The sequence below is a fragment of the Haliotis rubra genome, unplaced genomic scaffold, assembly GCF_003918875.1.
Source record: "Haliotis rubra isolate DU_JTF1 unplaced genomic scaffold, ASM391887v1 Scf495, whole genome shotgun sequence".
NCBI lineage: Eukaryota > Metazoa > Mollusca > Gastropoda > Lepetellida > Haliotidae > Haliotis > Haliotis rubra.
Genome location: NW_025767185.1, coordinates 65,001 through 641,716, shown reverse-complemented (window position 1 = coordinate 641,716; position 576,716 = coordinate 65,001). Strand labels below are relative to the sequence as shown.

Below are 576,716 nucleotides of genomic sequence, written 5' to 3'. Positions count from 1 at the left end.
TGGAATTGGGTACTTCTTTGTACTTCTATGTCAGGTACACACCAATATTAAAGTCAAAAGAAACAATACAAATTTGAGAAATCCTAAAAGCAAAAGTGAGCAGTTGACAACCTGGTTTAGTTTGTGCACAGTTTCATCAAATAATGCCTTGTACTCTTCGATATATGGTCCTGACAAACACTATGAGCAGAGTCAAAATCAAAACTAGCAGCCATGTAAACAGACAAAACATAAATTCTTAACAACCCATGTAGCACAAGGCACCATTTGACAACCTGGTCTTTACATATGCACAGTTTCAAGAAAGAATATCTATTAGTTTCCGAGATATGGCCCAGACAAACACACCACTATGAACGAAGTCAAAGTCAAACCTGTTGCCATGGAAACAAAACAAATTCATTTTGTTTAAATTCTTATATAGCAAAAGGCACCACTTCAGCCCTTGGTTAATACATGTACCCAGTTTGGATAAAACGTGTCTTGTGGTTTTTGAGCAGTGCTCTGGAAATGAAATCCACCCCCCTCCCTTTTGAGACTAAGTCCAAATCGTTTCCATGGAAATCAATAAAAATAAAAATGCCAAGAATCTGTGAGTAGTTAAAGGCCCTACTTTAGGTTCTGTTTGATACATGTACCAATTCTTGTTGAAAAATATCAATCAGTTTTTGAGTGATGCTCTGGAAACGAAATGATTACAGACGGATAGAGAGACGAGGCATTGACTATATCGGGGGATAAATATGAAACACCCTTATCAGTAAATTAAGCAATTGGTCCAGATCGGTCGGTATCACCTTATTAGTCTTCCTATAATTGCAAACATTTGACTACATCAGAACTATTTTTAAATATGTACTGGTATAATACATGTATCTGGATGTGATTTTTTTTTATGCTAAGTAAATACTTGTATATAAGGTGGGGAAATTTCTAAGTGAACATTTTGTGGACATTCTGTGCCTAATTTTAAACTTTCATATTTTAAGTGTTGGTGGCAGGAGCCAAAACTGCAGAATCAGTTTCTCAACAAAGGAACATTTCGAAAAATTCTAAAGGTTTAAAAAGATATAATGATACATGTGTACACCTATTATCTCACAAATTAGGAATTACAAAAAAAGAAGAAGAAGAATACTTTAATGCCTTTTCAGGAATTTGTGTTACATCAGCAGAGCTACTGACACATTAGAGAGATACCAAACATATTTACATAAATTCTTTGATTTAGGTATCTTCACATTTGTTTAAGAGAGATATATGGTACTTGGAATAAAGGATGTATGGGCTCTCTTAGTTTTCACAATTGGAACTTTGTAGCGGCGGCCTGAAGGGAGGAGGTTGTATTCCGAATTTAAGTAATGAGTACGGTCAGATATGATTTTGACAGCTTGATTCACGATTTGCCGCTCATATACTGATGATAAACATTCAAATCTGACTCCAGCGATTTTACTTTACTTGCCATGTTAACAATTTTGTCTATTTTAGATTTGAGATGAACTGAGAGAGACCCGTACCAACAATGGAAGGAAAATGTTAAAATACACTGAATATATGCTACATAAAAAGATGACATCACAGATGGGTTAACATTAAAAGATCTCAGTTTACGCATGAGATGAGATGAGATGAAAATACCTTCAACAATGTTCAAATGTTAAGACTAAAGTACTGTCTGAAATAGAAAAAAACTGTTTTTTCACATTTATATCTACAAGTTAGGTAGTTAATATGTGAAAGTGTGAAATATCTGTTGAACTAAGTTTGGCCTAACTACAGTCTCAGTGGTAGGGAGATAGGAAGCGTTAAAAAAGGATTTTACTGAGGAGATATTAGTGCAGAAATGAGCAATGCGGTTATTTTCAAAGTCCGAAGAGACTTATTTGGAGCAGACCATGGCTTTATGCAAATTAGTGTGCGATGATATTGTATAACAAATGACACTTTTTGAATGTCCATTTTGAAATTAGACTTAGCTTCATAATAAACGATAGCAGACGTAAAAAATAACAACTTTAATACAGAAACTATTAAGGATATAGATACCATTGAGTCTCACTATCACTATAAAAAGAAACAGGTAGGAGGGGTCGTCTCAAAAGCAAAACCAAGACGGGTGTTGTCGATGGCAGTTGGGTTCGGGCTTGGGGATAGAGATATTAGCTAAGATTAGAAAATCAGTCGAGACATGTTCAATACACATGAAAAAGCATAAAAGATATTTGAGATGACCCCTTGTGTCTGTGGGCAGCACGTGCATTTCATGCCCAGTGAGTTGACGGTCCGTCGTCATACCTGGCTGAGCGACCTAATTGCCATCTATAGTCTGATCTATTGTTTTCAGCAGCTGTTCGTATTTTTTCTAAGTTTTGCCCGATTTTACGAGTAAACATGCTTTTCTGGATATCCTATTACACATCCCACTGAACGCCCAGTTAGGCCGATGTGGGTTATTTCGACATATATGCTATTTGCAATTGTGTAAATTTTAAGGATACAGAGTAACAGCCTAAAAACAGTTTTTTTTCTATTTCCGACAGTACTTTAATTATGAATCAGTAACAAGTATCTTGCTGCTGGATGCCAGAAGTTAATTGTCAGTGTGATATCCCACTTGGCCGCAGAAACACATAATAACTAACTAACTAATTATTATAACCATGTCTCATCAAAACGTAAACTGACAACACTTGTAGTTCTGTTAATACAAATTATGTATGTTAAATTATGTATCAGTTTGCTTATTGGATCTTTATTCTTTCCGTAAATTTCATTATCTGATGTAAGACATTCCATTGCAGTTAAAAGGCAACAAAGCCGTGGAAATTATATGGATGGATCACTGAAAATTAGGGATGATACCACATGATTATAAACAGGGTAAGTGTGCAATGTTAGCATGCACCGTTGACACAAATTGTATTAAGGAGCAAATATCCATTGCCTGGTTGTGTCACATCAATTTTACACTCATCAGAACAAATATGCAGGGTAAAAATCCTGAAGATAGGATCAAGAACAGTTTTCAAAAATATAATATGGTGTCTGGATGTACTAATTGACATTGTAACACCACCCAACCTCCAAAACCAATCATAACCTTTTGGTGTGAGACTACTTCTGAGTACAAAGAACAAATGAATCTTGTTGACCAACAGTGTACACTTCATCTCACACTTTAGTGGAAGTGGTGAACTGAGCTTACTAAGATGATAAAGAAACAATACCAGTGTATTAAACTTAGGTCTTTTAGGCTTACCACAATGGTGTTTCAATGGCTACTTCTTTTACAACAACAGAATAATGGCAAAGACCCCATTTTATGCATAATTACAACAGTGAACGTAAGTGTAAGTAATTGTTCTTTGTAGCTGAAACCCATACACAGAAAAACATTGTTTTGCAGATAGTGAAGTTGAAGCTATGATGTAAGTAACAATCTTGGAGTTGCCATTGCCTCATCATTGAATGAGAGTTCTTGTGTCCACTCATACAGCTTGCTTGCCTCGTGTTCCCAGTCTTCCTGGGGCTGTGTGGGCAGGTCACCATCTTGGTTGTAGCAGTCCAGGTAGTGGTCAGCAGCTCTCTCTCCACCCACCCGGTCCTGCAGGTACACAATGTAGGAACATAAACACAGGACACAAAGGAGGCCCATTCAAGGACACCATTAGCATAGTCCAAGTTACCTGAGATCATGTGTGGTCAGCTTATTTTAAAGTAAAAGATATAGAGTCAGAGTGCTGTTGTCCACCATGCATATTCAGAACACTAGTGATTTCTACCACAAATAGAATGCCACAAGGTTAAGTAGCTCATCTGGACTGTCCTTTTAGACCAAAAAGGTCACACCAGCTCAAATATCACACTACACCTAAAAATGATTTGTTATTGTTAGTTTTACTAACAGATAGTCACAGGTACAAGTTGGTAAAAAATCACTATTACAAACAAAAATAATATACATTCATACTGTGGTAGGGACTAGTAATTTTGTTTGTGATAAATATAGTTCATTATACTAAAATATCTAGTAGAGTGCAAGTGACACCCAAACAGTTTGTTATAAACATAGAAACCTTTACTGTAATAGAGTCTAATACTAAACATTAAGGATGAAGTTTTGATGACATAAAAAAATCATCCACTCAAAAGGAATGAATTGTAATATCCTGGTACACAATGATTAGGTAACCCTCAACAGGACAGTGGCATGCAGCCCCATATGCACCAGTTGTTTGAAAAGCTGTGATTGCACATACCAAGAAAGAAGTACAGAAATGCCATCCTGTGCTATAGGTGTTGTGTTATCTGATGGAAAGGCATACTAGAAATTCTTAAAATAATGTCCATTGCAGATGTCTGGTGTCAGAACCAAAGTGATCAGCAAGACATGGATTCAATGCTATACATTTGGAAGCACGCCGTGCACACATTCCTCCACACATACAGCTGAGATAGCTCCTTTCTATTTCCACTACACTCAGAAATGACCTGCAGAAAGCCAGTATTGTTCTACTCGGTGCATAATGATTTCCATGAAGCTGTTCCCTGGTCAAAAGGTATGTATTTGCATCCCACTGGCCCAACATCACAGGCAGACATGTCTGAACTAGGCTGAATATCATGTCAGTTGGACAGATCTGGACAAGGGTCCACTAATTTTCATTGATGACTCCAGATACTGTCTAGACCTCAAAGAGAATGGGATTCAAGCATAGTCCAGCATCACTGCTATGTAAAGAGGCTCAACCTCTAACAACCATTCCCTACCAACTTGCCACCACACAGAACATTACATGGAACATGATTACTCACTGGATGCTGCAATCTTGAATGGAGTCTAGTTTTTGTCAAATTTTTGTTATTAAAAGAATTACATATTTACAAACTAATTAGAACATGGCACACACTCCTGTCACCACAGGGCAAATTCTGTGAGAACCTATTAAAGACACCATAGATGTCATCAGTTATATGAGAGTCAGTTCCACAGGCCTGCCATGTTTAGAAAGTATATCAAAAGTACACAAAATTGGTAACGGTTGAAAAACACATCATGACATAAGATGACTTGAGTAGTAATAGAGGGGGGGTACTACCGCAGATGCGGCTTAGAGGCTTATTTGTGGGAATTAAACCTCCCAGTCCCCCTTAAAAAAATATCGAGAACCATCCTTCGATGTGCCAAGATAGAAAGGTTAAAAAGGTATCAAAACGTCCCCGGCAGCCGCAATTCCCCAAGGAATGAAATCGAAAGGTTGATGGTTGCACATTTTGTCCCAAGGAGAATTGTGTAGGCTGTCTTTCTCTCGCCATGAGAGTGCCCCGCTCAGCTGTGCCCTTTTCAGAGACCCAACTGATGTGACCCTGATTCCTTACCCAAAACACCACCACAACCACCGAAAGTTGCAAGGAATCCACTGAGGCAATGGCGGGATACGAACTGATAATGTATAGACGCGCAAACTATACATTATAAGCCCGCACCACTCAACCGATCGCGCTACCGGGGACTTGACAGCTTAATTTCGGTTTAACGGGTCTATCCTGAGATTGCATCATCCTCTTAAACCCGGGTCCGTCTATAGTAGCGCAAAGGATGTCTGGAACCCGTCATTCCACTTCTGCTTCAATATTTCGTGCACGTTTGATGGCTTTTTCACCTCGAATCCATGTCTCATAAATTACAAACACAATGCCCGTAGGTAGTTTGAAGAACGCTGAATACGATACATTAGTCGACGAACGCTGAAAAAAATTGTAGAGGCCACAATCCATTATTTATCTTGAGCTGGGCTCCGTCTATACTAGCTACAGTAGCGCAGAACCAGTCTCGTTCGCCTCGTGCACGTTTGGTGGCTTTTCACCTCGAATCAAGGTGTAATAAAATACAATCACGATGCTCTTAGGTAGTCTAGACCCTGCTGATCACGATGCATGTGTCGATGGATGCTGAAAACATGTTTAGAAGCCACAATCGGCTAATTTAGAATCGGGTTACATAACCTCGCAAAGCGTATGAGCTATATATAGCTTGAATGCACTGTCCCTGACAGAGTGAGACTGCCGGTCTGAAGGGAACGTGCTGGACTTCGGACCTAGAGTTTGAGCGTTCAAATCCCAGACAGAACATTTTTTTTATATATTTTTTATTTTGGGGGTAATACCGTGTCGTGAGGGACAATTTGTAATTCCTCTCGGACGAATGCCCTACCCGGTCCGTCTTGCAAGTAATACAGAGTTGGTTTGTTGTCTTTGATGTCGACTCGGTCGATTCGGTACGTTTTCATGGACCATACGGGGTCTGTGGCGCAACGTTTATCCCCTCCTTTGAGTTCACCGGGCTGGTACAGATACCTCACGATGGCCCGGTCCGGTAGTTTTTTCTCTAGGCCGTGACGCGATGGCGCAGCCGATTTGATCATCAAGGATTTCATTCGAATGGCTTCGACGGGTCTTTTATCGAGGAGTCGAGTGACTTCGTTGTTGACCGTCAACACCACTCGCGTTAGCGTACGACCCATTCCGTTTTTCGGGGTTGGCCATCTCTTGGGCATACTGATGTCCAAACAAACGCTCGTCTAAAGTCCTGTTGAATCTTTCGATGATGGCTTGGCCTCGGTGAGCTCCGGCCACGTCTCGTATCACTTGGACTTTATGCTCCAATAACAGCTGCGACACGGTTCCCATGAACTCGTGTCCGGGGTCGACTTGTAATTCGGTCAGCCAGGTCAAGCGACTGCGTTTGTAGATACGTTCTAAGGCCTTAGCGACTTGACTCGAATCTTTGGTCGTTAACGGCTCCGCTTCCTCGTAGTGACTGGCAACGTCCACGACGGTCAGGGCGTACTTGTACGTTTTGTTTCTCACCCTGTCGTGCGGGAGAAACAGGAGGTCGGCTTGATGGGTATGATTGGGTATGGAAATGTCAAACTTTCTTCTCGGGATGTATTGGGGAGCCGACAGGTACACTTGCCAGATGGCTTGTTTTTTAAGCTAAGCTTTGGCGGTATCCTCTGAGACGCGAGCGGCTTTGGCTAGCTTCGGGATGGAGCTCACACCTTTCCAGTAACCCCGAGGGCTGTAGTAAACCTTCTCCATGATGTATACACGCTATCGTTCATTCAATTGTCTCGACGCATCGAGTGGGAAACGTCCTCAGTGCGTATATTCAACAACAAGGAATCGGTGTCGGTGTACAGCAGCTCGCACCGATCGCCATACTGTGGCTTGAGTTGGTTGTAATAAAAGTCGTACATCAAATGTTTGGACAGGTCGCGAATGCTCATCCCCACGTAAACAGGTCGGTTAAGCTTAATATGGCTTTTGTTCATGTGTAGCGCTGCCAAGTCGTTATCGAATAGCTTGCTCCGGTTGAACGCCGGGCAGGCTATGATCTTCCTGAGTTTTTCTTCCTCGTGAGATCGCACAAGTTTGACCATCACATAGTACCAGGCAGGGTCGAGTTGATACTGTTTCAAACACGTTCTGAATGTTTCGAACACGTCGGCCAGCAGCAGGACGTCCGTTTTCAAGTAGAGGTCGTGATATTCGCCCAAATGTCTACAGCCCAGTTTCTCCCACACGTTCTGGGCATGTTCGTTATCGTCCTAGGAGATGGTGGAGTCAGTTAAGCCGCGGTAAAATCGGTCGATGGGGGGTAATCGTGGCTCATCGAACTTAGACCAATCATTGATTCTAAGCTGGAGGTTGCACACGTTATGGGCGGCACCTCTGTATCGACCGGTGATGTGGCAATGATCCCCGTTCAGGGTTTGGTCGCACACGTAGCAATGCTTAGCCTTTTCGTGAGCAAGTTTATCCTCTGGCGTCATATCCATGGGGGCAGGGTCCAACAAAGCTTCCCTGATGTTTCTCTCTTCGCGTTATAAGAACGTGAGAAACGTTTCGGCCGTGCCGGGACCTCGGTAGATCACGGGAGCGTTCGTTTGTCCATCGCATCGGTCGACCACGCACCCGAACCCGCAGGCTTTAGAATCGGCGGGGAATAAGGCAGATCTCAGTGCCCATCTTAAGCAGTGATCGTCGTTGTTCGCTATATCTAGGTAGATGGTATCGATTTTGTCCACCACCCATCCGGAGCATCTATGGTTAAATTTTTCCAACGATTCTTGTACGTGTTGCAATGACGTATCGAGGGTCGAAGGGATCGAGTCAGGTTTTTGAAGCGACATTTTAAGGGTCAACTGGTATTTGATGTTTTTCAAATCGTTTAATTCTTCGTGAAGTTTACTGTCGATTAAGGGTTTGATTTTAAATATAAATATCGATATTAGAATCGATCACCATTTTCCAGCCTCTCAGATACTTACCCATCGCGTGGTCCATCGGCATGAATCTCAACTCGACCGGCTCGGTGTCTTCTAGCAAGGTGGCCAGTTGGGCTTTCCTCATGCAAGAATAATCCTTTAACCCCGTTCTTTAGCTCGGAGTTTGAGGTCTCGCACAGTAGGGGGCTTGACATACTAATTGAGGTGCTGGGGTGTTGCTGCCAGTGCTGCTGCTGCCGGTTCGAATTTGTACAGCCATGCAGTCATGACGGTGATGCATGCCGCCGCTACAGCATACTGGACCCATTCATGGTTTTTTTCTGCGACCGGCGGCTACTTTTGGGGGATTCTTTTATCTTAATCGGTTCCTCCTCTGTCATTGGTGGTTGTTCCAGGACAGGTTCCATCAGTGGTGGTTGTTGTTCCTCCATCTTGTATAGTATGGTTTATATTTTTTTCTTTAAATCGGCAATGCTTCGCCGTGATGATGCCCGCGGTCAGAGGAGCCAGCAGCATCCCGTATCGATGAAACATTTCGCAGCTGACGGTGCTCAAAGCGTGGTTGATGAACGGATCTTTCTCGAGGTCACAAACGCTGTGTTTCCTGTGCCGGCCCGAGAAGGCCAGGTACGACAGTATGTCTCGTTTTTTTACCATGTCTTTGTTGGCGCAGCAGACGTCCAGGAGGAACAGCGTCGACTCCCCTTTCAATTTACTGTGATAAGCGGTCAACCAGTCCTGCAGACGCGTTCCAGGATCCACCCTGTGCACGTCCGGGTCCGCCATCATCCACGCTCTCTCCGTGTACGTCTTGTTCATCCGCAACGTCGGGCAGAGAATGACGATGTGATTGAACGCGTCCTGATAATATCCTTCCAGCAGGTCCAGCACGAAAGCCGTTTTACCGCACCCCGTCTAACCACACAAGATGGCGCAATGCGGATCCAGGGGCAGTTCGATATCAATAGATGGCTTGCACGAATCTTCCATTGTCCGTGCAACCGATCGTCTTCCGTGGATCGCATGTCCAGCCACAGCACGTACTTCGTCGTGAGGTTCTCTCCTACCGACACAGAGGCGAGACCAAGGTCCTTGACGATCGCATTGATTTCAGGCGGGCGCTTCATTGCCGGTAACTTTTGGATCTCGTCCCACTGATGGTAAGCATGCATGCCTTGGCTGAACAGCTGGTTGGGCACGCCCTCAACGGTCACCTCGACTTTCGTGATCTCGGGGTTCCAATACTTTTTGTTGACCCTTCGAAACGGCGAAAATTCTTCCACCGGCAGGATCAAAATGCCCTTCATTGATCGCGCAGGTACGTTCAGGTTGATGTTTCACAGCGTGTCGCTCTTGTTCGCGACGATCTTCCGGTGATGCAGCACGCGATCGTACAGGATGGCTAACGTGCCCGAATACTGGTTGCGAATCTGTTGAGCCAATTCTGGATTCTTCACCTTGTCAAACTCCAGCGAAATATTGTCGATGGTGTAGCGGCCCTCCTCACCGCTCTCCGTCACGATCATGTGAGTGTAATCGTTAAAAGCAAGTTCGTACTCCAGCGCGGCTTGGTAAAACAGCATGTGACCCTCCAGCATCGGCGGTCGCGATGACCATTTCATTGTTGTTGCCCACTACTTTGTGGATCCTCAGTCGTATGTCGCTCGGAGCCATGTACAGTCCCACGCCGAACACGTAGTTGACTTTCGACCGGGCATATTCCAACGTGTCCTGGTAACGCTGGATGGCACTCGGTAAATCCACAGGTCTGGCGATGGCGTCCTCGACGTTCGACACGAACTTGTTCTACAAGTCGTAGGCATCCCTAGACCCACGATGTCGGAACGCGTTTGCGACTGCGCGCCCAGCAGCGCCCACACGTACGTTCGAATCGAATCGTTCAACCGTACGGTGCCCGCGCGAGTGAACCCTTTCGACGTGTCCAGGATAAATCGTTTCCAATCGTCTGCGGGTCCCTGCTCAAACCTCCAAACGCGATAATCCTTGCTGTCGTCAAAATCCATGAGATCATCTCTCCACTTGTTACTCAAGATGTAAGCATTCGCATACTTTTTACCACCCCATTTTTTCTTGCTGGCTTCTACGAGGGGCATGTTGTGAACGATAGGAATACCCAAACCGTGATTCACGCCTGGCAAACGCCAATCCATGTTCGGATCGATTTCGAAATCATCGCAAATCCGTTCGTAAGCCCGCCAATCGTACGGATTGTTCTTTGCGTTCCAAGCCTTGTCCTGCGGAATCGGGGTGTTTATTTCTTTCAGGATGCGTCTGATTTGGTAGTACACTTGGAAATAGAACACGGACCGACTCACCGCATCACGACGAGTGTCGTTGAAGGTCAGGCCACACCTGGTCGTCGCACACCACACGGCGAAATTGAATTGATTCTGGCATAACTGCATCAGGATGTGAAACCATGCATGGACTGCCTTGACGTTCATGACTGAAAGCCTATACTTTTCAAATACATCGCTAAATTGAGCTCGAAAAGTGGGAACCCTCCTTAGCATCCACCACGATTTTCATGTGCGTGAGATCGGTAGCACTTAAATTATCGCTTTTAGGATAAATCACTCCAGGCTGGTACTTGGGTGTAAACATATTTCATCATGCTCCCGGGAATCACGAACGGCGAACCCATTCCTCTGCTGCAAGCGATCGATAACACGTCGGGGGAACTCAAAGTCGCGCTCTGCGATCTCACCTACTACCCGCGATGGTCGAATATCAGCGCTAAGAGAAACAACAACAAGCTGTTTATTGATAATAGCCGCCACCTGTTGACCGACGTTTAATATAACGTGTGTATGCTGGACGACGAAATTTTCAAACCCATCGGAGCCAGTCTTAAACTCAACGAGTCAGATTGCACTCTCAAGTTGACGAATGGAGACCAACCCATCAAACTGGGCTGACCCTTGGCGAGAACACTCGGGTTAGCGCCTTACGAGATAGCACCTCGAGACACTGTCACGGGCTCGAAATTGCCGAGCCTCGTCCCCTACCGCTGAACTGTGCATTCACCTCGATCAGCTGAGCACGACAGACAACATTCAAGGCAAACGACCTTCCATGCTGCTGAGAGCCGTGCCGGTGAAAACGGAAAAGTACAACAATGGCAGAACCGAATCATTTTCGACCTTGCAGTACAAGAAATTAACGCAAGTCAACATCACGGAATTGAAACTATCAGTTTTAGATATAAAATATAAACCCGTTCATATAGGATACCCGAGCATGACGCTGCACATCAAACAACGATGACTGAAGCTTCGGGTCCGGGAATGCAACCGAGAAAATGTGCCAACCTAACGATCTCCAACCTCGGGGACATGCGCGCTTTCGACGAGCCCGGCATCGACGGCAGACTGTATGCCTTGCAACTCAAAAACAACATTTATAAACGCGTCGAAATGAGCAGCGGATCTGGTGGTAACCTAGGAGATTTAGACGATGTCGAGACCGGAGGTCTCTTAAAAAACACGCAGTACAATCTCGTTCGCAACACCAATAATAACACACGGTGATGGTTCCAGCCTTCGGCGGCAAACTGTTCGACCTGGACGACGTTGAGAAGACGGTCGTCGCTCGAAACACGCCGTACACGCCCGCATTTACCAACAACAACCAATGGGTGTTCGTGCCCTCTCGAATTGACTTGAATCTCAACATCGCGCTGGACTCTCCCCACCTGTTCACGGAAAACAAAGACCACCACCTCACGAAAGTCATGAACAACGGAACGCTGATCTTGGCTTATGTCCCGACGCAAAGATGCAGCGTCATCATCAGCACGCTGTCGCAACCCATAGCTCACATCCTATCGAGTAAACCCAGGACGTCAAACGCGACGTTGCAGTTTGTGTCAGAATTTGACAGCATGGTCGACATCCTGCAAAATCTGCCGGCCCAATCCACGCTGATCATCCAAGTCTACCTCGGCAAACCACGGGTTGGTAACGTCAAAATCGTCAAAGGCATCAAACTCCAGTGGACCCAACAACACCAATACCACGTTTGCTCCGTTTACGTACGGTTGGGCGTGGGTGCCTTCACCAGTCAGCAGCAAGTCAACATCACTGTGGAAAACACGATAGCGCTCACGAAAATTTTCCTACAAAATAACATTCATCTGATGGGTTTGAAATGCACGGCCGAAAAATTATCTGAAAACCAATTAAAATTTCTTCTCTAATATAAACCATGACAAACTTGACTCCGCAAGCCACCATCAATGCCATCGATGGGCGTGGACACGGCCCTCGTGGTCGCCGGCATGGGACTCGGGGGTGCTGGCATCGTCTTGTTGTCGACCATCGTGGCCGCACCCGTCGTCCTCGGGTTGGAAGTAGCCGTCCGGGTATCGGGGCTGGCGGGAGTAGCCCTTAAATTCATTTCACGTCGTCAGCAACGTAAGGCCTTGAAACACGACGAGATCAGGGTGCTGGCCCGAAGCCAAGCTGAACACGATCGACGATCGCGTCTCGTCGGCGCTCACGGACAGTAAAAGCTCCGAAGAAGAGTTCCGCCTGATTTTAGCCGAACTCGCCAAGTACCACCGCATGGAAGGAAGAGATTCGAACCAAGACTTCAGCGAAGACGAGAAAAAAATGCTCATAGAACAAGGCCGACAACAGGTCATTCAATCCTTCCTGACCAAGAACGTAAAAAGATTCACGTTCAACTGCTTCGTAGATGTCATCATGACATAGTCACATGACAGGCCAGTCCTCCTAGGAGGAGGAAATCCCCGACCTCGCTTGCCCACGTGACCTGACTCGGCTCAGACTCACAAAAGTGTTTTCGCTACCCCGACTCGAACTGCAAACGTTGGATTACAAGTCCAACGCTCTAACCATCACACTGGCGAGCCGGCTGATAGTCCAGTGCTCGGAACTTTGGGAGATGCTTTAGAGCGAGTCTTGTCTGTATGATTCACTAAAGTTTTTATAAGCCTGTTTAAATAGTCAGTGATATATCCACTGTCTATTCAGGGCAGCACACAGCTATACATAACTCTATTGCTATACGCTCCAGCAGATCGGCTGTATTGGTGACTGTGCATTCAAGCTATATATAGCTGAGCAGGTCACTCTGACTGTGAGAGAAAGAGTAGTAATAAGATTGGGGTACGGGTCACTGGCACATCGAAGGATGTCTCTCGATAGATTCTCACCGTTTTTAAATCTGCAGCAAAACCCCCCTCTATTACTACTACTTGACCTCCAGTCAAGTGTGCTAAAAATTACAGAGATATTTTCATATTAAAGAAAGTTAACCATGCTTAGATTTATGACTTACCCCACCTAATCCCATCATCATCCTCATTTTGACAGCCCGTAATTTTGCTTGTTTTGATCTGCGTCCGGATATGTGTGGGTTCAAGACAGACACTTTCCCTGACTTGGGTGTTGGCATAGGTACAAGTGGGGTCCTGCAACAGCACAAGCAATAATTCTTCTGATAGCTTCCAAGTCAACAACAAAAGTCTGTATCCAACAACAATAACTACATACCTATATGCATGGGATAAGCTTTCAGGACTGATAATATGTATCAGTGAATACCCTAAACATACTCCCTGTTGAGTGATTCCAAAGTCTTCTTCTAGGCAGATAGGCTTGGGACTAATTTCATCATCACTTCTGGATCCTTGTCCTACTGCTTATCACTAATCATGCCTTGATTCAATCCTGGGTTCCATTTGTTTATTGTCATTTCCCTTGTTATATGTTACCATTGTTATTTCATCATTCATGTCTGTATTAATAATCACTGGCTTTCATTTGTCCATCGACCTTACCAATTTAGAGATGCTTAACTACTGTCTTCCCTTGTTATCTTATCTCTGTTGTTGTTTCACATGTACATATATTGAGAATACTAAACAATGTCCCGTGTAATACCATCTTTATGAAACAAATGAATGGTTTGCTATCTCATGAGCAAAACCGAGTTAGATACCAATACCATTCATGAGTTCCATAAATATGGTATTACACGGGACATGGTTTAGTATTTTATTTATTACTCACCCAACATTAACAATATAATATCAAGCAAAGAACTTCTTTCCTAAGAATTCAACGAGTGTGATGACTCTCAGCTTTCCGTGAGTCTAGCAAGGTCTAATACTATTGTGATAGATGTATTAGCATTGTGACGTCATAACTGTAAACCACTTTGACGTCATACGTACGGCATCACGCGATGTTATTACACAATGTGTAAGAACATTGTAAAATTATTAAACAGTGATATCTTCAATGGGTGAGTAATAATTGCTATCTGTTTCCTAGTCTTTCATCAACACATCATGGTGCTCCAGAATTCACTGGACACACACCTAACACTACCAACACTCCTAAGCCCACTAAATAACACCCTAACCTTCCAAGCCTTAGGCATATTTCTTATCAAAAATGGCCTTTCAGGTCACTTATAATCCCACATAACGAACTATTGCTAACTAAACACTTTCCTACAATCTCCCATTCTACCATTTCATATATACCATCTGAACAAACAAAATCAATGTTCACAGTATTTCAATAGAATACTGATTAAAAAATATATACGCGAGAGAAATAATCACTTTGCCAAATGGGAGTACGTCCTTGGACATGATATTAACGAACAAGAGTATCAATTCTATTCCAGTTATTTGCACCAATGTGACTGAACTACAGTGGTTCCAATATCAAAGCTTACTTCAAAATCTTACATCATATCTTGCCAATGAACTGTCTTCTCACGAAGTTGTGTTACGTGGTGAGTACAAAATGCAGTTACTGTTTTAAACAAATGGAAGATGTCATACATATATTCTGTGAATGCAACAAAGTGAGGTCCATCTGGCGAGACCTGGAAAGTTGGATATCGCACAAAATGCAAATCCCAGTAACAATATCCAAAGAAAATGTTCTTTTTGGCTATTTATTGAAAAATAACAAGTATACCTCTGTCATTAATTGTAACAGAGACTACTTCAATAAGGTTTGGTCAAACTGCCATGCTCTATTCTCCTAAATATACTGTCATGCAGAAGCATGTAAATGCTTATAATAAATAAACAAATCATAAAAAAATACACCAACCAAACCATCCCATAGTTCATCTCCCCTACAACTTCTTGCAAATTTCAAAATTCATACAAATATAATTATGCAACACTGAAGCCCCTTCCAAGTTGCCATATCTTTTGGTTAATTCACCCCTCTTTCGATCAAACACTAAATGGCCTGCCAGGTCCGTGTGCGAAATACACATTATGTTGGAAAGCGCATGCTAAATCTCTAAATCATCATCATCTAGTCTTTCATAGGAGTAAGAATACACTCTGAAATGTTGTGTTCCTCAAATAGGAGTTGACATCCATAATTGCTAGCCTTTATGTGTATCACTTCTAAACGCATTCAAAGACCCCATAGACTTCCTATTCAACACATGCAGCTCAATCTTTTGAATCTTTTGAGTCGATAATTTTAGTCTATATGACTTGTGGGTAATGGAATGAGATATACATATGTTTTAAGTCTTTGGTTTATTGTGAAATCAAACAATAGTTTCCAGTGTGTTTGATTCTAAGAATACTACGTCCTACTACTAAGAATTTTACTTTATCGCCATGAATTAGGGCGTCCGTATTTAATTCTGTGTTTCTCATCTCCCGCCGCCCGTAAAAATCCCACCCGCCCATACAATAAAAAATATATTTTTATTTCTAAACTTTGCGCTGACCGTTCTCAATTGTACACCGTCCATTGAAAAAAAAATGTTTCACCACAAGAAAAAATAAAAATTGTGTTTAAAATGTTTTAAATTTCATTGAAAAACGAATCTTCAGCAGGTATTTAAATGGAAGCAACTCTTGCATCTTTACTCCCTGTCCACTAATATTTACGATCCGACAATGTTAGGAGTTCGAGATTTTCAAGCACAAATATAGCAGTCAACTCCACAATATCGTGTATCACTGGTAGGGAACTTGGTTACAGTGAGAGTGGAGTCTTTGTGAGTTTTGGGACAGAAACTTTATGATTTGTGACAGAGTCTTTGTGATTATAGCATCTGCAAGGCGAGGGTAAGGTACAAAAAATGTCCTGTAGACGTCCAAAATCAACTTTATAAGGGAAATAATTCAACGTTTACCTCAATGCTATGTTCCTTCAGGAACGAATGTAGCTATATTACTCTGAAAACCCTTGATAATCATGTAAAGTAAAAAATTAAGATTTTCATAATTTCTATATAATGAATTGATATATTTGAAAAAAATGATTGAATGAATTATTGCAACATGCAAAGACACAATTATGATTGGGTTTATTGCCCACTGGACAGGAGAGCTGTGTGCCAAAACGCAGCAAAGAGAACAGTACACCAAAATGCACCCGAACACATATAGCTATGGACATGAAAACTTTGATTTTCACGTGCACAATGGACAGTACATGTGATTTCGTGTATGTTTGGAGTCAGTTGTGTGTTGTACCTCAATGTAGCAGCATGTAATAATGTTTCATTTCCAATACGGGAATTTAGAATAGAAACCTTGCAAAAAGCAACTTAGTTGTTCACCTATAAAAGTGGACTTAAAACACAAAGGTGTGTAAAAGCATTAAGATAGTAAATTGTGTAGTTTAATAGCTTTTATAAAAGTTGAATTTGTTTTAGTTAGAATTGTGTTTTGATATTTGGAGTATCTTCACTCCATTTAATGGTAGCAGAGCGTGGTTGGGCCTGTAACCCAGCTTAGTTGTTGAATGCAAAATAGTTTTAGTGTTAGCATCTGTAATTAGAATAGGATACAGGTAAGTTTGAATATTATTGTAAACTTTACTTGAATTTAGTCTGTGAGCAAGTTGTTAATTATAAGTAATGACTGAATCAGTGTCAAACATGCCACAAAAAGGAAGTGATAAAATTGAACCTTCAAATGAAGGTACAGTATTAGACCAACATATCCGTAACCTTAAACAGGAAAAAGCCAAAGCTAAATGTGCCTTCATCAGGGGAAAAAATAGGTTGAGCACTTTAGTTGAACAAGATATGTCAAAACGATGTGCAATTAGGGAAGGCATTGGTCAAGTTAGTTCACTACAGGTGAAAGTCATGGATATTATGGTAAAGCTTACACAAGCTTACACAGGTGCTCATGATACAGGTAATGTGAACAAGGTGGATGCTGAAATATCAAAACTTGAAGCTGAAACTTCTAAAGTGATAGACGTTGCACAGAAGTATCTAGATAGTGGTTCAAGAACTTGTTCACTCTCTAGCCATAGATTGTCCGGGTTGTTTAAAAATGAAAACAAACCTAAACCCAGTTCAGATCAAACTGTAGTTGTAGAAAAAAGACATGACTTCAATAGAAATATGAAGGCAACAAGTGGTATGAGCAGAGATAACCAAGATGAACAGAAATATAATCATAAGGAAGGTTATTCGGTGAAACAGTCTCAAGTATGTGGAAATATAGGAAGCATCACAGGTTTGCATGACACTGAAGATCAGTATGAATTTCCTTATCACCATGAAGGTAGGTTTGAAAACAGAGGAAAGCAAAACATTGCTGTTGGTAATGACATGTGGAAACAACTAAAACGTGTTTCGATACCAGTGTTTTATGGGGATGTCAAGACATATGAAAGTTGGAAGGCCGCTTTCATGACATGTATAGATCAGTCTCCTGCAACTTCAGTATATAAGCTTCTCCAGTTGCGACAGTATCTATCAGGTGAAGCACTGAAGGTAGTAGAAAGTTTAGGCCATAGTGCTGTTGCCTATGATGTTGCACTAGACAGGTTAGAGAGAAAATATGGTGGTAAACGGCGTCAGATAGCGATTCATATAGAAGAGTTGAGCAACTTCAAACCTATTCGTGAAGGTGTTGCCAGAGATGTTGAATGGTTCGCGGACATCTTAGATGTTGCTGTTGTTAATCTGAAAGAAAATGATAGAATTGAAGATTTAGGAAATGGTTTGTTCTACTCTAGTCTGCTTAAAAAAGATGACGGAATCAATGGTTGCACATTATCAGAGTCTGTGAATGCTTTGAGAACGTGGGTTATCCAGGAAGCAGAATTCCTCACCATTGTTTCAGAATCAATTCATGGTGTTGTTAAGAAAGGTAAGTCAGAACCAAAGGTGTACCAATCAGATCAAAAGAAAAGGTTGTCATGTACCTTTGTTAGCTCAAAAATAGAATCAGGTAACACATTCCAGAGTAAAGACAGAAGCTGCTGTCTTTGTAAAGAACATCATGAAATATGAAGATGTAATGTCTTTAGAGCCATGGAGATTTCTGATAGATGGGATGCTGCAAAGAAAGCAAATCTTTGCTTCCGCTGTCTTGGTAGAGGTGAATTTGGGTTTAACGTTGTGCTTGAGAATATTTCGCTCATATGACGATGTCTTGGTAGAAACCATAGTAGTAAAACATGTAAACGGATGTCACAATGTGGAATTGGTGGATGTACGATCAACCACAATAGATTGCTTCACAGCAGAGACCATATAATAGATTATATGGTCTCTGTTCACAGTGACAAAGGTGGCAAATGTGATAGGAATGACAAAATGAAATTGCCTTTGGCCTAGATACAGACTCGTTCTTAAATGCTTTCTATCGCATGGTAAGCAGAAGAGGTCTTCCTCAAGTCATGGTTTCTGACAATGGTACGAACTTTGTTGGAGCAGTAAAAGAACTAAAAGAGCTTGTTCAACAAATGGATCAAGACGTCGTTGTGAGATCTCTTGCAAATAGAGGAGTAAACTGGTTCTTTAATCCTCCACACACTCCTCATTTAGGAGGAATATTTGAAACAATGATTAAAGCAGCAAGGGGTTCTATCTACGCCATCCTCAGCAAGAGTGACGTAACAGATGAGGATCTGATAACAGCATTGGCAGGAGCAGAAGCACTCATAAATTCCAGACCTCTCACATACCAGTCAGCTCACCCTCAAGATGAAACACCACTGACACCAAACCACTTCTTTCATGGACACGCTGGAGGTATATTTGCCCCTGAATGTGTTGATACAACCGACTTCAACCCGAGAAGACGCTGGCGGAGGATTCAAGAACTTGCGCGGCATTTCTGGAAAATATGGATGCGGGAATGGTTGCCGAGCCTTAACACGCGCAGAAAGTGGAATAAACAAGGTGGAAACTTGCAAGAAACAGATGTCGTGCTGGTCATCTCACAAAACACTTCGAGAGGACAGTGGAAGCTCGGGACAATAGTGAAGACCTACCCGGGAGCTGATGGACATGTCAGAGTAGTTGATGTCAGGGTTGGCAAAAATGTACTAACAAGGTCAATAAAGAACATCAGTCCACTGGAATGGAATGACGGAGATGGAGACACGAAGGACTAAACATCGGAATTGAAGAATACCAGGATGCGGATTTTAAGGGACAGGGACTGTGCAAAGAACTGTGCCAGGAGGATCAAGCATTCAGGGATCAAGTATTCGGGATCTGTGTCAAGAATTATCAAGAACTGTGACAAGAAATGTGTTCATGGATTTATATGAAAAGTAAGTAAAATTGATATTTTATACTTATCCTGACTCATGATCTTTTGCTTATCTCCCTTTCCTCTTCGAATGGTAGTGGAACACTTGAATCCCTTGAAGTTCCCGAAGCGGACGTATAAATACTCACCCACGAGTTACCTCCCTTGCCCTTTCCCGCGCAAACGTACCATGTGACGAATCCATACTTGTCACTCTCTCCTTATTTTCCGCCCATGCACTTGGATCTGCTGTGAAATCACAAGTGTCTTCAACGGGGAGGTTGGGAGGGCTTGTTCGTCATGAGTCAGGATAAGTATAAAATATCAATTTTACTTAAAAAATAACTTATTTTTCCTTATCCTGACTCATGATCTTTTGCTTACAGAATCCGTCGGAATAGGTGGTGGGTCAAGCCACTGGATTCAACAGCTGTCCTTAGATACGTCCTGTATCCCCCCCATGGGAACTGCGAACAGCTTTTCCGTGGTCCTATTCTTCCAACTTCCGTTGTAACTCGGATGGACCACTTCTTGTCTTACTTCAATCTCAGACAAGTTGAATCATGTTGATTCATTGTGGCTATAGATAAACTAGTATTCTCCTATTACTAGATATCTTATAACAACCCATAGATTATGATAAGATCTTTATCATAAATGAGTTGCGATCCCTTCATGTGCAGGTAAGATCTTTACCCGTACAGGATCTTTAATCACTCATGCTAGCCTATCCTAGACTGTGCGCATGGACTTTCAAACTAATACTTTTCCTTAGTAAAAGTCATCTACAAGTCAGCGTGATAAAGGGTGAGATTTTCCAACTCAGTGCCTTTGAGGAACCGTTAGTTGCTGTGCTACAACGAGAGGTCCAAATTGGTGAATGCCTGAGACGTCTTCAGTGGCTATGTCTCGGAGGTAGTGGTTGGCAAACACCGTATCCGACTTCCAAAAGCAGCCCTCCATGATTGTCGGTATAGAGCAATTTCCGTGCAGAGCTAGTGTTGACGCCAGTGCTCTGACTTCGTGTGTGGTTGGAAGCTCAAGGAGGTTCTAGTTCTGCTGCTTTATAGGCTCTCAATATAACGGCTCTCATCCAGAACGATATGGTCGTTCTTGAGACTTCTGCTGAAGTCTCCGTTGATAATGGGATGAACAGGCGCTTGAATTTCCTTCTCCTTGTCTCAGTCTTTTGAAGATATATCTTCAGGGCTCTGACTGGGTCCTCTATATCTTTATGGTCCGAGGACTGTACACAGCGCTGGTACGTGGAACTGTCTATCTGGTTGACAAGGTAGTTGGTTCTTGGCAATAAAGTCCCATCTAAGTCCTAGATGAACTGCATTATGTTGCCCTCTATCGAATGTGGTTTGACCATAGTCCAGCGCATGTATCTCCGATATGCGAGCTGCAGTGGCTAACGCTAGCAGGAACAGCGTCTTCTGTGTTAGCAGCTTGATCGTGATCTGGTCTAGTGGTACGTAGACATCACTGGTAAGATGACGCAGAATTACATTTAGATCCCAGGCTGGAGCTCTGAATTTCTTTTGCTGGTCCTCCAGCTTAAAAGATCTCAGCAGAGCGAGTAATTCTGGTACTTTCGTCAACTTGATGCCTGTTTTCATGGTAATTACTGTACTGATTGCAGCGAGGTATGTAGATAGAGTCGAACCCTTCAGATGTCTGGTTTGTCTCAGATGACATAGATATTCCGCCACTTGAGGATGAGTGGCTATCATCGCTGTGAAACCTTTCCGCCTTGCATAAGTCTCAAACTTCAGCCATTTGTCGTCGTATAAGTTGCAAGTCAATCTGCGTAACGCTAGCGTTACTGCTTTGGCTGCCCTGGCGGAGTATCCTCTTTTCTTCAAGCATGTTTTGATACGGTCCACACGTGTAACTGGAACACTGTTGGGTTTCCGTGGGCTTGCTTGGTGTGCGGATGTATCAGAAGGTTTGGCCAATCTGGTAACGGGTTTCCTAGATTTCCAATTAGGTCTGGAAACCATGCTCTCGCTGGTCAATAGGGCACGACCAAAGTCAGTTGTAGCTTCTGAGTCTGTTTGATCTTGACCAATACTTTTGGCAGTAGCATCGGGGGTGGAAAAGCGTAGCCGTTTAGTCCTTCCCACGACATGCTCAGTGCATCTGTTGCCCAGGTTTGAGGATCTGGAACTGGTGAGACGAACGTCTGTAGTTGTTTGTTGAACCTCGTGGCAAACAGGTCCATGGAAGGGAATCCTATCTCCCTTATGTTCCGAAACGCTTCTGGATGGAGCATCCATTCCGTAGGTGACGGGTGTAGTGGTCTTGAGAGAGCGACTGCCAGTACGTTCTTGGCTCCGGGTATGTGACACGCCTTTATCCAGACGTTTGCTTCCTGCGTAATCTGGAACAACTGGAATGTGAGCTGCAACAGGCTTGGAGATCGTGTGGATCCTTGCCGATTTATGGAGAACGCCACTGTGGAGTTGTCCGTGTGGATCATCAACATCTTGTTGTTCAGCAAGCTCGACCATAGTTGTAAGGCGTTGATCACTGCTTTCATCTCTAGCAGAATGATGTGAAGGTTGTCAGGTACGCTTGATATAGGTTCGATCGGGGGAATTGTGACGGAGTCGAAGTCATCATCCTGCATCATGTAAGTATAGACTTCATTCCTATCCTTAGGAGGAGACTCCAAGTTCAACCCGTTAGCAATCCATGCTGTAACTTCTGAGTCTGGGAAGACGAGGTCTCCTGAGTAAATGAGCTATGTCTTGTGATATATATCTGTCCTGGGTTCGCGAGCCTTCATCCTGGGTTCGCGAACTTGCAGCTGAAGATTCCTCCCTGTGCGAATGTCTATCCTGAGAGTGTTCTCTTCGCGAACGTCTTTCTCTGGATTCCTCCCTTAGCGAACCTCTGTGAGGTGAGCTGTGCCTTCGCGACGTCTGCGTTGAGGTGAATAGCTTCGCGAACGTCTGTCTTGACCTAGAATGGCTAGGTGTAGAGGCAGGATCCTTGGAGGTTCGCGAACGCTGAGGGTTCGCGAACCTGGGCAGTGCATCATCTTGACTATCTTCCAGTATGACGGAGTCGTCCGGTTGTGGAGCCCTTCGCGAAGGTGTACGTTCGCCAACGTCATCTGCAGGTGTAGCTCTGATGGGTGTAGATTCGCGCAGGCCTGGGGGTTTGTGCACGGTGTCGGAAGATGGGAGGCTCTTCCTAGCCTTCGATTCCTCCTGGAATCTCCGCTCCATCATGGTCATCATCTGGTTGGTGAACTGCGTCATGAATTCCCCAGGGTCGAAGTTCTGCATCGGTTGACGCTGCTGCGATGTTGTAGAAGCGTTCGCGAACGCTGATGGGTTCTGTGCCTCAACTTCAATCCGCGAAGTAAGAGGTCTTATGTCGAACAGCTGTCCTGCTGTGACATTAGTGGGGGACGATCTCGTAGTAGTAGAGGTCGACTGCGTCGCTGATCTCATCGATACTTCAGGTAGAAGTATAGGGGGGTCATCAAAAACGTCTTTTTCGTGAGGCGGTACAATCTCTTCAATGAAGGATTTCTGGTGCGTAGATGCGTTCGCACGTGTAGCCTTGCCCTCAGATCTGGTACCGTAGACTACTTCTGCGTAGTAGAAGAGGACGACGTCTTTTTCGTAGACTGGGACGGCGTAGACTGAGAGGTAGACGACCTTTTCTTAGCTCCCTTTGCAGCAGACTGGCCCTGTAACGTACTAAGCATAACACCAGTATTATGAACATCGGCAGCAAGTAACATACGGTTTGTAGGCTGATCTGCAGACTTTTTCACCCGATCCATGGCACGTCTATAAACATAAGACAAATATTGATTAAATTGTAGATTAGATAAATCAATACAATGAGTACAGCGCAAGCTGGATGAACATGGATTTATGCACGAAGGACATTGGGGGTGAGGATCAGCCACGGATAACCTGTGCCTGCAAACACTGCAGATTTCATGAAATGTAAACAAAGTTACATAACAATGAAAACACAACTCAAATTTCAACTCAACTTCAAGGGATTCAAGTGTTCCACTACCATTCGAAGAGGAAAGGGAGATAAGCAAAAGATCATGAGTCAGGATAAGGAAAAATATGATATTAGGCCTAAAAAAATAGTGTCTTGTTTCTGGTTTCCGACCGCGTCAGTTTCAACCCAGCGCGTCAAGCGTATTTTTACCGGATTTTAAATGGGCCAAAGGGAGGTAACTCTATGCTGTATCGTCGTAACTGGGGAAAACATGTACAGCCGGGAAACTCAAAATGCTACTCGTTTCTGTCCAAATAGAGTGTGGGGGTAAGATTATAAGGTCGTTTGGCCTTGTGGAATGTAGTCTGGATATATCGCTACTCGATTTATACGAGTCACTGAGGAAAGGGCATTTTTCAACGGGTGACAAGTTTGTTTTACCAGCTGAATATGAAGACTGCGTGGTGGCGGTTTCAGTTGGAGATAAACAATCTGGTCCATTCCAGTCAGTTCCATGGACCGTAAGCTTGAATTTGGTAAATACATGGTTTACCACTTGCAATTCGGCGATGGCAAGGCGCAAGGAACTCATTTGCCGAAGAAAAATGCCTTTCAATCTCTTATGATGTAGCAAGTTTCCAAAGTTTGGCCAGCATTCATGCCCATACAAAGACCAAATAGACGTTTTTAACTGCACAACAGTATCATAAGATGGCTGCAAGAAAACAACTTGGGGTGGACAGTGGCATATAAATCACTTGGTGAAAACTTAATCAGCGTTTTAGGTATGTATAAACACAAACACACACATGCACACACTTTAAAAATATAATTTCATAAATATAAATAGTCCTAAGTATTAACGAATTATACACATGTATAAATATGTATTTCTACATGTTAACTGAAATTTCATTTCAAATTTTAACAAATACATAAATATTTCATGGTGATATTCTAAATTACTTTCAAACAAATTATAATAATTTCATGGATATAAAAATATTCAAATCTAATTCATTGTGTTTATTTTTCCTTAGATATTTTAGATAATAAATTGTCAAAATATAAAATGTGCCACTGCAATAGTATGAAAGTATACACATCTTTCAATTCATTATTTCATGTGAACTTGTCTGCTACCAGGCGATGGCCTTTGGATGGTTGATCCCCATACAACAAACCTGAAGCTGCAGCAGTGTATGCTGCCTCCAGAGTTTGATATTTTTCAAGGTTACAACATCCCCAAAAGTCACCAACATGTCCCAAAAAACCTGTCAGCAGATGAACTAACAGTCTCATCGCAACGCCTCTTCAACATTCTTGAACAGGTATTGATAAATTTGAATCTAAATATTTTTCATGAATGTAATATGAGAGCTTTGAAAACATCTTAAAATTTCATTGTAGTATTTACACATTTCAAACTCTCAATTAAAAAGTATCAAATAATACTAATCCTCAAAGTCACTCTGAAATATTTCTCTCTTTCAGTCTTGGATTCAGTCCAGTGCATGGAAATCTGTCTATGAAGCAGTCAAGATGTTTGCCTCATCCCTCACTAAGTATTCAGCATACTTGAGCAGTCAAAGTGTTGGAGAATCACAAGCAGACAGTAGTGGTACATTTCTAAATCCTTTTTGAATATGTGGTTGTTTAATATAAAATGAAAGGAATTGTAGAACTGTCAAGATATTCATAATTATTATTTTTTAACTTTAACTTTGTACATTTATTGAAATGCTTTATGTATTTGTAAATTTTAACTATAAATTGTATATTTATATACTTATCCTATCTCACGACTTGCACCTCTCTCTCTTCATTCGACCATGAGTGGAAACGAATTAAACTTTGCTCCAGGCTTTCCTTGTCCCTGTCCCTGTGCTGTGCATGCTTTCCTGCCTTAGCCATGCTCACTAGGCCGTGACAGCACGTGGCATGCGCAGTCCTCACCCACGTGATCACCTTCCATACTCATTCTCGATCTTGGAGCCATAAAAGGACAAAACCGGAACGGTGGTAATCTAAGTAGTGGGGAGGTAGGGTGGGACTTTATCGCGTGAGATAGGATAAGTATATAAATATACAATTTATAGTTAAAATTTCCAAATTTTTAAACTTATCCTATCTCACGACTTGCACTTATCCCACGGTAGGAAGGTGGGTCATAGATTACCCCGAAGTTCAAGCGATAACAGCTAAGCGTTATGCCAAAACAACCGTAGGAAGCAGCTACAAGGCAGGCCAATAACTACCAAAGTTACTATGTGTGGGGGTTAGTGCGAACCCATTGACTTACTAAGCACAAGTGCTCCAGGGACCGGGATTCCCGAGCAATGTTGTGTTCAGTCACTACCTTCACGACAGTGAAAGGACGCAGCTTAGCGAGTGTAATCAGTCGCATTACCACGATTTCCAAGGTCTGACGACCAGTATCGGGCCAGCCCCTGCTTCGAAACAACCTCCACAGACACCGTCCCGTGGAGGGTGAAAGGGTAATTGAATCGGAAAACTCACAAGTCCCAGAAGAATCGTAGACACAAATCAGAAATAAAATTCAGAATTTTATTCAGATTGTACACAAAGCAGAAACGATCGCAACTGGTGATGATCTGCGCTGAAGCTGATGGTTGTCCCGAGTGCCCGAACAGGTCTACATCTGGTCGTGATAACAGGTAGATCTTTGATTGGAAGGTCAGAGGCAGTTGTTTCCGCTCCGTGAGTGACAGGGCATCGGCAATGACATTCCTCATCCTGGGAATGTGTCGGGCTCTGGCCACTGTGTGGAGTGAATCGATCAGATGATAAATTCGAAACATCAACTGAAGCAGAGCTGCTGATCCTGTCGACCCCTGATGGTTTATGTACAAAATTACCATCGAAATGTCTGATTGAATCAGTATATGAGTGAACCGTAGTTCAACTGCCCAATGCCAAACGGCGAGAATGACCGTGCTGAATTCCAATTCGTTGTGATGAAGGGCCCTTTCTCCTGATGACCACTGCTAGGCCACTTGATGGAGAAAGTGAGCGCCCCAGCTTGAAAGATGTGTCAACGAACAGGTGTTGAGTTGGTATGAAGGGCACCATAGAGACTCCAACACAAACATTCCACTTGTTGAGCCATCAACGAAAAACTGAATGTAGTTGTGCGGGAAGACGAATCAACTCCCTGGGGTTGTCGTCCCCGATGTATGGGCACAGAAACATCTGAAGCGGTCGAAGCTGCAGCTGGCCCCTGTAAGTCAGCGCTTGTGCCGACGTCAACCACCCTAGTAACTTCTGCCACTGGCGAAAAGTTGTGGGTTGGACCAGCACTAGTGGTGCGTTGCACTGAATCTTGTCCCACCTCTCCTGGGGCACAAACATCATGACCTGTCGTGTTGAATATTGTCCCAATAAAAAGAAATCATCGGGTCGGTGTTACCTCCGATTTCTCCGAATTTAGCAGCCATCCTAATTGCGTGAGCAGCTTGATGATGAACTGCCTGTGGAGAGGAAGGACGACTGGATCCTGCTGGGCTTGAACACAGTCGTCGATATAGTTCTCAAATGTCACGCCTCGACAATGCAGGTAGCTTGTTATCGGATTGGGTATCTGAGTAAAAAGCAACGGGGCCGCACATATGCCCATACAGCAGGACCCTCCATTGGTATCAATGACGCCCCTTGAAAGTATATCGAAGATACTTCCGATTGTCTGGATGTATCCGGATGTGAAGGTAGGCATCTTGCAGGTCGAGGGACTGACTGACTGACTGACTGAGTTTAGTTTTACGCCACTTTTAGCAATAACCCAGCAACATCACAGCGGGGAACACCAGAAATGGGCTTAACACATTGTGCCCTTGTGGGGAATCGAACCCGGGTCTTCGGGGTGACGAGCCAACCCTTTAACCACTAGGCTACCCGATGGCCCTCGCAGGTCGAGGGAAATGAGAGGTCTAACCACTCTTGCCTCTGACAAAAAGATATCTCCTGATATAAGAACGTTCAATAAGTCGAGCAACTATGTCAGTTCAATGTTCGGCGCATGGAGATTGTCAGTCAATCTACAGGAACGTTCACATTGTAAACGAATTGAAGAAATTCGTACGATTGGTGATCTCAGGAACGTTTCGGTTGGCCAAACAAAATGATGGTTCGCCAGGTGGAGTGATAAAGGTAGTAGATCGCTGCCTGGTGACAGTCCTTGCATAACTGCAGTGACCTCTGAACTCAGTGCTTGAGCTAGTCAAACCGTTCACGGGTGTTTCTGTCTGTCACCCTCGATAAGCAGTCTCTCTCGACTGGCTATCGAAATCCCGACACGATCACTCTTACCGGGAATAGCAGCGTTCATTGTTACTAGCATTTAAAGGCTGGACTTGGTATCCGATTCGTGGGACCAAGACAAGTCTGCAAGGGCACTTCAAAGTCACTCTAATCATCAAAATTCCGGTAAACAAACAGAAGTCCGCCATTTGCAAACGTTACACACGAGTGACAAAAAAACGGACAACACAGTCTTCGGTTAAACGGGCGAGTCGCAACCCATAAATTCCGGGCTGAGTTATGCTGGCTATTTGACAAAACATCACTGCTGGTACCATGCGCAAAAACTTCACCCATCCAGAAACTTGCTTATCATGTAAAACAAGGGAGCTGAAGATGACGAACCATCTGCAACAATTGTACCCAGCGATACACAAACACGCTGTTACCAGTAGTCTGTAGTAACAAGACTCAGTGGAACGTCGTAAAGTATTCCTGGCTAGCAAACGTAACTAGTAATGCCATATCGGGTAGTTGTAGAACTGATATTTACACCGAAGGGTAGAATTGTTGAACCGAATCATTCATCAAAGGTGAAGATCGGATGGTAGATTAAATCTGGAATGAGATGAGCCCCGGTCACGGAGGACTCTTGAGAACTGGGATCGTCAGACCGTCAAGTGCCGAGCGTGATATCTCTAGATGACTGCGCTACTGACATCACATGTAAATCAATTCGGCATGGTGAAGCACATAGCTACTACCTCTGTACAACCATCCGAAAAAGGGGTACAAGGTGGGATAAGTTATGTGACTACAACATTAAGCACCTCACAAGCCGTAAGGTAAACCGGATAAACAAATCAATTTGTCGAGCTTAGAGCTTGCCACTTCGTAATGAGGAATCCAGCGCCTCACAGATGCCCTGAAAACTATGATCGTGTCCGACAAATTTGGCCCTATCTAGATGCAAGTTCACAAACCTCGTTGAGGATGTGGAAAACCAGTGTTGACAAGTCCCAATCCTTCATGTTGAATGTAATCAATAGAACATCTGGTATCTTTCTCTAGGTAGCTGTAGGTGGTCGGCGAACCATGCGATCATGTGTGTCGAATCAACCAAAACCATTCCTGCATCTTATAGGCGACTGGCGTAGCCCGAGCCATGAAAACAAAAACAAGGTTCGATGTGGGTTAAGTGTCTTGGGAGGCATCCCAGACACATTTGGCATAGGCTCTGATAGGCTGGTAAGATGCGCCGTGTTGGAAATAACACGAGTGGTGAATCGCCCAATTCATGAATAAGCTCAATTGCGGGCAAGGTCCGAGGAACGGATTACTGACGAAAGTTGACAGTTCGATGAATGCTGACAATTCAGTGATCTTGAACGGCCAGGTGAACTGGTTCGACGATAGGGAGCTTTTCGGCCTGGTGAAACGGTACAAGTCGGGCTGGTAAATCGGTTCAGGGTGATGAGCCGGAATGTAACTTTATTACGCTGAGCGCAAAACTTCGTTTCTGGCCTGAACAGGCTTAACCATGTTGAGCAATTATCAGACGAAAAAAATTCACGTCCACTCTGTCCAGCGACAAGAAAGAAAATGAGTATGGAAGGTGATCACGTGGGTGAGGACTGCGCATGCCACGTGCTGTCACGGCCTAGTGAGCATGGCTAAGGCAGGAAGGCATGCACAGCACGGGGACAGGGACAAGGAAGGCCTGGAGCAAAGTTTAATTCGTTTCCACTCATGGTCGAATGAAGAGAGAGAGGTGCAAGTCGTGAGATAAGATAAGTTTAAAATTTATATATTATATATTGTTATGAAAATATGGATTGAAAAATAACAAACTTGAAACTGATGTTTGAAATGTTTGCATACTCTCTCAAGTCATATTTTTGTTTTCAGGTGAGGAAATTGAGTGATGCAGTGGCAGTGTTCAGACTTCCACATAGACTTCAACAGCGTTTTGATGTGGCCAAACAACTTTCAGCTATCACAAGCCTACTGTCTCCATTGGAGAACTTTCAGTTTGTTTCTATCAGTGATGTGCTACCGATTGACAGACAAGAGCGGTTCAAAATCACAGACCTGCTGAAAGCAAATGGTCTCACATTCAAGTCTGTACTCTACTCACACTCACCTGGTTGCAGTATTCCAAATTTGCACTTTATGTGGAAGGAGCCAGTAGACATTTCTGAGAATGAATCTGAAACAAAGACTGCCCAGTTGTCTGCTGAAATACAACAACTTGTGCCAAATTACCATACAAGAGCCATACGTTGCGTTTTGCAGAAAAGATCAGTTTGGTTGCCACCATGAAACCAGTGTATGTGAGGGAAATCTATGCTTAGTTGACTGGTGATGCAACAACCTCATCGTCCTCTTCTGACATTGACAGTCGTGCTAAACTTATGATGGAGCTGAAAGATCCAAAAGTGGTAGTTGACTTGCGAGATCATAATCCAGGGCGTCCTCCCGTTTATGGCAGGTTCTTTGATGAAGTCGGGAAATATGTGAACAATGTTGTAGAGACAGCTGTACATGAACGAAGACATGAATCGGTCACCTACCTAGCAAAGGCCATGTCCATTTCACATTTGCTGAATGAAGTGAAGAAAAGACTTCCTCCTGATACATCAGTCCAATCTAAACAGTGGCTTCGTCTGCAGTTTTGGCCCAAAAACCCAACAAGCAAAGCTTCTTTGCAGTATACCAGGGACTTGGAGGTTAAGTATATGGTTCAACAGAGACAACTCCGTAAACCACATGTTGATGTTCATTATGCAGCAGCATACTTCAAATACCTGAAAGAATATCCTGTGGACTTCAGGGATCATTTCACAATGTTCTGTGTAGACGACAAGCACAAAGTGAAAGTTGGAGAGCCAGGATGTCCTGTTGCTGCTGTAGATAGAGGACGGCAGGTGTTGGTTGGATTGAATGAAATATTTCAAGTGGCAGATCATGACTTTACCAAGTTGTCGCTCACACCTAGTGTGTGTCTTGAAGTGGATGTACCCAAAGATTTGTGTGGATCATTCTACAGGGGCACTGTACATGTGGGCCTAAAGGACAGTGTGTTTCAGCCATCCTCTCCACCACGCCATGCAGTGGAACAGAAGTCTATCATTGGTCAAGAACCAAAAGAGATCTTGCTTTTGTACTCAGATGGTGGGCCTGACCACCGAGTTAACTACCTGTCTGTTCAGCTATCTATCATTGCCCTTTTCCTTGACAAAAACTATGATGCTGTTATTGCAGTTCGCACACCACCTGGACATTCATGGATGAATCCATGTGAAAGAATAATGTCTATGCTTAATCTCTCTCTGCAGTCAGTTGGTGTAATGAGAAAGGCTTTGGACTCAAACCTTGAAACCCACCTGATGAAATGTAACAGTATGCAAAACATCAGGGATGATGCAAAAAAGGTCCCAACACTCAAAGATGCTGTTATTGACAGTGTTCAGCAGCCAATTCTTTTGTTGACAGAATTATTTACGAATTTGTCTCTGAAAGAAGTCCCTTTGAAATCTACCCAAGTGCATCAGATGAAGACCTCAAAGAATTTGCTGGTAATCTGAATGTGATAGATGCTACATTATCACCTGACATGACAAAGAAAATGGCTCAGAAGTTACCCAAATTCCTTCAATTTATGGAAAAACATTGCCAGGAAAGACACTATTCCTTCTGTGTCAAAAAATGCAGTGACAAGGATTGCAAATTCCACTCTGTACCACGTCTTGAACCAGACGTATTCAGCAAGATTCATTTCTTGCCTGACCCAGTTCTGGACACAGTGAATACAAGAGAAGGCACTCATTATCTACCATTTCAGGAGGTGTATGGGACAATCACCACAGACAAAGACCAACCATCGTTAAAACCTGTGAAGACTGATGGTGGGCATGATATGCCTTTCAATCCTTCTGCTCAAACAACAGCCAGAGTGTGTAGAACTGTTGTGTGTCAAGAATGCAACAAGCCGAGGTTGCTGCATGCCGCCAAAAAACTAAAAGAGAAGGAACTCTTTGAACTTGACAAGTGCATTGAAGACATTGATTTCTCTTGTGGATCATGTTTGAAAGATTTCAAAGAAACACAAGATGGTGTTCTTTCACGAGTGTTTGTGAGGAAAGATCTTCAGTGCTCACTTCCAGTTGAGATTCCCTACTACAGTTCTGTACTGTATCCCCAAATATGCTGCCACTGTGCCTGCAGTGATATTATTGTGGGGGAGGCAGCAGTGGATGTGTATCCCATTTGTGTTGAATGTATCAAGATTCATCCCAAGATAATGAAACGGAAAAGGAAGATGTTTGAGCCAAAAGTCAAATCAAAGTAAAGTTGGTATTTATGGTTGTGAACTCAATGAAAGTTTGAACTTACCTTTGAGGATAGTGAATTTCATTACAAAGTATTTGATATTGTTTAACATTCATTTTGCCGCTGTTCATTTATGTTATGACCAAAGAATTTGGTTTAAAACGTTTGGTTATTGCTCTTGTCACATTGGATACAAATGAATGTGATGTTGGGTTTTTAAAATTATTGTTCTAGTCACAGGATATTGTTAACGTTTGATCATAATAACTGTTCTAGTCATACTCTGAAAAGGTTTATGAAGGAGGCAAGTTATATAAATACTCATGTAAACCCTTTTTTCAGTAAACTTTATTTTGAATGAATTTCTGTTGTTTTTTATTACTTTCTGTGAAGAACTAGTAGCATGATTATTAAAAAAAAACCACTGTAAATAAAAAAAAAGTCACGTCATCGCATCATTTTAGTCTGTATGCAGATACCAGAAACATTTTTATATATTTTTTTGGCCTTATGTGTTGATTAGGAAAATTATAGTCTTTAATACCACAAACTAAAGCTATAATTATCATTTAATCTTATTATAACACATATCATTGCAACGACTCAAAGACAAATCACAAAGACTCTGTCAGAAATCATAAAGTTTCTGTCGCAAAAATGACAAAGACTCCACCCTCACTGTAACCAAGTTCTCTACCAGTGAACATACACACTGGTAGGGAATTTAGGGGAAAACCTTTATTGTCTTTGCCGCGATTCCCAATGCATTTGTTGAGTATACATTCATATTTGAATATTGAATAGTATTTGTTTTTTATGCCTTTTATTATTTTTTCGCACGCCCGCCCGCCCCATTGTTGGAACAGTCAGGCGATGAGAAACACAGAATTAAATACAGACGCCCTCATCTGTTTTGGTTGTCCAAACACCACAAATTCCATTACATTTCTCAACAGACATCTACCTCACTCTCAGCTACCTGAATCAATCTTATCTCTATAACCCTGCCTCAAGCACAGTGCTTCTGTGCATGGGTGTTGCAAAAGACATTACTCCTGTATGATAACCAACATCCTCGATGCAAATAAGTGGATGGTGGATGGGACAGATCCTGATGTAGTAGAGATAACATTCTTAGAATTATCCCCATTACTAAATATTGTCTGATAATTCCTTTGAACACCCTACCTGAATTACATCACAGCCAGAACACACCACAGTGACTGACAGCATCTAGTAATCTGAGACAGCTGTCAGCAGTCAACAGGAAATATAGAAACAGGAAACTGGTAAGTGAGATGCACAGTGCATGCTAATTCCTCTGAGAATCATATTTATTGTTAGCATTTCATTGCAACACAATCTTTTCAGATCTAGGTCATATGACATCACTTATGGCTTTGCTGTCATCACTTTCGTTTCCTCTGGTGCTGTTTTCTGGTTCTAAATGATGTCATTCAGCACCTTCTATGGATAGATTAATGAGGTGATGTTGTGTTGCCAGAATCAGCCAGCAGTAGGTTTTGGGAACCATCATGCCAGTACCCTGATTTCATGCATGTTGGAATCTGAAGGAGGTCATTCTGGCTGGCCTAGATCAAGAGACATTGTTGCTGAAAAAGACTTTAGCTATGGGTGTAGTAATGTTACAGTGAGTGTGAAGCTACTTACCTCATGAGTCCAATGCTGCGTAGCTGCTCCAGCTGAATCTCCTGAGTGACAGGGCGGGATACAAGGAGGGGCAGCTCTTCTTCAAGTCTTGGGGTCATCTTATTGTTGTATGCATATTCTATGACATCATAGAAGATGGTGTGGCGAGGTAACACTGTTAAAACAATCACAACTGAAAAAAAAAAAAGTTGTGGCCAGGACAATACCCGGTATACTTATTTTTGTATTACATTGCTTGTATTTCACCTAATTACAATTCAGGAGCTGTGACATTAACAGGTTTTTAGTAATTCATTCAAATGCAATAGATTCATATGCCTGTGTTCAAATGGCACAGGATTCTGCCTGCCTTGATCTGCCTAAACCCTAGGGCTTCGCAATATAACCGGTTTACCGGTATTTACCGGTTCAGACATGAAAATGATACGTACTGCGATGCGCTGATCGAAAACCGGTATTTTGACATGCATTCGGAAAACTTCGTAACACTCGGAAATCTTCGGATATTTCCGTTTTTCACACCGGAAGTCATGTGTTTGTTGTAAACTGGTGACCCCAAACAACGGACAATTTATTGTGATGCCAAATACTAGGGCAAAGGCTTCTGTATGGCAGCATTTTTGGTTGAACCACTGTGTTGATGTTAAATTAACTCGATTGTAAGTAGATTTTTGTTAAAAAAAAAGCTCTTGCAATATATTGCAACACATATCACAATATATAATTCGCATTGCAATATATCACAATATGAAAATTCTCTGCAATACTCACCCTTACTAAACCCTGTACCCACCTTTCAAAATGCTGTGTAGATTTACATAGACAATCATAGGGCCTTTGCATTTTGTATTTACAATAAATTGTATATAATACTAATCCTATCTCACATAATGCACATAATGCTCAAGCACACCCTTTACCCAGCTTTTGTTATGGGCAGTCACTAGAAGTCCATACAAAGCATGTATCTTGCTCTTAACTGACCACATCACTCCCTACTGAAGTCAGTTTGGAGATGGAATCAACCTTGTCAGGTGAGATAGGATAAATATTGTAAAATTTACAAATATTTAAACTTCTCCTATCTTATTGTAAGCCAAATAAGGTGTAATATGATCCAAGCCAAGGTTAATGCAATTTATTTAAGGCAAGTCTCTGCGACTAACTCTTTTTTCTCCACTGATGGGCAGTAGACAGTCCTTCAGCCAGGACTAAGGGCCCAAATTTGTGCAGGCCCTGGACATTAATAAGTCCAGCAGCTTGTGTGATGTGAAAGTCCATGTCAGACTTCAAGAAGCAGCCCTCATATTAGACACCAATGAACAGTTGCTGTGAAGAGTCATGGTGGATGCCCTTGTCACATGGACAGTGGAATGAATAGTCAATTCTGAAGTCTTCAATGATCTTGTCAGGCTTTGAAGTAGATATTGAGGGCCCTGACTGGGCAGAGCGGTAGATTTTGAACAGCATCTCTGTCAATGAAGTCCCAACAGAAACTCATGAAAAACACCATGTTAAAATCCAGAGCATGGCTCTCGGATATGTGTGCTGCCACATCAAGCACTAGAAGAAAGACTGTCTTGTTTCTCATTCATAATCAGCCAACTCAATCCAGGCACTGTAGAAATCTTGAAAAGTTGTGGTTGTAGCCACAATGAAGTTGATGGAGAGTGCCAAGGCATAATGATCCCTTGATAATGAGTGTGGGATTGGAGAGGCAAACATCGGTTGATGGGTGTTAAACCGATTACCAAAGAGATCCACCTCAGGTTCAGTGGTCCTCATGTGGATCAGATGTTAGTGAGCCTTTGGAAGGCCAGAACTCTCCACTAACCTGGGACTTGTCAAAAGTGACTGTCCTGGTGATGCTGTCTGCTGGAAGGTCCCTTTTTGGCGTTTGTCCCTGCCTCTACTGGATCCATGGCGACAAAAGGCACCCTTCAAATCGGTGTTAAATGGAATGTATTGCACCAACCTCCTTTGCCACAAGGAGTCATGTACTTGGATCTATTGCATGTGCAGTAATTCTATAGATACTTGGAATTAGGGGTGACTATTGAAGGGGAAACAACTATTGCGACATACTATTGCGATAACAATAGTCTATTGTGATCAACTATTGCAATACTACTGCAATAGGGTTTTATCTCCTTGAATTGTCTTATTTGAAGTCATTTCCCAAATGAATGTATAGTTTATATGAAAGAAAAACAAGCTGAAGTAGTTTCAGTCTCTTTTAATAACTGACAAGAAACTTGAAACCCAGATCAAATAAACAGTACAATAAAAAAATACGAAACAACAATAAAAATATTTAATATAAATAAATAACCATCCAAATACCCATTTGGAATGAGCATGAAAACTGAAAAGTATCTAAGAATTGCACTGGTACTTTCTGTATTTTGCGCTGCACATTTATCAATGGAAGTCAGTTTCTAAACTATTGCTAGTCACACATACTATCGAGGCATCAATAGTTTTTCGCTTCTACCATCAATTAATTGCTGTCGGAGACTCAACAATTGCAATCCATCGATAGTTTGATGCATTGTTACAGCTCTACTTGGAATAGGTTATCACCTTGAAAGATATCTTTCTATAGGGACTTGACAGACCACATTTGACTAAAGAGTTCAAACAACATGGGTAACAAAGTCTGAAAGATCTGGTCCATCACCACTTGGAACTGTTCATGAATGAGAATAATAGCTCCCATAGTTATTTGTTATAATTCTTATGGTAGTAGCGATGGCTTTGGACTGACAGTCCACAGGAAGGGTGATCAACTCGAAGTCTTTGCCCTTCATGACAGGCGAGGTGGATTAATCAGCCAAAGAAGTACTCCTCTGCTTTCCATTCCTGTGACGAGAAGGTGTGGGAGCTGAGGATTGATCATCTCAGTATCCTCTGAAAGTTGTAAGGCCTCTTGAGGATCCTGGATGGAACCAGGAGGGTCCAAATATCCTCTCACAACAACCATTCTAGATGATAACGTTACTGCTGATCTATTCATGAGGAGGCAAGGAAGTCAGACTGATCTTCAAGAAACAGAGCATCATCTGGCAATGTTGGGTTTGGCAAGTGTGCCGAGGAACGACAAGCCTTCTTGATAGATAATAAGATTGCCAAGACTTCTTTGAAGATGATGGGCTGAACACTTCAGATTGACTCTTATATGCCCGATCTTTCCCTCCATGTGATCAGGCATGCCTATAGACCACAAAGTGGTCGTCATTCAAAGAACTACAGTGGATACAGTGAGTGAGTTTAGTTTAACGCTGAACTCAGCATTATTCCAGCTATATGATGGTGGTCTGTAAATAATCGAGTCTGGACCAGACCATCAATCTGCGCAATTGGGAACCGATGACACGTGTCAACCAAGCCAGCGAGCCTGACCACCCGATCCCTGTAGTCGCCTCTTACGACAAGCATGGGTTATACAGTGGATACAGCGACCCACCCAATTACACAGGCCCAGACAGTCACTACAGGCTGCATGCAGATCATGTGCAGAAAACATGTATTTACAATTTGAGCACAACAAGGGGAAATGCACTATGTGAGTTGTTTAAGTATTATAAATATACAGTATAAAATATATTATATATCATGTTAGGCACTTTCCCTTCTTCTTCTGACATGTGGGAACAACTCGTAGGTTTTCAGCCTCTTGTAATGCCTCACCTGAACACACCCCTGCTCCATGTATTGCTGTAGGCAGTCACTGGAAGCTCATGCAACATGCCAAGGTGTTATCATGTTAACACCAGCTGGGGTCATTTTCTTGTCTTGGAGCCAGAACTACCTGTAACCTGTGTAGCAAGATTGGTCAGGTAGGAATCCATCATGTGAGATAGGGCAAGTACTGTATTATAAAAGATTATCTCATGTAGTTCACTTATCCCATGGTTGGATGGTGGGCCATAGATTACCCCCGTCTTTAGAAAGATAACAACCATAACATGATAAGTATATCAAGGAGGCTGACTTTCTCATCCTCTGAGCATCAGTTGTAGGGCATTTGTAATTTGTTGTTTCATAAAGCCCCTGAGCAATACTCAACACAAACTCCCAGGGACTGGGGCAAATGACGAAGCTAAGAGTCAGGAGAACTTCATCTTAGCCCCAATTTCCAACACGATGGCAAGTTCTTTGAAAATGTCCCCTACATCCATGTCATTAAGGTGCAAACGCAGAAGAGCTCAGTAAACTCTCCATTTAACATTTTGTTCCAAGCCAAAGCAGATAGTGATTGGTGTCACGGAGAAGCTTGTCTGAAGAGCAATGGTCAAGGCTACTGCATAGGTTTCATGCAGGTAGAGGAGGCAACCAGAGGACGTAGACCAGCAAAGGCATACACTTGAAGGATGGTCGATCTCATCCAAATAGCTATGGTGGTTCGTGATATTTCCAATGTGGAGGCTGTATAAAGTGGGATGATAAGGCACTTAAGCACTCTGCAATGGTCTTGCAAGGCAGCAATGTAGATCTAGTAGGGCAAGCAACAGATCTTATGTATCATCAGGCCCCATAATTGTTGACAATGGTAAAGAGTCTATCCGGCTGTCCCAACTGGTTCTTTACCATAAAATGCCATCAGAGATCACGGAAGGCCTTGCTATGCTTCTTCCGCTTAAAATGTACTCAGTTCACATCCAGCATGTGGAGCATGTGAAGCATGTGAAGAATGACTCAGTGAGTGAGTGAATTTAATTTACGTCACGTCGGCAGTATTTCAGTATTTATACCTGATCAAGATGAAATGCCTGGGTGGCCAGTGAAGTCAATCAGAGTGAGGGTGGATCAACACGATCAATAAACCAACTTCGGCTGGGCAGAAGGATGTGACGAAAAAGCAGAAGAATTTTCTTGGTGGAGCAGAGTTTGTGTAAAACCTGCAGAAGGAACCTGTAAGCATTCGTGCCAGATCCAGGAGGAGATGCGATCATGTTGAACCTGTAGAGGTATGTTAATTGAAGATAATCAGAGCCTAGCCCTCCAAATTGTTGATGTGCAGGGATCAATCAGCGAACAACCACAGCCCTGCTTATCAGTGATTGTGATCCTTTTGAACCCATATGGTTGAGTACCCTACCACTGTTGAATTGTCTGATTAAATCACGACCACAGCCCTACCATTTGTTGATTGAGAGGATGCGTTGGTATGGACGATGTCAAAAAGACTCAATCACAGACATTTGACTCCATCAGCCACCAGTGAAGGTACTGATGGAGGGACTATTGATAAGGATTAGAGACTAGGAAAACTTCAATCAGACATAGCAAAATCTTCGCCCATCTGTTGGGTGGGTCAAACATCTTCCCCAGACATGACAATAATGTAATTTTTTTATTAAAATTGATATTTTATACTTATCCTGACTCATGCTTAATTGCTTGTCTCTTTCTTCTTGTGAATGATAGTGGAACACTTGAATCCCCTTTTGAAGCTCCCTTCAAAAAAGCGGACGTAAAATCACTCACCCAGTGTTATCTCCCTTTAGATCTTTTGCCGGGAAAATGTGTCACATGACTGAACATGACCCTCACTCTCTTCTGAATATGCGCTCAACACCTGGATTACAGGGAATCCAGAGTGCCATGAGGGGAGGTTGGGAGGTCTTACCTCATGAGTCAGGATAAGTATAAAATATCAATTTTAATAACAAAATTACATATTTTTCCTTATCCTGACTCATGCTTAATTGCTTGTAGAATCCAACGGAAACGGTGGTGGGTCAAGCCACTCTGGATTCCATGCTGATTTACGTCCTGCATACCTCCCTGAGGGAACCTCTTACAGTACTATGCTGATCTTTCCTTCCAGCTTCCTCTGATGAGTTTGGGGGTCCACAACTTATCAGATTTTCCAGAACCGCTTCTCCTGACATTGAGTGTGGATTTATACGACTCCATGTCTTGATTTCCGCATCAAATGGAGAAGTGACCCTTCATCATATACGAGTAAGTCCTTACAAGTATAGGGTCTGTCATTCATGCTAGCCTATCTTAGACGTGCGCATGGACTCTAAGCTTCAACTCTTCCGAGTGTCGGCTTTTACAAGTCATGTGATAAAGGGTGAGATTCATCTCAGCATCATTGAGGAACCGTCAATTGTTGTGCTACAACAAGAGGTCCAAACTGGTGGATACCGGAGACATCCTCGGTAGCAATGTCTCTGAGGTAGTGGTTGGCAAACACCGTCTCCGACTTCCAATAGCAGCCCTCCATTATTGTCGAGCAGTTTCCATGTAGAGTAAGTGTCGACGCCAGTGCTCTGACTTCATGAGGATTGGAGGCTCGTGGTGGCTCAAGTCCTGCTGCTTTATAGGCTCTCAATGTGACAGCTCTCATCCATATTGATATTGTTGTACATGAGATTTCTGTAGGTGTCTCCGAAGATAAAGGGATGAAAAGGCGCTTGAATTTTTGTCTCCTCATCTTAGACCTTTGTAGGTAAATTTGTAATGCTCTGACTGGACATAAGGATAGATCCTGGGTATCCTGTGGTCCAAGGACTGAAGTAAGTGCTGGGATGTGGAATTGCCTGTCTGGCTGACCGGGCAATTGGTTCTTTGTTTATGAAATCCCATCTCAATCCCAGATGTATGATATTGCGATGTGCATCAAATCGTATTCGTTCAAAGTCCAGAGCATGTATTTCTGACATCCGAGCTGCTGTTGCCAAGGCGACCAGGAACAGAGTTTCATGTGTTAGAAACTCATAGGATGTCCTTTCTAGTGGTTCGTAAGCGTAACTCGTGAGATGCTGTAAGACTACGTTGAGATCCCAAGCAGGCGCTTTGAATTTCTTTTGTTGGTCTTCCAACTTAAAGGAGCGTAGTAGAGCTAGTATCTCTGGTACTTTAGTCAGTTTCACACCCGTCTTCATGGTGATAACTGTGCTGAGGGCCGTTAGGTATGTAGAGAGTGTTGAACCTTTTAACCGCCTTGTTTGTCTTAGATGACAAAGGTATTCCACCACTTAAGGATGTGTTGCTTCCATTGCCGTAAAGCCCTACCTTAAAGCGTATTTCTCAAAACTCTACCACTTGTCGTCATACAAGCTGCGGGTTGATCTACGTAGAGCTAATGTGACTGCTTTAGCTGCTCTGGCGGAGTATCCTCTTTTCTTCAAGCAAGGTTTGATACATTCCATGCGTGTAGTTGTAATACTGTTGGATTTCCGTGTACTTGCTTGGTGTGCGGATGAATTAGTATGTTCGGCCACTCTGGAAGTTGGAGGGTTGGACTTCCAAGTTCTTGTTCGAGGATGGGAAAGCACACCCTCGCTGGCCAGTAGGGCGTGACCAAAATCAGTTGCAGGTTCTTCGTCTGCTTGATTTTCTGTAATACCTGCGGTATTAGAGCTGGAGGTGGAAACGTGTAAGTGTTTACTCCTTCCCAGGAGATGCTTAGAGCATCTGTTGCCCATGCTTGTGGATCCGGAATCGGAGAGACAAATGTTGGTATTTGTTTGTTGAACCTTGTAGCAATCAGGTCTATCAGGAGATCCTATCCTCTGTATGATGCATCTGAATGCTTCTGGGTATAACATCCATTCCGTCAGGGATGGTTGTGTTGGACGAGATAGGGCGTCTGCTATCACATTCTTGGCTCCGGGAATGTGACATGCTTTCACATCGATGTTCAAATTGTCTATTATACTGAATAGATGGAAGCTGAGATCTAGAAGATTCCTTGACCTTGTTGATCCTTGTTTGTTGACGTAGAATGCCACTGTGGAGTTGTCCGTATGGATCATCAGTTGTGCGTTCCTTAGTATGCTGGACCAGTGTAGTAAGGCGTTTATTACTGCTTTCATCTCGAGCATGTTGATGTGCAGACTTTGCTCCTGATTCGACCATTTCCCTGCTGCCACTTCGTTGTCGAGGTGGGCTCCCCATCCTTGAAGTGATGCATCTACGTAGAAATGAGTGTTGTAGTCCGGCTCTGATAAGTAGGTTCCTCCGCAAACATTCGACTTCCGAGTCCACTATAAGAGATATGGTTTTAGTCCATCTGGTAGTCCGAAGGAGTCCGGACTGTCTAGGTGAGCGTTCACAAACACTTGTAGTGGGCGCAGTTGTAGCCTTCCTCTGCGTGTCATGTCTTATGCTGACATGAGGAGACCAAGTAGGCTCTGCCAACTTCGTACGGGACGACTATGCCTTTTTGCGATGTGATGAACCGTATTCCTAGGAATTGCAGATCCTGTGTGGGTTCTAGTTCTGACTTGAGGAGATTTACTTAGCCATCCTAGTTGTGTGAGTAGCCTGATTGTGAAGTCTAGTTGCAGTCTGAGTTGACTGGGATCTTGATGAGCTTGAATCCTGTTGTCCAGGTAAAACGCACTGTGTAGACCCCGATGATGTAGATATGTGATGATTGGCTTTGTCACTCGAGTAAACAACCAGGGGGCCGACGATATTCCAAATGGTAGAACCTTCCATTGGAAGCGACGTCCGTTAAAGAGGAATCGTAGGTATTTCCTTGAGTCCGGATGTATCGGGATGTGAAGATACGCATCCTGTAGATCTATGCTGGCGAGGTAGTCTAACGGACGTACGAGTTGTCGCAGTTGAAGCAGATGTATCATTCTGAACTTTGCGGGGCTGCGTAGATAATCTTGGTTGAATTTCCTCATGTTGTATATAAGTCGGAACTTTTCCCTGGAATCTTTCTTTGGTACTAAGAAGTTGGGGAGTAAAAACTGGGCGTGACGAGCTCCTGTTTTATTTCTTCGATCGCCTCCTTCTCGAGTAGAGTTGTGATAGCGTCGAGTAGGTTCTCCCTCTGGTTGGCAGCATAGTTGTGGGCCAGAGAGTTGCTTGTCAACGGTGGTACTGCATGTAGTTGTATCTTGTATCCTCTGTGTAGGATCTGGGATACGTAGTCGTCCTGAAGAATTCCCCAATTCTTCCAGTAGCGTTGTAGATGTCCACCCACTGTTGAAGGTTGTATGGGAACAGCTGGGGGTGGAAGACTCCAGTCGTTCCGAACACGTCCTTCAGCGTCTAGAGTTCCTGGCACCTCTGGATGCCCTGCCTCTTCCGGGGTTACCTCTGGGAGCTCAGGTTGGGCGACGAAAATAATCCTTGCCTCCTCTGGGGCTGCCGTATTTCTTTTCGCTGGCTCGTTGCATTCCTGTAAACTTCGACTTGCCGGAGTAGCGTTGCGATGTCTGACGGATAACACTGGCTAGTGTATCGATGGACTTGATCATCATTTCCTCCTTTGACTCTTTCGTTACTTCCTTGGCTACGTCCTCAATTTCCCATGCGAAGATAGATGATGCTTACCACGGAGCTCTGTATAGTGACTTGGTGAAGCGTTCACTCCATTTACAGGAAGATAGCAATCCTTGTTTTCTCAATAGTGTCAGGCCCGCTGATGTAGATGCCAGATGTTCGGACATGAACTGATGATCATTCTTCTGGGTTAGTAGTGCCGAGTAGATCATTCTATCTTCTTCCGAGGTCGAGTTCCTAAACTTCGCGATGAGAGTTTCGTTGATGGCTCTTGACCTGGCTAGGCCAAAGAAGGTACGTCTGGTAGTTGTATCTAGTTGTGCCAACTTCTTATCTTCCACTTGTAAGTCCTGGCTCGGGAGTCGCTGATGATCTTGTAGTTCTCATCTATCTCTGGGGCCTTCGTGAAGGGTTCCATGTGGTGAAGAGAGAACTTCTTGGCGTTGAATGGTGGGATGCTCTGACTCTGGAACTTCGTTGCCTTCCTGAAGGCTGTGCTGAGGTTCCCTGGTACATCTGAGACAGGATCGATGGGTGGAAGAGTAAGTGTATCGAAGTCCTCGTTAGACATCCTGTACGTAAATGCTTCATTATCCTCTTTAGAAGGTGATGCAAGTCCAATCCATTTGTCATCCAAGATTTGATCTCTGTATCGGAAAATATGATTCCCCCATCATCTTCGGATTTAGAGGCTTCTTGTTCTGGAGATGGTTGCCAGTCTGTCTCTTTCCTGCGTGGAGACCTTCGTGGAGACCCCCGTGGAGACCTGCGCGGAGACCTTCGCTAAGGCGATAAATTCGGAAAAAGATCCTCCCTGGAGTCTTGAGATGTATCTCTGTGCCTTCGTGAAGGTGTAGATTCTCTTCTATGGTGCCTTCGTGAAGGCTCCTGATGGCTGTCCATATCGGAGGAGGATGATCTGCGATGCTCCAGTGAATGTCTGGTTCTGCTCCTTCGTGAAGGCTCCTCTGGTGAAGATGTCGTGGTACATCGTAGAGTGTGTGATCCTTCACGTAGGTTCCCTCCTTCAGGCAGGCTGCTATCTTTGGTGGGATGTGATCTGCAGGCTGCTTGTCCTTCACGCAGGTTCAATGTAGATGGGGCCTCCGTCGCTGCTTTCTCCTGCGCGAACCTCCGTTCCATCAGGTCCAACGTCTGCTGTGTAAACTGCTGCATTAAGACCCCGGGGTTGAAGCTCTGCGACAACGACTGCTGCTGCTGCACTGTGGACGACGCATCTGAGAGTACCGAGGCTTCTCCCAAGGACTGCTGCACTTGTGATGATCTGCCATCTCTATCTGATGTCTGCATTGATAAACATCTGACTGCGTTGAGATGACTGCTGATGTTACTGTAGATAAAGACCTCGCCTTCTTCCTCACTGGCACTTCAGGGATGAGGATGGGTGGCTCATCATATACATCTACTTCATCTACCGGGATGATCTCTGTAGCGAAAGACCTCGTCTTAAGCGCTGCCCCATGTGAAGACTTCGCCGGAGTCTTGTTAGTAGACGACTTCTTCTTCTGAGAAGACGATGCCCTAGTCTTCTTCGACTGCGATGAGGTTATAGTTGATGTAGACGACCTCTTCTTGGAGCCGGAGCTGACATCAGTTACAGCGACATGCTCCGCAGACGCAGCCGGTAAACCACTGGAATGGTGAATGTCAGCAGACAACAACAAACGGTTATCAACGCAATCATTTGGTTTAGACATGACTTGTGAAAGTCGTCTAGACCTGTCCTTGGCATGCCTAAGAATGGAATATAAATAATTATTAAATTCAAATTCAGATAAATGCTGACAAAGTTGACAGTGAAAGCTGGAACAACATGGAGAAGTACAATTAGGACATATTATATGCGCGGGTCAGCAACCGACAACAGGTATCTGCAACGACTGCAAGTTTTCATCAAACGTAAACACGATGAAAAAACATGTCAACAATGTGAATAAATACAGATAATTTGGACAAAATTTCAAACCATATTGTTGGTATATCAATCCTAAAAGCCGTATACAGCTAATTTAGTAGCAAGGCCTCAAAATTACAGGATATAAGGCCATATAGGGGACCCAGGTGCTCACAACCGTCCTCACAATTGACACATTTTCCGCGCAAAAGATCTAAAGGGAGATAACACTGGGTGAGTGATTTTACGTCCGCTTTTTTGAAGGGAGCTTCAAAAGGGGATTCAAGTGTTCCACTATCATTCGCAAGAAGAAAGAGACAAGCAATTAAGCATGAGTCAGGATAAGGAAAAATAATTGAAGTTGTTGGGTCCGAACCAACTCTGACATCTTGATGTTGATATATGCATGCATCCATCCATCCATCCATCCATCCATCCATCCATCTATACATACATACATACTTACATACATACATACCATCCAATGTGAGCTTCCGCCAGTAATTTTCTTTTCCTCCCATGTAAGCAGGTGTCTCGTCCACGTTGGCCAAGTACTGTAACACCAACATAAACAACAGTGGTATCCTACAGGCACCACAACATGGCTCTAGGTGTCTATGTTTCTATGGTTATAACTACTATGTGTAGTTTCATTCAAATTAGAAAAAAAACTGACAGCTAAATCAACTGGTGACAGAGAATTGACATTTACCAACCTGCATATAATCCTTGAGTGTTGTAACATCCACCTCATCTGAAATATTATACTGTTGTTGGAAAATTGAATCTTGTAGCATCTGTTCATAAAACAGTCGGTTACCCATCAGTCGAAGTGAATCCTCTGCTGCCTGCAAATATACAGTCAACAGTAAACGTTACTTGTCCATACACAACCAACTGTTAAACTGTCATCTACAACCTAACATATGAGAATCACTTGAGAGTGACAAATTTCATGTTTTGATCACATCAGTGCTTATCAACATGGTCTTGTATTTGTTTCAGAATCTATCAGATTTTTGGCACAAGTAACTTCATCTAAATCAAGTTTGACAGATGTTCAACAGCAGTTCTGAATTTAGTCCATAATTTAGGTCCACATACCACGTTTAATGCTTTTTTAAAGTCCACAAAAATTGTGTATATAGCACCACCTCCTTTTTTCATAGTTGACAATGGACTAATCATTGGCCATGGGAAAAGTTGCTTGTGATAAGGTGCTGTTTAAGCTAACCTGTTGTGTAACTGTGTAAAACTTCCAGAATGATCTGCCTTTGACTTTCCAACAACCCCTATCTCTGTATGTATAAACTGACTGAAATCACATATTGCATCAGCAGCATGCTGCTGCTGGGGGGTTGGATAGCCTGGTAGTTAAAGCGTTGGCTCGTCATGTCACACGGGTTCGATTCCCCACATGGTACAATATGTGAAGCCCATTTCTGGTGTCCCCGCCGTGATGTTGCTGGAATATTGCTAAAAGTGGCGTAAAAACATACTCACTCACTATTGCATGCTGCTAGCAGCATCTTGGGCATAGCATTTCATTGGAAACATCCTTGCTATCAGAAATTGCAGTCTCAGTAAAAAACTAGTCTTTCTTAAAACTGCATTTTACTTGATCTCTTAGCCTCGGATAGGACCTTTAGCTTCATATTTAGTCACACTTGTAATGTTTTATCCGATCTGAAAATTCTTGATGTCAATTTCAAGATTTATGAAATGGGAACATGTCAAATTAATCATAATATCAGATTTTGGATGTTTTCACTGAAGTTTAGTTTTATGGCAAAACATAATACAACTTGCGACATAACACGGGATTTCAGCGGAATCGGTCAAGCCCTACTTTTTTGAGAATATTCGAAAATATAAAGTTAAGGGATGATGATGACAGTGGAGTGCCTACTGCCATTTATGTCTTTGCTTTGCCTTTATTATGACAAACCTGCCTATGCAAGATATACATGAGAACATTATTTCCATTTGAGTATGCAAGGTTAATATAGCCAGGTAAACCTTCAACACTTCAGCAAAAGCACTGAATTTCTGACTTGAAAGACAATAGGTGCTGACTCTTCTACATTGGTATACATATCTGGTACTGTGCACCTACCTCTGATGCTGGTTTAATCATCTTCTTGCCACTAATGTACTTAATGCCCTTCCCATCTGTGTTGTAGAAAATCTTGAAGAAAATCATTGGAGGAAATTCACTTCCTCCAAACCTGAAAAAGTATGCATACATATTGTTTGTTTGGTTTGTTTGTTGTTTAACGCTGCACCTAGCAATATTTCAGGTATATGGCAGTGACAATCCAGTGATCAACAGCATGTGCATCGATCCATGCAATTGGGTTAGGATGAGTGAGTGAGTGAGTGAGTGGGTTGGGTTTTACGCCACTTTTAGCAATATTCCAGCAATATCACGGCGGAGGACACCAGAAATGGGCTTCACACATTGTACCCATGTGGGGAATCGAACCCGGGTCTTCAGCGTGACGAGCGAACGCTTTAGCCACTAGGCTACCCCACCGGCCCTGAGTTAGGATGAGATGTGTCAACCAAGTCAGTGAGCTGACCACACGATCTTACGACAAGCATGAGTTGCTGAAGACCAATTCTAACCCGGATCTTCACTGGTTATGCATATTGATAGTACACATGGTGTCAACGTGTGAAGCCCATTTCTGGTGTCCCCCAATGTGATGTTGCTGGAATATTGCTAAAAGCAGCGTAAAACCAAAACTCAGTCAATCAGTCAGTACACATGGTGTCTGTAATTTTGCTGAGTATTTTGAAAAGTTCTTGAATCCTGATATTGTTCCAAAGTTAACTGAGGTGGTTGAGGTGATTAGGCAATCTGACAATGGTATGGTCCAGCACTGGGTTGACGAGTTAGACCGTGACATTACTGCGGTTGAAGTACATGTGGCATTGAGTAAATTGAAGTGTAATAAAGCAGCAGGTTATGATGGCATTATTAATGAGTTCCTTAAGGCCGGAGAAGATACTTTATCTCCAGTAATTACCTGTTATTTAATGCTATTTTGAAATCTGGAAAATACCCCTCTGAATGGAGAAAGGGCGTTATTGTCCCCATTCATAAAAAAGGAAGTAAATTAGTTGCAGATAATTATCGAGGGATTACACTTCTTTCTTGTGTCAGCAAGTTGTTTACGAGTGTTTTAAATAACAGAGTTAAACAGTCGTGTGATAACTACTCCCACTTGGTAGAAGAACAGTTTGGTTTTAGAAAGAGTTATAGCACGGCTGATTGTATGTTTATTCTTCACAGATTGATTTAGCCTTGAATAAAGGGGTGAAATTATATTGTGCTTTCGTAGATTTTCGAAAGGCATTTGACTATGTTGATAGGCAAGCTCTTTGGTTTAAACTCTATTCTTTGGCCCACATGGGTACAATGTGTGAAGCCCATTTCTGGTGTCCCCCGCCGTGATGTTGCTGGAATATTGCTGAAAGCGGCGTAAAACCAAACTCAGTCAGTCAGTCAGTCTATTCTTTTGGGTATTAGTTCTAAATTTCTATCATTAATCAAAAATATATACATGGATGTGTCCTCTTGTGTTAAACTTCCTGGAAATAGGTATTCACAGTTCTTTTCATCAAGTATAGGTGTCAGGCAAGGGGAGAATTTATCGCCTATATTATTTTCATTGTTTATAAATGATATTGTGTCTGATCTCTCTGGTTGTGAAGTTTGGGGATTTATGGAAGCGCCAGCTATCGAAAGGGTCCATTTAAAGTTTATTAAGCAGGTTCTGCGTGTTAAAAGTTCAACACCATCAGCTTTTGTCTATGGTGAAATGGGCGTACTGCCATTGATTACTATTAGATTGTTACGCATTGTGAAATATTGGATTAAGATTATCACCTATGACGAAAGACGATATATAAGCATTATATATAGGGCTCTAGTCGACAACGCTTGGCAGAATCCAGCATATACGACATGGGTTACTCTCATTAGAGACTTGTTGTTTCAGTATGGATATGGTTTTATTTGGTTACAACAGAAATTGACTGAAATTGTAGAGGATTTATAAGTGCTTTTAGACAAAGGGTTATTGATATACATTCACAAATGTGGAAAAATAATCTAAGTTCACTTAGTGAAACAAGAATATATTTGCTTATCAAATCATCACTTACTATGGAAAAGTATTTATCTCAAATTGATATTATAAACTATAGGGTAGCCTTGACAAGACTACGATTATCTTCTCATTCACTTATGATTGAGAAAGGAAGATGGGCTCGACCAAAATTAGCTTAAGAAAACCGATTATGTCCTTTTTGCAAAATTGACATAGAGGATGAATATCATGTTATCATGGTTTGTCCTAAGTATTTGACATTTAGACGTCGCTACCTACCTCTGGAGGTATACAAGTCTCCAAACATGATGAAGTTTATAAATCTTTTACAAACCAAAGTTGAAGTATTAACCTTCAACTTAGCTAAAATTGTTTATCATATATTTCAGGTAAAGCAAAACGATAATTTCAATTATCCATGAATGTTTATCTTCCTTCTAGTGCTGTCTTTTGTCACAAAAGGTCTTTGTAAGGGGGTTTGGTGGGGGGAGGCGGATGTTGGCAATGCGCTTTTGAAAGTTTGTTAAATGTAGTTTTCATGTTGTCCGTTGGCCTATTAACTCATTAAGGCCGAGAGACGCATATATGGGGCAAATTAATCAGCTCCTCACAGCGAGTGACGTGTTTATGGGGCAGGTAATTAGCAGTTTCTCACAGCGAGAGCCCCATACAGTCGTCAACAGAAAGCACCTCTTATTCAGCGAGAGACGCACATGTGTGTTGTACTTTTAAAAATCGCACTGTACATATTATTCAACCAATTTAGCAGTACTGAGCAAATGTTAGCTTTTCTTACGAGAGATCCCACCTTTAGTATCAATCAGAAGAAGTATTTAAAGTGTTTTGATAACAATTACTAATCATTATCATAGGCTTGTACAGCGTTTAGCAAATGAACGCATGTCGGCGAGAAAGGGGATTATGATGTTTTTACAGAGGTAGGTGCCTGGTACTCTTCCTTGGGAATGGATACTAAAATACTTCGTATGCACCTTGATTGAATTAGATGTAATGGTTTAGAGGTTACTAAAAATTATATTTCCTTCAACTACCTAATAAATAGGAAACAATATATGAAATTTCAAGGACATACAAAGAATTCAGACACAATAGAATAGTTTGAATTTACTTTTTAGGCATCATTACGTTGTCATGTTTCATATACTGAAACATAATGTATAAACACAAGTAATTATACATCCAAGCTCGAATAGATTAAACATAATTGAACTTACTAATTTGAAGTTTACTGAATTGTAACTAGTTGTTTTCCATAATCTAAAGTTCGTAATGTTACCTAAGATATGATTAATATAAAGTGATAAGTCAGCCTTTGCATCGAATACATATATACATGTCAGTGTTATTACAACAATGAAATCTTTTACTACGTTTGTTACAAAAAGACAGTAAGTTGGTAATTCAAAACATTGTCACACATGGACAGAAGTAATATCATAAGTTATTACATGTAAGCCATACAAAGGTATTTCAAGCATTTTTGTTCAAGCTGTTGAAAGTTTCATGTTGATTTGAATTGTCAGTTTTCTATGCAATTTACATGGGCATTCTGTAAAACGTTTTTATTTGATCTGTGTAATTATCCAATCTGGTGCAATTATCACGTGTATCAATCAACTCAGTCTCTATTGATCCATCGTCAATAAAAGCTGGATAGTATATCAGTTACGGTATCGATACATGCTTATAATCATTCAAGCAGATTACAGTAATGAGATAATTGAACGCCTCTTTCGACCTTGAAATAACAGCCTCCGGTAGAATGCATATGTAGTTACATCTTTGTTGAAAGGTTTGTCCCGTGACAAGTGTAAAATAAACAGATGCGCTGTTATATCATGGGACATCTTGCTTTATGGAGTCACGCCCCTCTCTGTGATGTGTATACATGCATGCACATCTGTAATCTTATGAACCTCGTTTGCATTCAGTAAAGATATAGGCACGCCCACCTTCATAAATATTGGGGGTGGGGGTGTCAACTGCAAGTTTTTACACTATAATAATTCAGTATAGTGTCACCTCGTGAATTCTGTAATGCGTGTACTCTAGTTTGGATAGTCATTCGTATCAAGGTGAAGATTATATTTACATGTACAGCAAACCATTATGTTTTATGTACTAGTTGTGTGCATAAAATGTATATGAAAATAAATACTACCTCTACTCAGTGGTTGGATTTCAATCGCTTTGTTTTACTAAAATGAGGACAAATAAACTCGCCAAAGTGACTATCTACTCCTATTTGTCTTATGTGTATATTTCATACATCTTTACCAGTGTGTATGTTTACAATACACAAACTGTTACATGATAGCTTGAGTTGATAAAGCCGAAACCCAGCATATCGACTGGTCAAGGATATAGCCAATAACCAATCTCTATCCAAGCTGCTGAGTGACTAAACGTGCTCTTCAGAAATTTCGCCCACGCCCCGTCACCTGTCCTTTCCTCTGTGACAGGTATCTCATGATATGATTGGTCGCTGAAAACATATGACCAGCCACTACATTGAACAGTTGAGATACCGAACGTTCTATTCGGGAAATTTGATCACGCCCTATCACGTGACTCTTTGTTTTATGCTATGAATGTGCTTTGTGCTATTCACAGACTAGCGTTATAGTACTTTCATTAAAATAATTCGTAAACACTAGAAATGTATCTGCAAAACCGCTATTTTCGTCGAAGATTATAAAGTATGAAAGTAAATTCTTCTTTACAGTATGTCATTGTCATAGATGTTTTGTAAATTTAAAACTCACACAATGATATAAGAGAGAGAATTTGTTAACGTGCGTCTCATCTGTTACATACAAAGAATACATGTGTATGCATATTGTGATAAAATATAAATGTACAAGCCGACAAAAGGTCTACAAGAGAAACTTGCAATAAAATTACATAAAGCTTGCAATACACGACATGTATTCACACCTGATTTCTTTCAACATATATCTTTACGACACAATTAAACAATCAGGACTTGTTTGTACGACTAGACAGTTTCCTGTGATCCCCGAAACCTGCCAGGGAAATCAGATGTGACTAGCACTAATTAGTCTCGGCACAGAGAGTGGGCGATCAGCGAGGGCTTCCAGGTGTTGAGTAGTGATGGGGCTCTCGGGCTTAATGAGTTAAAGAAATAAACACTATCATCAACAATGACAATAATTCTTAGAACTCTTTTCCTAACACTTGATTGTCTTATTCCTGAAACTTGTTTCAGCCTACAATCTTAAACTTTAAAATAAAAATTGAAGTCCAAGTAAATGTGTTGTTTATCAGCCGTGTGAGCCCCAAAATGCTATCCTCAGGAGTAACTCAACTTGTGGAAGCACAGGGAAACGTCATAACTTTTCCTAAAAGTACCTTAAAAGAGAGAAGGCATTCTGGGATTCCAGGTGGATGGATGGGAAGTATTTGAATAATTATTATCAGTGTTGATAATGTACAAAATTCTAATGAATACTTCCCTCCAACACTTGATTGCCAGTTGGTGGCCGACAACCATAAACAAAAGAGACTACTTGCTAACTGTTGAGATGAAAGACCTGCATTTGGTTGTGACAGCTTGAAACCCTTGCTTATAACATACTCCACCACATCCCAAACCTCATGTCATCCTGTCCGAGTTCTCCATACACCGGAGGCTGATGTTCTACCATAGTGGAAGTGAGATTAATGGTCTTTTTCACCCAGGCGATGTCTGTGACCTTGGTGATTATCTGATTTGTCTAAAGATGATATCCTTCATCTAAATGGGTCATAAAGCTTATCCGGTAATGATCGTTGAAAATGTGCCAGAGCTGGTATAGTCACCATCACTGTACCGTCCAGCAGTAAATCGACATCAACAAAATCAACCTCAACTTTGAGACTCTGTCCCACAACGTTGACACGCTTAAAATAGCTGTTGAATTCCTAGCTTTCATCATGAGTCTTTTCATGCATAACCAGAGAATCATCCGATAATGAAATATGTGGATAAGTACACAATAACATTCTATCATGAAGAGCTTCCACCTTAATGAATCCCTAATTTCGCCAACTGTTTGGTATATATATGTGATTAAGAGAGGAGGGAGAGTAGTGGGCTCTGTTTTCAGAAAAGATCCTTCTGGTCAGACTTTGTTCAATCAACTACTTCAATGCAAATGGAAAGGACTGGCACTGCAAAAGTATTTGTCTCTTTCACCTTGTTCCAAGCATATACTATAGCTTTTCTTTAAGCGACATTTTTACTCAGGCTGTATAACTGCAAATGTAGTTGAAAGTCATATTTTGCTGATTGGTCTTGGACCTTCTTTGAGAGTCATTTTAGAAGTTGGGAAGTACAAAAAATACAGATTCTTATACCAATGTCTAGAAGGAATTTGTGCTTGACAACAGTAGAAAAATCTGTATCAAAACATCGCATTTACAAAAAAAACAGAATTTGTTATCCATAGATTTGTCATCATCGGTCTTGGACCTGAATCATATGATTTAAAGACAAGGGACAAGGATCCTCGACAACTAAACCAAGACAAAATATATATGATGTTGAGTTAAATTATGTTCACTATAACAATATTCATTTTAAATTATTAGGAACAATTTTATAAAAGTAACAAAGGAACAAAAGAAACATATACATATAGGTTCATGATTCTAATTATTCTTATAACCCATGTCAGAGCTTGTAGCATGTTCTTCAGCAATGAGTAGAACCTGCTCCACACCCTGGCCACTCAGATAGTGCAAACACTCACTACACATGCTCGATATCAAAAGTTGAAAGTTGGGATGTGCAGTCCTGCCTCCATTAGATTTAAGAAATTGGGAGTTACTTGGACATTCCCCTCAACATGCTTCCATACTTACCGAAATCGAACTTTTATCTGTAAACTTTTGTCTTTCAGAAACACTGCCTCTTTTGGGCACACCTTGCGAAGAATTTCATGTGACAGTGAATTTTCCTGTTAGAAATTGATTCACACAATAAGTTTACATGCATATGTCAATGAATTAAGGGTTACAAGGCACTTGTGACAATCATCAAAATGTGGTAAGGATTTTCCAGCATCAACTCAAGTCATTCTCAAAATCATGCATATTTCATGTAGGCAAAAATTATAAATTTTGTTTTCTTGTTTTACCTTGAAATGTTGTTGATTACATTCATAGTATTCTGAATATACAAAACATAAATTATGCAAGCTTAACAACATTTCATTTTTCCTATGTTACCCTTTTTATTAGATCTTACAATATAAAGTAATATGTAGCAAAAGCTTCACAATGAGAATATGAATTATATTAAGCTTACTTGAAGCTCTATTACCAAACATACTTGCACTACATATTCCAGATATAAACAGTTAAATCAATTTTAATTAGATAAGGAAAATGATAATGTTATGGCATACTGTTAATGTTAATGATAGCGTTATGTTATGTTATGGTACTGTGAGTAAAATTGGGTGGTTTGGTGGGATTTAAATAGATATAAAAATATTTTTGTTCCAATTTTGTTACCGTAAAGTGTAGAATAAACTGAGATAAATTGGTTACCATAAAAAATATTGATTTTGACTTAAGTTTTTCGGGTACAAACACATATAATATAAATATGCAAAAAATTTTGAGAATGACTCAACTACATCTTCTTAATAAACTAAATAATATTTGTAATGAATGCCTGTGTTGGGATCTAAAGATGCATATATTTCCTATCCTGGGTAAATGTTACTATCGTCTGTCCCTAAATATTGCTAATTGTTGAAGTATGACTCGTGGTAATAAAACACTCGCTTGAGTGAACACCACCACTACCATGCCAGTCAGCACATGGTTCCTTACTGACACCCTTGCGCATGCACATGCGTCTCATGCAAAGCTACTCATACTTCCTCTCCAGTACTCCATCCACCCATACGTACACATACAGTAACACAAATGGTCTCTAAGGGATGACAGCAAGCACATAGATGCTTGTCACTAGACTCCTAAACAGCTAGCAATCCAGTGTCTGAAGATGCTGGTCACTAGACTCCTAAACAGCTAGCAATCCAGTGTCTGAAGATGCTAGTCACTAGAGCCCCAACACAGCTGGCCAACTAGTGTCTGAAGATGCTAGTCACTGGACCCCCAACACAGCTGGCCAACTAGTGTCTGAAGATGCTAGTCTCTGGACCCCCAACACAGCTGGCCAACTAGTGTCTGAAGATGCTAGTCACTAGAACCCCAACACAGCTGGCCAACTAGTGTCTGAAGATGCTAGTCACTAGAACCCCAACACAGCTGGCCAACTAGTGTCTGAAGATGCTAGTCACTGGACCCCCAACACAGCTGGCCAACTAATGTCTGAAGATGCTAGTCACTGGACCCCCAACACAGCTGGCCAACTAGTGTCTGAAGATGCTAGTCACTAGAACCCAAACACAGCTGGCCAACTAGTGTCTCAAGATGCTAGTCACTGGACCCCCAACACAGCTGGCCAACTAGTGTCTCAAGATGCTAGTCACTGGACCCCAAACACAGCTGGCCAACTAGTGTCTGAAGATGCTAGTCACTGGACCCCCAACACAGCTGGCCAACTAGTGTCTGAAGATGCTAGTCACTGGACCCCAACACAGCTGGCCAACTAGTGTCTGAAGATGCTAGTCACTAGAACCCCAACACAGCTGGCCAACTAGTGTCTGAAGATGCTAGTCACTAGAACCCCAACACACCTTGTCCACTAGTCTGTAAACACTATCATGTTTTGAAGAAAATGTTTAATACTAACTGCTGCACAGATTGAGTGCTTGAGAAGACAAAACATCTGCCTGTCTCGAAAGGCTATCCATGCTCGCTCTATAATAGATGCTGCTGCCTGTCGAATTAACCTGAAAGCAAACAATAGAATGTAATATCCATAATACATTTCTAACATTTGGATTAGAATTTACATTTAACTCAAAATATCACACCAAAATGTAATTTTCTGAATAAAATTGATATTTTATACTTATCCTGACTCATGCTATTTTGCTTGTCTTCTTCTTCTTGCGAACACAGTGGAACACTTGTATCTCCCAATTGAAGCTCCCTTCAATGTAAAATCACTAATTAGTACTCACCAAGAGTTGCCTCCCTCCTAGCCATTTGCGCGCAGGAACGGGGGCGCCACCTCTTCCCACATGTATCACTCTCTCCTTATATAGCGAGCCCAACACTTGAATTTTCAGGGAAATCCAAAGTGTTATGTGGGGAGGATGGGAGGGCTTACCTCATGAGTCAGGATAAGTATAAAATATCAATTTTATTCAGAAAATTACATATTTTTCCTTATCCTGACTCATGCTATTTTGCTTGTAGAATCCTACGGATACGGAGGTGGGTAAACAGAAAACTTTGGATTTAGATAATTAGTGATTTAATAACTGTAATAACTGTAATAACCCCTATGGGAACTTCATAATGGCACTGAATTGATAAATTCCTGCTGCTAAGTTTACCAGCTGCCATATATGGGTTACTACAATATATATACAATGATAAATATAAATAAACTACTCCTAATGGAGAAGTTAACCAAATATGTACAACGTCAATACTAGGCTTAAGACTAAGATAGACTTACCGGTAAGCTTGATAATTATAATAGCATAAACTTCATAGAGTTGTTAGCTAAAACATACTGTTATGAAATAACAGACATAGTACTGAGCTTAGGACTACAACTGGTCTTAAGCTAAAATATATGATAGCATAACTTCGTGGAGTTATTAGCTATATAGTACTGTTGTGAAATAAGCAGTAAAATTCTCGTAAGATTGACTTATCTTCTCCGAGGGACTGTCAACTGCTGTCTGCGAGGACCATGGGACCGAAATGGTGAATACCTGAGACGTCCTCGGTGGTGATATCTCTCAGATAGTGGTTGGCAAACACCATATCGGATCTCCAGAAGCAGCCCTCCATGATGGTATTCCAAGAGCAATTGCTGTGTAGAGCGAGTGTTGAAGCCAGTGCTCTAATTTCATGTGGATTAGATGCTCTTGGAGGGTCGAGTCCTGCAGCCTTGTAGGCGCGAAGTATGACAGTTCTAATCCATATCGAGATAGTTGTACGTGAGACTTCAGTCTGTGTAGCTGTCGATAGAGGGATGAATAATCGTTTGAGTTTTTGTCGCCTCGGTTTGGATCGTCGTAGTTATATTTTCAGTGCTCTGACTGGGCATAATGATAGGTCCAACGTATCATGAGGTCTGAGAATTGATGAGAGAGCTGGGACGTGGAATAATCTGTCTGGTTGACCTGGCAACTGGTTCTTGGTGATGAAATCCCAGCGTAGTCCCATATGCACGATGTTATGATTGTCATCAAACCGTGTTCTCTCGTAATCTAGTGCGCGTGAATTTCTGACATCCTGGCTGCTGTTAACAGGAACAATGTTTTCTGTGTCAGCAATTCGAATGATGTTGATTCCAGTAGTTCATATGCCTCACTTGTGAGGTGTTGGAGCACTACATTAAGATCCCATGCTGGAGCGCGAAATCTCTGTTTCTGATCCTCCTTTCGGAATGCACGTAGCAAGGCCAGTAACTCGAGGGTCTTTGTCAGCTTGACACCCGTTCTCATAGTTATCACGGAGCTTAAAGCTGCGAGATATGTTGATAATGTTGAGCCTTTTAGACGTTTAGTCTGTCGCAGGTAACATAAGTAATCAGCCACTTGTGGATGTGTAGCATTTCTCGCTGTAAATCCCTTCTTTGCAGCATAATTTTCGAAGCTGTGCCACTTGTCGTCGTACAAGTTGCGTGTGGAGTTGCGTAAAGCAAGCGTGACTGCTTTTGCCGCTCTGGCTGAATAACCAGGCCTTAATACAGTCCATACCTGAAGTTGGAATGCTTCTGGCTTTCCGTGCGCTTGTTTGGTGTGAGGATGTATTAGTAGATTCGAGCGCTTTGGAAGTTGTAGTATTGGCTGTCCGATTTCTTGAATAAGAGTTGGAAACCTCGTTCTCGCTGGCCAGTAGGGCGCGACCAAAATCATTTGGAGGCTCCGAGTTTGCTTGATTTTCTGTAACACTTGTGGGATTAACGCTGGCGGCGGAAACGCGTACGCGTTGAGTCCTTCCCACGATATGCTTAGTGCGTCCGTTGCCCATGCTAGTGGGTCTGGGACTGGTGATACGAATGTTGTCAGCTGATTGTTGAAGTGAGTGGCAAATAGGTCTATTAGTGGAGCTCCTATTTTCTTGATAATTTGTGCAAATATCTCTGTATGGAGCATCCATTCTGTTGGCGATGGTAGGTGTGGCCGAGAGAGAGCGTCTGCTATTACATTCTTTGCTCCTGGAATGTGACATGCTCTGACATGTATGTTGAGATTGTCGATTAGATCGAACAATTGAAAACATAGAGTCAATAGGTTCGGGGACTTGGTTGAGCCTTGTTTGTTCACATAAAACGCCACTGTTGAGTTGTCTGTGTGAATCATCAGATGGGCATTCTTTAGTAAGTTGCTCCAATGTAGTATGGCGTTTACTACTGCTTGCATTTCTAGCAAGTTTATGTGTAGTTTTCTCTCTTGTTGGCTCCATAACCCTGATGCCGTCCTGTTGGCGAGGTGTGCTCCCCAACCTTGGAGCGACGCGTCTACATAGAGATGTGTTTTGAATTCCCGGCTCTATTAAATAGATGCCTTCGCAAACATTCGATCTCTTGGTCCACCATAGTAGGTGAGGTTTGACGTGTTTCAGTAGACTGAATGGTTGAGGGTCGTCGAGATGAGTGTTGATGAGGACCTGTAACGGACGTAACTGTAGTCTGCCTCTGACTGTCATGTCTTGAGCTGACGTGAGTAGACCCAACAGGCTCTGCCATTGTCGTAGTGGTAGCGGAGAGAGTAAGGCTTGAGGGATTGTCTGTTGGATCTTGATCCATCGGTCCTCCGGTACGACGATACGATTCTGTGCCGTGAGAAATCGAATGCCTAGAAATTGCAGATCTTGCGTAGGTTCTAGGTCCGACTTGAGTAGATTTACTAACCATCCTAGCTGTGTTAGTAGCTTGATGATGAAGTTTAACTGTAGTCTGAGACGCTGTGGATCTGGATCCACTTGTATCCCGTCCTCGAGGTAGAACGCACTGCGTAGTCCTAGACGATGTAGGTAAGAGACGATAGGTTTCATCACTCTTGTGAACAACCACGGGGCCGATGAGATTCCAAAAGGTAGTACTTTCCATTGGTAACGCAGCCCGTCTAGTGTAAACCGTAGGTATTTCCTGGAGTCGGGATGTATCGGGATGTGTAGATATGCGTCTTGCAGATCTATGTTGGCCATGTAGTCTCTGGGACGAATTAAGTGCCGTAGTTGTGGTAGATGTATCATGCGAAACGTTGGCGGTTTGCGTAGATAGTCTCTGTTGAACGTGCTCATATTGTAGATGAGACGAAACTTCTCCTTGGAATTTTTCTTGGGCACTAGGAAAACTGGGGAGTAGAAGCCTGGTTCGATGTTTACTTGGTCCAGTACTTCTATTGCCTGCTTGGTTAGGAGCGTTGATACAGCTTCTCTTAACGCGGAGGCGTGGCCTGTAGTTGGATTCGATATCCGTGTTGTAGGATGTTGGAGACATATGGATCCTCTAGGAATCCTCAGTTTTCCCAGTGCAGTTGAAGGCGTCCACCCACTTGTGATGGTTGTACTGGAACGGCTGGGGGTGGAAGACTCCAGTCGTTCCAAACCTGTCCTTCATCGTTTATAGTTGCGGGAGCTTCTGGGTGCCCTGCCTCTTCCAGATCCTCCCCTGTAATTGCCGTACGGGCGACGAAAAGACTCTTTTGCTCCTCTTACATTTGCCATCTTCCTGTCCCGTGCTTTCTGTAGACCGGAGAACTTCGATTTGCCTGAGTACCTCTGCGAAGTTTGCCTGATGACCCTGGCTAGTGTATCCATCGACTTTATCATGAGTACCTCTCTTGAGTCTTTAGAGACTTCCTTAGAGACTTTGTCTATGCTTCCATCGAAGATTGACGGTGATGACCACGGGGCTGTGTAGAGTGATGCGGTGAACTGATCACCTCAATTACAGGAGGCGAGGAGACCTTGACGACGAGCCATAGTTATAGCTGCGGATACTGCTGTCAAGTGATCCGTTAGGAACTGCTGGTCCTTCTTCTGCATGAGGAGGGCCGAGTAAATCATCCTGTCGTCCTCACATGAAGAATCTCTGAACTTCGTGAGGAGAGTTTCGTTGACCGTTCTTGATCTGTTCAGACCAAAGAACATCCTCCTTGACATGGTTTCCATCTGGACTAGCTTGCGGTCGTCTATTCTGTAAGTCTTGGACTTGGCATCGCTGATCATCTTATAGTTATCATCGATATCTTGTGCCTTGTGAAAAGGGTCCATGTTGTGACCTGCAAACTTCTTAGCGTTGAAATGAGGCACATGCGGTGTCTGTGATTTCGTGGCTTTACTAAAGGCTGTATCCAGATTAGATGGTACCGCTGCTATCGGGTCAATCGGAGGTAAGGTGATTGTATCAGCATCATCTTCCTTCATAAGATATGTGTGGGCTGAGTTCTCGTTCTTAGATGGGGAGGATAGTTCCAGGTTATTCACCATCCAGTATCTAATTTCTGCGTCGGAAAATACGATACCATCATCTTCTGACGTCCGGTCGCAGATAAGATGTTGATGTTCCTCCGATGGTGACTGAGGTGGAGTCCTGTATCCATGTACATCTCTGCCGGGTGGCGTCAAAGGAGACCTGTCTGGGGTTTTCCGTGAGGACTTGTAAGATGACCGATGTGGTGATCTGTAAGTGGATCGACGAGGTGATCGATGAGGCGATCGATATGGAGACCGCGAGGAGAACGACGTGGTGAACGGACAGACGAGTGGCGTCTATACGGTGACCTTCGCGGAGACTTCCTTGGTGAACGCTGGTAGCTTCGCGAAGCTCTCAGTGAATCCCTTGATGATCTTGTAGGTGAAGATGACTTGGAGCCTGTAGTAGGATCCCTTCGCGAAGACCTTCGCGAAGCTTCATCTGAGTCCGGTCCTGGAGAGTGATGACTTAACCTTCGTGAAGGCCTTCGTGAAGGTTGAGAGTCTGAGTCGGAGTCATGGGATGAAAGGTTCTTGCTTCGCGAACCTCCTCTCTGGTCATCAAGGTCCAAGGTAGGTGATGTAGTCGTCCTTCGTGAAGCCTTCCGTGAATGCTGAGCATCAGGGTCCTTCGTGGAGGCGGGCTGGGTCGCCCTTCGCGGAGGTGGCTTTTTCGACGCTGATTTCGTAGTAGCTTCGCTGACTGGGGGTCCCTCTGAAGTGATGTCTATGTTGGGATCTTCGCGAAGGCTCAGGGATGGATGCTTCTGTAGACCGTAGCGATCCTCCATCAACTTCATTATGTGGTTCATCAGGTCATCTGGGACAGTCTGCGCTGAAGTAGTTGCTGCCTTCTCTACGATGGTAGCGACGGGACCCTCAGGAAGATTCTCTGACATCAGTGTAGGTGCCTCAGACTGCGTGCTGATCTGCGCTGATGTTATAGCTGCCGACACTGGCCGCTTCTTCCGACGTAAATCAGGTATGATGATCGGTTGATCATCATACAGGCCCAACTCTGCAACGGGAACAATCTCGGCTGAGAAAGTTCTGCTGGACTTCGTTAAATTCCCCTTGGACGTGGATGTAGCCCTGGGGGTGCGGAGTCTGCGTTGTGACGACGTGGAAGCCCTCTAGTCTTTGGCTGCGACGACGGGATGTCCGGGGATGCAGGTCGCTTCTTGGAGATAGCGGACTGTGTCCCACGCCTCTCCTCCGAGGGTAACTCTAGCGGAACACCAGACGGGAGGGGGTCGTCCGACAGCAGCTGACAGGCTAGGGGCTCCGGTGTATTAGCCATGGCTAAAGTCCGTTTACGTGACCTATCTGCTGCGCGTCTCAAGACTCAAAATAAATATTTATCAAAGGCAGAATTGGATAAATTAGTATAATAATTGCAGCGTGAAATAGTAGAGCATGGCGTAGTACAACTAGGGCATATTAAATGCGGGTCAGCAGCAGAAAAACGTAATTTACAAATAGTGCAGATTTTCATCAACGCAATCTACTGAACAAACACGGCGTCCGGTGAATAAAACAGTAGAAACACGAATAAATATCAATGCATTATGTTGAAAGGATACTAGCTACACCTCTATAGAAGCCTATAAGAGGTAAATAACTAAGAATAAACAAAGGATATAATGTGTAGGGAGACACAGGCGCTCTCACATCCTGCTCACTGGGCGAAGAAGGAGAGAGTGATACATGTGGAAGAGGTGGCACCCCCGTTCCCGCGCAAATGGCTAGGAGGGAGGCAACTCTTGGTGAGTACTAATTAGTGATTTTACATTGAAGGGAGCTTCAATTGGGAGATACAAGTGTTCCACTGTGTTCGCAAGAAGAAGAAGACAAGCAAAATAGCATGAGTCAGGATAAGGAAAAATGTACAGATTCACTGACTTACACCCTGTCGCACTTGATACTTTTATTGCTCTAAGTACACTACTTACAGTTGTAGAGAACTGCCATGAGATGCACTGCTTTAGTTACATGGGAACCTTTAGCTTTAGTGGAAGTCAGACTAGTGGATTAGTTATCAGTTCCAACCATGTCGTCCATTCTTATCGGATTGTCTGTTGGAGTTCCATTAATACCTGACTGTCAATCAGCTAACCAGCATACAGCAATACTTGCTCTAATTACCTGAGTCTAACCTCAGATCTGGTGATTAAATAACACATATTCAGGAATATACATTCAAATTTGTTTTATAAAGTCTAATTATATGCTGTGTATTTCTCAATCATAACAAAATTCTTTGGCATTAGTAAACAACAGTTCAGCTCTTAGTAACTTAAATTATTGTCATGAAAGAGGATAACTTAGTTACATCATATTAGTTTTCAAAAAGAGTAATATAGACTAATAGTTAATTGGTTGCCTCAGACACTCCCTCATTTGTTCCAGCATTAAATGGAAAATCTGGCTGTTGAGCTCATAAGTAAAATTTATACCCTCGGGTTTCCGTGGTATTAAGAAATTTACGACTATGAATATGAGCGCTCATATTGCCAAGTCATATAAACATAATATAGTGTTAGACGACATACCTTTGTATCATTTAATGTCAATAAAACACTTTTGTCATTCTGAAGTTCATTGTTGTCCGTATCGGACAACAGGCGGCCATTGTGCACAAACTCTGGTGAAGTCATATGTTTCCGTGGTATTTCCTTCAGATCAAATTACAGGCGCACAGCACATGTCACAATCTCACATGTTGTCAACAGCCAATCCGGGAGTGTCAATGTAGGTTTACAGTAACAACGAAGTTGATAAATTGTAATACAGTAAACGTTTTTGTAGAATTAACACAATAGTCACATTTCTTCAGCATAAATTTCCAGTTCATAAAATATGTAAAGTTGATACGGGATACGTGAAATGAAAAGTGAAAAAACAACTTTAGAGATGACCCTACGTGATATACATAAAATTGCATTAGTTTTTAATAGTAGATGACTGCTATACATAAAATTGCGACGCATAAAATTGTAATGCATGCGTGCCGATCAACTGATGAACGTAAACAATCGATAGGTGGCGCGATTTGGCGAGTGGCTCGTGAGGAATTATGTCATTAGAAAATACCACGGAAACGTAAGTACCACGGAATCATATGACCGCATGGTACTATCAGTTGGGGTCCAATCTTTCATTGTAAGAAATGTTATATTTGGAATTACAATTTCTGAGTAAAGTACAGATTCTAATATTTTATTTTCTTTCCCCCTCAGAGTGAGGCACCTAATTACCAGCACACAAAGTCAGTGATCTTACCCACTCAGCCAGTGTGGTTTCCAAAATATGAAAGATCAACAGTAGGTAGTTGAGATCACATACTTTGTGTAAATCTCTAATCAGCAAATTGGCAGATGCCTTACACTGTGAGTACACGTTCAAATCCTATATGTGTTTCAAACCCAAGATGAACTTGAATCTTTTCTTTTTGAACTAAGTGTAACCTGAAATACATCATTTGTTACTATCATACAGGCACTATGCATTCCTAACGGTTTTATTGTACAAGCAAACTAGGGACTGAGAACCATGATTTTAGGTGGAGGTATTTTCATTACATGTCTACTCATCAGCATAAATATTCCTGAGACCCAGAAGACAGAAAATACTTGTACACTCAAAGGAAACTAGCAATACCAAATATGAAAGGTAACTTGTGAGTAAATATTCAGTGGATAAACAAAACCATTTGGAGCCTTGTTGTGTGAATCTTACATAACTTTACATGTGAATCTTACAAAGCCACTTTAGAATCTTACAAAGGTACTTCAGATAAATCCTTTTGGAATGTGAGTTTCTTCTATTCTTATATATCTTGATATAGTGGGTACCACCTACTTTGGGGGAGAAAAGAAGTAACGTTTGTACATTATCAACGATAATAATCATTTTTACAATGCTACCTTTGTGTCTGCCTATGAACTACTGATAGATCCCAAGCTGGCAGCTGAAAATTCTTTGACTGATCAACCATTAGAAGTTTTGGAACTGTAGAGATCTTGTTCTGAATAGCTGGGGGGAAGACAGAGTTGATGGCTGTGAAACAAGTAGATACAGTGGAACCTTTCAGTTTCCCTTAAATGGGAAGATGATGTAGTAGCTCAGCAGTTGTCTGTGCCAATGCAGTAGTCAGGGAAGAAACACAATGCACCTTGCAATCAAACATTTTCAACTTGCTATCATAGTGGGAAGAAGTGGATATATGGTGAACTGATGTCATTGCTTTGGCAACTCTCTTAGGGTAACCTTCGACTACAAGAGATCTCTGAAGATGCACCAAACATGAAGATGAACGTCTGTGGAGTTGGTCAGAAAGTGGATGGATCAGAAAGTCATCTCTTGGTGGTAGAGACAGAGGGGGTTTTGTTTGTAAGTCTTGTGAAATTTACAAACTTCTCGCTGGCCAAGAGAGTGTGACCAAATTCAGACAAATATTTTTGGTTGACAAGCTTCGTGTGTAGCACTTGCAGGAGGTCTGTTGGAGTGAACACAAAAGCATTTCGAGCCTCACAGGATATCACCAGAGAATCATGATCCCTTGTTAGTGGGTCTGGTATCAGAGATACAAACATCGACAGATAAGTGTTGAATCAAGTCGCAAACAGATCCACTTGGGAGTGCCAATCCTCAGGCAAATGAAGTCTCCATTCAGTTGGTAATGGACAATCTCTATGAGATTGCAATGACAAACTCAACTCCAGGAATGTGTCCGTCTCAGACATTGAGCTGGAGATTGTCGATCAGTTGAAAGAATTGGATAGCAAGACTTGGACACTTTGTTGAACCCGTTCTGTTGATGTCCATGCCTACTGTTGCGTTGTCTGATTGAATCAATCAAAGATTGTCGGAACAGTGGGATACTGCAGGGATTGATCCATGATTGGCCACTCATTGATTGAGAAGTTGAGAGTCCCAACATTTAAAAACGCTTCAAGAAGACTCCATTGCAGATGTTCAACTCTATCAGCCACCACTGAAGATACTCATTGAGAGATGATGGCAGGCAAATCTAGAAACAGACATAGGAACCCTTGAAGCAGTTGTAGCTGCAGTTGTCTCCTGAGAGTATGAATCTGGTCTGACCAAAAAAGACCAACAAGCTCCTGCCACTGTCACATGGACATCGATTATGTGAGTGCCCATGGGACTTGTCTCTGTAGCTTCACCCATCTGTCTGGAGGGCCGAAGATCTTACTCAGTCAAGTGTCAATGAATTGAAGCAGTTGAGCTAGTTGAAGCTCCAAATACTATCGGTAGGGAGGGTCGGACGTCAGGGCAGGCTCTCTTGCAGACTTGCAGACCCTTCCCACTCCTGGAACTTGTCAAAAGAGATGGACCAAGTGATTGAAGCTGAAGGGGAGATATTATTAGTTACGTGGTGTTTTGAAAGGGTGTACGGGACTGTAAGACCCTTGTAAATCAGATGCCCGCCTCAGGAAATACGGATTTTACAAGGGTCTTACAGTCCCGCACACCCTTTCAGAACACCGTGTGATGAATGTATTACCCTTAAGGTCTTTTTCTTTAGCTTATCTCTAACAACAACATACACTTATCAGCAGAATGAGACGGAAAACGTTTCGCCATGATTTTTCCTGAACTGTCATAAAGGGAGATAACTCAGGATTGCTTAGTTTATGATAAAAAATATTGAATTGAGGTTTTGTTAAACGACAAGTGAAATACAGAAACATTTTATTTTTTGGATATATTTATTGACACAAACAAATAAGAAATTATGACAACAATTATATTGCTCTGTTTATACTCATTATTGTGTACGCCAACTCTAAAATTTCGAAGCAATCAGCCGTTTGGCAGCCACATTCCATCTAAGATCAAGGTCATTCGTACCACCCCGTGTAGTGTGTCACATGACAGATTTGCCGTGGTGTACAGTTCATACACCCTGGCAAATCCACCTACATGGTTTGGTATGCTTTGGCTATCAACCAATCAGAATTTGACAAATTTATCTTAAAGGAGAATACGAAACGAAAACAAAACTTTTGATATATTGTATGTAAAGGATATTCTAAAAGTCACCTTCCATGATTAAAATTGAACAAAAAGTTTGTAAAATAGCAATAAAAACTTAACCTACTCGTATTTCAGCCTATTACGGAAACACCCGACAGTTAATGAGCTGAGGGGGTATCACGTGATATAACGTCATATGTGCCTGTTGCTGATGGCTTCCTCTTTGATTTTAGCTCACAACTTAGCCCACCTCTATAAATATATGACCAGTCCTTAAGAATTACTATTTTTAAAATGTGATTTCAGTTCATTTTGTGTCAAATGGGTGACTGCAGAGTGTCTGGGATTTTAAAAAATAATAATTCTGGGGGAAAATAGAAATTATCTGCTACAAAAATTGCACTGCAATTATTTTGTTGAAAAAAATTAGTATCCTAGTTCTCATTAATAATGTATGAAGTCTCCATGGAAGATCCCAGCCTGGTCGAGCAGAGATAATATACGCGACGCAGATAAGTTATTCCCCGAAAACTGGTGAATTATAACATACTAGTCAGGACAATGTATGTTTCCCTCATTTTTGGTTATGGAAATAATTATGGTACTCGATCATAGCCTTAGAATGACATTTTGTGAGCCAATGTGAATACAGAACAACTTTCACGGCACACAGTCCTGACAAATAGTGAGTCTGATGCCGACGTGCATTATTGGACAAAATGGAAAACAATGAAAGCAACAAGTACTTCATGATTTGCCATTGTATTCGGCAATGTTTCGGGTAGACTGCAGCATTTAGGGCTCCAAACCAAAAATGTAATTTTTTAATTAAAATTGATATTTTATACTTATCCTGACTCATGCTTAATTGCTTCTCTCCTTCTTCTTGTGAATGATAGTGGAACACTTGAATCCCCTTTTGAAGCTCAAAAAAGCGGACGTAAAATCACTCACCCAGTGTTATCTCCCTTTAGCTGTTTTGGCGGGAAACTGCGTCACATGACCCCACGTTTTCACTCTCTCCGAATTATGCGCCCAACACCTGGATTTCAGGGAATCCAGAGTGCCATGAGGGGAGGTTGGGAGGGCTTACCTCATGAGTCAGGATAAGTATAAAATATCAATTTTAATAACAAAATTACATATTTTTCCTTATCCTAACTCATGTTTAATTGCTTGTAGAATCCAACGGAACCGGTGGTGGGTCAAGCCACTCTGGATTCCATGCTGATTTACGTCCTGCATACCTCCCTGAGGGAACCTCTTACAGTACTATGCTGATCTTTCCTTCCAGCTTCCTCTGATGAGTTTGGGGGGACCACAACTTGTCAGATTTCTCTGGAACCGCTTCTCCTGACATTGAGTGTGGATTTATACGACTCCATGTCTTGATGCTCGCATCAAATGGAGAAGCGACCCTTCATCATATATGAGTAAGTCCTTACAAGTATAGGGTCTGTCACGAATGCTAGCCTATCCTAGACGTGCGCATGGACTCTAAGCTCTAACTCTTCCGAGCGTTGGCTTTTACAAGTCATGTGATAAAAGGGTGAGATTCATCTCAGAGCCTTTGAGGAACCGTCAATTGTTGTGCTACAACAAGAGGCCCAAACTGGTGAATGCCGAGACATCTTCAGTAGCAATGTCTCTGAGGTAGTAGTTGGCAAACACCGTCTCTGACTTCCAATAGCAGCCCTCCAGTATTGTCGAGATGGAGCAGTTTCCATGTAGAGCGAGTGTCGATGCCAGTGCTCTGACTTCATGAGGATTGGAGGCTCGTGGAGGCTCAAGTCCTGCTGCTTTGTAGGCCCTTAAAGGTCACATGCAACAAAAAAATCAAACATAATTAAAACACTTATTATCACTTATTCATGACATATAATATACATTGCTGGTTATGAAAAAACATATAAACAAAATTATAAGCGTACAATCGCAAATCAAAAGTGCAATATTGTGTATTTGGGTTTACTTCCCAAGAAACGATGCAGCCGGGATACCGAACCCAGGTAGAGCGGGTGGGTGTGCACTCAAGTGTAATTGCTTGTTCATTTGCATTTGCATGGCTCATTGTGTGTGTATATATAGAGATGTTGGGTTTTGTAAATACATGCTCATTTTTTGTGTATAACATTTTGCAATCAACAGACATCATAACATCTCATGTGTACAAGTATCACACCTGCCTGTCTGTGTAATTACATAATGTGACAGAGACCGAACTAGGGCCATAAATCAATGCATTTTGTTTATGGTGTATAGCCTGATTGGTGTTAAGTTCAAATTGCATGTGGTCAGTGATCGCAGCTGTGTATTGAATATGGTCATTAGCAGACAGGCAGGCAGACACATAGGTGTCAATAAAACAGACATTGAGTTTTGTCTGTAACAACGACATATCTATATCACAGTTAGAAATTCTGTCAACGCTAAATAATGACATTGCTTTTCAGTATCGAACTGAGAAAGTGACTCGGTAAGAAGAATGTGTCGTGAAATAGACAAATGAAATTATATAAACAGTTAATCTACTGTCATAACATATAAAAAGCTCGCGCCTGTGAAATATCAACAAAACATTACAAAACATTCACTGAGTATTCACCGGACAACCCGCTTCAAAGCTGAGGGAACCTATTTCACTGTGCACATGCTATGAGCGCAGCCCAGCTGTTGAAACCACTTGAATTGAATTCCCCCAAGCGCTTGGGGAAAATTAGTGAATCGTTTGAACTACGATTTCGCACGGGTTTTTTCATCGCGTTATTTTTCAACTTTAAAAGTTGAATTTGCATTTTTGATGATTTGTTTCGGTAAGTCCATACCGAAAGGTATCAGAATCTGCAAAGTTGTGTTTTACGTTGCATGTGACCTTTAAGATGACGGCTCTCATCCATATTGATATTGTTGTACGTGAGATCTCTGTAGGTGTCTCCGAAGATAGAGGGATGAAAAGGCGTTTGAATTTTCGTCTCCTCGTCTTAGACCTTTGTAGGTAGACTTTCAATGCTCTGACTGGACATAAGGATAGATCCTGAGTATCCTGTGGCCCAAGGACTGATGAGAGTGCTGGGATGTGGAATTGTCTGTCTGGCTGACCGTGCAGTTGGTTCCTTTGCTATGAAATCCCATCTCAATCCCAGATGTATGATGTTGCGATGTGCATCAAATCATATTCGTTCAAAGTCCAGAGCATGTATTTCTGACATCCGAGCTGCTGTTACCAAGGCAACCAGGAACAGAGTTTTATGTGTTAGAAACTCATAGGATGTCCTTTCTAGTGGTTCGTAAGCGTCACTCGTGAGATGCTGTAAGACTACGCTGAGATCCCAAGCAGGCGCTTTAAATTTCTTTTGTTGGTCTTCCAACTCAAAAGATCGTAGTAGTGCCAGTATCTCTGGTACTTTGGTCAGTTTCACACCCGTCTTCATGGTGATAACTGTGCTGAGGGCCGGTAGGTATGTAGAAAGTGTTGAACCTTTTAACCGCCTTGTTTGTCTTAGATGACAAAGGTATTCCACCACTTGAGGATGTGTTGCTTTCATCGCCGTGAAGCCCCTCCTCAATGCATATTTCTCAAAACTCTACCACTTGTCGTCATACAAGCTGCAGGTTGATCTACGTAGAGCTAGTGTGACTGCGTTCGCTGCTCTGGCGGAATATCCTCTTTTCTTCAAGCAAGTTTTGATACATTCCATGCGTGTAGTTGGAATACTGTTGGATTTCCATGTACTTGCTTGGTGTGCGGATGAATTAGTAGGTTCGGCCACTCTGGAAGTTGTAGGGTAGGACTTCCAAGTTCTTGTTCGAGGATGGGAAAGCACACCCTCGCTGGCCAGTAGGGCGCGACCAAAATCAGTTGCAGGTTCTTCGTCTGCTTGATTTTCTGTAACACCTGCGGTATTAGAGATGGAGGTGGAAACGCGTAAGTGTTTAGTCCTACCCAGGAGATGCTTAGAGCATCTGTTGCCCATGCTTGTGGATCCGGAACCCGGAGAGACGAATGTTGGTATTTGTTTGTTGAACCTTGTAGCAAACAGGTCTATCAGCAGAGATCCTATCCTCTGTATGATGCATCTGAATGCTTCTGGATGTAACATCCATTCCGTCGGGGATGGTTGTGTTGGACGAGATAGGGCGTCTGCTATCACATTCTTGGCTCCGGGAATGTGACATGCTTCTCAGTCGACTTTCAGGTTGTCTATTATACTGAACAGATGAAAGCTGAGGTCTAGAAGATTCCTTGACCTTGTTGATCCTTGTTTGTTGATGTAGAACGCCACTGTGGAGTGTCCGTATGGATCATCAGTTGTGCGTTCCTTAGTATGCTGGACCAGTGTAGTAAGGCGTTTATTACTGCTTTCATCTCGAGCATGTTGATGTGCAGACTTTGCAACTGATTCGACCATTTCCCTGCTGCCACCTGTTGTCGAGGTGGGCTCCCCATCCTTGAAGTGATCCATCTACGTAGAGATGAGTGTTGTAGTCCGGCTCTGATAAGTAGGTTCCTCCGCAAACATTCGACTTCCGAGTCCACCATAAGAGATATGGTTTCAGTCCGTCCGGTAGTCCGAATGAGTCCAGACTGTCTAGATGAGCGTTCACAAACACTTGTAGTGGGCGCAGTTGTAGCCTTCCTCTGCGTGTCATGTCTTATGCTGACATGAGAAGACCAAGTAGGCTCTGCCAACTTCGTAGTGGTAATGGAGAGAGTAGTGCTTTAGATATCATTTGTTGTATCTTGAACCAACGCTCCTCTGGGACGACTATGCGATTCTGCGATGTGATTAGCCGTATTCCTAGGAATTGCAGATCCAGTGTGGGTTCTAGTTCCGACTTGAGGAGATTTACTAGCCATCCTAGTTGAGTGAATAGCCTGATTGTGAAGTCTAGCTGCAGTCTGAGTTGACTGGGATCTTGATGAGCTTGAATCCTGTCGTCCAGGTAAAATGCACTGCGTAGACCCCGATGATGTAGATATGTGATGATTGGCTTTGTCACTCGAGTAAACAACCAGGGGGCCGACGATATTCCAAATGGTAGAACCTTCCATTGGAAGTGACGTCCATTGAAGAGGAATCGTAGGTATTTCCTTGAGTCCGGATGTATCAGGATGTGAAGATACGCATCCTGTAGATCTATGCTGGCGAGGTAGTCTAACGGACGTACGAGTTGTCGCAGTTGAGGCAGATGTATCATTCTGAACTTTGCGGGGCTGCGTAGATAATCTTGGTTGAATTTCCTCATGTTGTATATAAGTCGGAACTTTTCCCCGGAATTTTTCTTTGGTACTAAGAAGTTGGGGAGTAAAAACCGGGCGTGACGAGTTCCTGTTTTATTTCTTCGATCGCCTCCTTCTCGAGTAGATTTGTGATGGTGTCGAGTAGGTTTTCCCTCTAGGCCGCTGATGTGGATGCCAGATGTTCCGACATGAACTGATGATCTTTCTTTTGGGTCAGCAATGCCGAGTAGATCATTCTATCTTCTTCAGAGGTCGAGTTTCTAAACTTCACGATGAGGGTTTCATTGATGGCTCTTGACCTGGCTAGACCAAAGAAGGTCTAGTACGTCTAGTTGTGCCAACTTTTTATCCTCCACTTTATAAGTCCTAGCTCGGGAGTTGTAGTAGTTCTCATCTATCTCTGGGGCCTTCATGAAGGGTTCCATGTGGTGAAGAGAGAACTTCTTGATGTTGAATGGTGGGACGCTTTGAGTCTAGAACTTTGCTGCCTTCCTGAAGGCTGTGCTGAGGTTCTCCGGTACATCCGAGGCAGGATCGATGGGTGGAAGAGTAAGTGTATCAAAGTCTTCGCTAGACATCATATACGTGAATGCTTCATTATCCTCTTTAGAAGGTGATGCAAGTTGTAATCCATTTGCCCTCCAAGATTTGATCTCTGTATCGGAAAATATGATTCCCCCATCATCTTCGGATTTAGAGGCTTCTTGTTCTTGAGATGGTTGCCATTGTGTCTCCTTCCTGCTGGGAGATCTGGGTGGAGACCTGCGTGGAGATCTTCATGGAGATCTGTGTGGAGACCTTCGTGGAGACCTGCATGGAGACCTGCACGGAGACCTGCGTGCAGGCAACTGATTCAGATAAGGATCCTCCCTGGAGTCTTGAGACGTATCTCTGTGCCTTCGTGAAGGTGTAGATTCTCTTCTACGGTATGTAGGGTGCCTGAGCGCAGGCTCCTGATGGCTGTCCGTATCTGAGGATGATGATCTGCAATGCTCCGGTGAACGTCTGGTTCTGGTTCTGCTCCTGCGCGAAGGCTCCTGTGGAATATCTATTGCAGATTCATCGTTGTCCATACTGGCAGGCTCTCTCGTGAAGATGTCGTGGAACATCGTTGAGTGTGTGATCCTTCACGTAGGTTTCCTCCTTCACGCAGGCTACTATCTTCAGCGGGATGCGATCTGCAGGCTGCTTGTCCTTCATGCAGGTTCATTATAGATGGGGCCTTCGTCGCAGCTTTGTCCTGCGCAAACCTCCGTTCCATCAGGTCCAACATCTGCTGCGTAAACTGCTGCATGAAGACACCCGGGTTGAAACTCTGCGATGACGGCTGCTGCTGCTGCACTGCGGACAACGCATCTGAGAGTACTGAGGCTTCTCCCAAGGACTGCTGCACTTGTGAAGACCTGCCATCTCTATCTGATGTCTGCGTTGACAGAACGTCTGACTGCGCTGAGATGACTGCTGATGTTACTGTAGATGAAGACCTCACCTTCTTCGTCACTGCTACTTCAGGAATGAGGATGGGTGGCTCGCCATATACGTCTACTTCGTCTGCCGGGATGATCTCTGCAGCAAAGGACCTCGTATTATGCGCTGCCCCATGTGAAGACTTCGCCGGAGTCTTGTCTGCAGACGACTTCTTCTTCTGAGAGGACGATGCCCTAGGTTATAGTTGATGTAGACGACCTCTTCTTGGAGACGGAGCTGCCATCAGTCACAGCGACATGCTCCGTAGAAGCACTCAGTAAACCACTGGAATGGTGAATGTCAGCAGACAGCAACAAACGGTTATCAACGCAATCACTCGGTTTAGACATGACTTGTAATAGCCGTCTAGACCTGTCCTTGGCACGTCTAAGAATGGAATATAAATAATTATTCAATTCAAATTCAGATAAATGCTGACAAAGTTTACAGCGAAAGCTGGAAGAACATGTACAGGTACAATTAGGACATAATAAATGCGGATCAGCAACCTACAACCGGTATCTGCAACGAATGCAAGTTTTCATCAATTGTAAACAAGATGAAAATCATGTCAACAATGTGAATAAACAGATAATTCAGACAAAAATTCAAACCATATGTTGGTATATCAATCCTAAATGCCATATACAGCTAATTTAGTAGTAAAGGCCTAAATATATAAGGATATAACGCCGTATAGGGGACCCAGGCGCTCTCACAACCGTCCTCTAGGGCGAAGAAGGGGAGAGTGAAAACATGTGGGGTCATGTGACGCAGTTTCCTGCCAAAACAGCTAACGGGAGAAAACACTGGGTGAGTGATTTTACGTCCGCTTTTTTGAAGGGAGCTTCAAAAGGGGATTCAAGTGTTCCACTATCATTCACAAAAAGAAGGAGACAAGCAATTAAGCATGAGTCAGGATAAGGAAAAATAGAACGTTATAGCGAAATATCTTCAAGCTTATATGAAATCTCTCACTGATTTTGATAACATATATCTCATGGGTACCAGTCGAACTGCCCCAGCAAATTTGGTCATTCATTCTAATTTGGTCACATTTATCTAAAATGATTAAATATATGCCGTAAATGCATAGTTTTTGTCAACTTTGATATTAGGTTCTTCATATAAAAGTTATTAGGAAGTAATATTTCTGATAAATGTTCCATTAGTAAACTCATAACTATGTATATACTTTTATATGAAGAACATAATATCAAAGTTGACAAAACTATGCATTTATGGCCTATATTTAATCATTTTAAATAAATTGGGGCATTTTGACTACCCCCCTGGGGCAATTTGAACAAAACTCCGGGGCAATTTGACCAATTTGCTGGGGCAATTTGTAGCGGGGGCAATTTGACTGGCAATCTGACTTTGATCTAATTTATGTTAAAATTACCACTGACAGTAAGTTGTAACAGGGAATGATGGAGTATATATGAATCTCGTGGGTACTTCTTCCTTCTTCAGCCCAGCTTTTGGATTTCATACCCCACGTGTGCATGTCTCTTTCATATGCGTCCGACTTGGAATGATCAGAGCATTTCTCATGCCTAAATCTGTCTCTTTACTTGGAAAATGGAAGAAATGGTGGCTCTTTCCATTGTTTGATGATTCCGTGCACCCGCAGGCAACGGAATACACCATCGTACCATTTACAAAAACGACAGAAACAACACGATTTGTATTGCTGTAGCGCTTGTTCTTTGGCAATATGGCGGACACATATGACGTCACGAGCAGAAAGGTCACGTGAGTTCCAGCGGAATATGCATAATGGCCGAAACTCAGATGTTTTCGCGATAAAAACATAATAAACATAGAGATTTTTTCTGGGTTACATCTTCTTTTTATTCTTGAGTACGTTTCAGGGCTTGTTCTGGCCCCATCATCAGGTAAAACTGAACAGTAACTGTTAACTCTGGCCGTGACGTCACAATGCTATGACGACGCAATACATGTGGTGGTCAATAGATAGATGAAGGGGTACACTAATTAATCCCCCACCACCTTGGCTTCTGCCTAATTAACTTACAGTCACTAATTGTCATGGTAATCCCACTCATCTCATTTATGTTATCTTAGCTCATCATCATGCTACTGTAGCTCATCATGTAACTTTCTTTGATGCTTTGTTTTCCCTCCTTTGTTATTGGTATCTCTTTATCTTATTTTGTATATAAACTGGTGTACCCCTTCATTCCCCCATATGCTTGAAAACGGTATAAGAATCTATACCAAAACGTCGCCATTGTCAAAATAAAGAAGTTGATCATCCATAAAATCTTGTCATCCCTATTCCACCACCTTCTAGAATGCCACTCAAACAAATCAATGTAATGATGGCTGACAGACCTTGTACATGAAAACCCCAAGTACAAAAATGATTGATCCGATGCTGAAGAACTCTTCTGAAGTTGAATCTTGTCAACAATCCACATTTGCATGGTGGAAGGATCCACAATCTCAATGCTACCCTCTCTTGTAACCCACGCAGGCATTACAGAGGAATAGGGAGTGGAAAACGTCCCCAAGAAAATGATGTATCAACATGCAAGATTGTGTAACTTTGGAGGCATCTACAAACCTGGAGGGATCGACAAATCTCGAGGATGGACGAAGCTGACGGAGACAGGAGTGACCAACCGTGGTAAGAGATCAACTGAATCCCTCACAACCACTGCTCTAGATGGAATCGACAGGACAGGACAGGCGTCTGAGGATTGGACAATGTGATGGCTGCCACTATGAAGTGATGAACATCCTCACTGAGGAATGTGTTTGAAGGATCATCTTGGAATGTCGTCAATGAAACAACAAGCCTTCTTTGAGGTGCACTTGGATTTCTTGCCTGTTAACAGGACTTGTATTCTCTGTCTCTGGTCCGATGAGAGCATGAATTCCAATGGAATGCAAATTTGCTATCATCCTGTAGATTGCAGGAATGGCAGTGCATAGCTCAGCTACACATCTGTGAGCAATGGTTGCTAGATGAGTGGGGCTCATGAAACAATAAAGTCTGTTTGAACATTGAGCAGACCTTCCTCTTCCTCAATAAGTCATCCTTCCCAATGAGTTCTAAGGTGAATAAAGGTGAAAATAACAATCTAGAAACCTCTGTAGAGATTTACATGATGGTAGGAACATTCTCAATCTGTAACAAGTCATCTGCACCTATAAACATCAGTTGGGTATCACATGGTTGGCCAGTGACTGCCTACAACAACAGATGGAGCAAGTGTGTTTTGTTACAAAAGGCTGGAAACTTTGTTTAGGTTGTTTTCACTCTACAGTTGAAAGAACAAGGCAAAGTACACAACATGAGATCAGATCAGTTTAAAAATGTAAAATATCTACTGCCATATCATTAAATTTTGACCCCATCCTCAAATGCTACTGGCTTGCTGTGACAGATGGTGTTGAAAACATACAGGCCAACCATGCACACTAATAATATATACAAAGTGTGAAGATGAGAATTTTTTGTTGTTGACAAAATGGCCTCCACTTTTTAAGCTATCCTTGGAGTAAAAGGTCCTGTCAAAGTGGATCCAGAGGAGGTGCAGGGGTGCACACACCCCACCCACTTCATTTTGTCCTGAAAGTTAATAAATGACCATTTTAACTCTTTGTGAAAACAGGTGAAAATGAACTGTGCACCCCCACTTTCTCAAAAAGCTGTATCCACCCCTGCCAGTAATTATTTGTAAAACTGTCATAGTCCCTATATTTCATTGCTTTGTTTATATTTTTAAAGCTGGGTTTGAACTGTCACAAAAGTACTGATAACTTCATCTGCAGTCTGTTTGCAGTGAAAACGTACCGATGAATTTCACTTTAAACAAAAAAGTAAATCAAATAAAGTGAATTAGATTGCGAATCCTTATAACTTTACCTTGCCAATTGAACATTAAAATCTCAGAATTTTAATCAATTTAGGATAAAAGTTGTTTAACAAAAAATCATAGGTTCAAATCGCTATTACTGGTTTGTATTACAAGGGGGTATGCACATTAAATGAAACCCTGAGAACAAGAAGGGTTGGTTTCCATGGAGGCCTAAGTTATCGCTCATCACGCACCGCACGTGCATTTGTTTCACTGTTCCAACTACTGAGCGTACCCCCTTGTAATACAAACCAATAACAGCGATTTGAAACTTTGATCGTTTGTTAAACAACTTTTATCCTAAGTTGAATAAAATTCTGAGATTTAAACGTTCAGTTGGCAAGGTAAAATTATGAGGATTCACAATCGCAATTTCACTTTATTTGATTTACTTTTTTGTTTAAAGTGAAATTCATCGGTACGTTTTCACTGCAAACAGACTATAACGCCAGTCTGCCTCCTCAAGCACTTCCCACTTTGTGATAGGGATGACAGTCCATCCAAGGTCCTTATGACAGCTAGTCCATGTGTAGAAAATGTAATATGAAGGAACATGTACGAACAATATGTGTTTCCCATGGATACACTCAAGTTTATTTGATAAATGCAATATTTATGAAATCCATTGCAACTTTTGAATATAGAAAATTGTATGAAGTTACAGAACATTAAGACATATGGTAAGATAAATAGTTTGTCAGATTATGACAAATCAAAGAACTTACTCTCTCTGATTGTGGGCTCCATGTCTGAGGCTCTGGATAGGGGAAGGGGACAGTGTTTTTGCACTTGTTGGTGTAGGGGCTGGCCGAGTGTGTACATACTCTCTGCCCTCAAGAGAAACTGAAAACTTGCTTTCATGGGATTTTGGAGTCAGTGGTGTCAGTTTCCCATCACCAGTTGAGGCTCGATCTGGACTTCTACTTTTCTTGTATCCATCTCCAGAACTTGCAGAAGGCAACTTGACACTGATGGATGTGCGACTAGTCACACTCTTTTGTTCGCTTCGTCTTGATTCAGGACTTTCAGACATCCTTCTAGCACAAGAAGATAAAAACATGTCAAACAAGACAAAACATCCATTATCATAATAATGAACACACTTGTAATCAACAAAAGAAAACACATGGAATCAAACATAGGTCTATCAGAAAAGAATTAAAATTAATGAAGTTTTAACTTTTGTCGGGGTGGGGTGGGGGGGGAAAGATACTAGAGAGATACAAATATGTAACATATTTACATAAATGCATGAAACAACTATTGCGATAGCGATAGTCTATTGCAACATACTATTCAAAATTGAATAACAATCTAACATTGTGTCTCATTCTAACAGTATCTTTTTTCAGGAATATCCAATATGATTATGCACTAGATCTACCTAGCCATCGGAGAATGTGCCAGCATTCTAAGTTTGATCATTTCCTATATAAATCGTAAAATATATGTCCCTAATCTTCAACCTTCACTTTAAGTTGAAATATCCAAATACATCACGGACATAAACAAACTTCCCAGTTTTGAATTCTTTGGGAAATTCACTCATCTTTGGTATCATCCACTCACTGCAGGGAGGGCAACATTACTGCAAACTACACCCATCGTAAATCCTGCCATTTTTGACACATTACTAAATCATCATTCACAGCATTATCAAGTATATGTTTTGAAACCTAATCACTTTGAGAATACCAAATTTTGACTATATCTCACATTATAACTTTTCATGTTCTTACGTCCCTGGGGTTGAAATGACGTTTAACAAAGTTTTCAGCCTCTTCTAACACCTTGGCCAAACACAGCCCAGTCACTGTTAGCTCATGCAAAGTCACTGGCTTGCTCTGGTTGACCATGTGACCCCAAACTGACATCATTCTCTTGACTTGGGTTGCTTCAGAAAAACCCTTAGCGATACTTTACACAAACTCCTGGGGATTGGGCAGTCCCAAATTGTGTGATCTCTCAACTTATCATTAGTGAAAAGACAAATGACCCCAGACCCCAGACCCCAGAACCTTTCAGTCCTCGGTCTCAGCAGAGACCATATAATAGATCTATTATATGGTCTCTGGTCTCAGCTAGCGATGTAAGGTGGGACAGCTCGGTCAGGTCTCTGTTTTATGTTCCGTCTTTATCCCATCAGTGACCTTGCTTATTGCCCCCCAAAGCTAGTGGCCATTAATGGTCAAGGAATGCGGAATGCTTAGAATCCTTCTCCTGTACAGGAGGATTCCGAATTCATATTCCACTAATGTGATTGCTCATGAGAGTAGAGGTAGCAAGAGGTAAAAGGAATAATAACAACAAGATAATTCCAAATTACATTGTTTATTCTGTATATTACAAGAGAGTAACGAATCCTACAACTGTTTGGGGAGGCAGTCTATCTGCATTGTCCAGCCATTGACAGTTGCTGCACCAGAAACAGTCCAAACAGATGCAGCCACTGTGCATCAGAGACTGGCAAGTCTTGGAGATAATGGAATGCCAAAACCATCTCAGAATTCCAAAAATACCCTTCCATGTTGAATGTTAAGGATCAGTTGCTGTGGAGCGCCATGGTGGAGAAAACATTCTTTGCCAATCATGACAATACATGCAAATTTCTTGGAAGTTAATTATTGTATCAAAACAAAAATCTTAAGAGAAAAACAATTCTCTTCGATAGAACGTCTGCACCCAAAGAATAAGATGACATGAAAGAGAATGACTTCAGTTGGGTGTTATGTGGTTGAACAAGATGCAGGCTTTGCACCACATGCACAATAGATTGAGACAGGGTGTGTTCAGGTAGAGTGTTGTTTTTGCACTCCAGTGTCAAAAGAACAAGAGAAAGTGCATAATGTGAGATAGGATAAGTTTTAAAATTTGGATTTCAAAAAGGCCTATTAGTGATTTCGGGTATATGTTTTAGATAATCACCAATGATCATTCTGAAATGCCATTGATGACCCTAATTCAACTGAATTGCTAATGATGATTTGGAAAATATGCTGAAGTAAACATTATCCCCATATTGCAGAGTGTTTGTAAGATCACATTACACATACATGATTCCTTGAAATCCTTGAACAGTTTACAACAAAATGACACATGGTCTTTGTCACCAGTACCAAGTGAAATACATCAGGTGTGAAAACAAATGTTGTGCTCTGAAAAAAGCACTTGTTTGAAATATAAACAAAGCAAGATTCAGATTTTACACTGGGCATCATTTATCATAGATATATTCGCCAACTCATTGCATGCTCATTAGTTATCAGTAAATCAAAATAACAAACATGTCATGCAATAGCTTAGGCTGATACAGTTCAATAATATTTTATATAAAGCAAAAACCAATACATTGCATGACGCTTACTAAGCCTAATGCCAATGACGTACAGGTATTTTCATTGAAGTGAAGTTTTTTAATGAAAATACACACAATTAATCTATCCTACTGCTTGTAGTTCAATTATAATGAATCTTGAGTATTTTGTACATACTTGTGATTAAAATCACTATACATATCTTTTGCTTAGGGACTAGACAGGAAACCAGTCTGAATCAAATGGAATCAATTACGGCATAATGTAAGGGTGGTAACTCTGTCCTGTTTAGATCGTTAACCAAAGGTCTCATAATGGAGTAATATTTCAACTGCTATTTTGAGCCAGAGACCATATATCGGTATATGGTCTCTGATTGAGCATACAACTTTCAATGTCAGAAAAATAAGTGTATATTTTCAAACATTGATATTAACTAATTCTGTTTTATTTTACATGAAAGAACTGTAAATTTTATTATAAATTGTATATTTATATACTTATCCTATCTCACTGTATGCACCTTCTCTTCTTCTACGACCATGTGTGGAAACGTGCTGTAGGCTAAGTTGAATCAAATCTTGCTGGCCTCTGACCCGCCCTGACCTCTGCCCTCACTCCGACATCAACACCTGTCAATCATCTCTGTAAGCATGCCGCTCGCTCAGATGATCATGTGACCACCTGTGCCTGTCATTCTCGTCTTGGAGCTTCTAGTAATCTGTGATGTGGGGCAGGTCGGGTGGGTCCTATCGCGTGAGATAGGATAAGTATATAAATACAGTAGAACACGGATACCAAGAAATTAAAATTTCGCTATATCCGTTGTTCGTTATTCACATTTGACCGCCATCTTGGATTGTAGAGATGTAGACATTCACAGACATTACCTATATCATGTTGATAAATATGAAGTTTATTTTTATAATAAAATTGAAATAATACAACTACAACTTAAATAAATTTATTTTATTTTTTTAATGAAAATGCAAGCTTACATTTATAGTGTCCAGATAAACCACGAAAGAAGCAAAAACTGTAGCGATTTTTTTTTCCATTTGTTACATGTCCTAACATGCCCGTGCCTTTTTCTTTTATATTTTCATTTTTATGTAATCAGGCTTTCCGTTCGTTAACATGACACAACACCGGGAAATACCTCCGTTTTCGAAGCTTCGTATGAATAACATGCGAGGCGAATCGTGTGGTGTCTGGTATCGTTCGACAGCTCTGGAACATCAACAATATCACTGTACCCTTGCCGAGAGTATTTTCACAGTTGTAAAAAGCGATTTTATTGGATAAAGATTGGTTTTTAATGACGCTTTTTCGCCACAGTCTGCTATAAGGATCGTGATTGGTGAAAATCAGACATGTGACCTAAGGCAGCCAATCATACTACGGCAATGGATACCACCCTCGTCAACGAAAACGGTTGTTGAATGGGTTAAACACGATATGTTTGTTTTGTTAATTAATTAATGACCATCAATCAATGTTGATTCACCGCCAACAAGATTGATGTATACTGTACCGCTAAGTGGTTGAGCTGACACTGAGTGAGTTCGCTAATCACGTCGTTAATTGGGTCTTGGGGGTAGTAAATCAGTTCGCTATAGCCGTTAATTCGCTACTCACGAGTTCGTTATTCGCGTATAATTTTAATGATATTATAAAGGACTGTTGACGGGACTTTTAAATTTGTTCGCTATATCCGTTTGTACGCTATATCCGTGTTCGCTATATCCATGTTCTACTGTATACAATTTATAATAAAATTTACAAATTTTTAAACTTATCCTATCTCACGGTATGCACAATCCCACGGTTGGTAGGCGGGTCGCAGATTACCCCGTTACTACCACCAGGAAGAACGCATAACCCAAGGAGGCCAGGAGAAAGCACCAACTACCGATATGCAAACTCCAACTTGAGATGGGTTTCTTCATGTAACCCCTTGGCTTACACAGCACAAAAACTCTAGGGAGTGGGTGCTCCCGAATTATTGTGGTTTTCGGCCGCAACTTTTGACAAGCAAAAGGACGCAGTTTGGCAAGTAGGCCCCGCCGCCCCACGATTTATCAGGTGACCCCAGTGAATTAAAGTCGAGGACCTTAATCTGGCCAGTCCCTGCTTCGAAACTACCCCCCACAGATACACGCTGGAAGGCGGTGAAAGAGGGAATAGTTCGGATGCTCAACTAGTTTAACGTTCAGTACCAATCTCCCCTAACGTACCAAAGGTGAGAAAGGACTCAGGAGCAGAACGCTTCGAAAACCATGTAGGTAATCGGAAATCAACACTTCACTGACGTAATTGCTCAGAGAGTAGAGGTCAGTAAGCGGAGTGTCGATGATCTCTGCATGTAGCACAAGACTGGCCTCACAGTCTATCAAGTCATAACTAATGACAGTGCAGACACGCCCTATTCCCATAGGTGAGAATGATCTAAGCCCAAGAGGAAAAAGTACCAAGATATGGATTACATTGATAATGTACAGGTACAGAGCAAAACCGACCAAGGAAGGATTGCTTTATCTGCGTACACGGGCCGATGACAATTGCTGTGCCAGGACCAAGGGGGCAGAATTGATGTAGAACTTCCACGTCTGTAACTGAGAGGTCCCTCAGGTGAAGCAAACACTGGATCTGATCACCAAAAACAGCCCTCCATGATTGACTGCAGGGAACAATTTCTGTGAAGAGCCATGGTGGAGGCAAGAGCACGCGTCTCATGGGGCTTCGCCGTTGACGGTGGAGGTAGTTCAGCAAAGGCATAGGCATGCAGGATCGTAGTTCTCATCCAAAACGCCAAGGTAGTACGGGAGACTTCCGGGTGGAGGCAGTAGACAATGGAATGAACAATCTCTTACGCAGTCTGCGGCGATCCTGCGAGGCAGCTAGGTAAATCCTTAATGCACGCACCGGGCATAAGGACAGATCCTCAGTGTCGTCTGGGCCCAAAATGGTGGACAACAGCGGAATCGTGAAAGTGCGATCCGGCTGACCTGGTAACTGATTCTTGGCAAGGAAATCCCACCACAAACCAAGGAAAACTTTCGCATGTCTAGACCTTCAAACCGTACCCGAGAGACATCCAGAGCATGCAACTCAGAAATACGAGCCGCCGTAGCCAAGGCCAATAAAAAGAAGGTCTTAAAGGAGACATGTTCGAAATCTTTCTCCTCCAAAGGTTCATAATCAGCTGACGTAAGATGAGCAAGGACAACGGAAAGATCCCAGGCTGGAGGCCTGAACTTCCGAGATTGGTCAGCCAGTTTGTAAGACCGGAGGAGAGACTGGAGTTTAGGGACAGTGGACACCTTCACACCCGAGGCCGCTGCAATAACTGTGTTAAGAGCCGCCAAATAGGTAGATAGCGTAGAACCTTTGAGTTTTCTGGAGGTTTGGAGATGCTGAATGTACTCTGCCACCACCTGCGGGGACGCCGTAGTGGGGGATAAGATGCCCTTCTTCCTGCAATACGCTTCGAAATTCTTCCATTTGTCATCGTAGAGTGACCTCATAGAAGTACGATGCGCTGTGGTAATGGCAGTAGCTACACGCTTAGAATAGCCCTTAGCCGTTAATGACCGATGAAGATGCGCCAAACGTGCAGATGGAGCGTCAACGGAGACCAATGGAGCTGGTCGGAGTAAGGATGAACAAGTAGATCGGGTCAAACGGGAAGAGGCACAGGATCTGGTTCGGCTAGGTCTTGGAGGTTTATGAACCAACTTCTGTCCGGCCAATAGGGCGCGACCAAAAGCAGAGTTATCCTCTGAGTTGCAAGTAGCTTCACTAATACGCGAGGAAGAAGGGCCACTGGTGGGGACGCGTTGGCACTCAGGTTGTCCCATGGAATGGCTAGAGCATCCAGGTCCCAAGCCAGAAGATCCGGAATCGGTGACACAAACCGAGACAGCTGATGGTTGAAGCGGGTGGCGAAGAGATCTACTGTCGGCATCATCAGCGAAAGGCAAAACGTCTGGAACACCTGAGGATGCAATTTCCATTCCGTTGGAGAGGGACGACTCGGTCGAGAAAGAGAATCGGCGATGACATTCTCCACCCCCGGATGTGACTGGCTCGTACCATGATGTGGAGACTGTCCACCAGATCGAAGAACCGTTGGGTCCACCGTAGCAGTTGAGTAGACCCCGTGGACCCCATCCTGTTGATATGCCAAACCAACGCTGCGTTGTCCGATCAGATCATGAGGGATGTTGCTCTGAGGACATCCTGCCAGTGACTGATTGCAAGCATAACTGCCCTGAACTCCAGAACGTTGATGTGACAGGTGCGATCGCCGGGAGACCACTGCCCTGCCACTTGTTGATTGAGAAGATGAGCTCCCCACCCGTGTAGAGATGCGTCCACATACAGGTGGTGAGACGGAACAAATGGCCCTAAACAAACTCCGTCGCAAACATTCAAATCTGCCATCCACCACCGGAGATGGGGATGGAGCTGCAGAGGTAGAGTGATCAAGGCAACGGGATCTTCCACTCTGATGTAAGGCGCTAGAGAGAACCGCAAGGGACGAAGTTGTAGTTGACCCCTGAGGGTGAACGCCTGAGCCGACGTCAAGAGGCCCAGGAGCTCCTGCCACTGACGAAGCGTCCTGGGTTGCGCCAGTGCCAGAGAAACCAATCGCTGAATCTTGCAGAAACAATCTCTCGGGACAAAGAGTTTGTTGGCCTCTGTGTCGAACACTGCTCCAAAGAATTGAAGACGGCGCGTAGGGGCTAGTTCCGATTTCTGCAGATTGATTAACTAGCCTAATTGGCGAAGAAGCTGTATCGCAAACTGCATGTGACGAAGCAGAAGGGCATGATCAGTCTGCGCCTGAATGCAGTCGTCGATGTAAGCTTCGAACACTATCCCCTTGTGGTGAAGGAAACAGGTGATAGGCTTCGATACCCGTGTGAACCGCCACAGGGCCGAAGTAGTAAGCACCGATCCGGGAGGAAGCGCCGATCTGGGAACACCGGTAAAAAGCGCCGAACTGGGAACACCAGTAGTAAGCACCAACCGGGAACACCGAGAGGAAGCGCCGATCAGGGAACACCAAAAGGAAGCGTCGAACCAGGCATGCCGGCAGTAAGCCTCGATCCGTGATCACCAGTAGGAAGCGTCGATCCGGGAAAACCGGAGGTAAGCGCCGATCTGTGAGAACCGGTAATAAGCGCCGAACTGGGAACACCAGTAGTAAGCGCCGATCCGGGAACACCGGGAGGAAGCGCCGATCTGGGAACACTGGGAGGAAGCGCCGATCCGGGAGCACCTTTAATAAGCGCCGAACTGGGAATACTAGTAGTAAGCGCCGATCCGGGACCATCAGTAGTAAGCGCCAATCCGGGAACACCGGGAGGAAGCGCCAATCCGGGAACACCGCTTTTTCTTTTTCTTCCTTTTCTCTTCTTAGAGAAAGCGCCGATCCGGGAGCACCGGTAGTAAGCGCCGAACCAGGACCACCAGTAGTAAGCGCCGATCTGGAACCACCAGTAGTAAGCGCCGATCCGTGAATACCGGGAGGAAGCGCCCATCCGGGAGCACCGGGAGGAAGCGCCGATCCGGTAGCAAGCTGGGACCACCAGTAGTAAGCGCCGCACTGAGACCACCAGTAGTAAGCGCTGAACCGAAACCACTAGTTGTAAGCGCCGATCCGGGAACACCGGTAGGAAGCGCCGAACCGTACACACCAGTAGTAAGCGGCGACCTGGGAGTACTAGTAAGAAACGCCAAATTGGACACAAGCAGCGCTCTAACTGATATCTGGCCTAAAGGAAACGACGCTTGTGAGGCAAGAGGCGCACTCGAAAAATGTGGTGGTCTAGAATCAAGGAACACATTCGACTGAACCACCGAATGAGAACCAGACGAAGGAACAACCACCGTAGACAGATGAGGTTGTGGAGAGGACGTAGTTAACATTCTAAGATGCCTAGCGGTTAGAACAATTGGAAAAAAAATACATTATCAGACAATAAAGGTATAGTTTTTTGATGACGTAACAATTGAATGACGATATCCCGTCACTACGCCATTCTAGTGTGTCCCCTCGTAATCGAACCATTTTACATTACGTCAGAATGTAAGCGACGTCACAATGTAAGCGACGTCAGGATGCATGTCAGTTGTCATCGCCTCGTACGGCCTCCTACAGTAAACTACTCCGTTGCATCCCGTTTCTTGGTTTGCAGTTGCTTCACGCAGCTAACATCACTGGTGGAAACATTACGTTTATGTTTTACGACTGTTAAAATGTCTCAATTCAACTCACAAGTTTTCAGCGACACGGTAACGTTTGCAATGTTTACATTCCCACAATGCAATCGTGGAATGTCGCTTGACTACTCAGCTTCATCTGGATGTACTGATCTAAACTTACGTTGGTAGTAGAAATGCGACGTTCATATTGCCCCATATGGTTTACGTTAATGGCAGATGTAATTAAGATAATTCAGAGAAGATATTTAATCCGAACGTAAACCGTCATCAAACTGTTATCATTTGTTTTTTTCTGGTAACGTTCGTCTTAACGTAGGGGGGCAGACACATCAGTAGAACAGCGCGCCAGTTAGCCCTGTGCGAGGATTCTTAATTTAGGTCATCGACACCGTCGTTTGTTTTCTGCCTTAAATTAATCGTAATTATCCTTAGAAAGTATTAAATTTAGCATCTTAGAAAAGATGTAAAGTTCGCTCTACCCCGATGTGTTTTGTAATAAAGTATAGTTTTGCCCTGAACTATTATAACATCAAAAAAAATTATTTAATTATAATAGTTCAGGGCAAAACTATACTTTATTACAAAACATTTTGGGGTAGAGCAAACTTTATTTCCTAACCACAACCCTAGGTGGAGACGAGTCTTCCAACGTGATGGGGTTACGGCCACGCGGACGGAACAGTTGTCTTAAGTTCTCACTAAGGTAGGAATCAGACGCCTCTTCTAGAAAATCCTCAATAGGAGACGGGGACCTCGAACGACGGACTGCCGTAGATTTACGACGCTCGGCCTCGGTACGTTTCAATGCCGACGGACCCCCAGATAGTTGACGGCGATCTCGATCGGATAAACGTCTACCAGCCACCTGGTGATATGCCGAGAAATCATCATCGTTAAGATCCTTACAGAACGTACAGCGACGGGACCATTCACATTTGCCTAAACAGTCTACATACAAGACATGTGGGTCCCCCGCTGAAAAATTACTGTAGCATTGGTCACAATGCTTTCGTTTCTTAGAACTACTGCGATTAGACTTTCCCATAGTTGTAGAGAATTGCAAACAAATTTTCTATAGCCAAGCACACGTCCACCTGACGCCGCGACAAGAAAGAGAATGACAGGCACAGGTGGTCACATGATCATCTGAGCGAGCCGCACGCTTACAGAGATGATTGACAGGTGTTGATGTCGGAGTGAGGGCAGAGGTCAGGGCGGGTCAGAGGCCAGCAAGATTTGATTCAACTTAGCCTACAGCACGTTTCCACACATGGTCGTAGAAGAGAGAGCTGCATACAGTGAGATAGGATAAGTTTAAAAATTAGCATGTCTTCCTCGTGTACGCTTCCCTTTTAAGAAGGTTATTAACAGCCTTCTGTTTGCTTTCACGAAGACTTTGAACTGATTGTGTTACTGCAATTAAACACAAAACTGGTGGGGAATATGGGAATGAACTGATTAGGAGATAACATTATTTGTTTTCATGTTTGTGGCTGTTATTGATGTGGATGTTACCATTAAGGGAATGAAAGATTCAATAATAACCAGTAATTTGAAATCAAACACATGGTGTTTTTCAAGATACATGAAGTAAGATAGAAGGATAATCAGAAAGCCCTTTCTCCACAGCATAGTCACTCTTGGACCCTATGACTAAACTTTGGAATGCAATGATATCATGAAACAATGGATGACATCAGATACTTATGTCAAAACAGACTTGAAGGTGATTCTCTGACATCTGATTGGTAAACCAAACAATTCTTTTGTATTCATGTTTTCATAAACCAAAACAAAATCAGGCCATACCCACTAATAGAATAGTGTTTCCTGATGGGCAGGTGTTGCACTGATTATTTCACTAATTGTGCTTTGCTGTCTACAGTTCTATTTGTGTTTGTGTAAGTCAGTACATTGTACCTTTTATGCCGAGTATCCCGGCCTGAACATAATAAAAGTTCTGTTCTGTTTTGTGAAGTTACATTTCCTTATATGCTTTTTCATAAGAATTCACTTCAGCATGGTTTGGGGTTTATATGAGGTAAACATTTTGTGTGCACACTAAATGGATTTACACAGTGTACATACACTATGATACAGTTTTTAAGGTTTATGCCTACATATGCATAGAAACAAAATAAAGTCAATTCCTAACTAAATTGGTCTAAATTGAAGCTGATTTGAAGAAATACTGATCAAACCTATATTACTTAACTAAAGTAGAATTCATTTTACCAATGTTAAAATGTAATATATCCTCGGGTCACATAACTTTGATCGTAACATAACTTTGATCGGCCATTTTGAAAGTTAAATCTCGTGATAACAAACAAGATTTGAAGTCACCTGCAGCTTTGATCTTTCATTGAGACCGCTATCAGTCACCTGAAGCACAAAATGCTTCGCATCAAGTTATCAAACGTAAGTAGCAGCTATTATTTGGCAAACAACTCATTTTTAATGTGTGTTCACTAAAGCAACTTTTTCACTTGTAATAAAACATCAATAAAATTTTAATACGTCATAGAAAACTGACAGGAATTTTCTTGTACAGAGATCACGTGATTACATTTAGTGACGTCATGCTAAAAACAAAATCTATGGAAGCTTCTAAGGGCCACCCCTTCAAATTCGTACTTTGTTTCACTCTTTAATACTTGACCCACTGTTTCAGTTTCTTTTGTTGTGGTGAATTATGCTGAAGGGGTCGTTGTCGGCACAGGTACTACAGAAAGGTACCCTAGCCAAAGTAAATGTACAGAATCGTACCCTAGGACGATCCCATTCTGCATCGCGATGAGTGCTAAACCGGTTTCTCGAACGCGTACTAAAAAATATTCCTGCCTGTCAAACCGCGGAAATATTCAACATGGCAGTGCGTGTTTGTCAGGAAGAACTATATACCTTCCTTCCGCTGTCAGTTATAAAATATCAGACAATCGATTTTTCTTGAGCATGACGTCCCCTGTAGTCCGTTTTACAGAAAATTGAAAGCGGTCTACAATGGGGGTGACATACTTCGTACATATCCAGCGCTGTTCTCTCAGGAGCAAAACTTTTTAAGTTTTGGGTGTCCTGAAAGGGTCATTTCCAAATCGTTCCCACCAACAGCTGTCGTAAATGAACATGGGAAATCGCCATCATCTTCTTGATCGGAACTCTCATACTGTCGTATGAGCTCCATATTCGATTGCGTTAGAATACAAAGTGAATACTCGGCGATGCAATGAAAGCGCTCGAAATCAGGCGATCTGGAACAACACCACAAACCGGTTTCGGTTTGAGAAAAGTGGACTCGTCTGCCGTTTAGGGTACCGGGTACATTTCTGTACATTTACTTTGGCTAGGGTACATTTCTGTATACAGAAAGGTACCTGGGGTACATTTCTGTAGTACCTGTGCTGACAACGACCCCTTCAGCGTGAATTATAGCTTGTCATTTTGATTTTTTAAAGGTTTTGACTGACGGGGAGGCCCCCAAAACAGGGAAATACAGGAAATATTCCTTAGAAGCCCTGGATAAAGCATATGATGCGATAACTTCTGGCATGTCTATAAGAAAAGCTTCAGCCAAATTTTCAATTCTTTTCGCCACATTACATGACAGAATGAGTGGGAAAGTTTCTGTTGAATGCATTACAATTGGGCGGGATCCAGTGTTATCCATGGAAGAAGAAAAGCAACTCATAAACTATATTCAAGCTATGTCAAATTTTGGTTACGGCTATACCAGGGCTGAGGTGACTGCTATTGCCACTGATTTAGCCGTTTGTCAAGGAAAGAAGACAAAAGATGAGCCCTGTTTTTCCTTGCAGTGGTTTTACGGCTTTCTGAACGTTGGCCCGATTTATCAGTGAGACAACCTCGATCTTTAGAGATCCAGAGTGCGTGTGCTATGTCGGAGGAGACTGTTTCCAAGTACTTTCTGAGCTTGATAACATCCTTACCAAGTACAACTTTAAGTCTATTGTGATATATTCTTCATTGTGGCAAGGACACCAAAACTCGGAATGTTGGCGTACAGCACGAACTGGGGTACAAAAACGTAGATGTGTCCAATGCTGACATGTCGGATGAGTGCATTGTGCCGAAGTTGTGATTATTAAAGACACAGTTCTTTGAACCTCATCTGTGCATTTGCAGCACAGGTCTTCATCACATCATCACTGTCATACGAATCAAACCTGTCGTTGTCATTGTCGTGAACCGGTCGGCAAAAACAATAACATTAGATACGTGCCGCGATGTAACAATCACCACAGATAAAATGCATGGAACCATGTACAAATAATATCTGTGTTTATCCATACTTATAAGAATATGTCAAACATAAACATGTTTTCAATTATTTGCCAACATGATAACTAACCTGGAATATTTTGATATTCAGCAGCTTTTCCTTTCCATCCGTATCCACTGTAAACAAAGTTGATCACTTCCGTTGCAGTACACACACTTCCGTTAAAGAAAATACTACCATAACTAAAACTAATTTTTAAGCTTGTAATTTTCAAATAGCATGGTCATTTTCTTTGCATTATCATTGTTGTCATCTCATATAGTATTATTTTAATATCATTATTTACTAATGAATATGGAAAACACGAGTCTTTTAAAGCCAATACCTTGTGTACTTCATCAAACTATCCTTCCAGTAACTGTAGTTTGCGACAAAGGGTATTTTGTACGCATGCGCTCTTGCACATACCTGGATTCTGCTTAAATGCGGCGAACGGGGATTTCTCTTATATACAGACAGATTTCTAAGAAAGTGAACCGGTAAGTTATTGTAAATTGAAAGAGAAGAGGATGCGTTTGAAAACTACGTTGCCGAAGGAAGCAAAACATATCCTTTTTATAGACTTTATTCACGTTTTACATCTAACTGCGAAACTTGTCATGTTTTGGATAATGTTTCAGCGACTGCATGTACACTGTAAGTGTTACTGTTAGAACAGAATACTAAGCGATCTCATCTGGTCTGACAGTGAAGACATGACCCTACACCACAGCCAAGGACACCACCTTTGTAAATCAGACCGGTGCCGATTAGACCTGGTATCTTCCTGAGAATTTTCTATTTCTGTTGAAAAAGTGAATATTGTTAAACGGGAACAGGCTAGTTCGCACCAACAGAGATTCGTACAGAAACTTTTCTGGCGGACTGCTACCCAAAACCACTCTTTACTGAATATATTGATGACTCTGCCCTAAAAGTCAAATCTGTACCCAATTATATATCGTATATTTGATTATTTTAACTTCCATACTGCATCAATAAACAAACGAAATAAGAAAACTAAGTGTCCTCACGCTTTAATTATACCATTGTGTAACCTTGATTCACTGATATAAGGGAAGTGCAGCGAAAATCGTATTTCAAAAGAACAAATTGTTTGTTTTTACTCACTGATCATTTTATTATTAAGACAGCAAATTGAAAATGCCTGATATTCCACTCGTGACTGAAACATTTGTTTACCTAAGCCATTTGTAATCATCACCCATTCTTGTTGCACACAAAATGTGGCATCACCTTGTATTATGGATTACGCAGTCAGTTAATATATCCCTATGTACGACAGCCCAGTACAGTAGATGGGGAATATTTTTTTGTGAATCAGAATTTATACATACCGACCATCATTTCTGTGTCTGAAGATAGCAGTTGAAATGAATTTTCATTCAACACGTCTCTGTAACTTGTCAATTAGGTCTGTACACTATTTACTGATTTCATTCTTCAGACTGTTTGCATGGCAGTCCACGGCAGTCCACGGCAGGGGCGATAGAACATATCGTGAGTCCAAAGCACACGCATTCAACAGCAATACTGTAAATGTACCCAGTGTTTGCAGTTACGATTCATGCTCTGTCCCCACTGCACGAAAAACAGAGATGTGCATTGGGCCAGTTCAGTGGACTGGAAGTGGTCAAACATGCAACACTTTTACGATGTTGATAATTTCTAAGTTGGTACTGACTTTTTAGAAGTTGAACTGTCAGTGTATTTTTTAACGTGACTTTCAATCTCTGGTTCAGTTATGGTTTTGCCACTTATGATCTTGTGGATGGATTTACGAGGTTTTCTGTTTTTCTTTTGAATAATGGGGAGTTGTTCAGCAAAATATTGAGCTTGATCAAAGTTTGAAAAGGGGTTTTCTTTCTCTGCGTTTGCATTGGTAACTGGACTTTGCATATCATCAGTAGCTTTTTCCTTCAAATGGTCTTCCTCGTGTGATCTGTGCATAAAAGTGGCAGGTTGTAATGGGGATTTATCAATGATATCTGGGATAGATTCCACTTTTCCTGAAGCCAACTGTAGGTGACCAGGCGTAAAAGCAGCAGGATATGCCCTACAGGCTACAGAGACAATGTTGTGTCTGTTGACAGTGGTGCCATCAGATTTTAAGAGCTTGTGACATTCAGCATTGTATATCTTTATAAATGGACCAAAACATACCACGTCCAGTGTCTGCAAAATGTGATTTGTGTGAGCTGGGAGGACAAACAAAACAATATTGTGATCCTTTGCCCAGTTGAAATGTGTGATTTGTGGTCGTTCATACAGAAGAAGCAATGGTCTCTCTGATGTTGTCGGAGTTGCATATAAGAAAGTGCTTGTCCAGGTAATCGCGGAATATGATGCCATTTGACCAAAATTACGCCACTTCTCACTGTACAACTCTCAAGAAATTCACTGCACACTCTAGCGCCTGCAATTACAAAATAAGGTGTAATAAATGTGCCCAGAGCATTTCCACATCCCAATAGTGTGACGACTGATGATTGTTCTGAAGAAATCTCATAGGCCACAGAGTTTCTTGAGCCAGCATAGTCACGATATGGCTGAAATATTGCCGATGTGACTATAAATTTGAACTCACTCACTCTTGAGCCAACAATGTTTGTTTCAACAATGGACTGGCTGATTCCTTTCTCATCCATGTTGTGCTTCAGGTCTTGATTTGATATCGTGTTTGTCCTTAATCATGGCAAGTTCATCAAACTACTTTGTGACACATTCATCTGAAATAGCTTTGGCACGAAGTTCAATGAGAGAATTGGCACTCCTAACTTTCAGCCCTTGCTGTTGCTCCAACATTCTGTCGGGTAGCCTAGTGGTTAAAGCGTTGGCTCGTCACGCCGAAGACCCGGGTTCGAATCCCCACATGGGTACAAAGTGTGAAGCCCATTTCTGGTGTCCCCCGTCGTGATGTTTCTGGAATATTGCTTAAAGCGACGTAAAACCAAACTCAGTCAGTCAGTCAGTCCAACATTCTGTATAACCATTTTACAGATAAAGGATGGGCTAGGTCATGTTTTCTGAACTGACAAGCCAATTCAGATGCTAAATAATGGACCTCTTTCCTGGTATATCCGTATCTGATGGATGCCATATATCAGTTATCAGAAATAATGATGACCATTGTATTCTATGACCTGGAAATGATGTTTGAGACATGTGAAATAGTGAGCTAGAATCAACAGCTTAAAATCCAGAAAATCTGTGTAGTAACTAGATTTTGAAACATTTCTGCTCAACCATAGTATGTTGAATAAACAGATGAGACATGTTTTCAAAGTAAAACTTTGTTTGATTTGTTTTTCTTGTAACACATGTGTAGTGCTTTGAGCATGCACATGGGATGGACTATAGCGCTATATAAATATCTCCAATATCAGTGTATGAAATAAGCCAAAAGCCCAGCCAGACATCAGGGCTGGTAACTTCAAAATGTTACCAGCCCGAAATGGATTTAACCAGACCAAACACCAAGATACTGTGAATTTACTCAGATGTAGGGAACATCTAAATATTTTACCAGACCATCGGACTAGCTAGCTGCAAATTTAGACCGTCCATCAGAAATCTAGCCCGTATCGGGCAGTTGGACCGGCTTTATTTCATACACTGCCAATATGTATAGTCTAATCACTGTATAAACTCCTCAACCAACTTACAAGCTGCTAGCTGTAAATACTATTTTAAAAAAATAACAATATCCCACCTCTGCTATTTGATTTAACTCAGTTCATTTAATTCTAACGCAATAAGAATATCAAAGAGGGAATGACTGTTCAGTTGGTGTATCCTCAAAGCATGTACCTTATGTATAATTATGACTCTTTTGATGACTCGTTTTTTATTTTCTGTGTGTTTTGATATAACATTTCTTCTTTCTATTTGTCCACTAATAATATTGCCTTCTGGGTAATTGAGATAGAAAGTTCCTGAATTCCTGTGTTTTTCAATAATTGAGTGATATGTCTGATTAGGTCTGGTAGTTCTCAGTATTTGGTTTGTTGTTCAGTTTTTGTTTGAAACTCTGAAATGCATGACATTTGTAAGAAAGTCTATTGCATTAATGAGATTGAAAGTTTTTCCCAGAAGGCTGTAGGTGCTTTTCCATCTTTTTAAAGAATTGCTTATGACATGTTTTATGTTGCCTGCTAGGTGTCTTGGTGAGTTGGTAGTTTCAGTCTAATCAGATCCAGAAATGCATGGTATTTGTTGGAAAGTATGCCTCAGCTTGAGAGGGAGACAGTACCTTGGTGCCAGTTCACTGCAACTGAAAAAGATACATAAAGAAGATGTCAACCTGCATTAGTCACTTAATAAGTGTTATATTCTTACTTTCTCTGTGTTGTTGGAAGTGTTTTGATTATATCAATGTTTTATTGTTTTGTTTCAACATCAATGAACAAATTTTTGTTTGTCCTTAACCTTCCTTACATTCTGACCTGGTGAGCTGTGTGGGATGGACATCACCTGATGAACTGTTCTCAGGTGCAGATGACCACATCATCTTGAAATGGAACTTGCTAACAGGCCTGGAGACAAGCAAATTGCTCACCCTCCCCAATGAGTGCTATCCAACTGGAATGCACTTCTTCCCAAAGGCTGGCAGTAGTGGTGGACCAAAGAAATCAGGCGGGGATGTATTTGCCCTCACATCTACAGATGGTCAGTGATACACAAAGCTTAAAGATTGTTTGTACTCTACATTATGAGAGACATAAGAAATCATACAACTTTATGGATAACAGCTTGTGGTTTATTGCATTTAGCAAGGTTCTCATGCTGAATACCTTCAAGAAAGCTGTGTCTCTTTTGAATTGTGTCTTTCTGGAATGTATACCAAAAGTCAGAGGCTTGATCATATTGATGCAACACTCTTCTAAATTGCTAGCTTTTGGTAATTTCGCCCTTTCTTATGTGTATGTTAAAGAATATGGCTAATTACATTAATGATCATTGGGTTGAGATAACTCCCTGTTTGTAACTGCCTTTTACTGGATGTGAAACCATGATTAAATGTGTGAAAGACAGTTACGAAAAAATTCCTATACATTAAAAAGGGTTCTGTTGACTGTGTTTTTGTCAACAGGTATTTAGTGGTATGTCAATAAGTTTACTTTGCATTAATGATTTAATGCTTTGCAGGCAAATTCCACTTGATCAGTCGCACTGGGCGTGTTGAGAAGAGTGTGGAAGCCCACAAAGGTGCTGTGTTGTCTGGGAAATGGAGTTACGACGGAACAGCCCTTGTCACTGGTAATACCACATTATCCACATGTTTACAGTCTGTTCCAAAGCCTTGTTATCCCCGGCAGCGCGTTTTGCGGGGGATAACAAAATGGACTGCGTCCGTCCGTCCGTGCACATTTGTCTTTTCCGGAGCAGAACTCTAAAACCGTTCAATATGTCGTCACCAAACTTGGCACATAGATAGATCTGGTGGTGTACTGGTGCATTTTGGTAGTTTTGGAATTCTGAATAAAATATTTTTGGCATTTCCATGGCAACAAGTTTGACTTAGACTGAAATTGGTGATAGTGCTCCTCTGTGGAGCAGAACTTTAAAACCCTTTCAATACTCTCCTTCCACTTTACTATGTACACACCTAAATATTTGACATAATCATAACTCGTAGACATAATCATGAAGAGTATTTTGCCACTGCGGGGATATTGATGACTTTGTCTTCTTGTTAGCGTTAATATATTTGATGGACTACATCGATGGAGTTGTTTCCAATTTTTTCACACATAATCCACTGAAGGTCCATATTTTTGGCCAACAATCCTGGCATGCTCAGATCCTCCTGTTGATGAAAAAGGTTGCCCACAGCAAAAATGTCGTCATCATCACGTGCAATCGTGTACAGTACTTGCCAGGTATTCCTTTTGTAAGTTTTAGGAAGATATGACGTTGGCAATTTCAAATTGTATTGGTAAAGCTCTACATTTTGTATGTGGAATATGAAAAATAGAATATTCTGTCCTCTTATCATTTTTACCGCTAATATTAACAATAACATGTTTAAGAGAATGTTGGAAATGAATATATACAACTGTGTTGTTTGAGTGGAGATATCATCACTAGGTGTGACCATGTTGCATATATTTATGATTTTGATTCCTTTCTTCTGTGGGTAATCCTTTTACACTGAGAGAAGGAAGCCCCTTAAGCAGTCACTCAGCTTCAGTGTTTGTTTGTTGTTTAACACCGCACATAGCAATATTCCAGCTATATGTAGATAATCGAGTCTTGACTAGACAATCCAGTGATCAACAGCATGAATATCGATTTAAGCAGTTGGGATAAGATGACGTGTGTCAACCAAGTCAGCGAGCCCGACCCCTATATTTGCCTCTTAAGACCTCAGCTTCTGTAAGTTCAAACCGAAATTTGGGATATGTGTAGTTAATAGTGGGTACTGAACATCTATGCTTTGTTGCCACAAATTGATTGATTTGTTTTTGCAAAATTTTGCTTGTTTTCTTTTGGTGTCACGAAGTTTAATTTCCAGCTGGAGAAGATGGTCAAGTAAAAATCTGGTCACGTAGTGGAATGCTTCGCTCAACTCTTACACAGAACAGTGAGTACTGCAATGTAAAATGGAATTCTCCAGTCAACGCTTACACGATGGAATTTTCCAGTCAACACTTACTCAAAACAGTTTAGTAATGTAAAATGGAATTCTCCAGTCAATGTTTACACACAATAGTTAGTACAGTCATTTAAAATGAATTTCTCCAGTCAACATTTACACAAAACAGAAGGCCAATGCAGTGTGGAATGCTCCGCTCAAATCTAACAAAGTATAATGAGGTTTGGGTTAGCTTTGCAAGTCATTGCTTATTTACTAGTATATATATGTGTGTACTGTTTGCAGGCCTGACTGTGTATGCAGTGTCTTGGGGGCCAGATTCAGACCAGGTCTTGTTCACCAATGGCAAGCAGTTAGTCATCAAATCTCTTCAGGCCAATGCCAAACCCTTAATGGTAAGATCACTAAAAATGTCAGCAGATCTTGTGTAGTGTGATGTGTGGAGATTTTCTACTATTCAGTAAAAAGATACATGACGCTGGGACTGTGTGACATCACTAGTTACTGTATATGGTCCTGCAATTCTCAGTTAATGGAACACATCTCTCAGATAATGTCAATGGGAGTCACCGAACAGTCATGCTGATGGAACGTCCTTGCACACACTGGCACCTTTCGGATTATAACATATACAGAAAATACAAAAAAACTAACCTCTTCTCAGGTACGCACCATACTCCACTGTAAAACACCAGTAATGAATGTGACTCCAATTCCTACCAGTAAAGTGGCACAAATATGACTGTAATACTAGTATTACTGTTCACAATAGATATCAATCCATCATGACATTAATGATTGCGTACACAATGCATATTCTACATTACAGATGGAAATTACAGATCTATACATATATATATAACCTCCTTATGATAAATATAGAAAGACATAATTAACTTGACTAATACACCACATCCTAAACTCCTTATGATAACTATAGAAAGGCATAGTTAACTTGACTATTACACCACATTCTTATCTCCTTATGGTAAATATACAAAGACATCTAAATTAACTTACAGTGCTATAACAGTCATGCAGAGTTGAGATGGCAGCAGTGACCAGAGCAGAGAAATGTTGAAGTATATACAACCTCAGCTCTGGTCATATGCTGCAGAAACAATAGAAATTCAATCACTGGCCAAGCTATGACTGGACCAGGAGGCTGAAGACAAAGAGACACCCTGCTGTGACTTATATAACTACTTTACCTTGGGATTAGTACAGAGTGCTTGGGTTACTAGTATAAGATATAATTATCTACCTAACTTTAAAATACACAATATTTACATTCTGCTGTATGACATCACATCACTATTTACTGTAGGTGGTACTGAAGCTGTATGACATCACATCCCTAGATTCTGTAGGTGATCCTGGACCTATATGACATCACATCCCAAGATACTGTAGGTAATACTGGACCTATATGACATCACATCCGTTGATACTGTAGTTGATACTGGATCTATATGACATCACATCCCTAGATACTGTAGTTGATACTGGATCTATATGACATCACATCCCTAGATACTGTAGGTGATACTGGATCTATATGACATCACGTCCCTAGAGACTCTAGTTGATACTGGATCTATATGACATCACATCCCTAGATACTGTAGGTAATACTGGATCTATATGACATCACATCCCTAGATACTGTAGGTAATACTGGATCTATATGACATCACATCCCTAGATACTGTAGGTGATACTGGATCTATATGACATCACATCCCTAGATACTGTAGGTGATACTGGATCTATATGACATCACATCCCTAGAGACTGTAGTTGATACTGTCTCTGTATGACATCACATCCCTAGATAATGTAGGTAATACTGGATCTGTATGACATCACGTCCCTAGATACTGTAGTTGATACTGTCTCTGTATGACATCACATCTCTAGATACTGTAGTTGATACTGTCTCTGTATGACATCACATCCCTAGATACTGTAGGTAATACTGGATCTATATGACATCACATCCCTAGATAATGTAGGTAATACTGGATCTATATGACATCACATCTCTAGATACTGTAGTTGATACTGTCTCTGTATGACATCACATCCCTAGAGACTCTAGTTGATACTGGATCTATATGACATCACATCCCTAGATAATGTAGGTAATACTGGATCTATATGACATCACATCTCTAGATACTGTAGTTGATACTGTCTCTGTATGACATCACATCCCTAGATAATGTAGTTGATACTGGATCTGTATGACATCTCTTCCCAAGATACTGTAGGTGATACTGGATCTATATGACATCACATCCCTAGATACTGTAGGTAATACTGGATCTGTATGACATCACATCCCAAGATACTGTAGGTGATACTGGATCTATATGACATCACATCCCTAGATACTGTAGGTAATACTGGATCTGTATGACATCACATCCCTAGATAATGTAGTTGATACTGGATCTATATGACATCTCTTCCCAAGATACTGTAGGTGATACTGGATCTATATGACATCCCATCCCTAGGTACTGTAGTTGATACTGGATCTATATGACATCACATCTCTAGATACTGTAGTTGATACTGGATCTATATGACATTGGAATTTCTTCGGCGCCGTGGCTATTCACACGGGTAACAAAGCCTATCACCAGCTTCCTTCACCGCAAGGGGATCGTGTTCAAAGCCTACATCGACGACTGCATTCAGGCACAGAACAATCATGCCCTTCTGCTTCGTCGCATGCAGTTTGCGATACGGCTTCTTCCCCAATTAGGCTGGTTAATCAATCTGCAGAAATCGGAACTAGTCCCCACGCGCCGTCTCAAATTCATTGGAGCAGTGTTCGACACAGAAGCCAACAAAGTCTTTGTCCCGAGGGATCGTTTCGTCAAGATTCAGCGATTGGTTTCATTGGCATTGGCGCAACGGGTTATAGCTAAAACGGCACCACGCCAAAACGGTACTATCCAAAACGGAACCAAATTGGCGAAGACGGAACTTTGACTTGGCGACAACGGAACCTTGACTTAGCGAAAACGGAACCTTGACTTGGCGAAAACGGAACCATAAAATTTTAGCTCTAAATTAAATGTATAAATAAAACTTTACGTTAACTAAGTGCTCAACGATAATGATTTAAAATGGATACTTGCTGTTGACATGGTTGACTCTTCCATTCACATCTATCGGCTGACCAAATAAACTTGTCTCTTCTCAAAACTTGTTGTTTTTAATGCAGTATAAACATGTTGATTATCAAAACATGTTATAAACACTAGTTAATGAACACGCCTCATGCATATTGTTCCAAAGAAACAGCGGCGTGTTTGATGGGTTGACAAGCTTCATTAAAACAGCAACTCATGACTGCTCTGTTACAACTCAATGTCATGATACATGCTATATAAGACGTGGTTATTCATCAAAATGTACTAGCGACAATGGCTTGCGAGAAGACTGTTCGACGAATTCAACATGCTATCACTTGGAGGGGAGACTCAGGTCTTACCTAAGGAAAGCTGCAACAGCACGTCAGGAAGAGATCTTTGCCGTCTGGAGAATGTACAAACGAACAGACACTCAGCCAGCTGCTCTCCAGGTGTGCCATGATCCACGGACCAGTCATCCAATGAAAACGTGATGCAGAACGTGATGAACTGTTATTGATGCGATAAACTGATCGTGTTAAATAAAAACAAAAAACTAGTAGTATTTTGATGTTTTTTTAATAATGTGGTTCCGTTTTCGCCAGAGAAAATTGGTTCCGTTTTCGCCAATTGGTTTTTGGTACCGTTTTGACGCGGTTCCGTTTTAGCCTGCACCCGGCGCAACCCAGGACACTTCGTCAGTGGCAGGAGCTCCTGGGCCTCTTGACGTCGGCTCAGGCGTTCACCCTCAGGGGTCAACTACAACTTCGTCCCTTGCGGTTCTCTCTAGCGCCTTACATCAGAGTGGAAGATCCCGTTGCCTTGATCACTCTACCTCTGCAGCTCCATCCCCATCTCCGGTGGTGGATGGCAGAATTGAATGTTTGCTACAGAGTTTGTTTAGGGCCGTTTGTTCCGTCTCACCACCTATACGTGGACGCGTCTCTACACGGGTGGGGAGCTCATCTTCTCAATCAACAAGTGGCAGGGCAGTGGTCTCCCCGGCGATCGCACCTGTCACATCAACGTTCTGGAGTTCAGGGCAGTTATGCTTGCAATCAGTCACTGGCAGGATGTCCTCAGAGCAACGTCCCTCATGATCTGATCGGACAACGCAGCGTTGGTTTGGCATATCAACAGGATGGGGTACACGGGGTCTACTCAACTGCTACGGTGGACCCAACGGTTCTTCGATCTGGTGGACAGTCTCCACATCATGGTACGAGCCAGTCACATCCGGGGGTGAAGAATGTCATCGCCGATTCTCTGTCTCGACCAAGTCGTCCCTCTCCAACGGAATGGAAATTGCATCCTCAGGTGTTCCAGACGTTTTGCCTTCCGCTGATGATGCCGACAGTAGATCTCTTCGCCACCCGCTTCAACCATCAGCTGTCTCGGTTTGTGTCACCGATTCCGGATCTTCTGGCTTGGGACCTGGATGCTCTAGCCATTCCATGGGACAACCTGAGTGCCAACGCGTCCCCACCAGTGGCCCTTCTTCCTCGCGTATTAGTGAAGCTACTCGCAACTCAGAGGATAACTCTGCTTTTGGTCGCGCCCTATTGGCCGGACAGAAGTTGGTTCATAAACCTCCAAGACCGAACCAGATCCTGTGCCTCTTCCCGTTTGACCCGATCTACTGGTTCATCCTTACTCCGACCAGCTCCATTGGTCTCCATTGACGCTCCATCTGCACGTTTGGCGCATCTTCAACGGTCATTAACGGCTAAGGGCTATTCTAAGCTTGTAGCTACTGCCATTACCACAGCGCATCGTACTTCTACGAGGTCACTCTACGATGACAAATGGAAGAATTTCGAAGCGTATTGCGGGAAGAAGGGCATCTTATCCCCCACTACGGCGTCCCCGCAGATGGTGGCAGAGTACATTCAGCATCTCCAAACCTCCAGAAAACTCAAAGTTTCTACGCTATCTACCTATTTGGCGGCTCTTAACACAGTTATTGCAGCGGCCTCGGGTGTGAAGGTGTCCACTGTCCCTGAACTCCAGTCTCTCCTCCGGTCTTACAAACTGGCTGACCAATCTCGGAAGTTCCAGCCTCCAGCTTGGGATCTTTCTGTTGTATTTGCTCATCTCTCGTCAGCTGATTATGAACCTTTGGAGGAGAAAGATTTCGAACATGTCTCAATTAAGACCTTCTTTCTCTTGGCCTTGGCTACAGCTGGACGTTTTTCTGAGTTGCATGCTCTTGATGTTTCTCGGGTGCGGTTTGAAAGGTCTAGACATGCGAAAGTTTTCCTTGGTTTGCGGTGGGATTTTCTCGCCAAGAATCAGTTACCAAGACAGCTGCATCGCACATTCACGATTCCGCCGTTGTCCACTATCCTGGGCCCAAATGACACTGAGGATCTGTCCTTATGCCCGGTGCGTGTATTAAGGATTTACCTAGCTGCCTCACAGGATCGCCGCAGACTGCCTAAGAGATTGTTCATTCCATTGTCCACTGCCTCCACCTCGGAAGTCTCCCGTACTACCCTGGCGTTTTGGATGCGAACTACGATCCTGTGTGCTTATGCCTTTGCTGACCTACCTCCACCGTCGACGGCGAAGCCTCATGAGACTCGAGCTCTTGCCTCCACCATGGCTCTTCACAGAAATTGTTCCCTGCAGTCAATCATGGAGGGCTGTTTTTGGTGATCAGATCCAGTGTTTGCTTCACCTGAGGGACCTCTCAGTTACAGACGTGGAAGTTCTACATCAATTCTGCCCCCTTGGTCCTGGCACAGCAATTGTCATCGGCCCGTGTACGCAGATAAAGCAATCCTTCCTTGGTCGGTTTTGCTCTGTACCTGTACATTATCAATGTAATCCATATCTTGGTACTTTTTCCTCTTGGGCTTAGATCATTCTCACCTATGGGAATAGGGCGTGTCTGCACTGTCATTAGTTATGACTTGATAGACTGTGAGGCCAGTCTTGTGCTACATGCAGAGATGATCGACACCCCGCTTACTGACCTCTACTCTCTGAGCAATTACGTCAGTGAAGCGTTGATTTCCGATAACCTACATGGTCCTTTCTCACCTTTGGTAAGTTAGAGAGATTGGTACTGAACGTTAAACTAGTTGAGCATCCAAACTATTCCCTCTTTCACCGCCTTCCAGCGTGTATCTGTGGGGGGTACTTTCAAAGCAGGGACTGGCCAGATTAAGGTCCTCGACTTCACCTGATAAATCATGGGGCCGCGGGGCCTACTTGCCAAACTGCGTCCTTTTGCTTGTCAAAAGTTGCGGCCGAAAACCACATTAATTCGGGAGCACCCACTCCCTAGAGTTTTTGTGCTGTGTAAGCCAAGGGGTTACATGAAGAAACCCATCTCAAGTTGGAGTTTGCATATCGGGAGTTGGTGCTTTCTCTTGGCCTCCTTGGGTTATGCGTTTTTCCTGGTGGTAGTAACGGGGTAATCTGCGACCCGCCTACCAACCGTGGGATTGTGCATACCGTGAGATAGGATAAGTTTAAAAATTTGTAAATTTTATTATAAATTGTATATTTATATACTTATCCTATCTCACGCGATAGGACCCACCCGACCTGCCCCACATCACAGATTACTGGAAGCTCTCAGACGAGAATGACAGGCACAGGTAGTCACATGATCATCTGAGCAAGTGGCACGCTTACAGAGATGATTGACAGGTGTCGATGTCGGAGTGAGGGCAGAGGTCAGGGCGGGTCAGAGGCCAGCAAGATTTGATTCAACTTAGCCTACAGCACGTTTCCACACATGGTAGTAGAAGAAGAGAAGAGGTGCATACCGTGAGATAGGATAAGTATATAAATATACAATTTTTCCTTATCCTGACTCATGCTCTTTTGCTTGTCTTCTTCTTCTTGCGAACATAGTAGAACACTTGTATCTCCCTATTGAAGCTCCCTTCAATTGAAACATACGTAAAATCACTAATCACTACTCACCAAGAGTTGCCCCTCTTTGCTTCCACTGGCGGGAAAGATGGCGCCACCGTGGCCCACATGCTTCACTCTCTCCTTCTTTGCCCAGTGAGCAGGATGTGAGAGCCTGTGTCTCCCTACGGCACTATATCCTTTGATTATTCTTACTTTATTACCTTATAGAGCTTTAGCTAGTATCCTTCAACAATATGTTTTGATAATTATCCGTTTTTACTGCTGTTTATTCGCGGTGTATTCCGTGTTTGTTCAGTAGGTTACGTTCATGAAAAGTTCTGTACTGTTTGCAAATTACATTTTTCTGCTGCTGATCCGCATTTAATATGCCCTAGCTGTACTGTACCATGTTCTTTCAGTTCAGGTTGCAGTTTTTGCAATAATTTATATAATTCTGCATTTAACAAATATTTACTTTGCGTCTTGTGACGCACAGCAGATAGGTCACGTAAGCTATATCCAGGCATGGATATGCGGCTGAATCCCTCTCAAGTCAACTGCTGTCGGATGATCCCCTCCCGTCTGGTGTTCCGCTGGAGTTCTCTTGGGGGAGAGGCGTGGGATGCAGTCCGCCGTCTCCAAGAAGCGACCTGCATCACCAGACATCCAGTCTAGACTAAGAGGGCATCTACATCTCAGCGCAGACTCCGCACCCCCAGGGCAGCGTCTACCACCAAGGGGAAGCCAGCGCAGACCGCACGAACTTTCTCGGCCGAGATTGTTCCCGTCGCAGAACAGGGCCTGTATGACGAGCAGCCGCTCATCATTCCCGAGGTTCATCACAAGAAACGACCGGTATCAGCTACAGTGATGTCAGCGCAGATCCACAATCAGCTCGATGTATCAACGCTGATGACTGATGATCTTCCCATGGGTCCCGTCTCCACCAACGCAGATAGGGCAGCGTCTACAACTTCACAGACGATGTATAGACACCATCCTCTACCCAGAGAAGGCTACACACCCCTTAGATGACGACAACTCTACGGGGACGTCTGCGCAGACTACAAGAACTTTCTCTGCCGAGATTGTTCCGTTGACGGTACAGGGACTCTCCGATGATCAACTGATCATCTTCCCAGAGGTTCATCACAAGTAACGACCAGTCACCTTTGGTGACTTCAGCGCAGATCTCCACGGTACCCGAGGTATCTACGATGACAACAGATGAGCGTCCTGTGGACCGGAGGCTATCAACGCAGAAAGGGCAGCGCTACTTCCACCGCAGACCTTCAAACCGGGGGACTTTATGCAGGAGATGATCAGCGTTACGGCCTGGAGAAGAAGTCACAGCCCACAACGAGGTGCCGAGCCTTCATGAAGGTTCCAACGCAGACGTCGTCTCTGAGAGACCCTTCATCAACGTGACATCTGGCAGCAGATCTACACTACAGGCCAGCCTTCGCGAAGGTCGACTCAACCATCCCCTGCGGCGGACACGGACGATCAGCATTCGCAAAGGAGGAATCGCCATCCCCGGATACAGAATCGGACCACCAGCGTTCGCGAAGGACCAGTCGCCATCCCCCAGATGCGGAATCAGCGTTCGCAAAGGCATTTGCGACGGGGGGAATTCTTTCATCCCCTGATACAGAATTGGACGACCAACGTTCGCGAAGGCGTTCGCGAAGGACCAGTCACCACTCCCCAAGTGCGGACGCAGATGAGCCTTCGCGAAGGACCAGTCACCACTCCCCATGTGCGGACGCAGATGAGCCTTCGCGAAGGCCTTCGCTAAGGACGTCAGCTACAGTATACAAGACATCCTCGTCCTATAGATCGTCGAGGGATTCACCAGGAGCTTCGCGAAACCACAGGTCACGCTACAGGCACAGTTCGTCGGACTATTCACCACGTCGATCTCCTCGCCGATCTTCACGCAGGTTGTCACACAGGTCTCCAGCGAAGCAGAGACATCGCAGTACTTCGTCTCTCAACTGTATGCCGCATGCCATCTACAACACAGAAACGCCGCAGTACTTACATTCTCAACAGAACGCTATATGTGATCACCGAGCCTGCGTGAAGGCATTCGCACAGGCCATCCACAAGGCAGAGACGTCGCAGTACTTAACTTCTTAACAAAACGCTACTTATAGTCTACAAGCTGCGCGAAGGACGGCGCTATCTTCAGAGACTGTCAACAGATGAAGAGCCTAATAAAGGATCTTCAGACCAACTACCTACATCAAGGGCATCAACGACGCTTCGCAGATCATCACGGGAATCACCATTTCCGTATATATTGCCAGGTAGGCAATTCCGGACTCTGAGGCGATTATCTACATGCAAAGCCATACAGTCACACCAAGCCGACCACCCGCGAGATCACTACGCAGATCGTCAAGGTTATTCAACTAGGACGCAGTAAGCGTCATCCTAGAAGGGAAAAATCTTCATCGGTACAAAGACCGAAGATAGGTAATGCAGTACAAGAGAGGTACTCTTGTCAGAATTCATCACTAGCTCGGATCTTCAGACGGAATCCAGGACAAGATTCACATAGATTGATATATCTACATTAGAAGATTCATGGCCTTATAGAGATCTTCACCTTCGTACAGATCTGCAGACATTCTCAATGACGGGATTCAACAGCAGCCTTGCTACAGCGAGATAAATACATAATCGTCAGCGATTCCCTGAGAAAAAATTTACAAGTTCAGCATTAATTCTACAATTCTGACGCTTCATTGATGTATGCAGTCTACAAGCTGACAAGCGTGAAAGTTCAATTGAGCCTATGTATAGGGCGGCGGTATTATCTTCAAGACTGAAGTAGACAGCCTACCCAGCATCGATATTACACGCCAAAATATTCGGGCGTTTACCATTTAACCCTCGACACACGTGGTCACTCATGACACTTCGGAAAGCTACGGACAAGACCGACGATTGATCAGATATCAATGACGGCACTAGATTCTACAAGGATCTTTTTCCTGCTACACGGTGACATCACAGCGCGGCTAGCCTACAGAATCAAAATGCTTTGTTTTGATTGGACCACGAGGGACAACGCCCTGCGCAGAAATCGAACGTAGTTCACAGATCAGGACATGGGTTACAAGTGACAACAACATGTCAGCAAGCGAGCAACGCCTCCATTACAGTCCAGTTAGACTGGACCTTCGTGATTTGGCTGCCTTCATGGGGTTAGAGACCTCCTCTGTCATCATTGAAGGCAGTAGCGGCAGCCAGGCGATTTTACATAGAGTTTCAACGATGGCAGTCACAGAGTCGGCCATCACTTCATTTCCTTACAGACACGGTCAGGGTGTCAAGATCGTAGGATATAGATACAAGTTCTTGTATCTCAAGCACTACTCTCTCCGTTTTACTACGAAGTGGCGAAATCTGTTGGTTTTTCACACGTCAGCACAAGACATGACATGCAAAGAGAATTACAACTACGCCCACTACTGGTCTTCATGAATGTACAACCGGACGATCCGGACAGATTATAACCCATATCTATATATGGTGAACTCCGTGCGAGGAGGGTTGCAGACGCACCTAATTAGCGGAGTCGCAGTACAAGATGCATCTCTATGGGGACGCATCTCTCCTAGAGTGGGAGCACACCTTGACAACAATGTGTCAGCTGTGATATGGACCATAGCAGAGACAATCTGCACTTCCACAGGCTGGAAATGAAAGCAGCAATAAACGCCATACTCCACCGGATCAGCTTTTTTATAAAATGCTCATCTAACGGTATACACAGTCACCTCCACAGTGACGGTCTACATTCACAGAAAGATCAACAAGTTGGCGAACCTTCTGGACCTCTGCTTTCAGTTGATCAGCATAACAGTCGACCTGACTGTCCACAGCAGAATATGCCACATTCCAAGAACCAAGAATGTGTTCGCAAATACACTATCCTGTCCAACGCAGCCATTCTCAACAGACTGGATGCTACATTCAGAGATCTTCAAACAGATCATATAAGAGATGGTTGAACCTTTAAGAGACCTCTTCCCCACAAGGGTCAACTGATAACATTAGTCTCACCAATACCAGATCCACGGACAGGGGCAGCGGACATCGCGAAGCATCTCCTGCCTAGGACTAAAACACTTACGTGTTTCTCCACCAGCTCTAATACCTAGGGTATTGCAGAAATCAGTCAGGCGAGAGACCCACAACTATTTGGGGTGCGCTTTTGACCAGCGAGAATATGAATTCCTATTCTCATACAAGACCTAGGACTGCCTCTACTGCAACTACCAGAGTGTACCAATTTACTAGTACATCCTCACACAAAGCAGAGCATACGGCAACCCGGAGGTGTTCGGCTACACGCGTGTGGACTGTATCAAGCATGCTTGAACAAAGAAAGGATATTTAAGCCAGAGCAGCGAAAGCAGTCACACTAGCTTACGCATGAAGTCTTCACACAACTTGTCTGACGACAAGTAGTGATGCTTCGTGACAAAAGATACATTTCGAGGATCGGTTTCTCAGCCATGAAAGTGACACATCCTCAAGTGGCGGACTACCTTTGTCACCTAGACAAAGGAAGCGGAAAAAAGGGTCAACACTCTCAACATACCTAGCGGCATTGAGATCAGTTGTCGTCATGAGGACGAGTGCAACTGACAAAAGTACCAGAGTTACTGGCCTTACTACACCCTTTTAATTGGAGGACCAACATCAGAGATTTTAAGCTCCGATGTGGGACCTCAACGTTGTTCTACGACATCTCACTAGTGACATCTACAAACCATTACAGAGAACATCATTCGAGTTCTTGATGCAGAAGGCGCTGTTCCTGATAACCTTAGCAACAGCAGCAAGGATGTCGGAACTACATGCTCTGGATTTGAGAGAACACGATTTGATGCAAATCAAAATATCGTGCATATGGGACTGAGATGGGACTTCATCGCCAAGAATCAACTGACAGGTCAACCAGACAGACAATTCCATGTCCCAGCACTTTCCTCCATACTCGGACTTCATGATACGCTTGACTTATCATTATGCCCAGTGAGAGTACTCAAAGTTTATTTACAACGATCCAAAACGAGGCGACGAAAACTCAAGCGACTATTCGTCCCTATCTCTACGGCGACACAGATCGAAGTCTCTCGCACTACGATTTTTATATGGATCAGAACTGTCATACTACGAGGCTGCAGGACTCGACCCTCCAAGAGCATCTAATCCTCACGAAATTAGAGCACTGGCTTCTACCCTCACTCTACATGGAAATTGCTAGCTGAATACCATCATGGAGGGCTGTTTCTGGAGATTGGACATGGTGTTTGCTATCCACTACCTGAGAGATATCGCCACCGAGGACGTCTCAGGCATTCACCATTTCGGTCCTTTGGTCCTCGCACAGCAGTTGACAGTTCCTCGTAGACGGTGAGACGTAGTCTCACTAATTTATATCAGTAATTATCAAGCTTACAACTCTACGGAGTTTTTGCTTTAGTCTACATGTATATCTCAAGCCTAGTTTAGTCTTAAGCCCAGTACTTGTTGTTACTTGTACAGTTGGGTCGCTTCTCCACTTTGGAGTCGCTTTATTTCTATGTTTAACCTACTATTGTAGTCCCCCCATCTATGGCTGCTGGTAGAACTTATGTATGATAGCAGCAGAAATTAATTTATTTTCAGTGCCATTATGAAGTTCCCATAGGGGGTTATTTTACGTAAAGTCACTAATTAAATCCAAAGTATCTTTTCCCACCTCCGAGTCCGTAGGATTCTACAAGCAAAAGAGCATGAGTCAGGATAAGGAAAAATATGTAATTTTCTGAATAAAATTGATATTTTATACTTATCCTGACTCATGAGGTAAGCCCTCCCATCCTCCCCACATGACACTTTGGATTTCCCTGCAAATTCAAGTGTCGGGCTCGTTATCAGGAGAGAGTGAAGCATGTGGGCCACGGTGGCGCCGTCTTTCCCGCCAGTGGAAGCAAAGAGGGGCAACTCTTGGTGAGTAGTGATTAGTGATTCACATTATGTTTCAATTGAAGTGAGCTTCAATAGGGAGATACAAGTGTTCTACTATGTTCAAGCAAGAAGAAGAAGACAAGCAAAAGAGCATGAGTCAGGATAAGTATAAAATATCAATTTTATTCAGAAAATTACATATTTATAATAAAATTTACAATACAGAGTACTATTATTTAACCCAAAGAAATATAACCTAGCATTGTGTAATTTTAATTACAGTTTTATGTAAAATATATATAATCAACACTAAGGTTATCACGGACCCTCATGAGCGTGGTAAGCAGAAGTTATGCGCACATGGAATGGGTTAAAATCTCGGAAGCCATTTACATTCACACATTTTACCGATGTTACTGTAGTCAATGGAAAAGCAGTAGGTAATCAGTTCATGATTGTTGAATGGGGTAAAATAAAGCGAGCCAGTTTGTTGCTACAATAAATATGATATTTAGAGAAACAAAATGTATTATCCATTTTCTGTCAACTACACTTCGTTTCGATCCATTGAGTAGGCGCTTAATATATATGATTGTGAATTCTTTGAATAATGTGGACCAAAGTTATAATTATTGGTAACTGCCAGTTGTCTGTGGTCTGTGTTTGCCGCGATTAGGACCCCATCGCGGGGGATCGACTTATGCACGAAACATACCATTTTGACACTGATTTTAATGGTCAAGTTTGGGGGTCATCTTATCCATGGGGTCGTCTTATAGACGTTAATATACGGTAATTGTTTCGTCACACTATTTTCCTCTTTCTGTCTTTCTCTTTTCTTATATGATAAGTATTTAATTGTTTCTCCTAGTATCAATAGCATAAAGAACAACTGATCGTCAATAGTAAATTCATTTTCATTTATATCTGTGTTTTCATATTGTGAACACGTTTCTGAGATTATACGTTTAACCATTTTGACATATTTTTGATCTCTCAAAAGGGAGTTATTAAATTTCCAAAATCCTTTTCTACGGTCTATTTCATTTAGGGTAAAGATAATTGATATAGGAGAGTGATCGGATTTAAAACTAGCCTCTATTGGCGTATCTGTGATGGAGGGAATCATGTTGTGAGAAACCAAGAAATAGTCAAGCTTAGCCTGTTTCAGTGGAGTTGGTTGCCGCCATGTATATCTTCTTTCATGAGGAAATCTTTCTCTCCATGGATCTACAAGATCAATTTCGTCTTTTAATTTTAGTATTCTCTCTCTCAACTTTGGATTATTATTATGTTTGTAGTTATATGTATCAATATCATAATCTTGAACTACATTCCAGTCTCCACATACAATTACATGATCACTTTTCAGTGAATGTTTCATTGTGTCAAGTTTATCAAAGTTTGTTTTATTTAGCGTCGCACGCACAACTAAGGTATTTCAGCGATGGGGTAGTACACGTTTTAAGAAATGAGGGGGGAACAAAAAATAGAAATTTTGAAAGAGTGGTGTTACTACCAAAAAAACACCCAAAACAACTGAGTATATATATTAACCCTTTCAACCCTTTCAACCCTTTTCACAACGTTATGAGTCCCCAGACACCGGAGGCCGATTAAGCGGCCAGGCAGTAGTCACGTCAAAATGAGACATAATTTTAGGAACCTACCTGACTTATGATTCATATATTAAATCTATCACATTTCACAATGTCTGAAAACACTTATTAAATTTCAATTTATCATATATTATCAGCAGAATTAAAATTATAAACTATTTTTCACAATGTTATTGAAAACAACGATTCTCGGACACATGCTTCGGCAGCGGGTCTACAATAACATTGTGAAAGAGCAAAGTAACGATGTTTCGAGGAATTCATTAAATAAATTGAATAAACTAATGAATAAAATCAACAACAACATTCATAAAAGTTGTCAAGCGTACATATAAAATTACTATTTCCATCTTTTGTGCGATCATGTAATGCAAGTCAAGTCACTGACGAGTGACATCTCGGCTTCGCCGCCTCAATCTTCACTTTCGGACCGCGATGTTTAATGCGAAAATATATACATGAAGCATTTTTGTCACAGGTCATAACCTAGCACGATCGTCCAATAAGTTCCATAATTTACGTACAGGTAGCGATTTCTTGCTTAATATGTTCAGAATAGCATTATTTTACCCAAAACTTTTGTCTAAATCTGAAGGTTTTCGTTTCACGAGGGCGGTATCCATTGCCGTAATATGATTGGCTGCCTTAGGTCACGTGTCTGATTTTGACCAATCACGACCCTTATAGCAGACTGTGGCGAAAAGCGTCATTAGAAACCAATCTTTATCCAATAAAATAAAGCTTCTTACAACTGTGAAAATACTCTTGGCAAGGGTACAGTGATATTGTTGATGTTCAGAGCTTTCGAAGCGATGCCCGACATCAAGCGATTAAGCCTCGCATGTTATGCATCTGAAAGCGAAAGCGGAGGTATTTTCCGTTGTTATGTCATGTTACGGCGGAAAGCCACAGATATCGGAAATAGGCTGACCATACATATTATTTAAGAAATCTTTTTATAATAATTTTCTGATGGCGTAAAATGAAAATGTAAAAGAAAAGGCCGCGGGCATGTTATCACATGTCACAAATGGAAAATAATCGCCATAGTTTTTGCTTCTTTCGTGGTTTATCTGGACGTTATAAATGTAAGCTTGCATTTTCATTCAAAAATACATTTATTTAAGTTGTAGTTGTATTATTTGAATAATATTATAAAAATAAAATTCATATTTATCAACAGTAGGATTAGATCTTTTAAATGGTGTATGGGATGTAGTAGCAATAACGTTTTACAAGCTTATAATTTCCTTCATAAACATAGGCTTCATCTATGACCTCAGGGTCTCTGGGAACTCGGTGTCATGGCAGTAAATGCCTCTGGTTGACTGGTGTTGAAAGAGTTAAGGGAACTTAAAATGGGAGGCCGAATTAGAAAGGTAAAAAATATGAGATAGGTTAAGAGTAATGGAGATTTCGAATTTAAAAATAGATGTAGTATAATAAATGGTTATTTTTATTGTTTAAAAACATATTTATTAAGTGAATAATGATGAACATATAAAAGGTTAAAAAATGAAGTTGATAAAAAGAGAGAGCCATAGGTAAACATAACCCATGTACTAATATGTACATAACCCATTTCCACATATCCTGCTCAAAATTCATCTCAAAGTCACAAGCTGTGTTGATCTTGTTAGAATTACTGGAGAACAGGGAGAAGGACGGCTCCCACTTGAAAACTTAGCCTGCTCTAGTGAGACGACACGGTTCAGTGGTTACAGATATTAGGCGTTCTGGGATCTCTGCTAAATAGGTAATGTGGGAGAAGGTTAGGCAGGAAAATTAGATGATTTGACTATACTCCATTTTAACACTAATTATGATTTTGTTACTCAGGTTGTTAAGAATTTTATGTTTTGTCTGTTTCCATGGCAACAGGTTTGACTTTGACTCCGTTCATAGTGGTGTGTTTGTTTGGACCATATCACTGAAACTAATAGGTATTCTTTCATGAGGAAAGATGGGTTGTTAAGAATTTATGTTTTGTCTGTTGCCATGGCAGTAAGTTTTAGATTATTTCCATAATGTTGTGTTTGTCATGGCCATATCTGGAGAGAGTGCTAGGTATTCTTTCATGAATCTGCACAAACAAAAACTAGGTTGTCAACTAAGGCCTATTGCTACCGGTATAAGGGATTTTTAATATTTTTATTTTTTCGTTTGACTTTAATATTGGTGTGCACCTGACATAGATGTACAAACGCATGAATCCCAATTCCATGTTTTTGTTTTGATAGCTCAATAACTTCTCTTGTGTACAGACGGACAGATTAGACAGAAATTCTCTGATCAAGTTGGACTTTACGTAACTGTCAGATGATTATTTCTTTGAAATTTGTGGGTCGAGGGATTTGTCATCATCGGATGACTCTTGTTTTTCTTCTTGTTGTGGTAAGCAAAAGGTTTGTATTGGCCTGCACAATAACCGAAATATGACATTCACTTTGACATACATTTTGCCATGTATTATCTCTATGCTTTAAATTAACATCTACACAGATTTTCATTCACAACACGTCTTCCTTCGTAAATCATTGAGAAAACAGCTTACTTTATATACTGTGATTTTATGAAAAAGAACTATCCAACCTCATTTAGAGATTGCTATTATCAGAACCATAACATGAAGTGAATAGTATATTTGAAATGTATATTTCAGTGGAAGGCTCATGAGGGAGTTGTGTTGGTGGCTGACTGGAATCCTGTCAATAACCTCATCCTGTCTGGTGCTGAAGACTGCAAATATAAGGTTGTTATCTTAATGTTATCAGTTTTGTACAAAAGCATCCCTTGTTCTGAAACATGCTAAATATTTACAGGTTCGAGGTATAATAGCTGTTCTGGTATACTGAATGTAAACATATTACCATGCTATATTTTTTCAGTTGCTGATATATCTTCAACAACTCTGCATCACTCCGCAAACATTCCAATACTTACTCCCAAACTGTGAAGTCTGACAGACTGCACAAATAACAAGTGAATGGCACAGTGTTTGCAGTATCTTTATGACAGTTGAAGTGCTGGTTAAATCATGTAAACAACATGACTGCTGACTATGTAATTCAGTGACAGTTAATTCTGTGTGATTACCAAGGCCGGAGACAAATGATTATTGATGTTTCACTTCTGTACGTACAAAGGACAACTTTGTATAAATAAGGCCAGAGACAACAGATTATTGATGTTTCACTTCTGTACGTACATAGGACAACTTTGTATAAATAAGGCCAGAGACAACAGATTATTGATGTTTCACTTCTGTAGGTACATAGGACAACTTTGTATAAATAAGGCCAGAGACAACAGATTATTGATGTTTCACTTCTGTACGTACATAGGACAACTTTGTATAAATAAGGCCAGAGACAACAGATTATTGATGTTTCACTTCTGTACGTACATATGTCAACTTTGTATAAATAAGGCCAGAGACAACAGATTATTGATGTTTCACTTCTGTATGTACAAAGGACAACTTTGTATAAATAAGGCCAGAAACAACAGATTATTGATGTTTCACTTCTGTACCTACTATGCGTACAAAGGACAACTTTGTATAAACAAGGCCAGAAACAACAGATTATTGATGTTTCACTTAGGACAACTTTGTATAAATAAACAATGGAAACTGTTCAGAAGCATTCACTGGAATTCAGAAACAAATTATAAAATTCAGACAAATATTCTATAAAACCCTTAGGTTAACTAAACCAAGCAAAGAGGTGAAAGCTGACCTAAATCATGGACCATGCATCAACCTCCAGTTCAGCTTGGACAGCACTGCTGCTGTGAGCGAACTGTATTTCTGAAGCATATTAGCTATGATGTCATCTTTCAGCAGCCATTGACAACAGGACACAATTTATGTGCTGCATTATGTGCACTAAAGGATCAGTAGAACCTCAGGTGACAAATGTAGTTGGTGTAAATGTGCAGCTGTTGTTGCAGGTGTGGGACACTTATGGCCGACTGATGTACAGCAGCTCACCTCATGAGTATCCCATAACCTCAGCTTCCTGGACACCAGACGGGGAGATGTTTGCTGTTGGATCCTTCAATACCCTCAGACTCTGTGACAGGAGCGGGGTTGGTATTTGCTGTGTATTTTGATTATGGATATTGAGTGGCTAATTCTCAGCCCTCACTTGGCTCATCATGAGTCAATTATAGGGCTGGAATTAATTTTCACATGTTGATATTGGAATAATAACCTGCTTTTAGTTTACCTTGGTCTACATTGTGCTTACCACTTGTGTTAGCTTCAATCACAAACATGTATCAATGGTTTCCTGTTGAAAGGATTGACATTCATTCCAGTTGGCCTCACTCGCACATGTACATTGGCCCACCTAAATCTAGTCCATTTGTATGTCTCCTTCCAGGCACTCATGAGGCACAGTTTCTTACTTGTACAATGAGAAAACCTCAACAATATTGTTATGTTCAATCTGTTTTATTCATGTAAGCATTAGTTTTCATAAATTCAGATATCTGCTGGTACTTATTTGTTATCCTCTGGCTAGACGTATTTTGACTATGCTGTTTTAGCCATATTTCACGTTTCTTTTCTTCATAAGATTGGCACTGCATGTCACAAACCTAAATCTGTGAGAGCCCGTTACATTCTATGCCCCTATTGTGTAAATCCTAGTAATCTTTTAAAGACAGTGTGAACAACTTTCCATTCAGTATTATCATCCCTCTGGAACTTCCTTGTCTACTCAAGCATGAACAGAGCAGATCTATTTTCTACGCCAGTTTCTATGCCACCAAGAGCATCTGCACCCCCTACGATGTCAGACGCTCCCAATGTTTGAACTGTGCCTTTGTCTAATCATCTTCAGCCCCCACATCTACTGACTTTCTGAAGGAGGCCTCCATATCAAGATTCCAACAATCAACCCATGAACAGGACCCTCAAGTTTTGGATTTTGGATACCATTAGGAAGGCAACATTTGCTCAGACCCAGGCACAGCCTTGTCAATGCCTCAGGCTTCGGCACGTCTTTGGTTTCTTAGCTTTACCATCATTCGTCTCCTTCATGTTGCCAGTCGCCTTCACCTACGAGATGCTCCAGATCATTAGGGTGCTGATCCATTATGCCCTCACAGTCCTCACAGACAGACACTCATATCTATTCATAGTCACAGCGCACAGGGCAACGTCATCCCCTTGGCACCATTCAACACAGAAGCCGTCCCATAAAAGACAAACAAGAAGCTCTAGCTCATCTTGTGGCCTCTCCTCATCGGCACTTCAATGATCCAGGTCACCTTAGTGTCACTTTTCTCCTCCTGTCCATGGCACTGTTATTTACCACTGACCAGACACCAGTGTTATCTTCCACATCTTTTTAGAAAACTTTGTTCCTGACTATGAGGAGGTGTCAGGTGACCTCCGCCGTATTCTTTCTGATGTCCCTATAAAGATGACAAGATCTCAGATCAAGGTGAGTATGTCTCAGACTCCTGACACCAGTGTGCGACCACAGTCACTGGCCCAAATGGCTAGTGAATTTTCATGAGGTCATTTTGTAAATATGTCACTCTCTCCAACTTGTTAAGTTATAATACACTTTTAAATCATGCAAGATTATGGCCCGATAAATATGTTCATCATATTAGCAGCTTAATAATGAAACCCGTGTCTACGTTCAAACTATTTCGCACACTGCCTGACACTGTTGTTGGTGACCAAATTTTCTAGTTTGGATTTAACCTTCAATAAGTTGTCTACCCTACAGATACCAAGGTTTAAGAAGAGAGATTTTACTACATAGGGCCTGAACAACCTTCTTTGACTGATGACACAAGATTCCTTAAGGATACGCATACTAACAACCCCAACAGCGCCAGGAGCCTAGACATTGTTACACTGGATGCTGTTTACATTATCGGTTATGTCAACTTCTGCCATACTGTCATTTACACTGTCAAAGACTCCCCAGACCAGTGCAACCAGGAAATAAATTCTGGAATGAAGTGGCAACTACACCAACTGTCTGCCATCATCGTATACCATCATGATTGCATTGCATAAAGCTATTCTATAGAAAGTCAACTGTGATGTTCTTTCCTGAACACTCCTGAGGCAACTTTGGACCTCAAGGTCACTCTTCAATGGCCGAGTGAAGGCAGTGGCGAAGGAACTTAAGGACTTTGAGTAGAACTATCATTGCAGCCAGTCCAGGATCTAGCCAGGTCTACTGTGAAATCTTCTCTGAAGGAAGGAATTTGAACCTTTTAGGTGTTGTATGAGAGCCTCATCTTCAGGTTTGCAGCCCACAGGATTCCAGTGCTCTAACACAACCAAGACAAATGCCAGACAAGATAGCTGGTTGTCAGATGGCTGTGCTCGTCGTTGACTTCTCAACAAGAACAGGCAACTAGTCCCCTGTTCCTACACAAGTCGTCCCAGTTTCCCTGTAAACTGTAGTTGTATGACTTCACCTGTTCTGGAAGAACTTAAGTAACCTCGGTGACCCATGTATCACCAACACCAAGAGTTTCAGACATCGCCTCCAGTTACATACAAGTGCACCATTAACATTAACTAATCGCATCGTCTAGCTGCCAGGTGGTGGTAGTGCTCTTTTCCTGTGCAAAACTTTAAAACCATTCAATGTTTCTTCACAAAACTTGGCACATACAGTCAGTGGCCAAAAGTCTGTTCACACCGGTGATGTCACGGCTATTTCTAGTGGAGTCGGGTCCCCTTTTAAAATTCGCATATCTATGTAAATAATAAAGGTACTCACCTCAAATTTTCAGAATTTAGAGATATGTGCTCTTAGGACATCCCTGAGTCATCTTGGCAAACTGTCATATAGACGACAAATGTAAACGGGACTAAGCCCAGTCCAAATGTCATTCACCATACAGATGAGATCTTGTCTCGAGTTAATGTCACCTAATATTTAACAGTTTTCCATACATTTTCAATGATATTGAGATCTGGGCTTTATGGGGGCCACAGCAAAGTCGGAATATGATTTTCCTGTTTCCAACGGTTAGCCCGAACGGACACATGACAGGGGGCATTGTCTTCTTGGAAAATCCAATTGCGGTTGACAAAATGCCTGGCAACTTCAGGCCACAAGTGGCTATCAAGAATGGCGATGTACTTATCAGTGTTCATGTTGCCATCAACGACAGTTAAATTTCCCACTCTATATGCCGACACACACACCCAAAACATCACTGAAAACTTCCGAATTTCGTTCATGATCGGTACGAATCCCCAAACAATCGGGTCGCACCCGCTCATCCGACTTTCTCCACACATAAACTTTTCTGTCTTTCCCGATCTGGTCTTGTGTCTCATCACTAAAAATGACATTATCCCACTCATTTCTTCCCCAATGCAATTTTGTCCGACAAAATCGGCTTCTCTTCTCTCTGTTAACACGAGAAATGGTGATTTTCTTGCTTACCACATGTCTACGGTACCCCTCAGTGAACAATCTTCTTCTGACAGTGCGAGAAACAGAGTAGTCTGTCCCTGATTGTTATATTTTGCTGTCAAATCCCCAAGTGTTTGCCGGCGATTCCTTTTCACAAAATGAAAAAGCCATCAACATTCTTGTTGACGATTTTCAGGGCCGCCTACTTCTTGGCAACGATTTAACTGAACCTCCGTCTCGAAAACGTTTTAAAATTTTCTGAATTTATCTAGGGTTTATACCTGTCAAATCAGCAATTTTGTAGCTGGATTGGCATGGATGATTCAACTTAACAATTAAATTTCTTTGGTCAGGTGTCAATTCTCGGTTGACAGGCGGCATGATAGCAGACGACAAAAACATAAACAAAGCAAGGGAGATAATCGCATATTATAGGTGCTACGAATATTTTGTGACCTGTGAAATTTGTACCCCAAATCACATTACGATTGGTGGCTTATCAGCATGGCAAAACGCTTTCAAAGTCAACCCACCGCTCAAAACATGGGCAACGTAACATGTTTGGCGAACAGACTTTTGGCCACTGACTGTAGATAGGTCAGGTGGTTAACTGGTGCCTTTTGGTAGTTTGGGATTTCTGACTAAAATAATTTTTATCCCCCGCAACTCGTTTTGCGGGGGGTATTAAAATGGACTCCGTCCGTGCGTCCATCCATCCGTACGTCCGTGCACATTTGTCTTTTCTGGAGCAGAACTTTAAAATCGTTCAATATTTCTTCGCCAAACTTGGCACATAGATAGATCTGGTGGTGTACTGGTGCCTTTTGGTAGTTTTAGAATTCTGAATAAAACATTTTTGGCATTTCCATGGCAACAAGTTCGACTTAGAATGAAATTGTTGGTAGTGCTCTTTTCCGGAGCAGAACTCTAAAACCGTTCAATATTTCTTCACCAAACTTGGCACATAGATTGGTTTGGTGGTGTACTGGTGCCTTTTGGTAGTTTTGGAATTGTGAAAAAAAAATTTTGGCGTTTCCATGGCAACAAGTTTGACTTAGCCTGAAATTGTTGGTAGTGCTCTTTTCCGGAGCAGAACTCTAAAACCGTTCAATATTTCTTCACCAAACTTGGCACATAGATAGATCTGGTGGTGTACTGGTGACTTTTGGTAGTTTTGGAATTCTGAATAAAATATTTTTGGCATTTCCATGGCAACAAGTTTGACATAGACTGAAATTGGTGATAGTGCTCCTTTCTGGAGCAGAACTTTAAAAACCTTTCAATACTCTCCTTCCACTTTTCTATATACACACCTAAATATTTGACATAATCATAACTCGTAGACATAATCCTGAAGAGTATTTTGCCATTGAGGGGATATTGATGACTTTGTCTTCTTGTTGCATTTCCATGGCAGCAAGTTTTACTTTAACTGAAACTGGTGGTAGTGCTCCATTCCAGAACAGAACTTTAAAACCTTTAAATACTCTAATTCCACTTTGTGGGTATTCAGGAACCTATTGACATACATCAACAGTACCACTCTATTTGTGCATCAGCATTCCTAAGGTACATTAAACCATGGAAGCACTCAGGCAGTCTGTTATTGATAACTGCTGGTTGTGGTGCACCAGCTCTCTTATCACCATTAGTGTCCAGGAACAGGACATGTGACAAGAATTTTTTGTTGTTGAACATTTCTGTTAGTATGAGTTTTCCTGGCTTCTGCCTTGCACTGTGCACCACAGATTTTGTGGGACTCATCAGTTCTGTTTCCGTTCTTCATGACTCTCTTTTTCTACAATTGTAAGTGAGCGCAGTTTTCTGGTGTACTTTGCATGACTTCCAGTTCTCCCACCTCCAGCTGTCGAATAAAGCACAATGTAGACCAAAGTAACCTAAAACATCAGTTATGCTTACCTTAGTGTACATGATTCACTGCCCACTCAGATTTTGTCATCTTCCTCACTGTGCTGTTTAACACCTACTTTGTGACCATTGGAAAACACTAATGGCATAACGTTGGGTGGGCCAATATAACAGGAAGTAATATAAGGAAAGTCCTCCTTGGGGTACATATAAGCATTAAAATGTCCATTTTAAGTCCTATGACAGTTGTAACTATATTTTTCAATAAAATATTTACAAAACAAAAAACTTGTGTTGTCTTGTGAGACCAGCCCTACAGGGCCCCACCGGGCCCCCTACAGCCAAGAGCAGGTAACTCTCGCCGTCTACCTCGTACCTCACTTTTCATGCTGTCGTTCTGTTGAATAGACGTGCGTGGTGTTCGTTTCGAGTTTGCTGTCCTACCGATACGATGAGTGTAAAAGAGTCTCAATCTGAGTGTATGGTTCCTTTCTTTATGCACAGGCGTTAGATGGACTTCATATATTGATATTCTCATTCATCTTTTGTTATCCCCCCGGCATGTAATGTGGGGGGATATAGTCGTTGCCTCGTCTGTCTGTCCATCCGTCCGTCCGTCAGTAATCATTTTGTTTCCGGAGCATAACTCAAAGACCGTTCGATATTTTTCAACAAAAATAGGTACATGTGTCAAACATAACCTAAGGTGGTGCCTTTTGCTATTTACAGATTATTGTCATTTATATTTTTCTCGGTTTCCATGGAAACATTTTGGACTTAGTCTTAAAGAGGGGTGGGCTTCGTTTCCGGAGTATAACTCAAAAAACGTTCAATATTTTTCAACAAAACTTGGTAGATATATCAAACAGAACCTTAAGTGGTGCCTTGTGCTATTTGCAGATTTTGGGCATTTTTATTTTTCCCTGTTTCCATGGAAACAATTCGGACTTAATCCCAAAAGGAGGGGTGGGTTTCGTTTCTGGAGCACAACTCGAAAACTTCTTAATATTTTTCAGCAAAACTTGGCAGATATGTGAGGCAGATCCCAAAGTGATGCCTTTTGCTATTTGCAGATTTTTGTCATTTTTATTTTTCATGATTTCCATGGAACGATTTGCACTTAGTCTAAAATCAAGCTGGACTTTAAGTAACTGTCAGATGATTTGTTCTTTCAAAGATGTGGGGGGCGGGGGGATATGTCATCTTCTGATGACTCTTGTTGTAACTTTGCCGTGGGTTCTCTGTTTTTCAGCCTTGTGGCAGGCAAAATGGAGGACCACGCGATCGTGGTTTCCTTGCTAACTGTTCTTGGTAGCTTGTAGTAGGGAGTTCATATATTATGTTTGCATATTATATGGTGGGCTTGCCTAAATTCTCTCTCTTTTCAGCGAATTTGTGGTAAGTCATTGTTGAGTAATTTTGATAGCATTCACTCAACTTTACTCACTAGTATGTACACACAGGTGCGGCTAGCCTTTTTTCTGCTTTGCATTTTATGTTTAGTATTTAAATGGCTGTAGCTTGTAGCATTTAAATATCACCCGTGTGTTTTATTTATTGCTATTTACTTGTGTTTATATGTTTGCTGCTCCCCAGTTCCTGCTAGTAACACTTGCGTGGTTCTGTTTGTTGCAGTTTAAGCCCTGTACGTTGTGCAGTGCCACACTACCGCCACAGGATGGTCATAAGGTATGCCTCCGGCGTTTAGCCGAGGACGCTCATGACGATCAAGGATGTTCATAATAAGAGCCCTTGCGTCAATATTCCTCTTATGTTGTGTTATGTTATACATATACGCATTTCATACGTTTACACACGTGGCTCGTAGTGACCGAGGTTGTGTTTTTTGCCTGGGTTTCTGCGCCTCATGCGCCTTCTTTCAGGCACACAGATTTTATGTTTTTCACTAATCTGCTTCAGCCTGGGGATAATATTTGATGAAAGGTTTCTAAGGAAATCCCTTTATCATCCCCCAGCCTACTCCTCCCCCACAAACAATGTTGCTACACTAACGATTGATTTCTTACTTATAGCAGCAGCGGAGATCGTCGATGCACACTCTTACCTCAGACTCCGAGAGGAGATTGGTACCCTGTCTATGGGTAGAGATTGCACGGTAGCTCAGGTCTCGGCCTGATGTCTATTGACGCCCTGGCCAGGAGGCCCGGACTTCAGCCCCAGTATGGCACAGATCCCGGCCCGGTAGCTCCGTCACATCTGCTGATCACCTCGAGTCTACACCAGGGGAACCCTGCGTTGCCAGGCTACTCCCATGTGTCTCATGACCAGGGGTCGGACTAGCACCGACCTGGGCTTCGGCCCCGGTATGGAGCAGATCTCCTGCACTGTTGGCTCAGGTCTCGGCCTGATGTCTATCAACGCCCTGGCCAAGAGGTTGTTGAGTGTGACGGAGTTACCGATCATCTCGATGCACCGAGGTCTACCCGTGTACACCAGGGGAACCCTGCATTGTCAGGCTACTCCCAGGTGTTATACATATATGTATGGGTGTTTATGTAGCGCTATAGGCTATGTTTGACTATATGCTGTGTGTGCTTTTGGAGACAGTACTAGGGGAATCCTGAATTATCAGGCTACTTCTGCGTGTCTCGCGATCGGGGTTTGGTCTCGAACCGCCGAGCATCAGCTCCGCGGATGCTCTGAACCCCGTGAGAAGCACCGACCCGGGCTTCGGCACTGGTAGGGTGCAGATTCCCGGCACCGGTAGTTCAGGTCTCAGCCTGATGCCTATCGAGGCCTTGACCAAGAAGCTATTGAGTGTGCCGGGTGTGGATCACCTCGACGCTCCGAGGTTTGTCTGAATGGTTGGGGTACCTTGATTTATCAGGCTCCTCCCATGTGCCTCATAACCAGGGTTCAGGCTCGTACAGTGGACAAGTCGATTTGAGCTTCGGCTCTTTTCGCTTTAATCAGCAGGACATCTAGGATACTACTGGGAGAATTAGAAGGGTACAAGATCCAGCCCAAAGCGACCCCTTGGTGCACAAGAGATTTGGAATTTCCTTGGCCCTGTGGCTATTTTCATGTGGAACCAAGCCCATCGTTGCTACTACTGGGAGAATTGGAAGGGTACGAGATCCAGCCCAAGGCAATGCCTTGGTGCACAGATACCCCGAGTTACAACACATCAAGTTGACTGAGGCCATCGACTCCGTAGAGATCCTGGATCAACGTAGTCTCACCCCAGGCTCTCCAATTTTCCTGGTACCGAAGAAGATCTCCAAAGAGAAGTTCTGCCTCATCTACAGCATGAAGCGTTTCAGCCTAGACTATTTGCTGAAAAAAGACAAGACCAAGATGCTGCTTTTACCACAACTGTGACATCTCATCTGACCCAAGGACTACTTAGCCAGGATCAATCTGCAAGACGCCTACCTGCACATCCCCATACATCTGGCCTCAAAGAAGTATCTACAATTCCTGTATCAAGGGCAACACTACCAGTGGAGGGTCCTCCCCTTTGGAATTTCCTTGGCCCTGTGGCTATTTTCATGTGGAACCAAGCCCATCGTTGCGTATCTACATCAGCGGTGATTACGCAGTGCCTTCTACCTAGACGATGGCATCCAGGTGCATCAACTAGCAGATAAACTCAGACGTGAACTGCAGTTCACGATCCATCTCCTGACACAGCTGGACTGGCTAGCCAACCACATGAAGTCGGAACTAGAGCCATCACAGGATCTGCAGTTCCTTGGCATCAGGTTCCAGACCACGGAGAATCGTATCACTGTTCCAGAAGATCGGTGGTCAAGCATCCACGCGTATCTTCCAGCAGCTCTCAACTCACCACTACCGATAAGAGCGTGGCAGTGTCTTCTAGGCCTCCTTACGTGAGCACAGGCTCTTATGCGCAGAGGAAGATTGCAGTTATGACTTCTACAACGCTTCCTCAAACATCATCTCCACAGTCTGCAGAAGGTTTCCATCCCACAGCACCTGAAGTCATACCTACTCTGGATGGACAAGTCGAATGTCTGCGAGGGAACCTATTTGAAAGAGCCAGCCTACAACCTTCATCTCTTCGTGGATGCATCTCTACAAGGATGGGGAGCGCATTACTATGAAGTGGTTGCATCAGGAAGCTGGTTACCGGAAAAAAATCTACATAAATCTACAAGGCTCAACGAGATCAGCACCTCTTCTACAACTGATGTTCCAGATCTTCAGCCTTGTAGACGACCTCAACCTATGAATGAAGGCCTGCCACATTTCCACATTCCACTTTGAACTTAACACTGAGTAGGTTTGTCCCTGAGGCAAGTGCGAGATAGAATCGCGGCTGTGTTGCCTCAGGTGTTGTCCAAGTTGAATACCCGAATTGTGGAGTTCGCCTCCTGGAGGGAAGCCTAATTCCAGGAGGGCATCCGGGACAAGGCCTCACATTCTACCGTCAATCTGCCGTTCATTCCCCTTAACAGCTCAACACTGTATGTTCCACTCGGCGCATCTCTATGCTCTGCTGAGGGAGCTGGTCAAAAGGGGAATGAGCGCTGGTGATTTTTTCATCAGGGACTCTGGGCAGCATCTACCGGAGGTCAATTCTCATCTGGCTAGGGACTGCATTGTAGCTGTGCCAGCCAAATGATGAGTGCGGTTATGGGCCTATGGCGCCCGGGACTGTTTCGAGGAATACGGAAGTCTGTCGAGCTTCTCATTAATCCCTCAGGTGCCCAGGCACCAGCAAACGTTATGTTGCCGACTGCAGGGGTTTTTCTTCCGCAAACCCCAGTCAGAGTGTGTTGCACACCAGTGTCGGCTTCCCGGGTGACGGCGAAAATACTCTGTGTCGAGATCCAGTCTCTGCTGGGCAAGGCAACCGTCGAAGTGGTTTCCAATGGTCAGTAAAATGTGGGGTTTGACTTCATTTATTTCCTCGTTGCCATTAAGGAATGTTCAGACCCATTCTCATCTGAGAGCTGAACAAGTTAATAAAGGTACTGTCCTTCAAGATAGAGACACTGCGCGCGGTGATCACATCTGTCGAGATAGGGGATTGGCGCACGTCAATCAACCTCGATGTCCCGTACCTCCGTGTTCCATTGCACCCTGAATTCAAGATTTACCTTCGGTTCTTCTTCGACGGGGTGTGCTACCAGTTTAGTGTGCTCCCCTTAGGCTACATTACGGCGCCAAGGGTGTTCACCAAATTGAGGTTTATTACAGCCCAGATAGCCAGATCGCAGTGCCGGTGTTCTCACCCGGACCTAGGCGACTGGCTCATCGGGGCTTTAGAATAACAGTTGAGTCTGGGAACCTCACGATCAGTGTTGGTCACTCTTACGAAACTGGCTCGAATTGTCAACCTCGCGAAGTCAGACCTCGTCTCGAAGCAGGATCCGGTCTTTCTTGGGGGTGATGCGAGTTTGAGGATGAGACCCATGCAGCAAGCTTTAGCAGCTGGGGTTTCACTCATAGAGCTACGAGAACTTTCTCGTGATGCCAGAGTGGTTGATTCCTCATTTGCAGTGGTGGACAGACGTCAGGTGTCTCTCCGAGGGGCTCCCCCTGGAGACGCCATCGCTCTCAGTCCAGCCAGATACATCCCTCCCGGGTTGGGGCGATGTTCTGGGTGACCTGCAGTTGCAACCTGCACATCAATGTGCTGCAACTGACAGCAGTCAGGTTGGTGTTCGATCCCGCACGCCGGGATTCGAATTACCTTTTCGGCCAGACATTCTCACTCTAAATGGGGGGGGCCACACCCGAATCCTCGGATTCACTGGGTGGCTTAGCCTCTGTCAGGTCTAACCTCCAGACACGCGGAATTCCTGCAGCAGTTGCGGACACAATTCTGGCTTCGAGCCGGGATTCGACACCCGTTCAGTATGTTGATAGGTGGGGCGTGCTGGTGTGCAGATAGGGGGATCTCAGAACCCTTATTCCGCGGATTAGTTCGGATATTGGAGTTACTATAACCTCATTTTGGTTGAGAGACCTTATGACCTCCACCATTCCCGGGTACTCCATGGCTATTTCCATATTTCAAACCTCATTCGATACTGCTCTGCCTAGGCAGCACCCTCTCGTACAGCACTTTGTAGCTGGCATGAACAGGGTTCGACCGCCTTGGCAGCGATCCAGCCCACCTATAAATTGCCAATTATTCTCAATTGGCTGTCTGGCCCTGACTTTTCAAGTATATTGTCTCTCTCACTTCACTTGTTGACGTGGAAGACGGCTTTGCTTGTGGTGGTGAGCTTTGGTAGAATGGTCGGGTACATCCATGCGATACCAACTGACCCGACACTGACAGTATTTTATACTGATCATGTCCGTATTCTCCCCCTGGATAGCTACCACTCTCAGAACGATATTGCTTTTCACGTGAATGCTCACGTAACATCCCCTTACCCAGCCTTCCACACCTGGGACCGAAAGAGATCCGTACGGGTACCCATGTGTTCTGTTTGGTGGCGGGAAGACTGGGGAGTCTGCTAGCAAGCGGATTTTATCTCGTTAGCTTGTTTCCGTAATTGTTCGGTTACAATGCTAAGGTTCACCTTCCCCCGAGGGGTTGAAGGCAGCCTTGGTAGGGCAGATGCTGCTTTGTTGGCAATACACAGCGGCACTGCTCAATGAAGAGATCGGTTCTGTCGCTCTTTGGAGCTGGCCTTCATTCGCCATTACCGACTTGACACGCATTTTAAAGATCGTGCTCGGTCGGTCTTTCGGTTCTCTCCAGTGGAGTATGTCCTGCCACCCTGACCAAGGTAGTAACTGGTCATTGATATCGGTTCTGTGTTCAATGTCGATATGGTTCATATCACTACATCGTATAAGCCTTTACCACCCTTTCAGGTTGGGTTGGGTTTGGGTGTACATACATCCCATACGTCCTCTTCACCTAAAGGCAAGCGAGGGCAGGGCCAGTTTTGAACGCTATAACCAGTCATATGCTATTAACCCGTCTTACGATGGAATAGGGTACGAATCCCCCACGGGTCACTGTTTGGTATGCCTCTCTTCGAGCCGCATGTCACGTGACCAGGTTAGCGTAATAGTGAGCCAATTCATGTTTGGCTATGCTTTCGCTATTTCAGGGGAATTTTTGTAAGCTCACAGTTCTTTCCCTCTTGCCGAGACTTCGGTATTTGGGAGTGTTAATTAGCACTTTGGCTGATGGTGGTTTACACTTACCCTACTCGCGCCAAGAACGTTTGGTGGGGGTGTTTTATCCTGCTTTTCACTCGTACAATGGCTCTTGTACTCGTTTGATTTCCTCAGAAAGTTTTTAGCGAGGCTAATAATTTCTCTGGGTTTTATCGAGGTCCCGGCAAAGCCCTCTTCTAAACAGGAGGGGTGCATTCGAGCATTACAGTCTGTTTGAGACAAAATGATACCGATGAATTGCAATCTAACACAAAAACAAATAGACATAAAAGCATCAAACCAATGCGGACTGCAATAAAAACAACAGACCAACTCTAGAAAACAATTGCATAATTTTTGTCACAAAAATAAAAATGTTGTTTAAGAAACTGTCATCATTTATTTGTGCGTTTTCCAAGTTTGTTACAGTTGGCAACTAAAGGAACAGCCCGAAAAGCAAGATGCACGTGCATTCATGACGTTAGAGACATGTGATTACTGCTGATTGACAAAGTGAGAGAAAATGAAAGTCTGTAATTTACAAAGTCTATGATTTCTTCACGGATGAATATGACAGGAGGTGACCCAAGTATGCAATTACGAAGTACATACAGCGCACTGCCTGTGCAGCTGGGGTACATGTCATCTTGCCAGCTCAAAAAATTGTTGAGAACCCGTTAACACACATGCATCTCGCTTTACGCGCTGTTCCTTCAGCGCCCCTGTAACAAACTTGGAAAACGCACAAATAAATGATGACAGTTTCTTAAACAACTTTTTTATTTTGTGACACAAATTATGCAATTGTTTTTTAGAGTTGGTCTGTTGTTTTTATTGCAGTCCGCATTGGTTTCATTCTTTTATGTCTATTTGTTTTTGTGTTAGATTGCAATTCATCAGTATCATTTCATCTCAAACGGACTGTAGTTTGTAGTACTTATTAGCTCGACTCCTGGGTTATTAGCTTTTAAGCATTTTTTACGCTTTCCCTACTCTTATACGTCTCTCCAAGCTTCGCTGGTTTGGGCTATATTAGGGTTGGGAGTTGTTTCGGCATGTCCCCATACATTCCTTTCCATTGTCATGGTTGGGGGTAGGGTTTTATGTCATAATTGTTTTGAGCCAATTGACGTATAAGCTTGGGCTCCCTATTTCACGCCCCCGCCTGATTGACATCTGTGGTCAGGTGGTTCGGTAAGTGTGTTTTTTCTTTTTCCGTATCGGTTGTAGATTTCACTCCACCACGGTTTTAGTTGTTGCCAGACAGAATGCCGCTCCCGGCTCAAATATCTTTGGGAGTCTTATGCTTATATGTACCCCAAGGAGGATTTCTTCTGAAATAGAATTATACAAACCTGTAGAGGTTATTAATTCTTTGCAGAAAGTCCTCCTTGGGGTACAGCCACCCGCCTCCCCTCATTCTGTCTGATCCGTTCAGCATGAAAATTGAAGTACGAAGTAGACGGCGGGAGTTACCTGCTATTGGCTGTAGGGGGGCCTGGTGGGGTCCTATAGGGGTGGTCTCACAAGACAAAACGAGTGTTTTGTTTTGTAAATATTTTATTGAAAAATATAGTTACAACTGTCGTAGGATTGACATTTTAATGCTTATATGTACCCCCCAAGGAGGACTTTCTTCAAAGAATTCATAACCTCGACAGGTTTGTATAATTTTTAATAAATATTTGCAAGCCCTTTTTGAGAAAATATTCTCTGCTCTGCATCTAAAGGTATTCATGGTATTAATATCTTTCTACAGTGGTCCTATGCCCTTGAGAAGCCAAATACAGGCAGTATTTTCAACTTGGCATGGTCGAGTGATGGCACCCAAGTGGCAGGTGCATGTGGGAATGGCCAGGTCATCATTGCAAATGTTATAGAGAGGTAAGGCAATATAGAGCATGAACTCTAAATTCTCGACTTTCTAGTAGTACTCTGTGTATGTTACTGTCCTGCAGGTATGGTTCCAGTTCATTAGTCTACATTATAGTCTGTCAGTCACAGGTCTTGCATATGTAGCAACATTGGCGCCAACGTGGTGCTGAGCACGTTCATATTAAATTTGAGCCAAATAAGTCTCAGTACCCTGCTATGCAGCTCGGGACTTGCCTTCTGTTGATGGGGGAGTATGTAGCAGGGTGTGGAGTCATCCTACAGATGATATCCTTACCATGTCAGTTTGCTGACGGGGTTAAGCTCTTTGGTCATGTGGACAAAGCATCTGACTTCAGATCAGAAGGTCCGTGGTTCGACGGTCCAGCAGACTCAGAAGGTTTATGGCTACATTGGTGCCATCGTGGGGCTGAGCAGGTTCATATTAAATTTGAGCCAAATAAGTCTCAGTACCCTGCTATGTGAGTTTGTTCAAAATTGCCTCTGTTCACCCAGCAGTAAATGGGTACCCGGTGGAATTAGATGTTCATATGCCTGTTAACCTTCTAGTGCTAATTCAGAGTAATATAATAATATCTACACTTTGTGCACAATTAGCACCACTGATCATCTTCGAGGTGATTATCATGTGCTCTAGAAATGCATTATATATGCACATTGAAAACATATGAAGCTTCACAGTCGTTATCAGCCTCTTCTCCAATGCAAAGTCTCCATATCATGTAAACTACACATTAACAATTATTTGTTTTAAGTGCCAGTTTAGAGTTTTTTTCAAAGACCTTTCACAAAAATTCATATTTTTCCTTATCCTGACTCATGCTATATTGCTTATCTCCCTTTCCCTTTCGACAGTTTTGTGGAAACTTGAATCCTTTTGTTCCCAAGAACAGTCAAAATTCACTCACCCATCAGGAGCCCCACTTTCCCACCAAAACCATCTCATGTGACCTGAGCAAAGCTCTCCTCACTCTCTCCTTCATCGCCCAAGCGGATGGCTGGGCAGTTTCCCTTTTACGGCTTATATCCTTTAAACGTTCAGCCAGATTTTCAAATTAAGGCTGTGAATTGTATTTTAGGACATTATATTATCATAGTGATGTATTTATTTACGTAAATTACGGCTATTTTCTGAGATTTTCTCACTCCATTTGAGGTGACTGTTTCTACATGGTGGCTTGTAAACAATGCAGGTTACGCAGTCGGGCATAGCGTAATGTTGCGGCTGATCCGCACCCTGTGTGTTCTTGCATTAACACATCGTGTTCTCTTGCCTCCCATTGTAAATATTGTGCACATTTATCAGAATTTGCATTTAATATATTTCTGTTATCCCGTTTACGCAAGACTATGGACAAGCTTAGGTGTGGCAGCAGGGTCGCCGCTGACAAGGGTGTTTCCCAGTCACCTGATCATGAGTTGTCTCCACTACCATCATCCGGGAATGCTTCCATTTTGATGATTGCTGATTTTTTTAGTCTCCCTCCAGGGTTATTCCCGTCTCTGACGCTCTTACAGAGACAGCAACTCAGCCCCTCTCTAAGAGGAAGTCTGCTCTTAGGGAGGGGTCTGACTCCCAGAAGCAGAAGAAGAAAAAGCCGTCATCCTCTTCGAAGTCATCCTCATCAAAGACATTGTCATCGAGGTCATCATCGTCACGGTCATCCCAGTCCGAGAATGGGTTCGCAAACCCTTCTACGCAGTGGATCACTCGTCGCAACTGTCCACAGTCTAGCAACCCTTTAGTGTTCATGAACGCTACTATGTTGCCAGCCAAGAAATCATCTACTATGGTTTCTCGTCGGCCTCCAGATGCTTTCCCGCAGCCCTTTAATCAGCAGGACGTCTAGGCTACTACTGGGAGAATTGGAAGGGTACGAGATCCAGCCCAAGGCAATGCCTTGGTGCACAGATACCCCGAGTTACAACACATCAAGTTGACTGAGGCCATCGACTCCGTAGAGATCCTGGATCAACGTAGTCTCACCCCAGGCTCTCCAATTTTCCTGGTACCGAAGAAGATCTCCAAAGAGAAGTTCTGCCTCATCTACAGCATGAAGCGTTTCAGCCTAGACTATTTGCTGAAAAAAGACAAGACCAAGATGCTGCTTTTACCACAACTGTGACATCTCATCTGACCCAAGGACTACTTAGCCAGGATCAATCTGCAAGACGCTTACCTGCACATCCCCATACATCTGGCCTCAAAGAAGTATCTACAATTCCTGTATCAAGGGCAACACTACCAGTGGAGGGTCCTCCCCTTTGGAATTTCCTTGGCCCTGTGGCTATTTTCATGTGGAACCAAGCCCATCGTTGCGTATCTACATCAGCGGTGATTACGCAGTGCCTTCTACCTAGACGATGGCATCCAGGTGCATCAACTAGCAGATAAACTCAGACGTGAACTGCAGTTCACGATCCATCTCCTGACAGCTGGACTGGCTAGCCAACCACATGAAGTCGGAACTAGAGCCATCACAGGATCTGCAGTTCCTCGGTTTCAGGTTCCAGACCACAGAGAATCGCATCACTGTTCCAGAAGATCGGTGGTCAAGCATCCACGCGTATCTTCCAGCAGCTCTCAACTCACCACTACCGATAAGAGCGTGGCAGTGTCTTCTAGGCCTCCTTACGTGAGCACAGGCTCTTATGCGCAGAGGAAGATTGCAGTTATGACTTCTACAACGCTTCCTCAAACATCATCTCCACAGTCTGCAGAAGGTTTCCATCCCACAGCACCTGAAGTCATACCTACTCTGGATGGACAAGTCGAATGTCTGCGAGGGAACCTATTTGAAAGAGCCAGCCTACAACCTTCATCTCTTCGTGGATGCATCTCTACAAGGATGGGAGCGCATTACTATGAAGTGGTTGCATCAGAAAGCTGGTTACCGGAAAAAAATCTACATAAATCTACAAGGCTCAACGAGATCAGCACCTCTTCTACAACTGATGTTCCAGATCTTCAGCCTTGTAGACGACCTCAACCTATGAATGAAGGCCTGCCACATTTCCACATTCCACATAGCCGACCAGATACCAGTACCAGATCCTCAAGCCTGGGTTATCGACGCTCTAGCCACACCATGGGAGGACTGAACGCGTACAGGATCTCGCCGCTGATGCTGTTACCACAAGTTCCCCACAAGATCGCCCAGACCAAAGTCCTTCGACTGATTTTGGTCGCGCCGTACTGGCCACCGAGAACCTGGTTTCCAGACCTAATACACTACATCTACCAGATTGGACGAATCTATTGATCCACCCACAAGGCAACCTCACGGCAATTCAGGAGAGCTCCAGCAACACGCATGGGACGATACACTATGTCACGATATGATACGCATCACGATATTTTACCTGCGATACAATATGTATCACAATACATACATCTTGAAAGAATGACACAGTATTAAGATTTAAAATGATTTATTTCAAGGCACTTTTGTATAACAATATCACTATTGTAATAAACAAACAAGTAACTCAATTATACTTGCGTCTTTTTCTCTAAATAAGTACTTTAACATGTTTAAGGTAATACTGTTTGAAAATAGTCGTGTATCAATTGCACTGATACACCAGTCGACGATACGACAGCTGTATCAAACTTAAACTGTCTGTAAAGAAGAGCTGTACTCCACCAGAGCAGCTATGGCAGTTACACTGGCCTTAAGACGATCAACTCGCAACCCCTACGATGATAAGTCGAAGAGTTTTGACCAGTTTGTTGAACGCAAGGGTATTTTCGGCCGTGAAAGCTTCACATCTGCAAGTAGCAGAGTACCTGTGTCATCTGAGAGCTACTAGACACCTGAAGGGATCTACACTTTCGACATATTTGGCGGCGATCAGCTCAGTACTCACTGTGAATATGTGAGTCAAGCTCATCAAAGCACGTGAACTCGTGGCCCTACTGAGGTCATTCAAGAACAAGAATGGAAACTTATAACTCTTTCTGTTGTGACTTTAATTGAGTTAAATTGGGAAAACCTGTCAGGAATCATTCACACAGAACCTGCAGACAAGATGTACTGACCACGCAAGGAGACCAATTATAAAACACAACGCAAAGCATTATACTTCAGTAGCCAACCAGCACTTGTCACACATCTGCAAGGTTCTGCTGTCACTGGGCATCTATTCACTCACACGCTATGCGCCTATTACAGATAACACCTCGACTATGGACGTACCAGATTCGACTCCGGAGAGCATGCTGCAGTCCACCTGGGACTTAGATGGGACTTCATAGCGAAGAATCAGCTACCAGGTCAACAAGATAGACACTTCCACATTCCAGCATTATCTATGATCCTCGGACCAGATGACGCACAAGACCTGTCCCTGTGCCCAGCCTTGAAGATCTACTTAGAATGGACTGCTACAAGGAGGAGCAAATTCAAGAGTCTCCCAAACAACAATCTCGTTTTGGATCAGAGCAGCAGGGTTGGATCTGCCCAGAGCCTGCAATGCACACAAAGTTAGCCCCGACACTCACCAAGCATGGGAATTGCTCTTTATCATCCATCATGGAAGGCTGCTTCTGGAAGTTGGACAGTGTTCGCCAACCATTATCTTTGGGATATCGCTACAGAAGATGTATCCGGTATCCACCAGTTGGGGCCCCTTGTAATAGCGCAACAATTTATGAATCCAGCCAGACGATGAGAAACTCACCCGTATCATGTTGACTTGTTAATGGCAAGCCAGCAGAGACTCCATGTTCCACTGTCTTTTGAGATAGTCAGCGCATGAGTGATTTAGACTTATTTTCGGTAATAGCCGTTACCTTAACATATGGGTCGCAATTCAGTTTCGGTAATAGCCCTTATCTTAACATATCGATCTTTCCAGATAACTGGACATCGAGGCGAACTAGTTTATGTCTGGTGTCCTCCGCCGTGATGTTGCTGGAATATTGCTAAAAGCGGCATAAAACCATTCATGATCTGAAGGGCCCTCCCAGCCTTCCCCTCTCAGCACTACGGGCTTCACTTCAGGTCCTAGTGTGGGCATATTCAAGAGAGAGTGAGGAGAGCTTGGCTCAGGTCACGTGAGAAGGCTTTATTCGGGAAAGTAGGGCTCCCGATGGGTGAGTGATTTTGACTGTTCTTGGGAACAAAGGGATTCAAGTTTCCATGTAACTGTCGAAAGGAAAAGGGAGATAAGCAATATAGCATGAGTCAGGATAAGCATAAAATATCAATTTTATCATAAGAATTACATTTAGTAGATTTTGTTGTGGAATATTGAGGACAACTATGAATGAGGAGCATTCTTCCTCCCCTCAACCTATATGAGGGTGTTATATTTCTGTCTCATGTATCTTGCATGTGTTTGGAGTCAGTGGAGGTTTGCTTTTCCAGGAGACTAGAATGGAAGAACTTTGAAGCCACACTAGTAGCAAGTAAACAGATCCGTATACGTAATGTGATGAATGATGCTGGGGAGAAGCTGGACTTCAGAGACAGAGTCATCAAACTTTCTATGTCATTTGCTCATCTGGTGGTTGCCACATCATCTCAGTGTTACATTTACAGGTGGGTAACTCATGTCTAGACTGCTGCATTGAATGACAAGTCAGGGGAAAACATTTCTCACAACATAATTCATTTTCTATGAAATGCTGGTCGATGGGAGTGAGACACTGATTTTATAAACAAGAACTGAATCTTTTGTGTTTTACATGAGCTCTGACTACAGTGAGTTTTGTGTGATCAGTGCGAGGCGCTCATGCTCCTTGTTGCTGGCTTGAAAAGTCTACAATGAGACTGTTTATCATATGTGTTTTGTTAGGTTGTTACTTTTCTCCTATATGTACTCCTTCTAAAAATTGAAAGTCTGATGTATGTGTATACATTACTGTCATTTTAGACCATTAATAAAAACACATATTGATTTATATTTTGTGATCCGTCTATATATAGACAATGTCAAAGTTTGAACACGTTTGATAATGGGGTTCAGCCATGGTACTGATTATTTGCACTGAAGCTATAACTTGTGTGACCCGTGAAGATTCGGGTTAGAATTGGTCTTCAGCGACCCATGCTCATCGTAAGAGGCGACTACGGGATTGGGTGGTCAGGCTCGCTGACTTGGTTGACACATATCATTGTATCCCAATTGAGTAGATCGATGCTCATGCTGTTGATCACTGGATTGTCTGGTCCAGACTCCATTATTTACAGACCGCCGCCATATAGCTGGAATATTGCTGAGTGCGGTGTAAAACAATAAACCAAGCAAACCAAACCATAACTTGTGTAAGAATTTGTTATATACTGTTTTTCTTGATGCTAGTGTTATCATCAGCAGCTTTTTACGGGTGCTGGATGAGTGGTCTTGCACAACATAAGGGACCTTACTTTGACCCATGCCACCTGTTTCAATCACATTACCATTGTTACAACAGCAGTCTGCAGCCCAGTTGACATGTGATTCCTATTTCTTTGGAGGGAATGCCTGGAAATCTGATACCAAGTATGGTATACGCTACACTTTAAAGAGCACTTGTGCAAAATGGTGTCTGAAAATAGGTCAGGTAGTCCCCCACACTAATTGTATGCAAGACTTAGTGAGTCATACATGTTCTGGTACATCCTTGTCATCTAAACACTGTTTATCATTTTATGTCCATGAATTTGGTCTTTGAATGTTATTAGAAAGAGTAAGTTTGTTTGAGTTTGACTAATTTCCAGTTGAGACACTGGGTTCTCATGGTGTAGTCTGAACTCAAACATGTGTCAAGTTTGAACATAACAATGAAAGCTTGTCTGTGTAGTAGCAAGTAGATTTGAATGAAACTTTACAGAAATTCCTGCTCTTTCAGCACAAGGAACTGGAACACTCCAATGATATTTGATCTGAAGGAAGCTAGTGTTACTCTCATCAAGCAAGCAGAGAAGTGAGTCAACCATGCAGAGCAATCAACTTCAGCCCCAGTTATCCACTGTAGTATATCTTCAAATCTTCAAAACGCTGTACTCTGAGCAAGACTGAAAGCACCGACCCCTGTCGCTACAGAGTCACATCATTTATGAGAGAAATGTGCTAATGAGAGACTAAGTGTTATCAAAGACTAACCCTAGTCAGCCAAATCCCACTCTGGCTATGTGAGAGACCTGTTTGGACAGAATCTGGTTAAGTGAGAGGAAGCCGTCCAGGCTATCATAAATGAATGGAGATATAATTCGCTGATAATTAGGAGATCTACAAACATACTGTATTTTCTACGTATGGTTAGGTAACCTGTAGATTTTACCTTCCTGAACTGAATTTGGAACAGAGACGCATGGCATGAGGTTTCAAACATTAAGAGGGCTCAAATTAGCAATATTAACACTGATGCAGGACACTGTATCTCTTTATCACATTTAGATATCAAACTTAGGAATAATCATTGTGCATTATAGGATTATTGCCACTGATGACATAAGCTCAGTAACAGCAAGGGCTAACTGTACAAAAATCATAGGAGTCATCAGAGATCTGAGATGGTATTTATTTATCTTTTTTATCGGATATTCAACTTTGACAGATTTTTATGGTTATGAGTGCTTTGGTTTTGTCTGGTGCAACTAGGTTTTCATGTCTCCATGTCTTCTGGTGCAACTAGGTTTTCATGTCTCCTGGTGCAACTAGGTTTTCATGTCTCCGTGTCTCCTGGTGCAACTAGGTTTTCATGTCTCCGTGTCTCCTGGTGCAACTAGGTTTTCATGTCTCCGTGTCTCCTGGTGCAACTAGGTTTTCATGTCTCCATGTCTCCTGGTGCAACTAGGTTTTCATGTCTCCTGGTGCAACTAGGTTTTCATGTCTCCATGTGTCCTGGTGCAACTAGGTTTTCATGTCTCCTGGTGCAACTAGGTTTTCATGTCTCCATGTCTTCTGGTGCAACTAGGTTTTCATGTCTCCTGGTGCAACTAGGTTTTCATGTCTCCGTGTCTCCTGGTGCAACTAGGTTTTCATGTCTCCGTGTCTCCTGGTGCAACTAGGTTTTCATGTCTCCGTGTGTCCTGGTGCAACTAGGTTTTCATGTCTCCTGGTGCAACTAGGTTTTCATGTCTCCTGGTGCTACTAGGTTTTCATGTCTCCATGTCTCCTGGTGCTACTAGGTTTTCATGTGTCCGTGTCTCCTGGTGCAAGTTAAGTCAGGTTCTTTAGATTGAACCCAGGTTACATTTAGCACAATAAAATCTTCAGGTGAGTTTTTTCTAAACACCCTAAGTTTCTCTTAATTCCACCCTGACAAAATAAACGAGAACTGTTTGGTGTTAGTGAAGGTATTGAGTGAAGAGTTTTTCTGTTGAGTTAAAATTATTTGAAAGCATTTTTTCATCAGAAGTAAGGAAACACTGATAATAACCTGTTACCAGAAGTACATCACCTTCCAGGCTCATACATTTCTGTTGAGCATAATTTTGTAGTCACTGGAACGTAAATCACATAGCTAAATTAACTTTGCCCCCTTTGATAAAATGAAGTAAATATTACTATGATTCATCACACTCATCATGAAACAAAGGATATGACAAACAATAAGTACATTGTTGCCCCACTCTTTAAATACGCTCTCGGTCATTTTCTATGGCCTTTAATTGCCGATATTTGTTGCCACAAATACTTTTCATATTGTATGTATAAATGTACATATTTTAAAATGCCTATTGACAGTGGTTGAGAAAGAAGTTCTTTAAGTATTATCATCCACCATGATGTGGTTGTAAAATCAGCTGTTTCAAGCAGAGGTGATCTCTTTTCCAAGTTGGTTGAAATGAGGCTGAACAAACCATTTATCGTTTGGTATTTCCTGTTGTGCAATTTACATAACTGGAGTTGACAAGGTCGTTTTTTTGTTACTGCTGGAGAGTGAACTTTTTCCTTTAATAAGTGAATGAGTTAATAAGTGTTATTTTCATAGGTTTGAAATCCATTTCCTATTATGGACAAAGTATAAGGTTTGTTCATGATTTGTTCATTAGTCTTGAGACTGTTTACATTTTGAGCTTTAGTGTTGTAGTTGCTTCAATAACAAACACATTTTTTGCAGGCATTTCCTGTTGGTGGACGGAGGTGGTGTTTATGTATATTCTTATGATGGCCGCCTTGTGTGTAGTCCTCGTCACCAGGGCATGAAGGCAGATATCCTCAACACACAGACCATCTCGCTCAGTAATGACACAGTTGCTATTCGCGACAAAGCAGACGAAAAAGGTATAAAATGTGGCTAAAAGTTCCAATATGTATGTGTTTAAATATATAATAACTGACTCTATAAGTTGTATTTGTATTTCAGCTCGTTTTGCTGAGAGTAAGTGATCTGATAGTCAGTTGCCTGTTGGCAGTGGCTGGGGCTGTATCTGTAAACCTCTACTTACAAAACCACGGTACAAATGAAGCCCACCCATGAAGGTCCGGGTTACAACTGGTCTTCAGCAACCCATGCTTGTTGTAAAAGGCGATAGGCTGACTTGGTTGACGCATATCATCGCATCACATTTGCGTAGATCAATGTTCATGCTGTTGATCACTGGATTTTCCTGTCCCGGCTCTATTATTTACAGACCTCCACCTCATAGGTGGAATATTTCTGAGTGTGGCATTGAACAACAAACAAAAGAAGTCAAATACATCTTCCCACCAGTGTTTGAATGATTGTTGTTTAATCATGTTACGAGCACAATCAGAAATATTTCAACTGTTGTGTTACATCTGAGCTGGACAAACATCCCTCTAATGATGACACTGGAGTCATTTTTCATCAGGTTTAAACTTGCTATTGAGTGTGTTTACCATGTCAAAAACCCTTTCCTGGTACACCCTTTGATTAAAATATACTGAACATCATTGAAAACGCACCAGTCTAAAATTGCCCATATTTTCATCAAGATGGGATTTCAGCATGACAATGATCAATGAATATAACTAACATGAAGTCGAAGGGCATGTCCAGTTGAAAAAATGCTTTAGAAACAAATTCCTGTCAACAGTATGACCCTTAATTCCAAAATGCATCAACATGCAGCCACGCCATGAAAAAAGAGTGAATTTCATTCTGAAATCATACTGACTTTGACATTAAAAGTGGGTGTATGAGAACCGATTCTTATTCCTTCACTAATGATTGTGAAACGAGGACAGAGATGCCGAGGTTAACACCTCACGTAAGGCTTCATAGACGACATCAGTAGACAGGCAGCACCCGTGACCTTCAATGACCTTGGCAACAACGTGTTACGACGCTCCATCTGGATGGCCATATTGACCTTGTCCATATCAGTGATTGAACACTGCCGACTGCCAGGACTGCTGCACTAGTTCAAGGTTGACGTGGGGGTCATCAGCACTGACTCCATGCGACGCCGTCTACACGCTACAGGGCTCCATGCTCGACGTTCTTACGTTGGACCAATTCCGACTGGCAGACACCGTAATGAGCGTATACAATGGGCTAACAGGCATGTTCAGTAAAGTTTACAACAATGGCATGGTGTGGTAGTCACTGACGAGTCTTCATCTACGTAATGCTGACGGCAGATTACGTGTTTGGCGTAGACGTGGTGAGCGTTATGCTGATGAGTGTGTAGTTCAGACAGACCTTTGGGTGGTGGGAGTGTCATGGTCTGGGGTGGAATAAATTACAATTACAGGACTGCCTTCATGTTTGTCAAGGGAGAGTTAATGCCCTTTATTACCGTGAGCAGATTCTTCAGAATCACATCGTATCTGTCTTCAATCACCACCAAGATGTCCATACTTTTCAACAGGACAACGCACGGGCACACACAACAAGACTTTCCATGCAGTATCTGGCCCAGCAACACATCCAGGTTATTATTGGCCAGCACAGTCGCCAGATGTATCCCCCTAGGAGCACTTGTGGGACGAAATTGGTCAAAGTCTTTCGTGGCGACAACAGATGCGAAACATCCGGGAACTTGAGGCTGCACTACTGCAGAAGTGGAATGCCATCCTCAAGAACCCTATTCGGACGCTTATTGACTCAATGAGGAGACGTTGAACTGCATGTGTCAATGCAAAAGGCGGTCACACGCGATACTGACTTTTCGATTTGACGTGTTTGATCCTTTCTGACTGGAACATTTCAATGAATGAGCGTCTTTTCAGTGTTGTTGTTATTGTCAGTCGTCCATCTGTTATTATCCACTCAAAAAATATCAATTCCTTACACGTGCTTTTAATAATCTGAATTTTTATAAGTGGTGCGTTTTCAATGATGTTCAGTATATAATGAAATGTAAAGTTAGTAGTTGCATGCAACATTTTCATTTCAAAGGTGCATTGTGTGGACTGTAAGTATTATTTGGTATTGGTGAAGCTGAAGCATGTGTCTTCAGTGATGTGATTATATACTCAGCATCATAACTGAGTGGTCATGTAGGTAATAATCACTATAATGTGTCATTTCCATCTTCCTTGAGTGCAGTCCAGTTGCATGTGTAATGAACCATTTTACACACACATTGGCTGTCACTAGTCATGCATTTCATGTACTTGGGTAGACCACTGTTGGCATTCAGGTGGGTATATCATGTATCATTGAGTGTAAAGCAACTCCACATACATGACGACCCCCTTGTACAAACCTTCAATACTAATTCATATTCCCCATCCCTAAAGTGACCCTGAAGGAAGCACATCATCAGCGTATATACACTATCCCCAAATTTATAATAGAATTGTGCTTGTGTCAGAATATTTTGTGGGTTAAGTCAGATGAAGATATTCTATTTCCATTAATTGAATTTTCTATGTTTCAATTCACTAGGCTTAGTTTTTTCTAACAATGAGGTGTTTATTCAACAGTCCTTGATACAGGTCTTTTCAAACACTTGCTGATATTTGTGTTTCAGGTGTACCGGTTAGATATCACGAGTTAGGTCACATGGGCAACTGATTGTGGATGTCTCAAGTTCCAAAAATATAATTTGATTAGTTACTGTTTTTGTTTACTGTGTAGTTTATTCTAATACAACAATATTAATATTTAGGTGTTTATACAAATGCACTGATTATTTAAATAATACACACATGTAGAATTAACTGTCATGCCAAAATTGTATCGGAAAATTTGAGATGATTCAGTTCCGGCTGTTTGTTTTTTCAGAGACTGTTTTCTCAGCTGGCTGGACAATCCTAACATTTTATTTACAGAATATGTATGGTATGAGCAAGGAATTCAGGTACAATGGAAGCTTGCATACTATAATAGTTCTTGGAGCAATCATTTCAACTGAAATGTGAAGTTTTACTGTCAAATAGCATCAGTGGGCATTGGACACCATTTGACATCGCCAGTCAGAAAAAATGTGATATCTTCTATACTGCAAACTGCTCTTAATAGAGTTATTTTAGGTACGAAGAACTTCCACAATACAGTAGCTCTGTCTCTCATCTCCAGTCTGTCACTTTCAGTAATGGTGCTGAGGATAGTTGCGTACATCTCTAAAGTCCAAGACTGGCACAGGTCTCTGGCACTTCAGTCTTTGTTGTTTGAGGAAAGTGAACTGGTTCAGTCAGGCAAACCTTGTATCTCAATATAGAGATGAGGAAAGGGAATACTAGTGAGGTGCTTTTATTCTTTGTGTTGTGTTTCAGTGGTGTATGTGTTTGATGCTCAGACTGGCAAGAGTATGGGAGATGGCAAGCCAGTTACTCACAAGGTAAAAACAGTTCTGCTATTATTCTTTGAAACAGAAATCAATATCTAAAACTAACTAGATAATCCTGTAAATATAGTCTGCAGAATTTTGAGTGTTGGTTACTATACATTACTTAGGAGATAAACGTACTGAAATTAGATGAATGTTAGTCTCTAAATTTCATTTGAAGCTGAACGCATAGCGTGAGGTTTCAAATGATTAATTTAGAGACTATCAATTCGGTCTAACATTCATCTAATTTCCAAACACAGCATGTTTATCTCCATTCTACCATAACCGATTTAACATCGAACTTCCTCATCCTGCGGAAGACGCTGCGTAATCCGGCATGGACGAGAGGCGAATTGATGTGGTGGTGGTGGGTGCCGTTCGTATTTTTTGTAACAGTGCAACATAAAAAATATTCTGTCCAAAGAAAACAAACTACTGTTTATTCAATGCAGTAATGTAACACCTAAGAGCTTGGTTTTTATAATCATAACTCCACACAACCGAAACGAGCCTATTGTTTTGTGTGCCGTGTTACTGTACTCCCCTGGCCACACTAAAATGGAATCGTCTGACCTTATTTTCATTGAAGTAGACAGTTACGCAAAAGTTTGAAATGGCGGACGAGCCAGTGTTTACATTTTGCGAAAGATTGAAATTCGATGTGAGAGTGGAAAATACTTGACTGACTGTCGAACCTGAACCCTGCTGAATCGAAGAATACATCCTTTTCTGATCGACCTATGACCTGTAACTCATCAAAAACTGTTGCGTTTTATGACCGGCGAGTGTCGATCATGATTTCACGTACGTGCCTCTACCCCAGCATGCGACGAAAGAGTGACAGTGCTGCTTTGTGTACATGCGACTAACTTGGGATTCCTTGGAACATTGTTCTCATCATTTTGGACTGGATTGTGGCCAAGATTTTCAAAGTGTAGGAACATAGAAGTGACAGCCTTGCGGGGAAGGTGGCTGAGAGCGGAATTCTGGTGGTTCAATTTTTTGACATTTTGAACGATGCAACGGGACATGATGGAGTATGAGTCGCATAAATGTTTTGTTTCGCCTGACCGTTATCTTGCAAATTTCCAAATTTATAAACGGAAACCAATATACCATTTACCAGGTAGGTAAATGTTTACGAACGTTTTGCCGCACAAATAGGGATAGATAGGGATGGATTTTTACAATTTTTTCTGATTTATATGTTAGATATTGTTTGTTTATGCTTGGAGCTGTGTATTGTAATTAAGTTTGAATATTTTTTTAATAGAAGATAATAATTATGATAGTGAGGTTCCCTAATAATTGTGGAGGAGAAATCGTATAATTGTATTTTTCGAGTTTTAATAAACGTTTCATCAGCATTTCCATCGAGTCTGTTGTGTTGATATTAGTCATGTTGGTGGCCAAGCTGAAGTAGTGCGGCAGTGTTGTATACGTCGCGCCGTGAAATCAGACGCATTTTCAATCCAAATTGATACCGTCTGATTTTATTGATTGACCAATCAAATTCGAGCACTTCACGTAGCCATGGTAGAATTCAAGTTTGCCTCAAACCCCGATTGTCCGACACAACTGTCGTTTACTCTTGTATTGAGTAACAACTGTGGCAGCAAGAAGTAATGAGGCTCAGCTGTCTGATATGACAAATATTTACCTGGTGAACGTTGGGTCAGTGTAACATCATAATGGGCTAATGGCTAATTGATCATTGTCTGTCATTCCATTGTCTGTGAACTTTCAACTTCTTTTCCAGTATAGCTGAAGAGAAGACTGTAAACCTTCACAACTCTGTATGGCAACCACAGTTGGTGCTAGTATGAGCAAAGAGGTCATAGAAGGTTAAAGGTCACATAAACCCTAGGGGGTACAAGTACATAAATCACTAACTGGCATCGTTGTAAATGAAACCCCGTCCTTAAAACTACTCATTTCGACCTTTAATTGACTTAAATCGACCTTTTTGACAACAGTGCACAATTCTCACCCGCGAATGAAATTTCAACCAATCAGAGCGGCGCGCCTCTGTGACGTCATATGAGGAATAGCTTTGAGAGCCGATGCAGAATTCATCTACATTTTAGGGGGTAAATTATCGTGTTTACAGGCTTGTATAAACCTGAAATCGTGACAACTGTTGTGGAAAATGAAAGCTATATGTTCTCACAATCTACTGTCATTTAATTTTGTGTCCTGCTTTGCCTAGTTTCGAGTTACAACTTGTTTTCATAGGCGATTCTGTCAAAATCGATTGGTGTCGTTAGGCCCTATTTGTATAATGACTGATCCAAATTGATCCCATTTCTGTGTTGTTTTACCTCGATATTTAATCATGTCATGTAAAAATCTGTTTGTATTCTCAAAACAGTGTCGGCCCATAAGTTTTCACATGCAATACAGCAATTAATACTCCCTCGTTGTAACCTGTGTTAGGTGGTATAAACCTACACATGTTATTTGTCATCATTCACTTGATGGTCAGTTAATGAATTTAGAACAGGTATAATTAGTGGTAACACACTTAGATTACCCGACAAAGGTTCCCATTTGGCATTTCTTGTGTCTGGAGTAAATATTCAACATTATAAACATCGATCAAAGGATTAACCGATAACACGCTGATTGTTTAATTACTTTTATCTTACACAGCGGAATTGTCAAAAGGTAGTGTTTATGTATGTAGATTTACTAATCTATACTGAATACACTCTGTCGTGTCGGTGTCTCGTGTAAAAACAACGTCCTTCTTTCAAAGGATTAACCGGCAATACATTGATTGATTGCCCATTATTGGCTAACTAAATTACTGTTTTTAAAGAAAGGCGGACATTATGCAATTAGTTGCCAGGTGTGCTATCTTGGGTGACCAATGAGACTATACACCAATACCTGAAAAGATTTATCACTTTTTAGTATATTAAACTGTTAAAAGACACATCATTTGGAACAGTTTTGTGGATATTGATGGATACATTCCTCGAACAAGGTAATAGCCTGATATTGTTCCTATAACTTTAATCTGTTTTAATTTTAATATTTGCATTTTGTTTTATTCATTTGTCGTAGCATTCAACAGAATCATTGTTTTTAGCCGTGAAGTGTAATGAGACAGACAACATGCACTAGGATGTGTAATGCGAATTATGATTCACATTGGCAAACTATAAAATGTCTAGATATTACAGTTCTGTTATAAATTCACTATAAGTATCAGCAGATCGTCTGCTTTTATTTAGTTTCAAAATGCATACAAGTGTGATAATAAACTAATTAGGATTATAAGACCAAATATAAAGGCGCACATTGACTAGTATCTACATACTGGTGAGTGGACATTAACCATGGGAATGTAGCAAGAAATTTATCGGCGCAGTATTGTGACTTGACCCCACCTGCGCTTCCGTGGAAGAAATCGTTATGTTATAAGTTGTGTCATGCAAAATCCGTTTGGTTATGATTTCAATACATATTTAACAACGAGTAGAAAGTAGTCTTGATTTTCTAGCTTGATGAAAACAAACTATAATCTCATTAATTCTAACAGATTTTTATTTTTAAAAATGGCGGCGCCCTGTCGGGAACATCCGCCAGTCTGAGGATAAATGGTATTTAGGTTTGTTTTCACCGAGTTACAAAATCAAAACTACTTTCTACTGGTAGTAAAATATGTATTTTATTGATGGCCAATAGGATTTTGCATGACATAGCGTATATCATAACAATTTCTCTCGTGGCAGCGAGGTGGGTCAATCAATATAATACTACTTACAATATTATTGTTACTTCGACCACAACCTCACTTCGAGGAAGAAATCGTTATGTTACAAGTTGTGTCATAGAAAATCTTTATGGTCATCAATCATATGCATATTTTACTACAACTAGTAAGTAGTTTTGATTCTTTAACTTCCGTGAAGCGATCTGAACACAAGTAAGATATCGTTTCAGGCTTCCTAGCGCTAAACAGCACTCACAAACATAACCCATTGCTTACGAACTGCGGGGTCCTGTGGAAATCTGTGCATGGGGACACCATCGCCCGACCCTAGGAGCAATTGGCGACAAAGCAGCGATTCGGCATGTAAGTCGTTGATGTCGAGAAATCATCAAAATGATGAAGCGTGCTACACATTTTCTATACAACTAACTGAAAATCGTTCCTCATATGGCGTCACTGCAGTGCTCTGGCGACAGAGTTACGTAACCTGTCTGTGGTTTCGTTGGCGGGCGAGAGGGAAGCAGGCGACTTTTTGGCCACTTTTAATCGCTCGGTATTAATTAACCACAAGTTTTTAAAGAATAAATTTGGTGTTCCGCATAAGACTAACCACAAATCTTTCATATGTAATGGTTAAAAGAGTAACAAAAAACAAAGTTTAGTGGTTCTTTAAGAGATTTGTTCTTAGGTCGCGCGATCCCATGCATTTATCATTGAACAGGTATTTGTGTACATCATTAATTTGATACGAGAGTGAAGTTAAATTAATGAAATTAAATGAAATTAATTAAAAACCCTTGATCACATTAAAGTTAACTTGTTATCTGAGCATTTGTTGTCTGAGGTAAATGGGCCAGAGTTACATCTCTTTGATTATGACTTAATTGGTGCCAAATGTGGTCCCAATGTAAAAGATTTCCATAGGCTAATCAGTTGTGTTACAAAATATGCAAGAGATAGGCAGAACTTGAAATATGATTGAAACTGTAAGCAGGTGGATAGGTTGACTGTACATTCATAAACCTTCACTTCAAGGAAAATACCAGATATGTACAACAATGTTGAGACTGAGCGACTGACTTTCAGAAAATGAACTGGACCCGATTGTATCAAACTTTAATGAAGCATTAACGTGCCATTAAACGTTCATTAAGTAATGTATCATTACATTCTGTTGTACTAACGTTTTAATGATGCTCTGTTGTCATTAGTGCGTCATTAACTTAATGAAGGTCCTGGGGTATCATAAGAGCATCATTAAACTTCCTGGAAAAGTGAACATTGCGCCAGAATTTCGTTTGCGCCGCACTGGATCTACCTACAGCTATAAAATTACACAGAAATGTAGAGTATTAAATGGCCTATCTCATGGTATAAACTCAGTTTGAAAAGTAGACACTGCTGAATGTTACTCCTAATTTTGTTATGCGTTAAAAACAGTAAATGTCTCTGCTTTTTATCGTGCACTGATAAAAGTACTGTGCTACTATATTTTCAATTTGGCATCTTTACGGAAAGTGTGAGCAAACAAAATTCTGCCTGATACCTGAATGGCATAGGTATGTATTAAATTAGTTTGTATGCTTATGTATAACGTTATACACTCAATCTTAAAAGTGACTCGCAATATGTGTTGAAAATGGATTTTCACCAATGACATCAAATGGCTACATAAAGGTCACACGCTTATAAAGATAAGGGGGCCTCACTCCGGTATGCTTCATACTAAGTCATTGAAACTCAGATCACTTGGAGAGAGTTTGCTGTGAATAAGGACACAATATTTTCGTGATGTGTTGTTCACGGAATTATCGAAAACTATGATACTCAAAACATTTGTGACAAACGCGCACCTGGCCAATGATTATACACCATTGTTTTGTCTATAACACAACATAAACAAATTCAATGAACAAGACATATCTTTTAAAAACGTGTGCATATATACATTTCATGAAATAAATAAATCAGTTTTATTTATTATGTCAGTTTTACTTAGGTTTAAAATACTAAATGTTGATAATGAAATTAGTTTCATGAAACCATATGTAAACCATACGCAAAGTATACATTAATAATACAAGTGTAATCCGCAGGACAGTGTGATTGTGTTTACTCTTATTCAACCGACTTTCACCTCAAAGAAATTGCCACATATGTCCAACAATGTTGATTTCTCATGAAATGGCGGCTTCGTGGATATGGGTGCCCACGATTTTGCGAGGGAACCTTTGTCCATAAATGTATGATGTAAGTAATCGGAAACATTCTGACTATCTGCGTATGGTTGTTTGTTAGCGTATCATTTGTTAAATAATGATACACTAATAAGTGTTTAATACAACCGTTTTTAACGTTGCCATTAACTTATGATGTGCATTAAGGATTTATTGTATCATTAGGGTTTAATGTTGACATTAGTTAATGAAGCAATGATACAACCGGATCCTGATTAAAAAAAATCACTATATTAATATGAACATGGGACATTTTTGTCATTAATTGCTTGCTAACTTTAACTTGATAATTTAGTAATACATAGGGGACTGGATTGCTTCATTTCATTTGTGGAAGTGTTATGACTTCCTGTACATCTGTTTGCCCTTGTATGATGTCACCTGGCTGTTTCAGGTTGAGGTGATGGAGGTAGCTCTGGACCAGTTCGGCCCTGCTACAGAGCGGAGGCTGGCCATAATAGACAAGAATAGAGACCTGTACCTGACGTCAGTCAGAGTGTTTGGCACAGACAGAAAATCTGTTAAACTCGGTAGGTACACATCACTGTAAATCAACTTACAAAGACTATGAAGGTTCAATACTAAGATGTTTCTGATTTTGACTAAATTAACACAATGAAATTAGACTTGTTTGTTTCAGTCCGTTATTCAATTTATAGATATAAACTAGGTCAGCTGAATTGTTATTTGCATAGATATTAAAGGACTGTGTGTCTTGGAAATACAAACCAAACTGTTCCAAACAGTTGCTTAGTTTAGATAGTTGTAACGGCGCAAAGGTTATGCATGAAAGGACGCTCCAGAACTTTTTCCACGTCTTATGAACATGACAAATCTGTGACATATACAGTTTGTCTAACGAGACATGAACACCACACACTGGGGTATAATCGAAACTCCCTATTCATTGTCTAAATTAGGAAATATTTACTAGTACTGGTATTTGCATACAACCTGCGATACAATATATCACGATACTAAAATTTTAGTCACGACGATATATTGCCAAAGTATCGTGCACTGAAGCTGCGATACGATACGAATCCCGATGTAAGGGTGGCGATACGATAGGTATCACGATACTAAATTCTAACACCAACTATAAAACACCTTGAGATCAAAACAAAACCAATTTTAAAGTATTTCGTCAAATTCCGCCAGCGTTGTTCAATGTTCATTCGGAAACGAGATAATGAGTTTATACACAGATTTTGTGAATGTTGATAACATGCAAGAGCTATGCCTGACACAGTTCTTGACGCAAGAATTCCTGAAAAAACGTTTACTTATGAAGGGAAAATAAGTAAGCATATATTTTAATCCTCAAACAAGCGTAAGTATTTGTTCTTGACAGATATCGCGATTCGGCAATATTCAAAGTTAAACATCGATGTATCGTGGCTCATTTGAAGTATCGTATTGGGATATACAACCATGTAAAACTTTGTATTGATTCACTGTATCGGCTGCCCATGCATCAATGCGTATCGATGAATCGTCACACCACTAATATTTACATGTTGCATATAAAAAATATGCATCATTTTTAAATGTAGAGTTGATCCCCAGGTTAGTATGATGTTGATTATATCACAAATATGTGATCAGGTACAATGATCCAGTCCCTGGCATGGAATGATGATACCAACATGCTGGCAGCAATGACCGATGGCTGTGTCCTGGTCTGGTACTATCCAAATGCTGTATTTGTTGACCGAGACCTCCTGCCCAAAACCCTGTACAGGAAAGATGCCAGGTGAGCACAGACAGTCGGTAGAAAGCACATGATCATGTACACACAATATGGGTTGCATTGCTTATCCCCACACTGTCTACACCGAACACCCCATTGCTGCAGGAGATGATGTATTGCTTGTCCCCTCACAGACTTGGTTGAACACCCCATTGTTGCAGGGGATGATGTATTGCTTGTCCCCTCACAGACTTGGTTGAACACCCCATTGTTGCAGTAGATGATGTATTGCTTATCCCCACACTGTCTACACTGAACACCCCATTGTTGCAGGAGATGATGTATTGCTTATCCCAACACTGTCTACACTGAACACCCCATTGTTGCAGGAGATGATGTATTGCTTGTCCCCTCACAGACTTGGTTGAACACCCCATTGTTGCAGTAGATGATGTATTGCTTGTCCCCTCACAGATGATGTATTGCTTATCCCCACACTGTCTACACTGAACACCCCATTGCTGCAGGAGATGATGTATTGCTTGTCCCCTCACAGACTTGGTTGAACACCCCATTGCTGCAGGAGATGATGTATTGCTTGTCCCCTCACAGACTTGGTTAAACACCCCATTGCTGCAGGAGATGATGTATTGCTTGTCCCCTCACAGACTTGGTTGAACACCCCATTGTTGCAGTAGATGATGTATTGCTTATCCCCACACTGTCTACACTGAACACCCCATTGTTGCAGGAGATGATGTATTGCTTATCCCCTCACTGTCTACACTGAACACCCCATTGTTGCAGGAGATGATGTATTGCTTATCCCCACACTGTCTACACTGAACACCCCATTGTTGCAGTAGATGATGTATTGCTTATCTCCTCACTGTCTACACTGAACACCCCACTGTTGCAGTAGATGATGTATTGCTTATCCCCACACTGTCTACACTGAACACCCCATTGTTGCAGGAGATGATGTATTGCTTATCCCCACACTGTCTACACTGAACACCCCATTGTTGCAGGAGATGATGTATTGCTTGTCCCCTCACAGACTTGGTTGAACACCCCATTGTTGCAGTAGATGATGTATTGCTTGTCCCCTCACAGACTTGGTTGAACACCCCATTGTTGCAGTAGATGATGTATTGCTTGTCCCCTCACAGACTTGGTTAAACACCCCATTGTTGCAGTAGATGATGTATTGCTTGTCCCCTCACAGACTTGGTTAAACACCCCATTGCTGCAGGAGATGATGTATTGCTTATCCCCTCACTGTCTACACTGAACACCCCATTGTTGCAGTAGATGATGTATTGCTTATCCCCACACTGTCTACACTGAACACCCCATTGTTGCAGGAGATGATGTATTGCTTATCCCCACACTGTCTACACTGAACACCCCACTGTTGCAGTAGATGATGTATTGCTTATCCCCACACTGTCTACACTGAACACCCCATTGTTGCAGGAGATGATGTATTGCTTGTCCCCTCACAGTCTTGGTTGAACACCCCATTGTTGCAGTAGATGATGTATTGCTTGTCCCCTCACAGACTTGGTTAAACACCCCATTGCTGCAGGAGATGATGTATTGCTTGTCCCCTCACAGACTTGGTTAAACATCCCATTGTTGCTGGAGATGATGTATTGCTTGTCCCCTCACTGACTTGGTTAAACACCCCATTGCTGCAGGAGATGATGTATTGCTTGTCCCCTCACAGACTTGGTTGAACATCCGTTGTTGCAGGTAGATGATGTATTGCTTGTCCCCTCACAGACTTGGTTAAACATCCCATTGCTGCAGTAGATGATGTATTGCTTATCCCCTCACTGTCTACACTGAACACCCCATTGCTGCAGGAGATGATGTATTGCTTATCCCCTCACTGTCTACACTGAACACCCCATTGCTGCAGGAGATGATGTATTGCTTATCCCCACACTGTCTACACTGAACACCCCATTGTTGCAGTAGATGATGTATTGCTTATCCCCACACTGTCTACACTGAACACCCCATTGTTGCAGTAGATGATGTATTGCTTATCCCCACACTGTCTACACTGAACACCCCATTGTTGCAGTAGATGATGTATTGCTTATCCCCACACTGTCTACACTGAACACCCCATTGTTGCAGTAGATGATGTGTGCTTATCCCCACACTGTCTACACTGAACACCCCATTGTTGCAGTAGATGATGTATTGCTTGTCCCCTCACAGTCTTGGTTAAACACCCCATTGTTGCAGTAGATGATGTATTGCTTGTCCCCTCACAGACTTGGTTAAACACCCCATTGTTGCAGTAGATGATGTATTGCTTGTCCCTCACAGACTTGGTTAAACACCCCATTGTTGCAGGAGATGATGTATTGCTTGTCCCCTCACAGACTTGGTTAAACACCCCATTGTTGCTGGAGATGATGTATTGCTTGTCCCCTCACTGACTTGGTTAAACACCCCATTGCTGCAGGAGATGATGTATTGCTTGTCCCCTCACAGACTTGGTTGAACATCCCGTTGTTGCAGTAGATGATGTATTGCTTATCCCCTCACTGTCTACACTGAACACCCCATTGCTGCAGGAGATGATGTATTGCTTATCCCCACACTGTCTACACTGAACACCCCACTGTTGCAGTAGATGATGTATTGCTTATCCCCACACTGTCTATACTGAACACCCCATTGTTGCAAGAGATGATGTATTGCTTATCCCCACACTGTCTATACTGAACACCCCATTGTTGCAAGAGATGATGTATTGCTTGTCCCCACACTGTCTATACTGAACACCCCATTGTTGCAAGAGATGATGTATTGCTTATCCCCACACTGTCTACACTGAACACCCCATTGTTGCAGGAGATGATGTATTGCTTGTCCCCTCACAGTCTTGGTTAAACACCCCATTGTTGCAGTAGATGATGTATTGCTTGTCCCCTCACAGACTTGGTTAAACACCCCATTGTTGCAGTAGATGATGTATTGCTTGTCCCCTCACTGACTTGGTTAAACACCCCATTGCTGCAGGAGATGATGTATTGCTTGTCCCTCACAGACTTGGTTAAACATCCCATTGTTGCTGGAAATGATGTATTGCTTGTCCCTCACTGACTTGGTTAAACACCCCATTGCTGCAGGAGATGATGTATTGCTTGTCCCTCACAGACTTGGTTGAACACCCCATTGTTGCAGTAGATGATGTATTGCTTATCCCCTCACTGTCTACACTGGAACACCCCATTGCTGCAGGAGATGATGTATTGCTTATCCCCACACTGTCTACACTGAACACCCCACTGTTGCAGTAGATGATGTATTGCTTATCCCCACACTGTCTCCACTGATCACCCCATTGTTGCAGGAGATGATGTATTGCTTATCCCCACACTGTCTACACTGAACACCCCATTTGTTGCAGGAGATGATGTATTGCTTGTCCCCTCACAGACTTGGTTGAACACCCCATTTTTGCAGTAGATGATGTATTGCTTGTGCCCCTCACAGACTTGTTCAACTTGGTTAAACACCCCATTGCTGCAGGAGATGATGTATTGCTTGTCCCTCACAGACTTGGTTGAACACCCCATTGTTGCAGTAGATGATGTATTGCTTATCCCCACACTGTCTACACTGAACACCCCATTGTTGCAGGAGATGATGTATTGCTTATCCCCTCACTGTCTACACTGAACACCCCATTGTTGCAGGAGATGATGTATTGCTTATCCCAACACTGTCTACACTGAACACCCCATTGTTGCAGGAGATGATGTATTGCTTGTCCCCTCACAGACTTGGTTGAACACCCCATTGTTGCAGTAGATGATGTATTGCTTGTCCCCTCACAGATGATGTATTGCTTATCCCCACACTGTCTACACTGAACACCCCATTGCTGCAGGAGATGATGTATTGCTTGTCCCCTCACAGACTTGGTTGAACACCCCATTGCTGCAGGAGATGATGTATTGCTTGTCCCCTCACAGACTTGGTTAAACACCCCATTGCTGCAGGAGATGATGTATTGCTTGTCCCCTCACAGACTTGGTTGAACACCCCATTGTTGCAGTAGATGATGTATTGCTTATCCCCACACTGTCTACACTGAACACCCCATTGTTGGAGGAGATGATGTATTGCTTATCCCCACACTGTCTACACTGAACACCCCACTGTTGCAGTAGATGATGTATTGCTTATCCCCACACTGTCTACACTGAACACCCCATTGTTGGAGGAGATGATGTATTGCTTATCCCCACACTGTCTACACTGAACACCCCATTGTTGCAGTAGATGATGTATTGCTTGTCCCCTCACAGACTTGGTTGAACACCCCATTGTTGCAGTAGATGATGTATTGCTTGTCCCCTCACAGACTTGGTTAAACACCCCATTGCTGCAGGAGATGATGTATTGCTTATCCCCTCACTGTCTACACTGAACACCCCATTGTTGCAGTAGATGATGTATTGCTTATCCCCACACTGTCTACACTGAACACCCCATTGTTGCAGGAGATGATGTATTGCTTATCCCCACACTGTCTACACTGAACACCCCACTGTTGCAGTAGATGATGTATTGCTTATCCCCACACTGTCTACACTGAACACCCCATTGTTGCAGGAGATGATGTATTGCTTGTCCCTCACAGTCTTGGTTGAACACCCCATTGTTGCAGTAGATGATGTATTGCTTGTCCCCTCACAGACTTGGTTAAACACCCCATTGCTGCAGGAGATGATGTATTGCTTGTCCCTCACAGACTTGGTTAAACATCCCATTGTTGCTGGAGATGATGTATTGCTTGTCCCTCACTGACTTGGTTAAACACCCCATTGCTGCAGGAGATGATGTATTGCTTGTCCCCTCACAGACTTGGTTGAACATCCCGTTGTTGCAGTAGATGATGTATTGCTTGTCCCCTCACAGACTTGGTTGAACATCCCATTGCTGCAGGAGATGATGTATTGCTTATCCCCTCACTGTCTACACTGAACACCCCATTGCTGCAGGAGATGATGTATTGCTTATCCCCTCACTGTCTACACTGAACACCCCATTGTTGCAGTAGATGATGTATTGCTTATCCCCACACTGTCTACACTGAACACCCCATTGTTGGAGGAGATGATGTATTGCTTATCCCCACACTGTCTACACTGAACACCCCATTGTTGCAGTAGATGATGTATTGCTTATCCCCACACTGTCTATACTGAACACCCCATTGTTGCAAGAGATGATGTATTGCTTATCCCCACACTGTCTACACTGAACACCCCATTGTTGCAGGAGATGATGTATTGCTTGTCCCCTCACAGTCTTGGTTAAACACCCCATTGTTGCAGTAGATGATGTATTGCTTGTCCCCTCACAGACTTGGTTAAACACCCCATTGTTGCAGTAGATGATGTATTGCTTGTCCCCTCACAGACTTGGTTAAACACCCCATTGCTGCAGGAGATGATGTATTGCTTGTCCCCTCACAGACTTGGTTAAACATCCCATTGTTGCTGGAGATGATGTATTGCTTGTCCCCTCACTGACTTGGTTAAACACCCCATTGCTGCAGGAGATGATGTATTGCTTGTCCCCTCACAGACTTGGTTGAACATCCCGTTGTTGCAGTAGATGATGTATTGCTTATCCCCTCACTGTCTACACTGAACACCCCATTGCTGCAGGAGATGATGTATTGCTTATCCCCACACTGTCTACACTGAACACCCCACTGTTGCAGTAGATGATGTATTGCTTATCCCCACACTGTCTACACTGATCACCCCATTGTTGCAGGAGATGATGTATTGCTTATCCCCACACTGTCTACACTGAACACCCCATTGTTGCAGGAGATGATGTATTGCTTGTCCCCTCACAGACTTGGTTGAACACCCCATTTTGCAGTAGATGATGTATTGCTTGTCCCCTCACAGACTTGGCTTAACACCCCACTGTTGCAGTAGATGATGTATTGCTTATCCCCACACTGTCTACACTGATCACCCCATTGTTGCAGGAGATGATGTATTGCTTATCCCCACACTGTCTACACTGAACACCCCATTGTTGCAGGAGATGATGTATTGCTTATCCCAACACTGTCTACACTGAACACCCCATTGTTGCAGGAGATGATGTATTGCTTGTCCCCTCACAGACTTGGTTGAACACCCCATTGTTGCAGTAGATGATGTATTGCTTGTCCCTCACAGATGATGTATTGCTTATCCCACACTGTCTACACTGAACACCCCATTGCTGCAGGAGATGATGTATTGCTTGTCCCTCACAGACTTGGTTGAACACCCCATTGCTGCAGGAGATGATGTATTGCTTGTCCCCTCACAGACTTGGTTAAACACCCCATTGCTGCAGGAGATGATGTATTGCTTGTCCCTCACAGACTTGGTTGAACACCCCATTGTTGCAGTAGATGATGTATTGCTTATCCCCACACTGTCTACACTGAACACCCCATTGTTGCAGGAGATGATGTATTGCTTATCCCTCACTGTCTACATTAATTGAACACCCCATTGTTGCAGGAGATGATGTATTGCTTATCCCAACACTGTCTACACTGAACACCCCATTGTTGCAGGAGATGATGTATTGCTTGTCCCCTCACAGACTTGGTTGAACACCCCATTGTTGCAGTAGATGATGTATTGCTTGTCCCTCACAGATGATGTATTGCTTATCCCCACACTGTCTACACTGAACACCCCATTGCTGCAGGAGATGATGTATTGCTTGTCCCCTCACAGACTTGGTTGAACACCCCATTGCTGCAGGAGATGATGTATTGCTTGTCCCCTCACAGACTTGGTTAAACACCCCATTGCTGCAGGAGATGATGTATTGCTTGTCCCTCACAGACTTGGTTGAACACCCCATTGTTGCAGTAGATGATGTATTGCTTATCCCCACACTGTCTACACTGAACACCCCATTGTTGGAGGAGATGATGTATTGCTTATCCCCACACTGTCTACACTGAACACCCACTGTTGCAGTAGATGATGTATTGCTTATCCCCACACTGTCTACACTGAACACCCCATTGTTGGAGGAGATGATGTATTGCTTATCCCCACACTGTCTACACTGAACACCCCATTGTTGCAGTAGATGATGTATTGCTTGTCCCCTCACAGACTTGGTTGAACACCCCATTGTTGCAGTAGATGATGTATTGCTTGTCCCCTCACAGACTTGGTTAAACACCCCATTGCTGCAGGGAGATGATGTATTGCTTATCCCCTCACTGTCTACACTGAACACCCCATTGTTGCAGTAGATGATGTATTGCTTATCCCCACACTGTCTACACTGAACACCCCATTGTTGCAGGAGATGATGTATTGCTTATCCCCACACTGTCTACACTGAACACCCCACTGTTGCAGTAGATGATGTATTGCTTATCCCCACACTGTCTACACTGAACACCCCATTGTTGCAGGAGATGATGTATTGCTTGTCCCCTCACAGTCTTGGTTGAACACCCCATTGTTGCAGTAGATGATGTATTGCTTGTCCCCTCACAGACTTGGTTAAACACCCCATTGCTGCAGGAGATGATGTATTGCTTGTCCCCTCACAGACTTGGTTAAACATCCCATTGTTGCTGGAGATGATGTATTGCTTGTCCCCTCACTGACTTGGTTAAACACCCCATTGCTGCAGGAGATGATGTATTGCTTGTCCCCTCACAGACTTGGTTGAACATCCCGTTGTTGCAGTAGATGATGTATTGCTTGTCCCCTCACAGACTTGGTTGAACATCCCATTGCTGCAGGAGATGATGTATTGCTTATCCCCTCACTGTCTACACTGAACACCCCATTGCTGCAGGAGATGATGTATTGCTTATCCCCTCACTGTCTACACTGAACACCCCATTGTTGCAGTAGATGATGTATTGCTTATCCCCACACTGTCTACACTGAACACCCCATTGTTGGAGGAGATGATGTATTGCTTATCCCCACACTGTCTACACTGAACACCCCATTGTTGCAGTAGATGATGTATTGCTTATCCCACACTGTCTATACTGAACACCCCATTGTTGCAAGAGATGATGTATTGCTTATCCCCACACTGTCTACACTGAACACCCCATTGTTGCAGGAGATGATGTATTGCTTGTCCCTCACAGTCTTGGTTAAACACCCCATTGTTGCAGTAGATGATGTATTGCTTGTCCCCTCACAGACTTGGTTAAACACCCCATTGTTGCAGTAGATGATGTATTGCTTGTCCCCTCACAGACTTGGTTAAACACCCCATTGCTGCAGGAGATGATGTATTGCTTGTCCCCTCACAGACTTGGTTAAACATCCCATTGTTGCTGGAGATGATGTATTGCTTGTCCCCTCACTGACTTGGTTAAACACCCCATTGCTGCAGGAGATGATGTATTGCTTGTCCCTCACAGACTTGGTTGAACATCCCGTTGTTGCAGTAGATGATGTATTGCTTATCCCCTCACTGTCTACACTGAACACCCCATTGCTGCAGGAGATGATGTATTGCTTATCCCCACACTGTCTACACTGAACACCCCACTGTTGCAGTAGATGATGTATTGCTTATCCCCACACTGTCTACACTGATCACCCCATTGTTGCAGGAGATGATGTATTGCTTATCCCCACACTGTCTACACTGAACACCCCATTGTTGCAGGAGATGATGTATTGCTTGTCCCCTCACAGACTTGGTTGAACACCCCATTTTTGCAGTAGATGATGTATTGCTTGTCCCCTCACAGACTTGGTTTAACACCCCACTGTTGCAGTAGATGATGTATTGCTTATCCCCACACTGTCTACACTGATCACCCCATTGTTGCAGGAGATGATGTATTGCTTATCCCCACACTGTCTACACTGAACACCCCATTGTTGCAGGAGATGATGTATTGCTTGTCCCCTCACAGACTTGGTTGAACACCCCATTGTTGCAGTAGATGATGTATTGCTTGTCCCCTCACAGACTTGGTTAAACACCCCATTGTTGCAGTAGATGATGTATTGCTTGTCCCCTCACAGACTTGGTTAAACACCCCATTGCTGCAGGAGATGATGTATTGCTTGTCCCCTCACAGACTTGGTTGAACACCCCATTGCTGCAGGAGATGATGTATTGCTTGTCCCCTCACAGACTTGGTTAAACACCCCATTGCTGCAGGAGATGATGTATTGCTTGTCCCCTCACAGACTTGGTTGAACACCCCATTGCTGAAGGAGATGATGTATTGCTTGTCCCCTCACAGACTTGGTTGAACATCCCGTTGTTGCAGGAGATGATGTATTGCTTATCCCAACACTGTCTACACTGAACACCCCATTGCTGCAGGAGATGATGTATTGCTTGTCCCCTCACAGACTTGGTTAAACACCCCATTGCTGCAGGAGATGATGTATTGCTTGTCCCCTCACAGACTTGGTTGAACACCCCATTGCTGCAGGAGATGATGTATTGCTTGTCCCCTCACAGACTTGGTTGAACATCCCATTGTTGCAGGAGATGATGTATTGCTTGTCCCCTCACAGTCTTGGTTAAACACCCCACTGTTGCAGTAGATGATGTATTGCTTGTCCCCTCACAGACTTGGTTAAACACCCCATTGCTGCAGTAGATGATGTATTGCTTATCCCCTCACAGTCTACACTGAACACCCCATTGTTGCAGGAGATGATGTATTGCTTATCCCCACACTGTCTACACTGAACACCCCATTGTTGCAGGAGATAATGTATTGCTTGTCCCCTCACAGACTTGGTTGAACACCCCATTGTTGCAGTAGATGATGTATTGCTTGTCCCCTCACAGATGATGTATTGCTTATCCCCACACTGTCTACACTGAACACCCCATTGCTGCAGGAGATGATGTATTGCTTGTCCCCTCACAGACTTGGTTGTACCCCATTGCTGCAGGAGATGATGTATTGCTTGTCCCCTCACAGACTTGGTTAAACATCCCATTGCTGCAGGAGATGATGTATTGCTTGTCCCCACACTGTCTACACTGAACACCCCATTGTTGCAGGAGATGATGTATTGCTTGTCCCCTCACAGACTTGGTTAAACACCCCATTGTTGCAGTAGATGATGTATTGCTTGTCCCCTCACAGTCTTGGTTAAACACCCCATTGTTGCAGTAGATGATGTATTGCTTGTCCCCTCACAGACTTGGTTAAACAACCCATTGTTGCAGTAGATGATGTATTGCTTATCCCCTCACAGTCTACACTGAACACCCCATTGTTGCAGGAGATGATGTATTGCTTATCCCCACACTGTCTACACTGAACACCCCATTGTTGCAGGAGATAATGTATTGCTTGTCCCCTCACAGACTTGGTTGAACACCCCATTGTTGCAGTAGATGATGTATTGCTTGTCCCCTCACAGATGATGTATTGCTTATCCCCACACTGTCTACACTGAACACCCCATTGCTGCAGGAGATGATGTATTGCTTGTCCCCTCACAGACTTGGTTGTACCCCATTGCTGCAGGAGATGATGTATTGCTTGTCCCCTCACAGACTTGGTTAAACATCCCATTGCTGCAGGAGATGATGTATTGCTTGTCCCCTCACAGACTTGGTTGAACATCCCATTGCTGCAGATGTGTGTGGTCAGCTGGACAACATATATGCCCATATAACTCCAGTTTGGTCAAGCAGGCCAAGGTTTTCACTTCTCGTGAACAACCCACTCACACTACCAGTGTAGATATATTTTCCGCAGCCTCCAAAGCCTTCATCTTCATGTTAATTTTCATAGCTGAAGTAAAGGTTTCCAATTCTCGCAGATGATGTATTGCTTATCCCCACACTGTCTACACTGAACACCCCATTGCTGCAGGAGATGATGTATTGCTTGTCCCCTCACAGACTTGGTTGAACATCCCATTGCTGCAGATGTGTGTGGTCAGCTGGACAACATATTTGCCCATATAACTCCAGTTTGGTCAAGCAGGCCAAGGTTTTCACTTCTCGTGAACAACCCACTCACACTACCAGAGTAGATATATTTTCCGCAGCCTCCAAAGCCTTCATCTTCATTTTTCATAGCTGAAGTAAAGGATGTGTGTGGTCAGCTGGACAAGATATTTGCCCATATAACTCCAGTTTGGTCAAGCAGGCCAAGGTTTTCACTTCTCGTGAACAACCCACTCACACTACCAGAGTAGATATATTTTCCGCAGCCTCCAAAGCCTTCATCTTCATGTTAATTTTCATAGCTGAAGTAAAGGTTTCCAATTCTACAGTGGAAGCGCTTGGAGACCTTCTGCTGCCACCATGCATGTGACAATAAATGGAAGTTCAGCCAGATGAAGAGGTCTGGAAAATGGCTATGGTAACATCTATGGTGGCAGGATGATAAGTTTGATCATGTTACAATAGTCAAAGGATATAGATCAGCTTTCACCTCTGGTCTTTAGCATGATGGTCTATCCAATGGAAATCATCCAATTCTTTACAGACTGACGGGATCTTTTTCACTAGATTGATGTCCAAACTCTATGTGGATTTGTGTTTTATGCATTGAATGAGGAACCATATGATCTTTTAGCATGGCAGCACTTCTTCAGATAACAGCATTCCTGCTTGATGTGGCTGCAACTGCTACAGTTTTGGAGATACATACACCTGCTTCTACTGGACTAACTCGTGCAGAGGATTGGAGCTGTATGTCTTTCAGAACTCTCCCGGTCAGCGACTCTAGGACTGCTTCCACATTGACAAAACTCCATATCTGCCTTAGCAAGACTGAATCTTCCTGATCCACACCTATGTCCACTTAGATCACTATCTGGTTGCATTAGAACAGCATAGGCTCTTTAGATATATTCTTTTAATATCATGTAAGATGGCTTTGGACAAGGACTCATGAAAGTCTCATGGAGTTCAGTTTCAGTAGAACTAGTAGATTCCAGATGCCAGTGAAAGTCCCACCACATGTATAGTAGTTTCACCTGTGTGATGTTCAAACAGTTTTAGATGAGCTAATCGTCCTAGGGTGGTGGTGGTTTATTTTGGAAAAAGTGGGGTTTGAGGAAGAATTCCAGCAGACACAGCTTTAGAGGGTAGGTTAACCTTTGATGATTATTATCCCCTGCAACACGTTTTGCGGGGGGTATTAAAATGGACTCCGTCCATCCGTCGGTCCATGCACTTTTGTCATTTCTGGAGCAGAACTCTAAAACCGTTCACTATTTCTTCACCAAACTTGGCACATAGATAGATCTGGTGGTGTACTAGTGCCTTTTGGTAGTTTTGGAATTCTGAATAAAATAGTTTTGGCGTTTCCATGGCAACAAGTTTGACTTAGACTGAAATTGGTGATAGTGCTCATTTCCGGAGCAGAACTCTAAAACCGTTCAATGTTTCTTCACCACACTTGGCACATACATATATCTGGTGGTGTTCTGGTGCCTTTTGATAGTTTTGGAATTCTGAATAAAATATTTTGGCATTTCCAAGGCAACAAGTTTCACTTTGACTGAAATTGGTGATAGTGCTATTTTCTGGAGCAGAACTTTAAAAACCTTTCAATACTCTCCTTCCACTTTTCTATATACACACCTAAATATTTGACATAATCATAACTCGTAGACATAATCATGAAGAGTATTTTGCCATTGAGGGGGATATTGATGACTTTGTCTTCTTGTTGTCCATTTGAAGTTCAGCAGATCATAGGTAAGCACCTGGAATCTTACTACAGTTCCAGATCTGGAACTGGCATATGGTTAACCAGAAGTGAAAAGACATCATTTGAACTGGAAAAGACATCACATCAAAATGAACATACCATTATAACAGCAGATCCCTGGAAGTTCCTTCTGATCCACACATATTAAGATGATTCAGGACTACATTACTGTCCATTATCCAAGGATAGTGATATGGTCAGAACCATCTGGTATAGCAATGGTGTGATTGAAGTAAGGAATTAGTAAGGTATAACAATGGATCTCATTGTTAATGATTGTAACCATACTGTCACATACTAGAGTAAACACCAAATAAAAACATAATATAATTCATTCACTCTATCTGCCTTGGTTACGCTAATTCATATATGCTATCACTCACAACTTCATTCTCTAAATCATCAAACACATTCACTCCCTTTCCCCAACCACAGGCGAACTGTAGTGCAAATAGGGTTGCGCAACAAAGAGAAAATGACCAGTCTTCCTATATGCAAGCAAAGCGAGCAAAGGTTGGCAACGTAATTCCCTTGCTTCGGTTCGAAAAATATTTTTAATATTTTTAAGACACCCATTTCCTCACAGGGTTGTTCTGTCAGATTTCCAACCTCATATTTAATAATTACTCACGTAAAACATATTAAAGTCAACATTTTAAGCGCTACTCATGCCATATCAAACCGTTCTTTGCCTCCATTACCCTTGCCAGCTTCCGGTTCAACAGTCGATCCCTATCGATCGGCGGGACAGCCTTACAGGGTTTATCACCTACCCCGGACTACCAGTCAAATATACAGGAAAAAACAGTCAGCCTGACACACACATACACTTTCAAACTGGTTGCCACTCACAACTTTCAAATCAGTCCTTATATACCCCCAAGCTATTATACCCGACTTGATTGACCCAAGCTTACTTCCCAGATGCATACAATGGTCTGATACTGCACACCTCCAACACAAACAATCGCTCACTGCTTACATCACTGCTCTAGCTTGCCAAGTCCTCACTCCAAATCTATCACACCACAAATATAAAATGCAACATAGATTATACTATGTGATCTTGACAAATACTACCTCCTTTGTAATTATTGTGTGTGGACAGCCAAAATGCAGGATTTTGTGAAATCATGTATTGTGCATTTGCTGCAAAATCATATGGTACTGATGAAATGGCAAATAAATATACATTTGAAAGCAACAAATCATCTTAAATGGCATGAAAGTTAATCATTTGTACATACCAAATCCTCTCTATAATTTCAGACATTGGCATGAAGAAGAGGAAAAGTAGTTTTTTACAAATGAACATGTAAATGTTGGTGTTTTAATGTTCGTTTTACCAAGGGGGTAAGCTTAATAAATAGAACAGCTAAAGGTCACTGTTACTGTCAACTAAAATAACAATTTGACTGACCGTTGCATGATATAAACCCGTCTTTTTCCCAATATGATGTTTCGATCTCGGTCTCAACTTTGTCAATGCATTTTTCCCTTTTGTTTTTACCAATATTGTCTAAACCATTTTTGACCAGATTCTTCACATGACATAATTTGAATGTTGTATTGCTTCTGCCAACATTGCCCTTCACAATGCCCCAAACATGTTCTTATGGGTTTAGGTTGCAATGATAGGGAGGTAGTCTCAGGATATTGTGTCCATGTGAAGGTAGGGCAATGTTGTTTTGTTGGCCTTCACAATGTCATACTACACAAGTTTGGTACTCATAGTGGGAAATGGAATATCACTCTAGCCAAGATATCACGTCGTCCTTAGTGCTGGTATTGGCATACAACCTGCGATACGATACATCACGATGCTAAAATTTTAGTCACGAAGATATATTGCCAAAGTATCGTGCACTGAAGCTACGATACGATACGAATCCCGATATAAGGGTGACGATACGATACGCATCACAATACTAAAATATTTCATTCTAACACCAACTATAAAACACCTGAGTATCAAAACAAAACCATTTTAAAGTATTTCGTGAAATTCCGGCAACGTTTTTCAATGTTCATTTGGAAACGAGATAATAAGTTTATACACAGACTTTGTGAATGATAATAACATGTGAGCCCTCTCTGACACAGTTCTTGATGCAAGAATTTCCGAGAAAACGTTTACTTATGAAGGGAAAATAAGTAAGCAAATATTTTAATCATCAAACAAAAGTGAATCTTTTTTCTTAACAGATATCACGATTCAGCAATATTCAAAGTTAAACATCGATGTATCGTTGCCCATTTGAAGTATCGTATCAGGTTATACGACAATGTAAAACTTTGTATGGATTCAGTGTATCAGAGGCCCATGGATCGATGTATCGATGCGTATCGATCAATCGTCACACCACTAGTCGTCCTCTCTGGTATTTGTGTTGCTCTCTGGTATTTGTTGTTGAGACCCTTCTGTTTTGGTCTTGTACACTGTGAAAGGGGTGACTTCAGAGGTAGGCCTGCAAGTAGCTGTTTCTCCACCCATTCCAGAAAGGCTTCACTGTTCAGTTCGTAATGATAATCTCAGTTATCTTTAGATTTGACACAAAATGCCAAAGCACATCCTGGAAGAAATCCTACGCTTTTACATCCTGCATGCAGAAGGATGAGTCTCTCACCTCTACCTAAAGGTAGTTTACCAGAGGTTGTCACATTTAACAATACCTAGGTCAGGGTAATTTTGTACGTGCATTTTATTATTCAAGAGTGTACACAGACTTTTAGTTCATGCATAGGTAAGAAACCCACTACTGCCTACAGTCCATTTTGGGTATAATTGTAACTGTAGGCAGATTGGGAGTTGAAAAACACCCCTTAGGATCTAATGAACTGACCCAATGAGTTCAGAGTCTGTTGTCTGCTTCCACTCTTGGTTAAAACCATTTTAGAAAAGTCATTTAGTAATATAAGATAAGGAAAGAAATGAATCATGTTTGGACTGGTAATCCTTCTCAGACTGAAATCACATGTTCTTGCTCCACATTTTTACTTTTAATTTCTCAGAAGTTAGTTAGATAATCTCTTGTCTAACCCAGACTAGTATCTCAAGATAATCTCTTGTCTAACCCAGACTAGTATCTCAAGATAATCTCTTGTCTAACCCAGACTAGTATCTCAAGATAATCTCTTGTCTAACCCAGACTAGTGTCTCAAGATAATCTCTTTTAGTTAATGGTCTGTATAATTCCTTAGCAGAAACAAAGATGTATAGTGTTTTCTTCAGTTATAAACAAGCTATATGAAGATCAACAGTTTCACTGAACTGCTGCCACTATGGCCAACCTTCAGAGAGTTACGTTCGTTATGTCACAGATGGGAGGTGAACAGGTACTCCATGATGGATATCGGTACCGCCTGAATGTCTTGAAGTGTGTGGTTCGTGGATTGAAGGGTCGATGCAAGACATGGAGACCACTTCGCCTATGTGTCTGTACACATTCACCCACCCATTGAGAAGCAAGTGGTCCTTGCATGACACCAACGTGACACAGTAGGTCCAAGGACAGCCAACCAACAGCCACTTAGACTAAGTTTGAGGGATTCCATAGCAGAATGAAATTGAATCCAGAAAGCTCATCCAAACATCTATGAGTTTGTGACCCAGATCAAGAAGGTTGATCGGGTGAAGCGCATTCAGTCCGACCATGGATTTGCAGTCCGTCGCTGTAGACGAATCTACCGTGAACTGGACAGCCATCTCCACAGACTGAAGCTGTGAAATGTGTTAAATTCTCAAAAATTTCTTAAGTTATTGTCAATGTGATTGCAAATGTGTAAATCATTAATATCTATTTAATTTAAATTGTTAATGTTACACGCATCCCTGAAAGAATAATGATAACGCCAATCATGTTGGTTATTCTAATGTATCAGATTAATTAAAGCATAGCCACTCAATCATAGTGGGCTAGTTCATTAGGTGTCGTGCAAGGAAGGCTAAAATATATTTTTCAGATGTCCCGGGAAGGCTAATTTCCAAGGGAGAAGGGGAGTACCGCCAAAGCTAAAGATACGGTGCCGGGAAGCATAATCCATGTCGGGACTAGATAGATTTCGGCCTACCTTTAGAATACAGCACCACAAACTTTAAAAATACGCCATAATACCCTTTTACGTAATGTAATGTAATTTTGTTCGAAAGCACGTTCTCGAAACAATGCCCTATGACGCCTGCATGGCAACATGGTTGTCTGGCTCAGCGAGTGCGTATAAGCTCCGCTCACTGGTGTTTCATCTCTACGAGCTATGTCATTGCATAAGCCCAACGATGTTGAGAGCTTCCAGTAGTTGTATATATTTTGCAAGCACCAGTTTGAAATATTTTTCTTTTTTCACTAATACGCTTATATTTATTTGTATTGCGGGGTGCTGAGGTGTTATGTTTTGTGTATTTTGTATTTTGTAATATTTAAATTTACATATATTTTTGTCATTCAGTAATTTGCACCATTACACAGAAAAGTGTTTTATTAGTATTTTATTTTTCGAAGCGGTAATAATGCATTACACTAGACACGTCAGTCATGTTTGTGCCGGTTCGGTCAATGCATTCTATTTATTAGGATTAATTCAAGGGGTTAGGGCTAAGTTTAGGTTTTAGGGTTAGGGTTGGGGTTGGGGACCTAATCCAATATAGTAGGTACATGTCCGGTGGTTCGGTAAATGCATTCTATTTATTAGGATTATTTCAAGGGATTAGGGTTAGGGCTGAGGGGTTAGGGTTAGGGACCTAATCCATTGTAGTAGGTACATGTCCGGTGTAATACGTGAGTACCATTTGTTGTTTTTCCTTTTGCATTTTAATACTTTTTTTCACACAAAAACGGGAAACCCAAAACGTCGAAAGTACACTATGAAATGGTTTAATGTAGAAATTTTGGGCTAATGGAAATTGGCCTGGAATTTGCACTGAAGCCTCTTTCAACGCAACATTTCTTCAGTAATGATTTGAAGGCTAACTCACCCTCGTGCCGTCACTACACATGCTCATGTCCCCCTCGTTCCTTAGTGCGATCCACATTATCCTTACAGTGCTCCCTACATCACAGGGCGGTGGGGTAGCCTAGTGGTTAAAGCGTTGGCTCGTCACGCCGAAGACCCGGGTTCGATTCCCCACATGGGCACAATGTGTTAAGCCCATTTCTGGTGTCCCCCGCCGTGATATTGCTGGAATATTGCTAAAAGCGGCGTAAAACTAAACTCAGTCAGTCAGTCCCTACATCACATTTCTGTCACAAAATCACCGATTTATATAAAAGCGCGTCATTCATGCACGCACCGTGAAATCTACGTCTGACGCCTGACGTCAACAACCCTTTTCAGTTTGAGGCATATCAGCTCATTCCACGCAACACGTTATCATGTAGATTACGGAATGGGACGAGTGTGCCAAATGGCATTGGGTCCATTTGGCAATTGTCCGTAGATTAAGATCACGAGACACCAAGTCTACCCGTAACCTTCGTAATTGTCCGTGACCTATTCGACTCTTTCCGTTCATTTCCGTGACGTCACAGGAATGACTCGATAAATTTGCACGTGCTACAGTGTGGACGTAGCTCAGTCGGTTAGCTGTCGAGCTAACAATCCGAAGGTCGCGGGTTCACGTCCAACGGGTTCCCACAAACTGGTTGCTTGTCTTAATGACAAGTGACCTACAGCAGAGAATGTCCTCACGAGAAGTTGTGGTGCTGTATTCTAAAGGTGCTCCTAGATTTCTTTTCAAAACATTGTTATAGTAGAGTGTTTAGAGTGTTTTTATACTACAAAACCTGATTTCTATGTTCTGGTGGGCATCAGAGGTAGACTATGGAAAATTATTGTGTCTATGTATGACACTGTGCAATCATGTGTTAACCACAATGGTGAGTTATCTGGCTTCTTTCTATGCTCCCTGGGTATTAAACAAGGGGGAGTAATGTCACCGATTCTTTTCTCCCTATATCTTGAAGATATTGAAGTAACACTACAGGAAAATATCGACGCGGGATTGCTGCTTGACTATGTTAACCTTTTTATACTACTATTTGCCGACGATATGGTTATCATATCCCAATCACTTAATACGCTTTCCAATTATTGCACAGACTGGAGCCTTAATGTTAAGGTAGACAAAAGTAAAATTATGGTTTTTCGTTTCGAGGGAAGATTCGATCGGAAGAAATTTGGTTTTACAAGGAATCCCAGCTTGAAGTTTGACCAGTTAAATTATCTAGTTATAGTGCTTTCTTGCACAGGCTCCTTTACACAAGCTTATAGAACTCTAGCAGGCAAAGGTCTGAAAGCTATGAATGCTTTACTAAAAATGTCAGTTACGACTTTTCATTGAAAACCTTGTGTGAACTATTCGACACTTTTGTTACATCTACTATGATGTATGGCTGTGAAGTGTGGGGTATTGTGAAATGTTCTGAATTTGAAAGAATTCACTTAAAATTTTGCAGGCATATTTTGCAGATCAGTACCAAATCATCTACAGTTGCTGTATACGGCGAACTTGGGAGATACCTTTGTATATAAATAGGTATATCCGTGTGTTGTGTGAAAATGTATAATGCAGAATAGACGTGAAAATGTGTAAATAACTTTATTCATATTTTTATATGTGCCCAAATTAAAGAGCGTGCATGTTAATTCTGTTTTCTTTGTAATAAGTCAGAGCCTCTGAGTGAGGTGTGCCATGTTCATTCAGCCATAACAATGCGTTGCAAGTGCTGCAAAGACTACGCTCATTGAACCAAGAAGCATCGCGATTTTAGCCTTCCCCTGCCATGAACCGTTCATTACTGTTGATGGATGAACCAGGATAAACTTCAAACTACTCAACCATAAAGTTGTTTTGAAAAGACTGTGGGCAGAATAAATTGTAGGCACATTGGGAACATCCCTCTTCTCCCCCACCACCAATGATGTTGCACAGTATGACATCATTTGACATGCATTGATCCATGTTTCATCTGAGTAAATCACCTCATATCCCTGTTTCCACTTTACGCATATGGTTTCTCAGCAACGCTATATCCTTCTGTTCACATAACACATGCCTGCTGTCGCCTGAAATGTTCTTGTATTGGTACCCAAAGTGGTGCAAAAGTTTCCCGATTCAGTGCTTGGACACAATTAAAGAATGCTCAGTTACTATGAAATTCTTCAATTGCCGCAAAGATATTCACTTGTTTTCATGTTCTGATTTCCATTTCTTACAAGTTTTTGTTGAAAACTGTCCATCTGTTTCACATTAGTAAGCTGTGAGATGTCCGAACACGATTTGTAGAAATGCTGGACTGTTTCTTGTAATAAGTGCTTCCTTTTATAATAAGAAAGGCCTAGAAGCACTGCTGCTTGTTTCTGGTATTTTGTGCCAAAAAGTGTCTTCCCCCTCCTGGCTTGCAATAATCATAAAAGTGACAGAGGATGGGATTTCAAATCATCTGTGAATTTCATCATGTACCGTAGTGTAATGACGGATTGAGCTCATTCTGTATATTTTTGTCTCCCTCTTTCTCTCTTTTCCCCCCGTATTCAACAGCAGTCCATACGTCCCGATTCATGTTTTGATATCTTATCAACTGTTGTACCCAATGTCTTCAAATTTGGTGACAGCCTACATTGGGGGATTATGCGAACACCAGTCGATTTGGGTGGCCTTGACCTTATCCTCGAGGTCACCACAACACTTTGACCACTTTTCAAACTTATGTAAACACGATATCTCATAAAACATTGCACCCAGTATCTTCAAGTATGTCGACAGCCTACATTGGGTGATTATGCAGACACCAGTCATTTCAGGCATCTTGTATCTGGCCAAAAAATAAAAAGTAGTAAATATGTTAGAAATATTTCATTCTTCTTTAGTGGTGGGGGACATTGCCATATTAGTGGCAAGTACTTGTATTATCTGCATTTATAATTATCTGAATAGTACACCCAAGAACATTCCTAACATTGCTTTGAGAATATTTTAGACGCCCTTTGTATATTCCATTAAATAACTACTATAGAAAGATACACTCCTAATGTCAACATTTCTTTTGACGGACTCTTAGTGCAGAAAAGAAGATAGTGGGTTGGCAAAACATGGGCGATTTGCGAATGGTGGGCTGTTCTACATACACTGCACAGGGTTTTACACAGACTTTGAAAAATGGGAGTCATGATGACTCACAATATTTATTTTGGGGAGTCATTTTCAAGATTTGGGAGTCATGAAAATTTTAGTGTAATATTTCTTTGTGTAAATCAAAATCATAAAGTCCAGTATACCGTATCCAGCTGGTTCACACATAGTTCACTATCAATATACCTAACATAAATTGCAAGGTTTTTTTCTCTGTGGTGATGTCACACGTCTCATCAAACATAAGGCTAATGTATGGACTGCTCTTTATGGCTTCAATTTGCTGTAGATAAGTGGTAGATTCATCAAATCTTTACAAGTATCAGCAGTAATATGTTTTGAGCCATGACAAACAGTAAGCATTTGTTTAATGTGACCATCACTACGGTGAACCTTGTCTGCCTTTCCTGCATTTTTGACAGATGTGCTGAAATGCTGTTGAGTTTCGTGACTTTTAACTGCGTCAAGGTGATCTTTAGAGTGAGAGAGTTTGGTTTTATGCCGCTTTTAGCAATTTTCCAGCAAATTCATGGCGGGGGACATCAGAAATGTGCTTCACACTGATCTTTACTACTGAAAATTTTGACTAGCAAATGTAAAGGAGTTGGATTTTTTTTTTGCCCGAATGCACATATCACAGGTTATGATTTAGCAGTTGGTTTTAGTGCTCATCATTAGAAACGTCAGGAGATCTGTTTTTCTTGCTTTCATTACTGAAAAACAAGTCACGAGACCGCTGCTTCTTAGCAGGATGGACAATGCTTAAATGACCAAAGCATAGTCTAAATATAGCAAATGACGTACTGAACTGCTATTTGCTGTCTAAATATAGTGAATGACATACTCAAATGTTATTGGCTGGTACCTTTACCGCATTCTAGCGTGGCTCTATTTTTAGCCACTCTGTGTTCCCGTACTTTCTGTTAATATCACGAGTGTTTCCAATACAGTTTGCAATAAAACGAAAGCTATCATTGTTTGCTTATCAAATTTCGATTTTATTGAACTGAATTCTGAGGGTCACTCATAAGACTTGCGTCAATCTTGACTCATACAATAACATTTTGAGAGTCTTTTAGAAAATTGTTGCATCAAATACGCAGGAATCAGCGCCATGTAAAACCCTGACTGCATACCCCCTTGTTACAACTGTCATTAAAACACCACCAGTTATATGATTGTTAGTCAAACTACTTTTCCTCTTCTTCATGCCAGTGTTTGAAATTATGGTGATGATTTGGTGTGGACAAATGATTAACTTTCATGTTATTTAAGACAATTTGTTGCTTTTGAATGTATATTTATTTGCCATTTTCATAGTTACGATTTTGCAAACGGACTATAATAAGGTAATATTTTTAGAATAATATATGATGCTACTATTGTTGGTGTTTGGAATCATTTAGCGAAAGTTGGGCTGTTACAATGTGTGCATGTAGTGCAAACATCCACCTTGTTTTACAACATGCAGGAACACTTCACTGTCAGTAAGACTTCCAATTTTTACCCGTTATTGTTTGCTTACTAAGTAGTTATGTACTGCCCTAGCACCCATGCTGGTTGAAAGAATGAAGTCAGGTTTGGGTGGCCACAGTTGGATGTGTCTTATTATAGGATAATTTTGGATTTTTTGCTTATTGGATTGTGACAAAAGTGAGTCACTCCCTAACTGACCTTTCATGGTTGTGCCCTCCCTGGTGTGCACAAACATCAGGAGAGCATTGTCTCAGTTTCATTGTGTAACCTTAGTGAGCATGGTTAGCATTCCATTTGTTCATATGTACATTTTCTGTTTCAGTGAATTTGGCAAGGCACCGCAACTTATTGATTTTGTCGGCAATCATTTAATCCTGCGTCGAAGTGAAGGCTCTCTGATCAGCACCACAGTGTCCCCATACCCTGGAGTCCTCCACAGCTATGCCAACTCTAGTCGCTGGGGAGACTCCCTCCGTCTCTGTCGCTTTGTTAAGGTATCTATTTCTTTTCTCTGGTCAGACATTTTCCAACCATAGGGATGACCAAACTCTTTTCAGTTTCAAATATATCAACAAAGTGATCAGTTAAGTAATGTTTTTTTAAATGTTTGCTATTTGTGTGACAAATGATGTGGCTGTTCCCAGGAGGACACACTGTGGGCATGTCTGGCAGCAATGGCATCCTATGCCAAGGAACTCAACACAGCAGAGGTAGCATATGCTGCCATCAAAGAGGTCAGTAACACACACAACATTAATGAGCATTACAGGCTTTTTACAGAATTTCTGTCCTAAAACTCTGCCTTTTGCAAGCTCTTACTTTTAAGATGAATGGAAGCAAACAATTTTTGTAACCGACTATCATATGCAAAATGTTTTTATGTTTTCGATGAATTCCAAAGTTGGATTTTTTTACCTCTGAAAAGAGGAATTGTCAACTTAATTGGTTTGGAAGAATCATTGCATAATATCCATTTTTCAAGACTTACCTCAAAATTTCAAGGCTGTGCTAATTCTGGCGAACTCATACAGGATGAAACTGTTGTGTTTGTCAGACACATCAAGGCTCAAGTCATATCTGACTAGTTCAGGGACATACATAATAGCCGAGATATTAGCTGGATGTCAAGTGAGCTCATGTCTTGGTCTGTTTCTGCAGAATATGACATGAATCAGAAGCCATTCATTATAAATGTCTTCTCAGAAACCCCCTTTATTGACATGTTAAAGTCCATATTAAGTTTATTATAACAATGTTTGACCACGATACATGTATCACAAGAAGTGTATTTTTGGTCAACTTAAAGTAATGAGCTCATCATTTTAATGAAATTTCTGATGAACGTCTTTGACAAAACACCAAAATATATGCGGTGAGAAATTATGCCATGATGAAGAAATCTGATAAATGGCTCCATTAACTGGGGTCTTTGTGTTATATTTAATGAGTGAGTGAGCATTAGCAACATTGCAGCAATATCAAGGTTGTGGACAGTGGAAATAATATGTGCTAAAAAAAAGGAAAACTGTATATGCCAGGGCCCCATTCCTCAAAGCAATCGTAGTGCTACGACTGTAGTAAGTCTATGTTAAATTATGGGAGTTAAAATCATCTTAGGATTTTGAAGAACGGGGCCCAGAACAATAGGATATGTTTCAAGGTTTCTCTTTGTTAAATCACAAGAATATTAATATATACATATATTTACTTTTTAGGATAATTGACATTGAAAATTTATGACCATCAACGTAACTAAATGTTTACAATTATGTAAGGGGTTAAAACAACTGATAAAGTCAATTCTTGGTATCGATGCCCTACCATGTAAATCTCGCTAATTAGCTGTGATGCCTGTCACCAGGGATACTCTACAACAGGGATAGGTCACTCGCTTGCTTTCTTTACCATTTGTACTAATTAGCGCATGCCTCGTCATGCTCCAACGCACACAGCGACTTGGTTCGTTCCCAGCGCAACTTCGGCTGCATTTAAGAGTACTTCAGCCAGTGTATTGTATCAGTCGGAATTTTACAATGAATGAATGAATGAATGAATGAATGAATGAATGAAGAGCAAGAATTATATGTGAATGAATGAAAAAAAAAGAACAAAATAAAGAAATACATATGTGAATGAATGAAAGAATAAATGATACACCACGGCCATCCCTCCCCAAACATGTTAAAGAACGCAAAACTATCGGTAGAACACATGTGTTAACATCAGCTGTCCTTTTTTTTAAAAATCTACATTGAGACATTTTTTTACATTAGTAACTAATTCAGATATCTTATTGCATGTGTGGAATGGCATGGGCATTGACAGAATGTTAACTGACACTGTCACAGACCCCTCAAAAACAGAAAGTTTAGAACTATCACAAAGCGTTGTAAACACATTTCCAGTTTTGTCAAATACTAAGATCAACAAGAAAGAAAGAACTTTTAGAACTATAACACTCAAGCATCACAAGCATCAATGGCGTTTCAGAACAGATCGGCGATATGTCATATTTTTCACATACCTCAAATACACCCTAACAATTTTTTTTAAATTATAAAACTATCACTATTACTTGCAAACACCTTTCACCTGATGGTATATTCCCCTCATAAAAATTAAAGGTGTATGTGAAAGATGTTTTAGAACAATAACTAGAAACACTCAAACAACGCCCTGTAGTATTTCAATGGCAGATCGGCGATATGTCATATTTTTCACACACCTCAAATACACCCTAACAAATTTTTTTTAGTTATAAAACTATCACTATTACTTGCAAACACCTTTCAACTAAAGGTATATTTCCCTTCTAAAAATTAAACGAATATGTGTAAGAACTTTTTAGCGATAGAATTTAGTCTTTCTTCGCTGTGTACCGAGAATTGAAGCCAGTGAGCTACAACATGCCGACTTGAAACTTTACTACAAATCTACTGTACTAATACTGACACTAATAACAATTATTTGACTTAAAATGAAGTGACAGAATAGATAACTTATCTTCTACATGTAGGGTTTCAGTTGTCACAACACTCAGCGTATGTAATCAGCTGTTGAAAATAAACCGGGCTCAATCTTAAAAACTACGCTTCCGCCATATTGGCTACACTGGTCACGTGACGAGCCGAGGCATACGCTAAGGGGCTTTCCGAGGAGTGACCCCTGCCCCTTATATAGTCTCCCTGCTGTCACTCAGTATGTTGTGAAGTTGGCCTGTGAAGTAAGTAATAATCACTTTTTTGTAATACCTTTTTTACAGACTGACAAAGTGCAGTTCATTATGAATATCAAAGATATTCCTGTGAAAGAGGCCCGCAATGCTGAAATGGCTCTGTTGTGTGGAAGTCCACAAGATGCTGAAGCCATCCTGCTGCAGGCTGGACTCACATTCAGGGCCATCATGCTCAACATCCAGCTGTATAACTGGGACAGGTACACTCCTCTTCTTGGATCAATAATCAACATGGTTTGAAGAAATTCTTACATTTTCTGTAAAAACTGATTACTTCAGTGCCAGAAATCCTAAAATCATACTCTAAAAGCATAATGTTTTCAGCAGAAGTCATCTTAGCTGTCATAGGTCTATATACCAGTTGAGTTATTACAAGTATTCAATTCTTAAACCACTGCAAATACACTGCCAGGTGTACTACGTCCATTCACCATGTGTTCTGCGGTATTTCAGACCTAAATTTGCATTGAATTAATCTTCAGCCATGTCCATGCACCCAGAGCCTGCTTCTGTTACAAGTACACAAACTGCTTCTGTTACATGCACTCAGAGCCTGCTTCTGTTACATGCACTCAGAGCCTGCTTCTGTTACATGCGCTCAGAGCCTGCTTCTGTTACATGCACCCAGAACCTGCTTCTGTTACATGCGCCCAGAGCATGCTTTTGTTACATGCACTCAGAGCATGCTTTTGTTACATGCACTGAGCCTGCTTTTGTTACATGCACTCAGAGCCTGCTTCTGTTACATGCACCCAGAGCCTGCTTCTGTTACATGCGCCCAGAGCCTGTTTCTGTTGCATGCACCCAGAGCCTGCTTCTGTTACATGCACCTAGAGCATGCTTTTGTTACATGCACTCAGAGCATGCTTTTGTTACATGCACTCAGAGCCTGCTTTCGTTACATGCACTCAGAGCCTGCTTTTGTTACATGCACTCAGAGCCTGCTTCTGTAACATGCACCCAGGGCCTGTTTCTGTTACATGCATCTAGAGCCTGTTTTTGTTACATGCACTCAGAGCCTGCTTTTGTTACATGCACTCAGAGCCTGTTTCTGTTACATGCAGCCAGAGCCTGCTTCTGTTACATGCACCCAGACACTGCTTCTGTTACAAGTACACAACTGCTTCTGTTACATGCACCCAGAGCCTGCTTCTGTTAAATGCACCCAGACCCTGCTTCTGTAACAACGCCCAGAGCCTGCTTCTGTTGCATGCACCCAGAGCCTGCTTCTGTTACAAGTACACAAACTGCTTCTGTTACATACACCCAGAGCCTGCTTCTGTTACATGCACCCAGAGCCTGCTTCTGTTACATGCACCCAGAGCCTGCTTCTGTTACAGTGCACTCAGAGCCTGCTTCTGTTACATGCACCCAGAGCCTGCTTCTGTTACATGCACTCAGAGCCTGCTTCTGTTACATGTACCCAAACTGTTTCTGTTACATGCATCTAGAAATGCACCCAGAGCCTGCTTTTGTTACATGCACTCAGAGCCTGCTTTTGTTACATGCACTCAGAGCCTGTTTCTGTTACATGCAGCCAGAGCCTGCTTCTGTTACATGCACCCAGACACTGCTTCTGTTACAAGTACACAACTGCTTCTGTTACATGCACCCAGAGCCTGCTTCTGTTAAATGCACCCAGACCCTGCTTCTGTAACAACGCCCAGAGCCTGCTTCTGTTGCATGCACCCAGAGCCTGCTTCTGTTACATGCACCCAGAGCCTGCTTCTTTTACATGCACCCAGAGCCTGCTTCTGTAACATGCACCCAGAGCCTGCTTCTGTTACAAGTACCCAAACTGCTTCTGTTACATGCACCCAGAGCCTGCTTCTGTTACAAGTACCCAAACTGCTTCTGTTACAAGTACACAAACTGCTTCTGTTACATGCACCCAGAGCCTACTTCTATTACATGCACCCAGAGCCTGCTTCTGTTAAATGCACCCAGACCCTGTTTCTGTTACATGCGTCCAGAGCCTGCTTCTGTTGCATGTACCCAGAGCCTGCTTCTGTTACAAGTACACAAACTGCTTCTGTTACATGCACCCAGAGCCTACTTCTATTACATGCACCCAGAGCCTGCTTCTGTTAAATGCACCCATACCCTGTTTCTGTTACATGCGTCCAGAGCCTGCTTCTGTTGCATGCACCCAGAGCCTGCTTCTGTTAAATGCACCCAGACCCTGCTTCTGTTACATGCGCCCAGAGCCTGCTTCTTTTACATGCACCCAGAGCCTGCTTTTGTTACATGCACCCAGAGCCTGCTTCTGTTACAAGTACACAAACTGCTTCTGTTACATGCACCCAGAGCCTGCTTCTGTGGCATGCACCCAGAGCCTGCTTCTGTTACAAGTACACAAACTGCTTCTATTACATGCACCCAGAGCCTGCTTCTGTTACATGCACCCAGAACCTACTTCTGTTACATACACCCAGAGCCTGCTTCTGTTACAAGTGCATAAACTGCTTCTGTTACATGCATCCAGAGCCTGCTTTTGTTACATTCACCCAGAGCCTGCTTCTGTTACATGCACCCAGAACCTGTTTCTGTTACAAGTACACAAACTGCTTCTATTACATGCACCCAGAGCCTGCTTCTGTTACATGCACCCAGAGCCTGCTTCTGTTACAAGTACACAAACTGCTTCTGTTACATGCATCCAGAGCCTGCTTTTGGTACATTCACCCAGAGCCTGCTTCTCTTACATGCACCCAGAATCTGCTTCTGTTACAAGTACACCAACTGCTTCTGTTACATGCATCCACAGCCTGCTTTTGTTACATGCACTCAGAGCCTGCTTTTGTTACATGCACCCAGAGCCTGCTTCTGTTACATGTACCCAGAGCCTGCTTCTGTTACAAGTACACAAACTGCTTCTGTTACATGCACCCAGAGCCTGCTTCTGTTCCATGCAACCAGAGCCTGCTCATGTTATAAGTACACAAACTGCTTCTGTTACATGCATCCAGAGCCTGCTTTTGTTACATGCACCCAGAGCCTGCTTCTGTTACATGCACCCAGAGCCTGCTTCTGTTACAAGTAAACAAACTGCTTCTATTACATGCACCCAGAGCCTGCTTCTGTTAAATGCACCCAGACCGTGTTTGTGTTTCTGTTACATGCGTCCAGAGCCTGCTTCTGTTGCATGCACCCAGCGCCTGCTTCTGTTAAATGCACCCAGACCCTGCTTCCGTTACATGCGCCCAGAGCCTGCTTCTGTTACATGCACCCAGAGCCTGCTTTTGTTACATGCACCCAGAGCCTGCTTCTGTTACAAGTACACAAACTGCTTCTTTTACATGCACCCAGAGCCTGCTTCTGTTACATACACCCAGAGCCTGCTTCTGTTACATGCGCCCAGAGCCTGCTTCTGTTACATGCACTCAGAGCCTGATTGAGTCTGTGTCTCAGGGCTCTAGAGCTTGATCCTGTATTTCACATCTCTGGAGCTTGATGCTGTATGTCAGCTAACTGAAGTACAAACCTGTGTTTCACTGCACTAGAGTTGGATCCTCAGTTTTAGGTCACAAGAACTTGATCCTCTATGTCCGCTGACTGGAGTACAAATCTGTGTTTCACTGTACAAGAGTTTGATCCTCTGTTTCAGGTCACTAGAGTTTAATCCCGTATTTCAAACCACTAGAGCTTGATTGTGAATGTCATCTAACATGAGATAATTACTGTGCTTCAGGTCACTAGAGCTTGCTGTGAAGCACAAGACTCATGTTGATACTGTGCTTGGTCATCGTCTCAAGTACCTTGATAGATTTGGTAAAAAAGAGACCAATAAGAGATTCTTGCAGTACAAGGAAGGGGTGAGTATTCCTGGCACAGTGCAGAACAGGGAACATCTTGTCATATCATTATTATATGCTGTTTTCTGAATATCTCTGATTTGATAATTATGTGGAGGTTTTCAGTTTCAAAACTAAGTCTTTCTTTCTTTGAAATTGTGTCCATTTAAAACTGGATAGATAATAATTAGGTAACTCCTCTTTAGGCAAACAGACACTTTAATCTAACCGCATGCACATGATACTTGGGTAACCATAAAAAAGAGTGTTCATAGCACCTATCAACCATTTTGCAAATCATGGACCGAGTCATTGGCAAGTGCACAACACCTGTCACTAGCAGGTATGGTTTCCACAAGATGAAATGACATACTGAAAACTGGGATCCATGCTTACAATAAGCTTAAATATTTTAACCAAATCTGACCCCACATCATAGTTTTCTGTTGAATCTATGATTTAATCCTCAGCAAAGTGTGAATAGTATTCTTTGCAGTATTCGTCTATTCAGCATACTTGGTATCTTCTGTAAAACTCTAAATTAAAAAGAAAAAAATAATAATAGTACTGTATTTATATAGCGCCAAGTATCCATCAATAGGTGCTCACTGGCGCTTTGACAAAATCAGAAAAAGTCAAGGAACATATGTGCGGACAAAATTCATAGAGTCTAGTGAAAGACCAAAAGAGGTGGGTTTTGAGGAGACACTTGAAATCCTCATTGGATATAGTGGTCCTTAATTCTGAAGGTAGAGAGTTCCAGAACATGGGACTGCAAACTGAAAACGCGTGATCAGACATCACAGAGGTGGATAGAAGCTGATTGAGTTGGTGATGATTGGACGATCGGAGTGAGAGTTCTGGAGAGTAAAGGGGATATCAGGTCCTTTTGATATGATGGATAACTTTCATTGAAGATACAGTCATGAGTCATAAGTCTTGTAGACAATCCAAGAGGAGACAGGGATCAAGGCTTTGAGAACTGGTGTTATATGTTCTGATTTAGGGATCTTAGAAATACACCCAGACATTATTTTGGTCATGGGTGTTTTGTGTGGCACTTTAATGAGGAATGTGTTCATTTCTCTCCTACCATGACATCTTTGAGTTCAGTACATAAGGTCCAAACTCACTAGTATATCTTGACAACAAATCACTCCAAGTGGTCTTAGTGATAAACATGTTTTCTTTTCTTTCTTTTTTTTTTCATGTTACAATCCATGTGTGAGTCAAAAGTCAGGTGATGACAAACAATTACAGAGGTACAGGTCAGCTACATATCTGTGTAAATTTCTCAAATATTTATATGAAAACTCAATTCCTATTAAGTTTATTGCGTACAAGTACGCTTGAAGTTTTGTAAATACTCAATAATTTTGATATTACATACATACAAACAAAAGTAGATAAAATAACTGAGGTATATTGAGAGGTTCTATTTCTGCATCTGAACTTGGCAACTTGCAGTCTTTTTTAACGTTTCTCGTATTACAGATCAAATATAAATAACAAACACATAAAGCAACCGTTAAACTTTATTTTATTTTTACAATTAATGGAAAATGGCAAAATACCCAATTTGAGTTTGAGTTAGGTGAGTACAATTTATTTGGTTACTTAAAGGAAAATTAGGATACCCAATTGAGTACATAACTCAATGACCAAAAAAGTTATCTGTAGCTCTGCAGTTATACTAAGCAGTGAACTTGGTAAATAGTGCTTTAAATACTATGTTTGCAGATATTTTTCTTTCAGTTTGTGCTGGTCATGTATTGATCCAGCACACGTGCAAAATATAGTCGCTCACACAGACTGCCTGTCCTCAGTTGGATATTCTTTGAAAGTTACTTTCTTTGCTTGTTAGAATTTGGTGTCCCCAGTTTGGGTGATCTTTCAGGATCACTTATGGAGCAGATAGAAAATTTCATTTAATTGTTTATATTATTATTTTGGTAGTTTCAGTAATATAATTACATGTTTCAGATCGAAGTTGATTGGGAGAAGATCGAGGCCAAGATAGAAATGGAATATCAGAAGGAGCGTGAGCGTCCATCAGCAGGGAGTACATCTGCATCCAGCACATCTCAACGATCTCGCCCAGGGCCTACACCCTCCACTACATGATTTACTGGCCCCACATCCACTACAGAACCTGATGACCGGAACGGCCAATACTTTTCATAAGAACATCAGTGTCAGTGTGAATGTTTGTGCACTGATCTGTACATACTGGTAGGTCAATGACACTAGTTAGACATGTGTACTTTATACTGCCTGTGTCAATGTTATTTACAAATTCAGCCTGTAGAATCCAACACAATATATAGCCTGCCATAGTCTGGGTAGCGAAAACACCATAAGTCCGGCCTATTACTGTTCTTGGTCAGAGAAAGAAAACATGAAATTAATGCTAAATCCTGGCCCGAAAGGTGTCATGAAATGAATACGAGAAACCAGATTGAATCACAACCTCATTAATTGGCAAATAGAACACTAAGAATACCATGATATCATATGGAATATCATAATATGGTATTGAATGATTATTCAAATTTGGCAGCTGTCATGACTGGTTCATCCTCTCAATGTAAAGTAGATTGGACACTGTGCCCAGTGAGAGACTCTCAACAACATAAGTATATTGTTAGTATGCAGGTGGATGCGTAATGGATATCAGCAGTACCTCAAGTGCTTGCATGGATTTCTAATGACTAATACCTGTTCCACATTCAGGGTCATCTGTTAGATTCAGCTATTCATTATTTATGTGTGTGCACGTCAGGTTCCAACATAGCAGCAGTTGTATATATATTATACTGTCAAATCATACAGAGTGTTTGTTCTGTCATTGTCGTTGTACCAACAAACTCTGTCCATCCGTCCATCTGAAGACATTTTTGTTCAAACAATAACTTGAAAACTATTGGTTGGATTTTTTTCAAATTTAGGGACCACCTCGTTAGTCTAAAGGATGGGTGCAGTGCAAATTAGGATTACGATATTTTAGGGTGTTTCTTTTTAGAATTGCAGACAATTACAAATTTGAAATTAGAAAAGTTTCTTCAGCCAACAACTTGAAAACTCTTGGATAGTTTTCAAATTTGGGGACCACATTCCTTGTGTGAAGAAGAGGTGCGTTGCAAAGTTATATTGTGATATTTCTAATTTATCAAGAATTATCAAAACTTACACATCTTGAACTTGAGGGGGTTGGGGAAGTCCCACATCGAATTTGTGCAACCAGTAACTTTACAGTCATTTTATGGAAGTTGTCAGATTTGGATAATGGTATCTTTGTTTATAGGAAATGTGCTGTGCAAATTGTGATAACGCTTTTTTCAAGAATGAACATTATAAAATGTTGTTCATCTGAAGTTAGGAGTCACGGTCGGGGATATCAGTAAGCCTTCCACATATTTTCGGCTTGCTATGTATGACCCGCTAGGCCCCATACCTAGGGGTCAGATCTCTGTTAGGTGTACATTGAAAACCATCAGTGAAAGGAAAGTTACTTTTTGGTGAATGACTGTTACAAGTTGTTCTGTTAATGTTAACGTCAGTCCTTCTGGCTTGCTTGCATGTTCAGAAATCAATCTTCACCAGGCTACCTATATCGTTTGTTCCTATTTTGCATCTTGAGATGTTTTTCTTGTACATATGGATTTATCTGTGATACCATTTGTGGTACATTCCATGTTCATGAACAAAGTGTACAAACAAGCCGTCCATGTCGCCTATTCTTTTTAATAAACCAATCTGAAAACAAACTGGACATCTTTTTACTTTTTTTGCTTCTCCAACTAGGTCATTCTTGATGGCATGTTGTAACTGATAGTTGACTTGTGTAACTGATAGTTGACAGGCATGCTGACTTGTGTAACTGATGGTTGACAGGTATGTTGACTTGTGTAACTGATGGCTGACAGGCATGTTGACCTGTGTAACTGATTGTTGACCTTGTGTAACTGATGGTTGACAGGCATGTTGACTTGTGTAACTGATGGTTGACAGGCATTGACTTGTAACCTGTAACTGATGGTTGACAGGCATGCTAACTTGTGTAACTGATAGTTGACAGGCTGATGGCTGACAGGCATGTTGACTTGTGTAACTGATGTGTAACTGATGGTTGACCAGGCATGCTGACAGGCACTGACTTGTAACTGATGGTTGACAGGCATACCTGTGTAACTGATTAACTCGACCTGTGTTGTGACAGGCAACTGATGGTTGACAGGCATGTTGACTTGTGTAACTGATAGTTGACAGGCATGTTGTAACTGATGGTTGACAGGCATAACTTGTGTAACTGAGGCATGTTGACTTGTGTAACTGATAGTTGACAGGCATGTCGACCTGTGTAACTGATGGCTGACAGGCATGTTGACTGTGTAACTGATGGTTGACAGGCATGTTGACTTGTGTAACTGATAGTTGACAGGCATGTTGACTTGTGTAACTGATAGTTCACAGGCATGTCGACCTGTGTTACTGATGGTTGACAGGCATGTTGCTTGTGTAACTGATGTTGACTTGTGTAACTGATAGTTCACAAGGTGTCATGACATAAAGGTGGTAACTGATAGTTATAAGGTGGTTATATACCGTCTCCATCAGCAACAGGCCAGTATCAACTGTAGGAAAGTGTCATGTAAACATTAAATTTTTGTCATGCTTTCTGACATTCCATTAAGTAGGGCTGGGGTGGGTACACGGGTTACTCCCTTAACCACCAACCACTCAACAATAGAATATTCAGAGAATCTCATGCCGGAGTTGTCATAAGTGATAGAGTCACTTCTTTCGAAGGATGCAGTTGAAATCATTCAACCAGAAGATTTGACTCCAGGATTTTACTCACAGATTTTACCAGAGGAGGGTACTCAGCTAGAGCAACCAGGGCTCTCTCCCTAGCTTTGAGACGATCTACCAGGAATCTATACTGAACTGCAAAAGAAACGCAAGATTTGTGAGAACGTGAACTGTGTTTTAGTTTCATTGCCACATAGATGAAAAATGAAAATGATATCAGTTCCTTTGCCTGGATACACTTTGACAATAGTCTATGGCACATTCTCATGTATTGTTTGTAGTGGGTGGATCCGGCACATGGGGGACGTGACATGTTCAGTACCGGGTATGCCCTCCTTGGTTGTTCAAAACAGCCACACACTGCCGGTATATGGAGTGAAGGAGGTGGTTCACGAAAGCCATTGGTACTTTTGCCCACACTCTGAGGAAAGCTGCCTCAAGTTCAGCATGAGTTGTCGGTCTTGGAACCACCTGCCTCAGCCGTCTCTGGATTTCATCCCACAGGTGTTCAATAGGGTTCATAATCAGGGCTGAGAGCCGGGCATGGCATGGTTCTGATGTTATGCTGACGTAAGAAGTCCATAGTGACTCTGGCTGTATGGGGGCAGGCATTGTCCTGCTTGAACACGTGGTTCTGGTGACTCACGAAGAAGGGCATGATGTGAGGTCTTAGGAGCTGGTCAATATAGCGCAGCGCTGTAATGTCATTCCCTCGTCCTGCACAAACATTTTGGAACACATGGGGTCCAGTTCTCTGATTCAGACCTATAGCACCCAAACCATAATGCTTTGACCACCCCAAGTGTCTCTCCATGACACATTTATCTCTGTAGCGTTCACTGCTCCGACGCCACACTCTCACTCTGCCATCCCAGGTGGAAATGCAGTATCAGCTTTCGTCAGAGAAGACTATCAACCTCCATTGTTGATGCCGCCAATGTTGGTGCTGTGTAGCCCACTGCAATCGTGCTTGACGGTGGTGGGTGGTGATGGATGTAGTGGTCCTGCCTGGGAGTTGTCACTCAGGGGCATCCACTGCGGGCACTGTCTGCAGTATTGTTGGTAGTGTTGTAGCACTGCTGCAGACGATGGATGGTACTGACGTGCACATTGTAAGTGTTCGCAACAACCAGGGCACGCTGTACGGCTTGCAATCAGCCTATAGCCTGTTCTCTCTCCGCTCCTGACAATCGGGGCATGCCTGGTGCTTCCAAATTACGACTGCCAGAAACGCGATCTCAACTGATTTTTATACCCATAGCCTCCATGTGATACACGTACATTTTGGTTTCCTCAAGAAATGTCTTCGACATCCATCCATGGCCCTCAAAACTGCTGCTTTTTCACGTTTGGTTTCAGGAGAAATTGAAAGGTTACCTGCAATAAGGGTCGCAGACACACACCAGCATGTCTTTAGATATTTACAGTTTCAAAAGATTGTTATGATTTACCATTTTGAAATAACATTTGGAAATCTCGCGTTTAGAAGATAAGAAGATCAGCAGAGGAAATTTAAAGCACCAGCATGGGACTTAAACATAGTCCTTCAACACTTTTCTAGTGATGTGTATGAACCTCTTCAGCAAGCAGAATTTGAGTTGCTCACTCAGAAAAACTTGTTTCTCCTAGCACTAGCCACTGCAGCTAGAATTTCAGAGATTCATGCGATTGACTTCTGTCTGACACAGGCGAACACGCTGTAGTTCATCTTGGTCTCAGATGTGACTTTATTGCTAAAACCCAACTTCCAGGACAGCCTGACAGACAGCTTCATGTCCCTGCTCTTTCGTCGAGACTTGGATCAGAAGATACACAAGTTTTATCCTTGTGTCCGGTTAGAGCTCTCAAGGTTTATCTGAAGAGGACGTCGTTAAGAACAAATAAGTTCAAGAGACTGTTTATCCCTATATAGTCTAATACACCTACAGAAGTTTCAAAAACAACGATCTTGTTCTGGTTGAGAGCAGTGATTTTGAGAGCCTACAGGGCAGCGGGACTAGATCCAGCAACATTCGTCAATTACTTACAACTGAAGCCACCCATGCCTTAGTCCGGGCGCTTGTGATTTCCAGGCTCGACTACTGCAACAGCTTGCTGTTTGGGATCAGTCACAAGCTATTAGAAAAGCTACAGAAGGTGCAGCATACGACCGCTGGTATTATCAGTCGGATTCCCAAACATGGCTACATCACACCTGTTCTTAAACAGCTACACTGGCTCTCCATCAAGGCAAGAGGTGACTACAAAATCATCTGCTTGACATACATGGCCCGTCACGGTCTTGCTCCCCCATATCTATCTGACCTGCTTACTCCTTACTCAAATAAACGCTGCCTTCGATCATCTAATCAAGAGCTTCTGATTGTGCCAATCTTCAGGCTTAAAACTTTGGAAACCAGACTTTTTCATATGCACCCCCAACCTCGTGGAATTCACTCCCATACAATCTGAAAGTTTCTGAGAGTATTGCCACATTCAAGTCAGGACTCAAAACATACATGTTTTCAATGTATTTTTTAACTCTATTTGGACGTGTACATCTTGCTGTATAAATGTCGCTGACGCTTTTAATCTGTCTTAGCCGTGTCTTGAGCATATCTGGTGACGTGGAAAAGGCGCATAAGGAAATCTGCAGCATATATATCCACCAAGCGCGTCTAACCCGCACGAAGTCAGAACCACAGCGTCCACTTTAGCACTACATGGAAACTGCTCGATCTCATCACATATAGAGGGATGTTTCTGGAAATTGGATATGGTCTTCGCCAACCATTATCTCAGGGACTTCACCACAGAAGATGTTGCCTGTATATATACCAATTTGGTCCCTTGGTTAGAACGCATCCATATTCACGTAGATTCGTTGAAGTCAGGTTACTGTTCCATAACCAACGACTAAGAATCCATGCCCCCATGGCATAAGTTCTTTAAGACGTCACATATGTATGAATATTCGAGCAGTGTGTCAATATCTGGAGTAACCTCCGCCAACAGCATTAACATTTCTGACCCTCATCCTCACTGCCCGAATCATATGTTACATTTGACCTTGAGGTATTGCGTTCCATTCTTGATAGAGGGCTTGTGCCAATACATCAAGATTTTGTAATGTCCCAGATATGCTCTGTTGGTTTGAGATCTGGAGTCATGCGAGGCAAGGTAGAATTGTTAACGCCTCTTTACTTGAGAAATCACCAACGATACGTGCATGATGTGGCCTAGCACAGTCGCCAGTGGAAGCCACTGTTTTAACAGGCCACATGAACGGATAAAGTATTGCGATTCTGAGCAGGGGCTGTATCCTCACAAGGAGGAACGCTGACAGTGCTTAACATCATTAGCTTACTGGTGTTTTCTTAATAATCGACTGATAGTCGATGGATGACAAACATCTCATGTAATAACCCTCAGTGACATGCCAGTAATCCGCATACCAATGACTTGCCATCTTTGAGCAGTTGTCGTAGAGGAGGCCCCATATTTTCTTATCAACAACGAAATCAACTTTCCAAGTGATGCATGATGCCCGCCTTTGGTCTAGGCACGTGCATAAATAAACTCAATGCGTCCATTATTCATACAAACAGACATAAGTACGATTGAAATATAAATTACTATGTTGGGGTTAGAAATCATAGGTGTTGCAATGCCTTTCTCCGTGTGTACAGTTGCATATAGTGTCCCATGCAGCTGCATGTATGTCGCCAAAATATTAAGGGGGGCCCCAATAGTTTTCCTGACTATTGATCCTAAAGTGTGACAAAAGCATGCTGGGTCAGTTTATTTTACAGTATTTGGGTAATACTGTCTAGCAAAACACAACACAGCATATCCTTTACTTTATTCCCACATCACTGCTACCCAGCTCACACGTCTTACATTTGAAAAGTAATCTTGTGTTCCATTCGGATCAGGGCTGTGACCACACGTGAAACGTGAGGGCTTGCATTGTTCTGCTTTAAGTAGAGTGTTGTGACATCCAGAGGTCTGAAGGACACAAGGTCGGATCACTTCGTCACGGTATCGTACTTTAATGAAACTGCCACTGATGACCACTAGAGAGGTGATGCCTCCCACCACTAAACTCGTTGACAGCCACTGCTGCTTTTAACATGAAACTAGGACTCATTTGTGAAGAGGAATAACCTCCAGTCCTGTAACCAGTTGTCCTGACCATGTCAGTCGTGCAAATGGATGATGTGGCAGCATTACTGGTCCTACAGCTGTACTCGCGGGAGTCCTGAACATGGTCGGTCTCTGGTGTTGCCAGTCTATTGGCACGACCCGAAAGTTATTGCATGTAGTAACGATGAACGCCAAACCCCCATTCCAGTGGCATCAGTGACCATATTATATGGTCTCTGGTGGCATATACAGTCGCTCATTATCAGACAGGCATACATAACGTTTACGAGGTTCGGCCATCACCAAAGTTGTAGTTCAAAGTTCCCATCAACGAATTAATCTCTTTCAATTGATTCGAACCAACCTGTGATGTCAATGTGTGATGAAATTCGTGTTCGTGACTGTACACGCAGGATTCAGAATGAAATTTTACACGTCCACAAACTACTGAAAGTTCGTTTTAAGTACTATATACTCTCTAAAATCCTCCCATATTTGCGCACGATATTTATTCTGTCCATAACATTTCCCACGATGTTCTGCTGCAGGGGTAGTTGGCCTCGATATATGCATGGTAGACTCGATTGTTGAGAGACAAAACATGGACCAGCATGGCAAGAACACACGTTACCACTTATTTTCTCGGTAGTGACCCTTCCGTGGATAATATTCAATGTCGTTTTGAGGTAACGATGGCGGTCCCGTCACATATCATCATCTCAGACCAACTCCCAAATTCTTTATGTAGGACGCGATACTGAAAGTCAACAAAGAGAAAACCTTTACACGAGACCACGGACATATTTATACACTCTATAGAGTTTGTCGCATTATGGCTATATAAACACGTGGTGTCTGACCATGCAGACCAGATGGCCAGATTGCATTCGCTGTTTGGGGGCCATTTGCTTGTAGCCAGATTGCTGATTATCTGATCCTGGACACGTGTCGTTGGCCATGGGCGTCATTAGCATCATTAACATTTTGTATCTGCAGAAACCTTCAGGTCAGAGGCCGAAAAATATTGAACATATTGGCTACCTCTCGCAGAGTGCCATCTGTTTGAAACATACACTAATGTTTCTCACATTAAAAGTAGAATGTTCACGTAAGTGTTGAAACGTTATGCCATTGTGAGCCTTTGTTTCTAGAGCTAAACAGGCCACATTTTATCGCCCTTTGATTCTGTCAAAATTGGTGCCAACTGATTTTGATGGGTCTCATTTCTAGTCCCATAGAAAAAGATAAGTTCATATTGTAAGCAACAGTATTCTATTTATAAAACTCACCTCAATGAATATATCAAATATGAATAACAATGTTGTCGTTCGTATGACATCACTAATGGCATGTTCACGACACAAAGGGAGCGTTTCGTTGTCACAACTTTAGTATTACGTCATTTTATAACGTTAGAGAGAGAGAGAGAGAGAGAGAGAGAGATTCTTTATTTCCTCCTGGAATCAATCCGAAGACTATTGATACATGTATTCAAAGACGTATATACGTCCTTGATGTATTCAATCAAACATAAAACACATACAGGGCAATCTCATTCATAGCTGACAATTGATTTGTACAGAAATATAATGACACTAAATGCGGTTATCAAAACCATTCTCTTGCTTCCTTCGCATTTACTTCCACCTTCTTGCGTTTACTTCCGCATTCTGTTCTCTGCCGCCATAATTACGTCACTTAGTTTCCAATGACGTCATGTATATACTTTATATATATATACTTTATTTCCTCCATTGCCATGAAGAGCAGTACACAAAATGAACAACAAAATACAAAACAGTCAGTCAGTCATAAGACTGGGATATACAAGGATATTGCAGACATACATGTCAGTATATTCTTGATACTGATATAATGACTAGCTGGAGTCTGGACATATATATGGTCTACATTTGTGAACAAATACAGAAAGTTCAAGGATTACTTGAATCCAAATCTGAAAATCCAAATGATTAAGTTCATTATGTTCACCACTTAGTATAAAGTTCATGATCGTTTCATCACTCTGGTCACAGAATGTAACAAAGTCATGCACTGATAACATTGATGCAAGTGCCTCAAAGACGCTATTTCTGTCTTCATTGAAAGTTGCACAGTTTAGGAGTACATGTTTTGCGCAGTTTTGTACATACTTGTCACATAGGGCACACTGTCTCGCAAAGGTTTTCATGCTAGCTATTTTCACAACAGATGCTAGTTTTACTTGGAACTGGTGATGGACATACGCTATTTTCCATAGTATGTGTGTAGTTAATTCTGGATGGATAAGAGTGCAGTCAAACAGTTCAGGTATTGTAGCCAGAGTAGATCGATACTTATAGTTTTCGTAGGATGAAAGTGTTTGTGTTACTGTCAATCTCCGACGGGTTTTGTCTATGAAGTCTCCACACGTCACACAGGTTTTCATCACTTCGTTTAGGTTGTACTTGTGAATAATGTCAAACAGTTCTGAGACAAAGTCATTTGGATAGCTTCTTAATCCTGCAAGATATTGACCAAGTTTCCATAGGAATATTTTTTTGGATATGAATTATACTTTTTGTCTACACAATCGTCCAGCAAACAACAGTTTACATTTATCGATGTAAGTCCTCATTGATCATAGTCCAAGAGTGCCTATGGTAGTAGCACTCGGTGACCTCTTGGGGAAACCCTGTACTCGTCTAGCAAAAGCTCTTTAAACTCGTTCAAGATTGGTGTAGTCTGATTTCGAGAGGTTGAGAAATAGTTCACATCCATATGGCACTTGGGAGTATGACACGTTTCCATATTTTGGTGCTTACAATGGGATTAAATCCATTTAAGTGAAGACCAGACGTGTTTAGAGAGTTCATGACTGTGGAAGTTCTTTCACAGGCTGATTTAGCTCGACAGGAGGAACTTCCATTTGATGTGAACAATACTCCTGCATATTTTGTTTCTTGTACTTGTTTTATAATGCTTTGTCCATGTTTGAATGTTGGGTTTAAGTGTCTGCTTTGCTTCCTGCTGAATATTATGGAACAGCTTTTGCTGGGATTATAAACGAGGCGCCATTTGGGGGCATGTTCGTAGAGTGATTCAATTAGAGATTGCATACCGTGAATGGTAGAGCTTACGAAGATCGTGTCATCAGCTAGTAAAAGTCCAGGTATATTCATATTGGCCATGTTTATACCATACGTAGTAGTCCGCAATTCTTTCATCAGATCATCAATATAAACCAGAAAAAGCCATGCAGACAAAACTCTTCTTTGTCCTACACCACGTGAGATATGGAATAGATCTGACGAACAGCCTTGAAGCACAACATATGCTTGTGCTGTACTGTACGAGTGACGGATAAGTCGCCAGCACTTTGAGTTTATGCCCAGGTCAAATAGTTTGCGAAACAAGCCATCTTGCCATATTCGGTCGAAAGCCTTTTCGTTATCCAAGAACGTTGCATAAAGAGGGGATTTAGAGTTCATGTATTGAGTGATGCATTCCTGGAGTGTCCATGTAGCCATCTGAGCTCCGTTCTTCTTTTGGAAGCCAAACTGTAGACAGTCGGGAAAGTTAAGATCTTTTTGCTCAATCCACTGTTCTATTCTGTTAAGTATGATCTTTTCAAAAAGCTTTCCTATGACAGATGTAAGAGTGATGCCTCTATAGTTCCTGGGATCTGTTTTGTCTTTGCCATTTTGTTTATAGATAGGCTATAGTTTGGCATGAAATGCATGTGGACCCGGTTTTTGTAAATATCTCTTCATCCAATGATCCAATCGATCTCAAACTGTGCAAGTGGATGTTTTGTCAGACAACCTAATCACATTGTAAATCACCGATTTTATGCATTTGTATTAAAGAATCTGTCTATGTAACTGTCAACAAAATAAACAGCAGAACGCAGACTGCTTGCAGAGGGAGGGAGCCAATGACCTGTAACAGCGGCAGTGTTGGGTCATAAAGGTCAACGTTCGTCAATGTAGGTCAGCTATGCACGTGACAGGTATGAAGAGGTGTCACAGGTCGTGAATAGGGTAAGGTGGGTGCCAACTGTTAACCATCATACGGAGTTTGTTTCTCTGAGTTGTTCAACATTAACCACAAAACCCATTAGTGAGAATTATTCTGTAGGTTAAAATCTTTAAATTTGTAATGTTAATGTCATATTTTGTTTATGCAGTACCTAAGTGGAAATGCATTTAAAGAACACAGAAAGTATATTTACACTAAATCATTAATCGGACCACCTATGGTTAGAACTCAACAACTGTTAAAGCCCCGTTCCTCGGACACAAGCACACACAATCATGCACACTCATTGAAGAAAAGATAGAATGAAGACAAAAGTGTTATGTTTTGATGTCGTTCACATTCCAAATTAAGCAATGCATTTCTAATAGCTTTAAGCATATAGATAGTTAATATTTATATTTTCATGATAATTTTATGTGAAATGAGTGTTTCATGTTACACTATAAGTCGTTGGAATTAGTCAGTGCTGTCATTGTTAAAAGAAGTTATATTTCTTTGAGCATATCTGGCTGGATACTATTATTATCTGTAAATATAATAACAGAATTAAACTTCATCAAGTTCACTCCATTCTTCCACAGAGGAGTCATCAGTGTCCAGACGAATGACAACTGGATTAACTGTTTGCTCCTTCAAGCCATCTTTGAGCCAGTACTCTTTCTCCACCTTCTTGACATGTTCAACACATGCATGCCAGCGTGCAATGTCAATGTCACATATAGCAGTGTTGACAATGTGCTTGACATCATTCAACTTGAATGATTGATTTTTCCGGGCCACTGTACTTTTAAGGTCTCCCCAGATAAGTTCGATTGGGTTGAGATCACAGTGGTACGGTGGTAATCTCAAGACCTTATGGCCGTGTTGGCGTAGCATGTTGTCAATGTTATATGTGGGTGGAGGTTTGTTAGGTTTAATCAAAGAGTACAACTGTGGTTTAGTGGCCTTAATTGAAAATTGTATATTGTTATTTGTTAGCCATTGCTGCATATCTGACTTCTTTGTATTGGAAGTTGGGCACCTATTGTTTGGATCTCGAACACTGTGATAGGGAGCATTGTCCATGACAACAAGACTTTTGTAAGGCAGAGCTGGCAACAATTGTTCCTCAACATACTGTGTGAAAACCGTTGAGTTCATTTCTGTATGATAGTCCCTACCATCTGTGCTCTTTGACCGAAATACCAGATCACACCCAGGTAGGAATCCACGGTGGGAACCAGCATGAAGAACGATTAAACGTTCACCTTTGCCTGTTGGTATTTTCCTACCATCACTGGGATCAGTGGGTAGCCACTGTCTGGCAGCAGTATGGTTTGCATTGACCCAGGTCTCATTCAGTTATATAGGTTCGAACCCATCCTCTCTTGCCTGCTTAATTTCTCTCAGATAGTTACACCTTATTTTCACAATATCAGATCTCTCCACATTACAAGTTTCTGGTTTGCTACCTTCTTGTACTTGTATCCAAATTTGAGCAGTAGTTTGCTTAGCATAAACCTGGAAACATTAATGTCGTGAACCTCTGCAAGGATGTGTTTTAACTTTCTTGTGGACAGGTGTTCATTTCTAGCAAATAGCCGGCGAATGACATCTCTGATGACCCTGATGTCAAAAGAATCTAACTTTGGATGCCTACCCTTTTGTACAAGGTTTTGTTTATTGGTTGTTGGTTTATTTTTCACAATTTTTAGCACGATGTTCTTTTTCATGCCAAGAGCAAAAGTTGTACGTTTCATGTAATCCGACACCTTATAAATCGGTTTGCTACGTTTGCTCTCTTTTAAAAAAAAAATTCAACACATTTCTAATTAAACGTTTAGCATCATCTGAATAAGCTTTCATGATGACAGCTAGAAGTAGTCAATGTGAATGATCCAAACGGTCTATCACTGTGCAGTGCACAGGTAACTATCATGAACTGCACGTGCATTTACCTTTATGACCCAACACTGCCGCTGTTACAGGTCATTGGCTCCCTCCCTCTGCAAGCAGTCTGCGTTCTGCTGTTTATTTTGTTGACAGTTACATAGACAGATTCTTTAATACAAATGCATAAAATCGGTGATTTACAATGTGATTAGGTTGTCTGACAAAACATCCACTTGCACAGTTTGAGATCGATTGGATCATTGGATGAAGAGATATTTACAACAAAAACGGGTCCACATGCATTTCATGCCAAACTATACTTGGAGTTTTGGCAACATTTCCTCGTCTTCCAACATTTCAAAATTTCAATTTCAAAAGTTTTCAAAAACACCAAGTAGATCAATCACAGATGAGAAAAGGCTATTTCGGAGAGGTAATAATTTTTCACAGTGTAGTATCATATGGTTGTCATAATCATAAGCGTGCTTGTTACAAAACAAACATTATTTTGAGACTTTATTTCGGGATGAAATTTTCAAGGCTGATCTGTGTTCAGGATATATAAATGCTAAGTTCAAAAGTATATGATATGTCAGTGATGTATGAGGTCGCATATAACGAGACAGTCCTGCATTAAGTGATACTTTGTTCTTGTACTTGTTTGTCTCCACTGGCGTTTTGGGGGAAATGAACCAGTGTATAAGTAGGTCCATATAAGTACTTTCTAAGATTGTATTTGCACAAGACAGACTGAAGAACTCCATAAATAGTTGATTTTCGGGGCGTTTTAGCCATGGAACATATAATGTTGCATAAAGGGCCAAAGAACTGCAGTCTAAGTAAACTTAGGCTCAGTATTATTCATTACACTGCTATACCGAGTCTAACAAAACCTTGTGGAAGGTCGCGTCAGGTAACCTTTGAGCGACCTATGACCGTCCAATCAAACGCGAGACGGCCGAACGGATTTAACGAATCAGACAACGGCTACTATTTAGGGTTTGGCGGGACTTACAAAATGAATTTTCTCTTTCCCGGTCGCCAACACTGATCTCATAACAAATGAAAACCCACTTAAAACACAGATATATGACCTGCAGAATATACGCTTTTGGGTTTCTGTTGACATGGCTATCATTTGCTAATATTTCCGCAAGCTGACATCCTTGAATACTGATAAAACGCTATTCTCAGCGACTGTTTACTCACTGTTGTGGCGTGCTCCATGTGCATCACACGGAAGCGATCGTACGGAAAATAGCATTCGGAATCGTTCGGGTACAAAAAATTTCGAGGTAAAAGTTCAAAAGGTATGTGCGAATGTCAACTTTCGCGATTTGGTAAGCTGTGTTCTGATTGGTCTATTGAAAAGGTCAGCTGACGCGACCTTCCGCAAGGTTTTGTTAGACTCAGTATAGCAGTGTAACGATTAATACTGAACCTAAGTTTACTTAGACTGAAAGAACTGGAGTTTACTTTTATCAATGTAACCAATCATGGTCCACATTCAGACCTTATGACCTTCACCTTCATCGGAAGCAGCGGGATAACTAGTTCCAGTTATTATTCGCATAGCAAGCTATTTTGAATGCTTTCACACTTTTAGGTAGACAGGAGCCCAGGCTTATCGCTAGAAGCCCATATGTCTCTGCCTCAGCTACATACAGTCCTGGAACACATTGCGTGTTTTATGTTGTTGCATGTAGTCCCTGTTTGTTACTTTACAATATTTTGAATACTCGTATTCTTTTTAACAACTGTTTAATGCGTTTCCTCTCTCGTTTCAGATTAAGGCGTCACATCAACAATGTACGTGTATGGGCAGTAATGGTTAAAAGAAATTAAGAATGGTATCAATATGAACTGTATGCAGTAGACTGATATTGTTTTCTGCGACCCATCACAACGGCTTGTGTATTAGCTATGTCATTACTCATAAATAATATTATTTCGTGTTCACTTAACTGGCACACGTGACAATACGTCAAGCACTATGCGGCGCCCCAAAAACATGTCGGCTGCTAAACGTTTACTAGCATTTAAACATGAATGTATAAAACTCCTTAGTTCAGGCGTAATTTCAGTTTTTATGAGTGAAGGGGTCGGTTGCAAACATGTGCTGTGTATCTTTGTGATATCAGGCAAACGTTCTTTCTATCATGAATACTTACCAACGTCATAATTTACCATATCCTCAGGGATAATCCATCATTTTGTTTTGATTCCTTGGATCCTTGTATAATTTTCAGAATGGGTCGCTGCCTTTCTGAGGCTACCATTCTAATATCACAGATATCCTCAACATGTTCATCACACTGTTTTCAAAGAAACTGACACTGAAACAAAAATAACTCCAAACTCACATTTAGATGTATGATCTAATTAATTCACAATGACCATGGATTTCTATTTCATTGTAATTTCATAAATTGAAAATGAAAATGCTATGTTAGGCTGATATCATAATCTTGGTTCTCAGACAACACTGCAGCATAATATATTCTGCGGGCGATTTGTTTTTAGTTCCATTAAATATATTGCTAACAGTTGCTAACCCTGTCTTGAACTCACAGCTTTGGCAGTGAAAATATTGCAACATTCGAATGAAGCCAATCCAGCAAAAGCGCACGATTACTTCCATTTGTATCGTGTTACATGCACACTGATGTATTGTACGTCTCATGCTTTGATCATGGTGGCAGTAAGAGTTTGTATCGTGTTACATGCACACTGATGTATTGTACGTCTCATGCTTTGATCATGGTGGCAGTAAGAGTTTGTATCGTGTTACATGCACACTGATGTATTGTACGTCTCATGCTTTGATCATGGTGGCAGTAAGAGTTTGTATCGTGTTACATGCACACTGATGTATTGTACGTCTCATGCTTTGATCATGGTGGCAGTAAGAGTTTGTATCGTGTTACATGCACACTGATGTATTGTACGTCTCATGCTTTGATCATGGTGGCAGTAAGAGTTTGTATCGTGTTACATGCACACTGATGTATTGTACGTCTCATGCTTTGATCATGGTGGCAGTAAGAGTTTGTATCGTGTTACATGCACACTGATGTATTGTACGTCTCATGCTTTGATCATGGTGGCAGTAAGAGTTTGTATCGTGTTACATGCACACTGATGTATTGTACGTCTCATGCTTGGATCATGGTGGCAGTATGAGTTTGTATCGTGTTACATGCACACTGATGTATTGTACGTCTCATGCTTTGATCATGGTGGCAGTAGAGTTTGTATCGTGTTACATGCACACTGATGTATTGTACGTCTCATGCTTGGATCATGGTGGCAGTAAGAGTTTGTATCGTGTTACATGCACACTGATGTATTGTACGTCTCATGCTTGGATCATGGTGGCAGTAAGAGTTTGTATCGTGTTACATGCACACTGATGTATTGTACGTCTCATGCTTGGATCATGGTGGCAGTAAGAGTTTGTATCGTGTTACATGCACACTGATGTATTGTACGTCTCATGCTTTGATCATGGTGGCAGTAAGAGTTTGTATCGTGTTACATGCACACTGATGTATTGTACGTCTCATGCTTTGATCATGGTGGCAGTAAGAGTTTGTGTTCTTGTTTTGCCTTTTGCAAACTTCGCAAATGAAAATGTGTTTTTGCGATAAAACATATCTAGACATGATATTTAGAATTGCACTTGTATTATTTACTGTATGCTAGGCATTGTTTTATATGCAGAAACTAATATTACCCTGTCTCACTGTCTTGTAAATTACTGAAATAATATCAATCACCAGATGACCCGGTCCAGATTCGATTCTCTTCAGGCTGTTGTCAATAGCCTAATTGTATATGGTTGAGTGCTGCAGTACGACATGATCCAGTGGTATATTGTATAAGGTGTGTTCTTCTCCGTGGCTTTTACAAAGGGAGATCCGACATTTTGAAAGTGGCTGCTTTTCTGGAATCATGCCATCCAATGTTCTTGAATTCGACTGTCACTCAGTTCTACCCAAATACTGACTGACTGAGTTTTGCTTTACGCCGCTTTTAGTAATATTCCAGCAACATCACGGCGGGGGACACCAGAAATGGTCTTCACACATTGTACCCCTGTGGGGATTCGAACCCGGGTCTTCGGCGTGACGAGCCAACGCTTTAACCACTGGGCTACCCCACCGCCCCTCTACCCAAATAGGTGAAGTTGTTAGGTAATAGTAATGTCCTTTTCACCCCTTATGTAACAACCTTTATGGAAAATATCACAAATAAAAACATTGTTTGTATGTCATTGAACACAGTTGTCCTAGTAAGTAATCCTACTGATTTCATTAAGTAAGAAAGTTATTGCCATGATTATTGTCTATACGTATAATAACTTTAGCCTCTAGTCTGTGCAAGTCTAATAAAATTCTATTTGTGCTAGTAAACTCAGCCATTAATAGTCCACGTATTTTTAAAGTGCAAAGGATGTGGGATAACCTGCCCTGACCCTAACACAACTCAACCTAAGGATCAAGGAGTCCCAGTTTTTTCTGTTTCTTCTAACACTATTTTTGGATGGCGAAGAGATTTTTCATTCACCGTTTTTTTCAGTTACGTGTACTTCAGAACGTGCGGTCGAAAGTCGATAAGAGTAGATCCGAATAATATATAAGTCACCAATACAAAGCGTCATCGGCAACTGGCATTAAAATATCATGTATATGTTAACATGTGTGCAAACGATTTTTAAGAGATCATATGAGTATAGTTAACGGTATGCTGACGGTTATATGTGGGCAACAAAATCTGTCGACATAGTAAGATGACATTTACACTCAGACCGGGTATACTATTCTGCCACATAGGATATTAACTTTGAACAGTTACCATAACATTTAAAGTATCGTGAACAGAGAAACAGTATCAACGCCCTACACATTGACTAACGGAGTTCAGCCGCTGATTTCTGGTCGAAGTATGGAGAGGTAAAGGTCATGAACGTGTTTCAAAAGTTTTTCAAATCACAACGCTTCATAGAAAACATAACATTACATTCGTACATTAGAAACTTAAATTGTATATGAATATAAGTTGGTGTTTATTAAGTATTAGTTGCGAAACGAAGCAAGTGAATTTCACGTTGATCTTAATATGGTTACAGACTATATTTTCTCTAAGGTTATCTGTAGAGCTTAGAAGACGGAACACAGCCAAAAACTGAAAAAAACACAAAGTATGTAAAGTATACCGTGATTGGTGCTCACGTTAAGTGCCATGTTCATCCTCCAAAACACTATTTGGTATTTCATGTTAAGATACTCTTCCCATGCATATTCTCAAACTAATGAGCAAGTGTACATAGAACGACGGATCTCTCATGATATGAATAAACGATGCAGTGAAAAATCGTAACTTCGCTGTTTACACTTCAAACAAGTATATACTGTTCTCCGATTTTACTTTTTTCGATTCGTCTTTTTCAACCGAGACACTTGGTGTTGGTGACATAGACCATTTGTCATTTTATTGTAGAATGTTTGAGGAATTCAGTGATTCATGTAAGGAAGCCGAGTTTGACTTGTACGGGATCTGATTAGGTGAGTGACTATGGTATTACGCCACTTTTAGCAATATTCCAACAATATCACGGCGAGGGACACCAGAAATGGGCTTCATACCTTGCACCCATGTGGGGAATCGAACCTGGGTCTTCGGCGTGACGAGCCAACGCTTTAACCACTAGTCTACCCCACCGCCCCAATCTAATTAGGTGAAACATGACTTACATGGTATAACGTGGCGTTCGTGCTCGTATTTTCCAAAGCATTCTTAGCGATTTTAGGGTATCGACGGCGTTTCAAAATGACTATTGGGGATTTGATGTAAAAAAACCAACAGGATAAAAGAAACCCGAGGTGCATAAGACAGATACCAACTACTTAGTAGATGCGTTTCTGAAAGCGATTTTCTCAAAATATACATAAAATTCAACGTCCCCTTGGGCCGCAGTTGGGGAAATGTCTTTCACGTTATGTGCGATTGGAAATTGTAAATATTAGAGACTAAGCGACCATGTTCCAATTATTACCCACGAGGGCTAAAGTATCGGGGTTCATATTTTTCATACGATGCCCTAGGGCAAAATATCACTTGCCATGGTGACGTGACGTCATGAACAATGCTATGAGGTCATGTTTCGTCTGTGACGTTGCGTTCTACAAGCGGCGACGGCGGGTAGCCAGCCTACGTTTGAAAGTATATTTGAGTTTATTTTCCTCAATATTTGACGACTTCGGTAATTAACAGAATATTATATTCATGCCCATATCATATCACTCGTGACTAAATATCGGTATATCCCTCGCTCTCGCTCGGGAAATACCAACATTTAGGCACTCGTTTCGTAAACATTGTATGACATGTGCGCTCATATAATATCATCTATATCTTAAACCTGCCAATAGGGTCACAACTGATAATCAGCATTGGACATAATCCAAGATCAGTATCTACCACGTATTCTTTAGTGGCATACACGCAACAGGTCAACAATTATACACATTTATCATCAATGTTTCGAACAAAGTTAATGATAATGTCCCGATAGCGCTACTGAAGTTCATGAAAACCACTTTACCGTCAGTTTTATCAGTACATGTGAATATCTGTGATATCTGGAATAGATATAAAATACGGACGATAGACAGTCACAAATCATTCAGTGGCTGTCTGACTGACTTATAGTTTATTTACTCAGGTAGAAAACTCTACGATATTCTACTTTGTTAAAATCTTCTACCACATGCTATCATCTCTAAAGTTTAATCTATGGTTTCTTAACTATGTGTTACGACCCTTGGCACTATCTAAGCTGTTTCAAAGTCTGGGAACTCTTCGGCCAAGAACATCAAAGATGTTCAGTTGGTGACTTTGACAGCATGCTGCCTCTGACTTCAACACAAGCTCGTGAAGACGTACCGTGTCATCCTGGAACTCACAGTTTTTACATGTTATTATTACATGCTGGGCAAATTAGATGAGAATAATATTTGACATATTGCATGTGTGTGTGTGTGTGTGTGTGTGTGCGTGCGTGCGCGCGCGCGCGTGTGCGTGCGTGTGTGTGTGTGTGCATGCGTGCTTGCGTGTGTGTTATATTATTATTGTTTACAGATTAAAAATAGTATTCATCAGAGAGGGTTCGGGTGGTCCTGGCACAGTCAGGCTGGTAAGGCTCCTCATCAGCCCAGGGCCCTCGCCCCCTCTACACACAGCCCAGACAGCAAATGGGACTGCCTACTCGTACTCACCAAGAGCTTTCCGGAGAATATGAAGGCTTCCAAACACTACAGCTTTCTGCATTTACCAGAGTGTCAGAAGGGAAGTGCTCCAGGATGAGAACCCGGACACTCTCCTGGTCTGCGCCAAAAAATCAGAAGGTATCAAACCAAGGGCACCATGAACAATGGGGAGCCTGACGACAGTGTACTTGGGATGCAAGCGAGACATTTCAAAGGCGAGGTCCGCATATTTAGCATGCTTTTCCTGAATCTTGCCAATCACGTTGCTGTCAAAGGGACAGGAAATTCAATGATATAAATTAATTCATTGGCTTTATCAAAAAGGATAAGATCAGGTTTGTTGGGAGGAATTCTTCTGAGGCTGTATATGGGCCTATTCCAAAGAAGTTTAAAGCTGCCATTTTCCATGACGCCCTGGATATGTAAGATATGCTGTTTGTGCCAAGGACTGGCATCCACCGACAAAGTGTGAGACAGTCTCTGTAAATTCAGTGCACAATCGACATTTCGTACAAATATTTTCTTTAAGAATCACATTTTGGCGATGGCGAGTGGGAAGTGACTGGTCTTGGGCAGCAAAAAGAAAGCCCTCTGTTTCACATTTGACACCAGCTGACTTCATCCAGGTGAAGGAGTCGGTTGGGTTGCTATTCTGTTCCACACACTGCATATATACACGATGCAGTGGTTTCTCAGATGGCTTCTCCACAAATGACCGACTCTGGGCAGACTTGGTGAAGGACTTCACCTAGTTTACTCCCATCGCTGTACCATCCAGCAATACATCGCCATCAACAAAATTAACCTCAAATTTCAGATTCTATCCAACAAAAATATTGATCAGTGCAATTCCTTGCTTTCGTCATGAGTCTTTGACATGCATAACCAGAGGATCATCCGATAAATAAATATGTGCAAAACTGCACAATAATATTCCATCATGAAGAGCCTCCACATTAATCAAACGCCGGCCTCCAGAATTGATTGACATATATAAACGATTAAGAGAGGGACGAAAGTGGTGTGCTCTGTTATCAGACATGACCCTTCTGGTCAGGCAATCAAGACTCTGGATATCTTGTTTTGTCGAATCAAAAACTCCAAAGGAATAGGAAAGGACTGGCACAGCAAAAGTTTTGGTGGCTTTGACCTTGTTTCGAGCATTTAGCTTCTGAGATCCAGTTTTTCTTTAAGCGAGGTTTATCCTCGACCCGAAGTTTGTCTTGAATTCGGTCATTCTGGAGCTTGTCTCGAACCTGCATTCCAAAATAGGTGTTGGCCTGATCTGCCACAAGATGCTCAATAACTTCAATAAATGAAGAGTATTACATTTGTCGAGTTCAAATGTCATGCCAATATCATTAGAAAAGGACTCGACAAGAAGAACCTGCTTTTTCAAATTGGTATCTCCTTTGGCAAGGAGTTCGATGTCATCCATGTAAAGGAGATGAGTAAGTGGTGTTGGAGATCAGAAAGCTCAAAGGATTTAAAGATAAACAAAAATGCAAAGGATTAAAGGAGTCCCCCCTGAAATAGTCCCCTTCTGATTGGAATAGATTCTGAAGTCTGCACCTGCCCTTGCGAGTACATCTCAAGTTGAGTCGACCAGCAACTCATTAAAGACTTGAGTAAATCAAGTAGTCGCTCAGGCAGGTCAATAAAAGAAGAGACTTTGGAATCCATTCATGAGGGACAGAGTCATATGCAGTCATATGTCAATCCAGCACATGGGTGGGTTGCTGTGATATGTTGCAGCCTCTCCCAAAATCATTTTCTGTACAAGAAGTTGCACCCCTATCCCCCCGTCATTGCTCCCTTCTGCTTTCTATCTATTATACTATATCATTGGTATAACAGTACAATGACACGAGGTTTGTCAAACACCCTGTGAAGATGTTATGGTTTTTTTGTGTGGATTTAAACAGGTTATAGGGCGAAAGTTTTTGGGATCAGTAAAGTCTCCTTTCTTGGTAAGAACCATTGAGGAACATGACTTGTGTCAGCGAGAGAATTATAGTAAACAGTAAAGTAACGGTGTTTGGACACAGGGGAACAGTTCGATTGCCATCAGGGCCTGGGGCTGTATTAGATTTGGACTTTTTAATAACACTTTTCGGGCAATCCGGTGAGATGTAACAGACCCAGTTAGTTTTTCATGCATTGCATAATTGTAAATTTAAACGAGACTTACCTGTAAGGTGAAGTTTGAAAGCAATTCTCCGAGGTACCAGGGCACAAGGGCACAAGTGAGATCACATGAGATTGCGCATGCGCAAACGGGTCAGTCTTTAAAGATTTACTATGGACTAAAGAACACCGAAAAAGAACCCTGGGCGGGAGGGCGTGGCATGTGATCTCACTTGTGCTCTTGTACCTCGGAGAATTGCTTTCAAACTTCACCTTACAGGTAAGTCTAGTTTAAATTTACAATTCTCCTTCAGTACCAGGTCACATGAGAGACCACATGAGATTTTGTAGTTAATCCACAGTAAATTGGACAAAATATGTAACAAGGTGTTAAAGCTAACTATATCTATTCATAATAGAATATTTCAAAAACTATAACAAATGATAAATGAATACTACTTCAAACATCATCATTAAGAGACATTGGAATATTACGATGAGGTAATACTGATGAGGTACCATTTCAGATCTCTCACTGGAGCGCAATACAAGCATAACACTTTTACTAGAATACTTAACATGCAGAACCAGAGGATAAAACAGCATTGCTATAAGAACATGATACAGGTAAAACTGGTTTGGCATAGAATTTGGCAAACACACATGTAGAAGACCATCTAGACTAACAACTAGTCTCTGAAATGAACATATTTTACTGAAAAAAGTTCATAGTAAAAAAAAATATATAATGAAAAGGAGCCCTGAGACTTTCTTCATTTTCAGAGACTAAACAAATCTGCAGAGGGATAATTTCTTGGAATTTCACAACACATGCAAAGATTCTTATCACCCATTACTGCTTTAATTGTGTGTGACAGGAATATTTACTGCCCCCACCGCCTCCCGGTCCTACTGCCAGTGGTGTTGGCCGATTTGGGGTAATGAGTATCAAGTGTCGCCAAATCTATTTTGATCCCCATGACAATGTCTTTTTAAAGTTTATGGATAAAGTCACAAATGCCTACATCGTTGAGGTACACTGTAATGATTTATATTTCTCTGTTTGTCTCTTCATCATGTAAATCAAGGATGACACAACAACAGTAGCATGGCTTGTATTTTCTACTGACTTGTCTGAATAGGGAGAATTTCGAATGTCCTGGATGGAGAACAAAACAACACATCTTCACCACTTAAGTACTTTTCAATCATTGTATTCTGATTTGGACGAATGCTGTGTATATTTGCTTTCATCCTCATCAAAGTTCCAATTCATTTTTACCCTGAGATGGAAAACTTTTCGAAATGATCCCCTCTCCTCGCCAGTGTAAAGTGAAACAGTTAAAGAAAATACATGTACTCAGATTTTATAAGTCATCAGGTCTCTAGTGTAATCACACACGTTGTTTGTCTGGAGTGAGAGGACAGGCAGAAGCAGGAGGTCTTGGCTCAGTGTGGGGTCTTGGGGAGAGGTGGGGGAGGCTCCCTATGAGTTAATATTAAACACTAGTGACAGCTAGAGATCAACTGATAATTACAAGCCATATTCTGGCTTGTGAATTCAGCAGATTGGTACAGACCCTGAAGCTGAGGAAATCTAGACTTGCCACATTTTCTAGACTTGTGTGGGCTTTCTTGGATATATTTGCTTCAGGGTCTGTACGAGAGACAAAAGACCATCCAGCTGTGTCCATAATCTGCTATATAGGCACCCCCACCATGGATGCTGCACTGGTGGAAGCAGACCTAGTGCTATGTCCTGTAAACACTGATACATCCACACCAGCATCTCTCATTAGAGTTTTTAGCCACCGTGATATAGTGTCTGTAGTCACAGGTTTGTGTGGCTCAGTCTTTTGTAAGTATTTTTCCAGACATTTAACAACACATAAATTTTCTACCTCAAAACTACGCAAAACAATAGGTTGTAAATGGAAACCTGGCCGTGATTGTTTCAATAGTTCCGTCAGTCTGAAAATCACTTTCTTCTCACACTTAATCATGTTATCTAAACTCAGATATCTGAGAGTCTGTGACCTTTGACCTGTTACAAGAGCCAATAACATAGTCATTTTTAAAGATAACTCTTTCAAAGTTAACTCCGTGTTAGAACCCTTCTCTTCAATTTAATCTAAAACTACCTTAACATCCCAAGTTTGTTTGTACCGGGGCAATGCTGAGCTGCAGTTAAACACACCTCTCAGGAATCTTTTGACTAGCACATGCAGACCTATATGTACACCATTTGGTAAACACAATACACTTGAGAGGGCACTTCTTGCTGTATTAATCACACTATATCCACATCCCTTCTCATACAGCGATGTCACTAGCACAGGATCTGGCTCAAGAGGATTTTTATCTAAATCACTGCAGTATTTTTCCCATTGAGAAAGGTAAGTCCTGTACTGGGTGCGAGTGCCTGTCCGCCAAGACATTAAAGTTTCTACTTTCCTTATCGGATGCACCCAGGCAAATGAGCAGCTGAGGGTTATTGCATTGCAAATAACCAAATAATCTTGGGTGCTGTGACAAGCTTGGGATTTTGTGCCTCCTAGATGATTTATTTGTCCTGAAAGTTATTAAATGACCATTGAAACTCTCGTGAAAACGGGGGTGCACCCCCCGCCCTTTCCAAAGTTTGTGGTGGACCTATGATCGATATCTCACACTAAGATGATTATGAAAAGAAAGTCTTAAAAACCGCCAATCCATCTCAACAGTTAACTGTAATTTCTGAATACAACAGTCTATAACATTGATTTCAATGGGACAGCAGTGCCATATCTCTTCACGACAATAATCATTCCCAATATTTGGCGCATACCCTAGAGTTTTCAGCTAGTCAGGTGGCTGGTTTGCCCTTACACCAAATCGCTTGGTCTGACTTGGTCCATGTCCAGGTGTTGTGCATGCACCAAAAGGTTCACAGTCCAAAGCAGGCATTGTCACTTCTCGCTCGCCTTTCGTTCTGACCAGACGCACCAACACATCGCTGCTGCGAATAGTAATAACTGGCTGCATTCTTTATAACTGGTCTTTCATCTCGGTTCTCGAGCAGTATAGACCTTTGACAATTGTTTCTAGGATTTCTCATCCCAGTGTTGCTAGTTCATAATTTCATGTTAAATCAATCATTTTTGGATTAGATTTCATTTTCCATTTTCTAGTTACGTTGCCAAAATAGGGCTTCATAGTTCGTTTTCATAGTTGTCATTTTGTTTCATATAAATTTAGTTTCAGCTTACAGATGGTCAATGTGCTATTGTGTTCAGTCCATAGGTTTTTTTCCGATTTGCAATAATTTTTGTGTACCTGTTGGTTTTAAATTTATCTTGTTGACTAAGTAAGATTGTTACATGTAGAAAACATTTTATTATGGACGACCAGAATCGTGTGGTACATTACCAGCGGCTGCATTCAGCATTAGTTAGTGCAGCCAAACAAGGCTGGGAATGTTTGAGGTTTCAGTTTTCTCTGAGGTCGCAGAGTATCAAACAGTTCTATTTACCTGATCAAGTACCAAAGTGTATAAAGTTTGCTCGCGATTCCGTGGCTGTCGGTCTTTATCCAGCTGATGTTCCGACATCTCGACATCCAGTTGCATGCATTGGTGATGGAAATTGTCTCCTTCGAGCCTTCTCCCAACAACTTTTGGGTGATGAAACTCACCATCTCGAATGCCGGGTGCGTATCATAAATGAACTTGTCGTGAACGAGAAGCTATACATCAACCAGTCATCACTTGCTTCTATGTCAGGTGGGAAAGCCAAGGAAAAGCAGAACTTGTTACAGTATGTCGTTGTTACCTCAGCAGCTGATGAATCACTTGTGACTTCATCTATGCAACAAACCTTTCGGAAAGAGGTACTTAACACTGTAAACAATGGACGGTATTCCTCTCTTATACACATATACGCGGAAAGCAATGCTTTTCAGCGCAAGGTCATATCGGTTTATCCCAATATTCGGAGTGTAGCAATTGATCGACAGGTCATGCACCAAACCATCACACCACTCGTTGGGGAAATAAAGACCCCACCTATCTGTATCATTTGGACCCACATGACCAGCACAGACACAGCGGGATGGAAACCTAACCATTTTGTGGCCTGTATTGAAACTGGAGAGATGGAAAGTAAGTGTGCTTTGCCAGATACAGAGTTTTCCGAAGTGAAAAGTGTGAATCTGGGTAACACATACTCAGCTGATAGTGTATGGAAAAGGCACCCGAAAAGGCTTCACAATGTCTGGTTCCTCACAATCCGATACCAGGGATATGAAGGACAGCAGCAGTGAACCAGCTAACAAGAAGCCGAAAATGTCGGTGCCTGGCATTGATCCAGTTGAGACGAAGAGCACGTCTGTAAGGTATGACGGCATTGACGTTGGGGATATTGTTTCAGGGAAACTTAACCTCAGTACTTTGAGAACAGATCAAAAGTACAAATACCTGAAACATCACTTTCATCCCACTTCAGAATATAATGGGTTTGTTTCGCAAACAAGAGCTCGACCACAACAGAAACGAGTAACACGTCTTGTATTCCAGCACAGCTGGTTGAATAAAGTACAGTTGGCTAGTGTACAGTCCAGCAGCAGGTGGAGGCTTATGTAAAATGTGTGTTCTGTTTCCAAACCTGGGTGATGAGCGAAAGTGCGTAGGGTCTTTAGTAAAGTATCCTTTCACAAATTTGTCTAAAGCAACTGGGAAAAATGGTGCATTTGAGACTCACCAGAATACCTTTTTTCACAAACAAGCTGTTCTTGCGGCGTTGGACTTCCTACACATTTACAAAGAACCTGAAAGGTCGTTACCTTATCGGATATCTCAACAGAATAAGGAGATGTACGACTTGAACTGCCACATTCTGAAACAAATAGTTGACACAGTGATACTCTGTGGCAGACAAGGTTTGTCTCTGAGGGGGCACAGAGATGACAGGACAACAGAACAGCCAAACAAGGGAAACTTTCTGGCCATATTAAATCTACTGGCAGATAGAGATGACAAACTACGTCATCATTTAGAGTTTGGCAGAAGAAACACCCAATATACGAGCAAAACAGTTCAAAATGAACTCATTGAAGTAGTTGGTGACCACATTCGCTCAGAGGTGGTCACTCAGCTTCAAAAAGAAGGGGCTGTGTTTTCTGTGATTGCAGATGAAGTCACAGATACGTTTTCCAATGTTGAGGTTCTTGGTCTTTGCCTGAGATATGTTGATCAAAATACAATGACTATCAAAGAGACATTCTGTGATTATGTACATTTAGAAAGAACAACAGGTCAGCATATTGCAGAGGCTATTTTAAAGTCACTGAAAGACCAAGGCATTGATATCACCAAGTGTCGAGGACAAAGCTATGATGGTGCATCCTGCATGTCTTCATCTCGAGTTGGCGTTCAGGCTCATGTCAAAACATTGGCACCTACGGCTTTGTACACGCATTGCAACAGCCATGTTCTGAATCTGAGTATTGCGGCTTCATGCAAACTCCATCAACCAAGTTTTTCTTTTCTTTGACAATTCACCAAAACGCCAGAGGTTTTTAGAGAGAGTTCTGAAAGCGTTTTGCACTGATACGAAAAGAACTCGTCTTTTGGGATTTTGCAAGACTAGATGGGTTGAGAGGCATGTGTGCTTTGACGTCTTTCAAACGTTGTATAGCCACATTTGCACATGTTTTGAGGCCATCCTATATCCTCGAAACCATGCAGACATTTATCGTGATGAGAACTGGGCATGGGACAAAGAGACAACCATAAAAGCACAAGGGCTTTTGACCATTCTGAGAGATTCGCAACACATTATGGCGTTTGTTGTTTGCCCATAATGCACTTGAAGGTGTTAAACCACTGGCAGTCAAACTTCAAAAAAGGGACAATGACATCTGCATGGCTTACAAACTTATTGACGAAAGGGTATCAATGATTAAAACCATGAGGGCTGATGTGGATCAAAGGAGTCATGATTGGTATGTGGAAGCTTGTGCTATTGCAGAACAGCTAGATGCTGAAATACGTCTTCCTCGGATTGTGAAGAGGATGACACAGAAAGCGAATGCACCATCCCAATCTCCCGAAGAACACTTCAAGCTCAATTTGATCATTCCTTTCCTTGACCACCTGCAAGAAGAGATGAACACAAGGTTCAGTCCAGAGAACCGTCCTGGAATTGAACTGTTTGGTCTTCTGCCATGTGCTGTTGTTCAGATCTACTACAGTTGGAAGCAAACCTAATGTTCTTGGAGAATGACTTGCCAATGGTGTCTTCTCTTCTGGCAGAACTCCGAAGTTGGCGCCTTCATTGGTTGTCACAGGAATACCACCCTGAAGGTGCAATCGAAAGCTTGAAATCTGCTGATGAGGATGTTTTCCCTAACATCTGTCAGCTGCTCACAATTGCCGTTACACTTCCAGTTACAAGCACTGAAGCAGAAAGGACATTTTCTAGCCTTAAAAGGCTGAAGATGCATCTGAGGAGTACCATGGGTCAGGAGCGCTTGACTGGACTGACACTGATCCACCTGAACCAGGACAAGAAAATAGTTTCTGATGAGATAGTTCACAAATATGTGAAAAAGCATCGCAGACGTATGTTTGAGAAATGCATCCTCTATCAGTAGCTTCCTGTGACACAAGTCTTTGTGTAGAGGTAACATACAAGTAACTAGTTAATGCACCTGACTGTAACAAACTGTAGCACAATCTTATGCAGATTAATGTCTGCAACTAACCATTGGGTCACAAAGCCACAAGAGGCGTCGTGGAAGGCTGTGTATATTTGCCACCTTATCCAAAACACACATTCTAAGCTTGCCATTTGGTCTCGGGCAAAAATGAACTATGCACCCCCCCTTTTTCAAAAAGCTGTATCCGCCCCTTTTTATATATGTCACAGCAGTTGAGTTATCAATTCTAACACGCACATGGTGGTTCCTCAAAACCGATGCAAAACACTTCAGCCGAAAAAACACTGCTCTTAGTTCTAGGTAATTAATGTGATTTGACAAAATGAAGTCATCTGCTGACCATGCTCCGCCAGTTTTAACATTTCCTTCATACAACACTGCACCCCATCCCTTTGAAGAAGCATCAGTAGTTAACACTTGTGTCGGCAACCCTCTAGAAATAGGAGCTGAGTTGTCAACTATATTGTCAAACCACCATTGAAGGTCCTGTTTACATGTGTCAGTGATTTGTATGACTGCATCAAAATCACCTCTAGCTGACTTTAGGGCAAGACTCTTCTCAATTTCAAGTTGCTTTGTAAACAGTAATCCATATGGAATTGCGATGGCATAGGAGATCATAATGCCAATGAGTTCAGCCACTTCACGTATGGAAACAGTCTGATTTGACATAAGCTTTGGGTATTTCTGTTTAAAGTTCTCTAACTTCTTATCCGTGAGAGAGACTGCCATTGTAGAAGAATTAAGCACAAACCCCCAAAACACAATTGTTTGACAGGGCACGAGAACAGATTTTTCACTGTTTATGACAAAACCTAATTTCTCCAACATTTCCTTAGTCACATAGATATTTGTCTGGCAATCTGATTTTGACTGGCCTTGAAGATAGGAGTCATCAATGTAAGCAACTGATACAAATCCCATTTTCCTAAGCAAACTGTACACAGGTTTCAACAATTTAGTAAAAACTTGAGGTGCAGAGGTCAAACCAAACGGCATACAGGTTTATTGATAAAGTGCCCCTTTCCACATGAATCTCAAAAAACACCTATCTTGTACAGCAATGTTAACAGAATAATAGGCTTCTCGTAAATCAATGGACGCCATATAGCAATTTGGGGTCATAAGTCTGAGGGCTGATAGTAACCGTTCCATCTTGAAATGGCATTTTTCAACAGATTGATTCAGTAATTTCAAGTTTAGAATAACTCGAAAGGAAGCATCCGGCTTTGGAACGAGAAACACAGTGCTTATGTACTGATGATCTGAGGGGGTGGTCTATCCAATTACACCCTTATACAACATTTTAGTCACTTCCTCATCAAGAAAATCTGCTTGTTTGCCCCCAAGCTTAGTCTCCCTGAAAGAGGACTGAATGGGTATGTCTGTGAATTGTATACGATATCCTCTGACAATGTCTAAAATGTAGGGATCAGAGGTTATGTTTTCCCATTTATTAACATGCAATGCTAATCTACCTGCAATACAAGTAGCTTTAGCTGCTAGGGACTCACTCACTTCCACTAATGTTGATTTGTCCGCTTCGTTCTGGGAAACCTGCTTGACCCTGAGTGTCGCCTGAAGTGAGGTCCCTCGTTTTCTAAAAAAAACTTGACCGCGGCCTCGTCCTCGACCTCTAAAACGTGGGGAGCCCCTACTTCCTCTGGATCTCAAGGGGGGTCTGCCCTCAAATCTGTTGTAAGGATGGAAATGAAACTGATTGCTTGAATGTTTCATCTTAGACACCATCTTGTTGGTGTCAGTCAGCTCCTTAATCTGTTCGGACACATTGTCCCCGAACAACAGCTCTGTGATGGGATTTTTGTGAGCGCACTATTCCTTGTACTCACTCGCAAGATCACCTCTTATATCATCACGCTTCTTTAAACTGAGGTCAAAGTTGGCTGATGCAATGAGGGCTATGCCATCAACCATTTCAGTGATGAGAGAGGACGTGTCAAAAGTATCCACATTGCATAACTTATTCACAGCTTTGACGATTGGTATCAATCCTATACAGATTGAATCCTGCGTTTTCTTAGATCTCAGGTCTCGGCAAATCCATGACCCTCCAACCTTCGGTATTTACGGTGAAAGGGTCGTTGTCGGCACGGGTACTACAGACATGTACTCTGGCCATAATCAGAATCCAGAAACGTACCCTAGGATGATTCCATTCTGCATTGTGGCGTTTTCTTGATCGGAACTGTCATACTGTTGTATTATATGCATTTGATTGCGTTATATAAGAGCATACACAGTATAACGAATATTTCACGGTGCACAACGTACACCACTCGCAATCAGCTGAACAGGAATAACTGCATACGGTTTCGGTATTGGGTCGCGGAATATGGACTCGTCCGTCGTTTAGGGTACAGGGTACGTTTCTGTAGTTTGACTTTGTTTAGGGTACATGTCTGTATACAGAAACGTACCTGGGGTACATATCTGTAGTACCTGTGCCGACAACGACCCCTTCAGCGGTATTTACACGAGGCAGTTTTAATTTTGGGCAGTTTTCTGGAGGAAAATGCTTACTTAACAAGTCAGCTTTCTGTTTTTCCTCAAGCTTGGTGGCAAGTAACCCGTCAATCAGTTCGGCAAGTTCTGAAATATGAGGCCCCACTTTGTCCTTCACTTTGAAGGAACTTGCCAGCTTAGAAATGTCAAATTTTATTTCACTGGCCGCCACTATGTTTGAACCAAGGGGGGTAACTCTGTCAGTCTCTGCCTGCTGCTCGCAAGCAGCCTGTTGAGCGTGGCTCGGCCCCGCGACGGGCTCCCCCGCCTCCCCCTCTAATGAGCTAACAGTGGCACTGTTAGTGTCTATACACTGATTAGAATCTTGATCGTAGAAGACATAACTTTCTAGTTCTGTCTCTCTATCCAAAACTTTGTTTATCACAGCCATTTGGTTTTCTTCCATTTTCTTCAGCGCTTTAGTTAAAAAGTCTTCACTTTTGTCATGGGCTCCACTCGTGGAACCAGAATGATCAGTGCCCCCTGCGGGGGTCACATTGTCACTAGCGCTTTCATTGTCTGATATTGGGGTAGTTTCCTCTAAAACTAGTATTTCCCCCTGATTGGAATTTGTATTGTCTGGGCTCATACACACAGTTTCTTGTCCCGTCTCCCGCTGCCGGGCAGACGAGGACTGTCCCAGTAATTCAGATTGTCCAGTAATTCCAGTAATTCCAAGATGGCCGTACTCCGCGCAGGCGAAGCCATCAGGACCAAAAGGGAAAATCCAAAAAGGTTGGGTATCAAAAACTTACATGGAACGTCAGTCACTTTGCAAATGTCAGAAACCCTTGGCACATACTTAGTATAGTCCAGGAACACGAAATCCGAGGAAAAACACAAACAGATCCAAAAGTCCATTGGTCCGAAAAAAGTCTGCGACTGCCACCCGTTCACACAATTGCACTGACCCGTTTGCGCATGTGGTCTCTCATGTGCCCCATTACTGAAGGAGAATCGTAATCACGGACCCATGGTACCTCAAGGTTACAGTCGCCGGGTACAGACCACAACTGTTTCCAGAACCTTTCATTGGCATCCATGAGAGGCCGTTTAACATGTTCACATCCACCCTTTGTTTGAGTTGCCTGTAAAAGTGCTTTTATTTTTAAAGAGATTATTTTGTTTGAATTTTTTTTTCTTCTTTTCCCATGTTGTTTTTCTTTCAGTCCAAACCTTTAATTTTGCCTTAAGGGAATCGACAATTTGAAGAAGTACCATTTCTTTCGTTGTGTGTTATATTGTAATTTTAAGTTTCTCCAAACTGACTTTTGCTTTTTAGACATTGGGTTTGCTGACGATCTTATTTTAAGGCACAGCTCAGTCCAGGAAATGTTTCTTCTGGTATCATTATGTCCTAGTAGAGACCGGTTTTTCTTTGGTCTTTTGTTATTATCATTAGATGTTTTTTCTTTGGCAACTGTGTGAAGTTCCTCCAAAGTTCGAGCGGCAGCAGAGACTTCACTTCATGTAACGAACCGTCTGCAGAAAGCTTCATTTAATAAATCAGTTTCGTTTTGGGGAAATCACAAATTTCTTCATAAATAGAGTTAAATAAAATGTAAACAGGACCAATTGGCTCTATGCCGGAAGAGTTTCCATCTTCTGAAAGAGGAAAGAAGTTGACGCAGACGTCCATCAGAAGTTTTGGGTCTGCTGTCACTTGAGCATTCTACCGACGGGCACCAGTTGTGGGTTCAACTTGCTCACGGCGCATGCGAATTTTAAGGCACCTGAGTTGGTCTCGGATATTTTGCTCCGTCAGGTAAGCATACATTGGAATGGCGTTTTCCCAATGCAGCCTAGTGGGGGGATAGCCTAGTGGTTAAAGCGTTCGCTCGTCACGCCGAAGACCCAGGTTCGATTCCCCACATGGGCAAAATGTGTGAAGCTCATTTCTGGTGTCCCCCGCCGTGATATTGCTGGAATATTGCTAAAAGCGGCGTAAAATCAAACTCACTCACTGAATGGGCTGCGGAAGTGAATGAAAGAACATTATTGATATCAAGTGTGATATAAAATGGGACAAGCACACACACACATTTGACAAAATACGGGGTACGTTACCACTGACCACATATGACTACTTCTACTTACCGGCCATGTCTTTCATAACTGTTCAACATACGTGGTCATTGGTAAAATATCCATTTCATTGCGATCCTGGAAGTGGGTAAACCATTCCTATTACGATAAGTAGAAGTTATACTAGGTTAGTCATGTTTTCCAAAGATCCGAAGTAAAGTCATCAATGCTTTCTCGTTACTTGGATGCTGGATGCAGTAAATAGCCATGCTGTCCCTCTTAAACGGGAAGTATTCTTTTCGGATTGGAAGCGATAATGGCACTCTCATATCATAATTTCTTCGTTGGTTTTGGTCATATATGGCGTTGAAGGTACGGCTTTTGTTCTTGCAGTCTGTTTTCTAAATTGGTAGTTGTCACTCACGCACCACATGGTATCTGACCCATTGCAGCTTTTATAAACAGCCTTATCATAACCACTGAAGAAAAACATGCAATATATTGTGGCGCCGCCATGTGGGCAATGTGCAATGAGGGAATCCCACGATATGCGAGAACTGCTATTGATTTGACCTTTACAGAATTGATTGAGCCCCGGTCAGTGAAGTTTCCGTTATTGACCCGACATCGGTGGCTTAGAACCGAATTACGTAAAGAACAGAAAAAAAGTTATCATTGATTTGTTGGCCGGGCGACCACTGCCGCCATTGTTGTGCCGAAGTTGAACTGGTGGAAGCAATTATGGATGCTTTATTACGATACGTCTAGACTCACGACTGTCATTGATCCACCAGCCCAGGGGAGGTAACTGAGACCGGACGGATGATATAGGTTGAAGTTTGTTATTATCACTGTCTTTTAAATTATGGTCCTCGCTCTTGTGATAGTTTGCTTGGCTGACAGGCAACCACATGTGTCATCGAGACACATGAGTATGCTCGAGCGTTTAATAGACGTTTATGAAAGGAAAAGACTTGTGTTAGGGTGTTCGCTTAACACAGTAATTGTCGCACTCTTGTCTTAGGGTGTTTGCTTGACACAATAGTAGTCAGACTTGTGTTGGGGTGTTTGCTTGACACAATAGTGGTCAGACTTGTGTTAGGGTGTTTGCTTGACACAATAGAGGCAAAACTTCTGTTAAGGTGTTTTTACTTGACACAGTAGTGGCCAGACTTGTGTTAGGGTGTTTGCTTGACACAGTAGTGGCCTGACTTGTGTTAGGGTGTTTGCTTGACACAATAGTGGCCAGGCTTGTGTTAGGGTGTTTGCTTGACACAATAGTGGCCAGATTTGTGTTAGGGTGTTTGCTTGACACAATAGTGGCCTGACTTGTGTTAGGGTGTTTGCTTGACACAATAGAAGCCACACTTGTGTTAGGGTGTTTGTTTGACACACTATTGGTCATACTTATGTTAGGGAGTTTGCTAGACACAATAGTGACTTGACTTGTTATTTCGACACAATAGTGGTCAGACTTGTGTTAGGGTGTTTGCTTGACACTGTAGTGGCCTGACTTGTGTTACGGTGTTTGCTTGACCCAATAGTGGCCAGGCTTGTGTTACGGTGTTTGCTTGACACAATAGTGGCCAGATTTGTGTTAGGGTGTTTGCTTGACACAATAGTGGCCTGACTTGTGTTAGGGTGTTTGCTTGACACAATAGAAGCCACACTTGTGTTAGGGTGTTTGTTTGACACACTATTGGTCATACTTATGTTAGGGAGTTTGCTAGACACAATAGTGACTTGACTTGTTATTTCGACACAATAGTGGTCAGACTTGTGTTAGGGTGTTTGCTTGACACGATAGTGGTCAGACTTGTGTTAGGGTGTTTGTTTGACACAGTAGTGGCAAGACTTGTGTTAGGGTGTTTCCTTGACACAGTAGTGGCCAGTCTTGTGTTAGGGTGTTTGCTTGACACAATAGTGACTTGACTTGTTTGCTTGACACAATAGTGGTCAGACTTGTGTTTGGGTGTTTGCTTGACGCAATAGTGACCAGACCTGTTAGGGTGTTTGTTTTACACACTATTGGTCAGACTTGTGTTAGGGTGTTTGTTTGACACACTATTGGTCAGACTTGTGTTAGGGTGTTTACTTGAAGCAATAGTGACTTGACTTGTTATTTTGACACACTGTAGGTCAGACTTGTGTTAGGGTGTTTGCTTGACACAATAGTGGTCAGACTTGTGTTAGGGTGTTTGTTTGACACAGTAGTGGCAAGACTTGTGTTAGGGTGTTTCCTTGACACAGTAGTGGCCAGTCTTGTGTTAGGGTGTTTGCTTGAACACAATAGTGACTTGAAATTGTTATTTTACACAATAGTGGCCAGACTTGTGTTAGGGTGTTTGCTTGACACAAAAGAAGCCACACTTGTGTTAGGGTGTTTGTTTGACACACTATTGGTCATACTTATGTTAGGGAGTTTGCTAGACACAATAGTGACTTGACTTGTTATTTCGACACAATAGTGGTCAGACTTGTGTTAGGGTGTTTGATTGACACAATAATGGTCAGACTTGTGTTAGGGTGTTTGCTTGACACAATAGTGGTCAGTCTTGAGTTAGGGTGTTTGTTTGACACACTATTGGTGAGACTTGTGTTAGGGTGTTTTCTTGACACAATAGTGATTTGACTTGTTTGCTTGAGACAATAGTAGTCAGACTTGTGTTAGGGTGTTTGCTTGACGCAATAGTGACCAGACCTGTTAGGGTGTTTGTTTTACACACTATTGGTCAGACTTGTGTTAGGGTGTTTACTTGACACAATATTGGTCAGACTTGTGTTAGGGTGTTTACTTGAAGCAATAGTGACTTGACTTGTTATTTTGACACACTATAGGTCAGACTTGTGTTAGGGAGTTTGCTTGACACAATAGTGGTCAGACTTGAGTAAGGGTGTTTGCTTAACACAGTAGTGGTGAGACTTGTGTATTGGTCAGACTTGAGTTAGGGTGTTTGTTTGACACAATATTGGTGAGACTTGTGTTAGGGTGTTTTCTTCACACAATAGTGACTTGAGGTGTTTGCTTGACACAATAGTGGTCAGACTTGTGTTAGGGTGTTTGCTTGACACAATAGTGGCCAGACACGTGTTAGGGTGTTTGCTTGACACACTTTTCGTGAGTCTTGTGTTAGGGTGTTTGCTTGAAGCAATAGTGACTTGACTTGTTATTTTGACACAATGTAGGTCAGACTTGTGTTAGGGTGTTTGCTTGACACAATAGTGGCCAAACTAGTGTTAGGGTGTTTGCTGCACACAATAGTGGCCAGACTAGTGTTAGGGTGTTTGTTTGACACACTATTGGTCAGACTTGTGTTAGGGTGTTTGCTTGAAGCAATAGTGACTTGATTTGTTATTTTGACACAATAGTAGGTCAGACTTGTGTTAGGGAGTTTGTTTGACACAATAGTGGTGAGACTTGTGTTAGGGTGTTTGTTTGACACAGTAGTGGTGAGACTTGTGTTGGGGTGTTTGCTTGACGCAATAGTGACTTGACTTGTTTGCTTGAGACAATAGTGGTAAGACTTGTGTTAGGGTGTTTGCTTAACACAATAGTGGTTAAACTTGTGTCAGGGTGTTTGTTTGACAAACTATTGGTCAGACTTGAGTTAGGGTGTTTTCTTGACACTATAGTGGCCAGACTTGTGTTATGGTGTTTGCTTGAAGCAATAGTGACTTGACTTGTTATTTTGACACAATAGTGGTCAGACTTGTGTTAGGGTGTTTGCTTGACACAATAGTGGCCAGACTTGTGTTAGGGTGTTTGCTTGACACAATAGTGGCCAGACTAGTGTTAGGGTGTTTGTTTGACACACTATTGGTCAGACTTGTGTTAGGGTGTTTGCTTGAAGCAATAGTGACTTCATTTGTTATTTTGACACAATGTAGGTCAGACTTGTGTTAGGGAGTTTGCTTGACACAATAGTGGTGAGACTTGTGTTAGGGTGTTTGTTTGACACAGTAGTGGTGAGACTTGTGTTGGGGTGTTTGCTTGACGCAATAGTGACTTGACTTGTTTGCTTGACACAATAGTGGTAAGACTTGTGTTAGGGTGTTTGCTTGACACAATAGTGGTTAGACTTGTGTCAGGGTGTTTGTTTGACACAATAGTGGTCAGACTTGTGTTAGGGTGTTTGTTTGACACAATAGTGGTGAGACTTGTGTTAGGGTGTTTGCTTGACACAATAGTGGCCAGACTTGTGTTAGGGTGTTTGCTTGACACAATAGTGGCCAGACTTGTGTTAGGGTGTTTGTTTGACACACTATTGGTCAGACTTGTGTTAGGGTGTTTACTTGAAGCAATAGTGACTTGACTTGTTATTTTGACACAATGTAGGTCAGACTTGTGTTAGGGTGTTTGCTTAACACAATAGTGGTTAGACTTGTGTCAGGGTGTTTGTTTGACAAACTATTGGTCAGACTTGAGTTAGGATGTTTGTTTGACACAATATTGGTGAGACTTGTGTTAGGGTGTTTTTTCTTGACACTATAGTGGCCAGACTTGTGTTAGGGTGTTTTTGCTTGACACAATAGTGGCCAGACTAGTGTTAGGATGTTTGTTTGACACATTATTGGTCAGACTTGTGTTAGGGTGTTTGCTTGAAGCATTAGTGACTTGACTTGTTATTTTGACACAATGTAGGTCAGACTTGTGTTAGGGAGTTTGCTTGACACAATAGTGGTGAGACTTGTGTTAGGGTGTTTGTTTGACACAGCTGTGGTGAGACTTGTGTTGGGGTGTTTGTTTGACACAATAGTGGTAAGACTTGTGTTAGGGTGTTTGCTAAACACAATAATGGTTAGACTTGTGTCAGGGTGTTTGTTTGACAAACTATTGGTCAGACTTGAGTTAGGGTGTTTGTTTGACACAATATTGGTGAGACTTGTGTTAGGGTGTTTTCTTCACACAATAGTGACTTGACTTGTTTGCTTGACACAATATTGGTCAGACTTGTGTTAGGGTGTTTGCTTGACACAATAGTGGCCAGACACGTGTTAGGGTGTTTGCTTGACACACTTTTGGTCAGACTTGTGTTAGGGTGTTTGCTTGAAGCAATAGTGACTTGACTTGTTATTTTGACACAATAGTGGTCAGACTTGTGTTAGGGTGTTTGCTTGACACAATAGTGGCCAGACTAGTGTTAGGGTGTTTGCTGCACACAATAGTGGCCAGACTAGTGTTAGGGTGTTTGTTTGACACACTATTGGTCAGACTTGTGTTAGGATGTTTGCTTGACACTATAGTGGCCAGACTTGTGTTAGGATGTTTGTTTTACACACTATTGGTCAGACTTGTGTTAGGGTGTTTGCTTGACACAATAGTTACTTGAATTGTTATTTTGAGACACTATTGGTCAGACTTGAGTTAGGGTGTTTGTTTGACACAATATTGGTGAGACTTGTGTTAGGGTGTTTGCTTGACACTATAGTAGACAGACTTTTGTTAGGGTGTTTGCTTGACACTATAGTGGCCAGACTTGTGTTAGGGTGTTTGCTTTAAGCAATAGTGACTTGACTTGTTATTTTGACACAATGTAGGTCAGACTTGTGTTAGGGAGTTTGATTGACACAATAGTGGTGAGACTTGTGTTAGGGTGTTTGTTTGACACAGTAGTGGTGAGACTTGTGTTGGGGTGTTTGCTTGACGCAATAGTGACTTGACTTGTTTGCTTGAGACAATAGTGGTAAGACTTGTGTTAGGGTGTTTGCTTAACACAATAGTGGTTAGACTTGTGTCAGGGTGTTTGTTTGACAAACTATTGGTCAGACTTGAGTTAGGGTGTTTGTTTGACTCAGTATTGGTGAGACTTGTGTTAGGGTGTTTGCTTGACACTATAGTGGCCAGACTTGTGTTAGGGTGTTTGCTTGACACTATAGTGGCCAGACTTGTGTTAGGATGTTTGTTTTACACACTATTGGTCAGACTTGTGTTAGGGTGTTTGCTTGACACAATAGTGACTTGAATTGTTATTTAGACACAGTATTGGTCAGACTTGAGTTAGGGTGTTTGTTTGACACAATATTGGTGAAACTTGTGTTAGGGTGTTTGCTTGACACAATAGTGACTTGAATTGTTATTTAGACAAACTATTGGTCAGACTTGAGTTAGGGTGTTTGTTTGACTCAGTATTGGTGAGACTTGTGTTAGGGTGTTTGCTTGACACTATAGTGGCCAGACTTGTGTTAGGGTGTTTGCTTGACACAATAGTGGCAAGACTTGTGTTAGGGTGTTTGTTTGACACACTATTGGTCAGACTTGTGTTATGGTGTTTGCTTGACACAATAGTGATTTCACTTGTTATTTTGACACAATAGTGGTCAGACTTGTGTTAGGGTGTTTGCTTGACACAATAGTGGTCAGACTTGTGTTAGGGTGTTTGTTTGACACAGTAGTGGCCAGACTTCTGTTAGGGTGTTTGCTTGACACAATAGTGGTCAGACTTGTGTTAGGGTGTTTGCTTGACACTATAGTGGCCAGACTTGTGTTAGGATGTTTGTTTTACACACTATTGGTCAGACTTGTGTTAGGGTGTTTGCATGACACAATAGTGGTCAGACTTTGTTAGGGTGTTTGCTTGACACAGTATTTTTTGAGGCTTGTGTTAGGGTGTTTTCTTGACACAATAGTTACTTGACTTATTTGCTTGACACAATAGTGGTCAGACTTGTGTTAGGGTGTTTGCTTGACACAAGTGTGGTCAGACTTGTGTTAGGATGTTTGCTTGACACAATAGTTTTCAGACTTGTGTTAGGGTGTTTGCTTGAGACAATGGAGGCCAGACTTGTGTTCGGGTGTTTGCTTGACACAATAGTGACTTGACCCTAATATGTAATATGTATGCTTGTATTTTAACCCATGAATGAAATTGAACTGATGATAATACTATTGTTACAGAGTGTCTGCTGATATGAACTGATATCACCCGATCACCTGATTCCACAGAAATAAACGAGTTCACCTCACACCCGCAGCCTTTATTCTCTTCTCACTGACACAGAGGGTAAATCCAAGGCCGCAACATTAGGGTGTTTGCTTGACACAATAGTGGTCAGACTTGTGTTAGGGTGTTTGCTTGACACAATAGTTCCCAGACTTGTGTTAGGGTGTTTGCTTGACACAGTAGTGGTCAGACTTGTGTTAGGGTGTTTGTTTGACACAGTATTGGTGAGACTTGTGTTAGGGTGTTTTCTTGAAACAATAGTGACTTGACTTGTTTGCTTGACCCAATAGTGGTCAGACTTGTGTTAGGGTGTTTGCTTGACACAAGTGTGGTCAGACTTGTGTTAGGATGTTTGCTTGACACAATAGTGGTCAGACTTGTGTTAGGGTGTTTGCTTGAGACAATAGTGGCCAGACCTTTTATGGTGTTTGCTTGACATAATAGTGGCCAGACTTGTGTTAGGGTGTTTGCTTGACACAATAGTGGCCAGACTTGTGTTAGGGTGTTTGTTTGACACAGTAGTGGTCAGACTTGTGTTAGGGTGTTTGCTTGACACAATAGTGGCCAGACCTGTGTTAGGGTATTTGCATGACACAATAGTGAGTTCACTTGTTATTTGATACAATAGTGGTTAGACTTGTGTTAGGGTGTTTGCTTGACACAATAGTGGCCAGACTTGTGTTAGGGTGTTTGCTTGACACAATAGTGGCCAGACTTGTGTTAGGGTGTTTGCTTGACACAATAGTGGTCAGACTTGTGTTAGGGTGTTTGCTTGACGCAATAGTGACTTGACTTGTTTGCTTGACACAATAGTGGTCAGACTTGTGTTAGGGTGTTTGCTTGACACAATAGTGACTTGACTTGTTTTTTTGACACAATAGTGGTCAGACTTGTGTTAGGGTGTTTGCTTGACACAATAGTGGCCAGACTTGTGTTAGGGTGTTTGCTTGACACAATAGTGGCCAGACTTGTGTTAGGGTGTTTGCTTGACACAATAGTGGCCAGACTTGTGTTAGGGTGTTTGTTTGACACAATAGTGGTGAGACTTGTTAGGGTGTTTGCTTGACACAATAGTGGTCAGACTTGTGTTAGGGTGTTTGCTTGACACAATAGTGGTCAGAGTTGTGTTAGGGTGTTTGCTTGACACAATAGTGGTCAGACTTGTGTTAGGGTGTTTGCTTGACACAATAGTGGCCAGACTTGTGTTAGGGTGTTTGCTTGACACAGCTGTGGTGAGACTTGTGTTGGGGTGTTTGTTTGACACAATAGTGGTAAGACTTGTGTTAGGGTGTTTGCTAAACACAATAATGGTTAGACTTGTGTCAGGGTGTTTGTTTGACAAACTATTGGTCAGACTTGAGTTAGGGTGTTTGTTTGACACAATATTGGTGAGACTTGTGTTAGGGTGTTTTCTTCACGTTTACAATGAGTGAGTTGACTTGTGTTTGTTTGACACAATATTGGTCAGACTTGTGTTAGGTGTTTGCTTGACACAATTTGCTTGTTAGGGTGTTTGTTTGACTACAATAGTGGCCAGACTTGTGTTAGGGTGTTTGACTTGACACACTATCAGACTTGTGTTAGGGTGGTCAGACTTGAGGGTGTTGTTTTTGACACAATAGTGGTCAGACTTGTGTTAGGGTGTTTGCTTGACACAATAGTGGTCAGACTTGTGTTAGGGTGTTTGCTTGACACAATAGTGGCCAGACTTGTGTTAGGGTGTTTGCTTGACACAATAGTGGCCAGACTAGTGTTAGGGTGTTTGTTTGACACAATATTGGTCAGACTTGTGTTAGGGTGTTTGCTTGACACAGTGGTCAGTGTTAGGGAGACTTGTAGTTGTGTTAGGTGTTTGTTTGACACAATAGTGGTCAGACTTGTGTTAGGGTGTTTGCTTGACACACAATAGTGGTCAGACTTGTGTTAGGGTGTTTGCTTGACACAATACTACTTGTGGCCAGACTTGACAGTTAGTGGTCAGTGTTTTGTTTGTTTGACACAATATTGGTGAGACTTGTGTTAGGGTGTTTGCTTGACACAATAGTGGACAGACTTGTGTTAGGGTGTTTGCTTGACACAATAGTGGTCAGAGACTTGTGTTAGGGCATTTGTGACTTTGACACAATAGTGGTCAGACTTGTGTTAGGGTGTTTGTTTTGACACAATGAGTTAGGGTCAGACTTGTGTTAGGGTGTGCTTGACTTGACACAATAGTGGCCAGACTTGTGTTAGGGTGGTGTTTGCTTGACACAGCTGTGGTGAGACTTGTGTGTTGGGGGTGTTTGTTTTTGACACAATAGTGGTAAGACTTGTGTTAGGGTGTTTGCTTGCTTAACACAATAATGGTTAGACTTGTGTCAGGGTGTTTGTTTGACAAACTATTGGTCAGACTTGAGTTAGGGTGTTTGTTTGACACAATATTGGTGAGACTTGTGTTAGGGTGTTTTTCTTCACACAATAGTGACTTGACTTGTTTGCTTGACACAATATTGGTCAGACTTGTGTTAGGGTATTTGCTTGACACAATAGTGGCCAGACACGTGTTAGGGTGTTTGCTTGACACACTTTTGGTCAGACTTGTGTTAGGGTGTTTGCTTGAAGCAATAGTGACTTGACTTGTTATTTTGACACAATAGTGGTCAGACTTGTGTTAGGGTGTTTGCTTGACACAATAGTGGCCAGACTAGTGTTAGGGTGTTTGCTGCACACAATAGTGGCCAGACTAGTGTTAGGGTGTTTGTTTGACACACTATTGGTCAGACTTGTGTTAGGATGTTTGCTTGACACTATAGTGGCCAGACTTGTGTTAGGATGTTTGTTTTACACACTATTGGTCAGACTTGTGTTAGGGTGTTTGCTTGACACAATAGTTACTTGAATTGTTATTTTGAGACACTATTGGTCAGACTTGAGTTAGGGTGTTTGTTTGACACAATATTGGTGAGACTTGTGTTAGGGTGTTTGCTTGACACTATAGTAGACAGACTTTTGTTAGGGTGTTTGCTTGACACTATAGTGGCCAGACTTGTGTTAGGGTGTTTGCTTTAAGCAATAGTGACTTGACTTGTTATTTTGACACAATGTAGGTCAGACTTGTGTTAGGGAGTTTGATTGACACAATAAGTGGTGAGACTTGTGTTAGGGTGTTTGTTTGACACAGTAGTGGTGAGACTTGTGTTAGGGGTGTTTGACAAACTTGACAATAATAGTGACTTGACTTGTTTGCTTGAGACAATAGTGGTAAGACTTGTGTTAGGGTGTTTTTTTGCTTGACACAATAGTGGATTTAGACTTGTGTCAGGGTGTTTGCTTGACAAACTATTGGTCAGACTTGTGTTAGGTTTGTGTTTGACTTGACACTATAGTGGCCAGACTTGTGTTAGGGTGTTTGCTTGACACAATAGTGACTTGACTTGTTATTTTGACACAATAGTGGTCAGACTTGTGTTAGGGTGTTTGCTTGACACAATAGTGGCCAGACTAGTGTTAGGGTGTTTGCTGCACACAATAGTGGCCAGACTAGTGTTAGGGTGTTTGTTTGACACACTATTGGTCAGACTTGTGTTAGGGTGTTTGCTTGAAGCAATAGTGACTTCATTTGTTATTTTGACACAATGTAGGTCAGACTTGTGTTAGGGAGTTTGCTTGACACAATAGTGGTGAGACTTGTGTTAGGGTGTTTGTTTGACACAGTAGTGGTGAGACTTGTGTTGGGGTGTTTGCTTGACGCAATAGTGACTTGACTTGTTTGCTTGAGACAATAGTGGTAAGACTTGTGTTAGGGTGTTTGCTTAACACAATAGTGGTTAAACTTGTGTCAGGGTGTTTGTTTGACAAACTATTGGTCAGACTTGAGTTAGGATGTTTGTTTGACACAATATTGGTGAGACTTGTGTTAGGGTGTTTTCTTGACACTATAGTGGCCAGACTTGTGTTAGGGTGTTTGCTTGACACTATAGTGGCCAGACTTGTGTTAGGATGTTTGTTTTACACATTATTGGTCAGACTTGTGTTAGGGTGTTTACTTGAAGCATTAGTGACTTGACTTGTTATTTTGACACAATGTAGGTCAGACTTGTGTTAGGGTGTTTGCTTAACACAATAGTGGTTAAACTTGTGTCAGGGTGTTTGTTTGACAAACTATTGGTCAGACTTGAGTTAGGATGTTTGTTTGACACAATATTGGTGAGACTTGTGTTAGGGTGTTTTCTTGACACTATAGTGGCCAGACTTGTGTTAGGGTGTTTGCTTGACACTATAGTGGCCAGACTTGTGTTAGGATGTTTGTTTTACACATTATTGGTCAGACTTGTGTTAGGGTGTTTGCTTGAAGCATTAGTGACTTGACTTGTTATTTTGACACAATGTAGGTCAGACTTGTGTTAGGGAGTTTGCTTGACACAATAGTGGTGAGACTTGTGTTAGGGTGTTTGTTTGACACAGCTGTGGTGAGACTTGTGTTGGGGTGTTTGTTTGACACAATAGTGGTAAGACTTGTGTTAGGGTGTTTGCTTAACACAATAATGGTTAGACTTGTGTCAGGGTGTTTGTTTGACAAACTATTGGTCAGACTTGAGTTAGGGTGTTTGTTTGACACAATATTGGTGAGACTTGTGTTAGGGTGTTTTCTTCACACAATAGTGACTTGACTTGTTTGCTTGACACAATATTGGTCAGACTTGTGTTAGGGTATTTGCTTGACACAATAGTGGCCAGACACGTGTTAGGGTGTTTGCTTGACACACTTTTGGTCAGACTTGTGTTAGGGTGTTTGCTTGAAGCAATAGTGACTTGACTTGTTATTTTGACACAATAGTGGTCAGACTTGTGTTAGGGTGTTTGCTTGACACAATAGTGGCCAGACTAGTGTTAGGGTGTTTGCTGCACACAATAGTGGCCAGACTAGTGTTAGGGTGTTTGTTTGACACACTATTGGTCAGAGTTGTGTTAGGATGTTTGCTTGACACTATAGTGGCCAGACTTGTGTTAGGATGTTTGTTTTACACACTATTGGTCAGACTTGTGTTAGGGTGTTTGCTTGACACAATAGTTACTTGAATTGTTATTTTGAGACACTATTGGTCAGACTTGAGTTAGGGTGTTTGTTTGACACAATATTGGTGAGACTTGTGTTAGGGTGTTTGCTTGACACTATAGTAGACAGACTTTTGTTAGGGTGTTTGCTTGACACTATAGTGGCCAGACTTGTGTTAGGGTGTTTGCTTTAAGCAATAGTGACTTGACTTGTTATTTTGACACAATGTAGGTCAGACTTGTGTTAGGGAGTTTGATTGACACAATAGTGGTGAGACTTGTGTTAGGGTGTTTGTTTGACACAGTAGTGGTGAGACTTGTGTTGCGGTGTTTGCTTGACGCAATAGTGACTTGACTTGTTTGCTTGAGACAATAGTGGTAAGACTTGTGTTAGGGTGTTTGCTTAACACAATAGTGGTTAGACTTGTGTCAGGGTGTTTGTTTGACAAACTATTGGTCAGACTTGAGTTAGGGTGTTTGTTTGACTCAGTATTGGTGAGACTTGTGTTAGGGTGTTTGCTTGACACTATAGTGGCCAGACTTGTGTTAGGGTGTTTGCTTGACACTATAGTGGCCAGACTTGTGTTAGGATGTTTGTTTTACACACTATTGGTCAGACTTGTGTTAGGGTGTTTGCTTGACACAATAGTGACTTGAATTGTTATTTAGACACACTATTGGTCAGACTTGAGTTAGGGTGTTTGTTTGACACAATATTGGTGAAACTTGTGTTAGGGTGTTTGCTTGACACTATAGTGGCCAGACTTGTGTTAGGGTGTTTGCTTGACACAATAGTGGCAAGACTTGTGTTAGGGTGTTTGTTTGACACACTATTGGTCAGACTTGTGTTATGGTGTTTGCTTGACACAATAGTGATTTCACTTGTTATTTTGACACAATAGTGGTCAGACTTGTGTTAGGGTGTTTGCTTGACACAATAGTGGTCAGACTTGTGTTAGTGTGTTTGCTTGACACAGTAGTGGCCAGACTTCTGTTAGGGTGTTTGCTTGACACAATAGTGGTCAGACTTGTGTTAGGGTGTTTGCTTGACACTATAGTGGCCAGACTTGTGTTAGGATGTTTGTTTTACACACTATTGGTCAGACTTGTGTTAGGGTGTTTGCATGACACAATAGTGGTCAGACTTTTGTTAGGGTGTTTGATTGACACAGTATTTTTGAGGCTTGTGTTAGGGTGTTTTCTTGACACAATAGTTACTTGACTTATTTGCTTGACACAATAGTGGTCAGACTTGTGTTAGGGTGTTTGCTTGACACAAGTGTGGTCAGACTTGTGTTAGGATGTTTGCTTGACACAATAGTTTTCAGACTTGTGTTAGGGTGTTTGCTTGAGACAATGGAGGCCAGACTTGTGTTCGGGTGTTTGCTTGAGACAATAGTGACTTGACCCTAATATGTAATATGTATGCTTGTATTTTAACCCATGAATGAAATTGAACTGATGATAATACTATTGTTACAGAGTGTCTGCTGATATGAAGTGATATCACCCGATCACCTGATTCCACAGAAATAAACGAGTTCACCTCACACCCGCAGCCTTTATTCTCTTCTCACTGATACAGAGGGTAAATCCAAGGCCGCAACATTAGGGTGTTTGCTTGACACAATAGTGGTCAGACTTGTGTTAGGGTGTTTGCTTGACACAATAGTTCCCAGACTTGTGTTAGGGTGTTTGCTTGACACAGTAGTGGTCAGACTTGTGTTAGGGTGTTTGTTTGACACAGTATTGGTGAGACTTGTGTTAGGGTGTTTTCTTGAAACAATAGTGACTTGACTTGTTTGCTTGACCCAATAGTGGTCAGACTTGTGTTAGGGTGTTTGCTTGACACAAGTGTGGTCAGACTTGTGTTAGGATGTTTGCTTGACACAATAGTGGTCAGACTTGTGTTAGGGTGTTTGCTTGAGACAATAGTGGCGAGATTTGTTTGTTTGGGTGTTTGCTTGACACAATAGTGGCCAGACCTTTTATGGTGTTTGCTTGACATATTAGTGGCCAGACTTGTGTTAGGGTGTTTGCTTGACACAATAGTGGCCAGACTTGTGTTAGGGTGTTTGTTTGACACAGTAGTGGTCAGACTTGTGTTAGGGTGTTTGCTTGACACAATAGTGGCCAGACCTGTGTTAGGGTATTTGCATGACACAATAGTGAGTTCACTTGTTATTTGATACAATAGTGGTTAGACTTGTGTTAGGGTGTTTGCTTGACACAATAGTGGCCAGACTTGTAGTAGGGTGTTTGCTTGACACAATAGTGGCCAGACTTGTGTTAGGGTGTTTGCTTGACACAATAGTGGTCAGACTTGTGTTAGGGTGTTTGCTTGACGCAATAGTGACTTGACTTGTTTGCTTGACACAATAGTGTTCAGACTTGTGTGAGGGTGTTTGCTTGACTCAATAGTGACTTGACTTGTTATTTTGACACAATAGTGGTCAGACTTGTGTTAGGGTGTTTGCTTGACACAATAGTGGCCAGACCTGTTAGGGTGTTTGCTTGACACAATAGTGGCCAGGCTTGTGTTAGGGTGTTTGCTTGACACAATAGTGGCCAGACTTGTGTTAAGGTGTTTGTTTGACACAGTAGGGGTGAGACTTGTTAGGGTATTTGCTTGACACAATAGTGGTCAGAGTTGTGTTAGGGTATTTGCTTGACACAATAGTGGTCAGAGTTGTGTTAGGGTGTTTGCTTGACACAATGGTTGTCAGATTTGTGTTAGGGTCTTTGCTTGACACAATAGTGGCCAGACTTGTGTTAGGGTGTTTGCTTGACACATTAGTGTCCAAAAGCACTTATGCACACACAATAAAGATATGTGTTTCAATTGGTCTTCAGCAACCCAATTGATGGTCATTCTTGCTGAATTGATAATGATGCCTGCTCCAGACTTGATTACTTCCAGACTGCTGTCATGTAGCAGGAAATTGGGGGCAACCATATATTGTTTATAGGGCTGTGTATTGACAAATAAATTGCATTGCAATATATTGCGATTGAGGTACCTGTAATGTGCTATATTGGAAACTTCAGTGCTTGACAGTGACACTAATTGTGCATGTCAGTAGTTTTTTCTACATTATATAAGTCCCTAAACATATTTGTTACGGTTCTGATAACAGCAGTCTCAAAATTAGGTTGCATAGTCATTGATTTTTTTCCCTTTTTATACAATTCATATTACAGTAAGCTGTTTTGTCATTGAATAACGAAGGAAAGCATTTGTTGTGGATGAAAGTCTGTGTAGATTTTAATTAAAACCATAAAGATAATCATAAAAAGTTCATTTATGTTCTTTACCCAATATACCAGTTCTCAGAAAAAACTATTGCAATACATATCTTTTGAAAAGTGTATTGCGATATACTGGTAATACCGTGCAGTCCAAATTGTTTATGAAATGACTTTGCCTTTTCATTGACCATTACATTATTAGGATAAGTGGTTGCAGAATATGAGTGTTAACTTGCCCCTGAACTCCCGTGTGACATTACTCATTTTGTGTGTGACAGGAATACTATTCACATGGACTACAACCTTTGAATATATCTATTTCAACTTTACAATTATGTTTCTAATTTGGTATATATACCAACTTTACAGTTTCCTATGAATCATGTGTTTACCCTGAATCTTGGTTGAATTAGCTCAATCAAATAGATGCAGTTATCCTCAGCAAGTAGAAACTCTTGCTTCTCCTTCGAACAATTGGTTAAAAAAGCACTGATGCTTATCATCAGGCTCGTGTAGACTCACAAGCATCATTACTGGGAGACAGTATGTTTCGTAGTGAGGATATTGGGTATTGTTGAGTAGGATATGTAGTGATCCCCAAGAAGTCAGGGATATAAAAATATCAGGTGATTACAAAAATATAAGAAGTATCTATTGATGGTAATAAGAAGTATGTATTGATGGTAATGTGTGGATACGAAAAGAAAGGGACAAATTGGATCATAAGAATCAACAGAACATCTTGTCAGTGAGTTGGGTGCAAACAGCACATTATTAACCTTTAATGACAATGACAAAACCAGTCTTGATTATCTGTCAAAATGGGACCCCCCGGCTGCCTACTGCATTTTGTCGATGTTTTGCTAATGGAGGAAGCCAATTACGATAGGTGCACACAGTGACAAAATGTGAACCAGCATGGCGTGCTAACAGCACAACTAGGACACCATAATATTGGCTCCTTCGTGGATATTGTACATTTGCGTTCTGGCAGTCTCAGTGATCCCACCCCATATCATTATTGAGCCATCAAAAATATGTAATGTTGCCTTACGGTGATGTTTGCTTGATCTCCTGTGACCCCTACACCTATGCAGAAAGTTTTCATATTGCCTCATCTGAAAATATCACACGAGACTATCAATGATATCACAATGCTGTTCCCTGTTCGCTGGAATGCATCGCTTTGTTGAAGGTTGTACAAACATTTCTGCCGATCTAAGCGGTAACTTGAACGTCAGAGAACTGCTATTTGTTTAGGCTTGATTTCTTAAAGTCTGGTTTTTCATTAATTGATCCTGATCTTCTATTGCATACTTTGGGCACCCTGTGTGGAGCAGATCATTAAAATGTTGGGTGTGCAGAAACCTGTTCCAAAATTTGCAAATCAGATGCTGAGACACATAGATCAAAACACCCCTATGTACAGTATGTTCCATTTACATCAATCAGCTTGATGTGCTCGGCAAATCCAAAGTGATGACATTTACCATTTTGTGAAACCCACAAGCATGGTATGGGACTCATTGCTCAGTCAAGACTTCCACTGAACAGTAAACATGAAGAATAACTCCCTATTCATGTGCATGAAGGAGCTGCATGGTTCACATGAAACAGTTTGGGTTTTTGGGTGTTAGGCTTTGGTTCTGAAAACACTTTCATGATGATGTTTTTTTTATTATCAATCAGAGCATTTATGGTTCATGGTGCTCTATTTTTGGAAGAGTATATAAAAGTGTAATGGTTAAAGAATGTTTCAAGGGTCAGGTGTGCGAGAGGAAGCATGTGTCCTCCCCAGGGAGTTGTCCACAGATCTGGTATTTGTTCAGAAGTAAATGCACACATGTGACACAAGAATACATCTGAAAATACTTTTATTTGCTACAGTGTGTGAACTTTATTTTCCAATTAAAGAAAAGAAAATGTCTGAAAACCAAAATATAACTATTTACAAAAAGTAACAAAGTCAACCACCTTAAGTGATGATAAACGATCTTGTTTCCGCAGTCTCTTGTTCATAGTACAACTACACATCTCTGTCCGCACCAGGTAATAGTCAGGCAGAAAACTACAAACTGTGGAATAACATGTTGGGTCTGAATCTGGTGTTGTGTTTAGTGTATTGGACACCTCACTGCCACAGCACTCAACTAAACAACAGCAACACTAAAGAAGTATTGACAGTATTTTGTGTTGTCTGTTTACTGCTTAACTGTGGCCTGGTCAGGACATGAACACCACTAGGAAGACGTCTTTGGTTCGCCTGCTCACATGTGTGAGATAGAGCAATGAGTTGTGAATTGACATGTGTAATGATTTCATGAAATAATTCACTGGAGGGTAGGATTGGAGATCACGATACAGCCTGGCTGTTAGAGCACCAAGAGAGGGCTGCGGTGGCCGGCCACTAGCCTAACGCAAGCCTGCGACAGAAGCCCACCTGTAGGAGAGGGGCTCTTAATCCACACCCGGTGGTCACTGAGGAATAACATGTCTTAAGGCATGTCTCAACCAAAAGGTTAATTAAAAAGACAATGTGGTTATTGAACATGAGGACCACTAGGACATTGGTGAAGCCATGATATTGCACATGTGCCCTCTGTTAGAGATGGCCTCAGAAGAGTGGCAGATTCTACATTAGTAATGAGCAATACACAAATTGCACTAACATACAAACATTGCAAAAAAAAAGCCAAAGACTGTTTGAATGTTTACTGGGGTTAGTTGTGACCACTGGCTTCATATTACTTTGGAGACAGAGCCCCTCTCTACTGACTGCTCTTATGTCCTCCCCCATATTCCCTATGTTAAGTCATGCACAAACCTATGTAGGAATCTTTGTACCAACAGGCGTACACCACCCAGTGACAGACCATCTACTCATTTCACCATGGTGGTGATTATATTCTGAGATCAAGAAAGGAATACTGCGCTAGAACCCAGGCCAACTCGGGGGGCCTATTGTCTATCTTTGGACATTTTACACCAAAAATGTGAAAACTGAAACATTTTACCATACATATTAGGTTCAGAAGTAGTAAAAATACATAAAAAGGACAAAAATGTAAAGGTTTGTGATAGGATCGCATGTCAGTTAATAAAAGGTTAAGACATTACACAGGCAAAATGAGAACCGTAGCTCAATAGAGACCCCAAGTTATCAGGAGCACCTCATCCTGGATTTCTAACACGAACATTGCAAATGCCCTTTCAAAAGTTTAGAGACCAACTCCTAGTCTTGATAATATGCTGTAATTGTGTGAATACATTAGAGACAATGCACGGAAGCTTAAAAGATGACATTTCTTCAATCTAAATTCTGGCACAAATTATAAGCAGGCCAATGCAGCAAGCATCTGTCCTTAGAGGGCATGATACTGACTGAAAATACCACTGAAGTACTGGAGATAATGACAGTGGAAACAAACAGGCTATGTCTATTTTGACAAAAGGTCATCTTTGTTCCAGCTGTTAGCAGATAATCGGAAAATCCTATGGTTTGAAGAAAGGTTGTCGGACAAAGGATGTTAGGCTGGCTCTAGCAGATATTCTAACAGGGCAAGATGGCAGCAAGCAAGCTTACACAGGAATTTTGCCAGCAGCTGATACTCTACTCAGATGCTCAATGCTCTGGAATGTAAGTGATTGCGCAAATTTGGATCCAGTTGTAGCGTAATCCTGAATTATAATGCCATCCCTGTGACCAAGAGCTGTGCAGGTATGTTATGTTGACAATGTGCAGTGATGACAGCCATCTAAATGTTAATGTGTACAACAATCCATCCCAATCCCTGGCTGGTTCTTTGCTATATCGGGGTTTTGAATTGTAGTACATTTTACTTGGGATTCAGATTAATAGTTTTTGGCAATTCAAATAAGTTCATTTAATTACATATTCAGGTGAATTAGTTTTAGGCATAAGTACTTCAGTTGTGAAATGAGTGTTGGGGACACTCCCATTCAGTGCAATTCTAGGTGGGCTCCAAAGACAGTTGGCCAATGTTAGGGCCTACCATGGTCAGTGAGCAAGGCTGGCAGGACACAGAGGAGGGAACTTCATCATCTGACTGACTCCACTTTTTGGGGATATTATACAGAACAGAACTATCAGGCACAATGCCTGTGATGTTGAGCGAGGGAGTCCATCCTTTGCACCCGGCCAGCCAGACTACACAAGAATCTGTGTTAAGCATGCATTAAGCAATAATCACACACACTAGGTTGGTTTCAGAATATATTTGTAATTTTAGTATTTATTTCAATCTGGCGAGAGTGTTTGACACGTACATAGAGCTATGCAGACAGATACTAGAGAAGCCAAGTTTTGGTACAATGTAGCGAGCAGGGTGCTACTGAAGAGTAGCAAGAAGCAAGGTAGCAGAACTAGTGGAAGGTAGGTAGTATCGATGAGCGAACAAACATACTCCTGCTTGTGACCCTGGTACAATCTGTGCAGAGATGTACCTCCATACCTGTACGGAGAGAGAGTTATGTCAGTAAGTCCATCCCCTTCAGAACCTAGGTAGCAAGCACACATACCAAGCAGTGTCAAACTACTATCTTTCAAGATGATATTTCTGTTTTAGTTGCTCTGCAAAGGCGCTTCATTCAAATTAGCTGATCCGGGCGAACTGTTTGACAGTTCTTGGCAAACTAGCTCACACAAAGCTTACAAGCATTGGTGAAGGAACATTTCCGCTGGAGGCCAAACAGATCCAAAATACCTTGAAAGTCGAACATTTTATGTCCTTGCGTCACTGGCATCCAAAAAAATAAACAAGTTCATTGTTAATAACAATTATTTAACAGAGTGGCCCTGTGTGTTTTACACCCAGAGCCCTTGTATTCAATAGGAATTCAAACAACAGAGAAATAACAAAAAGAAAGTCTACAATGTACATATGATATCATGTGTCTCCACGGTGATGATGAGACAATCAGACAACAGTACATGGGTACAAACAGTGGAACAAGCTCCCCGCCACTCACAGACTCCAGAACATGAAGAACTGTACACCATCTTGTCAAATGTGGTATTCACTCCAGTTTCATCACATAACCTTTGCTTTAACCACTTTGACAAGAAAAAGAGCACCACGATTTATTGGAATCCATACATGTACATCTAAATCATTTGAATAATGTCAAAATGGGACCACATTAAATATTTCGCTGGATCGTGGATCGGTGGAGTGCCCTCAGAGGGCCGTGGAGATGAATGACAGAACACTCGGCACACGATGTTGTTATATCACCATGGCAACACTGTATTTCATGACTTTTCTTATCTCAAAACTTAGTGTTGCCACAGCAACATATGGTTAGCTACTACAATGATGAACCGTACCCATGGAATTACATACATAGTAAAACTACAATGAACTGTATCCATGGTGATACGTACAGTACAACTACAATGATGATTGTATCCATGGTGATACATACAGAAAAACTACAATGAATTGTATCCATGTGATACATACAGATTACAACTACAATGATTTGTATCCATAGTGATACGATTGGGTACAACTACAAAATACATATGGTATCACAAATACTAGTATAACTGTTGGTACATTAGGATATTTTACCTATATGACACTGGATATCTAAAACTCAACACTGAAATACACTGCTCATAAAATGTCAGATGAAAATCAAAAAATATCAATTTCTGTACCCCTGGAAAGACATACCGTATATTACCGTCTATAAGCCGAATTTTGAGGACCATCAAAATATGTCTGTATAAGGAGGTCGTCTTATCTATGAGATACAATTTCACGGAAATACTTTTTAGCTCGCTAGTGCCCTGCCAGGACGATGTTACAGGTTACCGGTACATCTGCCAGGATGTTTGCCACGATTACAGCGTTTATGTTGTGAACGATGAATAAAATACATATTAACCTGTACGTTTTCATTATTTCAACATATTATTACATATTAGTCATTGTTGACATGTTATCGTCTAACTACAATATGTATGATATTTATCCCTTTTCTGTCAACTACACTTCATATCGATGCATGAGTAGACGCAATATGATTGTGAATATTTTTAATAATGTGGACGAAAGTTATAATTATTGGTAACAGCCAGTTGTCTGTGTTTGACGTGATTAGGACCCCATCGCAGAGGGGGGGGAGCGGCTTATGCACGAAACATACCATTTTGACACTGATTTTAAGGGTCAAGTTTGGGGGTCGGCTTATCTATGGGGTTGCCTTATAGACGGTAATATACGGTACTCTCCAAAATTAAAACATTTTAACTGTGTGTCCCTTTAAAAACTAATAACATAAAATTCACAAAACTACACACTCAGGTTTTAAAAATCTGGCTTTTGGATAGAAACAGAAAAAGACAAAAAAGTTTAATTGGAACTGCTGGAATCCGTTCCAAGCTGTAACACAGTGAGCCATGCCAGTCTCTTGGAGACTTGTGGCACATCACGTGGTCAGGGCACAGCAGCAGCAGCAGCAGCAGCCAACATTTCATGTTTAGTATTTCTCACAGAAACAAAGAGAATAATTTTTTTCTATAAAAAAACAACAACTTTTGAAGTTGATATGTATGTAATGTCCCTCCAAAAAGATCACCGTGTGAACACTGTTGCTAGAAATATGTACAAACTTTATCACCTCAGGTATATAAGGACACATGGAAGAGGTCATGACCTTCACTCATGTAAAAGTCATGGCCTTCACCTTCCAGACATCTTTGGAAAGTTCAATGGCATTGTACGTATACAGTTTACTGTAAACCATTTCATTTTCATACAGTTATAACTTAACAAAACCTAAATGTATTGTCTTGACATGAATCTATGCCACTATGTGCATATGGATCTGTACTTACTCAGGTTATAGGAAATATCCAAATGTTGGGCAGTTTTGTCTTGCAATAAATGTATGAAAATCAATCATGTACGCAAATCACATGGCTTACAGTAGTAAATTTGGTTTTGTTTTTGAAATATGTATTACAAAAAACAAACGACACTCAATAACAATTCTAAAAAATGTGATTATATTAGATACTTTAAGAGCACCCAGCACTAGTTCATTAATAAGGTGTGCTCTAACAGCATCTAACACTATACATGCACCTTTCTTAAGTTGACAGGGTTCTGGAAATGTAAATAACATACTACTATACCATCGTCATTGTGACGACAAACCAATAAACTACCACCAAGATATAGAACCAGTAACAGTAGGAGGAACGAAGTCCTTCCAATCACCTGGCTTGAACACAACAGTCCAAACCAGTGGATGCCAACCCTTAAGAGGGGCAGTCCAGTCTTATGGCACATGGAGACATTCAAATGACACAATTCTAAAATCTTGTCAATATGTAGGTAGGTGTACACCACCAGTTTACTAGAACCCAGCACAACACAAGTAAAACATTTTACATCACAATTTGCACTTAAAATCTAGTATCAAATTTTGTGTGAGCAGTACATTGAAGCAAGGTTTTCTTTTGATTGGTTTGCAACCTGTACCTGAAGGTGGGCATTGAGACTCAAGGAGAGAAACGAGACATCTAAAACAAAAAACTCTTAGAACTGAAAACCAGGTCTGAGAGATGCACCAGAGGTGTCTCCTTGGATCCCAGTGCTGGCCGACAGGCTGGACGCATCACCACCCTCCATCTACACAGCCTACACATCACTGCAGATTTGCCATTCATTTTGATTGAAATTCAACTTTGAATTATATGAACTTTTGGAAGGGTAAATCTTGATGATAACCTACAAGTGCTGTCCCTGTGATGCATCTAGCAAGTGCTGACCTACAGACACAGGTGCCAGCCTTAAGGTGTGGCCTGGATCAGGGTGTAATATTACCAGCAGGCAAGGGATGGTAAAGCTTGCCAGAAAGTCATCTACTTTAGCCTTCATAAGCAAAATATTTAAAAGACAGTATAAAGCAAGCTTTGATCATATAATTTCTCAGAAAGCTTTGTGCATCTGCGAACAAAGTTTTGATAAATATTTTCAAAAGCCATCTTCACACAACAATTGTGACAATGAAAAATTAATAAAATATCCTTGAACTAAAATTCAATAGTTAAACAAAAAATATTTCTAAAGTTTAGTGCTCATAAAATAAGTAGAGCATAACAACAATGGTTTTGAATGAAGAAAATCTGTGCTTTTCCATGTCTGACCACAACTGGACATAAGCTGGCTATCCTGTTTGGCCCGATCCAGGAGGATACAACACAGCATGGACATTGATCAGACCAACTGACTGGGCTGAAACACTAAGTAGAGACCATCATGCTTGAGACATTTTGCCCTTCTCATTTAAGTCCGAGCTAGCCCCTGGGTCAGACAGGCAGACCTATGAGGCTGGCAGAATTACGGGAATATGGTAATACTTGCACAGAGGGCGCTGGCACTTGCCGCGCACAGAATCGCGACAAACTGTCACATGGCCATCCATCACTTCAACGTATTCTGAAAAAAAAGTGAGAGCAGTGTTGTAAGAGTGCTACGTAGCTTTCAAACATACTTCCATAAATGCATTTTGCTTATAGTCTACATAAATTAAACATATACAAGACATGCTAGAATTTTGTCCCTTTGACTTACCCTCTAGAAGATGCACATACTTGCATTGCGGCCGGTCACACTGGCCGGACTTAAAATCTCGGCACACTGGGAGGGTGTCCCGCAACTGAAAGTGAAGAATAGGTGACATTGAGGACATATGCACCCATCTAGAGGGCCAGCACTCATATATCCTACACAGGAGGAATACATCTACTACCATCTCAATCAGCATAATTAGATTTAACAATAATTTACTGAACAGTATAAATTATACATCTGTTTAGATTTCATATCATTTACACATTTAAATAACGGCTAGGGGAAAAGCTAATGACAGAATCAAAGAGAACCAGTCTTCATGCATTAACAACATTTATCAGTGTTTGTATTTGCACAATGCAGAGGCTAAAGTGCCATGTGTGAGAATGGTGCCATGCTTTGTGGTGTGTATGGCCTGTATTGTACATTATGGAAGGATTCAGGCTGTTATAGTCATGTTACACCTTGTGACTTATCTAGTGTCAAGTAATGACAGAAAAGAATTCACCTTGACCCAAATACCATTATTAGTCAAGACTACATGTTATATATATATATATGAGAACAATATAATCATATTCTTTGTGTCTTTGTCAAATGTTCTGTACACAAGCATTTTGTTGAGATAAGCAAATTGGTGCTGCATGTCTGCTGGTAGATGGAAGCAGTGAGCTAGCTCTGCGAGGAACAGGATGCAAGAGCGGACTCACGTGTTACATCTGCTACTTGTTGTGATGTCAAATGCCCTGAATTTGGAACAAAGATTAAATGAATGTTCTCTTGTCAACTGAGAAAAGTCCTCCTACTATGAGCGATATGAAGCAACATAATGCAGCCGGGCACACTGACAAGCTCGGAGAGTTCGGGGCAAGCAGAGTGTCAGATTCCCTATGATACACAGGGGGAGACAGATGGACGGACACATCTTCAGTAAGGATGTAGATGGCTTGTTATTTTCCAACATAGTTGTCTAAATCTTGCATCAATGTACTTCTGCTTTGACAAAGGAACTGTTACTGTTCACAATAGCTAAATGATAGCTAAATAGCATGTGTGCATTAGTAGGATGGTGCATCACAACGATTGAGTATGTGTTAGTTTGTTAGTTTTGTACAGCTACCAAGGGGTTAGTCTAGCTGAGATAGCAGGATGTCTGCTGGATTGACAGTCGACAGCTACAGTTGGTGTTGGCAGAGTCCTTCTGTGCAGCTGTGCTGCAGCTGTGTGCATGTTGGTCCTGCTAAGATAGGCACTGTTGTGAGACAGCTGTGTGATGGTCCTACTGAGACAGCTGTGTGTGTGTTGGTCCTGCTGAGACAGCTGTGTGTGTGTGTTGGTCCTACTGAGACAGCAGTGTGTGTGTGTTGGTCCTACTAGCAGTGTGTGTGTTGGTCTACTGCTGTGTGTGTGTTGGTCCACTGTGACAGCTGTGTGTGTGTTGGTCCTACTGAGACAGCAGTGTGTGTGTTGGTCCTACTGAGACAGCTGCATGTGCATGTTGGTCCTGCTAAGATGAGACAGCTGTGTGTATGTGTGTGTGTGTCTTGGTCCTTCTGAGACAGCTGTGTGTGTGTTGGTCCTACTGAGACAGCAGTGTGTGTGTTGGTCCTACTGAGACAGCTGCATGTGCATGTTGGTCCTGCTAAGATAGCTGTGTGTGTGTGTTGGTCCTATTGAGACAGCTGTGTGTGTGTTGGTCCTACTGAGACAGCTGTGTGTTGGTCCTACTGAGACATCTGTGTGTGTCTGTGTTGGTCCTTCTGAGACAGCTGTGTGTGTATGTTGGTCCTGCTGAGACAGCATTGTGTCTTGGTCCTACTGAGACAGCTGTGTGTGTGTTGGTCCTACTGAGACAGCTGTGTGTTGGTCCTACTGAAACATCTGTGTGTGTCTGTGTTGGTCCTTCTGAGAAAGCTGTGTGTGTATGTTGGTCCTACTGAGACAGCTGTGTGTGTATGTTGGTCCCAAAGAGACAGCTGTGAGTGTGTGTTGGTCCTACTGAGACAGCTGTGTGTGTATGTTGGTCCTACTGAGACAGCTGTGAGTGTGTGTTGGTCCTACTGAAACAGCTGTGTGTGTATGTTGGTCCTACTGAGACAGCTGTGTGTCTGTTGGTCCTACTGAGACAGCTGTGTGTGTATGTTGGTCCTACTGAGACAGCTGTGTGTCTTGGTCCTACTGAGACATCTGTGTGTGTGTTAATCCTGCTGAACCATGTGTGTGTTTGTCCTGCTGAGACAGCCGTGTGTCTTGGTCCTACTGAGACATCTGTGTGTGTGTTAATCCTGCTGAACCATGTGTGTGTTTGTCCTACTGAAACAGCCGTGTGTCTTGGTCCTACTGAGACATCTGTGTGTGTGTTGGTCCTGCTGAGACATCTGTGACAGCTGTGTGTGTTGGTCCTAATGAGACAGCTGTGTGTGTATGTTGGTCCTGCTACGACATCTGTGTGTTGGTTCTACTGAGACATCTGTGTGTGTGTTGGTCCTGCTGAGACATCTGTGACAGCTGTGTGTATTGGTCCTACTGAGACAGCTGTGTGTGTATGTCGGTCCTGTTCAGACATCTGTGTGTGTTGGTCCTACTGAGACATCTGTGTGTGTGTGTTGGTCCTTCTCAGACATCTGTGTGTGTTGGTCCTACTGAGACAGCAGTGTGTCTTGGTCCTACTGAGACAGCTGTGTGTGTATTATGGTCCTACTGAGACAGCTGTGTATGTTGGTCCTACTGAGACAGCTGTGTGTGCATGTTGGTCCTAAAGAGACAGCTGTGTCTGTGTGTTGGTCCTACTGAGACAGCTGTGAGTGTGTGTTGGTCCTACTGAGACAGCTGTGTGTGTATGTTGGTCCTACTGAGACAGCTGTGTGTGTATGTTGGTCCTACTGAGACAGCTGTGTGTCTTGGTCCTACTGAGACATCTGTGTGTGTTGGTCCTACAGAGAAAGCTGTGTGTGTATGTTGGTCCTGCTAAGACATCTGTGTATGTTGGTCCTACAGAGAAAGCTGTGTGTGTATGTTGGTCCTGCTAAGACATCTGTGTGTGTTGGTCCTACTGAGACATCTGTGTGTCTTGGTCCTACTGAGACAGCTGTGTGTGTTGGTCCTACTGAGACATCTGTGTGTGTATGTTGGTCCTTCTAAGACATCTGTGTGTGTTGGTCCTACTGAGACAGCTGTGTGTGTTGGTCCTACTGAGACAGCTGCATGTGTATATTGGTCCTGCTAAGATAGCTGTGTTTGTATTTTGGTCCTGCTGAGACATCTGTGTGTGTGTGTGTTGGTCCTACTGAGACAGCTGTGTGTGTGTTGATCCTACTGAGACAACTGTGTGTTGGTCTTACTGAGACATCTGTGTGTGTGTGTTGGTCCTACTGAGACAGCTGTGTGTAGATCCTACTGATACAGCTGTGTGTTGGTCCTACTGAGACATCTGTTTGTGTGTGTTGGTCATACTGAGACAGCTGTGTGTTGATCCTACTGAGACAGCTGTGTGTTGGTCATACTGAGACAGCTGTGTGTTGGTCCTACTGAGACAGCTGTGTGTGTTGATCCTACTGAGACAGCTGTGTGTTGGTCCTACTGAGACATCTGTGTGTGTCTGTGTTGGTCCTTCTGAGACAGCTGTGAGTGTGTGTTGGTCCTACTGAGACAGCTGTGTGTGTATGTTGGTCCTACTGAGACAGCTGTGTGTCTTGGTCCTACTGAGACATCTGTGTGTCTTGGTCCTACTGAGACAGCTGTGTGTGTATGTTGGTCCTACTGAGACAGCTGTGTATGTTGGTCCTACTGAGACAGCTGTGTGTGTATGTTGGTCCTGCTGAGACATCTGTGTGTGTGTTGGTCAACTGAGACAGCTGTGTATGTTGATCCTACTGAGACAGCTGTGTGTTGGTCCTACTAAGACAGCTGTGTGTGTGTTGGTCCTACTGAGACAGCTGTGAGTGTGTGTTGGTCCTACTGAGACAGCTGTGTGTGTATGTTGGTCTTACTGAGACAGCTGTGTGTGTTGGTCCTACTGAGACATCTGTGTGTGTCTTGGTCTTACTGAGACATCTGTGTGTGTCTTGGTCCTGCTGAACCATCTTTGTGTTGGTCCTACTGAGACAGCTGTGTGTGTATGTTGGTCCTGCTAAGACATCTATGTGTGTTGGTCCTACTGAGACATCTCCGTGTGTGTTGGTCATTCCCAGACATCTGTGTGTCTTGGTCCTACTGAGACAGCTGCATGTGTATGTTGGTCCTTCTAAGACAGCTGTGTGTGTAATTTGGTCCTACTGAGACAGCTGTGTGTGTATGTTGGTCCTACTGAGACAGCTGTGTATGTTGGTTCTACTGAGACATATGTGTGTGTTGGTCCTGCTGAGACATATGTGTGTGTGTGTTGGTCCTGCTGAGACAGCTGTGTGTGTTGGTCCTACTGAGACAGCTGTGTGTGTGTTGGTCCTACTGAGACAGCTGTGTGTGTATGTTGGTCCTACTGAGACAGCTGTGTGTGTGTGTTGGTCTTACTGAGACAGCTGTGTGTGTGTTGGTCCTACTGAGTTGAGTTGAGTTGGGTTTTGCGTCACATCGGCATTATTCCAGCCATATAGTGACGAGAACAAGTTTGCATTAATAAACATTTTAAGTACATACTCGGAATGAGTTTTATTTCAAAAACATATACAGCTGTGTATGTGCATTGGTCCTACTGAGACAGCTGTGTGTGTGTAGTCTAGTTTAACACAGCTGTGAGTGTTAATCCTGCTGAACCATGTGTGTGTTTGTCCTACTGAGACAGCCGTGTGTCTTGGTCTTACTGAGACATCTGTGTGTGTGTTGGTCCTGCTGAGACATCTTTGTGTTGGTCCTACTGAGACAGCTGTGTGTGTATGTTGGTCCTGCTAAGACATCTATGTGTGTTGGTCCTACTGAGACATCTGCGTGTGTGTTGGTCATTCCCAGACATCTGTGTGTCTTGGTCCTACTGAGACAGCTGCATGTGTATGTTGGTCCTTCTAAGATAGCTGTGTGTGTATTTTGGTCCTACTGAGACAGCTGTGTGTGTATGTTGGTCCTACTGAGACAGCTGTGTATGTTGGTTCTACTGAGACAGCTGTGTATGTTGGTTCTACTGAGACAGCTGTGAGACATATGTGTGTGTTGGTCCTGCTGAGACATATGTGTGTGTGTGTGTGGTCCTGCTGAGACAGCTGTGTGAGTGTGTTGGTCCTACTGAGACAGCTGTGTGTGTGTTGGTCCTACTGAGTTGAGTTGAGTTGGGTTTTGCGTCACATCGGCATTATTCCAGCCATATAGTGACGAGAACAAGTTTGCATTAATAAACATTTTAAGTACATACTCGGAATGAGTTTTATTTCAAAAACATATACAGCTGTGTGTGCATTTACTGAGACAGCTGTGTGTGTGTTGGTCCTACTGAGACAGCTGTGTGTGTGTTGGTCCTACTGAGACAGCTGTGTGCGTATGTTGGTCCTACTGAGACAGCTGTGTGTGTATGTTGGTCCTACTGAGACAGCTGTGTGTGTATGTTGGTGAGACAGCTGTGTGTTGGTCCTACTGAGACAGCTGTGTGTGTATGTTGGTCCCTACTGAGACAGCTGTGTGTGTGTATGTTGGTCCTACTGAGAGACATGTGTGTGTGTTGGTCCTACTGAGACAGCTGTGTGTGTGTGTTGGTCCTACTGAGACAGCTGTGTGTGTGTTGGTCCCTACTGAGACAGCTGTGTGTGTGTTGGTCCTACTGAGACAGCTGTGTGTGTTGGTCCCTACTGAGACAGCTGTGTGTGTATGTTGGTCCTACTGAGACAGCTGTGAGTGTGTGTTGGTGTATGTTGGTCCCTACTGAGACAGTGTGTTGGTGTGTTGTTGGTCCCTACTGAGACAGCTGTGTGTGTGTTGGTCCTACTGAGAGTTGAGTTGAGTTGAGTGTTAATCCTTTGTGTCTTGGTCTTACACATCTGAGCATTATTCCTGAGACCTGTGTGCGATATGTTATAGTGACGAGAACAAGTTTGCATTAATAAACATTTTTAAGTGGCGAGAACAAGTTTGCATTAATAAACATTTTAAGTACATACTCGGAATGAGTTTTATTTCAAAAACATATACAGCTGTGTATGTGCATTGGTCCTACTGAGACAGCTGTGTGTGTGTAGTCTAGTTTAACACAGCTGTGAGTGTGTTTGTGTATCTTACACTTGAAAGCTTAATGCTATTCATGACAGGGTGAATGTCACAGATCTGGCACATTCCAGATAAGATTCTTCATGTTAGAACTGCTTGAAGTTTTAAGAACACTTTGATAGGTAATTATCTTAGACTAGTGCTAAATACAGATTTTCTGTGTACCTATGTTGTCAGTGCTGACAGCTGATGTCCCTGACACCTCTCTTCACTGTGACAAGACCTAACCCATGTCACAAGAAAAATACTCCTGTTTGTTTGTGTTGGAAACTGGTTGCAAATCTAAAGAGTTCAAACCATTACACAATTTCAGTTTTCACAATCAGCATAATGTTTCCTCTTTACATTATATAAGAGCATAATGTGCCAGTACTTTGCGACTCAGTAGTATTTCCAAGGAAAAAGATCTTTGTGCTTAACAACAAAGTAACCAAAACACAACTTTTTGTGTTTCTAGGAGAGTACAGGCACCCAGTAACTCTTTGAGGGAAGAAATCATAATGAGTTGACAGATTGTGTCGTCATACAAACTGTCCACTGCTATTGTTGGGTCAACTGGGGTCGAGGCCATCATGACAAATAATACCACTGTGGAGTGTAGTTACTCAGCTGCATTCAACAAGGTAGGATATGGACCAAGTTGACTAGATCTGCATACTTCAAGAACAGACAGATGTGTTCATATGACTGTATGAACAAAAGATATTTTTCAACATGTATGTTTCGGACAAAAAAGTATATGCCTCAAATGTCACTTTATAGGCATGAAAGATTGGAACCTCAATGCATTCAGTTATCACACACATGATGATCTGGGTACAAATCAGTGAAACATCATCAACTTCTGACTGTTACTATGTCCTAATGCCTTGTCAAACACCCTGAATATGTGAAGCTCTTTGACCAAAAGAATGATGAAATACTACATATATATTGAAGCAACACAGTATTGACATCCTGAAACAATTACTGCCATCACTTGATGTAAATTGTAAAACATTAACATCACAAATGTTCTTGATACCTGCTGCCCCCTGGTGTGTGTGTGTGTGCATGCGTGCGTGCTTTATTCCTACTGGTTAAAGTGTTGATTAGTGTTTGTAGCAGGTGATTAGATAGCTACCTGTTTATTGTCATCAAAGTACATGACACTAGCTGCATTAGAGGGGATTGGACAAGCAGGGGCCGCCACCACAGCCTCGGCTGGGGCAACAACCAGCGGATCTGTCAATCAAAGGTTGCCATGGCAACATAATGCAAATTGTGCAGGTGAAGCAGACACATGCAGAATGGCAAGAAGCACACAGGTTTGTGTAGTCAGCATGAAACAGAACAAAAATGATAAAATAACAAAATGGTGTTATGGTCTACGCATGCATCCTGATCACACCTGTCTCCAGAACATCAGTGTCTCTGTCCAAGAAGGGATTATAAACACTTGTAAGTTGTTCACAAGGGAGACTGCCATGGCTCAGACAGGTGTAATGAAGATGAAGACAGTGATTACAACTCAGTCAGGTCAACATGCCACATCAGTCTTGGACTAAGACTCTCACCAATATTCTAAATCTGTAGTAAGGAGGAATGGGTTTTTTAGAAGATCAAACTACAAATAATGTTTATTTATTAGCAATTACCGACAGCTTCAGTGATTAACAAACATGCACATACACCCAAAAATAATGTGACTTATGTCACATTTGTAGAAAATGTAGCCTAACAATGTTCGAAATGGTCACATGTATTGTCTATTTAGCATTTAAATGCAACACATGAACCGTCAGTTTAGAATAAGTTCTGTGGATGTGAGTGAGTGAGTGAGTGAGTTGGGTTTAACACCACTTGGAACGGTATTCCTGTCAGCCTGAGGAAAGCCTGAAGTGATTCCTGCCTTTGATATTTACCATTCATGAATGGTGCTGACAAACCTAGTGATAATCCTGCTGCAAACTGGGGGTTTGACCTCATAATGTTGGGGTTTTGGTGTGCATAACAGACGCAACTCCCCGTAGCCCCCCTCCCGTTGATATGACAACAAAACAGGTGGCAGAGTACTCCCTTGAAATAATAGTTCTAACCTCAGTCGGGGCAGTGGGGTAGCCTAGTGGATAAAGCGTTCGTTCGTCACGCCGAAGACCCGGTTTGATTCCCCACATGGGTACAATATGTGAAGCCTATTTCTGATGTCCTCCGCCGTGATATAGCTGGAATATTGCTAAAAGCGGCGTAAAACTAAACTCACTCACTCTAACCTCAGTCCATAGTAATAAATAAACAGTGTCAAATCAGACCACACGAAAAAGTAGTTCTCTTTTAAGAATACAGAAACGCAAGCATAATGAACTTAAAACCCTCTTGGCACTTTAAAATGCTACCACTGTCATAAAAAAAGCTGTCTGAAAGCCAATTAGGCGTAGAGTATCTATAACCCATTGAGTTGATCATGACCCAGAATCTCCTATACAGGAGACTTGAGTTCTCACTACTTGGCAGTAATGGACATTTGGGAAGAAATACTTCCATAAAATGTGTTCATAATTATGTGCACATGATGAGATTTCAGCCTGTGACTTTCCTTAAGTATGTTGTATGTCAGTTCTGGATGTCAGGTACACAACTCACTGGCAGCTGCCTCCAAGACTGATGTGGGCTCTTTTAGTCAATAAAATAAGCTACATTACATAAATACCAGTGAGCAAAATACAGGTAAAGTGGTTAAATAAAAATTATTCCATATCCCAAAAGCACTATAGTTCAACTATATTAGAAACAAATAATTGTTAGTGATAATTTGGTTTCTGTACACTGTCTCCACCGTCTGGTGCTTGCATGTTGAGAAAGGGGCCATCACTCAAGTAGCATTGAAATATGTATGTCCACCTTTCAGCCACAATATTCATAATTTTGAAAACTTTTATAACCATCGTCCAATGTATTGTGATCAAGTGTGTACTACATAGTGGACTATATGACATGAGTGAGACTTCCACTGTTTAGTTAGTTACATGGTAAATACCCAGTGAAGCAGGCTGGTGAAGCCTACAAACAGATCTGTGCAGGAGGGTAAGCACACGGTCTGAGGAGTCTTCTCATGCAAATCCTAACATGCAAGCATTCAGAAGTGTCAACAAAACCAGCAAGAATGAAACAAAATAGAATTTTTAGTGACTGATGCACATTGAAAAGGTCATGCTCCTGTAGCCACTACAACCAGGGTTATGGTGGTGGTTCCATTCAGAGAGGATATTGCTTCAGAATGAAAGGGGAGTGTGACAACATTGAATGCACCAACCCCTCTGCTCATATCATATATACACAGTAGTTCACCACTCAGAGCTTTTGCAGTTTCAATTGATTTAATACTGCAATATTCTGAACCATCGCTTGCATGTCTGGTACAGATCTGGGCCACATGTGCAGAGAAGCTGGCAGACTGATGCTGCCATGACTACTGTGTCTTGTCAAGCAGAGGCGGTGCATGCATTGGTAGCTATACCACACAGATATAAACAAAATACACCATACATTCCTACAGTACTAGCATGTAATTTGTGAGTTAGCCAAGATGGCGGTGGTGGCCAAGTGGTGAGAAAAAGTGGACTTACACTTGACTGGTATATATGGTTGTTGTCCTAGCTGCATAAGGGCGGCATGTTGATATGCTCCTATAGCACTAGGCTGGTACGTCATGGGAAATCCACTCTTAGCATCCGTCATCGCCATCCGTTTGTAAGGGGGCACAACTCCAGGGATGGCACCCTATGGGTGGCAGAGAGGACAAAAATGATTGGCCCAAAGCAAAGCAGGTGTGGGGAAATTATCATACACAAACATAAACAACAGACAGACAGCACATTATTTCTCTTGGAATGATTTGAAAGAATAGAAGAAGAAAGATCAAGTAACTCAACCGACAGATCAGACATAGTGTTAAAATTAGCATCTTCAATTGCTTTACAGAAAAAACTCTTGAGCATTTCTAAGATTAATATTAAAGAGCTTGAAGCATCTACAAGACCAGTAGACTGGGCTAAGTATCATCATTGAAGAACAGTCTAGACTAGGGGACTACTTGGGGGAAAACTAAGACAGCTGTATAAATCACATTCGCTTCAATACCAATACTCTACTTATAGACAGATAGAGAAATATCTTTACATTGATTGGCTATCAAATTGATGTTGCAGAATCACATGACCACGGATAGATTACAACCCCTGTCCCAATTTGATAGACAAGAGTTTCAAACTGGGTGTCCTCCAGTCAGAAGCTGCCATGCAGTAGCCTGCGTGTACTGTGATGCTTGTGAGAATACTGCCAGACAATTTGGATCACGAATGAAAGGAAAATGAAATTAATTCTACAGAAAGCAAGATATGTCACTTTGTGTGTCATGTGACTGTGCAAACAATCTCTTAAAGCTTTCTACAGCTACATGCAAAGCATGATGGGAAATAGTACCAGAACAAGATCGTCTGTAGGGTCACGAGGTCGCTTCTTGCCCGCGGTCAAGACCTCAACCACTTGCGGCTAATTAGTATGCAGAGCACATGATGGCAATTGGCCAATGAAATGGCGGCATGGCAGGGATGGCGGCACATGACAACAGCAAGCAGCAAGGCATGTTGGGTGATGAAAATAAAAAAGGCACCGTCGGTCAAGATTGATACCATGCATATAAATACTCAATGTTATCTTTACAAAAAGCTTTAGAGAGAGACATACATCATGCCTTTAATCCAGTAAAGGAAAAATCCTTCCCCATAATTTGAAATTAAAATATAGGTAAGTGTTTGGATAGATGCCAAGTGCTTGAGTTGTTATTATCAACAACGTGAGTAGAACCCTTAGAAGAAGACAGAGTGCCAAAATTAATAATTCATGCATATAACAAAAATTAGAAATAAAACACTTTCAGTAAAGAGTCAACCCAAAGCAAAGAGTAAGGTTTGTCTATGTGATGCTCATCAGAACATACAGAAAGCTCTCATTTATTTTGTGGATGTGTAAGTTCAATTTGCTAAACCCTGCTGCATTTCTAGTCAAATAAGAAAAATCTGCAACAGAAGAGAATTAAACCATCAAAGCTGAAAAACAAAACGATAATGTATTTTTACAAGAGCTATCATATTAAACTATGTATTCTTGTTGCAATGGCAACCATTGTTGATCATGTCATGATTTTCAGTGCAGCAGACAAAGTGCTGTAACTATGGGGGGGTTACAACAGTTTGTCTGTTCAACTTGGAAACATACCTTTACTCCCAAAATTTAAGGTTGATCATCCATGTGGAAGGAGAATTTTTTTCCATCTGATTAGTTCAAATCTATTGAAGAATTTTGATTGAGCTTGTCCTTGGGTTTTCAAAAAAATATAGGACAAAGCTTGAAGCTGATTGCAGTGTTCAGATAGCAAGTCGCATGTGTCATGTATGTGCGTGGATTGGTATATATTAGCACGTACGTACAACCAAGCGATACACCAAACGTTCACATGCAGTTTGGGTCACTGACTTGATTTGCTGAAATTGACTAATATAACCCCCTTTTGAAACTCTTAACGCTGTAACAGTCGAACATTTCGCTTGGAATTGTCTAGAGAAATTAGCCATCCATTATATATGTACACGTGTTTCGTGTAAATGTTAGGAAGATGGTTTGTGGCAGACTACGGTGTTGCTGTGAGGGCATCGTCTGGGGCTCCCAGCGCAGGTATTTACAGCTTTACATTGGAAATTGCGGATAGACGGACAAACTGATGGATGTGGTCTGTATACGGATTGGAGTGGCAGATTTGTGGATTGAAGTAGCAGGAGACAGAGCAAGATCTACAGTGCTTGGCAATACCAGCAGACATGGGCAGCAGGTAGCTAACGACATCAATGTTGGCTGGTCCACTTTGCATGATACCCGAGCTAACCAACAAGCCCCTAGCAGGATGGTGGCCATCTCAGACAGTGGTGGCATTTCATAGAGGTGAGTGACTAAAGGCAGAGAGTGGTTGCAACTACAACAGGCGGGCGGGCGGGCATGTGGGCTGGCGGTCAAGCTTGCACAATGCAGTGTTAAGAGTCTAAAGAGGTAGAGAGAGAGGGTGTGTTGGCTGACTCCCGGCCCACATCAAATAGAGCGTGGAGGTAGTGTAGTAGTGCCACGCTCAAACTAAACAAAAAACTATCAGCGTTTTTCAGCAAGGGGACGATGGATGGACTGACGGATGTCATATCAGGGAATGCAGCTTTCAAGTGGAGTGACCCAGCATTAGAATCTTAGGTATCTTGATGCAACCATTACAAAAAACATCTCATACATCAGTAACTCTGAAAGCTTTCTTCTGAGTGATGATGGGTATGAATGAAAGTCCACAAGATAAATGACACCCACCCTTCCCTTTCACATCGTTTGTAATAAATTGCATCAGATTCCCATGTTTCAGGTCTAGCAATAAATAATAAGGTAAAGTAAGACTCAACAAGCATAGTATGCAAGGTACTGATAGAGTGTAACTACAGACACAAGACAGCAGAGGACGGACAGATGGACGGACAGAGGGAGGAATAAGCTGACAGACAGGTAACAGACTGACAGACAGACAGACTGTATAAGTGTGAAGTAAGCAGACGGTAGCCCTACCAGCTGAGTCTGGGTCGGGGCGTTCTGCGCAGCGACAGCGTTTGCCCGTTGTTGAGCGGCCTTAATCTGGGCCTGAAGGTGGGCCGGAGGGTGAAAATATCTACACGAATCCCGCGTACACTTCCCCTTTATGAAATCCATACACACCGTTACATGGTTGTCGGATTGGTCGACTGTTACATTGTCAGGAGGGTGAGCAAAGCGACATTCGCTAGGTTGTCGCGTGCATGTACCTCTTTGAAATTCACGACATACCTGAAATGAATGTAGAAAAGCAGAAAAAGGCATATGTTAGTACTTGCAGACGGAGCTTGGGGTGCCCCTTGAGCAACTAAAATAGCTAGCTTTGACATATGTCAGAGAGAGAAAGCAAACCAATTTACAGGAGAGAGGTGAACTAGTTTAGAATGTGCTAAAGTCTAGAAATAGTGGCTAGGGAAGCACTACATAGTTACTGTTGTTGTGATAACACACATGGAACTAGCAGCAGTGACCATGTTAAATCCAGCTTGTGGAAAATAGGGTTACCTGCCCCTGATAAAAGCTTGTTGTAGCAATGTAAATTTAGTGCAGATGTGTGCAGTGACTTGTGAATAGAACTGTACACAAGCTGTCCAAAGCTTTAATTCAGATAGCATATTTAAGTAGCCAAAGTAAAATACCCCAAACCCTTTTCAATAAATATTTTGTCAGTCTTTTAAATGACATTAATGATGTCTCTCTTTCAAGATAGTCTACCTACCATTAGGTTATTACAATAAGTTATCATTACTCGAAGCTATTTAATCTTTTCTTTGTATATGGAACAGTTTAAGATATAAAATGTGTATGATACTGTCTGAGTTAGAGAGCAGGTAGGAATACTCCACATAAGTTAGTGGTATTTATGGCTGGAGCAGACAGTTCTTCCAAGTAGTGGTAAACCTGCTACCTTTGTCTGAAGGTGAGCACACAGAGCTTCACCCAGCCCACTGTACTTCTGTGGAGAAACAGTGTCTGAGGCAAACACATCTGCTGCACTTCCCAGACACAGACAAGAATGTAGTCATGTCAACACTACAGGCAAGAACACTTTCATAAACTTACACAACAGAACATTTTGATTATGTTTTGTTGTAAACTTATTACTTCCCTCCCTATTATGACATTTGGGGAATGCATTAGGTAAACCAAAGTTTACTACTTCATGGTTGGGTCCAGTAGCAAGATGGTGTTGACAGAGCATATACCAGGGTCCTTGCATACCAAGCATCCAGGAGAAGGAAATGAACAAATGTACAGAGAGCTGACCTACATCTAAAAAGAAGCATTTGAGAGATGGAAGCATTTTGCAGCAGAGTGCCTTCCCTTTCCAGAACACTTGAATCTAAGGCATATAAATATAAGGACAAGCTTATACTTTCAAACATGAATGGTGCCATCCCAGCAAGTATCTACAAAGTGAGTTCCCATGTACCTAGGTACATCATCCAAGCACACGGGAGGGAGGGCAGGAGGAGCTAGGGGGGACCTACCTCAAGCCTATCGGGGCGGGCTACCTTCTGCTGGCTGCTAGCTTGTATAGGTGTGGGGATGACACCTGGGATCTGCTGTGTGACAACCGTGGCTTCACTACCAGTCCCTGGTACAGCCATTGTTCCAGGCATGGACGCATTTAGGTAGGGATTGAAGGCTGCCACAGCTGATGTTGGTGCAGAACTCATGTATGGTGGGGCCTGAAACATCAACATACACAGGTGCAAACAGTACTGCTCAGAAAAAATGGAATAAATAACAACAGTTTCTATACTTGAATAGATTTAGAGAGTCTTCAGTGTACAAACTGCTAATTCCGTGCTACTGGAAGCTTGAATGCTGCCGCATTGTTGGCCCAGTGGACATATATCAAACAATGCATCATGATCATTGTTGGCCCAGTGGACATATATCAAACAATGCATCATGATCATTGTTGGCCCAGTGGACATATATCAAACAATGCATCATGATCATTGTTGGCCCAGTGGACATATATCAAACAATGCATCATGATCATTGTTGGCCCAGTGGACATATATCAAACAATGCATCATGATCATTGTTGGCCCAGTGGACATATATCAACCAATGCATCATGATCCTCTGTCTTTCATGGACTCAAAAATAGGGTAGCAGAAATAACATGATTAACCGAAAAGGAATATATAACTGGAAAGTTTCCGACATGTCCTTTCAAAACATTTTTGCAACTTCCCATTTCCATGGTAGCTATGAAATACCATTACATATAAACATTAGCTCTCTCTATATAGTGTAACTACCGCAGCAGCAGAGCCCAGCAACATACTAGAAGCAACTCTGGAAGAGAGACAAGTTTCATCATGTGGCATGTGGGCCCTGTTCAACAATTAGCACATCATAGCTTCATTCATCTAGTCATTATTGCAACAAAAGCAATCAAATTCATTATCTAAAGAAACCAAGCATCTATCTGGTCAAAGCAAATGCTAAGCAAGCTTTAAGATTATGAAAAGCATAGGGAGAGATGGAAGATCTTGTGTGTAGCATGTAATCTTAGTACAGTTTGATTGGTAGACATCACTGGCAAAGATCTAGTAATGGGTGTGGGGAAAGTTGGAACATGTACAGATGGGCAGACACACACAAGATCTTCCCCCTTCAGTGACTGCATGCAGATGGCAGTACTATGAAGGGTGCGTGAATAATGTAAGAATATTACCACTGACCATAAGGGGGTAATGTCCGGTGGGCAGAACTGTGGAATACGCCACGGCTTTGTTCCCGGCCTCAAACATTGAAATAAAAAGAAAAATATTCATGCAGACTAATTAGTATTGGTGTGCAAAATGTTAGAGTCCAATGCAGCTGTAACTGTGGGTCAAGACACTTGCCATCTCCAGGACAATCAGCGAGACTAGCTAAACACTGACTATCTCACAGACAAACAGCATGATGAGCTTGACATTTGCAAGCTTCCATAGCCAGCAAAACAAGCCTGACACTGATTATCTCTAGTATAGCCTTCACGTCTAGCCTAACACTGATTATCTCTGGTATAACCTTCACGTCTAGCCTAACACTGATTATCTCTGGTATAACCTTCACATCTAGCCTAACACTGATTATCTCTGGTATAGCCTAACACTGACTATCTCTGGTATAACCTTCACGTCTAGCCTAACACTGATAATCTCTGGTATAGGATTCACGTCTAGCCTAACACTGATTATCTGTGGTATAGCCCAACACTGACTATCTCTGGTATAGGCTTCATGTCTAGCCTAACACTGACTATCTCTGGTATAGCCTAACACTGATTATCTCTGGTATAACCTTCACGTCTAGCCTAACACTGACTATCTCTGGTCTAGCCTAACACTGACTATCTCTGGTATAACCTTCACGTCTAGCCTAACACTGATAATCTCTGGTATAACCTTCACGTCTAGCCTAACACTGATTATCTCTGGTATAGCCTAACACTGATTATCTCTGGTCTAGCCTAACACTGACTATCTCTGGTATAGCCTAACACTGATTATCTCTGGTCTAGCCTAACACTGATTATCTGGTCTAGCCTAACACTGACTATCTATGTGATAAGTTTAGCCTAACACTGACTATCTCTGGTCTAGCCTAACACTGATTATCCCTGGTATAGCCTAACACTGACTATCTCTGGTATAGCCTAACACTGATTATCTCTGGTCTAGCCTAACACTGATTATCTCTGGTATAACCTTCACGTCTAGCCTAACACTGACTATCTCTGGTCTAGCCTAACACTGATGATCTCTGGTATAGGCTTCATGTCTAGCCTAACACTGATTATCTCTGGTATAGGCTTCCGTCTAGCCTAACACTGACTATCTCTGGTATAGGCTTCATGTCTAGCCTAACACTGACTATCTCTGGTCTAGCCTAACACTGACTATCTCTGGTATAGGCTTCACGTCTAGCCTAACACTGACTATCTCTGGTATAGGCTTCACATCTAGCCTAACACTGACTATCTCTGGTATAGGATTCACGTCTAGCCTAACACTGATTATCTCTGGTCTAGCCTAACACTGACTATCTCTGGTATAGGATTCACGTCTAGCCTAACACTGACTATCTATGGTATAGGCTTCATGTCTAGCCTAAAACTGACTACCTCTGGTATAGGCTTCACGTCTAGCCTAACACTGACTATCTATGGTATAGCCTTCACGTCTAGCCTAACACTGATTATTTCTTGTATAGATCTTCATGTCTTGCCTAACACTGACTATCTCTGTGTCTGGTACAGCCTTTTGGATAGCCTGGCACTGAACATGTTGAGGATGGGCAGTTCTATCCTAACACTGACTACCTCTTGTACAGCTTGTAAAACTAGGCTGACACTGACTATTTCTAGGATGGGCTGTTAATCCACCCTGGCACTGACTATTTCTAGGATGGGCTGTTAATCCACCCTGGCACTGCCTAATTTTTAGGATGGGCTGTTAATCCACCCTGGCACTGCCTATTTCTAGGATGGGCTGTTAATCTACACTGGCACTGACTATTTCTAGGATGGGATGTTAATCCAGCCTAGGAGACTGAATTTTTAGGATGGGCTGTTTCCACCCTGGCACTGCCTATTTCTAGGATGGGCTGTTAATCTACACTGGCATGACTACTCCAGACTGAGACTGATTTATTATGTTATAAATCAGGGATATGTAATTTCGAGTAATAAACTCAAACAATGAAAAATGGGATATTTTTTCATACACCGATAGAACAGGAAAGGCCAGATCAAAATTAAGAAAAAATTCTTTCATTACCTTTGAGCATAAACCTTTTTTTCAGTATCTAAGAGTTAATATCGAATACCCAGCCTCCCTTCCCAGATGTATAGTACAGCCTATATTCACATTGCAAGAGACAAAGCAAAGTGTCAAGTCCCATCAAGTGGAAGGTGTTGGAAGGAAGGATCATTCTGTGTTTACATTTTGCATTAGTAAGGGCAAGGCCAGAAGATTGTGGGTGAAAGTCTGGAGTGAATCTTGTTATATATGCTGACATCGGACATGAAAAAAACCAAACAGTCATAACACAACAACAACAAACAAACAAACAGTGGCAACAATGAAGTGCATCATGCTATTTTCTCTACTTTCTAGTATTAATACATCATAGTTTCTAGCACCACATTGTATAAAAATATGACTTGCTGGCAAACAATTTACTGTTTTTGATATTTTGTAAGTGGTCAGTTTCAAGTATGTCTACAGTGTTATCACTATTTCAGATGATTGCTTTATGCACAACTGTGCTTGGTCTCACTCTGTAATACTATGTGGACAAAAGAAGAATTCTGTTGCTGTTTCATAAGCATTCCAAATATTCATGAGTAAATCACAAAATGCACAATTTTATAGATAACAACTTCAGGTTTATTGCATTTAGTGATGTTTCAATGTACATTCTTGCTCCAGCTTCATAACAATATTAGAATCTCCACTGAAATATCCCTAAATGCAAAAACCCAGATTACAATATACATAATGTTGACTGTTTTCTAAGTGTGAAATTATCCATTCCTTGATTTTACTCACATATCAATATCTAAATTGATGTATTCCCTAATCTTCCTTAACCTGTTATATATGTACAGGACTAGCCATGCATGATTTCTTCCATTAACCGTGTCAGTAATGTGTTTACAGTACTGCATCAGTATAATAGAAATGTGTTGTACTTGACGAGGAGAGATCAGCACGATCAGCTGTTATCACCAAGTGTTACTACAGTGTTAAATGACACACAAAGACAATAACAGAGCTATAACGCACACTCATAAATCTAAAATCGTTATGTCCAAGATAGATCTACTATGTAGTCATATAGTGACATTTGCATTAAAAGGCTTTGCAACAATGCAAGCACTCAAAAGGGCTTGTGGTGTCATTGCTGGTTGAAACATAAAAAGCCAAATACCATGCAGAAATATCAATAATAAAGCAAATTCAGTCAAAAGCTAAGGACTCTGGAAGATCTATGTATAACAGTGTCAGCATGCAAGGTTCTAAAAACAAAGAACACACCCAAACCCTTAAACTTGACAGATGTTTTGTCTGTGTAAATGTCTTAGACTTTCGGCTGGCCATGGCAACTTGTGCTGCACTTAAGCTAGAGTCTAATTTTCCAAATTCATGGATAAAAAAAATATTATTTGGAGACTTGTCATTAGAGTCAGTCCGGAACTCATAAACACAACTGATCATGTTTTTCATATACAAAATGTTAACAGAAGATTATTCAGAATTCAGTAGTTTTTCACTTGGTCTCCAAGTTGCAGAATTTGATCAAGTCTCAAGTCTCAGTCACTCCTAAGGTTCACCAGTTCAACCCATCAACCAACAGTTGTCTTGACCAAACCTACAGTCCAGTATTGCAATGATCCAGACCAACCCATCAGACCCATCCTACACTGATCCATACTATCAGTTCCATCCTACACTGATCCATACTATCAGTTCCATCCTACACTGATCCATACTATCAGTTCCATCCTTCACTGATCCATACTATCAGTTCCATCCTACACTGATCCATACTATCAGTTCCATCCTACACTGATCCATACTATCAGTTCCATCCTACACTGATCCATACTATCAGTTCCATCCTACACTGATCCATACTATCAGTTCCATCCTACACTGATCCATACTATCAGTTCCATCCTACACTGATCCATACTATCAGTTCCATCCTACACTGATCCATACTATCTCCATCAGTACTATCAGTTCCATCCTACACTGATCCATACTATCAGTTCCACACTGATCCATACTATCAGTTCCATCCTACACTGACATACTGATCCAGTTCCATCCTACACTGATCCATACTATCATCAGTTCCATCCTACACTGATCCACTGATACAGTTCCATACACTGATCCATACTATCAGTTCCATCCCTACACTGATCCATACTATCAGTTCCATCCTACACTGATTCCATACTATCAGTTCCATCCTTCACTGATCCATACTATCAGTTCCATCCTCAGTCCATACTATCATCCATCCTACACTGATCCACTCAGTTCCATCCTACACTGATCCATACTATCAGTTCCATCCTCAGTTCCATCCTACACTGATCCACTATCAGTTCCATCCTACACATACTATCAGTTCCATCACTGATCCATACTATCAGATCCCACTGATCCATACTATCAGTTCCATCACTGACACTGATCCATACTATCAGTTCCATCCTACACTGATCCATACTATCAGTTCCATCCTACACTGATCCATACTATCAGTTCCATCCTACACTGATCCATACTATCAGTTCCATCCTACACTGATCCATACTATCAGTTCCATCCTACACTGATCCATACTCAACCCATCAATCCCATCCTACACTGATCCATACTACCCCATCGGTCCCATCCTACACTGATCCATACTGACCCATCAATCCCATCCTACAGTCCAAGCTTTGAATTTAATCCTAAAGTAGTCAAGGTCAATCCTCAAGTCCCATCCTGCAGTAATCCATGTCAAGCCCAGAGTCTCAGAGTCCTGTCTAATGAAATCCAGGTCAAGCTTCTTGTCCTGTCTTGTAGTCAGTAATCCAGGTCAAGCTTCTAGTCCTGTCCTATAGTCAGTAATCCAGGTCAAGCTTCTAGTCCTGTCCTATAGTCAGTAATCCAGGTCAAGCATCTAGTCCTATCCTATAGTCAGTAATCCAGGTCAAGCTTCTAGTCCTATCCTATAGTTCAGTAATCCAGGTCAAGCTTCTAGTCCTATCCTATAGTCAGTAATCCAGGTCAAGCTTCTAGTCCTATCCTATAGTCAGTAATCCAGGTCAAGCTTCTAGTCCTATCCTATAGTCAGTAATCCAGGTCAAGCTTCTAGTCCTATCCTATAGTCAATAATCCAGGTCAAGCTTCTAGTCCTGTCCTATAGTCCAGCAATCCAGGTCAAGCCTGGAGGCCAATCCTGCAGTTATCCAGCTGAACCCCAGATTTCACTCCTACATTACTCTCTGTTCAGACAATGTCAAGTGAAAGGTACAAGCAAAGTCTGTCAAAAAGCAGATGTGACAAGTAAACAAGAGCCCCACTCACCATTGGAATCACATTGGGCACATATGGCTGGATGGCAGCTTGAGCAGCCTGGAGTTGCAGGTTTCTCAATATCAAGTTGTTCCGACCATTTTGGAGGAGCTGCTCTCTCAAATGCTGGGGTGGGTGCAGGTACTTGCAGGGAGGATCCTTCCTCTGACATTTACCCTGGAAGGAAAGCATGGGAAATTATCACTCTACAGATCAAGAACTTCACTTGTTCATTCAGTTATTCCCTGCACATATTTCAGGAGGACATCATTACCATGATGATTTTCTGCAAAACATTTGCATTAGTAGAGAGTGAAAAATGTTTTGAAATGTGTGACTTGTGCCAATCTTCTTCCCAAATCTGACAAATGTACTATCTTTATTCTGTGTGATTAGTCCAGACTTGCATATAAAACATATGCACGGGGTCCAAGACAATCATCAGCCGACAGAGTAATAAGTAACTATATTATGATATGTGCAAATGTATATGAATTTCATTTGTTCATATGATGCCAATAAAAACATTCCTTACAACAAAGCTAGCATGTCTAGTGTCTAGACTAAAAGCAAACAGTATACAGTTGCCATGTGCCAATTCTTCACAGCCATGCTGGATGCAAGGCTGCCTTTAGTAATGATGTAATCAGCTGCCACTGGCTCATGCTCAAACTCTCACAATCATAAACCTTTCCAATCTGATTGATAAAGCAGAATAACCCCCACAGAGCAATGAGACTCAAGACGTAAATTCTAAAATGCAATTCTGTCCAGTTTTCTTCTTCACCCTGAAAAGAGGTGAATGTCAAAATAACCTGGTCGGTGGTGTCCTACACATTATGACTGCCAATCTATCAATTTTACACAAGAAGTCACATTAGGTCTGATTCTTCATGAATATTTAACATGCCCCCATCCGTTCAATCAATTCCATGTTCTTTTAGCAGGGCAGCTCAAGTCTTGGGAGTGAGGGGAGAGGAGGAGAGTGATTTCATCTGTAGTGGGGTGGGGTATATGGAGGGTAGGGGGTTGGGGGTAGGGCTGAGGTGGGGGAGTGTGTGTGTACCTGCACGTTCCCCTTAATCAGTGCTCAAAATGATGCGATGCTTGCAAAAATCATGAAGCCAGATTAAAATAAAATACCCTAACAAAAGCAAGGAATTAGAAAAAAACGGTCTGACTAAATTTGGCAAATAAGATTTCCTGATTGTTCACACGATTATCATCTGGCCTGTCGCCTTCTAGTGCTGGGTACATAAGCTCAACTGCTGAAGCTCAATCTAAACAGTCGCTGGAGTCCAAATCAATTTGTCATTGCTATTTCTGCCTACAACTTGGATATCATCAACATCACTGGTTCTACTGAGGATAATTTTTGTGTGTTTATTTCATTCAGCATTAAAATCAAATAGAGTCTATTCACTGCAATTCCAGGCTGCACAATAACACAATCTCACTGAAACTGTATTAGAATTGAAATAAATCATATCTGTCAATAAGTATTATTGACCTAGGACTTTGAGGAACTCATCAACATATATGTGTGTATTCTTATGTTTTATTTACTCCTTTCTAGCCATCGAAGTGCAGGCACTGCTTTTCAGTTTATTGTCAAAATAAAACTTGGAAGATAGCCTTATCAGCTGAGATATTCCATGAAGTCATATAATATACAGTTAATAGCTGACATTCCATAACAGGAGCACTGTCAGTATTGAGAGAAAGTGTTAGAAGATCAACTGACATCATATTTATCTTATCTGCTGAACTTAATTTGTACATGATATTTCTTTCAATTGCTTATTGAACATGTGATCCTGTATTTGTAACATGGAAATGGGAAATAAAAGACTTACCGGTAAATGAATTTTTTTTTATCTTAGCTCTTCAGTTTGTAGTTTTTACTTGAACTTCCATTACCACTTCTGTGACAAGTAGCTGACTAGAATGGCTATACTGAACAGGACTCGTGTGAAGTCAGTACACATATATTTCCACCAACCATGACTTTTACTTGAGAAACTAATATAATTTATGTAAAAGTTTCATTTATAAAAATAATGTCTTTTAAGTTATAAAATTTCTTACTTCATATTCTGCCATATGTTCAGAAACTTATTGATTTTATCAGAGGCTTCAAATCACAACAGTCTGGTCTGACATCACCATGGAAACAGTGTTTTCATCTCCATTGTCTATGACATTCTACCATCTCCATTGTGCTATGACATTCTACCATCTCCATTGTCTATGACATTCTACCATCTCCATTGTGCTATGACATTCTACCATCTCCATTGTGCTATGACATTCTACCATCTCCAAGGCAAACAATGTTAGGTTCTACACATTGATATGGTGACACAACCAATATTCTTCAGTTTTAGGAAGCAAATTATTTGACATCAGAAAGCCCCAAATTTCAGACTCTCCTTTCCTCCTTTGTAGTGAAGAAAAGGGGGCCAGCGTTTATTGGTGACAATGTACTGCTACACATGCCGACATGACATTTCACAACCAAAATATCTTAACTGTTTGGAACTGCCAACCAACCATGATTGTAAAAGCAAAAGCTGAAACTTTCCAGTGAATAGCTAGGATACTTGTTGACTTAAAAATGCTGAATGGAATTTGTACTGAATGTGCAAAATAAGGTTTTAAATGTTAACCTTTTAACATGGTAACATCAACAAATTGCCTAGTTCTACATTGGAAACATAATGTCTTTCCATCCGACTATGACAAACCTAACTAGAAGCTCTTGGATTTGATGCCAGCCAAGGCTTATGGTTTAAGTTGAATATAAGAAAAGCTGATAACAACCATTGAAACAAAACGCTCATGGTCTGCTTTCATTGTAGTTGCTAGCAACAAAGATTTCACTATCATATTAACTTGGCCTTTGCAGTGGCAAACTGTATTTCAGTTTAGGGTTATGATCCTCTAGATTTGACGCCTCTAATTGTAACATTTGAAAACCTCACATCATGCATTAGTTCTAAATTCAAACTGAGCAATATGAAATCTATACATAACTATTAATTGAAAAAGGTATGCATATCAAAGTTCACTGTACCATTTTCCTATCAGCTGTCATGACACATTAAGGAAGATGGATGAAAACGGATTGTGACCTGACAGACTATTATCTGTTTCTGAACTCAGATGAGCCACAGCAAACAAACCCAGCCTCTGGCCATATCATCAGCATACAGCTACTGGACACAGTCATGTAATCTGCTTGTCAACAAATGACATGTCACTGGCAACCACTCATCAAAGTACACACACGCCATTAGGTCCGGGGACATTTAGTGGATGGAATATTAGCTACAGGTTTGTTGCTTTACAATTCATGGCAGCTGCAACCTTTCAAAGATAACACAGCAAACTTCCACATAGTGACATAACTGTGTAAGTGGAGGGCCGAACTACCTGAACAGGAGTCAACACCAACACCAATATTAGAAGCTGTCTCAAACACAGAAGGATGTAACCTGGGCATATCACATACTTACTGCATATCAAAGTTCATAATGATAATGATTAGTAATGAGTATTGGGAAAAAAATGTAATTTGCATATGCTAAGTTCATATGGCATGAGCCATGTTTAGTAATGAATTCATTTTGAGTCACCATAGAGTTTAAAAATGTAAGTTTAGAGAACCATAGAGTCTAGAGCACCTGCTAGATTACCATTTTAGAGTCACACCATATGTTTAGCTATAGAGAGCCATGTTTAAGAGCTTAGAGTCTAGAGTTTAGAGACACCATAGAGTTTAGAGTCACCATAGAGTTTAGAGACACCATAGAGTTTAGAGACACCATAGAGTTTAGAGTCACCATAGAGTTTAGAGTCACCATAGAGTTTAGAGTCACCATAGAGTTTAGAGTCACCATAGAGAGTTAGAGTCACCATAGAGTTTAGAGACACCATAGAGTTTAGAGTCACCATAGAGTTTAGAGTCACCATAGAGTTTAGAGTCACCATAGAGTTTAGAGTCACCATAGTGTTTAGAGTCACCATAGAGTTTAGAGTCACCATAGAGTTTAGAGACCATAGAGTTAGAGTAGAGTAGAGTCACCATAGAGTTTAGATAGAGTTTAGAGTCACCATAGAGTTTAGAGTTACCATAGAGTTTAGAGTCACCATAGAGTTTAGAGTTAGAGTCACCAGAGTTAGAGTCACCATAGAGTTAGAGTCACCATAGAGTTAGAGTCACCATAGAGTTTAGAGTCACCATAGAGTTTAGAGTCACCATAGAGTTTAGAGTCACCATAGAGTTTAGAGTCACCATAGAGTTTAGAGTCACCATAGAGTTTAGAGTCACCATAGAGTAGAGTCACCACCATAGAGTTTAGAGAGTTACCATAGAGTTTAGAGTCACCATAGAGCTTTAGACACCATAGAGTTAGTTTAGAGACACCATAGAGTTTAGAGTCACCAGTTTAGAGCACCATAGATCACCAGAGTTTAGAGTCACATAGAGTTTAGAGACACCATAGAGTTTAGAGTCACCATAGAGTTTAGAGTCACCATAGTGTTTAGAGTCACCATAGAGTTTAGAGTCACCATAGAGTTTAGAGTCCATAGAGCTCACCATAGTGTTTAGGAGTCACCAGTGTTTAGAGTTAGAGAGTCACCATAGACCATAGAGTCAGTTTAGAGTCACCATAGAGTTTAGAGAGACACCATAGAGTTTAGAGTCACCATAGAGTTTAGAGTCACCATAGAGTTTTAGAGACACCATAGAGTTTAGAGTTTAGAGAGACACCATAGAGTAGAGTTTAGAGACACCATAGAGAGAGACACCATAGAGTTTAGAGACACCATAGAGTTAGAGTCACCATAGAGTGTTTAGAGTTTAGAGTCACCATAGAGAGAGACACCATAGTTTAGAGTCACCATAGAGTTTAGAGTCACCACCATAGAGTTTAGAGTCACCATAGAGTTTAGAGTCACCATAGAGTTTAGAGTCACCATAGAGTTTAGAGAGACACCATGAGAGTTTAGAGACACCATAGAGTTTCACCATAGAGTTTAGAGTCACCATAGAGTTTAGAGTCACCATAGAGTTTAGAGACACCATAGAGTTTAGAGACACCATAGAGTTTAGAGTCACCATAGAGTTTAGAGTCACCATAGAGTTTAGAGTCACCATAGAGTTTAGAGTCACCATAGAGTTTAGAGTCACCATAGAGTTTAGAGTCACCATAGAGACACCATAGAGTGTTTTTAGTTTAGAGTCACCATAGTGTTTAGAGTCACCATAGTGTTTAGAGTCACCATAGAGTTTAGAGTCACCATAGAGTTTAGAGTCACCATAGAGTTTAGAGTCACCATAGAGTTTAGAGTCACCATAGAGTTTAGAGTCACCATAGAGTTTAGAGTCACCATAGAGTCACCATAGAGTTTAGAGTCACCATAGAGTTTAGAGTCACCATAGTGTTTAGAGTCATCATAGAGTTTAGAGTCACCATAACAGTGATCAGCCATCCCAGTGTCATGTACAGAGGCCATGTGGTTTCTAAATTGTTGAAAATCTAGATGCTTACTGAAAATCACAAGGGGCTAGAAAAATCCATGAAACTTTAGACTGCAGGATTAACACTTTTACAGCACATCTGAATGTAATGACAAAACAGTGCTTCAAGAGAGACCCATTAAGTAAGCCCTCTTACTGCCAAGAGTGATCCTGTCTAACAACACTATTTATAGAAAGTGTTGTTTGCTTTCATAGGAAAAAATGCTTCATTTGAATGAGTCACATCCGGCCCCAATACAACCAAAAAGAATACCTTTTCATTTTACAGCAAATACAAGCCTATACACACCTCAGTAAACCAGCAACACAGTAATGCACAAGGCGGCTCACCTTTTGCAATGACGCATTGCTTGTCGTTAGGAAAATCCTTGCACACGTTCCTCTGTAATCAAATGCTTTCAGACTTGTCCTATCTAAACCAGTACAAAGTTTGATTGTATAAGGAGATGCCATGTAACGATGATTCTCACGATGCACTAGTTTTCAAATCAATTAGTATTTTCGCAAATACAATTTTTCCTGCTGCTCCCTAAAATGTCAACAGAAAATATTTTGGCATTCTGACATACTCAAAGTTACAAAAGCTATATGAACAACATAGACATTTGCTAAGACAAAGTATTTCATACCATTATTGTCATCATGATGATTTTGTAATTAAAATATGATTATTAATCTGTCTATCCTGTTTTCAGGTATCTGTGTGTTCTGGCTACAAATGTCTAACTATTCACTTATTGCAAAAAGCTTTGAATTCATTTTAATACATCTGTCGATGTGTGGAAGGCTAGCAGAATGTTGGCCTGATAAAGCACTTCGGTGATCATCAATAACTTGTTGCCTAGCTGACCACTGGCCATTACAGAGTAGTCTCCCTTAGACCTCCAGAACAGTCTAGGCATGGACATGAAAGCTTTCATATTGTTCAGTGCTGAAATATGTGTAAGGCACCCAGAACAATTGTGACATTCATGCATACGAGAACATTCTCAACGGACATTACCTGTACTGAATCTGCTGTAGTATTCTTTAGAAAGAGGGTATAACTGATTCTGACTGTCCCAGTAACAGACTGTTTCAGGTGTCCCCAACTGTCCCAGCACCAGACTGTTTCAGGTGTCCCCAACTGTCCCAGCATCAGACTGTTTCATGTGTCCCCAACTTTCCCAGCAACAGACTGTTATATTATACTTTACATCTTAAGATTGGCACATCCAGATGTTAATATGTAACTGATTTCGAGAAGTAGCAGTGAGATGTTTGCCATAATCTGATGCAGGTCAGTGAATTCTTCACTCTGCAGATCAGACTAACTTACATGTTTGATACAATGGAGAGTAATTAGATCTCCACAAAGTGACAGCTGAAAACCATCAAAAAACATTCTACCTGAAAAGTACTAGACTGAGCTTCAGAAAATATCACTTAAAAGTGGAATGGTTGTAGAAAGAGCAAGCCTATCAGGTGTTCTATCTGGGGTAGTGCCAGCTAAGTAGCAGGGTCAAGTATCACCAGGGTTCCCTTGGCTAACTGCTGTACACATCATAGCAGTCCCTGTTATCTCAACTGGGATGCTTTATCAGCCTGTGAACAGCTTCCTGATTGTGGGTCACCACCCATTACCCCGGGGTCATCTCCAAACAACTGCTCAACTAACCTACACACATACACTATATCTAGCTCATGACATTTACACAATCTCTGCATACGATGAGGACCAATATATGAGGTACCATCACTCTACAACATATGTCATCTACTGGTTTCAACAGTACAGCACACTAGTGGGAGTTTAATAGCAGTAATCTCCACACCATTTCCACAGTTGGAGAAAACTCCCACAGAGATTAGGTAATCAGTTTGGTCCAGATCATTAAGCTAGCACAAGTAACATGAGACATGATCAATTAGGCTAGAATTACCCTCTTGATCATCACTGACAACACTTATCCATTTCGTTTTTCTCTACACATACTTTCTCATGAAATACAAGTTTCTATTACAAGAACTGCTTTACATCCTGAAGCTGAGACTTGTGCTGCATAACACCCATGTTAATATCACCACAAATCAGAGTCAGAAAAATACTCCCAAGATATGATCTCCTCAGGTTTGCACAAATCATAAGCATATGTGTATTTAGAACATAGTGTAAAGTAAGTGGTCAGCTTCTGCCACAACTGGAAAAGAAGGACATGGGCTGCAGACCAAGGCTTACATCAAGAAAGGTCAGGACTGAGAGCACTTCCTTTTGCATCATATTGTTGCAACAGTTATAGAGTGTTTTGAAAAACTAAGATTCATATACGTTGCTTAATTTTACCTCTTTCATCACTGTTATTGAGAATTTGAAAAAGATCTGCTTCAGAAAGACTGGCTAATGGACTACTGGCAGCAGACAAAGACAATATTGATGGCACGGTTGGTCTCTAGTGAACATGTGATGAGTTCATAATATGACCAAATCTTTTAGGTGAATTTTCTAATGTTTAGGTGAGTATTGAGATTGTTTAGGCAGGTAACCAGCACAAACCAGTGGAAGATCCTTAATATAGATTAAACAGCAGACTAACAATAATCACAGCACAAATATCTCCAGGTGAGACATACAGTCAATATAGGAACAGATCCAGGTGATACAGACTGTCTGTAGGTACATGTCCAGGTGATACAGACACTCTGTAGGGATATGTCCAGGTGATACAGACTGTCTGTAGGTACATGTCCAGGTGATACACACACTCTGTAAGTATATGTCCAGGTGATACAGACGCTCTGTAAATATATGTCCAGGTGATACAGACAGTCTGTAGGTACATGTCCAGGTGATACAGACGCTCTGTAAGTATATTTCCAGGTGATACAGACACTCTGTAAGTATATGTCCAGGTGATACACACACTCTGTAAGTATATGTCCAGGTGATACAGACGCTCTGTAAGTATATGTCCAGGTGATACACACACTCTGTAAGTATATGTCCAGGTGATACAGACGCTCTGTAAGTATATGTCCAGGTGATACAGACACTGTAAGTATATGTCCAGGTGATACAGACGCTCTGTAAGTATATGTCCAGGTGATACAGACCCTCTGTAAGTATATGTCCAGGTGATACAGACAGTCTGTAAGTATATGTCCAGGTGATACAGACACTCTGTAAGTATATGTCCAGGTGATACAGACAGTCTGTAGGGATATGTGCAGGTGATACAGACTCTCTGTAAGTATATGTCCAGGTGATACTGACACTCTGTAAGTATATGTCCAGGTGATACAGACACTCTGTAAGTATATGTCCAGGTGATACAGACAGTCTGTAGGTACATGTCCAGTTGATACAGACACTCTGTAGGGATATGTCCAGGTGATACCGACAGTCTGTAGGTATATGTCCAGGTGATACAGACTGTCTGTAGGTACATGTCCAGGTGATACAGACACTCTGTAGGGATATGTCCAGGTGATACAGACACTCTGTAGGTATATGTCCAGGTGATACAGACAGTCTGTAGGTATATGTCCAGGTGATACTGACACTCTGTAAGTATATGTCCAGGTGATACAGACACTCTGTAAGTATATGTCCAGGTGATACAGACAGTCTGTAGGTACATGTCCAGGTGATACAGACTCTCTGTAGGGATATGTCCAGGTGATACAGACAGTCTGTAGGTATATGTCCAGGTGATACAGACAGTCTGTAGGTATATGTCCAGGTGATACTGACACTCTGTAAGTATATGTCCAGGTGATACAGACACTCTGTAAGTATATGTCCAGGTGATACAGACAGTCTGTAGGTACATGTCCAGGTGATACAGACACTCTGTAGGGATATGTCCAGGTGATACAGACTGTCTGTAGGTACATGTCCAGGTGATACAGACAGTCTGTAGGTACATGTCCAGGTGATACAGACTGTCTATAGGTACATGTCCAGGTGATACAGACATTCTGTAAGCATATATCCAGGTGAGACATAGTCAATGTACGTACAGATCCAGGTGATATACTTCCCGACTGTATGCTGGATAATGTATAAGTCTGCTAAATGCACCTGTCATCAACCTTTCAAACATTCATGATTACCATACTTGGCAATCAACTAACATAGGTCCTCCATCCTTTTCATATTTCCTTAATATTTCCTAATTACTTATGACTCACATTTTTTATCTACACCCATCTAACCTAGGAACAAATTATCTACAAACAATGATTTGCCTGTTGGTCATTAACAAATTGTTATTCATTCATGCGTGACTGACAATAAGGACACTGGACAATAGTGAGATACATGTGAGTGAAGCTGTCAATCAATGCAGGCTGACTAATACTTGCTGTGACTGCCGCTAGCCTCAGAAACAGCTGCAGCGTGAACACTCAGTCCTACATCTAGGAGCAAAGGGCTGATCAGCCAGACAAAGGACAATAGAAACTACTGACAGACACAGCTTCCCAGCCGCCTGCCTACTGCAATATTTCCCCTATTTTAGTCACAATTCTTACAATCTGACTACCTGGGAACAAATGTTGCAAACATTCTATGCTTATGACTAATGTAATGATGTGTAGCTTATTTCTGTATTGTGTTCAGACACTAGAAGGGAGTGATTTTAGTCCCTGTAACAACAAGAGACATTGATTTTGTACATGACATGCAGGGGTGTGTGTGTGTGTGTGTGTGTGTGTGTGTGTGTGTGTGTGTGTGTGTGTGTGTGTGTGTGTGTGTGTGTGTGTGTGTGTGTGTCACTTACTTTGTACATAAATCTGTGGGGGTGGGGGGTGGGTATTCACATTGTACATGCTTCTCCATAAAAATCATCATCACTCAACCCCGTAGCCATGAATTATGAATGGTCCCTAAGTATACCCATGACAATCCGGGTTGAAATAGGTCTTCATCAACCCAACCCAAGTCATGCCCATCACCTAGACGTCTCAGGTAGTCATATGGCCAGTAGTAATGACTGGGTCGTGCCTATCACCTAGACGTCTCAGGTAGTCTTATGGCCAGTAGTACTGCCTGAGTCATGCCCATCACCTAGACGTCTCAGGTAGTCATATGGCCAGTAGTACTGCCTGAGTCATGCCCATCACCTAGACGTCTCAGGTAGTCATATGGCCACTAGTATAGCCTGGTCATGCCTATCACCTAGACCTCTCAGGTAGTCATATGGCCAGTAGTACTGCCTGAGTCATGTCTAGTCAAATGGCCGGTAGTAATGACTGGGTCGTGCCTATCACCTAGATGTCTCAGGTAGTCATATGGCCAGTAGTACTGCCTGAGTCATGTCTAGTCAAATGGCCAGTAGTAATGACTGGGTCGTGCCTATCACCTAGACCTCTCAGGTAGTCATATGGCCAGTAGTATAGCCTGGTCGTGCCTATCAACTAGATGTCTCTGAGAGTCAAATGGCCACTAGTATAGCCTGGTCATGCCTATCACCTAGACGTCTCAGGTAGTCATATGGCCAGTAGTATAGCCTGGTCGTGCCTATCAACTAGATGTCTCTGAGAGTCACATGGCCACTAGTATAGCCTGGTCATGCCTATCACCTAGACGTCTCAGGTAGTCATATGGCCAGTAGTATAGCCTGGTCATGCCTACCAACTAGATGTCTCAGATAGTCATATGGCCAGTACTACAATCTGGTCAACTTCTTTACAGAAAGGTTAAAGCGAACCTAATATAGTGTGTGTAAACCCCTGCAGTGAAGACAACATCTCTGTCTGTGTCCATTACTTCAGGCTGTGATTATTCTCAGCAGGGAGACCCATTATCGCCATCTTAAATGACCGCAGTCTCATTCACACAATAGGGTCATGACCCGATTCAGGGCTCACCTCTGGCCCCAAGTGAACCTTTCAGACGCCTATACAATAATCAATAATACAACAGCTTTGAAAGAGTAAGGCAAAAGTCACTCTAATTCAATGTCAGAAATTGCTGTTTAACAAGTGCTTAAGATCACTTTGCATGCATAAAATCCGGCAAATATTTGCACTTACAGGTTTGATACAACTGATTTGGATTATTTCACAAACACAGAATGATATATATTTGTAAAACATGAATAAATGTGTGATTATTTCACAACATGCGCTTTAGCATCAGCAGACAATACATTTTCTCTGCTTCAGCTGATGGGTCTGGAAGGAAAGAACTAATCAAGAACAATGTAAATGACATATGTTTTTCCAGGCTGTGTCAGTTACAAATGGGTGATATCAGTACAAACACCTGGAACTAAATAGAACCAGTAGAAGATTTATCCTTGAACTTATCATTATATGTGTTCATTACTTATTCAATCTGTTGCAGAATCCTAAGCCATATTGAATAAGTCTGTGCTTTTACAACTGAAGCACTCACCCTCTGATTCCACTACTCCCAGGATTCCTTACATACTGAATGTTTTCAGGGGCCACAAAAGCTATTTAGGTACCACCTTAGTGAGCACTTGTAATGTTAGTTTCAATATGCTTGATGACTCCTAGTTTGTAAAACATAGATACCTGGCACACCATACAGGATTTTGAGCATGTCATTCTATCCAACATTGATGGACATTGTTGTTTGTTAGTATTCCTCAGGATGAAAGGTTTCCAGCAGGTCTGGAACACTAATGTGGAAATTGTTAAAATCCCTTCTTAAATAAATACTAGTAGTATCAAACAACCAAACCCAGTATAAAGCTTTGTAAATCTTGAAAGGTGCAGATGAGAAACCAACCATGTGAGGACAATATTGCAATAAGTGACAATACAATATTTCAGCTTCTACAGTATCACAACCAATTAGTTCATGCTAAATTTAGCTGAATGATGTGTTTCACATGTGTGCAGTCGTTTTTTCACTGATTCCAGTTTTCACAAAATGCCAGCCTTTAGTAGCCATTACATATAACAGACCAGATGGCAAAAAAAATCAAAAGTGGGACATGACTCACTCAATGGAACCGATGAACAGTTTGCAACACTATAATCCTATCATCAGGAAATGTATGGTTTCATTTTCCTTATAAATATTTTTTGCCCTTCTATCTTGCCACATCTAACTTCCTTATATGACCTCAAGATATAGTCAATAAGTTGACCTACATACCAAAGTGAAGGAAATAACTGCACAGTGTAATATGCTGGCAACTGGGGGGAAGGTGGTGGGGGATGGTATGATGGTGACCCACAACGTCCATCATCATCACCCACCAGGTCCATCCTCATCACCCACCAGGTCCATCCTCATCACCAACATCACCCACCAGGTCCATCCCCATCACCCACCAGGTCCATCTCATCACCCACCAGGTCCATCCCCATCACCCACCAGGTCCATCCTCATCACCCACCAGGTCCATCCTCATCACCAACATCACCCACCAGGTCCATCGCCATCACCCACCAGGTCCATCATCATCACCCACCAGGTCCATCGCCATTACCCACCAGGTCCATCCCCATCACCCACCAGGTCCATCCCCAACACCCACCAGGTCCATCCCCAACACCCACCAGGTCCATCGCCATTACCCACCAGGTCCATCCTCATCACCCACATCACCCACCAGGTCCATCCCCATCACCCACCAGGTCCATCCTCATCACCCACCAGGTCCATCCCCATCACCCACCAGGTCCATCCCCATCACCCACCAGGTCCATCCTCATCACCCACCAGGTCCATCCCCATCACCCACCAGGTCCATCCTCATCACCCACATCACCCACCAGATCCATCCCCATCACCCACCAGGTCCATACTCATCACCCACCAGGTCCATCTCCATCACCCACCAGGTCCATCCTCATCACCCACCAGGTCCATCTCCATCACCCACCAGGTCCATCTCCATCACCCACCACATCACAAGATCCATCTCCATCACCTACCAGGTCCATCTCCATCACCCACCAGGTCCATCTCCATCACCCACCAGATCCATCTCCATCACCCCCTAGGTCCATCCTCATCACCCACCAGGTCCATCTCCATCATCCACCAGGTCCATCCCCATCACCTACCAGGTCCATCTCCATCACCCACCAGGTCCATCCTCATCACCCACATCACCCACCAGGTCCATCTCCATCTCCAACCAGGTCTATCCCCATCACCCACCAGGTCCATCCTCATCACCCACATCACCCACCAGGTCCATCTCCATCATCCACCAGGTCCATCCCCATCACCTACCAGGTCCATCTCCATCACCCACCAGGTCCATCCTCATAACCCACATCATCCACCAGGTCCATCTCCATCTCCCACCAGGTCCATCCCCATCACCCACCAGGTCCATCCTCATCACCAACATCACCCACCAGGTCCATCTCCATCACCCACCAGGTCCATCCTCATCACCCACCAGGTCCATCCCCATCACCCACCAGGTCAATGCTCATACTGCTGATGCAATGTTAAATGTCAGTTCAATCTTTCTTTACGAAACATATATGTCCACAAAAAGAGTCTACTGCCATAAGTAATGAAGTTTTATGTTTTATGATAATTTTATTCACTGCCCATGGTGTCCTTGATCTTCGTTTCCACAATAAGGTCGAACATTGAGACTTTTCTGGGTTTCGTCTTCTTTTTATTGTTTGGTACAATGTTTCAGGGCTTGTTCTGGCCCGATCATCAGGTAGAACTAAGAACAGTAACTTTTCATTAAGAACTCTTTGGGGAATTTATTCTAGAACTACTGTTTCACCCTGATGCTATCATTTGGTATTTCCTTTGTTCTTAGTGGAATGTGTGTTCATATTCATGTGGCAATTGCTCGTCTGGTCACCCTTACAGCACTCGCAAACAAAGACACTGGAGAAGAAGGGGAAGGGTGAATCCAAAAGGGAAGGGGTTAGGCAGAAGTGAAAGGGGTTAAGCAGAAGGGAAGGGGTTGTGCAGAAGGGGAGAAGGGAAGGGGGTTAGGCAGCAGGGAAGGGGGTTAGGCAGAAGGGAAAGGGGTTAGGCAGAAGGGAAAGGGGTTAAGCAGAAGGGAAGGGGGTTAGGCAGCAGGGAAGGGGTTGTGCAGAAGGGAAGGGGTTGTGCAGCAGGGGAGAAGGGAAGGGGTTAGGCAGCAGGGAAGGGGGGTTAGGCAGAAGGGAAGGGGTTAGGCAGAAGGAGAAAGGTAGACAGTGGAAGGGAAAGTGGGGCTGGCAAAATGGAAAAAAGGGTCGACATATGGGAACAAGGCAGACGGAAGAAGTATACGCTGATGAAAAGAATGCTTACTGTAAATTGTTATGTGTGTGGAAGAAACTAGTAACCATGGGTGATATGAGGAAGTTGGGTCAGGGAAATGATGTGAGATATGGCAAGAGGGATGAAGGCAGAGTGGTGATTACAAGAGGAAGGATGAGGAAGAAAGGGAACAATGCAAAGATATGGGATGGACAGAGATGAGATAGATGCAGTACATCTGGAAGCCTTGACGTAGATGATAACCAGACAGCAGTTTCTCTCCCACACAAAGGTTTTGTTTGCAAAAGAATGCAGAAAATATTCCAGGAATTATATTTCCTGGTTATTGCCAAAACAAATGCTCTCATGTTGACAGTGATGTGATAGTATTCCCATGCACAGTCTCTAACAAATACTGGCTACAGTGCAAGATCTATCATGGATCCCTCTATTCAAAGGGTTCATTATCACAAAATCCAATTTCTGAAAATATTGTGTCTGCATAATAAATTCTTCTTTTTCAATTATAACAGAATAACTGCATTAATTTAACAGCTTGACACCCTGGCTGATGCTACTATAGGCCTGTGTATATAACAGCTTGACACCATGACTTATGTTACTATAGGTGCGTATATATAACAGCTTGACACCATGGCTGATGCTATTGTAGGCCTGTTTTATATAACAGCTTCACACCATGGCTGATGCTACTATAGGTGTGTATATATAACAGCTTGACACCATGGCTGATGCTACTCTTGGCTTGTGTATATAACAGCTTGACACCATGGCTGATGCTACTGTAAGCCTGTATATAGAACAGCTTGACACCATGGCTGATGCTACTGTAGGCCTGTATATATAACAGCTTGACACCATGGCTGATGCTACTGTAGGCCTGTATATATAACAGCTTGACACCATGGCTGATGCTACTGTAGGCCTGTATATATAACAGCTTGACACCATGGCTGATGCTACTATAGGTCTGTATATATAACAGCTTGACACCATGGCTGATGCTACTATAGGTCTGTATATATAACAGCTTGACACCATGGCGGATGCAACTTTAGGCCTGAATATATAACAGCTTGACACCATGGCTGATGCTACTGTAGGACTGTATATATAACAGCTTGACACCATGGCTGATGCTACTGTAGGCCTGTATATATAACAGCTTGACACCATGGCTGATGCTATTGTAGGCCTGTATATATAACAGCTTGACACCATGGCTGATGCTACTGTAGGCCTGTATATATAACAGCTTGACACCATGGCTGATGCTACTGTAGGCCTGTAGATATAACAGCTTGACACCATGGCTGATGCTACTGTAAGCCTGTGTATATAACAGCTTGACACCATGGCTGATGCTACTGTAGGCCTGAATATATAACAGCTTGACACCATGGCTGATGCTACTATAGGTCTGTATATATAACAGCTTGACACCATGGCTGATGCTACTATAGGTCTGTATATATAACAGCTTGACACCATGGTTGATGCTACTATAGGCCTGTATATATAACAGCTTGACACCATGGCTGATGCTACTCTTGGCCTGTGTATATAACAGCTTGACACCATGGCTGATGCTAGTGTAGGCCAGTATATAGAACAGCTTGACACCATGGCTGATGCTACTGTAGGCCTGTATATATAACAGCTTGACACCATGGCTGATGCTACTCTTGGCCTGTGTATATAACAGCTTGACACCATGGCTGATGCTACTGTAGGCCTGTATATAAAACAGCTTGACACCATGGCTGATGCTACTCTTGGCCTGTGCATATAACAGCTTGACACCATGGCTGATGCTACTGTAGGCCTGTATATATAACAGCTTGAAACCATGGCTGATGTTACTGTAGGCCTGTATATATAACAGCTTGACACCATGGCTGATGCTACTATAGGTCTGTGTATATAACAACTTGACACCATTGTTGATGCTACTATAGCCCTGTATATATAACAGCTTGACACCATGGCTGATGCTACTATAGGCCTGTATATATAACAGCTTGACACCATGGCTGATGCTACTCTTGGCCTGTGTATATAATAGCTTGAAACCATGGCTGATGCTACTATAGGCCTGTATATATAACAGCTTGACACCATGGCTGATGCTACTATAGGTCTGTATATATAACAGCTTGACACCATGGCTGATGCAACTATAGGTCTGTAAATATAACAGCTTGACACCATGGCTGATGCTACTATAGGTCTGTATATAGAACAGCTTGACACCATGGCTGATGCTACTATAGGTCTGTATATATAACAGCTTGACACCATGGCAGATGCTACTATAGGTCTGTATATATAACAGCTTGACACCATGGCTGATGCTACTATAGGTGTGTATATATAACAGCTTGACACCATGGCTGATGCTACAATAGGTCTGTATATATAACAGCTTGACACCATGGCTGATGCTACTATAGGTGTGTATATATAACAGCTTGACACCATGGCTGATGCTACTATAGGTGTGTATATATAACAGCTTGACACCATGGCTGATGCTACTCTTGGCTTGTGTATATAACAGCTTGACACCATGGCTGATGCTACTGTAAGCCTGTATACATAACAGCTTGACACCATGGCTGATGCTTCTGTAGGCCTGTATATATAACAGCTTGACACCATGGCTGATGCTACTGTAGGCCTGTAGATATAACAGCTTGACACCATGGCTGATGCTATTGTAGGCCTGTATATATAACAGCTTGACACCATGGCTGATGCTACTATAGGCCTGTATATATAACAGCTTGACACCATGGCTGATGCTACTATAGGTCTGTATATATAACAGCTTGACACCATGGCTGATGCTACTATAGGTGTGTATATATAACAGCTTGACACCATGGCTGATGCTACTCTTGGCTTGTGTATATAACAGCTTGACACCATGGCTGATGCTACTGTAAGCCTGTATACATAACAGCTTGACACCATGGCTGATGCTACTGTAGGCCAGTATATATAACAGCTTGACACCATGGCTGATGCTACCGTAGGCCTGTAGATATAACAGCTTGACACCATGGCTGATGCTACTGTAGGCCTGTATACATAATAGCTTGACACCATGGCTGATGCTACTGTAGGCCTGTATATATAACAGCTTGACACCATGGCTGATGCTACTGTAGGCCTGTATATATAACAGCTTGACACCATGGCTGATGCTACTATAGGCCTGCATATATAACAGCTTGACAATAGAAGTAGTGGAACAATGTCACCAATCACCAATGTGATCAGACATGCAAGAGTAAGGCCTCAGATCTGTGATGCATACAATCCTTGCATGATACTGGATACAGAGTCTGTATTCCTCCATTTGAAACAGAAATTTTCTCACAGGCCATCTTCTGAGTTACAGTGAATGAAAAGAAATATGTCAAGTGTGAAAAATCAAGCATCCAGATGGGAAATAATTTAAGAACTCTTTTTTATGATATATTCCTCATTGAACCATAAGTATTTCAGAGTGACATAACCTTGTTATATTACTTTTCCCAAGCAAAGTAGATCAAATATAATGCTATTGAGAACATACACTTGCTTGTGTGTATGTTTTGGACAGGTACTCCAGGAAACACCATAATCTACCATGGTGACTGATAGAGGCCCAGGGAGTACAAGGGAGCATGGTACCTAATGCTAGTCTGACTGCTTGTGGAGGACAATCCTGTCAAAAACTGACCTGTTCTACCCTCCCTTCCTTTGATATTTTGTTCTCCAGTTGTTACCCCACATTCATGACTGCTTGGTTCATGGCCCAGAGAGGCAGGTGGAATGATGACTACAACAGCTCCTACTACAGGCCCCATCATACAGCACCAAATAATGACTGCTGCTTATAGTGTGAATACAGACACGGATTTAAATAGATTAAGATGCATGACAAGTGTCTAATGGCATGCTGAAGCTGGGTCAATATTGAAACAGTGTGTTTGAGAGAGGAGGGGCAGTACTACTGGTGCTGGCCACACGAGTGTGTGCATGCCGCCACGGCCACCGCCGGTAGACATCCTCCCTCCATCCATCCAGCCCTGCCAGACACTGCTTACAGAGCAAATACTGGACATATATTACGTAAGTTGTAGACTAACTAACACAGACGGTTGCCTCATACACTTTATGTCAATGTGGCTAGATGGCAGATAGACTACATATCTTGCTTCATAGGTAGTGCCTTACTGGCTGGCTGTTGAGTGTGATCAGATAAGATATGGATAAGATATGATGCAGGCTAGATGTTGGGTCTAGGCAGTTGTATGTCCAGTGTAGCTAGATGTGATATCAATCTGAAATATCTTTATATAATCCTAGGTCATCAAAAAATATTTGAATAAGTATGTATGGTTATCCTGAATTATTATGCATATGTTTATATAGTATATAGAATTCTGTCACCATTTGTCCATTTGCGCAATAAATATCTTGTATGTTGTATGCTAGATGTGAAATAGACTTGATCAGATAGAGACTGAATATCCCTTTGCTACAAAACCTGTGTCTAGTTAGCAACAAGGCAAGTTTGGCTGGATGTGATGTACACTGTCTGTCGACTACATCTGACAGGAACAGTGAATAGATGAAACTGATAACCAACACCTTTCCACACACTGCTCTGTGTCAATACAGCCCTGTATTATTGCACAAAGAACAGAGGTATTTATTTCTCTGTACCAAAGACCCAGCCATTGTACAACTGCAGGGAACAGCTCTTGTGGTGTGGGTTACACTCACAAATGTTGAAAGTGCCAAGCCCATGCATGGAATTTTGGCAAGTATATTTCATGTGGTTTCTCTGAGATGGAGAGGACTAGGTGCTTTACTTAATAAAATGGTAGTATGGTTTTGTTCTATTTATGTGATATCTGACACTTAACATGATTTTCAACTAATTCCTAGATATCTGACACTTAACATGATTTTCAACTAATTCCTAGGTGTCCCCCCCTATCTGTGCCTTCTCCCCCCTATCTGTGCCTTCTCCTCCCCTCCCTGCATCGCCATCACCAGTCCACACATGGCAGTCATTACAACACCCTACCAGTCACTGCCTGTATCCTGTTGCTCATGGAAAACTCCAAATCCTTGACACAAAATAAGAAATTGAAATAATCTAACCTCGTACATAACAAATAATATACAATTTCCAAGATAAAATAAGTCTTTCTGTTTGCTACTAGGAAACTACAGAACACTACTCACTACCCAGCTAATTCTATCACACCAAAAGCCAACATCCACAACATTTGGAATGGAAATATTCTCATGCATCCAAAATTATTCCCTTGTGAGTTTAAAGGAACCTGAAGCTCCAACATTTCTGTTTTCCAATTAAAGTTTGAGTAGTGTTTATCCCGCTGCGGAATCCTCTGGGTTGTCTGTGTGTCTTCCTGTGAGTGTTGATGTGTGTGCCAGGCCTGTGGACCCCATAGCCTGGACCAATATTGACTCAAGGGGACATTATGTTTGTCCTTGCATGTTCAGCCCACCAGCACCAATGTGAAAACTGCTGTACTGTCTTGTCCAATTTTACACAGATGCATACACAACTGCATAGTTTCAACACTGTCCATGTAATACTTAGGTACAAGATGCAGTTCATGGATTACATTGTTGTCTGAATGGCTAATATGGCCAATACATAATCCATGAATAGATGACCAGACTCAGGGTCCCTGCCACTTACATATAGGCAAAGTGTGGCAAATATATCATATGATAGTGCCAATTACCTGCAGCACTAGGTGCATGTCTCTGTCTTCAAAGTAACATTTCTTAACATGAGTGAAAGTCATGCAAGGTTCAAATGGACATTTGTGAGCATGTACATGATACAACTTACAAGGACAATCAGCTCTGTAATACTGAGTTCGGACCAGACACCTTGGATGTCATTCTGACATGTCATATTAAAAGGATTTGCAGCTCCACAATGCAATGTCAAAAACAATTTCTAAATCATAGCATATTCACCACTTACATACAGAAAGCTTCCCTGACTTTTTGCACTTTAACATGACAATATCACAACACAAATATCATATATCATGAATTTATGAAAAGAATTACAAATCAAGCACAATGTGAGACAAATATTGCTTCCACAATAATAAAATACTATTTCCAGTCATGAAATTCATTTGAAATCTTAGACATGCCCTAAGATGACCTGCACCGTCTCTATTGATGAAAGCTTTCCCTCAGAGAATAACAATCAATTGTCTTGGGTCACAGAATCTGACAGCTGACCTTCTGTCTTTGTGGTCAACAATATATATGCAAATTATATCTGGTAGAACCCTCCTCAACCCACATTCAATTTGTCAGTTTTTCAATCGTCATCTTAAAGCCCTTCTGGTGAAAGAAGTTGTGTGAGGAGCTGGTAAAAGCAGGTGCAGTGAGAGAGGCTCATGCAGGAGCTGGGTACTCCAGCTCACAATGGACATGATGCTGCATCACAAGCTTTCTAGTTTAATTAGAAATGTTAAAAAGCGCCATGTAATCAATGTAATCAGACTAGTAGAATATTCATGGCAAGTCTTCATGGGTGTGGTAAAATTGAAAGCCTGAGTGAGAAAAATCTGATTCTTGAAGACCTAATGTTCCTGGTCAGTCAATATTCTGAACTCAAATAAAAGATTTCTACTCTTAGTTATTTCATAGTTGAAAGCAAAAGCAGTGTATGATGCAGATGGCATCACTAGGGCACATTGGGGTGGCACCAACACAATGGAAGATTTACTATCAGGCTCTCTATCACAGGAAACACTCAACACTGTAGTCTCTCGTACAGACCCTGAAGCAAATATATCCAAGAAAGCCCACACAAGTCTAGAAAATGTGGCAAGTCTAGATTTCCTCAGCTTCAGGAAATGAAGAAAGTCTCAGGGCTCCTTTTCATTATATATATTTTCTTTTACTATGAACTTTTTTCAGTAAAATATGTTCATTTCAGAGACTAGTTGTTAGTCTATCAACACTGGGAATCCAGCATATCTGAACAATATCTGAGATCCAAACATTCTGAAAGTGGGCAATGCCACAGTCTGTAGTTGAATGCATGCACACCCCACTGGTGATATATATCCAGACAATATGAACAACACTGTACAACAGTTGGGACAAGAGGCACAACACTGTCCAGCACAGACATACACAAGTGTCAGCCATACCGTACCACAATAGCATGGGAAGTGGAGCTCATCAATACAAGGTAAACCAATTTTATGACAGGATTTGATGTCTACTGTAGGTATAAAAAAACACTTTGAGAGACTTCAGAAAGACTGAAACTCAACACTTGTGTTCTACTACTAACACACTGACCAAGGTTTCCATAAAATGTACTCTAGTTGTAAGAAAAAGCAACATCAATAGCAAATAGATATTATGACATACTACTCATTTATAATTACAATGTTCCAGTATTTATAATATTTTGGTAATTATAACAGAATTGATTACAGTAGGCCATTACTACTAATGTTGGTTGTAGTCAAGCTTGCTTAACAAAAGTGACAAGAAGTTTGTGTGAACATTCAACACCTCACACAACACTGAACTTACCTTTATGGAATCAAAGCAGGCTATCACCCGCCCATTCTGTACTTCCACATGTGGAGGTGGATGAGCAAATTTGCATTCATTCTCCGTGCGTGTGCATTTGTTCCGTTGGAACTCACGGCAAACTTCCAGTGTAAGCCATCTTGAGTCCTTAACATTGGGGTTAGGAATGGCTAGATTCAGCATAGGATTCACCATGGCCATACCAAGAGTTACTCGCTGGGCAAGATATGAAAGACAATGGGTTTAAACACTAAGTACTCAAACAAGAGTCACCATAAGAGACCAACTAAATGTGTAGCTAGTAGGACACAGATGGTAGAGGTCATATGAGGATAGTAGAGTCCTGGTGTAGAAGCCACTTTGCCTTGATCTGTCAGTGAATATAGCACTCTGTAGGACACTTGACTGTTGCTGTCTCGCACTAGGGGAGGAGGGTGTTAGCTTTCTCCAGTATCAAGTATCTGAAACACACAACAGGCACCTTAAAAATACATTCAAACAAGACAAACTTAATAATAGTTGCTTGATCTTTTCACCTTACACTGTTTTACAATGTTTGGAAAATCATAATGAATAAAACAAACTTCCTGTCCAAACAGTACTACCTAATAAAGACACAGAATGTCAGTCCAATATCGTCCTGTCCACACCAGCCAATGTATCAGCTTCCTTGTTTCACAACAGTTGATAAAACATAACTGACAAGAACCTGATCCTAGTTTCAGGATGTAATATCTATTATCACCAGGAAGGAGTGGGGCTCAAGGTTTACATACTGACAAATCTGTAGTTTGAAATTGACAAACACACAACATGTAGAGCTCCAGCCCAAAATATCTGTGAAAAGGATATAGAACTGTTTGTCATTTGCTATAGGAATGTATTTTTGTGGCAAAATCTCTAAAAGACATAGTGTACATGAATGTTATTTTCTGGTACATATGATATAGATATCATTACATGCACAGAGCGGGCTGCCAGACATGGAAGAATTGAGTGACATGTGACAATTGGGAGCCAGCTGCACCCACTCCTGCTGGACTACAGGAACAACCTCCCTGTCTATCCACACAACATCTCTTGGCCAGCTGGACTACAGGAACAACCTCCCTGTCTATCCACACAACATCTCTTGGCCAGCTGGACTACAGGAACAACCTCCCTGTCTATCCACACAACATCTCTTGGCCAGCTGGACTACAGGAACAACCTCCCTGTCTATCCACACAACATCTCTTGGCCAGCTGCAGTAACTGATTACAAGGATTTTCGTCATTTCTAAAAGCCATTAACATTCCTTCTCCATCTTCCCACTTGAGAATCAGCTCTCCACTTAGAGCCAGCTAGACTAGTCCTGACAGCCTCCAGCTCATCACCCACACAAGAAACCCCCGCACCACTCATACCGGCCATATCACCATGTCACATCATATTTAAAAGTGTCATTTCCAAGTTGACGACTTCTCATATGATTCATATGAAGGCAAGAGTGCTGAACATCTTTGAGAAACAACACATGTTCTTCAGGAAGTTTTCAATTTGCATGATTTGTGATGCCGTCTATGCCGTGTGACACTCGGCATTTAATTAGATTAAGAAATCTATTTGAATATGTGACATAACTGCATGTGATGCTCATCCTATTCCTCTTAAATCCTGACACACAACAGACATTTTAAACGCTAAAAGTGAAGAAGTCAGGTTTCTGTCTTTCAACGCATCTCCTGGCATCTGTCACATGACGGCCAAATCAGCTTCATCAAGCCTGCTATATAACACATAGAAATCCTTTGATCTAATAACACCAACATTAAACTAATTATTTACACTAATTATATTTCATGTAAATCAATGGCATTTCAGACTGAAAACAAGAGACAGGGACTATGAAAGTGGAGGTGTGATGAGACCCATGTGGTGAAAATACACACAGTAACACACACATACACAGTAGCCACAGGGTGTGTATTTCTTGTTCTCCTGTCTGACCAGTGACCCTAGCTGACCCAGAGGCTGTCAGGCCATGACCTGGCACACCCAAAGATGAAACAGCTGTGGCCCTAATCTAGGTCAGTGGCACAGACAAATGGAGAACAATGCTGCCTATCCCTGGGGAGGAGAAGGAGGAGCAGGGAGATAATTGCCAGCTACCACAGCTCTGCCTCCCTGTGATTGGTGGGCAGTGCTGTGCCAGGGTCAGCTTTAGACCATAGGACATGCACAATATGACAGTATATTGACACATTTTCTCTAAGTTGAAGGCACAAAAGAACATTTGAATATTAAATCGTAATTTGAACATGATAATAGCTCTACATAATTCATACAGACAGTATGCTGGGGACCATGCCTGGACCTATGCACCTTGGGCATGTCACCGCTTGGGACCATGCCTGGATCCATGCACCTTGGGCATGTCACCGCTTGGGACCATGCCTGGATCCATGTACCTTGGGCATGTCAATGCTGGGGACCATGCCTGGATCCATGTACCTTGGTCACATAACTGCAAGGGACCATGCCTGGACCCATGTACCTTGGGCATGTCAATGCTGGGGACCATGACTGGACCCATGTACCTTGGTCACATAACTGCAAGGGACCATGCCTGGACCCATGTACCTTGGGCATGTCAATGCTGTGGACCATACCTGGACCCATGCACCTTGGTCACATAACTGCAAGGGACCATGCCTGGACCCATGTACCTTGGGCATGTCAATGCTGGGGACCATGCCTGGACCCATGTACCTGTGGCATGTCAATGCTGGGGACCATGCCTGGACCCATGTACATTTGGCATGTCAATGCTGGGGACCATGCCTGGACCCATGTACCTTCGGCACGTACTGGCCAGATCCAATGTGTCATCTGTTGTCTGCATTGATGGGAGGCCTGACTAACTGCCTGTGAATTCCGCCACACATGGTAAGATGTGTTTTTCCTCCCCACCCAGTGAATGAGGAATGCCAGCACAACAAAACACCCTGCTCTAGACTGGCATTGATGTCTCAAATCACACACATCCAACAACAAGTACTTGTATAATGTCATTAGAAATTAATCTTTGCATGAATGTTAAGAGAATGAATGTACATAAGGTAAAATTATTGTCCGACGATAAGAAAGTGCACAAAATTAAAATACCTGATTGACAGAGTGTGAAACCAGCATTATTTCTTACACCATTTACTGATTGATACAGTAGAACACAAATACAGGAAAACCAAGCTTCAACCACCCAATATATGTCAAGAGGCACAGAAATATTCCTCCTACCAATATATGCATGTAGTCAAGAAACACTAAGACACTATGAGACAGTATGATAATGTACAGTTGGTCTGAGGTGAATGCTAAGCTGATCTGTGCACAAATGTCAAGCCGACCAGACAAGCCTACATCACGTGACCTCACTCTCTCCCTCCTGGCAAACTGTTTGTGCGCCAGCTCTCATTGTCAAGGTTTGGAGTATTTGAACAATGGTCAACATCAACACACTCCCATGTGAAAAAGGTGGACATACACTAGCATAGTGATCACTTTAAATTAAGATTTCAGAACTTTTATTGCTGCCTGATACACCAACTAGAACATGACAAGCTAACCAATATAGTTAATGCTATAGAAGACATCCCTCTGGTACAAACATACAACATATTACATGCCATCTGCTACTTTAAGAATACAGGAAAATATACACTATTCCTCAAAGAGCCAAGTGACATTTGTACTGCCTCCAATCTGTACCTATTATATGATATGTTTCATACACATACATTCTTATATATTCTACATTCACTTCAGAAACACTGAATTTCTATCATGCATCTTCATGCAGGTATCTCTTTCAGTAATGTTTCAGACTGGCCAACAGGGCTGTACATAATGGAACAATTTAACATATTCACTTGAGCAGCCATGCATAATCCTCAAACACTGTGAACTCGTGAACCTAAATCCTAAGTCATTCTATACTGTGCCCAACTGTGTGTCCTGGTTTCACCAGAGACACACAGCAATCTACTGTGACCCATGTCCCCACACCAGGAAGTACAACCTGACCGACAGTCCACCATACACCAGTAAAACAGAAGGAAAGTCACTGCAGTTTAAAAATTGTGAAAATCTACATACACATATTCCTAACCTGTATCATGTATCAGTCAAACCAGTAAATACAAACAGGCAAATGATCACAAAAATGTACTGTCAAATGTCCAGCATGTCAAATTCCACTACCATCTGAGCTGTGACCCGATGAGTGAGGTGGGATACCTGTGTGTCTCCCTTTACCTGGCCCAACTGTAATGACATACATGCACGCCACCACGTACCGGTGCACATACATGAACAATCTGGCTAAAGGGCCAGGCCACGCAACACAGTACATGTGACAAGCTAGCCCCGAGTTTTATCAGCCAGCAAAGCTGGAAAACACAGTCTTCAGTAAACACTGGTTCGAGACTGTTCTCCTTGACAGCAGGCCATGTCACCTCAACATGCTGATTTCAAGTCACGTATTCTACAAATTTACTCACCCTTCTTTCGTTCCAATTCATAGCGTCTACTGTCCATTCCCTAAACATGTGCTTCTGTTCAATTCTTTATCACTAAGAAGCTATCCCAGAGTGCTTTGTGAGCTCACTCCCGCCAAAACGTACTTCCTTTATCTGTTGCAATCTGTTTGTAGCGGCTGTAGCAGTGACACAAGAGCCCGCTAGGTGTGTAGCGAACAACCAAAGCCCATTAAAGGGAGATCAGTACAAGCCTAATGCTGGTGGGATACGGATTGTTAACCAATTTGAAATAGCTCCACAGACCTATGTATTAAATGACCTGCTGGTTGGTTTGCCAACTACTCACAACGTGCGAGAAGCTTTGATTGCCAGTTATTAGTACAGGTAACATGTTTCTGTGTGGCTGATCATCTAGGCCACTGGCTATACTTAGATGCTTCAGCCTGAATACTGACCTACTTGAGCTACATATAGGATGAATGGAAGAATCATCTTCAGGGTAGCAAATTTGTTGTCTCTGTTCAAACTGATCATATATCTAGTTCAGTGGAAATTACAAATCAGACGCTACTAAATTTTGTCAATTGTTTGCTACGATAACTGTTATAGACATTTAAACTGAAAATGTTTTCAAATTTTCCCCTGTGAATTTCACCCATGTTATTGACTTACATAACAATAAATCAATTATTCTGGCTTATGGGAAAAACCTTTCAAATACTTGCTGCTATCTGCATAATTACAACACAACACTCTACAGTAATGAACTCTCTCAGGACATTCGGAACATGGAGTATTATGAGAACTCGTGCTCTTTAAATGCTCACTGAATTTCAATGAATTCGAGTCTGTCAGTATTTATCCATTTGAGACACACATAACCAATCGAAATAAATCAGGTACGTAACAGATCTGCAAATTGGACACCAAACACTAAATTATTTGTTCTATGCATAACCCCATCATAGGACTCTGTAAAACACAACATAAACAGTCGTCTGACTCAACATGACACAACATGATGACACAACATGAATAGTCACCTGACTACACATGTTCCCTTTTATCTGCCCTACATGGTCCCCTCTCTCTCTGCACCTACATAGTCTCTGTGTACCCTACATGGTCTGTGTACCCTACATGGTTTCTGTGTACCCTACATGGTCTCTGTGTACCCTACATGGTCTGTGTACCCTCACATGGTCTGTGTACCCCACATGGTTTCTGTGTACCCCACATGGTCTCTGTGTACCCTACATGGTTTCTGTGTACTCCACATGGTCTCTGTGTACCCTACATGGTCTGTGTGTACCCTACATGGTTTCTGTGTACCCTACATGGTTTCTGTGTACCCTACATGGTTTCTGTGTACCCCACATGGTCTCTGTGTACCCTACATGGTCTGTGTGTACCCCACATGGTTTCGGTGTACCCTACATGGTTTCTGTGTACCCTACATGGTCTCTGGTCTCTGTGTAACCTCCACATGGTCTCTGTGTACCCCACATGGTTTCTGTGTACCCCACATGGTTTCTGTGTACCCTACATGGTCTCTGTGTACCCTACATGGTCTCTGTGTACCCTACATGGTCTGTGTACCCTACATGGTCTCTGTGTACCCTACATGGTCTGTGTACCCTACATGGTCTCTGTGTACCCTACATGGTCTGTTTACCCTACATGGTCTGTGTACCCTACATGGTCTCTGTGTACCCTACATGGTCTGTGTACCCCACATGGTCTGTGTACCCCACATGGTCTCTGTGTACCCTACATGGTTTCTGTGTACCCTACATGGTTTCGGTGTACCCTACATGGTCTGTGTACCCTACATGGTTTCTGTGTACCCTACATGGTTTCTGTGTACCCTACATGGTATCTGTGTACCCCACATGGTCTCTGTGTACCCCACATGGTTTCTGTGTACCCCTCATGGTCTCTGTGTACTCTACATGGTCTGTGTACCCTACATGGTCTCCGTGTACCCTACATGGTCTCTGTGTACCCCACATGGTCTGTGTACCCAACATGGTCTGTGAACCCTACATGGTCTCTGTGTACCCCACATGGTCTCTGTGTACCCTACATGGTCTCTGTGTACCCCACATGGTCTGTGTACCCTACATGGTCTCTGTGTACCCTACATGGTCTCTGTGTACCCTACATGGTCTGTGTACCCCTCTATCTGTCTCTACATGGTCCCCGCTATCTGCGGTCCCCGCTATCTGGTCTCCTCTTTTTGCAAATACATGGTCCCTTCTATCTGCACCAACATGGTCCCCTCTATCAGCACCTGCATTGTCCCCTCTATCTGCACCTACATGGTCTCCTCTATCAGCACCTACATGGTCTCCTCTATCAGCATCTACATGGTCTCCTCTATCAGCATCAACATGGTCTCCTCTATCTGCACCTACATGGTCTCCTCTATCTGCACCTACATGGTCTCCTCTATCAGCATCAACATAGTCTCTTCTATCAGCACCTACATGGTCTCCTCTATCTGCACCTACATGGTCTCCTCTATCAGCACCTACATGGTCTGTGTACCCTACATGGTCTGTGTACCCTACATGGTCCCCTGTATCTGCACCTACATTGTCCCCGCTATCTGCACCTACATGGTCTGTGTACCCTACATGGTCCCCTGTATCTGCACCTACATGGTCTCTTCTATCGGCACCTACATGATCCCCTCTATCTGCACCTACATGGTCTCCTCTATCTGCACCTACATGGTCCCCGCTATCTACACCTACATGGTCTCCTCTATCAGCACCTACATGGTCCCTGCTATCTGCACCTACATGGTCTCCTCTATCAGCACCTACATGATCCCCTCTATCTGCACCTACATGGTCTGTTTGTACCCTACATGGACTGTTCTTTGTGCCCCTACATGATTACCTCTGAAAGACCATGCATCATATTTTCCATGTCTCCTGAATTGGGCCTGCTACATCCCCATACAAACAATGGATACCGGTGAAGCGAGACTACCACCAGAATATTGACATTCCCAATTAACAAGCGACCAGCAAACCCTATCTTATAACCTAGATACATACAGTTTCATACAATAGACTACAGTGCTGGCTGGCTTCATAATGTATGAATATTCTGCTGAGGCTTGAAAGCATTTGTAATTTTAGGTCTCCTATGAGAAATCTAGGAGAGATATATGTCAACACTATGGCTGACACTGTCTTTCTGTTTAATATCACAGACACAGACTGAATAGTGTAATGAAAAGTGTAATTTCCAAAATCCTACAACCAAGAGGATTGAAACTGTCAGACTAAATGTCTCATACTGATGCTAAAAAAAAAGTGTTGCTTTGCATCATTGTATTGCATTCTGGGACAGTAATAATGAGTCTCACGCAACTCATCATGACACAATTACCCGTGAGACCTACTCTCATCAGATAACACAAACTAACATATCAAATATTAAATATTTTCAGGTTTTTATCAGTGCATTCTCTTAATTTGCTGGTACAACTCTGATCCTGTACTGTCATGAATAACAAGTGATAACTAGAACATTAGTTCTCAAACTTCTCCTTTTGACATGTAAGTTCTTCACCAGACCTTTTCATCACTGGTGATGAACTTCTGCTGAAATAATGTTTCATCACTTCACAACTTGAACTGATATGTACAGTAGTGTTCTAATGAAATAGTGTAAGAATCTGCAACAAAACAATATGCACATAACACAATCACGTCAAAACAATCTGCACACAAAACAGATATTAAATTTTCTTACATAAAAATGCTATGACACTCTTATTCTTTAATGATATTTTCATTCAAAAACAACTGAAAAAGGTGCTAGTAAAGCATGAACTTGGTTGATGGACAACAGAAATTGAATGATTATTATTCGAATATATAGTAGGAAATGCAAAATACATCTTCACTCTGGCACACATATTGCAAATTAACAGAGGTTCATGAGGCCTACAATAGCAAAGGTATCCATTAATATTTGCCAATATAAGATGCAGGCCATTATCCTGTACATATTCATCAAGAAAATATTCATCACTTAAAGGTCACATGCAACCAAAAAATCAAACATAATTAAAACACAATTATCACTTATTCATGACATATAATATACATTGCTGGTAATGAAAAAACATATAAACAAAATTATAAGCGTACAATCGCAAATCAAAAGTGCAAAATTGTGTACTTCGGTTTACTTCCCTCGAAACGAAGCAGCCGGGATACCGAACCCAGTCAGAGCGGGTGGGTGTGCACTCAAGTGTAACGGCTGGTTCATTTACAGATGCCTTCACGGCTCATTGTGTGTGTATATATAGAGATGTTGGGTTTTGTAAATACATGCTCATTTTTTGTGTATAACATTTTGCAATCAACAGACATCATAACATGTCATGTGTTCAAGTATCACACCTGCCTGTCTGTGTAATTACATAATGTGACAGAGACCGAACTCGGGCCATAAATCAATGCATTTTGTTTATGGTGTATAGCCTGATTGGTGTTAAGTTCAAATTGCATGTGGTCAGTGATAGCAGCTGTGTATTGAATATTGTCATTAGCAGACAGGCAGGCAGACACACAGGTGTCAATAAAACAAGACATTGAGTTTTGTCTGTGACAACGACATATCTATATCACAGTTAGAAATTCTGTCAACGCTAAATAATTACATTGCTTTTAAGTATAGAACTGCGAAAGTGACTCGGTAAGAAGAACGTGTGGTGAAATAGACAAATGAAATTATATAAACAGTTAATTTACTGTCATAACATATGAAAAGCTCGCGCCTGTGAGATATCAACAAAACATTAGAAAATAGCTCACACCAAACCTTCACCGGTATTCACCCGACAACCCGGCTTCCAAGCTGCGCGAACCTATTTCACTGCGCACGTGCTATGAGCGGAGCCCAGCTGTTGAAACCTGTTTTCCCCAGAAAAGTCGGGGGAAAATTAGTGAAACGTTTGAACTCCGATTTCGCGCGTTTTTTTCATCGCGTTATTTTTTAACTTTATAAGTTGAATTTGCATTTTTGACGATTTGTTTCGGTAAGTCCATACCGAAAGGTATCAGAATCTGCAAAGTTGTGTTTTACGTTGCATGTGACCTTTAAATTTCAGATATCTATATCTGGAGATAAATGAAGTAAGCATCCAATCCATATAAGTTGATGCTCCCTTATCCTCAGGCTATGGGCACATGTAATACGATTGGTATTTGACATAATGAATGGCTGGAAAGTTAAGTTCAATCTAATTAATCATGTACTTGACTAGTTTCTCATCTATGTAAAAAGGATCTTCAACTGTCAGCTGCATGGCTATTTTTCTCCTCTCCTCATCTCACAGGGTTTAAATTTCTTGATGTCTTTTCTATTTACAAGTTGCACGGAATACTGTCAAAGTGAAGTGACATCCAGGAGACAAAATCAATTCGCTGGCTTTCCACCAAGTCGAAAAATAATTGATAGTGCTGTTTTTTCATCCCCGGGGAATGACTCCAACGACCATGTAAGAAATTCTGTCTGCAAACCAGTCATAAATGTATCCTCAAGGTACCTGCATAATGCAAGCCAAGGATATTGGAAATTCAAACATCGTCCATCAGTCACAAGACAATAGCGAATGCTCTGCGACAGCGGCACCAACATGCAGATTTCTAGAGTCGATGGCCTCCCTTCCTTCTGTAGCTGGCTTGCCACCTGGTTATTGGGGCACAACAGCTGCTATAGATACCACAACTTATCATAATCAGATCTGCAGTATGCTGCAGCCCAAGGCATCTCAGCTTTGCCACCCTAGGTGCAACTGCTGGTGTTTTGTGGGTACTTGCCTCACCCATGGTATGACTGACTTGTATATATACACAAGGACAAAAGTATCACAATACCCCATAGTTTCCATAGTAAAGGAATTTACCCAAATTTCAATTTAACTTATTATATGGATATACTGACTCTCAAGGGATTAATTGAATGGCAAAAGTTAAAAAGAATGAAAAACTATCCTAAAAATACCATAGAAGTATCGATAACCGAGCAGTGTCAATATCTGGTGTTACCACGGACAACCGCTAAAACATCACTGACCCTCTTCCTCATTGACTGTATTAGACTCCTGTGGGTTTAAAGATAGAGTTGCTACTGTCTCTTGACGTAAGAAATCACTGACGGCACATGCACAATGTGGTCTAGCATTGTCATCCATGAAGAATGGCATTGTGTTCAGAGGATGTTACTTGCTCCAAGATCTTCCATGGTGCAACTGTAGTGCTCATGCGGCGTCAAACACAAGCTCAGCCATCAGTCGATGAAGGAAATAAATCAACTTTCCTCCGACCAGTGGACCTGGGTACTTGCAACTACCTGAGCTGCAAATGCTTTGTTGGTGCTACAGCTGTTTGTGGGCACTTTCCAAGCTACAGCTTGTTTGCAGGTACTTGCCTCACCCAAGCTACAGCTTCTTTGTTGGTGCTACAGCTGTTTGTGGGCACTTTCCAAGCTACAGCTTGTTTGCAGGTACTTGCCTCACCCAAGCTACAGCTTCTTTGTTAGTGCTACAGCTGTTTGTGGGCACTTTCCTAGGTGCAGCTTGTTTGCAGGTACTTGCCACACCCAAGCTACAGCTTCTTTGTTGGTGCTACAGCTGTTTGTGGGCACTTTCCAAGCTACAGCTAGTTTGCAGGTACTTGCCTCACCCAAGTGCTACGGCTTGTTTGCAGGTACTTGCCTCACCCAAGCTACTGCTTGTTTGCAGGTACTTGCCTCATCCAAGCTACTGCTTGTTTGCAGGTACTTGCCTCACCCAAGCTACGGCTTGTCTGCAGGTACTTGCCTCACCCAAGCTACAGCTTGTCTGCAGGTACTTGCCTCATCCAAGCTACAGCTTGTTTGCAGGTACTTGCCTCATCCAAGCTACAGCTTGTTTGCAGGTACTTGCCTCATCCAAGCTACAGCTTGTTTGCAGGTACTTGCCTCATCCAAGCTACAGCTTGTTTGCAGGTACTTGCCTCACCCAAGCTACAGCTTGTTTGCAGGTACTTGCCTCATCCAAGCTACAGCTTGTTTGCAGGTACTTGCCTCACCCAAGCTACTGCTTGTTTGCAGGTACTTGCCTCATCCAAGCTACAGCTTGTTTGCAGGTACTTGCCTAACCCAAGCTACTGCTTGTTTGCAGGTACTTGCCTCATCCAAGCTACAGCTTGTTTGCAGGTACTTGCCTCACCCAAGCTACAGCTTGTTTGCAGGTACTTGCCTCACCCAAGCTACTGCTTGTTTGCAGATACCTAAACTCACCTAAACTATGGCTTGTTTGCAGGTACTTGCCTCACCCAAGGTGCATCTCCTCCTTGGATCAATCTTGACCCAGATTTATATAATCCTTGATTCTAAAATATGATTTTAATGTGACATCAATGTCATGCTGGACTTCTTTAGCACATGTATACTCAGTATATAACACTTTTTAAAATACTGTATCATAATAATATTTAACACAGTAATTTGTTGGACCAGAGCAAAATGCACTCCTTGAAAAATGTAACACTATACATCAAATCACTAAAACCTGGAGGAGTAAATAGATGTTTTGCACACACATGCTGCAGACAGACGTATGTTTTGCTGAACTTGATATTGTGCTTACAGTCATGCATAAAACTGGCAGCACATTTTGATCATTCCTGTCCTAACAGCAAGAACTTCTGTGACACTGCAATGCTAGTCTACTCAGAGATTCTTTAGCCAAAAAGGCCCCCAGTCAGTTGGCAACTGACAGTTAAAGTACAACTGCTATAGCCATGTGTACATGTCTCAGATGGCACATTATTCATACAGTCACACCGTAGTGTATTTGGCTTGAGTGATCATTCAGTATCAAACACAGCTTCAACATTGATATACATACTGAAAAATGCCATACATATTAGTATTCAGTTGACACAGGACATAAAATGCCATTAGCATTTATAGCACTGAAATAAATCTTGTCTTGTCTCTTCTGGAAGGCATGTTTAATGAGTTTCTAAATGAACTAGGCTCTTTTTGATTGATTTTATAGCCTCATGCTTAAATTGGTATACGGTCCAAGTGTCTACACATATTACCCTGTCTCAATAACCCCAAACAGGACAAGTGCTGTTGAATGAAAGGCTGTCAACTGATTGTCCAAATGTCTGCAGATACTGGTAGGGTTAACAGACAGCCCCGGTGTCTGCAGACACTAGTAAGGTTAACAGACAGCCCCGGTGTCTGCAGATACAAGTAAGGGTAACAGACAGTCCCGGTGTCTGCAGATACTAGTAAGGAAAACAGACAGTCCCGGTGTCTGCAGATACAAGTAAGGGTTACAGACAGTCCTGGTGTCTGCAAATACTGGTAGGGTTAACAGACAGTCCCGGTGTCTGCAGATACTAGTAAGGGTAACAGACAGTCCCAGTGTCTGCAGATACTAGTAGGGTTAACAGACAGTCCCGGTGTCTGCAGATACTAGTAAGGGTAACAGACAGTCCCAGTGTCTGCAGATACTAGTAAGGGTAACAGACAGTCCCGGTGTCTGCAGATACAAGTAAGGGTAACAGACAGCCCCGGTGTCTGCAGATACTAGTAAGGGTAACAGACAGTCCCGGTGTCTGCAGATACTGGTAGGGTTAACAGACAGTCCCGGTGTCTGCAGATACTAGTAAGGGTTAACAGACAGTCCCGGTGTCTGCAGATACTAGTAAGGGTAACAGACAGTCCCAGTGTCTGCAGATACTAGTAAGGGTTAACAGACAGATAAACAAAGATAAGACTAAAGCAATCTGGATTGGCTCAAAAGCTGGTAGCAGGGATATACTATGTGAAGATTTGAATATACAATGGCGAAGAAAACAATTTGAAGTATTAGGAATTAAATTTACTCCGGATTTGAATGATTTATGGGTTATTAACACAAAGAAAAGACTAGAAGAAATTAATAGATTACTAGCAACTTGGAGAAAAAGACATTTGACGCTGATAGGGAAAATTACTGTTATTAAGACATTGGCTCTTTCCAAATTAGTTCATATTTTTAACACTTTGCCTAACCCCCAGATGATTTTCTCACCGCTTGAGAGAGTATTTTTAAATTCATCTGGAATGACAAAATGACAAAATCAAACGGAGCACTTTATAAAAAAAGATTACAAAATGGGGCTACGGATGATTGATATTAAAACCTTTGTTAACGCCATGAAATTATCTACACTCAAACTATACTTAAAAAAACCCAATCCGGATAACCCATGCAAGTTTCCTTTTAAGTATATGCTAAAATATGGAGCAAATTTTCAGAATATAGTTGCAGTTGATAATCCTTTTTGGAAAGACGTATTAAAAGCATGGAAATTATATTGTATCAAAAATACCATAGATGCAGAAAACATTAACGAAATCTTAGCCCAACCTTTATGGTTGAATAACAATTTTAAAAACTCAAATCACATCATTAGTCACTGGGCTAAAAGTGGAATCTTGACGATCAAAGATCTTTGTGATGAACATGGGTTTATATCCTTGATCAATTGACGCTTAAATTTGATATAAAAGGTACTCACTTAGATCTTGGATATGTTATATATATTTTACCTGAACCTTGGAAAAAGACTTTAAAGGAATATAGATATATAAACTTAAATGACCTCACAATAAATTCACTCCAAAAGGATTTCATATCCCCAAGAAAAGGTTCAAGATTATTTTATGATAAATTGTTATCTGAAAATGTTAAACCTCACATATGCCAAAAATGGGAAACATTATTTGACTGTATTGATTTTGATTGGCATTTGATTTTTCATACTTGTAGAAAAAATTGAAGAGATGTGAAACTGTTAGATTTTCAATATAAATTTCTGCACGGAATTGTTTATACCAAAAAAGAACTTTTTAGAATGAATCTGATGGACAATACAATATTTTCTTTGTGTAATGATTCTGTTGAAACTTTATGCCATGTATATTGGGAATGTGATGAAACCAAAACTTTCTGGAAGAAACTTGAACAGTGGATTACGAAACGTATCCAAACACTTAATTTGACAAAACCTTTGATCTGGTTTGGCTTTTTAGGTAAGAACCCATTACTGAACCACATAATCTTATCTGCTAAGAGATATATTTACACTTGCTCTTTGACAAAAACAATTCCAAAAGTTGATAATTACTTAAGGATATTGAAAGACATATTTACCACTGAATCATTCATCGCCAGAAGAAATAATAATGTTGAAAGCTTTTTAGTCAAATGGTTTCCTCTCATCCCTGAATTTATCCCTGAATGACTATTAAACAAAGAACATATCACTAACATTGATATTCAATGCACTTAGTGTACTATATCGCTATTGAGCCGACTAGCTTGTATGTGCACACATTCCTCTATATGCTTGTACTCATCATGTTTTTGTACTCATCACATTGGGAACAATTAAAAAACAACAGACAGTCCTGGTGTCTGCAGATACTAGTAAGGGTAATAAACAGTCCCGGTGTCTGCAGATACTAGTAAGGGTAATAAACAGTCCCGGTGTCTGCAGATACAAGTAAGGGTTACAGACAGTCCCAGTGTCTGCAGATACTAGTAAGAGTAACAGACAGTCCCAGTGTCTGCAGATACTAGTAAGAGTAACAGACAGTCCCAGTGTCTGCAGATACTAGTAAGGGTAATAAACAGTCCTGGTGTCTGCAGATACTAGTAAGGGTTACAGACAGTCCCAGTGTCTGCAGATACTAGTAAGAGTAACAGACAGTCCCAGTGTCTGCAGATACTAGTAAGGGTTACAGACAGTCCCGGTGTCTGCAGATACTAGTAAGGGTAATAAACAGTCCTGGTGTCTGCAGATACTAGTAAGGGTTACAGACAGTCCCAGTGTCTGCAGATACTAGAAAGGGTTACAGACAGTCCCAGTGTCTGCAGGTACTAGTAAGGGTTACAGACAGTCCCAGTGTTTGAGATACTATTTGGGTAAGAAGGAAACACGGAAAGTGTGCCACACAGACTGCCAGGGTTGCAGACAACAGACTGCACTTTGATCTTCCGATTGATTTAGGACAGAAGGGGTTAAGACCATAATTTCATCATCCACACAGTTCACCAGACAGTTTCCAAAATCTCCATTGCTCATGCATTAAATTATCGCATGTAATTTATTTTCCATCTTCTAGTGTTCAGCTCAAAGATGCCGTGATCCTGTCTGAGAAAAAAACAAGCCAATAAAATGTCAGTGCAGACTAGGACCAAGGAGGTGAAAATGACAAATGCATGCACAAGTCTTGAGGGGAGGAAGACAGTATTTGCGTCACTATGCGAAACATTTGACATTGCAGTTCTTGCATGTCTTGCAGACTTGTGCCCTGTCCATTATAGCAGTCAAACATGCCCTGTCCATTACAACAGTCGAACATTTCTGCATTAAAACTGTGGATTCCATTTGCAGCCTGATACCATATGCTTGGGTCTTCTGCCAATGACAGCTCGGTTCCATTCATTGTGAAACAGTTACTACACAAATGACAGTTTGTAAAAAACACTGTGTATACATTCACAGTGTATTAGCAGTATCATGTAAAAAGCAATAAAACCTTTCCCCACATCATACAACCCCATCCTACCAACTTCCCTGCAAACACATTTTTTAACTTTTAGACAAATCGTCAAGTAATCGTTATCAGTGAAAACAGTAAAAGTGACTTGATTATTTTTTTACCAGCACCCCAATGTCAATTTTCTAAAGGGAGCTTATAATGGTTATTTGTGGAAGTAATGCTGCAGTAATATCAACCTGCAAATGATTTACCAAACTGTCCCCAAGGCAAATGACTGTAGAAGCTCAAATAGTTCTTAACCTACTGCATCATCCCTACACTTGAGAAACGCCACTCTTATTTGTATCACAGTTCCGTGGGACAAATATATACGTAAGTCTTATATGAACTTTTTTTTGCCCATGTTTGAAACTTGAAAGCTGTGGTAAATGAGATAATCCTATAACTAAAGTCCGGATGTCGGCTGATCACTGGACAACTCAAATCTTCGTCTGTAGGAGTGTTCTCCCTACATAATGTGAGTCAGGCTATTGCTCATTCTTAAAATCCTGTTTCTGTTTTTGGAAATTAGACAAAAAATAAAAGATTCAAAGGTGGGGAGTTATATTTGAAAAAATACAGTTAATTCATTCCGATTTGTGACAGGTTTAATTAGAATGTGGCAGGGATGCCCAGAAACCTTCCTCCATCTAAGCACCACTGTACGAATTTAGGAAAATGCTTTCTCTTTTTCGCGATTTACTAAAATATTAGTAATTATGACACTTTGTTACAGATGTAAATTTTATCCATATGTGTTGAAAATGTCTAAAATATTTAAATAGGAACAATTATATTTTTAAGGGAAAACTTTTACACATTGAGTGATTTCCCCGGATGCATTTATAGTGAAATTGTGATTTGGTGTTGAAGTTAGCAAGTGCAATAAAATATACAAACAAACTTATGTTTTTATTGAAAGAGTATTTGAGTAATTAAGATTTTAGAAATATTTTTTCTTAGAAAAGTCAAATACTCTGAGAACAGACATCTATAACAAAGGATCTTGCAAATTCTGCTGGGTAATGCCATGTGAAACAGGAATGATTTTCTGACTTTATAAGAGTGACATTTTCTACAGGTCAAAACCATAGCTGGGGAGAAGGCACGTGTAATGTCTGTGATTGTACGCTCATGTCAGCACAGGTATGTTGTCCTCTGGCACCATGGTTTCCGCGGGCCGGCTGGCTGGCCAAGCAATGGGCGGGTGCAGCTGTTGCACGGGATTATGTCTCCCAGGCCATACAGCTCCACATCACAATGCCACCAGATTAAATTTGCAAATTTCATCTTCAGGATTACACTTGATTAGCATTATGTGATTATTAAATGGTATCATGTAAGGCACATGTGGCAGCAACCCTATTAATCATTAATCATTAAAGTTCACCAGTGTTCTGGGATGATTTTATCATCAAATAGTAGTTTTTAATCTTTCAACTTGACAACCTGGGGCTATTGTTAATAAAATGTTGCATGTTTTTCACAAGTTTGTTATTTTCAATAATGGAAAAAGTAATGATTTCCCAATATGTAAATGTTCCCTCAACCTGAAGTATTGATGACCTGTGACTCACACCAGCAACCTGGACCCAAGTGAATAGCACATCCTTAAATATCTCATAATCTCATAATGGAAACATAAAATAACAATGACTGAACTGAATTCAATCAATTATTTTATACAAATTTATATTTTTCTGAGTAACTATATCACAGATGATTGTTCTTAATTGAACATCCTTAAAACAAGGGATGCTGTGTGCGGTTCTTGGACCTGCCCATTATCTCATCTGTTGTGTTAAATTAGAGGATAATGTAGTCAACTATCACTGACAAAATGTAAGAAACTAATGACTAAATCCACAGCATTTATAAGACGGGAGCATATGAAGGTGTAGTAAGCAACTGGCAGCCATTGAATGCTACAACCCTGTTGGTGCTGCTAAATTTCCACTAGGGCTGCAATGAATCTACTAGGAGGCCATGACAATACATATCACCAATAATGGGTCACAAATACAAATATTTTCACGAATACCATAAAACGTCACCAGTTGATGTTAATTGTTTACATTCAGTCAAATGATAACAAAATAAATTGTCTGACATGTCTTGACTATGTTGACTGTGTTAAGTAGTCATGACAGCGACCAGTGACCAGTGACCATGTTACTGCCAAAAGAAATATATAAGAGAGTTGAATATTATCCTGCCTTGTCTAGACACATTCCAGTTTGCATATCTCTCTTTGATAACTAACAAATTCAAGTAAAAAATAGTCGTATTATAAAAATTATGAATTCTAGTGATTGCCAATAATGAAATGAATTCAATGAAGGAATACGGTTCGATTGACTGAATAAGCCAGAACCCTCAGCAGATGACCACTTTCATTTATACTGGCCAGTTATCACTTTACACACAAAATGTCTTCTGAAATACTCTTAAGCTAAACACTTCAGATATCATTAATAACAACATGGTTTTAATTACCTTAATGAAATGAACATGTATGTGACAACACTGAGACAATCAATAATAATTTTCCTAGATATTCTCACTATGAATTATCAACCAAAGCAGAAAACAACCTCCATGTATGCTGCTTACTAAACAGCAACACATAAATTACTTCTTTACCTACAGGTAACCATTCCCTATTAATAGACAAACAGAGGTTAAATAATTATTACAAAAGTACAAAAACATTTTCAAAAATTCAAAACATTCTGTAAAAATTCTGATTTCTGATGATTTGATCTTTTCATTTCTTTAAACTTTATGTTCATGTGTCTTTGCATACATACATAATGTCATCATAATATATATTCCTGTTATATGAACTCAGAATAATATTTCAGTAATGTGAACTGTGAATAATAGTATTTTTTCAATATGAAATGTGAAAAGTATTTTTTAATCATGAACTTTGATTAGCATTTTTGCAATGTGTACTATGAACTGTGGCTAAACACAAGCATTTTGTTTGAATTGCATTTCTTTCAAAAAGATGCCGTGACAGAAGTTAATGATGAAACTGGCTAAATCGCTAATAACCCATCCTTATGTTACTGTAGACTGCAATGTTTCAAATCATGACACATGACATACTGTTCAGCCCGCATGTCATCTTAGATTTTTTGGCAAAATCCATGTACACACTTCCAACGACCAGCCATCCTGAGATCATCCTTCAGTAATGCTTATTAGAGAAATACAGACATTCCCAGGACCGACAATGCAGCTAGACGGCAGACAGACACACCTGTCTACCACTAATAAAGGCTCAACAAACAAATTCAACAAAATGACCTTCTCCACAACTTTATACAACATTATTTTTAACTCTTGTTCAATTTGTCAAAGTATAAATGTTTTAAATATTAATAAACAAGTGCATATTATTGATTACTATGCCACAATTAGGCCTTGTATTTTATAGCCCAGATTTATTCAAGGAAAGAGACAGCAGACCTTGCAGCCATAGATAATGCAGCACAAGTATAGGCAAATCTCTTATGCAATGAATGATGTATAGACAGAACTGCAAGTGACACCACACATGGAAGGAACAATTTGAACACCTGACCTACCTCCCGCTATGAACATCCATGTGAGTGCTGCACTACAATGATGCTACACCGGGCCAACTGGGCCCATGTGACTACAGTCAGTGCAGGTTTCCTAGTAGTCAACCTGTGATGAGCAGGCTGGCTAACCACAGACACCACGCTCACAGCTTGGTGACACAGCCAAGACAAGACCTGTTATCACTCTGCCTACCTCTCACCACTACACCTTTCTTCCTCGACACGTTCAGGCAATTGAATAATCAAGACATGCCCATTCACACACTGAAGTAACTGGCCTTGTTCATATCCTCCACTGTTGTCCCTGACTGTCTCCGCTTGTTAGTGTCCACTGATATTAACCTGGGATGACCTGGCTGCTGATCTCCCCACTGACTACCTCGCTCACTGCCTAGGTGGGTTCCTGCTATGTAGGTCAACTCAACAACACACACGGCAATACTTACAACTCCATTGTAGTCAGGCTGTTAAATATGAAGCATCTTTTTGCCATGTGTCGGCGGACAAGCAGTTGGATGGCAGTAGTCAGAACTAGCGTGTGAAAGCGTGAGTGTGCCAGAAGGCAGCAGGCTGGCCTCGGAGGTTGACAGCGAACTCAGCTAGCGGTAGTAGCAGTGGCAGGCAGCAGGCATGCAGACAGTAACATGTACCCAGTGAATCACCAGACACAACGTCATTGGCTAAAATTAGACGTCTCTGCTGATTGGCTACACACCAAGATTCTCCCTCACGCGTCTTTGTAGCATGTAACTCAGGAAAAATCTCTGTAATTCCAGAAAACCTGCAGCCTCCCTTTTTCAGGATAAATTTTTTGTTGTGTCTGACTACCTCGCCTGGGTCTTGTGACTGGTGACCCGAGCTAGGCCTGGCGTCAGCTGATGTCATGGTGATATATAAACAACACAACCTCCTCATCTATTCATTTCTTTATATTTTACCTCAGGCAGGCTACAGTTAGTATCATCTCATCAAACAATGGCAAAACATATTCATCATGGCCTCATCATTTCACTTACATGAACTACAATAATACCTACAAAACTGACAGAATTCACATTTCGGGTACAGACTAAATGATAATAACAGTAACCCTAAAATTATGCAATACTTTATTTATTCAACTGCACAACATGTTCAGATTACTCCATAGTTTTCTCGAAAGGTAATGTATGGTGGAACACTTGCTAACCTGCATCCAGTACCTGCATTGATCAGTACCTGCACACCACAGGACCTAGTCTCATCTCCCTTATGGAGGATCAGTTGATCAATATTTATTTTACCTCCATCAACATTTCTTCATCCGTTTTCACCCAAGCAGTGTTAAGTTTCATCAATATTCCAAATAGCTGATGATGCCAGACAGCCTTATTGATCCACATATAACTTTTAATATCCTACATCTCTGCATACATACTCTTTTCTCCATTGTTTTGAAAATGTCACAGGATTCCATAGGTGTTTAGCTGCTAGCGGTAGACTATGCCAATGGACTTCTGTCCAGTAACACTATGAATGGTCAAATTCCCTGTTTCCCTGTCTCATATTATCCCTTCCAATTAGATTTCATTTAACATGAAACAAAATACTCAGATAAAAATAAATACCTAATTCAATAAATGAACTCTTAGAACAGGGAACAGTACATGCTCTAACTGATATTTTGCAAAGATTCTAAAAGAAAGAGGTTCCCTCTCTTCCAAGTGCTTTATAAGTTTGTGCAGAATATCACAACACAGTAACGCCTACTACATAGTGCCTCCTGTATCTGATATGAATGATGGGTCAACATGAAGCAAAACCTAGTAATTTCAGTTGTTCCATGCTAATCATCAAAACAAGAGTCATCAGAATATGCCAACCTCTCCACAAATTTGAAAGAACAAACCATCTGTCAGTTACTTAAAGTCCAGCTTGATTTTTAGATTTTGTCGAAATTGTTTTCATGGATATCAAGAAAAAATATGTATGCTCAAAATCTGCAGATAGCAAAAGGCAACACTTCAAGATCTGTTTGATGTATCTGCCAAGTTTTGTTGAAAAATATAGATTGGTTTTCCAGTTGTGCTCCAGAAATGAAAAGACTACAGATGGACAAATGGACACACAGATGGACACACAGGCAGACAGAAGAGGCTTTGACATGTCATTGAGTTACTGTGGGATGCAGTTGGTCCCATAAACTACACAAACTTGCTTGTATTCATATCAAATTTCAAACAAATGAAAGACTTTCTGGTGAACCTACAGTCACTAACAGGAGACTAACTATGTGTCGTACGCCTTCATGGACAGGGTCACAATCTGGTGAACCTACATTCACTACATGGTGAACCTACATTCACTACATGGTGAACCTATAGTCTGAACCTATAGTCACTACATGGTGAACCTACAGTCACTACATGGTGAACCTATAGTCTGAACCTATAGTCACTACATGGTGAACCTATAGTCACTACATGGTGAACCTATAGTCACTACATGGTGAACCTATAGTCACTACATGGTGAACTTACATTCACTACATGGTGAACCTATAGTCACTACATGGTGAACCCTAGTCACTACATGGTGAACCTATAGTCACTACATGGTGAACATGGTGAACATTCCTATAGAACCATTCACTACATGGTGAACCTATAGTCACTACATGGTGAACCTATAGTCACTACATGGTGAACCTACAGTCACTACATGGTGAACCTATAGTCACTACATGGTGAACCTATATTCACTACATGGTGAACCTATAGTCACTACATGGTGAACCTACAGTCACTACATGGTGAACCTATAGTCACTACATGGTGAACCTACAGTCACTACATGGTGAACCTATAATCACTACATGGTGAACTTATAGTCACTACATGGTGAACCTACAGTCACTACATGGTGAACCTATAGTCACTACATGGTGAACCTACATTCACTACATGGTGAACCTATAGTCACTACATGGTGAACCTATAGTCACTACATGGTGAACCTACATTCACTACATGGTTAACCTATAGTCACTACTTGGTGAACCTATAGTCACTACATGGTGAACCTACAGTCACTACATGGTGAACCTATAGTCACTACATGGTGAACCTACATTCACTACATGGTGAACCTATAGTCACTACATGGTGAACCTACATTCACTACATGGTTAACCTATAGTCACTACTTGGTGAACCTATAGTCACTACATGGTGAACCTACAGTCACTACATGGTGAACCTATAGTCACTACATGGTGAACCTACATTCACTACATGGTGAACCTATAGTCACTACATGGTGAACCTACATTCACTACATGGTGAACCTACAGTCACTACATGGTGAACCTATAGTCACTACATGGTGAACCTACATTCACTACATGGTTAACCTATAGTCACTACATGGTGAACCTATAGTCACTACATGGTGAACCTATAATCACTACATGGTGAACTTATAGTCACTACATGGTGAACCTACAGTCACTACATGGTGAACCTATAGTCACTGGAGTATGGGTTGTAAGGGTTACCAGAATTCAAATACATTTTGGTGCTTAGGTCGAGTATCCCATTGTTTAACTGAACATCACACTGAAAATGATATTTTGTGAATCTAAATTATCTTCTAAAGGTGAACTCTTTTCAATCTTAAGGAAAAAAACACTGAAGGAAATGGAGTCTTTGTGGCTGATAATTTTCATTAATTTAACACCATTCTGACAATCACATAAAAGGAAATAAAAATTTAAAGGTTTAAATTCAAAGTAAACTGTTGGTACCTAAGCTCAAGCAGGTGCAAGGTTGGTAAAGTGAACATGGCCATATTTAGCCACCACAAACACTCCCTGGCGATTTGCAAACATTGGCCTGTCTATGTCAACTTGGCAGAAGTGCCCCAAATATGATGTCGCCATACGTAAAAGGGCCCGCTCTAGCTCCTGCTAGTTTACCAACACATTTAACACATACACATCTGCCCTTTTCAACTACGAAGTAAACGCCTTTTTTCAGCTCAGGAAAATATCACGTTTATAACTTGACATCGAGAACAAAAACTAGGGACCTGGAAAAGGATGTACTCCCTGATATTTTGGAAATCCCCCCTGAATGTGAGAAGTGCAATACTGCAACAATTGTGGGAGATGATCTCTCATTTTACACTCATCATTAATGGATAGTAACACTTGTACAGACTCTCTAGACCAGAGATTTTCTTGAGTATAAAGCACATCATCATTTCTAGGGTACAAGTGTTTAGAAAATTGGCCATTTCGTATTTAATAAGTGTAGCAGTATGTTTGTAAATAGTATATTGTTAGATTTTAATGCATCATTACAGTAAACTTGTATGAAGTATATTGAATAACCTAAACCTAAATATTTAACATTGATTTTCCTTAAATACTTGTGTTAACTTCAGCACTTGCACAAATCTAGGTAAGCTTGGATAGTTCAGCCTTTTCATTGTACATAGGTTCATAAGTATTGTCACTTGGTCAGTCACAGGCTTGGCCTGTGATTAGTCTTATTGTTCTCTGGGTTCATGTGATCGTTTCAGTCATGTGCAGTCACTGATTCAAACGTTTGCTGATCAGTCAGTACATTTCTTTCTGCTGTGAGCACTTTCTTTGCACAAGTACAAATAGGGTAAGTTCATGTGATTATTACTCTATTTGGAATCTTAGGTTTGGTTGATATGTATTTGAAACATTGTTATATATATATATATATATATATATAGTATTTTAGCTAGCATTGTATTAATTCAACTTACTTGTGTATTCGACAGAGGTATATGCGAAGTGTTCATTATAGGATATATATGGTCATTTTGTGTGTATATATATATATATATATATATTGCATAGATAAATAAAAACAGAATGCCTTTTTCTCCAACATGTTTCGTTCTTTACTCTTCAGGGAGATTCTACAAATCTAAAATTTACAAATTACCTATGGAATCCTGTGACATTTTCAAAACAATGGAGAAAAGAGTATGTATGCAGAGATGTAGGATAGGTTTACACAATCTCCCTGAAGAGTAAAGAACGAAACATGTTGGAGAAAAAGGCATTCTGTTTTTATTTATCTATGCAATATTTATGACTGAACACCTGTACTACTTTGGACATTTTGTGCGTATATATATATATATATATATAGATATATATATATATATAAAGATTAGAAGTATTCTATGTATCATGTATGTATGTACAGTATTTTGGAAATTTATAATGTGTGTAATCTGTACATGCTAATGTAACTGTACCATAACTATTATACAATATATATATATATAGAGAGAGAGAGTATATTTATTTGTGCAGGGCTTATATCACTGTACATCTGGGAGGCATTACAGCCTGTGTCCCTGAGACGATATAATATATTTATGTTTCATTGCATGTGATCTCTACAAAAAGTGTAATATGTTTTAGCTAAAGGGATTTGTTAAAGTATATATAGAAATCAACTGTAAATCTTAAAAGTAACATTGTTATCTTGTGTCTATGTACTGCCTATGTCCACAGTGTTTACGATTGAATTTGCGAATAAATCCCTCGAACCCTACAAGTACTCCCTTGTTTTGAGAGGATATGAGTACCGCTGTTACATATGTGGTACCAAAATTAAATCAACTGCTACATTTGAACAAACAGGAGATATAAAAGTGGAGATTAAAAAACTAGAGATAACAAACAAAAGATAGAACACAGCAGATAATAATCAGGTGAAAACAAACACTAGATACCAACCTGGAGATGGAAAACAGCAGATACAAAACTACATCCTTACTGGTGACATAAATGACAGAACTCTACTGCTCCTCACAGTGTCAGTAGCTTGAACAAGGGTAGAACCTCACTGTCAACAGTGTCAGTAGCTTGAACAAGGGTAGAACCTCACTGTCAACAGTGTCAGTAGCTTGAACAAGGGTAGAACCTCACTGTCAACAGTGTCAGTAGCTTGAACAAGGGTAGAACCTCACTGTCAACAGTGTCAGTAGCTTGAACAAGGGTAGAACCTCACTGTCAACAGTGTCAGTAGCTTGAACAAGGGTAGAACCTCACTGTCAACAGTGTCACTAGCTTGAACAAGGGTAGAACCTCCCTGTCAACTGTGTCAGTAGCTTGAACAAGGGTAGAACCTAACTGTCAACAGTGTCACTAGCTTGAACAAGGGTAGAACCTCACTTTCAACAGTGTCACTAGCTTGAACAAGGGTAGAACCTGTCGACACAGTATTAGTAGCTTGAACAAGGGTAGAACCTCACTTTCAACAGTGTCACTAGCTTGAACAAGGGTAGAACCTGTCGACACAGTATTAGTAGCTTGAACAAGGGTAGAACCTCACTGTCAAACATTGTTAGTAGCTTGAACAAGGGTAGAACCTCGCTGATGACAAAGTGGTGACCTGAGATGAACTTATAGCCTAAAAGTTTAATGAATCACAACATTTGAATCAAGTTTAAGTAATTCTCATGGAAAGACATCACTGTATACCTACTACAGCACATACTTAGTCCCATGTGTCTTGCTGCCGGAGATAAGATAGTTGTATTCACTGCACAACTTATGTAAGTACTTCCAGTTTTGGGAAGAGACATCCACTGCTCCCTCCAGCTGGAATAATGTGAGAGTTCTTTGTACTAGTGGTCTAATGACCTCTCTGGCTGTGAAACAGAAATATCTGTTTTTGTCTATACTCTTGGAGGCAGAGTTTCAGAAATATCCTATTCACTGAACACCTTGCCATATGAATGCCCTCACTAAGCTTAATGTAAACCAATACTACTACTGCAAACATCTAATTAGTTAGTATTTGTATTGTGTGACCAGCATTCAGAGTAAATTTACTGTCATTTACGTTTCTTTGTGACGTTTATTTGAAAATGTTGTCCCCAAGTAGTAGTCAATATATCAATGGAAATGTGGCAGATACTTCTAATTAGGTTATAGTGATTATCATCACTTGTCATACATAAGTAGTAAAATTACAACAGCATGGCATGAACTTCCAAATTATATCTTCACTCTGATTGTAATTTAATACTTAGACAACATAATGATTGCAGAACTTGACTACACAACTCGCAATATATTGAGAAACATTCAGCTTGCATCTTCATAACTGAGTCAGGCCAACCAGGTCAATGCATTGTGAAACCTATGACATGTATATTGTCATTGGCATATAATTCATTACCCTAAATTATTATGCATATGTAGCCTTAGTTCATCCTACATACCCCACACTAGGCATATTGTCCCAGTCTTAGATACAAGCACAGGTTACATTTCTAGACATTATACATGCCCTTACAGGTGGACATAGGAAATCCACCTGGATAGGACAGGCGTCCACTGAACTATTCTGCACATTCCTCTCAAGTAGCGTGGTAGACTATTTGGCACATTCAAGTGATTGACTTGTATCCAGCCTGACACGTACACGGAACAATCCAACACATGATCATTAGCACCTTGTTGGAGAACTACATCTTCACAATGCAGCAGATAAATGACAGACATTCCATATTTAATATGGAATCAACTGTAGGACCTTGCATTCTCACATTTGTTTATTTGCACTAGAGCTACTACCTAGAAGACAGTGTTGTAATAACTCATCCCAAACTGTCGAGGAGTGCCTGCAGGATGTCAGAATGAAGTGAAAATGATAAAGTGTGATGAATCTGATGAAATCCTTATCTCTCGAGCAACAAGGAGTGCATCTGAACTAGTAATATACCAACACAAAGGAAAGAGGATACAATCTGACAAACCTCCAGAAATAACTACTTCCCCAAGAATAGCCATGATTGAATAAACAGAGTGCCTCAAGTCAGGATGCTGGCTGTGCTAGGCAATCACACCCAAGGCAACAGTCCCAGCAGGTCACACTGACCAGGTCGACCTGGCTTCACAAGTGTTTTGTTCACTTTTTACCTGGAGAGTTAACACAGGAAATAGTAGCTGCATGCTCAACAACATCTAAATCTTCCACCTGCCTTATGTAACCCACTGTCATACAAGGTACATCTGTGCACACTTCCATGAAAACAGTCTAACTGTTGAAAATGATATTCTATACTTCAGAGCAGAACACACACAACTGATCTATTACACTCACACATTTGTTCCACCTTTTATCTGGCCTAATTTCATCAATCTGTACAGCTCTGCATCAGAAGATTTATGGTACTCTGAAACAGAACATGTACATTACATTAACATTTGTGACACACTTCACATTCTATCAGTGGCAACTATGGTACAACATCACCCCTCATTTGTTGCAAAGAAGATTTCTGGGATGAGGTGATGGGATGTTCAGTGATATCTATATTATAACACTATAAGGATTTTAAATCTGAAGCAGAATGGTTATAGGCTGAGGCATTATGTACAAGAGACCTGGGTTAAAAACTACGGCACCATGCATGAGAGACCTGGGTTATAGACTACGGCACCATGTACGAGAGACCAGGGTAATAGACTACGGCACCATGCATGAGAGACCTGGGTTATAGACTACGGCACCATGTACAAGAGACCTGGGTTATAGACTACGGCACCATGCATGAGAGACCTGGGTTATAGACTAAGGAATAATGTACAAGAGCCCTGGGTTATGACAAAAAACATCATACCATTTGAAAGGTTATTTATGATGTTTATAAAAATGCATTTTACCAATTATGCATTTACAACTTAAATAGGTTTATTTTAACAAAAATGTAAGCTAATACATTGATAACATCTAGATAAAGCTACAAGGATCATTTCCACTCACCTATTTCTTTTTCATTTTTTCATTCAAATAATTGAAAATCTATCATTGCTTACTATCCCAAAATAGTGGCTATCAGCTCAGAAACATGACAAAATATCAGAAAATACCTATGTATTCGAACCACCTTGTCCACATGACCAAAGAGGTTATCCCTGTCAGCAAGCTGACAAGGTAAGGACATGAAGTGTGGGATGACTCCACGCCCTGCTACACCTGCATTTTCAAATCTTAGTATGAATTATTAACATGAGTCAGGAAACATTTGTTCCAGAAGACATTTTAAAATTCTTGCAGGAACTCTATCAATTAAATATAAAATGAAACAGATAGTTCCAGGACAGGATTTCAGGACAGGTATGCTTCAATACCAATAAGATGATCCATCATGGAAATCATATGGACCAAGTTGTTAGTGTTTCACAGCCCCTGCTGCTAATACTGAAACAGCACCAAGTTTCCAGCACTTTAAATGATGAGTCAAGACACACCTTTTTAGCTGATGTGACATTCCCAATACTATACTATTTTGTAGGCATTTCAAGTATACATTGGTGTGGATCCATCCAATATACTATGTGAACTATTATCATTATTATGTATTAGGGCTTAAAGTATCAAAATTGCAAGATTGGGTGGTCCTGGAAATCAGGCTGGTAAGGCTCATCATCATCTACACACAGCCCAGACAGTGAATGGGACTTCTCCCTACCTAGTCGAACCCACCAAGTAGATTTTGGAGAATATGGAGACCCCTAATCACTGCAGCGTTCTGCATTACCCAGAGTGTCAGAAGAGCTGGAGGTACCAAACCAAGGCCACCTTCAACAATGGAAAGCCTGACAACAGTGTACATAACTTCGATCGTTTTAACACAAAGGACAAGATCAGGTTTGTTGGCTTGGATATGTCTTAGACTGTATATCGGCCTATTCCAATAAATGTTACAGTTGTCATTGTCCATGATGCCCTATACATTATCTTGGTGGTACCATGTATGGACCTCAGAATCAAAAGCACAGGCATGGTGAAGATGCTTATCTAAACAATGAGCCTTTTAAGATACTGTTATTATTATTATTTCATCAATCTGTGTCTACCTCAAAAGGGAGGAAGAACACTAAAGATAACAACATTACATTGTATTTAACTGAACTCTTCCTTTGGCTGTGGACTCAAGCTGTCTGAGTAAATTAAGAAGACAAGATCTGAGGTAAACAGGTATCCTGACAAGCTGGTCAGCCATGCTGGGACTATACATGGGCTGACCATGATACAGGTATTGTGACAAAGGCAATCTCAGTGACCACATGCAGCCTGCCAGTTCTTATTCACTTTGAACCACAACAGGTTCCCCTCAGAAATGACCAAGTATCCAATTAATAACCAATCCTTTCTGTAACCACTCACCCATGAAGTGCCTCCCAGCTGTGGCCGAAGTGGCAAACATTATGACCTTAGTTAGGTCACTCAACTCTGACCTTATATGCCCTGTCTCAGCTTTGTCAACTGCTGTTTGTAGTCTCATAAAAATTGCACTGATAACAAAGCGAATGTTGAAATTGTGATATGAATTAAGGGCAAATGATATACTAGTACATGGAGCAAGACCAATAAACATCAAAACACACTGACAGGGACATAGAAAACAAGATTCATCATAAGATGACAAATCCCCCCGGCCCCCCCAAATTTGAAAGAAGGAATCATCTGACAGTCCAATTTGATTTTTTAGACTAAGTCCTAGTCCTAGTCCTAGTACAACTAGTACACAAGATGCAAAATACTGCTGCACATTTCCTGACTAGAAACAATTCTGCAAAATGTTATGATTACATCGGGGAAAACCAAACAAATTGTAGTCACGACCACACTAAATACACAATATAAGTCTCTAAAAAAACCACGAACACTAAATTGTAGTCTAAAACCAAACAAATTGACCACACTAAATACACACTATTAGTCTCTAAAACCAAACAAATTGTAGTCACGACCACACTAAATACACACTATAAGTCTCTAAAACCAAACAAATTGTAGTCACGACCACACTAAATACACACTATAAGTCTCTAAAACCAAACAAATTGTAGTCACGACCACACTAAATACACACTATAAGTCTCTAAAAAAATTGTAGTCACAACCACACTAAACAAATTGTAGTAGATTGTATCCACGCCACACTAAATACACACTAAATACACACTATAAGTCTCTAAAACCAAACAAATTGTAGTCACGACCACACTAAATACACACTATAAGTCTCTAAAACCAAACAAATTGTAGTCACGACCACACTAAATACACACTATAAGTCTCTAAAACCAAACAAATTGTAGTCAAGACCACACTAAATACACACTATTAGTCTCTAAAACCAAACAAATTGTAGTCCGACGACCACACTAAATACACACTATTAGTCTCTAAAACCAAACAAATTGTAGTCACGACCACACTAAATACACACTATAAGTCTCTAAAACCAAACAAAAGTTAAATACACACTATTAGTCTCTAAAACCAAACAAATTGTAGTCACACTATAAGTCTCTAAAACCAAACAAATTGTAGTCACGACCACACTAAATACACACTATTAGTCTTTAAAACCAAACAAATTGTAGTCACGACCATACTACTATATACACTATTAGTCTCTAAAACCAAACAAATTGTAGTCACGACCATACTAAATATATACTATTAGTGTCTAAAACCAACACAGTTACAACATAATAATACTGTCTGCATGGTATTCCATAATACACAATGTACATGATAAAAATGACAAGCTCTTTATACTGACACAATAATTCAGGTGCAACCTAGCCTTTAGGCAACATGTAATATTATTCCAAACACCCTGTGTGAGGAGAAATGCTGCAATGATAAAAAATGTTTGACTCCTAAGTATTTCATAATCAATATATACATTAACACAATCTAAATTAATAAAGATCAATATGAGGATACATACACACATCAGGAAAGGTGTTCACACTACATGCATAACTAAACATAATTCTCATCAACAAAGTTCTGTACTTTTAGATATCTTAAATAAAAACATCATAAGCACTTCCGTTTTAATGATATCAATTCAAATCTAGGAAACATGTGCAATACAGTACATCTTTGGACCAGAAAATCCCATACATTTAGCTTTCAATAGGACATTTAGCTTTCATTGCAGAGTGAATATCACCATCAACATAATCCAATCACAATTTTAGGCAGTGGGTCATATTTGAAGTCTCCTTACTTTTGGGATACAACTGCAAGCACTTTCATGTCATTCAACACAATTATTAACAAAGTTGCAGCTTCCATCAGTGTTCACCTTGAAAAAGGATAAAACAACTTAAATGCCCCCAAAAAATATTCGAATGAATCTGAATATACTTTTACCACGATCTATTACTGACCTGTAATGACCCTGGCCAAGTTCACCTATGGCGTTTTAGGCCGAATACAGACTGAGTGACCTTAACCTTCAGTTATACTGGAGTTCTATGTATCATCTGTCATAAGTTGAAAAAAAGAGACAGTTACAAAGTGAGATTTCCAAGTCAAGCAAAACACATTCCATTAAGTGTTATTCAGCACAAATAAAGGTGGACATTTTGCCATTAATTCTAGACAGTCCCAGATACAACACATACATCAGAATGTTCTTCGTATGGCAAAATATACATGCATACTACCACTTCAAAGCAGAACATAGTGTCATGGCATTTCTTAAATACTGAAGACTACAAACTAAAACTTAACTTAAACATTTGAATAAACTATGATCTCATCACAAGATGAAACACCCCAGACTTCAGTCCTTAGCCAAATAATTTAAGAGCATTGTAAAATTAAGGTCAAAATATAAAATATTGCACTAAATGGCACAAACGTGGTCAAACTAAAACAAATACCAGAGTTCATTATATAATGAAAAACACTAAGTAATGGGCATATACAGATTTTTCAATATGGCATATGTGGCAATCATACTAAAAATCAGATTAGAGAGAGAGAGAGTGAGAACAAGGACGTTAAGTCATTAGTGGGAACAAGCATGTGATGTTTAAGTGTCCTTGTTTCTGAAGAGAAGATATTTATGATGTACGACAGACCAACAAGTTGAGATGTAAGCTCACTTCAGTTTCAGTCTAGCAAGCTAATAAAACAATCTCGCCTCTAACATAAAGAGGGACCTTAAGGCATTTCTACCCCAATGACATTACTGTCAGTCTAACATACATTAGGGTCGGGGACTCAGCTTGTTATCACCTGAACGTAACACAAACTGATCATCTGCACAGTGAAGCTTTTCCCTCACTCAAACATGTCAAGTTAGACAGGAATGTCTTCATTTGTGATCTTGTAGTGTGATCTCAGAGTTGTCATTAAACAATAACCTGTGAAGGTCCGGCTAACAATGTACCTTCAGTAACCCACACTTGTCATAAGAGGCGACTAACGGGATTGGGTGGTCAGGCTCACTGGCTTGGTTGACACATGTCATCAGTTCCAAATTGCCTAGATCGATGCTCATGCTGCTGATCACTGGATTGTCTGGTCCAGACCTGATTATTTATAGACCGCTGCCATATAGCTGGAATATTGCTGAGTGTGGCGTAAAACTCAACTCACTCACTCACTCATTAAACAATATACCCTGTACCAAATGTAATAACATATTGTAATGGAAACAGATGATGACCAGGGCCTCCTAAGTCACTAAGGTAAACTTAGTACAATGTTAAAGACTGGGAGTTAAGGTTAACCTTAGTAAAGGTTGCTTCGTGAAAGCAGTCCCTGTGCAATATAATGTCTTCCAGGAAACATGGTTGCTTCACAATAAACACTCCACTAAAGAAAAAAACTGTATTTTCTCATTTACCTCTACAATTTATGTAGTTGATATGTGCAAGTGTGAAATATCTGTTAAACTAAGTTCGGCCTAACTACAGTCTCAGTGGTAGGGAGTTAGGAAATGTAGAAAAAGGACTTTACTGAGGGGAGATTAGTGCAGAAATGAGCAATGTGGTTTTTTTCTAAGTCCAAAACGATTTATTTGGAACAGACCATGGCTTTATGTAAATAGTGTGCAACGATATTGTATTACAAATGACACTTTTAAAATGCTCAATTTGAAATTAGACGTATCTTCATTATAACCGATAGTTGGCGTAAAAAATAATAACTTTCATGCTGAAACTATTAGGGATGTAGCTACCATGGAGTCTCACTGTCACTATAAAAAGAAACAGATAGGAGGGTTCGTCTCAAAAGCAAAACCTGGACGGGTATCGCAGACGATCATTGGGGTCGGGCAGGGGAGATGGGGGTGGGGGTGGGGGTAGAGATATCAGCTAAGATAAGATAATCCTTTAAGGCAATTACAGTGGGGAAGTACACGGCATGTCATAACAATTTACAAATAATATCCAGCCCTGTCGATCTTCACGATCGGGTGGTCATGCCACCTATATATTTTGAGACAATTAATACGATGCGTTTCTATGGTTATCAGGTATCATACTCTTTTACATATCTCAACATAAACTTCATGAAAGAAAGACACTAAAAGGGTTAATCAATAGATGAGCCATAGTCAACACACATGAAAAAGCACAAAATATCTTTGAGATGACCCCTTGTGCCTGTAGGCAGCACATGCATTTCATGCCAAGTGAGTCGACGGTCAGTTGTCATACCTGGCTGAGCGACCTAATCGCCATTTATAGTCTGATCCATTGTTTTCAGCAGCTATTCGTATTTTTCCTAAGTTTTGCCCAATTTTACGAGTAAACATGCTTTTCTGGATATCCTATTACGCATCCCACTGAACGCCAATTGTTAGGCCAATGTGGGTTATTTCGACATATGCTATTTGCAGTTGTGTAAATTTTAGAGATACAGAGTAACAGCCTAAAACAGTTTTTTTCTATTTCCGACAGTACTTTAGTACTTATATCATACTATGGAGCCATGACTTGTCCTATACTGTTCAAACAATATAAGGTATACACAGTGCCTTTTAGAAACAGATACAATGTAACATGCTATATATCTGCAATTGTAGCTGAAAGTTAATATTGTGTATTTTAAACTTAGGAAGGTAAGTTAGTAAAGAAAAATCAAACCCTTTAAGGTAACCCAAGCACTCTGTACTAATCCCAAGGTAAAGTAGTTATATAAGTCACAGCAGGGTGTCTCTTTGTCTTCAGCCTCCTGGTCCAGTCATAGCTTGGCCAGTGATTGAATTTCTATTGTTTCTGCAGCATATGACCAGAGCTGAGGTTGTATATACTTCAACATTTCTCTGCTCTGGTCACTGCTGCCATCTCAACTCTGCATGACTGTTATAGCATTGCACTTATTGGGGTGAATGACTTTAGATGTCTTTTGTATTTATATTAATCATAAGGAGGTTAGGATGTGGTGTTTTAATCTAGTGAACTGCTCATTTATAATTTAATTGTACATCTGTAATATCATCGAACAGTTTGTAATATCATCCATTTGATGATATGATGTAAATATTTTGTATACATAATATCATGATACATTGGTATGTATTTTGATTATTAATAGTAATAGCTACTGTAATTAGTTAAATGGGATTGAATTAGTGCACTGAATTAATTCCAAACATACTAAGTCTTGTATGAATTGGTGAATTATTATCTACCCCGAGGTACAGTAGAACACGGATATAACGAACTCCAAGGGACCAAGAAATTTAGTTCGCTATATCCGTTGTTCGTTATTCACATTTGACCGCCATCTTGGATTGTAGAGATGTAGACATTCACAGACATTACCTATATCATGTTGATAAATATGAAGTTTACTTTTATGATAAAATTGAAATAATACAACTACAACTTAAATAAATTGATTTTTTAATGAAAATGCACGCTTACATTTATAATGTCCAGATAAACCACCTAAAGAAGCAAAAACTGTAGCGATTTTTTCCATTTGTGACATGTCATAACATGCCCGTGCCTTTTCTTTTATATTTTCATTTTTATGTATTCAGGCTTTCCGCTCGCTAACATGACACAACAACGGAAATACCTCGCTTTCAAGCTTCAGATGAATAATACGCGAGGTGAGGTATCGTTAGACAGCTCTGAAACATCAACAATATCACTGTACCCTTGCCGAGAGTATTTTCACAGTTGTAAAGAGCGCATTTTATTGATAAAGATTGGTTTCTAATGACGCTTTTTCGCCACAGTCTGCTATAAGGATCGTGGATTGGTCAAATTTAGACACGGACCTAAGGCAGCCAATCATACTCACGGCAATGGAAATAACGCTGTGGCCGATTATTCGCCTGCAATGTTGAATGGGTTAAACACTCTATATGTTTGTTTTGTTAATTAATTAATGACCATCAAACAATGTTGATTCACCGCCAACAAGATTGATGTATACCGCTAAGTGGCTGAGCTGACACTGAGTGAGTTCGCTAATCACGCCGTTAATTGGGTCTTGGGGGTAGTAAATCAGTTCGCTATAGCCGTTAATTCGCTACTCACGAAGTTCGTTATTCACGATAATTTTAATGATATTATAAAGGACTGTTGACGGACTTTTAAATTTGTTCGCTATATCCGCTTGTGCGGAAATACTATATCCGTTTGCTATAGCCGTGCGAATAGGCTTATGCGGCGAACCGTGAATGGTGTCTTTTACTTTAATGGTTTGACAGCTCTGGAGCATCAACAGCATCACTGTGCCGCAAAGGGGTATTTTCCGGTGCGATTTTATTGGATAAAGATTGGTTTCTAATGGCTTTTTGCCACAGTCTGCTATAAGGATGGTGATTGGTCAAAATCAGACTAAAACCTAAGGCAGCCAATCGCCCTGACAATGTATACCTTCTCGTCAGCAGCGGTTGTTGAATGGGGTTAAACCGATATGTTTGTTTTGTTTAATTAATTAATGACCATCAATCAATGTTGCGGTTCGCCAATAACCGTGTTCTACTGTATATGGTTCTATGATATGTTTGGTCATGTAGACAAGACGTCTGACTTCAGAACAGAAGGTCCATGGTTCAAATCCCAGTACGAGAATCAGAAATGTTATGGCTGCTACATTGATGCACATTAAATGAAACACCAAGAACATGTCGGGCTGGTCTAAGTTAACGCTCATCAAGAACCGCATGTGCATTTGTTTTACTGTTCCAACTACTGCGCTTACCCCCTTGTAATACAAACCAATAATAGCGACTTGAAACTATGATCGTTTGTTAAACAACTTTTATCCTAAGTTAAATAAGATTCTGAGATTTAAATGTTCAATTGGCAAGGTCAAATATTGAGGATTCGCAATCTTAATTTCAATTTATTTGATTTACTTTTTTGTTTAAAGTGATATTCATCGGTACGTTTTCACTGCAAACAGACTATAAATATGAGCAAAATAAGTCTCAGTAGCCTGCTATGCCACCTGGGACGTGCCTCTGTTGACGGGGAGTATGTAGCAGGGCATGGAGTCAGCCCTTAGATGACATATGTACCTTGTCAGCTTGCTGATGGGGTTAACCGCTTTGGTCATGTGGACAAGGCAATTGACTTCGAATCAGAAGATCCGTGGTTCGTATCCAAGCACGGGACTCAGAAATTTTATGGCCGGCACATTGATGCCTATTGTGGGACTGAGCATGTTCATATCAAATATGAGCAAAATAAGTCTCAGTAGCCTGCTATGCCACCTAGGACGTGCCTTCTGTTGAATGGGGAGTATGCAGCAGGGTGTGGAGTCATCCCATAGATAATGACCTTACCATGTCAACTTGCTGATGAGGTTAACCTCTTTGGTCACGTGGACAAGGTGTCTGACTTTGGATTGGAAGGTCTATAGTTTTAATCCCAGCACTGGACTCGGAAATTTTACGGCCACTACACAATTACCACAATAAAGGACAGATTCTAGTACTTTGGGGAGACTCTCTGGGGGGAACTAATTGCAAAAAGGAATCTGTACTTTACTGAGACAGTGCACTCCCCAATACAACACATGCAACATGACCATACAAGCAGAATGTGGCCAATCTTTATTGTGACCTTCACCTTACACACACATCATTGACAACCGTCCTTGATCTACACCAAAGATGATGTGTACAAAGATTCACTGAAATACTGTAAATCCTTTTTGAGTCAACATCTTTTCAGGATATGACCTTATTGAAATCCTTGAACCCCTGACATTATTGATCAAGAGAAAATTTCACAGCCAATAATTGAGATATACATTCCATAATGTCCAGGAAATGAGTTAAATGATTCAAAAGTATGGTCATGGTCAAATTCACAAAACTGAAGAGCATCCCTATTGAGTTAGGACTGCTGAATTACAAAGTCTTGTAATACATGAATAGAGATCTATTTCTGTCTGAATGTCGTTATCAGTAGATAAGTGGAGCAGTACAAATAACTATGTGCAGGGAGTACCGGGTATACTAGCAGTTAACAGTGTTCACCCTTGCTCACTGTACACATACATTACACTGTTGTTATTTGACTTGACACTGTAGCACCAACAGAGAGCCAACCCACCACTGACCAGGATGTGCTGACAGCAACATTCTTTGAACAAATGAGCAACAATGAACTCAGCATTCAACACATGAGCAACAATGAACTCAGCATTCGACACATGAACAACAATGAACCCAGCATTCAACACATGAGCAACAATGAACCCCGCATTCAACACATGAGCAGCAAGGAACTCAGCATTCAACACATGAGGAACAATGAACCCAGCATTCAACACATGCGCAGCAATGAACCCAGCTTTCAACACATGAGCAACAATGAACCCAGCATTCAACACATGAGCAACAATGAACTCAGCATTCAACACATGAGCAACAATGAACTCAGCATTCAACACATGAGCAACAATGAACTCAGCATTCAACACATGAACAACAATGAACTCAGCATTCAACACATGAGCAACAATGAACCCATGAGCAACAATGAACCCAGCATTCAACACATGAGCAACAATGAACTCAGCATTCAACACATGAGCAACAATGAACCCATGAGCAACAATGAACTCAGCATTCAACACATGAGCAACAATGAACCCATGAGCAACAATGAACCCAACATTCAACACATGAGGAACAATGAACTCAGCATCCAACACATGAGCAGCAATGAACCCAGCATTCAACACCTGAGCAACAATGAACTCAGCATTCAACACATTAGCAACAATGAACTCAGCATTCAACACATGAGCAACAATGAACTCAAAATTCAACATATGAGCAACAATGAACCCAGCATTCAACACATGAGCAACAATGAACCCAGCATTCAACACATGAGCAACAATGAACCCAGCATTCAACACATGAGGAACAATGAACCCAGCATTCAACACATGAGCAGCAATGAACCCAACATTCAACACATGAGCAACAATGAACTCAGCATTCAACACATGAGCAACAATGAACCCCGCATTCAACACATGAGCAGCAAGGAACTCAGCATTCAACACATGAGGAACAATGAACCCAGCATTCAACACATGAGCAGCAATGAACCCAGCTTTCAACACATGAGCAACAATGAACCCAGCATTCAACACATGAGCAACAATGAACTCAGCATTCAACACATGAGCAACAATGAACTCAGCATTCAACACATGAGCAACAATGAACCCATGAGCAACAATGAACCCAGCATTCAACACATGAGCAACAATGAACTCAGCATTCAACACATGAGCAACAATGAACCCATGAGCAACAATGAACTCAGCATTCAACACATGAGCAACAATGAACCCATGAGCAACAATGAACCCAACATTCAACACATGAGGAACAATGAACTCAGCATCCAACACATGAACAACAATGAACCCAGCATTCAACACCTGAGCAACAATGAACTCAGCATTCAACACATTAGCAACAATGAACTCAGCATTCAACACATGAGCAACAATGAACTCAGAATTCAACATATGAGCAACAATGAACCCAGCATTCAACACATGAGCAACAATGAACCCAGCATTCAACACATGAGCAACAATGAACCCAGCATTCAACACATGAGGAACAATGAACCCAGCATTCAACACATGAGCAGCAATGAACCCAGCATTCAACACATGAGCAACAATGAACCCAGCACTCAACACATGAGCAACAATGAACCCAGCATTCAACACATGAGCAGCAAGGGACTCAGCATTCAACACATTAAGAACAATGAACCCAGCATTCAACACATGAGCAACAATGAACCCAGCTTTCAACACATGAGGAACAATGAACCCAGCATTCAACACATGAGCAACAATGAACTCAGCATTCAACACATGAGCAGCAATGAACCCAGCATTCAACACATGAGCAACAATGAACCCAGCATTCAACACATGAACAACAATGAACCCAGCATTAAACACATGAGCAGCAATGAACCCAGCATTCAACACATGAGAAACAATGAACTCAGCATTCAACACATGAGCAACTCAAAACATGATCAATTTCTTTTTACAAAAAGGATCAATGAGTCAATGACACTGTTCATTTGATAACAGACTACTACTACCTTCCTGGTTATACAGACAACTGTCCACCTTCCTGGTTACACAGACAACTGTCCACCCTCCCGGTTACACAGACAACTGTCCACCTTCCCGGTTACACTGACAACTGTCCACCTTCCCGGTTACACTGACAACTTTCCACCTTCCTGGTTACACAGACAACTGTCCACCTTCCCGGTTACACAGACAACTGTCCACCTTCCCGGTTACACTGACAAATGTCCACCCTCCTGGTTACACAGACAACTGTCCACCTTCCTGGTTACACAGACAACTGTCCACCCTGCTGGTTACACAGACAACTGTCCACCTTCCTGGTTACATAGACGACTGTCCACCCTGCTGGTTACACTGACAACTGTCCACCTTCCTGGTTACACAGACAACTGTCCACCCTGCTGGTTACACTGACAACTGTCCACCTTCCTGGTTACACTGACAACTGTCCACCCTTCTGGTTACACAGACAACTGTCCACCTTCCCGGTTACACTGACAAATGTCCACCCTCCTGGTTACACTGACAACTGTCCACCTTCCCCGGTTACACTGACAACTGTCCACCTTTCTGGTTACACAGACAACTGTCCACCTTCCGGTTACACTGACAAACTGGTTACTGACAACTGTCCACCCTCCTGGTTTGACAACCTGGTTACACAGACAACTGTCCACCTTCCTGGTTACACTGGTTACAGACAACTGTCCACCTTCCTGGTTACACTGACAACTGTCCACCCTCCTGGTTACACTGACAACTGTCCACCTTCCTGGTTACACAGACAACTGTCCACCTTCCTGTTACACAGACAACTGTACACCTTCCTGGTTACACTGACAACTGTCCACCTTCCTGGTTACACAGACAACTGTCCACCTTCCTGGTTACACTGACAACTGTCCACCTTCCTGGTTACACTGACAACTGTCCACCTCCTGGTTACACTGACAACTGTCCACCTTCCTGGTTACACTGACAACTGTCCACCTCCTGGTTACACAGACAACTGTCCACCCTCCTGGTTACACTGACAACTGTCCACCTTCCTGGTTACACAGACAACTGTCCACCCTGCTGGTTACATTGACAACTGACAACTGTCCACCTTCCTGGTTACACAGACAACTGTCCACCCTCCTGGTTACACTGACAACTGTCCACCCTCCTGGTTACACTCCACCCTTCCCACAAGTTACACAGACAACTGTCCACCTTCCTGTTACACTGACCTGTCCACCCTCCTGGTTACACTGACAACTGTCCACCCTTCTGGTTACACAGACAACTGTCCACCTTCCCGGTTACACTGACAACTGTCCACCCTCCTGGTTACACTGACAACTGTCCACCCTCCCGGTTACACTGACAACTGTCCACCCTTCTGGTTACACAGACAACTGTCCACCTTCCCGGTTACACTGACAACTGTCCACCCTCCGGTTACACTGACAACTGTCCACCCTCCTGGTTACACAGACAACTGTCCACCTTCCGGTTACACTGACAACTGTCCACCTTCCTGGTTACACTGACAACTGTCCACCTTCCTGGTTACACAGACAACTGTCCACCTTCCCGGTTACACTGACAACTGTCCACCTTCCTGGTTACACAGACAACTGTCCACCTTCCTGGTTACACTGACAACTGTCCACCTTCCTGGTTACACAGACAACTGTCCACCTTTCCGGTTACACTGACAACTGTCCACCTTCCTGGTTACACTGACAACTGTCCACCTTCCCGGTTACACTGACAACTGTTCATCTTCCCGGTTACACTGACACCTGTCCACCCTCCCGGTTACACAGACAGCTGTCCACCTTCCTGGTTACACAGACAACTGTCCACCTTCCTGGTTACACTGACAACTGTCCACCCTCCTGGTTACACTGACAACTGTCCACCCTCCTGGTTACACAGACAACTGTCCACCTTCCCGGTTACACTGACAACTGTCCACCTTCCTGGTTACACAGACAACTGTCCACCTTCCCGGTTACACTGACAACTGTTCATCCTCCCGGTTACACTGACACCTGTCCACCCTCCCGGTTACACAGACAGCTGTCCACCTTCCTGGTTACACAGACAGCTGTCCACCTTCCTGGTTACACAGACAACTGTCCACCTTGCTGGTTACACAGACAGACAGCTGTCCACCTTCCTGGTTACACAGACAACTGTCCACCTTGCTGGTTACACAGACAACTGTCCACCCTGCTGGTTACATAGACAACTGTCCACCTTGCTGGTTACACTGACAACTGTCCACCTTCCCGGTTACACTGACAACTGTCCACCTTCCCGGTTACACTGACACCTGTCCACCCTCCCGGTTACACTGACACCTGTCCACCCTCCCGGTTACACAGACAGCTGTCCACCTTCCTGGTTACATAGACAACTGTCCACCTTCCTGGTTACACAGACAGCTGTCCACCTTCCTGGTTACACAGACAGCTGTCCACCTTCCTGGTTACATAGACAACTGTCCACCTTGCTGGTTACACAGACAGACAGCTGTCCACCTGTCTGCTGAGATTCCTGTGTAGATTGACAGCATTTAAAGAGGGTTTTAAAGTGGCAAAGCAGCAACCAAGAGGACACTGACATTTAAAATTACATTAGTAATTACAAATGTACTAAATACATGCGATATTGAACAAGTGTAATGCTGTTGTTCAGGCCAGACAATATGATGTATTGTTGTCCATGCCATTGCTACAAAATATGTTATGAGATTGGTCCATGAAGTTCCAACAGTTCAAAGCATATGGTACTGTGTGTGTGACCAGCCAGTCCATACATAGGTTGCTGACTGAGCATCTGGCCACAAGGTAATCAATAACCTACTAAGATTAGCCGCTTTGTCTAGACTTGCTTAATTATTGAAGCTTGAGTTGGCATCAACATCCCACATGAAACATTGTAATTTGTCTCATATTTCCGCCTCATGTTTAGGCCTCATGTAGAAGTTAAAGATTGTGTCTATTAAAAGTGAAGCAGGTTTGGATGTCGTGTCCGGGCTTAATGCTATCATACACAGGTTTTGTCTGCATCCTGATCGATTTTCGCGAAACATGCTTGACAAACAGATCATTCTGTGCCTCCCTGCCAGGCCTGTCTATCAGCAAAGTGTCTGAGAGCAACACTGGCTGACAAAACTAGCTTTACTTGGATGTGCAAACCTCACTTCCCAACAACCAGTCAGACTGCATTAAGACACTGTAGAGGGACTAACACTAGGGACTGAATGTATGTAGACACTGTAGAGGGAGTAACACTAGGGACTGAATGTATGTAGACACTGTAGAGGGACTAACACTAGGGACTGAATGTATGTAGACACTGTAGAGGGACTAACACTAGGGACTGAATTATGTAGACACTGTAGAGGGACTAACACTAGGGACTGAATGAATGTATGTAGACACTGTAGAGGGACTAACACTAGGGACTGAATGTATGTAGACACTGTAGAGGGAGTAACACTAGGGACTGAATGTATGTAGACACTGTAGAGGGACTAACACTAGGGTCTGAATGTATGTAGACACTGTAGAGGGACTAACACTAGGGACTGAATGTATGTAGACGCTGTAGAGGGAGTAACACTAGGCACTGAATGTATGTAGACACTGTAGAGGGACTAACACTAGGGACTGAATGTATGTAGACACTGTAGAGGGAGTAACACTAGGGACTGAATGTATGTAGACACTGTAGAGGGACTAACACTAGGGACTGAATGTATGTAGACACTGTAGAGGGACTAACACTAGGGACTGAATGTATGTAGACACTGTAGAGGGACTAACACTAGGGACTGAATGTATGTAGACACTGTAGAGGGACTAACACTAGGGACGGAATGTATGTAGACACTGTAGAGGCAGTAACACTACGGACTGAATGAATGTATGTAGACACTGTAGAGGGACTAACACTAGGGACTGAATGAATGTATGTAGACACTGTAGAGGGACTAACACTAGGGACTGAATGTATGTAGACACTGTAGAGGGAGTAACACTAGGGACTGAATGTATGTAGACACTGTAGAGGGACTAACACTAGGGTCTGAATGTATGTAGACACTGTAGAGGGACTAACACTAGGGACTGAATGTATGTAGACGCTGTAGAGGGAGTAACACTAGGCACTGAATGTATGTAGACACTGTAGAGGGACTAACACTAGGGAATGAATGTATGTAGACACTGTAGAGGGAGTAACACTAGGGACTGAATGTATGTAGACACTGTAGAGGGACTAACACTAGGGACTGAATGTATGTAGACACTGTAGAGGGACTAACACTAGGGACTGAATGTATGTAGACACTGTAGAGGGACTAACACTAGGGACTGAATGTATGTAGACACTGTAGAGGGACTAACACTAGGAGATGGAATGTATGTAGACACTGTAGAGGCAGTAACACTAGGGACTGAATGAATGTATGTAGACACTGTAGAGGGACTAACACTAGGGGACACTGACTGTATGTAGACACTGTAGAGGGACTAACACTAGGCACTGAATGTATGTAGACACTGTAGAGGGACTAACACTAGGGACTGAATGAATGTATGTAGACACTGTAGAGGGACTAACACTAGGGACTGAATGAATGTATGTAGACACTGTAGAGGGACTAACACTAGGGACTGAATGTATGTAGACACTGTAGAGGGACTAACACTAGGGACTGAATGTATGTAGACACTGTAGAGGACTAACACTAGGGACTGAATGTATGTAGACACTGTAGAGGGACTAACACTAGGGACTGAATGTATGTAGACACTGTAGAGGGACTAACACTAGGGACTGAATGTATGTAGACACTGTAGAGGGACTAACACTAGGGACTGAATGTATGTAGACACTGTAGAGGGACTAACACTAGGGACTGAATGTAGACATGTAGAGGGAGTAACACTAGGGTATGTATGTAGACACTAGAGGGACTAACACTAGGGACTGAATGTATGTAGACACTGTAGAGGACTAACACTAGGGACTGAATGTATGTAGACACTGTAGAGGGACTAACACTAGGGACTGAATGTATGTAGACACTGTAGAGGATGTAACTGTAGGAGGGACTAACACTAGGGACTGAATGTATGTAGACACTGTAGAGGGACTAACACTAGGGACTGAATGTATGTAGACACTGTAGAGGGACTAACACTAGGGACTGAATGTATGTAGACACTGTAGAGGGACTAACACTAGGGACTGAATGTATGTAGACACTGTAGAGGGACTAACACTAGGGACTGAATGAATGTATGTAGACACTGTAGAGGGACTAACACTAGGGACTGAATGTATGTAGACACTGTAGAGGGAGTAACACTAGGGACTGAATGTATGTAGACACTGTAGAGGACTAACACTAGGGACTGAATGTATGTAGACACTGTAGAGGGACTAACACTAGGGACTGAATGAATGTATGTAGACACTGTAGAGGGACTAACACTAGGGACTGAATGTATGTAGACACTGTAGAGGGACTAACACTAGGGACTGAATGTATGTAGACACTGTAGAGGGACTAACACTAGGGACTGAATGAATGTATGTAGACACTGTAGAGGGACTAACACTAGGGACTGAATGTATGTAGACACTGTAGAGGGACTAACACTAGGGACTGAATGTATGTAGACACTGTAGAGGGACTAACACTAGGGACTGAATGTATGTAGACACTGTAGAGGGACTAACACTAGGGACTGAATGTATGTAGACACTGTAGAGGGACTAACACTAGGGACTGAATGTATGTAGACACTGTAGAGGGACTAACACTAGGGACTGAATGTATGTAGACACTGTAGAGGGAGTAACACTAGGGACTGAATGAATGTATGTAGACACTGTAGAGGGACTAACACTAGGGACTGAATGAATGTAGACACTGTAGAGGGACTAACACTAGGGACTGAATGTATGTAGACACTGTAGAGGAGTAACACTAGGGACTGAATGTATGTAGACACTGTAGAGGGACTAACACTAGGGACTGAATGTATGTAGACACTGTAGAGGGACTAACACTAGGGACTGAATGTATGTAGACACTGTAGAGGACTAACACTAAGGGACTGAATGTATGTAGACACTGTAGAGGGGAGTAACACTAGGGACTGAATGTATGTAGACACTGTAGAGTATGGACTGTAACACTAGGGACTGAATGTAGACATGTAGACACTGTAGATGTAGACACTGTAGGGGAGTAACACTAGGGACTGAATGTATGTAGACACTGTAGAGGGACTAACACTAGGGACTGAATGTATGTAGACACTGTAGAGGACTAACACTAGGGACTGAATGTATGTAGACACTGTAGAGGGACTAACACTAGGGACTGAATGTATGTAGACACTGTAGAGGGACTAACACTAGGGACTGAACTGTAGAGGAGACTAACACTAGGGATGAATGTATGTAGACACTGTAGAGGGACTAACACTAGGGACTGAATGTATGTAGACACTGTAGAGGGAGTAACACTAGGGACTGAATGTATGTAGACACTGTAGAGGGAGTAACACTAGGGACTGAATGTATGTAGACACTGTAGAGGGAGTAACACTAGGGACTGAATGTATGTAGACACTGTAGAGGGACTAACACTAGGGACTGAATGTATGTAGACACTGAGGGACTAACACTAGGGACTGAATGTATGTAGACACTGTAGAGGGACTAACACTAGGGACTGGAATGTATGTAGACACTGTAGAGGGAGTAACACTAGGGACTGAATGTATGTAGACACTGTAGAGGGACTAACACTAGGGACTGAATGTATGTAGACACTGTAGAGGGACTAACACTAGGGACTGAATGTATGTATGTAGACACTGTAGAGGGACTAACACTAGGGACTGAATGTATGTAGACACTGTAGAGGGACTAACACTAGGGACTGAATGTATGTAGACACTGTGAAGAGTAACACTAGGGACTGAATGTATGTAGACACTGTAGGGACTAACACTAGGGACTGAATGTATGTAGACACTGTAGAGGGACTAACACTAGGGACTGAATGTATGTAGACACTGTAGAGGGACTAACACTAGGGACTGAATGTAATGTAGACACTGTAGAGGACTAACACTAGGGACTGAATGTATGTAGACACTGTAGAGGGACTAACACTAGGGACTGAATGTATGTAGACACTGTAGAGGACTAACACTAGGGACTGAATGTATGTAGACACTGTAGAGGGACTAACACTAGGGACTGAATGAATGTATGTAGACACTGTAGAGGGGAGTAACACTAGGGACTGAATGTATGTAGACACTGTAGAGGGACTAACACTAGGGACTGAATGTATGTAGACACTGTAGAGGGACTAACACTAGGGACTGAATGAATGTATGTAGACACTGTAGAGGGAGTAACACTAGGGACTGAATGTATGTAGACACTGTAGAGGACTAACACTAGGGACTGAATGTATGTAGACACTGTAGAGGGAGTAACACTAGGGTCTGAATGTATGTAGACACTGTAGAGGGACTAAAACTTGGGACTGAATGTATGTAGACACTGTAGGGACTAACACTAGGGACTGAATGTATGTAGACACTGTAGAGGACTAACACTAGGGACTGAATGTATGTAGACACTGTAGAGGGACTAACACTAGGGACTGAATGTATGTAGACACTGTAGAGGGAGTAACACTAGGGACTGAATGTATGTAGACACTGTAGAGGGACTAACACTAGGGACTGAATGTATGTAGACACTGTAGAGGGACTAACACTAGGGACTGAATGTATGTAGACACTGTAGAGGAGTAACACTAGGGACTGAAGTGTATGTAGACACTGTAGAGGGACTAACACTAGGGAATGAATGTATGTAGACACTGTAGAGGGACTAACACTAGGGACTGAATGAATGTATGTAGACACTGTAGAGGGAGTAACACTAGGGACTGAATGTATGTAGACACTGTAGAGGGAGTAACACTAGGGTCTGAATGTATGTAGACACTGTAGAGGGACTAACACTAGGGACTGAATGTATGTAGACACTGTAGAGGGAGTAACACTAGGGACTGAATGTATGTAGACACTGTAGAGGGAGTAACACTAGGGTCTGAATGTATGTAGACACTGTAGAGGGACTAACACTAGGGACTGAATGTATGTAGACACTGTAGAGGGACTAACACTAGGGACTGAATGTATGTAGACACTGTAGAGGGACTAACACTAGGGACTGAATGTATGTAGACACTGTAGAGGGACTAACACTAGGGGACTGGAATGTATGTAGACACTGTAGAGGGAGTAACACTAGGGACTGAATGAATGTATGTAGACACTGTAGAGGGACTAACACTAGGGACTGAATGAATGTATGTAGACACTGTAGAGGGACTAACACTAGGGACTGAATGTATGTAGACGCTGTAGAGGGAGTAACACTAGGCACTGAATGTATGTAGACACTGTAGAGGGACTAACACTAGGGACTGAATGAATGTATGTAGACACTGTAGAGGGACTAACACTAGGGACTGAATGAATGTAGACACTGTAGAGGGACTAACACTAGGGACTGAATGTATGTAGACACTGTAGAGGGACTAACACTAGGGACTGAATGTATGTAGACACTGTAGAGGGACTAAAACTAGGGACTGAATGTATGTAGACACTGTAGAGGGACTAACACTAGGGACTGAATGTATGTAGACACTGTAGAGGGACTAACACTAGGGACTGAATGTATGTAGACACTGTAGAGGGACTAACACTAGGGACTGAATGAATGTATGTAGACACTGTAGAGGGAGTAACACTAGGGACTGAATGTATGTAGACACTGTAGAGGGACTAACACTAGGGACTGAATGTATGTAGACACTGTAGAGGGACTAACACTAGGGACTGAATGTATGTAGACACTGTAGAGGGAGTAACACTAGGGACTGAATGTATGTAGACACTGTAGAGGGACTAACACTAGGGACTGAATGTATGTAGACACTGTAGAGGGAGTAACACTAGGGTCTGAATGTATGTAGACACTGTAGAGGGACTAAAACTTGGGACTGAATGATGTATGTAGACACTGTAGAGGGACTAACACTAGGGACTGAATGTATGTAGACACTGTAGAGGGACTAACACTAGGGACTGAATGTATGTAGACACTGTAGAGGGACTAACACTAGGGACTGAATGTATGTAGACACTGTAGAGGGAGTAACACTAGGGACTGAATGTATGTAGACACTGTAGAGGGACTAACACTAGGGACTGAATGTATGTAGACACTGTAGAGGGACTAACACTAGGGACTGAATGTATGTAGACACTGTAGAGGGAGTAACACTAGGGACTGAGTGTATGTAGACACTGTAGAGGGACTAACACTTGGGAATGAATGTATGTAGACACTGTAGAGGGACTAACACTAGGGACTGAATGAATGTATGTAGACACTGTAGAGGGAGTAACACTAGGGACTGAATGTATGTAGACACTGTAGAGGGAGTAACACTAGGGTCTGAATGTATGTAGACACTGTAGAGGGACTAACACTAGGGACTGAATGTATGTAGACACTGTAGAGGGAGTAACACTAGGGACTGAATGTATGTAGACACTGTAGAGGGAGTAACACTAGGGTCTGAATGTATGTAGACACTGTAGAGGGACTAACACTAGGGACTGAATGTATGTAGACACTGTAGAGGGACTAACACTAGGGACTGAATGTATGTAGACACTGTAGAGGGACTAACACTAGGGACTGAATGTATGTAGACACTGTAGAGGGACTAACACTAGGGACGGAATGTATGTAGACACTGTAGAGGCAGTAACACTCTGGGACTGAATGAATGTATGTAGACACTGTAGAGGGACTAACACTAGGGACTGAATGAATGTATGTAGACACTGTAGAGGGACTAACACTAGGGACTGAATGTATGTAGACACTGTAGAGGGAACTAACACTAGGGACTGAATGAATGTATGTAGACACTGTAGAGGACTAACACTAGGGACTGAATGAATGTATGTAGACACTGTAGAGGGACCCAACACTAGGGACCGAATGAATGTAGACACTGTAGAGGGACTAACACTAGGGACTGAATGTATGTAGACACTGTAGAGGGACTAACACTAGGGACTGAATGTATGTAGACACTGTAGAGGGACTAACACTAGGGACTGAATGTATGTAGACACTGTAGAGGGACTAACACTAGGGACTGAATGTATGTAGACACTGTAGAGGGAGTAACACTAGGGACTGAATGTATGTAGACACTGTAGAGGGACTAACACTAGGGACTGAATGAATGTATGTAGACACTGTAGAGGGACTAACACTAGGGACTAACACTAGGGACACTGAATGTATGTAGACACTGTAGAGGGACTAACACTAGGGACTGAATGAATGTATGTAGACACTGTAGAGGGACTAACACTAGGGACTGAAATGCATGTAGACACTGTAGAGGGACTAACACTAGGGACTGAATGTATGTAGACACTGTAGAGAGGGAATATAGACACTAACACTAGGGACTGAATGTATGTAGACACTGTAGAGGGACTAACACTAGGGACTGAATGAATGTAGACACTGTAGAGGGACTAACACTAGGGACTGAATGTATGTAAAGACACTGTAGAGGGACTAACACTAGGGACTGAATGTATGTAGACACTGTAGAGGACTAACTAGGGACTGAATGTATGGTAAGACACTGTAGAATAACACTAGGGACTGAATGTATGTAGACACTGTAGAGGGACTAACACTAGGGACTGAATGTATGTAGACACTGTAGAGGGACTAACACTAGGGACTGAATGTATGTAGACACTGTAGAGGGGATTAACACCCAGGACTGAATGTATGTAGACACTGTAGAGGGACTAACACTAGGGACATGAATGTATGTAGACACTGTAGAGAGGGACTAACACTAGGGACTGAATGTATGTAGACACTGTAGAGGGACTAACACTAGGGACTGAATGTATGTAGACACTGTAGAGGACTAACACTAGGGACTGAATGTATGTAGACACTGTAGAGGACTAACACTAGGGACTGAATGTATGTAGACACTGTAGAGGGACTAACACTAGGGACTGAATGTATGTAGACACTGTAGAGGGAGTAACACTAGGGACTGAATGTATGTAGACACTGTAGAGGGACTAACACTAGGGACTGAATGTATGTAGACACTGTAGAGGGGACTAACACTAGGGACTGAATGTATGTAGACACTGTAGAGGAGTAACACTAGGGACTGAATGTATGTAGACACTGTAGAGGGACTAACACTAGGGACTGAATGTATGTAGACACTGTGTAGATGTATGGACTGTAACTAACTAGGGACTGAATGTATGTAGACACTGTAGAGGGAGTAACACTAGGGACTGAATGTATGTAGACACTGTAGAGGGACTAACACTAGGGACTGAATGTATGTAGACACTGTAGAGGGACTAACACTAGGGACTGAATGTATGTAGACACTGTAGAGGGAGTAACACTAGGGACTGAATGTATGTAGACACTGTAGAGGGACTAACACTAGGGACTGAATGTATGTAGACACTGTAGAGGGACTAACACTAGGGACTGAATGTATGTAGACACTGTAGAGGGACTAACACTAGGGACTGAATGTATGTAGACACTGTAGAGGGACTAACACTAGGGACTGAATGTATGTAGACACTGTAGAGGGACTAACACTAGGGACTGAATGTATGTAGACACTGTAGAGGGAGTAACACTAGGGACTGAATGAATGTATGTAGACACTGTAGAGGGACTAACACTAGGGACTGAATGAATATGTAGACACTGTAGAGGGAGTAACACTAGGGACTGAATGTATGTAGGACACTGTAGAGGGACTAACACTAGGGCTGACTGAATGTATGTAGACACTGTAGAGGGACTAACACTAGGGACTGAATGAATGTATGTAGACACTGTAGAGGGACTAACACTAGGGACTGAATGTATGTAGACACTGTAGAGGGACTAACACTAGGGACTGAATGTATGTAGACACTGTAGAGGGACTAACACTAGGGACTGAATGTATGTAGACACTGTAGAGGGACTAACACTAGGGACTGAATGTATGTAGACACTGTAGAGGGACTAACACTAGGGACTGAATGTATGTAGACACTGTAGAGGGACTAACACTAGGGACTGAATGTATGTAGACACTGTAGAGGGACTAACACTAGGGACTGAATGAATGTATGTAGACACTGTAGAGGGAGTAACACTAGGGACTGAATGTATGTAGACACTGTAGAGGGACTAACACTAGGGACTGAATGTATGTAGACACTGTAGAGGGACTAACACTAGGGACTGAATGTATGTAGACACTGTAGAGGGAGTAACACTAGGGACTGAATGTATGTAGACACTGTAGAGGGACTAACACTAGGGACTGAATGTATGTAGACACTGTAGAGGGAGTAACACTAGGGACTGAATGTATGTAGACACTGTAGAGGGACTAACACTTGGGACTGAATGTATGTAGACACTGTAGAGGGACTAACACTAGGGACTGAATGTATGTAGACACTGTAGAGGGACTAACACTAGGGACTGAATGTATGTAGACACTGTAGAGGGACTAACACTAGGGACTGAATGTATGTAGACACTGTAGAGGGAGTAACACTAGGGACTGAATGTATGTAGACACTGTAGAGGGACTAACACTAGGGACTGAATGTATGTAGACACTGTAGAGGGACTAACACTAGGGACTGAATGTATGTAGACACTGTAGAGGGAGTAACACTAGGGACTGAATGTATGTAGACACACTGTAGAGGGACTAACACTAGGGACTGAATGTATGTAGACACTGTAGAGGGACTAACACTAGGGACTGAATGTATGTAGACACTGTAGAGGGAGTAACACTAGGGACTGAATGTATGTAGACACTGTAGAGGGAGTAACACTAGGGACTGAATGTATGTAGACACTGTAGAGGGACTAACACTAGGGACTGAATGTATGTAGACACTGTAGAGGGAGTAACACTAGGGACTGAATGTATGTAGACACTGTAGAGGGAGTAACACTAGGGACTGAATGTATGTAGACACTGTAGAGGGACTAACACTAGGGACTGAATGTATGTAGACACTGTAGAGGGACTAACACTAGGGACTGAATGTATGTAGACACTGTAGAGGGACTAACACTAGGGACTGAATGTATGTAGACACTGTAGAGGGACTAACACTAGGGACGGAATGTATGTAGACACTGTAGAGGCAGTAACACTACGGACTGAATGAATGTATGTAGACACTGTAGAGGGACTAACACTAGGGACTGAATGAATGTATGTAGACACTGTAGAGGGACTAACACTAGGGACTGAATGTATGTAGACGCTGTAGAGGGAGTAACACTAGGCACTGAATGTATGTAGACACTGTAGAGGGACTAACACTAGGGACTGAATGAATGTATGTAGACACTGTAGAGGGACTAACACTAGGGACTGAATGTATGTAGACACTGTAGAGGGAGTAACACTAGGGACTGAATGTATGTAGACACTGTAGAGGGACTAACACTAGGGACTGAATGTATGTAGACACTGTAGAGGGAGTAACACTAGGGACTGAATGTATGTAGACACTGTAGAGGGACTAACACTAGGGACTGAATGTATGTAGACACTGTAGAGGGACTAACACTAGGGAATGAATGTATGTAGACACTGTAGAGGGAGTAACACTAGGGACTGAATGAATGTAGACACTGTAGAGGGACTAACACTAGGGACTGAATGTATGTAGACACTGTAGAGGGACTAACACTAGGGACTGAATGTATGTAGACACTGTAGAGGGACTAAAACTTGGGACTGAATGTATGTAGACACTGTAGAGGGACTAACACTAGGGACTGAATGTATGTAGACACTGTAGAGGGACTAACACTAGGGACTGAATGTATGTAGACACTGTAGAGGGACTAACACTAGGGACTGAATGAATGTATGTAGACACTGTAGAGGGAGTAACACTAGGGACTGAATGTATGTAGACACTGTAGAGGGACTAACACTAGGGACTGAATGTATGTAGACACTGTAGAGGGACTAACACTAGGGACTGAATGTATGTAGACACTGTAGAGGGAGTAACACTAGGGACTGAATGTATGTAGACACTGTAGAGGGACTAACACTAGGGACTGAATGTATGTAGACACTGTAGAGGAGTAACACTAGGGTCTGAATGTATGTAGACACTGTAGAGGGACTAAAACTAGGGACTGAATGTATGTAGACACTGTAGAGGGACTAACACTAGGGACTGAATGTATGTAGACACTGTAGAGGGACTAACACTAGGGACTGAATGTATGTAGACACTGTAGAGGGACTAACACTAGGGACTGAATGTATGTAGACACTGTAGAGGGAGTAACACTAGGGACTGAATGTATGTAGACACTGTAGAGGGACTAACACTAGGGACTGAATGTATGTAGACACTGTAGAGGGACTAACACTAGGGACTGAACTATGTAGACACTGTAGAGGGAGTAACACTAGGGACTGAGTGTATGTAGACACTGTAGAGGGACTAACACTTGGGAATGAATGTATGTAGACACTGTAGAGGGACTAACACTAGGGACTGAATGAATGTATGTAGACACTGTAGACAGTAGGAGTAACACTAGGGACTGAATGTATGTAGACACTGTAGAGGGGAGTAACACTAGGGTCTGAATGTATGTAGACACTGTAGAGGGACTAACACTAGGGACTGAATGTATGTAGACACTGTAGAGGGAGTAACACTAGGGACTGAATGTATGTAGACACTGTAGAGGGAGTAACACTAGGGTCTGAATGTATGTAGACACTGTAGAGGGAGTAACACTAGGGACTGAATGTATGTAGACACTGTAGAGGGACTAACACTAGGGACTGAATGTATGTAAACACTGTAGAGGGACTAACACTAGGGACTGAATGTATGTAGACACTGTAGAGGGACTAACACTAGGGTCTAAATGTATGTAGACACTGTAGAGGGAGTAACACTAGGGACTGAATGTATGTAGACACTGTAGAGGGACTAACACTAGGGACTGAATGTATGTAGACACTGTAGAGGGACTAACACTAGGGACTGAATGTATGTAGACACTGTAGAGGGAAATAGTTGAGCGACAATTATCGTGGTTTACACTCTTCAATTGAGCAAAGTAAAGTCATGATTCATTTGTTAAGATATATACAATTATTGTTATATAATTGAAATAGTTGTTGCAAATCTGATTTTGAAAAAACCCACCTCTGAGAGTCTATCATTGATTTGAGGAGAATACATTCTAAGACAGTATTCATGCCCACACACGCAAAGTGTTCTTTGGACGACAATCACTAGTAATGAAGGAAGCTCTATAAGGTGGACAGTGCTGAAACTGGTCAGCTCTGCACAGAGTAATGGCTCAACAAATGGTCAATGAAAGTCATCGTCTCTTGTGACCATGGGAACCATTCTGAATGAGGCACAAGAGACAAGATCAAATGTCAGCTGGTTGCAGTGAATGTAAAAGTCATTACTTCTGATACAGTATTCATAACTGTTACACGAGACATTTGACCTTAATACATAATGCATTAGTGACTGCACTGGCTTCCAACCCACCAGGGATGAGGCACCAGTCTCCCTTGCCTTGGATAATGGTAAAAGTAAAGCACATCTTGTCAGCTAACACCAATCAATAGAGGTAAGGTCACCACGGCAACACGTTGCACACTGCACAGATCTACCAAACAAACTTTCCATATGGGTAGTGAAATAGTGAAGCACTTGAGATTAGAAAGGACTTATTTCCAATGAAACATCAAAATACCAATATAAATACAGTTGTGTTATTATCACCGAACAGCATCATGAAATAACAGCACACATACAAATTGTCTGACACAGGTACATACTGCATGACACAGGTACATACTGCACGAGACAGGTATATCCCAGATAGCATTCGGACGTTGGCCCAACATTGGCAATGATAGCAAAACCATTGCCAACTGGGATACAGGCCTGTTGGACACAAGTACATACTGCATGAGACAGGTACATCCTGCTTGAGACAGTACATACACACACAGGTACACTAGCCTGACACAAGTACATACAGCATGACACAGGTACATACAGCATGACACAGGTACATACAGCCTGACACAGGTACATACAGCCTAACACAGGTACATACAGCATGACACAGGTACATACAGCATGACACAGGTACATACAGCCTGACACAGGTACATACAGCATGACACAGGTACATACAGCCTGACACAGGTACATACAGCATGACACAGGTACATACAGCATGACACAGGTACATACAGCCTGACACAGGTACATACAGCCTGACACAGGTACATACAGCCTGACACAGGTACATACAGCCTGACACAGTACATATGCATGACACACAGCCTAACAGTACATGACACAGGTGACACAGGTACATACAGCCTGACACAGTACATACAGCCTGACACAGGTACATACATACAGCCTGACACAGGTACATACAGCATGACACAGGTACAACATGACACCGGCATGACACAAGTACATACTGCATGAGACAGGTACATACAGCATGACACAGGTACATACAGCCTGACACAGGTACATACAGTGACACATACAGCATGACACAGGTACATACACATGACACAGGTACATGACACAGTACATACAGCATGACACGGGTGACACAGTCCAAACTGCATGAGACAGGTACACCATGTACATACATCCTGACATGACAGGTACATACAGGCCTGACACAGGTACATACAGACATGACACAGGTACATACATGGCATGACACACAAGTACATACAGCATGACACAGGTACATACAGTACATACAGCATGACACAGGTACATACAGCCTGCAGGTGACACAGGTACATACATGACATGTACATACACACAAGGTACATACAGCCTGACACAGGTACATACAGCATGATGTACATAGGTACATACATACAGGCATGACACAGGTACATACAGCCTGACACAAGTACATACAGGTACATACAGCTGACACAGGTACATACAGTATGACACAGGTACATACAGCCTGACATATGACATCATGACACAGGTACATACAGCATGACACATACAGCATGCATGACACAGCCTGACATATGTACATACATACAGCATGACACAGGTACATAAGTACACAGGTACATACAGCCTGACACATGTACATACACAGTACATACAGCATCTACACATATGTACATACAGCTGACACAGGTGACACAGGTACATACAGCATGACACAGGTACATACAGCATGACATCCTGACACAGGTACATACAGCAGTACATACACACACAGGTACATACATCCTGACACAAGGTACATACACTGACACAAGTAGGTACATACAGCCTGACACGGGTACATACAGCCTGACACATGTGTACATACATACAGCATGTACACATGACACAGGCCTGACACAAGTACATACAGCATGACACAAGTACATACAGCCTGACACAGGTACATACAGCCTGACACAAGTACATACAGCATGACACAAGTACATACAGCCTGACACAAGTACATACAGCCTGACACAAGTACATACATCTTGACCTGACACAAGTACATACATGACACAGCCTGACACAGGCCTACATACAGCATGACACAGGTACATACAGCATGACACAGCATACACACAAGTACATACATCCTGACACAAGTACATATGTACGCCTGACACAAGTACATACAGCATGACACAGTAGTGACAAGTATACAGCCTGACACAGGTACCATATGTACATACAGCCTGACACAGGTACATACAGCCTACCATATGACACAAGGTACATACAGCATGACACACAGTACATACATGCAGCATGACACAGGTACATACAGGATGACACAAGTACATACATCCTGACACAAGTACATACAGCATGAAACAGGTACATACAGCCTGACACAAGTACATACAGCCTGACACAAGTACATACAGCCTGACATATGTATACTCAAAACTGCAAACATCTCGTAACTGCCCGTTATTCAACATCTTGCACATTGTGAGCATGGTCAAGATGTCAAATAATATCTGTTGCGGTATCACTGTCTGTAAAACCATTGACAAAATTAAATTACCATCAATTACCTATACCATGCTTGGCACCAACTTCATCAAGCTGTACCTCCTACTGGTCACCTTTTCTACTTGTACCTCCTACTGATCACCTCATCTACCTGTACGTTGTGCTGATCACCTCATATACCTGTACCTCCTACTGATCACCTCATCTAACTGTACTTCCTACTGATCACCTCATCTACCTGTACCTCCTACTGATCACCTCATCTACCAGTATCTCCTACTGATCACCTCATCTACCTGTACCTCCTACTGATCACCACATCTACCTGTACCTCCTACTGGTCACCTCATCTACCTGTATCTCCTACTGATCACCTCATCTACCAGTATCTCCTACTGGTCACCTCATCTAACTGTACCTCCTACTGATCACCTCATCTACCTGTACCTCCTACTGATCACCTCATCTACCTGTATGGTGTAGTGATCACCTCATCTACCTGTATGGTGTAGTGATCACCTCATCTACCTGTACCTCCTACTGATCACCTCATCTACCAGTACCTCCTACTGATCACCTCATCTACCTGTACCTCCTACTGGTCACCTGATCTACCTGTACCTCCTACTGGTCACCTCATCTACCTGTACCTCCTACTGATCACCTCATCTACCTGTACCTCCTACTGGTCACCTCATCAACCTGTACCTCCTACCGATCACCTCATCTACCTGTACCTTCTACTGATCACCTCATCTACCTGTACCTCCTACTGATCACCTCATCTACCTGTACGTTGTACTGGTCACCTCATCTACCTGTACCTCCTACTGATCACCTCATCTACCTGTACCTCCTACTGATCACCTCATCTACCTGTACCTCCTACTATCATGAATGCTGTACTTGACAACAGCAGTAAAGAAGACCTAATGGACAACCTAGATTAGGTCACGTTCTGAGCGGATGGTATCACGCCTTGCCTTACACATTACAGTGCTATCAACTGTCCATCTTTATCCCTGTGTACTCGTGTGACCAAGACAAGATAAATGGAATATGATTGTCTATGCATACTACCTAGAAGGTAATCAAATAAACGTAACCATTTTCCCTTTGGAAAAGTAAATTACTATAGACTTATCCAGGGCTTACTTGTTTGGAGTGTTTGCTCTGGCACTGTCAGTGAGCAGCTATGTCACTAGGGTCCTAGTCAAAAGGGCCCCAAAACGTAAAAGTCAAAAGGGCCGCAAGAAAGTCAAAAAGGCCGGAAACCCCTAGTTGAAAGGGCAGCATCAAAAAGTCAAAAGAGTCGTATCCAAAAGTCAGAATGGCCTCAGACTCCTAGTCAAAAGGGCCAAACATAAACAAATAATAACATCTTTTTTTAAAAGTATGCAATGTATACTTTTTCTTACACACCCGTGGGTTAGAAACCCACGTGAGAAAACTGGTATCACACAGATCGATTCTAATCCCGTGATTGGCTACTCCATGGTGATGACCTAGAGTCAGGTTATGACGGACTACTTTCCAGAATAAAATTCATTGATAGGTTACTCGTGCTTCAATCGAACAGAAACCTGTTACTCGTGAAAAAAACCCCACATTTACACCTACCTGTTATTTTCACGATTGCAACATAAACAGGTATGTATACAATGAAACACAATTAGAATAAATATAACATAAATCTATTTATTTTCTAATTCCTTTAGATTTCCAGTCATGAATTCAAAATGGCTCGAACAATCATTGATACCTGTACGTGTAAACAATTATGTGAAAAGCGCCGTTAGAAATAAAGACCGGGATTCCCTTCTAATATTCAAAATGTACAACATTGGTACTTTTACTGGAGAGATGCAACAAGTGTCATGTATCATCTTGCAAAAATACCTGACACGATAACGTCAGTGCCTGACCATTGTGAGATCGATTTGCCTCGTTGTTTCTTTGATGCATTGATGGAGATGACATTTTTCACTGATACAGTATGATGAAGACCCACTTCCAACTCCGAGCTACAATGTGATTCCAATGTTATCAAATTCACTCAGAACAATCTCGTTGAAACAATGTAGATCTATCAACATGGAACGTTTTGCAAGGCTTCATGAGTGCAAATGGCGGCACACGTCCTTTCTATTCCATCGAACATGTATACAGGAACAGTTGATCTACACATAAGTCATTGCTCAAGATATTCATCCGACGCATGATAATGCAAAGTTTATGTCTTGATAACATACAGGATGTAATCAACTCACATTTCATACTGACAACTCCGTAAATTCAGTTACATACGAAGTGGCAGTTTCTCGCTCGGGAAAACGAGAAGGATGTCGCGAAGAAGAGTAGTCGCCCATTGATAGTGAACGTAACCTCAGCAATGTCACATTCAAGCACACTGGGTGCCCCTAATGACGCACACTCAATAGTTTTGGCTCCGGTCGATGGGAGAACATCGAACGTAATCTGGTACACAAGTACAGATCCCCAATGTGCAGAGATATCCAAAACAATCTTCTGATGACGACAAGCACCAAGCGATAACGATGACGTCACACGCTCATATATTTTTTTGCTCGCAAGAATTAAAATCATCCACATTTGCACGGTAACATCATCATTTTAGAGGGTTTAATTAATTTTCTGTGATCTTGTCTAGTCTTCATTATCACTATTGCCTTGATGGTGCGAAGAGGTGGCAAAAACTTTTTGTGGAGGGTCACCATGGGGATGAGTAGTGATTAGGAAGCCAAGTGACGTCACTCATTCATAAACGTTGTGTTGTGTATTATTGCGCAACTACGATGGGAAATTATGAAATTTGAATCTATTCGAGCATAAAATGGTGCGATTTTATGGTGTGTAAGAAACAGATTACTGTACTCGTGTCTGTCAGATACCACTTATCTTACAACTTGTTGTAAGATAAATGGTTACTGACAGACACTCGTTTAGTAATCTCTATATACATACTAGTTCTGTTTTTAAAAAAGATATTTTTTCAACATTGGAAAGAAAATGACGACCACGAAAAGATGTGTGTGAAGTTTATTTATTTCATCTAAGCATGACAAATACTTTGGCAGAGAAATGCATTAAACAATAGTACCACAACACACCTGTAAGAAACTAAAATATTACACGAAAACACATATACACAACATATCCCTTTGATTCCATATTTGTGTTTTGACAGTCATGTAAGCTGTCACCAATCCCTAAGATTTCTTTGCTCTTCATTGAATACTGTCAGAATATTTTAGAGTACTTTCATCTAAGCAACAAAACACTTATCATTTATGATTATGAGAATTTATGGCATATACTTTGGCACAGAAATGCATTTAACAATAGTACCACATTGTATTTTTCACTCTTTTTATAGGCAGCCCATAAAGCACTCAAATGTTTCCTGATAACCCTATCTTATTGAGTGATAAAATTAAATGTTTTCTATCAATAGAGTCGAAGGCTTTACGGAAATCCATAAATGCTACATAGAATCTACCTTTCCATTTAGATAAGAGCATTTAATACAAAAATATTGTATGTTGTTGAGTAACAACTGTTTTTTAACAAATTCAAAATCACTGCTTCTACTGTCATCAAAATCAGGAATACTCTCCTGTAAATCACCCGATCTTTCATTAAAATCACCACCAATCAATATAGCTGGATCTGAAGTAAAACATTCAAGGTGTTCATTAATTAGGTGCTCAAGCTGAATGTTCAATTACATTATCATTATATTTTGAATATTGTGAGGGCATATATACACAAACATATAAGATATCATTGTCATGACCAAATATTTCTTGATTATGTTGAAGGAACATACCTATATGTGACATATTTAAGGGTGTTACACATCTATCAATGGAATTCCTAGCTAAACAGTATTTTAATAGCCTCTTTAAATCTGTAAAATATGTTGATAAATCAAATTGGTGAAGCCGTGTCTCTGTTAGTCCTTTTATATAAAAAGATTTCACATAATCAATAAAGTGAGGAAGAAAAAGCATGCCACCTAACTTTGGCATTTGCTGATATAGACAGATAGATTGTTTATTTCTCTGCAAAAGTATTTGTCATAATCATAAATGATAATTGTTTTGTTACTTAGATGAAATAAATAACCATCATATACATCTATTCTTTGTCATCATTTCTTTCAAATTTTGAAAAAAACATCTTTTAAAAAACCGAACAAGTATGTATAAAGTATACATAGTATAGATGTATAACCTTTTACTATAATACACTGTTAAAAAAAGATAATATTATTTTTTTATATGGGGCCCTTTTGACTTTTTGATGCAGTCCTTTTGACTAGGGGTTTGTGGCCCTTTTGTCTTTTCCGTTTTGGGGCCTTTTTGTCATGGCACTGGCACTGTCAGTGAGCAGCTATGTCACTAGGTGTCCAGAGTGTTTTCTCTGGCACTGTCAGTGAGCAATTATGTCACTAGGTGTCTAGAGTGTTTTCTCTGGCACTGTCAGTGAGCAGCTATGTCACTAGGTGTCTAGAGTGTTTTCTCTGGCACTGTCAGTGAGCAGCTATGTCACTAGGTGTCTAGAGTGTTTTCTCTGGCAGTGTTTTCTCTCTGGCACTGTCAGTGAGCAGCTATGTCACTAGGCGTCTAGAGTGTTTTCTCTGGCACTGTCAGTGAGCAGCTATGTCACTAGGTGTCTAGAGTGTTTTCTCTGGCACTGTCAGTGAGCAGCTATGTCACTAGGTGTCTAGAGTGTTTTCTCTGGCACTGTCAGTGAGCAGCTATGTCACTAGGTGTCTAGAGTCTTTTCTCTGGCACTGTCAGTGAGCAGCTATGTCACTAGGCGTCTAGAGTGTTTTCTCTGGCACTGTCAGTGAGCAGCTATGTCACTAGGTGTCTAGAGTGTTTTCTCTGGCACTGTCAGTGAGCAGCTATGTCACTAGGTGTCCAGAGTGTTTTCTCTGGCACTGTCAGTGAGCAACTATGTCACTAGGTGTCTAGAGTGTTTTCTCTGGCACTGTCAGTGAGCAGCTATGTCACTAGGGGGTGTCTAGATAGTTTTCTCTAGCACTGTCAGTGAGTAGCTATGTCACTAGGCGTCTAGAGTGTTTTCTCTGGCACTGTCAGTTAGCAGCTATGTCACTAGGTGTCTTGAGTGTTTTCTCTGGCACTGTCAGTGAGCAGCTATGTCACTAGGTGTCCAGAGTGTTTTCTCTGGCACTGTCAGTGAGCAACTATGTCACTAGGTGTCTAGAGTGTTTTCTCTGGCACTGTCAGTGAGCAGCTATGTCACTAGGGGGTGTCTAGATAGTTTTCTCTAGCACTGTCAGTGAGCAGCTGTGTCACTAGGTGTCCAGAGTGTTTTCTCTGGCACTGTCAGTGAGCAGCTATGTCAATAGGTGTCTAGATAGTTTTCTCTGGCACTGTCAGTGAGCAGCTATGTCACCAGGTGTCTAGACTGTTTTCTCTGGCACTGTCAGTGAGCAGCTATGTCACTAGGTGTCTAGAGCGTTTTCTCTGGCACTGTCAGTGAGCAGCTATGTCATTTATGTAGTACATACCAACATGATGCTCTCTGTATCATTTTACAATCCAATACATTCTCATAACCCTGAATGTGAAAAATGGTTCTCATCAATTCTTTCAATACAACATTATTATCTTTTATGAAAACAGTATTAATTTCAGAGGTAGAAAAAGACATTGTCCTCCTCCTCTTACAGGTGGCAGTCTAGACACCTTTCCAAAGTGGCCAGCCCATGCCAACCAGGCTGTAATGTGGTGTCTGCTGCACACCCACCAGCTTCTCTCCTGGGGCCACACAAACACTTCTCACAGCTTCCTAGACACTGTGTCTCACACAAGTGCCAACAGCATAATGTGGGTGAGACTCCAATAAATAAGTGATGGTGGAAAACAGTGGGTCAAATACTGACCAGTTATCCATGCCTTGGTGTCCTCCCTCACACACCACTGTCGTTGCAGTTACTCTTCAGGACCCTGCCTCTTAAGGTTTACCACTGACAAAAAGGAAGTGATACAGTCAGTCACTTTGAATCTTCTCAGTTTAGGGTAAACAAAAGTTATGTGGACAGTTTGGTTCTTTTCCCCTGATATCAAAAGGTGTAAGACATTGTATTTTGTTTGAATCATATCCCCTACACTGATACCATTTCTCTTGGAACTTAGGTTTGGTTTATATGGCAACATCATGTCAACATTTGCTGATCAGTGGATGCAGATTACTTAATGAAACATGGTGGCAGGCTAGACGCCTATGGACTAGACTAGACTGACAACCGGCTATGGACAACATAGCTCTCTGGACTTGTCTCCGTACTCCCAACTAAGTGTGAAGTTCTGCAGACACTAACCACTCTCATAATATAACTTCTTCACAGCATCTTTCTTTATTTTTTCACTCAGAAACATGCTGAACACTAATTATAGGTATTATTGGTGACATCACCACCATCTGGGCCAACCAGGTGACAGGAAGTAGACATTTATAATCCTCCAGCTAGGTCAGTTGTAACACAAAATAACTACTGTATTTGTTGGAAACCTTTATTGACTTCCTCATATTGAAATCCAGTCCGTCAAAGTGATGTAAGACATAAATGTCACATGCTTCAAATTTGTGAGCCCTAACTCAGTGTTTATATCCAAGCACTCTATGTTACACAATGCTAAATACGCAGGTCTAAGATACTATATATCTTTCAAGCTCTGTCAGGAGAAGGTTAATGTAATAAAAAATCATTTATATATATTCCATGTGTCAATATATATGACAAGCATAAAGCCATGCCTCCTGCAAAGCAGTTGTTTTATATTGAAACTGCAAATGTCCTGTGACATACATAACACATGCTGGTGTCACCAACCAAGTGAGTTCACTAGTTTTCAATATAAAAAAAGTGCTACAAGTTACAGTGATGTCTCCTTTTCATTTGATCCTACACTCTACGATGAATGTTGACACTGATGACATGGGAGTTATCTTCTCCTGACAGTTCCACCCAGTGTTACTGGAGAGCTTCCTGTCGTCATGGGGCAATGTGAGGATCATACTGACACACTGACAACACTGCTATGTCAACCTGCAGCAGGATGTGTATCTGACCAATCACATACAGGCAGCCAGCAACGCTGCTACACTAATGACAAAGCTATCTCCACAACAGCATGGGTGTGGACGTAAGGATTACAGAAGGTTATCTTGGACAAATTATTCAGTCTCAACTACATGATGTGGAGTTGATTACTAGAAACAGCAAAATTTCCCCCAAGAAACAATGACATCAATCTGTGGTATAGGGTGGGGCAGGATACACACTGATTGTTTTGAAATGGACAAAATAATGTATATTAAAAGGAAAAAGTAATTGGACTTCATATTAAGTGGTGTAAATGTTATGCTATTGAAAGTAACAGCATAATATTCGGTCATTCTACTCATCAATATTTTATCATTGTACCATGGGACAGAGCAACACACCCTAAAAGAGAGGTGGTGCAACAACTTATTTAAGAATAACAAAATTAGGTGTGACCATCATTTGTGTTTCATTCAGATGGGACAGAAGTGGTGCATTTAAGACACCAGATAGGTGAAAACAGCCTGCCTGGGATCAGGCACCCAAAAATTGCCTTGCTGGCTGGTTCTGTTCCAGTTGTAGTTGTTATTCCATCTCATCCCAGACATGTTCTATGGGGTAGAGGTCCAGACAAACAGCCAGCCATGGAAGTACAGTAATGATATGCTGCCTAAAAAGTCTGTTGTAACACATACAGAAAGGGAGGGCATTATCTGTGTGTTGTTCTCACTCAACTGGTTGTGTAGACTTCTGCAACTAACTGGTCTCAGCCAAGGAACTGTCAATGCTTTTAATGTGGCAGTTTGGCATCAACTCTGGACAGACACCAACCGAATATGTCTGTATTGTGGATTTGACCTGACATGTTCTCAGTGTTGACTTGTCTTAGATGACATCTGGAGTGACATTGTGACCCTGTAAAGATATCTTGCAACTTTGTTTTGTGCCACTCGGGTATGGAATACACTGTGTAAAAGATAATTTTCAGAAAGCTGTGGCATTCTGTAAGGGATATTTGTGGTTAAACAAAAGTGTTTTCATAAGCACCTGAAGGCTCAACAAACACTGTGTTGTTCACAGAAGAACACCATGAGTGTTTCTACCATGCTTCCAATAAAGGGGCAAACATTCAAACTGCATGCCCAGCATTAACATGCACATGCAAATCATGTCTTCCAAATTGAAGAGATGTATTCATGAACATGTAGTGGACAATGCTGTATTTTATCTAAAAATGATTTTCCTTTCAATGAACTTCATATGGAGCACAGTTATCATTTCTGTTAGTATATATACCAAAGTTTAATGTAAAATGTCCAAAAACTGAAGTGATGGAGACAGTCAGTGAAAGAACTTCGAAGACTGTACAGTGAGTGGATGGGGACAGGTGATGGTACAGTCAGTGGATGGAGACAGGTGATTGTACAGTTAGTGGATGGAGACAGGTGATGGTACAGTCAGTGAATGGAGACAGGTGATGGTACAGTCAGTGGATGGAGACAGGTGATGGTACAGTCAGAGAATGGAGACAGGTGATGGTACAGTGAGTGGATGGACACAGGTGATGGTACAGTCAGACAATGGAGACAGGTGATGGTACAGTGAGTGGATGGAGACAGGTGATGGTACAGTCAATGAATGGAGATGGATGATGGTACAGTCAATGAATTAACACAGGTGATGGTACAGTCAATGAATGGACACAGGTGATGGTACAGTCAGTGAATGGAGACAGGTGATGGTACAGTCAGTAGATGGAGACAGATGATGGTACGGTCAGTAGATGGGAGACAGACGATGGTACAGTCAGTGGATGGAGATGGGTGATGGTACAGTCAGTGGATGGAGATGGGTGATGGTACAGTCAGTAGATGGAGACAGATGATGGTACAGTCAGTGAATGGAGATGGGTGATGGTACAGTCAGTGGATGGAGATGGGTGATGGTACAGTCAGTGGATGGAGATGGGTGATGGTATGGTCAGTAGATGGGAGACAGATGATGGTACAGTCAGTGGATGGAGATGGGTGATGGTACAGTCAGTAGATGGAGACAGGTGATGGTACAGTCAGTGGATGGAGATGGGTGATGGTACAGTCAGTGGATGGAGATGGGTGATGGTACAGTCAGTAGATGGAGACAGATGATGGTACAGTCAGTGGATGGAGATGGGAGATGGTACAGTCAGTGGATGGACACAGGTGATGGTACAGTCAGTGAGATGGAGATAGGTGATGGTACAGTCAGTAGATGGAGACAGATGATGGTACGGTCAGTAGATGGGAGACAGACGATGGTACAGTCAGTGGATGGAGATGGGTGATGGTACAGTCAGTGGATGGAGATGGGTGATGGTACGGTCAGTAGTCAGTAGGAGACAGATGATGGTACAGTCAGTAGATGGAGACAGATGATGGTACAGTCAGTGGATGGAGATGGGTGATGGTACAGTCAGCAGTACCATTGTATCCATCCTATTTTTCCTTGTAATTCACAAAACTACCACACAGAAAATTAAATCAAATACAATTCATATCAGACCGTATCCAAGTAATTCACCAAATTTGATTATTGTGATATGTTGTTTGTTGAAACATCCAAGCCATTTCAAGCAGTGTCTCGACACAGAGAGAAGTCATCCATCAGACTGTAGACTACTTGATCACTTAGACTAAAACACTGACATTGACAGAGTGACCACTGTTTGGTCTTGTAGCTCAATTCTAGCACATAGATACAACACTAGGCGCATAAGCTTCCGGCCAATTTTCTGTGTTGTAAAGTTGTCTGGAAGAGTCTATGTCTCCTGGGCTGTAGACTGACCAGTCTTAACACTCACAAGGCAGCTACTGGTCAAGTAATCAATGTTGCCACAAGCTAAGATAATCAGGCCAATGCTGTTACAGGAGTCTATATATAGTTAACAATCCAGGACCACTTCTGAGAGATGTAGCTGTCCCCAAGCAAATAGGAATGGTCAGATAAGGGGGGTGGGGGTCGAACTAGTGCTGAATGAAAAACACCTTAAAATGTGCAAGACCCTCTTGGTCAACATGGGTACAAGATCACACACACTAGCCATCGCCAGCCATCATGACATAGATCATGTCACACACAGCATGACTCTACATAGAAGATAGCTGTACAACATGTGTTAAAAATATACTGCACAGGTTAAATGTAAGGTGACAGCCTTTGATGATGACAACATGGTTTTCCAAACTTATGCTTCTACATAATACATAATCATAACAACTATTTTGTTGAGGAAACGATGGACAAAGGTGGATTACATCACACAACTTGTATGACACTGTCAATATAAGGTCCATTATAAGGACTGTAAACTGCCCATACAAAGCTAAAATTCCTCCAACTTGTAAAATAATTCAGTCTGAAATTAGAGTCAAGCATTGTCACTAAGGTGACATAATTCACTGCAAATTGTCAAATCAAACTTAAATAGTAATGAAAGTTTAAGATGAAGTTAAATAGTTAAATGTCAACAAAAACATGACCAGTCAACCTCTCTTGATATCTTGCTCTTTAGTTGTTCAAACACAAAAATATTTTTTAGACTGACGTTGACCTTGACATGAATGTCATAGTGTATGAAATATGCAAAAATGGTACTAAAGAAATTGCTTATTGAAAAACATTCAAGGGAAGTCTTGAAAGTCTATGAAGAAAATCCAGTGAATTCAGGTTAACATGCTGAAATCTTCAAAGTGTCACAGTGACCTTGAAAATTATGTGAAGGTCACCAAAATGGACTGGGCCCTACGCCTGCATTAGATGAAGCTTGGTGTCAAATATGAAGAAAATCCAGAGAATGGTTCTTGAGATATCTTGCTGACCATCTTAACATGCAGGTTAGGACACTGAAATCTTCAAATGTGTCGATGTGACCTTGAAAATTAAGTGAAGGTCACTCAAATCGACTGGGCTATGCGCCTTCCCTGGATGAAGCTTGGTGTCAAATATGAATAAAATCCAGAGAATGGTTCTTGAGGTATCTCGCTGACAAGCATAACATGCAGGTTAATATTCTGAAATCTTAAAAGTGTCACCATGACCTTGAAAATTAAGTGAAGTCACCAAAATCGACTGCGCCCTGCGCCTGCCCTAGATAAAGCTTGGTGTTGAATATGAAGAAAATATAGTGAACGGTTCTTGAGATATCTTGCCGACAAGAGTAAAACGTTAAAGTCCCCTTGTAACCTTGAAATTAAGGTCAAGGTCACCAAACCTAACTGGGACCTTTCTTATACTGTGATGAACCTAGGTACCAAATATGAAAAGAATCTAGTCAACGGTTCTTAAGATATTCCAATTCGGATGGACGGACGGGACCTAATAATATATCCCCCGCTTCCGCTAAACGCGCGATGGGGGATAACAATCAACATGTCCACTACTACACTAGTATTTGTAAAGAAATTGTGTTTCAAATGATGATGATAAACATGGTGACGATCAGGCAACACTGAGGTCAGACTATCTCCTAACTGGCCAACCATTAGAAAACAGAGGTTTTCAGCTATTTTACCTTGAAGAAGTGTGAGTTACCAAACATTCCTGCCAGAGTCTGGTGGGGGCAAGCATGTGATCCTGGTGGCCTCAATGGTCCCATACCACAGTCTGGTAGGGGCAAGCATGTGATCCTGGTGGACACTGGCCCATACCACAGTCTGGTAGGGGCAAGCATGTGATCCTGGTGGACACTGGCCCATACCACAGTCTGGTGGGGGGAGCATGATCCATGACACACCCATACCACAGTCTGGTGGGGGCAAGCATGTGATCCTGGTGGACACTGGCCCATACCACAGTCTGGGGAGGCAATGCTGGTGATCCTGGTGGACACTGGCATACCACAGTCACAGCATGTGATCCTGGTGGACACTGGCCCATACCACAGTCTGGTGGGGGCAAGCATATGATCCTGGTGGACACTGGCCCATACCACAGTCTGGTGGGGGCAAGCATGTGATCCTGGTGGACACTGGCCCATACCACAGTCTGGTGGGGGCAAGCATGTGATCCTGGTGGACACTGGCCCATACCACAGTCTGGTGGGGGGGCAGCATGTGATCCTGGTGGACACTGGCCCATACCACAGTCTGGTGGGGGCAAGCATGTGATCCTGGTGGACACTGGCCCATACCACAGTCTGGTGGGGGCAAGCATGTGATCCTGGTGGACACTGGCCCATACCACAGTCTGGTGGGGGCAAGCATGTGATCCTGGTGGACACTGGCCCATACCACAGTCTGGTGGGGGCAAGCATGTGATCCTGGTGGACACTGGCCCATACCACAGTCTGGTGGGGGCAAGCATGTGATCCTGGTGGACACTGGCCCATACCACCATAATCTGGTGGGGCCAAGCATGTGATCCTGGTGGACACTGGCCCATACCACAGTCTGGTGGGGGCAAGCATTTGATCCTGGTGGACACTGGCCCATACCACAGTCTGGTGGAGGCAAGCATATGATCCTGGTGGACACTGGCCCATACCACAGTCTGGTGGGGGCAAGCATGTGATCCTGGTGGACACTGGCCCATACCACAGTCTGGTGGGGGCAAGCATATGATCCTGGTGGACCCTGGCCCATACCACAGTCTGGTGGGGGCAAGCATGTGATCCTGGTGGACACTGGCCCATACCACAGTCTGGTGGGGGCAAGCATGTGATCCTGGTGGACACTGGCCCATACCACAATCAGCTTTGACTTGCTGATCAGTGAATATATTTGGATTAGTTGTTGGTGGTTTGTACACAACTACAACTAGGAGTGTGAAATCAGTGTGGATAATACATCCAAAACTACCAAAAGGCACCAGTTCATTGCCAGATCTATCTATGTAAGAAGTTTGGTAAAGAAATATAAAACGGTTTTAAAGTTCTGCTCCAGAAAAGAGCACCAACACCAATTTCAGTCAAAGTCAACTTTGTTGCCATGGAAAAAAAAAACCTTGTGCATGCAGTGTAAGACCCAGCCACACTTCATGGTGACATTGTTGTTAAATCCCCCCGAGAGCTGGTCTTTGCTAAATGCAAAGGTATTGAGACCAGACACAACATGACTTGTACATTACCCATTGTGAAAGATCAAACATACTCATCATTTCTACAGGAAGAATCAGAAATTTGGTAAACTGCACTAGACGACATGAAGTGTACAAGGCTAGAACACCATTAGTTAGCACAAGGTTGATGTCAGTTGTGTGATTCCTGTAATTGTTCACTTACATGACAGTTCTCTTACAAGTTCTGAGGAATGTGACTAAATTCTTTTCACACAACCCGATCCAATGTTACCAGCCACATGTGCATGCAGGTTTGCAGATGAAATGGGGCATGTACTGTCTGTTTAAACTTTTCATCATTTGTGTGATACATTAACACAAAACATGTATCTGTCAGTATGTAAGAACTTAATACAAGATCAACATATGTGCCCTGAGTCAGCTGGAGCCAAATCACACAAACTGATTTCAAATGGTATTTTCCAGTATTTACACATATTTTATGAGTGAGTGAGTGAGTATTGTGTTATGCCGCTTTTAGCAATATTCCAGCAATATCACGGCGGGAGACACCAGAAATGGGCTTCACACATTGTGGGGAAGACCCGGGGAATCGAACCCGGGTCTTCGGACAGAATTAGAATACATCCATGGGCTTAGCATTCAGTACAGCCTTGGAACAAGGCTAGGTCTTGGACCAGCATCATGTGCAGTGCTGGCTTTGTCCGAGTACATGAGACACCATCTTGACCCCTTGTAACCAGTAGATGTCCTTACTCTACAAGACTTAACAGACTAGATTGTCACAGTATAGCGCTGCCTGCACATGTTAGGACCCAGGTTATGTTGGTTATGATTATTGTATGTTCCTGTCTGCAAGAGGTCAGTTTACATTTCTCTGTGACACCATGAAGTTGACAGGTTAGATATACATATGTCCAAGAGACACTATATGACGTTCATCACAAAGTGGTGGTAATATTTGTGTTAATGGTCAACAGCACCACAGTAACCAAGGCTAGGCTGAAGGTGAAGCCTTTCACTCTGGACCAAGGCTTATACATGTAAGGTCATCCATCATAGATTAAGTCATGAATAACGAGAAGTGATATAGTTGCACAGCTCTTGCAGGCTGGCTGACGGCTAGTGTCCAGTGCACCAATGATTAACAAATGGTATTAACATCATGACGATAAGTAAGTGTTTCCAGACATGTCATAGCTATGAGGTAATTAGGGTTTGGAATTAAATATTACATTTAGAAAAATGTTGTCCCTAATCAGTTGTTGTCAGTGTAAATAGCTGTGCTGAACTCAAGTGCAATATGTCAAAGGCATCTAGTTTAGCTGAGGACAAAATATGAGCCCTGATGGGGATCTTTCAGTTCCACAATTATCCAAAGATTCTCGGAGGAACTGCTGTCTGACAAACAATCAAAGACAAACACAATAGGTGTTTAACAATCAAAAACAAACACAATAGGTGTTTAACAATCTAAGACAAACTTACTCATGGACTGCCACCTTGCCTGAGCCTGACCAGAAGTCAACAAGTAACAAGATACAAGATATCTTCAAATACAAAGTATATATAGTACACCCTCAATGTATGCACACACAATGATGCACTCTTGTATCCTTCATGTTACATACATTATTGTGAAATCAAGAAAATCAAGAAAAGCAAGTTTTGAAATGTCACAATGACCTAACATTTTAAATTCAAATTTTAAAATCAATAGTTTGAAGAGTGCCCATATTACATATCAAATATTCATTTTAGGCATAGTGTGGTGATTGAGTTTGTGTAACTAGAGATTATCTTACAATCAATGTATGGATGAAACAGACAAAAGTAGTAGTTTTCCTTCAGCAACAGGAAACTAGACATGCTCAAAGCAAGAATATTACATATAGTCCATATAATGTTACATATTTGTGGACCATAAGTTTGTATGTCAAGGCAAAATGTAACTGGCTGGACAGCTCCTGGTTCACATAGTGTTTCTAAGCCACCAAAATATCATGTAGTAGGTAAAAAGGGAAAATAAACTGACACAGTAAAGAAAGTCTTGTTCATGGTATGTTAAAAGACAATTTATAGATATGAACATACATATATTAGCATTATCAATCCTGAAACAAATACTGAATGAAGACACACAAACAGTCCTATGAGGGTTGCCACTGGCTCAACCCTAACATATTCCACATGATTGGCACGCCACCAGTGAGTGACAGTTGCAGGCCTTGGTGAGAGCAAGGTGACATGATGACGGTGATGGGTCACCAACAGACCAAGTTGAAATACAGTCCTCCCACTAGGTGCACAAATCCCTCCACAAGTTCCTCCAACCACACTTCATAACCGGGTAGTGTTCGTTTCCAACTGTAAACTGGTCTTCCACCTAAATTTCCTACATCACCATGGCCAGTATTTACATACACCTCCCCTGCCATTTGGATACCCTATTTTGACTGATGTGAAGGTTTAAGTGCTTTAATTTCATTCATATTAAAATCTCCCCACACCTGGAATTTTAACCTAAAATGACATAAATCCTCACAGCATTGATATCACTTTCTGAACACTAGTACCAGCCTGACATGAAAGCAGTCCTGAAATCTTTGCTGTGACCTTAGGAAACTGCTTGGTTGCATGAAGCCTAATGATGGCCACTGAACACCAGTAACTTGCAATAAGTAATATTTCCAATTGTCTATGTATATGATATGCCAATCAAATATATTGACAATACTTGAATCATGTAAACATGCAACGAGTAATGGCAGGACACTACATGTTCCAAGCACACATACTGATAACACACTTCAACTTGATAATCAAGCTGCATCACATCAAACACAAACGGGCACTACTCACCTGCACTGTAAAAACAATCACTACGTCTTCAGACTTCACCTGTAACATACAAGGAAAAATCCTGATGTCTAATTTTTATGATTGCCAAACAGGTTTGCTGCTAACTAGTATGGGGTATATGTCATCAGTAGTCACATGACCAGTCATGTGACACAGCAGGATATGAGTCACAAACTTAAGGATGAAGTGTGTGCTTTTCGCTATTACGTAACACATGGATTGTACTTTATGTTTTAAAAAAGGCATAAACTCCCAAGATAGGTAAATGTACTGACATATTCAAATAAACCTCGCAACAAAGTTCAGGTCGAGAATATTGAATTGCATCAATATTATTTAACCCAATGTACTAGTGGGATTAGTTTCTTCAAGTTACACATAAACTGAGTCATTTGAAGTTTACAATAATGTTTTGTGTCATTTGTTTCGTAAAGAATATTTGTAATGAGACAGAACAAAGCCCCTTCAGATGAGTGTCTGGTACAGATGAAAGAGAGGATGTTATGACGTGTCATGTCTGCTGGCTATGTCTGTGTCACCTCTGTTGTGAGTAACAGATTAGTGCATCACCTCACCGCTTCACACTCACCCAACAACAAACAGTGCTCCAGGCAGTGTGAAACTCATACATAAGAGGCGCAAAATTTGGAGGTCACATTATGACAAAAAACAGACAGATTACTTAACTGTGAGTATATGAGTGCAAACAAAACATATTTAATATCATCCAAACTAATATATGTGTTACATAATTTGAAAAGAATAATAATGTCATTCCCACATACACTGCAGCATGATTATCAACTGCATAGCAAAAACATACACCACAAATAGTGTGGTATCTTGACCCAGGCAAACCTTTACCTGCAGGTGTTCACTTCTTTTTACCACCCCTCTTCAACCCGCCTTCAACCCATCTCCCTCTCAGTCTATCCATCATCTCTTCCCCCTCACCCTGCCTTCTCCCCCCTCCTTCACTTACCCTTCCCTCCTTCACCCAGCCCCTCTCTTGGTCAACCAACCCATCCTCCACCCAACACCTCCTTCACTCACCATCCCCTCCCTCCTTCACACAGCTCCTCCCTCCTTCACCCAGCTCCTCTCGGTCAACCAACCCATCCTTCACCCAACACCTCCTTCCTTCACCCATCCCCTCCCTCCCTCACCCAGCCCTCCTCTCACCCAGCTCCTCCCTTTCTTCACCCAGCTCCTCCTTCTTTCACCCAGCTCCTCCCTCCTTCACCCAGCTCCTCTCGGTCAACCAACCCATCCTTCACCCAGCTCCTCCCTCCTTCACCCAGCTCCTCCTCGGGTCAACCAACCCATCCTTCACCCAGCTCCTCCTTTCTTCACCAAGCTCCTCCCTTCTTCACCCAGCTCCTCTCGGGTCAACCAACCCATCCTTCACCCAGCTCCTCCCTTCTTCACCAAGCTCCTCCCTTCTTCACCCAGCTCCTCTCGGTCAACCAACCCATCCTTCACCCAGCTCCTCCCTCCCTCACCCAGCTCCTCTCGGTCAACCAACCCATCTTTCACCCAGCTCCTCCCTTCTTCACCCAGCTCCTCTCGGTCAACCAACCCATCCTTCACCCAACACCTCCCTCCTTCACCCAGCTCCTCACCCAGCTCCTCCCTCCTCCTCACCCAGCGCCCTCCCTCCTTCACCCAGCTCCCTCCTCACTCAACCAACTCCATCCTTCACCCAGCTCCTCCCTCCTTCACCCAGCTCCTCCCTCCTCCTTCACCCAGCCCCTCCTCGGGTCAACCAACCCATCTCTTTCACCCAGCTCCTCCCTCCTTCACCCAGCTCCTCCTTCCTTCACCCAGCTCCTCCCTCCTTCACCCAGCCCCCTCCCTCCTTCACCCAGCCCTCCCCTTGGTCAACCAACCCATCCTCCACCCAGCACCTCCCTTCACTTTACCCATCCCCTCCCTCCTTCACCCAGCTCCTCCACCCAGTCCCCCTGGTCAACCAAACCATCCTTCACCCAACACCTTCACTCTACCATCCCTCCCTCCTTACCCATCCCTTCCTTCCCTTCACCCAGCCCCTCCTCTCCCTTCACTCACCATCCCTCCCTCCTTCACCCAGCTCCTCCCTCCTTCACCCAGCCCTCTCGGTCAACCAACCCATCCTTCACCCAACACCTCCCCTTCCTTCACCCATCACCTCCCTCCTTCACCCATCCCTCCCTTTCTTCACCCAGCTCCTCCCTCCTTCACCCAGCTCCTCGTCAACCAACCCATCCTTCTCACCCAACACCTCCTTCCTCACCCATCCCTCCCTCCTTTCACCCATCCCTCCTTCCTTCACCCAGCCCTCCCTCCCTTCACTCACCATCCCTCCCTCCTTCGCCCAGCTCCTCCTCCTTCACCCAGCCCCTCTCGGTCAACCAACCCATCCTTCACCAACACCTCCTTCCTTCACCCATCACCTCCCTCCTTCACCCATCCCTCCCTTCTTCACCCAGCTCCTCCCTCCTTCACCCAGCTCCTCTCTCGGGTCAACCAACCCATCCTTCACCCAACACCTCCTTCACCCTCACCTCCCTCCTTCATCCATCCTCCCTTCACCCAGCTCCTCCCTCCTTCACCCCATCCCTCCTCACCATCCAACCCTCCTTCACCCAGCCCCTCCTTCACTCACCCATCCCTCCCTCCTTCACCCATCCCCTCCTTCCTTCACCCAGCCCCTCCCTCCCTTCACTCACCATCCCTCCACTCCTTCACCCAGCTCATCCCTCCTTCACCCAGCCCCTCTCGGTCAACCAACCCATCCTTCACCCAACACCTTCCTTCACCCATCACCTCCCTCCTTCACCCATCCCCTCCCTTCTTCACCCAGCTCCTCCCTCCTTCACCCAGCTCCTCTCGGTCAACCAACCCATCCTTCACCCAACACCTCCTTCACTCACCCATCCCCTTCCTCCTTCACCCATCCCCTCCTTCCTTCACCCAGCCCCTCCCTCCCTTCACTCACCACCATCCCTCCCTCCTTCACCCAGCTCCTCCCCTCCTTCACCCAGCCCCTCTCGGTCAACCAACCCATCCTTCACCCAACACCTCCTTCCTTCACCCAGCCCCCTCCCTCCTTCACCCATCCCTCCCTTCTTCACCCAGCTCCTCCCTCCTTCACCCAGCTCCTCTCTCGGTCAACCAACACCTCCTTCACCCAACACCTCCTTAGCTCACTCCATCCCTCCCTCCTTCACCCAGCTCCTCCCTCCTTCACCCTTCCCTCCTTCCACTGCCTACACCTCCATCTGTGACCCTCAGTCCCTCTTGACCCCTCCACCCCTTCTTACCCTGCCCTCCCCTAACCAAACACCTCCCTCAGTCCCCTAACCCCTCACCTTGGTCTCAACCCCTCCCTCACCCTGCCTTCTCCCTCCCTCTTTAACCAAACACCTCCTCAGTCCCCTAACCCCTCCCTTTGGTCAATCAACCCTCCCTCACCCTTCCGCTCTCCTCCCTCCTTCACCCAACACCTCCCTCAGTCCCCTAACCCTCCCTTTGGTCAATCAACCCCTCCCTCACCCTGCCTTCTCCCTCCCTCTTTAACCAAACACCTCCCTCAGTCCCCTAACCCCTCCCTTGGTCAATCAACCCCTCCCTCACCCTTCAGCTCTCCTCCCTCCTTCACCCAACACCTCCCTTGCTCCATCACCGCACCCTGTGACTAACAATTACACACATATATCCTGCACATTGCTTCTATGAATCACACACAGACATAATGTAATGTACCATTCTCCCTGCACCCAACCCAATCACAGTCCTTGTAGCAAATTATTTTCTGTGACATCATGTCTGACCAGAGCATACAAGATCAATTTGTGCATGCAGCGCTATTTGGCTGAATTATAACTGGCCGCCAGTATTAGCAAGCAGGTGCAAGGGCCGTTGGGGACAGACATTAAGACTGCAGACGCCAGAGTTAACCGCAGAAAAAACATGTCAATCAAGAATATATTAGAGAGCGTAGATGACAGTAACTACTAACTGCACTGTCACAGGCGATGGGCCATTAGGCTAACAGGGGAAGGGTGAGGGGAAGGGGGCTGTTAGAAATTGGGAAAATGAAAACATGGGAAAACCAGGGCCAATAACACAACACAAACATGTGATAACCAGGGCCAATAACATGGTACAAACATGTGATACCAGGGCCAGTAACATGACACAAACATGTGATAACCAGGGCCAATAACATGGCACAAACATGCGATACCAGGGCCAGACACATGACACAAACATGTGATAACAAGAAGACAAAGCCATCAATATCCCCCGCAATGGCAAAATACTCTTCATGATTATGTCTACGAGTTATGATTATGTCAAATATTTATGTGTGTATATAGAAAAGTGGAAGGAGAGTATTGAAAGGTTTTGAACGTTCTGCTCCAGAAAGGAGCACTGTCACCAATTTCATTCTCTGTCAAACTTGTTGTCATGGAAATGCCAAAAATATTTTATTCAGAATTCCAAAACTACCAAAAGGCACAAGTACACCACCAGATCTATCTATGTGCCAAGTTTGGTGAAGAAATAGTGAACAGTTTTAGAGTTCTGCTCCGGAAAAGACAAATTTGCACGTACCACCAATTCCAGGCTAAGTGAAACTTGTTGCCATGGAAATGCCAAAAATATTTTATTCAGAATTCCAAAACTACCAAAAGGCACCACTACACCACCAGATCCATGTATGTGCCAAGTTTGGTGAAGAAATATTGAACGGTTTTAGAGTTCTGCTCCGGAAAAGACAAATTTGCACGTACCACCAATTCCAGGCTAAGTGAAACTTGTTGCAATGGAAATGCCAAAAATATTTTATTCAGAATTCCAAAACAACCAAATGGCACCACTACACCACCAGATCTATGTATGTGCCAAGTTTTGTGAAGAAATATTGAACAGTATTAGAGTTCTGCTCCGGAAAAGAGCACTACCACCAATTTCAGTCTAAGTCAAACTTGTTGCCATGGAAACGCCAAAAATATTTTATTCAGAATTCCAAAACTATCAAAAGGCACAAGTACACCACCAGATCTATCTATGTGCCAGTTTGGTGATGAAATAGTGAACGGTTTTAGAGTTCTGCTCCGGAAAAGAGCACTACCACCAATTTCAGTCAAAGTCGACCTTTTTGCCATGGAAGCGCTAAAAATATTTAATTCAGAATTCCAAAACTACCAAAAGGCACCAGTACATCACCAGGTCCATGTATGTGCCAAGTTTGGTGAAGAAATATTGAACGGTTTTAGAGTTCTGCTCCGGAAAAGACAAATGTGCACGGACGGATTGGACCCGGACAGATCTCGATCGGACGGACGGACGGAGTCCATTTTAATACCCCCCGCAAAACGCGTTGCGGGGGATAACCAGGGCCAATAACATGGCACAAACATGTGATACCAGGGCCAATAACACGACACAAACATGTGATAACCAGGGTAACAAGAAGACAAAGTCATCAATATCCCCCGCAATGGCAAAATAACTTTCATGATTATGTCTACGAGTTATGATTATGTCAAATATTTAGGTGTGTATATAGAAAAGTGGAAGGAGAGTATTGAAAGGTTTTTAAAGTTCTGCTCCAGAAAGCAGCACTATCACCAATTTAAGAATTCCAAAACTACCAAAAGGCACCAGTACACCACCAGATCTATATATGTGCCAAGTTTGGTGAAGAAACATTGAACGGTTTTAGAGTTCTGCTCAGGAAAAGAGCACTACCACCAATTTCAGTCTAAGTCAAACTTGTTGCCATGGAAACGCCAAAAATATTTTATTCAGAATTCCAAAACTACCAAAAGGCACCAGTACACCACCAGATGTATCTATGTGCCAAGTTTGGTGAAGACATATTGAACGGTTTTAGAGTTCTGCTACGGAAAAGAGCACTACCACTAATTTCAGTCAAAGTCAAACTTGTTGCCATGGAAACGCCAAAAATATTTAATTCAGAATTCCAAAACTACCAAAAGGCACCAGTACACCACCAGATCCATGTATGTGCCAAGTTTGGTGAAGAAATATTGAACGGTTTTAGAGTTCTGCTCCGGAAAAGACAAATGTGCACGGACGGACGGACTGACGCACGACGCACGGATCGACGACGGACGAGTCCATTTTAATATCCCCCGCAAAACGCGTTGCGGGGGATAAAAAAAACTCACACAAACATGTGATAGTGAGTGAGTGAGTATGGTTTTACGCCGCTTTTAGCAATATTCCAGCAATATCACGGCGGAGTACACCAGAAATTGGCTTCACACATTGTGCCCATGTGGGGAATCGAACTCGGGTCTTCGGCATGACGAGCCAACGCTTTAACAATTAGGCGACCCCAACGCCCCCAAACATGTGATAATCAGGGCCAGTAACATGACACAAACATGTGATAACCAGGACCAGTAACATGACACAAACATGTGATAACCAGGGCCAGTAACATGACACAAACATGTGATAACCAGGACCAGTAACACGACACAAACATGTCATAACCAGGACCAGTAACATGACACAAACATGTGATAACCAGACCTCATAACATGACACAAACAGATAAGGACCATGACACAAACATGTGATAACCAGGACCAGTAACATGACACAAACATGTGATAACCAGGACCAGTAACATGACACAAACATGTGATAACCAGGACCAGTAACATGACACAAACATGTGATAACCAGGACCAGTAACATGACACAAACATGTGATAACCAGGACCAGTAACATGACACAAACATGTGATAACCAGGACCAGTAACATGACACAAACATGTGATAACCAAGGCTCATAACCCAACACAAACATGATATAACAGTGCTAATAACAAACCACTAACATGTGATAATCAGGGCTATTAACAAGACACAATATGTGATTACCTGATAATCAGGGCTGATAACAGGACATAAACATGCCATCTGAACAATGTGCAATCAAAGGATCAAAAGAAACCATCAAAGTAGAGGTGTGATTTTCCTTCCAAAAACAAATCACTAGTTTGTAATTATGTGTTGGTGAACTGCATAGCACCTAGTGATTGAGCCTCATAGAACAGGCAACAGTCTGTCATCACAGTTACCAAAAAAAACAATCAAGAGTTGATATGCATAACTGATCTTCAAATATGTGCCTAATAGATATTAAACATCAGAAAAATGTTTTGATAAACTGCATTTCTCAGAATAAAGAGAAATAGAAAATGTAATGGCAAATATGGAACTGGAAAACTCAGCAGTAGCAGCTTTAATTATTAACTCCTTATACCCCAAATATGCCAGCATTTAAAGTATCCTTGAACTGCCCACACAGGTGGCATGATCATTCTCCAATATGTTATGATGATGTCCTTGTAATTTCAGTATCAGCCTGCCACTTACATCATAAAGTTTGCAGACAATGACAAATGTGTCATTGTGATTTAAGTGTGGTTAGATGCCTCCAACGGGATCTTTAGAATATCATTAAATAGACTATTCTATGGCAGAGACAATAAACAAAACATAGGAGGACTTTGGTACCCCACCCTCTTGTATGCCCACAAACAAATAGGAATGGTGTTACACATCTCGGTCTCATTTTTTGTGCGAGGAGGTGACATTCTTTAACAGTGTTATTTAATTGAAATATGGAGTGTATACACAGTACACAAGAGAAACTGTAAATGCAGCTTGGTATAGAGATGCTAACACTGTGCAGCACAGTCAGCTGTTGGGCAGCATGGGCAGCACAGTCAGCTGTTGGGCAGCACAGCAAGCAGCTTGTGTGACTGTAGCAACCAGCCGACTATGCTGTATGTATCCACCTGTATACTGATAAACATTGCAACTGGATTTGTTAGTATTTCACTCTAACAATATCATATGAAAATAGAATATATGTATTTTTTATCAATCTTTAACACAATAACTCTTATTAGCTCTTATTTATCTTTTACATATATTTTCTATATTGTGCCATACCTATCTACGATATGGGCAATACTGCATTTCAAAGCATATATAAATATACTTATTAAGAACATGAGCGTATGGCAGCAATAATGCCACAGTGCATCTTGGAAACAACAGAAAGGTGAAAATAAAAACAGACTTTGGGGTAATGCATCACAATGGTAGAAAGTCATATCATATGACAATGTTTCCACGACAACGAGAACTGACTGCAGAGAAATAGCAGTTACAAATGTCATTAGTTATTGCAAGGTAAATTTAGGAGCAGTGAAGTTGGAATTTTAATAAGACTCAAATAGCAGCATCTGCGAAAGACATAGATCATTGTCTGACTGGCAATGCCACGTAACAGTGTCGGGTATCATGGAAGCTAGCCTGCTGCCGTCAGAGCCAGCTGCTCTTCAGTGTTAAATAATGGAAACCCAGACAGCAGAGAATGCTGCAAGAAGCAACAGTTTACAGCATACCTTTGCAGAGTATGCTTGCATAGTTGTCCAATCATAAAACACACAGTGATTAGCATCTCTTAACAGTTTCACAAAGTATGCTAAAGGCAATTTCTTATTAATATTACCTATTCAGACCAAATAGACATGCAGGCATAAAACAGTGGACAGGTTCTGAGAATGCATTCACTTCAACATTAGACAGTGTGCAAGGTTTCAGTTTGGGGACAGTGTGTCTGTGGTATTTGTTAGGTTTCAGTTTGGGGACAGTGTGTCTGTGGTATATGCCAGGTTTCACTTTGGGGACAGTGTGTCTGGGGTATATGCCAGGTTTCAGTTTGGGGACAGTGTGTCTGGAGTATATGCCAAGTTTCAGTATGGGGACAATGTGCCTTGGGTATATGCCAGGTTTCAGTTTGGGGACAGTGTGTCTGGGGTATATGCCAGGTTTCAGTTTGGGGACAGTGTGTCTGGGGTATATGCCAGGTTTCAGTTTGGGGACAGTGTGACTGTGGCATATGCCAGGTTTCAGTTTGGGGACAGTGTGTGTGGTACATGCAAGGTTTCAGTTTGGGGACAGTGTGTCTGTGGTACATGCAAGGTTTCAGTTTGGGGACAGTGTGTCTGTGGTACATACAAGGTTTCAGTTTGGGGACAGTGTGTCTGTGGTATATGCAAGGTTTCAGTATGGGGACAGTGTATCTGGGGTATATGCCAGGTTTCAGTTTGGGGACAATGTGTTTGGGATATATGCCAGCGACTGGGGTATATGCCAGGTTTCAGTTCCGGGACAGTGTGACTGTGGTATATGCCAGGTTTCAGTTTGGGGACAGTGTGTCTGTGGTATATGCCAGGTTTCAGTATGGGGACAATGTGTCTGTGGTATATGCCAGGTTTCACTTTGGGGACAGTGTGTCTGGGGTATATGCCAGGTTTCAGTATGGGACAATGTGTCTGTGGTATATGCCAGGTTTCAGTTTGTGACTGTTGTATATGCCAGGTTTCAGTTTGGGGACAGTGTGTCTGGGGTATATGCAAGGTTTCAGCATGGGGACAGTGTGTTTGGGGTATATGCCAGGTTTCACTTTGGGGACAGTGTGTCTGGAGTATATGCCAAGTTTCAGTATGGGAACAATGTGTCTTGGGTATATGCCAAGTTTCAGTTTGTGACTGTGGTATATGCCAGGTTTCAGTTTGGGGACAGTGTGTCTGGGGTATATGCCAGGTTTCAGTTTGGGGACAGTGTGTCTGTGGTATATGCCAGGTTTCAGTTTGGGGACAGTGTGACTGTGGTATATGCCAGGTTTCAGTTTGGGGACAGTGTGTGTGGTACATGCAAGGTTTCAGTTTGGGGACAGTGTGTCTGTGGTACATGCAAGGTTTCAGTTTGGGGACAGTGTGTCTGTGGTATATGCAAGGTTTCAGTATGGGGACAGTGTATCTGTGGTATATGCCAGGTTTCAGTTTGGGGACAGTGCCACTGGGGTATATCCCAGGTTTCAGTTTGGGGACAGTGTGACTGTGGTATATGCCAGGTTTCAGTTTGGGGACAGTGTGTCTGGGGTATATGCCAGGTTTCAGTTTGGGGACAGTGTGTCTGTGGTATATGCCAGGTTTCACTTTGGGGACAGTGTGTCTCGTGTATATGCCAGGTTTCAGTTTGGGGACAGTGTGTCTGGGGTATATGCCAGGTTTCAGTTTGGGGACAGTGTCGTCTGGGGTATATGCCAGGTTTCACTTTGGGGACAGTGTGTCTGGGGTATATGCCAGGTTTCAGTTTGGGGACAATGTGTCTGTGGTATATGCCAGGTTTCAGTTTGGAGACAGTGTGTCTGGGGTATATGCAAGGTTTCAGTATGGGGACAGTGTATCTGGGGTATATGCCAGGTTTCAGTTTGGGGACAGTGTGTCTGGGGTATATGCCAGGTTTCAGTTTGTGACTGTGGTATATGCCAGGTTTCAGTTTGGGGACAGTGTGTCTGTGGTATATGCCAGGTTTCAGTTTGGGGACAGTGTGTCTGGGGTATATGCCAGGTTTCAGTTTGGGGACAGTGTGACTGTGGTATATGCCAGGTTTCAGTTTGGGGACAGTGTGTCTGGGGTATATGCCAGGTTTCAGTTTGTGACTGTGGTATATGCCAGGTTTCAGTTTGGGGACAGTGTGTCTGTGGTATATGCCAGGTTTCAGTTTGGGGATGGTGTGTAGGTGATTCGTGCCACATTTCCAATGACTGTAAAGGTGGCAACTTTCTGAAACTCCATGATATAACTACTTTACAGGCATTGGATTTTTTCACATCTGTATTTACAGCAAATGATTTCTTGTCCATCAATATAATATAATGTATCAATTAACTCGTCTATTTGCACTGCAATCAAGTCATTTACTGAATGTGGCAAGCTGAGCAATGAAGTGTAATTGTTATGGGATAATGAAGTAACTGTTTGAAGATGAAGATATAATAACCTGACCTGAACAGTTGGAGTCGAGGGCATACACACCAGCTTCGTGTCAATCATAACACAAATCAATTGTCCACGCACAGATACAATCTCAGTAGATCAAAGAGTCATTATAATGATCACCTAATGATACTCAATTATACAATTATATGTATGGTGACCTATCCCCTGACCTCCTATTATCAACACATGAACAAGCTCAGGCAACTGGAGAGTCTCCTGAATGTGGATGCAAGAGCACAGCACAATATTCATTACCATTTCATAACAGTTTCTGTTGAGGCTTGATGATGGCTGGAGACAAATTATGAATCACAATAATGTGCTGTTAACAAGGCTATGTGGGCAACACAGGTGCATACAAAGGGACACTTCAGTACATGTGATGAATGAAAAAACAGATCACATTTCTTTCCTTCAGTAATCAGATAATATAATAGTCATTACTTTTTGTCTTTAGTTATATTTTAAAACCTTGTGCATTGTTACCTTACATATATGTATATGTGTGTGTAGATATGTGACTGCACTGACAGGCTATACAGTCTCATATATACACACACATTACATGAGGCTAAAGACAGAATATGCATTCACACACATATACAGGGCTCGATTTAATGCTTTGTTACTTGCACTGGTGCAACCCAATATTGCAAAGTGCAACCTAGTTATTAGTCTAACTTGCACCAGGTGCAAGTCAATTTTTGAGTGGATAAACTTATGAATAAAACATCTTAATATTTCAAAAGCATATTTCTTTCGTTACATATTGCAATAAAAGCAGTGCAACTGGAATTTGGCTGCTGCAATAAGGTTTTTATCTAAGGTTGCCCCTGGTGCAAGTAGGTAAACATCTCTTGAATCTAGCCCTGCATATACTTGAGTGTAAAGACTAGTGGCGGTCCGATTAATTGAAATAATCGAAGATTGGTCGTAGTGACTAAACGACAAAGCAATCGATCATGTTTTCTCATAATCGAACACAAACAATTTCTAGAACACTTGTTTTCATTAACAGTATTTATCACTAGGTTGGTTTTGTCTGTTACATTTCATAAGCACTACAAGCTCGTTCCAAGTCATGAATTTATCTTAAAGACTCTAAGAAATTTATGTTCCTCCATACTAGTCATCCTTTCAAGATGTGAAATTTTGCCAAAAAAACCCCAAAGAACTACATGTTTTTTTCCTTATTTTTGTGTGCATTAACACATTTCATAAATGACGCTAACCAATTATTTTCGATGATTGATCGGTTGTAATGAACCAATCATCAATTATGAGATTTTAACCAATTCCCAACACTAGTATAGACAGGCTATGCATTCACACACATATACAAACATGTACTTGAGGTAAAGACAGACTATGCATTCAAGCACATGTACATCCAGGTAAAGACAGACCATGTATTCACACACATGTACTTGAGGGTTAAGACAGGCTAAGCACTCTCCACGGGTAAAGACAGACTATGCATTCAAGCACAAGTACATCTAGGTAGAGACATGCTTATGCATTCACACACATATCCTTGAGGGTAGAAACAGACTATGCATTTACACACATGTACTTGAGGGTAGAAACAGACTATGCATTTACACACATGTACTTGAGGGTTAAGACAGACTATGCATTTACACTCATATACTTGAGGGTTAAGACAGACTATGCATTTACACTCATATACTTGAGGGTAGAAACAGACTATGCATTTACACTCATATACTTGAGGGTTAAGACAGACTATGCATTTACACTCATATACTTGAGGGTTAAGACAGACTATGCATTTACACACATGTACTTGAGGGTTAAGACAGACTATGCATTTACACACATGTACTTGAGGGTTAAGACAGACTATGCATTTACACTCATATACTTGAGGGTAGAAACAGACTATGCATTTACACTCATATACTTGAGGGTAGAAACAGACTATGCATTTACACACATAGAAACAGACTATGCATTTACACTCTACTTGAGGGTAGAAACAGACTATGCATTTACACTCATATACTTGAGGGTTAGAAACAGACTATGAAACAGACTATGCATTTACACACATGTACTTGAGGGGTTAAGACAGACTATGCATTTACACACATGTACTTGAGGGTAGAAACAGACTATGCATTTACACACATATACTTGAGGGTTAAGACAGACTATGCATTTACACTCATATACTTGAGGGTTAAAACACCATGCATTTACACTCATATACTCTGAGGGTTACAGACTATGCACATTTACACTCATATACTTGAGGGTAAAGAGACAGACTATGCATTTACACTCATATACATATACTTGAGGGTAGAAACAGGCATTTAGAAGACAGACTATGCACTTTAAGAGACAGACTATGCATTTTACACTCATATACTTGAGGGGTTACAGACTAGACTATGACATTTACACTCATATACTTGAGGGTTAAGACAGACTATGCATTTACACTCATATACTTGAGGGTAGAAACAGACTATGCATTTACACACATGTACTTGAGGGTAGAAACAGACTATGCATTTACACTCATATACTTGAGGGTTAAGACAGACTATGCATTTACACTCATATACTTGAGGGTAAAGACAGACTATGCATTTACACTCATATACTTGAGGGTAGAAACAGACTATGCATTTACACTCATATACTTGAGGGTTAAGACAGACTATGCATTTACACTCATATACTTGAGGGTAGAAACAGAAACATTTACACACATGCATTTACACTCATGACTTGAGGGTTAAGACAGACTATGCATTTACACTCATATACTTGAGGGTTAAGACAGACTATGCATTTACACTCATATACTTGAGGGTTAAGACAGACTATGCATTTACACATAATACTCATATACTTGAGGGGTTAGAGACATACTATGCATTTACACTATGCATTTATACTTGAGGGTAGAAACAGACTATGCATTTACACACATGTACTTGAGGGTAAAGACAGACTATGCATTTACACTCATATACTTGAGGGTAGAAACAGACTATGCATTTACACACATGTACATGTACTGCTATGCATTTACTCATATACTTGAGGGTAGAAACAGACTATGCATTTACACACATGTACTTGAGGGTAGAAACAGACTATGCATTTACACTTGAGGGTTAAGACATACTATGCATTTACACTATGCATATACTTGAGGTTAAGACAGACATTTATGTACTTTACATTTACACACATATACTTGAGGGTAGAAACAGACTATGCATTTACACACATACTTGAGGGTACTTGAAAGCTTGAGGGTAGAAACAGACTATGCATTTACACACATATACTTGAGGGTTAAGACAGACTATGCATTTACACTCATATACTTGAGGGTAGAAACAGACTATGCATTTACACACATATACTTGAGGGTAGAAACAGACTATGCATTTACACTCATATACTTGAGGGTAGAAACAGACTATGCATTTACACTCATATACTTGAGGGTTAAGACAGACTATGCATTTACACTCATATACTTGAGGGTTAAGACAGACTATGCATTTACACACATATACTTGAGGGTTAAGACAGACTATGCATTTACACTCATATACTTGAGGGTAGAAACAGACTATGCATTTACACTCATATACTTGAGGGTAGAAACAGACTATGCATTTACACTCATATACTTGAGGGTAGAAACAGACTATGCATTTACACACATATACTTGAGGGTAGAAACAGACTATGCATTTACACTCATATACTTGAGGGTAGAAACAGACTATGCATTTACACACATATACTTGAGGGTAGAAACAGACTATGCATTTACACTCATATACTTGAGGGTAGAAACAGACTATGCATTTACACTCATATACTTGAGGGTTAAGACAGACTATGCATTTACACTCATATACTTGAGGGTTAAGACAGACTATGCATTTACACTCATATACTTGAGGGTTAAGACAGACTATGCATTTACACTCATATACTTGAGGGTTAAGACAGACTATGCATTTACACTCATATACTTGAGGGTAAAGACAGACTATGCATTCAAGCACATGTACTTGAGGGTACAGACAGGCTATGCATTCAGAAGATATACATCTTCATATACTATCTGCATGCATGCATAGTCTGTCTCTACCTGGATGTATATGTGTGTGAATGCACAGCCTGTCTTTACCCTCAAGTATATGTGCCCCTCAAGTATATGTGCATGAATGCATAGTTTGTCTCTACCTGAATGTATATGTGTGTGTATGGACAGCCTGTTTCTACCTGGATGCATACCTATTGAGTACACAGCCTGCCTTTATTTTAATGTAAACCTTGTACAATACATTTGTGACATACAGATTTAGATTTTCACCACATCAGTAACAATTGCACCTTGAAAGGTGATTGCCCTACATGCAAAAAAACAGAGACAGACCAAAGTGCACCTTTCCCAAATGTCCCCAAACTTTCCCACCAAAAACATATATGATAAATATGTTTACAGTACATCAACTGACAGATCACCTCATATATTCCCAATGCAGTAGCAGCACAGCTGTATGTATTCCTGGTTTAATAACATTACTTCCAGTTTGGGGGAAACACATGCCTCATGCAGTACAACTTCAACCGAGAAAGAATGCCTGCAGATATGTTAACAAGGGTATAAGAAATAGATTTGGGAAAACACATACCATATGCAGTACAACTTTAAACAGCCAGTATAATGCCCATAGCTATCACAACTAAGCTGCAAGCATTTAATACTTAAAAACATTGACCTTCCATTTCAGCCATGAATATGCTATGATCATGTTTGTAAAATTTCATCAAATTCGATACTCAGATGCCCCAGATTGTCAACAGCAACTTTGTGGGGCATCTACCTCAAACCCAGCAACTATGACATTGTTGCAAACTTTTGTGGTGTCAATATGTGTTTCCTGTCTCAGTCACATTGAATTGAGGATAGCATTTACCACAAAACTGTTTGATAATAAGCCGGTAGTGAATAAGAAGTCTGTTTGAAATTAAAATATTTTAGAGTGAAAAGACAGCTCAAACAGGAATAATTGTTATGGTGTAATAGAGGTAACTGCTTAGTATAACCAGTTTGTTCAATTGGCTCAAATGTTTCTGGATATATTTCTAGGACATCATGTAATGTCCACAGCAAAAGATTCACCATTGTATGATTCTTACAGAGTGACCTGTGAAGGTCCGGGTTAGAATGAACCTTCAGTAACCCATGCTTGTCGTAAGAGGCGACTAACGGGATCGGGTGGTCAGGCTCGCTGGCTTGGTTGACACATGTCATCGGTTCCCAATTGTGCAGATCGATGCTCTTGTTCTTGATCACTCGATTATTTACAGACCGCCGCCATATAGCTGGAATATTGCTGAGTGCTGCGTAAAACTAAACTCACTCACTCACTCACACAGTGAGATATTATCAGTGAACACCTGAATACAAAGTTTTAAGTATTTAACTGGTTGATCCTGACAAGATATATACTTTGCTGGGTCATTATGATGTTTCCAGCTTTCAAGAGATGTGCTTGTCAGAGATTAGGGGTGGGTATTGCAGAGAATATTCATATTGCGATATATTGCGATGCGAAAGCATGTATTGTGATATGTATTGCAATATATTGCATGAAGTATTTTTAAACAAAAAAACTACTTGTAATCGAGTTACTGCTTGATTTATAGAGCAAAAACACAACAAAGTCACTATGCTTGATTAAGCTTTAATAACAACTTTTAATCATGATAAAATAAAAATGTGAATAATATTTGGCACAAATGAAACAAGGAAATATCCGAGATTTCCTAAAGGCACCAGTGTTACATGACAAAGTTTTCGAATGCAAGTCAAATACCGGTTTTCGACTTGTGGAAACGCTATAAAAAATACGTATACTTTCATGTCTGAATCCGGTGAAAATACCGTAAACCGGATATATTATGCAGATCCTATCAGAGATACACTCCCTAAACGCTATGGGGAATGAAGCTCCTGTATCTACATCAACACATGTATTCCTGATAAAGGTTACTGGTCTGATTCACATGGGACTGCCTTTACAGAAAACTGGCCTTGATGGCGTAGTTACTCAATAAATACCCACCAGTAAAGTTCATCCCTAAATTCCTGCAAAATGCAATTCCATACAGCCAAAATCACACCCTTGCAGTCATGCCAACATACATCCTGGGGAAGCGAAGTAGCCACATTCAAAACCTTAATGCAAACAGATGACACAGTCTACTTGGAAGCAGTGAAATAATTTTCACTTAAAGTTTCAATTTTGGTAGAAGAGATGCACATCAATTGTCAACTGCCTATTCCTGACTACAAGGAAATCAGTGTACATCACCCCTCCCGTCTCCATTCCACTCCCAACATACACACACTCCTTGCACACTGCTTGTAACTCCTGGGTACAAGGACATCGGTGTCAAATACATCCCCACTCCCGCGTCACACACTCTCCCAACATACACACTCCTTCAACTGCCTATTCCTGACTACAAGGGACATCAGTGTGTCAAATACATCCCCACTCCTGTAAGTACAAGGGAAGCCTCACACTCCCAACATACAACTCCTGTCAACTGCCTACTTCCTGGGTACAAGGACATCAGTGTCAAATACATCCCCCTCCCATGTCACACTCCCAACATACACACTCCTTTGCAACTGCCTACTGCCTGGGTACAAGGACATCAGTGTCAAATACATCCCCCCTCCCATGTCACACACTCCCAACATACACACTCCTTGCAACTGCCTACTCCTGGGTACAAGGACATCAGTGTCAAATACATCCCCCCTCCCGTCTCACACTCCCAACATACACACTCCTTGCAACTGCCTATTCCTGACTACAAGGACATCAGTGTCAAATACATCCCCCCTCCCACGTCTCACACTCCCAACATACACACACTCTTGCAACTGCCTTCCTACTGGGTACAAGGACATCAGTGTCAAATACATCCCCCTCCCGTCTCACACACTCCCAACATACACACACTCCTTGCAACTGCCTACTGCTGGGTACAAGGACATCAGTGTCAAATACATCCCCCCTCCCACGTCTCACACTCCCAACATACACACTCCTTGCAACTGCCTACTCCTGGGTACAAGGACATCAGTGTCAAATACATCCCCCCTCCCACGTCTCACACTCCCAACATACACACTCCTTGCAACTGCCTACTCCTGACTACAAGGACATCAGTGTCAAATACATCCCCCTCCCACGCAACTGTCTCTCACACTCCCAACATACACACTCCTTGCAACTGCCTACTCCTGACTACAAGGACATCAGTGTCAAATACATCCCCCCTCCCACGTCTCACACTCCCAACATACACACTCCTTGCAACTGCCTACTCCTGAGTACAAGGGACATCAGTGTCAAATACATCCCTCCCCCTCTCACACTCCCAACATACACACTCCCTTGCAACTGCCTACTCCTGGGTACAAGGACATCAGTGTCAAATACATCCCCCCCCACATCCCTCATGTCACACTCCCAACATACACACTCCTGGCAACTGCCTACTCCTGAGTACAAGGACATCAGTGTCAAATACATCCCCCCTCCCACATCTCACACTCCCAACATACACACTCCTGGCAACTGCCTACTCCTGAGTACAAGGACATCAGTGTCAAATACATCCCCCCTCCCACGTCTCACACTCCCAACATACACACTCCTTGCAACTGCCTACTCCTGGGTACAAGGACATCAGTGTCAAATACATCCCCCCTCCCACATCTCACACTCCCAACATACACACTCCTGGCAACTGCCTACTCCTGAGTACAAGGACATCAGTGTCAAATACATCCCCTCCCACGCATCTCACACTCCCAACATACACACTCCTTGCAACTGCCTACTCCTGGGTACAAGGACATCAGTGTCAAATACATCCCTCCCCCGTCTCACACTCCCAACATACACACTCCTGGCAACTGCCTACTCCTGAGTACAAGGACATCAGTGTCAAATACATCCCTCCCACGTCCTCACACTCCCAACACTCCCAACATACACACTCCTTGCAACTGCCTACTCCTGGGTACAAGGACATCAGTGTCAAATACATCCCCCCCCCCACGTCACACACTCCCAACATACACACTCCTGGCAACTGCCTACTGCTGGGTACAAGGACATCAGTGTCAAATACATCCCCCCTCCCACGTCTCACACTCCCAACATACACACTCCTTGCAACTGCCTACTCCTGGGTACAAGGGACATCAGTGTCAAATACATCCTCCCTCCCGTCTCACACTCCCAACATACACACTCCTCCTTGCAACTGCCTACTCCTGGGTACAAGGACATCAGTGTCAAATACATCCCCCTCCCACGCCTCACACTCCCAACATACACTCCTTGCAACTGCCTACTCCTGAGTACAAGGACATCAGTGTCAAATACATCCCCCTCCCACGCCACACACTCCCAACATACACGCTCCTTGCAACTGCCTACTCCTGGACATACAAGGACATCAGTGTCAAATACATCCCCTCCCATGTCACACACTCTCCCAACATACACACTTGCTCCTTGCAACTGCCTACTCCTGACTACAAGGACATCAGTATCAAATCCCCAACATCCCCCCTCCATACTCCTAACATACTCACACACTCCCAACATACACACACTCTTTGTAACTGCCTACACTGGGTACAAGGATATCAGTGTCAAATACATCCCCCCCTCCCACGTCACACACTCCCAACATCCCCCCTCCCACGTCACACACTCCCAACATACACTCTCCCAGCATACACACTCCCAACATACACTCTCCCAATGTCCCCTCTCCCATGTCACACTCTCCCAGCATACACACTCCCAACATAGACATCCCTGGCAGTATGTGCTGGTCTCCTGGCCTACAGGTCTGGTTTGCCTTCATTGTCAGGACAAAACAGCAACATTTTTCACAATCAAAGACACATTGATAAGGATCAATTGATTTAATTCTCCATTTTGCTTTACAACATTTATTTGTTCAGTTTTTTCCCAGTGTTTCGATTACAACCAAAGAGTTGAGTTGAGTTGGGTTTTACGTCACATCGGCATTATTCCAGCCATATAGTGACGAGAACAAGTTTAAGAAAACAGGTAGATAAAAGAAAGGTCATTTAGTTTTTGTTCCGTTGCTTCATGCTCCAGTGGTTCGGACATACATGCAGAGGGTGCGCCAGCTACACATTCACTAGTTATAACTATATGCCCTCACATATGTGTGTACAGTAACACAAGTTCCCTCATCTGTCTGCTGATCATGTCTTCCTCACACCAGACTTAACACACAGGCTAATGTTGTAATTACCTCCCAAGCACCCATATGATATCATCTTAAATGAACAAAAACAGGGCCTTTACTTCAACATAACAGTGTGTTAATATGCTGAGTTTATCTCCTTCTGTTCCATATCATGAGAATGACACTAACTTTCAACCTCTGGGTTGAGATCACATTTGCCTAACACAATCTTTCACCTAAGATACTACATGCCTAACACCAACTCTTCACCTATGATAATCCCAGGTTTCTGCCTTATCTGGGAGGCCAAAGCCCTAATGGCAGCAGTTCCAGACAGTCAGTATTATTAGCGTAAACAGCCATACAAGCCTGTAATGTATCAAGCTGATATTAAATTAAGATGATGCTGGCTTGTTACAGTGTATGAGACTCCACGGCTGCTGATGCCTCCTCCACGGTGGACATTGATTCTAACACTAGACGAATCTGTCCACTAACTTCATCCTTCTACCAATCACATAAGAAGCTATGTCATAAATTAGCATCAGTTTCCCAGCTCAATGCAAGAACCATGTTCCTTGTCTTTTAGTAGGCATTAACTTCTGTCTATGGTAATTTTTTTTGACAGCTTAATGATATGCTGTTACCCTGCGGCTTGTGTGAAGGGAGACCGTTTGTCTATCTCATGTTCCCTTCCACCATCAACCTCATCCTGATACATACAAACCTACAGTGCCATTTAGCATTAATTGATACCAAGTACTCCAGACAATATTTTCAGGCCTCAGCAAATAATGATTTGGGTTGAATACGGTATACATTAACAGTTACATAAATAGAATGCTTCATGTTGAATGAGTATAGTTTTGAATTTGATAAAAGGTATTTAATTGGACAGTGCCCAACAGAGGTGTCCATGGTGTTACATGTTGGTGCAGGAGCTCTAGTTGGAGACAGCTGCACACATTGTTCCATGGCATTGCTCATCAAACTGTCAACAGGAACCTTCAGACAGTAATGAGCCATTCATCGTTTCAATGTTCTCCTTTTGTGCAGCATGACATGTAAGATAATATGGGGAGGTATCGGAAGTACCATGCAACACCTGTGAGGACCCATTCTTATTGTAAAATGCCACACAGACACTACAGGTAGCCCGACGTTTCAACTACCAAGAAAATATTATTGCCATAATTATTCTCGATAAAATTGTTTTTGTATCTCCCTTAATTTTAGCATAATTAATCTCAATCTATTCAATTTTCCTGACAATACTGTATGCTATTTACAACCTAACAGGTCTGTGTGTGTATGTGTGTATGTCATAATGTGCATGTGAGTGTGTGTGTAGGAAAGGTAAAACTGCTATCAACTAGGAAGTATGAACATTCACTGACAATATCTGAATTAATAATTTCTGCATGCAGTTTTCTGTAAATGCATGACAATAATCAAAATTTTATACTAAACACAATTTTATTACTTTATTCCAAAATAACTAACCTCAGGATTGATGAATAATAACAAAATCAACATGGCTTTTAAGAAGTCAGATGGTAAAATAATTTGTTGACTTTTGATCTCACTGTAACCTGATTATCAGTTAGGAAAGAGTTCACAGAATGGCCAGGTAATTGTAATACTGTATCCTTGCAAATTTGCCTCATCAAACGTATTGAGCTCCAATCTAGCGACATGAGGTGATATTGATCTCCAGCACTCCACAATAATCATGTCCTGTCTCACAATCAAATGAAGCATGAATTTGGGTGCATACCGATAATCCCAATCCATTTGCAGACAGACAGACAAACATTGCATCAGAGCGGTGTAATAGGCTCATTGTTTACTGCAGCCAGTGTGGGTACTCTGTTCTCTTACAACACAGAACATGCCATAAATTGTCTGCACTGATTGCATGTTAGTTCTCAATGTTATCGTGGCACCATATTATGGTGACAAATCATTGAAGTATGAGGCTGCACAACTATATAGAGTAGAATGTGATAGAAGTGTAACATAGCTCAATACATCTGCTGCTTACAACTGTAAGATTGCAGATGCAGTGTCACCAGGTACCCACTGAATCTTGCTCCTTACAACTGCAATATTATGTTTCAACTGTTTACTTGATCAGGGTTTCGAGTTTCTTGTCAGTTACTAAAAGACACTGAAACTACTTCAATTTGTTTTTCTTTCATATAAACTATACATTCATTTGGGAAATGACTTCAAATAAGACAATTCAAGGAGAAAAAACCTATTGCAGTAGTATTGCAATGGTTGATCACAATAGAATGTTGCAATAGACTATCGCTATAGCAATAGCTGTTTCCCCCTCAATAGTCACCCCAACTGTGGTAGAGGCAAAGATGTGTAGAATGTGATAGAAGTGTAACTGTGGTAGAGGCAGCTCACAGCTCAATACATCCCTTGCTTACAACTGTGGTAGAGGCAAGAGTAGAATGTGATAGAAATGTAACACAGCTCAACACATCTGCTGCTTACAACTGTGGTAGAGGCAAGAGTAGAATGTGATAGAAGTGTAACACAGCTCACAGCTCAATACATCCCTTGCTTACAACTGTGGTAGAGGCAAGAGTAGAATGTGATAGAAATGTAACACAGCTCAACACATCTGCTGCTTACAACTGTGGTAGAGGCAAGAGTAGAATGTGATAGAAATGTAACACAGCTCAACACATCTGCTGCTTACAACTGTGGTAGAGGCAAGAGTAGAATGTGATAGAAGTGTAACACAGCTCACAGCTCAATACATCCCTTGCTTACAACTGTGGTAGAGGCAAGAGTAGAATGTGATAGAAATGTAACACAGCTCAACACATCTGCTGCTTACAACTGTGGTAGAGGCAAGAGTAGAATGTGATAGAAGTGTAACACAGCTCACAGCTCAATACATCCCTTGCTTACAACTGTGGTAGAGGCAAGAGTAGAATGTGATAGAAATGTAACACAGCTCAACACATCTGCTGCTTACAACTGTGGCAGAGGCAAGAGTAGAATGTGATAGATGTGTAGCACAGTTCTATACACTTGCTGCAGATGCAGGGTGGGGCTGCTGCTTACAACTGTAATGGATGTAATACTGGTTACAAATGTACTGCTGTTGTGGTAAACTGCATCCAACTAGTTACGCTTCTGTAGAAATGAGTGTTGTTATGCACAGATGGTTTTACTCAGTCCTCAGCAATAATGCTGCAACATGACAGCCAGAGAAAATGAATCGACTTTGGATATTGTACCATAAACAGTGTCAAAGAAAAGACTGGTTATCTAAAAGAAATTTTGAAATACAGCCACAGAATTCCTGATGTTTAAACTGTGGAATTTCAATCCTTTTTGCTACAGGGTCTTGAGAAACCTCTTATCTCTCAAAATAGCACAACATGTTCTAGGCAATCAGATGCTGTCTATGGAGGAGCTTTGGTGCCAACCAAAACACTTCTCTCATACTGACAAAATAGCAGAAGAAAAACATATATCACATGACCAAGCATTACAAATTCTCACAGATATGATTTCATTAGTTCTTCTTCATTAGAATGTTGAATCCAGAACAATCCAAGTTAAGTGACAACAGGTTCCAAGCAATGGTTGTGGACCATATGACACCAATCTGAGTCAAACCCAAGCAGGCTTCCTGACATTGATGTGGACTGTATGACACCAATGATGTGGACCGTATGATACCAATGATACCAAGCTGAGTCAAACCCAAGCAGACTTCCTGACATTGATGTGGACTGTATGACTGAGTTAAACCAACTTCCTGTCCTGAGTCAAACCAAAGCAGACTTCCTGTCCTTGATGTGGACCGTATGACACCAAGCTGAGTTAAACCCAAGCAGGCTTCCTGACATTGATGTGGACTGTATGACACCAATCTGAGTCAAACCGTATGACCCAAGCAGACCCAAAAAGCAGACCTGACATTGATGTGGACTGTATGACACCAATCTGAGTCAAACCCAAGCAGGCTTCCTGACATTGATGTGGACTGTATGACACCAATCTGAGTCAAACCCAAGCAGGCTTCCTGACATTGATGTGGACTGTATGACACCAAGCTGAGTTAAACCCAAGCAGACTTCCTGTCCTTGATGTGGACCGTATGACACCAAGCTGAGTTAAACCCAAGCAGGCTTCCTGACATTGATGTGGACTGTATGACACCAAGCTGAGTTAAACCCAAGCAGACTTCCTGTCCTTGATGTGGACCGTATGACACCAAGCTGAGTTAAACCCAAGCAGGCTTCCTGACATTGATGTGGACTGTATGACACCAAGCTGAGTTAAACCCAAGCAGACTTCCTGTCCTTGATGTGGACCGTATGACACCAAGCTGAGTTAAACCCAAGCAGACTTCCTGTCCTTGATGTGGACCTTATGACACCAAGCTGAGTTAAACCCAAGCAGGCTTCCTGACATTGATGTGGACTGTATGACACCAAGCTGAGTTAAACCCAAGCAGACTTCCTGTCCTTCATGTGGACCGTATGATACCAAGCTGAGTCAAACCCAAGCAGGCTTCCTGACATTGATGTGGACCTATGACACCAAGCCGAGTCAAACCCAAGCAGACTTCCTGTCCTTGATGTGGACTGTATGACACCAAGCTGAGTTAAACCCAAGCAGACTTCCTGTCCTTGATGTGGACCGTATGATACCAAGCTGAGTCAAACCGTGAGGACACCAAGCTGAGTCAAACCCAAGCAGGCTTCCTGACATTGATGTGGACTGTATGACACCAAGCTGAGTTAAACCCAAGCAGGCTTCTTGTCATTGATGTGGACCGTATGACACCAAGCTGAGTTAAACCCAAGCAGACTTCCTGTCCTTGATGTGGACCGTATGATACCAAGCTGAGTCAAACCCAAGCAGGCTTCCTGTCCTTGATGTGGACCGTATGACACCAAGCTGAGTCAAACCCAAGCAGACTTCCTCTTGTTGATGTGGGCTTCATGACACCAAACTGAGACAAGCCATAGAAGCTTTAATGTGGTTGATGTGGACTGCATGACAGCAGGCCCACTCAAGCCACATAATGCTTCTGGCAGTGGAAGAAGACCACACAATACCTGTACCAGTATAGCCACACAAAGCTTGCGGCAGTGGATGAGGACCGCACAATACCTGGCCCAGTCAAGCCACACAAAGCCTGCAGCAGTGGAAGAGGACAGTAGAAAACCTGGCCCAGTCAAGCCACACAAAGCCTGCAGCAGTGGATGAGGACAGTAGGAAACCTGGCCCAGTCAAGCCATAAGAGGCCTGCGGCAGTAGATGAGGACAGTACAATATCGGGCCCAGTCAAGCCTAGACTAACAACTAGTCTCTGAAATGAACGTATTGTACAGAAAAAACAGTTAATAATAATAAAATAACATAATGAAAAGGGGCCCTGAGACTTTCAGTTAACTGAAAGTGTGGAAATCTAGACTTGCCATATATTCTAGACTTGCATAGGCTGTCTTGGATATATTTGCCTCAGGGTCTGTATGACAGACTAAGTCAAGCCCTAGATGGTTTAATGTGGTTGAAGTAGGGTGTATGACACACACACACACACTCTCTCTCTCTCTCACAGCATTCAGATGTTAAACTGGAGGGCCTCCAGTACTGTTACCCACACGTGACGCCTGATTTGTTCTGTGGGTGTGATTCAGTACCAAGCACAAGTCAGACTTCTACTGAGATGCCACATCTGGCATCATGTGTATTGTATTTCTATCTGCAAATACTTCCATGAATGTCATCAATAAACAGGAAACAATGCTTTGTTCCTAAAGCTGTTTATTTCTGATGCTGTCAATCTTACATGAGATATTTGCTATGAGATTGGAGCTGGACACAGCTGTGAACACATATGACAACATTACTGTAACATCTGGCTTCTTGCTGTACACTACTTGCTGGGGGATAGGTGGGGGGTGGAGGGGCGACAGACTTAGTTAAATGTTCATCGTAGTAGTAACACAGAATTACACTTCGCAAGCCTGCAAGTTATTTAGTTACACCCAAACAATCAAATACAAGCAAACCAAGTTAGTCTTCGTCTCACATTTTCAACTGCGAACAGAACAGTAACTATTTTCATTACTTTTCATTTTGTGACAAACATAATTCAGTGAGATGTTAGGTGAGTACAACTGAATGAAAACACACATGATAAGGTATGAGGTCTGCCACCAGGTACACAGCCAACACCTTGGTTGTATCGAGTATGGAATGCTGTAGCACTGTGTGGCTTTGATTGCATGTTTTATAACAATTAATAATGTGACCGTACGTGTTGAATGTCCTACCTGCTGCTGCAGTAATTACACAGTCTGTCCCGTATCTACAAAGTGGAAGTACATTAACACAGCTTTAATGAGGCAGAGGGAGGTAATCCTCACCACTGTGTATTGCATTTAACCCAGCAGTGATAACCGATGTAATCAGCCCGCCTGCTACTACAGGATAAACAGTCAAATTACCGCCTAGTAATCACACATGTAATTGAGTTTTCATTATTAATGTGTTATGACAACGTTCATGTTTAAAGGTGTTCTGCTTCCTAGTCCTGTGGTATAGCCTCTAGTACTTTATTTGCCATCACCTGTTAATCAATTTTACTACCCTTGCCCTGGCTATCCTAGCTAGAGAGGCCAGCTCATATATACACATCTACAACACCTGCCCTGGGTATCCCAGGTAGAGAGGCCAGCTCCTATATACACATCTACGACACCTGCCCTGGGTATCCTAGCTAGAGACACCTGCCCTGGGTATCCTAGCTACAGAGGGCAGCTCATACATACACATCTACAACACCTGCCCTGGGTATCCCAGGTAGAGAGGCCAGCTCATATAACACATCTACAGCACCTGCCCTGGCTATCCTAGCTAGAGAGGCCAACTCATATATACTCATCTATTCTTAGCTACACATATATACACATCTACGACACCTGCCCTGTCTATCCTAGCTAGAGAGGCCAGCTCATATATACACAGGGCTCCAGATAACTTTTGGGGGTGTCGAGTGTACTTACACATCATATTGCAAGTGGAGGTGTACTGAGAAGTTTGAAGGAGTACTGACATGTTTTTTGGCCAGCTCATATATACATGAAGTTGATGTGGTTTGTCTGGACGATTCATCACATCACTATTTCCAGCCATGTATTTGTATTTGAAGACGCATGTGGAGAAATAACTGAGCTGGACGACTGTGTGATGCGCATGTATTTGTATTTGAAATGTCAGGTCCGACTCGATATAAATAGGAACAGTGTAGTTTTTAGCCAATCGAAAAATAGTGACGCATATCGTTGCATGGCAACGCAAGGGATTCCTACTGTCGGGGTTTTCTTATGTGTCAAATCGAGTTTCGCAAAAGAAACTTAACAAGTATTTATCCGAAATAGATTTCCATTTGCACGATACGCACGGAAATGACATGTTAGATGTACGAAGGTATTTATGTGCGTACACGATACGCTTGAAATCTGATATTGTGTCGTACTTAATTGATTTTGAGGCGTACATTATGCCTGTACGCCTCATCTGTAGCCCTGTATACACATCTACAACACCTGCCCATGGGTATCCTAGCTAGAGAGGCCAGCTCATGTATACACATCTACGACACCTGCCCTGGCTATCCTAGCTAGAGAGGCCAGCTCATACATACACATCTACAACACCTGCCCATGGGTATCCTAGCTAGAGAGGCCAGCTCATGTATACACATCTACGACACCTGCCCTGGCTATCCTAGCTAGAGAGGCCAACTCATATATACACATCTACGACACCTGCCCTGGGTATCCCAGCTAGAAAGGCCAGGTCATACATACACATCTACGACACCTGCCCTGGCTATCCTAGCTAGAGAGGCCAACTCATATATACACATCTACGACACCTGACCTGGGTATCCCAGCTAGAGAGGCCAGCTCATATATACACATCTACGACAGCTAGACGGTTTAATATGCACATATATGACACCTGCCCTGTATATCCTAGCTAGAGAGGCCAGCTCATACATGCACATCTACGACACCTGCCCTGGCTATCCTAGCTAGAGAGGCCAGCTCATACATACACATCTACAACACCTGCCCATGGGTATCCTAGCTAGAGAGGCCAGCTCATGTATACACATCTACAACACCCGGCCTGTATATCCTAGCTAGAAAGGCCAACTCATACATACACATATATGACACCTGCCCTGTATATCCTAGCTAGAGAGGCCAGCTCATACATACACATCTACTTTACACCTGCCCTGGCTATCCTAGCCAGAGAGGCCAGCTCATACATACACACATCTACAACACCTGCCCTGACGGCTATCCTAGCTAGAGAGGCCAGCTCATACATACACATCTACTTTACACCTGCCCTGGGTATCATAGCTAGAGAGGCCATCTCATATATACACATCTACTTACACCTGCCCTGGCTATCCTAGCTATCCCTAGCTAGAGAGGCCAGCTCATACATGGGCACATATACACACCTGCCCTGTATAGCCAGAGAGAGGCCAGCTCTCATATACACACACCTGCCCTGGCTATCCTAGCTAGAGAGGCCAGCTCATATATACACATATATGACACCTGCCCTGTATATCCTAGCTAGAGAGGCCAGCTCATACATACACATATATGACACCTGCCCTGGCTATCCTAGCTAGAGAGGCCAGCTCATACATACACATCTACGACACCTGCCCTGGCTATCCCAGCTAGAGAGGCCAGCTCATACATACACATCTACGACACCTGCCCTGGCTATCCTAGCTAGAGAGAGGCCAGCCTCAGAGGCCAACTCATATATACACATCACACACGACACCTGCCCTGGGTATCCCAGCTAGAAAGGCCAGGTCATACATACACATATACTTATGCCCTGGCTATCCTAGCTAGAGAGGCCAGCTCCTCATATATACACATCCTGACTACACCTGACCTGGGCTATCCCAGCCTAGAGAGGCCAGCTCATACACATATACAACAGCTGCCCTGGGTATATCCTAGCTAGAGAGGCCAGCTCATACATACACATACACGACACCTGGCCTGGCTATCCTAGCTAGAGAGGCCAGCTCATACATACACACTATATACACCTGCCCTGTATATCCTAGCTAGAGAGGCCAGCTCATATATACACATCTACGACAGCTAGACGGTTTAATATGCACATATATGACACCTGCCCTGTATATCCTAGCTAGAGAGGCCAGCTCATACATGCACATCTACGACACCTGCCCTGGCTATCCTAGCTAGAAAGGCCAGCTCATAAGTACACATATACAACACCTGCCCTGTATATCCTAGCTAGAGGCCAGCTCATACATACACATATAAGACACCTGCCCTGGCTATCCTAGCTAGAGAGGCCAGCTCATAGATACACATATACAACACCTGCCCTGTATATCCTAGCTAGAGAGGCCAGCTCATACATACACATATAAGACACCTGGCCTGGCTATCCTAGCTAGAAAGGCCAGCTCATACATACACATATAAGACACCTGCCCTGTATATCCTAGCTACAGAGGCCAGCTCATACATACACATATACGACACCTGCCCTGGCTATCCTAGCTAGAAAGGCCAGCTCATACATACACATATACGACACCTGCCCTGGCTATCCTAGCTAGAGAGGCCAGCTCATACATACACATATAAGACACCTGCCCTGTATATCCTAGCTACAGAGGCCAGCTCATACATACACATATAAGACACCTGGCCTGTATATCCTAGCTAGAGAGGCCAGCTCATACATACACATATATACGACACCTGCCCTGGCTATCCTAGCTAGAAAGGCCAGCTCATACATACACATATACGACACCTGCCCTGGCTATCCTAGCTAGAAAGGCCAGCTCATACATACACATATAAGACACCTGGCCTGTATATCCTAGCTAGAAAGGCCAGCTCATACATACACACATATATGACACCTGCCCTGTATATCCTAGCTAGAAGAGGCCAGCCATGCCCTGTATATCCCATAGCTCATACACATACACATATAAGACACCTGGCCTGTATATCCTAGCTAGAAAGGCCAGCTCATATACACACATGCGCCTGTACATATAAGACACCTCGGCCTGTATATCCTAGCTAGAAAGGCCAGCTCATACATACACATATATGACACCTGCCCTGTATATCCAACAGCTAGAAAGGCCAGCTCATACATACACATATATGACACCTGCCCTGGCTATCCTAGCTAGAAAGGCCAGCTCATACATACACATCTACAACACCTGCCCTGGCTATCCTAGCTAGAAAGGCCAGCATACATACATACACATATACTGACACCTGGCCCTACACATATATGACATCCTATAGCTAGAGAAAGGCCAGCTCATACATACACATCTACAACACCTGCCCTGGCTATCCTAGCTAGAAAGGCCAGCTCATACATACACATCTACAACACCCGGCCTGTATATCCTAGCTAGAAAGGCCAACTCATACATACACATATATGACACCTGCCCTGTATATCCTAGCTAGAGAGGCCAGCTCATACATACACATATATGACACATGCCCTGGCTATCCTAGCTAGAAAGGCCAGCTCATACATACACATATACGACACCTGCCCTGGCTATCCTAGCTAGAGAGGCCAGCTCATACATACACATATAAGACACCTGCCCTGTATATCCTAGCTAGAGAGGCCAGCTCATACATACACATATACAACACCTGCCCTGGCTATCCTAGCTAGAAAGGCCAGCTCATACATACACATATACGACACCTGCCCTGGCTATCCTAGCTAGAAAGGCCAGCTCATACATACACATATAAGACACCTGGCCTGTATATCCTAGCTACAGAGGCCAGCTCATACATACACATATAAGACACCTGGGCTGTATATCCTAGCTAGAAAGGCCAGCTCATACATACACATATAAGACACCTGGCCTGTATATCCTAGCTAGAAAGGCCAGCTCATACATACACATATAAGACACCTGGCCTGTATATCCTAGCTAGAAAGGCCAGCTCATACATACACATATAAGACACCTGGCCTGTATATCCTAGCTACAGAGGCCAGCTCATACATACACATCTACAACACCTGCCCTGGGTATCCTAGCTAGAAAGGCCAACTCATACATACACATATATGACACCTGCCCTGTATATCCTAGCTAGAGAGGCCAGCTCATACATACACATATAAGACACCCTTGCCTGTATATCCTAGCTAGAAAGGCCAGCTCATACATACACATATAAGACACCCGGCCTGTATATCCTAGCTAGAAAGGCCAGCTCATACATACACATATAAGACACCCGGCCTGTATATCCTAGCTAGAAAGGCCAGCTCATACATACACATATATGACACCTGCCCTGTATATCCTAGCTAGAAAGGCCAGCTCATACATACACATCTACAACACCTGCCCTGGCTATCCTAGCTAGAAAGGCCAGCTCATACATACACATCTACAACACCCGGCCTGTATATCCTAGCTAGAAAGGCCAACTCATACATACACATATATGACACCTGCCCTGTATATCCTAGCTAGAAAGGCCAGCTCATACATACACATCTACAACACCCGGCCTGTATATCCTAGCTAGAAAGGCCAACTCATACATACACATATATGACACCTGCCCTGTATATCCTAGCTAGAGAGGCCAGCTCATACATACACATATATGACACATGCCCTGTATATCCTAGCTAGAAAGGCCAGCTCATACATACACATATACAACACCTGCCCTGGCTATCCTAGCTAGAAAGGCCAGCTCATACATACACATATACAACACCTGCCCTGGCTATCCTAGCTAGAAAGGCCAGCTCATACATACACATATATGACACCTGTCCTGGCTATCCTAGCTAGAAAGGCCAGCTCATACATACACATATACAACACAATGCCTGCCCTGTACATAACATTGATCAAATCAGACATTAATACCTTCAGAAATAAGTGATGACTGGCACCATGAATACTTGTAGCTTCAATTATAGACTCCATAGTTTTCAAACTTTTCAATTAATCTCTGAGCAGCGTATATGGAATGAGGAACACTCTCCTTCAAGAGAGCCAGAATCCAAAGGACAAACTCCTACACTAGTTGCCACCTCAGTGTATGCATCAACAACTTACAACATGTAGAGACTGAGCCATGCTGAAACAGGTGCATGCTTACACGTTCACTCAAAACTACTGAATATTTAACACTGGTGCACATTTTGTGATAATTGCCAGCTCCACAGCTGAAACACAAACTGACACCATTGAGTGTAACGAGTAATGATGTCTCTCCAGAAACCAACTGGCATCTCGGGAAATATCACACCTTGAACATAATAAAATTTCACTCCATTTATGAGCGCTACACCATGTGGTTTCTAGCGTGTTCAAACAGAAGAACATTCAAATCCATCAGATAGTTGTCACAAAATTGGAACTGAGCATAAATAACAAACGTAGATTTAACAGATACACCTGCTGCATATGCTCTCAGGATCTGTTATTTTAAATCAAATATGCATACATCCGCAATCAACCAATAAAATCATTTTACCTGAGATCCTCCAATCCTATACCAGCATTCAACCAACCAATCATTGTACCTGAGATCTGCCAGTCCTATAAAAGCAATCAATCAATCATTGTACCTGATGATCCTCCAATCCTATACCAGCATTCAACCAACCAATCATTGTACCTGAGATCCGCCAGTCCTCTAAAAGCAATCAATCAATCATTATACCTGAGATCCTCTAATCTGTCACTTGGTTGACACATGTCATTGGTTCCCAATTGTGCAGATCGATGCTCATGCTCACTGGATTGTCTGGTCCAGACTAGATTATTTACAGACCACCGCCATATAGTTAAGAATATTGCTGAGTGCGGAGTAAAACTAAACTCGCTCACTCACTCACTCTAATCTATCAATCAGCAACAGAGCTACAATTTATTCTCAACCTCTGGGGACAGTGGCTATATTTATTACTACTAATTATCTAGCAATTCACATTTTAGTAGATGTTATCACTGGGTGCAGTTTGTGGATCCTAACACTGCAAGAAGCCTGTATTATCTACTACTGGTTGGGGCAACACACCCTGCTTCTGTCTGTCTCATCAGTCTTCTATTTTGGTAAACCTGACTTGTGTTTAGCCTGAGCACCTGTTCACTGATCAATGTTTAATTAAGGCTTGATTGGTTTACCTACGAAAATAAACACACAGCATTCCCAAGACTGTGCCGCCTTGACGCCTTCTCTTGAAAGGGTCTGAAAATGTTTTCCTAAAACCTGTTCTTGTGGCAAGGTCTTTAACCTTTCAACTGATTAATTTGAGAGTAACCTCTGCCTTGAAATGTTCCTGGGGCTATTTGTTCAATCACTCCTACTGGTAATGTGACAGCAGTTTCTGCTGTGTTCAACCTCAGTAGTTCCATCTACATTTAATCTCATTTAACCATCCAAAAATAATTAGATTTCTACAACAGATGCTAAATAAAGTACTTCACAAACATACATATGTATACAAAGTACACTAATACAAGTGTGGAAACAATCTAATAGGAACATCCTATCTACTACTGGCCAGTCCTTTCTAATCCCATCATAGGTATCCAGAGTACATTGCCTGTCAGAAATACAGTATTATCGTATCCTACCAACAGATATATTCTTTTTTTTTTGCAAAGGCCCTGAGTGAATTATTGATACCAATCGCTACCTACCTGCACCCAGTAATGGCTTCCTAGGACACCGTACAACAGTTTCAATTAGGGCTGTAAGCAGCATTACCTGCCTGTTACAAGTGTACCAAGGTGGCTGGCCCTACATCACCTGCCTATCTCACTCACCGACACTCCCGCACAGGTAAACCGCAATATACATGGGTCAAAGGTCAAAACAGCAGTTCACATCATCCTAATAAACATATTCCACACATGGACTTTCTGGTATCCTGCTTGAAAATATCTGGAAGACAATCAAGCAGAATTCTTACAAGTTGGAGACACAATAGTGACACTGTGACAGGCCACAATAACCTGTGCTGTTACTATTTATAGTGTCGTCAAAGTAGAGGTCATTCAAAGGTGAACATGTAGATGGGCAGATGAGGTGGACATGAGTGGCCAGCCAAGGTAGCACCATACCTCTATCACCTGCAGTCACCTCCATATGTCATGGCAGTAGGTCTGTCATGGCTGTGTGTGGAATCACAGGCACAGCATGTTACAAAAAGTGGTTAAGGGTTGTCGCCATGATCAAACAAACATATAAATACTTCAGGTGTCTGATGCAGAATCTATATTGTTATCACTCCTAGTCAGGACACCATAACCATTGAGTATGAAAAAAATAATTTGTCTGAAATGAAAATCCAGACTGACACTCCACTATATAAACTGTTTGGGAACTGAGCAAATCCATTACACAAAAACAAACATGTGACATTCATTAGAGACACACAAAGTAATACTGATGAGAAATTATGTGCGTATAGACCGGATGCCACCTTACCAGAAATCATACAAGTAGCCAACCTGTATGTGGCACTCAGTGTTCTGGATGTTGCTTTCAGAAACAATACATGGATTCTTATACAATAACATGGGTTTAACAATGCTCATAAACATCCGTGTCATTTTATATTTAAATAACTTATCTGGAACCTGGATTTTGGCAGATGTTGAAAAATATAAATTTTCTACATGGATATGATTATATGAGGAAATTTATGCTACAGAAGAATTTCACATAAAATGATGTTATTTTTCTTCAAATATAATTTTTAGTTTTGCACAGGCACCACTCATTTGTTTCTGGATGGATTGAGTATGAATTCAAACTCTATAATAAATTTACTCTTTCATTTCTGGAATCAAAAGTAATGAAAACAACACAAAGAAAACAGGATGTATAAGCTTTCTTGGCCATTTCTAGAAATACTGTTAATTCTGCCTTAATGCCGGGATGAATTCATTCTTTTGATCAAAACATTCTCTAACAGTAAAGCTGGTATTCCACATTTCTGTTCTAGCTGTTAAAACTATTTTCCAGGGTAGGGCTTGACTGAAATGAATCACCAATGCCTATATATACAAACACACAAACATATCCTAATCATAGAATGGGAAGTCTCCATTTAAACCATCATAAAATGTAAGTATTGTCTCATAGAACCTTCAAAAGGAAATGAAATGCAACAAAGGAAGTTTTTGAAAGGCATTTAGAACTTGGAGTCAGACTGACACGATACCCAGTGATTGCAGATCTATGCTCATCAGTGGCAGTGCAGTTGTAGGTGCTTGAGTCAGACTGACACGATACCCAGTGATGGCAGATCTATGCTCATCAGCCAAAGTGTAGTTGTAGGTGCTGGAGTCAGCCCGACACGATACCCAGTGATGGCAGATCTATACTTATCACCCAATGTGCAGCTGTAGGTGCTGGAGTCAACCCGACAAGATACCCAGTGATTGCAGATCTATGCTCATCAGTGGCAGTGCAGTTGTAGGTGCTGGAGTCAACCCGACAAGATACCCAGTGATGGCAGATCTATGCTCATCAGTGGCAGTGCAGTTGTAGGTGCTGGAGTCAGCCAGTGACACAGATCTATGATCACCCAGTGATGGCAGATCTATGCTCATCAGTGGCAGTGCAGTTGTAGGTGCTTGAGTCAGACTGACACGATACCCAGTGATGGCAGATCTATGCTCATCAGTGGCAGTGCAGTTGTAGGTGCTGGAGTCAGACTGACACGATACCCAGTGATGGCAGATCTATGCTCATCAGTGGCAGTGCAGTTGTAGGTGCTGGAGTCAGACTGACACGATACCCAGTGATGGCAGATCTATGCTCATCAGTGGCAGTGCAGTTGTAGGTGCTGGAGTCAGACCGACAAGATACCCAGTGATGGCAGATCTATGCTCATCAGTGGCAGTGCAGTTAATGCTGAGCACAGTCCAATTCAGGTGGCATCTACCAGGACTGATGCATGAAAACATTTTTTTTTGTATGTTCCATATAAGCAATAATCTGCCAGATAATGTCTATGTTATTCAAAAGGCTCTTAAAGTATGTTGCTTCTGCAGCCTTTTACCTATCCTAACAAATGTAATCCCCACTCTATTCATTTGATTCAGGAAACATCAGAAGTGTGTAAACTCCAAATTAGAGGTGCTGGTTAGAATAATACCAAACCATACATCATTACAAAATAGTACTTCAAAATGACTATTACAGAAAGCAAACATTGTAATTATATATAGGATATACTTATGAAATACTTTAAAAGGATCCCCCTTTTCAGAGTGAGCATTGGTTTCACTTTGAAGAAGTACCTCCTACAGGAAAGAATAATATCCATGTGAGAAAAGATTTCTGTTCAGAGAATGATCTTATGACTTGCATACAATCTCAGCTAATGTGAACAATATCTCAGCTAATGTGTAGAAGGATCTCAATTTCAAGATGGAATGCAGTGAGTAGAAGGATCTCAATTTCAAGAAGAAATGCAGTGTATAGAAGTAGCTTCAAATTCAAGAAGAAATGCAGTGTGTAGAAAGATCTCAAATTCAAGAAGGAATGCATTGCGTAGAAGGATCTCAAATTCAAGAAGGAATGCAGTGTGTAGAAAGATCTCAAATTCAAGAAGAAATGCAGTGTGTAGAAGGATCTCAAATTCAAGAAGGAATGCAGTGTGTAGAAAGATCTCAAATTCAAGAAGGAATGCAGTGGGTAGAAGGATCTCAAATTCAAGAAGGAATGCAGGGTGTAGAAGTAGCTCAAATTCAAGGAATGCAGTGTGTAGAAAGATCTCAAATTCAAGAAGGAATGCATTGCGTAGAAGGATCTCAAATTGAAGAAGGAATGCAGTGTGTAGAAGTAGCTCAAATTCAAGAAGGAATGCAGTGTGTAGAAGTAGCTCAGATTCAAGGAATGCAGTGTGTAGAAAGATCTCAAATTCAAGAAGGAATGCATTGCGTAGAAGGATCTCACATTCAAGAAGGAATGCAGTGTGTAGAAGGATCTCAAATTCAAGAAGGAATGCAGTGTGTAGAAGGATCTCCAATTCAAGAAGGAATGCAGTGGGTAGAAGGATCTCAAATTCAAGAAGGAATGCAGTGTGTAGAAAGATCTCAAATTCAAGAAGGAATGCAAATTCAAGAAGGAATGCAGTGTGTAGAAAGATCTCAAATTCAAGAAGGAATGCAGTGTGTAGAAGGATCTCAATTTCAAGAAGAAATGCATTGTGTAAAAGGATCTCAAATTCAAGAAGGAATGCAGTGTGTAGAAAGATCTCAAATTCAAGAAGGAATGCAGTGTGTAGAAGTAGCTCAAATTCAAGGAATGCATGGTGTAGAAAGATCTCAAATTCAAGAAGGAATGCAGTGTGTAAAAGTAACTCAAATTTAAGGAATGCAGGGTGTAGAAAGATCCCAAATTCAAGAAGGAATGCAGTGTGTAGAAAGATTTTAAATTCAAGAAGGAATGCAGTGTGTAGAAAGATCTCAAATTCAAGAAGGAATGCAGTGTGTAAAAGTAGCTCAAATTCAAGGAATGCAGGGTGTAGAAAGATCTCAAATTCAAGAAGGAATGCAGGGTGTAGAAAGATCTCAAATTCAAGAAGGAATGCAGTGTGTAGAAAGATTTCAAATTCAAGAAGGAATGCAGTGTGTAGAAGTAGCTCAAATTCAAGGAATGCAGGGTGTAGAAAGATCCCAAATTCAAGAAGAAATGCAGTGTGTAAAAGTAGCTCAAATTCAAGGAATGCAGTGTGTAGAAAGATCTCAAATTCAAGAAGGAATGCAGTGTGTAAAAGTAGCTCAAATTCAAGGAATGCAGTGTGTAGAAAGATCTCAAATTCAAGAAGGAATGCAGTGTGTAGAAGGATCTCAAATTCAAGAAGGAATGCAGTGTGAAGAAGGATTTCAAATTCAAGAAGGAATGCAGTGTGTAGAAGGATCTCAAATTCAAGAAGGAATGCAGTGTGTAGCAGTAGCTCAAATTCAAGGAATGCATGGTGTAGAAAGATCTCAAATTCAAGAAGGAATGCAGTGTGTAGAAGGATCTCAGATTCAAGAAGGAATGGGGTGTGTAGAAGGATCTCAATTTCAAGAAGGAATGGGGTGTGTAGAAGGATCTCAATTTCAAGAAGGAATGCAGTGTGTAGAAGGATCTCAATTTCAGGAAGGAATGCAGTGTGTAGAAGGATCTCAGTGTGTGTCAGACTGACATGGTCACAGCATACTGGAATACTCGCAGTTGGAAAAAAATAAGGCACATACATTTGCAAAACTGCAACAGGGGAGTTGAATTCCGAAGAAGACATCAATCCCGAAACAGAAAACCTATGTTGACTGATGCTATGAGATGGAAATACCTACCTTGAAATGTGTTTGAGCAGGAATTACCATGCCACCTCAGGTCCAGGAGAACACAGCCCATGTGGATGATGAAATGGGACTGTATTACAGGTTATGAAAACTAGGGTCGTCCCGTAGGTTGTCAATAAACTGATATGGTCAGGCAGCTGGACATACGACAAGGCATTGTTAGTGACCATCGGTCAATCCTGGTCTGTCTTAGGCAGATCGCTGCATGCTCCAGCTGCATATAATCGATACAGCTATTTCACTCACTTTTAAACTGCTGGTGTTGCCAGAAATGCAGTTGGAAATAAGCATTTACACCATGTAGTCATCACACCTCTACAGGGGGACTGTAGAGCAATTTCTTTTCCATATATCAAATGGAAAATACCCCAAGATATGAATGCTTAGTTTAATCTGAAAAAAGGATGAACCATGAAAAACTAGCCTCCTAAAATATACACATATATGTAAGGATACAGTATTCTAACTAACTCTCTTATAATATTGGGCAAATTAGCTCATATTTGAACTAATATCTATTTATATATCAAATTGTACCAATCATGTTTATCCTATTTTTTAGCCCTTTCTTCACAAATGAAAAATACTCAGTGTCACTGCTAAAAAGTCACAAGCCTATTTCAAATTTGGTTTAAGTTTTGAATCTGTTTCCAAAGTGTATGCAGATATGTTTGAGTATTCCTACATGGATCCACTGTGAGCATACAAAAGGTAGAACCTTGATAGAGGATAGTGACAGCATGAATGTAGGGGCATTCAGGTGGGCGAAATGACAAACATGTGACACGCATGTGACACGCCACCTTTCTTATCAATGTCATTTAGACCAGTCCCCATGCCATTGTAATACTTGCTGATCAATATCTACAGATGTTGTAATCTGCATACAGATAACAAAATTATATGCACAAAGGTAAGAAACATGGCAGTGTACTATGAGGCATGTACATCCATACATTATCTTTCACCTCATTAATAAAGAGAACAACCTCCAAAACTAACTCGATAGAGAAAATACGAAACATGGTCTACAAACTTTTGTACGAAACGAATAATATTTATCGTAGTATCAGTTCAAAATTCAATGAAAAGTCAGCAAATAGGGATTTGCTATTCCTCAGATGAAAGGAGCACAGCATAGGCTATGTGGTTCCATCTGATCTCATAGCTTAGGAAACTGCTGGAAAGGGAAATAACTCCATATTGAGCATCAGTGTATGACTATTTTTGTCAGTAATTTCTCTCAGCATGTGTGGCTGCATAATGACCTTGTCAAGCAGGGAAATCTGCTACTCTCTTCAACACATTTGGTCCCAACATCATCCAGTATGGGATGTTTCCTCCATGTTTTTTTTCATGTATCCTGGCAACACAAACATGGCCACCGAACAGGAGAATGGCTGAGAACAGCCCAGACAAAACACCTCTAAATGACTATACTCTGCCAATGAAGGCAGCTATCATAAGCTGACGAGGTTACAGAGGAATCACACTGAAAACAATTAGCAAATCAATACTTGTATTACTGTGTAATATGCATAAGTTTTTAAAAATATGAGCAATGCAAAAAATCTCCATGAATATCATTAACATATTTTACCAATATGCTTGAATACAAATCCTTAACCCTAAATCTATTCAGTATATCTTTTCTTTAATCAGGGCTCAGTTTAAGCATTTAGAACATGCAGTGGTGCAACCTGGATCTACAAAAGGCAACCTCATTTATACAAACTTGCACCAGTGCATGTTTATATTTTGCTGTTGAAAGAAAACAGACTTCAGCTGGGAAACAGAATGATGAGGAAGTGGCTTGGAGCAGTGAATCTGTTGACAGACAGTGATTGAATGACTGTTACTGTTCATGGCATAGATTTTATGAACTAAAATAAACAATAATTTTGTCATAATGATGTTCTACATAATCAATACCAAAACTCAAGGACTATATTTAATGTTACATTGAGCAACAGGTGCAAGCTGGTATTGGCTGGTGCAACAAGGTTATTTCCTCAGACTGAACTGGATTCAAGTAGGGCTGAAGGGGTCCTTGTCGGCACGGGTACTACAGATGTGTACCCCAGGTACGTTTCTGTATACAGAAACGTACCCTAGCCAAAATCAGCATAGGACGATTCCATACCCACTGTGTCATTTTCTTGATCGGAACTGTCATACTGTTGTATTAGATGCATTTGATTGCATTATATAAAAAACGAACATGTCATTAGGGTACATGTTTGTATACAGAAACGTACCTGGGGTACATATCTGTAGTACCTGTGCCAACAACGACCCCTTCAGCTCAAGTAGGTTTTGTTTCCATAAATCAAGCCCTGTCAATAATTACAGATTTGTACTTTTCTAACAATTTGTCATCACCAATAACAAGCAAATGTTCTTCTTTTGGAACATACATATATATAAAGAACAGAGGTGGTGTAGGCTGGCAATAAACCTGACCTAAATCTGTCACAAACCATCAGTTTGGCAGGAAAGTGAGGGCACAGATCTGAAGGAATCACCATTGTTAAATTTCCACCTGTCAAAACACATCACATGAACACGCTGACAGCACTGTCAATCACAAGTGGCTTATCAAAGTAGACCACTGTAACAACCTTGAAAACAGCCACACCACTCAACCAACACTGTACACACACTGGACTCAACCTTCACTGTACACACATTGGACTCAACCAGCACTGTACACACACTGGACTCAACCTTCACTGTACACACATTGGACTCAACGAACACTGTACACACACTGGACTCACCCTTCACTGAACACTGACCACACATTGGACTCAACCAGCACTGTACACACATTGGACTCAACCAACACTGTACACACATTGGACTCAACCAACACTGTACACAAACTGGACTCAACCAACACTGTACACACACTGGACTCAACCAGCACTGTACACACATTGGACTCAACCTTCACTGTACACACATTGGACTCAACCTGCACTGTACACACACTGGACTCAACCAGCACTGTACACACATTGGACTCAACCTTCACAGTACACACACTGGACTCAACCAACACTGTACACACACTGGACTCAACCAGCACTGTACACACACTGGACTCAACCTTCACTGTACACACATTGGACTCAACCAACACTGTACACACACTGGACTCAACCAACACTGTACACAAACTGGACTCAACCAACACTGTACACACACTGGACTCAACCAACACTGTACACAAATTGGACTCAACCTTTTTCTGACCACTCTCTCCACACAACCTAGACTTAAACCACACTGGACTCACCCTTCACTGAACACTGACCACACACTGGACTCAACCTACACTGATCACACTGGACTCACCATTCACTGAACACTGACCACACACTGGACTCACCCTTCACTGAACACTGACCACACACTGGACTCAACCTACACTGATCACACACTGGACTCAACCTACACTGATCACACACTGGACTCACCCTTCACTGAACACTGACCACACACTGGACTCAACCTACACTGAACACACACTGGACTCACCCTTCACTGAACACTGACCACACACTGGACTCAACCTACACTGATCACACACTGGACTCACCCTTCACTGAACATTGACCACACCCTGGACTCACCCTTCACTGAACACTGACCACACACTGGACTCAACCTACACTGATCACACACTGGACTCACCATTCACTGAACACTGATCACAACCTGGACTCAACCTACACTGAACACTGACCACACACTGGACTCAACCTACACTGAACACACACTGGACTCACCCTTCACTGAACACTGACCACACACTGGACTCAACCTACACTGATCACACACTGGACTCACCCTTCACTGAACATTGACCACACCCTGGACTCACCCTTCACTGAACACTGACCACACACTGGACTCAACCTACACTGATCACACACTGGACTCACCCTTCACTGAACACTGATCACAACCTGGACTCAACCTACACTGAACACTGACCACACCCTGGACTCAACCTACACTGAACACTGACCACACACTGGACTCAACCTACACTGATCACACACTGGACTCACCCTTCACTGAAGACTGACCACACACTGGACTCACCCTTCACTGAACACTGACCACACACTGGACTCACCCTTCACTGAACACTGATCACAACCTGGACTCAACCTACACTGAAAACTGACCACACCCTGGACTCAACCTACACTGAACACTGACCACACACTGGACTCAACCTACACTGATCACACACTGGACTCACCCTTCACTGAACACTGACCACACACTGGACTCACCCTTCACTGAACACTGACCACACACTGGACTCAACCTACACCGATCACACACTGGACTCACCCTTCACTGATCACACACTGCACTCACCCTTCACTGAACACTGATCACAACCTGGACTCAACCTACACTGAATACTGACCACACCCTGGACTCAACCTACACTGAACACTGACCCCACACTGGACTCAACCTACACTGATCACACACTGGACTCACCCTTCACTGAAGACTGACCACACACTGGACTCACCCTTCACTGAACACTGATCACAACCTGGACTCAACCTACACTGAAAACTGACCACACCCTGGACTCAACCTACACTGAACACTGACCACACACTGGACTCAACCTACACTGATCACACACTGGACTCACCCTTCACTGAACACTGACCACACCCTGGACTCACCCTTCACTGAACACTGACCACACACTGGACTCAACCTACACTGATCACACACTGGACTCAACCTACACTGAACACTGATCACACACTGGACTCACCCTTCACTGAACATTGACCACACCCTGGACTCACCCTTCACTGAACACTGACCACACACTGGACTCAACCTACACTGATCACACACTGGACTCAACCTCCGCTGAACACTGACCACACCCTGGACTCACCCTTCACTGAACACTGACCACACACTGGACTCAACCTACACTGATCACACACTGGACTCAACCTTGGCTGAACACTGACCACACACTGGACTCAACCTACACTGATCACACACTGGACTCAACCTCCGCTGAACACTGACCACACACTGGACTCAACCTTCGCTGAACACTGACCACACATTGGACTCAACCTACACTGATCACACACTGGACTCACCCTTCACTGAACACTGACCACACCCTGGACTCACCCTTCACTGAACACTGACCACACACTGGACTCAACCTACACTGATCACACACAGGACTCAACCTACACTGATCACTGACCACACACTGGACTCAACCTACACTGATCACACACTAGACTCAACCTACGCTGAACACTGACCACACACTGGACACAACCTACACTGATCACACCCTGGACTCAACCTTCACTGAACACTGATCACACACTAGACTCAACCTACACTGACCACAAACTGCACTCAACCTACACTAATCACAAACTACACTCAACCTACACTGAACATACACTGCACTCAACCTTCCCCGAGCACACCACATTGTCTACACTCAATGCTCTACACTCAACACACACTCTACTCAGTCGTGCCAACAGTAGAAAGTACAACGCTATGTTCGTACAAAAGAATAAAGCCTGTCACTACATCTCAGCCCCAACAAACTCATAAAGCCTGTGGCTACATCACAGCCCCAACAACAACAAAAAGCCTGTGACTTCATCTCAGCCCCAACAACAGCAGAAAGCCTGTCACTACATCTCAGCCCCAACAACAGCATAAAGCCTGTGGCTTCATCACAGCCCCAACAACAGCATAAAGCCTGTGGCTACATCTCAGCCCCCAACAACAGCATAAAGCCTGTGGCTACATCACAGCCCCAACAACAGCATAAAGCCTGTGACTACATCTCAGCCCCAACAACAGCATAAAGCCTGTGGCTTAATCACAGCCCCAACAACAGCATAAAGCCTGTGGCTACATCTCAGCCCCCAACAACAGCATAAAGCCTGTGGCTACATCACAGCCCCAACAACAGCATAAAGCCTGTGGCTACATCACAGCCCCAACAACAGCATAAAGCCTGTGGCTACATCACAGCCCCAACAACAGCATAAAGCCTGTGGCTACATCACAGCCCCAACAACAACATAAAGCCTGTGGCTACATCACAGCCCCAACAACAGCATAAAGCATGTGGATACATCACAGCCCCAACAACAGCATAAAGCCTGTGACTACATCTCAGCCCCAACAACAGCATAAAGCCTGTGGCTACATGTCAGCCCCAACAACAGCATAACGCCTGTGGCTACATCACAGCCCCAACAACAGCATAAAGCCTGTGACTACATCTCAGCCCCAACAACAGCATAAAGCCTGTGGCTACATGTCAGCCCCAACAACAGCATAAAGCCTGTGGCTACATGTCAGCCCCAACAACAGCTGGCTACAAAGCCCTGTGGCTACATGTCAGCCCCAACAACAGCATAAAGCCTGTGACTACATGTCAGCCCCAACAACAGCATAAAGCCTGTGGCTACATCACAGCCCCAACAACAGCATAAAGCCTGTGGCTACATCACAGCCCCAACAACAACATAAAGCCTGTGGCTACATCACAGCCCCAACAACAGCATAAAGTCTGTGACTACATCACAGCCCCAACAACAACATAAAGCCTGTGACTACATCTCAGCCCCAACAACAACATAAAGCCTGTCACTACATCACAGCCCCAACAACAACATAAAGCCTGTGACTACATCTCAGCCCCAACAACAACATAAAGCCTGTGACTACATCACAGCCCCAACAACAGCATAAAGTCTGTGACTACATCACAGCCCCAACAACAACATAAAGCCTGTGACTACATCTCAGCCCCAACAACAACATAAAGCCTGTGACTACATCACAGCCCCAACAACAGCATAAAGCCTGTGGCTACATCTCAGCCCCAACAACAGCATAAAGCCTGTGGCTACATCTCAGCCCCAACAACAACATAAAGCCTGTGACTACATCTCAGCCCCAACAACAGCATAAAGCCTGTGGCTACATCTCAGCCCCAACAACAACATAAAGCCTGTGACTACATCTCAGCCCCAACAACAGCATAAAGCCTCTGACTACATGTTAGCACCTTCAACAGCAAATGGCCCAAGACTACATCTCAGCCTAAACAACAGGAGAAAGTACAAGACTACATCTCAGCACCAACAACATTAGATGGTGAAAGACACGCAACTCAGCTCCTGCAAATTCCAAATGCAACCTTAACCAGTGGATTTTCTCTGAGAGCGCAAATACTAAATACAAATATCAACATATTCCATAGCCATGAAGCAGGAAATAATGTCAGTCAAGATGGGTGGATACTGATAAGATCCCCAATCCACACAACCAACAAAACACTTCAATAGATGACAACTGAAAACAGAATTACTTTCTTTAATGACAAAATCAGGCTAATAATTAATTAGGTTTATTTCAGTGAAGCTGCAAATATGATTCACTCTTGCTACATCTGAGAACAATAAAGATATATTTCACACCATATAACAAGAGTTCAAAGACTTCTTGTCACAAATTTATGTCTACCTCATGTTGTGGAGGTAGTGAAATGAGATTGGAGCAAGTCAGGTGTAGCGGGAAGTGTCTGACAGAACAGCAGGAATTACACAGGCAATGTATGATACACACCGTAATTAGTGTCATAATGAGAACGCTGAGTCTGCACTCTGTAGCCAAAAGATGTGTCACTACTAAAACATTCCATCAAACATAAAAACAGAAACTTGAGTATTTTCATTTTCCACCAAAATATCAAAACAATAAAAAGTTGGGACAGTCTGACCCCTGATGAGTTCTGACTACCCTAGGACAGCTTGATCCCTGATGAGTTGTGACTACCCTAGAACAGCCTGATCCCCTGATGAGTTGTGACTACCCTAGAACAGCCTGACACCTGATGAGTTGTGACTACCCTAGAACAGCCTGACACCTGATGAGTTGTGACTACCCTAGAACAGCCTGACACCTGATGAGTTGTGACTACCCTAGAACAGCCTGACACCTGATGAGGTGTGACTACCCTAGAACAGCCTGACCCATGATGAGTTGTGACTACCCTAGAACAGCCTGATCCCTGATGAGGTGTGACTACCCTAGAACAGCCTGACCCATGATGAGTTGTGACTACCCTAGAACAGCCTGACACCTGATGAGTTGTGACTACCCTAGAACAACCTGATCCCTGATGAGGTGTGACTACCCTAGAATAGCCTGACACCTGATGAGTTGTGACTACCCTAGAACAGCCTGACACCTGATGAGTTGTGACTACCCTAGAACAGCCTGACACCTGATGAGTTGTGACTACCCTAGAACAGCCTGACACCTGATGAGTTGTGACTACCCTAGAACAGCCTGACCCATGATGAGTTGTGACTACCCTAGAACAGCCTGAGTTGGCGGCTCCCTGATGAGATGAGTTGTGACTACCCTAGAACAGCCTCATCCCTGATGAGGTGTGACTACCCTAGAACAGCCTGACACCTGATGAGTTGTGACTACCCTAGAACAACCTGATCCCTGATGAGGTGTGACTACCCTAGAATAGCCTGACCCATGATGAGTTGTGACTACCCTTCAACAACCTGATCGCTGATGAGTTGTGACTACCCTTGGACAGCCTGACCCATGATGAGTTGTGACTACCCTAGAACAACCTGATCCCTGATGAGTTGTGACTACCCTACAACAGCCTGATCCCTGATGAGTTGTGACTACCCTACAACAACCTGATCGCTGATGAGTTGTGACTACCCTACAACAACCTGATCGCTGATGAGTTGTGACTACCCTACAACAGCCTGATCGCTGATGAGTTGTGACTACCCTTGGACAGCCTGACCCATGATGAGTTGTGACTACCCTAGAACAACCTGATCCCTGATGAGTTGTGACTACCCTAGAACAACCTGATCGCTGATGAGTTGTGACTACCCTACAACAACCTGATCGCTGATGAGTTGTGACTACCCTACAACAACCTGATCGCTGATGAGTTGTGACTACCCTACAACAACCTGATCCCTGATGAGTTGTGACTACCCTAGAACAGCCTGACTAGAACAGCCCTGATGAGTTGTGACTACCCTACAACAACCTGATCCCTGATGAGTTGTGACTACCCTAGAACAACCTGATCCCTGATGAGTTGTGACTACCCTAGAACAACCTGATCCCTGATGAGTTGTGACTACCCTAGAACAGCCTGATCCCTGATGAGTTGTGACTACCCTAGAACAACCTGATCCCTGATGAGTTGTGACTACCCTACAACAACCTGATCGCTGATGAGTTGTGACTACCCTACAACAACCTGACCCATGATGAGTTGTGACTACCTTAGAACAACCTGATCCCTGATGAGTTGTGACTACCCTAGAACAGCCTGACACCTGATGAGTTGTGACTACCCTAGAACAGCCTGATCCCTGGTGAGTTGTGACTACCCTAGAACAGCCTGATCCCTGATGAGTTGTGACTACCCTACAGCAACCTGATCGCTGATGAGTTGTGACTACCCTAGAATTAGCCTGACACCTGATGAGTTGTGACTACCCTAGAACAGCCTGACACCTGATGAGTTGTGACTACCCTACAACAACCTGATCCCTGATGAGTTGTGACTACCCTAGAATAGCCTGACACCTGATGAGTTGTGACTACCCTACAACAACCTGATCGCTGATGAGTTGTGACTACCCTAGAACAGCCTGATCCCTGATGAGTTGTGACTACCTAGAACAGCCTGACACCTGATGAGTTGTGACTACCCTAGAACAACCTGATCCCTGATGAGTTGTGACTACCCTAGAACAGCCTGACACCTGATGAGTTGTGACTACCCTAGAACAGCCTGACACCTGATGAGTTGTGACTACCCTGAAAGCCTGATGATGAGTTGTGATCCCTACTACCCTAGAACAGCCTGATCCCTGATGAGTTGTGACTACCCTAGAACAGCCTGATCCCTGATGAGTTGTGACTACCCTAGAACAGCCTGACACCTGATGAGTTGTGACTACCCTAGAACAGCCTGATCCCTGATGAGTTGTGACTACCCTAGAACAGCCTGATCCCTGATGAGGTGTGACTACCCTAGAATAGCCTGATCCCTGATGAGTTGTGACTACCCTAGAACAGCCTGACCCATGATGAGTTGTGACCCTACCCTACTGAACACTACCCTACAACAGCCTGACACCTGATGAGTTGTGACTACCCTAGAATAGCCTGACACCTGATGAGTTGTGACTACCCTAGAACAGCCTGATCCCTGATGAGTTGTGACTACCCTAGAACAGCCTGACACCTGATGAGTTGTGACTACCCTAGAACAGCCTGATCCCCTGATGAGTTGTGACTACCCTAGAGCCTGACAGACTACCCTAGAACAGCCTCCCTGATGAGTTGTGCTACCCTAGAACAGCCTGATCCCTGATGAGTTGTGACTACCCTAGAACAGCCTGACACCTGATGAGTTGTGACTACCCTAGAACAGCCTGATCCCTGATGAGTTGTGACTACCCTAGAACAGCCTGACACCTGATGAGTTGTGACTACCCTAGAACAGCCTGATCCCTGATGAGTTGTGACTACCCTAGAACAGCCTGATCCCTGATGAGTTGTGACTACCCTAGGACAGCCTGACCCATGATGAGTTGTGACTACCCTAGAACAACCTGATCCCTGATGAGTTGTGACTACCCTAGAACAGCCTGACCCATGATGAGTTGTGACTACCCTAGAACAACCTGATCCCTGATGAGTTGTGACTACCCTTGGACAGCCTGACCCATGATGAGTTGTGACTACCCTAGAACAACCTGATCCCTGATGAGTTGTGACTACCCTAGAACAGCCTGATCCCTGATGAGTTGTGACTACCCTAGAACAGCCTGATCCCTGATGAGTTGTGACTACCCTAGAACAGCCTGATCCCTGATGAGTTGTGACTACCCTAGAACAGCCTGACCCATGATGAGTTGTGACTACCCTAGGACAACCTGACCCATGATGAGTTGTGACTACCCTAGAACAACCTGATCCCTGATGAGTTGTGACTACCCTAGAATAGCCTGACACCTGATGAGTTGTGACTACCCTAGAACAGCCTGACCCATGATGAGTTGTGACTACCCTAGAACAGCCTGACACCTGATGAGTTGTGACTACCCTAGAACAGCCTGACACCTGATGAGTTGTGACTACCCTACAACAACCTGACCCATGATGAGTTGTGACTACCCTAGAACAGCCTGACCCATGATGAGTTGTCGCTACCCTAGAACAGCCTGACACCTGATGAGTTGTGACTACCCTAGAACAGCCTGATCCCTGATGAGTTGTGACTACCTTAAAAGAACCTGATCCCTGATGAGTTGTGACTACCCTAGAACAGCCTGATCCCTGATGAGTTGTGACTACCCTAGAACAGCTTGATCCCTGATGAGTTGTGACTACCCTAGAACAGCTTGATCCCTGATGAGTTGTGACTACCCTAGAACAGCCTGATCCCTGATGAGTTCTAACTACCCTAGGACAGCCTGACCCCTGATGAGTTGTGACTACCCTAGAACAGCCTGATCCCTGATGAGTTGTGACTACCCTAGAACAACCTGATCCCTGATGAGTTGTGACTACCCTAGGACAGCCTGACACCTGATGAGTTGTGACTACCCTTGGACAGCCTGACCCATGATGAGTTGTGACTACCCTAGAACAACCTGATCCCTGATGAGTTGTGACTACCCTAGGACAGCCTGATCCCTGATGAGTTCTAACTACCCTAGGACAGCCTGACTCCCTGATGAGTTGTGACTACCCTAGGACAGCCTGATCCCTGATGAGTTGTGACTACCCCTCTACAACACAACTGTCCAGACATCGAATGGACGTGAGATACATACTGATGCTTAGTGTTTTAAGGCAGTAAGAGACACTTACCTGGATACATCAGACACAGTGTCAACAGAAGCTGACTGCTGAGAATCTGAAATTGTAAAAAAAATCCATAAAATAAGTTTGTGGTAACATGCAAACAGAGGAGAAGACAAACAAACACCAAAGTAACATATCTTGGATAAGCAGCAGAAGCCTGACTAGGAACAAGGCATGGTGTTTAATACCAGTGTGATTTGTTTCATGACAGTGCTGTGGTGCACCTCACTGCAACTTTAGAAGTGACCCATCATCATGCAAGAAACAGCCTTCTGTACCCCGGCCATACTTGACTGCTTGCTATTGTGCAGGACACAGTCTGTCATGAAGCAAGGAGAATTACACAATTATCTGTCACAGTCCTCTTATGTAGTTCTGTGAACATAATGCTTAACATATGTGTTATCACTCTGATATTTTAATGTGGCCTATTTTTGCTTAGATATGCATACCTGATATACAGGTAAGTGTGACAAAGAAAATGTAAAGAGCATATATATAAACATAATCAAGTCAGCATATTATTATTTCAATATTCTCAACTAATCTATCCAAAGCTACAATCAGAGTTACTCTGCAACACTCTGGTCTATTAGAACAGGCTATAACTGTCTGGTAGACACACCAGGCGATGATAAGTATTTAGATTCTGCTGAAAAAGTCTCAAACTACTTGTTGAAGAGTTTCACAAAGATGTTTCAACAGTGACCTTGGTATGGCAGATTGTGGTGTATGAAACTAAACCTTACAAGGGACGATGAGGACAATAGCTGATTATAGAGGCCTTTTAAGACAGCCCCTCACTAACGTGAAGTCATGATCACTCAGATGAAATCCATCCATGATTCATTGTTCAATGTGGCATAAGGTGATCTGTCAACATGCAAGCAAATTGGTGCACACATAACAGACATCCCATTTGTCCTGAATTGGCCAGAGCGGATTCTATTGACCACTGCTCAACTAATGATTAATACAGACAATGTTTGGTTCCCATTAACTGCCAGCTACTCTGTTGACCAAAAAGCGCCTGTACTGGAGCTACAGCAAGGAGCATCTGATCACCAACAAAGGAGGTACAGTGATGGGTCTATTATGACCTTCATGGCTATAGTACAGCAAGAGGCATAGGCGGATCCAGAGGGGGGTGCAGGGGTGCGCATGGTGATGGTTATGTACGTAGAGTCTCCAGTACAACAATACTTCATCTATGTATGGCTCTGGGGCCTCTGTCTCCAGTACAACACTCCATCTATGTCTGGCTCTGGGACCAGAGTCTCCAGTACAACACTTCACTGTTAGGTAGCTCTGGGACCAGCGTCTCCAGTACAACACTTCACCTTTAGGTTGCTTGGGGACCAGTGTCTCCAGTAAAACACTTCACCTTTAGGTGACTCTGGGACCAGTGTCTCCAGTACAACACTTCACCTTTAGGTGGCTCTGGGACCAGAGTCTCCAGTACAACACTTCACCTTTAGGTGGCTCTGGGACCAGTGTCTCCAGTACAACACTTCACCTTTAGGTTGCTTGGGGACCAGTGTCTCCAGTACAACACTTCACCTTTAGGTTGCTTGGGGACCAGTGTCTCCAGTACAACACTTCACCTTTAGGTAGTTTGGGGACCAGTGTGTCCAGTACAACACTTCACCTGTAGGTGGCTACTGGATGAGTATACATATATGTGCAGTCTTTCTGACAAGTAACATCTTTCTTTGAGATAAGAAATATATTTTATCTCCAGAGACCCTGAGGGAAAGTAAAACAAAGTCAGTTAACGTGTGATATACAAAGTAGCAATACATTGGGCTAGTCTGTATCACCAATAATGCACCATTGCTGGATAGGAGATAATAGACCACATATTGTACTGGCAGCAGCGGCAGACACAGCGACATGAATTATACATTGTCTGCTAAAGTGTGCTGACAACATGGCACAGCAGAGGAGATTTAATAATGCTGAAGCTGGCAGCCATGTGATGTCCAGCAAATAGCACTGTTGCTGGTGCCACTAGGTAATAATGTGGCCGGCTGTTACCACATACATCTGGCATCAACAACTTGAGAAGAGGCATAACAATAGTCAGACTGCTTCAGAATGACAGATATTGACAGCTACTGACTTGGCTGACAGCAAACAGTGACATATGTGTCACAATTACCTGCAGTTCTACCAGGTTCTCTTCAAGGAATGAATCATTATCTGCCAATCATTCACATACGTTTACAGTATAGCAGTTGTACTCATGTTAGTAGTGTTTGGCAGAACGTATTCTTCAAGCCTAAAAAGTCAAAACCATGTACTGGCATCCACTGTCATTTGTGGTCTGCCATACCCAGGGCATAATATTCATAGTGAAATTACTTAAGCATATCCCATATGGTTGGAGTATCTGCAGACATGAATATTGATGTTTTCATGAATAAATCATTTTTAATTTTTACCTTGTGTCTTGTTGAAAATTAACCTAAGTTGCTAGCCCAACTTGAGTTGAGGGATTCAATTTACACACAAGTATCTTTCCCCAACATGCTTATCTGGTATGAATCTCTTTCATGTTTTCCACATTTCTTTTTCTACAAATGTTGAAGCAAAGAAAATAAATCATTCTGAAAAAAACAAGCCTTTGATTAACATGAGCGCGAACCGAAAAGGAAACTGCAAAAAAGTGGAGAACTTACTCAACATCTGTGGAAATTCCACTACAATTACACACGTGCCCAAACAATTGCAGGGCACACTGCCCTTGTGGAGAGGGAGTGAGAGTTAAATGATTTGATACTTTCGGTGATTAAAATTTACATCACCTCATAAAACACACGCATGCCATGATTTTATGTTTCAAGCTTAGAATGGCACAAAATTAGCATGAGGTAATTGAATGGCCTGGCAGTTCTATATTTAGCTTCCTCCCAGCCTCCCCTAGTCCCATCATGTCTCCTCCCTCACTTGCCTACCCCCTCCCATCCTCTCACCAGCAACATCCACTTTCTCTCCTCTTGTAATCAATTTCATAGTTGATTATCTCATCAAGTCTATTAGAGCAGCAGCAGGGGAGGAGAGCCAAGATACAGTCTACCCATGAGTGCTGCTTTCTCGCACCTCAATCTTGGAACTATTATCTGTTAACCAAGAGATATGAGTGTTTAACCTCCAGGCAGACTTTTAATCATTATTTATGTGTGCATTACACACTGTCGTAACATGCATTAGGCCTTTCCTGGGTACAGCTAAATATTCACTGCTATTTCAGTACAGCAATAAGATTATCTCTTTATGACTGAATGAAAAGTGACACAAGATTTAAGTGAATCCACTCCTTTAACCCTTGCAGAATGAAGATGGTAATACATTCCTGTGTATGTCTCTATCATGTTGTGACCAAATGGGGTAGCTAAGCCAGACTGACTGACTGACTGAGTTTGGACTTACGCCGCTTTTAGCAATATTCCAGCAACATCACGGCAGGGGACACCAGAAATGGGCTTCACACATTGTACCCATGTGGGGATTCGAACCCGGGTCTTCGGCGTGACGAGCCAACGCTTAAACTATTAGGCTACCCCACCGCCCCCTAAGCCAGACAGAACAACGACATGACATATAGTACACTATACAGATTTATTTACATGAATGTCACATATATAGGGAGCTAACAAATATATATATAACAGTCGAGAACAAATAATATACTTGCCAAGGACCGAACATGTTCCTACGAAGACGAGGGCAAATCTGGGTGTAGTGTTATCTGAAGTGTTACCCTGTGTGGGCCCCAGTTGTCTTTAGTGTTACCCTGTGTGGGCCCCAGTTGTCTGTAGTGTTACCCTGAGTGACCCCCAAGTTGTCTGTAGTGTTACTCTGAGTGGCCCTGGTTGTCTGTAGTGTTACTTTGAGTGACCCCAAGTTGTCTGTAGTGTTACCCTGTGTGGCCCCCAGTTTTCTGTAGTGTTACCCTTACTGGCCCCCACTTGTCTGTAGTGTTACCCTAAGTGGCCCCAAGTTGTCTGTAGTGTTACCCTGTGTGGCCTCCAGTTGTCTGTAGTGTTACCCTTACTGGCCCCCAGTTGTCTGTAGTGCTACCCTGAGTGGCCCCAAGTTGTCTGTAGTGTTACCCTGTGTGGCCCCAAGTTGTCTGTAGTGTTACCCTGTGTGGCCCCCAGTTGTCTGTAGTGCTACCCTGAGTGGCCCCAAGTTGTCTGTAGTGTTACCCTGTGTGGCCCCCAGTTGTCTGTAGTGTTACCCTTACTGGCCCCCACTTGTCTGTAGTGTTACCCTAAGTGGCCCCAAGTTGTCTGTAGTGTTACCCTGTGTGGCCTCCAGTTGTCTGTAGTGTTACCCTTACTGGCCCCCAGTTGTCTGTAGTGTTACCCTTACTGGCCTCCAGTTGTCTGTAGTGTTACCCTGAGCGGCCCCAAGTTGTCTGTAGTGTTACCCTAAGTGGCCCCAAGTTGTCTGTAGTGTTACCCTGAGTGGCCTCCAGTTGTCTGTAGTGCTACCCTGAGTGGCCCCAAGTTGTCTGTAGTGTTACTCTGAGTGGCCCCCAGTTGTCTGTAGTGTTACCCTGAGTGGCCCCCAGTTGTCTGTAGTGTTACTCTGAGTGGCTCCCAGTTGTCTGTAGTGTTACTCTGAGTGGCACCCAGTTGTCTGTAGTGTTACCCTGAGTGGCCCTGGTTGTCTGTAGTGTTACCCTTAGTGGCCCCCAGTTGTCTGTAGTGTTACCCTTAGTGGCTCCCAGTTGTCTGTAGTGTTACCCTGAGTGGCTCCCAGTTGTCTGAAGTGTTACCCTGAGTGGCTCCCAGTTGTCTGAAGTGTTACCCTGAGTGGCCCCCAGTTGTCTGTAGTGCTACCCTGAGTGGTCCCCAGTTGTCTGTAGTGTTACTCTGAGTGGCTCCCAGTTGTCTGTAGTGTTACCCTGAGTGGCCCCCAGTTGTCTGTAGTGTTAGTCTGAGTGGCTCCCAGTTGTCTGTAGTGTTACTCTGAGTGGCACCCAGTTGTCTGTAGTGTTACCCTGAGTGGCCCCCAGTTGTCTGTAGTGTTACCCTGAGTGGCCCTGGTTGTCTGTAGTGTTACCCTTAGTGGCTCCCAGTTGTCTGTAGTGTTACCCTGAGTGGCTCCCAGTTGTCTGTAGTGTTAGTCTGAGTGGCTCCCAGTTGTCTGTAGTGTTACTCTGAGTGGCACCCAGTTGTCTGTAGTGTTACCCTGAGTGGCCCCCAGTTGTCTGTAGTGTTACCCTGAGTGGCCCTGGTTGTCTGTAGTGTTACCCTTAGTGGCTCCCAGTTGTCTGTAGTGTTACCCTGAGTGGCCCCCAGTTGTCTGTAGTGTTACTCTGAGTGGCTCCCAGTTGTCTGTAGTGTTACCCTGAGTGGCCCCCAGTTGTCTGTAGTGTTACCCTGAGTTGTGGCTCCCAGTTGTCTGTAGTGTTACTCTGAGTGGCCCCAGATGTCTGTAGTGTTACCCTGAGTGGCCCCCAGTTGTCTGTAGTGTTACCCTGAGTGGCTCCCAGTTGTCTGTAGTGTTACTCTGAGTGGCCCCCAGTTGTCTGTAGTGTTACCCTGAGTGGCCCCCAGTTGTCTGTAGTGTTACTCTGAGTGGCTCCCAGTTGTCTGTAGTGTTACTCTGAGTGGCACCCAGTTGTCTGTAGTGTTACCCTGAGTGGCCCCCAGTTGTCTGTAGTGTTACCCTGAGTGGCCCTGGTTGTCTGTAGTGTTACCCTTACTGGCCCCCAGTTGTCTGTAGTGTTACCCTGAGCGGCCTGCTACTTTCCTTAGAATTTAAGACCCAGCTATTTGCAGTATCACCCTGCGTGGCCCCCTGTCTCCTTTGGCTTTCAAGCCATGCTGTTGTTGGTACTGCCTTCCTTAGTCTTATACTGTTAGTCTGCCCCACATGGGTACAATGAGTTAAGCCCATTTCGTGATATTGCTGGAATATTGCTAAAAGCGGCGTAAAACCAAACTCAGTCAGTCAGTCAGTCAGTCAGTTAGTCTGTGTGAAACCAGTTTGGTAATTTCTCATTTGAATTTGCTGTAATTTGTGTGTGATACAGCACTGGGTGGCACTTTCCTATTTCAACTGTTAGATGTCAACAGGTTACAGAGAGGATCTGTACAGGCCAGATTACACAACTAGTGTAATGGTATCTGTGACCTGTGTTTCCTCAGCACCACAAATACAAAAATACCAACTCAAAGAATAAAGCCCCAGCAACAAAGCTGAATACAAGGTGAACAAATACTAGGAACCCAGATAGATGCGTATGCTTCTTAGCAAAATGCAAGTATACCGGTCTCCAACTCATGCTGGCAGCATTTGCAGTCTTCAAAATGGTCGCATGCTCGTAACCTTGGCAACTGACACAGCTAAATTCTTTGTCCCCAAATGCCCTGACTGGAATGCACGCAGGCCGACTAAACAAACACGCATCTAGCAGGCGAAAGGCAACACAATACAAATACAGAGACAAGCAAACAGTGCACAAGACTGGCCACAGAACAGGGAATGACTGCACTTGTAAGATGCAATTACAACCTCAGTGGGAAGACATTGTAAATAGGGTAGCCCTCTGGGTAAATGTTACCCATCTTGGCCATTACACCACACATGTGACTGCACACAATGCATGTGTTCTCAGTAGTGCAGCACCTACTCCCAACACGGGGCAGACTCCACTGCACTCAACAACAAAATCATGCATTTATTTCAGCCTAATTAACATAATTATGTCTATGCATTCATTACAAGAAAAATAAAGCACCCTGTAAAACATTGAGTTAGTTATTCATTGTAAATGACCTAAAATACATGTTTATATCTTGCACAAATGGATAGAATTGTAGTCACAGTAAAATACAACTTTAGCAATGCCATTCTGATTAATTTTGTCAACACAAAAACCGTATATATAAAGATACTAATATTGATATAGGTAGTTCCACATATAAGATCAGAGGTCGATGAACTCCATTTATACCCATTTGGTATTGTAAAAACACAGTCTTGTTCATTTATACCTTTTGAAAAAGTTTCTTCTATCCCATGTTGTTGAGACAGCAACAAAAATCAATGTTTAAGTTACCATTATCAGTGATGATGTACACAGTTACACTCAGGGTAGTGTTCATGTGTGTCATATCTGACATTATGTTACATAGCAGAGAGTTACTATAACAGCTTGTGTTCATGTGTGTCATATCTGACATCATGTGGTACATACCAGAGAGTTACTATAACAGCTTGTGTTCATGTGTGTCATATCTGACATCATGTGGTACATACCAGAGAGTTACTATAACAGCTTGTGTTCATGTGTGTCATATCTGACATCATGTGGTACATACCAGAGAGTTACTATAACTGCTTGTGTTAATGTGTGTCATATCTGACATCATGTGGTACATACCAGAGAGTTACTATAACAGCTTGCGTTAATGTGTAACAGGAGAAACATATTTGTCTCAGCAGCGGACATCCTTTGTACATTTGGTAGATGCATCAAATGTTAGACTGAGCAACTTTCACGGACCACTAACCATAACCACAGCCAGGGGCCAGGACACTATTGGTATATGTCTCATCCAAGCAGGAAATTGTTCACTGGAATTGAGCAGCATTAAACAGAACTTTTCCCTGTACATAAAATGATATGGCAACCTCCTCAAGTACTTAGAATGGCAGATGAATATGCATGTCACACTGTGCTCTTTCTACCACAGCAGTCTGTAAAAACATCCAGCAAATCTGAACAAGGCAAACCAAAGGTTGATTTCATCAGAAACATTCCACCATAACTGCCTGATTTTCTTTAGTCACCAACACACCAACACCATCACCATACCCATCAGATCCAACACACCATCCATGAACAGCAACACACCATCCATGAACAGCAACACACCATCCATCACATTCAACACACCATCCATCACATTCAACACACCATCCATGAACACCAACACACCATCCATGAACACCAACACACCATCCATCACATTCAACACACCATCCATGAACACCAACACACCATCCATCATTTTTAACACACCATCCACCAGATTCAACACACCATCCATAAGCACAAAGGCACCATACAACAGTCAAGACACAAGCCATGATGACTGTTAACATATTGCCCATGTACAATTGTAGAGCATATATCACTCATGCTTTTCATACAAAAAGTAAATACTTTAAATTTTAATTAATGCTTCTATTATTTTTTCAAACTGGAAAGCTATCACAACATTATGACTTTCTTGTAAATCAGTAAAAAGAAATCTTAAGAGTATCAAACTCAATCCATGCTGAGTGCAGTCACTTTACCCAGTGTGTGGAAGGGGAGACGCTAAAATGTTTAGGCTGAGAGCACACAGTCACTTTACCCAGTGTGTGGAAGGAAAGACGCTACAATGTTTAGGCTGAGAGCACACAGTCACTTTACCCAGTGTGTGGAAGGGGAGATGCTACAATGTTTAGGCTGGGTGCACACAGTCCACCAGTGTCAGGAAGGAGAGACTTCACAATGGTTAGGCTGGGTGCACACAGTCACTTTACCCAGTGTGTGGAAGGAGAGACTCTACAATGTTTAGGCTGGGTGCACACAGTCACTTTACCCAGTGTGTGGAAGGAGAGACTACAATGTTTAGGCTGGGTGCACACAGTCACTTTACCCAGTGTCAGGAAGGAGAGACGCTACAATGTTTAGGCTGGGTGCACACAGTCACTTCACCCAGTGTGTGGAAGGGGAGATGCTTCAATGTTTAGGCTGGGTGCACACTGTCACTTTACCCAGTGTCAGGAAGGAGAGACGCTACAATGTTTAGGCTGGGTGCACATGGGTCACTTTACCCAGTGTGTGGAAGGGGAGATGCTTCAATGTTTAGGCTGGGTGCACACAGTCATTTTACCCAGTGTGTGGAAGGGGAGATGCTTCAATGTTTGGAATGGGTGCAAACCGTCACTTTACCCAGTGTGTGGAAGGAGAGATGCTTCAATGTTTCGGCTGGGTGCACACAGTCATTTTACCCAGTGTGTGGAAGGGGAGATGCTTCCATGTTTAGGCTGGGTGCACACAGTCACTTTACCCAGTGTGAGGAAGGAGAGATGCTACAATGTTTAGGCTGGGTGCACACAGTCACTTTACCCAGTGTGAGGAAGGAGAGATGCTACAATGTTTAGGCTGGGTGCACACAGTCACTTTACCTAGTGTGAGGAAGGGGAAATGCTACAATGTTTAGGCTGGGTGCACACTGTCACTTTACCCAGTGTGTGGAAGGGGAGATGCTTCCATGTTTAGGCTGGGTGCAAACAGTCACTTCACCCAGTGTCAGGAAGGAGAGACGCTACAATGTTTAGGCTGGGTGCACACAGTCACTTTACCCAGTGTGTGGAAGGGGAGATGCCACAATGTTTAGGCTGGGTTCACACAGTCACTTCACCCAGTGTGAGGAAGTAGAGATGCTACAATGTTTAGGCTGGGTGCACACAGTCACTTTACCCAGTGTGAGGAAGGAGAGATGCTTCAATGTTTAGGCTGGGTGCACACAGTCACTTCACCCAGTGTGAGGAAGGAGAGACACTACAATGTTTAGGCTGGGTGCACACAGTCACTTTACCCAGTGTGAGGAAGGAGAGATGCTACAATGTTTAGGCTGGGTGCACACAGTCCACCAGTGTCAGGAAGGAGAGACTCTACAATGTTTAGGCTGGGTGCACACAGTCACTTTACCCAGTGTCAGGAAGGAGAGCGCTACAATGTTTAGGCTGTAGGCACACAGTCACTTCACCCAGTGTGTGGAAGGGGAGATGCTTCAATGTTTAGGCTGGGTGCACACAGTCACTTCACCCAGTGTGTGGAAGGGGAGATGCTTCAATGTTTAGGCTGGGTGCACACAGTCACTTTACCCAGTGTGTGGAAGGGGAGATGCTTCAATGTTTAGGCTGGGTGCAAACAGGCACTATACCTAGTGTGTGGAAGGGGAGATGCTACAATGTTTAGGCTGGGTGCACAAAGTCACTTTACCTAGTGTGAGGAAGGAGAGATGCTACAATGTTTAGGCTGGGTGCACACGGGTCACTTTACCCAGTGTGTGGAAGGGGAGATGCTTCAATGTTTGGAATGGGTGCAAACCGTCACTTTACCCAGTGTGTGGAAGGAGAGATGCTTCAATGTTTCGGCTGGGTGCACACAGTCATTTTACCCAGTGTGTGGAAGGGGAGATGCTTCCATGTTTAGGCTGGGTGCACACAGTCACTTTACCCAGTGTGAGGAAGGAGAGATGCTACAATGTTTAGGCTGGGTGCACACAGTCACTTTACCCAGTGTGAGGAAGGAGAGATGCTACAATGTTTAGGCTGGGTGCACACAGTCACTTTACCTAGTGTGAGGAAGGGGAGATGCTACAATGTTTAGGCTGGGTGCACACTGTCACTTTACCCAGTGTGTGGAAGGGGAGATGCTTCCATGTTTAGGCTGGGTGCAAACAGTCACTTCACCCAGTGTCAGGAAGGAGAGACGCTACAATGTTTAGGCTGGGTGCACACAGTCACTTTACCCAGTGTGTGGAAGGGGAGATGCCACAATGTTTAGGCTGGGTTCACACAGTCACTTCACCCAGTGTGAGGAAGTAGAGATGCTACAATGTTTAGGCTGGGTGCACACAGTCACTTTACCCAGTGTCAGGAAGGAGAGATGCTTCAATGTTTAGGCTGGGTGCACACAGTCACTTCACCCAGTGTGAGGATGGAGAGACACTACAATGTTTAGGCTGGGTGCACACAGTCACTTTACCCAGTGTGAGGAAGGAGAGATGCTACAATGTTTAGGCTGGGTGCACACAGTCACTTTACCTAGTGTGAGGAAGGGGAAATGCTACAATGTTTAGGCTGGGTGCACACAGTCCACCAGTGTCAGGAAGGAGAGACTCTACAATGTTTAGGCTGGGTGCACACAGTCACTTTACCCAGTGTCAGGAAGGAGAGCGCTACAATGTTTAGGCTGTAGGCACACAGTCACTTCACCCAGTGTGTGGAAGGGGAGATGCTTCAATGTTTAGGCTGGGTGCACACAGTCACTTCACCCAGTGTGTGGAAGGGGAGATGCTTCAATGTTTAGGCTGGGTGCACACAGTCACTTTACCTAGTGTGTGGAAGGGGAGATGCTACAATGTTTAGGCTGGGTGCACACAGTCACTTTACCCAGTGTGTGGAAGGGGAGATGCTTCAATGTTTAGGCTGGGTGCACACAGTCCACCAGTGTCAGGGAAGGGGAGATGCTTCAATGTTTAGGCATGGATGTTAAGCCAGTGTACTGCTGTTGTACTGGAATAAAATGACTGTGTGCACTCAGCCAACGCAAAAAAAATTCTTCGATGTGGTCTTAAGTCATTTTGAAAAGGGTGTGTGGAGGCGTTCAAACCACCTGAACCCCCAACCCCAACCCACCCCCCCCGATCCGCCAATATGACATCCTAAATAATATTGGAATGTGTGATGGAAAAAATTTTCAGACCCAAAAATGAAAGCATACAACTATAATTATCCTTGTGTTATGGTTTTGGGGTGCATGAGATGCTTCTGTATGCCGTAACAGTCAATGTTGTTGTGTGAGTAAACACTGTTGTCTGAAACACTATCATGTCTGAAAGCACATTATCTGAAGATGTACCCTGAATAACACTTTCTGCCACTTACACATGTGGTGTCAGCCTGACAAATATCTTTTTCAGTCCCAAACCAAGACACACAAGGAAGGTCTGAAAGATCAGAAGAGCAAACAATGGGTTATCCTGGGTGAAGCACTGCAGGTGAGAGAAGAGATCATGGATTAAAGTTCTTTGTTCCAACTGACAATGTACCATGAAAACGATCAATGTGTTATGTCAGTGTGTTAGTAAAGAGTCCAGTCCTATACTTGCTCTTACCAGGCTTACGGCAGTCATTGCACAAAGACCCCCTTGTGGAACAGAGACCCAGTCATAGGTAATATTGCAGGATGAAACCACTTTCATGGTGGACAAGTCGGACTTGTCACACTTAGATAAAAACATGATGACCACTGTTTCCCTATTGCTGTGGTTTTTGAAGAGAAAAACACATGCATTTAATGTAATGACTGATATGACTGTGCTCCTGTTTATGTTGACATACTGTCATATACCTGTTTATGTTGACATACTAATGTCATATACCTGTATATGTAGACATACTAATGTCATATACCTGCATATGTAGACATACTAATGTCATATACCTGTATATGTAGACATACTGTTATATACCTGTATATGTAGACACACTGTTATATACCTGTATATGTAGACATACTGTTATATACCTGTATATGTAGACATACTGTTATATACCTGTATATGTAAACACACTGTTATATACCTGTATACGTAGACATATTGTTATATACCTGTATATGTAGACACACTGTTATATACCTGTATATGTAGACATACTGTTATATACCTGTATATGTCGACACACTGTCATATACCTGTATATGTAGACATACTAACATCATATACCTGCATATGTAGACATACTGTCATATACCTGTATATGTAGACATACTAACATCATATACCTGCATATGTAGACATACTGTCATATACCTGCATATGTAGACATACTAACATCATATACCTGCATATGTAGACATACTGTCATATACCTGTATATGTAGACATACTAATGTCATATACCTGCATATGTAGACATACTAATGTCATATACCTGCATATGTAGACATACTAATGTCATATACCTGTTTATGTAGACATACTGTCATATACCTGTATATGTAGACATACTGTCATATACCTGTATATGTAGACATACTTATGTCACATACCTGCATATGTAGACATACTTATGTCATTTACCTGTATATGTAGACATACTTATGTCATATACCTGCATATGTAGACATACTAATGTCATATACCTGTATATGTAGACATACTTATGTCATATACCTGCATATGTAGACATACTTATGTCATATACCTGTATATGTAGACATACTGTCATATACCTGCATATGTAGACATACTAATGTCATTTACCTGTATATGTAGACATACTTATGTCATATACCTGCATATGTAGACATACTAATGTCATATACCTGTATATGTAGACATACTTATGTCATATACCTGCATATGTAGACATACTAATGTCATATACCTGCATATGTAGACATACTAATGTCATATACCTGTATACATAGACATACTGTCATATACCTGTATATGTAGACATACTGTCATATACCTGTATACGTAGACATACTGTCATATACCTGTATATGTAGACATACTAATGTCATATACCTGAATATGTAGACATACTTATGTCATATACCATATGTGTCTGAGCAAGGGTCATTCATAAAAACCTGAATATTCTGACTTTATTTTATTGCTGGTGTAATGTGATGTAATGTAATGTAATTTTATTGTTTAAGGTAAGTTTTTGTCTTTTGCCAAACTTAATGCACCCAGAATAGAGCCTGAACCCCATGCTTTAAAACGTTACCGGTATGTCTTAAAGTGAAGACATGCCATGTTCACTTAACCATGTCAGTCCCCCAAAGTAGATACAAATCTCCTGTATGAAGATCATGTCAGTCTACATTCCGGCCATTAACCACTCTAGTTCTCCCAGTCCCTTCATGCCCAAGCACCTGTTATCATCTCCTCAATTACACATGCTGCACAGGAGGAGACTAACGGAATGTGATCAATGATGACAAACCTGAGCCTTAATTACTCATCAACAAGACATTTTCTACTGATCTGGATTTAGTCCCTTGTATTACACCACTTTCCTTTTCATGCGTCAAAACATTGCTTAATACAGACAAGATTTCAAGGTACACAATAACATGTGGGTTTGTGAACATGAACACAAAATCTGTGTTACTTACATACATGGTTGACATTTGGTAAGAAAGATATGATGAATGTTCAATTGCCACAGACATTATCAGTGTTACGCATTTAATAATGATTATCAGCTTGTTGGTTCTAAGGGCATTAAGGACAAGGTGTACAATGCTGTGTCAAACAAAGAGCAGGTGACTCATGCACATGATTAATGCATCACACACATAGATAAAGAAAGGCTATCTTCCAAAACATCCATATACGCTCCTGTTTAATGTATATGGCCAATACATGTTCCAAAAGTATCCCATATTTTAAATCACATAAACTTCATGACCTTCATAACAAAGTAATATTCAGACTTCTTTGAGATCTTGATATCTGTGATGTAAATGAATTATTCTGGCTTTTGGTGAAAAACCCTGAACAGATGGACAAGTAGTGTGGGAGAGAGGCCAACAAAGAAAGGATATACAGTTTAGAGGGGTTGTTTCTCTGTTTTCATACACTAAATTACAGGTTCAGTGCAGCCTTCATAAACATCTCTAGTTAGTTCCAATTGGAGATTTAACTGTTTTTATTAACAAATAACAAAGTATTTGCATTACTCTATCCTTAAGTTTGTTCACTCCCGATTGTCAGTAGGTTCACCTTCCTGGACACTGCCAACAGTCAGTAGGTTCACAATGCTGGACACTGCCAACAGTCAATAGGTTCACCATGCTGGACACTTCCGACACACAGTAGGTTCACGTTGCTGGACACAGTCGCCAGACAGTAGGTTCACCTTCCTGGACACTGCCAACAGTAAGTAGGTTCACCATGCCAGACACCTCCGACAGACAGTAGGTTCACCATGATAGACACAGCCAACAGACAGTAGGTTCACCATGCTGGACACAGCCAACAGTCAGTAGGTTCACCATCCTGGATACTTAGGACAGACAGTAGGTTCACCTTCCCGGGCACTGCCGACTGTCAGGTTCACCTTGCAGGACATTCCCGGCAGTCAGTAGGTTCACCATGCTGGACACTGCCAGCAGTCAATAGGTTCACCATGCTGGACACTGCCAACAGTCAATAGGTTCACCATGCTGGACACAGCCGACAGACAGTAGGTTCACCATGCTGGACACTGCCAAAAGTCAGTAGGTTCACAATGCTGGACACTTCCGAGAGAAGGTTCACCTTCCCGGGCACTGCCGACTGTCAGGTTCACCTTGCTGGACACTGCCGGCAGACAGTAGGTTCACCTTCCCGGGCACTGCCGACTGTCAGGTTTACCTTGCTGGACACTGCCAACAGGCAGTAACTTCACCTTCTCGGGCACTGCCGACTGTCAGGTTCACCTTGCTGGACATTGCCGGCAGTCAGTAGGTTCACCATCCTGGACACTTCCGACAGACAGTAGGTTCACCATGCAGGACACAGCCGACAGACAGTAGGTTCACCATGCAGGACACAGCCAACAGTCAGTAGGTTCACCATGCTGGACACTGCCAACAGTCAGAAGGTTCACCTTGCTGGACACTTCCAACAGACAGTAGGTTCACCATGCTGGACATTGCCGGCAGACAGTAGGTTCACCATGCTGGACACTTCCGACAGACAGTAGGTTCACCATGCTGGACACTGCCAACAGTCAGTAGGTTCACCATGCTGGACACTTCCGACAGACAGGAGGTTCACCATGCTGGACACAGCCAACAGACAGTAGGTTCACCATGTTGGACACTTCTGAAAGACAGTAGGTTCACCTTCCTGGACACTGCCTGCAGACAGTAGTCTCACCATGCTGGACACTGCTGATACTCAGTAACTTCACCTTCCCGGGCACTGCCGATAGACGGTAGGTTCACCTTGCTGGACACTGCTGATAGTTAGAAGGTTCACCTTGCTGGACACTGCCGATAGTTAGTAGGTTCACCTTGCTGGACACAGCTGACAGACAGTAGGTTCACCATGCTGGACACTGCCGACAGTTAGTAAGTTTACCTTCCTGGACACTGCCGATAGTTAGTAGGTTCACCTTGCTGGACACAGCTGACAGACAGTAGGTTCACCATGCTGGACACTGCCGACAGTTAGTAAGTTTACCTTCCTGGACACTGCGGACAGACGGTAGGTTCACCATGCTGGACAGTGCCAACAGTCAGTAGGTTCACCATGCTGGACACTGCAGATAGTTAGTAGGTTCACGTTGCTGGACACCGCCGATAGTTAGTAGGTTCACCTTGCTGGAAACTGCCAACAGACACTAGGTTCACCTTCCTGGAAACTGCCAACAGAAACTAGGTTCACCTTCCTGGAAACTGCCAACAGACACTAGGTTCACCTTCCTGGACACTTCTGACAGACAGTAGGTTCACCTTGCTGGACACAGCCGACAGACACTAGGTTCATGTTGCTGGACACTGCTGACAGTTAGTAGGTTCACCTTCCTGGACACTGCCGACAGACAGTAGGTTCACCTTGCTGGACACAGCCAACAGACAGTAGGTTCACCTTGCTGGACACAGCAGACAGACAGTAGGTTCACCATGCTGGACACTGCCAATAGTTTGTAGGATCACCTAGCTGGGCACTGCCGACAGACAGTAGGTTCACCTTCCTGGACACTGCCGATAGTTAGTAGGTTCACCTTGCTGGACAATGCCGACAGACAGTAGGTTCACCATGCTGGACACTGCCGACAGTTAGTAGGTTCACCTTGCTGGACACTGCCGATAGACGGTATGTTCACCTTGCTGGACACAGCCAACAGACAGTAGGTTCACCATGCTGGACACTGCCGACAGACAGTAGGGTCACCTTCCTGGACACTGCCTGCAGACAGTAGTCTCACCATGCTGGACACTGCTGATACTCAGTAACTTCACCTTCCCGGGCACTGCCGATAGATGGTAGGTTCACCTTGCTGGACACTGCTGATAGTTAGAAGGTTCACCTTGCTGGACACTGCCGATAGTTAGTAGGTTCACCTTGCTGGACACAGCTGACAGACAGTAGGTTCACCATGCTGGACACTGCCGACAGTTAGTAAGTTTACCTTCCTGGACACTGCGGACAGACGGTAGGTTCACCATGCTGGACACTTCTGAAAGACAGTAGGTTCACCTTCCTGGACACTGCCGGCAGACAGTAGTCTCACCATGCTGGACACTGCTGATACTCAGTAACTTCACCTTCCCGGGCACTGCCGACAGACGGTAGGTTCACCTTGCTGGACACTGCCGATAGTTAGAAGGTTCACCTTGCTGGACACTGCCGATAGTTAGTAGGTTCACCTTGCTGGACACTGCCGATAGTTAGTAGGTTCACCTTCCTGGACACTGCCAACAGACAGTAGGTTCACCTTCCTGGACACTTCTGACAGACAGTAGGTTCACCTTGCTGGACACAGCCGACAGACAGTAGGTTCACGTTGCTGGACACTGGCGACAGACAGTAGGTTCACCTTCCTGGACACTGCCGACAGACAGTAGGTTCACGTTGCTGGACACAGCCGACAGACAGTAGGTTCACCATGCTGGACACTGCCAATAGTTAGTAGGATCACCTAGCTGGGCACTGCCGACAGTTAGTAGGTTCACCTTCCTGGACACTGCCGATAGATGGCAGGTTCACCTTGCTGGACACTGCAGATAGTTAGTAGGTTCACCTTGCTGGACACTGCCAATAGTTAGTAGGTTCACCTTGCTGGACACTGCCGATAGTTAGTAGGTTCACCATGCTGGACACAGCCGACAGACAGTTGGTTCACCATGCTGGACACTGCCGACAGTTAGTAGGTTCACCTTGCTGGACACTGCCGATAGACGGTATGTTCACCTTGGTGGACAATGCCGACAGTTAGTAGGTTCACCTTGCTGGACACAGCCGATAGTTAGTAGGTTCACCTTGCTGGGCACTGCCGATAGTTAGTAGGTTCACCTTGCTGGACACTGCCGACAGTTAGTAGGTTCACCTTGCTGGACACTGCCGACAGTTAGTAGGTTCACCTTGCTGGGCACTGCCGACAGTTAGTAGGTTCACCTTGCTGGACACTGCCGATAGATGGTAGGTTCACCTTGCTGGGCACTGCTGACAGTCAGTAGGTTCACCTTGCTGGACACTGCCGACAGTTAGTAGGTTCACCTTGCTGGACACTGCCGACAGACAGTAGGTTCACCTTGCTGGACACTGCTGACAGTAAGTAGGTTTACCTTGCTGGACACTGCCGACAGTTAGTAGGTTCATCTTGCTGTACGCTGCATGTAGAGAGTAGGTTTACATTGCAGGACTCTATGTACACACAGTCACAGGGACGTGTCACGCTTAGAAACAGCGTTAGAAAGACATGTAGGTATATAGACCCTATCCTAGTACTGTATAAAAGGAAAGGGTTGTAACGACAGAACCACCCCCTACTCAATCAAAGTTAGATTTCACCACATAAACTATTTTAAAGGCCCCGTCGAGGCCTACAGATCGAAAGCAAGATCATTTTCCTACAAAATGAGCTATAAATGGTCATAATCGGATCGTTATTTCGAAAGCTATACGCCACGACTCACCGAAAACAGCTACCTCTATAATTCCAAGCCAAAATCATGGATCACCCAAGACAGAGAAAACTCACCTTTTAAATTCGTTTATTAATTCCAGCCACGTTGACAGCACCTATGTAGGGCTAGATTTGATCGGCAGCGGCATTCCACGGGTCTAAAAACTTATTGCAACATCTACAAATCATTTCCTCGACAGTAAGCAGGCATTTTCTCCAAAACCATCGGCAATCATACTCACTTGTCGGCCATAGATGGCCTTGACATTCAAGTGATCTGCATGGATCCGCAGAAACTGAATTGGGCCATCTGATTGGTGGAAAATATAATATACCGTAAGATTTTGACTGTTTGCTGATGGGCGCAAAATATGAACTTTGCAATATTCCTTCCATTTTGGATGATGTATGGAACAGTAAATTGTTAAGAATAATTTTAGAGTTCTTTGAGTGGCATTGGGAAGTTGGGAAGTACAATATAGAACAAACTTTATGGATAACAACTTCTTTTTATTCGTGAGTGCGACATTTCGATACAGATTCTTGTACAAGAACTGTATCGAAACGTCGACTCTCCTAATAAGTGAGTGCGACGTTTCGATACAGTTCGATACAGTTCTTGTACAAGAATCTGTATCGAAATGTCGCACTCACGAATAAAAAGAAGTTGTTATCCATAAAGTTTGTTCTATATTGTGCTTGACAACGGTACAAGAATCTGTATCGAAACGTCGCACTCACGAATAAAAAGAAGTTGTTATCCATAAAGTTTGTTCTATATTATGATTTTAGAGGTTGTACAAATGCATTTGATATTGATTAATTTTAGGAAATTATATTTAAAAATATTTAACCTCTAAAATTATTCTTACCAATTTACAGCTCAGGTCACTTGAATGTCAAGGCCATCTATGGCCGACAAGTGAGTATGATTGCCGATGGTTTTGGAGAAAATGCCTGCTTACTGTCGAGGAAATGATTTGTAGATGTTGCAATAAGTTTTTAGACCCGTGGAATGCCGCTGCCGATCGAATCTAGCCCTACATAGGTGCTGTCAACGTGGCTGGAATTAATAAACAAATTTAAAAGGTGAGTTTTCGCTGTCTTGGGTGATCCATGATTTTGGCTTGGAATTGTAGAGGTAGCTGTTTTCGGTGAGTCGTGGCGTATAACTTTCGAAATAATGATCCGATTGTGACCATTTATAGCTCATTTTGTAGGAAAAGTATCTCGCTTTCGATCTGTAGGCATCGACGGGGCCTTTAAAATAGTTTACGTGGTGAAATCTAACTTTGATTGAGTAGGGGGTGGTTACGTCGTTACAACACTTTCCTTTTATATAGTACTAGGGTAGGGTCTATATACCTATATGTCTTTCTAACGCTGTTTCTAAGCGTGACACGCCCCTGTGCAGACGGTAGGTTTAAATTGCAGGACACTATGTACAGACAGTAGGTTTACATTGCAGGACACTACGTACAGACAGTAGGTTTACATTGCAGGACACTACGTACAGACAGTAGGTTTACATTGCAGGACACTATGTACAGACAGTAGGTTTACATTGCAGGACACTACGTACAGACAGTAGGTTTACATTGCAGGACACTACGTACAGACAGTAGGTTTACATTGCAAGACACTATGTACAGACAGTAGGTTTACATTGCAGGACACTACGTACAGACAGTAGGTTTACATTGCAGGACACACGCATACAGACAGTAGGTTTACATTGCAAGACACTATGTACAGACAGTAGGTTTACATTGCAGGACACTACGTACAGACTGTAGGTTTACATTGCAGGACACTACGTACAGACAGTAGGTTTACATTGCAGGACACTACGTACAGACAGTAGGTTTACATTGCAGGACACTACATTACAGACTGTAGGTTTACATTGCAGGACACTACGTACAGACAGTAGGTTTACATTGCAGGACACTACGTACAGACAGTAGGTTTACATTGCAGGACACTACGTACAGACAGTAGGTTTACATTGCAGGACACTACGTACAGACAGTAGGTTTACATTGCAGGACACTACGTACAGACAGTAGGTTTACATTGCAGGACACTGTACATAAAGACACACGCACAGACAAATACTAACTTAGATATTCGTATATTAAGAATTCCAAACGATGCACTGATGATTATTCTACTTCTTAAGATCATATGCATGAACTGTCATTCATGTAATGTTCATAATTCACCTCGGTTGAGAAGGTATTATCATGCTGGCTGATTGTAGTATTACACGTTAGACGTACGACCCGGCTAACAACCTACCTGACGATATTTCTGACAATCCGCAAGTCCCAGACCGACACAAAAGTGCATCAGAATAATTTACATAGCATTAGATCACGTCTGGCGAGCAGTTAGGACCTGACGAAAAAAGAATTGTCAGCAAGCTAAAATGAAAGCAGGCCAATAATGTTATCACTTAATCCGGAAGCAGTGATTGACGACATGCGCAATCTCAGCTTCCGTAACAGTGCGACACAGAACAATCTGGGGATAATATCTGCAATGCGCCGAACTCCACCCACACCTCCTGCGTCAAGACTACTGACTGACTAGTGTACACGAATGAAGAGCAATATAGGCGTTCAGTTTAAAATTAAAAAATCTTAGATGTTTAGAGGACCACATAAATATTTATTAGTTGCATTTAGGCTTTGGTTATTTAGTTGGGTTATATATTTTTGTGAATAAAGGTTGGAAGATTCAACATATTTTTTACAGCAGTAATTTTAAAATAATCAATGAAGACTGGTATTATGTTGCATATGGCTAGACATGCATGCATCGTGTCTCTCTGTCATGATTGCCATGCATTACAATAAAGGCAGGGTTGGGATCAATTTAGATTTGTTGTTTATATCTGATAACAGAATAGTTGGAACGTCATCAAATTATACACTATCATGCTTGTTTAGAGTAGTAGTCGTGATAGTAGTGGTAGTAGTTGGAACGTCATCAAATTATACACTATCATGCTTGTTTAGAGTAGTAGTCGTGATAGAAGTGGTAGTAGTTGGAACGTCATCAAATTATACACTATCATGCTTGTTTAGAGTAGTAGTCGTGGTAGTAGTAGTAGTGGTAGTAGTTGGAACGTCATCAAATTATACACTATCATGCTTGTTTAGAGTAGTAGTCGTGATAGAAGTGGTAGTAGTTGGAACGTCATCAAATTATACACTATCATGCTTGTTTAGAGTAGTAGTGATAGAAGTGGTAGTAGTTGGAACGTCATCAAATTATACACTATCATGCTTGTTTAGAGTAGTAGTCGTGATAGAAGTGGTAGTAGTTGGAACGTCATCAAATTATACACTATCATGCTTGTTTAGAGTAGTAGTGATAGAAGTGGTAGTAGTTGGAACGTCATCAAATTATACACTATCATGCTTGTTTAGAGTAGTAGTCGTGATAGTAGTGGTAGTAGTTGGAACGTCATCAAATTATACACTATCATGCTTGTTTAGAGTAGTAGTCGTGGTAGTAGTAGTAGTGGTAGTAGTTGGAACGTCATCAAATTATACACTATCATGCTTGTTTAGAGTAGTAGTCGTGATAGAAGTGGTAGTAGTTGGAACGTCATCAAATTATACACTATCATGCTTGTTTAGAGTAGTAGTCGTGATAGTAGTGGTAGTAGTTGGAACGTCATCAAATTATACACTATCATGCTTGTTTAGAGTAGTAGTCGTGGTAGTAGTAGTAGTGGTAGTAGTTGGAACGTCATCAAATTATACACTATCATGCTTGTTTAGAGTAGTAGTCGTGGTAGTAGTAGTAGTGGTAGTAGTTGGAACGTCATCAAATTATACACTATCATGCTTGTTTAGAGTAGTAGTCGTGGTAGTAGTAGTAGTGGTAGTAGTTGGAACGTCATCAAATTATACACTATCATGCTTGTTTAGAGTAGTAGTCGTGATAGAAGTGGTAGTAGTTGGAACGTCATCAAATTATACACTATCATGCTTGTTTAGAGTAGTAGTCGTGATAGTAGTGGTAGTAGTTGAACGTCATCAAATTATACACTATCATGCTTGTTTAGAGTAGTAGTCGAGTGGTAGTAGTAGTAGTGGTAGTAGTTGGAACGTCATCAAATTATACACTATCATGCTTGTTTAGAGTAGTAGTCGTGGTAGTAGTAGTAGTGGTAGTAGTTGGAACGTCATCAAATTATACACTATCATGCTTGTTTAGAGTAGTAGTCGTGGTAGTAGTAGTAGTGGTAGTAGTTGGAACGTCATCAAATTATACACTATCATGCTTGTTTAGAGTAGTAGTCGTGATAGAAGTGGTAGTAGTTGGAACGTCATCAAATTATACACTATCATGCTTGTTTAGAGTAGTAGTGATAGAAGTGGTAGTAGTTGGAACGTCATCAAATTATACACTATCATGCTTGTTTAGAGTAGTAGTAAAGTGATAGTAGTGGTAGTGGTAGTAGTTGGAACGTCATCAAATTATACACTATCATGCTTGTTTAGAGTAGTAGTGATAGAAGTGGTAGTAGTTGGAACGTCATCAAATTATACACTATCATGCTTGTTTAGAGTAGTAGTCGTGATAGTAGTGGTAGTAGTTGGAACGTCATCAAATTATACACTATCATGCTTGTTTAGAGTAGTAGTCGTGATAGAAGTGGTAGTGGTAGTAGTTGGAACGTCATCAAATTATACACTATCATGCTTGTTTAGAGTAGTAGTCGTGATAGTAGTGGTAGTAGTTGGAACGTCATCAAATTATACACTATCATGCTTGTTTAGAGTAGTAGTCGTGGTAGTAGTAGTAGTGGTAGTAGTTGGAACGTCATCAAATTATACACTATCATGCTTGTTTAGAGTAGTAGTCGTGATAGAAGTGGTAGTAGTTGGAACGTCATCAAATTATACACTATCATGCTTGTTTAGAGTAGTAGTCGTGATAGTAGTGGTAGTGGTAGTAGTTGGAACGTCATCAAATTATACACTATCATGCTTGTTTAGAGTAGTAGTGATAGAAGTAGTAGTAGTTGGAACGTCATCAAATTATACACTATCATGCTTGTTTAGAGTAGTAGTCGTGATAGAAGTGGTAGTAGTTGGAACGTCATCAAATTATACACTATCATGCTTGTTTAGAGTAGTAGTCGTGATAGTAGTGGTAGTGGTAGTAGTTGGAACGTCATCAAATTATACACTATCATGCTTGTTTAGAGAAGTAGTCGTGATAGAAGTGGTAGTAGTTGGAACGTCATCAAATTATACACTATCATGCTTGTTTAGAGTAGTAGTCGTGATAGTAGTGGTAGTAGTTGGAACGTCATCAAATTATACACTATCATGCTTGTTTAGAGTAGTAGTCGTGATAGTAGTGGAACGTCATCAAATTATACACTATCATGCTTGTTTAGAGTAGTAGTCGTGGTAGTAGTAGCAGTAGTAGTAGTAGTAGCTGTTGTTACAGTTTCTATAGAAACATGTTAAGTTATCGGTCCTAATTGTGACGATCTTTACGGAAGAGTGTAGTGGAATTGTCCTCACATCAGTTTGGGCTTCACACCCGACATCAGTCCCAAGAAGAACGTATGGTTAGCATTCCCCGAGAAGCATCTGACCACACCAACTGGTTGTCCCGACTACCACAAACCGCATAACCGTTATGCATATCGTTTGTTGGTTTTGGTTGGTTGGCTGGTTGTTTAAGGCCGCACTCAGCAATATTCCAGCTATATGGGTCTGTAAATAATCGAGTCTGGACCAGAAAATCCAGTGATCAACAGCATGAGCATCAATCTACGCAAATTGGATACGATGACATGTATCCCGGGCTGGTTAAAGCGTTTTTGGGATATCTGTCTCTTCAAATACAGAAGTCCATCAGTGGGTCCACAACACTTTATTTGGCAGCTAAGTATGCAATTACATGATAGTGCATCAACGGCCAGGCAGCATCACAGAGGCGATCGTCAGCCCACCTGCCTAGCCGCTGTCCGAGGGTAAAGTCCCGTTACATTAAGAATTCATTGTCTATATACTATACTGACTGTCAGGCTGCCCTGTATCGTATTACAATACATGTATGGTCAACCTGCAGTATCCAGCATGCACCTCATCCACAATGTTAAACTTCCGTGGCCAACCGGCCATACTCTAAGGTTCATTAGGGTTAATTACACGCAGGCAGCTGATCTGTACATGGCTGTGCTGATGGTCATGATAATAAGCTGCTGATATTTCATGTATATTGTCAGCACTGTGATTTAGATTTAGATAACACAACTTTAACTTAACTCAGAGAATATACAAACATGTCTATATTTCCCGATAAAACCCATACCCCATCAAAGTGCCTGCGACATATGTGTCAACCAAGTCAGCGAACCTGACCACCCGATCCCGTTAGTCACCTCTTACGACATGCGTGGGTTTCTGTTCAAGATCAATTCTAATCCGGATCTTCACGGGTTGCATATCATTTGTAACACCAAAATTGCACCTAAAGTCGACCTGAAGTTTCAAAATGATTTCATAAGCATAAACTCGGTTTTCATTAGGCCAGAATGAAAGACATGAACTACGCCAGTCTGAGCTGAGCATAGTTTTACTTAACTTGTAATCCCCACATGCCGCAGTACGTGACAACCTGTAGACATTGACACGGTCAACATGCACATGTCGTAGTGAGTGATAACCTGTAGACGTTGACGCAGTGCGTGACAGCCTGTAGACCGTTACGCAGTGCGTGACAGGCTGTAGACCTTGACGCAGTGCGTGACAGGCTGTAGACCTTGACACAGTGCGTGGCAGCCTGTAGACCTTGACACAGTGCGTGACAGCCTGTAGACCTTGGCGCAGTGCGTGACAGCCTGTAGACCTTGACGCAGTGCGTGACAGCCTGTAGACCTTGACGCAGTGCGTGACAGGCTGTAGACCTTGACACAGTGCGTGGCAGCCTGTAGACCTTGACGCAGTGCGTGACAGGCTGTAGACCTTGACGCAGTGCGTGACAGCCTGTAGACCTTGGCGCAGTGCGTGACAGCCTGTAGGTTCTGACGCAGTCAGTTTCATTAGCACATACAGTTTGTACGCTTTGACATACTGGACGGGAAAGATGGCCTCATGCATGTCACCATGCACGGCCATACAAGATGGAACAGAACCTTGATAAACAGTAGAGTTATTCCCTTGAACCTGCCACTTCAACAACCAGGGTAACGTTAATCCTCAGGTTTTTGTGTACACTGCCATACACTGGTGCTGCAGGACGCTTCCCAAGAATCTCGCCTGGCCGTGTAGGCTTCAACCTCATTTAATCACACTGTCTGCGTAAAAAGAAGTTATGTAAGTGTGGTCAGTGTGTCTGCGACTCCGATCATGTAAAGGTCTATGACCCAGTAGCCCCTCCCTCCAAACGCAGTCCATGGATCAATATTTGGCGAGACAGCAATAGCAAGTGCAAGCGTTAGCGGTTTCCAAATCCCCCACAGAGCTCCAACCTAGGGTCGCAGCCACATAATTAACTTTTTGCCTGTCAGGAACGGTTTTTTATTTGATATTCACTGCGGTTCCTCGCCCCAGACATCATTCTTTGGCTTCGATTTTGTTCATAGATTTTATGTCTGATATTTTGAGATTTTGGCAGTTGCAGAGAAGGGTTGCAATTGGCATTAGGCGCACGGTGGTGTAAGATAGCTGGTGTGATGTCATGTATATCATTGTGTATCCTTCAGACATTCCGTCATGTGCTGTGGTAAAGGAGACCTATCTCTGAGCCTGGCACTCTGGTACAAGTTAGAAGCACTCTACGGCTCAACAATTTGAAAGTATAGGTTTAGATTTAATCCGTTTACATTTCCCTGCGTCGAGACGTTGCTGTCATTTTGGACCACTAAAAGTGTAATTTTAGTTGCCGTGAGAGGAGACCTTCTACAGTGTGTATTGATTTATTTTGTTCTAAAGAATATCAATAAATACATCCCCTTTGTCTTCATGACATGGAAAACTGCACGTTGCATATTTCTCTCCCAGTGGAAGGGCGTGAGTTACTCTCTTGAATAACAAATATCACATGAATGTATAACGGTGAGGCTCCCATCAGCTTGGAGGCATTGTGGATATTTCGTCTTTACCTTACGGGCAAAACACTGTCTGTGTGAAGGGTCTGAGCTAGTGGCTAAGTTGACACGTGTACGCGACAAAGACACACTCCTTACATCACTGAATACCGGCACCATGTACGCTTTGCTTCTGGAGTCTAGGGAAATCAGATAAACCTGTAAACGGATTTACAATGCTGAAGTGAAGTAGATGATTGTTGTCACCACGAGCTCAGCACACGGCTCCCTTTATGGCAAGGTCGCCTTAACCTCAGACAAGATCACGTGACGTGACACAGGTGCTCGGGCATTCATTGTGTTATTATATTCGATATGCTTATGACGGAACGTCTCCCGTCCCTGTCTATGTCAATGCGCACCGACACAATAGCAACTTCGTGGCAACATCGGTCCACTGACTGGACTGACTGATTGTCATCAACATGTATTCATACACAGCCACAACCCATTATTATTAGTAGTAGATAAACAGTGTCTACAACCTGTTTGTAAAAACGTTGCGTAATTTTTAAAATGGGATGTTTCGACCGAATGTGTTTGCATGGCCTTGTCTACCCGTTGTAGAAACAGGCGTCCCTGGCTATAACTTCACATGGCAAACTACATACGACTACTAGTCCCACAAACAATTATATGCTATGGGCTTTGCCCGAAAATATTTTAAAAGACATTCTCAATTCTGGCAAAATGTTTGCAATCCTTGAACTATAGTGTAAGCCTGAACGTTATAAACCTCCATACATCCCATCCTAACTGAGGTGTGAGACGTACTGCCCAAACGAAGAACACCGTATATTGATCTGGGTTCAAACCTGAAGTATATATACCTCCTCCTAACTGAAGCATATATACGTCCTCCTCACTGAAGCATATATACCTCCTTTTAGCTGAAGCATATATACCTCCTCATAGTTGAGGCATATATACCCCCTCCTAACTGAAGCATATACACCTCCCCCCTAGCTGAAGCATATATACCTCCTCCTAACTGAAGAATATATACCTCCCCCTAGCTGAAGCATATATACCTCCTCCTAACTGAAGCATATATACATCCTCCTAACTGAAGCATATATACCTCCCCCTAGCTGAAGCATATATACCTCCTAACTGAAGCATATATACCTCCTCCTAACTGAAGCATATATACCTCCTTCTAACTGATGCATTTATTCCTCCTCCTAACCGAAGCATATATACCTCCCCCTAGCTGAAGCATATATACCTCCTAACTGAAGCATATATACCTCCTCCTAACTGAAGCATATATACCTCCTCCTAACTGAAGCATATATACCTCCTCCTAACTGAAGCATATATACCTCCCCCTAGCTGAAGCATATATACCTCCTTGTAACCGAAGCATATATACCTCCTCCTAACTGAAGCATATATACACCATTCTAACTGAATCATATATACATCCTCCTAACTGAAGCATATATACCTCCTCCTAACTGAAACATATATACCTCCTCCTAACTGAAGGATATATACATCCTCCTAACTGAAGCATATATACCCCCTTCTAACTGAAGCATACGTACCTCCTTTCTAACTGAAGCATATATACCTCCTCCTAACTGAAGCATATATACCTCCTCCTAACTGAAGCATATATACCTCCTTCTAACTGAAGCATATATACCTCCTTCTAACTGAAGCACATATATACCACCTCCTAACTGGAGCATATATACCTCCTTCTAGCTGATGTGTGAGACGTACTGTCCTAACGAAGAACACCGTCTATTGATCTGGGTTCAAACCTGACTGGCATCAGTGTCTACGGTATGTATATGATAAACCTATAAAAACAGCGAAAACGCCCGTCTGGTAATGTTTCAGTTATATCATGCCTGTTCGTTATTACATTTATAACCAGATTTCTAGATTAGAATATCACAGTTAACTGAAACTTACCAGAGCAATTAGAGTCTCTCCCATTCTAGACTTAATATAAATATGGTTTTACCTTGGTGACAACAACATGTTAAAACCGCTTCACTGGTTTCTCACAAATTTTTTGTGACTGTCATGTACAGTGGGACAGGCGGTATTCTCTAGACAGTATTTTCGAACTGTTTGTACCCAATGAGAACCTGTTTAGCAGGATTGGCTGGTAAGTAGCTTGTCTCACACAGTGGCAAGAACTATTCATGTAACAGCCGAAACACATGCACGCATGACTTACAACATACAGGCGGCAATGTTGCGCTACTTGTATATATATAACGTTGTCAACTATGTGTATGAATGTCCATACTGTAAGGAGTAATTATGTTAGCAGTTGGCGCACATATTGGTGAAGAATGTACTCTATCAAGTGATATTTATTTCGTGGGACTCGATTAGTCGTGGTGCTTGGTGAACATATAGTGGGTGTTTAGCTGTTCACGGTGGCCATGACTTCTTGTACCCCAGCCTGCACCCAGCAGTGACATCCGCCGCGCAGCGAGCAGCCGTCGGGACCTGGCCATGCACTGTAACCGTTGACGCACCCTTCATGGAGGGAAATAGGAAGTTTTACCACGGTGGTATTTTTAAAGTTTCTATATGCCGGGTGGGAGGCTGCCCACGCTATGTACACAGATATAAGGCCTTCACATCATCGCCCATGGCATCTGGGTTTGTTATGTAGGTTACTCTGGCCGTGGCAGTACATATATATTGCAGGCAGTCAAAGTCAAAGTCAAAATATGTTTATTTGTATGTAAGGCCACCGGCCCATATACAGCGGTTACAAAGAAGGTTCTCATTTAGGAGGATGACAAGTGTTTTCTTAACATAATACATGATGGATATACAGTGATAATCTTTTTAAAATGGAGACATCGCATGAGGAAACAATTTTGTAAAATGCTGCATTATTACTTCTGATTGTAATACAGTTACGGAGATAAGCATGTGTCTCTGTTGTTGATTACACAAATTCTCTGTTCCGAGTGAATGAAAGTCTCAAGCCTTTGATATTCCTTTATTGCACTCTGTATCACACATTTCAGAGATCCTTACATAAACTGCTATCAATGTATTGTTATGATTACCTGCCGTTCAATTTGTGACATACACAATGGAGGACGCCATATAGCAATATTCTGCAATATGCGTGCAAACATGGGAACATTGATACACGTGACGTATAAGAAAACGCATCACCAATAATCTGCACCTAATATGTTCCTCAATTCCATTAACTCTCCGGGCACACCAAATTCTAACTGACCAATTATATGTGTTCATCTGATCTGATCTAAAAATACAAAGGTTCGTCACACCAATTTGTTTTCACCATACTTCTGTGCATCTGTTTAACACGCAATTGTTAACTTTTATGATAAGGTATATCATGTTCAGACTTTACAATTTATATTATATAATATGTTGTATGGGAGCAGTGTTAATATCAACTATAACAACTTTTTCACAAACCCATATTCATTTATTGAAAATATAAATAGGTTTAAATCAAGATGATTTATCATAATTTTAAAGCATCTAAAACCACACCTGACTTACAGAAAATCTGAGATTCATGTATCCCAACAGCAACAGGCTCAGCAATCAAATCTACAAATACTTTAATACCACGTGCTTACTGTTACTGCATTATTCCAATAATACTGATTAATGGAGGACAATCTTTCAGTTTGGTTGTCATATAGAGGTATTGCAACTGTGTGGGAGTTGACTGACATCTAATTAATCAGAAATCACATAGTGTTCAACGAAACATTCATGTGTGAAAATAGTTGTTGAATATAGGCTCACATAGTACTTCATGGAATATTCATGTGTGAAATTAGTTGTTGAATATAGGCTCACATAGTACTACATGGAATATTCATGTGTGAAAATAGTTGTTGAATATAGGCTCACATAGTACTTCATGGAATATTCATGTGTGAAAATAGTTGTTGAATATAGGCGCACATAGTGAATATAGGCGCACATAGTACTACATGGAATATTCATGTGTGAAAATAGTTGTTGAATATAGGCTCACATAGTACTTCATGGAATATTCATGTGTGAAAATAGTTGTTGAATATAGGCGCGCATAATGTTCCACGCTAATGTTTGCCATAAGTTGCTGAATACAGGGTCATATGGGTCATTCGTTTGTGTTATGAGTTTATATGGGAGAATTTGTAACTCCTTATATATATATTATGTTTTGTGAATAAAAGCGCAATGTATAGTTACGCATGAAGAGGGAAATTCTTCATGTTGAGGCTATTACATGGCGGCTAAAATATTCGGAGAGACATATAGAAGATATAAGCACTTGTCTGCACGATGTATACCTGTGTATTGCCACGCGCCCTGAAGCGGACCACTCTGAGTGGGGCGGCAAATAGATGATACCATACATAGGATTCACTGATTCACATGCTACAATGAATCATCGCCTGCAAGTGACATAGTTGACAACTAGAAACTGGGCTAAACACACGCACATTTTATCAATGGAGTAGATAACCCTCGCAGATAGGTAATGCAAGGTGGCAAGTCGTTTGCTGTCTACATCTACAGTGACGTTTAAGGTCAAAGTCAAGGTTCCACTAACATAACTACTTTATTAAACATAGGAGTCTTGCCTGCATCCAACCAGGTCTTTATTTATTCATCAACCCGTGACAAGCTCCACCGTTACTAGGTCACTGCCACACACATGTGACCAGCTCTACCATCACTAGGTCACTGCCACACACATGTGACCAACTCTACCACCACTAGGTCACTCCATCACTAGGTCACTGCCACACACATGTGGCCAACTCTACCACCACTAGGTCACTGCCACACACATGTGGCTAGCTCTACCATCACTAGGTCACTGCCACACACATGTGACCAACTCTACCTCCACTAGGTCACTGCCACACACATGTGACCAACACTACCACCACTGGGTCACTGCCACACACATGTGACCAACTCTACCATAACTAGGTCACTGCCACACACATGTGACTAACTCTACCATCACTAGGTCAATGCCACACACATGTGACCGGCTCTACCATAACTAAGTCACTGCCACACACATGTGACCAACTCTACCACCACTAGGTCACTGCCACACACATGTGACCAACTCTACATCACCACTACCACAGGTCACTGCCACACTGCCAACATGTGACCAACTCTACCACCACTGCTACACACTAGGTTACCATAACTGCACACACATGTGACTAACTCTACCATCACTAGGTCAATGCCACACACATGTGACCGGCTCTACCATAACTAAGTCACTGCCACACACATGTGACCAACTCTACCACCACTAGGTCACTGCCACACACATGTGACCAACTCTACCACCACTAGGTCACTGCCACAAACATGTGACCAACTCTACCACCACTAGGTTACTGCCACACACATGTGACCAACTCTACCACCGCTGGGTCGCAGCCACACACATGTGACCAGCTCTACCATCACTAGGTCACTGCCACAAACATGTGACCAGTTCTACCATCTCTGGGTCGCAGCCACACACATGTGACCAGCGCTACCTGCACTAGGTCACTGCCACACACATGTGACCAACTCTACCACCACTAGGTCACTGCCACACACATGTGACCAACTCTACCATCACTTGGTCGCAGCCACACACATGTGACCACCTCCACCGTTACTAGGTCGCAGCCACACACATGTGACCAGCTCCACCGTTACTAGGTCACTGCCACACACATGTGACCAACTCTACCATCACTAGGTCACTACCACACATATGTGACCAACTCAACCATCACTAGGTCACTGCCACACACATGTGACCAGCTGTACCGTTACTAGGTCACTGCCACACACATGTGACCAGCTCTACCATAACTAGGTCACTGCCACACACATGTGACCAACTGTACCGTTACTAGGTCACTGTCACGGGCATGTGACCAGCTCTACCATCACTAGGTCACTGCCACACACATGTGACCAGCTCCACCGTTACTAGGTCACTGCCACACACATGTGACCAGCTCCACCATAACTACACTGCCACACACTAGTGACCAACTCTCTGCCGTTACTAGGTCACTGTCACGAGCATGTGACCAGCTCTACCATCACTAGGTCACTGCCACACACATGTGACCAGCTCCACTGTTACTAGGTCACTGCCACACACATGTGACCAACTCTACCTCCACTAGGTCACTGCCACACACATGTGACCAGCTCTACCATCACTAGGTCACTGCCACACACATGTGACCAACTCTACCATCACTAGGTCACTGCCACACACATGTGACCAGCTCTACCATAACTAGGTCACTGCCACACACATGTGACCAGCTCTACCATCACTAGTTCACTGCCACACACATGTGACCAACTCTACCATCACTAGGTCACTGCCACACACATGTGACCAGCTCTACCATCAATAGGTCACTGCCACACACATGTGACCAGCTCTACCACCACTAGGTCACTGCCACACACATGTGACCAGCTCTACCACCACTAGGTCACTGCCACACACATGTGACCAGTTTTACCACCACTAGGTCACTGCCACACACATGTGACCAACTCTACCACCACTAGGTCACTGCCACACACATGTGACCAACTCTACCACCACTAGGTCACTGCCACTCACATGTGACCAGTTTTACCACCACTAGGTCACTACCACACACATGTGACCAACTCTACCACCACTAGGTCACTGCCACACACATGTGACCAGCTCTACCATCACTAGGTCACTGCCACACACATGTGACCAACTCAACCATCACTAGGTCACTGCCACACACATGTGACCAACTCTACCACCACTAGGTCACTGCCACACACATGTGACCAGCTCTACCTATCCCTAGGTCACTGCCACACACATGTGACCAGCTCTACCACCACTAGGTCACTGCCACACACATGTGACCAGCTCTACCACCACTAGGTCACTGCCACACACATGTGACCAGCTCTACCACCACTAGGTCACTGCCACACACATGTGACCAGCTCTACCACCACTAGGTCACTGCCACACACATGTGACCAGCTCTACCACCACTAGGTCACTGCCACACACATGTGACCAGCTCTACCACCACTAGGTCACTGCCACACACATGTTACCAGCGCTACCATCACTAGGTCACTGCCACATACATGTGACCAGCGCTACCACTCGTCCTGTAATTTGCCATGCACCTGACAAGACATGAGGACATATTTCTTCAAGATTGGCATCGCGCCCTGAATTTGTCAAGTAAATGTTTCTATTACAAACAGCTAAAATCTACTATTGAAACTGAAACTTACCTCAAGGTTATAAATGTGAAGAAATTTAGGATAGCAATTGCAAGAGTTCATCCCATGATCTCCTTGTGGAAACAGGAAGGTACACAGATATCTTTAGGGAAAATAGATATTCTAAACTTTGTAATATGAATATCATAGAAGACGAATATCATCTACTTCTTATATGTCCTTTTTATTCAACAATAAGAGACAAATATCTGTCTAATTATTATATTAGACATCCAAGCACTCACAAAGTTATTGCCCTACTGAGTTCGAACAATTCTCAAAGTCTACGAACTGTATCAGCATTTATATTCAATGCTTTGAACTATAGAAAGACTGTCATGTCTTAATTGTGTCATGTAATATCCACCTTAATCACTGCCTATATTCTACCATATGCATATTGTAATTGTACTACAAGCCTGTGGCCTCTTCAGTACTGAATAAACGGTTTTGACAATACTCGTCCTGTAATTTACTATGCACCTGAGAAAACATAAGGACAATACTCGTCCTGCAATTTACTATGCACCTGAGAAAACATAAGGACACTACTCGTCCTGCAATTTACTATGCACCTGAGAAAACATAAGGACAATACTCGTCCTGCAATTTACTATGCACCTGACAACCCACGTAGATACTTGCTGTCGAGCTGAGGTCACTGTGCCCCGGCAGGGTATCTCGGTTACAGGGGGCTTGGCCATGAATCATTAAGTATTGCAAAAAATCTATAGTGCGATTAACTAAAGGTCAGGTGAGCAAATCGATAAGTGACATTTACTGAAGTCGCAAAATTTGATTGAATGTTCAATAGACAATAGCCTGAGCATGTAGAAACACCTGTCCCAGATCAAAGTATCCATGTGAGTTTCGAAGCGGCTCATCGTATAAATGAAATAGTGTCCATTTGACTCCATCATTCCTCCTGGTTTGTGTGCATCCTGATGCACGTGTTCCTGGACTTCATGCTGCATCCGTGCTCTATAATATCCACTTAATCATTCTATATTATATAAGAATTTACCAATTTTCACAAAATATGCCGATAATGGTCAGAATTCGGTTTAGCAAATTTAGTTACAATCTGTACATGCGTCATGAACTTGTACAATGTACGTTTCGTATACATTATTATGTGATCGCAATTTACGTCCAGATTCTATTCGACCAATACAGTTTGACTGAATATCTTGAACTGACATTGTCACACACGCATCATACATGCGAGAAAAAGGTAGTCTCTCACTAAAGACTGGTTCAAATTGAGCTATACACCCCCCCCCCCTCCCCCCACACAACAGTAGTGGGTCTGAAGTGCAAGCTTAATGACATGCCAGAAAGGAATCTCTGTCAAATAACCCTATGTTTTATCGATACTCTTAAAAATAGAACTAAAAGCATGTCTTCACGAATGATTACTTTGAATAGTTCACAGCGAACGGTGCACGTGAGTAATGAGTCTATGGAACTTGTAACAATCGGTAGGTTTGGGATTAGCCCAGCTACGTCTGGTATGGTATTCGCTCTGTAAGACAAATATTGTTATGTTGACAGTGGGAAGATCGATTGCAGATACGGGCGAGATCATCCCCATCTGTCCGCGTGTGCTGTATCAAATACACCTTACCCTTCTACTCCGGATGTTGCCACGGCGGAAAATAGGGTCTCCGAAACACGACCTCTAACATATGTGAGACAGAAGAGTTTTTACTGGACTGTGGACACAGTAGATCTGAAGCAGTTGGATTGCTGCTGTGGTGCTGCCCAAAGACGTGATTATGCAATAACTGATTGGATAGACTGACGTTGGTGCTTGTTGTAAGGTAACGTCGGGCAGACTGAAGTTGGTGCTTGTTGTAAGGTAACGTCGGGCAGACTGACGTTGGTGCCTGCTGTAAGGTAACGTCGGGCAGACTGACGTTGGTGCTTGTTGTAAAGTAACGTCGGGCAGACTGACGTTGGTGCCTGCTGTGAGGTAACGTCGGGCAGACTGACGTTGGTGCTTGTTGTAAGGTAACGTCGGGCAGACTGACGTTGGTGCTTGTTGTAAGGTAACGTCGGGCAGACTGATGTTGGTGCCTGTTGTAAGGTAACGTCGGGCAGACTGACGTTGGTGCTTGTTGTAAAGGTAACGTCGGGCAGACTGATGTTGGTGCTTGTTGTAAGGTAACGTCGGGCAGACTGAAGTTGGTGCTTGTTGTAAGGTAACGTCGGGCAGACTGAAGTTGGTGCTTGTTGTAAGGTAACGTCGGGCAGACTGACGTTGGTGCTTGTTGTAAGGTAACGTCGGGCAGACTGACGTTGGTGCTTGTTGTAAGGTAACGTCGGGCAGACTGACGTTGGTGCTTGTTGTAAAGTAACGTCGGGCAGACTGACGTTGGTGCTTGTTGTAAGGTAACGTCAGGCAGACTGATGTTGGTGCTTGTTGTAAAGTAACGTCGGGCAGACTGACGTTGGTGCTTGTTGTAAGGTAACGTCGGGCAGACTGACGTTGGTGCCTGCTGTAAGGTAACGTCGGGCAGACTGACGTTGGTGCTTGTAAGGTAACGTCAGGCAGACTGATGTTGGTGCTTGTTGTAAGGTAACGTCGGGCAGACTGACGTTGGTGCTTGTAAGGTAACGTCAGGCAGACTGATGTTGGTGCTTGTTGTAAGGTAACGTCGAGCATACTGACGTTGGCGCTTGTTGTAAGGTAACGTCAGGCAGACTGATGTTGGTGCTTGTTGTAAAGTAACGTCGGGCAGACTGACGTTGGTGCTTGTTGTAAGGTAACGTCGGGCAGACTGACGTTGGTGCCTGCTGTAAGGTAACGTCGGTCAAACTGACGTTGGTGCTTGTTGTAAGGTAACGTCGAGCAGACTGAAGTTGGTGCTTGTTGTGAGGTAACGTCGGGCAGACTGATGTTGGTGCTTGTTGTGAGGTAACGTCGGGCAGACTGACGTTGGTGCTTGTTGTAAGGTAACGTCGGGCAGACTGACGTTGGTGCTTGTTGTAAGGTAACGTCGAGCAGACTGACGTTGGTGCTTGTTGTAAGGTAACGTCGGGCAGACTGACGTTGGTGCTTGTTGTGAGGTAACGTCGAGCAGACTGATGTTGGTGCTTGTTGTAAGGTAACGTCGGGTCAGACTGATGTTGGTGCTTGTTGTAAGGTAACGTCGGTCAGACTGACGTTGGTGCTTGTTGTAAGGTAACGTCGGGCAGACTGAAGTTGGTGCTTGTTGTAAGGTAACGTCGGGCAGACTGACGTTGGTGCCTGCTGTAAGGTAACGTCGGGCAGACTGAAGTTGGTGCTTTTGTAAGGTAACGTCGGTCAGACTGACGTTGGTGCTTGTTGTGAGGTAACGTCGAGCAGACTGACGTTGGTGCTTGTTGTAAAGTAACGTCGGGCAGACTGATGTTGGTGCTTGTTGTAAGGTAACGTCGGTCAGACTGACGTTGGTGCTTGTTGTGAGGTAACGTCGAGCAGACTGACGTTGGTGCTTGTTGTGAGGTAACGTCGGGCAGACTGACGTTGATGCCTGTTGTAAGGTAACGTCGGGCAGCTTTTTATGTTTGTTCGAGCAGCTTATTCACAAAATACTACAGTTCCAACTGAAGAAGAATCCTTATATGTAAGTGTGGTGCACACAGTTACAACAACAAAGTTCTTCAAAGTATTTCCATAGCCACAGTTCAGAAGGAAACATCAGAAGGTGGAGGGGCGAAAGCATTGTAGCGTGTGTGGCCGTGTGAGTGTGTTTAGTCTGTACACCCATCCTACCGGTTAACCGTCTAGCTCAGTGAACATGTAGTGTTCAGGCTGTAGTTTACATATCCTCACAGAGAATAGCCCCCATGTGTTTTTTTGCTTGTATTGCTATTCAAAATAATGGTCGAGAAAATAAACAAAGACCAGCGTTTGTGACCGTAATCACGTGACACGACTAGGGTTAATGATGTGTTGCTTTCAAAACGTAGCTTTCTGTGGCATGTTGGCAAGATTTACTTCCAACTTAATACATGGAAAATGCGGACATTGTTTGTGTTACATCTCCCGCAGTTCATAATGCCAGGAAATAGACAAAAGTAGGACAAATGAGATACAAGGGAGAACCTTTGTTTATTTTCAGTACAAGTTTTTTTTCAATTCCAGGTTGTAACCGATCCTGGGAGAGGAAATCATAAAACCAGTTAGAAAGATCGGGAATGTATGGAGGCCCGGGCGAGCCATGTGTGAAAGCCTTCAGAATAGTAAAAAGCCAGCATGGAAGTAAACAGGCAACTGAAAAGACATTATGGAAACATTACTCTCCTACCGTAGTTCTGTCGATAGGAAACGCTTTGTGCATAATGCATATATTGTGAGATATGGATTGTACGTAAGCCATTTAGGTTCAACAATGTATTTTACATATAGAGTATATCTCTGTTAAATCCACGCGGAGTGATGCAAAGAGATACGTGACGACTTGAAATGAGGTCTGTGGAATTCCACGGTCTGACATGTACACGTGTTCTGTGTAACGAGCCTCACCGAAGGTACATTGCCAAGATGAAGTCGACTACCTCAAGCTGCTATCTCAAATGCTCATCTTGTTTAGTGCGTAACAGACATCAACTGCCATTCATTGTTTTCAATAGCGAAGTGTTGAAATGTTTAGTTTGTGTTCTCAGTATATGGCTCAATCATGTGCTGTGCAGGACATACCCATGTACATACATATTCCACTAACGTATCGAGTGGAGACAGATAATTTACGTGTGTTGCATTCAAAGGACGCTGCTGTCTCCTCACCCGGCTTAGGTCTTCTTGTTTGAGACTTTCAAGAATGTTGCTATACATTTGTTACTCTTACGCTACAAGCATCTAAGAAGAATTCCAGCAGAGAAACGGAAACGTTATTTGACATAACCAAGAATCAGGAAATCTTAGTTTGTCCTTACCGACCCTCCATACTCATCTTTTCCTTCATTCCTGAAATTCCAAGAACGAGAGATCCAAACCACATCAGACAAGACGAGAGCTTTATTTAGAAAACAGAAATAACGTAGAAAAAAGTGGCTGGCTTTATCATTCCCTGGCAGCAGAGAAGGTAAATATGGCGGCCATCACTCAGCGGTGATGAGAGTCGCGTCCGCAGAACAACTCAAATATCGTCTTTCTTACTTCTCTCGTGTTATCTACGCATTCTCGGGAGATACAAAAAATATAATTGTGTCTAAACAGTTTCATCTCTACAAGAGGCCGATGGTTTCACTTCAATACAGATTTAGCACTTCACGGGTTTCACAAGTAAGCCTGGCCTTTCTGTTCGGGTGTAGGAAGGGTTTTTAGCATAATTCATTTGTAATTAACATCTCTGTAGTCAATTTACAGCCAGTGACATGATATGATTCATAAATCACTCTGAATTATTTTAGATTGGTAAAGCTTGATGTTGCAGCTAAAGACAGATGACGTGTAGGCTAGGCCCGTGGGTCCAGCAGCGCTTGATGTTGCAGCTAAAGACAGATGACGTGTAGGCTAGGCCCGTGGGTCCAGCAGCGCTTGATGTTGCAGCTAAAGACAGATGACGTGTAGGCTAGGCCCGTGGGTCCAGCAGCGCTTGATGTTGCAGCTAAAGACAGATGACGTGTAGGCTAGGCCCGTGGGTCCAGCAGCGATTGATGTTGCAGCTAAAGACAGATGACGTTTAAACTAGCTGTATGGGTCTAACAGCGCTTGATGTTGCAGCTAAAGACAGATGACGTTTAAACTAGCTGTATTGGTCCAGCAGCGATTGATGTTGCAGCTAAAGACAGATGGCGTGTAGGCTAAGCCCGTGGGTCCAGCAGCGATTGATGTTGCAGCTTAAAACAGATGACGTGTAGGCCAGGCTCGTGGGTCCAGCAGCGATTGATGTTGCAGCTAAAGACAGATGACGTGTAGGCTAGGCTCGTGGGTCCAGCAGCGCTTGATGTTGCAGCTAAAGACAGATGGCGTGTAGGCTAGGCCCGTGGGTCCAGCAGCGCTTGATGTTGCAGCTTAAAACAGATGACGTGTAGGCCAGGCTCGTGGGTCCAGCAGCGATTGATGTTGCAGCTAAAGACAGATGACGTGTAGGCTAGGCTCGTGGGTCCAGCAGCGATTGATGTTGCAGCTAAAGACAGATGACGTGTAGGCTAGGCCCGTGGGTCCAGCAGCGATTGATGTTGCAGCTAAAGACAGATGACGTTTAAACTAGCTGTATGGGTCTAACAGCGCTTGATGTTGCAGCTAAAGACAGATGACGTTTAAACTAGCTGTATGGGTCCAGCAGCGATTGATGTTGCAGCTAAAGACAGATGACGTGTAGGCTAGGCCCGTGGGTCCAGCAGCGCTGGATGTTGCAGCTTCAAACAGATGACGTGTAGGCTAGGCCCGTGGGTCCAGCAGCGCTGGATGTTGCAGCTTAAAACAGATGACGTGTAGGCCAGGCTCGTGGGTCCAGCAGCGATTGATGGTGCCAGCAGATGCGAGGCTAGGCTTGATGTTGCAGCTAAAGACAGATGACGTTTAAACTAATGGGTCCAGCAGCGATTGAGAGCCAAAGACAGATGACGCTTTTAAAGGCTGTATGGGTCTAACAGCGATTGATGTTGCAGCTAAGGACAGATGGGTCCAGCAGCGATTGATGTTGCAGCTAAAGACAGATGACGTGTAGGCTAGGCCCGTGGGTCCAGCAGCGCTGGATGTTGCAGCTTAAAACAGATGTAGGCTAGGCCCGTGGGTCCAGCAGCGCTTGATGTTGCAGCTTAAAACAGATGACGTGTAGGCCAGGCTCGTGGGTCCAGCAGCGATTGATGTTGCAGCTAAAGACAGATGACGTGTAGGCTAGGCCCGTGGGTCCAGCAGCGATTGATTTTGCAGCTAAAGACAGATGACGTTTAAACTAGCTGTATGGGTCTAACAGCGCTTGATGTTGCAGCTAAGGACAGATGACGTTTAAACTAGCTGTATGGGTCCAGCAGCGATTGATGTTGCAGCTAAAGACAGATGACGTGTAGGCTAGGCCCGTGGGTCCAGCAGCGCTGGATGTTGCAGCTTCAAACAGATGACGTGTAGGCTAGGCCCGTGGGTCCAGCAGCGCTGGATGTTGCAGCTTAAAACAGATGACGTGTAGGCCAGGCTCGTGGGTCCAGCAGCGATTGATGTTGCAGCTAAAGACAGATGACGTGTAGGCTAGGCTCGTGGGTCCAGCAGCGCTTGATGTTGCAGCTAAAGACAGATGACGTTTAAACTAGCTGTATGGGTCCAGCAGCGATTGATGTTGCAGCTAAAGACAGATGACGTTTAAACTAGCTGTATGGGTCTAACAGCGATTGATGTTGCAGCTAAGGACAGATGACGTTTAAACTAGCTGTATGGGTCCAGCAGCGATTGATGTTGCAGTTAAAGACAGATGACGTTTAAACTAGCTGTATGGGTCTAACAGCGATTGATGTTGCAGCTAAGGACAGATGACGTTTAAACTAGCTGTATGGGTCTAACAGCGATTGATGTTGCAGCTAAAGACAGATGACGTTTAAACTAGCTGTATGGGTCTAACAGCGCTAGCAAGGAAAGAAAAGAAAATGTTCTGTCCTTATAAGGGTGATAAGAAAACATCAAATAGTCGGACAGTCATGTAATGGTGCAAATATTTCACATTAGCACACAACCTCGTGTCGTTATCGAAATATCTTAAGAGGTGAGTGGCGGCTGTTCTGACAGTCAACATGTGCACCATATCAGTCTAAAACAAGAGAGAAATCGCTCCCCTAATTCCTGTGATGTGTTGAAGTTTACACGCGCGTGCCGACTGAAAAAAATGGCATTTGTTGAGTTTTGGCTGAGCGGTATCTTCCAGAAAGCATCTACAGGTATCCCGTTGGTAGGGTTGCTTCGTGATTCCATGTGGCGGTTACTGACACGCCATTACCATGCTCCCCGTGGTCTGGAGAAGCTGGTGCCAACTGCATGAACTGGTACTTTATAGTACTTGTGTCACATTTTCTTTACCGATGAAACATTTCTTTGCAGCATACACGAAAATGCAAATATATATAAATATCATCAAGCAACGACATCAATTTCAGTACTATTAGGCACAGTTTACCTGTCACATTCCAAAAATATGATTTCCCAGTGATTTTCAACTGCATAATGGCATAATCAGATATAACAATAGAAATTTCTAAGGAAACAATTTGAACAATTTCCAGCCTGACACCCAATATATCTTTCATGATATGTGTTCATATCATATACACCTTCCTTGACACTCCCTCCATGATCCACGTCGAAATTATCTCTATGACCAACGTTGACATCCGGTCCATCGTCCAAGATTCACGTTGTCATCTTCTTCAACATCCAAGATCCATGTTGTCACTTTGTCTCCACCCTCCACGATTCACGTTGACATCCTCCCCATCCTCCACGATCAACGATGACATCCTCCCCACCCTCCACCATCCACGTTGATATCCTCTCCACCCTCAACGATCCACGTTGACATCATCTGCACCCTCCACGATCCACGTTGACATCATCTGCACCCTCAACGATCCACGTTGACATCATCTGCACCCTCCACGATCCAAGTTGACATTATCTGTACCCTCCACGATCCACGTTGGCATCATATGTACCCTTCACGATCCACGTTGACATCATATGTACCCTTCACGACATCTTCTCCACCTCCACGATCCACGTTGACATCTTCTCCACGATCCATGTTGACATCCTCCCCACCCTCCACGATTCACGTTGATATTCTAATCACCCTTCACGATCAACGATGACATCCTCCCCATCCTCTACGTTGATATCCTCTCCACCCTCCACGATCCACGTTGACATCTTCTCCACGATCAACGTTGATATCGACTCTACCCTCCACGATCCACGTTGACATCATCTGCACCCTCCACGATCCACCTTGACATCCTCCCCACCCTCCACGATCCACGTTGACATCATCTGCACCCTCCACGATCCACGTTGACATCGTCTGTACCCTCCGCGATCCACGCTGGCATCCTCTTCATCCTCCAAGACTCACGTTGACATCTTCTCCGCCCTCCACGATCCACGGTGGCATCTTCTCCACGATTCACGTTGACATCTTCTCCACCCTCCACGATCCACGTTGACATCTTCTCCACCCTCCATGATCCACGTTGACATCATCTGCACCATCCATGATCCACGTTGACATCATCTGCAGCCTCCACGATCCACGTTGACATCTTCTCCACCTCCACGATCCACGGTGACATCTTCTCCACGATCCACGGTGGCATCTTCTCCACGATTCACGTTGACATCTTCTCCACCCTCCACGATCCACGTTGACATCTTCTCCACCTCCACGATCCACGTTCATCCTCCCCACCCTCCACGATCCACGTTGTCAACCCTCCACGACATCATCTGTATCCACGATCCACGCTGACATCTTTCCACCCTCCACGATCCACGTTGACATCCTCCCCACCCTCCACGATCCACGTTGACACCCTCCCCACCCTCCACGATCCATGTTGATCCTGTACCTTCCGCGATCCACGCTGGCATCCTTTCATCCTCCAAGACTCACGTTGACATCTTCTCCGCCCTCCACGATCCACGGTGGCATCTTCTCCACGATTCACGTTGACATCTTCTCCACCCTCCACGATCCACGTTGACATCTTCTCCACCCTCCATGATCCACGTTGACATCATCTGCACCATCCATGATCCACGTTGACATCATCTGCAGCCTCCACGATCCACGTTGACATCTTCTCCACCTCCACGATCCACGGTGACATCTTCTCCACGATCCACGGTGGCATCTTCTCCACGATTCACGTTGACATCTTCTCCACCCTCCACGATCCACGTTGACATCTTCTCCACCCTCCACGATCCACGTTGACATCCTCCCCACCCTCCACGATCCACGTTGACATCTTCTCAACCCTCCACGATCCACGTTGACATCATCTGTACCCTCCACGATCCACGCTGACATCCTCTCCACCCTCCACGATCCACGTTGACATCCTCCCCACCCTCCACGATCCACGTTGACATCATCTGTACCTTCCGCGATCCACGCTGGCATCTTTTTCATCCTCCAAGACTCACGTTGACATCTTCTCCGCCCTCCACGATCCACGGTGGCATCTTCTCCACGATCCACGTTGACATCTTCTCCACCCTCCACGATCTACGTTGACATCTTCTCCACCCTCCATGATCCACGTTGACATCATCTGCACCATCCATGATCCACGTTGACATCATCTGCAGCCTCCACGATCCACGTTGACATCTTCTCCACCTCCACGATCCACGGTGACATCTTCTCCACGATCCACGTTAACATCGACTCCACCCTCCACGTTGACATCATCTGCACCCTCCACGATCCACGTTGACATCCTCCCCACCCTCCACGATCCAAGTTGACATCCTCCCCACCCTCCACCATCCACGTTGACATCTTCTCAACCCTCCACGATCCACGTTGACATCATCTGTACCCTCCACGATCCACGCTGACATCCTCTCCACCCTCCACGATCCACGTTGACATCATCTGTACCCTCCACGATCCACGCTGACATCCTCTTCACCCTCCATGATCCACGTTGACATCATCTGCACCCTTCACGATCCACGTTGACATCTTCTCCGCCCTCCACGATCCACGTTGTCACTTTTTCTTCACCCGTCATGATCCACGTTAACATCGATATTCCCTCCACGTCGACATGCTGACATTTCCATAAGCCATTTTACCATTCCCTCAACGATCTTTGCTGACATTTCCTCTATGATCCTTGTTGATGTTCCATCCATGAGCCACGTTGACATCTGTGTCCATGACATTACGTTTCCTAAGACACACTTCAAATCTATGTTGTTTTGGAAGCAGTACCCGAATATAGAACGAGCAGCGGTTTATACTAATTATTGAACCAGCGAAAGAAAAGAACCCGGTACTCTGAATACTGCTGCAGAACACGGTAATCCAGCCGACAGTTATCGGCGATGGCCTTGTATAACACGTCATGCACGTGCAACACGTGCACTACCCTCGGTATTGATCTCACCTGAACACATCCCCTACACATGCCGCTGTACTTGTTGATTGGCGCGTGAGATGAACATCTCTGTGCTACACCCTAAACTGCTTCATATTAAGCTAATATCGCTCTGTAAGATCCCGTAATCAATTGTCTTTGTTTTATCATAACACTGGAATCACGGAATTGCCATTAAAGGGCCATAACCCACGTTCATTCTCCTGAGTCTGTGTCTGCACTCTATTCGTCACGCGAGCTGGGCCGTGCAATATGGTTTTTCCTCCCTTGTAGCCAACTTAAAAGAGAATATTTCAGCCACGACCCACGCACGTTCTTTAGCGCTAACCGGTCGTCCGGGAGATTTTTCCGATAAATAATTCACAATTTTGTATTTTATGTCTTGTGTCAGTCTCCACGAGTCGAGATTTACATGGCAGTAATCTTTGGTACAGTTGCATCGGATCGTAAAACCCGCAGCTTTATTATGTGTTCTGTTTGAAGAGCGTGGTACGCCCTGATTACTCATTAGTGCTGCTTAGATTGAGCCTTTGTTATCAACACCTGAAGCTTGGTCACTTATGTCATCTTTCTACAATTGATTTTCCTTTGTTTTAACAGCTTCACTGGTTTTGTTGTGCATCGTCCGATCGGAGGGAACACTTAGACAATATCTTCCGTTCAGAAACACGAATCTTTATGATTAAAATCTCAAATCTTTAAATTATTAAATCTAAATTTTAATTTGGAACCAAGCGCTCTATCACGAAGTTTCAAATATATATACATAAGCGAGACTAGTATGTAGTGAGGCTACCGTGAAACAAGTAGGTTTATCTCCATCAGGCGAACTCTTAGCTGTTGGGTGGATTTTCGGTGTGAATTGATGAAAGGCTGATAATTAACAATCATCTCCATCGCTTTTACTTTACTGATCTCTAATCGTAAACACCGATGTCCACAGTGCAGAAGTCCGCGTAGTGCAAGTAGTGGTAACTAAAATTCTCGTCAGATTCTTAGATGTTTTAGGCAACTCGTACCTGTTTTGGTCGATCCGCAAACACGTAATGGATGATTCGTACCCAAATTAGAGATGACCCACGTACTTCATGGCCCAAACTGGATTGCGTTAACCCGTAAAGATCATATTATACGATAAAAGATTTCTTCTTCTAATAATAATTTATTCAGTACTGTGATAACAATTAATTCTTAACAATGTTGATTCAGAAAACATTAATTTATTATACATTTAAAAATTCACTCATTATATATCTCAAACATTCATACATTATACCTTTCAAACATTCATACATTATTTATAGCTTTTAAGAAGCCGCGCTGGCTGAGAGGGTTAGGCGGCTGACTTTGTGTGCTGGCGATTAGGTGCCTGACTCTGAGGGTGTAGGTTCGAATCCAGGATGGAACTCAACCCAACGAAAGTACTAGACTCGGTACTTTACTAAGAAAGTGTAAACCCAAATATAACATATGTTACACCTTTTAAGATATTCACACATTATACCTTTCAATTGTTTTTTTCACTTTACATTTTAAACAATCATACAACATACATTTCAAGCATTCATACATGATACCTTTCAAACATTCCTGTATACATTTCAAACATTCACACAAAATACATTTCAAAATTCATAATTATACATTTAAAACATTCATACATTATGCTTTTCAAATATGTTTTCATTTTACAGTCATGTGCATGTGTTTAGATACGAGTAGGTACAGGTTGTCAAGAGTGCTTGTATATATACTTTACTCTGAGCTACATGATCGTGCAGCTTCAGAACACTTCCACCGTTTGTGTTCTACCAATAGCACTTTACAGCACGTTCATGATGCAGAGGAAGACGTTGTCCCGGTAGAAGTATACAAGTAGGAACCACTATAGAATACTTTAGTAACAACATGTCTGGGTCTGTAGGAATGGTTTTATTTCTTTAGCAAATATTGATACGTCAGCAGCTGCTACTCACCTTACAAAAGTTGTCCAAGAAAGTGGTTAAGAAGCAGGCAACACAGACAAATCTCAAGCCCGGTTTGCTACCGAATGTAAATGTTTGAAAGAAAACCCAAGGTAGTTGGCTTATAACATATTCTTAATAGTCAAGATATTAGCACAGATGAAAATTTTATATCGGTTGCTGAAGAATATATTTCATAAAATGAATCTTCCCCTGTTGGTGATGACGCCGATATATATTGAGTAAGAACATAACTATAGATGAAATAATCAAAGAAATATCTGCTTTAAAATAAAGCAGAGCATCTAGTTCTGTAGGACTTCCATCTGAAATATGGAAACATGGAAGAGATATATTCTACTTGCATGTACCTATTATTGTTTATTTGTTGATTTCTATAAAGCATTTGATTTAGTAAATACAGACCTTTATGGTATGTCTTGATCAAAAAAATATTCGAGGTACAATGCTTTCTGAAGTGCGTGATATGTTTACAGCATATGTTTAGAGACGAAAATAGATGTGTTATCGAGATTTTGTACAGATCGGGGATCAAAGGTAAATTTTACAAAAACAGAGATGCTTGTTTTCCGAAATAGGGGTAGAATGAAGAAGACTGAAAAATGGATGTAAGATTATTACCTTCAACCTACTATATATATTTAGGCCTCGTAGTTTTATATAGACTGTCTTGGTCAATAAAACACTTGTTCATAAAGCCAGTAAAGCTCTTTTTCCGATCAAACAACTTTATTAGAAATTATAGAATCTATTTCGAATGTTTAATGCACAAATAAAAACAATTATTCTTTGTTGCTCAGAGATATGGGGTTTCCATGAATGGCTAGTCAATTTTGTTTCAATTTTGTAAATACTTTCTTGGTGTTGGTGTTCATATAAATACAAACATATCGTTACTGAATGTGGCCGTTATAATATTTGCTGTGAATTCAGTCATAGGATGTGTTAAGCATTGGTATAAATTGTAAAATAGATACCCCAAACAATGTTACTTTTTGGTGAAAAGAATGGATGAAAATGGACGTAAGTTACGGGCAACTGCTGTTGAAGGATTAATCTCTATTGTTCTCGCAAAGGGTTAAAGAGTGTGATACTCAGTCGACTATTTCCATGTTAAAAGACAATTCGAATTTAGATTTCTACTCTACAATTAAAACAAAATTTAAAATGGATTATTACCTATCGAGTATGCATAATAAAGATTTGAGAAGATATTTATCACTTTTAATGTTATGTGAATTAAAAATCACGAAGAATGCTGGTACAAAAAGAAGAAAGACCTCGATAGCAAAGATTCTGTCCTTTTGTGAGACATATCTCAGAAGATGAGTTACATTTTATGATAGCATGTCCAATCTATAACAACTTACGACTTAAATATGTGGCAGAAATTGAATATGTAAATAACAATTGACTGATAAATCTTCTTCAAAATGCCAATTCCGAATCTATAGCTCTGTATGCAAATTTTATCAAAACAGCTTTCATATTACGCTGCTCATTGCTGTTAATTTATCTGTGTATATTTTATACTCATATACTGTGAATATACATATGTTGCGACATTGGACTTGTATCTTTGCCCTTTACATTGAATAAATTATTCTCTTTACTTAACTCTGATATGTGACAAATATTGAAAGTCTAAAGAAGTCACCCCCCACACAGACACAGGCACACACATTTTAGAATAATTAGACTTACATTCTTACATTACAAGACACGTTAGCTCAATTAACATTGCTGATTTTCTGCAAATATTTGCCTATCGTTTATAGAACTGGACTCATATTAGACGCAGAAGAGATAAAAGTTGAAGCACGCTCTGCAAGATTTACTGTTATGACGTGATATGCCCTGTAAGTTTCTTCCCCAAAGGTACTATCGCCCGTACTTCAGATAGTGTGGTAACCGCAGCTCAGCAGTTGGTAACCTGTAATTGTCTCTAAATATATATTTAGCAAGGTCAAATCTGCACATAGTCCAGGTCAACATTGACTACTTACATATCCATATAACTATATAGAGAGGCTGTAGAGGCAACACTACAGCCTGTTAGTCCAGGCATATATTCTCTAAGTCAACCGTTAACAGTAAACAGAGCTAGAAACATGTTATCGATTTAGTTTAATTTTATAGAGGAATATTTTAGCTCTGTATGGGAGAGAAGGAGGGTCGCGCGGCCATACGATGTTGCAAGCACATCCGATGGATGTATTTCTGCGTGTTCGGTGGAAGCATAATGTGACTGGAAATAGCACAAATAGCATGGATAAAGAGAAGCGTCTAGACAGACTTTATTTATTTCAATAAAATGATTGGAGACAGTGAGAGCATCCATAACGCATTGACTATAAGCGCTTTCGGTAAACCGTATTCAATTATATTGATTCATGTTTCGATATTTCAGTAACTGAATCTTGTCACGGCGATTTGTGCACGCCAACCGTATGCTTTCCAATAACACGGTTAATATAATTTCCATTTGATTTCCCGTGCTCTCAGTCTAAAACTGATAAAGAGGTACCTTTCGCTCTCTGCTCTCTGCAGATAATGACGCTACAAGGTACAGACAGTGGTCTGCTGGGCTGCTGTACATGCCCTGTGTCCCCGACCTGTCGCCCTAGGTCGGCATCATGTGTCTCAGTTTGGCTACATTAAATCCTGGAATGGAAGTACGCAAAATCACTTAAGGATTCGTGAGTGTTCTATTAGAGCGACCAGCATCACCCAGTGGATGCACATTGCACGCAATCGTACCGTCATGGAAGCTTAAGATTAAACATGCAAATAACTTAACGCTAGGTTGCTGATTTGTCCTCTCCTAAACTCACCATCCCCAGTCTCCCGAGTCACACTTCCCCAGTCTCACCCTCCTAAGTCTAAATTCTCATCTTCCCCCATGCTCCAGCCACACCCTCCTGAGATAAGACTCCTGTTTCATCTCTCACGTTCCATCAATCTCCCGTCTCACCCTCTATATCTCTTGTCCCAACCCATCCTCCCCTCTCACCTTCCATCGGTCTCCCGTCTCACCACAGCCTCCCGTCAAACCTACTTTCTGTCTCTCGTGTCACCCTCTATATCTCTTGTCCCACCCCAGTCTCCCATCTCACCTTCCTTCTGTCTCTCGTCTAACCCACTATATCTCATCTCACCCCCAGCCTCCCATCTCACCCTCCGTCTGCTTCTCGTCTCACCCTCTACATCTCGTCTCACTAGCGCCTCTTCTCACCTTCCTCCTGTCTCTCGTCTCACCCACTATATCTCGTCTCACCCCAGCCTCCCATCTCACCTTCCGTCTCTTGTCTCACCCTCTACGTCTCGTCTCACTAGCGCCTCTTCTCACCTTCCTTCTGTCTCTCGTATCACCCTCCATATCTAGTCTAACCCCAGTCTCCCGTTTCATACCCCAGTTTCCAATAACACACCAAGTCTCCCGTGTCCACCCCCACTCCCCACCCCTTCCCCACCCCAACACATACACCCTTCCCACTCCAGTCTCCTGTGTTATCCCGCGTGATGATGTTGGCATCCAGGCTCTCCTTACTGGCTCTCATTTTATTCTCTGTGTTAATATTTTTCTCAAAAACCCTCATATGACGTCTTGGCAGATCGAAAGGCGATAAACAGGGTCTTGGGGAGAAATGACACATAATGATTCAATATGAAAACACGGCTGAATAACAGACCAACTTCCTTGCTGCAAGACGGAAAATAAGTGCGCCGCGCTCGGCAAATGAGGTAAATTAGCCACAGATGACGACCAGGGCTCACATGGACAAAGCAGGACACAATCGGCTGGCGCGAAGACGTAACCTGGCAATTATCACGTCACTGCGTTTCGTCAGCGGGCACGCGAATACACAAATGCCGAGCGCAGCCTCTTTAAAACTCGCTAACGAACAATTAACGTAATTTCAATCTCTATAGCAAGGCATGTTTTGTCAAACACTTCATGTCATATTTTGATTGCGAGTTTAGATTGCCATGGGTAAGATTCGTTAGACTCTTGTAGGCAGACACTTACATCAGTGAACAAGAGTTTCCTAAAGGGCTTGTTTCAAGCATGCTCATAAAGAAAAGGATCGCAAGACAAATCACTTCGTAACATACAATATGGAAACAGTGGAACTGTAGACTCTGATGGGTTTACAATAGCCACGCTCACTGGCTTTAATAACAAGGCTTCAATTATAACAACACAGACAGACAGACAGACAGACAGACAGACAGACACACACACACGCACACACACTCACTCACTCATTTTATACCGAATAGACATGCATTAGAAGACACGCTAGCATAATTAACGCTGCTCTCTTTCTGCAAATATTTGCCTTTCGTTTGTATAACTTGCTCATATTTAAATGCCCAATGACAGTGAAATGGATGAGACGAGTATGTGTAAATTAGCGGAGGCTATCTGCTGGCGATATGTACCTCATTACACAGATTGACGCCGTCAGTTCCGGCAGCTGTCCAGTACCTACAACCGCTTTGATGTCCCAGCCAATCAGGCCCATTATCACCGCCTCATGCACCGCCATGGAAGTAAGTCTCATCGTTAATGTCAATATTTGTTCTTCATGTTGCTACGAGGCATTTCTAACGCCATTCAGAATCATATTTGTTTGATGTCACATTTGTCGTCAGTGGCAGATATGAAACCGCACATTATACATATAGTAGACATACCCACCATGTCATGTTTATACATATAGTAGACATACCCTCCACGTCATGTTTATGCATATAGTAGACATACCCACCATGTCATGTTTATACATATAGTAGACATATCCTACATGTCATGTTTATACATATAGTAGACATACCCACCATGTCATGTTTATACATATAGTAGACATTAGACATACCCACCATGTCATGTTTATACATATAGTAGACATACCCACCATGTCATGTTTATACATATAGTAGACATACCCACCATGTCATGTTTATACATATAGTAGACATACCCTCCATGTCATGTTTATACATATAGTAGACATACCCTCTATGTCATGTTTATACATATACACCGAATTTCCGGATTATCGAGGCAAATTATATAGGCATAGATTGGTAACAAGCTGAAATCGTTCGGGAGGCAAGACATCCGGATTATCGGAATCCGGACTAACGGGGCTTCACTGTAGTAGACATGCCCACCATGTCATGTTTATACATATAGTAGACATACCCACGATGTCATGTTTATACATATAGTAGACATACCCACCATGTCATGTTTATACATATAGTAGACATACCCACCATGTCATGTTTATACATATAGTAGACATACCCACCATGTCATGTTTATACATATAGTAGACATGCCCTCCATGTCATGTTTATACATATAGTAGACATACCCTCCATGTCATGTTTATACATATAGTAGACATACCCACCATGTCATGTTTATACATATAGTAGACATACCCTCCATGTCATGTTTATACATAAAGTGGACATACCCCTTCATGTCATGTTTATACATATAGTAGACATACCCACCATGTCATGTTTATACATATAGTAGACTTACCATCCATGTCATGTTTCTACATATAGTAGACATACCCTCCATGTCATGTTTATACATATAGTAGACATACCCTCTATGTCATGTTTATACATATAGTACACATGCCCACCATGTCATGTTTATACATATAGTAGACATACCCACCATGTCATGTTTATACATATAGTAGACATACCCACCATGTCATGTTTATACACATAGTAGACATACCCTCCATGTCATGTTTATACATATAGTAGACATACCCACCACGTGACATAGCCACGCGTGGCTTGCAAGGAAATGCATAAGGATTAGAAACGAAATCAATTTTAGGGTGTCTACAACTTTGTTAGCAATCGACCAAACTAACGAAATGTTTATCTAAAAGAAATTGCTGATGATAGTAACAATTCTTCCAAGGAACATGGGAGTCAAATAAATAGCTGTATTTATGTGTAAGAAAAGAAAGATTTATGGATGTCAACTTCTTTATTGTGAATATTGGTATTTATGTGTAGTCTTTAAATCTAACCTGTGTGCTCACCAATAGTTTGACATCTGACTTGTGTATTCATCAATGGCGTGTACATCTAACCTGTGTGTTCGTCAATAGTGAGTACATCTAACCTGTGTGTTCGTCAATAGTGTGTACATCTAACCTGTGTGCTCACCATTAGTTTGACATCTGACTTGTGTATTCATCAATGGCGTGTTCATCTAACCTGTGTGTTCGTCAATAGTGAGTACATCTAACCTGTGTGTTCGTCAATAGTGTGTACATCTAACCTGTGTGCTCACCATTAGTTTGACATCTGACTTGTGTATTCATCAATGGCGTGTTCATATACGCTGTGTGTTCGTCGTGTACATCTAACCTGTGTGTTCGTCAATAGTGTGTACATCTAACCTGTGTGTTCGTCAATAGTGTGTACATCTAACCTGTGTGCTCACCATTAGTTTGACATCTGACTTGTGTATTCATCAATGGCGTGTTCATATACGCTGTGTGTTCGTCGTGCACATCTAACCTGTGTGTTCGTCAATATTGAGTACATCTAACCTGTGTGTTCGTCAATAGTGAGTACATCTCACCTGTGTGTTCGTCAATAGTGTGTACATCTAACCTGTGTGTTCTTCAATAGTTTGACATCTGACTTGTGTATTCATCAATGGCGTGTTCATATACGCTCTGTGTTCATCAATAGTGTGTACATCTAACCTGTGTGTTCGTCAATAGTGTGTACATCTAACCTGTGTGTTCGTCAATAGTGTGTACATCTAATCTGTGTGTTCGTAAATAGTGAGTACATCTAACCTGTGTGTTCACCAATAGTTTGACATCTGACTTGTGTATTCATCAATCGCGTGTACATCTAACCTGTGTGTTCACCAATAGTTTGACATCTGACTTGTGTATTTATCAATCGCGTGTACATCTACCTTGTGTGTTCGTCAGTCGTGCGTACATCTAATCCGTGTGTTCGTCAGTAGTCTCACATCTAACCTGTGTGTTCATCAGTAGTAGGTGTATCTAACTTGTGTATTCACCAATAGTTTGACATCTAAACTGTTTGTTAATTGTGTTTATACCAAGCCTTTGTGTTTCATCCATAGTGTTAACACCCTGACAGTTTTTAACCCTGAAAATTGACACTTGCCCCTCTAAATCGATAGAACACTTCTATCCAGTACTATATGATGGAATCGATGACACCGCCCTAAATGAAGGGCGCGGGTTTCTGATCATGCTAGACCCAAAGAGAGGGTACCTGCCGGGCATTGTGCTAGATCCGAAAGGAGACTCATTTACCCTGTGCTAGGCCCAGACAGAGGACAACTGACTCGCTTTGGACTCGGACACCTACCCCGACTGAACTGAAACCAGATGGACACCTGCCAAATCGTGTTCCAGCCTTGTGCTAGACCCAGAATGTGGCCCCGTGCCCCATGCAGGACCAGAGGGTGAACATGCGCCATGCCCTGGGCATTAGAGAAGACACCTGCCTCCAGATTGACCTGGAGAGTGAACACTTATGTCCGGTTTGATTCAGAGAGTAAGCATATGTGTTTGGCACATAAGGCAGAACATCTAACCCACGTTACACACGAAGGGAGAGACACCTGGCCTGTGCTGGCCAATGACAAATGCAGACGGCCCCTTGTGCCTGACCTCGTTCTGTGCCGAAAGAAGTATGTATACCCAATATAAGGAAATATGGTATTCTGTTTTCGATGATGTTATTCATTCACAGTTCTCTGTCATCTCTCAGCTATTGGTGTTTGAGCAAATATGTAGTCATGGTCAGACAGTCATGTTTCAAGGTGTTGAAAACTCCAAAGAAATGTATTCATTTTCCTCACGACGTTATATATATACCACAGCGGCAGGCAGCCAAAAGTTTCCAGTTTTGAGTTCAACGGTCTCCCCTTTCCCTTCGCAGGGGCACGCCGACCTGACCTTAGAATCCGGAAAAACGGGAGAGTGAGATCGATATCCCCAGAGACGGGTCGGTAGTGGGCGGGGCTCCAATCACTCTCATAGTTCTACCAGTTTGCATTATCTCGTGTTCTATGGCAGTTGATAGTACAGTCCCGGCAATATGCGGAAATATGTTTGCATCAGGCGAGATGTCCCAATAGGTGTCGGGGGAGTAGTTTTTAAGTCCGCGCCGGTGTAATTGAGACTGTGGGTCGAGATATCCAAAGGGTGGTGGGTACACGGTGCTTGTCAAGATTTACCAGTAGCTGTTTGGGGCATTGGGCCTGTCTCCTGGTTGTCGGTAACATTCTTACCGTCCAGATGTCCCGGACCTTGTCAGTGAAACTGTATCTATAGAAATGTTCTAGTAGACACTGTGTCTGTCGGGATGTCCCAGTCGGTGGTGTAGACACTGTGTCTGTCGGGATGTCCCAGTCGGTGGTGTAGACACTGTGTCTGTCGGGATGTCCCAGTCGGTGGTGTAGTGTGTAAGTGAAAATCCAATGAAGCAAGAACTGAATTTGCCGAATCACTCATTCAGCTTAGTAAAGAACGAGCCTCTCTCTGAAAGACCATTAACTTTTTGAATTGGCTAGATTAAATAAAATGTTGAACGAAATTGAATTCGGAGAGACGAGGTTTACTTTTGAAACCGGATTAAATGTTGAATTTAAAAAAATCAATGTCGAATTAACTTTGCTGACATCCCCAGGACTTGTTAGAGCTGTCAATAGCGCGGATATGCGTCATGTAGTCCATTGCGAAATGCGGTTACATTCATCTAAATCTTGCCATAATCAACACCTCCAACTTCTCAAATTAAATTTTCAGAATCGATAAAATGTCTGCAGTTGACTGACAAGGTTTATCAAATATAGTATTCCTTGACACTGAGAGGGCACGAAACCAGTACAACATAACTTGAGAGGATATGTGGTCGGTGTAGAACTGTCTTGGAGAGTACAGAAACAGCAAACTACTGTTGAGAAGTGTACAAGAACAATATACTATTCTCCGGGAGAAAACAGGATAAACTCAATCATAGGGCCAATATACGATCACTTGACAGGGTATAGGATCACCATACTATTACTTGACAGAGTATAGGACCAACATACTATTACTTCACAGAGTATAGGATCACCATACTATTACTTGACAGAGTATAGGACCAACATACTATTACTTCACAGAGTAAAGGACCAACATACTATTACTTCACAGAGTACAGGTTCACCATACTGTTACTTGACAGAGTACAGGTTCACCATACTGTTACTTCACAGAGTACAGGTTCACCATTCTGTTACTTGACAGAGTATAGGATCACCATACTGTTACTTCACAGAGTATAGGATCAACATACTATTACTTCACAGAGTATAGGACCAACATACTATTACTTCACAGAGTATAGGACCAACATACTATTACTTCACAGAGTATAGGACCAACATACTATTACTTGACAGAGTATAGGACCAACATACTATCACTTGACAGAGTATAGGATCACCATACTATTACTTGACAGAGTATAAGACCAACATACTATTACTTGACAGAGTATAAGACCAACATATAGGACACAACATACTATTACTATTACTTCACAGAGTATAGGATCACCATACTGTTACTTGACAGAGTACAGGTTCACCATACTGTTACTTCACAGAGTACAGGTTCACCATACTGTTACTTCACAGAGTATAGGATCACCATACTATTACTTCACAGAGTATAGGACCAACATACTATTACTTGACAGAGTATAGGTTCACCATACTATTACTTCACAGAGTAAAGGACCACCAAACTATTACTTCACAGAGTATAGGACCAACATACTATTACTTCACAGAGTATAGGACCAACATACTATTACTTCACAGAGTATAGGTTCACCATACTATTACTTCACAGAGTAAAGGACCACCAAACTATTACTTCACAGAGTATAGGATCACCATACTATTACTTCACAGAGTAAAGGACCACCAAACTATTACTTCACAGAGTACAGGATCACCAAACTATTACTTCACAGAGTATACGACCAACATACTATTACTTCACAGAGTACAGGATCAGCAAACTATTACTTCACAGAGTATAGGACCAACATACTATTACTTCACAGAGTAAAGGGTTCACCATACTGTTACTTCACAGAGTATAGGATCAACATACTATTACTTCACAGAGTATAGGACGAACATACTATTACTTCACAGAGTATAGGACCAACATACTATTACTTCACAGAGTATAGGACCAACATACTATTACTTGACAGAGTATAGGTTCACCATACTATTACTTCACAGAGTAAAGGACCACCAAACTATTACTTCACAGAGTATAGGACCAACATACTATTACTTCACAGAGTATAGGATCACCAAACTATTACTTCACAGAGTATAGGACCAACATACTATTACTTCACAGAGTATAGGTTCACCATACTATTACTTCACAGAGTACAGGATCACCAAACTATTACTTCACAGAGTATAGGACCAACATACTATTACTTCACAGAGTATAGGTTCACCATACTATTACTTCACAGAGTAAAGGACCACCAAACTATTACTTCACAGAGTACAGGACCACCAAACTATTACTTCACAGAGTATAGGACCAACATACTATTACTTCACAGAGTATAGGATCACCATACTGTTACTTGACAGAGTACAGGTTCACCATACTATTACTTCACAGAGTACAGTTTCACCATACTATTACTTCACAGAGTATAGGTTCACCATACTGTTACTTCACAGAGTATAGGATCACCATACTATTACTTCACAGAGTACAGGTTCACCATACTGTTACTTCACAGAGTATAGGATCACCATACTATTACTTCACAGAGTACAGGTTCACCATATATCTCTATATATCACTGTATATCTCTGTATATCTCTGTATATCACTGTATATCTCTGTATATCACTGTATATCTCTGTATATCACTGTACATCTCTGTATATCTCTGTATATCTCTGTATATCACTGTATATCTCTGTATATCACTGTATATCTCTGTATATCACTGCATATCTCTGTTTATCTCTGTAGATTACTGTAGATCACTGTATATCACTGTATATCTCTGTATATCACTGTATATCACTGTATATCTCTATATATCACTGTATATCTCTGTATATCTCTGTAAATCACTGTATATCTCTGTACATCTCTGTATATCACTGTATATCTCTGTATATCTCTGTATATCACTGTACATCTCTGTATATCACTGTATATCTCTGTATATCACTGCATATCTCTGTATATCACTGTATATCACTGTATATCACTGTATATCACTGTATATCTCTGTATATCACTGTATATCTCTGTATATATCACTGTATATCTCTATATATCACTTCTGTATATCACTGTATATCTCTGTATATCACTGTATATCTCTGTATATCATCACTGTATATCATCACTATATATCTGTATATATCTGTATATCTCTGTCTGTATATCACTGTATATCTCTGTATATCACTGTGTATATCACTGTATATCTCTATATATCACTGTATATCTCTGTATATCTCTGTATATCACTGTATATCTCTGTATATCACTGTATATCTCTGTATATCACTGTATATCTCTGTATATCACTGTATATCACTGTATATATCTATATATCACTGTATATCTCTGTATATCTCTGTAAATCACTGTATATCTCTGTATATCACTGTACATCTCTGTATATCACTGTACATCTCTGTATATCACTGTATATCACTGTATATCTCTGTATATCACTGTATATCACTGTATATCACTGTATATCTCTGTATATCACTGTACATCTCTGTATATCTCTGTATATCTCTGTATATCTCTGTATATCACTGTATATCACTGTATATCTCTGTATATCACTCAAATCTCTGTATTACTAACAACAACCAGCGTGTGTGGTGTATTGGCAGTCAGATATGAAGAGTGTGGGCTGCATGTAGATCGGTGAAGGAGCTACTGACTTGGCCATGTAAGGTTGACATTCCCTCTCATCCCAAGATAATACATCCTGTCCTCAGATAACTCCTGGCAACTGTCCGTGGATAACTTCATTTGTGACATGCATTGTATTGTATATAACTTGCAAATGTATAGATGCACATTTTCCACTTTCCAGCACACTGTATATATCCTGTAAAACACTGTATATATCCTGGAAAACACCGTATATATGTATATCAACACTGTATATATCCTGTAAAACACTGTATATATCCTGGAAAACACCGTATATATGTATATCAACACTGTATATATCCTGTAAAAAAATATATATATATATATATATATATATATATCAACACTGTATATATCCTGTAAAACACTATATATGTATATCAACAGTGTATATATCCTGTAAAACACTATATATATATATCAACACTGTATATATCCTGTAAAACACTGTATATATGTATATAAACAATGTATATATCCTGTCAAACGCTGTATATCTGTATATCAACACGGTATTTATCCTGTAAACACTGTATATATGTATATCAACACTGCATATATCCTGTAAAACACTATATATGTATGTCAACACTGTATATATCCTGTAAAACACTGTATATATGTAAATCAACACTGTATGTATCCTGTAAAACACTGTATATATGTATATCAACACTATATATCCTGTAAACACTATATATGTATATCAACACTGTATATATCCTGTAAAACACTGTATATATGTATATCAACACTGTATATATCCTGTAAAACACTGTATATATGTATATCAACACTGTATATATCCTGTAAAACACTGCATATATGTATATCAACACTGTATATATCCTGTAAAACACTGTATATATGTATATCAACACTGTATATATCCTGTAAAACACTGTATATATGTATATCAACACTGTATATATCCTGTAAAACACTGTATATATGTATATCAACACTTCATATATAATATAATAGTTGACATACGACATCACAAACTCCAATGATGATAATAACAACAATGGTTTAAAGTGTAATACTTTAATACCAATATTTCTCTTGGTGATGTAAGAGGGATATAGTGTAAGGTTATCATAAAACCTCTGACAGAACTGTTCACATGTTTTGCTGTAGTCTGCCTGATGCGCTTCGGTCAAATACCGTCGACATCTGTCCTCACGCCTTAGGACAATGAGCGCGTTGAGTAAAAGGAGATGCACCGGAACAGACATCACTGCTTTCATTGTGGTCATTTTCTGAGAAGGTTGTCCATTCTATGTTTGACACGTCATATCAAGTGTAACAGTGAGCAGATGGAGAGGCGGTTTCTACCATCATATCGAGTATAATATTTAGAAGTGGGAGAGGCAGTTTCTACCATCATATCGAGTATAATATTTAGAAGTTGGAGAGGCGGTTTCTACCATCATATCACGTATAATATTAAGCAGTTTGAGAAACAGTTTCTACCATCACATCGAGTATAATATTTAGCAGTTGGAGAGGCAGTTTCTACCATCATATCGAGTATAATATTTAGCAGTTGGAGAGGCAGTTTCTACCATCATATCGAGTATAATATTTAGAAGTTGGAGAGGCAGTTTCTACTATCATATCGAATATAATATTTAGCAGTTGGTGAGGCAGATTCTACCATCATATCGAGTATAATATTTAGAAGTTGGAGAGGCGGTTTCTACCATCATATCACGTATAATATTAAGCAGTTTGAGAAACAGATTCTACCATCACATCGAGTATAATATTTAGCAGTTGGTGAGGCAGTTTCTACCATCATATCGAGTATAATATTTAGCAGTTGGAGAGGCGGTTTCTACCATCATATCGAGTATAATATTTAGCAGTTGGAGAGACAGTTTCTACCATCGTATCGAGTATAATATTTAGAAGTTGGAGAGGCGGTTTATACCATCATATCACGTATAATATTTAGCAGTTGGAGAAACAGTTTCTACCATCATATCGAGTATAATATTTAGCAGTTGGAGAGGCAGTTTCTACCATAGTATCGAGTATAATATTTAGCAGTTGGAGAGGCAGTTTCTACCATCATATCGAGTATAATATTTAGCAGTTGGAGAGACAGTTTCTACCATCATATCGAGTATAATATTTAGCAGTTGGAGAGACAGTTTCTACCATCATATCGAGTAATGTTAGAGTTAGAGAGGCAGTTTCTACCATCATATCGAGTATAATATTTAGCAGTTGGAGAGGCAGTTTCTACCATCATATCGAGTATAATATTTAGCAGTTGGAGAGGCAGTTTCTACCATCATATCGAGTATAATATATTTAGCAGTTGGAGAGGCAGTTTCTACCATCATCGAGTATATCGAGTATAATATTTAGCAGTTGGAGAGGCAGTTTCTACCATCATATCGAGTATAATATTTAGCAGTTGGAGAGACAGTTTCTACCATCATATCGAGTATAATATTTAGCAGTTTAGCAGTTTCTACCATCATATCGAGTATAATATTTAGCAGTTGGAGAGACAGTTTCATCCATCATCGAGTATAATATTTAGCAGTTGGAGAGACAGTTTCTACCATCATATCGAGTATAATATTTAGCAGTATAGAGGCAGTTTCTACCATCATATCGAGTATAATATTTAGCAGTTGGAGAGGACAGTTTCTACCATCATATCGAGTATAATATTTAGCAGTTGGAGGAGGCAGTTTTTAGCACCATCAGTATCGAGCATAATATATTTAGCAGTTGGAGAGACAGTTTCTACCATCATATCGAGTAGTATAATATTTAGCAGTTGGAGAGACAGTTTCTACCATCATATCGAGTATAATATTTAGCAGTTGGAGAGACAGTTTCTACCATCATATCGAGTATAATATTTAGCAGTTGGAGGCAGGAGAGACAGTTGGAGAGGCAGTTTCTACCATCATATCGAGTATAATATTTAGCAGTTGGAGAGACAGTTTCTACCATCATATCGAGTATAATATTTAGCAGTTGGAGAGACAGTTTCTACCATCATATCGAGTATAATATTTAGCAGTTGGAGAGGCAGTTTCTACCATCATATCGAGTATAATATTTAGAGTATAGTTGGAGAGGCAGTTTCTACCATCATATCGAGTATAATATTTAGCAGTTGGAGAGACAGTTTCTACCATCATATCGAGTATAATATTTAGCAGTTGGAGAGGCAGTTTCTACCATCATATCGAGTATAATATTTAGCAGTTGGAGAGTATAATATATTTAGCAGTTTCTACCATCATATCGAGTATAATATTTAGCAGTTGGAGAGACAGTTTCTACCATCATATCGAGTATAATATTTAGCAGTTGGAGAGGCAGTTTCTACCATCATATCGAGTATAATATTTAGCAGTTGGAGAGGCAGTTTCTACCATCATATCGAGTATAATATTTAGCAGTTGGAGAGACAGTTTCTACCATCGTATCGAGTATAATATTTAGCAGTTGGAGAGGCAGTTTCTACCATCATATCGAGTATAATATTTAGCAGTTGGAGAGACAGTTTTTCTACCATCATATCGAGTATAATATAGCAGTTAGTTTCTACCATCATATCGAGTTGGAGAGGCAGTGGAGAGGCAGTTTCTACCATCATATCGAGTATAATATTTAGCAGTTGGAGAGGCAGTTTCTACCATCATATCGAGTATAATATTTAGCAGTTGGAGAGACAGTTTCTACCATCATATCGAGTATAATATTTAGCAGTTGGAGAGACAGTTTCTACCATCATATCGAGTATAATATTTAGCAGTTGGAGAGGCAGTTTCTACCATCATATCGAGTATAATATTTAGCAGTTGCAGAGAGACAGTTTCTACCATCATATCGAGTATAATATTTAGCAGTTGGAGAGACAGTTTCTACCATCATATCGAGTATAATATTTAGCAGTTGGAGAGGCAGTTTCTACCATCATATCGAGTATAATATTTAGCAGTTGGAGAGGCAGTTTCTATCATCATATCGAGTATAATATTTAGCAGTTGGAGAGACAGTTTCTACCATCATATCGAGTATAATATTTAGCAGTTGGAGAGGCAGTTTCTACCATCATATCGAGTATAATATTTAGCAGTTGGAGAGACAGTTTCTACCATCATATCGAGTATAATATTTAGCAGTTGGAGAGCAGTTTCTACCATCATATCAGTATTATTTAGCACCAGTTTCTACCATCATATCGAGTATAATATTTAGCAGTTGGAGAGAGGCAGTTTCTACCATCATATCGAGTATAATATTTAGCAGTTTGGAGAGTTTCTACCATCATATCAGTTTCTACCATCATATCGAGTATAATATATCGAGGCAGTTTCTACCATCATATCGAGTATAATATTTAGCAGTTGGAGCAGTATGGAGAGGCAGTTTCTACCATCATATCGAGTATAATATTTAGCAGTTGGAGAGACAGTTTCTACCATCATATCGAGTATAATATTTAGCAGTTGGAGAGAGGCAGTTTCTACCATCATATCGAGTATAATATTTAGCAGTTGGAGAGGCAGATCGAGTATAATATTTAGCAGTTGGAGAGACAGTTTCTACCATCATATCAGTTTCTACCATCATATCGAGTATAATATTTAGCAGTTTCTACCATCATATCGTAGTATAATATTTAGCAGTTGGAGAGACAGTTTCTACCATCATATCGAGTATAATATTTAGCAGTTGAGAGTTGGAGAGGCAGTTTCTACCATCATATCGAGTATAATATTTAGCAGTTGGAGAGACAGTTTCTACCATCATATCGAGTATAATATTTAGCAGTTGGAGAGGCAGTTTCTACCATCATATCGAGTATAATATTTAGCAGTTGGAGAGACAGTTTCTACCATCATATCGAGTATAATATTTAGCAGTTGGAGAGACAGTTTCTACCATCATATCGAGTATAATATTTAGCAGTTGGAGAGACAGTTTCTACCATCATATCGAGTATAATATTTAGCAGTTGGAGAGACAGTTTCTACCATCATATCGAGTATAATATTTAGCAGTTGGAGAGACAGTTTCTACCATCATATCGAGTATAATATTTAGCAGTTGGAGAGGCAGTTTCTATCATCATATCGAGTATAATATTTAGCAGTTGGAGGCAGTTTCTATCATCAGTTGGAGAGGCAGTTTCTATCATCATATCGAGTATAACATGTAGCAGTTGGAGAGACGGTATCTACCATCATATCGAGTATGATATTAAGGAGTTGGAGAGACAGTTTCTACCATCGTATCGAGTATAATATTTAGAAGTTGGAGAGGCGGTTTCTACCATCATATCACGTATAATATTAAGCAGTTTGAGAAACAGTTTCTACCATCACATCGAGTATAATATTTAGCAGTTGGAGAGGCAGTTTCTACCATCATATCGAGTATAATATTTAGCAGTTGGAGAGGCAGTTTCTACCATCATATCGAGTATAATATTTAGCAGTTGGAGAGGCAGTTTCTATCATCATATCGAGTATAATATTTAGCAGTTGGAGAGACAGTTTCTACCATCATATCGAGTATAATATTTAGCAGTTGGAGAGACAGTTTCTATCATCATATCGAGTATAATATTTAGCAGTTGGAGAGACAGTTTCTATCATCATATCGAGTATAATATTTAGCAGTTGGAGAGACAGTTTCTACCATCGTGTCAAGTATAATATTTAGCAGTTGGAGAAACAGTTTCTATCATCGTATCGAGTATAATATTTAGCAGTTGGAGAGACAGTGTATTCCATCATAATAAACATTGTAATAGTCATTAAAAAGTTATGGTATACTTCATTACAAAATGATTTTTGAAAACAAAACTAAAATATTTGATCATTTAAATGATGCCACATTGTTTGAACACACTTAGCTTTGAGAAGAGGTTAGACTTTTTTGCATATACGGATTTGCCAAGGATGCATCATTTGAGTCCATGAATCAAATCACTAACATTTGTTTACAACATATATCTTGTCAGTGATCGTCCTATCAGACACAAGTAAACAAATAAAGCTGATATGTTTACAGTTGTGGCTGGCGATTTCAATCTAGACTTTCCATGTGAAACCTGTCAAAAGATCGAACATTTACAAACTATGAAGCTAATTATTACAGAGCCTACAAGAATTACCCCATATTCTAAAACTCTGATCGATCTTACGTCCGTATCCAGAGTAGACAATGTCAGGCGTACTAGAACCAATCTGCAGCTATCATCATTACCCAATCTTAGTTACTAGAAAAGAAATCATACCCCAAAATCACACCTTTAAGAGAAAAATGTATAACTACTCTTTGGAAGATGTGGATGGTATAAATCACGATATAAATAGCATAGACACTGAGGGGGCGCGGTGGGCGAGCTGGCTAAGGCGCCAGGCTAGTGATGCAGCGAGTTTGTCGGGATCGAGTCCACCTGTGACCGGGTGTAAAAACCTTGGAGTCAACTTTGTGTGCAGACTCTTTCAGTGTTGTCACAACCCCTAGTGTACAGTAAACAACCCTGTGCACTTAAAAGAACCCACGAATCCGTTGGTATATCACCAGATGGTGGCCACAGGATTACGTGCAACACCTAGCTGCGGGTACAGCAACGTGCAGTAAAACTTGGACAAAGTACAGTCACTCTGTGTCCCAGTCCACCAAGCTGTGAATGGGTACCTCGTTAGGTTGAGAAACCGCATTAACTCCCCAGGGAGTTGAGATTGAAAATACGATGTGCCGTTGAGATCGACATCCAATGATCGAGGCAACAAATACCAGCGCCTTGAGCATGCACTAGTTGCCTAGATATGTGCGCTATATAAATATCATATAATAATAAATAAAAAAAAATAATGATAGTCTATTTTCTTCAGACGATATTAATACAGTTACTGAAGATTTTACTTGTAAAATTTAAAATATTCTCGATAAAAATATACCGAATAGAATTGTCACAGTCAGGAAAAAAGATCCCCTGTGGCTAAATAATGAGATTCGTTCTCTTATAAGAAAACGAAATCGTATTAATGAATTTGCTAAAAGTCGAAATAGACTCGCAGACTGGGACAAATTTAGACAATGCTGGAACAATATAACATCACCAGTCCGAAAAGCTAAAGCGGCTTATGAATTAAAAATAGATAAAATAATCAGTATACCGAATGGTACTAAGATTTGGTGGCGACTGGTTTACAACTATATTAAAAAGTATACCGAAAATTCGTTGTTTCCGCCAAATGTATCAAATAACATTTTGTATGATGACATTGAAGATATTACCAATGCCCTGAATTGATTTTTTGTTGATTAATCAAAAGTAAGAAACCCCGATTCTCAACTTCTAATTATTGGACCGTGTAAAGTCATTGATGATTTCAGTCTGTGAATTTGAATTTAGATGAAGTTTGTGATATTTTTCTTTCTGTGGATACAACTAAAGCAACAGGGTCAGATGGTATGGCAAACAAACTACTTAAATTAACAGCGCCTACCCTAGCTCCTATTCTTACCAAGTTATTTAACTTATCTCTCCAAATGAAATGTTTTCCGACAGTCTGGAAACAAGCATCAATAACGCCAATTCATACAAAAGTGATGCACATGAATGCTCCAACTTTAGACCTTTCAGTATTTACGATTTGCGTAGCCAGAATGTTTTTAAAGTGTATTTACAAACGTGTGTTTAGGTTGTTTCCTTTTCAGGGAAAATGATCTTCTTACTAATCTACAATCGGGATTTATGCTAGGTGACTCAACATCATATCGACTCACATAACTACATAATTTTATTGTTAGTGCATTAGACGAAGGTAAAGAAATTAAGCTGGGTTTTTTTGCGATATAAGCAAAGCCTTTGATAGGGTATGGCATGAAGGTATCATTCATAAAGGTAACGCTTATGGAACCCAAGGTGGTCTTCTGAAATGGTTCAAAAGTTTTTTAGAAATAGAAAAAAGAGTTCAAAAGGTAGTTATTAATGGTTACATGTATATCAAAGTTTGCGATCACATCTCTGCAGCAAATTGTATCAATAACGATTTATCAAAACAATCAAACTGGGCCTACAAATGGCAAGTTGGATTCAACCCCAATACGACCAAATGTTTAACATTAAGCCGTCATGTCGGATCTAGTGTTAGACCAAACTTATACATGGAGGGTACTCTTATAAAAGTACAAAGTCATAAACATTTAGGAATTACACTTCAAAGTGATTGCTCATGGAAAATACAAATCAACGAAGTTATTAGGAAAGTAAGTCCAATAAACAACTGCTATAGGAGCTTCAAGTACAGACTGACCAGAAAAACGCTTGATGCTATGTATGTGTCTTTTATCCTACCTAATTTCGACTACTGTTGTTATACCTGGCACACACTGTACCAACGAACAATCATTACTTCTCGAGAATGTGCATTTGGATGCCCTGCGAACTAATTGTGGGGCAGATCGTGGTACTAGCCATACCAAAATATATAACAAAACATATTTTCAACCTTTAAAAGAACGAAGACATCGCTTCAGATTGATTACATTTTACAAAAGTAGAATTGGTATTTCACCTGAATATCTCAGCAAACTTCTACCACCCCAAGTCTCTGAAAGTAAGAAATATAATCTCAGAAATAGATCCAACCTACAGACAGTCAAATGTAGAACCCAGTCTTATGCCAGATCATTTCTTCCGGACACGATCGATTTGTGGAATAATCTACCTGTATGAAGTAATTAATGCACGCTCATTACCAGAATTTAAATCACTGATCAGTCCTTCTGATAGAATTACGAATAACCTTGACTTTAATTATGGTTCTAGATTCTGCCAAATTGTCCACTGTCGCCTCGGCTGCAGCGACTAAAATGCTGATAAGTTTAGACGCCATTTATCAGAAACCCCAGACTGCACATGTGACTATCAATTTGAGGATACAACTTATTTTTTCTTTACCTGCCACAAATACGATAATAACAGAAAGACTATGTACTTTTACATACATGGGTAAGATCTGACATCAATACTCAGTTCAGTTCCACAAACATGGACATCATTCAATCAGTTAACGATTTTATCGACAAAAACAAAAGATTTGAACAATTTTAGAAAGGATAGCTGCATAATTATAATTTTCCACAGAATCCACTGACTTCAAAATACTGATTTTATGTATTTCATTTGTGCAATTTTACATTATGTTTCGCACTTTCTATGTGTACTAAAAGTTGTTGTTTTTCTTCCGATCCAGATTTCTTTGAAATAAAAATACCAAGTAAACCCAAAATTCAAAGCACAGTTGAACACAAACCAACACGGCGAATATTTACTTTATCTAACCTATTACTCAGTGATACTTTTTCAATAATCAGCTACAAAAAGGGTGCTAAGCAATTCTATATATGCATCTAGAAATGACAAAATGTCAATAGCAGTGCACGAGTAGGATTGGCTGAAACATTATTACGTTACCTACAGCTGTTGTATGTACTGAGCATGTCCGAGCAGTGGCTGTACAGTGGGTTATATGCACTACAAGGCAGCTCCACATCAACCATCATGAAGGGAATAGGTGCCTGTCTCACTAGAAATGATTTACGTGGATTTAACATTTTGTAACTTTTGAAACTGAGGTTTAAAATGGGATTAAATCATATTTCCCGAATCTGAATGTAACATTATTTTACATAGTGACATTTCGGGACAGAAAATACAATGGGGATGGACACAAAGACAATTTGGCAACGTCCCTCTACAACAAATGACGTCGAACACATTACATTATGTACACCTGGCATCAGGTTTTTTCCAGTGATCTCTTCATATAACTTCATCACTATTTTACCTTTTACGCTCAATGGAATCTGTTTCGGCAGACAAAGGAAGACTTATTTGTCTCTGGTGTTGGAGCTCCACATCTGATTCCAGTAAAACACTGATTTGCTAACATTGTGAGGCAATTTTAATGCAGTATTACTATTTATTTATATATTTCCTATATATGGCATGCTAAGTATTGTTAAGTAAAATTCATACCTTTACAAATTAATTGCAGATTTCTCTGTACGGGTTTGGTAATAGCATATGTCATGTTAATAAGCCATATCTAAAATCCCATTGCCTCGCGTTATCCGTGACTAACAATACGTTTATACACACAGAATAGATAGATTATCCTGTGCACCTGTAAGACATCCAGATAGCAGATTAATGTCTACACTTTAAAGGATAATAGCAACCCATCACAGGCATGAACACACAGACTAGTTTATACATTGGTGACCTGCCGCACTTACTATGAAATGTGTATTATAGCAAGTTGTTTACACGTAGCCAGTAGAACCCGTCCTTCCTCATACACGTTGTGTTAATGATAAATCATAACAACATATTTTGCTCAGTGAATTCTATCGTTCTGCATTGACCGCCATGGACAAAATATACGTCAACCTATAATATAAATAGCAGAAATATTCTTTAAAAACTTCAGCGTGGCACGACTGGGTGCCAGGTAACCTTCAATGCCTCTTCCTGCTGGAGGTTCCGCTCACAGGACACAGCAGGGTTTACTTCAGACAGGAAGTCGGACATCTGACTCAGTCCAGACGCAGACAAGCATACGATTCAATGAAACATTCGTGTAATCTTACAATCAAATCGCAGAGCATATGCATGCATAAACCTTTTCAGAGCACGGTGACGAAACCTTTGGCATTCCACGCTGAAGTTAGTAATCACATAGCTATGAGGTAAGCTATACCTTCTCCCGCAAAGTAAATAACCTCCAGCTGTTTTATGCCTCATGCAAGTAAATACGCGGTGCTATATATGTGAACATGGTAATGATATATTGATAAATGCTGCACTATATTAGAAGGGGGAATTCCCCGGTTAGACATAAGGTGCTTTTGAAATGAATAGCGCACTTCCTGGTGTGTTTACTATCGGCGATTAATACCTACATGCAATTATCTACTTATGTTTACTGGCGTGTGTACCAGCATGTATGTGTGCCACCTACTTGGGTACAGACAACAGTCTATCAGCGTCGGTAGCGAGACCCAGCGATCAGGAAATGTAGGACACTTTATCACTTCTCTATCATATCCAGGGGAACGTGGTATGTTGTGGATCGCGGTAGGTCGACATGACCTGGAAGAGGGTAGCGTGACCTCGTTGAAGGCGCGGAAGTGCCGCGGGAGTACCTGCAATTCATTTATTGTTTCTAACTGGTGATGTACGCATGTTATCGCAAGTGTTTGGGTCCTGGCTGTTGATGAGTTTTTACTAGCTGTACTTAGCTGTAAAATACCATATTTCTCTAATGACGTGTTAATCAGCTACTTAAAAGTGTAAGATATATGCAAATATACAGTGTTCTAATAATGCTGGTATAGAGATATTAATGATACTAATGCAACTATGTAAATTATTGACACACACTATATTTACATAAAATATTGTGTATGTACACATGGAACAAATGGTTAACCATTATATGTCTATCTGTATATACAAATGTATACTACTTTTTGCACATTTAGATGTTGTTTGTTTGCATAAAGAAGCAGAATTCAAAATATTCAAAAATGGTACTATTATGACCTTTAATATCAAACAAAAAAATTATTGAATTTTTGTTTAAGATGAAACAAAAACAAAACACATCCAATAACACGAAGGCACTTACATTGAAAGGAAGGTAGGACAAGCGTCTTTGCTATGCTTCGGACTATGACATACAGTAAATCAAGCAGGCGGTCTATACATAAACATGTACGCGTGTTGAGTTTCAAGAAACATTCATAATACTACTTCATTTGAGATTTTTTTAATTTGTGAGCGTAGCATATTCCAATATGTTGATACAATTTAACAGCTGACATTTCCGCGTACACCGATATGTGTACTACATGATAAAGAGCAAATTAGCAAGCCTCTCTGCTCGTTAAGCAATTAACCCGTTCCTAACCGCGCATGAGAATAACATATTAATGACACTCATAAAGCCATTAGTGCACACTGCTCTCAAAATGCGATATTATCTGTGGATCTAAATATGCGCTTGTCACCTTGTAGTTCGTTTTCCTCATTCTAAACCACAATTTCCCTTGGGTGTTTGACAAATGACACATGCCGACATAGTTCAACTGTCTGATCCTGTTGAAGTGAAGCGAAATGTACTCACAACATTTTATTACTGCCAACACCTCGATCTTAAACGCCATGAATATTTCCACCTCTAAATGAATATTTAATGACACGCAAAAAAAGCCGTAAACTGCCGTGCAAACTGTGGCTGTAAAAGTACTCGATCTATTTCAATTCGCTTCGCCCCATCGCTCGGCCTCCACCCAGCGTGTAGTTCGCCAGTCACCTTCGATTTAACTACGTCCGTTTCTCTGTTTCAGCAGGCGAGCTTTGCATCGTACGACACGGGCATGGGCCATACATGTATTTAAAATCCATTCCTAACGTTATTAAAGGCTTGGGTCACCTCGCTTGGATCTTTTCGTGAGTCTCATTGACCCGCTATCCGTGTTTAATCTGTGTGACATTGATAGTGTTAAACGTGGTGCTGCCATGATAAGGAGCAGCTGCATTCAGCACTGTCGCCTGCTATATATCAGCGACTCTGTAATTACTCGGCAGCATCTAGGTGTTCCCCGCACCCTGCCTTTGCATCAACTATATAACTTACGCCATCCCCTCAGATGGTATGCTTCCCCTCGCCTAGTTCTCTCGAACATGCATACATACTTCCTAAATGAGTCCAACCTCACGCTTCACACCGTATTATTTTCATTTATACATATATTTTCTGCCAAATGCAGTCAAACGTATGTTAAAAATTAATGTTACATCGGAAATATTTCGGCCATTTCGTGACAAGACAAATTTAAAGATAAATCACAAATATATATAAATTGTATAAACGTCTGTCGCTGAAAGACAGTGTAATTAATATATTATCATATGTTTTAAACTTAGTTCAAGACCATTTAAAATTACATAGACACAACCAACAACGCCATAACATAAGTCAAGAGATCGTTTGCAACCAAAGTTAGGCCATCTTACTAGGGATCGTGATGAAAATAGTGACCCCTCCCACCCAACGCTGCATATCATTCAAAACATATGACGTCCCACTGTGTAGATCCAGCACAACATTTGACGTCCCACTGTGTACACCCAACACAACATATGAAGACTACTATGTGCACCCACCACAACATATCACGTCCCACTTTGTAGACCCAGCACAACATATGACGTCAACTATGTACACCCAGCACAAAATATGACGTCGCACTATGTACACCCAGCACAAAATATGACGTCGCACTGTGTACACCCAGCATAACCTATGACGTCCCACTATGTACCCCCAGCACAACATATGACGTCCGACAGTGTATATCCAGCACAACATATGACGTCCGACAGTGTATATCCAGCACAACATATGACGCCCCACTGTGTAGACCCAGCACAACATATGACGCCCAACTGTGTAGACCCAGCACAAAATATGACGTCCCACTGTGTATATCCAGCACAACATATGACGTCCGACAGTGTATATCCAGCACAACATATGACGTCCGACAGTGTATATCCAGCACAACATATGACGCCCCACTGTGTAGACCCAGCACAACATATGACGCCCCACTGTGTAGACCCAGCACAACATATGACGTCCCACTGTGTATATCCAGCACAACATATGACGACTACTATGTACACCCACCACAACATATGACGTCCCACTGTGTAAACCCAGGATAACATATCACGTCACACTGTGTACACCCACCACAACATATCACGTCCCACTATGTACACCCAGCACAACATATCACGTCCCACGGTGTATATCCACTACAACATATGACGTCCTAATATGCACAACCAGTACCACTGCGTAGACCCAGCATAACATATCACGCTCACTGTGTAGACCCAACACAACATATGACGTCCCACAGTGTATATCCAGCACAACATATGACGTCCCACTGTGTAGACCCAGCAAAACATATGACGTCCCACTGTGTATGTCCAGCACAACATATGACGTCCCACTGTGTAGACCCAGCACAACATATCACGTCCCACTGTGTATATCCAGTAAAACATATGACGTCCCACTGTGTATATCCAGCACAACATATCACGCCCCACTGTGTAGACCCAGCACAACATATGACGTCCCACTGTGTATATCCAGTATGACGTCTACTATGTACACCCAGCACAAAATATGACGTTGCACTATGTACACCCAGTACAACATATGACGTCCCACTGTGTAGTCCCAGCACAACATATGACGTCTACTATGTACACCCACCACAACATATGCCGTCCCACTGTGTAGACCCCTTACAGCATATGACGTCTCTCTGTGTACATCCACCACATCATATGATGTCCCGCTGTGTAGACTTAGCACAACATATGACGTCTCACTGTGTAGACCCACCACAACATATGAGGTCCCACTATGTACACCCACCACAACATATGACGTCCCACTGTGTAGAACCAGCCCAGCATATGACGTCCCACTGTATAAACCCAGCACGACTTATGACGTCCTAATATGCACAACCAGCACAACATATGACGTCCCACTGTGTAGACCCAGCACAACATATTACGTCTACTATGTACACCCACCACAACATATCACGTCCCACTATGTACACCCAGCACACCATATGACGTCCGACGTCTCACTGTGTAGACCCAGCACAACATATGAGGTCCCACTATGTACACCCACCATAACATATGACGTCCCACTGTGTAAACCCAGCACAGAATATGACGTCCCATCTGTGTAGACCCAGCACGACCTATGACGTCTTAATATGCACAACCAACACAACATATGACGGCCTATTGTGTAGACCCACCACAACATATGACGTCCCACTATGTACACCCACCACAACATATGACGTCCCACTGTGTAGACCCAGCACATCATATGACGTCTCACTGTGTAGACCCCTCACAGCATATGACGTCTCACTGTGTACATCCACCACATCATATGATGTCCCGCTGTGTAGACCTAGCACAACATATGACGTCCCACTATGTACACCCACCACAACATATGACGTCCCACTGTGTAGACCAAGCACAGCATATGACGTCCCACTGTGTAGACCCAGCACGAGTTATGACGTCCTAATATGCACAACCAGCACAACATATGACGTCCCACTGTGTAGACCCGGCAAAACATATGACGCCCCACTGTGTATATCCAGCACAACATATGACGCCTTACTGTGTAGACACAGCAAAACATATGACGTCTCACTGTGTATATCCAGCACAACATATGACGTCTCACAGTGTATATCCACCACAACATATGACGCCCCACTGTGTATACCCAGCACAACATATGACGCCCCACTGTGTATATCCAGCACAACATATGACGCCCCACTGTGTATATCCAGCACAACATATGACGCCCCACTGTGTAGACACACCAAAACATATGACGTCCCACAGTGTATATCCAGCACAACATATCACGTCTACTATTCACACCCACCACAACATATGAGTCTCACTGTGTACACCCACAACATATGACGGCCCACTATGTACACCCACCACAACATATGACGTCCCACTGTGTAGACCCATCACAACATATGACGCCCCACTGTGTATACCCAGCACAACATATGACGCCCCACTGTGTATATCCAGCACAACATATGACGCCCCACTGTGTAGACACACCAAAACATATGACGTCCCACAGTGTATATCCAGCACAACATATCACGTCTACTATGTACACCCACCACAACATATGACGTCCCACTGTGTACACCCAGCACAACATATGACGCCTCACTTTGTAGACCCACCATAACATATGACGTCCCACTATGTACACCCACCACAACATGTGACGTCCCACTGTGTAGACCCAGCACAACATATGACGTCCCACTGTGTATATCCAGCACTACATATGACGTCCTACTGTGTAGACCTAGCCCAACACATGACGTCCCACTGTGTATATCCAGCAAAACATATGACGTCCCACTGTGTAGACACAGCAAAACATATAACGTCTCGCAGTGTATATCCAGCACAACATATGACGTCTACTATGTACACCCACCACAACATATGACGTCCCACTGTGTACACCCAGCACAACATATGACGTCTACTATGTACACCCACCACAACATATGACGTTACACTTTGTAGACCAACCATAACATATGACGTCCCACTGTGTACACCCAGCACAACATATGACGTCTACTATGTACACCCACCACAACATATGACGTTTCACTTTGTAGACCCACCATAACATATGACGTCCCACTATGTACACCCACCACAACATGTGACGTCCCACTGTGTAGACCCAGCACAACATATGACGTCCCACTGTGTAGATCCAGCACCACATATGACGTCCTTCTGTGTAAACCCACCACAACACATGACGTCCCACTGTGTATATCCAGCAAAACATATGACGTCCCACTGTGTAGACACAGCAAAACATATAACGTCTCGCAGTGTATATCCAGCACAACATATGACGTCTACTATGTACATCCACCACAACATATGACGTTTCACTGTGTACACCCACCACAACATATGTCGTCTCACTGTGTACACCCAGCATAACCTATAACGTCCCAACGTCCCACTACTTACACCCAGCACAACATATGACGTCTCACTGTGTAGACCCCTCACAGCATATGACTTCTCACTGTGCACACCCACCACAACATATGACGTCTCACTGTGTACATCCACCACATCATATGATGTCCCGCTGTGCAGAACTAGCACAACATATGACGTCTCACTGTGTACACCCAGCATAACCTATGACGTCCCACTATGTACACCCACCACAACATATGACGTCCCACTGTGTAGACCCCTCACATCATATGACGTCTCACTGTGTAGACCCAGCACAACATATGACGTCGGATTGTGTAGACCCAGCATAGCATATGACGTCTCACTGTGTAGACCCAGCACAACATATGACGTCGGATTGTGTAGACACAGCACAACATATGACGTCTACTATGTACACCCAACACAACATATGACGTCCTACACGGTGCACATCCAGCACACAATCGGGCGCTCTGGAAGTACAGATCCTTTTGTCCAAATCTCAAATCCCACATGTGCATACTACACTTGGCACATATATTGGATGACAGTCCCGAACCCCTGCACCATGCCCAAATTAAACAGCACGAATCATGAGGATAATCTACTTGCTAAGTTGATCATGCCTGATACAGATTACACTTTTTGTGTTAATTTCAAACGTTTAACCTTCTGATAACGAGGACCTCACTGATTGAGTTCATCGTCGATGTCTGAAATTTAGAACGTATGTCAATGTACGTAATGAAATGAAATCGTGATCTCTGGGCTAGATCCGAACAGATGCATCAACATGCAGTGATATACTTTCACCCAACAATCAGAGGCCCTGATAACATCTGTCATAGGCCAGATCTCCTTGATAAGTAAACGAGCACCTGTCACTTTATGTATTGAATTTTGTGGCAGTAATATCAGGGTAAACCTGACGACCAAGAGTGAGCCGAGAAATACCATGGGAGGTAACTCGTTCTTCGATGTCATTGATGAAACAGGGAACATTCGCGAGTTGGGAGATCAAAACCTCCTCTTCGCCCTTTGTTCATACAACCAAACTATATTGTATTACATGTGTAAGCGTTCGCAGTGGTAAAGATGGGCATTCATAAATTGTGATTTAAACGTGTATGCGTACGAGCTTACCTCACGAACACAATGTATAATACATGCGTATGCATGCGTAGGCTCTGTAATATATCTACATGAACACAATTAGACTAACAACTAGTTCCTCTTCATCATACCAGCTTCTAAATGCCACTTAAGGAAGCAGTCTCTGAAATGAACATGTCTCATATCTTACAGAAAAAAACCCAGTTCATAATAAAACAAAATAATGAAAAAGAGCCCAGAGGCTTTTTCTTCATTTTCATTTCCTGAAACTATGGAAATCTAGACTTGTCACATAATCTTTCTTGGATATGTTTGTATCAGGGTCTGTATGACAGACTAGAACACAATGTACACCGTTGATATATGTAGGTAAGCATACACACGAGAATGTCTTTGAGGACATTATCGTATTTGAGTGATTTGTTCATTGTTATCTGTGAGGAGTGTGTACATTGCTATATATGAGCATTTCTTTAAATGCCATCACTTGCCATTGCTGGCGACCCATAAAAAAATGTTCCTCCTTTTAAGTAAGGAATTTGTACATTGGTATATGTGAGGAGTTTGTACATTGATATACGTGAGGAGTTTGTACATTGTTATACGTGAGGAGTTTGTACATTAATATACGTGAGGAGTTTGTACATTGGTATACGTGAGGAGTTTGTACATTGATATACGTGAGGAGTTTGTACATTGGTAAACGTGAGGAGTTTGTACATTGTTATACGTGAGGAGTTTGTACATTGATATACATGAGGAGTTTGGACATTGATATACGTGAGGAGTTTGAACATTGACATACGTGAGGAGTTTGTACATTGTTATATGAAAGGAGTTTGTACATTGATATACGTGAAGAGTTTGTACGTTGTTATATGTGAGGAGTTGGTACATTGTTATATGTGAGGAGTTTGTACTTTGAAATACGTGAGGAGTTTGTACAGTGTTATATGTGAGGAGTTTGTACATTGATATATGTGAGGAGTTTGTACAGTGTTATATGTGAGGAGTTTGTACATTGATATACGTGAAGAGTTTGTACATTGTTATATGTGAGGAGTTGGTACATTGTTATATGTGAGGAGTTTGCACATTGTTATATGTAAGGAGTTTGTACATTGTTATATGTAAGGAGTTTGTAGAGTGTTATATGTGAGGAGTTTGTACATTGTTATATGTGAGGAGTTTGTACATTGATATATGTGAGGAGTTTGTACAGTGTTATATGTGAGGAGTTTGTACATTGATATACGTGAAGAGTTTGTACATTGTTATATGTGAGGAGTTGGTACATTGTTATATGTGAGGAGTTTGTACATTGAAATACGTGAGGAGTTTGTACAGTGTTATATGTGAGGAGTTTGTACATTGTTATATGTGAGGAGTTGGTACAGTTTTATATATGTAAGGAGTTTGTACAGTGTTATATGTGAGGAGTTTGTACATTGTTATATGCGAAGAGTTTGTACATTGTTCTTTGTAAGGAGTTTGTACATTGTTATATGTGAGGAGTTTGTCCATTGTTATATGTAAGGAGTTTGTACACTGTTATATGTGAGGAGTTTGTACATTGTTATATGTAAGGAGTTTATACAGTGTTATATGTAAGGTGTTTGTACATTGTTATATGTGAGGCGTTTGTACATTGTTATATGTGAGGAGTTTGTACTTTGCTATATGTAAGGAGTTTGTACATTGTTATATGTGAGGAGTTTGTACATTGTTATATGTGAGGAGTTTGTACATTGTTATATGTGAGGAGTTTGTACAGTGTTATATGTGAGGAGTTTGTACATTGCTATATGTGAGGAGTTTGTACAGTGTTATATGTGAGGAGTTTGTACATTGTTATATGTGAGGAGTTTGTACAGTGTTATATGTGAGGAGTTTGTCAATTGATATACGAGAGGAGTTTGTACATTGTTATATGTGAGGAGTTTGTACATTGTTATATGTGAGGAGTTTGTACATTGATATACGTGAGGAGTTTGTACATTGTCATATGTGAGGAGTTTGTACAGTATTATATATGTAAGGAGTTTGTACATTGTTATATGTGAGGAGTTTGTACATTGTTATATGTAAGGAGTTTGTACAGTGTTATATGAGAGGAGTTTGTACATTGTTATATGTAAGGAGTTTATACAGTGTTATATGTAAGGTGTTTGTACATTGTTATATGTGAGGCGTTTGTACATTGTTATATGTGAGGAGTTTGTACATTGCTATCTGTAAGGAGTTTGTACATTGTTATATGTGAGGAGTTTGTACATTGTTATATGTGAGGAGTTTGTACATTGTTATATGTGAGGAGTGTGTACAGTGTTATATGTGAGGAGTTTGTACATTGTTATATGTAGGGAGTTTGTACAGTGATATATGTAAGGAATTTGAACATTGTTATATGTGAGGTGTTTGTACATTGTTATATGTGAGGAGTTTGTACATTGTTATATGTGAGGAGTTTGTACATTGCTATATGTAAGGAGTTTGTACATTGTTATATGTGAGGAGTTTGTACATTGTTATATGTGAGGAGTTTGTACATTGTTATATGTAGGGTGTTTGTACATTGTTATATGTAAGGAATTTGAACATTGTTATATGTGAGGCGTTTGTACATTGTTATATGTGAGGAGTTTGTACATTGCTATATGTAAGGAGTTTGTACATTGTTATATGTGAGGAGTTTGCACATTGTTATATGTAAGGAGTTTGTACATTGATATACATGAGGAGTTTGTACATTGTTATATGTAAGGAGTTTGTACAGTGTTATATGTGAGGAGTTTGTACATTGTTATATGTGAGGAGTTTGTACATTGATATACGTGAGGAGTTTGTACAGTGTTATATGTGAGGAGTTTGTACACTGATATACGTGAAGAGTTTGTACATTGTTATATGTGAGGAGTTGGTACATTGTTATATGTGAGGAGTTTGCACATTGTTATATGTAAGGAGTTTGTATAATGATATTCAAGAGGAGTTTGTACATTGTTATATGTAAGGAGTTTGTACAGTGTTATATGTGAGGAGTTTGTACATTGTTATATGTGAGGAGTTTGTACATTGATATATGTGAGGAGTTTGTACAGTGTTATATGTGAGGAGTTTGTACATTGATATACGTGAAGAGTTTGTACATTGTTATATGTGAGGAGTTGGTACATTGTTATATGTGAGGAGTTTGTACATTGAAATACGTGAAGAGTTTGTACAGTGTTATATGTGAGGAGTTTGTACATTGTTATATGCGAAGAGTTTGTACATTGTTCTTTGTAAGGAGTTTGTACATTGTTATATGTGAGGAGTTTGTACATTGTTATATGTAAGGAGTTTGTACACTGTTATATGTGAGGAGTTTGTACATTGTTATATGTAAGGAGTTTATACAGTGTTATATGTAGGTGTTTGTACATTGTTATATGTGAGGCGTTTGTACATTGTTATATGTGAGAGAGTTTGTACTTTGCTATATGTAAGGAGTTTGTACATTGTTATATGTGAGGAGTTTGTACATTGTTATATGTGAGGAGTTTGTACATTGTTATATGTGAGGAGTTTGTACATTGTTATATGTGAGGAGTTTGTACATTGCTGTATGTGAGGAGTTTGTACAGTGTTATATGTGAGGAGTTTGTACATTGTTATATGTGAGGAGTTTGTACAGTGTTATATGTGTGGAGTTTGTCAATTGATATACGAGAGGAGTTTGTACATTGTTATATGTGAGGAGTTTGTACATTGTTATATGTGAGGAGTTTGTACATTGATATACGTGAGGAGTTTGTACATTGTTATATGTGAGGAGTGTGTACATTGTTATATGTGAGGAGTTTGTACAGTATTATATATGTAAGGAGTTTGTACATTGTTATATGTGAGGATTTTGTACATTGTTATATGTGAGGAGTTTGGACATTGCTATATGTGAGGAGTTTGTACAGTGTTATATGAGAGGAGTTTGTACATTGTTATATGTGAGGAGTTAGTGCATTGCTATATGTAAGGAGTTTGTACAGTGTTATATGTAAGGAGATTGTACATTGTTATATGTGTGGAGTTTGTACATTGTTATATGTAGGGAGTTTGTACATTGTTATATGTAAGGAATTTGAACATTGTTATATGTGAGGCGTTTGTACATTGTTATATGTGAGGAGTTTGTACATTGCTATATGTAAGGAGTTTGTACATTGTTATATGTGAGGAGTTTGTACATTGTTATATGTGAGAAGTTTGTACATTGTTATATGTGAGGAGTGTGTACAGTGTTATATGTGAGGAGTTTGCACATTGTTATATGTAAGGAGTTTGTACATTGATATACATGAGGAGTTTGTACAGTGTTATATGTGATGAGTTTGTACATTGATGTACGTGAAGAGTTTGTACATTGTCATATGTGAGGAGTTTGTACATTGTTATATGTGAGGAGATTGTACATTGTTATATGGGAGGAGTTTGCAAATTGATATACGTGAGGAGTTTGTACATTGTTATATGTAAGGAGTTTGTTCAATGATATATGTGTGGAGTTTGTACAGTGTTATATGTGAGGAGTTTGTACATTGTTACGTGTGATAAGTTTGTACATTGTTATATGTGAGGAATTGGTACACTGTTATTTGTAAATGTGTTTATACATTAATAAATGTTAGAAGTTTGTACATTGTTCCGTGTGAGGAGTTGGTACATTGTTATATGTGAGGAGTTGGTACATTGTTATTTGTAAATGTGTTTATACATTAATATATGTTAGAAGTTTGTACATTGTTACGTGTGAGGAGTTTGTACATTGTCATATGTGAGGAGTTTGTACAGTGTTATATGTAAGGAGTTTGTACAGTGTTATATGTAAGGAATTTGTACATTGTTATATGTGAGGCGTTTGTACATTGTTATATACAAGGAGTTTGTACAGTGTTATGCGTAAGGAATTTATACAGGCGTTTGTATTGTTATATGTGAGGAGTTTGTACATTGCTATATGTAAGGAGTTTGAACATTGTTATATGTGAGGAGTTTGTACATTGTTATATGTGAGGAGTTTGTACATTGTTATATGTAAGGAGTTTGTACATTGTTATATGTAAGGAATTTGAACATTGTTATATGTGAGGAGTTTGTACATTGTTATATGTGAGGAGTTTGTACATTGCTATATGTAAGGAGTTTGTACATTGTTATATGTGAGGAGTTTGTACATTGTTATATGTAAGGAGTTTGTACATTGAAATACGTGAGGAGTTTGTCCATTGATATACGTGAGGAGTTTGTACATTGTTATATGTGAGGAGTTGGTACATTGTTATATATGTAAGGAGTTTGTACATTGTTATATGTGAGGAGTTTGTACAGTGTTATATGTGAGGAGTTTGTACATTGTTATATGTAAGGAGTTTGTAGAGTGTTATATGTGAGGAGTTTGTACATTGTTATATGTGAGGAGTTTGTACATTGATATATGTGAGGAGTTTGTACAGTGTTATATGTGAGGAGTTTGTACATTGATATACGTGAAGAGTTTGTACATTGTTATATGTGAGGAGTTTGTACATTGTTATATGTGAGGAGTTTGTACATTGTTATATGTGAGGAGTTTGTACATTGTTATATGTGAGGAGTTTGTACAGTGTTATATGTGAGGAGTTTATATGAGGAGTTTACATTGTTATATACAGTTTTTATGTGTAAGGAGTTTATATATGTTATATGTGAGGAGTTTGTACAGTGTTATATGTGAGGAGTTTGTACATTGTTATATGCGAAGAGTTTGTACATTGTTCTATTGTGAGGAGTTTGTACATTGTTATATGTGAGGAGTTTGTACATTGTTATATGTAAGGAGTTTGTACACTGTTATATGTGAGTTTGTACATTGTTATATGTGAGGAGTTTGTACATTGTTATATGTGAGGAGTTTATACAGTGTTATATGTAAGGAGTTTGTACATTGTTATGTTTGTACATTGTTATATGTGAGGCGTTTGTACATTGTTATATGTGAGGAGTTTGTACTTTGCTATATGTAAGGAGTTTGTACATTGTTATATGTGGAGTTTGTACATTGTTATATGTGAGGAGTTTGTACATTGTTATATGTGAGGAGTTTGTACAGTGTTATATGTGAGGAGTTTGTACATTGCTATATGTGAGGAGTTTGTACAGTGTTATATGTGAGGAGTTTGTACATTGTTATATGTGAGGAGTTTGTACAGTGTTATATGTGAGGAGTTTGTCAATTGATATATGAGAGGAGTTTGTACATTGTTATATGTGAGGAGTTTGTACATTGTACTATATATGTGAGGAGTTTGTACATTGATATACGTGAGGAGTTTGTACATTGTCATATGTGAGGAGTTTGTACAGTATTATATATGTAAGGAGTTTGTACATTGTTATATGTGAGGAGTTTGTACATTGTTATATGTAAGGAGTTTGTACAGTGTTATATGAGAGGAGTTTGTACATTGTTATATGTAAGGAGTTTATACAGTGTTATATGTAAGGTGTTTGTACATTGTTATATGTGAGGCGTTTGTACATTGTTATATGTGAGGAGTTTGTACATTGCTATATGTAAGGAGTTTGTACATTGTTATATGTGAGGAGTTTGTACATTGTTATATGTGAGGAGTTTGTACATTGTTATATGTGAGGAGTGTGTACAGTGTTATATGTGAGGAGTTTGTACATTGTTATATGTAGGGGAGTTTGTACAGTGATATATGTAAGGAATTTGAACATTGTTATATGTGAGGTGTTTGTACATTGTTATATGTGAGGAGTTTGTACATTGTTATATGTGAGGAGTTTGTACATTGTTATATGTGAGGAGTTTGTACATTGTTATATGTGAGGAGTTGCATATATGTGAGTTTGTACATTGTTATATGTGAGGATTGTTATATGTGAGGAGTTTGTACATTGTTATATGTAGGGTGTTTGTACATTGTTATATGTAAGGAATTTGAACATTGTTATATGTGAGGCGTTTGTACATTGTTATATGTGATGAGTTTGTACATTGTTATATGTAAGGAGTTTGTACATTGTTATATGTGAGGAGTTTGTACATTGTTATATGTAAGGAGTTTGTACATTGTTATATGTGAGGAGTTTGTACATTGTTATATGTAAGGAGTTTGTACAGTGTTATATGTGAGGAGTTTGTACATTGTTATATGTGAGGAGTTTGTACATTGATATACGTGAGGAGTTTGTACAGTGTTATATGTGAGGAGTTTGTACATTGATATACGTGAAGAGTTTGTACATTGTTATATGTGAGGAGTTGGTACATTGTTATATGTGAGGAGTTTGCACATTGTTATATGTAAGGAGTTTGTATAATGATATTCAAGAGGAGTTTGTACATTGTTATATGTAAGGAGTTTGTACAGTGTTATATGTGAGGAGTTTGTACATTGTTATATGTGAGGAGTTTGTACATTGATATATGTGAGGAGTTTGTACAGTGTTATATGTGAGGAGTTTGTACATTGATATACGTGAAGAGTTTGTACATTGTTATATGTGAGGAGTTGGTACATTGTTATATGTGAGGAGTTTGTACATTGAAATACGTGAAGAGTTTGTACAGTGTTATATGTGAGGAGTTTGTACATTGTTATATGTGAAGAGTTTGTACATTGTTCTTTGTAAGGAGTTTGTACATTGTTATATGTGAGGAGTTTGTACATTGTTATATGTAAGGAGTTTGTACACTGTTATATGTGAGGAGTTTGTACATTGTTATATGTAAGGAGTTTATACAGTGTTATATGTAAGGTGTTTGTACATTGTTATATGTGAGGCGTTTGTACATTGTTATATGTGAGGAGTTTGTACTTTGCTATATGTAAGGAGTTTGTACATTGTTATATGTGAGGAGTTTGTACATTGTTATATGTGAGGAGTTTGTACATTGTTATATGTGAGGAGTTTGTACATTGTTATATGTGAGGAGTTTGTACATTGCTGTATGTGAGGAGTTTGTACAGTGTTATATGTGAGGAGTTTGTACATTGTTATATGTGAGGAGTTTGTACAGTGTTATATGTGTGGAGTTTGTCAATTGATATACGAGAGGAGTTTGTACATTGTTATATGAGGAGTTTGTACATTGTTATATGTGAGGAGTTTGTACATTGATATATGTGAGGAGTTTGTACATTGTTATATGTGAGGAGTGTGTACATTGTTATATGTGAGGAGTTTGTACAGTATTATATATGTAAGGAGTTTGTACATTGTTATATGTGAGGATTTTGTACATTGTTATATGTGAGGAGTTTGTACATTGCTATATGTGAGGAGTTTGTACAGTGTTATATGTGAGGAGTTTGTACATTGTTATATGTGAGGAGTTAGTGCATTGCTATATGTAAGGAGTTTGTACAGTGTTATATGTAAGGAGATTGTACATTGTTATATGTGTGGAGTTTGTACATTGTTATATGTAGGGAGTTTGTACATTGTTATATGTAAGGAATTTGAACATTGTTATATGTGAGGCGTTTGTACATTGTTATATGTGAGGAGTTTGTACATTGCTATATGTAAGGAGTTTGTACATTGTTATATGTGAGGAGTTTGTACATTGTTATATGTGAGAAGTTTGTACATTGTTATATGTGAGGAGTGTGTACAGTGTTATATGTGAGGAGTTTGCACATTGTTATATGTAAGGAGTTTGTACATTGATATACATGAGGAGTTTGTACAGTGTTATATGTGATGAGTTTGTACATTGATATACGTGAAGAGTTTGTACATTGTTATATGTGAGGAGTTTGTACACTGTTATATGTGAGGAGTTTGTACATTGTTATATGTGAGGAGTTTGTACATTGTTATATGGGAGGAGTTTGCAAGGAGTTTGTTTGATATACGTGAGGAGTTTGTACATTGTTATATGTGAGGAGTTGGTACATTGTTTGTTCATAATTATATGATATATGTGTGGAGTTTGTACAGTGTTATATGTGAGGAGTTTGTACATTGTTACGTGTGATAAGTTTGTACATTGTTATATGTGAGGAATTGGTACATTGTTATTTGTAAATGTGTTTATACATTAATAAATGTTAGAAGTTTGTACATTGTTCCGTGTGAGGAGTTGGTACATTGTTATATGTGAGGAGTTGGTACATTGTTATTTGTAAATGTGTTTATACATTAATATATGTTAGAAGTTTGTACATTGTTATATGTGAGGAGTTTGTACATTGTTATATGTGAGGAGTTTGTACAGTGTTATATGTAAGGAGTTTGTACAGTGTTATATGTAAGGAATTTGTACATTGTTATATGTGAGGCGTTTGTACATTGTTATATGTGAGGAGTTTGTACATTGCTATATGTAAGGAGTTTGAACATTGTTATATGTGAGGAGTTTGTACATTGTTATATGTGAGGAGTTTGTACATTGTTATATGTAAGGAGTTTGTACAGTGTTATATGTAAGGAATTTGAACATTGTTATATGTGAGGCGTTTGTACATTGTTATATGTGAGGAGTTTGTACATTGCTATATGTAAGGAGTTTGTACATTGTTATATGTGAGGAGTTTGTACATTGTTATATGTAAGGAGTTTGTACATTGAAATACGTGAGGAGTTTGTCCATTGATATACGTGAGGAGTTTGTACATTGTTATATGTGAGGAGTTTGTACATTGTTATATATGTAAGGAGTTTGTACATTGTTATATGTGAGGAGTTTGTACAGTGTTATATGTGAGGAGTTGGTACATTGTTCTTTTAAATGTGTTTATACATTATTATATGTGAGAAGTTTGTACATTGTTACGTGTGAGGAGTTTGTACATTGTTATATGTGAGGAGTTGGTACATTGTTATTTGTAAATGTGTTTATACATTAATGTATGTGAGAAGTTTGTACATTGTTCCGTGTGAGGAGTTGGTACATTGTTATATGTGAGGGGTTTGTACATTGTTATTTGTAAATGTGTTTATACATTATTATATGTAAGGAGTTTGTACATTGTAATATGCAAGGAGTTTGTGCATTGTTATATGTGAGGAGTTTATACATTGTTATATGTGAGGAGTTTGTACATTGTTATATGTAGGGAGTTTGTACAGTGTTATATGTAAGGAATTTGAACATTGTTATATGTGAGGCGTTTGTACATTGTTATATGTGAGGAGTTTGTACATTGCTATATGTAAGGAGTTTGTACATTGTTATATGTGAGGAGTTTGTACATTGTTATATGTGAGGAGTTTGTACATTGTTATATGTGAGGAGTTTGTACAGTATTATATATGTAAGGAGTTTGTACATTGTTATATGTGAGGAGTTTGTACATTGTTATATGTGAGGAGTTTGTACATTGTTATATGTGAGGAGTTTGTACATTGTTATATGTAAGGAGTTTGTACAGTGTTATATGTAAGGTGTTTGTACATTGTTATATGTGAGGCGTTTGTACATTGTTATATGTGAGGAGTTTGTACATTGTTATATGTAAGGAGTTTGTACATTGTTATATGTGAGGAGTTTGTACATTGTTATATGTGAGGCGTTTGTACATTGTTATATGTGAGGAGTTTGTACTTTGCTATATGTAAGGAGTTTGTACATTGTTATATGTGAGGAGTTTGTACATTGTTATATGTGAGGAGTTGGTACATTGTTATATGTGAGGAGTTTGTACATTGTTATATGTGAGGAGTTTGTACATTGCTGTATGTGAGGAGTTTGTACAGTGTTATATGTGAGGAGTTTGTACATTGTTATATGTGAGGAGTTTGTACAGTGTTATATGTGAGGAGTTTGTACATTGATATACGAGAGGAGTTTGTACATTGTTATATGTGAGGAGTTTGTACATTGTTATATGTGAGGAGTTTGTACATTGATATACGTGAGGAGTTTGTACATTGTTATATGTGAGGAGTTTGTACAGTATTATATATGAAAGGAGTTTGTACATTGTTATATGTGAGGATTTTGTACATTGTTATATGTGAGGAGTTTGTACATTGCTATATGTGAGGAGTTTGTACAGTGTTATATGTGAGGAGTTTGTACATTGTTATATGTGAGGAGTTTGTGCATTGCTATATGTAAGGAGTTTGTACAGTATCATATGTAAGGAGATTGTACATTGTTATATGTGTGGAGTTTGTACATTGTTATATGTAGGGAGTTTGTACATTGTTATATGTAAGGAATTTGAACATTGTTATATGTGAGGCGTTTGTACATTGTTATATGTGAGGAGTTTGTACATTGCTATATGTAAGGAGTTTGTACATTGTTATATGTAAGGAGTTTGTACATTGTTATATGTGAGAAGTTTGTACATTGTTATATGTGAGGAGTGTGTACAGTGTTATATGTGAGGAGTTTGCACATTGTTATATGTAAGGAGTTTGTACATTGATATACATGAGGAGTTTGTACAGTGTTATATGTGATGAGTTTGTACATTGATATACGTGAAGAGTTTGTACATTGTCATATGTGAGGAGTTTGTACATTGTTATATGTGAGGAGATTGTACATTGTTATATGGGAGGAGTTTGCAAATTGATATACGTGAGGAGTTTGTACATTGTTATATGTAAGGAGTTTGTTCAATGATATACGTGAGGAGTTTGTACATTGTTATATGTGAGGAGTTGGTACATTGTTCTTTTAAATGTGTTTATACATTATTATATGTGAGAAGTTATATGTGTGGAGTTTGTACAGTGTTATATGTGAGGAGTTTGTACATTGTTACGTGTGATACGTTTGTACATTGTTATATGTGAGGAATTGGTACATTGTTATTTGTAAATGTGTTGATACATTAATAAATGTTAGAAGTTTGTACATTGTTCCGTGTGAGGAGTTGATACATTGTTATATGTGAGGAGTTGGTACATTGTTATTTGTAAATGTGTTTATACATTAATATATGTTAGAAGTTTGTACATTGTTACGTGTGAGGAGTTTGTACATTGTTATATGTGAGGAGTTTGTACATTGTTATATGTAAGGAGTTTGTACAGTGTTATATGTAAGGAATTTGTACATTGTTATATGTGAGGCGTTTGTACATTGTTATATGTGAGGAGTTTGTACATTGCTATATGTAAGGAGTTTGTACATTGTTATATGTGAGGAGTTTGTACATTGTTATATGTGAGGAGTTTGTACATTGTTATATGTAAGGAGTTTGTACATTGTTATATGTAAGGAGTTTGTACAGTGTTATATGTAAGGAGTTTGTACATTGTTATATGTGAGGAGTTTGTACATTGTTATATGTGAGGAGTTTGTACATTGTTATATGTAAGGAGTTTGTACATTGTTATATGTGAGGAGTTTGTACATTGTTATATGTGAGGAGTTTGTACATTGTTATATGTAAGGAGTTTGTACAGTGTTATATGTAAGGAATTTGAACATTGTTATATGTTTGTACATTGTTATATGTGAGGAGTTTGTACATTGCTATATGAGATTTTTGTACATTGTTATATGTGAGGAGTTTGTACATTGAATTATATGTGAGGAGAATTTTACAGTGTTATATGTAAGGAATTTGAACATTGTTATATGTGAGGCGTTTGTACATTGTTATATGTGAGGAGTTTGTACATTGTGTGAGGACATATACGTGAGGAGTTTGTACATTGTTATATGTGAGGAGTTGGTACAGTGTTATATATGTAAGGAGTTTGTAAATTGTTATATGTGAGGAGTTTGTACAGTGTTATATGTGAGGAGTTGGTACATTGTTCTTTTAAATGTGTTTATACATTATTATATGTGAGAAGTTTGTACATTGTTACGTGTGAGGAGTTTGTACATTGTTATATGTGAGGAGTTGGTACATTGTTATTTGTAAATGTGTTTATACATTAATGTATGTGAGAAGTTTGTACATTGTTCCGTGTGAGGACTTGGTACATTGTTATATGTGAGGGGTTTGTACATTGTTATTTGTAAATGTGTTTATACATTATTATATGTAAGGAGTTTGTACATTGTAATATGCAAGGAGTTTGTGCATTGTTATATGTGAGGAGTTTATACATTGTTACATGTGAGGAGTTTGTACATTGTTATATGTAGGGACTTTGTACAGTGTTATATGTAAGGAATTTGAACATTGTTATATGTGAGGCGTTTGTACATTGTTATATGTGAGGAGTTTGTACATTGCTATATGTAAGGAGTTTGTACATTGTTATATGTGAGGAGTTTGTACATTGTTATATGTGAGGAGTATGTACATTGTTATATGTGAGGATTTTGTACAGTATTATATATGTAAGGAGTTTGTACATTGTTATATGTGATGAGTTTGTACATTGTTATATGTAAGGAGTTTGTACAGTGTTATATGAGAGGAGTTTGTACATTGTTATATGTAAGGAGTTTCTACACTGTTGTATGTAAGGAATTTGAACATTGTTATATGTGAGGCGTTTGTACATTGTTATATGTGAGGAGTTTGTGCATTGCTATATGTAAGGAGTTTGTACAGTGTTATATGTAAGGAGATTGTACATTGTTATATGTGAGGAGTTTGTACATTGTTATATGTAAGGAATTTGAACATTGTTATATGTGAGGCGTTTGTACATTGTTATATGTGAGGAGTTTGTACATTGCTATATGTAAGGAGTTTGTTCAATGATATACGTAAGGAGTTTGTACATTGTTATATGTGAGGAGTTGGTACATTGTTCTTTTAAATGTGTTTATACATTATTATATGTGAGAAGTTTGTACATTGTTACGTGTGATAAGTTTGTACATTGTTATATGTGAGGAATTGGTACATTGTTATTTGTAAATGTGTTTATACATTAATATATGTTAGAAGTTTGTACATTGTTCCGTGTGAGGAGTTGGTACATTGTTATATGTGAGGAGTTGGTACATTGTTATTTGTAAATGTGTTTATACATTATTATATGTAAGGAGTTTCAACATTATCATATGCAAGGAGTTTGTGCATTGTTATATGTGAGGCGTTTATACATTGTTATATGTAATTAGTTTGTACATTGTTATATGTGAGGAGTTGATACATTGTTATATGTGAGGAGTTTGTACATTGTTATATGTGAGGAGTTTGTACAGTGTTATATGTAAGGAGTTTGTTCAGTGTTATATGTGAGGAGTTTGTACAGTGTTATATGTGAGGAGTTTGTACATCGTTATATGTAAGGAGTTTGTACAGTGTTATATGTAAAGAGTTTGTACAGTGTTATATGTAAGGAGTTTATACAGTATTATATGTTAGGAGTTTATACAGTGTTATATGTGAGGAGTTTGTACATCGTTATATGTAAGGAGTTTGTACATTGTTATTTGTGAGGAGTTTGTACATTGTTTTATGTGAGGAGTTGGTACATTGTTATATGTAAGGATTTTGTACAGTGTTATATGTAAAGAGTTTGTACAGTGTTATATGTAAGGAGTTTGTACAGTGTTGTATGTGAGGAATTTGTACAGTGTTATATGTAAGGAGTTTGTACATTGTTATATGTGAGGAGTTTGTACATTGTTATATGTGAGGAGTTTGTACATTGTTATATGTGAGGAGTTTGTACATTGTTATATGTGAGGCGTTTGCGCATCGATATACGTGAGGAGTTTGTACATTTTTATATGTAAGGAGTTTGTACAATGATATACGTGAGGAGTTTGTACATTGTTATATGTGAGGAGTTGGTACATTGTTCTTTTAAATGTGTTTATACATTATTATATGTGAGAAGTTTGTACATTGTTATATGTGAGGAGTTGGTACATTGTTATATGTGAGGAGTTGGTACATTGTTATTTGTAAATGTGTTTATACATTAATATATGTTAGAAGTTTGAACATTGTTCCGTGTGAGGAGTTGGTACATTGTTATATGTGAGGAGTTGGTACATTGTTATTTGTAAATGTGTTTATACATTATTATATGTAATGAGTTTGTACATTATCATATGCAAGGAGTTTGTGCAGTGTTATATGTGAGGAGTTTGTACATTGTTATATCTGAGGAGTTTGTACATTGTTATATGTATGGAATGTGTACACTGTTATATGTAAGGCGTTTGTACATTGATATATGTGAGGAGTTTGTACATTGATATATGTGAGGAGTTTGTACATTGATATATGTGAGGAGTTTGTACATTGTAATATGTAAGGAGTTTGTACATTGTTATGTGTGAGATGTTTGTACATTGTTATATATGCGGGGGCGGTGGGGTAGCCTAGTGGTTAAAGCGTTGGCTCGTCACGCCGAAGGCCCGGGTTCGATTCCCCACATGGGCACAATGTGTTAAGCCCATTTTTGGTGTCCCCCGCCGTGATATTGCTGGAATATTGCTAAAAGCGGCGTAAAACTAAACTCAGTCAGTCAGTCAGTTATATGTGCTGAGTTTGTACATTGTTATATGTATGGAATGTGTACACTGTTATATGTAAGGCGTTTTGTACATTGATATACATGAGGAGTTTGTACATTGTTATATGTGAGGAGTTTGTACATTGTTAAATGTGAGGAGTTTGCTCATTGATATATGTGAGGAGTTTGTACATTGTAATATGTAAGGAGTTTGTACATTGTTATGTGTGAGATGTTTGTACATTGTTAAATGTGAGGAGTTTGCTCATTGATATATGTGAGGAGTTTGTACAGTGTAATATGTAAGGAGTTTGTACATTGTTATGTGTGATATGTTTGTACATTGTTATATGTGAGGAGTTTGTACATTGTTATATGTAAGGAGTTTGTACATTGAAATACGTGAGGAGTTTGTTCATTGTAATATGTAAGGAGTTTGTACAATGATATACGTGAGCAGTTTGTACACTGTCATATGTTAGGAGTTTGGACATTGATATACGTGAGGAGTTTGTACATTGTTATATGTGAGAAGTTTGTACATTGTCATTTGTCTACGAGTTTATACATTATTTTACATACTACTTTTACAGAGGTTTGGGTCGTGTTAGCTTAATGAACAGAAGCTCGCTAACCTACTTTCACAGAGGTTTGGGGTCGTGTTAGCATTATGAACAGAAGCTCGCCCACCTACTTTTACAGAGGTTTGGGTCGTGTTAGCATTATGAACGGAAGCTCGCCCACCTACTTTCACAGAGGTTTGGGGTCGTGTTAGTATTATGAACAGAAGCTCGCCCACCTACTTTTACAGAGGTTTGGGTCGTGTTAGCTTTATGAACAGAAGCTCGGTAACCTGCTTTCACAGAGGTTTGGGGTCGTGTTAGCTTTATGAACAGAAGCTCGCCCACCTACTTTTACAGAGGTTTTGGTCGTGTTAGCATTATGAACGGAACCTCGCCCACCTATTTTCACAGAGGTTTGGGTCGTGTTAGCATTATGAACAGAAGCTCGCCCACCTACTTTCACAGAGGTTTGGGTCGTGTTAGCATTATGAACAGAAGCTCGCCCAACTACTTTTACACAGGTTTGGGGTCGTGTTAGCATTGTGAACAGAAGCTCGCCCACCTACTTTTACAGAGGTTTGGGGTCATGTTAACATTATGATCAGAATCTCCCCACCTATTTTCACAGAGGTTTGGGGTCGTGTTAGCATTATGAACAGAAGCTGGCCCACCTACTTTTACAGAGGTTTTGGTCGTGTTAACATTATGAACAGAAGCTCGCCCACCTACTTTTACAGAGGTTTGGGGTCATGTTAACATTATGATCGGAAGCTCGCCCACCTACTTTTATAGAGGTTTGAGTCGTGTTAGCATTATGAACGGAAGCTGGCCCACCTAATTTTACAGATGTTTGGGTCGTGTTAGCATTATGAACAGAAGCTCGCCCACCTACTTTCACAGAGGTTTGGGTCGTGTTAGCATTATGAACGGAAGCTCGCCCACCTACTTTTACAGAGGTTTGGGGTCGTGTTAGCATTATGAACAGAAGCTCGCCCACCTACTTTTACAGAGGTTTGGGGTCGTGTTAGCATTATGAACAGAAGCTCGCCCACCTACTTTCACAGAGGTTTGGGGTCGTGTTAGCATTATGAACAGAAGCTCGCCCACCTACTTTTACAGAGGTTTTGGTCGTGTTAGCATTATGAACGGAAGCTCGCCCACCTACTTTTACAGAGGTTTGGGTCGTGTTAGCATTATGAACGGAAGCTCGCCCACCTACTTTCACAGAGGTTTGGGTCGTGTTAGCATTATGAACGGAAGCTCGCCCACCTACTTTTACAGAGGTTTGGGGTCGTGTTAGCATTATGAACAGAAGCTCGCCCACCTACTTTTACAGAGGTTTGGGTCGTGTTAGCATTATGAACAGAAGCTCGCCCACCTACTTTAACAGAGGTTTGGGGTCGTGTTAGCATTATGAACAGAAGCTCGCCCACCTACTTTTACAGAGGTTTGGGTCGTGTTAGCATTATGAACAGAAGCTCGCCCACCTACATTTACAGAGGTTTGGGGTCATGTTAACATTATGAACAGAAGCTCGCCCACCTACTTTACAGACAGAGGTTTGGGTCGTGTTAGCATTATGAACGGAAGCTCGCCCACCTACTTTTACAGAGGTTTGGGTCGTGTTAGCATTATGAACAGAAGCTCGCCCACCTACTTTTACAGAGGTTTGGGTCGTGTTAGCTTTATGAACAGAAGCTCGCTAACCTACTTTCACAGAGGTTTGGGGTCGTGTTAGCATTATGAACAGAAGCTCGCCCACCTACTTTTACAGAGGTTTGGGTCGTGTTAGCATTATGAACAGAAGCTCGCCCACCTACTTTTACAGAGGTTTTGGGTCGTGTTAGCATTATGAACAGAAGCTCGCCCACCTACTTTTACAGAGGTTTTGGGTCGTGTTAGCATTATGAACAGAGGAAGTCGTGTTAGCATTATGAACAGAAGCTCGCCCACCTTTACAGAGGTTTGGGGTCGTGTTAGCATTATGAACAGAAGCTCGCCCACCTACTTTTACAGAGGTTTGGGTCGTGTTAGCATTATGAACAGAAGCTCGCCCACCTACTTTTACAGAGGTTTGGGTCGTGTTAGCATTATGAACAGAAGCTCGCCCACCTACTTTTACAGAGGTTTGGGGTCGTGTTAGCATTATGAACAGAAGCTCGCCCACCTACTTTACAGAGGTTTGGGTCGTGTTAGCATTATGAACAGAAGCTCGCCCACCTACTTTTACAGAGGTTTGGGGTCGTATGTTAACATTATGAACAGAAGCTCGCCCACCTACTTTACAGAGGTTTGGGGTCGTGTTAGCATTATGAACAGAAGCTCGCCCACCTACTTTTACAGAGGTTTGGGTCGTGTTAGCATTCGTGAACAGAAGCTCGCCCACCTACTTTCACAGAGGTTTGGGGTCGTGTTAGCATTATGAACGGAAGCTCGCCCACCTACTTTTACAGAGGTTTGGGTCGTGTTAGCATTATGAACAGAAGCTCGCCCACCTACTTTTACAGAGGTTTGGGTCGTGTTAGCATTATGAACAGAAGCTCGCCCACCTACTTTCACAGAGGTTTGGGGTCAGAGGTTTGGGTGTTAGCATTATGAACGGAAGCTCGCCCACCTACTTTTACAGAGGTTTGGGTCGTGTTAGCATTATGAACAGAAGCTCGCCCACCTACTTTCACAGAGGTTTGGGTCGTGTTAGCATTATGAACGGAAGCTCGCCCACCTACTTTACAGAGGGTTTGGGTCGTGTTAGCATTGTGAACAGAGGCTCGCCCACCTACTTTTACAGAGGTTTGGGGTCGTGTTAGCATTATGAACGGAAGCTCGCCCACCTACTTTTACAGAGGTTTGGGTCGTGTTAGCATTATGAACGGAAGCTCGCCCACCTACTTTCACAGAGGTTTTGGGTCGTGTTAGCATTATGAACGGAAGCTCGCCCACCTACTTTTACAGAGGTTTGGGTCGTGTTAGCATTATGAACGGAAGCTCGCCCACCTACTTTTACAGAGGTTTGGGGTCGTGTTAGCATTATGAACGGAAGCTCGCCCACCTACTTTTACAGAGGTTTTGGGTCGTGTTAGCATTATGAACAGAAGCTCGCCCACCTACTTTCACAGAGGTTTGGGGTCGTGTTAGCATTATGAACGGAAGCTCGCCCACCTACTTTTACAGAGGTTTGGGTCGTGTTAGCATTATGAACGGAAGCTCGCCCACCTACTTTTACAGAGGTTTGGGGTCGTGTTAGCTTTATGAACAGAAGCTCGGTAACCTACTTTCACAGAGGTTTGGGGTCGTGTTAGCATTATGAACAGAAGCTCGCCCACGCCAGAGGTTTGGGGTCGTGTTAGCATTATGAACAGAAGCTCGCCCACCTACTTTTACAGAGGTTTGGGTCGTGTTAGCATTATGAACAGAAGCTCGCCCACCTACTTTTACAGAGGTTTGGGGTCGTGTTAGCATTGTGAACAGAAGCTCGCCCACCTACTTTTACAGAGGTTTGGGGTCGTGTTAACATTATGATCAGAATCTCGCCCACCTACTTTTACAGAGGTTTGGGGTCGTGTTAACATTATGAACAGAAGCTCGCCCACCTACTTTTACAGAGGTTTGGGTCGTGTTAACATTATGATCAGAAGCTCGCCCACCTACTTTTACAGAGGTTTGGGGTCATGTTAACATTATGATCGGAAGCTCGCCCACCTACTTTTATAGAGGTTTGAGTCGTGTTAGCATTATGAACAGAAGCTCGCCCACCTACTTTTACAGAGGTTTGGGTCGTGTTAGCTTTATGAACAGAAGCTCGCTAACCTACTTTCACAGAGGTTTGGGGTCGTGTTAGCATTATGAACAGAAGCTCGCCCACCTACTTTTACAGAGGTTTGGGTCGTGTTAGCATTATGAACAGAAGCTCGCCCACCTACTTTCACAGAGGTTTGGGTCGTGTTAGCATTATGAACGGAAGCTCGCCCACCTACTTTTACAGAGGTTTTGGTTCGTGTTAGCATTGTGAACAGAGGCTCGCCCACCTACTTTTACAGAGGTTTGGGGTCGTGTTAGAATTATGAACGGAAGCTCGCCCACCTACTTTTACAGAGGTTTGGGTCGTATTAGCATTTTGAACGGAAGCTCGCCCACCTACTTTCACAGAGGTTTGGGTCGTGTTAGCATTATGAACGGAAGCTCGCCCACCTACTTTTACAGAGGTTTGGGTCGTGTTAGCATTATGAACGGAAGCTCGCCCACCTACTTTCACAGAGGTTTGGGTCGTGTTAGCATTATGAACGGAAGCTCGCTAACCTACTTTTACAGAGGTTTGGGGTCGTGTTAGCATTATGAACAGAAGCTCGCCCACCTACTTTACAGAGGTTTGGGTCGTGTTAGCATTATGAACAGAAGCTCGCCCACCTACTTTACAGAGGTTTGGGTCGTGTTAGCATTATGAACGGAAGCTCGCCCACCTACTTTCACAGAGGTTTGGGTCGTGTTAGCATTATGTGGAAGCTCGCCCACCTACTTTACAGAGGTTTGGGGTCGTGTTAGCATTATGAACAGAAGCTCGCCCACCTACTTTTACAGAGGTTTGGGGTCGTGTTAGCATTATGAACAGAAGCTCGCCCACCTACTTTACAGAGGTTTTGGTCGTGTTAGCATTGTGAACAGAAGCTCGCCCACCTACTTTACAGAGGTTTGGGTCGTGTTAGCATTATGATCAGAAGCTCGCCCACCTACTTTTTACAGAGGTTTGGGGTTGTGTTAGCATTATGAACAGAAGCTCGCCCACCTACTTTTACAGAGGTTTGGGTCGTGTTAGCATTATGAACAGAAGCTCGCCCACCTACTTTTACAGAGGTTTGGGTCGTGTTAGCATTATGAACGGAAGCTCGCCCACCTACTTTTACAGAGGTTTGGGTCGTGTTAGCATTATGAACAGAAGCTCGCCCACCTACTTTTACAGAGGTTTCGGTCGTGTTAGGATTGTGAACAGAAGCTCGCCCACCTACTTTTACAGAGTTTTGGGGTTATGTTAACATTATGATCAGAAGCTCGCCCACCTACTTTTACAGAGGTTTGGGGTCGTGTTAGCATTATGAACAGAAGCTCGCCCACCTACTTTTACAGAGGTTTGGGTCGTGTTAGCATTATGAACAGAAGCTCGCCCACCTACTTTTACAGAGGTTTGGGGTCATGTTAACATTATGATCGGAAGCTCGCCCACCTACTTTTATAGAGGTTTGAGTCGTGTTAGCATTATGAACAGAAGCTCGACCACCTACTTTTACAGAGGTTTGGGTCGTGTTAGCTTTACGAACAGAAGCTCGCTAACCTACTTTCACAGAGGTTTGGGGTCGTGTTAGCATTATGAACAGAAGCTCGCCCACCTACTTTCACAGAGGTTTGGTTCGTGTTAGCATTATGAACGGAAGCTCGCCCACCTACTTTTACAGAGGTTTTGGTTCGTGTTAGCATTGTGAACAGAGGCTCGCCCACCTACTTTTACAGAGGTTTGGGGTCGTGTTAGAATTATGAACGGAAGCTCGCCCACCTACTTTTACAGAGGTTTTGGGTCGTGTTAGCATTGTGAACAGAGGCTCGCCCACCTACTTTTACAGAGGTTGGGGGTCGTGTTTGAATTATGAACGGAAGCTCGCCCACCTACTTTCACAGAGGTTTGGGTCGTATTAGCATTTTGAACGGAAGCTCGCCCACCTACTTTCACAGAGGTTTGGGTCGTGTTAGCATTATGAACGGAAGCTCGCCCACCTACTTTTACAGAGGTTTGGGTCGTGTTAGCTTTATGAACGGAAGCTCGCCCACCTACTTTCACAGAGGTTTTGGTCGTGTTAGCATTATGAACGGAAGCTCGCTAACCTACTTTTACAGAGGTTTGGGTCGTGTTAGCATTTTGAACGGAAGCTCGCCCACCTACTCTTACAGAGGTTTGGGTCGTGTTAACATTATGTTCAGAAGCTCGCCCACCTACTTTTACAGAGGTTTGGGGTCATGTTAACATTATGATCGGAAGCTCTCCCACCTACTTTCACAGAGGTTTGGGTCGTGTTAGCATTATGAACAGAAGCTCGCCCACCTACTTTTACAGAGGTTTGGGTCGTGTTAGCATTATGAACAGAAGCTCGCCCACCTACTTTCACAGAGGTTTGGGGTCGTGTTAGCATTATGAACGGAAGCTCGCCCACCTACTTTTACAGAGGTTTTGGGTCGTGTTAGCATTATGAACAGAAGCTCGCCCACCTACTTTTACAGAGGTTTGGGGTCGTGTTAGCATTATGAACGGAAGCTCGCCCACCTACTTTTACAGAGGTTTGGGTCGTGTTAGCATTATGAACGGAAGCTCGCCCACCTACTTTCACAGAGGTTTGGGTCGTGTTAGCATTATGAACAGAAGCTCGCCCACCTACTTTTACAGAGGTTTGGGTCGTGTTAGCATTATGAACGGAAGCTCGCCCACCTACTTTCACAGAGGTTTGGGTCGTGTTAGCATTATGAACGGAAGCTTACAGAGGTTTGGGGTCGTGTTAGCATTATGAACGGAAGCTCGCCCACCTACTTTCACAGAGGTTTGGGGTCGTGTTAGCATTATGAACAGAAGCTCGCCCACCTACTTTTACAGAGGTTTGGGTCGTGTTAGCATTATGAACGGAAGCTCGCCCACCTACTTTTACAGAGGTTTGGGTCGTGTTAGCATTATGAACGGAAGCTCGCCCACCTACTTTTACAGAGGTTTGGGGTCGTGTTAGCATTATGAACAGAAGCTCGCCCACCTACTTTTACAGAGGGTTTGGGGTCGTGTTAGCATTATGAACGGAAGCTCGCCCACCTACTTTACAGAGGTTTGGGTCGTGTTAGCATTATGAACAGAAGCTCGCCCACCTACTTTTACAGAGGTTTGGGGTCGTGTTAGCATTATGAACAGAAGCTCGCCCACCTACTTTACAGAGGTTTGGGGTCGTGTTAGCATTATGAACAGAAGCTCGCCCACCTACTTTTACAGAGGTTTGGGGTCGTGTTAGCATTATGAACAGAAGCTCGCCCACCTACTTTCACAGAGGTTTGGGTCGTGTTAGCATTATGAACAGAAGCTCGCCCACCTACTTTTACAGAGGTTTGGGTCGTGTTAGCATTATGAACAGAAGCTCGCCCACCTACTTTTACAGAGGTTTGGGTCGTGTTAGCATTATGAACGGAAGCTCGCCCACCTACTTTATAGAGGTTTGGGTCGTGTTAGCATTATGAACAGAAGCTCGCCCACCTACTTTTACAGAGGTTTGGGTCGTGTTAGCTTTATGAACAGAAGCTCGCCCACCTACTTTCACAGAGGTTTGGGGTCGTGTTAGCATTATGAACAGAAGCTCGCCCACCTACTTTTACAGAGGTTTGGGTCGTGTTAGCATTATGAACAGAAGCTCGCCCACCTACTTTACTTTACAGAGGTTTGGGGTCGTGTTAGCATTATGAACAGAAGCTCGCCCACCTACTTTTACAGAGGTTTGGGGTCGTGTTAGCATTATGAACAGAAGCTCGCCCACCTACTTTTACAGAGGTTTTGGGTCGTGTTAGCATTGTGAACAGAAGCTCGCCCACCTACTTTTACAGAGGTTTGGGGTCGTGTTAGCATTATGAACAGAAGCTCGCCCACCTACTTTCACAGAGGTTTGGGTCGTGTTAGCATTATGAACGGAAGCTCGCCCACCTACTTTCACAGAGGTTTGGGTCGTGTTAGCATTATGAACGGAAGCTCGCCCACCTACTTTACAGAGGTTTGGGTCGTGTTAGCATTATGAACGGAAGCTCGCCCACCTACTTTCACAGAGGTTTGGGTCGTGTTAGCATTATGAACGGAAGCTCGCCCACCTACTTTTACAGAGGTTTGGGTCGTGTTAGCATTATGAACGGAAGCTCGCCCACCTACTTTTACAGAGGTTTGGGTCGTGTTAACATTATGAACAGAAGCTCGCCCACCTACTTTTACAGAGGTTTGGGGTCGTGTTAGCATTATGAACGGAAGCTCGCCCACCTACTTTCACAGAGGTTTGGGTCGTGTTAGCATTATGAACAGAAGCTCGCCCACCTACTTTTACAGAGGTTTGGGTCGTGTTAGCATTATGAACAGAAGCTCGCCCACCTACTTTCACAGAGGTTTGGGTCGTGTTAGCATTATGAACGGAAGCTCGCCCACCTACTTTTACAGAGGTTTTGGGTCGTGTTAGCATTATGAACAGAAGCTCGCCCACCTACTTTTACAGAGGTTTGGGTCGTGTTAGCATTATGAACAGAAGCTCGCCCACCTACTTTACAGAGGTTTGGGGTCGTGTTAGCATTATGAACAGAAGCTCGCCCACCTACTTTACAGAGGTTTGGGTCGTGTTAGCATTATGAACAGAAGCTCGCCCACCTACTTTCACAGAGGTTTGGGTCGTGTTAGCATTATGAACGGAAGCTCGCCCACCTACTTTCACAGAGGTTTGGGTCGTGTTAGCATTATGAACGGAAGCTCGCCCACCTACTTTTACAGAGGTTTGGGGTCGTGTTAGCATTATGAACAGAAGCTCGCCCACCTACTTTTACAGAGGTTTGGGGTCGTGTTAGCATTATGAACGGAAGCTCGCCCACCTACTTTTACAGAGGTTTGGGTCGTGTTAGCATTATGAACGGAAGCTCGCCCACCTACTTTTACAGAGGTTTGGGTCGTGTTAGCATTATGAACAGAAGCTCGCCCACCTACTTTTACAGAGGTTTGGGTCGTGTTAGCATTATGAACAGAAGCTCGCCCACCTACTTTTACAGAGGTTTGGGGTCGTGTTAGCATTATGAACAGAAGCTCGCCCACCTACTTTTACAGAGGTTTGGGTCGTGTTAGCATTATGAACAGAAGCTCGCCCACCTACTTTCACAGAGGTTTGGGTCGTGTTAGCATTATGAACGGAAGCTCGCCCACCTACTTTTACAGAGGTTTGGGGTCGTGTTAGCATTATGAACAGAGGCTCGCCCACCTACTTTTACAGAGGTTTGGGTCGTGTTAGCATTATGAACGGAAGCTCGCCCACCTACTTTTACAGAGGTTTGGGTCGTGTTAGCATTATGAACGGAAGCTCGCCCACCTACTTTTACAGAGGTTTGGGTCGTGTTAGCATTATGAACAGAAGCTCGCCCACCTACTTTTACAGAGGTTTGGGTCGTGTTAGCATTATGAACGGAAGCTCGCCCACCTACTTTTACAGAGGTTTGGGTCGTGTTAGCATTATGAACGGAAGCTCGCCCACCTACTTTTACAGAGGTTTGGGTCGTGTTAGCATTATGAACAGAAGCTCGCCCACCTACTTTCACAGAGGTTTGGGGTCGTGTTAGCATTATGAACAGAAGCTCGCCCACCTACTTTTACAGAGGTTTGGGGTCGTGTTAGCATTATGAACAGAAGCTCGCCCACCTACTTTACACAGGTTTTGGGTCGTGTTAGCATTATGAACAGAAGCTCGCCCACCTACTTTTACAGAGGTTTGGGGTCGTGTTAGCATTATGAACAGAAGCTCGCCCACCTACTTTACAGAGGTTTGGGTCGTGTTAGCATTATGAACGGAAGCTCGCCCACCTACTTTTACAGAGGTTTGGGGTCGTGTTAGCATTATGAACAGAAGCTCGCCCACCTACTTTTACAGAGGTTTGGGTCGTGTTAGCATTATGAACAGAAGCTCGCTAACCTACTTTAACAGAGGTTTTGGTCGTGTTAGCATTATGAACGGAAGCTCGCCCACCTACTTTCACAGAGGTTTTGGTCGTGTTAGCATTATGAACAGAAGCTCGCCCACCTACTTTTACAGAGGTTTTGGGTCGTGTTAGCATTGTGAACAGAGGCTCGCCCACCTACTTTTACAGAGGTTTGGGGTCGTGTTAGCATTATGAACGGAAGCTCGCTAACCTACTTTTACAGAGGTTTGGGTCGTGTTAGCATTTTGAACGGAAGCTCGGCCACCTACTTTGACAGAAGTTTGGGTCGTGTTAGCATTATGAACGGAAGCTCGCCAACCTACTTTTACAGAGGTTTGGGGTCGTGTTAGCATTATGAACGGAAGCTCGCCCACCTACTTTCACAGAGGTTTGGGTCGTGTTAGCATTATGAACGGAAGCTCGCCCACCTACTTTTACAGAGGTTTGGGTCGTGTTAGCATTATGAACGGAAGCTCGCCCACCTACTTTCACAGAGGTTTGGTTCGTGTTAGCATTATGAACGGAAGCTCGCCCACCTACTTTTACAGAGGTTTGGGGTCGTGTTAGCATTATGAACGGAAGCTCGCCCACCTACTTTCACAGAGGTTTTGGGTCGTGTTAGCATTATGAACGGAAGCTCGCCCACCTACTTTTACAGAGGTTTGGGGTCGTGTTAGCATTATGAACGGAAGCTCGCCCACCTACTTTTACAGAGGTTTTGGGTCGTGTTAGCATTATGAGCGGAAGCTCGCCCACCTACTGTTACAGAGGTTTTGGGTCGTGTTAGCATTATGAACGGAAGCTCGCCCACCTACTGTTACAGAGGTTTTGGGTCGTGTTTGCATTATGAACAGAAGCTCGCCCACCTACTTTTACAGCGGTTTGGGGTCGTGTTTGCATTATGAACGGAAGCTCGCCAACATTCTTAAACTGGGGAGTGTGAGTTGTGTTTGCATTGTGAACATATGGGTTGTTGTAGACTATAAAGTGTGACAGGCCAACGAATAAACCAGCACACCTTACCATGATATCTAGTTGTAAGTTAGGTTGAATCAATGGTTATTTATGTTGCTAAGCCGAATACTTGTGTGTTTCTGAGTGCACTCTCTCATTCCTAATCCATCATAAAAACCTCTCATCATTTTGAAGTGCAATTCCAGCTGTAATGAATATTTTATTTTGAAGTATTTTATCTCTGTCTAATATGTGCGTGACAATCTGCATTCATCACGAGGCGAACCAGCACCCACAACAGCCTCCTTTGTCATATCTCCTCCAGTCTAACCTTTTGTTGAAGCGGCGTGTCCACTGTTCACATATGTCATAATCGCTTCGTAAATCCAGCTATGGATCTAATGAGTCATCATTATCAAGTGTATGTTCGTTGTCGACAGACTAATCCTTTTTAATCTCACGCATATACATATTTTACAGTACCAGTGCTGACTGTCCCTCATAAACAAGCCAGAGATCAAAGCTCCCTGTGCCACTTGTTTCTCCGGACCTGGAACGGCTTTCAACTTTTTAGCCCCTGGACACTGATGCCATCAAAGTTTTATTGGAGGCTTTGGCCGACGCCAGTCTGGCTAAAGACATGTGTCAAATTATGTTACTAGGATTGTTAATTGCACCAAACTAATTAAACCGGAAAAGACAAATGTTGTCATAAGTGCCGTTCTACGTCAGTGCACGTGCAGAGGTCGGGGCTGCCTTACCAGCGTCACACCTCCAGGTCATGTGACCTGTTGTGTGAGCTGTGAGTGGTAGAATATCGATTGTACCCAGGGAGGACTCTGTGTTCTGGCACGCTCTGACCCACCATTTCAAAGTTTCTGTTTGTCCAAAGAAATAGCGACATTTTCGTATCGGAAATTGAGTCAAAAGGTCTTGGATTGATTGACCCTGCTCTTGTAGGGAGCCTTTGGACCGGAAGTGACACAGATGATTTCTACGATGGCGATGCTAAAGGAATACAATTGATCCGATCAAAATGTTCAACAAGCTGCTTTCTTAACAGGTTTATGTTATTTTCTGTATGTTGCATTGTGGGATATCATAGTTTAATTTATACGTTTTAATTTTCAAAACACTCCTTACGAAATGAAAAATACTGATATAGTAACTATGTACTAGAGACATTTTCTGTTTTAGTCCGATAAAAATGGCTCATGAAAATAGAATCTTTCGAAAACGTGTTTAGTGTGCAACAATGAACATTTCTTTTTATGTTCAGGTTGAGTCCCACCCATATCATATACATGTTGAGATCTTGAGGGAGGATGATGCTGAGTGATTTTCAATGTCAGGTAAAAACTAATCCCAAATCATGATTTACAGAGAGTCTGGCATGTGCATAGAAGATTTCGTTTCGCGTGGGTGAAATCTGGAGATTTGTTGACACGGTGCGAAATGGGTAGGAAGTAAAACAGGTGCATACAGTCAGCTTTCAGCTAAGGAAGTTGGGAAAACAGAAAATCGAATTTTCGTCCCAGGGGAATCAATTTGTGCTGATCTAATTTGCTCCTTGACAAGTGACATCACGTCAAGCTCTCGCGACCTCTTTCATTTAGGAGGCAAGAATCTCACTCCAGGTCTCGCGCGACTGCTTCAGAACGAGATCTTGTGTAATCTGGAGTAACAATCAACATTGTGTAATCAAGCACACGAATTGGGAGTTGAAATTACGCTGAAAGTGACTTGCTTGCTATGATATTGATCTTAACTTGGGTAAAATTACCACTCTCATTTCAAATGTTACCAACGGCTTCTGTTTAGCACGCGACGGTTTTCGACGCACGTGACGAGCCCGGATAAAACGAGATTTTATTAAAGTCATCAAGAGACTGCCTTTTAACGGGCTCCTTGGGTGATTTTTTTAAATTAAGCAATTATTACCTCGAGGCAATTTTTCATATAGTAGATACCACATTTGTCTACTTCTGCAATTCAAAATAAATATTTTATGTAATGTACTGATATCCAAAGAAAAAAGTATGATTGTCGATAAAAGTTTTTGTTGATAATTAACTATGACAACAAGTTTTCAAAATTTATAATTACAAATTTGCGCATGAGGACACACTCTATATTGCATTATTATATTATATTATATATTATGCTATTTATTTCTTCTTTATTTCTTCTGCTATACTGTTATATATATATATGACTTAGAGTAAAATGAGAGAAATTTCAAGGGGGACTTCCTGTGAGCACAGCCGTAAAACTAATCCCAATTGGGCAGTATATGTTTCCCCTCACTAACAGACAGCAGCTACAATCACGCGGTCTATAAGGACGGATAATGCAATGTCCATATTGTTTACACTTTAACCCTATTCTTTGAAGTTTTTCATAGATTCTCAAATTATCCTTCTTCAGGTAAATATTATTTTCGATTGGAGAAAAAACTGCATTCCTATTACAGCTCGTGAACCCCACAAAACAGAGAAACTAAACAGCACGTCTCCTCGGCTGAACCCTGTCCTCATCAGGTCAGGCTGACCCGAGACGCGCCTATCTGTGACATCGTATGACCTTTCACGTAACACGCGCACAGCTCTCAACTCTCATTACTGGGATCACTGAGCACATTTACCCGCCAGAAATTTGTGAAAATTGGGATCGATGTGCGAAACGCAATCAGGCCGAAATTTAAATTTTGAATATTGGTAGGGAAGGCAGGGCTCAGATGAATCGATACGGGGTTAGAAAGTATCATGTTATGTAGCTGCTAACAAAATCTCGTCTCTAAAAGCAATAGAATTACCACAGGCGCAATTAACGAAAAAAAGTTCAATGTCATTTGCATATGGCTTAGCCCGGAGCCTCAGAGCGCGCGTGCGGCGAACGTGAATCAAAACAAGCAGACGACAAAATGGCGTGATCACTCTCCGAAATCATTGAACATGCTTCCGTTTTTATTTTGAACAATAACGAAAGACAGTGATTCTTCGCCGGATATTTGAAAAAGTCTGTCACCTCGCATCCCTCCAGCGAGCAGATCGATTGAAACTCTAAAAGGGTTGTAGGAATGTGTCGCTTTCGTTCCGGCTTTAATCCGCCATATTAGCAGCGAATCAGACAAGGGGCAAAATGTGCCGAAGAGCTGTGGCTGAGAAGCCGCTCAGTTACATATAGCTGGCTGGAAATTTCTCGCAAGTATTCTGATGTCACCAGTAAATGTTTTAATGGGTTATGTACAGTTCAAACCAACATTATCTGACATTGTCTGTGGGACTGAAAATCGGCCGATACTGAGCAGTATATTATGTAGTTGTCGCTGGAGTAGATACCTCAGCAAACATCAACATTCAGTTGCCACAGCTTAGCTTATTCTATAGATGTATAAACAGAATTTGACATATTAAACACCGTCGCTGTGTAACAAACAAATGAAAAAAAGATATATTCTTATAATTTTCCTGGTCACGACAGAGCAACACAAAGCATCGCCTTAAAGTAAATGTTGCTCTGGAGGCCAGCCATCATCCGTACTTGAGTTGCTCGACTCTATCTTTCTACCATTACAAAGCGTCAGATCCCGAGTGTTGGGCCTGAGAGACGCAAGGCTTTAATCAGCATAATTCTTGGCCTAGTTCAAAAGAAATCGATGTTAGCGATACTTATTTTTTTGCATGGAAATGTTGAAAACATGTCGTCTGCTATTTGCGGCCGCAGTAGTTCATTTTTCCGCCATTCGTCTTGGTCCCAGAGCGATTGGACTTAGTCTCCGGTCTGCATTTTATTCCAAGCTCCAAGCACTGGCATCAAAGGCAATCCTAGTAGAAGAATAACATTTTTACAAGACAATTTTCTCTTACGTAATTGGGTTTGGCTTCTAGTCTCTAGGCTCAGAGGGACGGGAGTAATCTCCAAGTTATATTTGAAGCGACTCGCTATGTTAAGATGCTCACTTGTGGGTTTAAGCAAACATTAGTTCTCAAACGAGTATGAGAACTATCTCTTAGGTCGAATATCGGCTTAACCCTTGGGAAGCAAGTATGTAGAACACTAAAAAGTGACACAGAAATATAGATAACTTATATGTCTTAAATTACATATGCATTCCGAATATATATATATATATATATATATATATATATATATATATATATATATATATATTATATATCTTCTCCGTTTACGTCAAAGGAACACTTTTACTTTTTTCCCTTGGCGTTATTCTTAAACCCAGGAAGCCTGTCTCAAGGATCATGTGCTCAACCAGCATTATGCACACACTAAAGGCATATTATTGAGCCGCTTCACACATTTAAGTATTGGTATCAGGTAGCTTCGTGCTTTCAGAATTTGAACCGTAGTGCCCCATGGTGGGATTGTGATTAAAGCTGACGTCTCTGAGTGTCTTTGTGAGACTGGTGTTGTCTGACATGACAGTGATGGTGTGAAGCTGTGTTGTCTGACATGACAGTGATGGTGTGAGGCTGTGCTGTCTGACATGACAGTGATGGTGTGAGACAGTGTTGTCTGACATGACAGTGATGGTGTGAGACTGTGTTGTCTGATATGACAGTGATGGTGTGAAGCTGTGTTGTCTGACAAGACAGTGATGGTGTGAGGCTGTGTTGTCTGACTTGACAGTGATGGTGTGAGGCTGTGTTGTCTGACATGACAGTGATGGTGTGAGACTGTGTTGTCAGAGATGACAGTGATGGTGTGATACTGTGTTGTCTGACATGACAGTGATGGTGTGAGGCTGTGTTGTCTGACATGACAGTGATGGCGTGAGACTGTGTTGTCTGACATGACAGTGATGGTGTGAGGCTGTGTTGTCTGACATGACAGTGAAGGTGTGAGACTCTGTTGTCTGACATGACAGTGATGGCGTGAGACTGTGTTGTCTGACATGACAGTGATGGTGTGAGACTGTGTTGTCTGACATGACAGTGAAGGTGTGAGACTCTGTTGTCTGACATGACAGTGATGGCGTGAGACTGTGTTGTCTGACATGACAGTGATGGTGTGAGACTGTGTTGTCTGACATGACAGTGATGGTGTGAAGCTGTGTTGTCTGACATAACAGTGATGGTGTGAGTCTGTGTTGTCTGATATGACAGTGATGGTGTGAGACTGTGTTGTCTGACATGACAGTGATGGTGTGAGACTGTGTTGTCAGACATGACAGTGATGGTGTGAGACTGTGTTGTCAGAGATGACAGTGATGGTGTGAGTCTGTGTTGTCTGATATGACAGTGATGGTGTGAGGCTGTGTTGTCAGAGATGACAGTGATGGTGTGAGTCTGTGTTGTCTGATATGACAGTGATGGTGTGAGGCTGTGTTGTCTGACATGACAGTGATGGTGTGATACTGTGTTGTCTGATATGACAGTGATGGTGTGAAGCTGTGTTGTCTGACATGACAGTGATGGCGTGAGACTGTGTTGTCTGACATGACAGTGATGGTGTGAGACTGTGTTGTCTGACATGACAGTGATGGTGTGAGACTGTGTTGTCTGACATGACAGTGATGGTGTGAGACTGTGTTGTCTGACATGACAGTGATGGTGTGAGGCTGTGTTGTCTGACATGACAGTGATGGTGTGAGACTGTGTTGTCTGACATGACAGTGATGGCGTGAGACTGTGTTGTCTGACATGACAGTGATGGTGTGAGACTGTGTTGTCTGACATGACAGTGATGGTGTGAAGCTGTGTTGTCTGACATAACAGTGATGGTGTGAGGCTGTGTTGTCAGAGATGACAGTGATGGTGTGAGGCTGTGTTGTGTGACATGACAGTGATGGTGTGAGGCTGTGTTGTCTGACATGACAGTGATGGTGTGAGACTGTGTTGTCTGACAAGACAGTGATGGCGTGAGGCTGTGTTGTCTGACATGACAGTGATGGTGTGAGGCTGTGTTGTCTGACATGACAGTGATGGTGTGAGACTGTGTTGTCTGACATGACAGTGATGGTGTGAAGCTGTGTTGTCTGACATAACAGTGATGGTGTGAGGCTGTGCTGTTTCACATGACACTGATGGTGTGAGGTTGTGTTGTCTGACATGACAGTGATGGTGTGAGGCTGTGTTGTCTGACATGACAGTGATGGTGTGAAGCTGTGGTGTTGTCTGACAAGACAGTGATGGTGTGAGGCTGTGATGTGAGAGATGTGTTGTCTGACATGACAGTGAAGGTGTGAGGCTGTGGTGTCTGCCATGACAGTGATGGTATGAGGCTGTGTTTTCTGCCATGACAGTGATGGTGTGAGGCGGTGTTATCTGACATGACAGTGATGGTGTGAGACTGTGTTGTCTTACATGACAGTGATGGTGTGAGGCTGTGTTGTCTGACATGACAGTGATGGTGTGATACTGTGTTGTCTGACATGACAGTGATGGTGTGAGACTGTGTTGTCAGAGATGACAGCGATGGTGTGAGGTTGTGTTGTCAGAGATGACAGTGATGGTGTGAGGCTGTGTTGTCAGACATGACAGTGATGGTGTGCGTCTGTGTTGTCAGACATGACAGTGATGGTGTGAGACGGTGTTATCTGACATGACAGTGATGGTGTGAGTCTGTGTTGTCTGACATGACAGTGATGGTGTGAGTCTGTGTTGTCAGACATGACAGTGATGGTGTGATACTGTGTTGTCTGATATGACAGTGATGGTGTGAGACTGTGTTATCTGACATGACAGTGATGGTGTGATACTGTGTTGTCTGATATGACAGTGATGGTGTGAGGCTGTGTTGTCAGACATGACAGTGATGGTGTGAGTCTGTGTTGTCAGACATGACAGTGATGGTGTGAGACTGTGTTATCTGACATGACAGTGATGGTGTGAGGCTGTGTTGTCTCACATGACAGTGATGGTGTGAGTCTGTGTTGTCAGACATGACAGTGATGGTGTGAGACTGTGTTATCTGACATGACAGTGATGGTGTGAGTCAGTGTTGTCTGATATGACAGTGATGGTGTGAGACTCTGTTGTCTGATATGACAGTGATGGTGTGAGGCTGTGTTGTCTGACATGACAGTGATGGTGTGAGGCTGTGTTGTGTGACATAACAGTGATAGTGTGAGACTGTGTTGTCTGACATGACAGTGATGGTGTGAGGCTGTGTTGTCTGACATGACAGTGATGGTGTGAGACTGTGTTGTCTGACATGACAGTGGTGGTGTGTGTGAGGCGGTGTTGTCTGACATGACAGTGATGGTGTGAGACTCTGTTGTCTGACATGACAGTGATAGTGTGAAGCTGTGTTTTCTGACAAGACAGTGATGGTGTGAGGCTGTGTTGTCTGACATGACAGTGATGGTGTAAGGGTGTGTTGTCTGACATGACAGTGATGGTGTGAGGCGGTGTTGTCTGACATGACAGTGATGGTGTGAGGCGATGTTGTCTGACATGACAGTGATGGTGTGAGACTCTGTTGTCTGATATGACAGTGATGGTGTGAGACTGAGTTGTCTGACATGACAGTGATAGTGTGAAGCTGTGTTGTCTGACATGACAGTGATGGTGTTAGACTGTGTTGTCTGACATGACAGTGATGGTGTGAGGCTGTGTTGTCTGACATGACAGTGATGGTGTGAGGCTGTGTTGTCTGACATGACAGTGATGGTGTGAGGCTGTGTTGTCTGACATGACAGTGATGGTGTGAGGCTGTGTTGTCTGACATGACAGTGATGGTGTGAGGCTGTGTTGTCTGACATGACAGTGATGGTGTTAGACTGTGTTGTCTGACATGACAGTGATGGTGTGAGGCTGTGTTGTCTGACATGACAGTGATGGTGTGAGGCTGTGTTGTCTGACATGATAATGATGGTGTGAGACTGCGGTGTTGTCTGACATGACAGTGATTGTGTAGTGGTGTGGTGTTTTACAGAATTTAGGACACCATTGACGCTCAAAAGAACAAAGATCATCAGATATGATCACCCAGGCCCAAAACAGATGAAACTAATATATCTGACTGTAAAACTTGACGTCCTCTTTGATAACGACTTTTTATTCTCAATGTCGTTTATGACTGACCCAACGGATCCTCATTACATCTATATAGCCCTGTTTGATGCCAGCAAGAGTATTGTCGACATTTCCATTGGAAATATATTCGTCTATTGTGCAAAGAGCTCCGGAATACACAAAGAGGACAATTTTTGCTGCAAATAGAAGGACGTAATATACAGGAGCTTTTCAAAAGAAGACAAACAGTGAGCAATCTGCCCAAGTCTTTTTGATGTTAAAGTAAAAGACGATACGTCGTGTTTTCCCGCCGTTTTCTCTTCCATCGTAGCACACTCGCCCTGGGATCAAGAGATTCGTTAGTCTAATTGCTTTTCTTTCCATAAAAGACGCAGAGAGATTAAAGCGACTCATCTCGCCTTATGCGATCTGACGTAAGGATAAATTCAACGAAAGGCACAGTTAGATATGCAGTGCGCCACTTCATCAAATGAGGATTTCAGTGTTCACCACATCAACTGATGCATGCAGTGTTCAAACCTCATCCAGTGAGAATCGCAGTGCTCCACCACATCTTTCATCTAACAGTACACCACCTCATCAAATGAGATATGCAGTGCAGCACCTCATCAAATGAGACATGCAGTGTTCCACCTCATCAAGTGAGACATGCAGTGTTCCACCTCATCAAGTGAGTCATGCAGTGCTCCACCTCATGAAGTGAGACATGCAGTGCTCCACCTCATCAAGTGAGACATGCAGTGCTCCACCTCATGAAGTGAGACATGCAGTGTTCCACCTCATCAAGTGAGACATGCAGTGCTCCACCTCATCAAGTGAGACATGCAGTGTTCCACCTCATCAAGTGAGACATGCAGTGTTCCACCTCATCAAGTGAGACATGCAGTGTTCCACCTCATCAAGTGAGACATGCAGTGTTCCACCTCATCAAGTGAGACATGCAGTGCTCCACCTCATGAAGTGAGACATGCACTGTTCCACCTCATCAAGTGAGACATACAGTGCTCCACCTCATCAAGTGAGACATGCAGTGTTCCACCTCATCAAGTGAGACATGCAGTGTTCCACCTCATCAAGTAAGACATGCAGTGCTCCACCTCATCAAGTGAGACATGCAGTGTTCCACCTCATCAAGTGAGACATGCAGTGTTCCACCTCATCAAGTGAGACATGCAGTGTTCCACCTCATCAAGTGAGACATGCAGTGTTCCACCTCATGAAGTGAGACATGCAGTGTTTCACCTCATCAAATGAGACATGCAGTGTTCCACCTCATCAAGTGAGACATGCAGTGTTCGACCTCATCAAGTGAGACATGCAGTGCTCCACCTCATCAAGTGAGACATGCAGTGTTCCACCTCATCAAGTGAGACATGCAGTGTTCCACCTCATGAAGTGAGACATGCAGTGTTCCACCTCATCAAGTGAGATATGCAGTGCTCCACCTCATCAAGTGAGACATGCAGTGTTCCACCTCATCAAGTGAGACATGCAGTGCTCCACCTCATCAAGTGAGATATGCCGTGCTCCACCTCATCAATGAGACATGCAGTGCTCCACCTCATCAAGTGAGACATGCAGTGTTCCACCTCATCAAGTGAGACATGCAGTGTTCCACCTCATCAAGTGAGACATGCAGTGCTCCACCTCATCAAATGAGACATGCAGTGTTCCACCTCATCAAGTGAGACATGCAGTGTTCCACCTCATCAAATGAGACATGCAGTGTTCCACCTCATCAAGTGAGACATGCAGTGTTCCACCTCATCAAGTGAGACATGCAGTGCTCCACCTCATCAAGTGAGACATGCAGTGTTCCACCTCATCAAGTGAGATATGCAGTGCACCACATCAATGAGACATGCAGTGCTCCACCTCATGAAGTGAGACATGCAGTGTTCCACTTCATCAAGTGAGATATGCAGTGTTCCACCACATCAAGTGAGACATGCAGTGTTCCACCACATCAATGAGACATGCAGTACGTGTTCCACCTCATCAAGTGAGACATGCAGTGTTCCACCTCATCAAGTGAGATATGCAGTCATCCACCTCATCTTCATCAAAGAGAATAGCAGTGTTTCAACACATCTTCACATCTACTATCAATGATCCCACCACCACCACCACCAATCCACCACCGCCACGCCCACTCCCTAACCCCTTATCAAAACCATTTCTGAATGACTGACACAAACTTTTTCTCAAAGCTTTACCGTAGTGTGTCTGTATTTAACCGATGTATACATTTTGTATTTAAACGTTCATTTCAAGTATACTAAATCGATGAATAGCGGTTGGAACCCCTGATTTACATATAATGGTTCCGTACACTTATCTATGACTGGTACTGGGTCAAGTATCACAGACCACGCGCCGCTATGTGCATGCGGGTATGAAACCCCTCCCAGGGACGTGTTTCTACCGAGCGTGACTATTATTCATAGTTTCAATTTCAAGCACAAGTTTAATTAACTCGAATTATGCAAGGGCCAAGAAAATCCCTATATTTTTATTCTTCTTTATACTCCTGTGAGCTTTACATAAACCGTCCCCGGTCATCAATCACTGCTCATTAATTAGCGGGTATCAATTAACTTTTCAATGGCAAACCTTACACTGTACGACAGATGTGCCTGGGAAGATTTTTTCAGCGTCTTTCTTCTTGGGAGACGAGATATTGGGCAGATTTGGTTCATTGTAGCTGGGGTAGGAATCCCTCATGCTAATCTGTCAAGAGGTCTTTTGAACCGCTGGGGCGTGAGTGCACAGGGGCATGCAAATCACACGCAAAATACGCGAGACGATGACTCAGATTTCAGAACATTCTACACAGACAACATGGATGTCTGGAGCAGTAGCCATTTTGAAACTGATTGATAACTTCGCTTTTCAAATGTCGTTTGTTTCATCTGTTAATTTTGACAAGATAAATTTCATTACTCGACACGCGTTCACAGTTGCGATCAGATATTAATAATCATTTTGCAGAATAAACTTTACACGACTCCTGTCAATCACTGTTCAGCTACGTCTGTCGTGTATGGTGTAGAAAGGTTGAGGCTATTTAAGGGCAACCATTAGATATGCATTACACAAAATCACATGCTAATGGGGAAGAACTGAAAACAATTACATCGCACATAATGCATCTCGAATCTATTGTGTTTTCTTCATTTAAACAGCTGCACAGACCTGCATCTCGTATTACACGAGAGTTCTCGAGACTCTTACCCCGTCAGACATAACAACGTGCACCTGTATGCAAATGAAGTGACACGAGAGTCGTCTCAAAACTGTCACTTGGGAAAGCATATAAATTAGAATAGTGTTCAGCGTTTTATACAAGAGGTATGGACTATCCTTAAGAAATAAATTGCTTCAAGATTGAGTGAATTTGATGTGCAGTGGCTTATTACATGTGAATACTGGTCGTGTGTGCACATTCTAGTCGGCATAAAGCCGAGGAGCTCATGGGCTGTAATAAGCGGCCCCTACTCCCATCTGTCTGTGTGAAATCTCTCAGCATGGGTTGTACGTAATCACAAAGCTCGTTCTAGACCTGCATACCTCACAGCAAAATGCAGTTTACTCCAAATGCTAAGTATCTTAAGGAAATGATATCATTTAGCACATTTTAGGATTCGAACCCCGAGATCTGGCAATAATTACCGCCTCCCTAAACAGAACACGCAGGCGGTCGACTAATGACTTGACAGTTTAGGAAGATGGTGAATGGTGAGCCAACAGGCAAACAAAAACACAGAGCGTCACAGTAGACTATGGGTGGGGTGATGTTGGCTGGAGGGGTGAAAGCCTGGCAGACAGGCCTGTAATGACCTAACGACAGTCTTTTGTCATGCTGGGTAACGATGACGTCAGCTCAACATAACTTGGAGATACACGGAGGATGTTTTGACATGCTGCAGCCAAACTTCAATCCTGTCTTAAAATGTTATTCAACGCCAGCTGACAGGATTTCAACTGGCGAACAAGTGTTCGCATGCTATACTACTGAAGAAAGTCGGTGTTATTTGCACTCTATTAATTAAAGAAAGGGACTGATCAGACTATTAGTAACAACTCGTCTCGTTTTATCAGAAAAAACAGTTGTCTCGACTTGCCACATATTCTAGACTAGCCACATATTCTAGACTTGCCACATATTCTAGACTTGCATGGGCCGTCATGCTTCGAGGTCTGTGTGACAGACTACGGACTGATTTCAAACAGTCTTTAGAACTGTTGTCGCAATTTTCGGTGCGAATCGATTTCCTCAATATATACGTAGAGTATGTATCTTTTGTGTTTGGCCATGATATCATTATCTAAGAAACAAGGCGGTAACAACGTTACTGGCGCAGCTTGTGCTCCATTTGGACAGTAATTACGAGTGGCTTCACATTCCGGCCGTATCGGTTGTTACAGCAGCATTCTTGCCACGAGACTTACACTGCCCAATGACTGAATGGCATACTTCTTCCCCCAGCAACGGTCGTGTCATCCAGTCATATCGTCTCGCAGTTCAGCTGTATACAGTTTTGTGCTACCTTCGAAAATATATCACTTGTGTGTTCATTATAAGTTTACTTGAAATATCAGCCGAATGAGTTTTATCTCATAATAGAATCAATCAAATTACATAAATTAAATCCTTATATTCTATCTTTACTTTCATTAATAAAATGAACAACAACCGTTGTCATGTTCATTGTTCACGGTAAAATACGTGTATTTTATTCGCTATTTCCAATAATTGCCCCGTATGATTGTTATAGCTAAACACATCTAAACAAATCAATATTCAAAAACACCCCTGTCCCACATCAAACCAGCAGCTGGGAAACACACCTGACTAAAACACACAACACTCCAATTACTGAGAAATCATCTGACCACATCGACCCGGAAGATGGAAAAAACTGATAAACCTTTTGACCAATTAGTAGTAGATGATAACTATCTGAGCACATCGACCCAGTAGCTGGAAATATATCCTACCACACTGATCCAGTAGCTGATTAAACATCTGGCCACATGACACCAGTAGCTGAGGAAACATCTGATCACATTACACCAGTAGCTGAGGAAACATCTGATCACATTACACCAGTAGCTGAGGAAACATCTAATCACATTACACCAGTAGCTGAGGAAACATCTGATCACATTACACCAGTAGCTGAGGAAACATCTGGCCACATGACACCAGTAGCTGATTAAACATCTGGCCACATTACACCAGTAGCTGAGGAAACATCTGATCACATTACACCAGTAGCTGATTAAACATCTGGCCACATGACACCAGTAGCTGATTAAACATCTGGCCACATGACACCAGTAGCTGAGGAAACATCTGGCCACATGACACCAGTAGCTGATTAAACATCTGGCCACATGACACCAGTAGCTGACTAAACATCTGGCTACATGACACCGGTAGCTGATTAAACATCTGGCCACATGACACCAGTAGCTGAGGAAACATCTGGCCACATTACACCAGTAGCTGAGGAAACATCTGATCACATTACACCAGTAGCTGAGGAAACATCTGATCACATTACACCAGTAGCTGAGGAAACATCTGATCACATTACACTGATCACATTACACCAGTAGCTGAGGAAACATCTGATCACATTACACCAGTAGCTGAGGAAACATCTGGCCACATTACACATCAGTAGCTGAGGAAACATCTGATCACATTACACCAGTAGCTGAGGAAACGTGATCACATTACACCAGTAGCTGAGGAAACATCTGATCAGGAAACATCTGATCACATGACACCAGTAGCTGAGGAAACATCTGGCCACATGACACCAGTAGCTGAGGAAACATCTGATCACATTACACCAGTAGCTGAAACATCTGATCACATTACACCAGTAGCTGAGGAAACATCTGATCACATTACACCAGTAGCTGAGGAAACATCTGATCACATTACACCAGTAGCTGAGGAAACATCTGATCACATTACACCAGTAGCTGAGGAAACATCTGGCCACATTACATCAGTAGCTGAGGAAACATCTGATCACATTACACCAGTAGCTGAGGAAACATCTGATCACATTACACCAGTAGCTGAGGAAACATCTGATCACATTACACCAGTAGCTGAGGAAACATCTGATCACATTACACCAGTAGCTGAGGAAACATCTGATCACATTACACCAGTAGCTGAGGAAACATCGATATAGTAGCTGAAAGCTGGTCGAAGTACATGGTCACAGTAGGTGGCAACACAGACAATACTGACACTACAGTGGTTATTGTGGAGGATATCAGTATGGACATGTACATGGGAATGGTTGAATCCATATTGAGGGCAGCCTGTATCGTATTGCTGATGCGGTAGAACATGCAGGAGAAGAACACTATCTTGTCGATATTTGATTGGTGACTGCCAAGATCACAGATGATGTGTTTATATTAATTTGAAGTTGGTACTTTAGACAGATGATTCAGTGTTATATTTTTATACTGAACTTTGAGAATATATATACCCTATGATACTGCTGGAACAGGTTAGGTTCAGGAAGTACGACCAGGTATGGTTGACAGCTGACGAGGGGCCAGTTAAACAGTGAGGCAGGTTGGTACAGTACAACCAGAAATTATTGAGAATTTAAAGATTGTAATTTAAAAAAAAAATTCACTCATTACTCACGTATTAAATGTGAGTATTAGCAGAACATAACTCCAGATTCAAAGACAGGTGAACAGTTAGTATTTTGTCAAGTCAACATGGGCAGCAATGCAGGCTTCAATGCGGCGGGGCATACTACTCATCAAAGAAATTAGAAAGTCGTGGTCCATGCAGTCCCAATATCAGACCACCTCTTCTTTCATTTCAGCAATATTTGTCAGATTTTTCTTATTGACACTTTCCTTCATAAGTCCCCAAACATTTTCTATTGGATTTAGGTCAGGGCTATAGCTTGGCCAATCTAATAATGTCATATTTGGGGTCCGAAACCAGGCCTGTGAATGCTTTGAACGATGTTTTGGGTCGTTTTCCTGCTGGAAAATCCAAACATTTCCATGGAACACGTGAGCAGATGGAAGTAAATGTCCCTCGAAAATATCTGAGTACCGCTCACTGTTCATAGTCCCTTCAAATACACCGAGGGGCGTTGCCCCTAACACAGATATGCCACCCCACACGTTAAATTTCGGACTGTACTTTGGGCGGTGATACAAAGGTTTTTCAGCTTGTTTGGTCCAGAATTTCAGTGTATTAGGAAACAGCCACACAGAACTTTCATCTGAGAAAATCACATTGTCCCAGTTAAAATTTCTATGCTGTAAGCACCAGTTCAACCTTCGCTCCTTTTGTTCAGGTTTCATGATCGGTGATGGAATAATCGACTTTTCTGCCAACCCATTGCATGCAGCTAAGTTCTAATTGTCTCCTTACAGACAGCCACAGTTCCTCTATCAATCATATCCATCCTTAAGTTTTCTAAACTCCTTCGTTTGTTTTTAGAAACAAGAATACCAAGCCGTCTCCTGTCACCGACAGTCAATTTTCTGGGCCTACCTGCGCCTCCCCGGTGCTCAATGCCATATCCATTCGCAAAATTTTTCAGAACACGATAAAGAGTGTAAACTGGTGTAAAAGGGATGCCTGTTCTACTTGAAATCACTTAAGCTGATCTGATGTCCTTGTTATAATACTCTAAAATCAACTTCCTCTTCTCTAAATCATCCATACTGAGGATCACTGAAAATGTCGTCTGCTAGCAAGTAAACAAAGGGGGATAACTCTTCACAAACTAATGAACAAGGATTAACGGAGTTGTTTCTCTTGAATGAAACCAAGCACTTGATAGCTGGTCAAGATTGCTTATACTAGAAATCCAATTAAACATATTCCTAAAATTCTCAATAATTTCTGGTCAGACTATAATTTGCACATATTGTATATGTATAAGTAGAAATGCCATTGTTGAATCATCTCAGTCTGAATTGTAAGTTTTACAATGATTTATTTTATGAGTATATTAAGAGTGGGCGTTAGAGTTATGCATTGTCTTAGATGTAATTATATGCATATATTGTAATAATTGGTAGCCACTTACTGAGATACAAACAGTTTCACTCATTGAAATGTAAACCGGAGTAAAGTGACGGATTGTTGTGACAATTGTAAGGGAGTGACACGTGCCTTCTTCAGTAATTGTTGCTGCTTGTAGTCCTGGAACTAGGCGGTTACCCATAAGGTAAAATGAGGAGAAGGGAAATACCTCCGATATTATGTAAGGAGACAAATGTCTTTCATACGTCGTAAGGAGGGGAGAATCTCAGGAACATTTGTATTACTTTATTTGTATGGTCAGTAATGTTATTGTTAGCACTGGTATAGTAGTAACTATTAGTGTTGGTAGGGAAATATTAGTAATAATAGAGGGAGGATTGGATTGTATGTTGAGCTAGATTATTTAGTTAGTCATAATAAGAAAAATACATCTTATGGGAAAGACAAATGAAAAACTTAATGACAATGTATAGTCGTGGTTACTTTAGCATGTGACAGTGACTCTGCCTGACATAGAACAGATAGTTCAAATGTCCAATTGCTGACCACAAACGCCACAGTGACGAACGAGTCATTGTTATAATGCAGAATTTATACACGTTTATCAGTCAAGGGACAAGGAAAGCAACAGACACATAATTAGCTGGAAAATAAATGTGACTGATCTCAGATGCTAAAGTTTTAGAGGAAATTCCACTTAAAATCCCCAACTGCTGCAGAACGCGTGCCTAATATCATTTATTGCCTAAAGTGATCATTATTTATGAACAGAAAGAATTGTTTAACACGTGCATAAATCAAGATTACTGCAAAAACTAAATTGATATGGGCGCGTTGATACATCGGGAAACCAATGAATAATAGCACAGGATCTGTATTAAGGAGTGAAATCCCAGCTTCGGTGCTTTTGTACAGACTTCAAGTCGACAACCAAGATAACTTAATTAGCTTCACATTTCCCCCTCAAAATATGCTCATTTCATTTCATGTCCATCGGATCTACCTGCCCAACAAGCACTATCGTGTAGACAAGTATACCAACAGACCACCCACAACTGCTAAAAGCATTTAGACAATTATACCGACAGGCAACCCACACCTGCTACAGACATGTAGACAATTATACCAACAGACAACCCACACCTACTACAGACATGTAGACAATTATACCAACAGACCACCCACACCTGCAACAATCACGCAGACAATTATACTAACACACCACCCACACCTGCTACAAGCATTTAGACAATTATACCGACAGGCAACCCACACCTGCTACAGACATGTAGACAATTATACCAACAGACCACCCACACCTGCTACAGACATGTAGACAATTATACCAACAGACCACCAACAACTGCTAAAAGCATTTAGACAATTATACCGACAGGCAACCCACACCTGCTACAGACATGTAGACAATTATACCAACAGACCACCCACACCTGCTACAGACATGTAGACAATTATACCAGCAGACCACCCACACCTACTCCAGACATGTAGACAATTATACCAACAGACCACCCACAACTGCTACAAGCATTTAGACAATTATATCGACAGACCTCCCACACCTGCTACAGACATGTAGACAATTATACCAACAGACCACCCACACCTGCTACAGACATGTAGACAATTATACCAGCAGACAACCCACGCCTGCTACAGACATGTAGACAATTATACCAACAGACCATATACACGTGCTACAATCATGTAGACAATTTTACCAACAGACCACCCACACCTGCTACAAGCATTTAGACAATTATACCGACAGGTAACCTACACCCGCTACAGACATGTAGACAATTACACCAACAGACAACCTACACCCGCTACAGACATGTAGACAATTGTACCAACAGACAACCCACACCCGCTACAGACATGTAGACAATTTTACCAACAGACCACCCACACCTGCTACAAGCATTTAGAAAATTATACCGACAGGCAACCCACACCTGCTACAGACATGTAGACAATTACACCGACAGACAACCTACACCTGCTACAGACAGGTAGACAATTGTACCAACAGACCACCCACACCTGCTACAGCCATGCAAACAATTATACCAACAGACCATATACACCTGCTACAATCATGCAGACACTTATATCAGCAGACCACCCACACCTGCAACAATCATGCAGACAATTATACAAACAGACCATATACACCTGCTACAATCATGGAGACAATTATACCAACAGACCACCCACACCTGCTCCAAGCATGTAGACAATTATACCAACAGACGCCCCACACCTGCTACAGACAGGTAGATAATTATACCACCAGACCACCCGAACCTGCTACAATCATGCAGACAATTATACCAACAGGTCATATACACCTGCTCCAATCATGCAGACAATTATACCAACAGATCGCATCCACACCTGCTACAATAATGCACACAATTTTACCAACAGACCACCTGCAACGGCGACAATCATGCAGACAATTATACCAATAGACCACCCACACCTGCTTTAAGCATGTAGATAATTATACCAATAGACCACCCACACCTGCAACAATCATGCAGACACTTATACCAGCAGACCACCCACACCTACTACAGACATGTAGACAATTTTACCAACAGACCACCCACACCTGCTACAGACATGCAGACAATTATACCAACAGACGATATACACCTGCTACAATCATGTAGACAATTATACCAACAGACCACCCACACCTGCTACAGACATGCAGCAGGTTATACCAAAAGACCATATACACCTGCTACAATCATGTAGATAATTATACCAAAAGACCATATACACCTGCTCCAAGCATGTAGACAATTATACCAACAGACAACCAACCCAGTCTACCCTAGTCAGGTGGTAGGGAGGGTAGGGGAAGTAGACAGGTGGTAGGGCAGGTAGGGAAAGAAAATACGTGGCTGGGCGGGTAAGGGAAGTAGACAGATGGAAGGGCGGGTAGGGGAAGTAGACAGGTGGTATGGCGGGTAGGTGAAGTGGTTGAGTAGCGGAAGGAGACAATTTGTTTGAGGAGTTCGGGAAATAAATAGGTATTAGGGCGGGTGGGGAAGTAGGTAGAGAGGCACGTGGTTTGGAGGGTTAGGGCAGGAGGTAGAGGCTAGAGGATGGTAGGGCAGCAGGTAGGGAAATAGACAGATAGATGGTTGGGCAGGAAGTAAGAAATGTAGACAGATGGTAGGGCAGGTAGGTTCAGTAGACAGATGGTAGGGCGAGGTAGCTGAAGAAGTAGGTGGTACAGGTGGTAGAGAGGTGGAGTAAAGGGAAATAGACAGGTGGTAGGGCAGGTAGGGAAGTAGACAGATTGTAAGGCGGGTAGGGGATAGAGACGGGTAGAGGCGAAGTAGTCAGATGGTAGGGCAGGTGGTAGAAGTAGACAGAGTGTGGGGCAGGTGGTAGAGTAGACCAGGGGGAACAGATGGTAGGGCGGGGTAGGGGGAGGTAAGATGGGTGGTAGGGCGGGTAGGGGGAAGTGAAGACAGGTGGTAGGGCAGAGTGAGGGGAAGTAAGATAGACAGGTGTTAGGGCGGGCAGAAGTAGACAGGTGGGAGAGGCAGGTGGGGGGAAGTAGGCAGATGGTGGGCGGGCATGGGGAAGTAAAAGATAGGGTGGTAAGGACAGCAGGTAGGGCGGGTGAAGGAACAGGGTAGTAGGATGGCCGGGTAGGGGAAGTAGATAGGTGGTAGGAGGCTGGTAGGTTTGTAGATAGGTGGTAGGCAGGTGGTATGTCAGATGGTAGGGAGGTGGGGGAGGTGGAAGGTGGGTGGTTGAAGTAGACACATGGGAAGGGAAGGAGTGACAATGGTAGGGCACGTGGGGGAAGTAGATAGGTGTGTTGAAGGGAAAGTATGTTCAGGAAGGGAAGTAAATGGGAAGGAGGTGAGGGTGGAGATAGCGATAGAGGGAAGGATGGAGTAGTGAGTCAGGTAAAGGGGAGCATGGAGGCAGGTGGGGAGAAATGGGCAGAAGGGCAGGTGGGGGGGACGTAGACAGGTGTGGTAGGGCACGTAGACAGAGACAGGGCGGGAGCAGGGGAGAGCTGGTAGGGCAGGTAGATAGGTGTAGGGCGGGTAAGAAATCATGGTGGGGCAGGAAGGACAGAGTATGGCAGGTAGGGGAAAGACAGATGGTAGGGCAGGTAGATGGGAAGTAGGGAGTAGGCAGATGGTGGTATGGTGAGAAGGCAGACAGGTAGGGGAAGTAAAGGTGGGGACAAGTGAGGGGAAGAGCAGGTGGTAGGGCAGGTGGGGGAAGTGGTGGCAGTTGGCGGAGTGAGGAAGAAGACAGATGGTAGGACGAGATAGGTTTGGCGAGTATGGTATGACAGGTGGTGAAGACAGACAGATGTGAGGAGGAAGTAGGGAAAAGACAGGTGGTAGGGAATGAAGCAGGTGTAGGGGCGGGTAGGGGAAAAGACAGGTGGTAGGGCAGGTATGTGAAAGCGAGGTGGGGCAGGTGGGGAAAGATATGGTGGGAGACCGGGTGGGAAGTATAGATGGTGGGAGGAGCAGGTAGACAGGTGGTAGAGACAAGTAGGGGAGGCAGGTATGCGTGAGGTAGACAAATGGTAGGGCAGGTAAGGGGAAATGGGGTAGAATGGGCCAGGTGAGAGGCAGTGGTAGGGCGGGTAGGGGAAGTAGATGGGTGGTGGGAGCGGGTAGGGAAACCGCAGACAGGTGGTAGGGGCAGGTAGGGAGAAGTAGATGGAGTGGTATGGCGGGTAGGGGAAGTGGTGCTGGGAAGGCAGGTAGGGAAGTAGACAGGTAGGGCACGTGGGGGTAGGGCAGGAATGTAGGTATGGCGGGTAGGGGAAGTAGATGCTGGTAGTTTGGATGCAGGTGGTATGACATGTAGGGTAAGTAGACAGGTGGTGCAGGTAGGGCAGGTAGGGGACGTAGAGCAGGTGGTAAAGTAGATAGGTGAGTAGAGATCAGGTAGGGAAGTAGACAGATGGTGGTAGAGTAAGGCAGGAGTGAGTAGAGCAGGTGGTAGGGCAGGTAGGGTAGAGATAGTAGATGGTTGGGGACAGGTGGTAGGAGCATGTAGAAATGGAGCAGGTGAAGTAGGGGTGATGAGGGAAATGGGCAGTGGTAGGGGGGTAGTTTGAATGGAGCAGGTGGTAAGGGCAGGTAGGGGAAGTGGAGCAGGTGGTAGGGCATGTAGGGAAGTAAGGTGGTAGGGCATGTAGTGGAAATAGGTGGTGAGGCAGATGAGAGTAGAGGTGGGAAAGTAGATTAGAAATGAAGGTGGATAGGTAGGGCAGGTGGGAGCAGTAGGAGCGGAGTAGAATGGGTGGTAGGGCAGGTAGAGGGGAAAAGATGGGTGGTAGGCGGGGAGAAGTAGATGGGGTGGGAGGGAGGTAGGAGCAGGTAGGGAAAGTAGCAGGCGGTAGGGCGGGTGAGGGGAATGGGTATGGAATAGGTAGGGAGCAGGTAGGGAGAGTAGATAGATTGGGGAGGCAGGTAGGGAGAAGCAGACAGTAGAGACAGAAGTAGGTAGGTGGTGAGGGGAAGAGTAGGGAATTGCGGGCAGATAGGAGGCCATTTAGAGAGTAAGGGAACTAGACGAAGCCGAGGCAGGTAGAAATGGAGCAGGGAAGTAGAGCGGAGTAGGGAAAATATGGAGTGGTAGGGCAGGTAGGGGAAGTAGACAGAATGGTGAGTAGGTAAGGGGAGCAGACAGGAAGTAGATAGGTAGGAGAATGGGCAGTGTAGTAGGGCAGGCAGAGAATGGAGTAGGCAGGAGGTAAGGGAAGTAGATAGGTGGTGAGGGCAGGTAAGAGGGGAGATATGCGTGGAAGGAGGCAGGTAGGGAAAGTATGGGCAAGATGGTAGGGCAAGTAGGTAGATAAGGGAAGTAGGTCAGGAAAGTATAAGTGGTGGCAGGTAGGGGAAGTAAGACAGGTGGTATGGCAGGTGAGGGAAGAGACAGAGAGAGAGATGGTAGATAATAGTGATATGGCAGGAAAGGCAGCAGATGGTATGGCAGGTAGGGGAAAAGAACACACAGATGGTATGGCAGGTAGAAAGGAGAAATGGAAGGAGCAGGTGAATATATAGGCAGGTGTAGGGCAGGTAGGTTAAGTAGCAAGGTCATGCAGGGCGAATAGTTTGAGTAGACAGATGGTATGGCAGAGTGAGGAAGTAGAACAGATGGTAACGTCCAGGAAGGAGAAAGTAATGACAGGTGAGTAGGGCGAATAGTTTGAGTAGACAGATGGTATTGCAGGTAAGGGGAAATGTAAGAGCAGATGGTAAGTCAGGAAGGAAAAGCATATAGACAGGTAGTAGGGCGAATAGTTTGAAGTAGAGAACCGATAGGGCATGCAGAGTAGGAAATGAACAGAATGTAGTAAGGCAGGTAGTTTGAGCAGGCAGTTGAGTTAGGGGCGAATAGTTTGAGTAGACAGGTGGTAAGTCAGTCAGGAAAGAAAAGTATAGACAGATGGTAGGGCAGGTAGTGGGAAGTAGACAGATGGTAGGGCTGGTAGTTTGGAAGTGGAGCAGAGTGGTATGGCGGGTAGGGTGAAGTATGGAAAGGTGGGTGGTTGAGAATGTGAAAAGGACGAAAATTTGTTTGAGGAGTTCGGGAAATAAATAGGTAGTAGGGCGGGTGGGGAAGTAGGTAGGTGGTTTGGCGGGTTGAGATAGAGGCTAGAGGGATGGTAGGGCGGGTCGAAGCGATAGACAGTGAGGCGGAGAGAAAGAGTGACGCGTACTGGATGCTCGTGTGACGACTGACGTCTAATGGGACATACATGAAAAATGACAAAGGCTGTTGTTCATGCCCAGGGGATGATATATCAACCAGCTTACATTGTACTGGACTGAAGATCACCGCCCGTCTCCATGAAAAATCATCGCACTGTAGATTAATTTGGAGTCGAAAATACTGTACTATGCTGCAAATTTGAAGCTTACAAGTACCACATGGGAATGGGAATTTCAATCAGGCGCGGGGACTCAAGAATACCAGTCGCCTTCAGGCGACATGGAGAGACGTAGGTTCATTTTATCTTATTGTTATTCCGTTTGATGTCTCAAAATGTTACTTTGGTGTCATGAGACCTTGCTTAGTGATTCAAATATTCTGGCTATACACAAATTCGCTCAATTCGGAAAAATGCAAATACTCATCCAAACAACACAACAAATCGTCCACACGAGTCATCTTACATCAGTTCGAAACGGAGGCGATTGCTCTCTTGCTCTCAGTGGCACGTGTATCAGTCATTATACGATATTGATATAGTCACCGTCTGACTGTCAAGAACTAGCAATGAACAGTGACGTCATCATTTTCACTGCTGTATCAAGAAGTAACAGTGCACCGCTTCGTCACCATCTTGTATCAAGAAGTACTGAGCTGTATCAAGAAGTAACAGTGCACCACTTCGTCACCATCTTGTATCAAGAAATACTGAGCTGTATCAAGAAGTAACAATGCACCGCTTCGTCACCATCTTGTATCAAGAAGTACTGAGCTGTATCAAGAAGTAACAGTGCACCGCTTCGTCACCATCTTGTATCAAGAAGTACTGAGCTGTATCAAGAAGTAACAGTGCACCACTTCGTCACCATCTTGTATCAAGAAATACTGAGCTGTATCAAGAAGTAACAGTGCACCGCTTCGTCACCATCTTGTATCAAGAAGTACTGAGCTGTATCAAGAAGTAACAGTGCACCACTTCGTCACCATCTTGTATCAAGAAGTACTGAGCTGTATCAAGAAGTAACAGTGCACCACTTCGTCACCATCTTGTATCAAGAAATACTGAGCTGTATCAAGAAGTAACAGTGCACCGCTTCGTCACCATCTTGTATCAAGAAATACTGAGCTGTATCAAGAAGTAACAATGCACCGAGTTCTTAAACATGTAAAGATTACATTTAGATACAAGGGTTCGACTGTAAAATATGAAGTCCATGTATGTGCGAAAAAGGTGATCTTGTCATTGTTCTGGGTCATTTCAGGGATAGACTGTCCTCCACGCCAGTGAAGATACTGTCATTCGCTCCGAGGAGGCACTGCCCTTCAGACAAGTGAGTTAGTATTCTTCACACCAGAGAGACACTGCCCCCTCTTCACTAGTGAAACACTGCCTTCCACACCAGTGGGACACTGTGTAGTACAACAACGTCTACCGTGCAATACAACAACCTCTACCATGTCCACAGTGCAGTACAACAATCTCTACCATGTCCACAGTGCAATACAACAATCTCTACCATGTCCACGGTGTAGTACAACAATCTCCACATTGTCCACAGTGTAGTACAACAATCTCTACCATGCCGACAGTGTAGTACAACAATCTCTACCATGTCCACAGTGTAGTACAACAACCTCTACCATGTCCACAGTGTAGTACAACAATCTCTACCATGTCCACAGTGCAGTACAACCATCTCTACCATATCCACAGTGTAGTACAACAATCTCTACCATGTCCACAGTGCAGTACAACCATCTCTACCATATCCACAGTGTAGTACAACAATCTCTACCATGTCCAAGGTGTAGTACAACAATCTCTACCGTGTCCACAGTGTAGTACAACAATCTCTTCCATGTCCACAGTGTAGTACAAGAATCTCTACCATATCCACGGTGTAGTACAACGATCTCTACCATGTCCACGGTGTAGTACAACGATCTCTACCATGTCCACAGTGTAGCACAACAAACTCTACTGTGTCCATGGTGTAGTACAACAAACTCTACCATGTCCACGGTGTAGTAAAAAAACCTCTACCTTGTCCACGGTGTAGTACAACAACCTCTACCTTGTCCACGGTGCAGTACAACGATCTCTACCATGTCCACGGTGTAGTACAACGATCTCTACCATGTCCACAGTGCAGTACAACAACCTCTACCGTGTCCACGGTGTAGTACAACAACCTCTACCGTGTCCACGGTGTAGTACAACAACCTCTACCGTGTCCACGGTGTAGTACAACAACCTCAACCTTGTCCACGGTGTAGTACAACAAACTCTACCGTGTCCACGGTGTAGTACAACAATCTCTACCTTGTCCACAGTGCAGTACAACAACCTCTACCGTGTCCACGGTGTAGTACAGCAACCTCTACCGTGTCCACGGTGTAGTACAACAACCTCTACCGTGTCCACGGTGTAGTACAACAATCTCTACCGTGTCCACGGTGTAGTACAACAACCTCTACCTTGGCCACAGTGCAGTACAACAATCTGTACCATGTCCACAGTGCAGTACAACAATCTATACCATGTCCACGGTGTAGTACAACAACCTCTACCATGTCCACAGTGTAGTACAACAAACTCTACAGTGTCCACGGTGTAGTACAACAATCTGTACTATGTCGACGGTCTAGTACAACAATCTCTACCATGTCCACAGTGCAGTACAGCGATCTCTACCATATCCACGGTGCAGTACAACGATCTCTACCATGTTCACAGTGTAGTACAACGATCTCTACCATGTCCACAGTGTAGTACAACAAACTCTACCGTGTCCACGGTGTAGTACAACAATCTCTACCATGTCCACGGTGTAGTACAACGATCTTTACCTTGTCCACAGTGCAGTACAACAACCTCTACCTTGTCCACAGTGCAGTACAACAATCTGTACCATGTCCACATTGGAGGTCAGTAGCAAACACCATGCCCGCTTAAAAGTGTGAAAGCGTCCATAAGTTGCACTATATAGAAGAACAACCCTGTCCTCTGTGTAGACTGTGGTGTTAAAATGCTACAGCATGATTCCTGTACCAAGTCACAGTTCCACATAAAACAGTTTAGTTTAGTTTACAAACTAAAGTATGACCAGAAATTATTGAGAATTTTAGGAATGTGTTTAATTGGATTTCTAGTATAAACAACCTTGACCAGCTATCAAGTGCTTGGTTTCATTCAAGAGTTAATCCTTTTTCATTAGTTTGTGAAGAGTTATCCCCCTTTGTTTACTTGCTAGCAGACGACATTTTCAGTGATCCTCAGTATGGATGATTTAGAGAAGAGGAAGTTGATTTTAGAGTATTATAACAAGGACATCAGATCAGCTAAAGTGATTTCAAGTAGAACAGGCATACCTTTGTCCACTGTTTATCGTGTTCTGAAAAATATTGCAAATGGATATGGCATTGAGCACCAGGGAGGCGCAGGTAGGCCCAGAAAATTGACTGTCGGTGACAGGAGACGGCTTGGTATTCTTGTTTCTAAAAACAAACGAAGGAGTTTAGAAAACTTAAGGCTGGATATGATTGATAGAGGAACTGTGTATGTCTGTAAGGAGACAATTAGATCTTAGCTGCATGCGATGGGTTGGCAGAAAAGTCGATTATTCCATCACCGATCATGAAACCTGAACAAAAGGAGCGAAGGTTGAACTGGTGCTTACAGCATAGAAATTTTAACTGGGACAATGTGATTTTCTCAGATGAAAGTTCTGTGTGGCTGTTTCCTAATACACTGAAATTCTGGACTAAACAAACTAAAAAAACCTTTGTATCAGCGCCCAAAGTACAGTCCGAAATTTAACGTGTGGGGTGACATATCTGTGTTAGGGGCAACCCCCCTCTGTTTGAAGGGAATATGAACAGTGAGCGGTACACAGATATTCTCGAGGGACATTTACTTCCATCTGCTCACGTGTTCCATGGACATTTTAGGATTTTCCAGCAGGAAAACGACCCAAAACATCGTTCAAAGCATTCACAGGCCTGGTTTCGGACCCAAAATATGATATTATTAGATTGACCAAGCTATAGCCCTTACCTAAATCCAATAGAAAATATTTTGGGACTTATGAAGGAAAGTGTCAACAAGACAAATCACAACTTTCTAACTTCTTTGATGAGTAGTATGCCCCGCCGCATTGAAGCCTGCATTGCTGTCCATGGTGACTTGACAAAATATTAACTGTTCACCTGTCTGGAGTTATGTTCTGCTAATATTCACATTTAATACGTGAGTAATGAGTGAACAAAAATTTAAAAAAATACAGTCTTAAATTCTCAATAATTTCTGGTTGTACTGTAAGGGCTATGTCGGCCACAGCAACATGCCTGTCTACACAATAATTCCTATTTAGTTCACTTCAGCCAGTTCATCAACTCTAAACTTGGCATGCCAAATAAACATGGTCGAATCCACTGGTCACCTTTGCCGAGAGGGTGTGTGTCGGCCATCCACTGGGGACTTTGACAGAGACATGGGTTTAGCAGTACAAATAACATTACCGGCAAGAAGGGTGCATTACTTTGACAAGCAGTATCTAACTATCTAGGAACTGCCCATCACAAGTCAAGCACAAGCCTCCTTAACGCTGGTAATTGTCCTAAAGTCCGGTCTAGACCTGTTCCATTCCGTAATATGGAATATTTAGAGGTAGATATTAAGTTTGGATCAGATGGCAATTGTCTGGGAGGATAACCATGATTGATACTGTCTGGTCCCATGTTGTGTGTTAACCGGTCCACGCCACTCAGCTACATCAAGCAGATCGAACCGTCTGGCGGGACAGTCCACTCCAACTGGCATGTATTAGAGTACTCTCCCCCTGGGTCATTGTCATGAAAATGACATTCCCTAGTGGATTAGAGTTCTTTATAAAAACAGATGCGTCGCGGTATTAATTAATGTGGCGTTATCAGAGCTGTCATATATCTCTGTGTGTGTTTGGGTAATGCACTTTCACAAGGCTAATACAAGATGGAAGGGTTTGTTCAGTGAATCACTGAATACCAGTTGCACGAGTATAGACGTCTGTTTGTTTTGGGCTGTGTAAAACCACAACAGGCTCCTCCTATGCCTAATCTAAGGCGAGTCTATTTGCAGAGTTTGTTAGAAAGCCAATTTAAAGTTGTAAAATACGAATTGACAACAAGGGAATTTCAATAATGCAGCGCGGTTTCTGTTGCTGGGCTTTCCACTCGATAGCATCGCGCCTTCTACAGGGTCGGGCCTTCAGCAATTTAAAGCACGTGCACAGGGCTTGCCAGAAAAAACGCGTGGGCTTCGCTTCAACGAGATTTATTTCTTGTTCTTTAACTCAGTTTCAGCGAATAGCAGATACGTATTCGAGCTGAATACATTCTGCCTCATCTGTTTAACGTCGGACATTCTAGTGGAGAAATGGATATACAATGTAATTAGACACAACGGCCGTCCATGATACTGAACACAGGTACTAGAGAAGTTCAAATACACTGAGCAATCGTGTACTGGCAGAATGGGTACACGACAGAGTTGGGCATTTAGGTTTCATCATGGCGTGCCCAGTGTTGGAAGAAAAAAAGTAAAGCATATTGCGGTCATTTATGGTTTACATTCATGACCCGGGCAAACCAAGGAACACAATACCGGCGGTAAATTTTTCAGATAGACGCTAAAACCATCATAATGTGGTGGGACTTACTGCAAACACATACTGACAGCATACGTAATGTGAACAATATACTGTGTTCAGACATATTGTGAAAATATACATTGTGTAGATATGTACGAGGCTATATATTGTGAAGCAATTTACTGTATAGATAATATAACGTGGAGATATATTGTGAAGTAATTTACTGTATAGATGATACAACGTGGAGATATATTGTGAAGTAATTTACTGTATAGATGATACAACGTTGAGATATATTGTGAAGTAAGTTACTGTATAGATGATACAACGTGGAGATATATTGTGAAACAATTTACTGTATATATGTATAGATATATACAACGTATACTGGAGATATATTGAAAAACCATATACTGTGAAGAGATATATTGTGTAGATATATACATGACGGAGATATATAGTAAACTATATAATGTGAGGAGATATATTGTGTAGATATATACAACGTGGAGATACATTGTAAACCATATACAGTGAAGAGATATATTGTGTAGATATATACAAGACGGAGACACATTGTAAACCATATACAGTGAAGAGATACATTGTGTAGATATATACAACGTGGAGATACATTGTCAACCATATACAGTGAAGAGATATATTGTGTAGATATATACAAGACGGAGATACATAGTAAACCAGATACAATGATGAGATATATTGTGGAGATATATACATGACGGAGGTACATTGCAAACAATATACTGTGAATAGATATATTGCGTAGATATATACAAGACTGAGATACATTGTAAACCATATACAGTGAAGAGATAAATTGTGTAGATATATACATGACGGAGATACATTGTAAACCATATACAGTGAAGAGATATATTGTGTAGATATATACATGACGGAGATATATTGTAAACTATATACTGTGAAGAGATATATTGTGTAGATATATACAACGTCGAGATACATTGTAAACCATATACAGTGAAGATATATATTGTGTAGATATATACAACGTGGAGAAACATTGTAAAATATACACAGTGAAGAGATATATTGTGTAGATATATACAAGACGGAGATATATTGTAAACCATATACAGTGAAGAGATATCTTGTGTAGATATATACAACCTGGAGATACATTGTAAACCATATACAGTGAAGAGATATATTGTGTAGATATATACAACGTGGAGATACATTGTAAACCATATACAGTGAAGAGATATATTGTGTAGATATATACAACGTGGAGATACATTGTAATCCATATACAGTGAAGAGATATATTGTGTAGATATATACAAGACGGAGATACATTGTAAACCATATACTGTGAAGAGATATATTGTGTAGATATATACAACGTGGAGATACATTGTAAACCATATACAGTGAAGAGATATATTGTGTAGATATATACAAGACGCAGATATATTGTAAGCCATATACAGTGAAGAGATATATTGTGTAGATATATACAACGTGGAGATACATTGTAATCCATATACAGTGAAGAGATATATTGTGTAGATATATACAACGTGGAGATACATTGTAAACCATATACAGTGAAGAGATATATTGTGTAGATATATACAAGACGGAGATACATAGTAAACCATATACTATGAAGAGATATATTGTGTAGATATATACATGACGGAGGTACATTGTAAACCATATACAGTGAAGAGATATATTGTGTAGATATATACAAGACGGATATACATTGTAAACCATATACAGTGAAGAGATACATTGTGTATATATATACAACGTGGAGATACATTGTAAGCCATATACAGTGAAGAGATATATTGTGTAGATATATACAACGTGGAGATACATTGTAAGCCATATACAGTGAAGAGATATATTGTGTAGATGTATACAACGTGGAGATACATTGTAAGCCATATACAGTGAAGAGATATATTGTGTAGATATATACAACGTGGAGATACATTGTAAACCATATACAGTGAAGAGATATATTGTGTAGATATATACAACGTGGAGATACATTGTAAGCCATATACAGTGAAGAGATATATTGTGTAGATGTATACAACGTGGAGATACATTGTAAAGCCATATACAGTGAAGAGATATATTGTGTAGATGTATACAACGTGGAGATACATTGTAAAGCCATATACAGTGAAGAGATATATTGTGTAGATATATACAACGTGGAGATACATTGTAAGCCATATACAGTGAAGAGATATATTGTGTAGATGTATACAACGTGGAGATACATTGTAAGCCATATACAGTGAAGAGATATATTGTGTAGATGTATACAACGTGGAGATACATTGTAAGCCATATACAGTGAAGAGATATATTGTGTAGATATATACAACGTGGAGATACATTGTAAACTATATGCTTTGAGATGTGTGATATACAGGAAACACACAAGACATGCTTTCAGTGTAGCAAGCTATCTCAAAAGATTAATGAATAATAATGTTTGCTGACATAAATCATTTCAAATGATCTTGGCAATTCTCATTGACCTGAGGGAGGACATAGGGCAAGTCTGTGAGACGGTCACAAATATCAATATTGATTCGGACCTAGTACTGCTTCAGATAATGCATGTATAGTAAAGGATGTAGTAGGTGTTGAAACACTCGGTATATGCGGCGGGCGTCATGGAAGCAAGCGAAACGTTCAGTTGTGGGCAACAGATCAAAACAGATGTCAGTAGGCACCGTAGTTGACGGTGTAGGTCATAACCTGGCCGATGGTAACACAGTCGATAAGATAACACGGACCTACGCATTGCCAGTTGGTACAAAGCTTTCAACAAAACTAGTCTTTGTTATGGGGACAGACTTCCACGACAGTTCTCCATATCACGTGATCAGTGACGTCAGGTCACGAAGGAGACAGTCGGGTGAAAGTGGGTCCTCCCATCAGACACTGTATTTTCTACTGTTACAAAATCATTGATTTTCTCTGCAAAAAGACCCACACCTCATATATCGGGCTTCGTAACAATGTGGAGTCTTTCAATTCTGAATTAATAGTGTGGGCTGGGTTTAAAAGGGGATATATGCATTCTGTGTGAATACATTTCGAGAATGCATGATGTACGTAGATCTTGAGAGCAATGCAAGTGGCTAGAGAATACAGAGACACTGTCTGATAATCACTTCTGGCAGGATTTTCCATGCATCGTGTGCCGGTTGTGACTGACAGCCTGGTTTTACGCCGCTTTTAGCAATATTCCAGCAACAGCACGGCGGGGGTCACCAGAGAAATGGGCTTCACACATAGTACCCATGTGGGGATTCGAACCCGGGTCTTCGGCGTGACGAGCCAACGCTTTAACCACTAGGCTACCCCACCGCCCCTGTGCCGGTTGTGACACAGAAGGTCTAAATTATTTCATTTTTTCAGAAAACAAAGACCTCTTCAGATTTGGTTGTTATACCAAACGAGAACAACATGAACACAATATAAGCTAATGTCGCTATCGCAAACAACTATGTTTAAATAATACGTCTACCTGCAAGAACACAAATGTTAATTTCTTTATATGCAGAATTTAACAGTAAACAGACAATGAAAAATGAATAAAACTGATTATTTTCATAATGTTATCAGCATGGCGTTGTACACTGGTAACTAACGTGACTGTGCTGAATCCTTAAACCCTACTGTAATCAGAAAACGTCCAGGTCAAAGCTGTGTGATTTTGACATGTAACAATGTCTGACCAAATGCAATCAATCTATTTCCAACCAGCTCCATGTCTGTGCCGGAAGCACTAGAGCGGAAACGAGGCTTCATCGGGATGTGACTCTCCTATCAACCAGCTTTCATCTATGGGCTCACGGAAGTAAATTTACTTCGCTTTAATGGCAAAACTATCTGCTACTCTCAATGTGATTAACATTTTGTAAATGTGGTAATATTTCTCGGAAATTTATGACAATCCACTGAGGGCGAGATGGTCTTGGAGCTCGCATCAATAATAAATAGTTGATGGAAGGGGAGATCAAGTTCGCCGACCCTCAATCCCTTGGGAAGACCAGACGCCGTAACCGGAAGTACAAAACCAAAGGAGGCAGGTGATTGGTGGAAATAACCTTGCTTGTCACAGAACCCGTCTGCGGCGGTGTTACTAAATTGCAATAACGTGAAAATAATTCATTAAGTGATTTTTTGTTGAAATGCTATCCAGAATATAAAGAGAGTTAAACATATACGATTCATCTCGTCCTGCTCTTATCGCCTCAGTGAGTCTAAGGGGCATTCGTTTGAACGAATAATCAATTAATCACCAATCACTTCATCGTTTATCTATCCAATATTTAGGCACCACCTCATAATCCTGTGTTAGTCGCTGACCAAATTCTCAATATGCGTTAATATCTCCACAATGACCAGTACTACAAAATTAATCACGTCACACATCTACATACTATGATATATAGCCTTAAATATATCAACGTTCTATGCCGTACTGCAGTGTTTTGGTGTGAACACTTACCTATCATGGCCCTTGTGCATTCAAGTAATATTTCCACTCTTACTTGCATCTTTACATGTATTCATATCATCAACAAAAATATACACTACCCGTCCCGATGCCTGTCAACCCCTGATTTAGACGTGGTAAGATAACAAAACACACCTGTCTACCAGTGATTTAGACGTGGTAAGATAACAACACACACCTCTCTACCCCTGATTTAGACGTGGTAAGATAACAACACAGACCTGTCTGGCCCTGGTTAAGAAGTGGTAAGATAGCAACACACACCTGTCTACCCCTGGTTAAGACGTGGTGAGATAACAACACACACCTGTCTACCCCTGATTTAGGTGTGGTCAGATAACAACCAAAAACCGGTCTACCCCTGATTTAGACGTGGTTAGATAACAACAAACACCTGTCTACCCCTGATTTAGACGTGGTAAGATAACAACACACACCTGTCTACCCCTGGTTAAGACGTGGTAAGATAACAACACACACCTGTCTACCCCTGATTTAGGTGTGGTAAGATAACAACAAACACCTGTCTACCCCTGATTTAGACGTGGTAAGATAACAACAAACACCTGTCTGCCCCTGGTTAAGACGTGGTAAGATAACAACACACATCTGTCTGCCCCTGGTTAAAGCGTGGTAAGATAACAACACACACCCGTCTGCCCCTGGTTAAGACGTGGTAAGATAACAACACACACTTGTCTGCGCCTGGTTAAGACGTGGTAAGATAACAACACACACCTGTCTGGCCCTGGTTAAGACGTGGTAAGATAACAACACACACCTGTCTACCCCTGATTTAGGTGTGGTAAGATAACAACAAACACCTGTCTACCCCTGATTTAGGTGTGGTAAGATAACAAAAAACACCTGTCTACAAAAGGTTAAAGCGTGGTAAGATAACAACACACATGTCTGCCCCGGGTTAAGACGTGGTAAGATAACAACACACATCTCTCCACCCATGGTTATGACGTGGTAAGATAACAACACGCATCTGTCAACCCCTGATTTAGACGTGGTAAGATAACAACAAACACCTGTCTACCCAAGGTTAAAGCGTGGTAAGATAACAATACACACTTGTCTGCCCCTGGTTAAGACGTGGTAAGATAGCAACACACACCTGTTTACCCCTGGTTAAAGCGTGGTAAGATAACAACACACATCTCTCCACCCATGGTTAAGACGTGCTACTATAACAACACATACCTGTCTACCCCTGATTTAGACTTGGTAAGATAACAACACACATCTCTCCACCCATGGTTACGACGTGGAAAGATAGCAACACACACCTGTCTACCCCTGGTTAAGACGTGGAAAGATAACAACACACACCTGTCTACCCCTGGTTAAGACGTGGTAAGACAACAACACATATCTCTCCACCCATGGTTACGACGTGGTAAGATAACAACACACACTTGTCTGACCCTGGTTAAGACGTGGTAAGATAACAACACACACCTGTCTACTCCTGGATAAGACGGGGTAAGATAACAACACACACCTGTCTGCCCAAGGTTAAGACGTGGTAAGATACAAACACACACTTGTCTGCCCTAGGTTAAGACGTGGTAAGATAACAACACACATCTCTCCACCCATGGTCAAGACGTGGTAAGATAACAACACACACCTGTGTGTCCCTTGTTAAAGCGTGGTAAGATAACAAAACACACCTGTCTGCCCCTGGTTAAAGCGTGGTAAGATCTCAACACACATCTGTCTGCCCCTGGTTAAAGCGTGGTAAGATAACAACACACACCTGTCTGCCCCTGGTTAAGACGTGGTAAGATAATAACAGACACTTGTCTGCCCCTGGTTAAGAAGTGGTAAGATAACAACACACACCTGTCTGCCCCTGGTTAAAGCGTGGTAAGATAACAACACACACCTGTCTGCCCCTGGTTAAGACGTGGTAAGATAATAACACACACTTGTCTGCCCATGGTTAAAACGTGGTAAGATAACAACACACACCTGTCTGCCCCTGGTTAAAGCGTGGTAAGATAACAAAACACACCTGTCTGCCCCTGGTTAAGAGTGGTAAGATCTCGACACATCTGTCTGCCCCTGGTTAAAGCGTGGTAAAATAACAACACACACCTGTCTGCCCCTGGTTAAGACGTGGTAAGATAATAACACACACTTGTCTGCCCCTGGTTAAGACGTGGTAAGATAACAACACACACCTGTCTACCCCTGGTTAAGACGTGGTAAAATAACAACACACACTTGTCTGCCCCTGGTTAAGACGTGGAAAGATAACAACACACACCTGTCTACCACTGGTTAAGACGTTGGAAGATAACAACACACACCTGTCTGCCCCTGGTTAAGGCGTGGTTAGATAACAACACACATCTCTCCACCCATGGTCAAGACGTGGTAAGATAATAACACACACCTGTCACCCCTGGTGAAAGCGTGGTAAAATAACAACACACACCTGTCTGCCCCTGGTTAAAGCGTGGTAAGATCTCAACACACATCTGTCTGCCCAAGGTTAAGACGTGGTAACATAACAACACACACCTGTCAGCCCCATGTTAAGACGTGGTAAGATAGCAACACAAACTTGTCTGCCCCTGGTTAAGACGTGGTAACATAAAACACACATCTGTCTGCCCCAGTTAAAGCGTGGTAAGATAACAACACACACCTGTCTGCCCCTGGTTAAGACGTGGTAAGATAACAACACACATCTCTCCACCCATGGTAAAGACGTGGTAAGATAACAACACACACCTGTCTAACTCTGGTTAAGACGTGGAAAGATAACAACACACACCTGTCTACCCCTGGTTAAGACGTGGTAAGACAACAACACATATCTCTCCACCCATGGTTACGACGTGGTAAGATAACAACACACACTTGTCTGACCCTGGTTAAGACGTGGTAAGATAACAACACACACCTGTCTACTCCTGGATAAGACGGGGTAAGATAACAACACACACCTGTCTGCCCAAGGTTAAGACGTGGTAAGATACAAACACACACTTGTCTGCCCTAGGTTAAGACGTGGTAAGATAACAACACACATCTCTCCACCCATGGTCAAGACGTGGTAAGATAACAACACACACCTGTGTGTCCCTTGTTAAAGCGTGGTAAGATAACAAAACACACCTGTCTGCGCCTGGTTAAGACGTGGTAACATAAAACACACATCTGTCTGCCCCAGTTAAAGCGTGGTAAGATAACAACAAACACCTGTCTGCCCCTGGTTAAGACGTGGTAAGATAACAACACACATCTGTCTGCCCCTGGTTAAAGCGTGGTAAGATAACAACACACACCCGTCTGCCCCTGGTTAAGACGTGGTAAGATAACAACACACACTTGTCTGCGCCTGGTTAAGACGTGGTAAGATAACAACACACACCTGTCTGGCCCTGGTTAAGACGTGGTAAGATAACAACAGACACTTGTCTGCCCCTGGTTAAGACGTGGTAAGATAACAACACACACCTGTCTACCCCTGGTTATGATGTTGTAAGATAACAACAAACACCTGTCTGCCACTGGTTAAAGCGTGGTAAGATAACAACACACACCTGTCTACCCCTGGTTATGATGTTGTAAGATAACAACAAACACCTGTCTGCCCCTGCTTAAAGCGTGGTAAGATAACAAGACACATCTCTCCACTCATGGTCAAGACGTGGTAAGATAACAACACACACCTGTCTGCCACTGGTTAAAGCGTTGCAGGATCTCAACACACATCTGTCTGCCCCTGGTTAGAGCGTGGTAAGATAACAACACACACCTGTCTGTCCAAGGTTAAGACGTGGTAAGATAACAACACACACCTGTCTGCTCCTGGTTAAAGCGTGGTAAGATAACAACACACACCTGTCTGCTTTTGGTTAAAGCGTGGTAAGATAACAAGACACATCTCTCCACCCATGATCAAGACGTGGTAAGATAACAACACACACCTGTCTGCTCCTGGTTAAAGCGTGGTAAGATAACAACACACACCTGTCTGCCCCTGGTTAAAGCGTGGTAAGATAACAAGACACATCTCTCCACCCATGATCAAGACGTGGTAAGATAACAACACACACCTGTCTGCCCCTGGTTAAAGCGTGGTAAGATAACAAGACACATCTCTCCACCCATGATCAAGACGTGGTAAGATAACAACACACACCTGTCTGCCCCTGGTTAAAGCGTGGTAGGATCTCAACACACATCTGTCTGCCCCCGGTTAAAGCGTGGTAACATAACAACACATACCTGTCTGCCCAAGGTTAAGACGTGGTAAGAAAACAACACACACTTGTCTGCCCCTGGTTAAGACGAGGTAAGATAACAACACACACCTGTCTGCCCGTGGTTAAGACGCGGTTAGATAACAACACACACTTGTCTGACCCTGGTTAAGACGTGGTAAGATAATAACAACACTCATCTCTCCACCCATGGTTAGGACGGGGTAAGATAACAACACAGACCTGTCTGGCCCTGGTTAAGACGTGGTAAGATAACAACACACACCTGTCTACCCCTGGTTAAGACGTGGTAAGATAACAACACACACCTGTCTGCCCCTGGTTAAGGCGTGGTAAGATAACAACACACGCCTGTCTGCCCCTGGTTAAAGCGTGGTAAGATAACAAAACACACCTGTCTGCCCCTGGTTAAGACGTGGTAAGATAACAACACAGACCTGTCTGGCCCTGGTTAAAGCGTGGTAAGATAACAACACACACCTGTCTGCCCCTTGTTAAGACGTGGTAAGATAACAACACACACCTGTCTGCCCCTGGTTAAGACGTGGTAAGATAACAACACACACCTGTCTGCCCCTTGTTAAGACGTGGTAAGATAACAACACACACCTGTCTGCCCCTGGTTAAGACGTGGTAAGATAACAACACACACCTTTCTGGCCCTCTTTAGGCGTTGTAAGATAACAACACAGACCTGTCTGGTCCTGGTTAAGACGGGGTAAGATAACAACACAGACCTGTCTGGCCCTCTTTAGGCGTTTTAAGGTAAACACATCTGAATATTAAACAAAGCTTGTCGATATTCGATAACATTCTGAGACTTAACAAATTTATTTGCGAAAGAGTGTTGCCAGGATATCGTGACATACGCTATGTAACAGAACAGTACAACAACAGTCATCGGCGGATCTCAACGTCACTAAGTTGGTGTTCCTTAATAAACCTTGTGGGCAGCCGGCTTAATCTGCCAGATCAATTTTAACCTCCATTGTCGCCCGTGCCACGTCCTCATTAGGTGTGTGTTTCAAGTTTTAGTTGACCGTTACCACAGAACTCCTGTGACGTGCAGTAATAACTCCTGTGGTATTTGTCCACGTCCGCTTCCAAATATGGCACAGACCATTTACACCTGTTGTTCAACGTCTTGACAGGAAAAACCATTCGTAAGTCAGTGTTTCCTAGACGGTTACAGTCCAAATGTAAACCCGGCGATGGATAATGGGTTGTTATAGTCTAGCGTCAATCTTCTTTGAAGTAGCCTACAAACGACGGAGATATTTCGCCCCAGACAGCCACGCAAATAAACCATATGGAATTTCCAATCAGCTGCAATTTGCTGAAACTAACTGTGGTATCGAAGTGGTGAATGCGTACGTATTTAATACGACTTGAGACACGAATGTCGACAGGGAATATAAATAATATACTGAAATGATTAACTCCCATAAAAGTGTTTGTGAAGTTTCCTGTTTCCCCATCCATTGGTGGAACAACAAATTCGTTCAGCGTACAGTGAGTGAGTATGATTTTACGCCGCTTTTAGCAATATTCCCGCAATATCACAGCGGGGGTTGGGGGCACCAGAAATGGGCTTCACGCACTGTACCTGTAACCCATATAGAGAATCGAACCCGACGTTCAGCGTACAGAACAACGTTGACAGGAAATGTTATCTTTTGCCATGAAATACAATTTCATCAACTTACACAGAGTGGACAGTTTGTGTGTCATTAATATTGATAATAGAGTAAATATACTATTGGTGTGATTTGTGATAGCAACAGACTCTTTCTCTCTCTCTCTCTCTCTCTCTCTCTCTCTCTCTCTCTCACACACACACACACACACACACACACACGCACGCACGCACACACGCACACACACTCACACACGCAGTTAAGGACTTGCGCTGTGTACTTCAAGATCACTCATCTCTCACGGATGGTGGGTAACAAGCTGCTTCAGCCCGCGGGGCATTCTGTACCAGTGTTTAACACTTGTAACACGTGGATCAATATAAACAAGCAATTGCGTGTAACGTCTAGCCAGTGGCTGGAGGGGTGGTCGCCTGACAGTACAATATGTGGTAATGGTGAGCGAATTGCTGTTGGTGGTGGTTGGAACCCGCAAGCATGTCCTGGGTGTTGGAGGGTACTCAGTATATGGTGGTGCTACTGAAAGTCTTTTTCAACAAGGTGCGCCGGGTTTGTCTAAGATTGCCAAAAATCCTTTAGAAAAAGGACATCATGTTGCACTGTTGATAATACTTACCTATATGTGCAAGAGGGCGTCAATATGCTGTGTACTGCTTGTGCATGTGGATCATGGCAATGACGAGGATATGCCACTGGCCATATGATTACTGCATCTGTTCTTGCACATTCATTTCAGGGGGCTGTACATAATGTCTGTTGGAAAGAACTGATTGTTGTGTTATAGGAAATTGGGGCCGCGCCATATGACAGAAGGCAAGCGGGAAGGATGCATGTTTTGAGAAGGTGGGCAATCATTAGTCAGTGTGGAGGAGGGCTGCTGTAACTTGCATGTGGAGCCAGTTCTCATGAACGACAATTATAAAAAAACCTGCCAGTCGGATGAAGTTGCTCTTGGGTTGACTGCGTTTTTTAAGATTATCTGTACCATCGAGTAGCTTGCGGGAACATTCAAAATGGCGCATATTGTCGTCTGCTTCGTCTCTAACACAATGGCGGGAAGAGTAGGGAGCAAGAGAAGCCCGCAAAAGCGCGCGACGTGATTGACGCAAACGATATGCTTTGATTACCTGGTGCAAGGGACACTTCATCAACGACGTACAAAAAACTATCTGCAATGGTGCAATTGAGAAGGATCCCCAGGGCGGCCTGATTTAGAGAAAGAAGTGGTCTGGCTTTGTCTAATTATTGCCTGCGTTTGAGACGCATTCGGCCGAGGCCAGATTTCAAATTGATTCTGCCGGGCACTGGGTTCCTGTCAGCAAATATAGCCCCAATTATGAAACAGTTGCGAGGGCCATCGCCTCTCAGTTGTGAGAGATGCACTTTGCAAACTGCAGCAACATGCTTGTTAGCCAATATCACACGGCAACACAGCACTGGGTGATTATCTGGCCACGGGAGACGTCAAACATGCCATTTTTACCATATCTAATGAACAGTGATCAGACTAGCACACGATGCACTGCGTAAGAAAGATTCAGAATGTTGTCAAATTGTATACGATATTTTTATGCCAGAGAGTTCTCGAGTTTCACAGCGATGTTAGACAGAATTACAAAATGGAATGTGGCAAACGACTTTTGAACTGAATAGCCCTAGGAAGGCCCAAAGTTACAACGTCTGGTCTTTATATTAATTCTATGATTTGACCGTATGTTAACCGAATGGTTAAGTGAATGCTTTAACTAAACTATGTCCCTGGTCTGCTGAAAGCCAGGATTCTCGTGGGAAGCATTATTTGGGTCCTTGCCCAATAGTCTCCATACTATAACAGTCAACCAACTATGTTTGGTAAAACCCTCTTGTAAACTATATTGTTTCTACTTTACTACCCCGGGGAAGTTTGCCTGTTATGCTGGTGAATCTGCTACAATGGGAACTTCGCGTTATATAATGTCAAGCCTATTGTGTCTCTTCCAGTATACCGGTGATTCCTAGCCTGCATGCTGTACTGTAGTGCTCTAGACACGTCAACTGCTGTCTGTCATGTATACTGATGGACACATTGTTTATGTCAAGTTTGGATAAAAACGTACCACGTTCAACAAATTTATACTTTACAACTCTGTGGAGGGAGAGGGCTAACTCGTTATATGCTAATGACCCTCTGATGAAACAGAAACAAGGACCAAGTTCAAGTATATACAAGGAAATAACCGGTTTTCATTCTCCGCCAAAACATCCTATCTACCTATGAATGGATTCCTGATCATCAGCGATGACACTAAGTGTTCCAACAACAACTGTGTATCTTCTACACCAATACTCGTGAAGATCCGGGTTAGAATGAACCTTCAGTAACCCATGCTTGTCGTAAGAGGCGACTAACGGGATCGGGTGGTCAGGCTCGCTCGCTTGGTTGACACATGTCATCGGTTCCCAAATGCGCAGGTCGATGCTCATGATGTTGATCACTGGATTGTCTGGTCCAGACTCGATTATTTACAGACTGCCGCCATATAGCTGGAATATTGCTGAGTGCAGCGTAAAACTAAACTCACTCACTCACTCTACACCAATGAATGTAAGCCTGTCTACCCAGTAGGTGGATCCTTGTTTTAAAATTCCCCACTCTTCATACCCATTATGAATCCCAATCTGTCCATTGTACTGGTGTGTGTTATCCTGCTTCTGTACTATACCAGTGATACCACATCTATTTTACTATACCAGTGATACCACATCTATTTTACTATACCAGTGATACCATATCTATTTTACTGTACCAGTGATACCATATCTATTTTACTATACCAGTGATACCATATCTATTTTACTATACCAGTGATACCACATCTATTTTACTATACCAGTGATACCACATCTATTTTACTATACCAGTGATACCACATCTATTTTACTATACCAGTGATACCAGATCTATTTTACTATACCAGTGATACCATATCTATTTTACTATACCAGTGATACCACATCTATTTTACTATACCAGTGATACCACATCTATTTTACTATACCAGTGATACCATATCTATTTTACTATACCAGTGATACCATATCTATTTTACTATACCAGTGATACCATATCTATTTTACTATACCAGTGATACCACATCTATTTTACTATACCAGTGATACCACATCTATTTTACTATACCAGTGATACCACATCTATTTTACTATACCAGTGATACCACATCTATTTTACTATACCAATGATACCATATCTATTTTACTTTACCAGTGATACCATATCTATTTTACTTTACCAGTGATACCATATCTATTTTACTATACCAGTGATACCATATCTATTTTACTATACCAGTGATACCATATCTATTTTACTATACCGGTCAACCACGTATTCCCTCGAGGAAATCGACTTAATATTCTTGTTTGGTTAGGTCACTCTGACCCAAGCGTATGTTCGATGCCAAGACGACGAGTAGAAAATTGTGTTAACGTAAATTGGTCTCCGACGACGATGCCTTCAGATTGTTTCTTACGACTGCGGCTCTCGCTAGCGTCTTGTCTTTATTGAACATGCACAGCCTTAATGTGCGTCTCTGGGGGTCAGTACAGGCGGCAATGTAAGGAAGGTTAATTGTCCAATCATCGGCTTACACATGTCCTGAATAAAGAGAAGTTATTCGAAATAAAACATTGACTTGGGCAACCTGTCTTCAAAAAATATTGTCCACATTGACCTTTGATTTCTGTTTTTAACTTTAGAAGTTAGTGACACGGAAAGCAAGACACAGGACAATCAGGCACTGCCATGCCTGGTGCACGTGACGTAGCATTCAACTCGTTGCCGGATAACCTGACTCAGTTTAAAGGGCACGTTCCTTAGAAAGATATAAGTACAGATGTCAGTCAGTCTGCTGGAATGTCAACTGGGCCTCCTCCGTCGACGAGACTGACATTAGCAGCTAGAGTACACATTGCTATTGAATCGTTCCATGTCAAACAATCATGGCAGTGGTCAAATACGGCGAGGCTTGTAAAGTGAATGTTTTAAGGGGGTTTCTGTACACTGTCTATGGAGGATATTCACCGACACGGGACCAACGAAGGGTCTGCGATTCCATCTTCAAGACTTTACAGGGCATCCCCAGCCCTAATTCTGACCTGTAACGATTTCTCACGCCACCAAATGATCACACAAACCTAACACGTCAAGTCTGGAAAGAAGCCTTTGTGAGTGTAGGAACGCGTTGATAACACGGGAATCTCAGAATAAGAGGTTTGTTAAAAGTGACAGTAAAACAAATGCATTGGCTCTAATCACAAGGCATAACGGGAGATCAAAGAGGAAATCGCTAATCAAATCAGATAAATTACTACCCCTGGCAGGTAGGCCGCGCTCATCTTAATTGTTGCTTTGATATTGTGCAATTCAAAGGCGATTTGGTCGCCAGAACACACATAAAGTGTCGCATGAGAACGAAGCAATGGATGAAGAAGCATGTTTTCTGCGTGCACTGTTTCCGCCTCAGACCCAGATTTATTAAAGGTGATCCCTACAGAGAGGCAATTCCGGAAGTGAATCAATGCAGCATGGTTTAGACTGTTATTGGGGAGGACGCAACACGTCGTGCACGGGCAGCACGCGACTCACTCTGTCATCCTTGCTTTAAGGTAACAGTGTTAGATCGACATATTCTCCACGAACTCTCTCCATTCTATTTTCTTTCTATATACCTCACAAAGCTACAATGACAAGACACACATCCAAGAGAGGAGTTCACGCGTGATACTTTAATTGGGCACATTCGATCTCAAAGTCTCTTTTCCCAGTCGGACAAGACTTAACTGATTCTGTTCAAATATGATAATGATGAATTTTCTGGGTAAATTAACATAATGGTTCTTCTGTAATCACACATCGCCACCGAATGTGCGTAACATACCGGATCGCTCAGTTACGTTTTCAAAATCAAATAAACAGCTGATGACGTACTGCAGTTTGGCCTAGAATGATTTAGACAGTCATGTTAATTACACCTGGCACGCTCACTGTTGATCCATGTTACGTGTAGAGTGAATTATACATCCAGTGAAGCCAGTTCTAGCAAGCGGACAGATGAGCCCTGGCTATCTCAACAACTATCTCCCATTCATTCACTGAAACACTGGGAATTGCATCTATCTAAATCCGCCCCAGTCTGGGAAGTAATGTAGCAGCACTAAACTCTCATCTCCAATTACAATAATAACCCATAGCTGATACCACGGACAGCCTGGTCTCACGTGGCCACGAGCCCATCCTCCACACCAGACAGGATTAAATGCTTACAAATCTCTCAGAGTCTGATGGTGAAAAAATAACTATCGGTTAATATTAAATTATAGGCGACTCGAACAACTGAAAGCTTAGCTGAATATAACATTTCCCTGAGCAATAGGTTAGAATGAGACTCTTTCATAGATAACCCAATGAATTGTGCATTCTGCAAAAGAATAATGGTCTGGTGGAAACACGCTGTAAACTGATGGCATTGTGTATGTTGATCCGAACAGTGCTGTATCGGCTTTCAGCGGGAGATGGGATTCGGCGTGAGTGTTTGGTGATGAACATTTGACTTGATAATGTTTTATGCAGTATCTGAAAGTGTTAGCACCTCCACAAACCAGAACGTACAATTTTCAGACGATTGTAAATTATCATACTATTGGAGTATGGAGTAGATATATACATGAACAAAGGCGAAGACAAAAACATATCTCTAACAAAAATGTCCATCTAATTGCAAACACTCCTGGTGGCTAATATTCACACACATCCAACAAAGCAACACAAGCTTGCAATAAATCTCAAAACACACCACTGGTATGCACACATGTCACAACACACCACTAGCTTACACACATGTCACAACACACCACTACTTTACACACATCTCACAACACACCACTAGCTTACACACATCTCACAACACACCACTAGCTTACACACATGTCACAACACAATACTAGCTTACACACATGTCACAACACACCACTAGCTTACACACATCTCACAACACACCACTAGCTTACACACATCTCACACCACAACACTAGCTTACACACATCTCACAATACACCACTAGCTTATACACATCTCACAACACAACACTAGCTTACACACATCTCACAATACACCACTAGCTTATACACATCTCACAACACACCACTAGCTTACACACATCTCACAACACAACACTAGCTTACACACATCTCACAACACACCACTAGCTTAAACACATCTCACAACACACCACTAGCTTACCCACATCTCACAACACACCACTAGTTCACACACATCTCACAACTCACCACTAGCTTACACACATCTCACAACACACCCCTAGTTCACACACATCTCACAACTCACCACTAGCTTACACACATCTCACAACTCACCACTAGCTTACACACATCTCACAACACACCCCTAGTTCACACACATCTCACAACACACCACTAGCTTAACACATCTCACAACACACCACTAGCTTACACACATCTCGCAAAACACCACTAGTTCACACACATCTCACAACACACCACTAGTTCACACACACATCTCACAACTCACCACTTAGCATCTCACAACACACCACTATCATTTCTGGCGCATCTCACAACACCACTAGTTCACACATCTCACAGCACACCGCAACACACATCTCACAACACACCATAGTTCACACACATCTCACAACACACCACTAGTTCACACACATCTCACAACTCACCACTAGCTTATACACATCTCACAACACACCACTAGTTCACACACATCTCACAACACACCACTAGCTTATACACATCTCACAACACACCACTAGCTTACACACATCTCACAATACACAACACTAGCTTACACACATCTCACAACACACCACTAGCTTACACACATCTCACAACACACCACTAGCTGACATACATCTCACAACACACCACTAGCTTACACACATCTCACAACACACCACTAGCTTACACACATCTCACAACACATCACTAGTTCACATACATATAACAACTCACCACTAGCTTACACACATCTCACAACACACCACTAGTACACACACATCTCACAACTCACCACTGGCTTAAACACATCTAACAACACATCACTAGCTTACACATATCTCACAACACACCTCTGGTTCACACACAATTCACAACACACCACTAGCTTACACACATCTCACAACACACCACAAGCTGACACACATCTCACAACACACCACTAGCTATACACATCTCACAACACACCACAAGCTGATACACAATTCTCACAAAACCTCACTACCTACACCACTAGCTTTTCTAACACATCTCACAACACACCACTAGGCTTACTACACATCTCGCAAAACACCACTAGTTCACACACATCTCACAACACACCACTAGGGTTCACACACATCTCACAACTCACCACTAGCTTATACACATCTCACAAACACACCACTAGTTCACACACATCTCACAACACACCACTCAGCTTATACACATTCACAACACCCCACTAGCTTCCTTACATCTCAATGTCTCACACCACTAGATTACACACATCTCACAACTCACCACTAGCTTACACACATCTGACAACACACCATCACTAGCTGACATACATCTTAGCCACACACCCACTAGCTCTATACACATGTCACGACAGACCCACTCAGCTTCTACACATCCCATATTACACCACTCACATGATACACATCCTTGGCAAAACACCACTTCACACATCCCACAACACAGCACTAGCTGACATCATACATCCCAGCCACACCACTAGCACATCTCACAACACATCACTAGTCTTACACACATGTCACAACTCCACCACTAGCTTGCACACACATCTCACAACACACCACTAGCACTCACACATCTCACAACTCACCACCACTGGCTTCTAAAACACATCCAACAACACACCACTAGCTTTACACACATCTCACAACACACCACTAGCTTACACACATCTCACAACACACACATACACATGTCACAACACACCACCAGCTTCACACACATCACAACAACACACCACTAGCTTACACACATCCTCAACACACACACCACTAGCTTACACACATCTCACACCACCACTAGTACTTAATAATGTCACAACACACCACTAGCTTACACACATCTCACAACACACCACTAGCAGTTTATACACATCTCACAACACACCACTAGCTTACACACACATCTCACAATAATACACCACTACTAGCTTACACACATCTCACAACACACACACTAGCTTACACACATCTCTCACAACACACCACTAGCTTACACACTACAACACTCACAACACATCTCACAACACACTCACTAGCTACACACACACTATCTCAACTCACTACTACACACACACACACCACTAGCTGATAACACATCTCACAACACACCACTAGCTCAACACACATCTCACAACACACCACAAGCTGATACACATCTCAACACACCCCACTACCTTACACAGTCTCACAACACTAGATTACACTTACATACACACCCACATATGACAACAACACCTTAGCTTCACACATCTCACATTGTCACGATTAGCTTCAAAAATATTAACACTCACATGTCACGAAAACATCTTTCAACACACCACTCATATCACACACACATCTCACACATTCCACACTAGCTTACACACATCTCACAACACATAATAGCATTACACACATCTATACAACACACACACTGTCAAGCACCACACATCTCACAACAAATTAACACCCACCCACATTTCACAACTATAACACATTCAACACATCTAACACACACACACACATATGTCACACCTAACATATTTAACAACACATTAATACTTCACACACACGTCACACTCAACACATTCAACATATAGTAATAAACACACACTACTAGCACATTATCTCACAACACACCACTGGCACACAACACAATCTAACACTCACACACATCACACCTAACATATCTCACAACACACAAACTCACACATATGTCACAACACAACACACACTTCAACACATATTAACAACACACCAATATATTCAACACACACCTCCAATAACACACCATGTGAAGCTTTACACATTATCTCTAATCACACTACCTAGCTTTACATTAATACAACAAATACATTCAACATACAAATGTCATGTCATACTAAATAACATTACAACACTACTTATAGCACAAATCACAATACATTGAATACAACAACAACAGTCATTCACAACATAATGTCATGCACCAACAAATATTAACACCTCCATGTCATAAAAAACACCAAAATACCACACACTCACACTGACACCAACATATCACAACATGTCACAATATATTACACGAAAACACCACATCAAACCACACACATCACACATTCAACACATTAACACTCACACACACATTACAGCACATTTCACACACATTCAACAAATTAACACTCACACACATGTCACACCAATACATTCAACATATTAACACACACCACACATTTCACAACAACAACACATTCACACATTAACACTTCACACATGTCACACCAACACATTCAACACATTAACACCTTCACATCACATGTCATATCTCAACACATTCAACAGTCACACACCAACACATGTCACAAATAATACATATTGATGAAACAAAGCCCCCACCCACTCTACCATATCTAACACACATCTCTACATAATCTAACATGTCACAACAAATCAACACATTCAAACATAGAACACAATATATTCAACAATCAACAGTCACACCCACTCGTCACACCAACACATAACAACACCCACCCAACACATCAACACATAAAACACCGACCCAACATAACATGTAATTAACACAAAAACAATGTCACAACAACATCTTCTAACACACAATACATATCATCACAACATATCTAACACCCAACATATATCACAACACATATCTAACACAGTCATAATGTCACAACAACAATATCTAACATACTTCACATATACACCAACATACTAACAATTTCTAAATATATCAAAACATTGAAACATATCAACACACATACCCACATATAAATATATACACTACACATTCACATGTCACATACTCAACCTATCTTCATAAACACATTCAACACAGAACTATTATATCACAACATGTCAATAATAACACATATCTACACCACCACCATCTACATGTCACATGTCAACAACATATCTAACACAGAACAAACAATAACATATATAGAACCATATATCACAACACATTCAACACTTCTACATATCACAACATATTCAATACACTTTACATGTCACATAAATAACATTTCTACACACACCCTCCACATATCACAACAACATATTCAACACAGAACCATATATCGCAAACACATTCAACACATTAACACATAACACACACATGTCACAACAACATATTCAACAAATTAACACTACACACGTGTCACAACAACACATTCAACACACTCACTCACCACATGTCACAACAACACAATCAACACAGAACCACATATCACAACACATTCAACACCTACTCAAACATATCACAACAACACATTCAACACACTCTACATGTCACAACAACACATTCAACATACAGAACTATATCACAAAATACATTCAACACTTCTAACATATCATAAACATATCTAACACATTCACATGTCACACTTTAACATCATTCAACACACGTCCACATGTCACAACAACACATCTAACACAGAACCATATATCACAACACACAACACATTCAACACTTCAACATATCATAACACATTCATAACACACACCTACATGTCATAAACAACACATTCAACACACTCTCCATATATCACAACATTAACATATTCAACACAGAACCACATATCGCAACACATTCAACACATTAACACTAACACACACGTGTCACAACAACACATTCAACATATTAATACTAACACACACGTGTCACAACAACACATTCAACACCACTATACACCTACATGTCACAACAATACAATCAACACAGAACCACATATCACAACACATTTTACCTATATCAACATGTCACAACAACACATCTAACATAGAACCACATATCACAACAACACATTCAACACATTCATACACAACCACACATATGCTACAACACATCAACACTTCCACATGTCACAACAACATATCTAACACAGAACCACATATCACAACACACATTCACACTCCACCCACATATCACAACAATACATCTAAACATAGAACCACATATCACGACAGCATATTTTAACACTTATTAACACTAACACACACATGTCACAACAACACATCAATCAACAACACTACATGTCACAACAACACATTCAATATAAAACCACATATCACAAACACATTAACACCCACCCACATGTCACAACAACACATTCAACACACACTCTACATGTCTCTAACAAACAACACATTCAACATACATTAATACTCACACACAACATGTCATAACACATATTCTAACACACATCACCTAGATGTCACAACAACACATTCAACACAGAACCCCATATCACAGCAACACATTCAACACAACCAACATGTCACAACAACACATCTAACACTTCTAAACATATCACAAAACATTGAACATATCAACAGTCACACACCCACACGTCACAACAACACATTCAACACACCTCCACATGCCACACCAACATATTTAACACCCCCCAACATATCACAAAACATTGAACATATCAACAGTCACACACCCACATGTCACAACAACACAATCACACAACCACACATTCAACACACCTCCACATATCACAACAACACATTCAACACAGAACCACATATCACAACACATTCAACACATTAACACTAACACACACGTGTCACAACAACACATTCAACACATTAACACTAACACACACGTGTCACAACAACACATTCAACACCACCACCCCATGTCACAACAACACAATCAACACAGAACCACATATCACAACACATTTTACACCCATCAACATGTCACAACAACACATTCAACACAGAACCACATATCACAACAACACATTCAACACATTAACACTCACACACACATGCCACAACACATTCAACACCCCCCACATGTCACAACAACACATTCAACACAGAACCACATATCACAACACACTCAACACCCACCCACATATCACAACAACACATTCAACACAGAACCACATATCACGACAGCACATTCAACACATTAACACTAACACACACATGTCACAACAACACATTCAACAACACCCCCATGTCACAACAACACATTCAACATAAAACCACATATCACAACACATTCAACACCCACCCACATGTCACAACAACACATTCAACACACACCTACATGTCTCAACAACACATTCAACACATTAACACTCACACACACACATGTCATAACACATTCAACACACATCCCCAGACGTCACAACAACACATTCAACACAGAACCACATATCACAGCAACACATTCAACACAACCAACATGTCACAACAACACATTCAACACCCCCCAAACATATCACAAAACATTGAACATATCAACAGTCACACACCCACACGTCACAACAACACATTCAACACACCTCCACATGCCACACCAACATATTAACACACCCCCCAACATATCACAAAACATTGAACATATCAACAGTCACACACCCACATGTCACAACAAAACAACAATCACACAACCACACATTCAACACTTCTCCCTATGTCACAACAACACATTCAACACAGAACCACATATCAAAATACATTCAACACCCCACACATATCACAACACATTCAACACACCCCCACATGTCACAACACATTCAACATAGAACCACATATCACAACACATTCAACACCCACCCACATGTCACAACAACACATTCAACACACCCCACATGTCACAACAACACATTCAACACAGAACCACATATCACAACACATTCAACACCCACCCACATGTCACAACAACACATTCAACACAGAACCACATATCACAACACACTCAACACCCACCCACATATCACAACAACACATTCAACACAGAACCACATATCATCACAGCACATTCAGCACATTAACACTAACACACACATGTCACAACAACACATTCAACACACCCCCACATGTCACAACAACACATTCAACATAGAACCACATATCACAACACATTCAACACCCACCCACATGTCACAACAACACATTCAACACACCTCCACATGTCACAACACATTCAACACCCACCCACATGTCACAACAACACATTCAACACAGAACCACATATCACAACACACTCAACACCCACACACATATCACAACAACATATTCAACACAGAACCACATATCACAACAGCACATTAACACTCACACACACATGTCACAACAACATATTCAACACAGAACCACATATCACAACAGCACATTAATACTCACACACACATGTCACAACAACACATTCAACACCCACCCACATGTCACAACAACACATTCAACACATTAACACTAACACACACATGTCACAACAACACATTCAACACAGAACCACATATCACAACACACTCAACACCCACCCACATGTCACAACAACACATTCAACACATTAACACTAACACACACATGTCACAACAACACATTCAACACCCACCCACATATCACAACAACACATTCAACACAGAACCACATATCACAACACACTCAACACCCACCCACATGTCACAACAACACATTCAGCACATTAACACTAACACACACATGTCACAACAACACATTCAACACACCTCCACATGTCACAACAACACATTCAACACAGAACCACATATTACAACACACTCAACACCCACCCACATGTCACAACAACACATTCAACACATTAACACTCACACACACATGTCATAACACATTCAACACACATCCCCAGACGTCACAACAACACATTCAACACAGAACCACATATCACAGCAACACATTCAACACACCCCACATGTCACAACAACACATTCAACACATTAACACTAACACACACATATAACAACAACACATTCAACACAGAACCACATATCACAACAACACATTCAACACAGAACCACATATCACAACAGCACATTCAGAACATTAACACTAACACACACATGTCACAACAACACATTCAACACACCTCCACATGTCACAACAACACATTCAACACAGAACCACATATCACAACACACTCAACACCCACCCACATGTTACAACAACACATTCAACACTCACCTACATGTCACAACAACACATTCAACACACATCCCCAGACGTCACAACAACACATTCAACACAGAACCACATATCACAACACACTCAACACCCACCCACATGTTACAACAACACATTCAACACTCACACACACATGTCATAACACATTCAACACACATCCCCAGACGTCACAGCAACACATTCAACACAGAACCACATATCACAGCAACACATTCAACACACCCCACATGTCACAACAACACATTCAACACATTAACACTAACACACACGTCACAACACATTCAACACACACACAGACGTCACAACAACACATTCAACACAGAACCACATATCACAGCAACACATTCAACACACCCTACATGTCACAACAACACATTCAACACATTAACACTAACACACACATGCCACAACACATTCTACACACACACACACACACACACACAGACGTCACAACAACACATTCAACACACCTCCACATGTCACAACAACACATTCAACACAGAACCACATATCACAACACACTCAACACCCACCCACATGTCACAACAACACATTCAACACACACCTACATGTCACAACAACACATTCAACACATTAACACTAACACACACGTCACAACACATTCAACACACACACAGACGTCACAACAACACATTCAACACAGAACCACATATCACAGCAACACATTCAACACCTAACCACGTATCACATCAATACATTCAACACATTAACACTAACACACACATGTCACAACACATTCAACACACACCCACACGTCACAACAACACATTCACACACACACACACACACACACACACACACACACACACACACACACACACACACACACACACACACACACACACTTTATAACACTGGGGTCATAGCCACACGTGTCTCACCTCCCTCAAGTAAAACTTAGAATACTTCCTTTTTCTTAGATCTTATGGAGGGAAGTTTCAGTTCTGGAGCCTTGATGCAACATTACTGCTAATACAACTATGAGCTTGTGTCCACATGAAGCCCTATTGTCCCTTAGATCAATTTCAGTCCATCACTTTTTTAGTCTGAAGTAACCTCCGCAGTAAATGCTCAAAAAGGTAGTTTTATACAACGTCAAGAGACTTCCTTTAGTTTAAACCCTTGATTGTAAAGCTCTGCTCCTTCCTTTTGTATAACTCCCATCCAACCTTTGTTTCAACTTATCTATTGCTCCAACCACCAGTGTATCCCATAGTTGAACCCTCGCCCGTCCTATGTAGAGTCACTAGTTCTTGAGTTTAATTTGTCGCCCGTCACGATCTTTAGTCCTTCCTCTTGTACATCCTCAACCCTATCTAATAGAAAGAAATTAAATTATTTTCCAGTACTGGAAACTTATAATTTGTTTTAAGATTTTACTGATGAAATCCAATGTTCACTGCAGTGAGCAATGGCCCTAAATACCACACAGTAAATCCGGTTGCACAGCTGTTACCAGACAACGAACGTATAACTGGGACTACTTATGGTTTTCAGGTCATGGCTTACCATCGTGATGGGATTTCCTTATTGCGCTTGTTTCAGCCTTTTTTACGCCCAAAGATGCATGTCATTGTGGAGATTGTATGTTAAATATAACACATGAAACGTGGTCTCGTAAACGATGCACCGAATCTACACAATATGTTTTGTTATAGTTTCACCACAGTAATGGACACTGGACAATGGTATGCCGAGGAGTGACGGTATAGTCTGATCTCCAGGCACGGAGTGGGGGAATCTGTTGCCTGCCATCCGTCCTAGATACCCTGATGGATGAGGCTTAAAGAAAGCTTCACCGCACATGTAGCATTGCGTGTTGGTCACCTCCGCGTTGTAATAGCTACTCTCTAACGACATGTTTGATTAAATGATTCCACTTAGACAAGACTACAGGCGCCTTGTGGCAATTAGCGACATAGTATTTCACAAGATATGGGGCATTAAACTATCGCCAAATCACGTAAAAATTACTTTTTACCCATTTGTACAGACAAGAAGTTCGAGAAAGCAATTTGGAGGAAAAGTATTTGGAATTGCGCCATGTTGACGAGGTCCTAATGTGACCCACGTCCAGCGGTTGACTGCCGCCGCCGCCGCTGCTGTTGCTGAACAACCCCGGTGTCTTCAGTAACGAGTCATCGTCCAGAAAGCTGAACATCGACACCCCACCAGGTGTTGTCAATACATTTTGGGAATGAACTTGACATAACGAGCAACTATTCCCAGTAGCAATGTTAATATTGTCCTGCTCAATGCACTGATATAGCTGCACTCCACCAAGCATCATCACTAACTCCATCATTATAAATAAATTTACAGATCATTATCATAAGTGCAAGAAACATACTGGACGGTAGAGCACTTGACAGTTATATCTAAGTGGAACCGTACTGTCCCCATGTACGCCGAATGTGTTAGTAATTAATATAGTGCTTCGCTAAATTCCGGCTCTTATAGTGGTATGCAGTTAGTAACTACTTCGTCTACACGAAGTAGAGTAATAATGTGATACCAGGTGTATAGAACAGCAACAGGATATATCCTCCTTCGTGCTGAACAAATATAGAACACAAGGTAGAGTAATAATGTGATACAAGTTGTATACCACAGCAACAGGTGAAGGGTGTATACACTCTACGCAGTGGACGTGGTGAAGGGTGTGTATATACTCTACACTGTGGACGTGGTGAAGGGTGTATATAGTCTACATTGTGGACGTAGTGAAGGGTGTATATAATCGACATTGTGGACGTAGTGAAATGTGTATATACTCTACGCAGTGGACGTGGTGAAGGGTGTATATACTCTACGCAGTGGACGTGGTGAAGGGTGTATATAGTTTATATTGTGGACGTAGTGAAGGGTGTATATACTCTACATTGAGGACGTGGTGAAGGGTGTATATATAGTCTACATTGTGGACGTGGTGAACAGTGTATATATTCTACACTGTGGACATAGTGAAGGGTGTTTATAGTCTACATTGTGGACGTAGTGAAGGGTGTATATACTCTACACTGTGGACGTGGTGAAGGGTGTATATATAGTGTACATTGTGGACGTGGTGAAGTGTGTATATACTCTACACTGTGGACGAGGTGAAGGGTGTATATACTCTACATTGTGGACGTGGTGAAGGGTGTATATATAGTCTACATTGTAGACGTGGCGATGGGGGTATATACTCTACACTGTGGACGTAGTGAAGGGTGTATATATATGGTCTACATTGTGGACGTAGTGAAGGGTGTATATATAGTCTACATTGTGGACGTAGTGAAGAGTGTATATACTCTAAGCAGTGGACGTGGTGAAGGGTGTATATAGTCTACATTGTGGACGTGGTGAAGGGTGTATATATTCTACATTGTGAAAGTAGTGAAGTGTGTAAATACTCTAAACTGTGGACGTGGTGAAGGATGAATATATAGCCTACATTGTGGACGTAGTGAAGGGTGTATATACTCTACATTTTGGACGTAGTGAAGGGTGTATACATACTCTACACTTTGGAGGTGGTGAAGGGTGTATATATAGTCTACATTGTGGACGTAGTGAAGGGTGTATATAGCCCACATTGTGGACGTAGTGAAGGGTGTATATAGTCTACATTGTGGACGTGGTGAAGGGTGTATATATTCTACATTGTGGAAGTAGTGAAGGGTGTATATACTCTACACTGTGGACATGGTGAAGGGTGAATATATAGTCTACATTGTGGACGTGGTGAAGGGTGTACCTACTCTACATTGTGGACGTGGTGAAGGGTGCATATATACTCTATACTGTGGAGGTGGTGAAGGGTGTATATATAGTCTACATTGAGGACGTAGTGAAAGGTGTATATATAGTCTACATTATGGACGTAGTGAAGGGTGTGTATATAGTCTACATTGTGGACGTGGTGAAGGGTGTATATATAGTCTATATTGTGGACGTGGTGAAGGTTGAATATATAGTCTACATTGTTGACGTAGTGAAGGGTGTGTATATAGTCTATAATGTGGACGTGGTAAAGGTTGAATATATAGTCTACATTGTGGACGTAGTGAAGGGTGCATATATAGTCTATATTGTGGACGTGGTGGACTTAGGGAAGGGTGTATATAGTCTACATTGTGGACGTAGTGAAGGGTGTATATATAGTCTACATTGTGGACGTAGTGAAGGGTGTATATAATCGACATTGTGGACGTTGTGCAGGATGTATATAGTCTATATTGTGGAGGTGGTGGACGTAGGGAAGGGTGTATATAGTGTATATTGTGGACGTAGTGAAGGGTGTATATAGTCTATATTGTGGACGTGGTGGACGTAGGGATGGGTGTATGTGGTCTATATTGTGGACGTAGTGAAGGGTGTATATAGTGTATATTGTGGACGTGGTGGTCGTAGGGAAGGGTGTATATAGTTTATATTGTGGACGTAGTGAAGGGTGTATATAGTTTATATTGTGGACGTAGTGAAGGGTGTATAAAGTCTACATTGTGGACGTAGTGAAGGGTGTATATAATCGACATTGTGGACGTTGTGCAGGATGTATATAGTGTATATTGTGGACGTGGTGGACGTAGGGAAGGATGTATATAGTCTATATTGTGGACGTAGTGAAGGGTGTATATAGTGTATATTGTGGACGTGGTGGTCGTAGGGAAGGGTGTATATAGTTTATATTGTGGACGTAGTGAAGGGTGTATAAAAAGTCTACATTGTGGACGTAGTGAAGGGGTGTATATAATCGACATTGTGGACGTTGTGCAGGATGTATATAGTGTATATTGTGGACGTGGTGGACGTAGGGAAGGGTGTATGTAGTCTTTATTGTGGACGTAGTGAAGGGTGTATATAGTGTATATTGTGGACGTGGTGGTCGTAGGGAAGGGTGTATATAGTTTATATTGTGGACGTAGTGAAGGGTGTATATAGTCTACATTGTGGACGTAGTGAAGGGTGTATATAATCGACATTGTGGACGTTGTGCAGGATGTATATAGTGTATATTGTGGACGTGGTGGACGTAGGGAAGGGTGTATGTAGTCTACATTGTGGACGTAGTGAAGGGTGTATATAATCGACATTGTGGACGTAGTGAAGGGTGTATATAGTCTACATTGTGGACGTAGTGAAGGGTGTATATAATCGACATTGTGGACGTGGTGGACGTAGTGAAGGGTGTATATAGTCTACATTGTGGACGTAGTGAAGGGTGTATATAATCGACATTGTGGACGTTGTGCAGGATGTATATAGTCTATATTGTGGACGTGGTGGACGTAGGGATGGGTGTATGTAGTCTATATTGTGGACGTAGTGAAGGGTGTATATAGTGTATATTGTGGACGTGGTGGACGTAGTGAAGGGTGTATATAGTTTATATTGTGGACGTAGTGAAGGGTGTATAAAGTCTACATTGTGGACGTAGTGAAGGGTGTATATAATCGACATTGTGGACGTTGTGCAGGATGTATATAGTGTATATTGTGGACGTGGTGGACGTAGGGAAGGATGTATATAGTCTATATTGTGGACGTAGTGAAGGGTGTATATAGTGTATATTGTGGACGTGGTGGTCGTAGGGAAGGGTGTATATAGTTTATATTGTGGACGTAGTGAAGGGTGTATATAGTCTACATTGTGGACGTAGTGAAGGGTGTATATAATCGACATTGTGGACGTTGTGCAGGATGTATATAGTGTATATTGTGGACGTGGTGGACGTAGGGAAGGGTGTATATAGTTTATATTGTGGACGTAGTGAAGGGTGTATATAGTCTATATTGTGGACGTAGTGAAGGGTGTATATAGTCTATATTGTGGACGTGGTGGACGTAGGGAAGGGTGTATATAATCTATATTGTGGACGTGGTGGACGTAGGGAAGTATGTATATAGTCTATATTGTGGACATGGTGGACGTAGGGAAGTATGTATATAGTGTATATTGTGGACGTGGTGGACGCAGGGAAGTATGTATATAGTGTATATTGTGGACGTGGTGGACGTAGGGAAGGATGTATATAGTTTATATTGTGGACGTGGTGGACGTAGGGAAGTATGTATATAGTGTATATTGTGGACGTGGTGGACGTAGGGAAGGATGTATATAGTGTATATTGTGGACGTGGTGGACGTAGGGAAGGATGTATATAGTCTATATTGTGGACGTAGTGAAGGGTGTATATAGTGTATATTGTGGACGTGGTGGTCGTAGGGAAGGGTGTATATAGTTTATATTGTGGACGTAGTGAAGGGTGTATATAGTCTACATTGTGGACGTAGTGAAGGGTGTATATAATCGACATTGTGGACGTTGTGCAGGATGTATATAGTGTATATTGTGGACGTGGTGGACGTAGGGAAGGGTGTATGTAGTCTACATTGTGGACGTAGTGAAGGGTGTATATAATCGACATTGTGGACGTAGTGAAGGGTGTATATAGTCTACATTGTGGACGTAGTGAAGGGTGTATATAATCGACATTGTGGACGTGGTGGACGTAGTGAAGGGTGTATATAGTCTACATTGTGGACGTAGTGAAGGGTGTATATAATCGACATTGTGGACGTTGTGCAGGATGTATATAGTCTATATTGTGGACGTGGTGGACGTAGGGATGGGTGTATGTAGTCTATATTGTGGACGTAGTGAAGGGTGTATATAGTGTATATGTGTGGACGTGGTGGACGTAGTGAAGGGGTGTATATAGTTTATATTGTGGACGTAGTGAAGGGTGTATAAAGTCTACATTGTGGACGTAGTGAAGGGTGTATATAATCGACATTGTGGACGTTGTGCAGGATGTATATAGTGTATATTGTGGACGTGGTGGACGTAGGGAAGGATGTATATAGTCTATATTGTGGACGTAGTGAAGAGGGTGTATATAGTGTATATTGTGGACGTGGTGGTCGTAGGGAAGGGTGTATATAGTTTATATGTGTGGACGTAGTGAAGGGTGTATATAGTCTACATTGTGGACGTAGTGAAGGGTGTATATAATCGACATTGTGGACGTTGTGCAGGATGTATATAGTGTATATTGTGGACGTGGTGGACGTAGGGAAGGGTGTATATAGTTTATATTGTGGACGTAGTGAAGGGTGTATATAGTCTATATTGTGGACGTAGTGAAGGGTGTATATAGTCTATATTGTGGACGTGGTGGACGTAGGGAAGGGTGTATATAATCTATATTGTGGACGTGGTGGACGTAGGGAAGTATGTATATAGTCTATATTGTGGACATGGTGGACGTAGGGAGTATGTATATAGTGTGTATGTAATGGACGGACGTGGTGGACACAGGAAGTATGTATATAGTGTATATTGTGGACGTGGTGGACGTAGGGAAGGATGTATATAGTTTATATTGTGGACGTGGTGGACGTAGGGAAGTATGTATATAGTGTATATTGTGGACGTGGTGGACGTAGGGAAGGATGTATATAGTGTATATTGTGGACGTGGTGGACGTAGGGAAGGATGTATATAGTCTATATTGTGGACGTAGTGAAGGGTGTATATAGTCTATATTGTGGACGTGGTGGACGTAGGGAAGGGTGTATATAATCTATATTGTGGACGTGGTGGACGTTGTGCAGGATGTATATAGTGTATATTGTGGACGTGGTGGACGTAGGGAAGGATGTATATAGTGTATATTGTCGACATGGTTGACGTAAGGGAATGTATGTATATAGTGTATATTGTGGACGTGGTGGACACAGGGAAGTATGTGTATATAGTTTATATTGTGTGGACGTGGTGGACGTAGGGGGAAGTATGTATATAGTGTATATTGTGGACGTGGTGGACGCAGGGAAGTATGTATATAGTGTATATTGTGGACGTGGTGGACGTAGGGAAGGATGTATATAGTTTATATTGTGGACGTGGTGGACGTAGGGAAGTATGTATATAGTGTATATTGTGGACGTGGTGGACGTAGGGAAGGATGTATATAGTTTATATTGTGGACGTGGTGGACGTAGGGAAGTATGTATATAGTGTATATTGTGGACGTGGTGGACGTAGGGAAGGATGTATATAGTGTATATTGTGGACGTGGTGGACGTAGGGAAGGATGTATATAGTCTATATTGTGTGGACGTAGTGAAAGGGTGTATATAGTCTATATTGTGGACGTGGTGGACGTAGGGAAGGGTGTATATAATCTATATTGTGGACGTGGTGGACGTTGTGCAGGATGTATATAGTGTATATTGTGGACGTAGTGAAGGGTGTATATAATCGACATTGTGGACGTTGTGCAGGATGTATATAGTCTATATTGTGGACGTGGTGGACGTAGGGATGGGTGTATGTAGTCTATATTGTGGACGTAGTGAAGGGTGTATATAATAGTGTATATTGTGGACGTGGTGGACGTAGTGAAGGGTGTATATAGTTTATATTGTGGACGTAGTGAAGGGTGTATAAAGTCTACATTGTGGACGTAGTGAAGGGTGTATATAATCGACATTGTGGACGTTGTGCAGGATGTATATAGTGTATATTGTGGACGTGGTGGACGTAGGGAAGGATGTATATAGTCTATATTGTGGACGTAGTGAAGGGTGTATATAGTGTATATTGTGGACGTGGTGGTCGTAGGGAAGGGTGTATATAGTTTATATTGTGGACGTAGTGAAGGGTGTATATAGTCTACATTGTGGACGTAGTGAAGGGTGTATATAATCGACATTGTGGACGTTGTGCAGGATGTATATAGTGTATATTGTGGACGTGGTGGACGTAGGGAAGGGTGTATATAGTTTATATTGTGGACGTAGTGAAGGGTGTATATAGTCTATATTGTGGACGTAGTGAAGGGTGTATATAGTCTATATTGTGGACGTGTATATAATCTATATTGTGGACGTAGGGGAAGTAGGTGTATATAGTCTATATTGTGGACGTGGTGGACGTAGGGAAGTATGTATATAGTCTATATTGTGGACATGGTGGACGTAGGGAAGGATGTATATAGTTTATATTGTGGACGTGGTGGACGTAGGGAAGTATGTGGACGTGGTATATAGTGTATATTGTGGACGTGGTGGACGTAGGGAAGGATGTATATAGTGTATATTGTGGACGTGGTGGACGTAGGGAAGGATGTATATAGTCTATATATTGTGGACGTAGTGAAGGGTGTATATAGTCTATATTGTGGACGTGGTGGACGTAGGGAAAGGGTGTATATAATCTATATTGTGGACGTGGTGGACGTTGTGCAGGATGTATATAGTGTATATTGTGGACGTGGTGGACGTAGGGAAGGATGTATATAGTGTATATTGTCGACATGGTTGACGTAGGAAGTATGTATATAGTGTATATTGTGGACGTGGTGGACGCAGGGAAGTATGTATATAGTTTATATTGTGGACGTGGTGGACGTAGGGAAGTATGTATATAGTGTATATTGTGGACGTGGTGGACGTAGGGAAGGATGTATATAGTGTATATTGTGGACGTGGTGGACGTAGGGAAGGATGTATATAATCTATATTGTGGACGTAGTGAAGGGTGTATATAGTCTATATTGTGGACGTGGTGGACGTAGGGAAGGGTGTATATAATCTATATTGTGGACGTGGTGGACGTTGTGCAGGATGTATATAGTGTATATTGTGGACGTGGTGGACGTAGGGAAGGATGTATATAGTGTATATTGTCGACATGGTTGACGTAGGGAAGTATGTATATAGTGTATATTGTGGACGTGGTGGACGCAGGGAAGTATGTATATAGTGTATATTGTGGACGTGGTGGACGTAGGGAAGGATGTATATAGTTTATATTGTGGACGTGGTGGACGTAGGGAAGGATGTATATAGTTTATATTGTGGACGTGGTGGACGTAGGGAAGTATGTATATAGTGTATATTGTGGACGTGGTGGACGTAGGGAAGGATGTATATAGTGTATATTGTGGACGTGGTGGACGTAGGGAAGGATGTATATAGTCTATATTGTGGACGTAGTGAAGGGTGTATATAGTCTATATTGTGGACGTGGTGGACGTAGGGAAGGGTGTATATAATCTATATTGTGGACGTGGTGGACGTTGTGCAGGATGTATATAGTGTATATTGTGGACGTGGTGGACGTAGGGAAGGATGTATATAGTGTATATTGTCGACATGGTTGACGTAGGGAAGTATGTATATAGTGTATATTGTGGACGTGGTGGACGTAGGGAAGGATGTATATAGACAAACATGTTGGCGTAGCGAAGGGTGTTCATGGCAGACGTCATGGACGTGTTTGATGTGGTAAAAGGTATATACATTCGCAGTAAAGAGAGGTCGAAATGTTCACGATATGTTTCATAGTTGAAAACGTCCCTTCCTTTTAAGTTTAAAGAAGGTCATACTGCCTCTAAACCTTGAAATCTATTCTCTCTGGAGGGATTATCACTGCTCCATTAAATTAAAGCTCATTATCTGAGGCACATAAACACAGGAACTATTATCTAGCATGTCGGTTCATCTAATAAAATCTCAAAATTTAATGTTCAAAAGTGGCAGTATTGCACAAAGGGTCGGTGTCGTGTTACTTCGTTTTCAACGGAAATCGACAATAAACATTACCCAGAAATCCCATGGGTTGTTGGTTGAGCTCACGGCGTCAAAAACAAAAATCTGGTCTCACAATGAAAACAAATACTGCTTGGAAATTCAATTGCGAAAACGGTGTGTTGACTTAAGAGTATCAAACACAAAAACAGTTAAAACCAATTTGAAATTTAATCTCTGTTAATAAGCGTTCTCTTGAGACAATGAATTGGCGTATGTGCCCTATTGGTGGGTAGACTGGTGTTGTGAGCGGAGGCCACGTCACGCATGCTGGGGCATGGACTTCTAGACGTAATCGGAGAGTAACACGTGAACATTGCACGCCAAACTCGCGAAGAAGACATCGAGGTGGCACATGATTAAACCAAAGTACATCCAAGGGAATTCATCTGATCGAGACGGATTCCGCAAAAGTGGAAACGTTAGAGTCATCGCCCACTGCAAGCTGACTATGGACAGGATGTACCATGTGTAAACCGTGTATAAACTATGTTGAATTGTGAACACACTCGGACCACTACAACACGCAACAGCTTATACTGCTCTTTACTTCGCTGTTGAGTGCATTGATTCACAAACGTATAGTTGTGTAGATTCTTAGGACAACAGTTAAAATGTGCTACCAAAGGATTATATTCCGTTCTACGCGTGCACTGAACATCCACATTGCTGTATTAAGAAGACGCATGTCGATCTGTTATTGTGAACGACAAAGACTGTGTTAGATGTTGCTCTAATATGCAAATGATTCCTGCAAAAAACAAAAGAGCATTGCGTCGGGACTGAAGCTGACGCTGTTGCTAGGATTTGCTGATGAAGACACCGGGCGCTGTACAGGTGGCGCCATCTCGGTAGTCGGCCGTCTCCTGTACCTATTCACACACATGTCCAAGGTTGACAGGCGTACACATGCCCTTTACAGAAATTGTGAACTCATTATTAGAGTTGTAGCGGGTTTTATAAGTGTGACTATGCATTAGCATCAATATTGCAGAGAGGGTGGAAACATAACATTACAAATTCAGTAAGTGCAAACCACGTAACCGGCATTTACGTTGGCTCCACTGGTCACGGAC

At 41.9% G+C, this 576,716-nt stretch overlaps 7 protein-coding genes and 2 long non-coding RNA genes across 25 annotated transcripts; 7 read left to right on the top strand and 2 right to left on the bottom strand.

Annotated features, from left to right (window-relative positions):
* Positions 1-2,458: 2,458 nt before the first annotated feature.
* Positions 2,459-91,584, bottom strand: LOC124291541 (uncharacterized protein CXorf58-like). Of its 2 annotated transcripts, none has more exons than XM_046728555.1 (10): positions 91,507-91,584; positions 78,315-78,626; positions 56,168-56,267; positions 54,262-54,356; positions 47,373-47,484; positions 45,973-46,104; positions 45,735-45,810; positions 34,084-34,237; positions 13,620-13,752; positions 2,459-3,607 (listed from the first exon to the last, which is right to left on the bottom strand). In XM_046728555.1, exons 2-10 carry the CDS (start codon positions 78,620-78,622, stop codon positions 3,425-3,427), a joined length of 1,293 nt encoding a protein of 430 aa, XP_046584511.1. In that variant the 5' UTR covers positions 78,623-78,626; positions 91,507-91,584; the 3' UTR covers positions 2,459-3,424. The 2 variants fall into 2 exon arrangements, with proteins under 2 accessions (XP_046584511.1, XP_046584512.1); XM_046728556.1 differs by having other exon boundaries at positions 78,315-78,623; positions 91,507-91,579.
* Positions 23,960-31,782, top strand: LOC124291542. Of its 4 annotated transcripts, none has more exons than XM_046728557.1 (4): positions 24,359-24,608; positions 24,970-25,154; positions 25,318-25,444; positions 29,989-31,782. In XM_046728557.1, the coding sequence occupies exon 4, from the start codon at positions 30,495-30,497 to the stop codon at positions 31,665-31,667; it is 1,173 nt and encodes a 390-aa protein (XP_046584513.1). In that variant the 5' UTR covers positions 24,359-24,608; positions 24,970-25,154; positions 25,318-25,444; positions 29,989-30,494; the 3' UTR covers positions 31,668-31,782. The 4 variants fall into 4 exon arrangements, with proteins under 4 accessions (XP_046584515.1, XP_046584513.1, XP_046584516.1 ...); XM_046728560.1 differs by having other exon boundaries at positions 29,989-30,486; XM_046728559.1 differs by lacking the exons at positions 24,359-24,608; positions 24,970-25,154; positions 25,318-25,444 and adding an exon at positions 23,960-24,150.
* On the top strand, positions 31,697-32,770 carry LOC124291543. Its single transcript, XM_046728561.1, has one exon. It carries the CDS (start codon positions 31,697-31,699, stop codon positions 32,429-32,431), a length of 735 nt encoding a protein of 244 aa, XP_046584517.1. The 3' UTR covers positions 32,432-32,770.
* Positions 36,799-48,203, top strand: LOC124291545. Its single transcript, XR_006902236.1, has 3 exons — positions 36,799-36,810; positions 40,583-40,589; positions 48,062-48,203. It is a non-coding gene; the product is annotated as an uncharacterized LOC124291545 (long non-coding RNA).
* A 232-nt stretch (positions 91,585-91,816) lies between the features above and the next one.
* Positions 91,817-184,424, top strand: LOC124291534 (intraflagellar transport protein 80 homolog). The gene is made up of 19 exons (XM_046728536.1): positions 91,817-91,983; positions 95,875-96,105; positions 96,586-96,696; positions 97,955-98,023; positions 98,321-98,430; positions 115,306-115,395; positions 116,598-116,735; positions 130,794-130,918; positions 136,300-136,473; positions 137,766-137,840; positions 139,983-140,146; positions 143,552-143,616; positions 149,960-150,095; positions 151,174-151,321; positions 173,951-174,122; positions 174,273-174,362; positions 176,891-177,063; positions 180,555-180,678; positions 182,641-184,424. Exons 1-19 carry the CDS (start codon positions 91,947-91,949, stop codon positions 182,779-182,781), a joined length of 2,373 nt encoding a protein of 790 aa, XP_046584492.1. The 5' UTR covers positions 91,817-91,946; the 3' UTR covers positions 182,782-184,424.
* A 55,260-nt stretch (positions 184,425-239,684) lies between these two features.
* Positions 239,685-478,518, bottom strand: LOC124291538 (muscleblind-like protein 2a). 13 transcript variants are annotated; one of them, XM_046728544.1, is made up of 14 exons: positions 478,423-478,518; positions 408,405-408,450; positions 357,707-357,745; positions 311,144-311,216; positions 283,265-283,725; positions 260,910-261,074; positions 255,507-255,566; positions 254,295-254,495; positions 252,781-253,035; positions 250,609-250,677; positions 249,753-249,906; positions 240,672-240,707; positions 239,962-240,046; positions 239,685-239,826 (listed from the first exon to the last, which is right to left on the bottom strand). In XM_046728544.1, the coding sequence occupies exons 5-13, from the start codon at positions 283,463-283,465 to the stop codon at positions 240,012-240,014; spliced, it is 1,176 nt and encodes a 391-aa protein (XP_046584500.1). In that variant the 5' UTR covers positions 283,466-283,725; positions 311,144-311,216; positions 357,707-357,745; positions 408,405-408,450; positions 478,423-478,518; the 3' UTR covers positions 239,685-239,826; positions 239,962-240,011. The 13 variants fall into 13 exon arrangements, with proteins under 13 accessions (XP_046584500.1, XP_046584501.1, XP_046584502.1 ...); XM_046728545.1 differs by lacking the exon at positions 478,423-478,518 and adding an exon at positions 436,949-437,008; XM_046728546.1 differs by lacking the exon at positions 478,423-478,518 and adding an exon at positions 435,070-435,149.
* LOC124291536 lies at positions 290,058-290,687 on the top strand. Its single transcript, XM_046728539.1, has one exon. The coding sequence runs from the start codon at positions 290,058-290,060 to the stop codon at positions 290,685-290,687; it is 630 nt and encodes a 209-aa protein (XP_046584495.1).
* On the top strand, positions 357,095-360,893 carry LOC124291535 (extensin-like). Its single transcript, XM_046728537.1, has 2 exons — positions 357,095-357,147; positions 358,577-360,893. The coding sequence occupies exons 1-2, from the start codon at positions 357,095-357,097 to the stop codon at positions 360,891-360,893; spliced, it is 2,370 nt and encodes a 789-aa protein (XP_046584493.1).
* LOC124291540 lies at positions 437,169-438,007 on the top strand. The gene is made up of 2 exons (XR_006902235.1): positions 437,169-437,658; positions 437,873-438,007. It is a non-coding gene; the product is annotated as an uncharacterized LOC124291540 (long non-coding RNA).
* Positions 478,519-576,716: the final 98,198 nt, after the last annotated feature.

Excerpts from the sequence above, each read along its gene's own strand:
- LOC124291534 (XM_046728536.1), top strand. The coding sequence starts at position 91,947 with ATGCGTTTGAAAACTACGTTGCCGAAGGAAGCAAAAC. Across the intron at positions 96,697-97,954 it reads CGGAACAGCCCTTGTCACTG|CTGGAGAAGATGGTCAAGTA; the intron begins GTAATACCACAT and ends TTTAATTTCCAG. Across the intron at positions 151,322-173,950 it reads CTGTACAGGAAAGATGCCAG|TGAATTTGGCAAGGCACCGC; the intron begins GTGAGCACAGAC and ends TTTCTGTTTCAG.
- LOC124291538 (XM_046728544.1), bottom strand. The coding sequence starts at position 283,465 with ATGGCCATGGTGAATCCTATGCTGAATCTAGCCATTCCTAACCCCAAT. Across the intron at positions 253,036-254,294 it reads CCCGCCCCGATAGGCTTGAG|GTATGTCGTGAATTTCAAAG; the intron begins GTAGGTCCCCCC and ends CATTCATTTCAG. Across the intron at positions 250,678-252,780 it reads CCCCGACCCAGACTCAGCTG|CCGCAAGTGGTTGAGGTCTT; the intron begins GTAGGGCTACCG and ends CATACTAATTAG.
- LOC124291535 (XM_046728537.1), top strand. The coding sequence starts at position 357,095 with ATGACGGTGATGGGTCACCAACAGACCAAGTTGAAATACAGTCCTCCC. Across the intron at positions 357,148-358,576 it reads AAATACAGTCCTCCCACTAG|GTGTTCACTTCTTTTTACCA; the intron begins GTGCACAAATCC and ends CTTTACCTGCAG.
- LOC124291542 (XM_046728559.1), top strand. The coding sequence starts at position 30,495 with ATGATGGAGCTGAAAGATCCAAAAGTGGTAGTTGACTTGCGAGATCAT.
- LOC124291543 (XM_046728561.1), top strand. The coding sequence starts at position 31,697 with ATGACAAAGAAAATGGCTCAGAAGTTACCCAAATTCCTTCAATTTATG.
- LOC124291541 (XM_046728555.1), bottom strand. The coding sequence starts at position 78,622 with ATGTCTGAAAGTCCTGAATCAAGACGAAGCGAACAAAAGAGTGTGACT. Across the intron at positions 47,485-54,261 it reads CAGATAAAAGTTCGATTTCG|GTTTGGAGGAAGTGAATTTC; the intron begins GTAAGTATGGAA and ends ATACTTTTTCAG. Across the intron at positions 45,811-45,972 it reads CACTCAAGGATTATATGCAG|TACTTGGCCAACGTGGACGA; the intron begins GTTGGTAAATGT and ends TTGGTGTTACAG.
- LOC124291536 (XM_046728539.1), top strand. The coding sequence starts at position 290,058 with ATGGTCCCCTCTATCAGCACCTGCATTGTCCCCTCTATCTGCACCTAC.